We start from the raw sequence: 530899 nt of genomic DNA, 5'->3' as shown, positions 1-530899 counted from the left end.
CAGACTATTTTAAAAACGTAATCCTGGGACACCATTGATAGTGAAAAGACAAACCATGGAGTGACAGTAAATATTATCTGAAGGCACCCTGTAAATCAATAAGACAGACAACTAATAGAAAAACAGGCAAGAAATTTGTTTAGGAGGGTATTAAAATGGCCAACATAGTAAGTTTTTGCTAAACCTGATTAGTAATCAGGGAAATGCAAATTAAGACTATATTAAGAAATCACTTAACACCTAACAAAAAAAAAAGTCAAAATTAGAAAGATGACAATACTGAGTGTTGGTGAGAATGTAAAACATTAGACTCATACACTGATAGTAAATTGGTTCAAACACTTAGAATACTGCTTGGCATTATCTTCTAAGATTGAAGATATGACTGAGTGGTTCCACTCCTAGTTCACTCTCACAAATATGTGCACATGGATAGCAAGAAATATATAAGAATATATATATAAGAAATATATGTAAGAATATATATAGCATCCTATGTAATAGTACGAAATTGAAGACACTCCAGATGTTCATCAACAATAGGAAAGAGAAATACATTGTGGGGTATTCACATAACGGACGAGCATAGAGCAATGAAAATGAATCAATTATAGTTTTATGCATTGACGATGAAGCACACAGCCGTGGTTAATGAAATAAGCCAGATTTTTAAAAGTACTTTATTATTCTACTTATTCTATTTATAGCAAGTTCAGAGATGACCAACCCAGAGAGCAGTGTTTGGGGATACATTCTTGGATGGTAAAACCATTACTGTGAAGGCTGCACAGTGATTGGGAGGAAGTCTGAGGCGGGCTTCAAGCTGCTGACGATATTCTTTCCCAGAGTGGTGGTTATATGAGCATTTGATTTACATTTTTGTTTCATTCACTTTTCAGTGTGTCATATTTCACAATTAAAACAGGTTTAAGAGAACATAAAAGTAGAATTGAACAAATGGAAAATCATGTTCTTGGGTAGGACTACTTAATATTATAAAGATAACAACTCTAAGTTAATTTATAAATGTAAATTATCTCAATTGAAAAATACTAACAGGTGTTGTTTTTTTTTCTGGTGCTGGATAAATTGACCTAGTTAAGATAAAAAAATAAGCAAGAAAAGCCAATTTTTAAAGACTTAGTATAAAGCCATGGTAATTAAGACAATGTAGTATTGGCACAGGGGTAGACAAACAGACCAATGGAACTAAAGAGAAAGCCCAGAAACAGACCCATAAGTGGGGGTTAGAGCCCAAGGGAAGTGAAGAGGACATCCAGACAGGGGACAGGTCCCTTTAAGTATACATACTGAAATATTTATACATGAAAATATATCATGTCTGTGATTTGTTTCAAAATAACCCAGGAGGTAAAGGAAACAGATGAGGGTGGAAGAGACAGGATCAGCCACGGGTTGAAGGTTGGTGAGTCTGGATGATGGGTACACTGGGGTTTACTACATTTGTCTACCTTTTTATATGTTCAAAATTCTCCATAATAAAAAATTTCAGTGTAAACACACACGCACCCCCAAAATGAAAGTGAAAGGACAGGCTATAAAGCAGGAAAAAAATTGTGCTGCACATATAACTGATGCAGAGTTAGAATCCATAATCTAAAAAAAGTCTAAAACCCTACCTGTCCATAAGAAATAGATAAATTATGTGCTTTCTGGAGGAGGAAATATAAAAGCCAATAAATCTGAAAAACGTTCTCAATTTCATAGTAATCAGAAAAACGCACATCAAATGTGTCAAAAAATAATAAATGGAGCCACTTTAAAATGGAGTCAGAGCTGCCATCCCACAGGAACCGCTTTGCACACGTCTTATGCCTCAAATCTTGGAATATTAAAAGAGGGCAAAGTAACCTTTGGACTGAGCCTAAAGCAATATTGTGCCCCAAAGAACTGTTTGCAAAGATAACAAGAAAGCAGTTATTATGACTACTAAACTGATGACTACTGGACTGAAAATTAAACACATGGTTTAGAATTAACATCACTGTGTTAGCTTTTCTGTACCAATAGAAATGCCTTCCTTCTTTGACGTAATTGTTCCCTTTTCCCTTCTCATAAATACCCCTTGTCTTTGTCTCCTAATAGGAACACTATTTGGGCTTCTGCCTGAATCAACACTTCCTGAATAGCTATTCTTTGATCTCAAATAAATTCTGTTGCTCCTCACTTTGAAAGCCTTTTTTTTTTCAGGTTAACAAAAGCATAATTAGATACTAGTTTATCCCCCATCAGATTTGAAAAAATTAAAAGCCAACAACGTGCTGTGTAGGTAAGGATGTGGAGCAACTGGAAATCTCATGCATTGCCTGTAGGAGTGTCAATTTGTCAACACTTTTGGCACCAGTTAGCCAAGTTTATTCCCTTCAATGTCAGCAGTCCCACTCCTAAGAAACCCTTATACATGTGCTCCAGGGGATGGGGATTAGAAGATGCAAGGTGACCTTGCTTGTAATAATGAGGGGAAAAAACCTGGAAACCAGCCAAATGTCCAAGGGGATAATTGTGATATACAATGAAATGCCACATGCCGTGTAAATGTACTACATGCATGAACATAAACAAATCCTTCAAATAATGTTGAGAGGATCAAATATATGGTGATGGAAGGAGAACTGACTCTGGGTGGTGAACACACAATGGGATTTATAGATGATGTAATACAGAATTGTACACCTGAAATCTATGTAATTTTACTAACAATTGTCACCCCAATAAATTTAAAAAATAAATTAAAAAAATAATAATAATGTTGAGAGAAAAAAGACAAATACAAAAGACAGAATACAAAAATGTAATACCTTTCTATAAAGTGCAAAAATGAGCAAAACTAAACAATATGTTAATTGACAACATACATACACATATATGTGGTAAAATACAAAGGAAAGCGAGGCAATGAAAAGTAAAAATTCAAGACAGGGTTGCCATGGGGATGAGGAGGGAGAGGATGCATTGGGGAAAGGCTGACAGGGAGCTTCAAAGATTTTCTTAGTGTTCTATTTTCTAAGCTGATGTTGGACACGTAAGGGCTGCTCATTCTATTATTTTTCATACCTTACATATACACATTTATACATAGATGTGTCATATTTATGCAATATAAAAATCTCATGATAAAAAATTTAATGTAAATGAAAAGACTATTGATTTCTGTGGCACTTGTGAACAATGAAAACGCTTTTTGTCCATCCTTCTTGCAAGCTCAGGTGAGCACACATGCAGTTGATGGCTGTCCTCTCAGCATCTTCATAAGTAGCCCCCTTTTCACTTTCAGAAGTTCTCCAGATGGGACTTACTAGCAAGAGGGACCTGTGCTGTTGCTTGTCCCAGAGCAAACAGAAATGCTGAGTAGAAACGGAGTGGTCTGCGGAAGCAGGTAGGTGAAACTTTCCGATTAAATAATCGTTTCTACTTAGTTGGAAAGCCTCTCTCAGACTTCGTTTCTTCAGTAGTAAAATGGGCATAATTGCTACTGTATGGGGTTGTTGTGAGAATTCAATGAAATTATCTATGCTCAGGATGAAAGGAATGGAAATCTCCCTTCTTTTTCAAATTCCATTAGAACAGTCCCTGGTGGGACTCTAACATTACCCTAGGGATGGGGAGTCCTACCCCCTTTCTGCATCATCTAAGACTCTCCCAGGCTTACACAGACCCAAGTAGGTCCCTGTAGATAAAGAGACACCTAAGAGACACGTCCACGAAATGCAGTGTGGACTTTTGGTCGGTCCTGATTCAAACCAATCAACTAGAAGAACATATTCCTGAGAATTAGGAAAATGTGATTAAGAATTGAGTATTAGAAGATGCCAAGGTGTTATAATGATGCTGCATTTGGGCTTTAAAAAGTTCTTCTCCTTGCCGAACAGCTGTTATCTAATCTCAAATAAAGGCATGCTGCCTCTCACTTTGATACAGCCTAAAATATTTATAGATAAATTATTATAATGACTAGGATTTGCTTTAAAGTTATCCAGTGGTGGGAGTGGAGGGAGGTGGGGGTGGATATAGATGAAGTAAGACTGGTCAGGAGATGCTCACTGTAGCTGGCTGGTAGGTACAAGGGGTTCATTGTCTTCTTCCATTTTTACGTGTGTGAAATTTTCCAGGGAGGAGGGAGGGAGGGAAGCCAGGAGGCAGGAAGATCCTCCTTCCGTGCTCCCATGCAGGAAGGAGCACCAGCTCTCAGAGCACAGCGCCCCCCCCCACCGCCCCCCCCACCGCTTACCGCCCCCCACCCCCGCAGGTGGTTGCGGCCGCCCTTCTGCAGATGTCACTAGCCTGCGTAAACTTCAGAAAACGGTGGTTCCACACACTATGCCGTTTCACCAGTCCTTTGGGGGCCAAACCCACCCAAAGGACCGCAGTATCACGACGAGTGCAGGGTCTGAGCAGGCTCGGACATCTGTCCCTCGTGGGTTTCATACCCTTATACTTCTCAGTCCCAGGAAACCAGGCATAAAGGGTGGAGCCACTTTCCTTTTTCAACCTCCGGGTAGGACCACAGCAGTTCCTCTTGAAATACACCAAACGTTTTCATTCTGGCAACGCCTGGCAGCCCTTGAGAAGGAGCTCAGATCTGAGAACAAAAGAACCTGCGCACCCACCCCACCCCCACCTAGGCCTCTCCCGCCTCCTGGGACGGAAAGAGACGGGTTGGGCTGGGTGGGCTAATCCTTCCTGGTAATTCCTGTTTTCCCCCATTCTACCTCTCCCAACCAATACAGACCAGGAGACTTCTTGCTATAGAAGTGCCGTGATAAAAATTAAGTGCTCTGGGTCCCCATGCTACAAGGGGAACCTGGGAGACCCGGGGTGCTATATGGGAGGCGCCCCTTCCCACTCCCGCCATCGAGAATTCCTCGATCATCCACCAGCTTATACTGACCCCTTGTGGTCACTTGCTTCCCATAGTGGTCCCTGCAGTCGAGTTCCCACCTACCCTGCCGTGCCATAGGTGACCAAGTGGGTCCCCTCCAAACCTTGCACTGGGCCAGAAGTTTGGTGAGAAAACTTCCTCTCAAAGCACGTTAGTACATGAGTATCTTCCAGACAATTTGTTTGCTTTTTAATAATTTTACCGGTTGAAATTTTTCAAAATAAAAAGTTGGGGAGAAAGAAACCTTCCAAAGTGGCCATAGGAAAAGGGATCAGGAAAAATGTCCCCTGCTCTCTATGGATGAAGGAAGCTCTAAGTCCTATTAAAAACAAACAAACAAAAAAACCCACAATGCCCCTGCAGACACTGTGCTGGTTCCTGGTGGGCGGTTACGCTGGATCTAACCCACAAGCGTCTTCTTTGGAGCCCTGGTCACTCTCAGTGACTTAGCCCCTGGTGACAGCAGAATGGCATTTGGAAGCATAGACTGCGTGGACTGGAGGCGAAAGTCTCATCCCAATCTTGGGCAAGCCACTTGACCTACCTGCTCCTCTGTGGAGTGACCGTGACCATTGCATCCAGAGGTTCTGAGGGTGAGGTTTTAGAGCCCAGGACGGGGAGGAAACACGCAAACGATTTGCTGAAACCAGTTTGTGGCCTGCTGGTTTCTATCCTGCATGGCCTGGTTCTCAGAACACCAAGGAGCAGGTCTGTCCCAGCGGTTCCAGACGTCTTATACCTGGGCAGATAGCACTAGGCCACTGTGACCTGCTCCAACCTACTCCCAGGCCCTCGACTAGATAGCAGTTCTCCTTTCCAGCACTGTAGTGGAAGTGCCCCTTTTTCGTATTTTGTAATGCAGTGCCTGATTTAAGCTTTTGATTGCCCAGGCATCCACTTCAAAGACTGCTATCTAGAATAAACAAACTGCCAGCCATACAACTAGATAAAGAGCCAGGCTGCCCCCACCCTGAAGGTCCTTTGTATTAGAGATCTTTGGTTTGGCCGCTTGGTTTTCTCTTCCGCTCTAAATTTCCCTCACATTTTACATTCGCCAATGAAGAGTGACCTCAAGAAACCCTAGGCCGCCACCCTCAACCCCAATAAAAGCAGAACCCCAGCCTCTCTCTCTCACTCTCTCCCCCACCCCCCTCGTTGTGTGGCCCCAGCATGCTGCATACCCTCCAGGACCTATAAGTACCAAACCTTGTTTTCTTTTCTCAAAGTTTCCTGATGGTTATTGCGCAGGGCATCTCGCAGTCCTCTAAGACCGTTGAGGGCCATCCAGCCACAAGTTGGTATCAATAGGCCACAGCCAGCACAGGACAATAGCTTTGCCCAAAGGTGATTTCTCTAATTCCCCACAGTCACAATCTGCAGTGTATCTGCAAGCAGGGTCTTCCCACGACCTAGAGGAAAGCTTGCCTTTCTGGCTCATGCTGCAGGCAATCAATCTATGAGAGACCTGGAGAGACTGGTGCCTCGGGAGGGAGGCCAGTGCAGTGAGGACGCTCAGGCCAGGCAGCCTGACGGTCCCTGCGTCAATAACCACGTGTCCTCATGAAAATGACTTTCCCCCAAAGCCTATTTTTTCTTTTCAGAAAGAGGGAGAACACCAGTCTTGGGGTGATATGCATAAAGGACAGATGAGATTTGCTCACACCACTGCTTAGATGTACAAAGAAATGTGTGTTCAAGTGCATCTTCCTCATAAGTCACAGGGGTGGGGTGCGGGTGCCAAGCCTTTAGCTGAGCATCTCAATCTCCTCTGGTCCAAACCGTGTCTTCTGAGTTCTTTTCCAAGTGCAACTTTGAGTCAGGGGTGATTTAACACCCTTTTGAACAGTCTCTCTCCAATGAATTTTCTATCATTCGGATGGAAATGATACTATGTCCTATCCTGTGTGCCTCTCCAAAACAGCCCCTGAGTGTATGTAGGGGTGTGGGGTGAAAGGCCAGGGATCCACTGGAGGTCCCCAGGTCCGTGCTGGCCCCTTCAGTGAAAGGTCAATCTGGTTTGGTCTGGCTGTGGACAAGTGACCGCTATCTGACCTTTGGGCCTCTACTGAAGTGTCTGGGTCTAGCCATTTGCCTATGACCATAAAGACTGCATCTTGCAGTCATCTGTCCCCATCCCCAGACCTCCGCTGGCCCACTGGCCCCCGCAGCCTCTCCATGTTCTCTCTGTGAGGCATGTGGGAACTTCTGCATCCCTTCATGCCTCCCCCAGGCCATGGGCAGCCAGGAACCCTGCTTCAGGCTCCTGTCTCAGCTGCTTTCCTCTGCCCTTGAGTTACGGATTGAATGTTAATGCGGTCCCCCTCCCCAATTTAGATGTTGAAATCCTAATCCCCCATAGTGATGGTGTTAGGAGGTGGGGTCTTTGAAAGTAATTCGGTGATGATGATGGATGCCCCATGGATGGGATTAGTGTCCTTATAAAAGGGGCCTCAGAGAGCTCTCTTGCCCCCTCTGCCTGTGAGTGCACAGCAGGAAGGCCAGCCATCAGCAGCCTGGAAGAGGGCCCTCACCAGAACCTGACCCTGCTGGCACCCTGATCTTGGACTTGCAGCCTCCAGAACTGTGAGAAATAAATTTCTGTTGTTTACAAGCCACCCAGTCTGTGGCATTCTCTCACAGCAGCCCAAATGAACTAAGATACCTGCTACTGCTCTCCTGAATCTCTCTGGATGTATCTATCTGGCCTCCCCCATCATGGTTTTACATGGAAAATGAAGAAACAGAACAGGTGCCTCTGACCTCCCTGCCCTCTCTCTGCCTCTCTTCTCCTTCCCTTATTCTGTGGGGGCAAGAGGATACTGTTTCCCTACTATAGTCCCTTCTGAACAGGAACCTTAGTGGATCTCTCTGCACCATGGAAGAAACTTTATGATCTGGCCCATTGGTCTCCAATCTGGGGCTGTTCACCAAGTGTTTCCAGCCCTTTGCCTCCCAGCACATAGTAGGATGATACTTCCTGCCCCCTGTGGTTGAGTGGGCCATGTGACTGTACTGACAGGAACAAGAGCAAAACACAAGTTACTTCCTCTCACAACCTCCTGCCAACTCACAATGGGTGTGAAGTGTGAGTGAGAAACCTGTTATGAGCCACTCTAAGTCTTTGGGAATGCTTGGTACTGCAGTATAGCCTAGTCCATGCTGACAGTTACACACATATAGCCCATAAACAAAGTTTTTAAAAACCATGTATACCCTCTTGCACATTTTTAAGATGATGTCTAAAATTTTCACTAAACATTTAAATTGTTGCAAGGGATACAATTTCCCACCTGTTGTAAATACTAATATTTAAAATAAAAATGTTTACATCAGTCTTCTAAATGTATCCAAAGGAATCTAAATGTTGAAACACTTTCTTATCCACTATCAACAGTTTTTTAAATCCATGAACAAGCTCTTCTTCAACATTTGGAAATTTCACTTTTTTTCTTTTTTCTTCTTGAATTCATGTTTCCATTCCACATCTTCCATTTACCTTCACCATAAGGCAACACAGTTTTAGGCTTTAAAGTCTTTTATTGACAACCTTATCATATTTAGTTATAACAAAAAAGTAGATAAATTTAAAGTCTGAAGTTTACTTTATCCTGTCATCCGTAAATTCTAAGTATTGAACATTTCTTCTGAATTGAATTAATACAAATAGAATTAGTACACAACTGACCAAAGCAGTATGTTTTTATGAGTAATTCTTAAACATAGAAAGCATCTGTTATTGAGATATACGCATATACTGCTAAAAACTGATTGAACTGGTGCTAGCAATTCTTTTTAATAGCAGAAGTAGAAAATACTAAACATTTTTTTTAAAGATTTTATTGGGGAAGGGGAACAGGACTTTATTGGGGAACAGTGTGTACTTCCAGGACTTTTTTCCAAGTCAAGTTGTTGTCCTTTCAATCTTAGTTGTGGAGGGCACAGCTTAGCTCCAGTTCCAGTTGTCGTTGCTAGTAGCAGGGGTCACAGCCCACCATCCCTTGCGCGAGTCGAAACCGGCAACCTTGTGGTTGAGAGGACGCATTCCAACCAACTGAGCCATCCGGGAGCTCAGTGGCAGCTCAGCTCAAGGTGCCGTGTTCAATCTTAGTTGCAGGGGGCGGAGCCCACCATCCCTTGCGGGAGTCGAGGAGTTGAACCAGTAACCTTGTGGTTGAGAGCCCACTGGCCCATGTGGGAAGCAAACTGGCAGCCTACGGAGTTAGGAGCAGGGAGCTCCAACCGCCTGAGCCACCGGGCCGGCCCAGAAAATACTAAACATTTTATAAGATGGAGACTGCAATTAGAATAAATAAATTATATGATTTGATAAAACAGGTTTGACTTCATTCTGGAATAGCATAAAGAATCTGAAAGAAATGTCACAGAACTATTATCTGTGAGTCTCAGCCACTGTGTCGTGACAATGTTGGTGCTCCCAGAGAACGTGCGCATGGCTCAGCGTCCCCAATCTCCGCTGTGCCCCTTGTCCAGAGGTGTGTCCCTGGCTAAGGATACATCCTGGATGAGCACTGAGAACACAGGAGCTGCTCCCCAGGGATGCCTATTTCCTACCTGTGTGCTCTTTGCTTTGCTCCCGGGAGAGTCCAAAAGCAAAGCATTTCTAGACAAAAGGAGAGATGGGTAAGAGAGTAGATCTTAAAAGTTCCTATCACAAGAAAAATAACTGTAGGGGCTGGCCCGGTGGCTCAGGTGGTTAGAGCTCCATGCTCCTAACTCCGAAGGCTGCCAGTTCGATTCCCACATGGGCCAGTGGGCTCTCAACCACAAGGTTGCCAGTTCAATTCCTCAAGTCCAACAAGGGATGGTGGGCAGCGCCCCCTGCAACTAAGATTGAACACGGCACCTTGAGCTGAGCTGCCACTGAGCTCCCGGATGGCTCAGTTGGTTGGAGCGCGTCCTCTCAACCACAAGGTTGCTCGTTCGACTCCCTCAAGGAATGGTGGGCTGTGCCCCCTGCAACTAGCAACGGCAACTGGACCTGGAGCTGAGCTGTGCCCTCCACAACTAAGACTGAAAGGACAACAACTTGACTTGGAAAAAAAAAAAGGCCTGGAAATACACACTGTTCCCCAATAAAGTCCTGTTCCCCTTCCCCAATAAAATCTAAAAGAGAAAGAAAGAAAGAAAAAGAACTAATTATTATGGTGATGGGTGTTAACTAGACTTATTGCGATGATCATTTTGAAATATGTACAAGTATAGAATCATTATGTTGTACACCTGAAACTAATGTAATGTTACATGGCAATTACATTTCGGTTAAAAAAAAAAGGAGAGGTGGAAAAGGCAAAGCAGCTTACTAAAAAGCTCCATGAGTCCCTGAACCTCATGCTGCCTAGAACTTCCCAGACGGCCAAAATTCCTTACTGTATCTTTAAGAGAAGTGTGGGTAAGAGAGGAAACCCTGCAAAACCCCTGAATAATCATCAAAGGAAGAACAACCCCACATAGGGAGATCTGGGGCGATGTCACCTCAGATACTGTTACAGGAAGATCCACTTTAGGAAAGAAGACATATGGAAGCTGAGATTCTGGAAATTGACTTCCTTAAAATGGTCCATGAACTGAGATAAATCCAGTTACATAAAATCCAGTGTAATTAGAATATTTTCTGGCACTTACCAAAATTTCAAGATACCTTAGCAAATCTTTTATAAGATTTTTTTCAGATTCCACATATTAGTCAATAAAGTAGTAAAACCCGTTTTCTGGCTTCCCTACCCCTCCCTCCTCTGGAAAGATTTTGTGCACCCCTGAAGTTTGTGTACCTTCAGTTTAAAGACTTCTGAGCTTGTGGACCAGGTCTGAGAACTCAAGAAATTTACAAAATCCTTTTCCCTCTCAACCCAGGGGCTACAGCAAAACGTTTTGCATTCCAACAGCAGGACCAAGACAAAAATGCCTTTGGCAGGAGTTCACATCCATCCAAGGGAATGCAAGAGAAAAGAAACCACAATGACACAATTCAAAACTCTTATCCCCATTACACCTGCAAAGTGCTTAGTGCAGTGACTGGGAAAGTGGTGAGTAGTGAATAACAGCAGCCAGGCCCAGCTCTGAGGCTAAAACACCACTGGCATTTAGGGACTTGAAGCAGAGTTGAGGCTGAGCTAATAAAATAAGGCTCTGAACCAGAGCCTTCGGGCTGAAGGGTGAATTGTATACACACCTCATGCCAGCCCCGGGCCCATTCTGTCATGAAATCGAGGGTCCTTATGACTTTGATTAAATGTATCTTTAAATCTTAGCTCTAGAAATCATCTCTCCCCCTCCCCCATCCCCTCACAGAACCAGCCTTTCCCCGGGATAATCAGCAACTCTGGAAGCAGCAGAAGACAGTAACCAGGATCTGACTAATGATCACATAGGGAGACCTCTGGCAGGTTAAAGGTAACATCTTGCCCTAAGTTATGTTTCCAGCTTCTGAGCCCTAAGGTGGAACGACCCCTGACTACTTTCCCCTGAGACCAGACAGAGGAAATATCCAATATTTTCCACTGCAATTCTCGGTGTTTAGTGCTTGGCTCTGCTAGCGCTGTTGGATGAACTCTTTCTGTTCGGTAACATCCGCACTCACAGACATCGTTGTAGGTGTCAGGCAGGGTGGGAGGGAGGCGCGAGTCCATGGCGTGTGGGCTGGTCCGCTTTCCCAGGTAGGAAGGTGAGATCTGGGGAAGAAAGGCAGGGAAAGTTTCAGAGCAGGAGGAGCCCTCCATTTGCCTAACCCAAATGAAGTCCCTGGAGAGTGGGCCTCTCTGGTCCGGATTTGTGCCCCCCACAAGCACTCCTCCTTTGGTTTTATAATCCAACTCATGTCGGGACAGCCTCTCCCCATCTCTGATTTCATCTTCACCACCGTCTACCTTTTCATTATCTCCACAGGACGAGTGGGACTCTCCCTGGTTAAAACATCTGTCTGTGAAATATTAACAGGCAAAACCAGGACTCAAACCCATTCTGTCCGACTTTGGGAACTGTCCTTTCCACTGGACAATAACCAAATCATGGGGAAAACACAGACTCTATGAATGCCCATAAAACCTGGAAGGAGGAGGGCTCAAGTTTTGATGTTAGAAAAATTGTCATTTGTAATAAACATAACAAGAGCTGTTTGAGGGGCAGGTGCTTAGCAAATACTGCCCTGCAGGGGGCGCTATTCACTCAGTGACCCACAAACGCCTGGTTGGGGGCTGTTTGTACCACCCAAGTCCCAACTGCTGTGGGGTTATTTGCCTCGTTTCTATTTATTAAAATGTTTGCTTTGCTATTAGCAGTCCCAGAAAGCTCAAGCAAATAACACTAATTTAAAATTACAAGAAAATACATGTATCCTGAAACACACACACACACACTCACAATCCTGTCAGAAATATACCACCAAACCATTTCTTCCACAAGCCTTAGCAAAGGTCACGATTTCTGGGCAGTTCTTTCCAGACTTAGAAAATGTTCCGTTAATGGATACTAGACTCAAAGTTAAAGTGTGCATGGTATTAATCAGATATATAACGAGGTGCATTTTTTCTATTCACATTGCATTTTTCTCTTTTCCAGTTTAAGTTTACTTTTTGAATATGTAGAACATTTTCATGAGCTAGAGGTTAAAACTATATAAAAAGGTGAACTCAGAAAAGCCTGCTTCTCTGATTCTTTGTCCCAATTCCCACGTGTGGGTTTTTCCCACCAAGCAATTCTCCAAATCCAGCTGTCACCTGTGCTTCTGACCAACAGGAGGTTCCAATGACCCCTTTCTTGGGTTTGGTTAATTTGCTAGAGTGACTCACAGAACTCAGAGAAACATATTACTTACCAAATCACCAGTTTATTATAAAGGATATGACTCAGGAACAGCCGGTGGAAGAGACACACAGGGCCAGGTATGGGGAAAGGGCCTGCAGCTTCCATGCTCTCTCTGAGCGCACCACTCTTCCAGAATCTCCACATGTCCACCAACCCAGAAGCTCTCAGAACCCCATCCTTTTGGGTGTCTATGGAGGCTTCATTGCACAGGCATGATTGATGAAATCATTGATCATTGATGATTGGTTCAACCTCCAGCCCCTCTCCTCCAGAGAGGTCAGTGGGTGAGACTGAAAGTTGGAACCCTCTAATCACAAGGTTGGTTCTCCTGGCAGCCAGCCCCTACCTTACCTGGGGTTCAAAAGTCATCTCATTGACATAACAAAAGATATCTTTCACTTTGGAAATTCCAAGGGTTTTTGGAGCTCTGTGCCAGGAACAAGGAGGGAGACCAAATACATGTTTCTTATTATAAGTCACAGCATCACAGCTCCCTTTCCCATCTAGGAATTACATTCACAGCAGCCACCTCCAGGAGACCACACACTTACTGCTCTGGCCTCCACTGGTCCCTCTTGGACAGAGAGCTCAGCCATCCAGACTTCAGTCAGGCATCAGGTGGCCTGAAGCCACAGGGCCCCAAGAGGTCATCCAACATGCCTCTCTCTCTTACAGACAGAAACCGCCATGTCAGACTTCTGGCCATTTGGGCAGGACCAGAATCCTGGCTTTGTGTCCGCTCCATTCAGGCCTGGTGAGCGTCTCAGGCTGGAGTGTGGGACAGGAGCACTCACCCTTACCCCGCTGCTTCTACTGACCAAACCCCTCCGGCCACTCAGTTTCCTTGCAAAGTTCCAGCTTCTAGCAGTCTTCCAGGCTTTCAGGCCAGCAGTGCAGGCGTCATTTTTAGCTCTACCTTGTCCTTTACCCTGGCATCCAGTCTGTGGGCATACAATCCGGCCCTGGAGGGCTGGAAGAAACCACAAAGGGCGTGTGGTTCAGTTGCCCACGCAATGCTTGGATTTCCTCTAAATGGTCGTGGTGAAGCCATTGCCCAGGCTCCGCCTAAACACGGCCCTCATCTCCATGCCAGGGGCTCACCACTTCCTGATATTACCTGTTGCATGTTGAAACAGTTATGATGTTCCAAAGTTGGCCTTAGGTCGAGCTGAAGTCAGCCTCCCTGTGCTTCCCCCACACAGAACAGACCTGCCTGTCCCGACCGTCTTAGCTCTTTAACCAGGAAGGCTGTGATCGTGCCCCAGAGCCTCGCTCCAGCTGGTCTTCCCAGGACAATTTCAAGTCACTAATCAGTCTGCCCTCTCCCCCTAACATTCTCCACTTGATCAAGATCAGGTGTTGCAAACTCAGTACCGATGGGGGCCAAGCAAGTGACATCACTGAGGAGATGGGTGGAACACAATAGGGAATGGCGGGGACTGCTGCAAAGAGAGTATGTGCCCATCTACTGGAAACAGCCATTTTAGTTTCAGCCAATTGTTGCAACGAAGAAGTGAGGCCCCAGCACTGCCAGATCCCTCATTTTCCAGGAGGAACAGGAAATTTGGATTTGTATTTGAAATGCCCTGATTTTTTGTTAGTAATTAATGTAAAACAACAATAACAACACATTATATGAGTCTACACTGTACAGGCAAACAAAAACCAATGGGCACAAGTATGCAAACTCTAGTCTACAGGCCTCTGAAAATATGCCACCTAAAATTGGACGTGACACTCAGAGATGGTGGCTGACCTGTCCCATCCATCCCTCCTTGGGAAAACCTTTTCCTTCCCTGATGATGCCCACTATGTCAGGTCTCCATCATTTCTCACCAGACCCGGGCCCACAGTGCCCTGACCGGCCAGCCATCTCTGTGTCTCCAGCCCGCCTCCTCACCACTGCCCAGTGCATGTCTGTCACCCATGCCCCTCCCCTAGGACCAAGGGCGGCCAGACCTCAATCAGCCAGGTCTGGTTCCTCCTGGAGAACCTGCCCCCTGGGCTCTCCCCCTTTTCTGATAGAACTGGGAACCCTCCTTTCTGCCCATTCCTCCATACCTTTGCTCAAGCCAGGCCTCTCTCTAAGAATGCCTTCCTCCTCCCTACTCACACCTAACCCTGGCTCGGCTTCCTTCCTCCAGGGCCTTGCCTGGCATCATCAGCCCTCGGTGGTTTCTTCCTCTTATACTTCGCCAATACCACATCTGTAATATGGAGAGAAGACAGAATGACCTCAAAGAGTGTTTGAGGAATAAATGAGGTGACTCGTGTCGAGTGCTTAGAGAATAATAGGCATAAAGGAAGCGGTCTGTGAACGTGAGCTCTTACTATGAATACCCAGCTTAGCAGTGAATCCACGTGGCGTCTGCTGCTCTTTCACATTTACTACTCACATCTTTCCAGCTAAATGATGAAAGACTCCTGAGCATGGAGACTGGCAGACCTGGGTCGGAATTCCATCTGTCCCATTTTACCCTGGTGAAGTCACATAACCTCTCTGTCTGTAAAATGGAGCTAATGGCTCCCACTACTCAGGATTCTGATAAGGATGAAATAAAGCAACGTCTTCAAAAGAAAACTGGAAATAAATGCTGTAAGAACAAGCTTCCAGATGAGGGAATTCCCAACCAGCCACGTACTGCTGGAGTCAATGACAGGCGGCTATGTCTTAGAGCAGACCTGGAATGTTCTTTTGTTGAATGTTCCAACAAATAGTTTTTTAGCAGCTACTCTGGGCCAGACACTGTGCAGTTATTGCAAAGATGAAGGCCCACCCCTCAAAGTAAAGGTGATAAAGCCACCTCTAAACCTCCCGTCGGCCTCCCCTCTCCACAGACCCTCAGCTGGGATCTGGTAGTCCCAGCTCCTGATTTCCCTTCTCAGATTCTGCCGGTTACAGTCAGTCCTGTCACTGTTGCCCTGATGACCTTCCTGCAACACATTCATTCATTCACTCATTCCTGCATTACACAATTATGTATTCAGTAGTTACCAGAAATTCTGAAAACCAAACAGATGACGGGAATCCCTGCCCCTCATGGGTGTTACATTCTAGTAACTCATTATGTAACTTCTTTGCCTTAAAAACTCTACTGGATTCCAATCACTTACGCCAGGGTCAAGTCTTGAGCTTGATCTTCGGGACAGTTAGTGATCCTGCTCCACTCCCTTTCAGCCCCTCCCTACTCTCCCAGGAAGAAAGGCTTCCCGGCTTCAGGTGGGCCACGCCCCCTCAGACGTTGTGTCTTTGCTCTGGTTATTTTTGCAGTCTGGGAAACGCCTCTTCCAAATTAGAGGCAGCCGAATTATTTTCTCTGTAGGAAGCCTGTTCTCAGCCCTGCCCGCCCGCAGCCCTGCTGGCAGCCTGGCTCAGGGGCCTCTGCACCCCATGGGCTCTGCCAGACTCACCTGGGGCTGCCCAAAGTCTTTTTCCTGGTTGTCTCCCCAGCGTGTGTTGGCTCAGGCACCCTGCAGAAGCAGTGGTACCAGATACAATGATGTCTTTGTGGATGGCCAGAGAAGAGCAGAGAGGACCTTCCAATGTGAAGATTACAGAGAGTCTCATGGAGGAGTCCATTTGGCCCCAACCAGGATAAATGAGCAAGATGTGCCCACAGAAAGTGCTATGCAAAGGGGCCAGTGGGTACAGGGACAAGGTGGCCAGAAGCCTGGTACATGCTAAAGAGCCATCCAACATTCCATTGGCCAGGAGAGGGAGGCAGGGAAAGGAACAGAATAGAGACAGAAGGTGGGAAACAGAAGCTATCACCTGAGTGGGAAAGGCCTTGACTGTCAAACTGGGGAATCTGACTTCAGCAGGTTAGGGATCAAAAGCTCAGACAAGACAAGGAAAGGTTATGAGAATGATCGAGGCCCAGGTGACACAGGAGAAGTGGAGGATAGGGTCTTTCTACAAAGGAGAGGCACTCTTAGCTCCGGGTCGTGGAGCCAAGGTGGATAACTGGGCTCAAGGCTGCCACAGCTTCACATTTTAAAAAACAGAAGCCAGACATCCAGTCTTTCTAGTGAAATTTCCTGATTGAAAACACTACCACCACCAAACAAAACATGTTTACAGGTCCTCAGTTTGCAGCCTCCTGGTTTTAGGTGGCAGGATCAGCTGGTGGCTGGTGTGGAAACGGCAGAGGGAGGGCTCGCGTGAGCAGCCAGACCAGTAACAGAGGGCTTCTCTTGTTTGGTGGACCTGAGTCAGTAATGGGATGGACAGGGGAGAGCTGGGGGGGTGAGGGGGGAAGGTTGTCAGACAAAATAGAGAAAGCCCCAGTTAAACTTGAATTTCAGATAAACAGGTTTCTTTCTTTTTAACTATTACAAATGGTATTAAAAATAACTCATTTATCTGAAGTTCCAATGTACCTGGGTGTTCTGTATTTTTATTCGTTAAATCTGGCCACCCTAGAGAGGGATCCTCTGGCAGTGGAACTCAGAGCACTTGACAAAGAACTGAACACGTGGGAAGTGGAGGCGGTACCTGCGCAAGGGTGGGACAGAGGCAGGGCAGCAGCGCCTCGCTGGGGTACTTGGCGAGGGCAGATCGGAGCCATAAACTCGGACCGGCGCCGCCATCCTGGATGAGAGAGCGGGTTGACTTCGGGAGGCGCCAGCACCGCTGTCCCTTTGCCCCAGGCTACTCCTGCAGGGTGACCCTCAGGCTATGCTCGGGAACAATGAGGAGCCCTGGTGCCCTTAGAGATGAGGAGGGACGGCGGACTGATCCTCTCACCTCAGCACAGCCAAGCACTCTCTGGCGCACGTCGTCCGGGTCCTCTACCCCCTGCCGGCGACCACCGCCTCTCCGTCCATCTCCTGAACCGCGCTCAGCACGTGGCGCGCACGGCGCCCAGAGGGACACGCTGGACCTGCTCTCCGCCGGATCCAGAGGGCGGGGATCCGCGCCAGGTTTCCTCCTCCCTCTGCGGTCTTGCCGGCTCCTCCTAGTGCTGACCTGCCTTTCACATCCCGCAGTCTTTCCAGCCTTGACCTTGAGCCCTGCTCTCTCTCTCTGGATGATCATCACTCTCCTCCTAGGCTTCAGTGACCATCTATATACTGAGGGCAATTTTTCACTTTGTCTGTGTAAACGACAAGGGCATTTTGACCTAGTGTACAATGCATCTTCTCCGCCCACCCCCCTCTAATCCTCCATCTCTCCCTCCCTCCCTCTTTCTCTTTCTCTCTACCTCTGTCCTTCCTTTTCTCACATCTTCCTTCCCTCTCTCTCCATTTCCTGTATTCCTCGACTATTCTTTTCTCTCGCTCTCCATTTGTCTTGTTCACAAAAACTGTTCAAAAATTTCTCCTGGATTCCCTAAGAAACGTAGACAAAGTATCACTCTTCCACACAACGACACAAAATAAAACTGACAACAACTGAACCTGAACACAGTAAAATTTATGACTGATTTCAAAATGTCAGAAAAATCAAATCTTCTTGACATAACTGAGATCTGCAAAACCTGGTCCAGGAGATTGGACTTGGTAGAAACAATAGTTGCAGAAAAGGAAATGCAAACTGGTTGATGAAGAAATCGATTTTGTTTAAAAGTTAGAGCGAATAAAACTGAACTGAAAAGCAGTGCTACCCATGAAAATAATTTTGACATAATAACATTTAAATGCAAAAAATAAATTGTTTGACTGTGCTCGGTTTAATTTTTTTTTCCCCCCAAGTCAAGTTGTCCTTGGGGGACAGCTCAGCTCCAGGTCCAGTTGCTGTTGCTAGTTGCAGGGGGCGCAGCCCACCATCCCTTGTTGGACTTGAGGAATTGAACTGGCAACCTTGTGGTTGAGAGCCCACTGGCCCATGTGGGAACCGAACTGGCAGCCTTTGGAGTTAGGAGCACGGAGCTCCAACTGCCTGAGCCACCGGGCCAGCCCTGGGTTTAATTTTTTTATGAAGAAATTAATTTGCTTTAATGTAGTTTGTTCCCCAAATACCTTATTGACCCAATGAAAAATATCATCAGTGTTGGCAGGAATTCTAATTTAAATGCTTCCTACATGTTGAAGACTCTCAATTTTATATATCCCTGCCTGAAGTCCAGATTCAAATCAGCAACTGCCCATGGGACCTTCTCACATGGACATCCTAAAGCCTCATCAAATACATATTCTCAAAACCAAACTGCTGATCTTCTCCCACCAAATTGGTCTTCCTCTCAGACACCTGGACTGTCACCCATTCAGTCACTCATGCCAAAACCCTGAGGCATCCTCCCCCTTACCTCCCTCATCACCCAAACAAAATCTAAAACCAAGTCCATCAACTCAACATCCAGAGTATCTCTCAAATCTGTCCTCTCTCCAGCTCTACCTCCAATGCACTCATCCAGGCACACAATATCTTCCACATGGGTTAACCTGATCGGTGTCCCTGAAACCACTCTTGCACCCTCTGAACCATCCTCCACACTCGTAGCAAAGCAAATCAGGACCTCTTTTCCAGTAAAAGGCTAGATATCTTTGATAAAACCTCCTGCTAAAGACAGTTGCGAGAGTTAGTTAAATGTTTATAAAATTCACACACACACACACATACACACACACATTTTTTTAAAGCGTTAAGGAGCTAACAAGATTGTGAGGAATTGCTGTGCCAAGGTCCAGGAGAGAACAAGGTTCCAAAGAGATGAGCCTGAAACGTGAGGCTGCTGAAAGGCCAAACTCACTTCTAGTGGCCCTGCATGGGTGAAGACAAAAATCAGAGTCAGGGGTCTGCCAAGGCTGGGGGACTGAAAAACCACCCCTCACATTGGGCTTAGCCCCCAAAGGATTGCATCGCATAAGTAACGGTGAACTGAAAGCAAACCAGCCTTTCCCCAAATGGCAGTCCAGCTCTGAGTCACCCAGGCGCTCCAGAAAACATCATGCCCTAAGTATGAACTAACATGACCTCAGCTTGCTAATCCCTCCAGGCACCTGGCAAAAGCAATAGAAAATTCTTTTTGGTGAATGACAAAATCACCCCATTTCAAATTATCTCTACACATAATTTCATACACATAATATTCACCATACAAAAATAACCAGACACATGAAGAAGCAAAATTCCTCTAATTAAAACCATCAGAAATAATACTCAACAGAAATAGAGCTGGAGGAACTCCAGGCTCTAAAACAAATTACACTTACTATGTTCAAGAAATTAAATACCAAAATTGAAAAGTTCAGCAGGGAACTGGAAACTATAAAATTACATAGCATATGCAAAAAAATAAAATAAAATAAAATAAGCTAAAATGTAGAACTCAATGGATGGGCTTAACAGCAGATTTGACATGGCTAAAGAATGAATTAGAGAACTGGAAGGCTGGTTAGAAGAAGCAATCCAGAAAGAAGTATGGAGAGAGAAAAGGATGGGAAATACAGAGAAGAGGTTACAGATATGGAAGTTACAATGAGAAGATCTTACATATATTTAATTGCAGTCCCCAAAGAAGAGAAGAGAAACTGGAACAGAGGCAAAATCTGAAAAGATGATCGTTGAGAACTTTCCAGAATGGATGGAAGATATCAATCTATAGATTTGAGAACCCAAGTGAATCCCAAGCAGAATAAATAAAAAGCCATGCACACCCTAATCCATCACAGTGAAACTAGAAAATCAAAGAGAAAAATGGTGAAAGCATCCAGAGGGAAACAACAGGTAACAGTGCCAATTATTTACCTCTTGTCTATCAGGTCTAAACCCACTCTTCATAATATGGTCTGTCACACTGGGACTAAGGGCTGCAAACCACATTTCCCAGGCCCCCTTGCCAACTGACTTCCTGTTTGGTTCTGCCAATGGGAAGCACTAAAGGGAGATTAGCCGTTCCTGTCTGTACTTCCTGTTGGCTTCACTTCAGGAACTTCCAGTTTCTTTCAACACGCCCAGCACCAGCCACACTGAACCCCCACAGGTAATAGCCAAGGCCAGCAGGGTCCCTCTTACAACAGAGCTCCAGTGGGTGTCTTCCTCCAAGCCCCTAGGTCCTGTGAACCCTATCTCTTCCCTTTTATCCTGCCAGGCTTAGGAGTAGCAGCTGCTCCCTATAATTACTAGGCAGCACCCTCTTTTGCTCTTTCAGCCTTCCAAAATTTGCATATACAACCCACCTTATGTATTATATCTCCTTTGTTTGAAAAAAGTAGCATGGCTTATATTTTCCTGAGTGGACCCTAAGTGATGCAGAACTCTTCAAAGGAGCCACAGCGTGGTGGATGGCATTACTGTTCCCAATTATTCACCACCAATTTCTGTGGGAGGCCAGTATTTTCCTACCCTGTTAACATCAGGCTTTGGCCGATGACATGTGAGGGTGGTGACATGTGAGGATGAGCGACGACTGCCACTTCTCAGCAAAAGCTTTACAAACCATCACATGATTTTGCCATGGATCTTTTCCCCGATGCTGGCCTGGATTCTGAACCAGAAAGGGGGCGTTAGAGGACAAACTGGTTGAGTCCAAATGAAGTCTACAATTTATAATATTGCTCTCAATGTCTCAGTTGCCATCACTGTACTACGTTCTGTATGACGTTAACTCTGGGAGGCTGGGTCCAGGGGATAAGTGAACTCTACTATTTTTGTAAATTTTCTCTAAGACTAAAACTATTTCAAAATAAAACTTAAAAACAAAACACCCAGAGACGTTGACTGTTAACATTTCTGGCGTACTTTCTGCGGGCCCCTTTTCTTGCACGGGGAGACGTTTTATGCTCCACATAAGGAAGATCATGTAGATGCATGATTTTACTCTACACCAGGCTTCTGGGGAAGCCACCACATTTAGATCTCACAGCAGGCACCATCACCCTCATTTCACAGATAAGGAAATGAAGGTCTAGAGCAGGCTAAAGGTCACACAGCTAAAAAAGGCCAGGACTCAACATGAGTGCAGGTCCCTGAAGCCACATTCCAGAATCACACTAAAACCCAATTCTTGAAGAGTGAGTTCATATGCTTGTTCACACATGCATTCATTCAACCACGAGAACCTCCTGGGGGGACAGTCTAGGACCCACTTCCATTCTAAAGGTTTTACGCTTGCAGCCCAGGGCACAGTCTGGCCTGGGTGGAACAAGGTGACGTGTCCCTGCAAGAAAGGACTCACTGCCCAGCTGCACAGTGTGTCTGGCTGAGAGCACCCAGCTGTTAGCACCTTCCGGGTCCACTTCAGCTTTCAGATGGAGCTCAGCTCTTCTTTGGAGGCCAGATTGAGCAAGATGGGGTTTCTCCCCAAGGGGGGTTCTCGAATAAGCAGTCAGATCTGGAGCTCCACGCTGGGCAGAAGCATTGGGGTCTACATACCCTGGTAGCACCCTCTGCCCAATCCTGCCCCCTCCCCTTCTTTCATAGATGTTCCCCTCAGTAAATCCTTGCTTTCCTAACTCCCTCTCAGCCTCTGCTTCCCAGAGAATGGACCTGCTAAAGCTGCTCCATAGGCTTGTGTGACCTTCCCACGGGCTCATGTGGGTAAACTAACCCAGGGACCATGGGTGGCCTTTGCCCCCTCTGGTGCCCTTTATCTCCTCAGCCTGGTAAGCCCCTGGGGGGATGTGTGCAGGGGAAGAGGCTGGTCCAGGGCCTGAAACCCCGGTGTCCATACTGCACAGTCCTGTGCCCATCCTGCCTTCGGACCTGCCAAGGGCCTGACAGATGTGTGCTTAGAGGACCATGAGGGCCTGTGTGCAGCCCGGATCTTGGATAGTGGAGGAGGTGGAGCAAGTGGGAGGGAGCTGCTGCCCTGGTAGGTTTGGATGAAGGGTGAGGTGGGGGTGTGGCAGTGCCAGGCGGGGAGGGTGTGTATGAGCCTGTCTGGCTCTCCTGGGTGGGGCCGAATGAGTGTTTGGGTACAGCAGTAGCAGTCACATGGCTCTGTGACTCGGGCCTGCTACGGGCTGGGGAGGGAAGCCAGGTTGGCGGGCTGGGTCGGCACATCTACACAGTACAGAGCAGGGGCCCAGGAAAACCTCTGCATCCGCAGAAGATACAGGGGACAGATAGGCGATTTCCCAGGCCTGTGGTCTTTTATGTGCCAGGGCCCAGGGCAGGGAGAGCTATGCCAGGGATGGACAGATGGAAGGGCGGATGAGGGGCCCGCTGGGTGGACACATAAGTGAGGGGGTGCATGGGTGGTCAGGTGGCTGGGACCCTCCAAGATCGCGCCTGTGGCTCCCGTGCTCTGTGGGAAGCATCCCTCTTTTGGCATTGAAACAGGAGACTTGAGCATCCTGGCCATCTTTCCACACAGGCAGGAGTCCCACAGGGGACCCCGAGGATCACTTCTCCTGACCTTCCCTCGAGGGGAAGAAAATGGGGTGGGCGTCCTCATTCTCTCTCAGGAAAGGAGTATCAGGTAGCCTTGGCACTGGTGGAGGGCAAAGCAGAGACCACCCACCTGCCCACCTGCCAGAGGCCTTACTCAGCAGACCCTGTACATCTGAACCTTTCAGCCTTGTTTTAGGCAATTGTACCTGTGAAATCACCCACCCTAAAATAAATGCATATTACAATTTAAAATGTTTGCCTACACTGAATATTGATAGATGAAATGTCATAATACCTAGAATTTGGTTTAAAATAATCTGCGAGTGGGGAAGGAGCTAGGGGTACATAGAGATGAATAAAATCATAAAGTTGGGTGATGGACACATTGGAGGTTTTTTATTGTCTTCTCTCTACCTTTGTGCATATTTGGAAATGTCCGGAATTAAGCTTTAAAAGTAATCTAGGTAAAGTCCTTGTTAAAAAAAGAAAAAGAAAAAAAGGCCCACTTTCAGCACCTTTCAGTTAACAGTGGAATGTAAATCCAAGATCATTTTAGTGTATGTTTTTTTTCTTTCTTTTAAAAATTTTTTAATTGTGGCAAAACATATAATATACAACTTAGCATCATAACCATTTTGAAGTGTGTAGTTCAGTGTCAGGAACATTCTCGCAGCTGTGCAAGCAATCTGCTCAACTCTGCTCTCTTGCCATTGACTTCCCCACCCCAACCCCCCACACCCCACCCATCACTGCACCCAGGGATTGGAGTCCAGGTGCCCTAAGTCCCAGAGCAAGTTCCCTTACCACCCAGGGTGGCAGCTGGTCCTGGGCTTAGCTGCAGGCTGGGCCAGGCCAGCCAGTGAGCATGCTGGGCAGTTTTCACACCCTAGTCCCAGCTGGCTCCTGCAGGTCTGAGCTCTCTGCCCCAGGGCAGGCACTTGATCAAGTCCAGGCAGCTCTCAGCTTCTACCCCCACGTGCGGCCTGGGGCTGCCCTGGTCACCTGGGAAGGCGGGCAGGGGAGGGAGCGGAGCAGGGGTGAACACAGGCCCCTCCCCAGCACAGGTGACTCAGGGAGGGCAGTCCAGGTCCCAGGAGGCCACTTTCACCCCAGGGTGTGGGGCACACCTCCGAGTGGACAATGGTCCTACTTCCTTGACCCCTGTAGCCACAATGCCCCACTGTGGCACAGCTTTCGGGTTTAGAACAATCTTGGAGCTGCTGGCAGTGCTACAGTGGCCACCGGGAGTTACCTGTTAGCCTGCGCTTTGCAAGGTCTGAAAGCCTTAGACACTGCCTCTCCAGAGACGCCCAGCTCTCCTCCCTCTTCCCTTGGCTGGGGCCTGGCTCTGGCTCCAGTTCCGGGGCACAGGAGAGGACAAGGGAGGGTAAGTAGTGAAGGGTGGGTGGGGGACACACAGCTGTCACGTCCTTCCTTCACTGGGGTTATGGCATTTCATGCTCAAAGCGATTCTGGATTTTGCCAGTTTACAAATGAAGACGCTCAGAGACGTCATCAGGAAGTTGCCAGGAAGTTACAGGCCGGGGACTAGAGCCAGGGACGCCTTTCCTCAGTCTCCTCCTCCTGGTTAGAAAGCAGCCAGAAAGTGGCTTTTTGCAGATGGTGGGTTGGAGCTGAGCATGGTGAACTGTCTGGTCATGGAGGAGGCCTGGGGTGGGGAGCAGGTGTGAACGTGGACTGGGGGCCAATGCTGTGGGCTCAGAACTTGCTGTTTCCTAGGGGTAACAGACAGGTGACCCACAAATGCTGATGACCTGTGCCAAGTGCTGCTGAAGCAACACAGGATGCAGGCAGTAATTTTGGGTTCTCTCAACAACCAGCACTTACAGATGAGGACAGTGGGGCAGTCCCCTACATGAAGCAGGGGCGGGGCCTGAAGGAGCCGCAGGACCAGTCCTGAGGCTGAGACCGCATCTCTCAAGCACAGGCCAGTGGGGACAGAATGCGTGGGCTGGAAAGCGCCCTCCAGGGCAACGGGGCAGAGTGGGCGCTGGGCGGCAGGGAGCCCAGGCAGGCTGCTGCAATAGTCAAGGAGAAAGGTGATGAGGTCAGAGGTAGCGAAGCTAGTCTCCTCGGGAGGCTCCAGTTTTATAGTCCTGGCCACTCACAGGCAGCACGCTGCCATACTAGCCAGCCCAGCAGACAGACCCCAGACACGGCAGTGTGTGCTGGGTGGGGGCAGCACACAGCCTTCCCAGCCACTTGGAGACAGGTGCCTTTCTGATGAGCTTTCCCCACAGGGAGAAGGGAGAAGGACAAACTAACATGTATAGATGCCATTTATAGAGGCCAGGAACTGTGCTGGGCATTTTACAGACGTTACTTCACTGCCTCCTCCCAGCCAAATTATGATCCCCTTTTTGAGATGAGGAAACTGAGGTGTAGGGAGAGAAATTAAATTGTCCAAGGTCACCCAATTCAGGAAGTGAATGCATGCAGGGACCTTGGTTTCCTTCCCCTGGCCTGGTGCCCTAAGTGCCAGGCCACCAGGCCTCTGGGCAGTGTGGCTCCTGAGCCCATTCCACAAAAATGCCAAGTCTGGAGACAGCCATGCAGGGGTGTCTGCTCTGTGAGCCTGGGAAGGTGAGCAAAGTTCACCGCATAAAAGACCCCTGCCCTGCCTTGGAGTCTGGCCTCTCCCATGCTGTCCAAGACATGTGCGGAGGGAGACAGAGGCCTGGCTTCTGCTGGCTTCTGACTGCCCAAGTCTGCCCAGCCCACCTTCTTCTCACAAAGGCCTGAGAAAGGCAGATGGGAGACTAAGGGCCAGGGAGACACGTGTGAGAACAAGAGGCAGCCTGCGTAGAGAGGAGTGCAGTTGAACAGAGCAAATACCGGTCAAGGCAACAAGGGACCAGCTTTCAGGCCTAGCCTTGTCAGGAACTAGCTGAGATGTGTTTTGGGGGAGCAGATCATGCCCCCTGTCTGGACCTCAGTTTTCCCATCAGAGGAAGATCGCTGGGGACACCCAAGGGTTCACTGTAACACTATGGTTTCTGCCTGTGAATGTGCATAGGAGTGCATGACGGTGCAGTGTGCATCGAGGGGGAGGATCGGGACAGAAACTGCCCGTCCCCTGGGGCAGCAGGTCCCCTCAGCTTTGCACTCCCTATCCAAGTGACCAGGACAACCTCAAAGGGCTTGGAGAAACCAGGCTGGAGGGAGCAGCTGCCAGGCGGCTCTCTAAGTTCTGGGGAGGGGAGGAGGGGGTGCTCTTAGCATCCTGAAGTCTGGAGCCTGTGCAGGAGGTGGGGGACAGGTAGCCTGGTCCAGGCTGGAGAGCGCTGGGGACTGAGCTTTCTTTGAATGACAGCTCAGCTAGAGGGATGGAACCAGGCTTCTGTCTACCTCAACCCCCTGCCCTTCTCTGGTGTGCGGTCACTTTCTAGGTATTCCATCCAGCCAGGACCCTCCTGCTCCTTCCCTCTTCTGTCTTTGACATTTCTGGGCTCCAGGGTGTCTGCTGATTTATTTCCCTCCTGCTGGGAAGTTCCAAGACTTTGAACAGCCTTCTACTCCCAGGTCCCTCTGGCAGCCTGGGTCAGGGAGAGCACACTGGCCGAGGGTCCGATGACCTTGGACCAGTCACCGGGTTTATAACAACAGAAAGGGCAGGAGCTGAACTCGAGATTTCACAGAACTTATCTTTGACCCCCTCCCTCTCCTCATATAATTTCTCGCCAAGACAAGTCAATTCTTTCAAACCATCTCAGGAACGCCCCCCATTTCTTCCTCTCCCCAGTGCCCCTGCCCTCTGTGGCTGGTTTATGTTCCCTGAGACTCCTGTAAGCCACATCCTTGCCTGGACCTCCTCACAGGGTCTGTGTACATGCCGCCTCACACTTCCCTCTCTCAACACCTCTGAGGCTCCTATTTCAAGAGGCCTTTCTGCGGCTGCTCCAATGTGCCGCCTGTGCCCTACCTCTCCCACTGACCTCCACCCCCAGGGCCCCAGGCTCACCAATTAGCCTGACTTCGCCAGCCAGGATGTGCCCTGCCTTCTCCAGCCATAGGCGCTTGCTCCACGATACTCTTCTTCATGGAAATGCTTTCCATTCTTCAAGTACCATCTCAAAACTGTGGAGGAAAAAGGGGTTCTATAATAAATATGACATGTCCAGTGACTGAAAGTAACCCCACAGGTGATCTGATCGTAAATTCCTAACTGGGCAGATCATGATGGGTAGTCACACCCCAGGCCTATAATTTCTTTAGTAAAAGGTTTGTGTTTGTCTTAAGCAAGCCCTGCCCATGGTTTCTGTCCATCTATGTTAACAAACCTTTGAAAAATCTCTTTTTCAAGGTAACCACCCTCAAGAAAACACATAATCTCGTTAACTATCTTGTAATCCAACCCCTACCATACTTTCTCTCACCTCCATGTAATCTTCCTTACTTCCCCTCCTTAGTTCCAAATGTATAAAAGAAGCTGCAAAATTGTTATTCTTGGGAGCATCCGAGATCTTGCTCCCCGGCATATGTTATCAGTTTTGGATCAAATAATTCTTTAAAAAATTCTCTACAGGTTTGGATGTTCTTATGTCAACGAAAGCCACTTCCTCCAAAGGGGCCTTTCCTTAGGTCCCCCAAAAGGTTAAATATCCTTGCTGTGAAACTTTATCTTGTTAAAGAAAACAAAAAAAAACAAAAAACAAGCCCCAAATGGCATCATTAGTGCTAAAAGCCCATGATACCAAACCTACATTTAATACCTGATCGAACTGCTGTTTCAACTGTTGGCAGAAATGTCCAAACCTATAGAGAATTTTTATAAGAGTTTATCTGAGCCAAAAACTGACTGACATATGCTGGGGAGCAAGATCTCAAATGCTCCCGAGAATAAGTTTTGCAGTTTCTTTTATGCATTTGATATTAAGAAAGGAACTTAAGGGAAAAATTAAGGGAAGGTGGGAAAAGGCAAGGTGGGGTTTGGATTACAGGGTAGTTAAAATTATGTATTTTCTTGAGGGTGGTCATGAATTAGAAGTCTGAAAGGAAGCATTTCAAAGGTGTGTTAACCTGGATGCACAGAAACAACGGGCAGGGATGCTTAAGGCAAAGATAGGTCTTGTACTAAAGAAGTTACAGGCCTGGGGCGGGACTGCCCACCAAGACCCGCCCAGTTAGGAATTTATGATCAATCACCCTGTGAGGTTAGAACTCCTTTTTTGTCCACACAACCTCTCCCAGAAACATAATCTTAATCAACCAGTTTGGAATATTCTGGTCAAGCAACAGTAACCTGTCACAAACTAGGTTCCCTCCACCCCCAAAGAAAGAAGAAGCAATCTCCATAATAAAAACCCTCCCCTTTTTCTTCCCCCAAAGTAATGATGTCCAGGCTCAAAAAGACTCCCTTCATTTCTTTTACTAAGAGTTCCCCTGCCCCACCCTTCTTCCTATAAAATCCTTCCATATTGTACAACACCTCAGAGGGCCCTTCTAGTTGCTAAATGGGATGCTGCCCAATTCATGAATCGCTTAATAAAGCCAATCAGATCTTGAAATTTACTCGATTCAATTAAAAAAGAATAATCTGTAACCCTACCATACTGGGGACTCCTCAAGGGCTGACACCCAACGTAGTTACTGAGTTTTCTTAAATAGACAAGTCCTCTGAAGTCCAGCACTTCCATTATTAGGAATGTGGACAAAAAAGGGGTTCTACGGAAACTAAGCTCTCAGGGTGATCTGATCATAAATTCCTAACTGGGCGGGTCATGGTGGGTAGTCACACCCCAGGCCTATGACTTCTTTAGTAAAAGGCTTATCTTTGCCTTAAGCAGCCCTGCCCATTGTTTCTGTGCATGTAGGTTAACACACCTTTGAAATACCCCCTTGCAGACTCCACCTTTTAAGACAAGCTGTAGTCCACCTTGCTTTCCCCACCTCCATGTAATTTTTCCTTATGTTCGCTCCTTAATTTCAAATGCTTAAAAGAAACTGCAAAACTTATTCTCGGGAATCTTGCTCCCTGCAATACGTTGTCACTTTGGCTCAAATAAACTCATAAGAATTTTCTACAGGTTTAGATGTTTCTCATGTCGACAGGTAAGGATGGCGTAGGAAACAAAGGGTTAAAACTGGTGACCATCGCTCGAATTTAATCCACGTGTGACATGATGTTTTTATTTTTTAAATGATAACATTCACATAACATAAAATTAACCATTTTAAAGTGTACAATGCTATGGCTTTTACAATACTGTGCAACCACCACCTCTCCCTGGTTCCAAAACATTTCCCTCATCCCAAAAGCAAACTCCATACCTTTTAAGCAGTCACCCCTCATTTCTCCCCCACCATGGTCTCTGGCACTAACCTGCTTTCTGTCTGTATGATTTACTTACGTCACATAAGTGGAATCACATATTTGGCCTTTTGTGTCTGGTTTCTTTCATTTGGCATAATGTTTTGGAGGTTCATCTATTTGTAGCATTTATCAGCACTTTATTATTTTTTTAATTTTATTTTTATTGGGGAACTGTGTTTTTTCAGGGCCCAGCAGCTCCAAGTCATTGTCCTTCAATCTAGCTGTGGAGGGCGCAGCTCACTGGCCCATGTGGGAATTGAAACAGCAACCCCCCCCCCCCCCCTTGTTCAGAACTTGCGCTCTAACCAACTGAGCCATCCAGCCACCCAGCACTTCATTTTTAATGGCTGAATAATATTCCATTGTATGGATACACCACCATGTGTTTATCCATTCATCAGGTGATGGACAAGTTGGGCTATGTCCACCTTTTGGCTATGGTGAATAGTCTTGCTACGAACACTGGTGTACTTGTTTTAATCCCTGTTTTCATTTCTTTTGGGTATATACTTGGGAGTGGAATTGCTGGGTGAGACGGTAACTCTACGTTTAACTTTTCAAGGAAGACACAGGTGTTTTAATTTTTTGAATTTGAATGCCTTTAGGTGTCTATCTCTGTCTCTGTCTCCATCTCTTCTATTGCCTTTCACCCAGCTGTTTGACTCATTATTTGTCTGGCACCTGAAGGCATCTAAATTTGCTGACCCTAGAAGGCTTTGGTGTAAAAAACAAAAACAAACAAACAAAAAACCTTAGCGTCCAATTCAGTCGCCAAGGAGCCGGAGACCTTGGGTAAATCTCTCCATCTTTCAAAAGTACTATTTTCCTCAGCCTCTAAAGGGATAATAATACTTACCTAAGAGGAGGCGGCGAGGATCATGGAGGTGACGGACCGAACGCGCCCCTTCCGAAGCTGTCGAGTTCTGGAAACGGAGAGGGGCGGGCGAGGCCAGCAGCAGCAGCAGGAGGAGGAGGAGGAAGAGAGGGGCGGAGAGGGTGCGCTCTGGGGGCGTCCGCCGCGTTGGGGGCTGCAGACCAGTCGGGGTCCGAGCCGGCGCGCCCCGGGCGGCGCCGCGCAGGTCGTAGCCGGTAGGGGGCTCGTAGGGCCGGGCGGGGTTGCAGCCGCGAGCCCGGGCGGGGCTCAGGTTGTCTGGCGGTGGGCGGGCATTGCCCCCCGTCCCCGCCCCCCACATCCGGGGGCCCTGGCCAGGCTTTGGGCTGGCGACGAGTGGGTGAGTCAGGCCGGGTTTTTCCTCCGCCTCTGGGGCAGGCGAGCGAGCGCTACCGAGCGCGTCCCTCCCTCGCCAATCCGGCTCTGGCGGCCGCCCGCCCGCGTTTTCCTGGCGTCTGTCGCCCGGCCGTCCCGGCTTGCAGTCTCGGCTGGACGGGTGCCGTGGAGGGAGGGTTCAAATCCGTGCGAAGGAACTGCAGCGCGCGAGGGGTGCGGAGCAGCTCCAACATGGTAAGAGGGGCGCGCCAGGGGCCGGGGCTGGACTCAGGGATTGGGGTTGGCGGCAAGGTCTCGCTTTCCCTGCGACCTTGGCCAAGCCGCAGCCCCTCTCCCGGCGAGGTTCCTGTCTGAGAAGTGGGCGGGGGTGCCAGGGTGCGGTGTGCGCCCAGGTGTCCCCTGCTCCGGGCACCGAGGCGCTGGATCAGGAACCTACCCAGACTTTCCTCTGGAGGGGCTGGCGGCAGGTTCTGCTGCTCTCTGCAACCGGCTGCAAACGTGCTTTCCATAGAGCAGCGTCCCGGACCCCTGCGCCGCGGCTGGGGTGGGGCAGACGCCCTTGGCGCGGGAGCCTGACCTCGGCCTTCTCCCCCCAGCCCGATCGCTGGTGCAGACCCCTGGGAGGTGACAGGAAGGAACATCCCCTCCCGTCCCCCAGGTAGCTCGAGGACCTCCCGCAGTTCTGGAGAGTCTAGCCTCTGCCACAGCCTTCCTGGGGGAAATTCTGTGAGGATGCCTACTTCGTTTGCCTCTCCTCCTCCGCCATGAGACCCCTCTCCCAGCCCCCTCCGGGTTACCCCTTTTCTCCTCCAACCCTCTGTCCTGCCCTGACGGCAACTGCCTCCCTGCTGCCAGGCGCCCCGACCTGCGGATAAGGGATGCTCCCAGGTCTTGGCGGCCAGAGTACGGTCCCTGTTTGGCGACAAGTTTTGACCAGAGTAAGGGCTGGCCTGGGGCCAGGCCGAAATCAGGGCTCTAGCTGTGTCCAGAAAGAGAACTAGGATCCGTCGTCTCCCACCGGGCATCCCCCTTCTCCTAAGAACAGATTGGGGCTCTCCTCGTTTTCACCTGGGGCTCAGCCTGGCCGTCACTTGGCCTTGGCCACCGTGCTTTCTCCCTTCCCAGCCCGGGGAGGAAGCAGAGGCAAGAGGCCATCCTCCTGGGCCCGGTGATCAGCCTCCTCCCAGAGCCCTCCTGGGCAGGGCTCTTCTGCCGGCTGGCTATGTGTGGGTGTGTATGTGCCAGACTGTGAATGAACGCGGCCAGCCTGCTTTCACTACCGCCTCTAGAGTTAGCAGCTTCCAGGGCTCAGAATCCCTGTGCAGCAGTGCTTCCACGATTTCTTCCTGACCCAGGGACAGACAGAAGGGATTCCGCTGAGGGAACTGGAATCCAAACCAGCCTGGTTCCACGTGCCCTTGGGAGAGGCAGGTGTGGGGGCTGGGCAGACATACATAGACAGGAGTGTGTGCCTATGGGGTGACCCCTGGGTGGGATAGCCGTGTTCAGTAGAGAGGATCTTGCCCAGGGAGTTGGGATTGCTCGTCACTGTGGGATCTTGGGTCACTTGCTTCCCCCTTCTGGCCCTCAGTTTCCCTGTCTGTAAAATGGAGTGAGGTAGCTGCTATCCTACCTGTCCCCACCAGGCTGTTGTGGAGATGAGATTATGAAATGAAAGGGCTGAGGAAAACTGTAGAATGCTGTGCAACTGTGACTATGTAGTGAGACGAAGCATGACTCTTGCAGGGTTTAGACACTGGGCTCTGCCCCTTCAAGTGTGGCAGCTGGGTTAAGTAAGGTATGCCAGCTTCTCCAGTCCCCTTCCTAGGACCCCTCATCCACTGCCTCCTCTTTTGGAGCTGGGACATTCCAGTGTCATTCCTCAGGGGCAGCTGCAGACACACCCCTCAGCAAAGCTGATCCCTCAGCAGGTGCTGGGACTCTCCCCTGGGGCCTGGACTCTGCCTGCGGATGAGGCAGGAGTGGGAGCTTCTTGTCCATGGGCTCTGGGATGTCCCACCGCAGAGGAGGTGCACTCGGGTCCGGGCAGCCTTCTGCACCTGGGGAACCGGTGCTCTTTCTGTTGTGCAGCTGAATCTGACCTTAGGCACGTTTTCACCTCCTGGGCCTTGGTTTCCGCTTCTGAAGTGGGGGTGACACTATTCTTCCTGTGAGTGTTTTGAGGCTGTTTTAGGCTCAGCATCAGGCTGACACAACAAGGCACCCACTAATGGGCACTGGATGCCTCCCTGATGTCTTTCTCTGCTCCATGGCCAGGTGGTACCCCAACCCTGTTCTCCTGTCTATACCAAGAGTGGTCCAAAAGAGATGACAGTCTGTGTCCAGGGCTTTCAGTCTGCTGCCTAATCTTGGGTCTGGGGTATGGGAGCAGGAGTAAAAGGGCTCTGTTGGGCCAGCAGGGGCCTGTGCAGAAGGCCCAGCCCAAACCTAGCCTGTGGGGGGAGTGGGGGGGTTCAGCTCTGGTCAGGGAAGCCCGGGCACTTGCAGGCAGTGGACGTTTTGCTCTGCCGGTCCAGTGGGGCTGCAGGCACTTGCTCTCCCTTCCCCCTCCCCCACCAAATCCTCTCCAGCTCAGCCTGCACAGCTGTCCTGGCCTGACCAGGCCAGTCCCTGGGCTTCCAAGCAACAAGAAGGAATGTGTGTTGGGGGGAGGCAGGGGAGGTGGATGGACCCCTCTAGGAAAAGGGACTGTCCCTAGACTGAGACCTGGGTGGAACCTCCTGAAAGCTGATAATACAGCCAGAGAAGTTACCTAGCAGGGGTGGGGGTGAGGGCCTATCGACAGACAAAGGGAAGGGGCTGTCTACGCCCCTTCCTCCAGCTCCACAGCTATTTCTAATGGCTCTAGTCACTTGTGGAGAGAAGCTGGTCCCTTGCCCTCCTTACCACTTTGTCTGTCTGTCTGTCTGTCTCTCTTATACACACACACACACACACACACACACACACACACATCCTGCATCTAGCCTCAGGGCTGGGGAAGACCCTGGATTTTTCTCCTGCTTGAGTATTCCTGTTATGTATATGTATCCATGAGGGTACTCAGGGCTATGTGGATGACCTTGAGCCTGACTGCTGTTGGATATGACTGTCCGTGCTGTGTCCTCTAATGAAGGAGCCTCTGCTGCTGGTGGCACTGACTAGACTGCAGTATGTGTGCGGTGTACATGCTGTTATGGCCCATGGCTACCTCTCTCCTGGACCTGAGACCCTTTATAGGTCACAAGGGGGGCGGGGGGTTGTCGATTATTGCTCCCTGAGAAAGAAAGTGAGGATCTGCCCAGGGGAAGGTGAGACTTGTGTTTGGGATGAAGTGGGAAATTTGACACCACTGTCACCATCCCTGTCCCGTGCTCACACTGGGCTTATAGTTCACAAGATCTTTTTCCTCTATTGTCTCTGTGACTGTCACAGCAACCCTATAAGGAAGGTGGGCAGGCAGAGTCTTTCCCACTTCAGAGATGGGCAAACCGCGGCATGGTGAAGGGAGGTGCCCACAGAGAGATAGTGTGAGGCACGGCAGGAGACCATGTTCTCTGCTGTCCATGTCCCCGACAGGAATGACAGGAGTTCAGTGCATTCTCGGACACAGTGGTGTCTGCCGGGTGGGCTGGTCATGGCTAGGGGGTGGCAGACTGGGAGGCAGATGCTTCAATTCCAACTATTTGGGCTGTGGGTGGTATATTGGGTTCCCACTCGTCATTTGGCAGCTATGGTGCTGGCATCACAGGCAACTTCAACTTCACTCTGACCAGCTCTGTGACCTTGAGCAAACCATGTCACTTTGCAGAGCCCCAGTGCCCTTACCCACAAAACTGGACAGTATGTCACAGACTCAATGAGACCCCTATGCAGGGCTGTGTCGCTGTGATTCCTTACCTGGATGAGTCCCCCTAACCCTGTGTAGCCTGTGACACCCCAGAGGGGTTGAGCCAGCTGGAGGCTGAGAGGAAAGGCTTGAGAAGGTTACTTTTGCTCAGAGTGAGGTTGAGGGCCACAGGGTGTGGGGGCAGGGCTGCACCCTCCCTCCCTTTCATTCCTGGAGAACTTTGTCTTCCACAATCACAAAACCTGGAAATGGTTGAGGAAGATGGAACCTCCTAACGACCATTGTTTGGGGCGGGAGTGGGTGCCCTGGAAGCATATTGGGTGGGTGGTGGGGGACATAGAACGTGCCTGCTGGGCGTCTACCCAGGAATGGGAACAGCTGGGTAGGACGCAGAGATGATGGCATTGGTTCATTCAACAGGTCCTTTCTGAGCACCAAGCTTAGCACTGGGAATCCACCAAGGCACCAGGGACAAGCCCTGCCCTCCACCATGTGGTCCCAGCACAGGTGGGAGACAGTCCATAGCCTTCTCTCTGAGCTACCCGCCAGCATTGTTCATGTGTCTGACCACATAAGCTCAGCTTGGGCCAGCCTGCCTGGACCCTGGCTGCTGGCTGGGCCCTATACTGTGTGCTTCGTCCTGTTATTTCAGCCCATTCTCCAGGCATCCCTAATAAGAGTTTTCATGGCCATTGTCTGGATGAGGAAGCCAGACCCCACACATTGACTAGCTAAACACCAGGTCAGGATTTGGGATACTCCCTGCCTGATGGTGGGTTCTAGAGTGGCAGCTGGTAGGGGCTCTGGCTGCCTCTTCCCTCTGCCTCCTACCCGGCTTGAGCTGAACACCTGTTCCGGAAACTATGGCCATTGTTCCTGCCATCCTTCCTCCCCTTGGGCCCTTCCTGTTTGTATCCCTCCCGTTACTCCACCCATGCCAGGTGCTTCCCTTGGGGAACTGACTGCAGGAGGAGGGCTGAACTGGGTTCCTGTCCCATGGGAAGAAGGAGGAATGGAGAGTCTGAGGTCATTGGCCCTGGTTCCCTGTGTCCTCTGTCCACCTCCCAGGTTGGGTGGGAAGCCTAGCAGGAGAGTGAGCAAAGTCAGAGTCAGATAGCCTGAGTCTTCAGCTGGTCCAGTCCTGGGAGGGACCCTATCTTGCTGCCTCAGGAACTCCCCCCATTCACCCCCTCCCCACCCGTTACACATTGGCCCCTAGCTAGAGCTTGAGCACTGGGAAGTTGGCTTTGGGGCCTGTACCCTTTTATCTTGCCAGCCTAGGAATCCTGTCCTAGAGTCTCTCCAGACCCACATCTGCCTTTCCTGGGCCTGGGCTGGGTGTGGAGCTGATACAGAACAAGCATCTGGTTTTAGGGGATCAGTGGCAAGGTGGGCCACAAACACCCATCTTCCCCTGATGGAGTCTCCCAATCTCCAGAAGCAGCTGCCTGTGCCCTGTTGAAACTTCATGGCCACAGCCCCAGGCCTTGCTGGCATTGCCATGGGCAGCGTGGGCAGCCTATTAGAACGGCAGGACTTCTCCCCTGAAGAGCTACGTGCAGCACTCACGGGGTCCCGGGGCTCCCGCCAGCCTGATGGGCTCCTCCGGAAGGGCTTGGGCCAGCGTGAGCTCCTCAGCTACCTGCACCTCCCCAAGAAGGATGGCAAGACCACCAAGCGGGCTGCTCGGAACGAGGCTGCCGACTATGCCACCCTATACTACCAGGAACACCCTCGGGCCGGTGACTTCAGCAAGACTTCGCTGCCCGAGCGGGGTCGTTTCGACAAGGTGCGCCTCTGCCCACACTCCTCCCTAGTGTGGGAGGGTGGGGATGGGGAGCTTGGGGCCTCCTTAGAGACCCTGATGCTGGGACAGGGCGGGGAGGTGAAAGTTCTGCTTTGGGCGAGCCTGAGGCTTGGTCACTGCCTCTCCGTGGCATGTGCCCGTGTCTGAAACAAGATCCTTGGGCTGCGGGAGCATCAGAGGGCAACACAGTCAACCCGGAGCCTCACACCCGCCCTTTCTTCCTGGCAGTGCCGCATTCGCCCATCGGTGTTCAAGCCCGTGGCAGGCACCGGGAAAGGCTTCCTCTCCATGCAGAGCCTGGCGGCTCACAAGGGCCAGAAGTTATGGCGCAGCAACGGCAGCCTGCACACGCTGGCCTGCCACCCGCCCTTGAGCCCAGGGCCCCGGGCCAGCCAGGCACAGGCCCGCGCCCAGCTACTGCATGCCCTCAGCCTGGATGAGGCCAGCCCCGAGCCCGAGCCTAGCCTGTCTGACTCCTCTAGCGGGGGCAGCTTTGGCCGCAGTCCTGGCACCGGCCCTGGTGCCTTCAGCTCCTCCTTGGGCCACATTAATCACCTTGGGGGCTCCCTGGACCGGACCTCGCGGAGCCCCAAGGAGGCTGGGCCACTGGCCATGCTGAGCTGCCTGCCTGAGCCGCCACCCCCCTATGAATTCTCCTGCCCTACCGCCGAGGAGGTGGTGGCCATGCTGCCTGACACCTGTGAGGATCTCAAGAGAGGCCTCAGTGACGAGGATGGCACCAACCCCTTCACACAGGTGAGGGCAGCCTCTGCCCTGGGGTCCGTGCTGTCCCTTGGCATTGGAGTACCAGGCAGACAGAGGGTCCCTCGCCAGCTTACCCACATGGCTCTGGGCACAAGAGAGTAAGAAAGAAGGAGATGACTCTGCTTCTCTCCCCACCCCATGTGGACTATCAGGTCACTCATGGTCCTTGCTAGAGTTGTGTAAGAGGGGGGGGAGAGACTTCCTGGAAGGGCCATCTGTTGGGGACACTTCACCTCCGGAGGGCATCCCAAGGTAGGGTACCTGTGTGGCCAAGGGGTTGGGCCGTGGGCCCTGTGATGCTCAGGCACAGGATATTGGCTGCAGCTAGAGTATCAGAACAGTGGGCCATCTATGGGTGCACCGGCCCTATCAGGCACCTCTTTCCCTCAGCAGGTGCTGGAGGAGCGCCAGCGGCTGTGGCTGTCTGAGCTGAAGCGCCTGTACGTAGAGCGGCTACACGAGGTGGCCCAGAAGGCTGAACGCAGTGAGCGCACCCTCCAGCTACAGCTGTTCATGGCTCAGCAGGAGCAGCGGCGCCTGCGCAAGGAGCTGCGGGCACAGCAGGGCCTGGCCCCTGAGCCTCGGCACCCAGAGACCGAGCCCACCACGCGGCCAGAAGAGGAAGCCCGTTGGGAGGTGAGAGGCCAGGCCGTCAGGCGCTCTCCCATTCCCATTGCTGTAGTCCCATCCTCTGTTCGCCCCCCGCCTTACCCGGCCTTGCTTGGCTCTTGCTCATCCTGTGCCCTGCTACAGGTATGCCAGAAGACAGCAGAGATTAGCCTCCTGAAGCAGCAGCTGCGGGAGGCCCAGGCCGAGCTGGCTCAGAAGCTGGCTGAGATCTTCAACCTGAAGACACAGCTTCGGGGCAGCCGGGCACATGCCCAGGCCCAGGATGCAGAGCTGGCCCGGCTACGCGAGGCTGTGCGGAGCCTGCAGGAGCAGGCCCCGCGGGAGGAAGCCCCGGGCATTTGTGAGACTGATGACTGCAAGAGCAGGGGGCTGCTGGGGGAGGCAGGGGGCGGTGAGGCCGGAGATGGCGCCCAGCAGCTGCGGGCTGAGCTGCTGCAGGAGCGGCTCCGGGGCCAGGAGCAGGCGCTGCGCTTTGAGCAGGAGCGGCGGACGTGGCAGGAGGAGAAAGAGCGTGTGCTGCGCTACCAGCGGGAGATCCAGGGAGGCTACATGGATATGTACCGCCGCAACCAGGCGCTGGAACAGGAGCTGCAGGCACTGCGGGAGTCCCCGACGCCCTGGAGTCCTCGGCTTGAGTCCTCCAAGATCTGAGGCCAGTGGAGCGAGCTGACAGCAGCAGCAGCACTGTCAGAAGATGGCTTGGGCAAGCCCGCCCTGAGATGCTGGCTCCTTCCTGACATTGGTCTGGGGCAGAATCTGCTGAGGCCAGCCAGGGATGGGGTGGCCCGCCGAGAGGAGGGATCTAGTGGTGCTGTGGGCTGCACAGAAGGCCTGCAGCAGGTGTCAACACCAAGCCCTCCTGGCTGAGGGGCACCCCGGTGGGGCCCAGCTCTGCTCCTGGAGTAGGTTTGGCCCAGGAGAGGAAGCTGGGGGGTGAGGAGCCCAAGAAGCAGATGGGCATGAGGGAGGGAGGCCGGGACGGGAACATTGGCCTCCCCCAGAATAAAACCACATTTTCTATGAGGAGGCCCTGGGTGATAACATTGGGTCCATCCCTGGCCTGAGTCTAGAGGGCAGGGTTGAGGATGGTCGGGGTTGGGCTGTGGACCTGGGCTGCAGCTCCTCCCAAGGTCATGGTCAGTGGGAGGATGTGCCCTGTGCCTTGTGCACAGCTGCTGGGTACGTGTGTTGGTGAGTGGAGGAATCTTCCTGCCCCAGCACCACATGGTTCCTTAGCTGCCGTGTGGGCTGAAATTCCTTTCTTCAGCACCAGTGGGATTTTTCAGAAGGAACAATGTCAGGGAACCCAGAAAAACAAAAGGGCAAGTCACCCAAGGCATTACTAGAACATGAAACATTCTCTCGGTGCAAAGTCCGAGCCCCAGTTCCCAGGGCCCTGCTAGGTTTAGGGCTGTCCTAGGACAGCTTCCGCTGGAGCCCCCAACGGCTCTGGTCCGGCCCTGCCCTCCCAGAACCCACCACCCATCTTCCTGTCTGGTGCTGGTGCACTCCTACCTTTAGGGGTGGGGTCCCTGGAAAGGTGCAGGAGACAGGCAGAGAAAGCTCGTGGGTCACTGGATAAAGGGCCTTTGCCACAGTACGGAATGTGTACATTTCCCCATAGGCATGGAAGGCCATGGGGTATTTTTATTTTTATTTTTTAACTTTTATTTATTTGTGTTTTTCCAGGACCCATCAGCTCCAAGTCAAGTAGTTGTTTTAATCTAGTTGTGGAGAGTGCAGCTCACAGTGGCCCATGTGGGGATCGAACTGGCAACCTTGTTGTTAAGAGCACCGCGCTCTAATCAGCTGAGCTTACCGGCCGCCCTGCCATGGGGTATTTTGAAGCAGGGATAAGAGTTGAACTGATTTGTATTCTGGAAAATTGTCCTGGGAAGCAGCCCCTTACTCCCATCCCTGCCTCTCAGACATCTGGCTTCCCCTTTGGACCTTTGCTCCCTCCTGGGTGGGTGGCCTGGAGCACTGACCCAATCTGGCTGTGCAGGTGGCGTCTCCCCACTCCTTGTGGTGAAGCTCGGCGTTCTTACGCATGAATCCCTGTGACGTTGCCGTGCACTGAGCGCTTCCCTTCTGCCAGGCACTATTAGGCCATCAGAGCATGGGGGCTCAGGGTTGAATTGGATATGCTTCCTGCCCCAGGGGAGATAGCACACAGACCTCTTCCCTCCTGGTTCCTGCCCTGGTGGGGCAGGTACAACCTCAGAGGAGCTCTCAGCAGATTCCCAGTGTGCTCCCTGTGGCCATGCCTGGCAGCCCCTTAGGCCCCAGCAGGTGGGTCCTGTGCAGGGGTGTGGATGGAACTGTGGAGTGTGAGCCGGTGTGCCCTGCCTTTTCAGGGTGGAGAGCGATGTGTGAGTTGACTGCCAAGGGTAGGTGTGTTTATGGCCCTATGAGTGGCAGGTATGTGTAGAGTTGTGCTGTGGGTGGTAGGTGTGTCCAAGGGGGTGTGTTTGGGGCTCCTGGGTTGGAGGCCAGCAGGGCTGCTTTCCGCCGCTCCCTCTGCCCCATTTCTCCCCCCCTGCTCCAGCCCTTTTCGCTTTGGCCATGCTTGGGTGGATCTGGACTAGTCAGATCCCTGGGCTTTGCTGAGATCCTTCTAGGCCCACCCCTCTGCCTGGGGAGGGAAAGGAGGAACTCCTGTGTTAGGCAGGTCTGTTCCCAAAGGCCTTAGTATCCATTTCACAGACCCCTTCAAACCAAGTTCTCTGGGCCAGTGGCCCTCCAGAGGGGCCCCCACAGCTGGGTGTTGGCCTGAAGCCAGGACCACTCCCTCCCCAAGTCCTGGAGCTGGTCAGGCTGGGTGCCCACATACCCCGCAGTGGCTGGGGTCTACTTTTATGTGTACCAGCTCTGCAGAACGGCTCCTCACCCAGCAATTAAGAGAGCTGGGCCGGCCAGTACAGCCAGCGGGGTGTGGGTGGGCGGTACCAAAACTTGGCAGCTCTGCCAGAAACCAAGGCCCTGCCCAGATGTGTGTGTGTGGGGGGGTGGACACGACTCTGGAGGGCCAAGCTGGGCGTCTCAGGGAACCGGATCCTTGTTAGCTTGTTCCTGCCAGGCAAACCAGTTCCTGGTCCCCAAGCCGGCTTGGTGGCTCTGGGGCCAGCAGATTACAGGTGTCACTGTAGTGGCTCCTGCTTTAGGGAAGCCCCTCCATCCCACCCCTGGCAGGCCCCATCCCCAGCAGACTAGGCCCAGGCAGCCAGTTCATTCCAGAACGGTGGTAACCCCCCACACTGGGCCCCCTGCCCCCGGTCCCTCCTGTTCTTAGGTCAGATAATGTCATGCCTTTCAGCTGCTCCCTGGGCCCCTCAGTCTATCACTTGAGGCCTCTGAGTCATGGACAGTGGTGCTCCTTCTGACCTCAGCAGGGCTCTCACAGAAGCCTTATCCGAACTCATGGATGGTAATCCTCCTCCCTGTGCCCACAGCCCCGTATGCCTCTCTGCCAGCTCTCCTCGTGTTGCTGGAACCACCCTTTCGCCTCTCTCCACTGGGTTGTGGGCCTTGCCTGGGAGAGCTATGTCTTGTTTTCATCCCCAGAGCCACTCTGGCTCCAGCCCAGAAGGCACTGGGGGGAGGGGCTTTAGAGTCAAGAGGGACCAGAACCCTCCCCTGACTGGCATGGGTTTGAGCTGGGGGTTGGGTGAGGTAGGTGGGGAGGACTCCTATTCTGAATGTTCATTCACCCACGAGTACCTGGTGGGAACCAGGTCTGTCAAGCACCAGGCTTCCTGAGCCAGGTACCCACTGTTCACTGCACAGTGACGTGTTGCTGCCTCCCTCAGGACCTGGTCTGGTTCCCAGCTGAGGAAGCTGAGGTGGCCATGGCCTCCGCCCTCTTGGCCATTTTCTGTGCGTGAGGGAAGGACAACACACACATGTCCGTGTAGTCACCGGGCCAGGCAGGAGAAAGAGAACAGAAGAATCTAGAGAGTGCAAACATGGTGATCGAATCAGCGGAGCATGGAGAAGGCAGAGGGAGCCTGTTGGTGCGTGAGAGTAACTTTTTCTGAGACTGGGGGGCTGGGGCTGTAGGTATTAGTGGGCCTTTCTCCAAAACGAGTGCAGGCCCCACAGTGACAATGCAGATTGCATAACCTCCCACCCTAATGGGTGGGGACTTAGCCCTCTATTGGATTCAGAAAAGAAAAAGAATGTGCAAGTGAAATATGTCACGTGCTGTGAGGTGTGAGTGCCGTGGAAGTTCAGAGGAGAGCTGGATCACTTATCACTCCAGGTCATGGGGTGGGGATGACAAAGTTTGACTAAACTTTGGTGGCTCTTCTGAGCTCTCGTTAGACTAGGCCCGACCTTGGAAGGTCTCCTTTCTTGTACAGTCCAGTTCTAGCAAGAATTCTAAGTTAGTTAAACCAGAACCCCCCCATCCTTCATATTGGGTCACCTTCCATATTTAATCTGGTTCCTCACCCTCCAGCATCCCCCAGGTGATGTCAAATCACTGGCCTCCCACAGTGAGAATCCTGTGAGGACTATTTAGCTAAGACTTCCCTCTCCCCTGAAGTTTTCTTCCTTTCCCCCCCTTCTTCCGCCTCCCCTCCCACCCCCCTCCAGTTCAAGCCGTTGTTTCTCAGTCTAGTTGCGTAGGACACAGCTCCCTGGCCCATGCTGGTGTTATGAGCCTTGTACTCCCGCCGGCTGAAGCAGTCAGTGGGCCGCTCACGGCAGCTCTCACCAGCTGCTCGCCTCTCACACTGGCCACCAGCCGCTCATGGCAGCACATGGTAGCCCACAGCAGCACACAGCAGCCCGCAGGAGCTCACTATGGTTGCCAGCCACTCACACTGGCTGCCGGCCACTCACGCTGGCCACCGGCTGCTCATGGTGGCACACAGTAGACCGCAGCAGCACTCAGCAATCCAGGGCAGCTCCTGCCAACCTCTGGCTGCTCATTGCAGCCCAGCTCCCGGGAGAGCTGTTGTTCACAATCTTAGCTGTAGAGGGCGCAGCTCACTGGCCCATGTGGGAATCGAACCAGCAACGGTCAGTGTTAGGAGCACAGCGCTCCAAACACCTGAGCCACCGGGCCGGCCCCTGAAGTTTTCTCTTAGTGATTTTCCATCCACTACCCGCCACTCTGCCTCTTGGCTATAAATTCGACTTTTCCTTGTAGTATTTGGAGTTGAGCCCACTCTCTGTACCCTACTATAAAACCCCATTGCAGGAGCCTCCCCCTCCCGAATAAAGTCTTCCTTACCATTCTTTAACAAGTGTCATGAGTAATTTTTTTCTTTAACGAGGGTAAGCTCTGAGGAGGGCTAGTTGGGGGGATTTCCTCAGGAGCAGCATGGAATGAGGGCATCCACGATGGGCCTGGACTTGGATACAAGGAAGTGTGGGGGAGTTCTGGGGGAGGATCCTGTCTGGAAACAGGTGAGAGGAGGCAAGAGGGATCCCCAAAAACATGGTTCACTGACACAAGAGGACTTCACATCCTGTGTCTGTGGGTGGGTCCCTCAGACGGTGAAGGGAAAGAGCCAGAACCAGGACTAGCTTTATGTGTGTGCGGCCTATGCAGTTACACAGGGTCCGACACTTGGAATGCTCTGATGTCACCATGTGATGTTTGAACAAAGGGCCTCGAATTTTCATTTTGCTCCGGGACCTGCAAATGATGGAGATGCTCCTGGCCTAACCAAAGCCTTGCAAGGAAGGACAGGAACAGGGAGAAGGAAACAGCAGACACCTGGAGGGTAGAAGAGACAAGGCCTGAGCAGGTGACTTGAGCTCCATGGGCTGAGCCCTGACGCTCCCAGGTTTCTCAGAGGGCAGGGGTGGCTGCATCACCTGCCGCTGCCCCCACCCACCAGCCCTCAGGGGAGGGTCCATCTTTTCCTAGCCTGGCCTTCCAGGACTCACTCTGAAGGAAGAGAAGCTGTATTTTCAGTAGCCTAGGAGTATTTTCAGTACTCCAGGGTTTGTCATCTCTGTCAAGAAACTTTTTTTTTTTTTTAGCTTTATCTAGTGTGTTCTTTGTGGATCCATTCCCCTCCCCCCATTTTAAGGTATAATTTATGTGCAGGAAAATTCACCCTTTTTAGGGTTCAGTTTTTAGAGCTCTGACAAATGCACAGTTGTATAACCAATCCTACAATCAAGATACAGTTCCATCATCACCCCAAATTCCCTGGCGCCCCTCTATAATCAGCTCTCCTCCACCCCAAGGCAACCAGTGATCCGCTTTCTCAATTACCTTGTTTTTTTTATTCCCCCCCCCTTCTGTGAGCCTTGTTTAAAACTGCAACACATATTAGGACATATTACAAAGTAGCAAGTAAAGCAATGACATTGATGTATTAGGTTGGTGCAAAGGTAATTGGGGTTTTTGCAATTATTTTTAACCTTTTAAACCATAATTACTTTTGTACCAACCTAATATTAACAAAACTACACTTCAATGGAAAGAATGAAGAGCCAGAAATAGATTCTGTAGAAAATTCTAATATGATTATGAAGGGCTTCAAAACGAGAGGGTATGGAAGGGCTGCTTAATGAGAGGTGCCTCCATACGTGGACAAACGTGGGGAAAAATAAGTCATACATTGCATCACCCTCTGCAAAATAGACACTGCTGAGGAGTTAAATTTTAAAAATCAAATCCTAGGGAACTAGCAAAAGGTTAAACAGACTATCATTTGAGTTAGTGGAGAACAGCTACGTTTTTCTGCCCTGAAACAGCCCCTCCCCCCAACAAAAACAGAAAGAAAAAAACACACAATGCGGTTGACAAAATCAACTATGTTAAAGCTTTGTGCACAATGAAAAATGACACAACTGCAAGGAGAGCCACATGCCGGGGAGAACAATGACAAAGGTGAAAGTGCCCGACAAAGGAGTCAGCCGGGAATTCAAAGTTCTTGCAGAAGACCAGCTTTGCTCACACCAAGCGTATCTGGACGACAGGTCAGGGCTCCCTCAGAGGAAGTGGGGAAGCCTGGGGCGTTCGCAAGGCCTGTGAAGTCCTGTTGGCTTGGAGGCCCCAGCTAGGCCGGGGGCCCCAGGCAAGGCTCACTCAACTCTCCACCCACGCCGCTGTGCGTGGGCCAGGACCACCCAGGCTCCTGGAGGTGCACAGACAGGCCTCTCCAGATGCTCCCGATGCACAGGACTGCCCCACTTCCTGCGTGTTGCATAAGGTTTTGGAGTCACGTGGGTACCACAGAGTATTTCTGAGCATCTGGTAAGGTGTTCCAAGCATGCGGTGTTGGGGATACGGCAGTGCTGAGTACAGAGTCCTGGCCCCAATGGTGCTTTTATCCTTGAGGGGTCGTGGTCAGAGATCAGAGGATAAAATAAACAAATAAACACACAAGGTAATTTCAAACCAAATGCTATTTAAAAAAAACACCCAACAACTGGGTTGTGCAAGTGCTATACAGAAAACAAAACATGACTGTGCAAGGGTGTTTGGGGGGTGGGGCAGAGGTGGAGGGTTGAAGGGGAGGGTGCCCGGGAATGAGACTGGCCAAGAAAGGGAAGAGGAAGTCAGGGAAACGGAGGCCGAACTTTTTCTCTTGGGCTGTTTCCAGTTCAATTCCTTAAGCCTGTGGAGGGGTGCGGGGCTTCTCTGCCCCTCCCCTCCGGAGCAAGCGGACCTGGGAGGAGCGTGAATTCAGTCCTGGCCTAGGTTTGGGGTCACCGCCTCTGCTTCCTAACCCTCACTCTTCCTCTTTAGGGCAGTTGTGCAACTGCCCTACACCCTCCAAGGAGGGCGACTAATGGAGGACGGCAAGGGGCTGGTCCCCGCCCCCCGTAGTTTAATCCTCCGGTTGAATGCCCTCTAGGTATATTAAGTACCGGTTTAGGGGCAGGGGCAAAAAACAACAGCTTTTAAACATCATTTGATGTTTCAAAAAGAGCATCAAGAAGCCATCGCGGGAGAGCCTAACTGTCGGACCTTGACATGCGTTGTGCCGCTTGGTAGTCTTTACTTTGAATAAGGGCAGAGTGCGGGGAACAGGGTTGGGAGAGTTATTTCTGGTTTAGGGCTTCTGAGCCCGGAGCCACGCGCTAGAACAGAGACGTGCGGGGCGGGTAGAGGTCTCTGGCCCGCCCGCCCCACGCACCGGCACCGTCTGCGGGTCAGTCCGATTCTTTCCCGCAGACGGGGAGAATCGCAGCGCGAGCCGAGGCCCCGGGCGTGCACCCCGAATGCGGCAAGCGCCGCTTCTGCGGGCGACTCCACTCTGGGCGCGCGGGAGAGGGAGGGAGGCTCGGGCGGCCAGGCGGAAAGTCGCGGGCTCGAGGGACAGCCACCCCTCCGCGAAACCTCGAGTGGGCGAGTCCGAATTCGCGGAGCAACACCGGCGGCTTCCGGTTCCTAGGACAGCTGCGCCGGAAGCCAGGGCTGGAGCTGCGGCCCAGGTGAGAACCCTGGGCTTCCGGGCCAGGAGGTGCGGAAGCGCCGGGGCGGCTATTAGGGCAGTGGGCTGCAGCTCCGCCCGGCTGCCAGGCCTCGGGCCATTCCCGAAGTCTCCCGACTAAGCCTCCGCACCAGTCTGCCCTTGGACTGGTTTTCTCCGCAGTCGTCTGCCCCGGGCCGGGAGCTGGAATCCCACAGATTCGTAGGACCTTCGAGGAGCCGACTGTGCCTGGGGGTCGCCGGAACTCAGACGTCCCATCATAGTGTGACTTGGCCGGGTCGGAGGTAACCCGGTGCAGACGAGAGGGGGCCAGGCAGGGCATTCGAGCAGGGTCTTTTGAAGGACGAGTAGGGGTTTTAACGGTCATTGCGTTAATGTAGGTAAAACTCACAGTAGGGGCTGCAGTCCAGGGAAAATGGTGGCTGCTTCTTCTCTCCAGTTTTGGTTAATGACAAAAGGAAGATTGAAACTTCAAATAGGGATGTACAGTGAAGAAAATGGACAACAGTTACAATAGAGTAACTGGTGTGGGGGTGGGCCACAGGGGTCAGCATGAGATATGGTGGTCTAGGAGAGCTTCTCTGAAAAGATGAAGTTTGCATTGAGACCCTAATAAGGAGCCAACCATAGGAAGATTGGGGGAAGAGTGTTCCAGGAAGAGGGAACAGCCAGTGCAAAGGCCCTGAGGCAGAAATAAAGTGGATGAAGTCAAGGAACAGACAGGCTAGTTAGTGTGGGTGGAGTATGGTGAGTGAGAGAGAGAGTGGTATGAGATGAGGTCCGGGGTCGACTCATATAGAATGTTAAAGGCCATAAAAAGGAGGATGGATCTTATTACACTGGGAATTTATCCGGTTTTAATCAGAGGAGTGGTTTGTAGGCAGAGAATAGATAGAGGTGGGGGGGGGTACAAAAGTATGAGTTGAGTCAATGGAAGCTGTCCAATTCGGTGTCAGGCCTTTGTCAGGGGACCTTTCTGAGATTTGCACAAACTTCCCTTTCCCCCCATTGCTCCAGAAGGGGTTCTCCTATTTGAGGATGAGGAAGACGGGAGACAAAACTCCCCTTGGGGGGGTATTTTTACTTATGTCTCTTCCTGCCCACCACTGCAGGTTTGAGCTCAGTCTCCCTAGCCCAAAGGTTAGGAGGTGGATGCACCGTTTAATCAACAAATGCTCCCTGAGCACCCACTGTATACCAAGCCCTGGGCTGGGCACTGAGGGGAGAGAGAGGACGAGAGAGATGGACTCCAGACCTGAGCTGCTAGCTCACAGTCTAAAGGGGGATACAGACGTGTGAACAGACAGTTACTGTGCCACAGTGTTGCTGTATGGGCGTCCTCCACAGAGAGGGGGGCAGGGAGATTTCACAGGGCTTTGTGGGGAGCTGATCATGTGTTCCTGGGAAGACAAGTGTGGAGGGTACTCTGGACACAGGATCAGCTTGTACAAAGGAAGTGAATGTATAATGACAGGGCTTGAATGTCACGCCATGGAAGTATTGAGTAAAGGGGTGACAGGATCTGATGTGTTCCTTTGGAGGGAGCACCCTAGTACGTGTGAGACCCTGCGGAGGAGGGCTGGGGACAATGGACATGAAATTCCATTGGATTAATTTGTCAAAGACAAACACAAACTCATCCATCCTTGTGTCTGGTGAAGATTACCGACTGTGATTCAGGTGGAGTGGCTCACCCTGGACAGGCTGGATTAGCCTCCTGGGCTTTTTGGATGGGATACCTGCAAGCAGTTCTGTTTTCCCACCTCATTTATTTTATTTTTAAGTTATTCTTGAGTTTTCTCAGTTCATTGTATATTTATTTAATTGGTCTATGCAGGACCTTTTTCTCCTTTGTATTTATTTACGTATTCCCTTTTATCCCCATTCCTCCCTTTTCCCCCTATGTGTTATCACCACTCTGATGTGTTTGGTGTATGTCCTTTTATTTGCACGTTTCCTTGGTTTGTATGCATATATTTTTAATTTACATAAATATATTCTGCCTAGAGTTAATTCCGTTTCTTTTTTTATCCTTCAGTACCACGATTTGGGATCTTATTAGTGTTGCTGTGGGTATATCTGGAATGCGGTTTCTAGATGCGTCCCCCACATTTCACTTCCTTGGCTTATCAGTTCCCTTGGTGATGAGGCCCCTACACAGTCTCCCACTCCCTGTCACAACACACAGCGCTGGGATGAAAATCTTTATACCCATCTCCTTCCTCAGCTTTTTGATACAATTTCAAGATGCTGACTTGGGCTTCCCTTTGGTAATCCTCGTATCAGTTGGTGTCTGACAGGACCAGACTGACCTTGGTGAGGTCCTGACCTTTCTTGAGCTGTATTTATTTTTGGTGAATTGTGATTCTGGCTCCCAGACACTCTTGGCAAACAGTCTTTTGTGTTGCCATCGTTTTGCTCATCTCATAGGCTCTGCGGTTAATTTTCCTGCTTCCTGTCATCATCGTTGCTGTGTGCTCATTCCAACCACTCATACTGGCTGCTTCCTTTTCCTGGTGAGATGGTGGCCTGGTAAGCTGGTCCAGAGTGCAGTGATGCATCATGCTTCAGAGAAGGCTCTGGAACCAGACTGCCCGGCTTCAGTTCCCAGGTCCTCCACTTCCCAGCTGCGTGACCTTGGGTAACTTATTTAATCTCTGTGTGTCTCATTTTCTCATCTGTAAAGTGAGTCTAATAATTGTACCTACCTCATAGTGTTTTTGTAAGAATTAATTAGTTAATACATGCAAAGTCGTTAGAACAGTGTCTGGCACATAATAAGCCTCTACGAGATGTTAACTATTAATAGCAATAATAATTATTATTTTAATATTATTTCAGGCACTAGGAGTCCCTTTAGGATTGCTCATCATGACTCATACCCAGTAACAGGGTACAGGCACACCTCGTTTATTGCGCTTCACTTTATTGCATTTCCAGATATTGCGTTTTCATCAACATTGAGGCAAAACCTTCCACCAGCAAAAAGATTACAACGCCCTGAAGGCTCAGATGACGGTTAGCTTTTTTTTAGCAATAAAGTATTTTTTTAAATTAAGGTGTGTACATTGTTTTTTAAACATACATAATACTATTGCACACTGAACAGACTATGGTATAGTGTGAACATAACTTATATGCACTGGGAAACCAGAAAGTCCATGTGACTCGCTTTGTTGCGATACTCACTTCACTGTGGTGGTCTGGAATGAACATGCAATATCTCTGAGGTCTTGCCTGCCGAGGGGGCACGTTTTCCAGACACCATGATTACAAACTAGTGTGATAGCATCAGCCGTAAGGAGAGATGGCATAAATACATCACAAGGCTCTGGCTGCCATTTTCCTGTCACTTGTCCCCTTGCTGGGCTGAGATGATGAGGCCACAACTGACGGGGCTGGTGGAAGTGGGCTGAGTCTGGTGAAACTGGAGAATCCTAATGGTCACCTTGGGTCCTCCTTGTCATGTTGCTGGACCTTGTTTGAGAGAATGGACAACTTGCCAGGTTTGAACGTTTCAGAGCCGTTTCATTTCTAGTCCGACGGTTGGGAGGATAGGGAGGGAACTCTGTTACCAACCATTTGAGGATATTCCGTGTGTTCAGTGTCAAAGGCTGCTCTGAAACGGAGGGGAGCAGTGGCTCAGAGGGGAGGGATGTAAGAAGGGGGCCTCAGTGGTAGGAAAGGTGGGGTGAGAAAAGTCAGCTTTCTTTCAGTGGTATGATGAGGAGGGAAGGTTGTATTAGAAGAGATGCTCTAGCCTGTGGGGAGGCAGCCCTCAAACAGATGATGAAACTGAAATAGGACAGCTGAATGAGGTCCGCATCAAGTGAGAGCCACATAGCTTTCCTGGTACGGGTTGAATAGAAAAACATCATGGGCTATTTGGGTCACACCAGACACCAGGCAGGTACAAAGCTGACCTCCCAAACCTGCCTGATGACAGTGTAGACATGAAGCGACAGTTTTGTTTCATCCAATACGATGTGTTTGATGGGACACAGCTTTTTTGGGGAGATGACCAAGTTCTGAGATGGGTGGTGGTGACGGTCACACAACATTGTGAGTGTACTCAGTGACACTTGAAAATGGTGAAGACAGTAAATTGTATGTATATTTTACCACAGTTAAAAAACCATACAAAAAAAAAAACTGAAATAGGAGGGGCCGTGTGAGATGGAGGGAGCCAGGTGGGGGCAGGAGAGAGACAGCTAGCTGCTGGAGGAGGTGACCTCTGAGCTGCCTTGGGAAGGATGAGCCAGCTTCTCAAGTGGTCTGGAGGTGAGGGGTAATGGAGGACATCCTGGGGAGAGGATGAACCAGGGCCCAGAGCTTTGAGGAAGGAAGGGTTCCAGCTGCCTAGACACAGCTACCTGTCCGTAGGCGAGCAGCAGGGGAGATTGAAGCTGAGATAGTGGGCAAGGCCCATTGGGACAATGCGGTTGGCAGTTGTCCTTAGGCTGTTTGCAAATAGCAGCCTCTCAAGGACTGCCTTCATGGCTTCTATCACTAGAGTACATGGAAAACCAAATCCACTAACTGAAAAGGTGGCTACGCTGAATATATGAAAATACATGAAATATGAAAATAGGCAGTGTATGTATGGATTTCTAGTTAATGTTTCATGCTGAGGGCTCTGTGAGGCCTGCCCTCTCTTCTGACTAAAAGGAGGTGAACGAGTATTATAGAAGGAAAAAAGTTGAAAACCGAGTAATTTTCTCACCATGATTCAAAATCCCTGTCCTCCCGCCTGCTTACCCCTCCACCGGGCACCCCGGCTGTGGTAATGGAGCTGCGGACAGATATGTGAAGCTGGGAATTTCTGAGCACTGATGGTATGGGTGTGGTCAGGGGGTCCAGGAGCTCTCTCCACCTTGTTTCCTGGCCCAGCTGGGGCCTGATGCAGTGGACCCTCCTCCTGCCCCCAGACAGAGGCCACCATGGAGCCGTGTGCGAGCGTGGAGAGAGAGGTGGACAAGGTCTTACAGAAGTTCCTGACCTACGGGCAGCACTGCGAGCAGAGCCTGGAGGAGCTGCTGCACCACGTGGGCCAATTGCGGGCCGAGCTGGCCAGTGCAGGTGGGTGTCCCCCCACAAGAGCCCCACTCCTGCCTCGCTGTGGGCCTAGGAAACCCTGAGGCTACTTGGTGGCATCTCTATTATTCCTTATGCATTTATTACGTAGCATTCAGCTATAAGGAAGAAGCTCTCCTTATGTGTTTGTTATCAAGTCACACTCATAGATTCTTATTTTATTCAGTGGGTTGTAATCCATTACTGTTACGTATTTCGGTGCTCAAATTGTCTAAGATTTGACCAGAGATATAACCCCTGATTCTTACGTCTTTTTTTTTTCCATGAGAAAGTTTGTAAGAATTTCATACATAGTTTCTCATTTTTTTTTAAATTGAGCTATGATTCACATTAAAAACACTCTCTTAAAGTGTACATTTCAGTGGTTCTGAGTGTATTTACACAGTTTTAATTTCAGAACATTTTTATCACTCCAAAAAGAAATGGTCATTCCATTCCTCCCTCCCCTCCAGCCCCTGGCAACCACTACTCTACTTTCTCTCTGTGGATTTACCTCCTCTGGACACTTCATATAAACGGAATCGTACAATATGTGGTGTTTGAATTCTTTTACTTAACACGATGTTTTCAGGGGTCATCCTCATCATAGCCTGAATCAGTATTTTGTTCTTGTCTCTGTGCTGGGTCACGTGATAGCTCTCTCTTTAACTTTTTGAGGAACTGGCAAACTATTTTGCAAAAGCAGCTGCAACATTTCACATGCCCACCAGCAATGTAGGAGGAGGGTTCCAGTTTCCACATCCTCACTTGCCTGTTTGGTTCTAGCCATCCTAATGGTATGAGGTGATAGCTTATTGGGGTTTCGCTTTGTGTTTTTCCAATGACCAATGACATTGAGCATCTTTGCCTGTGCTTGTAGGCCATTTATATAACTTTGTTGGCGAAATGTCTATTTAAGTCTTTTACCCATTTTTTATATTGTTGAGTTGTAAGAATTCTTTGTACATTCTGGATACTAGATCCTTACTAGATAAAGATTTGTTGGTATATTCTTTTCACTTTCTTGGTAGTGTCCTCTGAAGCACAAAAGTTGTTAATATTGACAAAGTCCTATTTATTTTTCTTTGGTTTCTTATGCTTTTGTTGTCATGTCTAAGAGACCATTGCCTAATCCATGGCCATGAAGATTTACACCTGTTTTGTCTAAGAGTTTTGTAGTTTGGGCTCTTATACTTGGTCTTTGATCCATTTTGAGTTAATTTTTGTATATGGTATGAAGTTCAACATCATTCTTTTGCATGTGGACATTCAGTTGTCTCAGCACCATTCTTTCTCTTGCCTGTGTCCTTTTGATGTAGCCTATCTTTTTATTATTATTATTATTTTAAAGCACTTCCTTATTTTCTGGCACAATAAGATATTCACTGGAATCAGTAATTTCTGCAGGTAGTCATGGTGGGGAATGGTATTTGGAAACCATCATCTGGTTGTTAATGGAGTGTTGTTGTTTTTAGGCTCGCTTTCTTTCTCTCTCTCCCTCTCTCCTTCCCTCCCTCCCTCCCTCCCTCCCTCCCTCCCTCCCTTCCTTCCTTCCTTCCTTCCTTCTCTATATATCACAGACCATGCATTTACACTGATACGTCCAATTCCAATCCAGTATCACCGGGTTCTTCCTAGCCTTCCCCCATCCATAGTTGTATCTCTCTTCTCCAGCAGTGAGGAGCCTGACTGCCAACATCATCCGTACATTTCTCATCTGCGTAATTTCTACAATACGTAGAAAGTATTTTCAGAATTGCTACACCTAGTACTCCTGAGAAAAACAAATCTACAAAGTAGAGTTTGTTTCCTTTTTATTTTTATTTTTTTTAAGAATGCATGGACATGGAAAAGACTTCAAGGTCAAAAAGGCTTACAGTGAAAAGTAAGGCTCCCTTTCCTCCTGATTCCTAGTTCCTATGGGCCTCTCCCCAAAAGTCACCCCTGTCCCTGGTTTCTCAGGTGCCCTTCTGGGCAGCATCTGTGTTCACACGTAGGTGTCATATAAATGAGTGTCTATATAAGTGTCTATTCCTCCTCCTTTTTATCACATACAGGGGAGCACATACTTTCCTGCACCTTGCATTTTCCCTACACAGTCTATCATGGAGAGTCTTCTGTGTTAGTACCTAGAATTCTGGGGTGGCCCAGCAGCCCGGTGGCTCAGGTGGTTGGAGCACTGCTCCAAACCCTCAGGTTGCTGGTTCCATTCCCACATAGACCAGTGAACTGCGCCCTCTACAGCTAAGATTGTGAACAATGGCTTGACCTGGAGGTGGGCTGCCATGCCATGAGCAGTGGGTGCCATGAGCAGTGGGTGCCATGAGCAGTGGTCGGGAGAGCCAGTGATTGACTGTGGCCAGGTGGAGTGCAAGGCTCAATACCAACATGGGCCAGGGAGCTGCATGCAACACAACTAGACTGAGAACAATGACTTGAACCGGGGGCGGGTGGGTGGGTTGGAAATTCTGCCTCATTCTTGTACCGTTATATGATTGTGCCATGCTGTAATACAAACCCGGGGTTCCTTGCTTTTGGTGACATCCGTTAACTGTGTGGAAGAAACAGTTTTCTCTTGCTGGTCTTCGTGAACCTTATTTCACACGGGCTGTGCTCCTGGTTAACAGGCGGTTATGGCTGCAGTGTGTTTACAGGGAGATTGTGTCTCCTCGGACGGGGCTAACGCTGTCAGTGGGGTCCCTGGGCAGTGGAGATTGGGGGATTCCAGGTTAAAGGCTTTGGTTTCCCGAGTGTTGCTTTGTCCTAAAAGGGGATGTGGCCAGGGAATGTGCAGTGTGGCCCTCTGTAATGGAGGTGGGACAGCAGAATGTGAGAAATGAGTGGCGAGCTGGGGTTCGGGAGGGCAGTGCTAATGCCAGGAGTGGAGCGCAGTTCTGCCCCGTCTCCCTAGGGTAGGTGGGGGGCCCACCCACCAACTCCTGTTTGTATTTGTCAGGACTCCTTCACTTACAAGTGACAGAAACCCAGCTCAGACCAGCTTAAACAAACAAAGGAGGGGGGCTGGATTTCTGGACTCAGGTAACTGAAATGTTTAGGTCTAGCTGTATCCAGGTGCCCAGGTGATCCCTGTGTCTACACTGCTTTCATTCTCAGAACACTGCCTGGAGGTGGTAGGTGGTCATGTGTTCCTGTTCCCACAGCTCCGGTCCAGGCTTTGTTTAACAATGTGGCAGAATGTATCTTTCTTCCAGGGCTTCTGTTCACTCCAGAGCCCAGAGCCCAGGGCCACAACATCTGCTTCCGGGTTCTGGCTCACTGCCAGTATTTCTCTGCAGCCCTCCAGGGGACCCCTCTCTCAGCCACCCTCTCCCTGGTGATGTCCCAGTGCTGCTGGAAGATCAAAGACACCGTGCAGAAACTGGCTTCCGACCACAAGGACATTCACAGCAGTGTCTCCCGAGTGGGCAAAGCCATTGACAGGGTGAGCATGTGGCTGCCCGGACTGGGGGCGGGGCTGCCTGGAGCTGGTGTGGACCGTGGCTCATCAGGAAAGCAGGCGTGGGGAGTGAGCGTACTGAGTCACAGGGCCCTGTCTCTCGTCTTTATCAGAACTTTGATTCTGAGATTTGTGGTGTAGTCTCCAACGCGGTGTGGGACTCGCGGGAGAAGCAGCAGCAGACCCTGCAGATGGCCATCGTGGAGCACCTGTACCAGCGCGGCATGCTTGGCGTGGCCGAGGAGCTGTGCCAGGTAACGGCCCCGGCGGGGCGCTGCTGGGACCCACCTGCTCTGCTTTCTGCTTATTAATTTTTCTTATGTTAGAGTCCTGTTGTTCTTGAACTGAATTTATTTTAGAAAGGAAACCAGCCCCCCGCCATAAGTAGAAGGTGGCTCTACAAATATACAAGGTCTGACAATTAAGTTCGCGAACTTGTTGCAATCTTTTTTGATATCAGAGAGATTATTCATTATGAATTTGTACCAACTGGATAGATAGTTAACCAAGTTTACAATCTTTTTTGATATCAGAGAGATTATTCATTATGAATTTGTACCAACTGGATAGATAGTTAACCAAGTTTACTATTTGGAAGTGCTGAAAAGGCTGTGTGAAAAAGTTAAGACGACCTGATCTTTTCGCCAATAATTCCTGGCTCTTGCATCATGACAATGCACCAGCTCACACAGCACTGTCTGTGAGGGAGCTTTTAGCCAGTAAACAAATAACCTCCCTACTCACCTGATCTGGCCCCCAATGACTTCTTTCTTTACCTGAAAATAAAGGAAATATTGAAGGAAGACATTTTGATGACATTCAGGACATCAAGGGTAACATGAAGACAACTCTGATGGCCATTCCAGAAAGAGTTCCAAAATTACTTTGAAGGATGGACTAGGCGCTGGCGTCGGTGCATAGCTTCCCAAGTGAAGTACTTCGAAGGTGATCGTAGTGATATTCAGCAGTGAGGTATGTAGCACTTTTTCTAGGATGAGTTCGCGAACTTAATTGTCTCACCTTGTGCACTGTGACAAGTGAAGTCATTAATTTCTAGCGAGGGGTGGTTATCAGCCAGGGTTCTGAGTCGAAACCTGATATCTGTTTCTTAAAAGGAGATTAGGAAAATGACAGAGTAGCACTGTGAGGAGTTAAAGACACACTGGCAGTAAAGGTAAAGGATCCTTTATCTTAAAGGAATAAAGAGGATGGAAGAAAAATAAATTCTCCCTGTGTTGCTCAACGCAGACCCTAAGGACTGTCTAGGACCTGGGTGAGGTTGTGGTCGGCCCTGTGGAAGGCCAGCATGTGGTAGTCAGCCTCCCCGAATGGAAATGGGCATGAGGGGCCAGGCGGCTGGCTGGCAGCAGACCACAGCACCGCACGCAGACCCTGGCTCTCTCCAGCCTATCTGGCAGGTGAGGTTTTACTACATTAGAATAGACAGTTTTGGAAACACTGTCCTTCAGTCGTGGGGTCATGCTCTGCCCACAGGAATCAACGCTGAATGTGGACTGGGATTTCAAACAGCCTTTCCTGGAGTTGAATCGAATCTTGGAAGCTCTGCACGAACAAGACCTGGGGCCGGCGTTGGAGTAAGTGGCCCTGGGGTGGGCCAGCAGGGGACAGGGCTTGTCTGTGGTCTTCCTCTCATGCAGCAAGCCTGATGTGCCTCCAACCTGTCTTGTGGCCTCACATAGGCCCCTGCAGCCCACCTCTCAGTCCCGGCTCCACCGGGCCCCTTCTCTTGCCCCACCAGCTCTGGACTCACTGGCCCCTTTCTTCCCAGGTGGGCTGTCTCCCACAGGCAGCGCCTGCTCGAGCTCAACAGCTCCCTGGAGTTTAAGCTGCACCGACTGCACTTCATCCACCTCCTGGCCGGCGGCCCCAAGAGGCAGCTGGAGGCCCTCAGCTACGCTCGGCACTTCCAGCCCTATGCACGGCTGCACCAGCGGGGTAAGTGGCCAGGGTGCTAGGGTGGGCGCTGCTGGGCGCTGGCAGTATCAGCATGCTCCTGGGGTGCTGCCCCCCGCCGAGACCTCTGATCATTCCCTCCTTGTCTCCAAGGTGAATGCCAGACTGAAGGTGCTTCCTTCTCTGCCTCTGCCACACCCTGCTAGTTTTATCTCAGACCACCCCAGATCCCCGACACCGCTGCTGTACCTTGGCACTGGCCCCCTCGCCAGAACCCCCCTCATCCCCTTCAGACTCACGCAGCACCCTCTGCATCTTCCTTCCCGAGCCCTCACACCCGGATTTCCGAATCTCAATCTCTCCATTACTAGCCACCCTACTGCTAATAACTTTTTTCTTTAGCTTCTCTCATATTTATTATTTCAGTTTATTGATAAATAAATATGAAAACCAAGCAGTGTTATTACATTTTAGTTAGATGCCTCCTGAAACCTTTTTAAAAAGGGAGATTAGCTAGTGTTGGAGAATGGCCGTGAATGCCAACCTACGACTCGTTCCTTGATGCAGTTGGAAGGCTGGGAAGACAACTGGGACCCGCCTGTGCAACGCACATGGCGGTGCCCGTCCTCATCCCCCATACACAGCCCCACTGGATTTTAGGGAAAAACAATTTGCCTAAAAGTATTTAAGGCCCTGCTTGGCCAGGTTAGGCGCCTGGGAGCCTCGGGGCTCAGCCTGCTCCCCATCTTGCCACCAGGGCTGGACCCCTAGCTCCAGGGAGTAACTGGCCCCTGGGCCCCTGCGCCCCTGAGCTGTGCCTGGTTGCCTTGTAGAGATTCAGGTGATGATGGGCAGTCTGGTGTACCTGCGCCTGGGCTTGGAGAAGTCGCCCTACTGCCACCTCCTGGACAGCAGCCACTGGGCCGAGATCCAGGACACCTTTACCCGCGATGCTTGTTCCCTGCTGGGGCTTTCTGTGGAGTCGCCCCTCAGCATCAGGTACAGCCAGCCCTGTGGGACGGCATGAAGGGGACGGTTTCAAGGGATCCAGTTTGCCGAGGCCCTGCCATGTGCCAGGCACGGTGCTCAGAGCCTTCACGGGCCTAAGTTGGCTCAGTCATTCTCCAAAATAGGAATGACCTGTTTCCACAGTTGTACAAACTGACATTAAGGAAAGGTGTGGTCCGAGGTCACCACGAGGTTAGTGGCAGGGGCAAGATTCCTATTCTGTGAGGTCTCCTGAATGAGGTCCCGTCTTACCTGTACTTCACCGCCGGGCTCTCACCAGACCCTCCACAGCCAGCCTTTTCTCAGCCTCATCTCTTAAACAGTACTTGCCCTCCGGGAGACCTGAGTGACTGAGTTACACGTATCACGCGCGAGCTTTCACTCAGAGGCTCCTGCACAGTGAGACCCTTCTCATGACTCCAGCAACCCAGGAGTTAGAGGTACTATTATCCTTACTTCACAGATGAGGAAACAGAGGCTCCAGGCGTGATGCACTTGCTTAGGGCCTCAGGAACAAAGGGCATGTGGACATGATCCCAGGGCCACACGCTGCGCAATAGTGGGTCGTGTCCCGGTGCATTTTACTCAGGCTGGTTGTGAGTGTCATGCTCCACCCAGTGTGGTGGACTCGTTACAGGACAGTATTTCCCAGCAGGACCGCCGTCTGCTCCGAGACAGCCACCCTTTGCATTGTAGATATTTAGCACAAGGCTCCAGCCAGTCAGCTCCCTACCCCCCAAGTAGCTCTGCTCCTGCTTGGCTGAGATCTGAACCTGCCCCCCATTTCTAAGTGCCCAGTTGATAACCAGTTATAGAGGTGCATTATGACAACAGAGTGGGGTCGGCAGGCAGGCTGGGCCCTTTCCAACTGATCACTGCCCCCGTCACACCAGGACCTTTTCCATGGTTCGGATGAGCAGTACCTGCCCCGGATCTTCCTTTTGTCTTTCCCAAGGTCCTCACGTTTTGGGCTGCATGAGAGTTGGACACACATAACCACCTATGTGGCACTTTATGAGCCACCTTTATGAGAGATTTTCTAGGACCCATTTGACCATATGCCACTTTGGAACCTCATCCCGAGTCCCGTGCCCGTGACAGTGTCTGGTCCTTTGTCTGTCTACTGGGCTCACGGTCTGGACACTCCAGCCCCTGCTCTTTGTTGTAGTTTTGCCTCCGGTTGTGTGGCGCTGCCTGTGCTGATGAACATCAAAGCTGTGATTGAGCAGAGACAGTGCACAGGGGTCTGGAGTCATAAGGACGAGTTACCGGTGAGCCCTGGCGGGGGAGGTGTGGGCAGAAGGCGCAGAGGAGCACAGCCACAGCAGGAAGTGGGACTCACCCCTCGGCTGCCCTCCCCAGATTGAGATCGAACTAGGCATGAAGTGCTGGTACCATTCGGTGTTCGCCTGCCCCATCCTCCGCCAGCAGACCTCTGATTCCAACCCTCCCATCAAGCTCATCTGTGGCCACGTTATCTCCCGAGATGCACTCAACAAGCTCATTAATGGAGGAAAGTAAGTTCCCCGTGCTCTGCTACTGCTTGGCTTAGCTCTCCTGCTGGCCAGTGCCTGAGACGTACTTGTTTCTTGTCCCTTTGCAGGCTGAAGTGTCCCTACTGTCCCATGGAGCAGAACCCAGCAGATGGGAAACGCATCATATTCTGACTCCAGCCTGGAAGGAACTTTGTTTTCCAGGGGTTTTCACCCATGAGCCTTGCTGTCTCACAGAGGTGGTTGTCCTTAGTGGATTGTGGTTCTTTGCAGAGCATTGGCTGTGTGCCACCATGGGCAGGGGCCAAGGAGGTTGATGAACCAACCTGTACCGGGCAGCCAGCTCCTTGGCTGTGAGGGTGAGACGCTGGCCTCTGCACTCCTGCTGTCTCTATTTATATTTGTCACTGACTTGGCAGCAGCCAACGGAGGATCAGAGGACTTGGTGGCAGCAGCAGACATCTTCCCTTAGCCAGTTCCTACTGCCACGCAATGCCATGCCCACTCCTCCCACTGTACAGCCTCACAACTGTATGTATCCATCGCCCACTGTAAATAGTCTGGGTTAGAACTGAATGCTATTGTTTTAGAACTTTGAGCAAGTACATTCACAGGCCTTCTTCCTTGCCTGCCTTTAGCTTCACTGACAAAGAATTACTACCTGTCCACTGCACACAGGTAATGGCTTGGCGGCTGCTGTTGGGGGAACATGGCAGCCAGTACCCAGTCAGGAAGAACCCAACCTACATCTCTGATTGGGCGAAAAAGCTGGGAGATGTCAGTCTCTGGGCAGGGTGCTTTTATATATACATACATAAAATATCATTTCCTGCGTATTAGAAATCATTGCAGGGCAGTTGGGAAGATGAAATGACTTGCCCAACAGGGCTCACAGCTTATAAAGGAGAGAGATTGGGGTTTAAAGCAGATCTGACCCTCAGGCCCAAGCTTTTTCCAGTTTATTCCAGGGTGCTTAAAGGCTGGTTGCCGTGTGTACTGAGTCCTATGCTGGGCCTTTGAGAGCAGGAGGGTACCTTCAGTCTAAAATGTGTGGAGGGTCTGGTTGTCAGGGCCATCATGCCACGCAGAAGAGACGGCCTGGGGTTTTGAATGTAGCTTCATATTCCTATTTAAAATGCCCTGTGTGGGTGGGTACATTGCTCCTATAAGCTTCTCAGTGGCACTTAAGGCTCATGGGGGAAGAAGAGGAATTGGGGTGTCATAGGGGCTGCAGGCTTCTGCTCAGTGGGGTCTGGGCTCAGCTGCCTTATCCTGCAGCTCCCACCTACTCTGGAAGTGGGAGGTAAAAGCTCAGGGTGGGCAGCAAATAGTCCGTTCTCAGCTTGAGTCTAACACCAGCCTGGTGGCTGGGCACTGGCACTGAATACTCTGTGAGAAAGGCTGCTTCACTCTTTCCTGCCCACCAACTCCTTGGCTCCACCAGCAGCTGCTGCTTGAAAGAACACCCACAGACTCATCACATTTTCGTGTGAGCATTTACTTCCCCCACACCTCGTCCCTGGAAATGAATGCCAGGACACTCATCAGGAAACAGCACTCTGGAGAAGATGATGGCTTTGCCTTCACAAAATGACTGTTGGAGCTTCCTGGGAAAACACATGTGCTCAGGGGACTGGGGAGATGCTGAGTGGGCAGCAGGAGGGTAGCCAGCCGGCTCGCCGCCAGAGCAGCAGCTTCCGGAGCAGGTGCCCAGGGTGCCGCTCAAGTCCTTCACATCGGTTGGGGCAGGGCATGTACCTCCTGCAGGCACTCCTCATAGGCCTCCTGGTACTCCTCGTGCGGCTTGACCATTATCACGCAGGTGGGGCGCTTGGAGCCTGCGGCTGCACCCAGGTCCTGCAAAGGACAGAGAAGGGCTCTTTGCCAGGAAGTCACAAACGCATGAGCCACCAGTCTAATCTGGCTCACAGATGTGTGCTATTTGTTCATCATTGTATTGAAAAACATTTCAAATTGGTTGCCATCAATTAAACTCAGCAAACTTTCAAGTGGTTCAGCAACACTGGGCTTACATTCCCACGTGGCAGCTGTGAAAGGCTGTAGCCCAGCAGGGGCTGTCCCCTTCGGCAAGGCTTGTGCTCTCCAGGTTCCTGCCATCCCCCAGTCCGTGTGCCCTAGACCTGGCTCCTGATGTGTAAGGTTCCCAGAACACCCCCTCTGAGCACTGCACCCACCTAACAGGACTAGCATGGCCACAGCATCTTAGCTGACAAAGCATGTCCTTGCTTCATTTTCCCAGGCCACAGAAGTGGGGATTCCCATTTTACAAGAAAGAAACGTAAGTGCAAAGAGGTTACTTACTGCAGTCCCCCAGCTAGGAAGCAGCAGAGCCAAGAAGCTGCCCAGGCCTGTCTTAGCTCCAGAGCCTCTACTCTTTCCCACTGTGGCCTGCTGCTGCAACTCCTATCCCAGCCCCCTCCAGTGGTGATTAAGTTCAGGCTCATGGGCTCCTTACCGTCTTTGAAGGGATATAGATGTAGGGCAAATTCCGGTCCTCACACATAACTGGGAGATGGCAGTATACCTCAACGGGCAACGTGTCTCCTGCCAAAACCATGATCCTGAAACGGGAGAAACACTGTCATTTCTAGCTTGCTCATTCCCTCTTCAGTCGAAAGTACCACCTCTGGACTGGGCCTTGGGGGGGTACAGACATGGGTAAGATGGCCCCTGCCCTCAAGGAGCCCAGTTATTAATGTGGGTCACCCAACCTCTGAAAGTGCGTGCAAATTTGTATTTGGTGACTGCATTCCTCTGGAGAGATGATCTCTATTTTCTTTTTATTTTGTTATTGTATAGCAAAGGATGAAAAGGGAGAAGACCTAAGGTTAGAGCCACAGAGAGAAAGGCACAATGTTGAATAAGATGTCACAGAACAGTCTCTGTCCCATTAAGTGAAAGCTGCCACTGGCACAGCCCCAGGGCAAGTATGCAATCAAGGGTTTTCTTTCAGCATCAGCTACCAAATCCTGGCCCCACTGCCTGGGAGAGGACCTGTGAAAGTGCTAAAAGAAAGGAGTCAGGAGGCCACACTTGAACCGAAAGCTGAATGATGATGAGTGTCTGCCAGGCGGCCCTGTGGGTGGGGATGGGGGTGCAGGGGGCAGAGAAAGCATTTAAAGAGAATCAGAATGGCACCAAGATACACAGAGGCTGACTGATGGCAGCCTGGGATGGCTCTGGAATCCAGGATGGAGACGGGCGGACGAGGCTAGAGAGATTGGCAGGGACCACACACAAAGGCCTTGAGTGCCAGGCTAAGAAGCATGCACTCAGTCCCCAAATTGACAGGGCTTGCCAGATTCCTCAGCTACAGCTCTAGCTGGCAAGGTGTCAGGGCTCTGGGGCAAGGGCCTCCAGAGCCCTGAAGACAGAAGGCAGAGTCTGTTCTCCAGGGGTGAGATGCAAGCACCACAAACACCAGGAAAGAGCTCTTGGTTCAAACTACTGGGTCTACACTCTCCTAGTTTGCCTTTTGCCTTGTGGGCTCTCCTCCTCTGCAGGCTCCTCTTCTTTGAGTAGCATGGTGCTCCTCACACCTGGTCCTTGGCTGCCCTCTCAGGACCTTCTCCTGATCTCATCTGTGGCTGTGGTATCAAGTGCCATCTATGTACTGACAACACCCAAATCTATTCTCTCATCCTGGCCCTCTTCTAAGCTTGCAGCCCATATAACCACCTGACTATTTGACAGTTCTGCTGGGGAGAGGGGTCACAAGTCTAAGAGGGACCTTGAAAACTTGCCTAAAACCAAACTTGTGATCTTCCTACACAAACCCCGTCCCCTCCACTGTTCACTGTTTCAGTGAGGGGGCCCTCTGTCTGTTCAGCTAGAATCCTCCTCACTCCATGTCTGAAAATCCTCTCAGATCCATCCACTTTAGTTCTCTCCATCTTCACCATACCCAACCTAATCAAAAGCATCCTTCACCTCCTCTAGACTACAGTAGCCTCCTATCTCAATTTACCTATATACGCTTGCATCTTTGATTCTCTCCAAAGTTGCCAGAAAAATCTTAAGGTATAAACATAATTATGTCACTCCCTGGCTTTAACCCTCATTGTTGCCCCGAAGTTCTGAGTACAAAAACTTATGGCTTACAAAGCTCTATGAAAAGGTGGCACTCTGTCCACCCCTACCCTTTCCTGCCCTGGGACCTATTCTGGCAGAACCTTCCCCCCGAACTAATCCCATATATTCAGATCTCAGCTACGCCCACCTATGTCAGACTCCATTGAGCATCAAGTCCCCCCAACAATATTTATTTACTGAGCACCTACAAGGTACCAGACACTTCTGGGATACAGCAGGGAGAGGCTTTATCCTATTCTCTCAAAGAGCCTATTGTCTGGCCTGACTGGGAGATGGAATAAGAATACAAATGAGTTTCAGATTCTGATAAATGCCAGAAAAGATGTAGGGTAATGAAGTCATTCTCACAAAAGCACCCTGTACTTTTTCTTCATAGTTAACCTATTACAACTTTTTACTTTGTTTGATTAAAGTCATAGTGTCTGAAAGAGTAGAAACTCAATAAACAGTTGCTGAATGAATGAAGCCGGGTCTACCTGAAGAGTTAGCTTATCCTATTCGCTTCCCTGGAATTCACTTTCCCCGCGGTGGCCCTTTGGGCTGGGTAAGTTAGGTGATGTATAGGTTAGCTGTGTTGAAGAGAATTTACTGACTGCTTGATTATCTTCTAAGAGTCAGAGCACTTTCCCCGATTTTCACCGAGCACCTACTAAATAGTAAGGATACCTTCATTACCGTTTGGAAATGCAAAATCCAGCGGGAGGGGGTTCTTACCCTTTCTCGCCTTTGTTGACAAATTTCTGAACCTCCTTCACCCCGCGCCGAATCTGCTTCTGCTTGACGGCTGCAATGACAGAAGAGTCAGTCCGTGGGCCTCGGCCCGCCACCCGCGCCCCCACGCGCCACCGCGCCGCCCGCCGTACCTTTCTTGATGCATTTGTAGAGCTTCCGCGTGAGGCGGCGAGAAGCCAGGGGCTGCGCTATGGGGTTCAGATTCACCAGCAGCTCGTGGTAAGTACGCTCCCCCGAGGACGCCTCCGGCTGAGCCTCCTGCTCATCTGGATCTCGCTTTATTTTGGTCATCGCAGCGGTCGCGGCTACCGACTTCCCAGTAAGCGATGCACGAGGCCCGAGTCTTAGAAATCACTTCCCGGTCACCAGCTCTGGGGAGGCGTGTCAAACAGCACAACCAATTAGGAAGTGAGGGCTCGGACTCAGACCAATCGTTCATGCTCAGCTCCTTAACCAGGAGCAGGGAGGGGCGGATTAGGGGCGGGGCTCGGGCTGTCATCCGCTGGCCGGGAGGGAACCTGAGGCGGGGGCGGGGCCTGGAGGGAGGCGGGGCCTGGAGGGAGGCGGGATGCAGGGGAGGGACCCGGGCACCAGCTGGGGCTAGTCGGAGTTTGGCGTCACCTGTACGCTCTGGGAGCGGGAGGAGGCGGCGGTACCAGTGGGGCGTGACCACGTCTAAAGGGACAAATCGCTGTGTCTGCGAGCTAGGTGGGAGAAGGCGATGTCCGCCTAGTGCGATTCCAAACCGCGGTAGAATCTGCCCCCTTAGATGGGCAGTGCGCAACCTGAGCTGGTCCTGGGTGGTGTGCCCCAGGTGCCAAGGTTCAGGTAAAGCCTGACACTGCTAATCGTTTCCTGCTTTCTTGCACCATTTCTCACACTCTGCTTTCACGTTCCTGCCGAGGGATGGATGGCCACACTCAGGGAGCGCCTTGGTCTTGGCCGCTTTTCCCCAGGGAGCCCAAAGGTCTCTCCCTCTTCCCGCAGGGAACTGCTCAAATGTTACTCATGGGAGGGGATCCCTGATGACCACCTTATCTAAAATTGCAGTCCCCGCCGACTTCCCTCCCCCATCCCCTAACCTTTTTCCTCGTGGTTCCCACCGCTGCCTGGCCTCATACACGGAGGGCATAGTGGTGACAGCTAGCGGGGTGAGGAGGAAAACTGCGTGGACACTGGGAACCGCACTCCGGAGTGGCGTGGGGACAGCTCTGAGTAGGCCCCCATTTTGCAGTTATTGTAGAAGATTAGTGGACAGTGACGCTGGGGAGGAAAGTAGGCCTAGACTGGGGTGGCTCTTGATATCTCCAACTTATTTCTTCCACTGTGTCTAGGAACACTGGCTGGATATTAATTAGATAATTGCTACAGATTAATTGCCTTTGATTATTCAGTGGAAGACCTGCCATTTCTGTGATGGTGGAACAAGCCAAGAAGTGGAACTTCAGAAGTCTGCAAGGTGGCGGTGGGATCACAGGTCAGTTAAGCCAACTTAAAATTTTACCTTTTAACCCTGCAAGCAGTCATTAAATAAACTACGAATAGGTTTTTAAATTTGGTATTTTTAATAAGAAAAATCAGGATGCGATTCATCCTAACTTTAGACCCCAACTAATTTCACAAATATAAAAACATATCAATTGAACAATGAAAATATGGTATATGAACAATAAAAAATAATTTGAAAGTAAAGTTTGTATGCACAATGTAACCAAAAATTGATCTTTTACATGTTTTCACTTTGGAACTTCTTGAGAAAAGATAGCTCTTCCTACGCTTTAGGACCAGCGTTAGGACTGGTGGTTGTTGTCCGCTTTGTCTGACTGCCTACCCCAAGCCCTCCCTGACTTGTCCCTGCTCCTGGGTCCTGCAGTGGCAGTCCTGGCCATCCCTGGGAAGCCAAGTGCCTCTGAGCACACAGCTGGCAAGATTCTACCTCAGGGTGCTTTTCCGTTCCTCTCTCTGTGTGGTATTCCTGTGAACATTTTCAGCACTGTGGGACAGATGACAGGTGCCAGGGTCACTGAGGGGAGAAGTGTTGCTAAATGTGTTCATGGGCACAATGAACTCTGTCCAGAAGAGAATTTCTTCCCCAGAAAACCCAACTCAAGCAATGTGCTTGACTGACCTCACCAAGGCCTTGGTTATAAAGGCCTCTTATTTCTTATATGGAAGGAGGAAGGAATAACATTTATGTGCCAAGCATATCATATGTAATACTATCTCACCTAGTGCCCACAAGTGCCCACAAGGAATACCTTATTTATTTCCTGAGGCTTATAAAGGTGAATAGCTCTGTCTGGCTCACACAAAGCTGGATTTGAACCCAGGTCTGCTTGTCTCCAAGCCTGCGCTTTGCTCAGGCCCTGTGACTTGACATTCGATATTAGCTCAAAGGTCATGAAACATGTCTGGATAGTGAAAGTGTGGGAACCTTGGCCTGGCTAGGTCACAAGTGTCAGCTTTTTGAGCGATAAGACAATGAAGTGCCAAGAACAAAAATGTCCTCAGTAAACTACACCATCTATTCCTAACACCAGTCTCATAGAGATGTGTGTCAGATTCATGGTGAATTATGTGACTTTACTGATTGTGTTCACATGGCCACTGGAGCTCACTTGAAACATTGTAGAATGGTTGAGAACACAATGACCAATGGGCAGTAGATCAGGGATCTAAATGACAAAAGGCTTTGGGAAAGTCATTTAACTCAGTGGGCTTCAGTGCCTAGTCTATAAAGTAAGAAAGTTAGACCTAGATGGACTAAGGGCTCATCTTTTAAAAAATTTAGGAGGACGATTTTTTAAAAATTGAGCTATAATTCACATACCATACAATTCACCCACTTAAAGTGTACAATTCAGTGGTTTCAGGGTATTAACCGTCACCACAATCAATTTTAGGACATTTTTATCATATCAAAAAGAACCCCTACACCCTTTGGTTATCACCCTCTGACCCCCTCATCCTCCCTAGGCCTAAGAAACCACTAATCTACTTTCTGTCTCTGTAGATATCCCTGTTCTGGACACGTCATAGAAATGCAATCACACACTATGTGGCCTTTTCTGTCTGGCTTCTCTCACTCAGCATAATGTTTTGGAGGTTCATATGTGTCGTAGCCTGAGTCAGTGCTTCATTATTACATAACATTCCATAACCCCGTTTTATCCACTCATTTGCTGATGGTCACTTGGGTTGTTTGCACCTCTTGTCTGTTGTAAACAGTGCTGCTATGAACATTCATGTACACCTTTTTGTGTGGGCATGTTTTCGATACATACCTAGAAGAATTGCTTTGGCAAATGGTAACTCCATGTTTAACTTTTTGGGGACCTGCCAAGTTGTTTTTCCAAAGTGTGGCTGCACCATTTTACACTTCCACCAGCAGTGTACAAGGGTTCCAGTTCTCCACATTCTCACTCACACTTGCTGCAATCTGACTTTTTCATTACTGTATAGCAATCCTAGTGGGTGCAAAGTAGTATGTCGTTGTGGTTTTGATTTGCATTTCCCTGATAGCTAATGATGCTGAACAACTTTTCATGTGCTTACTGGATGTTTGCATGGTACTGGAAAAATACCTATTCAAATCCTTTGCCCGTTTTTTAGTTGAGGACGAGAATTCTGACTTTTTACTTATCAACAAGCTATTAATAGATGCTTACCCTAGGAGCTGAAGTTCAAGTAAGTAGAAGAAAAAATAAAATTATATATAGTTTATGCAATTTATTGGAAATCTATTTTAACTCTTTTGTAGGCCAGTTATGTCAGTATTAGTCAAGGTGATGGATGGAAACCTACATGCCCCCCTGGTTTCCTTAGTGGCAATTGGCGTCTTCCCAGAAATTAGACCTGAGTTTTGGGCCAGATTCTAAGGCGAGAGGGACCATCAAGTGGGATTCTGGAAGATGGAACCTTCCTCAACCACAGCTGCTTGGGACACACCTTACTGCGTAAAGCTGAGAGCTTAGAATAGTCAGGGTGGCACTTCAGAAAAATGGACTTCTTTAGGGTCAGTGTTTTGGCTTTGGATCTTAAAATGTATTATATAAAAAGTGACAATGTTTATGTTAAAAAAATTTCAGATAGTATATAACAATATAAAGCAAAAAGTTAAACATCCTCCTTAAGCTCTATTGCCTCTATTTAAGCTCTCCAGAGGTATTCACTATTAGGTTTTTTGTGTACATGTGCAAGTATATATATATTTATTTGTTTACATAAATTAAATAGTATAACATATTGTTCTGGCAATTTATGTCCACTTAATATATTTTGGAAAAATTTTGTTTCCACTATAGAGATAAATCTTTCAATGCCTCCATCGTATCGCATCGTGTGGATTTCTGTAATTTATTTAGCCGCCCAACTGATGGACATTAGTATGTTTTTACTATTTTGGATAAGTTTGCAATGAATATTATGCAGTATCTTTGTTACTTTTGTGAGTATATCCAGGGGTAAATTCCTAACCTTATAATTTTGATATATGCAGTGTTGTCCAATTGTCCTCTAAAAAGGTACGACTTACAGTTACCCTAATAATGTCTCTCCATGGCCTGCCAAGACTGGGTTTTAGCAACCCTTTCTTTTTAGGGTGAGGAGGAGTGGTGATGATCCAATAGGGAGAAATGATGTCTTGTTTTAATTTACATTCTTTAGTTTGGAGGGAATCTGGGTATTTCGTATTTTTACAGGTCATTTGTGTTTCTTTTTTCTGTTAACTCCCTGTTTTATTCTTGTATAGTATTTCTATAGGGTGTCTCTTACCGCTTTAGAAAAGCTTTTTGTATTTGAAGGAAATTTTTGTAGTGCTTGTGTGGTTTCACTGTTTATATAAAACATTTTTGATCTATCAGGTTTAATGTGAGTGTTAGGAGAAAGGCAGGTCTCCAGGGCTCAAAACCATGAGCTCGAATACAGATGGCTAGCCATTGTCCTGCTGCCATTTATTGACTTCTTTCTCTTTTTATCCATTCATTTAAAATACCTCTGTGTGTACTAGATTCTAATATGTGTTTGGGTCCATTTCCAGCCTCTCTATTCTTTCTTTAGTACTAAATTGCTTTGATGGATGTAGTGCTTGGTTTGTCAAACTTGTTTTTTTTTTTTTTGTTTTTTTACTTTTTAATATCTAATAGGGCTTTGGCAGTTTACCAATTTAAACCAAGTCTAGGGAAAGCATGCTGTGTGGACAGAGGAAGGGAGTCAAATAGACCAGGATTTGATCTCAGATACTCAGTTTGTTCGCTTTACTGCCTTGGATACATTGTTCCACTTTATCGGTGCTTTGGTTTTACTGTGCTTCTGTTTTTTTCACCTTCAAAATGTGATGACAATTGAATGAGATGCTGCTGCCAGGAAAGGCCCCGCTGTTGGCGGGCATGCGCTGGTTGTGGAGGTTCCTTGTTGAGACACAGGGCATCACCCTGGGCGTTAGAGGGTCAGGGTGAGGAATCTGCAAGACCAAGAGGACATGTCCCTGTCCTCCCCAGTGCTCTAGGTGCAGGAATTCCCTGCCCAGTCAGCACTGAGGCCATTACCAGGGTCTGGCCAGCCCTGTCTCCCATCTGCTCTTCAGAGGGAGAGCTGTCCCTGGAGGTCTGAAGGGAGGCCAAGGTGTGGGTGGGTAGGTTGTGGACAGAGCATGGACATTTGGCTTGGGGCATCCACACATGTGCATGTGGGTCCCTCACTGTACAGAACAGAATGGGGCAGGTAGAAATAGAAGGGGGAGGTCTGGGGCTCCATCTGTGCTCTTGCCCTGAACCCCTCCAATGTGAGGGGCGGGCCTGCTTCCCTTCTCCTTTCTCTCATGACGATAGATTCATGAGAGTGGGCAGGTGTATTCAATTGTTCAACAATCAGATATTAGGGACCGACTGGTGGTAGTAGTTTCCTAGGGCTGTCCTAATAAAGTCCCATAAGTTAGGTGGCTTAAAACAACACAAATTTATTGTCTCCAATTCTGGAGGCTAGAAGTCTAAAATGAAGGTGTCAGCAGGGCTGTGCTTCCCCTGCAGGTGCCAGGAGCGAATCTGGTCCATGCCTTTCTCTTGACTTCTGGTGTGGCCAGCAATCTCTTGTGCTCCTTGGCTTGTAGACACATCAATCCATGCCTCCATTGTCATATGACTTTCTTTCTGTCTTCACATGACGTTCTTTCCTCTTCTTATAAGGACACCAGTCATGTTGGATTAGGACCCACCCTAATGACCTCATCTTAACTTGATACATCTGTAAGGACCCTATTTCCAAATATGGTCACATCACAGGTGCCAGGAGTCAGGACATGAACAGATCTTCTTAGGGGATCCATAACCCTGGGAACTCTGAGGGCATGAGCTGGAACTCCCTGTGTGGCTATGGGATCAGGTGACACTGAGCCAGTCCTGTGGGCCATCTGGACAGGTGTGGGTAGTGATAGGTCAGAGGGTTGGGCCTGGAGGGGCTTGTGTCCTGCCACTGAGCAGTTTTTAATGTTGGGCATCAGTGCTGACTCTCCCTTCCCCTTGCCCAGCCAGGGACTTGGAGTGGGCAGCTGCGTATGGCTCCGATTTCTGGTGGAGATAAAATTAGAAGGGAGGACTGGACTTTTAGAAGTCCAATGGACCCCAGGGACTGCCTAACCCAGACACTTAACAGATGGGAGGCTGAGGCAGTGCCATGAGGTGCTTTGTGTTCTGGTTGGGTACTTTGTGTGGAAGCTGTGGGCCGTGGGCCGTGGGCTGTGGCTCCAGTTGCTGGGGGGAGGCAATGGCCACTGAGTCTGTCATCAGCCCCGATCCCCAATGAAAGCCTAGGGCAGACTCTCCTTCAGGCCACCAACTCCTCCCGAAAATAGTTTTCCCAGATGGGTGTTTTGTCTGGGGCTGCCTGAAGGAGGGGGCGGTGGGTGCCTGTGCCATTGCTGTTTCAGTTCAGACTCCTGCGCCCATGGTCCTGGGGCCTGTGGGGGCCTGCTCTCCTCTGCAGCCCCCCGCAGCCCTCCTGGGCTGCTGCACTTGCCACCCGCTTCATCTGTTACCCTCTGTCACTGGCTTTGCATGCTCTCAAAACTCAGGAAGTTTCTCCACTGTTGAAGACTCTCTCCTGTTTTCTTAAGGTTTGGTAAAGGTTGGTGAGCTGTGCGGGTGTGTGAGTGTGTGTGTGTGTGTGTGTGTGTGTGTACGTGTGTGTGTGTGTGTGTGTGTGTGTGTGTGTGTGTGCGTGTGTGTTCGCAAAACCTGCCCTCTCTCTAGGGCACCATGCTGCCTCCCACTGTTTAATGGATCCTTGAGTAAGTGCTTGATGGGCACATTTTCTGTTCCTGTGCCCAGAAAATCTCTTCCTTGTTCCTAGGCCTCCTGGAATCGACAGTGCTGGGCCTACCAGACTTCATGCCATAGAGCTAGCTCCATTCCTTACATAGCTGGTCCCCAGGCAGCAACATCCTGGGGTGCCAGCCACAATTTACAGCTAAGGCCAGGGCAGAGGCTGCCAGCATGGCGCTCATGGGCTCGAACTCTGGGTGGCCAGAGTTTTTCTGCCAGCAGTGTCTGTGGAGTAGGTAAACTGTCAGTAGAGAGAATGCTGAGGAGGTTTGGGTCTCCACTGTCATCTATTGGACATGCCATTCATTCCAAAAATGGACTGAGCATCTGGAATGTGTCAAACACTGTGCTAGGCATTGGAGGGAGCAGTGGTGAACTAGAGAAAGGCCTGGCCTCCCCAGAGGCTCCATATGAACTCTGGTGCTGCTTTCCATGTTGGGGAAGTACTGGGAGCTCTAAGAATATAGAACTGGAACCTAGGAAGGGATCTGCGAAAACCTGCCTCCTACTGAGACTGGCTGGGTGGGGTTCGGGGTGGTGGTGCTGGAAATTCCTGGAGGTGAGGAGGGAGCCAGGGCAGGAGGGGCCAAGTGGCAGGGTCCACTCGGATGGCCACCCTCAGTGCTTATCGCAGCCGTATTCATTGTTGGGGTCCCTCTGTCCCACAACACAGAGATATCCAGGAGGGTAGAAACTGTCTGTGTATCTCAGTACCTGGCAGGGAGTCAGTGCTCAGAAAACATTTGAACGAATGAACTTAATGGAGTTTTGTTTAGCTCTCGAGGCTACCAGGTGGGGAGCACTGCAGGAGTTTAAGTGGGGCTAACCTGGGTAGCTCTGTGCTTTTGGAAGATTATGCAGGCTACTGTGGGGAAACAGAGACATGGACAACATACTTGGGAGCGTCCTCTGGCTGCTGGCTGAAGGGGAGTCAGAGATTTGAACCTGGTGCCTGAAGATGGAGGAGACCACATACAAAGACCAAAGAGTAGCAGCAAGGAGCTGAGAAGGACCCCTGGCTGACAGATAACAGGGACCCAGTCCTAAAACCATAAGGAACTGAATCCTGCCAACCACAGGAATGAGCTTGGAAGAGGACCCAAAGCACCAGATGAGATCACAGCGGGTTGAAACTTTGATTACAGCCTTGGAAAGCGCTGAGCGGAGAACCCGGCCACGCCACTCTGGACTTCCGACATGCAGACCTGTGAGAAGATAAACAGATATTGTTCTAAGGCACTGAGTGGTCGTATGTTATAACAGCAGTAGAAAACAAACATGCCAATTTCTGGATGCACTCATTGAATTGAAAACAAAGGTGGATGGAAGGTCAGGACAGGCTGGCAGAGAAAAGAGCCCCAGGGGGACTTGGAGTATGCGAGGACCAAATGCACAGAAAGTAGGTGCTGGATAAATGTTGGCCACTGTGGTCACGGCTGGAACTGCAGGGAGACCTGGAGCCCAGAAGCAGTGGAGACCTGCAGAGGGCTTTTGCCTCCTGACACTGAGCGTGTTCCAGAGTCACTGATTTCCATGAAGTATGATGGGATAAAGAGGTGACATCATCACTGCCCAAGCCCCGCCACAGCCCTGGGGCTGGGGTCTGTCAAGCAGGCTGGTCTCCTCAGGCCAGGAGCTCGGTCCTGCTCTCCCTCACATGTATACCCACCCTATGGAGCAGTGAGGCATGAGCAGAAGTCAACTGTGGCTGGCTCTGGCTTGTGAACTTTTTATGACTATGCTGTTGACAGCTGGTGTTTTGCTTTGCCTTTGGAGAGAGCAGGAAGGTCGTGGTCCTACTCCTAGAAGGTGAGAACTGGAAGTATATTTAGGACCCATCTATTCCCCCTGTAACAGAGGGAAATGATGAGGCTTGGAGAGGCAGGGACTTGCCCCGACCACAGAGCAAACCAGCTGGAGGTGGAGAGAGGCAGGATTCTGGGAGCAACGGGTCATTCCCTTCCTAGTCTTGTGTTCCTCCCAGACCCCAATTCTCAGGGAGGGACAGGGACCTAACGTTGCTCAGCTTCTGTCTGTGCCTCCTTTACTACACATGAGAAAGAGGAATCTGTTTTTCTCTTTGTCCATGATGGACAGAGCAGAGACCAGCCAGGCGGTGTAAAGCCGAGTGGACGGGAAACTGAGTTGAGAGAATTTGGGCTTCATTGGGAGACCATGGGTGTTAGCGTCCATTTTGCTACCAGTCCAAAGTCTGTGTGCCTAGCACTTTGAAGGGCCAAAATTCAAAATGTCAGAGTTTGGAGTAAGAAAAACTTTATTGGGCTGGCCCGGTGGCTCAGGCGGTTGGAGCTCCATGCTCCTCACGCCGAAGGCTGCCGGTTCGATTCCCACATGGGCCAGTGGGTTCTTTACTACAAGGTTGCCGGTTCAACTCCCGCAAGGGATGGTGGTGGGCTGACCCCCCTGTAACTACCCACAGCAACTGGATCTGGAGCTGAGCTGCGCCCTCCTCAACTAAGATTGAAAGGACAACAACATCACTTGGAAAAAGTCCAGGAAGTACACACTGTTCCCCAATAAAGTCCTGTTCCCCTTCCCCAATAAAATGTTTAAAAAACAACAACACTTTATTGATCGAGAAGACACCAACCAAATGGGAGTCCTAGTGGTTTCTCAAATCCATCTTAAAAAAGTTCGGGCTTTTTATGTGAGGGGAAGGGGAACTAGGAGGGGGCCAGAGGTGACTGACCACCACAGACACCTGGGTGCCAGCAGGTTTCCAAGGAAGGCTGTGCTAGTTGATGTGAGTTGGGACACAAGTTCCTGCAAATTTTTGATAAACAATACATACTTCCTTTACCTCCTCAAGCCCCAATCATAATTCCTCTAATGATTAGCACATCTAAGGATGTGCAAGACTAAGGAGAAACTATTAGCCTGAAGGCCATGGGAACAACACAGGCTTAAACAAGATGGAGTCACAGAGGCCGAACATTTCACTCTGTTACAATTTGATTTAGATCAGGGATTGGCAAATATTTTCTGTTAATGGCCAGGTAGTAAATATTCTAGGCTTGCGTGCTGTATAATCTCTGTTGCAACTCTTCAACTCTGCCATGTAACTCAAAAGCCGCTGTGGACAATGTATAAACAAGTGGACATGGCTGTGTTTCAATAAAAATGTATTTATAAAAACAGGCAGGAGGCTGGGTTTGGCCCATGGGCCAAAGTTCATGGTAGTTGGTTGATTTGGATGGTGGTGGTGGCTTCCTGTATTGTCATCAATACCATTATTTGGAGCCTAATTGTGGAAGGTCTTGGATGCCTAGAGCACTTGCTGGTAACACAGAGCCCTTAAGAGATTCAAAAAAATAGTAATATGATTGTTTTCAGTTTTCTAAAAATTTCAATAAGTAATATACTTATTGATATGGTTCAAAATTACACCAAAAAGTTACAGAGAAAAGTGTCCCTCCCATCCGTTTTAGTTACCCATTTTTGTAACCAACAGCAACCAAAGAAACCCATTTCCTGCACTGCCTCCCATAGGTAGTCGATAATCTATCCATAATTACACAAATGCTATCGCCCCCCCCTTTATACTATGAACAGCATTCTGCATCTTGCTGTTCTCAATAAAAGATTGTTCATATACAATTTTGGTAGTTTTACTCAGCATTAACAAATTAATTTCTCAAATGTCTAGGGAGGTTTGACATTTTCATGATGTTGAATCTTTCTAGTCAGGAATGCAACAGGCCTTTCCATTTGCTCAGATATTTTGTGTGCTCAAGTATTTCATATTTTATTTCTCTTTATCTTGAATATTTCTTGTTGAATGTCTTCCTAGGTGTTTTAGATCTTCTTTTATATCTTCTGATTATTGTTGACATATACAAAAGCCATCTTACTGAATTCTCTTACAGTTTAGAATAGTGTTTTGATTAATTTTCTTTGGGGTTTCCATGTATATAATCATATTATCTGCAAATAATTATTTCACCTACTACTTTCCTGTTTTTATACGTCTTATTTCTTTCTCTTGTCCAATTGGATTGGTGGTCCTCCAGAAAAAGTGAAATAATAAATGGAAGACGACTTTGTATTGTTTCTTACTTTAATGAAAGTGCTTCTGGAAGATGACCTTTCGGTTGTTTTTATAAACATTCATCTTATTCTGTTTTGTCAAGAATATTTACTAAAAATATATGTTGAGATTTATCAAATGTCCTATTAGTATATATTGATAAGACTTTTTTTCTCATTTTATCTATTAATATGGTGCGTTATGTTAAGAGTTCCTGATATTAAACCATCCTTGCTTTTCTAGAATAATCATTGCTTGGTTATGATTTAAAATGATTATTAATGTGTGGTTGGATGGTGTTTGCTTATATTTTATAGCATTCTTGCATTAATATTCACAACTGAACTCAGTCTGTAACTTTCTGTACTGGGTGTGTTAAGCCGGACGCCTGAGATGACCTCCAAGCAGAGGTGTGCAGGAGGTCGTGGGACCTGTGCATCTGCTGCTCAGGGGAAAGGGCCAGACTAGGGAGAGAGTTCCGTGAGCTGTTTGCATAGAGGTGGTATTTCATACCAGGAGACTGGATGAGATCAGCAGGGACTGAATGGAGAGAAGAGGAGGACTAAGTCCTGGGGGTCTTCCACATGTTCCAGTCAGCCTCTGAGGAGGAACCAGCAAAAGAAGTGGAAAATTATTTGGCAGTAAAGAGGAAAGAGGTACCGATCCCAACTATAATATGGATGAACCTTGAAAACATTATGTTGGATACAAAAGGCAACATATAGTATGATTCCATTTATATGACATGCCCAGAATAGGCAAATCTATACAGATGGAAAGTAGATTAGTGGTTGCAGGGGCTGGAGGGAGGGTGAGGATGGGAATGACGCTAATGGGTAAGGGTTTCTTTTCTTTTTTTAAAAATTAGTTTCAGATGTACAAAACAATGTAATAGACATTTACACCCCTCACAAAGTGATAGCCCCTCTCCCCAAATTTACTACCCCTCTGACAGCGTATATAGCTGTTACAGTTCCATTGACTCTATTCCCTATACTGTACTCCACATCCAGTGACTATATATATTTAATTATAGTTGACATTCAATATTATTCAGCTTCAGCTTTAGGTGTACAGCGCAGTAGTCAGGCATCTAAGGGTTTCTTTTTAGGTGACGCACATGTTCTAAACTTAGATTGTGGTGACAACTCTGTGAATATGCTAAAACCATTGAAATGTACACTTTAAGTGGGTGGATTTTATGGTATGTCAATTATATCTCAATAGAAATGTGGGGGGGGGGGGAGGGGGGAAACCAGAAGAAGTGGCCAGAATGTAGAAAGAAACTCTGGTGACTGGCACGATGAAGCTGGTCCACCCTGGGTCAGGGGTCAAAGCAGTCCCTCCCTACCCCGTGGGAGGCCAGTTCTCACCTTTTTGGCAAAGTGGAGGAACATTAATTGGGGACAAGAGTACTTGCTGGCAACAAGTTCAATTCTTGTACATCATTCTTCATTGCTGGAAGTACTGACCTGGCAGCCAGAAAAAAGGGTCAATGTTAGGAGGAACACCTCTCCGGGAGGAAAAGATTTACTGGCAGGAGGTGAAAAGGAAAAGGGGTGGGCCAGGCACTAGAGCCTAGACTAGTCCAACATACTCATAAATCAGCATGCAGGATTTAGATACGGGATATCGGAATTGATGAATGAGGTTCATGTCATGGGGGTCAAGGGGTAAGGAAGGAATGGTTCTGCAAATCTGCCCTCCCCCCACAACTGGGGCAGTCGGAAGTATTTGTTGGGACCACCGCGTGTGTAAAGGGCCGGCCCAGGCAGGCCGTGCCGGGCAATTAGTCTGTACGCGGGGGGTGGGGGTGCGCGCCGAACCGTGCACACGCGCAGATGGCCCAGTGGGCGTGCCGGAAGTGCTGAGGTTAGACAGGGCTGTGAGCTGGAGGGCGCTACTGGGGTGGCGGGGGTGTCATCTTGCAGGAAACAGGATTTGGTGAGGAAGAGGGGAGGCTATTCCAGGCAGATGGAGGTTTGCGCTGCCAGAGTCATCCAGATGCCACCGATGTGGGGCTCCGGCCAGTGGAGGCGGAGATTGCTGAGGATGCTGGGAAAAGGCGACTGGTGGAGGCGCCCCCGGAGGAGACAGGCGCCCTGGCTCAGGTGAGGGGGTCGGTGGCCAGTGATGCAACCGGAAGTGTGAAGCGCAGGACACTGGTAACGAGTGAATGAGTGACCAGTTCGTGGCCTGTGCTGGTTTTTCACTCTCTACACCCATTTTAGTGCTGGCCCGATTTTCAAATGAAGAAAATTGAGGCTCAAAAAGTGGAAATGACTTGTTCTAAATCCCAGAGTTGGGACGCAGCCGGGATTAGAGCTGGGTCTCCTGATTCCAAAGCCAGATCTGGAGCTTCTGTATTAGAGTTTAGGGGCAACTTTCCTGCACAGGATCAGATATTAGTATTTTCCGCTGTGTGAGCCAAGAGGCAAAATCCAGGATATTACGTAGGTAAGTACATAATCTACGAAGAAATAAAGCATATTTCTATACATTTTTATTGACAAAAACTTTATGGACACCAAATTTAAATTTCATAAAACTTATGTGTCAGGAAATGCTATTCTTTTGATTTTTTTTAACCACTTAAAAATGTGAAAACCATTCTTTGTTCAAGGGTCATACCGAATCAGGCAACAGGTCAGATTTAGGCCATTGGCCATAGTCTGCCAACCCCTGGTCTAGATCTGTGCTGGCCAGTACAGTGGCCATTGGCCACACGTGGCTGCCGAGCACTTGAAAAGTATCTAGTCCGAATTGAGATGTACTGTAAGTGTAAAATCCATGCTGCATTTCAAAGAGCCCCCCCCCAAAGAAAACAGTAAAATAATTTTCTATATTGATTACATGTTGAAATTATAATGTTTTGGATAGATTGGACTAAATAAAGTAGTTTATTAAAATTAATTTTACCTGTTTTTTGCCTTTTTACTAATTGTCTAATAGTCTTTTAATGTAGCTATTAGAAAATGTTAAATTAGACATGTATTTGCATCATGTAAAGAAAGCTCTGCTTGGGGAGTGAGGTTGGGGGACACGGGGTGAAGGACCTCTCCATTTGTGTTGAGGGACGTGGGAGGAGGTGTGGCCTGGCATTCAGGAGTGGAGTGTGGGGCCATATGGGGACAGTGCATTTAAGGAGAAGTGGTTGGGCAGGAGGTATGCAGTTCGAGATGGTGGTAGGGCTTCAGGGAGTAGTGGGATTTAGTTATTTGGGGGGCACTTCTGAGACGCTGTGGGGCAAGGTAGGTGGCAAGAAGCAAGAGGTTGTTGAGCAATCGGCCAGGTGAGGGAGTGTGGGATGAGGACCCCGCATGAGGAGCTTCTATCTCTTGACCTTCCTGGATCAGGAGACAGTAGGGTCTTGTCTTCCATTCTGAGACTAGACCGGGCCCCGGACTTGGAGAAGTGATTGGGCCAGTTCACAGACGGAATGCAGACATAACTCTCACCCCAAGGATCCTTCCTTTTCACAGCAGGAGAAGGCTCATGGCTATTTCCTCCTCAGCCCAGCATGGGGAGTCCTGCCTGTTCCCACCTTGTGCTGGGAACAGACGTGGCTTTTGGAGCTTTGGCTCCCTTGCTGTTCATGCCCAGGAGCATGTGGCTTCCTGTTTCTCGGTGTAGGACAAAGGTGGGTTTCTGTGTCCTAATTTGTGCTTCGTCCTCAGCACTTGAGGTGAGAGGATGAAAACCTCACATGCCTCTTGTCTCCCATCTCCAGGTGCTGTGGCTGGAGGGGCTGGTAGGACACTAAACGGGGAGGCCTGGCTTCCAGGCCTGGTGCTGCTGGACGTGTTACTCCCTGCTGTAGACTGAATGTTTGTGTCCCCCCCAAATTTGTATGTTGAAATCCTAACCCCCAATGTGATGGTATTAGGAGATGGAGCCTTTGGGAGCTCCCATGAATAGGGTTAGGGCTCTTATAAAAGGGACTCCAGAGGGCTCTCTCACCCCTTCTGTGGGGACACAGTGAGAGGACAGCTGTCTATGAAGCAGGCTCTCACTAGACACCAAGGCCGCCAATACCTTGATCTTGGAGTTCCCAGGCTCCAGAACTGTGAGAAATAAATGTTTATAAGCTACCCAGTCTTTATAGTATTTTGTTACAGCAGCTTGAACAGACTAAAACACTCCCCTTCTCTGACCTTTGGTTTCCATCTCTGTCAATAAGGGGTTTGGACTTGATCTTTGAAAGGGATCATCTGTCGATCACTTTCTGTCCATTAAGGACTAATGTATTAGAAGAAATGGACAAACAGTCCATGCTGCTAGAGGCAGGTGTAACCAGGAAGCAAGGGGGCTGTCACCTATGGTGTGGTTTTCTCCTTGAGAGAGGCAGACATTGTTTACCCGCTGCCTTCCTTGCCAGGCCCAGCTTTCAAGGCCCTCCACTGGGTGGTTCTGCTCCAAATTTCCAGCCTTAGTGCCCATCCTGCCCTATGCATGGAGTCAGGATCAAAGCCACACATGGACACAAAGTTCTGCCCACTCCCCCTCCTTAATATCTCTCATGTACCCTCCTTTCCACCCATCCCCTGGACTATTGCTGGCCCAGTACTCAATGACTTCCTGTTTCCTGGGGATAAAAGGAACCCTTTGTCATGGCATGTAAAGCCCCTGCCCAACTGCACGGTCTCAACTTCTCTCTGTCCTATGGGGCTACTTGCAGTTCCTCAAGCAGCCGGGGCTTTTTCAAGTCTTGATGTCCTCTGCCCTTACCTGCTTCTCCCCCATCTCTGCCTGGAGAACCCCCCTTCAGTCTTGTTGGTGCTTCCCCAGGTGTGTGTTCCTGGGGGAAGTCTTGTCCTTCCCACCCATCTCCCCAGCTTGGTTTAGTGCCTTCCACAAGTCCCTGTCCTCCTGTGCTTCCCCAATACAGCATTCATCTCTCCACCTGGCAAGTAGGCTCAGCTCCTGGGGCAGAGGTGGCTTCTGATAATGGAGGCCAGCAGGTTACCCAGATGGGTGCTCAGGTGACATTCTCTGAAAGGCTGGCTGACTGAAGGAAAGCTTTCAGTGTCTCCCTTCATTGTCATTAGCATGCAGTTGGTTGAAAGCCTATTGTGATGAAGACTGGGCACGCAGTCTATCCTTGCCTAATTTATATAAGCAACTGAGCCCATTTCTCGGAGTGCCTTGCAGCAAGGTGAGGCTACATGACAGAGTTCCAGCCAGTGGAATGTGAGTAGAAGTGGAGTGTGCCGCTCCAGGCCTGGACCATGAAAACTCCCACACTAGTTCCTCCCTGCCTGTTCCCTCTGACAGCTGAGTGCAGATGAAAAGGCCTGAGGGCATGGCCGAGCCACAAGATGGAAGGGGCCTGGGTCCTTAAATGACCACGTGGAGGAGAGTTGCTCCTCTGGCCTGAATGCCCACCCAGGACTGTTAATCTGTAAGAAACAATCTTGTATGGTGTTTAGGTCTGTTTGTTACCACAGGATAGCCCACCCTGACAGATATTCCTGTTGTCCAAACCTGAGAGCAGGTGACAAGGTAATGAAGGTACATTCAGGCCTAGATGGTGGATCGGATAGGGGGATGTGAGGGAGAGAGGGGTGTCCAGGCTGACCTAGCCACGTTCCTAGCCTGCACTGGTGGCTAGATGGTATGGGCATTCTCTATGGCCAAGAACACCGCAGAGCGTCTCGGCTCAGGGGAATGTCATGTGCTCAGTTTGGGACATGCTGAGGTTGAGGTCCTTAGGTGACAGTTCAGTAGAGATACTTATGCATTAGAGTTCAGGAAATGGGCATGGGCATGTTGATGGCAACTGAAGCCGAGGTCTGAATAAATGAGTGAACAGATAAATTGTTCGGGAATCAGAAACAGATGCTAAACCAAAAACAAAGAGACTCCAGGGCCCATCTTTTGAAGAGGCACTGCTGCCTCTCAGGGGGAGCCGAGCGTTGCTGTTTTATAGGTTTTCCCTGCACCTGGTCTGCAGCAGTGGGTCCGAAATCTGTCCCTATCCCAATGCCCAGTGCTTGGAACGCTTTATAAAAGTGAGAGGGGCCTGGGAATGTGAAGTTTTAAAAGCTATGAAGGATTGTGACATGAAGCCAGGCTGGGCCCCTCTGTGTGCTGTGTCCCCTATATGCAGCCTTGCGGGCTCCTGAGGAGACCGGGAGGATGAGGTCTGTACATTGAGGTTTAATTCCATTTAAGTGTCCCAGGTGTCTCTGATTGGCCTCTGGTGGGCAAAGGCTACCTCTAAGACTCAAGCTGGGCATGGGTGGCTGTTGCAAGAATGTGACCTTGCGGGGATCACCAGCTGGTAGAGCTTCTCTAGACCTTCCACGTCTGTTTGGGTGATTGGATTTGAGACATAGTAGGGGAGCTCAGCAGGGGGAGGAGTCTTCCCTTAGATTCTTCTCTTCTCACTGCCAGTAGTTCTAACAGCTCTCATTCCCCCTGCTACCCGCCAGGCACCATGCTAAACACATTCTCTGATTTCTGCAGCAGTGCTGACAGGCCAGTATTGTCATCCTGTTTGAAAGATGAAGAAACCATGCTTCTTGGAGGCCTGGCTAAGGATTGACATCTCAGATACTTTCCATCAATGACAGTGAGTGTAGGGACCCAGGAGTAAGATGACAGGACCTGGTGGGGGCTGGTGTGAGCTGGACAGCACCTGCCCCACCTGCTGGGGGGCAGTGGGTCTCAGCTCCTATGGACACGTGGAACTGTGGCCCACTGTGACTTTATCTAACAATTTTCCAAAAGTAACTGGAAATAGAACAGTTTGTAGAAATATACTGCGTAAATGTTGGCAAATAATTTGTTAAGATGTTCAAAACACTGCTGGGCAAGCAAGCACATGTGAGTCAGATCCAGCCTGCAAGGAACCCGTTTGTAACCCTAGTGAAGACATCTTTTATTCATTCTGCAGGTATTGGGGTGCCTACTAGAGGTGTCAGAGTGAAGGGGACAGACCTGGTGCTGGGGCTCATTGAGCTCATGGTCAGTGTCAATATTGTGTGCTCTGTGCTCTGAGAGGGCCCCTTCTTTGGGGGGCATTACAGAGCACTTCCTGGAGGAAGTGGAAGTCTGATGGATGGTGTATTAGTCAGCTAGGGCTGCTGTAACAAAGCACCACAGCTAATGTACACCACAGTGGTGTACAGCAACAGAAATTTTTTGTCTCACAGTTCTGGAGGCCAAAAGTCCAAAATCAAGGTGTTGGCAAGGCTCTAGGGGAGAATCTGTTCCATGCCTGTCTCCTGGCTTCTGGTATGGCTGGCAATCCTTGGTGTTCCTTGGTGCTATGGACTGAATGTGTGTGTCCCCTCAAATTCAAATGTTGAAACCTTAATCCCCAAGGTGATGGTATTTGGAAGTGGGGCCTTTGGAAGGCAATTAGGTTTATATGCGGTCATGGGGGTGGTGCCTCATGACCCCACCCTTATGATTAGTGAGTTTTTAAGATGAGACCAGAGAGAGCGTGCTTCTTTCTTCTTTCTCTGCCTCTATCATGTGTAAACTAAGAAGCAGGTTCTTACCAGACACCAGATCTGCCACCACTTGATCTTGGACTTGTCAGCCTCCAGAACTGTGAGAAATAAATGTGTGTTGGTGGGCCCCGTGGCTCAGGTGGTTGGAATGCCGTGCTCCGAACGCTGAGGCCACTGGTTCGAGTCCCACATGGGCCAGAGCGCTGCGCCCTCTACAGCTTAGACTGTGAACAACAGCTCTCCCTATAGCTGGGCTGGGTGAGTGGCCGGTAGCCTGCGAGACCTGCGGTGAGCTGCTGTGAGCCTCCAACCGACCACTGGCGACCGACTGCCTCAGCCCCGGGAGCGCAAGGCTCATAACACCAGCATGGGCCAGGGAGCTGTGTCCTACACAACTAGACTGAGAAACAACAGGCTTTAACCGGAGTGGGTGGCAGGAGGTGGAAGAAGGGATAAATAAATAAATAAGTCTTGTTTAAGCCCCCAATCTGTGGTGTTCTGTTATAGCAGCCCGAATTCCCTAGGACACTTGGCTTGTGGCTACATCACTCTAATCTCTGCCTGTCATCACATGGCGTTTTCCTTGTGTCTGTCTCTGTGTGTCTTCTCTTCTTGCAAGACACCAGTCTCAGGGCCTCCCCTTCTCCAGTTTGACCTCTTCTTAACTTGATTACATCTGCAAAGACCCTATTTCCAAATAAGAAAATATGCACAGGTACCAGGGGTCAAGACTCGAACATATATTTTGGGGGGACATAGTTCAACTCACAACAGATATGTAGAGTAGGCAGGTGGAACTTGGGGAAGAGTATTGCAGGTAGAGGGACCATCAGGTGCAAAGGCACCTCCAGAGGCAGAGGGGGTGCAGGGGAGTTCTAGGAAGTAAAAGAAATTAAGCACAGCTAGAGTGGAAAGTGGTCATGAGATGCGGCTGAAGTGGCAAATGCCGGGCCTCACAAGTCATGTGGAATGGTCAGGTGTGGCTAGGCTGCAGAGATAAACCCCCAGCTTAGCAGCTTGACACAGTGCAGGTTCATTTCTCGCTCATGTCAAGTCTGATGTGGGCTGAACAGCTCTTCCTCATAATGTAGCTATACCATCAGATCACATGGTCTCCAAGGGAAGAGAGGTCTGGGGGAGGCCCCAGCCTTTGCTGCTCAGGCCTGGAAGTGACCCTTTCACTCACAGACCACACAGCAAGGGAGGCTGGTAGGGAGGGGGCTATGGATTTCTGTGATCCCAACTATCTCTTTTACCCGAATTCAGGGTTCAGATTTAATTCTCAGAGCACCGGGAAGCCAGCCAGTGTTTTCATGCAGTGTGACAAGATCCAACTTGTGTTTTTTTTTTTTTTTTTTTTTAATTAAATTTATTGAGGTGACAATTGTTAGTAAAATTACATAGATTTCAGGTGTACAATTCTGTATTACATCATCTATAAATCCCATTGTGTGTTCATCACCCAGAGTCAGTTCTCCTTCCATCACCATATATTCGATCCCCCTTACCCTCATCTCCCACCCCCCACCCCCCACCCCCCTTACCCTCTGGCAACCACTAAACTATTGTCTGTGTCTATGAGTTTCTGTTTCTCATTTGTTTGTCTTGTTCTTTTGTTGTTTTTGGTTTATATACCACCTATCAGTGAAATCACATGGTTCTCTGCTTTTTCTGTCTGACTTGTTTTGCTCAGCATTACTCTCTCAAGATCCATCCATCTTGTCACAAATGTTCCTATATCATCTTTTCTTACAGCCGAATAGTATTCCATTGTGTATATATACCACAACTTCTTTATCCATTCATCTATCGAAGGACATTTTGGTTGTTTCCATGTCTTGGCCACCGTAAACAAAGCTGCAATGAACATTGGAGCACACGTGTCTTTATCTCTAAATGTTTTCAGATTTTTTGGGTAGATACCCAGGAGAGGGATTGCTGGGTCATATGGCAATTCTATTCGTAATTCTTTGAGGAACCTCCACACTGCCTTCCATAGAGGCTGCACCAGTCTGCATTCCCACCAACAGTGTATGAGGGTTCCTTTTTCTCCACAGCCTCTCCAACATTTGTTATTATTTGTCTTGTTGATGCTAGCCATTCTGACTGGGGTGAGGTGATATCTCATTGTGGTTTTGATTTGCATTTCTCTGATGATTAGTGATGTTGAGCATTTTTTCATATGTCTATTTGCCATTTGTATGTCCTCTTTGGAGAAATGTCTCTTCAAGTCCTCTGCCCATTTTTCAATTGGGTTGTTTGTTTTTTTGTTGTTGAGTTGCATGAGTTCCTTGTATATTCTGGATACTAGCCCCTTATCGGAGGCACTGTTTGCAAAAATCTTCTCCCATTCAGTTGGTGGCCTCTTTATTTTGTCAATGGTTTCTTTTGCTGTGCAGAAGCTTTTAAGTTTCATATAGTCCCATTTGTTTATTTTAGCTTTTACTTCCATTGCCTTTGGAGTCAAGTTCATAAAATGCTCTTTGAACCCAAGGTCCATAAGTTTAGTACCTATGTTTTCTTCTATGCAGTTTATTGTGTCAGGTCTTATGCTTAAGTCTTTGATCCATTTTGAATTAACTTTGGTACATGGTGACAAATAGCAGTCCAGTTTCATTCTTTTGCACGTGGCTATCCAATTCTCCCAGCACCATTTATTGAAGAGGCTGTCTTTGCTCCATTGTATGTTTTTAGCTTCTTTGTCAAAAATTATCTGTCCATATTTATGTGGTTTTATTTCTGGGTTCTCAATTCTATTCCATTGGTCTATGTGTCTGTTTTTCTGCCAATACCATGCTGTTTTGATTATTGTAGCCCTGTAGTACAAGCCAAAGTCAGGAAGTGTGATACCTCCATTATTGTTCTTTTTCCTTAAGATTGCTTTGGCTCCAACTTGTGTTTTTGAAAGTTTCTTCCGGCTAGAGCCAGAGTCAGCCCTGAAGCAGGGAGCTGGAGCCTGTGGAGCTGTGAAGTGGGAAGTGGCCTGGGTGGGAGTCAGCCATCGCAGTCACAGCATATTTGTAGTTAACGCCTGCAACTGCCACCTTGCGGGCTCAGCCCACACCCCCCAAAGAATGTGAGAAAAATTAATGTATGTAATCTAAAAATCTTTGAAAACACATTTTGTGTCCATTCTCTTTGTTCTACACTGGTGATTGTACATATTTTACACACATATTATCTGGCAGCCTGAATCCCCAAAGTGAGGGGACTATACTCTATACTCTGTGGGCCTCTTAAGGGACTTTCAGGGGTAACTGGGCTCTTTGCTGATTTGAGAACCTTATTGTGGAAGATGCTTTCTACTTAGGGTCTGTTACTGGGACCCAATACCAAGAGTGGGGATCCTTGGGTCAAAGGGACTTCCTGCTGTTTCCAACGTACCAGTACCTGGCTCTGGATGCAATATAAAAGCATTCTGGGCTGAGACTGACCCCCACTGGTCTGCAGTTCTTTATAGTTTGTAAAGTATTTTCTAAGCCATTGCTTCATTTGAGCCTCAGAATAATTTAATTTGATACAAAATCTAATTTAGGGGCCAGCCCGGTGGCTCAGGCGGTTAGAGCTCCATGCTCCTAACTCCGAAGGCTGCTGGTTTGATTCCCACATGGGCCAGTGGGCTCTCAACCACAAGGTTGCCAGTTCGATTCCTCGACTCCCACAAGGGATGGTGGGCAGCGCCCCCTGCAACTAAAATTGAACATGGCACCTTGAGCTGAGCTGCGGCTGAGCTCCAGGATGGCTCAGTTGGTTGGAGCACGTCCTCTCAACCACAAGGTTGCCAGTGTCGACTCCAGCAACGGATGGTGGGCTGTGCCCCCTGCAACTAGCAACGGCAACTGGACCTGGAGTTGAGCTGCACCCTCCACAACTAAGATTGAAAGGACAACAGGTTGACTTGGAAAAAGTCCTGGAAGTACACACTGTTCCCCAATAAAGTCCTGGTCCCCTTCCCCAATAAAATCTTAAAAAAACAAAAAAAATCTAATTTAGACCAAGGAACTCAGGAGCTCAGAGATCCTTCAGCCAACAATAGCCAGGAGCCCTGGAAACAATGTACAGTTGGGAGTGCTGGCTTTGTGGTCCCCGTTTTAGATGTGTGATTTCAGCATTTTCCTGTATAAATTATGGATAACCACACAAAAACGTTGCTCCAATAAAGCAATGTTGGTGAAAGCATTTTGCAAACTGAAGCATGGTCCAAATGTTGTCAGACTTGGACTCGATGTGTCATTGAAAGCGTTTCCCAAGTTGTGCTAAAGGAGTCCATGTGGACAAGGTCAGGAGAATAAGTGGATTTGAGCCCCCACTAGTTATGTCCTTGTGGCTGCACTTAGACTGTTTGACTTTGAACTTAATTGTCTGAATTATCCTCATTGCTTGGGCAGCTGCACCCATCATCTCTTGTGAGCCACATCCTGGCCCTGATTTCTGTGGGTGGGTGAAGGCTGAGGTGGAGATGGGGTGGGGAGTTTGCTCTGTACTTTGCTGTGAGCCTTGCCACCAGACTGGTACGTTACCAAGGTTTTACGGATCTACGTGAATTCCGTTATGGAACCAGGCCTGAAAGTCAAGCAGTCAGGTGGACCTTGGGGTGAACCAGAGGGCATTTGCTCATCTGGGTGTGGGTGCCCCAGCTCCAGTCGATAGCTTGGGGGGAATGCAGTGTTGTGTGGCCAAATTGTCAGATTTTCTGAAGTTATTTTTTCCACATGTAAAATTGTCACTTGTTTTATTCTTATGGCAACTCCACTGACTGGCTGGCTGAGGGAGTAAGCCTTGGGGCAAGGCTCTGGGCTTCAGTGTTCTCATTCATAAATTGGTGATGGGACCGCCTTTCATAGGCCTGTTAGACCAGATGAGAAAATAGAACACCTGCCTGCCACACTGGGCCTGGCTGCAGGAATCCTGCAGGAGACGTCAGCTACGTGTATTCCGTGGCTGCTGGTAACCCCCGAGCTTCAGAGGTTGTGCTCCTGGGCCATTTGGGGCCCATCACCCATCTGATTAAAAGGAATCATGAGATTATGCAGGCCTTTCAAGTTTGGCGGTCAAGGAGATAATATTAAGGGGTTTTGTATATTAGAAAAATAACTGTTCACCTTTCCTCCCCAAACCTCACGATTTCACATTAGTGGTATATTTTCCTTAAAAAGTAAATTTCAGTAAAAATAAGCGAATCAAATGAAAAATTTTTAAGTAATCAAAAGTATACATGCGCTGCTAATCGTTAAAGTGATGTCAGGCGACCTAAGACTGAGGAGCACCATGGTCGCACCGTTTCTCCTGTCACATCCTGGCCAAGACAGTTGGCACCAGATCCCTGGAGGATTCCGCCCCCGCCCGCTTCTCGCTACTAGGGGAGGCTACTGGGGGAGGCGGCAGAAAGAGAAGGAGCGCGGGGCTTTGAAGGCACCAAAGTCAAGGGAGGGCGGGCTGCATCGCAATCCCTCCGAACTGTGTCGAGGGCCTAGGGGCACTCTACGCGCCAATCGGCAGCCCCGGTTCTGCCACTTCCAGCCCAGCGACCTTGGTTTGCAAGACTTCCTCAAGCCCATTTTACTCTTTTGGGAAATGGGTGGCCGAGGCTGTCAGTGCTGGGATGGGGCGCGCGGGGCGAGAGACTGCGGCCTCACAGGGCGGAGGGTCCGTTTTGGCTCTCTCCTTCTACGTAGCGCTCGGGCCGCCAGCAGCTGGGATAGGACCATCGTTCCATCTGTCCCCGCGACCCTCCGCAGGGCCCAGGCTCGCGCGGGTTCTAAAATGAGGACAAAGCCCGCCCGGATCTAGCGTGCGTGCGCCGACGTGGCCAATGGCACGCCTATGCAGGGTTGAGTGACGGGCGGGCGTAGCCAATGAACATGCGTCTTATTGCGAGGTGGTCCCCGGCTCCGGCATTATAAAGAGCGCCACGAGTCGGCATTGTCAGGCGGCGGCACCGCGCGGGCCCGAGCCATACTGTTAGTTGGTGGGTTCCGTGCTGCGGCGGCCGAAGAGGAGCACGCGAGGTCGCTGCGGCTTCGTCGGTGGACGGAGGGGAGGCCCAGCAGCGCGAGCTTGAACGCGGTCGAGCCCGCGGCGCCTTCCCGGCGGGTGGGGACGAGCGGGCCTCGCGGCGTCACCGGCGGCGAGGTGAGGGGTCGGGTCCGCGGGACGGCGGGTGGCGGGCGGGAGCCGCTCGTGCCTGACTCGCTGTGGCCGCTCCTTGCAGGAGCCGCCGCGCCCTGGCCTAGCATGTCGGAAGCGGGTGAGGAGCAGCTCATGGAAACGACCGGTGCCACCGAGAACGGGCACGAGGCCGCCCCCGAAGGCGAGTCGCCGGCCGGGGCCGGCACCGGGGCCGCGCCGGGCACTGGAGGCGGGAGCTCGGCGCCCCCGGCCGGCAACCAGAACGGCGCCGAGGGTGACCAGATAAACGCCAGCAAGAACGAGGAGGACGCGGGGTAGGTGCGGCCGCGGGCCGATGGGGCGCCGCCTTTGTTCGGGGCTGCCTATTGTTGGCGCCACGCGGCGGGGGGAGGGGCGGACCGCCGGCCTGGGCCTGCTCGGGCCCGCGGACAAGCCCGCCAGTCGCCCGCCGTGCAGCCCATTGCGCTCGAGTTTGCAGGAGTTTGTTGGGTCGACTTTGGCGCCGCCCCGGGGCCGCTCGCGCGGGGCCGGGGACAGGCCTGGCGCCCGGAAGGGGAGTGCGCTGGGACCCGGGGCCGACCAGGTTTCGGCCGCTCGGGGCTGCGTGGGCGGAGTTGGCGCGCGCCTGGGGCCGCCGCTTCCCCTTCCTCCTCCTGCTGCTGTGGGCGGAGTCACGGTCTGAACGCGGTTTCGGCTCCCGGAAGCCTCGGGTTCCTTGAGGGCGAGTTCTCGGAGGTGGTGACGTCTGGCAGGGACGATAGCCTTTGGATATGTGGTTATTAGGCAAATTATTTCCAGTTGTGAGTGCTCAGAGCCTGTACCCCTGGCCAGGATGTCCTTCCGTTCCCTCTCCCAGTCTGGGATGCAAATCTTAAGGGCTGCAATCTCCTGAAGATTTGTTAAGGTCAAGGTTGAGGTTGGGAGGGTAGTGGAGATTGGTTAACGTCTTCCAAAGGTAGAGCTCTCGTGCTCAAGGGGTAGTCTTTTGTTCCCAATGGTGGCTTTATTTATAATCTTTATGAAAGCTTTGCTAGCGCTGGTCTCTAAAATCACAGCTTTCTTGTAAGAACTTGTTGGCATGTATCTCATCCTTCCATTTCAGAAAAATGTTTGTTGGTGGCCTGAGCTGGGATACCAGCAAAAAGGACCTAAAGGATTATTTTACCAAATTTGGAGAGGTTGTTGACTGTACAATAAAAATGGATCCCAACACTGGCCGGTCAAGAGGGTTTGGGTTTATCCTCTTCAAAGATGCAGCCAGTGTGGAGAAGGTAAGCTGTGGTTTTTTTTTTTTATATCACCAGTGTATTCTAAGAGGACACCATTCTTAGAGTATGATTTTGCAGGTGATTGAGTGCTTTGGGACAAGCAGAGAGCTTAAGAACTTTGTTGCTGTTTTTGAAGGGATTTACAAGTACAGATTAAGTGGGGGAGCGAGTATGGACTGTAGTGGTCCAGGAAGATGGTAGTGGACGCTTATATTCTTCAGTCTATTATGGACACTGCACTTAGGAGGGTTAGACAAGAAAGAATTCAAGGTTGCTATGAGATAAGTCTTAATTTAGGCCCATTTTTCAGAAAACAAACCGAGGATCAGAATAGTTTAAGTAGATGCTATCACACAGCTACTTAAGGGGTGGAGTGAAGATTCCAACCCTAGCAGCCCAGCTCCAGTCTGCTGCTTTACTTCTGGAGATAGACCATAAACTGGGACAGCCTGGGCAGGAAGGGGGCGTGCAGTACAGCATGGGCAGAGTCTGGGGTGTGGTGGTGGGTGATTTATAGGTAAACCCACTGTACTTGAAGTTTGCAGGACATTGGATTGGGAAATCAGGTTGGGGTAGAGTTTGAGGGGGGATGAAATGTTTTTGTGTACTTGGGTTGGAGTTTTATATTTCAAAGAAAAGGGCCTTGTCTAGTGTCATACTGCTGAGTTAGAACCCAACTTCCTTCTGTTGGAATAGGTCCTAGACCAGAAGGAGCACAGGCTGGATGGCCGTGTCATTGACCCCAAAAAGGCCATGGCCATGAAGAAGGACCCGGTAAAGAAAATTTTTGTGGGGGGTCTGAATCCTGAAGCCACTGAGGAGAAGATCAGAGAGTACTTTGGCGAGTTTGGGGAGGTGAGTGTGTGGCCTCAGGAGTGACCTGCCAGCTGCCCTGAGGTGTCCTTTCTGGTCCTTGGCAGCCTTGGCTGGAGCCCTCCTCAGCAAGCTTTTTTGCTCTGCCTTCATGCGATTTTTCTCCTGTCAGTTCTCTATGGGCCCTGAGGGTTACTGGTCCTGAGCTTTGCCTATGTTTACAGATTGAGGCCATTGAGCTTCCAATGGATCCAAAGTCAAACAAAAGGCGAGGCTTTGTTTTCATCACTTTTAAAGAAGAGGATCCTGTAAAGAAGGTTCTAGAGAAAAAATTCCACACCATCAGTGGAAGTAAGGTAAGGTGTCTCCAGCTGTGTGTGTCTGGCCTCTGGTCGCTGGAGGGCTGACCCTTGCAGGTGTGGCTTAGGGGTTGGGCTACTTTCTAGAGCTCTCCTGGGTAGTGGGACCTTTGTTTTCCTGCAGCATCTGCTGCCCTGATTGGGGCAGATGGTCCTGTCCTTCAGGGAGCTCCTAGGTTGGCAGGACTGGCAATAAATACAAGATGTGTGGGAAGCAGGAGAGGACAGTGGCTTCTCTGGGATAGACCAAGCATGCTGAGTAGTCCCTTTGATTCCTGATTTTAAGCTAGAGATCAAGGTGTTCTGGATCTAGTCTAAGTTATGTAAGATACAAGGCCCACAGTTTTGAGAAGGTTCTAGAACTTCTGCCACGTACTGATTTCTTCCCTTGGTGATGACGTCTTTCCTGCTATGGACACTGCTGCAGTTTTTCTATCTTGTTCCTGCCACAACCAAATCTTTATTCACCTCCATCCCCTTAGGACACTGGTTTAGGCAAGCCCACCCCAGCAAGATCCTTCCCAAAGAGCCCCCAGCGTCCTGGCCAGCTCTCATCCAGGGCATTTTGCCTTCAAAGGAGCAGAGTTCTGTGTGCAGTGAGAAGTGCAACTGTTAACTCCCTCGAACTCTGGTCAGGAGCAGGGTAGTTCATGCTTCAAGTATTCTGGTGGCCGTTGGGAGTTCAGGGTGTAGCTTACTGTGTCAGGGTGTGGCAGGCTGTCTGAGCAGGAGTGGCAGCCAGATAAGGTGGGGCTCCTGGAAACCTCGATATCCTGGCTGGGAATTTGGAAAGATTTGATGGATTGGGACCTGCCATTTTGTGTAAAATGAGATTGGCTCCTAGGGGCAGTTGAGTAAGACATCACCTGATAGTTGTTAGCCTAGTGAACAGTGACAGAGGTCTTCTTTCTTCTCCATGTGTCTTAGTGGGAAGTGTGCAGGAAGAGCCCATAGGGCAGCACTAGTGAAACTGTTGGTAGTGGGTCTTGAAATAGTGTGTGTAGTTGTACCCAGCATTAATTCAGTAGGGTAGAAACCTCAGATTGCATCACTTGGTGGGGGTCATTTGCCAGTTTTTTATAGGATCATGCTTGTGTGGGGATACCTTATGTAAATGTTTATTGGTCTTAATTGTGAATTATGTATCAGGGTACTTTCTTTGAAAAATAACACTTCTAATTTATTTAAGCAGGAGCACTGGGCGGTCCCTGAGCCTGACCCCGCCCACAGTGGGCAGGTTTTTGAGGAAAGAGGAAATTGACTCTGGGTCCTGAGTGGTCCCAACAACAGACCAATGGTTGGGGGAGGGAGTGCAGTATGGCCTCAGGCTTTCTTCCTCTGTAAGTTGGAAGTCAGGGTCACCACTACTCATTTGAGTGGGATGTTTCATTTCTGTAAAAAAGGAAATAAAATCAGAAAGTCTCATTCTCTAAGGCCCCTCATCCAGGAAGCCTTCTCTAACCCCCTTGCCCAGCAGGCCCAAGGTGGCACTGAACCTGACACCTGGCGTGTGTTGCTGGCATTGGCCCAGCTCTGTCCCTCTCCTCCCAATTGTGAGACATGGAGCTGCTCCAGGGCTGCATCCATCATCCCCAGTAGATGTTCTGGGGAAAGGTGTGAGCCAAAAAGGCCCTGGTGGGAATCTTGGTCTGTCTAGTTTTAGCCACTGTTCGGAGAGCTGCTAGCACAGTGTGCTTTCCCACCGCAGCGTATTTTGTTTTGGATAATGGACCAGATTGGCCATCTGAGTGTTTGTCAGTGAAGATCTTTGTGTACAGTCGCTGCCCAGAACTTGTTCCGGTGGCCTGACCCCCTGTCCTCTTGGTTTTCAGTGTGAAATCAAGGTGGCCCAGCCCAAAGAGGTCTATCAGCAGCAGCAGTATGGCTCTGGGGGCCGCGGGAACCGGAACCGAGGGAACCGAGGCAGCGGTGGTGGCGGTGGAAGTGGAGGTGAGTGGAGCTGGGTAAAGAGGGGCTGGCTTCCCTGTCTGCATGGAGCTTCCAGGCCTGTCGGGGCTTGCTCTAGCCTCTGGTGTGGCAGGGTGGGCAGGACCAGGAATGGCTCTCCTGGGTCCAGGCTGTGTTGCTGCTGCTGCTGCTGCTGCCGCTTGGAGTGGAAGAGCCCTCCCATGTTTCGTATGTGGCCTGGGGCCCCGGGACACCTGCATTGCACTCTGAGGGGGCCCGCTGGGCTCTGGCTGTCCTGACTCCTGGTCCACCCATGGGTGGGCGGGCAGAAGGTAGGGCAGGGCTGTGCCAGGCGCTTTACCTCCTTCCATCCCAGGCCCCTCTGACTCCAAAGCCTGAACTTCATCCTTTTTAAGGCCAAGCTGCCAGGGAAGGTGGGGGGTGATTAGAGTGAGTGAATTCCTGCCTCGTTGGCCCTGAATGAAGTTAGAGTACCGCTCTGTCCTGGCCTTCAGCTCTGCAGCTTGGCTCTCAGGTGCGGGCCCAGGGCCCTGTGTCCCGGACAGCAGTCCCTTGGCTTCTATCTCTAGAGTTGCCATAGTAACCCCACCACCCAAAGGGCAGGATTTTCTCCATCCTAGCTCCTGCGTGTGCTAAATGGTCCCTGGGCCCCTGTGCCCTGCTCCCCCCACAGGTCAGAGTCAGAGTTGGAATCAGGGCTACGGCAGCTACTGGAACCAGGGCTACGGCTACCAGCAGGGCTACGGGCCCGGCTATGGCGGCTACGACTACTCGCCCTATGGCTATTACGGCTACGGCCCCGGCTACGACTACAGTAAGTAGGAGAGGGAGGCCCCGTCCACTCACCCAGCTGGGAGGCAGGACAGACAGTGAGTGAGTGCAGGGGCTTTGGAGTCGGAGCAGCCGGGCTTTGTGGCCTTGCCCCAGGGGCGTTGGCTGTGAGGATGTAAGCGCCTGGCACAGGGGTAAGTAAGTGCTCAGTAAGTTTAGCTGCTATCATTGTTGTTCTTGTCCCTAGGTCAGGGGAGTACGAATTATGGGAAGAGCCAGCGACGTGGTGGCCATCAGAATAACTACAAGCCCTACTGAGGCTTCGGCAGGAGTGCCTGACCAACCGCACACGCTTTGTTTGGATACGAGTGAACACAAACAATTATGTACCAAATTTAACTTGGCATCCTTTCTATGGCCTGTCCCATGTGCATCTTATTTAAAATTTCCCCCCTGGAAATCAACTCTCCTGTTTAATATTTCCAGAGCTCTAGTTGTTTTAGGCAGCGTGTGGAGTCTCAGGCCAGAGCGGCATTGTGGTCTGATTTTATGGTCACCCTGAAACAGGTGGGAGGGTCTGCTTCCCACTGCCGCCCTGCAGCCTGGACTTGTGGACCCTGGTTGTAAAGAGGTCTATCTTAGAAAACCAGTGTCACCTTTTTCACCTTTTAATTTTATATTATTTGTGTCATACATTTCCTGTAATGGAAGTGTTAATTTTACTGTACTTTTTGGTACCTTTTGGGAATCTAATGTATTGTAAGGTATTTTACACGTGTCCTGATTTTGCCACGACCTGGATATTGAAGCTATCCAAGCTTTTGAAATAAAAATGTAAAAACCCCCAAGCCTGGGTGAGTGGGGTACACTGAAGGGGGGTACGGCCTGTGTTCTGGGGCTTTCTGAGCTCCAGCATCCTCCATGACCTGCTAGCAGCCCTGTCAGGCAGAGCCGCACGTGCTCTGTGTTGCCTAGTTTCCTCTAATGACTCAGCGCTTCACAGGCCTTGAGCCTCTAAGAGAAGGACATGGCTCAGATCTAAGGCAGCTGTTCATGGGGACGAAGATGGCGCAGCAGGGCTGCTGCCCCCAGGGTAGCAATTCGGGGGCATCTTGGAACATCTGTCTTTGCCAGTGGCATTCTGTCTTTTAAACAGGACAGAACCTGCCGACGAGGCGCACAAGGGTACGCCCTTCTGGTTGGCATATAACAGCCCACTTGGGCAGCCCTATTGGCTGCTGGATTGGAGCACCTCAAGCCTGGCGGCAAGAGCAGCAGCAGGCTGTGGGGCTCTGGGTGGACGAAGCCTGGTGAAGGGAGTTTCTGGTTTCCCTCACCCCTAGAAGGGGTCGGCTGCCGAGGAAATGGCTGCTCCTGTTCTCTTGCCACAGCTACCAAATGCTAAGTACTTTGGAGATTTATGGGCACGGGCTAGTGGAGAAAGCCCAAGATAGCCAGGACCTCCCAGTGTTGGAACTAACCTGTGGGGAGGGGGCATCACTTGGAACAAAGTACCAAAAAAAGTTTGGTTAGTTGAGTGACAGCCACTGCTGATAGGGGACCCAGTTGTGGTCACTTACCTGGGGAAGGACGAGATTGAGCAGGGCTGCCACTGCCGGGGGCCTCAGTGTTTCACAGCTTCTCACCTTTTCTTCCATGTCTGCAAAAGACCCCAGAGACATCCGCACTGGTTAATAACTGCTAAAGATCCCTCAGTGTCTAAACTTTTTTGGGTGGCAGTTTGGAGATTAGGCCCATGTCTCATCCTTTCCTCGTGTGTGGGCCACCAGCAGCCACAGGGTCAGCAACAATTTTCCCCAAGGACAGTCAACTCAGGTTTCCCAAGACTTCCTGGCTCTACTGGAGGCCCCTCTGGAGGAAACCTAAGCCAGTCTACACAGCCCCACCCCTTAGCAGTCCTGCCCAGTAGGCCTGCCCGTCCAGAGCCCTGGGGGCAGCTGTGAAGGAGCCCAGACGTGTGGGACGGACGGGCTGCTCTGATCTCTACCTGGAGACAGGACTTAGGACTCGACCTATTTTGGGTCCGTCCTGAGCTCTGCACATGCAGCACAGCCTCAGTGCACAGATGTCCAATTTGGGAATTACAGGTTTCCTTGTAGTGGACTTAGGGGAGGCCCGGGGATGACCTTGCTATTCCCAGCTGACTGGCATCGTGGAGTGGAATTTCATTTTGCGTTCAGTAAGACCTGGATGTAAATTTGAACTCAGCCACTCAGCAGCTGTTGGTGACCCTAGCCTCAAGTCAAGTACAAAGCTGCTGTCTACATTTCACAGTGCAGTCGTTCTGATAGTTGGGCTCAGAACACTGGTGCTGCCCAGGCAGGATACTTGGCTCAGCTGCCACCTACCGAGGCACGGGCAGGAATGGGGGAGGCATGGGCCACTAGGATGCTTCTCCACTTCAGCTCCTTGCTCCAGGTTGGGTTCTAGAGTCTTGGTCAGCTGCCCCTGTGGCTTCCAGCTCACCTGTCAGGATGGTGTCCAGCTTTGCCACCACGTGTTGTGCGTTGTCCAAGCTGAAGCACATCGGTGGCTTAAGTTTCAGGACGTTCCTTCCAGGACCATCAGTGCTCAGCAAAATGTAGTTCTCCTTCAGCCTGTAGGACAGGACACAGCAGGCCCTGCTGCCTCCCTGCTGAGGGCCCTGCAAGGCTGTCCTCAGCCTGGCCTTGGCCTCAGGGCCAGCGCTCTAGCTACACTGCCCCTGGAGCCCTCACAGGCCGGTTCACACTAGGACTTGGCACTGGCTACCCCCTGCCAAGCTCCTGTCCATCCTTCGTGACCCAGCATCAGTGGCCCCTGTCTGCCCTGCACTTAGACCTGAGCAGGGGCCTCGCTTCACTCATCCCTGGAGCCGTCTCAGCCACGCCCAGACTAGCCACAGGGCTCCAATGGAAACAGCAATAGTAGTCCCTGTGTTTTCCCTTTTCTGTACTGTGCGATGTATATGGTTTACTTTTCGTATGCATGGGAAATATCCAACGTTACAGAGAAGTATGAAACCCATGACCCCGTTATCTAGCTTCAGTAACTTCCTGCATACAGGTAGGTAACCTTGCAATCCCAGACAGGACTGTTCGTTTGAATTCCCAGTTCTTTTTAGGAAGATGACTTGACCTCCTTAACATTATCATTGGTACCTAAGAATTTCTATTCCACATAAAGTTTTAACCTCGGAAGGTATTTTGGTCACTGAGAGGAGTCTGACATGACTGTACTGACACTGACCCCCACTCCCATTCTTTTTTATTCCTTTTTTGTTACTTTTAAGTCTTGTCAGGAGCCAGGGTGTCCCTCAGTCTCCCATCCTGCTCTTCCTGGCATTGACTGGCCGTACTAGAGAGAACGGTCTGGGTTTCAAATCCAGCTCTGCTACCTCCTAGTGGGTGACTGCACGTGAAACACCTGCCGCCGCCTCCTTCCCACCAACAGTGCTGGATTCCTGAGTTCGGACACTCCCTGTGGGTGGGGAGGTGAGCTGGCAGATGTGCCCGACCAGCAAAGAGAAGGCAGGGACTGGACGGTCACTTAGGGAGGGGTCAGTCTGAAAAAAACCTCATGGAGGAAAAGATTTTTACATCAATACATACTGTTTATGTGAATTCTAAACACGGATGCATGTTTCACAATTTGAATAAGGACACGTCTAACACTAGAAGGGTTTCTCTGTGGGGGGAGGGGCCAGGAGTGAGAGACGGGGATAAAAGGGAGTAACAGGTCCTGCTTCGATTTGAGTGAAAGAATATGTGAACCAGGGCTGTGCCTGGGGCTTGTCCTGAGATGTTGCTCCATCCAAACGCACCCCACCCAGATGAGCAGGAGTCCTGTCCATCCCCTGAACCCGGCTGCTCTGGGAGTGCAGAATCTGGGTCTGCCACAGTCCTGATGTGGCGTTGGAGAAGCTGCTTCCCTTGGACAGCTGGGGTCTGAGAGCCCCCGGTTTTCTCACTTGGGCTGGGAATAGCCCACGCCCATCTGAAATTTTTGCTGTCTGGTGCTTTCTCGATGGACCTCAGTCAAGGGGATGCAAGGATTAGCCGCCCTTCCCCCTCAGAGGCCCACATACCTCCTTCAGTGAACCCTCTGTGGGCCCAGAGTGCCCGCAAACATGGTGGATGAAAGGAGAGGAAGAGGGCCCATCAGGGCCTAGACAGCAACGGCAACTTTTTTCAAGAAAAAGTACCTGGACACCAAGTAGTCAGCCTCTTCGGTGGCTGGCGTCCTGGTGGCCTCATCCTTGATCAGATCCACACCAATGAAGAGCCCGACACCCCTGGAGCAGAAGGTGACATCTCAGGCGGCCAGGACTGAGGCACCAAAGGCCTTGCCTTCGTTCTCTGCCTGGGCCTCAGCCAAGCCCCAGCAAAAAGTCCACCAGGGCTTGTACCTCTGCCGCTGAGAGCCACAGGAACCCTCAGAAGGGGTGAAACAGTCCCAGAAGGTAACTGATGGGAGGTGCAGAGGACAGGTTGGGGGTCAGAGGGATTTGACCCTGGTTTTCCCTCTCTAGAAGTGCCATCGCCCTTCAGTTCTTCCCCTGTGGAAAGTACAACTCCCACCATCCCAGGTGGTTAGGAGGTGAAAGAAGGAACAAAGCCAGTTCCCCGGCAGGTGCTTGGTTAGTGGGCAGTGCCTGCTGTCCTGAGCCTCACCTGACGTCCCCGATGATGGGATGTTTGGCTTTCTGCTGCCTGAGGAGCTCCATCAGGAAGCTGCCCACTTGGGCGGCGTGAGCCTGCAGCTGCTCCTTTTCCAAGACATCCAGGACGGCCAGCCCCACAGCGCAGGACACGGGGCTGCCCCCAAACTGAGCCAGGGGACAGAGAGCATGTCAGACACTCAGCAGAGCGTGCCGTGCCCCAGAACTGCCCCCCACATCCCCAGGGCAGTGATAAGAGCACAGGGCAGTAAATGGGGTTCTCCTGAGTCCTATGGGCTGTCCCACCTTTCCAGGTGCTAATGTGACTAGCCCAGGTCAGGTACCCCCAGGGGTGCAGGAGGGGCCCCAAGAAGATAGAGAACCAGAGGAAAGAGTGTACTGTTGTAATTCAGGGTCTCAGCTCCTGCTCCCCGCACAAGAACGCAGGATATGGTGAGGCCCAAAAGGAAAAACAACGGAGCCATAGATAGGGGATTCATACCACTATATTCTTGATGACGGCTGGTTGAGACACAAAAGCAAACATCTGCCAGTACCCCAGCGAGAGGTCTTCCTGCACCCCAGTCTTGCTGGCGGCCAGGCAAGACAGGAAGTAGGATCAACAAGATCCGCCCTCCACGATCCTCTTGCTAACCGCACTGCTAGCCGCAATCCAGGCTTGCTAGTGTAGCCATGGCAGTTATATCAGTGGCTAACGGCTAACAGGTTACAGGTGATAGCCATCTAATAACTGAGCCAGCCCCTTTCCATGTGAGGTTGAGAACCTGGAAACTGCTCTCTGGGACTCCGTCCCTACAACTGTACGTTCCCAGAGATTTTTTTTGTTTGTTTTTTTGCTGACAGGCATTAGGCTCCTGTCTCGTGGGCAGACCCAGACCCACAGCACCGGCCTAGTTCCCATCACCTCTGTCAAGGAGGGTCATGAGCAACACGCCGGAGCCACACCCAGGAAAAGCCACTCTGTGTGGCTGTGATATGGGCCAACGAGTAGCCCCTCCCACTAAAAAACTAAGTTTTCTTTACTATAGAAATTTTAAGTTTCCATCTCAAGTTTTCTTTCCCCCAGGTTTTTAGCTCCTACCCCTGCTTTAGATAATTACCCTAAAACTTGTGATTCATACTTGTTGATTGTAATCATTGAAGCTTAATGTTCTCTCCTACCCATTCCGGGCCTAACTCCTGGACAATTGACACCACCTGAATGACCGGTTGAATGGCCACAGGCTCTGTAGAGCTAATGGATTTATTAATTAAAATCTATTTTGCCTCATGCAGGGGCCTTGGGGATACAGAGGATACCCCAGCAAGATTGCCAGTCGCAACCAAAGAAGCCAATGTGGTCTTCCAGGAGGCTCTCGAGACCCCTTCCTCTCATCTGAGATTAGATAGGGCGAGAGTGCCATGAATCCCCCAATAGGTAGGGACAGCTCTACACACCTGTCCAGCAGGAAGCAGACACAGAAAAAAAGACCTCCTGTCCCTCAACCTCCCATAGAAATGTTATGGGGTCACGTCTCTCAAGGGGAAAACAAGGCAGGCAGTCAGAGATAGGCATCGGGTCTCTGCATTCCTGCATTACCCACAATGCAACCGCCCAAAAGACCTCCCCTGTCAGCCCCAAACTTCCCCTTTTTATTGTAGTTTCTACCCCTATGAGGACAAATGGGTACAAAATACCCAATTAGATTAAATTGGCCACTCACACCTGTGCAGTAAAGGCCACAACCTTCATTTCACCTGGGCCTCATTATACCATTATTATAATATACATATGCCCAGAAGTTCATTAATATCATTATAACAGACTGAATTCTGGGAAGAAACATGCACAGTCTAAAAAGATGCCTCTTGTCAATCACAGGTGTCAATCAAGTGGTCCCACACCTGGAAAGGAACAGCCCATTCTAGAGAAAAAAGGATAAAAACTCCAAGTCCTCGTCAGTCCGAGCCCTTTGAGTCTCTTGAGCCTTGCTTTTGCTCAGGGGCCTGCTCCAAACCCGTTGGAGTGTACTTTTCTCCTAATAATGCCACTTGGGGCCCTTGAGCCATTCTCTGCTGCTTGGGTCCACTTCTATTTCTTTGGCGTGTACTTTTCTTCTAATAAACTACTCTTTCACCACTTTAGTTTGAACTCAGGCTCTGCTGGCTGAGCCCAGGGCAGACTTTAGGGCGCAGACCACAGCTGGCTGCCTGTGAGTCACATGCGGCCTGAGTGAATGTGTGGCATTATTAAAAGTTTTGAATTAGGTGAGAATGTTTTAAAATACGACCGCACAAAAATACGTATTTCTGACTTAAAACAAACCTGGCTTGTCTGGTTATAACCTGGCACTGGCTGTTCCCATCAGGCATTGTGAGGGCTTAGCCTCACTTCCTCCACCTGACCCTGCCTGCGGGTGTCCGAATGGGGACCAGTGTCGCAGAGAGCCGGGAGTAAGCGTTTCTCCTGCAGACCATCTTTTCCCTTAAACTAGATCTTTGACAAAATACTTTATTGAAGTATAGTTTATATAAAAAAAAACACACACAAAACTGCACGTTTAAAGTGTATACAGTCATATACCACTTAACGGATACTTTCTGACAAATGCTTTGTTAGGCGATTTCCTTGTGGGAACATCGCAGAGTGCACTTACACTGAGATGACACGGCCTACCACACACCTAGGCTGTGTGGAATAGCCTATTGCTCTGTAGGGGAGGAAAAATCATTTTCCCGCTACCCTTTTGTGTTCCTGGCTGAGGCATCCCTGTAGTAAAAGACAGGTTAATAGGAAAAAAAACAAGTTTAATAACATGTCTACCCCCTGTATACATGGGACAGACCCAGGAAAACAGTAACTCCTGGAAATGGCTGAAGGCCACACCTTAAATACCATCTTCAGCTGAAGACAAAAGAAGGTGTTGGGGTGGGGCCGTTATGGAGGTGACCAGGAAAAGTACAACAAACCAGGGTAAGGTTGTGCAGATTTAAGTTATTGCCTTCTGCATTGATAGGAGTTTCTAGAGATGAGGTCATCCCTCTCTTCCTTTACAAACGGACATTTCCCAAATGTAAATAACTCTTGCAAAGGGTAACTTCTACTTGGTTTTCAGAGCTTCTCCCAAATTTGCTGTTTCTTAAAATTAACCAGCCTAAAATAATCCTTATGCCAAAGGAACATATTTTGGGGGACAAACTCTGCTCCCCTATAGCTCTAGGCTACAAAGCTGTACAGCATGTTACTGTACTAAACACGGTAGGCAATTGTAATTTAATGGTGTTTATGTAATACACTCATTATAACTGCTATGACATCATCAGGTAATAGGAATTTTTCAGCTCCATTATAATCTCATGGGACCACTATCTATTTGCTGTGGATGAAAAAGGGTGTATGTTTGGAAGGTAACCTCACAGGGTGATTGATCATAGATTCCTAACTGGGCGGGTCATAGTGGGTAGTCCCACCCCAGGCCTATAACTTCTTTAGTGAAAGGCTTATCTTTGTCTTTAGCAAGCCCTGTCCCTTGTTTCTGTGCATCTAGGTAGACACACCTTTAAAATAAGCCTTGCCACCCTCAAGAAAGTACATAATCTTGTTAACTATCCTATAATCCAATCTCCACCTTGCTTTCTCCCACCTTCTTGTAATCTTCCTTAATTCCAAACGCATAAAAGAAGCTACAAACTGCGATTCTTGGGAGCATTATTCTTAGTCTGTTGAGATCTTGTTTCCAGGTGTATCCTTTGTCTGGCTCAGATAAATTTTTATAAAAATTCTCTACAGGTTTGGATGTTCTCACATCGACAATGTGGTCTTGCCTAAAATGTCATTATACGGGGCATGACTCTAGTTCTATGTGATTTGACAAATAGATAAACTGTAGAACCTCTACCACAACGAAGACACAAAACATTTCCATCACTTCCCAAAGTTCCTTGTGCCGTCCTCCACCACTGCTCCAGGTAACCACTGACCTGCTTTCTGTCAGTAGAGTTTTGCCTTTTTCAGAATGTCATATGAATGGAATCGCAGAATATGTACCCTTTTGTGCCTGGCTGCTTCTGCTCAACATGTATTTGAAATTTATCCATATTGTGTGTATCAGTAGTTTTGTTCATTTTATTGCTGTATAGTATTCCATTGTATGGACATACCAATTTGTTTATCCAATCTCCCGTTGATGAACCCTTGGGTTATTTTGATTTTTGGCTATTAAGAATAAAACTATTATTAACATTTATAGCAAGTCTTTTTGTAAACATGTGTTCTCATTTCTCTTGCGTAAAATACCTAGGAGTGGAACTGCTGTATTGTATGACAAATGTATATTTAACTTTTTTTTTTAACTTTTATTTATTTTAAGTGTGTTTTTCCAGGACCCATCTGCTCCAAGTCAAGTAGTTGTTTCAATCTAGTTGTGGAGGGCGCAGCTCACAGTGACCCATGTGGGGATCGAACCGGCAACCTTGTTGTTAAGAGCACCGCGCTCTAATCAAGTGAGCTAACCGGCTGCCCCCGTGTATATTTAACTTTATAAAAAGCTGTGAAACTGTTTTCCAAAGTGATGGTACCATGACAGTCTCACCATTAGTCTATGAAATTCTAGTAGCTTCACATCCTCAAAAACATTTGGAATTGTCAGTCTTTTTAATTGTAGTCATTCTAAAGGGTATATAATGGTACCCTATAGACCAGTGAAAATCTGACCATACTTGAGATTATAAAAAGCTTCCTAGGTGATTCTGCTGTGAGGCAGCTTTTTGATATGTCCAAAACAAATTATATGTGGAATGGACACAGAGGATGCATTGAGGCTACTTACTGTATAATATTATTAACCATGAATTCCTTAAAAGGTGGAGTGTTCTTTGTTTAGAATCATGACCTGGCCAAGATGCTCAACTAGCACAATAGGTAGGTCTTTTCCCCAAAATCACCCCAGAGGGACAATAGAAAAATGAACAAAAGCTTTGAAATAGTCCTGGGTATTACTTCTGGCATTCCAAAGGTGTGTTAACCTAGATGCACAAAAACAATGGACAGGGCTGACTTAAAAACCTTTCACTAAAGAAGTTATAGGCCTGGGGTGGGACTACCCACCATGACCTATCCAGTTAGGAATTTATGATCTATTACAGCACCGCTTTTCAGTCTACCAGCTATAAAATAAATGTCATGGGGTTGTAATGTACAGCATGGTGACTATAGTTAAAAAGACTGTACTGTGTCTTTTAAAATTGCTAAGAGAGTAGATCTTAAAAGTTCTTAACATAAGGAAAAAAACCGTAACTGTGGTGATGGATGTTAACTAGACTTACTGTGGTGATCATTTCACAATACATTTGACCCTTGAACAACGTGGGGGTTAGAGGCGCCAACCACCCACACAGTTGAAAATCTGTGTATAACTTAAGTCGGCCACTTACACAATCCACACATCTGCACAGTTCAAAGCTGCATTGTTCAAGGGTCAACTGTGTATATAAATATTATATCGTTATGTTGTACACCAGAAACTAATGTAATGTTTTTCCCCTCCTTTTTCTGCCTCCCCCCCACTCCAGTTTAAGCTGTTGTTTCTCAGTCTAGTTGTGTAGAGCACAGCTCCCTGGCCCATGCTGGTATTATGAGCCTTGCGCTCCCCTGGCTGAGGCAGTCAGTTGCCAGTCCTCAGTTGGCCGCTCACAGCAGCTCATGGCTCTTGCTGGCTGCTGGCCACACACACTGGCCACTGGCCGCTCATGGCAGCACACAGCAGCCCACAGCAGCCCAGATCCAGGAAGAGCTGTTGTTCACAATCTTAGCTGTAGAGGGCGCAGCTCACTGGCCCATGTGGGAATCGAACCAGCAACCTCAGTGTTAGGAGCACAGTGCTCCAACCACCTGAGCCACCAGGCCGGCCCTAATGTAATGTTTTATGTCAATTACATCTCAATAAAAAAAAAAAGGCAGAGAGACTAATGAAATCAGCAAGAGAGAAGTGACTTATCACATAGAAGAAATTCTTGACAAGAATAACGGCTGATTCCTCATCAGCAACCATAAAGCCAGAAGGCAGTGGGATGACATATTCAAAGTGATGAAAGAAAAAGACTGTCAATCAAGAATTTTATATAAAGTATAAATATCCTTCAAAAATGAAGGAGAAACTAAGATAATTCCAGACTTAAAAAAAAAAAGAACAACAAAAAAATGTCACTAGCAGATCTACTTTACAAGAAATAATAATGGTATTTCTTTAGGCTGAAATGAAAAGATATCAGACAATAACGAATCCACATGAAGAAATAAAGAGCACTGGTAAAGACAGAAGTAGGTTGAAAGCAAAAGGGTGGAGAAGATATACCATGCAAACAGTAATCAAGAGAGCTGGAGTGGCTGCACTAATAACAGACATAAAAGACCTGAAGATTAAAATTGTTACTAGCAACATAAACACTTTATAATGATAAAAGAATCAATCCGTCAAAAGGATATAACCATTACAAACACATACATTTAACAACAGAGTCCCAAAATACATAAAGCAAAAACTGATGGAATAGAAAGGATAAATACACAATTCAATAATAGCTGGAGAGTTCAATCTCATTTTTCAATAAAACAATTAGAAGATTAACAAGGACAAAGAAAACTTGAACAACACTATAAATCAACTAGACCTAACATATACAAAACACTCCACTCCAACCGCCCCCTCCCCCGGCCCCCCAAAAAACCAAAACCAAAACAACAAAAAAATCCCACCAGAATAAACACTTTCCTCAAGTGAACCTGGAACATTCTCCAGGACAGACCTTACATTAGGCCATAAAACAAGTGTCAATATATTAAAAAGCTTAAAATCAAAGTATCTTTTCTCACCACAGTGGAATGAAACGACGTAAATAACAAAAAGAACACTGGAAAACTAAAATATGTCTTCAACCTGACAGAAGGCATCTATGAAAAACTGACAAACAATATACTCAATGGTGAAAGACTGAATGTTTTTCCCTAAGATTAGGAACATGACAAGATGTCCACTCTTGCCACTTCTATTCAACGCTATCCTGGAAGTTCTAGGGCAATTAGACAAGAAAAAGAAATAAAAGTCATTCAGAATGGAAAGGAAAAAGTAAACTATCTCTATTCGTAGATGATATGATTTTATACATAGAAAATTCTAAAGCATGTATAAAAAAACAGAGTTAATAAATGCATTCAGCAAGGTTAGGTTGAACAATACGAAACCAATATCCAAAAATCAATTGTATTTCTATACACTGGCAATGAAGAATCTGAAAATGAAATTAATAAAATCCCATTTATAAAAGCATAAAAAATAATAGGAATAAACAACAAAAGTAGCTCATGACTTATAATGAAAATTATAAAATATCATTGAAATAAATAAAAGGCCTACATAAACGAACAGCCATATTCATGGATTAGAAGACAATATTGTTAAAACTTACCAAATTGATCTACAGATTCAAGGCAGTCCCTATTAAAATCCAACCTGCCTTTTGTAAAAATTGATAAGTTGATTCTGAAAATTTAAATGCAAGGGACTCAGAATAGCCAAAACAATGTTCAAAAAGAAGAACAAAGATTGCAAGACTCACATTCCCTGATTTCAAAACATACTACAAAGTCTAGACTGTATGCAACGGTCAGAAGGACAGCTATACAGCTCAAAGGAGTAGAAGTGAGAGTCCAGAAATAAACCCATACAACCCACACGTTTATGGTAAATTGATTCTTGACAAGGGTGCCAAGATCATTTGGTGGGATAAGAATAGTCTTTTCAGCAAATGGTGTTGGGACAACTGGATATCTACATGCAAGTCAAGTTACCCCCTAGCTTATGCCACATGCAAAATATTAGCTCAAAATGGATCAAAGACCTAAATGTAAGAGCTAAAACTATAAAACTCTTAGAAGAAAACAGGTGTAAATCTTTATGACCTTTGATTAGACACGGTTTGTTACATATGACTTCAGAGCACAAGCAACCAAAGAGAAAATAAATTGGCTTAATCAAAATTAAAAGCTTTGTGCTTCAAAGGACACTACCAAGAAAGTGAAAAGACAATTCAGGTATGGGAGAACATATTTACAAATTATGTCTGATAAGGATCAAGTATCTAGGACATATAAAAAACTCTAATAACTCAACAGAAAAAGACAAGTAACCCAATTAAAAAATGGGTAAAGGATATGAGTGGACCTTTTCCAAAGAATGAAAATAGATATAGATATATAGATATATAGATATATAGATATAGATGTATCTATATCTATATATCTATATATATATATATGGTCAATAAGCACATGGAAAGATACTCAACATCAGGGAAATACAAATCACAATGAGATCCATTTCACACCCACTAGGATGGCTCAACATCACTAATCATCTGAGAAATCCAAGTCAAAACCATAATGAGATACCACCTCACAACTGTTAGAATGGCTATTACCAAAAGACAAGAAATAACAAGTATTGGCGAGGATGTGGAGAAAAGGGAACACCTATGACTTGTGGGTGGGAATATAAATTGGTGCAGCCACTATGGAAAACAGTATGGAGGTTCCTCAGAAAACTAAAAATGGAATTATCACATGGCCCAGCAATCCCACTTCTGGGTATTTATATGAAGGACATAAGAACACTATCTCAAAGGGGTATCAGCAAACCATGTTCACTGCAGCATTATTTATAATAGCCAAGATATGGAAGCAATGTAAGTGTCCATTGATGGATGAAATGGATAAAGAACTTGTGGTTGGGGTGTGTGTGTGTGTGTGTGTGTGTGTGTGTGTGTATCTCCTCAGGATCTAGATCACATTTTTGAGAATTTCTGCAATAATGGAATCATATGTATTAAAATTTGTGGGCTACAAAGTAAAAGTTGTACTTTGAGGGAAAGTTATAGGCTGAAATATTTATATTAATAGAGAAAACAGTTAAGTATCCATCTTAAGAAATTAGAAAAGAACAGAACCCCAATGAAAGCAAACAAAAGAGAGGATTCAAAGAAACAATATTGTAAATGAAAAGGGAACATAATGATAAAGATTAAAAATATATTAAGAAAGTATTAATAATAACCATAGATCAACAATGTTGAACACTCAGATGAAAGAAACAGTCCTAGGAAAATATAACTCACCAGAACTAACCCAAGAAATATAAAGCTTCGAGAATCCCATATAACTAAAGTCTTACCTATATGTGCCTGTGTCTGTGTCTGTGTATATACATATATACATACATACACAAATGCACATATACACACACATACATGTACACATAGACACACAAAACTCCCACAAATAAATAAGAAAAGCACTGGTAACAATAAAAAAAAAATGGGCAAAAGGAAAAACAGGCATTTCACAGAAGACGAAACACACGGCCAATAAACATATAGAGATGCTTCACATAACTTGAAATCAGGAATGGCATATCAAGACTATTCCAATTTACCCCCCATTTGGTTAAATGGTGTTGAAGAAGACGGAGACCTACAGAATCTCTTATACCTGTTGGTGGGTGTTAACTGTGACCTACTTTGGAAAACAGATGTTATTGTCTCTTAAAATGGAGGTGAACAAAGCCCCAGAAATTCCACTCTTAGGTGTATTCCTAAGAAAAATTCTTGCACATGTACAACAGGGACTTATAAAAATGGTTCATAGCAGCACTGTCCATAATGGCAAAAACCATGGAACAACTGCAAAGCACATCAACAGGAACGGACAAATAAACAGTGGTATGTTTACACAACGGGGTATCATACAGCAGTCAAAATGAACTTCAGGGACAAGCAATGTGGTGACTCTTAGTGATACAATGCTAGGAGGACAAAACAAATTCCCAAAGACTACATATAGCATGACACACTTCTTAAAATGTTCAAAAACAGCTAGAATAACTAATGAACATGGGATTCAGAGTGATGGCTCCTTGGGCCGGGGGGAGGCAAGGACTGGGAACAACCATATGGATAGATGCAGGTTACTGTCAAGGTCCTAACTTTTATTTGGGACGATGGCTTCTTAGATGCTTGGATCATTAATGAAAGTAACTGATTAAAAGGGGGCTCTGGGGGTGGCCAGTTAGCTCAGCTGATTAGAGCGCAGTGCTCTTAACAACAAGGTTTACAGTTCGATCCCCACATGGGCCACTGTGAGCGGCGCCCTCCACAACTAGATTGAAACAACTACTTGACTTGGAGCAGATGGGTCCTGGAAAAACACTTAAATAATACTTAAATAATACTTAAAATTACTTAAATAATAAAAGTAAAAAAAAAAGGCTATGCAGGCCCAGATGACGAGTCTTTCATGAACCAGGGATGGCATAATCTATGTGCACTTCAAGTAAGACAAAGAGACGCAACCAGGTTCCTGCCCCTTTGGGTGGTTTTTCCCCCAACACAACATACTCCTTCCTCCTCACCCCCCCACACCCGCACAGAGCCTCCCCTGCTCCCCCCGCACCCCTCTGCCCTCCCACCCACATCCCTTGTGCATGGCGGGCCATGTCAACACCCTATTTCCATGAAACCCTTCCCTGTGCCACTGTGAGCAGGGGTCTATGAGCCCGTCTGCCCCCAACGGTGAACTTGTCTAGGACAGAGGCTCACCTGGGCAGAGTGACAGTTTGCGGAGAGCCCCAGCCCTCGCCCTTAACGACCTTCTCTGCCAAATCCCAACCATCTTGCCAAAGCTTGACATGTTTCAGGCCCCAATTCCCACCGACTTTTGGGGGGAAGTCAAAGTGAGTTCTTCCCCCCTGCTCCCCCCCCCCAACTCTGGCCCTCCCAGTTCTGCCCTGTGCCCAGTGTGGGCCTCCTCCTCTCTGGCCTGGACCAGTTGCCTACTCCAGCCCTTTCTCCACACTGACTGCCAGAGGTCCTTCTAAAGTGTATTCCAGATCCCGTCTCTCCCCGATTAAACCTTCCCATGGCTCCTCACTGGCCTCAGGATCAGTACAGCCTCCTCGGCGCTTTACGATGAGGCCCCTGGTGACCATGTCCCCTCGCCCACCACACAGCTGTACTCTTAGTGCCATCAAACACGCTTCTCCTGCAACCCAAGGACCCACTTCACTTAGGGAAAGCTCTTGACCCTGCAGCCCAAGGTCAGGGGTCCCGCCCTCCTCCAGTGTGAACTCTAATCTTAGACCATGCATCAGCGACAGCTCCTCATGCGCCTTAATCTGCTCTTAGCACAGGGCCTTGCACACAGGAAGCAGCTTCTGCTGGAAGGGCAAGACGGCCTCCTATACTCTTGCTATATATTTTACGAGCATGCTCTCCTGTGACAGCTTTTGGATTCATGCTAAGTTTTAAAGGTTTTGTGTTTTTTCCCCCTTCTGACCCAGTGTAACGCCCTGACGGCATCTTGTCTTTGGTGGCACAGTGCCAGGCTGGTGCCTTTGCTCATTAAGGATAAGCGGGCTGTCTGAGGAACCCACGGTGCTTCCTGGACCCCACACCTTCACTCACCGTGTTGAAGTACTCGACGCCGGTGGCTTCAAATGCCCTCGCTACAGCTTGGGTAGTGGCCACGCAGGCTACAGGGTGGCCATTGCCAATGGACTTGCCCATGGTGACAATGTCGGGGACAAAGTCTTTCCCTTGCAGCTGGAAGGCCCAGAAGTGCTTGCCTACTCGGCCAAAGCCCACTTGAATCTCGTCTGCAACAAAGACCCCTCCGGCCTTGCGGATGTGCCTGTAGCAGAGGACAAACTGCTGACGGGAGGGGAGGCGGTGGTGAGAGGGATCAGAGCAGGAGCTGGCAGGTCTTGGTCTTGGGACTCTGAATCCTGGGCTCTGCCAACAGAAAGGCGGGGGCCTTCGGCAAATGGCTGGCCTTCTAGGGGCCACTATTTCTTCAGGGGCTTTGAAAAATCTGGCAAACAGGCAAGGCTGAAGTTGGAATTTGGAACAAAGGTTGGGAAACCCTATTACAGCTCGGTCTCCCTGGGGCAGCCCGACCCACCTACTCACTCTGCCACTTTCGGGAAGTAGCCAGCAGGGGGGATGACCTGCCCTCCCACACTGGGCAGAGACTCAGCGAAGAACGCAGCAATCTGTGGATGAGACAGGATGTCAGGTACACGGCCGTGGTAGTGCTGAGCAGCAGCTAAGAGTCCTGCTAATGTTGGCTCTAAGCAGGATGAGTTACCGTCATCGCTGCATCTCCCACTCGGGCTCCACATCACCTCTGAGGGGCTGTGACTGTTTTCTCTCAGGCCTCAAAGCAACTCTTACGACCTGGCTGCCTCCAGACCCCTGGACTCAGCATGCTGCAGATGAAATCCACTTTCTCGCCGTAACCCCATTCCTTCACTGCCCCCAGGTGCTGACTGCCATCCCTGACCCAGCCCATCCATCCATCAGCACAGCCTGACTCCCGTGTCCCACCTTTGCAGCCACTCCTTCCCACCCGCCTGCATATTCCCAGCTCCCAGCAGATCTGCCCATTTCTGCCTTGGCCTCCTGTGGTGCCTTTGAACTGGATGCCTCTTCCAGTGCACCCTCCCTGGTCACCAGAGTGATGCCTCAATCCAGACACTGAGCTTGTGGCTCTTATTTAAAACCCTTCCATGACCCCTTTTGTTTACAGCAATGATTTCCAAACTGTGCTTTCTCTTGGAGCTGCTTCACAGGCTGCCGGGATGAGGGAAAAGCCAATGGGGTGGAAAACCGGTCCCCCACCTCTGCTGCCACCAGAGCAATCTCTTTTCTGGCTTTAAATAAGTGGGTGCAGAGCACTCAAATGCATAGGCCAGGCTTCCCGGATCTGGCCTCGTAGCCTGCCTGCCTTCACCATATATCCTGTGTTCGGCTGTCACTCCTTCAGTGAGGCCTGCCAGAGAGCCGCTGTTCTTCTGGGGTATGACACGCCTATCCTGCCACTGCCCTGCCCTCCATCCGCTACACTGGCCTGGATGGGGGCTCCCAGTGCTCACTTGCCCTCAGGCTGGCCCCTTTCAAGTGCAGCCCTGGTCTTATTACGCTCCCTCTTACAACCCTTCAAAGGTGGGCACGGCCTCCAGGCCCTCAGCACGGCACCTGTGGGCCTCTGGCACATGGCCCGCCTGCCTCTGCAGGCTCATTCCTGCCTGCTCAGCCCGGCCCCACACTCACGCAGTTCCTCACGTCCACGCAGGCTGCCCCTCTGTTCAGGATGCCTTTCTTCTTCTGCTCCACACCTCACTTGAGTGGCTAAGTCCTACTCACATTATGTTACTAAAATCAGGCAGCGCCTCCTCCAAGGACCCTTCCCCACAGCCACACCAGTCCAGCCTGGGCCCTGGGTCTCCTGTAACTCCCAGGACACATCTCTACCTAAACTCTGCTGAGCACATACCCGCTCCCCCCACCAGATTGCCAGGTTCTGAGTCTCTTAGCGTTCCCAGTGTCTAGCACGGGCTGGCGACAGAGGAAGTGACGTTACTGTTTGCTGGACTGGACCCGTGCGGATGTGGTTACCTTCCTGCCCTGCTCCTGTGCGCGGCTGAGCACGCTTTTCACCTCGCTGGCATACGCCTCAGCTGGATTGGGGTGGTCCTCCCGGTAGGGGCCACGGTAGGTGTCTGGGAGCGGTGCCTGTGTGTGTGGAATGACAGCGCTGTGTCATCCAGGCTGGGAGTGGGCACCGACCTGGGGTCCCCGTGGGCTGTGCATACCACATGGACCCATTCCTTCTGGCCATCCAGGTCCCGGAACTTGTAGGGGCTGATGTCAATCAGGGAGCTCAAGTGACCATGATAAGCACTGCGGAGGAAAAGGGAGGGTGGGCTCAGGCTCAGGTGGCACGTGTGCCTGGCCTGGCCTTGACAACTGTCTACCCACCTCAGGAGACACACAGGGAAGACCACGCTTTCTGATACAGCCCCCGGGGTCCTCCGGCTGGGACCGAGCACAGGCCGTGGACTCAGCAACACTTCCTACAAGGCTGCTTACTGGCTATGTAATGGTGGCTAATTGGGCTCTGTAAAGTGGGGGGCTTCTCCTCAGTGTTGTAATGAATCTAAAATGTGCTCAGGCTCTAACCCTGGGCCTGCGCCTTGTACAGCAGATACTCAATACATGGGAGCTGCTGTCGGAACAGTTTTAATACCGCAAATGTGGGACCCATGCTCACCCCCTCACAAAGCTTTTTCTGCTCCCCAGAAGCTGCCCTCCCAGAAGAGACCTGAGGAAAGAGCCCCTGGTGTGTGTGGGGGTGTCTGTATCCATGGCCCCTCATCCCTCCAGCCCAAGGGACCGAAAGACAGAGCCTCGCTGATCCTCGGTGAGCGGTGGGCCCAGGCTTCTGGGAAGAGCACTTACTGGTCTAAGACCACCACATCCCAGTGTCCTGTGTACTGGCGGGCCAGCCTCAGGGCTAGGTCATTGGCTTCTGACCTACAATAGAAAAGGGAGGCACCGCTCAGACAGCTGTCCAAGGGCTTTTCCTCCTGGAGACCTGCTCTCTACAGAGAAATCCAAGGGAAGGCGGAGCCCTGCGAGCAGCCATGAAGATTCAGGACACTGTTTGTTAGTCATTTGGTAAAAATTTATCAAATGCCTTCTATGTACCAGGAGCTGGGGGCAAAAATAGAAGGTACAACAGAACTTCCTGGAGCTTATATTCTACTATGTACCATGAAAGCCAAAAAAAAACCACAATGATCATTTTGATAAGTGCCCCAAGAGAACCAGATGGAGTCCTACTGTAGATAAGGGGTCCTGTGGGCTGAATTGTGTCCTGCAAAATTCATATGTTGAAGCTCTAACCCCCAGTACCTCAGAATGTGATGTATTTGGAGATAGAGCCTTTAAAGAGGTAATTAGTTAACACGAGAATGTCAGGATAGGCCCTCTTGTAACCTGAGTGATGAACTTATAAGAAGGGAAAATCTGAACACAGAGATACCAGGGGCTTATGTGCACAGAGGAAAGACCATATGAAGAGAGCAAGAAGGTAGCCTTCTGTACACCAAGGAGAGAGACCTCAAAGAAGCCAATCCTGCTGACACCTTGATCTTAGATCTGGCCTCCAGAACTGTGGAAAAATCAATGTCTGTTGTTTAAGCCTCCCAGTCTGTGCTATTTTGTTATGGCAGGTCAGACGGGGTCAGCGAAGGACACTTTGAGGAGGCAACACATGCACTGAGTCCTCAGGGCGAAGTTTCCGGGCACAGCAAGCAGCACATGCAAAGGCCCTGTGAAGGAAAAGAGCTTGGTGTGCTCAGGAACCGAGAGAGGCCAAGGGAGGCCAGTGGCAGTGTGGGAGAGGAAGTAGGGACACACGCATGGCCATGTTCACAGGCCCTTGGAAGGAGCCAGGAGTTTCGTCTCAGTGCCATGCAAAGCTGAGGAGTTTTAATCAGAGAAAAGACATGACTCGGCCTCCATTTGAGAAGGAAGTCTCTGGCTGTGTGTGTCTAATAGAGTAGAAGGGAATTAAAGTGGACATGAGGGGACGAAGAAGGAAGATAGGCAGGTAAGAGGTGGTGGCGGCCCTGGTGGCTGGAGACAGGTGAGGCGGGCCTGATGCAGGACTGGGTGGAGGGTTTCTGCTTTGAGCAGAGATGCAGATGGTGCTGCCAGTTACAAGGCGAGACAAGGTGGGGATGACTTCCTGGAACAGTCTGGGGCAGGTGCCTGGGGATGTGAAGGAGAGCCAGGGCCATGGTCCCACACCAGGTGTTGGCAGAGGACAATCAGCTCTTGACTGCCTTTTGAACACGTAAAGTTGGATATGTTCAAGAAGTCCAGCGGGCAGTTAGAACCATGAGGCTGGAACACATGGGAAGCATCTGGGCTTGAGACACATTTTGGGTGTCACCAGCACGTGCATATGTAACACCAGGGGAACAAATGAGATAATGAAAAGAGGAGAGGGCTCAGAGAGGACCAGCTCCAAAGAATAGAGGAGGAATTGGCAAAGCAGACAGAGGAGGAGAAGCTGGTAGAAAACCAGGGGTGTACAGTATCCTGGAAGCAAGACCAGAGCACTTCCAGAAGAGTGGAAACTCTGTGAAAACCTCTGAGACAGAGTAAGACAAAGGCAGCAGAGAGACCACTGGATTTGGCAACATGGAAGTTACTGGACTCTGCAGAGTAAATCTGGTGAAGTAATGTCCCTTCCTCCACTGCAAGGAGGCTCCCCACTCCTGGACCCAACTCCCTTCTCTGCCCAGAGAGGTTTCAGTTGTGGATGACCCTGGGCAACTGAAACGTACGTGGATGACCCTGGGCAAGCTATTTCCTCTTTTTGAACTGCTGTTTCCTTATCTATAAAATGAACATGTAACTTCCACTTTCTATAAGTTATTGCAGGGACTGATGACTGTACTACATAAATGGCAATGATAATGGAAATAATAGTTATGATAATCTAAATGCCATGACCTACGATTTGTTGGAATGTTCTCTTCTAGGAAGCAGGACTGGTTCTGTGCACACCATTACCTGCCATTTCTTTCTCCACTGCCACTCCTAGTGTGAGCTGCTACCACCTGTCTCCTGGCCACTGAAATGGTGCTTAATGGTGTCCATTCTTGCTCTCCTCTAGCCCTGATGACATCACTTACCTGATTACACCCTTCTGATGGCTTCCCAATGTTCTTAGGATACAAACAGATTCTGCACTTGGCTGATAAGGCCCTAGATGATGGGCTCTGCTTCGCTCCCCAGTGTTCGTTCACACCCTCTCCCCTCCATCACTGGCCGCCTTTTAGTTCCTCAGGTGTGCCGGGGTACCATGACCCTTCCTGCTGCAGGGCCTTTGCACAGGCTGTGCTGTGTGGTGACCAACCTTGACAAGAACACTTACCACACAGTGGGCGGCACCTTTCCTTCCTCCTGTCTACTTATCTCCTAGTCAGCTCTTAGGCTAATATCACTTCTTCAGGGAAGCCTTCCCTGACCATCTCAGAGCAGGCCAGGTCCCTCCACTGCTTCTATGACTCATTATACCCTGTACTTTTCCACCAATGACCCTTCTTTGTAACTGTTTCTTTGAAGAATCACTTGATGTTTCTGTTCTGTACTGAGCAAGCCATAGAAAGGGATTTTGGCTGTAGCCCCCACACTGTGCCTGTGCATTCCTAAGGCAGTAATAAAGGAACACATCACCTCGCTAAACCCCAACAAGCACCCCGGTAGGGAGGTAATGGCATCCCTTACTAAGAGACCAGGACACTGGGTCCGACAGAGTAAGCACCAGGGCCTACGGCTGGGGAGTCCAGGCACCGGTGCAGCAAGGGCTACCTCTCCTCCAGTCCACACTCAGTTGGCTACACCACACTACGCACACGTGAGCATCTCCCTTTGTTGTCACCTTACTCTCTTGCCAGTGCCGCCTACAGTGCACTCACCCAGAATTCAGGAAGTAAAACACACAGAGCTTCTCCGGCAGGGTCTCAGACAGCCTCTGCGCGTAATCCACGATGTTGTCGTGCAGGTATCGGCTGTTGGTGTTGAGCACCTGGTTCTGTTCGTGTGCTGCTTGGACCACTAAAGGGTGGCAGTGCCCAACTGGAAGAGGGCCACCTCCATCACATAGCTGGCTCTGCTCAGCCAACCCCACCACACCTCCCCAAGCCCCAATCTGTAAACACGGCCAAAGGGAGAGGTGGAGAGGAAAGAGAGGAGTCTGAAGAGATGACAGTTCTGGAAAGGGAGACCTAGAAAGGTCTAGAAAGACCTCTAAAGACCTGAGACTCTGGCAGAAGAAAAAGTTCTCTGGCAGAAATCCTATCTAGAAACCCATCTTTGGTGGGGGTATTTTGGGGTATGGATGGGGGTGGGGTGTCTGTCAGCAGGCTTGATCTCACCAGTCAGTGGGGGCTGGAGGTAATGACTGCCAGTTAGCCAGAGGTTATGCTAACAGCAGACATGTACTGGGAGCACACCTGGTGCCAGGCACACTCAAAGCAAATTACTCAATCCTCCAAAACACCTTGAGGTTGGTACCTGTTAATATGTTTATTTTGCAGATGAGCAAACTGAGGCACAGAGAATTAAGTAACTTGCCCAAGATTACCAAGTTAGTAAATAAAGGATAGGGGTAGGAATCCAGGCAGTCTGGGAGTAGAATCCCTGCTTTTAGCCTCTACTTTATTAGCCTCCAAGGTCCTGCTGAGTCACACACTCGCTTTCCATCCCCTCTGTCAGCTCCATCTGGATAACTGAATTCCTACTTCAGTTGCCTCGCCCAGGACATGAGATGGTCACTGGGGCTGAAGCCTTGCCCTGCTGCGTTGCTGGTCATAGCTGGGCCGACAACTGCTCTCTGAGGTCGCCATCAGAGTGGAACTCGATCCCGGGACCTGGCTCTGATTCCTGCCGGGTTTAGCACAGCTCCTGCTTGGAGACTTCTATCGCTACACCAGAGACTGCATCTCTCAGTCACCCGTGGCCCCAGTTCCCAGCTGTGCCCTGCTCTCCTGCCCTGCCAGCCTGAGGGAGGGTACTGACCGTGCGCCACATTGTTGATGCAGTCAATGTATTCCGCCCCCTGTTCATCATACATGTATTGCCCTCGGCCTCGGACAATCTTAATAGGATCCTCAGGAAAAAAGAGTCTGCAGGATGAGCTGTGGGGAGAAGCAAGGAGTGGATAGCCATGTCTGAAGACCTGAAGGGAGAAGTCCACCCGTCACAGGCCTCCCCCACCCCTTCTAGTTTCTGGAAAGGACAAAAGCTTGAAGGGCACCATTTTGCTTCCCTGCCTCCAATTCCCCCACTCCATAGGTGACTGACTGGAAAGGAGGAAAAGGAGCGGATAACCGGTTGCTAATAATTAAGTCATTTGAATGCTACGTGGCTTCATTCATTTCCGCATGTGCCCACATCAGTCCCTTGAATCCCGGGAAAAGGTGGCCGCCCCAGACCCAGGGGGGCTCTCTACAGCAGTGTTTCTTTGCTTGGATGGTGTAAAGGAGGACACCACATTAGGTGGCTGGCGGGCGGCCCTCAATGATTCTTACTAGCCAAGTGACCCTGCTACCTTGCTAGCTGCCAACCCCAAGGCGGCCTCACGCCCCATGTCCCACCAAGAGACCCTCGCACAAGTCTAGGTCAGACGTTCTTTAAGGCTGCTTGTGAAACAACTCCCCACCTCCACCCTCCGTCTGAACTTCAGTCCTCCCTGGGTCACTCTCAGGTCGGATCCAGGTCCTGGGGCGGGCTGCCCCTGGGCGCGGTTCTCCCAGATGCCAGGCAAAGGCCTTCTCCGGGAGCAAACGCTGCCGAAAACCCGGCAGCGGCTGCGGGTGGGCTCGCCTCCTGAGCCTCAGGCCGGGCCGAGGGGACCGCCGGAGAGGACGCAGTGGGGAAAGCGGCCGCCCGAAAGGGCTGCGAAAGGCCGAGCCTGAGAGACCAAGAAAGCTAGGGCCTGGAGAGGCCAGGCGGCGCTGTGGTCGGCGGGCTCTGCGCCCGACGTGCGTGCGTCGTGCGTGCGCGCCGCCCGCGCTGCCGTCTCGGTACCTGAGCAGCCGCTGCCTCCCAGCCAGCGTCGCGGTCTTCCCGCGCTGATCCGCAGCCATGACGTCTGGCGGCTGTCCGCGGACCTGCGCGAGAGGCGCCGCGGCCCCGCCCCGCCGCGGCCCCGCCCCGCCGCGGCCCCGCCCCGCCGCGGCCCCGCCCCGCCGCGGCCCCGCCCCGCCGCGGCCCCGCCCCGCCGCGGCCCCGCCCCGCCGCGGCCCCGCCCCGCCGCGGCCCCGCCCCGCCGCGGCCCCGCCCCGCCGCGGCCCCGCCCCGCCGCGGCCCCGCCCCGCCGCGGCCCCGCCCCGCCGCGGCCCCGCCCCCACCACGAGGGGGGCGCGCTTGTCAGTAAATTCTTTGGGCGAACGAACCTGATAGGCTCCTCACCGGATTCCCTCCGCGGAAGGGTCCACGGGTGAGCCCGCCGCGGCTCCCGTACTTGAGTAATGCTCTAGCTCCGGCAGGCCTATCCCGGGCTCAGTCTCTGAGTCGCCTTCCCGGTGCATAAACTGGGACCCGCCGTGAGTGTTCACCGGGACTCCAGGCAGGGTGAACGTGAGCTGTTATCGACGCTAAGAGCCATAAAGTGTTTAGGTGGGAGGAGAGTTGGGAGGCCTCCTGAGCCTTGTACTAAGTCTATGGCCAGGAAATCGAGGCCCAGAGCTGGAAAGGGCTTTGCTCTCAGACGGAACAAGTGTGCAGCACAGGCTGGACTCCAGCTCAGGTCGGCTTGACTCCTAGCCCAGGGTGAGAGGAAAATGCCCCCAAGGGGCTGGGAAGCTGGGATAACAGAAGACATGGCCTTCCTGGGGCTTTCTGTCTTGAACCCTAGAACAAGGTCTGGGGTTACAGCCCTTTGCTTTGCTCCCTTATTGCTGGTTTCTTCATGTCTTCCCTCATAAAACTATAAAATGCTTAACACATTTATTAAAGAGCACTTGGAGTTTCTTTTTCCTTTTTTATTGGTGATAACATATACATAACAAAATTGACCATTTTAACCGTTTCTAAGTGTATAGGTCAGTGGCATGCGGTACATTCCCCTCGTTGTGCAACTATCACCACCATCCACCTCCAGAACTTTTTCATCTTCCCAAACTGAATGGAGTTTCTTACTTTTAATTGTAAAGCTGAATTGAACCTTATGTATGATTCTTGAAAAAAGATTCCTCCCAAATTAACCAAAAATTCCTGCCACATGCGGGGAAGAGGGCTGGACCCTCAGAAAAGTAGTAGATGCCACAAGCAATGCTTTGGGGCCCATCTTTGGCCCTGGCTTGAGCCCAAACACAAGCCTGTCTTGTGGCCCAGGGCAGCTCAGAGAAGTCAGGTTGGCTCAGGACTTTTCCAGCCTCAGGGCCCAGCACACATTCCACTCACTCCCAGGATGTCCAGGGTCAGGAGACAATACAATTAGAGGACAGGACAGGCCTCCAAATGGGCCACTTCCTGGGTCAAGAGTATCTACTACAGGGCAGGATAACACCAGGAAGCCTCTCCTTCCTGCTTCGAAAAGCCTAGTCCTTCCTGTATCTGGTCCCAAGCTAAGCACTCTTCTGTCCCTGATCTCATACCTGGCCTTGGAAGTGCCACTGGAGGCCAAGAAGGCCGGGAATGGAGGAAGTGGCGGAGCCAGGATTTGAACCCAGGGCATGGTGTATCTCAATTCGGGCCGCACTGGCATTCTTAGTGAGATGAATGGCAGACTGCCTATGCATTTCAGATGTTTGATATCCCTGGCCCTGCTCACTGAATGCCAGGAGTGTCCCCCAGTCCTTGCCACAAGCCAAAGCATCCCGTGTCATAGCCTAGGGATCAGGAGCAGGGAGTCCAGGGTCAGCCCATCCTTCAGGCCTTAGATTCATCTGCAAGAGGCGGTAGGAATTCTTGAGATTAGTTTAGTTGCCTGGCACACATTTATTTAGTGGGGCTCAATAAATGTGCTTTCCTTTCTTTTGGAGGGGAGTAGTTTGAGGCAGAACTGCCCTTCTTGGCAGGGAAATGTGAAACCCTCAGTCCTTGAGACTCAGCTGTGAGGTAGGGCACTCGCCCAGGCCTCAGCTGGGATCTTGAGCAAGTCATTCAACTCTCCTGTAGTGTCTTGCCCGGCTCCAAGCTCTAGTAGCAATCCGCAGGCTCTAAAATATGAAGTTTGCTGTTGAAGTTTGCAGGCCTGAAGATACACTGTGAGGCCAGAAGGGGGCAGCAGTGAGTCATGAATGGCCTTGTCTTCCCCAAAGGAGCAGGAAAGGGACCCCCCCATATCTGGGGAAGGGGGAACATGTGGCTTCAACACACACAAAGATCTGCCCGTCAATCATGCCTAGCAGACTGCGCTACCAAGCAACTTCAGAAAGACACCCTAGTTGTACATCCTTTGGCAGATGACTACTCCCTCCGAGCCTCAGTTTCCCCATATGAAAAATGGAAATAATGACACCAACCACATAAGTCCCCTCCTTCACAAGTCTTGTGGGGGGAACCCTGAGGTACCTGGATGGAGGGAGGAGCGAACTACAAACTGTGGAGTGCAGTAGCTCTGTGAGGTTATGCTGGGACGCCAAAGGGCACGTGGACAGCCAGCGATCTCTGTCAGTCATCACAGCGCCACTGTGTTTCTGTCTTTATTTTCATACTACTGGCTTCCCTGATGACGCAGAGCAGTGGGCCAGCCACTTATCGCCAGCAACTTAGGGAGACAGAGGTGAGGACTCAACACATTCCTCTTCCCTTAGCCAGGGTGTGGCTGGGGCTCCTCTGCTTAGCGAGAAGGCCACAGTGGGGTCTCGGGGACTACACAAACTGTGGCCCTCCTTACGCCTCATTCCTTGGAGGGAGAAGGCCTGGGACGCCATCACTGCAGGCCCCTTCTTGTCTACACCACCCTGGATGTGTTTGGTTTGGTCACCTGTGAAACGGGCATATTTGCTGGGTCACTCTCTCAGGATTGTCATAAGGACCAGCTGGGATGAGCAATGCAGACACGCGTTGCAAGACTGTGGCCCTTGCTTGGTGTTGGAGTGGGGAGGTGGGAGAGAGATCTCAGAATCATGGGAGCTGCCAGGTGCCTGACCTGTGCTGGGTTCTCGTATTCCACGCAGTTGGTCCTCACTAACCAGTTGGACTGTAAGCATCCCTGTCCCTTTCTACAGATGAGGTGGCAGGTTGAATTTTCTAAGATGGCTGCAATAAGATCTACTACCCTACATTTTCTCTTTAAAATACTATGTTAATACTTGTCCCTTGAATTGGGGGTCAACTGCTGATTGTGGCAGGAAGTGACACCATATGACTTTTGAGACTTGGCCATAAAAAGTGACACAGCTGCTACTGGTCTACGTGGGACATTGACCCTTGGAATCCAGCAGCCATGCTGTGAGGAGCCCAGAGCATTTGGAGAGGCCCAGGTAGGTGTTCTGGCCATCTGACTTCCCAGCTGATAGCCAGCATCAACACCAGATGTGGGACAGCTTGAGTGACAACCACCCAGCTGAGCCCATTAACCCCAGAACTGTAAGACAGATATATAAAGGATCGTTGTTTTAAGGCAACAAGTTTTGGGATGATTTGCTGTGCAGCAAGCAGTCACTGGTCACTGGATCAGAGGAGCTCACAGGGGATCCTCTGTGTGACTGGTCAGAGGGCTCAGCTGGTACGTGGCAGGGCTAGGCCTTGAGACTGTGTCTTCCTAACTCCAAATCCTATCTTTGCCCTGACCCTGAACTACTTCTTCTGGTTTCTGGGGTGGCTCTGACCTAGGGAGAGTCCCCCATCCCTCCCCACTTTGCAATGGCCAGGCTGAAACCTCACCCGGAGGTGCCCCAGGGGCAGTCTGCAAGGACAGGCACACCCAGACACAAATGGGTGGTTTATTCCACACAGTGATATCCATCTACACAGAGAGGGGAGGCACGTAGCTGGGCCAGAGCTGGTGGCTGGGGACCCTTGTCAGAGGTGGGGAAGCCTCTCCAGACGCACAGCGCCGATGCCCAGGTTGCAGGACCCCTGCTGGGGCCAGCTGGGAACCAGCCCCGAGGTTCTCTTATCTGCACAGTTCACCTGGAGGACCACTTTTGGCAAGCTGACCAGAGTTCTCCTGGGTGGGAGACTTGGGGCCAGGGTGACCCAAACTCTGAGCTGGAAGCCTGTCTCCTCAGGCTGGCAAAGTCCCGTCACATCCCTGCTCCGGGTGGTGTTGAGCTGGACAGAAAGCAGCAGCCACTGCAGCCTGGGCCCTGCCATCCTCCACTCTCGGGGACCACAGAGTTCCCTGCAGCTGGGTCCATGTGGTGGCGATCACAGTGCTTGGCCTCTGCTCCTGGCCAGAGGACGTGTGTTCTCATACAGGCCGGCTTCCTGAGGCCTAATGAACTTGGTGAGAGCTAGACCTGCTCAGGGTGCTTTCCACAGCCCTCAGTGCCTAGATGCAAGGCCTGGGTGGGAGTCTTCTCCTGCCCTGGCAAACCCAGGGTCCAGGAGAGCCAGAGAGAGTGGGCAGCTGGCTTTGGCTGAGTCCAGAGGCTGGAGAGGTCAGGAGCAGCTGCAGTGGCCATCCAAGACTTGGGTGGGCGCTGTGGGCTCTGGATCTGCAGGGGGCAGGTTCTTGTAGGGCAGCTGGGCAGCCAGAGTCTCTCAGCTAATCAGGTGGCTGAAGGCCCAACTCAGCATCTTGGCAGCCTCACCTGGGGCAGGTACTTTCACCTGTGTCTCCTTCCCGTGAGAACCAAGTCCTGTGGGTGCCCCTCAGGTACACAACTCCCTGACCCGCCTGTCCATGCTCCTGCCAGCTTCATATGCTCATCATTCTGGGGCTGGGCTGGACACACACTCAAGGGTTAAAAGGCCACAAGCAGTGTATCCCGTGAAGAAAGATCAATATATTACTGTTTTGTTTTTACAAAAATTAAAAATGTCCTCAACGATCTGTACAGGTTGTGAGCTGGCACTGGGGTCACTGGAAAAGGCGGGAAAGACTGAAGGTGAGGAGGGGCTGAGAGGCCCCTGGGGCTCCCCTCCCCATCTTTCGCATTTCCATATTTCCTCAGGAACAGGTACACCCCCTCCTCTAGTCCTAGGATCCTGGCTCCACCCCGTCTCAGGGGGTTGGGGTTGGAAAAGTCCCAGGGGGCCCTGATGGCTTTGCATTGGCTAGGCCAGGTGCTAAGTGAGCCCTGTTGGTGCAACCAACAGGGTGGGCCCACACAATCACCCAGGACCATGGACCTAAGCCTTAGGCCACATTACAGGAGAGTCAAAACTCAGGTTGTTACAGGGAAGCCTGGCTATTCGGTTACTGTGGGGAACTGCAGACACCCAGCCCCCAGGATCCTTCTTGTCCCCCAATTCCTCCCCGCCTGTCCTGGATACTTCCCTACAAGGTACCTTATGCCAGCAGCCAGGCACGGGCAGCCCATCGGGGCCCTGGAAGAGAAGAAGCTTTCAGTGACAGGTGGGGGCTAGGCAACTCTCTACCCCTCCCCCCCCACTGTACATTCCTGCCCTGCACATTCCTACCCAGGGTGTAGGGAGGTGCCCAGGGAGCTACCATTGAGGCTGCTGGACCCCATGGAAGCAGGACCCGAATGCCTGCCCTGTCCACCCAGGCAGCTGGACATGGGTCACCAGACATGCCACCGGACATTGCTATTCCTCACTGCACTCGTGCTGAGTGCACCCCCGTGGGGCTTTGTTGGGACACCTGTGCAGTGGGCAGAACCAGGAGGACACTGGAGTATCGGGCTTATGCTGGACACCTGCTGGTTAGGAGGAAGGCCCGGCCCGGTTCTGGGCTGCATGGCTTCCTGCCTGGTGGCTCTGGACCCTCACCCTGGGGGTCTGAGAACTTTCAAGAATTGGAGAAGAGTGTATGGACAATTTAGGAAGTGGGATCCCCCTGAGGCCCTGCCTGGTCCCTGCCTCTGGATCTGAGAAGCAGATAGGCAGGCAGAGGCTGGCAGGGTGGAACTGGAGGGGAGGGTGGTTATCTGGGAGCATCAGCCATGCCTGCTGAGCAGTCAGACACAAGGAGGGGGAGCTTTCCTCAGGTGGCCTGGAGGGTTGGGGACTGGAGAGGGACAAAGGCTGACTCCCCCAGCCCAGAGTCCCTGGGGGACCCTGGGGCAAAAACATTTCACTCTGTTGCAAGGCCCTCCGCATGGGCCGCAGACCTGTAGGAGCACCCCCGGACAAGGCCGTGCATCCAGTGGGGGGCACAGGCTGGGGCCCCAGGGGCGCTGGGGAGGAGGCAGGCAGGAGTGGGAAGGGCGGGCAGAGGACAGCACAGCACAGCACACAGCAGGCCAGACCGCCTACCACAGGGCAGGGGCCGTGGCCCCTCGCCAGGCCCCTCCAGCCTGGCGCCCCTCGCTTGCCTCCGCATTTAGGATTTTCCTGTTTCAAAGACAAAGCCTTCATGACTTAGAGGGAAGTCTTGGCCCAGGGGCTGGATCTACAGGGCCACCCTGTCCCTTGCTGTCCCTGGCATGCACTTTTTGCATGTGCTCACTGCTCAGCTCCTTATGTCTTTTCCTCATTGCCTCCTCTAAACCATCTGGAGTTGGGGTCAGCACCTCCGTTGTACGGATGACGAGAGAGGAACAGAGGGCTGAGTGACTCGCTCGAGTCTTCTGGGGGTCCCTAGCCCTGATCCTTCTTTGGAAGGCGGTCACACACATGGCTGGAGATCCCTGTCCCCATGTTCCTGGCAAGGGTGGCCAGGTATGAGTATCTGGTCACATTTAGTATGGAAACTCAGCTGTTTTGTTTCCTTGTCTTTTCTGAGCTCCACTGGAAGAGTTTGACATGTAACCTCCCCTGCCTTCTAGAAAAAGGGAACTGAATTTTGGTTATTTCAGGCACTGGGTCGGGTGGGCCATAGGGGCTGTGGTGACAGAGCAGGAAAGGAGAAGACCATAGGGATCAGGGAAGGGTGGGTCTGAAGGAGAAATCAGGGGACAGCGTGGGGCCACCCAGACCAGAAAAAGCCTCCTCCGGGACAGACAGCCAGAGAGGGCAGGACGGTCCCATCCTCCTGTATGGCCAAGGAAGCTGAGTAAAGACGGGGTAGTGATCCCAACACACAGACTGCCCTGGTCAGTCTTCCCTCTGTATAGATGGGGCAGATCCCCCAAGCTGCGCCCATTGAGGGGTCAGGACCAGAGCAAGAGGACTGTCCATGATGGGAGTGACAGCAATGGTAGCACTGGCAGGGTAGGCACCCCAGGGCAGGGCCAGCTCGGCCTCTGGGACTTGCATGTGAGCTCTGAGGACAGGGAAGACACTGTCAGGAGGTGACAAAGACCTGGGTTGGGGCTCCTGCTCTGACACTCACCACAGGACATGGCTGGTCCAGGCCTGGCGGTCCCGGCTCGCCCTTCTGGCCCTTCACTCCTTTTCGGCCAGGGATGCCTCGTTCCCCCTACACAAGAAGGGAGATAGGGGTATGGCCATGTCTGCCATGCCCAGGATGCCTCCAGCACCTCTGAGATGTGCCTGGGGTTGGCAGCCACCCTGCCGTGCTACTCCCATCCCAGTATCCTCCTGCCCACCCCGTATCTCTCTGCCTGTTCCTTTCTCCCATGTCCTTTCTGCCCCTTCCCTCCTTCTCTTCACTTGCCTCCCTCTGTCTTTCCCCCTGTCCCATGTCCTCTCCAGCTGCCCACACGTTCTCTCTGCCTGCCCCACCTTCTCTCCACGCTCACTCCGGTCGCCTTTCTCTCCTCGGGGTCCAGGGAAACCCTGTCAAAAAGATTAAAGGCTAAACTGAAAATGAGGTTTGAAGTTTGCTCCTGTTATCTCTGCCCCTTCCCTCCATAGTTGTGGTCCAAGCTGGCCCCAACTCCTAGGTGACACATGTGCTGGGTCCAAGGCTGAGTTAGGGAAAAGCATGCATTCTGGACACTGTCAGAGTCTGTGGGTGGAAGCCCTCAGGCAGAACCACTGGCAAGGGATCTTCCCTCATGTCACAGACAGATGCAGCTGGCACTGGCCCATGCTGGGCTGGGGACAGAGACCTAGGAAACCCATGGAAGTTTATGTTACCGTCTTTGGGAAATCAAGAAATAATGCCCTCTGTTTTCTGCCCTTGGCTCAAACTCTTGTACATCCATCCACCCCTTTATCCAACCAACATCTCTAAACATCCACTAGGAACTGGGCTGTGGGCAGGATGCTAGGGACAGAGAAACAGATGTGTTCCCTCTTGTATTTATTATGTTGTTTATTTTCTGTATCTTCTGATGTTTTGACGTCTAAAAAAATCTTGCTGGCTGGGGAGAGGCTGTCCCTCCCAAGACTAGCCAGTTCCTAGAGATGGCTGAGGGCCAGGCTGGGAGCATGCCTTTCAGATGCCACCTGCTTTATCTCTCACATATCAGAACTATATTTCCTCTGCCGGAATCGTCCAAGGGCCAGGCAGCAGGCATCTAGAGAGCACCCCTATAGCTGAAGCCTGCTGGAATTACTCAGACTGGCCTGTCCTAAACTGTTTCCCCTGCTCTGCCTTGCTGTTCCCATGGAAACCCCTATGAAAGCTCTGGCCTAGGCTTTCTCTGCTCCTTTCCGCCTCTGGGCCAAACCCAGTGCTTCCCCACGTGGTCCTGCATGGCCTGGCATGCCCTTCTCTCGGGAAATGTAAGTAATAAAATCTTTCAATGGCATTGGCCTCTCTGTGGCATCACTGAGTCACCTCCATAAATTAAAACTCCGTAGGTACAAATGTGACACTTCCCGCACAGTCTAACATGGCGGGCAATGGGGTGCAGAGGATGATCAACGCTGTGACAGAGGAGTGAACCGGATGACAAGGGTTTCCAAGGAAAGGGGCTGTTCTGTCCAGCTGTGAGGTCAGGAAGGGCTTCTGAGCAAACTCCCCATTTTAGCTGGGCCTGGTGAAGTGGGCACTAGGGGTTTGCCAGGTAGAACAGGTAGGTGTGGCCTTGAGATGACACTCTGAGCTCCAGGTCTCCCAGAAGACAGCTGTGGCCATGTTGCTGGTGGCATGGAGTCTAGCTCCGCCCCAACTACGTCCCTGAGTCCAGATGTTGTCTTCTCCCAACCCTTCTCGTCGATGGAACATGGCCCTCCCAGTCAGAAACTCAGGTTAGGGTTCTTCTTCTTCCTTGTCTATAGTTACTCTTCAAGGTGACATTTTCTCCTTAAAGTCTAGGACGGACATCAGAGGCCCTGTAGCCCTGTATCTGGTCACCATTTCCCTTGGAATAGCTACCTGGCTTTCCTGGGGATCCCCCCTCGCTTCTCACAATTCACTGACTCCACCCCTGCTCCAGGATGGAGCATGTGATCAGGCCTGGCCAATCGGGCACTGAATTCCTATGACCAAGTGATACTTCAGCACTGACCCAACTGGGACCAATGAGGGTTGGTGAGAATATTTTCTAAAAGAGTAGAGACTGAGGCAAATAGTCCATCTCCAGATTTGGGGCCAGGAAGATGCAGGTCTGGGGCTGTTGACTCCATCTTATCACCATGTGGAACTGGGACTGATGCCCACACAGAGGAATCAGACGCAAGAGAGGGTCAGAGGCTGGGTTGTGTTTACACACCTGGATCCATGGGCTTGTACCTCTGGAGTTTTCAGTTATGAGTCAGTTTAAACCAGTTTAAATTGTTTTCTGTCTCTTGCAAGCAACAGACACCTGATCCAATCAGTACTGGGCTAATACTTCCCTTCATCTCCTTCCCACAGCCTCATCGTCTCTCACCAGGATATTGCAACAGGCTCCTCACTGTTCTTCCCACCTCCCTGCTCCAATATATTATCCATCCATCATCTATTCATCTATCATTCATCCATCCATCACCCATCATCCATGCATGCATGCATCCATCCATCTATCAATCAGCCATCCATTATCCATCCATCCATCTAACCATCCATCCATCAATCCATCACCCATCCACTCATCATCCATCCATCCATCCATCCATCCACCATCCATCCATCCATCCATCCATCCATCCATCCATCCATCCATCCACACATCCACCCACCCACCCATCCATCCACCCACCCATAAAGCACCAACTCTGGGCTGTGCATTGGATTTGGCACTGGGGATGTAGGGGGAATCAGGCAGATGTAGTCCTAGCCCTGGGGAAGGGGGTCACACCCAAGACAACCAGATCAGGTTACTGTACATTCAGCATGGGGGCAGAAGCTACACACAGGAAGGACCTGATCACAGTGAATGGTGAGATACTTACATCTAGTCCTGGCTCCCCAGGTCTGCCCTGAGGAGAGAAAAAGGAGATGTGAGGGGGCTGTGACGGGGTGCTGGGAGCATAGCTACTAGAAAGTTCAGCCCTGTGAGTTGTCCATAAGCCTGAACTCTGGTGCCAGGACCAATGAAGTGCAGGGGTTGAGCCTCAGGGCTGAGTGGCCCCACAGATGTACAGCCATAGTTGGGGAGGCATTAAGGGAAGGTGGTTACCTTCTCTCCTTTGGTTCCTGGCAGCCCAATAAGGCCCAGTGGGCCAGCAGGCCCCTGAATGAAAAAGGAATGGGTTAAGAGGTATGACAGTTACAGGACTTAGCACTTCTAAAGACATACAAAGTCCACGATACTCACAGGCAGGCCGCTGGGACCTTTTTCCCCTGACTCGCCCTTCTCTCCCTTTGCTCCATCCAAGCCCTGGAAACAAAGGAGGGACATCAGTCAGGGGGAAAGGGTCAGACAGATGGAATGACAGGAAATCTTGGGGTCTGTGGGGATCTGGGGTATACAGGGCAGAGGGACAGACCCCAGGTTCTGACAGGCCTGGCCCTGGCTTCCTTCCTATGCAAATAATCAGAATGAGCTGCAAGTGTGAGCATTTTACCTTTTCCCACACATGACTTCCCTCATTAATCATGGAAGGTGGTTGTGGAAAGAGATGAGGAAAGAGAGACACAGAGAGGGGCAGGGACGGGTTCAGACACACAGCCAGCAAGGGCTGACTACTGACTGGGTATCTGAGCCCCAGTCTTGGACTCTATCCCTGACACCATCTGCCTCTTCTAAACATGGTCTGGGGTGGCCCTGGGACAAAGCAGAACCAGAAACAGCACATCTGGTCGGCCATATGCTCGGCCCACTCAGCTCTGGGAGTCCACGACTCTGCATCCCCCAGTTGGCCTTTGAGCTGGGGAAGCAGGGATGTGTGCTCCCTCAGGGTAGGGCAAGCAGTCAGGCCAGTTGGCCTCTCCATGGCCCCCTGGGGCAGGGCACACTGGCAGGCCACACTCATGGTTTTCATTTAAGAGGAGAGGACATGACATTATGTAATACACACCAAACCCAAGACTTCATGTCTGGGCTGCGGGCTGTTGAGAGACAGATGTGCATGTGGGGGGCGTGGGGGAAAGGGGCAAGGAATTGGGAGGCACAGAGAAAGGGGAGGTGAGTGGTGAGGAGGGAAAAGCAGAGTACTGGGGCCCCAGGCAGAGGGAGAAGGGGAAACAACAGAGACCCCAGTGTGGGCATGGGGGCATCAGCTCCAGGGCACTCAGGATGTTCAGGCCTTGGGAAGACACAGGGCTGGTCCGAGGCCAAGCGTGGACGCCTTACTTTGCCCATTAGCAAGGCTTTCTGGAACTGTTCAGGCTGTCTGCAGTGAGTAGGGGGGTTTCCACCCACGCCCCAGAACTCACCTTGGGACCCTGGATTCCCTGAAGGCCCTGGAGGAGGAGGACAGAGCAGATCAGGGCCAGTGCCCTCTTGTAGTGGCCACGAAGGCTTGCAGGCCACTCTGGGCCCCTGTGGCCCTGACCTCTGGGGCTTCCCAAGCCAGACCTTGGCTCTGCCCTCCTTGCCTGATGTGTCCCTTCCCGCCCCGGGGAATCCTGTCCTCTCCTGTCACAGCTCCCGGGCCTGGGCCCACCACCCTTTTCATATCTCAGCTGCTTCAAGCCAAATATTCTTACCATGGGGCCTGGAGGACCAGGGGGGCCAGGGGGCCCTGGCTCCACTATGATCTGGGCCTAGAAAGGGGTCAGACGTGGATCAGTCACGCATTGCTCCGTTATCCCTCACCCACCCACACTTGAGCTCATGGGACTTTGGAGGAGCACTCCCTGCGTGAGGGGCCCTGAGCCACTGCTCCCTCCCAGGAGGGCACTGCCTAGTTGGTCCCAGTAGCTGTCCTGTGGGTTCTCAGATGGAGAACAGGTGGAGGACTCAGCCTTAGGCTCCCACTCCGCTCCCCTCCCCCCAGTGGCCCTGCTGCCCCTGGGCTGGGCGTTGGGGGAGACCCTGGTCCTCAGTAGTCCCCCCTTACCAGGCTCTCCTGTAAGTTGTCAGATGCCGGCTCTCCCTTCTCCCCCTTGGGGCCGTGGGCACCCTGTAGGACAGTATGGCCTCAAACCCCTTCTGTCCATCACCAAAATCACCACCCACAGCCATCAGCTCTTACCCTTCCCGCCCCCATAAGGCTCAGCGCAGCAGCCACTTGCCAGGTTGGCAGGTGCAGCCTAAAGTAGCGGTATCTACAGAGCACAGTGACAGCGGTACACATTCTAGTTTGCCTCTGGGACAGAGGGGGCAACCAGGGGTTCTGGAAGCAAATACCCAGGCGTGCCCCCAGCACTACCTCTCTAGCTCAGTGAGCCTCATGGATGGACAGTGGATGTGAAGTGGTGGCACCAGGTGGCAGCTCTTCCAATCCAGCCACGGCAAGAATAACGATCAAAATGATGACGATGGCGACAGTGCGTATTTATTGCATGCCAGCCACCATTCTCAGCCCTGTCTGTGCATTCCCTCATGGGAGTGGGAAATTATCACCCCCCCCCCATTTCAGTGGTGGGGAAACCGAGGCCTGGGGTGGGGGGTTAGTTGCTTGTGCAGTGTCCCAGCCAGTAGGAGATGCAATGGGATGCAGACTGGGGCAGCCAGAGCGGCAGTCTAACCATCTGCCAACTCGCTTCCACTAGGCAGGGCCTCCTTATTCCACTGTTACTGAGGCCTCAGGAGGTCAGGAGGTAGGTGGTGGGTCCTTCTAGGGTGAGGAAATGGGGGCTCACAGAGTCCAAGCAGTGAGGGCGGAGCCAGAGCTTCCCTTCAAAGGCCCCAAGGCCCTGGGCTGGGCTGAGACTGCCGGATCCCTGCTGCCGGCAGGCTCACACTCACCTTGGGACCCCACACCCACATAGGGCGAGGGCATTGGGCCCACCCAGCCACTTACCGGGAGGCCAGACAGGCCCATCTTGCCTGCTTCCCCTTTGGGTCCAGTCAGCCCGGCCTCTCCTGGGTCTCCTTTTTGTCCTTTGGGGCCCTGAAAGCCACATGTACAAGGGCTCAGTGGGGATCAGCAGGCATTGTCCCTTCCTGAACTCCAACAGGTCCCCAGAGCCAGGCAAGACCTCTGTTTCCTCCTTGTGGGTCCCTGCCTCCAACCCGGGTGGCAGATGCACTGAGGGGCCTGGATAGAGACAGGGAGGGGGCACCCCCACACCTGCCTCACTGCACACGGGTGTAGGGTGGGGGCAGGGGGAGTGGAACAAGTGGGACTGGGCAGCCAGGAGAGGGCCCTTATGGGGCTCAGGGTCAACTTGCTCACCTCTCAGTTGCCAGTGATGGGAGCCCCCAACTTCCACAACTAACCAACCATTCACCCAGTCACCTTCCAGTCACGGAATCCCCTCTCAACCAATTATGTGATGTCCACAGTGTGCCACACACTAGGGACCCAGTGCTAAAGACACACCCACTAATGTCAAGTGACACCCGTGGACACTGGTATCTGTGTAGGGTCACACACACGTGTATACTTACAATAATGCTAATGACGACAGCAATGCGATTAGCTGACATTTGAAAGTTCTGCTACGTGGTGCCGGGCACTGTTCTAAGTGTCCTCCATACACAGAGTAATTTAACCCTGACAACAGCCCTGTCACCACCCTCACCTGCGGCTGAGGAGCAGAGGCTGCAGGGAGACAGCAGCCTGCTCCAGGCCAAAGGCAGAACTGGAATTTGTACACACGTTGCACACGTTGCTCTGTGGCCTGCCAACTATGTACACACACAGACACACATACAGACACACACACAGACACAACACAGACACACAGACACAGACACACACAGAGATACACAAACAGACACAACACACAGACATAACACACACACACACACACACACACACACACACCACAACACCGGGCACCAGTGTCACCAAGGAATGAAAAGCTCAGAGACCTTCTCTCCGTCAATTCCAGGGGCACCAGGCAATCCGAGCTCGCCCTGGAAGGGAACAGACATCAGAGGGGTTGGGGTGTCCCGTGGTCTCTGAGAGGGATCCGTGACTGGGCTGCCTCCCCCAACCAGCACACTGTTCCTGGTCAAGTCCCTGCTGTTGGACCTCTAGGAAGGTGCCCACTGGGTGCCCAGCATGGTGCCAGGGGCAGGCTACTCCTCTCCTCCATGTCCTCAGCCCCTATGGGCAGATGCAGCCTCGAGCTATAATCTATAGGCTGGTAGGTTAGGCTGGTAGGAAGCTGAGGCTCAGAGGGTTAAGTGACTTACTCCATGCCACATAGCCCAGGGACGATAGTGGGACCAGATTCTGCCTAATTCCAGTCTTGGGCTCTTTCTTTGGAGCCAAGTGGGCAGGGTATAACAATGCGTACAGACCATAGGAATGGCCATGTCCTCTATGGGATTTTGGGATGTCACGGGGGACCGACTGATGGGTTTTCATGTGTGAACGAGGCTTCGCAGGGCGTAGCATAGCTAGGGCCGGGAAGAAGCCACCCCACTTGGTTAGGAAGTAACAGACCCCTTTCTCTGAGCCCCAAGAAGCCAGACTAGGATGGCGGGAGAGAAACAGAGGGGGCATGGCAGAGAGGAGAGGGGAGGAAAGCCCTGGATACAAGGAGCTTGGGGGGACACACACTGCATGGCACTGACCTTGGCTCCAGGGATCCCTGGTGGTCCTGGTGGCCCAGGAGGACCCTGTGTGTGAAAGTCAAGTCAGTCAGTGTTTAGACAGGGCCCCCTCCACCCACTGCCAGTCCACCCTTTCTATCCAGGGGTCACGTCCCTGTCTAGATGGCCTGCAGCAGGCTCAAGGGCCCTTGTACAGCCTGCTTGCCACCCAGCCAGGTCAGACCCCTTGTCTTGATGGAGTCCAGGGAGGTGGTATGAGGCGTCAGGTGGCCCAGAATCCCTCTGCCCTCAGAGCTAGTCTCCCCCAAATCTAAATTTCTTCACAATATTCCACTGCTCAAGATCCTGCAATGGTCCCCTATTGCCTCTTCAAGCTGGCATTTAAGGCCAGCCCAAAATTGTATCCCTAGCAGTGGCCTGGCACTGCCCTCCCTGCCTGTCCTCTGAGCTCTCTGCCCATCGGCTTTGTTGCCTGCTGTCTGCGGGCCCTGGGGGAGTTCCTGGGTTGCACAGGTAGGAGATGGCATCTTCAGTCTCTAGGTCTGAGCCACTCCCAAGCTGGGATTCCCAAAGTCTGCCCGCCCATCATGGCTCATCATCACCCCCAAACTTATGTCCCCTCCCAAAGGCCACACCTTGCTCAGGCCCTCAGCCTCACCAGCTCCAGTCCTCACCCTTCCATCTCCTCTCACCAACCTGCCTCCTTCTTGTTGGACCCTCCATGAGATGTCCCTGGTCTTATAATCTTCCTCCATTCCACTCACCCTCCTCTAGGCCCTCGCCCAGCACCTACCTTCCTGGTGACCTTTCTGCCTCCAGCTGTCCCCACACCACTTTTGTTCACCTTCCACAGCATTCCCCAGCTAGTCTTCCCCAATGTATTTTAATGTCACCCCTCTGCTCAAGAACCAGTTACGGCTGCCCGCTGCCCATCCAGTGGAGGCATCATCCCAGTCCGGCACTCAAAATTTACTTCCTGCCTCTGCACCCATAGAGCTTCTCCCATGTGGCTCCTAGCTGGCCTGGGATACACCATGCACGTGCATGGGCCGTGTCACACCACACCACACCATGCAGGGGTGGGCCAGTGGCCATTAGCTTGTACTTCCGTGAGGCCTGTGGGAAATAACTGGGATTGAAGCTCAGGTGGGGTCAGGTTCTGAGGCCCTCTGGTCTCTGATGACCGCCTCTCCCCCACCCTAGCTCCCTTTTCTGGCACCCAACCTCTCTCTCCACTGGTGATGGGCCCCAAGTCCGCCAGGCCCCGGGCAGGGCTCAGAGGTTACACACCTCCCAAGGTGCTCGGGTGGGCCTTGCCACTCTCATCCTCCCCCAATGGTCACTAGAAGACCTAGCATTCCAGCCTGCATCCTCTGGGAAGGTCCCAGGGGCCCTGCTGGGACTGGACACCAGGAAATGCTCTGCCTTCTGCCCCGAAGGGAAGCTCCCCTTTTTGCTTTGGCCTCTGGGAGGCTTGGGGTCACAGGAGCCACATACAAAGCAGCTGTCTCAGCATCGTGTTTGGTCTCAACACAGTACCTGGTGGACTTGGGTCTTTGTGCTAAGCTGTCCCTGGTCCCTTGTGTAAAAAAGTGTGGGATTAATACACAAAGTAAGTGGTTATTCCCTCAAGAAACACACAGCAAGGGCACAGGGATGTTACCTTCAGGGCATCCAAGATCCTGCCATCGTAGTCAATCACCACCGTGTCTCCCTGTTCACCCTTGAGGCCCGGGGGACCCTGAGGCAGGAAGAAGAGGAAGGTTTCAGAGAGGGGTTATGTTGGTGGGGGAAGTGCTAAACGTCTCTGCATCTCACCCGGAACCCAGTGACGGAGCCAACCGCAGGTCCAATCCGCACACTGGCTCAGCTGTAACCCAGCAGGACCCTAGCACATCTGGTCCTCATGTCTGGGCCCCTGGCATTCACTCGGCACCCAGGCTCAATGACAAAACGCTGCAGGGTCCAGGCAGGGGGCCCACAGAGGGAAGGGAGCCTTGGGGCCAGGTGAGGAACGAGCCCCACCTGGTCTGGTGGTGGCCGTGATTGGCTTTCATGTGGAAACTGAGGCCTAATGAGGCCCCATGCCGGAATTCTTGAGGGAACGTGTAAAGCCTAATTATGATATGACATTCTTCCTATTTTTAAATATTGGCAAACATACAAACACAAACAAAGTCACCCAAACCCCTCTAAGACACTGTAGGCCTGTGCCTCTGTTTCCCAACCTCTGGTGGAGGATACACACACCACGCTGAGAGGCCCACTCGTTCATGGTAGGAACACCCTCCCCCCCAAGCATGTGGCCGCTGTGTGTCCACACGTGCACCCGTCTACACAGGCGTGCGCACTACGGCCGGCCGCGGCCCTCCCATCCCCACCTGGGCACCTCTCTGCCGGGAGAACGGTGAGGGGCTGTGAGCACTTTGGTTCAGGCCTATGGCCAGCCCCTTGCCCAGGGCAGACAGACCCAAGCCGGGCCCTCCTTGCTGGCTGCCTCCACGGTCCTGGCCCACACGGAATTGTACAGTTTACACTGAATTCTGACACTCAGTGCTTAATCCAATCCCAGGCCACCTGCAATCCAGGCTGCGGGCTGAGACCCGGTTTCTGAAGGAGGAAACTGGCCTCCGGGATTGTTCGAGGCCACAGAGCAGAGAGCAGGGTCAGCCTGAATGTGTGTTGATAGGGCCTGGTTACAGAAGATCTGGGACCTTGGGGCCAGCTGTGGTGGCTGTGCTCCCAGGGACAGGGACAAACCTCGACATGGGGCCGGGGGCAAGGGCAGAAGCCCCCAACAGGGGTAGCATAATGCCATATGTGACAAATCGAGGGTCTATGGTTGAATGTGCCAGGAAGAGTCTTGGAGGGCAGGCATTGAACTGGGGAGAGAGGGGAGGTGGGGCTCTTGTTTGCACAAACCCATATTTGAACGTTTTACCAAAAGCATGTACTGTGAGATTAAAAATGAAGTAAACACTAATGAATTATAAAAAAAAAGACTCCCAGTGTCTGGAGCCCCTCTGCTCCTCTGGGGTTTCTGGGGGGACAGAGGTTTCTGAAGGAACCAACCCTGGATCCCACTGGGGTAGCCGGAAGGGACACAGCTTACCCGTGGCCCTGCTGCTCCGTCGGCACCTTGCTGGCCAGGCTCCCCCTGTGGAGACCACATGGTTGCAGCCAGGTGTGCTTGGCTGAGCCAAAGGTCCCCCCACCCCCTCTAGCCCCTCTTTCCGAAAGGGTGCAGGGCCTCATGTATGCGACTGGCACCCCAGTAACAGGGCTCCTGGAGGGACCCTCCTCTGACTCCGCGTTGAGTAGAGATGGGCCACCGAGGCCCAGGAGCCCAAGGCTGCATGGTAACTTAGCCTCGTCACTCACCTAGACCTACTGCCTCCCGCCCCCAGGCCAGCCTCTCATTGTCAGTCGAAGGAGATTTGAGGGTCCAGGCCCTCCAGGGACTCCCAACTTAAAAGGGCAAATTGGAGGAGAAATCATATGACTGTTCTGAACGGGCCTGTGGAAGCTGAGCAGCGTGCTGTAAGGTCACCTTTGGCCCTGGGCCACCATCCATGCCGGTCTCTCCCTGAGGCCCCATGCTTCCGGGTTCGCCCTGCAACAGAGGTCGTTACTGTAAGAGCAAGCAGTGGGGCAGGTTCGGGGCTTCCTGCGTCTGCTGGCTTCTAGACTAGTTCCAGGGGAATGTGGCTGAGCCCACCCACAGAGGATGGCCTGCAGGGCTCTCCCCGGCCCCGGGGGCTTAGGGCCACAGCCACCTTCTGGGCTGGGTCTTGGTGCACAGTGGGAGCAGCTCAGGAACTCAAGAGACAGTTTGGAGACAGGCTGACCAGGATTTAGTGGCTGTCTTGAAGGGCTGGGGGAACCAGGATGATATCCAATTCATGGCTTGGAGACAGGGCAGAGAGTAGGGCCCCCTAAGATGGGAACCAGAGGACTCGCGGGTGTGAGGGGAGACAAATGGCCGGGGAGAGATGCCAGCCCCGTTGACAAGTGGGACACAGGGCCTTCCTGCTGCCTTGTCCTGGCCTGTGCTGGGTGTTGTTAGCTCCTGCCTCTGTGACGCGGAGGGGCCAGGAGGGGCTTAGCAGGCTGACGGAATGTCAGAAGGTGGGAGGCAGGGGGAGCTCCAGAGGAGGCACAAGTACCTACCTTGGGCCCTGGGGGTCCAGGAAATCCTGGCTGGCTTGGGGTTCCATCATCCCCCTGAGGAGAGAGCAGGGGAGGCTGCAGCCCTCAGATGTGGACACACTGGCTAGGTCCTCAGGTGGTCAGTTGGCCACCCCCTTCTGCACTCCCCAGCACACCTGTCCACTCCTGGCACCAGCACTGGGCAGCTCCTCCCTCTTCCCCTCACCTGCTGTCCCCTGCCCCCAGCAGCCCAGGGCCAGCCCAGCAGGTGTGTGCAGAAGGAATGGATGGGCAGGTAAAGGAGAGGGAATTCATCCTTCACTCAACAATTATGCTGTGAGCACCCTCTGTGTGCCAGGCAGACGAAGTCCCTGCTCAGTGGGTCAGAGGAGGCCAAGGGCAAAGAAATATCTATATAAATGCACAGCAGCCTGCCAGAAAGTAAAGTGCCAAGATGAAAAGAACATAAGAGGATGGCAGGATGGCAGCATGGAGAGGGACTTGGGGAGGGCGTGCTTTAGCAGGTGGCCGGGGACAGCCTGAGGGGCTGTCTCTGAGGGGAGGGGACAGCTTTGCTGAGACCTGCAGGAGGAGGAGGAGGAGGCTGGGCTGTGGGAAGAGGTGGGGGAAGATCACTCTGGGTCAGTGGTTCCCAGATTCGAGCTCAGGCCAGTAGCGCCCAGGGCTGCTTGGACACAGTGCGGCCCACCCCCAGCGTCTGATTTGTGGGTCTGGGGTGGGCTCCGAATGTGCTTGTCTAATAAGCCCCCAGTGATGCTGACACGCTTGTCCTGGGACCACACTTTAAGAACCACTGTTCTAGGCCCTGAAGTGAGAACAAATTTAATGTATTTGAGGAAGGGAAAGAACGAGTGAAATGAGTGAATGAATGAATGAGATCGTGGCTTCAGAGATGGTACCTGCAGTGAGGACTCGGGTCTGCTGAGCAGGAGGGAGCCTTCCCTGGGGCTGGCCCCCATCTTGCCCCATGCCCAGCCTCTACTCCTTTCTCCAGCCACTTCCTACACCCCACCAAGAAGCCCATCCACAGCTCCCCTCACCTTCTTTCCAGGAACACCGGGCTCACCCTGAGGGGAGATAGTGGGGGTGCAAGAGAAAGGTCACCGTCATCGGAGCTGGCGGCTCCTCTGGAGAGGTAACCCCATGACCCTGCCCAGCACAACCCGGAGACTCCACCCCCTCAGAGGGCAGCACATGGGTGGTGGGGCTTGGACTCCACTCCCAACCTAGTCCCTCCCAAGCTGAATGAACCTGGGCAAGTCACTGCTCTTGAAAGCGGGGATGTGATACCCCCAGTCTCAGAGGATTACTGCGAGATTGGACAGGATGTACCGAAAGCCCCTGGCTCGCAGCAGGTGCTCACTAAATGGAGCTCCTTTCCCACCCTTTCCTCCTGCTCAGCCTGGGGGCTCTGGCTCCTTCAGGGAGGACCAGAGCCTGCCTTCCCATCCCAGCAGGCACTGCTCAAGGCAGGAAAAAAGAGCTGACACCTGCAGAGGGCTTTAAAAGCTCATGTGTTTTATTATTCGATCCTCACAACTTGATGTGAAGGTAAGATAGGAAATGTTTGTCATGTCCACATATAACCAGTGAGTAAACTGAGGCCCAGAGAGATGAAGTAACTTGCCCAAGTCACATAACTTGATCTCTTAACCCTGCTGCCTGGGCTTCAAGGGGGGTGGGACAGGGTGTGAGGAGCACTCACCTTGGGCCCTGGGGGTCCCTTCGGGCCCTGGAACAAGAGAAGGTGTTAAAAGTGATACTGGCGGCTGCTCCTGTCTGTCCTTATCATCCACAATTTATAAAGGGCAACACCAAGTGCCAGGGAGGAGGAGGCAGGGCTGGCGCTGGAACTGGCCTGTTCCAGGCCTGACTCCTCACGTCTTAGACAGCGTCTCATCAGATACCAGCAGTGACAAGTGGACTACAGGCTTCCTCCCAGGGGTGCGGGGTTGTGAGAATTCTGCTGGGACTGAGGACCTGTCCTGTCCCTTCCCACTGCTGGCGGGGGGAAGAGCTTGGGTGTGCACACATGTACAACCTGGGTGCACTCAGGGGAAAGGGCTTTGTCATTGGGTGCACACAGCATGACCCTGGGTGTGTGTGTGCGGGAGAGAGGCTTCCGGGCCTGGAACCATGGTCCTGCCAGCCCAAGCCTCTGAAATGCTCTGGGTACTGACCATCTCGCCGTCTTGTCCAGCCTCTCCTTGGGGACCCTGAGAACACATAGAGGAGAGAGATGAGGGGATGCAGGGACCCCACAGTTAGCTGAGACCACAGCGCTTGCCCAGCCCTGGGCTGGGCTCTGAGCACATTCACTTATTTCATCCTCACCAAACCCTGAAAAGTGGATGTCATTATCCCTACTTCACAGATGAGAAAGTTGAGGCTCAGGGAGTTATGTGCCCAATGAGACACGGAATGGATGAACCAATTGAGTAGCTGCTCTGAGAGGGGACCCTGGTGGCAGTTTGGTGGAAGTGAAGAACAGGTTGGAGTCTCAGGGTTAGGGAGAGAGATGAGGCCTAGTCTCCAGGGTTTGGTTAGAACCATGGGAGGAGGATGACTGAGATGACTGAGGCTAACTAGTTAGTACTGGGGGGAGTAGGGGGAGAGAGAGAGAGAGAGAGAGAGAGAGAGAGAGAGAGAGAATCAGGTTGGTAAAGATCTGCAGAGAAAGAGTTCATATGGGGGTCAGGGTCAGGGTTAGAACTAGACTGAGATTGCAACCAAGGTCAGAGTTAGGGTCTATAGTTCTATTTGGGATTAGAGTGTAGGGGTAAAATGTGGGTTTGGAGTCAGGGTCAGAACCTGTAGGGGTGAGCATTAGGGTTTGGATAATAGTCTCATTGGGGTCTGGATGAGGATTTGGGAATGAATTTGGGGTCAAGGTCTAATTGGAGCCAGGGACCCAGTTAGTGTTAGGTTTAAGGTCTCACTAAGGTAAGGGTCTGGGTTGGGGTTAGGTCTGGGTCTGGACTGGGGATAGGGCTGGGGTTGGGGTTCAGGGTTTGGGGTTTTGATAGGTACAGGACCAGATCCTGAGTGGTCCAGCTTCATGCCCTCTTACCGCTGGGCCTGGTGCTCCCCTGGGGCCATCTTTCCCAGTGTCGCCAGGAGGGCCCCGGGCCCCAGGGGGTCCAGGGGGTCCTGGAGGCCCAGCCACTCCATCTTGCCCTTGGTCTCCCTGAAAGAGATGGGGTCTGACATGACTCTGAGGGTGAGGGGAAGGAGTTCCACCCTTTAGAGAGAAGGCCCCTTAGATAGGCAGCCCAATGCCTTCCCCTTCCCCAGCCCTTGGCAGGCTCAGGGGAAAGGGCTTTGTCATTGGGCCTCTTGTGACTTGTTGGTGGCCACACAAAGGGACAGGTCCTTATACCTAGGCATAAGAGGCCAACAGGACTTTTACACTCCAAAGAATGTACCATCTCCCCACCTATAGTGTTTAGGTGAGAGGTGACGTACACTGAGTGTGGGAGGAAGCACGTGTGCCCAACCAGCCCCCTTCCTCTGAAAGGGGACTCATGCCTCCTCAAAGACCTGCCTGGATGGTCAACTCCTCCTTCCCTAAGTGATGGAGGTGCACTCTTGGGCATTTGCTCCAGAGAAATGAAGACTTATGTTCGCACAAAAACCTGTACATGAATGTTCATAGCAGCCTTATTTTTAAGAACCCCAAACTGGAAACAACCCAAATGTCCTCCAATGGCGAATGGTTAACCAACTGGGTACATCCACCATGGAACAATGTTCCGCAGTAAACAAACAGGAACAAAGTACTGAAAGGAAGCCACTTGGATCAATCTCATGGGAGTAATGCTGAGGAAAAAAGCCAATCTCAAAAGGTCACATACTGTGTGATTGCATCTATGTAACATTCTTGAAATGGTAAAATTATAGAGAGGGAGCAGAGATTGGTGGTTGCCAAGGTTTCGGGGGTGGGCTGGGAGGGAGATGACTATAGCTATAAAAGGGTAGCATGAGGGATCTTATATGGTAGTTGCACGAATCTATGAGGACAATAAAAGTACATAGAACTAAACAGACACACAAATGAGTAAAATGGGTAAAGTCTGAATAAGGTTGGTACGTTGTATCAATTTCCTGGTTAGGAGATTGTACTACAGTGCTGTAAAATGTCACCACTGGGGAAACTGGATGACGGGTACATGGGGTATTATTTATTATAACTGCGTGAGAATCTACAATCACACACACACACACACACACACACACACACACACACACACACACCACAAAAGGGCGACAGAGGGCCACATAGTCTCTCTCATGCAGCACCTCCCCCCACCCCAAATCTCAGGCTAATGTTAGTACTGGGTCAGACCTCAGGCAGCCAGCCCCTCACTTCAAGGCCCCACCTGCAAGGAGGAAAGACCACAGTGCCACAAGCACTTCCTGCTGCCCCAGCAGTGTCCACCCAGCACCGGCACAGGGCACAGGAATCGGGCATGCCATTTGGGAATGAGTTTGGGGTCAAGGTCACAGTGCCTGCAGCGCCCAACCTTCCTGTAACCTGGAGCAGCTTGTTGTGTGCCCAGCGCTGGGGAGCCAGGACGTTCTGGGGGTTATCTCACCCAATCCTGTCACCACCTGGCCAGGGCACTGCTCGTGTCCTATTTTACAGAAGGAGTGACCGAGGTCAGAGAGGGTAATCATTTACGCAGTTACAGAGCTAGGAAAGGCAGTGCCTCCTCTGGCACGCAGTCTCCTTTAGACTTGGTTCATCTATGGGCCCCCTGATGTGAAAGAGCTCACCTCTCTAGCCAACTGCTCCTAAGACCTAGCTCATTAGTTTTCCCAGTGGAAAACTTAACGGAAGCTCTCAGTGCAGATCTTACCAGTCTGACATGGCCAGGTTCTGACAAAAAGGATAGAACTCCAGCCCAAAGTAAAGGAAACTGAGTTTGGTTAGGTCACCCGACCCTGGGTGCTGAAGTTGGTGAGTAATTCCTGTTTCGTTTTATGCCGAATCAGGAAGACTTTGAAGGTACCCTGTCCTCGGTTGCTCTTTTCACAGCCCAGGGGACCAGGCTGGGAACCACTGGCTTGGACTCCACTTATCAAGGCAGAAAATGGGTTTAGACACTTGAGCAGGTCCTAGGAGAGGTTCTTAGGTTCTTCCCCGGCATTACTCAGGAAATGAGGCCGGCCAGCTGCTTCCTCCTCCTGCAGGGGTCGGATGGCTGAGGTCTAACCCTGGAAATTCTGGTGAGTTGAGGGGAACACACCAACCATCAGCCTTGGACATGCCACTCGCCAGTCTACCTTGAGGACACGGTGATTGAACAAAAGATGGTCTCTACTTATCAAGCCCGGATTGAGCCGTGGGAAAACCATCTACAGCAAACAGGTTGTGTAGTCAGAATGGCAGGAGGTGATGTAGAAAACCACAAGGCTATTTCTGGAGGTAAAACCACTCACCCCAGCCCAGTGGACGGCAGTATAGTGACTGGGAGCGGCAGACCACGTTCTCTGAAGATGGCTGCTATGCTATGCTCATGCCCACATGGGAGGTGCCTCTGCAGTGTGGCCTTGCCACTCCCCATCAAGAGCTGGGGTCTATTTCTCCCACACCCCCCTTGACCCTGGGTGGGCCCTGTGACAGATGTGACCAATAGAATGCAGTGATATATTCCAGATATCGCTCTCAATGGGCCTGGCAGTCCTGGCTTCCTGCCCCTTGGAATGCTGTTCCTGGAGTCCCCGCTGGGATGCCCACCGCCATGCTGGGAGAAGTCCCAGCCACACAGAGGTCCTCTCCAGCTGAGTTCCCAGAGGGTGCCATCACCTCAGACTAAGCCCCACTGCCTCTGCCTGCAACAGGAGAGGCACAGCCAACCCAGGGGGTCATGAGCGATAGTGACACGTTGTTTGAGCCACTCTTGGGGGTGGAGGTTGTTTCACAGGGGGCTAGACCATTGGGACAACAGGGAGTCTACCCATGAAGAGGGGCGGGGCTTGGGGAGGGATCTGCTCCTCCGTGACACCCAGTGGGGGAATTCTAGTCTGCTGAGGAGTGCATCTGCCTGTTGTGAAGATCAGCTTCCACATCCATCGGGAAGCAGGCAGGAGTTTTTCTCAGCAGCCACCAACTCAAGACCAAACTCAAGGGTGTCCTTTCTTTGACTTCAGGGACGTCTCACCAGCTGTATGTGGCCCTGCCCTCGCCCTTCTGTCAAAGTCTCAGCACAGAACAGCTGTGTCTTGGCAGCAGGGGAACTCAGCCTGGCCACCCCCTTTCTCCTGCTCCCCTCCCCACGCAGGGCTCACGACCACCCATGATGAGGGCCCAGCTGGCCTCATTTCACAAATCAGGCTCAGAGTTACGTGGTTGCAGAGCTGGGACCAGCACCTAACCCAGTCTGACTGCAAAGCCCAGCCCACACTCTCTGCACGCAGCCCCCCTTTTCCTTTCATTCCCCTGCATACAGTGCCCTCCTCTCTCTTGCCCTTCCTTACACTCCCGCCTCTAGCCTGGGCAGATGCTTGCTGTGGGTGACTGGCCTGCTGGCTACAGTTTCCACCCCACTACCTTCTTAAAAACAACCGGAAGTATACCACTCTCCTGCCTTTCTCTGGGCAGCTCATGCCCACCTCTCAGTCTCTGCAGTCAGGTTGCTGCTGCTGCCTGCCCAGGCCACTTAAGTGACCCTTTGCCAAGACCCGCTTTTGTGGGGCCCATCCCACCTGGGGTCTCCACTCTGCTTCAGCTTCTGCTGAGAGGGCCCTGGTTGGCATGAGGCACTTCTGAGTCCCAGTGACCAGAGAGCACCAAGGGCTGGGGTGGGCCGGCTGAGGGTCCCATCTACTGTTCCCATGTGGGATACTGAGTGCCCAATTTTATGATTACAATGAATCTTCAGCACAGAGACTTGGGGTAGGGGCTGTCACCACCACTCACAGTTGGAGAAACTGAGTCTCAGAGGGGAAATTGAATCACTCAAGGTCCCTTGGCTGGTAAGTGGCAGAGCTGAGCTTGGGCTCACGGCTGCTGACCCAACAGCCTTCCCTCTTCCTGGGGTGCCGGCTGCCCTCAGGAAGGTCAGTCTCTGGTCTTGGACCAGTGCCAGGCCCACTGTCCTCCATCCATAGTGACACGTGTGCTATAGATGCCCAGTCTGTGCCAGACCAAGGTGCCTGGGACTTCTATCCAGCAGCAGGCATCTAAGTGAAACCACTCATGGGATACACTGTGCGCGGGAGGAGGGGCTCCTCACTCACCTTCCGTGATAAGCTATAGGGACACGCCTTATTATAATATAAAACAAACCATATAGGTGGGTGAGGGGGCCTTGCACAGTTCTTACCCGGGGGCCAAAGTCTCCTGGTGCACCCTAGGAACAAAAAACAGGGAGGTATGTTACCACTGCTTTTATTACCTCTTCACATATATTGAGCATTTACTGTGTGCTCAGAGCTTCACATACATGGTTTCATTTCATTCTACCAAAAATCACGTGTAGGCTCTATTATTCCAATGAGGAAATAGAGGCACAGAGAGGCTGAGTAATCTGCCCAAGGTCACACAGCTAGCAGATTCAGGCCTTGGAACTGGTGGTCTGTTACCCATCACCAGCTCCAGAGACGATGGAGCGGAGACAAGCTGCCCCTACTCTGCCCTCTTAGAATCCCCAAACCGCAGGACAGTGAGGGATGACCATTAGTTGATTAATTGTTTTAAGTCACCAAGTTTGGAGGCAGTATGCTATGCAGTGATAGACACCAAGACACTGATTTCTTTTTGGTTTCAAAGCCCCTGCCTTTTATAATTTCTGCGACTCGATGGCATCAGCCAGAACCAGCAGGAAGGCAATCACCACACCTGTCAGCTACATGAGGCTCTCATCTTCTGCAAAGAACACAGACCATCATCTCGGGCAGTCTTCCCCAGGGCTCTGTGAGGTTGGTTTCCATTTACGGATGGAGAAACTGAGGCCCTTTGGGATGCAGACCCAAGGCTCTGAGCAGCAGAATATGTGCCTTGCTCAGCCCTGATGGTGGACTGGGACACTGGCTGCCCTTTACTAAGTGATCCCCAGCGGGATAGGAGGTGTGTGGCCCAGCTCTTTCCTGGAAGTGCCCCGTCTGTCCCGCTACACCTAGGTCTGCCCTGGTCCCTCCCTCCCCTAATCCCACCATGGGAACCACGCATCTCCCCTCTCTCCTGCTTCCCTTGGAGGCACTCGGAGGTCCCAGCCCTCCAGGACTGTAGCTGTGACGTTTAGTACCAAATGCCAGGAGAGTCCTTGTCACAAGGGACTGTGAGGGTCCCAGGGGTAGCTCTCCACCATCTGTTTTCCTGGCAGAGGTGTCATCCCCACAAAAAATGCCATCAACAGTCAGTGTTCAATCCTTTAGGCTCTCCTGGCACCCCCGCCCCCTTTTCATGATAAACTACTTTGGGAACTGTCGTTCTGGGCAGACTGCTTTGAGTTCATTACACTCCGCTGCCAGGAGAACTCAAATTCAACCCTCTGGGCACTTTAACTTGTAACCATTTTAGGGGAAGGGCACTACTTGCCCCACTTTACAGATGAGGTAACCAAGGCTCTTGGAGGGGATGTGACGTCCCCAAGGTCACACTTTGGAACTGATGTTTGGAGGCAGCTGTTGGCATCCTTCCTCAGCCTACTGCATCTGGACAGCCTCCAGCATCACTTACTTTTTCCCCCTTGGAGCCTGGAAGTCCCTGGAGAAGATGGAAAAAGAACAGGAGTGAGTGAGCAGGATTAGGCTGCCCCCTTTCCACTTCCCTAAGGCTTTGAGGGCAGAAGGGCCCATGAGGCTGAGCAGAGCTGTGGGCAGCCGAGTGGAAGAACACACAAGCCTGTCAGTCTTTAACAAGGCTACTTGTGCTGGCCCCAAAGAAGTGCCACACCCCAGTCGTCAGCATGAGGGACACGTGTGGGAGATGGGGGTGGGGGGAGATATTGGGAGGGGGTGACTGGCATTCTCTCTGGACAGGGGCACATGTGCTAGTCACCCCCCACCCCCAGAGAGCAGAGACCTCCGTGTTCAGCACCCGCTGTGCCTGGGTGCCGGTGAGGAGGCCACTGCTCATGGAGTCTGGGTGGCTCCACGCAGGCCATGGTGGCTGCCATCACTCCCTGGTTGCAGGGAAATGTTTCTCTTTCAGTCCTGCCAAGTTATCAGGCTTTCTAGGAAAGAAGGTCCAGCCACAAGGGCCTCAGAGTCCCTGGGATGGGGGCCAGGCTGGGGTCAGCCAGACTGTGGCCGCCACTCTTGGTCAGGGACTGACCTACTCACTGGCCTCCATCCCTCTCCAAACCATCCATCATCCCTTCAGCCTAGTAATGGATTTGCTTGTTCATTCATTCAACAGCTCATCCATCTAGGTATTCAGTTATTTCCTCCATTCGTTAGTAATACACACACCATCTTTCAACTCTTCATTTGTTAGCTCATTAATTTCTTCACTTACTTATCTGCTCAACCATCATGCCTTTCTCCACCCACTAATTCACTTACTCTTCAATGCATCCAACTATTTGTATAGTTATTGATTCATTACCTCACTTGACTGTCCTTCTATCCATCCTTTCTTCCTTCATCCATCTGCCCATCCATCTGTTCATAAATCCATTCGTCTATCTATCCATTCATCAGTCCATCCATCTGTCCAACCATTCATCAATCCATTGGTCTATCCATCTGTCTAACTATTGATCTATTCATCTAGCCACTCAGCTAGCCATCCCTCCTTCCTTCCATTCATCTATCCATCAGGCATCCATCCATCAGTCCATTTGTTCTTCCTTTCATCCGCCTACCCATCCATCATCCACCTGCCCATCTATCCACTCACCTGTCTTTCCCCTCCCTCCCTCCCTCCCTCCCTCCCTCCCTCCCTTCCTTTCTCCCTCCCTCCCTCCCTCCCAACCATCCATCTCCATCCAATTATTTATTTAATGATGCCATCTCCTTGGGCATCTTATTCTGCTGAGGATGCCCATGGATCACAGGCTCCTGGCCCAGATGTTGAGAACTCCTCTGCCCGATGCCCACCACAGAAGTACTGAGACTGTATGGGAGATGCTCTGTGCCTGGGGTCTGCTGGGAGGCGCTTGCACATTTTGGGGACTGACTAGAAGCCAGGGACAGTGGTGCCCACAGCTCTCCACATCCCCAGCATCACTGGGGGGAGGGCTAATATGCCTCTTTGACAGATGAGAAGCCTCAGGTTTGGGAAGTGAAGAGGCCTCTCTAAGCTTGCACAGTCAGTAGGTCATGGAACTGGATTTGAACTCAAGTCTGATGCCCAAACGGCTTCTCTTTGAGCTGAGTCGGGTTCTCAGTGGCCCCTTCCCTTCGGGGTCCCATGGTCACACCCAACCCCACAGTGGCATCCCCATCCCCAGACCACTTAGAACTGCCCTGTCATCACTTACGGGCTTGCCATCCAGACCCAGTGGTCCCTGGAAAACGAGAGAGAGAGAGAGAGAGAGAGAGAGAGAGAGAGAGAGAGAGATTACACACGGCAAAGGCATTTCCTCTGTGTGTTATGACCTAGAGACACTGCTGAGTGACAAGAAACAAAGCCTGTCCTGAGCCTGTGGCCTGGGTTTATTTCATGCAAATTCAGGGTGGGGGCATCTGGGTGTTATTTGCTGCCCAGAATCCCCTCCTCCGACAACAGAGCTCCGTTTCTTCTCCCAAAACACTCCCATCTACACCCATGGGGCTTGGGCGTGTGACTGCATCCCCTCAGCTGGGGTGGTTGGTTCAGGAATGAGTGTCATGCCTGGGACTTTGAATGGTGGTGCTTCCGGGAAATGGGGATAAGCCTGGAGCTCCTGGGGCAGCATGTGGCTTGAGAACAAGGTAAAAGGGAGGAAAGCAGAGCTGAGAAACAGAGAGAAAGGGCGGAGGGCCTGAAGCTGAGACCACCCTGCACTCTCTGCCCGCGAGTACATTTTCCCCCCTCAAGCCAGCTTGAATTGAATTTCTGTCACTTGTAATTTCCTATGGACTGAATGTTTGTGTCCCCCACCCAAATTCCTATGTTGAGCTCTAACCCCCAAGGTTTTGTATTAGGAGGTGGGGCCTTCGGGAGGTGATGAGGACATGAGGGTGGGGCCCCATGAATGGGATTTAGTGCCCTTATAAAGGGGCCCCAGGGAGCTCCCTTCTGCCACGTGAGGACACAAGGAAAAGTAGGCTGTCTGCAACCTGGAAGAGGCCCCACCAGAAACTGCCAGACTCCAGAACTATGAGAAATAAATTTCTGTGGTTTATAAGCCACCCAGTCTGTGGTACTTTGTCACAGCAGCCCAAGTGGCCTGAGATATAACTGAAGCACCCTGAAGGCTCTTTCAACTCCCTGCATTGCTGTGGCCTTTGCAGGCAAATGTCAAGGCTGAAGGAAGCCGAAAAACACAAGGGTGGGTCCTGAGAACCGGGGCATCTCAGGGGCCCTAGGAGCTCTGTGCTGACTGCAGGCGGACAGTGACCACAGTACAGTGGCCTCACTGCGCCCCCTCCACCCAACTAACAAAGCCTCTGTGTGGGGTGTAGAGGAATCCAACGAGGAGAGGTAGTGTTGCAGACCTGGTCCATCTGCTCTCTGCTGGACCCGTCCTCCTCCTGCCACTGTCCCCTCATCCCCCCACCTACTTCACCAAATGTTCTAGGCAGCTCCACTCTCCAGAGCCTTTGCACACATCGCCCGCCTCTGTGCATCATCTTCAGCTCAGTTACCTCCTTTTCCATGAAGCCCCCTAGGCTTCTCCACTTCCCAGTCAGGCTGTCTGTCCTTGTGCCAAGCACATATTCTAATTGTACCATGTGATAAATGTATTGTCAACGTGTGGCCTACATGGGTCCTCCAGTTGATTCAGGAAAGGGTCTGATCCCCACGTCCCCATTGCTTGGATGCGACCTGGCATGGAGCATGTGATGACCAGTGTGCCCCTAGTCAAACCGAGGAAAGGTGAACCATATGCAAATGTGCACAATACAGTGTGGAGAGTGAGCGGTGGGCAGGGGTTCTGCCAGTTCCAAGCAGAGAGGGCATGGTCAGCTCTGGGGGGCACTGGAAAAGATTAGGGAGTGCTACCTTGAGAAAGTAACACTTGGGGATTGGGACATAGCAAGTGTGTGCGTGTGTGTGGGCCACTGTGGGCAGAGAGAACAACCCAGCAAAGGAGGGGAGGAGGGAGCGTGCAAGGAGCTAATGAGCAGAGGGGCAGCTCAGCCTTAGCATCAGCCCCCACCCCTGGTCTGCCCCATCACCCCCAGTGCTGCCACTCTGTGGCTGCCCTCCCTGTCCAGCTTGGGGTCCTCTGTGGGCAGGCCAGCCTCTGCCATTTGGTCGCCTGCACCCCTGGTCTCCCCAAGCTCTCTGCCCTCTTTCTCATCTTCATGCCTTTGCTTGAGCTGCTCCCTCTGTCGCGATGCCCTTCCTGCCTCCTGTACCTGGTGAGAGCGACTCATCCTTGGGGATGTTCCCCTGTTCCAGGAAGACTTTCCTGGCCCTGCAGAGCTGGTCTCCCCTTCCTTGGATCTGGGCACAGCCTGGGAGTTGGTGACCTTTCCTGCTGGGTCCAGTGGTAAATGACCAGTTTCCCTGGATCACTTCCACACTGCCCTGAGCGGAGACAGCTCATCTGCTAATTCGCCAGATGCAGTGAGAGTGGCCAGCCCTCGCTGTGCTCCTGTCAGGGTCTTGCTCCAGGCAGGAAACCAGGGCAGTTCTGAAAATTGGCCTCATAAGTGCTTCCAGCCACCAACATCCCTGCTATGTGTGTGTGTGTGTGTGGGGGGGGGAAGGGGGGTGGTTAGATGTCAGGGTGATGGCCTGAGGGCGGCTGGGGTCCCAGGAGAGGGGTAGTGGCCCATTTCAAAGCCTTAGGGGTCCAGGTCTTGGGGGCTCCTGGTAGCCCCAGTCACAGCTGCGATCCCGGTCCCTGTGATCTGAGGTTCACCAGGAGTTGGCCTAGAGGGCTGGTCTCTTGGAGGCACCTGGCTCTTCTGACCCCTGGCTTCACATTCCCGATGACGCCTCCCTTCAGCAGTCTGATAAAATTGGGCCTAACCTTTCCCCCAGCCCCCACTCTGCGGCCCTGCTAGGCCTCCTCAGGGCCATGCCCCTGGGTGTCTCTACCCTGGGCCTCTCCCTCAGGCCTGACCTTCTAGCTGCCACAACACACATGGGACCCAGCCCATCCTGAGGCTCTTCTGGGGGCTCTCTGTAGTCCCACACTCAGCCTTAATCACCACAGCAGCCCTCTGAGGGACGTGTTGCCATCTTGTCTTACACAGCAGGAAACTGAGGCCCAGCAAGGGGTCGACTTTGCCTAAGGCCACGTAGCCAGTAACAAGCTGGGGCTGGAGCTGGACGGTGCTTCAGTTCTGTGTCCACTCTGCACTCAAGCCCTTGCCGTTGCCTCGCCTGGCGTCTAGCCACCCTCCCTCTCCTCTGGTCTGTCCTTGCATGACGCTGTTCAAACCTTCCCTGCTCCGTCCCACTGTTCACTGGAGCTCCCCTGCCCAGGAGCCCCCAGCCTCCTTGCCCAGTGTGGCTGCCACCACAGACTCTGTGCCCAGACCCTGGGTGTGCCTGTGCATCTGCTGAACTGAGACTAAATGCAGTGCAAAATTTGCCCCTCTATACATCCTCATGGGTTAAAAAAACCCCGTAATGCAGCCCGAGATAAAAAAGAGACTAGGGTACAGCTCAGAACTAAACAAGGCTCTTTCCTATTTCTGTGCCAGGAGAAAGGGCACAGTGGGCCCCACAGCTAAGTCCCCAGTACCGGGGGACAGGAACTGGCTTCAGGGCCTGGATGGCATGATGAGTTCAAGGTGCCCTGATAAAGTGTAGGACACAGAGCAGAACAGGACACAAAGAGAGCACCCTGCCCCTGGGGACCACAGAGGGGGAGACTCTCCAGGGCACGTTCCTCACATTGGACTTGGCTGTGCCCTGCCGTGTCCCTCACGGAGCCTGCCCTCACCGCAGCCCTGGGAGGCAGGCACCATGGCCCCATCTCGCAGACGAAGGAGCAGGGCCAGTGGATTGTCCAGGGGCTGAAATCAGCCCTACTCTCCATATGGTGCTCCCTCTCCTGCAGCCCAAGTTAGCGGGGTTGACAGATGGCCATCCTGGGAGACCTTGGGGCAGAGCCTCACAGGCCTTGCCTTCCTTCTGGGATTCCTGGTGAGTCTGTTTCCCCCATTGAGCAGACTCTCCCCGGGCAGAGCTATCTGGACCCTCTTTCATCCTGACCTTCTGCCAGAGAAAGTGCTGGGTCAGATGGACACACTTGCTGTGTGACCCTGGGAGAGCCAGTCAATCTCTTTGAGAAAGTAACACCCACTGTCCTTAGCACGGCTGTTCCTGCTCTGGCTTCACTCCAGTTTCCTCCTGAACTCTGCTGTCCCCACGGGCTCTCGCCAGCCTTGGATTTGGAAAGAGCTGCTCCAGTGGTCTCACGGGTGCATCTGTGTCCCTTGAGGCTCCACGTACTGTCATGCATCAGGCTGTTTCCTGGACCCAAGCTGTGCTTTCCCGCCTCCCCTCCACTGCCGTGTCCCACCTCCACCTAGAGAACTCCTACCTATTCTTTAAGGCCCAGCTCAAATGGCCCCTCTTTGGGGAGGCTCCCCAGGGAGAAGCAGCATCCACGCAGCCTATCTGCCAGGGAGCTCGGTCCCCGTCCTTTTGGAGGAAGACCCTATGGCCAAGCTCTAGGAGGCACGAGGAGCAGTTGGAGGAGGCAGGCTCTGGATTCTGACACACCTGGGATCAAATTCTGGCTTTACCACATGCCAGCTGGTGACCCTGGGCCTCATTATCTGTGACAGGGAGATGGCCTCCCTGCCTTGCTGACCTGTGTGTGTGGGTTCTGCCGGAAAGGTGTTACATGCACTGAGTGAAACATGCACACTGTGCAGGAGGGGACAGGACACCGCAGACCTCCTTCTGTCCTCCCTGCTCCTCTCCAGATGGCAGCGCTGGCACCAGTGTCTGTGACCCTTCAAGGAAGTGCATGCAGAACAGAGCCACTGCCTTTCTTATTTTTAAAGCCCTGTCAGGGCTGAACAGTACACATCTGTGGGTCCACCTGCCTTCAGGTTGCAGGGGAATGTGGTATTTCGCCCTGCAAGGCCCATCACAGTCAGCTCTCCTCACCCGGGGCTCTAGGAAGGCCCACCACATGTGTGAAATTCCAGGCATCACCCCCATTACCCTTCCCTGACCAACAGCTGTAGTCTCTCCCACCCACTGCCCCGGGGAACTTTCTAGAGTGCAAATCTGACCACACTCCTCTCCTGCCTGAGCCCCTCTGGGGAGCCTCACTGCGAAGGATGATGTTTAGACCTCCTGGTCTGGTGCCCAAAGCCCCTGACCCCGGTCAGGCACTGAGCATGTGACCTGGTTTGGCCCCTCCATGGCTGGAGGAGCCCTTGGAGAGGCTGCGGGGAGTCACTGGGAGTCACTGAAGAGGGGTCTCAGGGAGGCATGGGGTTGAGGAAGGAGACAGATTGCCTTTGGAGTCAGATGGGCCTGCTGGCATGGTGGCATGGTCCTGTCCAGGGCCCTGCCCACATCTACCCCACATGCTGCCTTTCCCTAACTGGTGTCCCATGGAACACTGCCCTGCAGAGTGTTGACAGGCTGGCCTGGGGAAGGGGATTCCATGGTCAAGTAAGTGTGAGAAACACTGGGTTACACCCTGTGAAATAGGTTTCTTTCCTGCAAGCTTTGTCCGAGATGTCATCCTGCGTGTGGTCTCAGGAAGGGCAGCGTTCCCAGCCTCCTGGGACCCTCATCTCAGGGCTTAGCTGAGCCTTAGCAAAACAACTGAATGCTGTGTGGACCATCTATGAAGAAGGTATTTCTATGGCCTGGAGGGAGACCTGAGCCTGGCTCTGGGTGCTCTGAGAGGAGGAGAAGCACCCAGAGAAGGGCCAGGGACACACATGGGTTCAGGCTGGACCAAGGCGGGCAGGGTCTAGGCTGTATCCCAGCAGATGAAAAGCTGGTTCTGAACAGAAGGGGGCTGCTCTGGGAAGCCCGGAGTGTGGAGGAGCAGAGCCTCAGCCAGTGTGCAGGCCGCCCTTGGTGGCGGGGGTCATAATCCATCCGGCAGCCCTCCCCTGCCCCAGACTGTGGGGTGCCCACACCAGCTGCCTCCTGCTCCTCTCACAAGTACAACAGGAAGGAAAGGCACTCAAGGCAGCCCGTGGCGTGCAGGCAGGGCTTGGGCTTTGCCTGGGGTCAGAGTCCCTCTGGACCTCAGCTTCCACAGAAGGGGTGACCCTGAGGGTCAGATGTCACAGTGCTGTGGCAGCTCCCTCCTTGCCTGCTCAAAGCCGGGGAACTCACCAGAGGTTTTCTACCCGAAACTTTACAGCTGTTCCCAAGCCTGCTTCTGCTTTAACTCGGTCTTTCCCGCAGACCAGCTGAGCCCCAGGATGTTTCCGGGTGAGAGAAGCAAACAAGGCCCTGGGTTGTGCATGAGCAGGCCAGGAAGCAGAGGCCCCGTGTGCTGACTAAGGCCCCGTGTGCCTCGCTCAGGGAACGGAGTATCCTCGAGCCTCAATTTGCTCATCTGTAAGATGGTCATGACTACCTTCTCTCAATGACAACTCCCATGGGTCCCAGTCAGTCTCTTTTGTCTCCTCCTCTCAGGCCAACCTGAGACAAAAGACCCTCCAGGCAAGCTGACACAAAATTGGGGTCTGCATTTGTCCTGTGGTGGAGCAGTGCTAGGAAGTGAGTGACCTTAGTGTGGCCTTCCGAGTGGCTGGCAGGGGGATGCCGGGCTGGGCCTTCATGGGTCAGCTCACTTCCTCCCTCACATCGTGGAGTATTTCCTGAGCAGTGTTCCACAGAGCCATCTTTTGAGAAAAATTAACAAGGTGGCAAAAGAGGGGAGGTTTCCTGGTGAAATAAGTTTGGGACGTGGGGTATGCTGGCTCCATCACTGGAGCTTCCCAATGTCCCTCAGGAGGTGAAGCCTGGTGTGTGACAAGAACGGGGTGTGTGTGTGTGTGTGTGTGTGTGTCCTGCAGCAGGGGGTTTGCGCTAACTGCATGCCACACGGGACGGCTCAGGCCTCCAGATCCATCAGCAACAGTATCTGTGGGACTGAACTAAATCAGTGAGCTGGCTGTGTTTAAATGCAGACGGCAGTAAATGCTCAGACCAGCCGGAGCTGGATGACTGTCTTACTGTCTGGTTGTAATTAATGCTGATGGCTCCTGTCAGGGAATGGAGCCCTCGAAATGCACCGGGGCAGGGCCCCTGGATGAGGGGGCTTATTGGGATTATCAGTCCAGGGTCCAGTAATTACGGCCCAGATGTTGACAATTCATCAAATTACAAGGCTGTAGGGGCCTGGGGTCTCAGCCGGGACGTGCACATTCCTGTGTGAAGGCTCCCTCATTAGGGCTGTCCAGTGTGCGAGGGGGTGGGTGGCAGCCCCTTGGGCAGGCCAGCCCCATGTGGTCCTGATTTCTCAGTTCAGGCTGTTTGCACACACACGGGTCACAGCAAGACAGTATGGGTGTAGCAATTTCCCAGACTTGAATTCTGCCCTCAGGAAAGAGAAGAAAGGACCCTCCCTTCTTAGGTCCAGTCTGGCTGCAGTTGGTGCCTGGGTGCACAGCCCGGCATACAGTTCCTCCCAGGAAATCCCTTCCCAGGGTCTGCGGCACATGTAGAGTGGGCTCTGCAGTCTCCCATTGCACCCCAGCTCACCACACCCAGGGTGGGCAGCGCTGGGCTTTACCTGGGTGGGGTCCTAAGAGATTGCCAAGGCCAGGAACCTGTCCTCCATTTGCTCTTTGGCCTCACACACTGCTGCCCTCCCTGTCCTCGTCTGTACAGTGAAGGGCTGGGCCTGAAGCCAGGCTTGGTTTGGTCCATGCAATTAAAAAAAAAAAATCCAAAAAAACCCCCTAACTTAATTAGTTGCAACATTTACAAATTATGACGTTTCACATAAACATCCGGACTTTGGACTTTCTCGTAAACTTGGAAGACCTTACACCCTGGGGCACCTGTGCCTGGAAATACCTGCCAGGCCAAGTGCTCCCTTAGCCGGGCACCACTCCAGGCCTACAGGTTCTGCCCCTTCCTACTGCCTCACACCTGGCAGGCTGCCCCATTGAGGTGACCTGCCAGCTCTGTTGGGGCATCTGGGTTTGTAACCCTCGGCCTAGACTCCAGGTCCCTTCAGCTCTATAATCCTGTGAGGCCAGGAAGCCAGCTGGCTTCTATTTTGGGGAGACAGCATGCTCGGTGACTCTGCTACATGCGCTGGAAGCAATTACACATATGTCCACGTTATACATCACGGCTAGAAGAGGTGGTACTATACCTTTGAACCAATCCCCAAATACCTGCTTAAATTACACATTTGCCTGTTCCATAATTACCCTGTCAGGTATTAGGAAAAATTGTTCCTGGGTAGGGTGGAGGGGGTAATGGGCCTGACTCCCACTGGGTGTGGGAGGATGGAAGATGGGCCAGTGATTCAGGTTGTGGCCACCTGAACTGCCTCAGGGCCGGTGTCTCCAGCTCAGGCACATGGGGATGGTCTGGTGGAAGGCAACGGGTAGCAGATAGGCCAGGGAATCCTTTTGGTGGCAGCATCTGCTGGCTGGAGCACCAGCTGGCCAGAGGAGTGACAGTTCCCGTGTGGCTTGAACTACATAATGGAGACAGGGAGGCAACCTGCCTGGGACAGCACAGCTCAGAAGGTGCGACTGAGGGGCCGGCCTGGTGGCTCAGGTGGTTGGTGAGCTGTGCTCCTAACACCAAGGTTGCTGGCTCGATTCCCACACGGGCCAGTGAGTTGCGCCCTCTACAGCTAAGATTGTGAACAGTGGCTCTCCCTGGAGCTGGGCTGCTGTGAGTGGGCTGCAGCCGGCAAGAGCGGCTGACCAACTGCCTCAGCGGGGGTGGGGGGGGGGGGTGGGGGTGGGGGGGGGGGGGGGGGGGGGGGGGGTGGGGGGTGGGGGTGGGGGGGGGGGGGTGGGGGGTGGGGGGGCGCACAAGGCTCATAATACCAGCATGGGCCAGGGAGCTGTGTCCTACACAACTAGACTGAGAAACAACTGCTTGAACCAGAGTGGGGGGGGGGCGGGGGGAGGTGGAAGAAGAAAAAAAAAAAAGGTGCGACTGAGACCTGACATTACTAGGACACCAGGGGACAGGGTGACCAGGACAGCTTGCAGCAGATACTGAGGCTGTGGGTACTCTGCAGGTATCCCTGACACCCAGGCCACACGGCTGCTCTGTCCTGCCCCAGCCCTGGTCTGTGGGGCCTTCCTGGCTTCCCTCAGGTTTGATTGTCTAGCCTCTGAAAGCTCCCCCTGGGCTGCTGTGGGTGGGTCCTCCTTGGTTTCCACAGATAACACAATTATCTTGGTCCTCGTTGGTTTCACAGATAACACAATTATCATCCACTGGTAATAAATTGATTGGAACCTTTAAGGATCCAGCGATTTCATGTAAAATTTGGATTTCTAGCCTCTCTTGAAATATTGGAAGATGTAATGATTGACCTGCATGGACTGAACTGCAGCACCCCCTGTAGATAGGGCGTGTGCCCCCCCAGTTCAGCCCAGGCCCCACCTTTCCCCACCTTCTCCCACACCCAGCCAGCTTCACCTATTTCCTCACCTGGCTGGCCTCTGTAAGGCATCAGTGAGCTCGTGAGCCTGCAGTTCCAGCTCTGAACCATTTCTCCAAACTGTGGGCTCCTGTCCAGTCCTCCACCCACTGCTGCCTAGGTCCTGGACCAGCCTCCCCCAGCCTCCCTGCCTCTGCCCCCGCACGGCCGTCCTTCTGCACTTCGCAGATGCAGGGACATCCTGATTGTTGTATCCCTGCCCTGCAGACCTCGCTCTGAGCTGCACAGCTTCCCTGGAGCCCGTTTCTTCCTCTGGAAAGTGGGTGTGGTGTAGATGGAATGGCTTCCCGTAGGTAACAGTGCCCAGTCCAGAGCATGGCACCCAGTGAGTTGATTCAGTGTGACTGTAATGCGTTGGGCCAGTTCAGGGCTGAGAGTCCAGGAAACGGGGTGAAGCCAAAAGACACACTCCTTTGCCTTCTCATCTGGATGTTGCCGAGCCTGAGTGTAGCCCTGCCAGACAGCACCATTATTATCCCCATTTCTCAGATGAGGAAAGTGAAGCTTGCAAGGCCGGGCATGGCCAGCTTGGCTTAGGACACAACTCGCATCTCATGCCTGAGTCCCCGGCTTTCTGCCTCACCACCCACCGTGGTACACCCTCACCCACCGCCCTTGGACAGAGTCGCAGCGCCCTTTGGCCTGGCATTCGGAGCCCCTGCTCTGCCTCCCACATGTCTCCTTCACATGTCATCTCTGAGAAGCCTTCCTCAACTCTCCCTCACCTCACCATACAGCTTCTCTTACCGACCCATTGCTGTCTTCCTGCCACCTCCCCTCCCACAGTGATTGTCCCTGAGGCTCCAGTGCCTACCATAGGCCCAGCTCTGAGGGATATTCATGAGTCTGTGAAGCGCCCGCTCTCCAGGCACCCAAGCTAGGCTTATGCCAATGGTCCCACTAAGTGTGGGTCTGAGCAGCCCCAAAGAGGGAGGCCCTGTTGCTGGAATGACCCCTCACCTCGCATGGGAGATGACCCACTGGGGCCAATCTCTCCCTAGATGCCCTTCCTGACAGGTGGGTGTGCAGCCCTGACTTGCACACCTCCAGTGACAGGGAACTCCTTCCTAGGTAGCCTGATGGATTTGCAAAGTTTTTGTTTAAGTCTGGCTCTTCCCAAGTCTGATGCCACTGCAAATTCTCTCCACCTTGTGGCTCCTGGGGAGGCAGCCAACTGGTTCAGTGAGGCTGGCTGTTCCAGGGCCATTGCTGTCATTCCCCACCCTCCCTCTCCTGTTCCCTTGCCAGCCTGGCCTGTCTTGGGTGCACCCTTTCTCTGTGCCCTCTGTCTAGACATTCCCCCTTAAGCTCCCAACTTGTCAGCACCTACCCAGCCTTCTGACCTCGGCTCACACCTCTCTTCCTCTTCTGACCCCCAGCAGGCCGGGGCCAGGTTACAGGTGTTTGCAGCAACCTGTACCTTCCTGACACTGACCACTGTGCATACCAAGGTCGGGGTTCCCATGAATTTTGATTCTCTGTCCCACTCAACCACAGCCTCCACGGAGGTGGGGCCCCTGGGTATATTTCTTGTTATTGTGTCCCAAATGCCTAAGTCCCTCATGCATAGTGAGAACAAAAGTATTTGTTGAACGAACCAAACGGATGCCTCTGAATGAATGTCGTTTCCCACCGGCTCCAGTTCAGGCTTTGGAACACCAGAGGGCGCTCTTGACCTGCCGAAGGCTACCCTGGGGAACCGCTGACTCCTGCCCTCAGGCCAGAGCCTGGGAGGTCAGCCTGGACGCTGGGCACTGAGGACGCTGGCTAAAGAGGGCCTCCTTTAGCCTCCAGGGCTCCCCCTGCTGGGGTCAGTGACCATCACAGTGGCAGGAAATGTCACTCACTGAGCCCAGCCAGTGTGCCCAGCACTAGCGTTCCCCCAACTGCTGAAGAGGGCTTAGGGAACAGGGGTCTACAGAGCTCTGAAGCCCATTCTCTCTCCACATGAACAGGACAGGCGTCCAGTCCCTGATTTCAGGAGAAGCTGGATGGACCAACTTCGTACCCAAATACCTGCATTCTCGCAAATCTATTTTTTTTTTGGGGGGGGTCTTTTTTGGGGGGGGGCATCCGGATGGCTCAGTTGATTAGAGTACGAGCTCTGAACCTCAGGGTTGCCAGTTGGATTCCCACATGAGCCAGTGAGCTACGTCCTCCACGACTAGATTGAAGACCAAGAGCTGCCCCTGAGTTTCCGGAGGGGCGGTCGGATGGCTCAGTTGTTTAGAGCGTGAGCTCTCAACAACAAGGTTGCCGGTTCAATTCCCGCATGAGATGGTGAGCTGTGCCCTCTGCAACTAAGATTGAAAACAGTGACTGGACTTGGAAGTGAGCTGCGCCCTCCACAACTAGATTGAAGGACAACGACTTGGAGCTGATGGGCCCTGGAGAAAGATACTGTCCCCCAATATTCTCCAATAAAATTTTTAAAAAATCAAAAACCTGAAATTATTTTTTAAAAAAGTCTATTGTTTTGGAAGACCTGAGTTTGCCCCAGTGACCTGGTGCAGATCTGTGGGCACCCTCTTCCACTGTAGTGGGTGGGGGTGCTGGAGGGTGCTTTGTTGCCTGGGGAAACAGGAAGAAGTTCAGCCAGCAACCAGCCAGAGGGCCCCACTCTGCAAAGGTGTCACAGGCATCCCCGCAAAGGACAGGACAAACCTACTCTGCCAGCCCCCACAGGGCTGGCCCAGCTAAGTGCTCTCCCAGAGCTGGACTTAGCAGGAGGCACCTCGGATGCTGAAACCCAGGTCTGGGGACGCGCTGGCCATTGCCTGGAAGATGTTGAAGAGCTACAGAGGGTGAGCGATGCATCTGGAAACCGAGAGCAGAAGCAGCAGCACAGGCTCCCTGTCCTTTAGCTGCCCCACACATGACACTTGGGACAGTGGGGACACAAGGCAAGGTGGTCTGAGTCAAAGAGCCCTGCCCTGGGCTGGTGAGAGACCCTGGGGAGGAAAGGCCAGACTGGTGGCCCTTTCTCGAAGGCCTGGCTCTGTCTCCCTGAGGTTCCAATCTGGGGGCTTTCACTTCGGGAAACCTGCTTTCATTCTGTTTCCGCATCTGGAGAGCTGGGGAGCAGCACTGAGGGGGTCAGATTAAAATGAGATGTAGAATGTCAGAATCTAAAAACAGATGAATTTGGGATATTACAGATGAATCATTGAACTAATTACACATTTACAATCAAAGCTGTTTTTGAACAACAAGAGTGCAAGAAAGCATATGAATGAATGTGTGCTGCTCTGTGGTCCTTCTTTGTTCACTTGATTAATTCCAAACAATCCAACTGAGTCATTTACTTCGAAATTGGTCCCAGGCTGAGGCCTTGCCTCATGGCCCACATATCAGCTTGGAGCTTCTGCCGTCCCTGTCTCCAGGGCCTGGGCCGCCGGTGCTCCCGTTACTGCTTCTAGAGACACTTTGCAGCTCCTACCCGTCCCCTTCTCCCTGCAATGACTCCTGTGCATTTAGCCAGACAGGTTCTGGGCACGGTGCCTGGGGGGCTGTGCTGCCGGGCGTGAGGAGAGTTGGTTCTGGTCCCTCATCGCCAGCGCCAGCCTGTAGCTCCTGCCCACTCTCATTTCTCAGGTTGGCCCCTTCCCCTCCATCCTCACCAGGACATTCTTGATTCAGGCTACAGCCGTGAATTATTGCATCAGCCTCCTACCTGGACCCCTTCTTCCAGTCTCTGCCCTGGAGCAGGGAGGCCTTTTCAATACACACGTCTGTCCATGTCACCGAGGGGTTCCCCTGGACTCCAAATTCTTCTGCTGCGTGGGTGGGAGGCCCTTCACTCAGTATCACCTTCTCTCCTTTTCCTGCCCGTCCTCTGAGTGTTGTCCCTGGACACATGGGGCCACAGTACACCCCCTGCTGTATTCATGGTGCCTGTATTTGTGCAGCATGGAATGCCTTCCCAGCTTGTTCTCCTGCTGAACTCCTACTCATCCCTCAAGACACACCTCAAATGTCCCTTTTCTGTGAGGCCTCCCCTGGTCTCAGGCAGTTATCCAAATCTTCCTCTGGGGCAGAATCCCTATCTATGTGCATTACAGCCCTCCCCACAGCACGGTAAAGCTCTCTGTATGGAGGGTTTCCTACTAGACTCAGGGACAGTGGGCAGGATGGGTGGGTGACAGGCCATCTGTGGTCAGAATCCCATCAGAGATGGCTGGGCCCAAAAAGTCATTTTATGAAACAGCTCAGAGCCCAAATCAGTGAGGACTTATGAGCACTTGCTGAGGGGACCTGTGTTTCCTGGGCCTGCCGGCCTGGTCTCCTTCCTTCAAGTAACACAGCATGAAACAGAGACTGCAGCTCTAGTTTGTGGATGGGAAGATGAACCGCTCAGGAGTTTCGTGATGGGTTCTAGTTAACAGAGGCCTTTGGAACTGGTACCACCTGCAGGCAGGAGAAACAAGGGGACTCCAGAGCTCAACATGGTTGGAGGACAGATCACTGTCTGGGCCCTAGGGGGTCTGCAGGTAGAAGCCAGGCCCACATGTTTGCCACTATGAGATCTGGAAAAGTGGTATGGCCACTCTAAGCCTCAGTTTTTTCAATCCACAAAATGGGCACAAATCGTACTGCCCCGGGATGGGATGTGCTTTGAAATTGTGAAGCGCTGCACAGATCTGATTCCTAATGTTTTCATCCAGGCCAAACCTCACACTTTGCAAATGTGGACACAGAAGCCCAGAAAGGCTGAGTGACTGCCTAAGGGCACATGACTGTGGTCCCTGGCAAGTCCTGCTCCACTCAGCTGCTCCATGACAGGATAGGACCTGGCCAGGGAAACGGAATCGGACATTTCATCATGAGGGAGATGTGTTTCTTCCTAATTTCTAATAATGGTCACGACACAGATGTATGAATGAGGATAGAAGAGAAGGTGGGATAGAGAAATGGACTTCTTTAAGTTACTTTTTTCCCCCCATGTTTTTGAAAAGCAAGAATGGGTCTTAACAATTTGATAAGGGGGTGGAAAGCAGTGCATGGGGAGAGAGCTCCAGGGCTAGACAAAAATAGGATGAGGAGGAAAAATGGAACATTCACTCCAAATACCTGGTGAGAGGGGAAGGACCCTCCGCCAGTACACAGACAGTTGTGAGCCCCAGCCTGCTATTGGGACCCACTTACTGATGGGGTGGCTGGTGTGATGGAGGAGAGACTGCAGCCCAGGTGCTAATGGGCTTTGTCATATGGGTGGGCTTGTGCCTCAGCCAAGTCATGACACCCTCTGAGCTCAGCGTCCTCATCTGTCAAATAGAGCCGACACCACCAACCTCCCAGGGTGAGAGGGCCTGCGAGCCTGTACCCAGCAAGCACTCAGCAGGTACACTTGTTTCCCTGGCCTGATGGAGGGGCTTTGGGGGATGGGAGGGGACAGTCCTTTCTTCCAGTTCTCTTTGGAGGGGGAATCTCTGAGCCCTTGGCGTGGCACTCTGTCTTTGGGGGCAAGTGGTTTCTATAAACAGAGCTAAATTTCCTTGGTCTCCCACCTCTCACTGTGGCCTCTAAGATTCTACTTGATGCAGCCCTGGAGACCTCTTTGGCTCCCCTGCCACCATCTTCCCATCACTTGCTCACTCACTCCAGCCACACTGGCCTCGCATGCACCCTGGACACATGAAGCTTGTCCCAAACTCATGACACGTGCACTTGCTTTTCCTCTGTCGGGAGCGCTTTTCCCTTAAGATCACTGCATTTTTTTCATCATTTAAGTCTCAGCTCAAATGTCATCTTCCCTAAGAGCCTTCTATTGCTCAATCTCAATTAAACCCACCATCCACCCAGCCAGCAGTCTCATCACGTCCCTGCTTTATTCTCTTTGTGGCACATGTTGCTGTTTGAAGCTATCTTGTTTGGCTTGTTACTTGTTTATTGCTTCTCTCCTCCCCACTACAGGGAGAGGCCTTGTCTCTCTTGCTCAGTACTGGTCCAAAGACCCAGAAAAGCACCTGCCACAGAGTCACTGATGGATGGGGTGGCATGTTCCCCACCCCAGGGCCTCAGCACCACCGGCACGCTCTAGGTTCCATAATTTCCATGCATCCCTGACCTCGCAACCTAACACTCTCCTCATATGTCCAAATGTAGAGAACTCTTAAGCCCTGGAAGATATTACCAAAACCATGTTTTTCAAGACATGGTTTGAAGGTGTAAAACAAACCAGAAAGTCACTAAAGTTCAACAGTAAGCATCAGAATGATCAAATACCAAAGTAGAGAAAAGTGAGGATTTTTGTATTGTAAATATGAGATGACGAGAGGGTCTGATATGTAAAATCAAGGTGTAGGCAAGACTGAGTCTTGCATGAGAGACAAATCTTTTCATCTTCGACAGAAGCCATAGTTTGGAGCAGAAAAAAGGGGTTGTGATAAGAAACCTCCAGGAAAATCCCAGTGACCCTAATAGTTCCTCCAACTTCATGGCAAACTCTCTGTATTGATCCCCTTCCCCCACAGCTTCCAGAAAGAAGACTGAGACTGGGTCTTTGTGCCCCCCTAGCACCCAGCATAGAGCATGACATAGCTTACAGATTTGTTGAACAGAACCAAGCCTCCTATTTATGAGACAGCAAAACCACTTTATCAATGTAAATGCTGATTACTACTAAAAAATGGAAGACTGCTGAGCCCAGAGCTCTCTGCAGGTCCTACCTTGGATTCACAATGTTCTGAGCTCAAAACTCCCCCTATACTGCTGATACCATGATGTCTGCTGTCCCTGAACCAATTGGGATCCCAGAGCTCTCAAACCTGGTGATTTCCTCTTTAAATGCTCTACCTGCAATTCCAAACCCTACCACCAGGTGGCAGTTAGGGTTACAGGAATTTTTTCAAAACTAGTTTAATCGCTAAGACTCTACTTCTAATGAAAATACACCCTAAATTAAAACAAGATACATACATACATACATACATACATACATACATACATACATACACATCCATTTTTTAAACTTATTGTATTGGCACAGATTTAAAAGTATGATAATACCCACAGTTGGCCAGGGCTTGGGGAAACATGAAGCCTTCATAGGATGTTGGTGGGAATGTAAATTAGTACAGCCCCCTGGAGGACAATTTGGCAATATACATCAAAAGGCTTAAATGCGCAAACCCTTTGGTCCAGCAATTTAACTTCTAGACATTTATTCTAAGGAGATAATGGAAGTAAGCCCTGATTTATTCCCAGGATGTTGAATGCAAGGGCGAAAAAATTTCAATATAAATAATATAACCTGGAGCTTGGTTAAATAAATTACGCACAATAAAATACTATGTAGCTACTACATTCTATAAGAATTCTTAGTGATGTGAAAAAATCGAATGACACATTAAGTGAACAAAATAAGCTACAGAAAATATGTCCAGTGTAATCCCAGTTTTAAAGTAAGAAATATAAAAACAAACTTGTGCATGAAAAAGTGCCAGAAGAACAAATACCAAAATATTGAGAGGATTTATCTGTGGGTGGTAGGGTTATGGATGATTGCTTTTTCCTCTTTTGTGCTTTTCTCTATTTTGGGAAGGTTTTATAATAAACACTCTGCTGTTGTCATCAGCAGAGAGTGATTAGTGACCCCACAAGGACAGGCTGGCCTCTGCACAAGACGGCTGTGGGCGCCTGACCCCGGGTCCTGTCGGTCCATACCCTGCCCCATGGACATGGGTGGCTCCTAGCCACTGCCCCCTACTCCCATTGGGTCTACATATGGACCAGGTTTCAGCTGTTCTTGTTCACTGGAGGGACCAGTCCTCCCCTGGATTAATCCAGAAAACCCAGGCTGCAGTCTCCACCACAATCCTCCGCAACTCTTTTCTTGCCCTTTAGGAAGTGACATGTTTTCAGCACAAACTGAAAATAAAAAAAATCCTCCCTGAACTGGTTTTGAAGTTTATTAAGCTGCAGAAAACACTCCTTTTCTACAACTGATGGTTCTCAAAGCTGTTTTCCTCTCTAAAGTCTGCTGATGGGTCATAATGGTTTCCCAAGCCTGTCTTTCCTTCCCTCGAGGCTTTCTGTGGTAAGGAAAGAGTGACATTATTAAGGGGCTGCCACGTGAACTGCACTTGCGCTCTGCCTGTGTTACCCACTGACCCTCCAGCTCTGTGGGTGGGATCTTCCAGGTCCCAAGAGGCTGAGAGGCTCGCCCAAGTGTGCACAGCTTAGCCGGGATCAACGTGGGTCTGACTGATGGGAAGCCCATTCAATACTCAGCATATGAGGTTCCTCTTAGATGGCCCAGGGCCCTGCGCCCCTGCAGAGGCCCTAACCTCTGGGATGACCACATGAAACCATCTGAAAACAGACCCCAGGCTGGGAGCGAGGCCCTCCACAGGCCAAGAGATCTGGCTGTCAACTCAAAACACATAAGCCCCTCCCTCCCACCTTCCCCTTGCCCACACAGGCCTGCTTTCCTCCCGTGGGGGAGGCCAGGCCAGGTATCTCCCCATCCCGTGGGCCTCACGGAAGGGACAGCCCTCAAGGCAGTGCCAGAACCAAGGTGCTCAGAGGCACACAGCTGGGCAAGCCGGGTGGTTCCTGGGCTGGAGACACGAACGCCCTCAACCCAGCCAGGCAAAGGGCCCAGATTGGTGTGGAAACCAAGGTGTGTGTACAAACTGGGGCTGGGTGACCTCAGGAAAAAGGGCGACCTGGCCCTGGGGCAATCATGGGTGTGACACCACCTTCCCCTCACCCATTGCCTGGTGGGGCCTGCTCAGGGCTTTCTAGGGATGAGGAGCTGGAGGGGCCAAGGGCACCGCTTGAGCTGCCTGCAAATGGGCAGCAGGGAAGGCTTGCTGGGCCCTAACCTCCTCCTTCCCAGAAAGCTCCCAGTTCACGCTGCTTGCACATCCTTCCCCGGCCGTCCCCTGGCACATTCTTCCCAGAGCCCCATCTCTGGCCCAGGCTCGGTGCTGAGCATCTCACATGCTAACCCTTCAGCCTAGATTTCCAACAGCCCTGTGATGCCGCACTGTGACTAGGCCACCGTCTGCTGTGACCTGTGGTGTCTGCGTGCTCCAGGAGTGACCTCATTTCATCTGAACCCTGCCCCGATCTTCATAGGCAAGGAGACAGAGACTTAGGGCAGCCAAGGCATTTACCCCCCAGCCGCCTAACTCCGCACCAGGATGCTAGCCTCTTGCCCAGAGTCCCCCAGCCACCCCCACCTTGCCCCCATCCACCATCAGCCAATGTCCTCTCTGATGCTACGGAGAAAGGAATCCTGGGTCACCATGTGCTCAGAGGAGATGACAACAGTGGGGAAGAGGGGAGACACCTAATCACTAGCCACCGCCCTTGGCCCTTTGGACAGGAGCGTCTGCAGTCAAGAGTAACCTGGACTATAAACTTAGATGGATCAGGCCAGAGGGGTTCTGTCAGAAAGTCTCCAGCCCTCCTGAGCTGGTGAAGCAAACCGTCCCCAAGACATGAGGCTGCAATATTCCAGCGAAAGCCCATGGTTCCCCAAGAATCTATCTGCCTGTCATGTAGGAATGGGGAGTGACTCCTCCCCAATCAGGAAGGGGAGGTGATGGACCTGGCCCCCAGGGTGCTCCCGCAGGATGAAGGTGGATCCTGACAGGTTTTCAGGGTTCCTTCTACTTCATGCTGAGCAGGATGTTTCTGGTCTGAGAGGCCAGGCTGCCGCCTCTGGGAAAGCTATCTTGACTGATCGAGAGACTCCAAACATTACTCTGGACCCAGCGTGGGCCGCTCTGGGCACAAGATAAATGCCCCCAAAGTCTCCGCCGAGTCCTGGAGGGCCTGGTTTGTGATGCATTTTCTCTGACTGTTACCTCCTCAGTCTCATTTAATCCCAACTCTAACGCTGTGAGGGAGGCCTTCATCACCCCATTTCACAGAACAGGAAACTGAAGCTTGGAGAGGGTTAGCGCCTACCCCAAGGTCACCCAGCTAGGAGGCACAGGTTACCCCTACACTTGGGATTGCCCTCCGCAACCTCCCAGGAAGGCAGCGCCTGCAGGACTGGGGACCCCCTACCTTACCTCCAACACTAGCCCATCCAAGTCTGAACAGATCTTGCCATTAGAGAGGTCTCTGAATCAGTCAACATTTCCCTCCCTGCATTGTACTGGTCTGAGGCACCGAACAAACACATCCTCCAGCAGGACGGTCCCGCCACACTCTCTTTCTACCCCCTGCTCTGATGTGTCAGGACTTCTGTGCAGGACTCGCAGCCCATAGCCACCCTTGTTTCTTCTGTGGTCCTCATCCAGCCTGGGCTGGGGACACTGATTCCAAGTAAAAGCTAAGTTTTAGGTTTAACTGTAAAAGCTCTGAGAATTGATAAACCACAAAGGTCGAACCGGAACCTACCCATCTCCCGTTCTTGAGTGGTGAAAGCACGTGGTAGACTGGGATGGGAGTGCCCTATGCACTGGGAAGGGGCAGGCACCAAGCCGGCCTGGAGGCTGCTCCACAGCCAGGGGCTGGACCCTGGGCTCCGGGGGACATACTGGCAGGAAGAGCAGTGCTGGGTGGACTCAGGACACCAGGAGACTCCTTCTCAAAGCCTCTTTGCTTTGCCTGCGAGGCAGCTGGAGCTGCAGACAGTTCCTGCCAGGCTGAGGCCCTGCAGCTTTGCATGTCCTGGGTCTCCATAGAGCTAATGCTAATCCCTCCACAGAAAGACCAGAACTCCTGAGGAGCAGAGGAGGGGGGAGAGAGGAGCGCAGACAGTAAAATAAAGGCTCAGAGGAAGAATATTGGCTTGAGAGAAAAGGGCAAAGAGAGCAAGAAATAAATGGTAAATTACCGGGTAGCCATCTCGTCCTGATTGCCCCTGTGGTAATTAATATGTCATTAATAATCAGACTTTCAGCAGAAAACCATATGGCAACACTTAGCACTCAATCGAGGCCCCAGACTCCCCCAGGTTCTGTGGCAGAGGCTGCTGGTGGGGAGCAGATGCTTTTGGGGGAGACTCAGGGCGCTGACAGGTCTAGGGGACAGAGCACCCACTTTTTACCTCATTTGGCCAGGCTGGAGGGGCCACCAGGGCACACAACCATGCATGTCCTGCTCATGCCAGCCAGTGCACATGGCAAGGACCAGGTGGGGACATGGGGTTCACGAGGGTGTGTCACAGCCACCATGGAAAATGCTCCTAAAGTGCTGAGGGGCCGAGAGAGCAGATGTGGGTTTCCTGCCTGCTACTGGGATGGGGTGAACCCAGGAAGACAGCCTTGGGAGCCAGAGATATGGGGGGGTGGGGTGGGGGCGCTTATTGCTACTGGATGCTTCTCTACCACCACGAGCTCGAGCTCGAAGCACTGACTGCCTGGACTGTGTCTCCCTCGTAGGCATGCCTCTCAGGTTGCAGCTTGAGAATTTTGCATTCATTTAATGCACTTAATTGTTTAACAGCAGAGTTAAAAAAAACACCCTGTTCCATCGTGCTCTGCGTTATGCATTCAGCGAGTTCACACAGGCTAGCTATCTCCATGTGACAGCCAGGAATGACTCAATGGAGAAAAAAACTGCTTATGGCCAATACATCTACACATTCTTGTTGGCTCGCTTTTTGGCTTAATGTGGTGCTAGAAGCATCGAAAAGCCCAGATTCCAAAGGGTGCCGACTGGGACATGAATCATGGTAAGTGAAAGTCAAAAATAAAACAGCTCATCAGAAAGGAATTCCTTTAGAAAGTTCAAACTCTCAATGTGCTTTTTCTTTTCAATGTGCTTCTTGAATCGATTCACCAGGATTTATCGGGCAAAAAGTGCCACAATGACTCAAAGTCAGGCTTGTCGTGGTTCTTGGAAAACAACGGGATTTCCGGTTCAATGCTGCCTGGGGCGCCAGCCTCTCCTCCACACCTTTCTCAAACCCAACACTCTCGCGGGCAGCTGCCCAAGTCTGAGAGTCAAACGCATTTTGGCAAAGAGAAATGGACTCTAGCATCTAGTGATTAAGCGCAAGTCAGTCCTGGCATAACTGCCTGACTCCAGAGCCCTTTCTGCCAAAGCACGTGAGACAAAAACATTTAAACAGATCGACTGCAGCAGAGCAGTTAGAAAACATGGGCGTGGTGCTTGCATTTCAGTGGACCCAGTGGAGCCAGGGTCCGGTGAGGAGCAGCCAGGCTCGTGCTAGCTCTCTTGGAAGGGAAGTGATCACAAAATGCTTCAAGGAGCAGGTCAAGCCTGTGGAATTCAGTGCTTGGGTTCATCTGCATACTTAAAAAGATATGGCCCCTGTCCAGACTGTTATTTTTAGGACACACCTCTCCAACCAAATACTATTTTCATGGAAGTGCTACAGAGAGAGAACAAAATGTCTTATCTTTCAGGAGCAGAGAGCATAATCCAGGGCACTTACTGGAGGACCTGCAAAACACAAGCAGAGAGGCCACAGTCAGAACCAAAGCGGGGGAGAGTCCCCACGCTATGATGGGACGCCTCGCACAGCTCCTGGCTACCCCTCTGCACAAGGCTTTGATGTCGTCACAGGCCCCAAAGCAAATGGCGGGGAGGGGGAGCAACTTTGTCCTTGGAGGGACTGGGGTGGGCATGTGGGGGGTGATAACAATCCCGCACCTGTGGGTTCATGCATTCATTTTACGAGGCTGCTGCTTGGGCCACCCATGTTGGACTTTGGCCACCTGGGCAGGAATCAGACCTTGTTCTCACCTGAAGGACAAAGTAGGGTGCTCACTGGGGGTTTGGTTCATTTCTATTAAAAGGGAGAGACTTGGGGGAGGAAATATTTTGGGCAGAGGGAAGAACATCGCACTGGGATGTGTGTGGCTGAGCAGACGTGTGGGTGGTGCCTGAGGCCCGGCTCCGGGCTGCACGGGGTACTTGAAGGGGACAAGTCTAGAAGCACAGGTGCTGCTGCAGGAAAGACTGGTGCAACAAGCCAAGGATTGTCCCACGGAGATGAGGACTCATGGAGAACACTCATGACACCCACAGGTGTCCTCACTTTATGGTTTGCAAATTGCATTGCATATCTGTGACTGCATCTGACCTTTTCAGTACTTTGTGAGAGGTGTGATGAACACACCCATTTGACAGATGACAACAGAAAGAAGTGACTTGCCTAAGGCCACATAATTGCTTAGGGATGGAGCTTATCCAGGAAGGAGGTGTCCCAACTTCACCCCATACTCACTTTCTACTAAGCCACATCGGCTCCTGGCAGACCCCGGACCTCAGTCCCAGGGAGGCAAGTAATGGGACCTAGTGGTGAGACAAGACCTCAGGTTCACAGAATTTTCCTTGAATGGACAGGTACTTAAGAGAACAATTACACAAGGGAAAGTACAGGGAGCTCCCAGAATGTGACAGGTTGGGCCCACTCAGGGTGGGAAACTAGGCTGAATCCAGAGGGCGAGGACAATTTCTGGGAGAGGGAGGTGGAGGCAGGAGCAAGGCAGAGATGGGAAAGCTCAGAACATGCCAAGATCACTGGGCTTTTGAGGGCTGCAGTAGGGGAGGGGCTGGGGAGAAGGCAGGGCCAACCAGAGCACTGGGCCTTGGTCCCTTGTCACAACCCAGGAGGGCGGGATTCAAAGGGCAGTGGGGGTGGGGCACTGCAGGTTTTGCATGGAGGAGTGATTCCAGGGGCCAGGCATGGGCCCCAGCAAAACTGCAGATGTCCCCATGCTGGCAGTGGAGACGAGAGAGGTGAGTCAGAGGTTACTTGTCAGTGAGGACAGGCAGGACTTGCTCTTCGATTTAATGGCAGAGGTGGGGTCAAGGGGTGCATGGGGCATAGAGTAAGGAGAACGGTGAGAAAAAGATTCTTGGCTTGAAAGCTGATGTATGATGGTGCTAATACCCAAGAATGGTAACATGAGGGCTATATCTCCCCTAAGTCTAGACTAGGGGCGGGCAGGGTGTTGGCCATTTGGACATCCATACAGCTAACTTCTTACTTTCAGCCAAGGACCTTGCTCCCTGTTTTACAAAGAAAAGCTGCCAGACGGATGTACTGTCATCTTTCTGATGCCACATGCACACACCTGCCTGTACCTGCGCCTGTGGCTGGCCTCCTCTCCAAGTCCCTCAGGTTAAGTAGGAGGGGCTGACCCGCCTCTACCTTCTGGGGACACTGCTGCACCCTCCACACCCACCGTCCCTCTGCCTGTCACAGTTAAGCCTGCTCTCAAGCAGATCCTTCCCAACAGCTCTGAAACATGCTCCAATTCCTTTGATTAAAAAAAGTACAGGGTGGCCAGTTGGCTCCGTTGGTTAGAGCGCAGTGCTGCAGTGCTCATAACACCCAGGTCGACGGTTCGATTCCCACACGGGCCAGTGAGCTGTGCCCTCCAGAACTAGATTGAAGAAAAACAACGACTTGATTTGGAGCTGATGGGTCCTGGAAATACACACTGTTCTGCAATATTCCCCAATAAAAATTAAAAACAAACAAATAAACAAACATATACTCGTATTTTTAAATTTCCAATTATAGTTGACATACAACATTATTTTAGTTTCAGTTGTATAACAGTGATTAGATATTTACATAACTTCTGAAGTGATCGCTCCACTTAAGTCTAGTACCCACCTGACACTATTCATAGTTATTACAATATTACTGACTATATTCTCTATGCTGTACTTTACATCTCCGTGACTATTTTGTAGCTACCGATTTGAACTTCTTAATCCCTTCACCTTTTCCACCCATGTCCCCAGCCCCCCTCCCATCTGGTAACCATCAATTTGTTCTCTGTATCTATGAGTTTATTTCTGTTTTGTTCATTTATTTTGTTTTTTAGATTTCACATATAAGTGAAAGCATACTGTCTTTGTCTGACTTATTTCACTTAGCATAATACCCTCTATGTCCATCCATGTTGTTGCAAATGGTAAGGTTTCATTTTTTTTCATGGCTGAGTAATTTTCCATTATATGTATGTACCACATCTTTATCCAATTGTCTATCGATGGACACTTAGATTACTTCCATATCTTGGCTACTGCAAACAATGCTGCAATAAACATAGGGATGCATATATTTTTTGAATTACTGTTTTAGATTTCTTCAGATAAATAGCAGTGGGATTGCTGGGTCACATGATCTATTATTAATTTTTTGAGGAATATTCATACTGTTTTCCATAGTGGCTGCACCAATTTACAAGCCCTCTAACAGTGCACAGGCGTTCCCTTTACTCCACATCCTCGCCAATACTCGTTGTTTGTTGATTTGTTGATGATGGCCATTCTGACAGGTGTGACGTGGTATCTCATTGTGTTTTTAATTTGTATTTCCTTGACGACTAATGACGTTGAACATCTTTTCATGCGTCTATCGCCATCTGTACGTCCTTTCAATTCCTCTGATTGAAAAGCATCCTTTGCTTGCACATCCTCCTCTATCCCTGCCCGGCCCTCTCCCTTGTAGGCACATTGTAGGAAAGAGGTCATCAGGGGTGCGTGGCATGTGTGAGATCACGCAGCCAGTGAGGGGTCAGTCTAGGCCGACAGTGGCACCATGGGACCCCACCCATGGCACCATCCACCGTCTCCAGAGGGGTGGCCAGAGTGGGAATGGCAGCATTCTAGACTGATCCCATTGCTGTTGGGACAGGACACATCTAGCCCATCTAAGAGACTCCAAAACACACCAAGTCACCCCTCTCGCGGGCCCTACTGGCACCATATCCCCAGCCCATCATCACTTCGCAGGGGCACCACCATCACAGCCTCCTAACCGAATTTCTTCTTCTGGGCGCCCCAACTCTGCCAGTTAGAAGGGCCTTTGAAAAATGCCCACCCCTTCCTAAGGCTTCTAACTGCACCTGGAATAACATCCAAACTCCTGCTCTCCTGTGTGGCCCTGCTCCTCGTCAACACCCCACCTTTGGCCACCATACTGCACTTGTCTCTTAGGTTCCCCAAGGGACCTGTTCTCTTCGGCCTCAGGACATTCACATCTATCACGTTCCCGGGGTCATTGGGCTATGGTTCATTGCCACCACCTCAGAAAAGCCTTCCTTAAGTGCAAAGTCTGAAGACGTATTGGTTTCTATCACAGCTCCGTGCTATTTCCTCCTCAACACTAATCACAATCTTTGATTATTAAATCCATTTATTTGTGTGTCATTGATTGTCTGTCAGCCCTATCAGCAAGGCCGGGACCCCATCTGCCCGGCATCCCGCTGTCTCCCGCTACCTAGCACAGGGCCTGGCAGACACATATACTCAGTAAATCTCCGCTGAATGGATGAGGGGCTGCCCGGCAGGCCATCGTCTCTTCTAAGCCTTCTTAGAAGAGGGCTTCATTGCCTAGGATTTGTGCTGTGGCTGCTGTAGCCTCTGGAGATGGGATCTGGGGCCAGCAACAGGCCGGGCACCCAGCAGTGATAGATGGTGCAGGGGGCCTGGCTCAGGCTGTGCAGGGGTCCCTGCCGAGACATGAGGCTGGCTGGAGGGTGGTCCCCCCACGGCTTGGCCCCATTGCACACACAGCTTTCAAACATGTGTTCCAGGCATTGCTTGGATCTGCTGACTCCGCTGTCAGGAATGTGGGAGCTATTAAATAAGAGCCAGCTGACTCTGGAAATAAATGAAATAGGTCTGAGGGAGTAGAGGGGTCAGTGACTCCATGGCCTGTTTAACTAAATTGATGTGGTCCGACAGGGTTTCCCAAACTGGGTGCCATGCCCACATGTACCTTGAGGTTCGGAGGGTGCATGAGTGGCTTGTTGATGGGTAAGCAGAGGTGTGTGGAGGTCTGGGGACCCATTGTGCCCACCTTGAGCTCTAGCCCCTCCTGGGATGATCATTGCCTGAGTGTTTCCCGAATGGTATATTCCAGGAAAAGCAAACTGGGTAGAATATTTTCCATAGCCTGGCAGGTGCGCAGCTGCACACCAGGAGGTGAGGGCTGGCCTTGGTGCCCATGGCTGTTGGGGCCATTCTACTTGCTCACAGCTCACAGCTGCTCCTCTGTGTTGTGCCCAGACTCCTGACTCCCACCCCACCTGCTTCCTGCTCTGCCCGACAGGCCCTGGCTCTGACCCAGCCCTCTGCCTCCCACCACTCAGCAACCTCAGGTTAAGAGACGCTGGCTCCTGACTCTTGAAAACCCAAACTGCCCCCACCATGAGGACAACCTTCAGCCATGCTTCTCCAGGGGCTTCCCAGGGGAGCAGATTGGGCCAAGGGCTTTTAAACTGAGTACACGAAATGAGGCTTGGAAGTTGGCAAATTCAGAGCCAATAAGGAATTAGGGAGCCAGACACTTAGCTCAAGCCTCAGGCCCTGTCTTTAATTATGCCAATACTATCAGGGAGTGTCCAGGCCTTAGAACCCTGGCTCTCCAGCAGATGAGCTCCAGACCCTGAGCAAGTGCCTACTCTCCCTGAGGCAAATTCTGGTACTGTGAAATGTGGGCGTAACCACCCCTGCGTCTCTGAACTACTGTGAGGATTGAGCGAGATACTGTGCATGTGCTAAGTGCCCAGGTCAGCACTGGCATAGAAGAGGCACCACAAACAATGCAGGCTGAAATTATGGTCATGTGCCGCTTAACGGTGGGTATACGTTCTGAGAAATGTGTTTTCAGGTGATTTTGTCATTGTGTCCACATCATAGAGTGCGCTTACACAAACCTAGGTGATATAGCCTACCACATGCCTAGACTATGTGGTATAGCTTACTGTTTCTAGACTACAAGCCTGTAAAGCATGTTACAGCCTTGCCAATACCTGTTATTTTCTGATTTTTAAAATAGTAGCTATCCTAATGTGTGTGAGGTGATATCTCACTGTGGTTTTGATTTGCACTTCCCTAATGATTAATGATGTTGAGTGTCTTTTGGATTGTGCTTTAATTTATATATTTATTCATTTTTCTATTCTGCCAATCTCTGTCTTTGATTGGAGTGTTTAATCCTTTTATATTTAATGTAATTGCTCCTAAGGTAGGGCTTATATGTGCAAATTTGCTATTTAATTTCCATATGTCTTCTTTTTTCCTCCATTACTCAACTATTGCTTCTTTTCTATTATATAGATATTTTCTAGCATACCTTTTCTTTCTCATTAAATTTTGTTTTAATGGGTCTCAAAATTCTGTGACAGAGTTTTGGTCAAGCTGTTTCCATTAAAAAGTACTGATTTTAAAAACTAATGACTTAAAAACTGCCACACACAGAAACAAATGGTCCACAGAACATTCTCCTTCCTTCTGAAGTTTTTACCATGCATTGTAATCATTAACCAGTCTTTTACTGTTACACTTAAATGGCCAATTGAGACAAACAGTTCTGAGACCGTTCTTCCACCACTGATTGAGACTGGGGTGGCAGGTATTGGGGATAATATTCATTTAGCCTCCGAGCTTTCGGGGCAGACTTGGTGACCGTGCCATCTCCAGCTGTCTTCTTGTCCACTGCTTGGATGACACCCACAGCAACAGTCTCATGTCACGAACAGCAAAACAGCCCAGAGGAGGGTAGTCAGAGAAACTCTCAACACACCTGGGCTTGCCAGGAACCATGTCAACAATGGCAGCATTACCAGATTTCAAAAACTTGGGGTCATCTTCCAGCTTTTTGCCTGAACGACGATCAATCTTCTCCTTCAGCTCAGCAAATTTGCAAGTAATGTGAGCTGTGTGACAATCAAGCACAGGTGTGTATAGGCACTGATTTGGCCTAGATGGTTGAGGATAATCACCTGAGTCATGAAGACATTGGTGGATCATTTTTTTTTTCTTAATAATTTTTTTTTTAATTGGGGAAGGGGAACAGGATTTTATTGGGGAACAGTGTGTACTTCCAGGACCTTTTTTTCCAAGTCAGGTTGTTGTCCTTTCAATCTTAGTTGTGGAAGGTGCTGTTCAGCTTCAAGTTGTTGTCCTTTCAGTTTTTTAGTTGTGGAGGGCGCAGCTCAGCTCCAGGTCCAGTTGCCGTTGCTAGTTGCAGGGGGTGTAGCCCACCATCCCTTGCGGGACTCGAGGAATCGAACTGGCAACCTTGTGGTTGAGAGCCCGCGCTCCAACCAACTGAACCATCTGGGAGGCAGCTTAGCTCAAGGTGCCTTGTTCAATCTTAGTTGCAGGGGCCGGAGCCCACCATCCCTTGCGGGACTTGAGGAGTTGAACCGTCAACCTTGTGGTTGAGAGCCCACTGGCCCATGTGGGAAGCGAACTGGCAGCCTTCAGAGTTAGGAGCAGGGAGCTCCAACCGCCTGAGCTATTGGGCTGGCCCGACAGACACATTCTTGACATTAAAGCCCATGTCGTCCCCAGGAAGAGCTTCACTCAAAGCTTCATGGTACATTTCAACAGACTTTATTTCAGTTGTAACATTGATTGGAGCAAAAGTGACCACCATGCCCGGTCTGAGAACACCAGTCTCCACTGGGCCCACAGGGACAGGACCAATACCACAAATTTCGTAGACATCCTGGAGGGGCAGACGCAAAGGCTTGTCAGTTGGATGAGTTGGTGGTAGGATGCAGTCTAGAGCTTCAAGCAGCATGGTTCCACTGGCACTGCCATCTTTACAGGTGACTTTCCATCCCTTGAACCAAGGCATGTTAGCACTTGGCTCCAGCATGAAGACACCATTCCAACCAGAAATTGGCACAAATGCTACTGTGTCAGGTTTGTAGCCAATTGTCTTAATGTAGGTGCTGACTTCCTTAACTATTACCTCTTGTCTCTTGGCTGTAATGCAGCTCAGTGGAATACATTTTGTTAACACCAACAATTAGTTGTTTCACACCCAGTGTGTAAGCCAGAAGGGCATGCTAAGGGGTCTACCCATTCTGGGAGATACCTGCTTCACATTCACCAACACCAGCAGCAACAATCAAGACAGAACAGTCAGCCTGAGATGTGCCTGTAATCATGTTTTTTATAAAGTCTCTGTGTCCTGGGGCATCAGTGATGGTCACATAATACTTGCTGGTCTCGAATTTCCACAGGGAGATATCAATGGTGATCCCACATTCACATTCAGCTTTCAGTTTATCCAAGACCCAGGCATACTTGAAGGAGCCCCTTCCCATCTCAGCAGCCTCCTTCTCAAATGTTTTTATGGTTCTTTTGTCGATCCCACCATATTTGCAAATCAGATGACCAGTAGTGGTAGACTTGCTGGAATCTACGTGTCCACAGACAATGATGTTGATATGTGTCTTTTCCTTTCCCATTTTGGGTTAGAGTTAGTGGTGGTTTTCACTACACCTGTGTTTTGGTGGCAAACCTGCTGCAAAAAGCTAGCATACCATTTTAATACAGTAGTACCTTGGTTTTCGAATGTCTCCGTTGATGAACATTTTGGTTTACAAACGCCATAAATTTTATGGATCTATGGTACCATTAGATAATAAAATTCATGCTAAGTTTGCAGTTTTAGGGGTTGATTTTAAAGGTCTGGAATGGATTAATCCATTTTGCATTACTTTCTATGGGGAAACCGTGCCTTGGTTTTCAAACGTTTCAGAACTTGAATGGTCTTCTGGAAAGGATTATGTTAGAAAACCGAGGTACTACTGTACTTTTGTTTTTTTGATGCTATTTTGGGGAGTTATTTTCTCCCCCCCCACTTTTTCCACCTTCCCCCCTTCCATTCCGGTTCAAGCTGTTGTTTCTCATTCTAGTTGTGTAGGACACAGCTGCCTGGCCCATGCTGGTGTTATGAGCCTTGCACTCCCCCCTCCCCCAGGCAGTCGGTTGCCTGTTGTTTGTCGGCCGTTCACAGCAGCTCACGGCAGCTCTCGCCGGCTGCTGGCTGCTCATGCTGGCTGCCGGCTACCCACACTGGCTGCTGGCCACTCACACTGGCTGCCGGCCACTCACGATGGCCACAGGCTGCTCATGGCAGCACACGGTAGCCCACAGCAGCACACAGCAGCCCACGGCAGCACACAGAAGCTCATGCCGACCTTCGGCTGCTCACGGCAGTCCAGCTCCAGGGAGAGCCATTGTTCACAATCTTAGCTGTAGAGGGCGCAGCTCACTGGCCCACGTGGGAATCAAACCGGCGACCTCTCTGTTAGGAGTACAGTGCTCCAACCACCTGAGCCACCTGGCTGGCCCGGAAGCTATTTTCTTAGTGGTTGTCCTGGGGATTATAATTAACATCTTAGTTTAAGATAATCAGGTTTTGATTAAAAACAATTTGCTTTCAATTGTATACAAGTACTTTGCTCCAATATAGCTGTTTGGTATCCTATATTACTTTATTACTTTATACATTATAAGCCCACCAACAGTTTTATCATTATTACTTTATGCAATTATCTTTTAAATCAGAATAGAGAAAAGAATTACAAATAAAAATACATTTTTATTGTCTTTCATATTTGCCTATGTGGTTACATTCACTGAAGCTCTGTATTTCTACGTGGATTTAAATTACTGTCTCATGTCCTTTCATTTCAGACTGAAGGACTCTGTTTAGTATTTCTTGTATGTCAGGTCTGATAGTCATGAATTCTCTCCATTTTTGTTTATCTGGGCATGTCTTAATTTCTCCTTCATTTAAAAAATTTTTTAAAAAGAGTTTTAAAAAATATAGCTAACATACAATATTATATTAGTTTCAGGTATATGCAAGAGTTATTCAAATATAGCTAACACACAATATTATATTAGTTTCAGGTATACACAGAGTTATTCAATATTTATATACCTAAAGAAGTGATAACCATGATAAGTCCAGCAACCATCTGACACTGTACCACGCTATCACTATATTATTGACTATATTCCCTATGCTGTACATTACATCCCCATGACTTATTTGTTTTATGCCTGGAAATTTGAATCTCTTATTCCCTTTCATCTCCCTCCTCCTTTTTAAATTTTTCAATTACAGTTGACATTCAATATTATTTTATATTAACTTCAGATGTACAGCATAGTGGTTAGACATTTATACAATTTAAGTAGTGATTCCTCTGACTAGTCTAGTACCCATCTGGCACTATACATAGTTATTACCATATTATTGACTATATTCCTTATGCTTTACTTTATATTCCCATGACTGTTTTGTAACTACCAATTTGTACTTCTTAATCCCCTCACCTTGTTCACCCACCCCCATAACCCTTCCCGTCTGGCAGTCTTCAGAACATTCTCTGTATCCATGAGCTTGTTTCTGCTTTGTTTGTTTGTTTATTTTGTTCTTTAGATTCCACATCAAAGTGAAATCACACTGCATCATCTTTCTCTGTCTGACATACTCCACTCAGCATAACACCATCTAAATCCATCCATGCCACCACAGATGGCAAGAATCCATTTCCTTCCATGGCCAACCACTGTATACATGTACCACCTACTCTTCATCCATTCATCCATCTATGGGCAACCAGGCTGCCTCCACATCTTGGCCACTGTAAATAATGCTGCAATGAACATATGGATGCACATGTCCCCTTGAAGTAGCATTTTGGGTCTCTTCGAATAAATACCCAGAAGTGGAATCAATGGGTCCTCCATTGTCTCTTCTTATAGACTTTGTTTTAAAGTTTATTTCGTCTGGTATAAGTATTGCTACCCAGTTTTTTTTTTTTTTTTTTCATTTCCACTGTCATGAAATATCTTTTTCTATTCCTTCCTTTACTTTCAGTCTGTGTGTGTCTTTTGATCTGAAGTGAGTCTCTTGTAGGCAGCATATGTAAGCGTCTTGTTTTCTTATTCATTCATTCTATCTTTTGATTGGAGCATTTAACCCATTTACATTGAAAGTAATTGTTGATAGATATGTAGCTATTGCCATTTTATGAATGTCAAAATATGAATTATTTTTGATATTTTTTTTCATCTTCAAGAAGTCCCTCTAAGATTTCTTGTAATTCTGATTTGGTGTTGACGAACTCCGTTAGCTTTTTCTTTCCTGGGAAGCTCTTTATCTGTCCTTCAATTTTAAATGACAGCATTGCTGGGTAGAGTAATCTTGGTTGTAGGTCCTTGCTTTTCATCACTTTGAATATTTCCTGCCAATCCTTTCTGGCCTGTAAAGTTTCTGTTGAGAAATCAGCTGACAGTCTTATGGGAGCTCCCTTGTAAGTAACTAACTGCTTTTCTCTTGCTGCTTTTAAGATTCTCTCTTTGTCTTTAAACTTTGGCATTTTATTTATGATGTGTCTTGGTGTGGGCCCCTTTGGGTTCATCTTGTTTCAGACTCTCTGCACTTCCTGGGCTTGTATGTCTAATTCCTTCACCAGGTTAGGAAAGTTTCCTTCAAATAGGTTATTTCTTCAAATAGGTTTTCAATTCCTTGCTCTTGCTCTTCTCCTTCTGGTACCCTATGATGTGAATATTGGTATGCTTGATGTCCCAGAGGCCCCTGAAACTATCATCATTTTTTTGGGTTCTTTTGTCTTTTTGCTGCTCTGATTGGGTGTTTTCTGTTACCTTCCAAATTGCTGCTTCATTTCATCTGTTGATTCCGCTAATATATTCTTCATTTCAGTTATTGTAGTCTTTATTTCTAGGTTCTTTTTATGTCTTTTATCACCATTTTTATGTTCCCTATCTCTTTGTTGAAGTTCTCTCTGAGTCCATTGAGCATCCTTATAACCAGTGTTTTGAACTCTTCATCTTTAGATTGCTTATCTCCACTTTGTTCAGCTTTTTTTTCCCCCCTGTTATTGTTCCGTTATTTTATTTGGGACATGTTTCTTTGTCTTCCCATTTTGGCTGCTTCCCTGTGTCTGTTTTTATGTATTAGATAGGGCTGCTATGCCTCCTGGTCTTAGAGTGGCCTCATGTAGTAAATGTGTTGTGGGGCTCCTTGGTCACCTGAGCTGAGTACTCCAGGTGTGTCCCTCAGTGTGTTGTGTGTGCCCACCTGATGTAGTTGAGCCTTGGTTGCTGTTTGCAAATCAATGGGAGGGATAGACCCTGGGGCTGATTGGTTGTAAGGAATGGCTGTAACTATAGTGGAGGAGCTGTTGCTCAGGGGCTGATCCTGTGAAGCAGGATTCAATATAGCAGGGCTCTGGTGCCTGCTTAGTGTGCTTTTAGTGTGCTTAGGTTTCCCTGGAGGTGGCTGAGTGATGCACTGACTGGGTCTGAAGTTGGCCACTGGGTGAGCCAGCCCTGGGGCCTCCTGGAGGGGCCCCACTGCAGGCCAAGTTCAGCCACAGCATGTGCCCTGGCATGAACCACAAAGCAATCCACAGATAGTTGCTGCCTGCACTGGGCTTGGAAGTGTCTCGAGAGGCCAAGCCACGAACCAAAGCTTGCTGTTCCTACTGCTGGGCTTAGGGCTGCTCAGCCAGAGGTGCAGGACACACTGAAGCCAGATGCTGCTTGTTTGGGTTTTGTGAATCTTTGAGAGATTTTTAGGAAAGTCCACAGCATGAGCCAAGACAGCTGTTTGTATGGAAAAGCCCTTGGAAATGGCTTGGGTGTGCCCAAAATATGGCGGGGCTCAGTCTCAGGGTGAATGAACAGTGTTAGCCAGGTTGATGGAGACGCAGATATGGCAGCCATCTGTGTCTGCATGCTGGGAGAAGGGAGGGTTCAACAAAGAAACAATAGCTTCTGCCAGCACTTCTGTCTGAGAGAAAGCTGCCCCTCCAGCCCTTGCCCTGAAGTCAGACAATTCAGTTCCTTTCCATATGTCCCCAGCACCTTTCAAGTTGCTGCCTCAGTGCTGAAGCTCAGAACGAGTGAGTCTGTCAGTGAGTCTGTGCATGGGACCTTTAAGAGGATCACTTGGGACTGCAGCCACCCTAGTCTCAGTCAGCGACCATTTCCACTGGTTTTCACATGCGGATATTATGGGGACTTTTCTTCCCAGGACTGGAACCCTGGGCTGGGGAGCCTGGTATGGGGCTAGGACCCCTTGCTCTTCTGAGGGAGGGGTACCTCCACAGCCAAGATATCCCTCTCAATTTTAAACATATCGGTATGGAACCAGCTTGTTCCACATCTCTGCCCCTTCTACCAGTCTTGAGGTGGTTTCTTCTATATGTCCTTAGTTGCAGGGCTTCGGTTCAGCAAGACTTCAGGTAATTCTCAATGAGGGTTGTTCTATAGTTTAGTTGTAATTTTGATGTGGTCATGAGAGGAGATAAGCACAGCATTACCTACTCTGCCGTCTTGACTGGATCTCCCCTCCTTCATTTTTCAAGGATAGTTTTGCTGGCTATAGATTCCTTTGTTGACAGTTTTTAAAAAATCACTTTAAATATATCATCCCACTGCCTCTTGGCTTTCATGATTTCTGATGAGAAATCAGCTATTAATCTTATTGAAGATCCCTTTTCTGTGATGAGTTGTTCTCTTGCTGCTTTCAAAAGTCTCTTTTCATTTTTTGCTTTTGGCAATGTGGCTATAATGTGCTTAGGTGTCAATCTCTTTGACTTTATCCTATTTGAAATTTATTGAGTTTCTCTTATGTGTAGATTAATATTTTTTCTTTGAATTTGGTAAGGTTTTGGCCATACTTCTTTCATATAATTCTCCTGATTCTGTCTCTCTTCTCTCTTTCTAGGGCCCATAATATGTGTATGTTGGCACACTTTATAGTGCCCCATAGATCTCTCAGACTATGTTCATTCTCCTCTCTTTCTTCCTTAGACTGAATAGTCTCTAAGACCTATCTTCAAGTTTACTGATTCGTTCTTCTGCCAGACCAAATCTACTGTTGAGCTCTTCTAGTGACTTTTTTTTTTTTTTTTTTTCCATTTCAGTTATTGTACTTTACAGCTCCAGAATTTCTATTTGGTTATTTTTTTGTACTTTCTCTCTTTCTATTGATATTCTCCATTTGGTGGTACATTAATTCTTGGGCTTTCCTTTAATTCTTTAAACATGGTTTTCTTAGTTCTTTGAGCATATTTAAAACAGGAAATATAAAATCTTTGTTTAGTAAGTCCATCTGGGCTTCCTTAGAGACAGTTTCTATAGATTGCTTTTTCCCCCTTTCTTATTGCTATACTTTCTTGTATCTTTTTGTGTCTCATAATTTTTGTTAAAGACTGGGCATGTAAATTAATTTAATGTGGCTACTATGGAAATTAAGTTCCGTGCCTCCTTTTCAGGATCTGTGCTTGTTGTCATTTGTTGTTATTGTTTTTCTATTGTTTAGGGGTTTTCCTGGACTAAATCTCTAGTGTGTATTCTTTGTCATATGCAGCTACTTAATTCTCTGCTTGGTTAGCTTAATGATCAGCATAGATAGAGGTTTCCTTTAATGTCTTGATCCACTAAGTTTCCTACTCTTTGCCAAGCGGCTCTTTGTGTATGTTGGAGTACAATTTCAGTGCTCTGCCAGTTTATAACTCTGCTGTTACTTTCATTGCCTGCTTGGACAGAGCCTCAAGGTAAGCCAGAGGTGAGAGACTGAGGCTCTCTCAGGTCTTTCCTGGACATGTACACAGCCCTGCACATGTATGTGCCTTCTAGATCCCCAGGAATATGTTGGTGCTTTGCAAAGCCCCTTTAGAATTCTTATTGCCTAGATTTTTGTTTAAGTTTTTGTGTCAACTTCTTGTTTGCTCCAAACTGCTTTCACTACCTCAGGCAGCTGCGATTCTAAACAATTGCTGCTGAGTGTTCTTCACAAGCATTATGGAGATAGGGCTTTTCTCAATGAGCAAGCTCTGTATCAGGTTCAATAAAGACAAGTCATATGTACAAACTTTTTCAGGGAGCTGCCAGTCAGGTCAAATAGTGACAATTCTCAGGGAGTGAGCATTTGGGGAGATTTAAACCTGTTTACCTCCGCCAGTAGCTGCTGCTTTTCACAGGTACTGTGGTTGCAAGGCTGATGGTTTTTTAAGGGTACTATGGACTGAGGAGATAGGCAAGTTAAAATGTTACTAACATTGTTGTTCTTAGAAAGATTCATGTTTTTCTTGAACAGACATTTATTGGGTTGTTGCAAGCCTTTCATTAATTTCCATAAGTCAGAAAGGCCAATTTGTTCTTGTGTTCTTGCTGTTTTTATGAAGGAACAGAATTTCAGAGGTCCTTAATCCACCATTCCAGAAGTGCTTCTTCCACTGGATTTTTAGAAAGGGTTTCTTGGGGCCAGGGTGGAGTGAGAAAAAAAAAAAAATTGTACATTGAAATGGCTGGGAGCTGTGGAGACCTGGTGAGTGACTCCATTTATCTCTGCAGGTTTAGCACAGGCATCAACCAAGCAGCATTTGATCGCTTCATGTTTGTTTCTTCCCACCTCCTTAACCTTTATCCTCCTTTCTCTCTCCCTCCTCCATCTTCCCCTCCTTCCTGTCCACAAACATTTATTGATCATCGCCTGAGTGCCTGGGTGTCCAGCCCCAGCTCCTGCCCTGAGGAACCCATGCTTCTGGTGGAGGAGAAAGACTGTCTAGAGCAGACCACCACAACCAGGTGCGAGAAGTGCTGGGACAGAGGGAGGTATCTGGGGCTGGAGGAGGCAGGGGGTGACAGGGGAAGCCACGGGAAGGCAGGGGAAGCCAGGGGAGAGAGATGGATGCTCTTGGGGAAAGGCGGGGTCTGGAAGGAGAAAGGATCATGACAAAGGTCCCCAGAAAGAGGACCCCAGAATGCAATAGCAGTGCCAGGCTTTCCCAGCTGAGAAATGGGCCAGTGGGGGTGGGGGGAGAAATCTATTCCATTATGATAGAGACACATAAACACTGCAGGGCCATGGAGGCATTTTCCAGGCAGAGGCTCCCTCTGGAGCTAGAGAGGACCCATTCCCACAGGCAGGCAGGCTCAGCTATCTGCAGGACTGCAGCAGCAGCAGGAAGGCATCTCAGCCAGACACTGTCCCACTCGGCAAAAAGAGCCTTTCTCTCTGGGACACAGGAAAAGGCCTTGGTTTTACAAAGGAAGTTGCCAAAGCCAGGATGTGCATGTGTGTGAAACTATCTAAAAATAAATACTAGGTCCAGTCAAAGCTAATCAGAGAGGAACATCTGCTCTGTGCTGCTCACACCGTTCTCTTACAGGCAGAGAATCAAGACACTGCATGGGAAAGGGGAGGAGGTGCTGCTCACCCCTTGCCCAGCAGCTGACCTTAGACAAGACACTTCTCCCCTTGGAACCTCAGTTTCCTTATCTGCAAAATGGGGCTAATGCCATATGTTTATCTTGCAGGGCTCTGTGAGGATCACATGGGATGAAGAACTTGAAAGGACTCAGCATAGGGTCAGGGGACCAATAAGTCCTTATGTTTCTTTGGTTTTTAGATTGTTGTAAACTGGAATCATAATTGTAATAGGTTTCGAGTAAATTGAGTAATATTATTTTGTCATAAAAAAAGTCACTATGTGTTCCTCATCTCCCACCAGAATATACATCAGCAGCTCACAATAAAAGACAAATGAAATGTTTTACGGGGATAGAAACGAAAACTGAGTGATGAAGTGTGTATTTGGCAGGCTGGTTTTGTGTGTGTGTGTGTGTGTGTGTGGTGATTACACATAAAATGTAGAGTAAAGGAAGCCACAGCGATCAGACATAAAACAGCCTTCAGCTTCTGGAAGTCAAAGCACACCGAGAACCATGATGGCATTTCCTACCATTGCACTCTAGCAATTATCTGGATGGCCTTTACAGAAGGAACTAGATAGTGTAAGCATGCAGTACAACAAGGGGGCAGGAAGCCCGTGCCCAGTGCTAGGGATAAAATTCTGAGGCTGGGGGTCCTCTTGGGGGTGGGCCCCTCTGGCATCACCACCGTGCCCTCCTTGTGAAGCTGCTTAGGGGCTGAGCATGTGTTCATTCATTCATTCTCTGTTTGTGCATTTATATTCCTGGGCCTGCTCTGTGCCAGGCTCTGTGCTGAGGGTTGGAGACTCGGGGTGATGGCCTCCAGCCAGAGGAATTAGAGAAGGCTTGTTTTGGAGGAAATGCTTGAGCTAGACTTAAAGGATGAAGAGTAATAAACTTGCAGTAAGAGTTCAGGTAGAGGAGATGACATTCTGGTCAGGAGTGCAGCTCAGTATGAGAGGGCCTCAGACAACCACGATGAGGCTAGAGGTGGGAACACAGTGGAAGAGCTGCAGGAACTCTGCTGGTGAGGATGGAGAAGTGGGCACGGGTCTGCGATGTACTGAGGAGGAGACTGACCGGGACTTGGTGTTGGAATGGGGAAGGAGGGACCCGGGACAGTGCCCAGGTGTCTGACAGGGAGGTGGGTGGTTAGGGGTCTCCTTCTTGCATGGAGAGCGGGGGAAGAGCAGGCTGAGGGAAGTGCTGGGTTCAGTGGGGCCATGTCCAAACTCTGGACCCAGAGAAGACGACTAGGCTGGAGTCAGGGCAGGGGGCGTTGTCAGGGTCATGGGGAGCTGAAACCACAGGGGTGGGAGAAAAGAGAGAAGAGAGCCAAGGCCAGATTCATTTAAGAGGCAAGTGGGGTCCTATAGAAAAGGCAAAAGGAAGAAGGTCAGGGGTGTTGGAGGAAATACAGGCTAGAGTTGAAACTGGGAATATGGCGTAGGGGGTGAGGGTGGCCAACAGTGAGAGTCAAGGAAGATAGTGACAGAAAAGCAACTGCCAGATGACCACCAGGAGGCCGGTGGTACCTGTGGGCAAGATGATGTCAATGGAGTGACAGTAAAAAGAGCCTGGAGGGGCTGGGATGAGTGGAAGGTGAGGTGTAAGGCCCAGGGCAGGGGCGGGGTGTGTGGATGCCTCTGAGGAAAACTTCTTGCATCGGGGCAAGGGGGTGGGCAGAGCGAGTGTGTTTTGAGTGAAATGAAGGTGGCAGGAGGGGTGGCAGAATAGGTGAGTCTGCAGGTTGTCTGGAAGGAAGGTGAAGGAGTCTTCTCCTGGTGCCTCTGCCAAGGGAAGGACAAGCTATATCTGGGGAGAGACGGGGACATATAGGAGAACTGTCGCATAATGTTGAGGGACCCATGGTAGGGACGTGGGATGGTGGAATCATCAGTTCCCACAAAGAGAGGGGGCTGTTTCAGAGTGGGAGACTAGGGACTGAAGTTTCTGAGGATGATAATGAGATTTGGGGGGTGCCAAGGGCATAAAGGGGACAGTTTCTGGAACTGTGATGTCAAGAAGTCAAAAAAAAGCAGTACTGGACACTGGGCCTGTGGCCTTCGGGGACAGGGGCTGCAATTGGAAGGGAGGGGAAGATCTGACCCAGGACCAAGGATCCTGAGTAATGGAGTGGTACCGGCCCTGGCGCTTCCAGTCAGGTCCCTGGCCCAGGGAAGACTTCCAGGCCTAGGTTTAGGAAATGGGAAAACCTGGGACTCACCGGGATCGCCTCTTCTTCCAGGCTTGCCACGCCGTCCAGGGGGACCTAGACAGGAAAACAAAGACAGACTCGTTAAAAAGGGAAGCCAGTGGGCTTGGGCACAACAAGCCGGCCGCTGGCCCACCTACCCACCCCGCAGTAGCATCCGGGGGGCAGCCTGCCCACCACCATGCTGGCTGGTAGAGGGGAGAAGAGTGGGGAGAAACACTTCTTCTGCCTCTCCTCCCCCTTGCTCCCCTGAGCCCTCCCCTGTAGGCTGTGCTCTCACCCCTCAATCACTCATTCAGTTATTCAACTACCTGTTCATTTATCCATTCGCAATCCTTCCCCAATCAAAAAGATTGACTACCTGGAAACTCCAATCATAAAGATTTACTACTTGGAAACTGGAGGTAGAATAGTTTGCAGCTGAGGAACTTCAGAGTTGTGAGAAATACAAAGCTGAGGGAGTTATCTTACGAAAGCCCTGACCAATACTTTTCAATATCCACTAAAATAAAACAGCAGAGACAACACACCACATGAAGACACTGTCATCGCATTTCAAATGCCTAAGCTCGCTAACGGGCACTATCCTATCTGTCTACTGTCGTCCATTCGCTGGCTAGAGCCTCCGGCACTGCCCCCTCCCACAGCTTGAGGGAGATGCTTACACATTTCTCATGATTTATTGCAGATAACGTGCACACCAATGCGGAGTCTTTTCAGTATCCAGCCCTCCATCCACACATTTTGAGCCTTTCTGAATTGATGACGGGGGCCATCCTGCCTCTGCCTTCTCTCCCTCTGCCCCTGTTGGTCTCCCTGACCCGAAGGAAAGGGTTCTGGGTAAGGACATGCTGACCGGCTCACTGCCCCAGTCAGAAGTCCAGGCCCAGCACGCAGCCCACCTGGCCTGGGAGAGGACGGCCTCTCCTGGAGCTCGATGCACACATCCCGATGCCCCTTGGCCTTCCATTTTCACTTCTGCCAGCTTCGTTTTCATTCCCTCTCAGTTGAACTACGCCCTGTTCTTCTTTTCTTTTTCTCAGGCACCAGAGGAAAGGTGCACAAGTGAAGACTGCAATTTAAATGGCACTTTATACCTGTCTCTCTCTATCCTGCCCACCTACCACACGCCAGGCTCTGGGCTGTGGCTGTATTACAAAGCACTGTCAGTTATTGTAAAAGTCAACCTTAACTGGCAGCAACCCCCCCCCCCCCCGCCACCCCACTCCAATTCCCAGAATAACCACCACAGACAGACAGACTAGACTGGTCATGAATCAGGTCTGAGGCAGGATGGTTCACTGAAAAATTAGTGTGTATATGTGTGTGTTTTTGCTTTTTCCTTCTCCTGTTTTTAAGCATTGCTCACTGAGACAGGGCAGAAAGGCAGGGGCATCCCAGGTTAGTGGGTTGGCAGTACCTCCTGACTTTTGTTAAGGGGGAACCCTGAGTGGGGAGGGGGAGGACCTCAGAAAGAGAGAGAGAGAAGAGACTCATCTGGCCCAGGAGGGGGTCCTTCCACCTTACTTTAGACCCTGAAACCTTATGGGCCTGGGGTGAGATGAGAATGAATTTGCTAGCCTTGGGGTCTTGAGATCAGGTTGGTCAAACAAAATTAAAAAATTAGAAACATGTTATTTCTTGCACCCAAGTCTGCAATTAAATTTTTTTAAAATTGTCATCAAGAACACATAAATAAAATTTACCATTTTAAATCATTTTTAAGAGTATAGTATGTTAGTGTTAACTATATGTACAACATTGTGCAACAGGTCTCTAGAGCTTTCTCATCTTGCAAAATTTGAAACTCCTTATTCATTGAACAATTCCCCTCTCCCCCCTCCCCGAGCAACCCCCACAACCACCTTCTACTTTCTGTTTCGAAGAATTTGCCTATTTTAGATTCCTCAGATAAGTGGAATCACACAGTATTTGTCCTTTTTGTGACCGGCTTATTTCACTTAACACAATGTCCTCAAAGTTCGTCCACGTTGTTGAAGTGACAGTTTCCTTTTTTTTTAAGGCTAATATTCCATTGTGTGGATACCCCATATATTCTTCATCCATGCATGTCATCTGGTGATGGACACTGGGTTGCTTCCACCTCTCGGCTATTGTGAATAATGCTGCTGTGAACATCAGGGTGCGGTATCTTTTAGAATTAGTATTTTGGATTTCTTCTAATAAATACTCAGGAGCGGGATTGCTGGATCATGTGGTAGTTCTATTTTTAATTTTCTGAGGAACCTCCATACTGTTTTCCGTAGTGGCTGCACCACTTTACATTCCCACCAACAGTGCACAAGGCTTCCAATTTCTCTACATCCTCACCAACATCTGTTAGTGTCTGTTTTTCTATTTTTTTTAAAAAAGATTTTTATTGGGGAAAGGAAACAGGACTTTATTGGGGAACAGTGTGTACTTCCAGGACTTTTTTCCAAGTCAAGTTGTTGTCCTTTCAATCTTAGTTGTGGAGGGCGCAGCTCAGCTCCAGGTCCAGTTGCCATTGCTAGTTGCAGGGGGCGGAGCCCACCATCCCTTGCGGGATTCGAGGAGTCGAACCAGCAACCTTGTGGTTGAGAGCCCACTGGCCCATGTGGGAATCGAACCGTCAGCCTTCGGCGTTAGGAGCATGGAGCTCCAACTGCCTGATCCACCGGGCCGGCCCCTTCTGCCCATTTTTTAATTGGATTTCTTTTTATTGTTGAGTTGTAGGAGTTCTTTATATAGTCTGGATATTAACCCCTTATCAGGTATATGGTTTACAAATATTTTCTCCCATTCTGTAGGTTAACTTTTCATTCTGTTGTTTCCTTTGCTATGCAGAAGTTTTAAGTTTAACGTAGTCCAATTTTTCTATTTTTGTTGCCTTTTTAATATTGCAGTTAACTTTTGTTAAAGTATAAGATAAGGGCCCAACTTCATTCTTATGCATGTGGTTATTCAGTTTTCCCAGCACTATTTGTTGAAGAGACTATCTTTTCTTCATTGTATAACCTTGGAACCTTTGTCAAAGGTTCCATATTAGTGATGCACCCCTGAGTTTTGAGAGCATAAATTCATGCAAGTTGCATAGCCCTTGATTTTCTCTGATACCAGAAACAGACCTTGAGGTCCATTCTGGAATCGTCCAGGGTCATCTTGACTTGGGAAGGCTAAGATTCTGGATCCCCATAACAGACAACAGCTCCTCACACTGGCAAGGGATTTACAGCTTATGAAGTGCCACCAGGTCCACGATCTCAGCTGAGGCCTGCAACACCCGCACAGCCAACTGTCAACCTGACATCTCCATGTGGGTGTGTCACTAAAATTTCAGGCCTGTCATGGCCAAAACATATGATCCGATCTCCTCCCAGCTCCTGTGAGGGGCTGACGGTGTCTGGGAACCATCAAGCTGCCACAGTGTTAGGTCTTTTCTCCTCTCTGGGCACATGTTTTAGGATGAATGAGGGTGTGGGAACAGGAACCCCACTGACACAGGCGGCATCATGCTCCTCTGGCTGTAGGAGGGAAAAGGCCCAGCGAGCCAGTCCCTGTCATCTGGGCTCGCGCCAGACCATAGAAGCCATGCTCAGTTCAGCAAGGCCGCTTGCCCTGGGCCTTAGGCTAAGGTGTGGGACATGGCAGGAAGGGGGACCACAAGTGAGAGTAAGGCAGGCTCTTTCGGATCCGAAAGCTAAAGCAGCACCATGGTTTTCTGATGGTCATTACTGGGTCTGACTGTAAAATTTTCCGTTTAAGTAACTCAAGCCAGATGAAGACATTCGCTTTCGCTGAGGAGGCTGAACTAATGGATTTGTCTGGGTGGTTCTCTTGGGTGGCACGGTTAGGCAGAAGGCCTGATGAGGACAGATGGTAGCACTGTGGGCAGCTTCCCAGGCAGGGTGGGGGGCCCCACCTCCCAGGGCCGTTGGGGGACATGGAGTAGGATGGGGGCCTGGTTTCACTGAGCACCCAGGGCCTGTGGGTCTGCAGGCCAGGCAGGCTGGATGGCACCCCCAACTGAAAGGCCTAATTGGAGAAATACAATGAGGCTGCTGCTCATGAACCCTTTCCAGGGCCAATCTAAACCAGATTCTGGAAGCTTCTGTATGAATAACACACAAATTGACAACTGGTCAACCCTTCAATCTAAGATTCATACCATCTCTAGGACAATTCCATTGGGAGGCAACGTGTCCAAACTCAAATTCATATCCCAATTGCCCACATGCTCCCTTGCAGGGTTCCCCTCTCACCTTAGCACATGTATCACCAGTACCCACATGGCCAAGCCAGAAACTACCTGGGATTCGTCCTGTGACATCCTCACCAGCCTCTCACCAACCGAGACCCCTTTCTCTTCTGCATCAGGCAAATATTTCCCCCATGCCCAGTCTCTTCCTCTCCTATTTTCCCGTTCTGCCACGTCTGATTTCTCCTCCTCCTAACAAAAGGTAGCTCACAGAAGTTGTAGTCTGCATGTCATGCAGCTCTGTGTCCCCAACTACCTGCATGGGGCAGGACCCAATGACGTTCGTTGAGGTAAGGAAGGAGGGAGGGAGGGAATGGATGGGTAAGGAGGCCAGGGTCCCTCCTCACCATTTTCTGGCATTCTCTTTAAAAGACTGTCAAATCTAACAAGATCCTGGGCTTAGAAAAGATGCAGGACTACCTGGTTTGATAAGCACAGGCCATTGAGATAAAGGGCACTTTCTGCCCCAATGGCAGGAAGACAGAGACGGTGAGGCCTGCCATACTTGGTGAAAATGGGGGCCCTGGGAGGGGGAAGTGCCAGAGCTGAGCTCCATGCTGGCAGCTGGGCTCCTGTCTGCTGCTTTTGCAAACAGAGAGGCTGGGCATACATGAGGCCTGGCTTGTGGAACCTTCAGAAGAGGAAGGTAGGAAGGTGTTCTTTCATAAGTTTCTAGACAATTAGGAGCTGAGGGTCGGCTATGGGCAGCAACCTTGGTTCAGCCTCTGCTGGGCTCCAGGCTGGCTGCTCACCCAGAGAGCTTGTCTATTTCCCCAACAGCCCTTTGAAGCAGAAGCTGGTATCCCCTGTACAGAGAACTCTGAGGCTAAGCAGGTGAAAAGCCCACGCAGCTGGTGTGCCTTGGGGAGCCCTTCATGATATTTGTGGTTCTTAAGCTGCCAGCCAGGACAGTTGTGCCTGAGAAGCTGAACCACAGGGCAGGCAGCTATGACAAGGGGAAAGGCAGTCTCCCTGCGGCAGAGCAGACTGGGGAACCCTCACCCCACCCCGGTTCTGTCCCTGAGCATCGGGGCCAGGCCTGCAGACCCAGCTGCCTGCGGACAGCTGCGCCAGCTGGTGTGGCTAAGATGTTTCTCCAAACAAGCAAAGCCAGGTCCCTGGCCTGGCGGTTTGCGCCAGAGCTTCCTTCTTGTTGGCTTTCTTCTTTTCCTTCCTTTCTACAGTGGACAGCCTCTCCCACTGCCAGCATGGACTGGACACTAAGGCTGCCCCGGAGGGCACCTGGAGTCTGTCGTGACTGGCTTGCTCACAAAGCTGCGAGTGAGAGGACAGGCCTTGGCAAGGATGCTGCTGGAAAAGCGGTCCCATTTGCGGAGTCTGTGGGTGATGAAGACCAGCTCAGGCCATTCTCCCAACCTCTGCCTAGGACCCCATGACTTTGGGTCAGGGGCTGGCAGCTGGAGGACTCCAGTGTTTCACAGTGGGCGCTGCCATAGTGGCATCTGTGAAGTTTCCTCGCAGAGGCTGTAGGCAACAGATACTAACAAGCGGGTGTTGGTATAGGAGAGGAAAATAAATGACTGATATGTAAGCTGTTTACCCTGAGCAAGTTACTCAACCTCTCTGAGCCTTAGGTGCCAATCCACACGAGGATACAAGTTTGGGGATGGTGGCAACTACACCTGCCTTGCACAATAGCTGACAGAAGACACACCAGTTTGGGGGCACAAAAGAGGAGTTTATTTGGTACTCTAAGAAATAACTGGCTGGAGGGGCCTCTGGCCCTCAGGATCTGGGGCCCTAATGTGTCCTTGTGTTCCCCCCAACAAGGGTAAAGCCGGAGACACAGCACTTATACCTCAGTAATTTTGCAGGCAGGGTTTGAGTCCAGGTGCTCAATTACACCCTGCCCTGCCCTTGAGACCACGAGGTCAAGGCCAGCCTGGGGATTTCCCATGTCCCTAATCAGTGTCGTCTGTGGGCTTGGGGATCAGGATGCAGAGGTTGAATGGTCTGGGAATGGTATTTCTCAAAGAGTTCCTGAAGTTTCGGGCATACAAGACTGGTGAGGGCCCCAGCTTGCTGGTAAATGGCTCTGGATGCCTGTGACGACCATTTGAACATTAAACAACCGCAGGGAGGATGATGGTTTTCTCAAGCTCTGTTCCACGCCAGACAAAATGGAACCATTTCTAACTCATAAAAATCTCATCTATAGTTGGGCTGGAGAACTCACGCAAACTGCCAGCTCCAGAGGTGGAGTGGGGGCAAAACCCAACAGGCTCTGTCAGACACCTCCTCTGGCAATGTCTGCCTATCCCCTGTCCTCTCACAACCCTGGGCTCACAGAACCCCAGACTCGCTTTGTAGGGGACAGCTTGCCCCGTTCTCCCCACTCCCGAGTCCTGCTCCCACTCCTCCCTCCTGCCAGCCAGCCCCTAAGGGAAGGGGCTTTTGTGCAGTTTATCTAATAGAATCTATACACAGTTCTGGAAAGCGCTTTAATCCCTCTCCACTCTTCCCCCCCCAAAGATTGGGGAAACTGAGGCTCAGAGAAGTCAAGAAATGCTCCCAGATACAACAGCCAAAAGGGGGAAAGAACCCAAATGTCCTTTGACAGGTGAATGGATAAGCAAAACATGGATATACACACAGTGGGATATTGTTCAGCCCTAAAAAAGAAGGAAATTTTGACACAAGATACAACACGGATAGACCTGAGGTCATTATGCTAAAGAAATAAGCCAGTCATAAGAAGACAAATGCTGTATGACTCCCCTTATATGAGGTACCTGGAGTAGTCAGAGTCATAGGGACAGACCATATAATGGTGGCTGCCAGGGATGGAGGTGGGAATGGGGAGTTAGTGTTTAATGGGGACAGTGTCAGTTTTACAAGATGAAAAGAGTTCTGGGGATGGATGGTGGTGATGGTTGCACAACAGTGTGAATATACTTAATGCCACTGACCTGTACAATTCAAAATAGCAAATTTAAATTACATGTGTTTTACTACAAAAAAAAAAAGAAAAGGAAATGCTTCCAGGGCTCTCACCAAGGGTCAGAGCAAGACTGTGAGCTCATGTCAATCTGATGGAGACCACAGTGATGCTGTCGGCAGCATGGCTAATGGACAGTGAGGTCTCCAAGGTCACACACTGAGATGTCGGAGCCGGGATTTTAACTCAGGTCTGTGTGACTCTACGGCCGTTTCCAAGATCAGTTCATTAAAGTATGATCTGAACTCCTCGGCCACTGTGACCAAAGCCAAGCTCTTTTTATCCTAGGATGTGTCCCCAGCTTCCTTCAGCTTTCAGACTGGTCCTCGTGGGCACTAGAGGCCCTTTTATCAGACCCTCCTCCCAGAACTCTGGGAGGGCAGTGGGGGTCAAGTGGTTTGAATCCTCTAGACTTTCAGCCTGGTGCTCCCTGAGGTTGCCTGGAACCCCAGAGCCATCGTGGGGATACACCTTGAATGGAAAAGGAAGGCAGGGAGATCCCTGGATTTGTTTCCAAGATCGGATCATTAAAATATCCTCCTACGTCATTCTGTCTTACAAGTTTCAGACAATCTTGTGGCCGTTCTCTTTGCTAATTTCCAACCTGGCTTAACCAAGCCCGTGGAGGAGGGAGCCAGGTTTGTGCCTGCCTCTGGGTGGGTCTGGGGATATAGTGCGTCTGGAGGGGGCACTGACGTCAGCAGAAGCTTGCTGACTGGCAGGCTGCCCTGCTTGTCCAGCACCTCGGGCCATGTTGTCCCCTGGGAATTAAATCACACCCTTTTACTCAGCAAATACAGCTCATTCCACAGGGATTTATGTCCCCATAGCTCATCCTTCACCATCTACCACATTGCAGGGAGTCTAATGGCGCTGAACCCTGCTGCTTAATGGAAGGTCCTGAAGCAATTTGGAAAAACAATGCCACAGGCTGCTGGGGTTGTAGGGCAAATGTTTGTTTGAAACCAGGATGGTTGTCCAGGCTCGTGACAGACCCCCAACTGCCCCAATGACCAGACCTGGAGAGCCTGCTACGACATTGTGTCATTCAGTGACCAAATGAACAGAGCCTATGGGGAGATGGGGAGGGGTGGGCTAGCAGGCATCCTCCACCTCACATTCACAAAGGGCCTCATATGTGAACACTGATGTTGCCTCCAAAGGAGCTGACAGTGCTGGATAGCCACGTGGCCCCTGACAGTTTTTAATAAAAGCAAGAGTTTGGCGCCACCATTTATTGAGTGTTTATTTTATGTTTGGCAGTAATCTTGATTCCATGGTATTAACTCACATATTCCTCACATCAAACCCATGAGGAAGGCTACTATTATCTCCATTTTATAGATGGAGAAACTGAGGCACAAAGTGAGTAACTGACCCTGTGAGGACATAGAGCTGGTAGTGGGTGGGACCGTGCAGGGTGGACCCTGGGCCAGCTTCCACACCCTGAGTCTGCCTTCCACACAGGAAGACGCCTATTGAAGGTGAACGGTTAAAATAGTCCACGAATTTTATACCCACTTCTTGGCATTTGTTATTTTTTAAAATATACTGGGAACCACAAAAAGGAAGGGGCCCAGAGATGGCGCTCTGAGGTCCGTGAATTAAATATTGAATTGAAGGCCACATGCTACCAGCAGCAGTGGACACCCAAGCCACGCCCTCCTCACGCCATCCAAAATCCCTGCCCTTTCCTATTGGTTCCTCTCCAGAGTCAGGAGGGGCTTTAATAAAGCATTTAAAATGGGATCAAGGAGTCCAGACCCACGACTCACGCTGGTGGCACACCAGGCCCCAGAACCATCTCGTAAGGCTCCTGGACGGTAGGTCTGGGAGGGTGTGCTCAGCGAGCCTGGGGAAAGGCCACTGCTGAGATGGGCCATGGGCTGCGTGTGTGTGCTGGTAACTGAGATGTGGATATGACTGGCCCCGTAACAGAAAAGAAACTGAGGCCCAAAGGTGAGGTGACCTGTCCTAGTTGAAGAGCTAGTCAGGAGCCAGGAGTGGAGCCAGGCCTGCCTGGGCCTGCCCTCCCAAGTGCCTCTTTTTTGGGAAAATGGACCATGGTGTAGGCACCAGAGCTAAAAAGTGAACTGTCTCACCCAGAGGCACCAGAAAGAAGGGCCTGAAAGAAGAAGAACACAGTAGAGGGGATGAGGGTGGGTGGAATGGTTTGGGGGTCAGAGTGAAAGGGCTCCCGGAGAAGGCTTTCGGTGAACCGTATGTGTGGGGCTGCCAGGGTTTCTGTGTCTTAGAGTGGGGACGTCAAGGAACTACTTGAGGGGTCCTCCTGAGTGACACATATAAGGCACTTGGGTACCCCGTGTTGAGGCAGACTAGTACCCAGCAATTTCTCAGGCCTGGCAGAGCCCCCTCCCCACAGCTCAGGAAGCTGAAGGAGGGCTGAGAAACTCAGTGAAGAGTGAAAAGCCCCTCAGAGAGACAAGAGAGACCAGGCCCTGCCCTTCCACAGAGCTCAAGGCCATGAGAACACCTCTGAGGGCTAAAGAGGCCGACTGGCCAGCTGACCTGGACAAGAAGGGAGGGTGGCGCAGGACTCCAGAAAAAGGGAGGAGGGCTTTCTCGGGCTCTCAGAGGGTAGAGGCTGACTCAGGTGAACCTGAATATGGAAAGAGCTGGCACCCAGGCCAAGACAGGGATTACATACAAAGAACGTGTGTGCCTGACGCTAACAGCTGAATGGCTGGTACTTGCACAGGTGGCAGGTACATCCGGGGCACAGGCTGTGTGTAGTTGATGTTGGGTGGTTGGAGGTGGGTGCTTGGAGTGACTCTTTGGGACTGTATGAGACCCAGGTCTGAACCAGCATGAATCGGCTTTTCCCCAGAGCCCATCATCTCCCGGGCTCCTGTTCCCTGTTGGAACACAGGCTCCACAGAGGCGCACGGAAATAGCACATCCCGAAGACACCAGATTCCTCAACTCTCCTCTTGCCTGAAGCCTTAATCATGGACACATGGCCCAGTGTATCTCCCTGAGCTTAATGAAGGCTGGAATTTACTGCTTTCAGAGAATGGAAGGCTTTTTATTTTTTATTTCTTTGAACTTAAAAGTCGTTCATGTAAGCTTTGATTTTCATGAGAATTCCTCATAAATTGCATGACGAAAGCCCCACACTGACCCACTCAGAAGGCCCCTAGAAAAGGGCAGGTGAGGCTGGGCAGCTGCAGGCCTTTGGAGCATGGCCAGCACAGTGGGGGCATGAACTTAGGAAGGGCACTCAGGGAAAAGCTCGCCGCTCAGTGTGTACCACCCGCTCTGAGGCCACCTGACCTTGGGCCCTGGACCTTGACTTCTGCTCCCCAGGGCAGGACAGCAGACCTGTCTCCTGAGGGGAGGTCACGTAACCCACAGCAGGGCTAGGGTGCTTGGACTTGCACAGCCAAGGAATATGGGACGCGGGTGGGCACTAGGGTGACCGACCATCCCAGTATGTTCAGGACTGAGGGGTTTCCTGGGACTTTTAGTGCTGAAACTGGGACAGTCCCAGGCAAATCAGGCGGATCGGTCACTCTGGCGTGCAGCCCGTGAGGAAGGAGGCTCTTGACACGGTTCCACCTCCCACCCGTTCCCCCTCTGAGCTCTGACTTCTGCTGCAAACACCTGCTGGGCCTCGTCCTACCTCAGGGCCTTTGCACTCGCTGTGCCTGCTGTTTGGGGCTCTCCTCACACACATCTTTGCATGACTAACTCTGTTGTGCTTCCTGGACACCTTCGCTGACCACCATCTAAAGTGTCCTGCCCTCAGGGACTCTTGGTCACATTTTCCTGTATGATTCTTTTCAAGCCATTTATCTCTATCAAAATTACCTAGTTTATTTTATTTCCTTTTCAGTGTTTATGTTTTTTTCCTCACCAGAACATGAGCTCCCTGAGGACAAGGCTCCTGTCTGCTGGTTCATGGCTACAGACCCTAAATGGGGCCTGTGACACAAGTTGGTGCCCAACAAACCATCAGAGCCTGAATGAGCTCTGTTCTGGTCGGGGAAGGGCACCGAGGTGCTGGGACCCAGAGGATGACGACAGGCTGCAGGAAGGGCACAGAGCCCTTCTGAGTCGGGAGAAGGAAGTGGGCACTCAGGCACCTGCTGCTGTCACCTGCTGCTGATGGCACACGCATGCCTGTGCCACCTCCCGTAATTCTCGCAGTGGACCCGTGAGGCAGGGACTCCAGCATCCCTGTTAGAGAGTGACGGAGGGGCTGCCCACGGTCAAGTGGCCTCACAGCCTGGGCCCCTCTGGTGCCAGCTGACAGGACTCTGAGGTCTGAAGAATCCGTTCCAGCTTTGTGGACCTCATGCGTCAGAGGAACCCAGAGGCTGAGGCAGGAAGGTTCTGGGGTGGCCCCAGCTCCTGGCACCCTGGCCTGTGAAGCAATGAGGTCCTTCACAGTCCACTCCACTCCCAGGGGGCCTCGAGTGAGTCACTGTTTGTTTTTCTTGACCCCCAGGGCCAGGGCTGAGGGCTATGGCTCCACTGGAGACTTTCAATTGTCAAGACAGCGTCTGAATTCCCTGGCCCTTGTCTGCCACAGGCCAGCTGCTCAGAGGGTGACTCTGCTGTCTTCCCATCCCCCGTCCCTCTAAAGGACAATTCCGTGTCCTGCAGCGCTGTTGGGCCCTTACGGGGGACTGGAGGTCACATGTCCCCTAAGTGGGGTCAGCCACTGTGGCCAGTTGGACTTGGGGCAACATTATGTTTTAAAGAGCTTCACTGAGATATAATTTACATACCATGCAATCCACCTAATGGTTTTTGGTATATTACATTAAAAAAAATTTTTTTGTTGTTTAAAAAATGTGGTAAAATATACATAAAACTTACCATCTTAACCAGTTTTAAGTGTACCGGTCAGTGGTATAAATACTTTCACACTGTTGTGCAACCCTCACCACCAACCATCTTGCAAAACTGAAACTCTGTCCCCATTAAACACTAACTCCCCATCCCCGTCTCCCAGCCCCTAGGAACCTCCATTCTCCTTTCTGTCTCTATGAATTTGTCTATTCTAGGTACCTCATGTAAGTGGAATCACACAACAGTTGTCCTTTTGTGACTGGCTTATTTCACTCAGCATAATGTCCTCCAGGTTCATCCATGCCATAGCATTGGTACAGACTGAATGTATATGTCCCCCCAGAATTCATATATTGAAACCCTAACCCCCAAGGTGATGGTATTAGGAGGTGGGGCCTTCGGGAGGTGATGAGAACATGAGGGTGGGGCCCCATGAATGGGATTAGTGCCCTTATAAAGGGGCCCCAGGGAGCTCCCTTCTGCCACGTGAGGACACACAGAGATGACAGTCATCTACGACCTGGAAGAGGGCCCTTTACAGACACCACGTCTGTAGATGTCTTGATCTTGGACTTTGCAGCTTCCTGCACTGTGAGACATAACTATTTATTGTTTAACGCAAATGGTCTATGGTGTTTTGTTACAGAAGCCTAAACAGACTCAAACAGGCATGTGGCAGAACTTCATTCCTTTTTATGGATGCATAGTATTCCACTGTATGTGTGCACCACATTTGTCCATCCCTCCCTGGTGACGGACACGTGGGCTGTTTCCACCTTTGGCTGTTGTGAAGAACGCTGCTATGAACATGGGTGTACAAATATGTTTGAATTCCTCCCTGCAATACTTTTTGGCATATTTCTAGGAATGGAATTGCTGGGTCACATGGTTACTCCATGCTTAGCTGGCAGCAGTTTTTATTTCTAGCAGCAAAGAGGCACATACTGTGCCTGGCATCCCTCTTCATTCCTGGCCCCCTTGGGAGAAGCTCAGCGTTTCTGGGACACGGGCCCTGCCCTGCCAGGCCATTCCTCCTGAGCGGCTATGGAAGCCCTCTGTACCTTTGTAAACAAGACAGACAGAATCCCTATGTCACAATGCCTGTTTCCTAAAGAGGAAAGATTGTATTTGTGTATGAGAAAGTCTGCTTTTACTAGTGTGGCCTAGAGCAAGCCGTTTCCTGCCTTGGAGCTTCTGTTTCTTTACCTTTGGAATGGAGATGGTGACCCCAGTTCTCAAGGTCATTTGAGATGAGCTGAGACAACACATGACATTTAACCTCTCAGACCCTCAGTTTCCTTAGCCTCAAACGGGAATTTGAATCCCCAACCCCCAGTCTGTCACTCATGTAAGTCATTCAGGAAACATCCGCTGAGGTGCTGCAGGCCCTGGGGACCCCTTGATGGACCAGGCATGGGTCTAGTCTCTGGGTTCTGGGGGCCAGTAACAGCTACCCATCAAGGTGCTATCTATACTCTGTGTTTTGGGGTGGCTGATAGCCCGATGGCTGAGCCGCAGTGGGACTCCTCCACGACACACTGTCCCTGTAAGCTCAGATGTGTTCACGCCCTTATTGTGGCACTCTCCATCTGCAAGGACCTTCCCTGTGCCTGGAAACTAGCCTCTCTAGGACCTGATGGCTTGTCCCTTCCTCCTTACAGCTGTCTGGAATGGAAGGAGGCTAGGCAGGGCGGAGGTTTGTTCCCTGGCTGGATGGGGATGGAGGGATGGGACAGCATGTGGCACTGCCTGCGTGGGGAGGCACCAATGGGAAGGGACCTTTGGTCTGGGCAGCTGGAAGGGGCATGAGCAGACCAGCTGTGTGCAGCCATCAGGATTCCCTAGACCCACCTGGCCCCTAGGGCTCCTGCCTGTGGTGATTCTGGGGTCTACCTGGAGCCATTTCCTATCTATTCAGGTGCCACAGTCTGGCCAGAGATTCCTGGGTGGCCCTAGATACAAGTGCACCTTTCTTTCCTGACCTAGGTTCTATGCTGCTTTGGCTGGGGAGGGGCTGGCCTGACACTGGAGGGTGCTTGCTGGGCCTGGGAAGCTGGGAGCCCACCGCCAAGAGCAGTAGCTCCTTTCTGTGGGTCCCAGGTCCTGCATACAGCTTGAGGTCAAGCTTCTGTAATTAGGGATGTCACCAGGGCTTTGGCCGGCCCAGAACTCTGGAGTGGGGTGCTGCAGGGAGCAAGGAAGGTGGCTCCTGCTGGAGGACCTGCTATGTGCCAGGCTTTGTGTTGGGGGCTGCACAGGTGTCTGTTCACCTATTCTGCTCAGCACCCCTGCCAGGGAGGGGGTACCCACCCTACCCTGCAGATGAAGTAAAAGAGGCTCATAGAGAGGGGACTTGTCCCATCACACAGCTGGTGTGTGGCAGAGCGAGGATTCAAACCCAGCTGTGTCCAATTCCAAGGCATTTGTGTTTTTCTCTTAAAAAAGAAAAAGAAATGGGGACTGCCTGGGGCTTCTCTCATTTAGTGAGATACCACTGTCTGGTCAGTGACCCCTGGGTGTCTCCAGACACGAGTTCCTTTCCCATCCTAGGTCCAGCACTGCTCTGTGGGGGCGATAGGGCTAGTGTTACTCTCAAAAGCGCTCAGGGTGCTCTGCCCACCCCCAGTTTCAGATTCAGTAGGTCTGGAGTGACCTGAGAATTTGCATTTTTAGTAAGTTCCCAGGGGATGTACTAATGCTGCTGGTCCAGGAAACACATTTAAAACTCAATTGGTTTCTATGCTCCTCTCTCTTTAAGTATTATTTTCTTTCTTACAAAATCTTTCAAGCCTCGTGTACTTTTCTTGGTGCCATGTTGCCTTCTGTATGCTCAGGGGATGGGAGGCTGGAGCCAAGCTGTGAGTTTACAAAACCCAGGACAGCAGTTCTGGCTTCATAAACCATCAGTAATTATTTCTACTGACTACTGCGGTGTACACTCACGGAGCATTCATTGGGTGCCAGGTCACGTCAACCCTCATGTAATTTTCATAGCTACCCTCCATCTCATTCTTTTGAGGAGGAAACTGGACCCAGAGAGGGCAAGTCACTGGCTTGAGATCACACAGCATCAAATAGCAAGGCCGGAATTTGGCCCATGGTGGTCTGGTGCCAGAGTTCACACTCTGAGCCACAGGCTGTTCTGTCTCAGGATGAGATGGGATAGGAGCCTCTCACCAATTCTGGAAACTGGCTGAATGGCCTGAACCAGAGAACTTACCCCCCTCCCCACCCCCCCTCCCCACCCCACTTCTCCATCTGAATTCCCAGTCTCTGTGAACAGCATCACCATCCAACTACCACCCACCAGCTTCTGGGAACGTGGGTGGACCACCCTGTCCACACTCCCTGAGCACTGCCTCCAAATACGAGAGGTACCAGGCTGTCGCCCTATGTGGTTGACTGTGCCTGGGCCCCGTCCTGGCGTTCTGCGTGTATTACTGTGAGCCTACAACAACCCCGTGTGACGGGCACCATTATCCCCATTTTACAGATGTGGAAGTGCAGCACCATAGAGGTTACCCTGCCCCAAATCAGGAAGAAAAAGAACCCGAGTCTGCCCCTCTCTGTCCCCACTGGGTCTGGTATCAGCATCTCTCCGTGGGCGAATGGTCACAGTCTCCTTCCTCCCTGGTTTCCCACTTTTTTCATTCTCCTCCCACAGTCAAGGCAGTCCTCTGGATCACAAATCAGATTCTGCACTTCCCTTCCAAACCACTCACAGGCTCCCCACTGTCCTCGGGACACAGCCTGAGCTCCTTGCCCAAGACCCGTCCAGGCTGACCCAGACTTCCCTCTCTGACTTGCTCTGCCCACTCCTCACTGTCTTTTATGCATCACTCCTGGCCCACCTTTTGCCAGGACGCTGGGCCCGGGACACAGCGTGGCCCCTGAGCTGTGTTGCTCATGTCTCCAATGTCCTATCTCCTATTTCTTGCCAGGAAAACTCCTATTCATCCTTCAAGACCCAGCTAAGACACAGACATTCCTCTGGGAAGTCTTTCTGGATGCCTACTCTTGGGCTAGGGATATTTACTTGTACAGTACTTGGTGCACTGGGACGGAGCTGTCTGCCCATCTGTCTCTCTGCTTGACCGTGAGCCCACATCCGATTTGCCTTTGTCCTCTGAGAGCCTGGCCCAGGCCCAGGCCAAACCCAATTAATCTAGACTAAGGTGAACGGTCATCAGTGACCATGCCAAGAGGCTCTGGATTTCGGGCTGTCCATCAGTGGCCGTGTCTGGGGCTGATCTTTGCTGGGCATTGGGAAAGGAGAAGATGGGATCTTTTCTCCTTTACGCCTGTCCCTCTCTGCCCACTGGGGTGGGAAAATGCCAGTTTATGAACCATGGTTAAGCAGCCACGGTCTTTCTAGCCAGGGCTGTTGGAAACCACTGGGGGCAGACCTTGCCCGGGTGAACTGCTCCTAACATTCTCTGGGGAGTGCCCTGAGCCCCCAGATAATTAGCTACATGTGTCTAGGAGACAGGCCTGGTTTTTTTCCCGAGGATTTATGAGAAGGGGCGTGTTCCCATTGACCTCCATTTCAGGAAAGGCCTTTTTGGAATACTTGCTGAACATCAACAGTAACGCACATATGCTCGCAGTAAGCCTGCCTGACAGCGTCATACCCGCCATATGTTTCTTGTCTCACTCGCATTTTAGCACTCGCTTTGGGGACTGTATGTATTCCTGAAGGTCCCTAAACACAGCTCCGAATGAAGCACTTATAATTTACCCTTCATAAAAGCCGTCAGTGCTCTTTCCAAACAGACTTGGAAGTGGGTTCAACGTTTATTTAGAGAAAAAAAAATATTTTTTTAATAGACAGAAAGAGAGTGTTTGTGAATTCTTTCTCCCAACTCCTCCTTGGGACCTTGGGAACAACTCCTTCAGCTTACAGACACTGCCACCTTCAGAGGGGAACGTGAACGTGTGAACACGGGTCATCTGTCTGCTCAGGCAGTTCTTCAGTTCGTCCTCTGTTGTTTCACCTGTTATGCTGTTCTCCCTCCATCCCACCTTCTCTTTCTCTTCCTTCTACTCGTGCACTCCTACCTCATCACTATTCACTCACCCCTTAATCCTGCCATAGAAAAACTACTTGTACTCGATACTTAGTTTTGGGTGCATGAATGACTTTATTCATCCAGGCAATCAAATATCCATCTGTATATTTGTTTATCCATTCATTGACCCATCAATCTTTGTTCATTTGTCCTTGTGGTCATCTGTCCGTCCATCCATTCACCCAACATTGACCCACTCTGTGTGAGGCATCAGGGCTACTCAAATGAGTACATCCAGTTCTTGCCTTTGAGCAGCTACAAGGAGCTGGGAGATGACATGCAAACAGCCAATTCCATACAATGCAGCATGGGAAACAATCTTAGAGAGATGTACAGGTGCCGTAGGGCCTGGGGAAGGGGCGTGGGTGCCTGGGAACTGTTCTGGTACAGAAGGGAGATGGAGCCGTGCACAGATAATGAAACCTGCCCACCCTCTCTGTCTCTTAGAACCAACGAGGCAGCAGCCTGGAGCAAGAATCCATGGGCCCTCCAAACATTTTCTGTCAGAAACAACCGTCTTGACTGGGCCCATCCAGATATGACACTCTCTTAGTGATCCTTACAGCAATCTGCATCTGTCTCCATTCTGCACAGGAGGACACCAGGGCTCAGGAGAGGGGAGGGGCAGATAAGAAGCGACAACGTCTGCATATCAGAGTTTGAGGACTGGCACTCAGTCCACGTAGCCTGCTGCAGCCATTGTCCGGTGGGTGGCCCTCAGGACAGCACCAGCTGCTAGCCTATGTTTTCCCACTCTGAAGGCTTCCAGGGTGCTTGGGACCCGGGCCTGATGGCTTGGGGTCAAAGTTTGCCCTGCACCCCACATGTCCCAGAGCTAACTGGTCACCCCTGGTAGTAAGTTGTGATCCCTGTCTGGGAAGCCGAGTGCTTAAAGGACCCCAAGAAGCCATGCTATGTCAGCACCTCCCTTCTCCTGGCCCTGGGCCAAGGGGCTGAGAACAAGGACCTAACTCACAGAGCAGGGACCACGTATGCCAAATTCCAGGCTCTGGCCAGGTGGTGGGCTCTGGATCCTGCCGAGAGTGGCCATGGTCCACAGAGAGATCCATGGTCCACTGGAACATGGTCCAGAGAGAGAACATACTGGGAGCTGGCTTGACCAACATTGCCCTGCCTGGGTGAGGATTACAGGGCAGCCCTTCCGTGGGGCCTCAGAAAGGAAAGAGTCATTTTATAGTCAAGTCTTCACAGAAGTCTTTCATTTTATATGGTGCGTGTCAATTAATTTATTTTAAAAAACAACAACAAAGTACTGTTTGGTGAAGACACACAACTTTATCCAACCCTAATCAGCGTTAGTTCTAGATGCTTATCTCTATAAGCCCAGGGATCTGTTAAAAAAATAAAAGGAGCCTGGTAGTTAAGGATGAGAGATGGAATGTATGCATTTATCTCTACTACTTCCTGAAACCTGAGCTCCAAGGGCAAGGAGATCAGGAGAAGAAACACCAGCAACAATGTTTAGGAAGCCGGGAAGTACGCAAATGAGGGATTACTGCTTGTATAGAAGTGGGACAGCCAAAATTTTAAGCCGGCACTGGGGAAAGCTGAAGAACAACCAATCTGCACTGCAAAGCTCAGGCAGCACCGGGTACCTGATGAGCTAGAATCTGGACCAGGGGTCTCAAACTATGGCCCATGGGCCAAATGTGGCCCATGGTCGATTTTTTGTAAATAAGGTTTTATTAGGATACCATCATGTCCATTCGTTTAGGTACTGTCTATAGCTGCTTTTGTGCTATGATGGCAGAGTTGAGCATTTGCAACAGATGGCATTGGTCCTTGATCTGGATGCCTGTTCTTAAGTGGGCAGACACCTGGATTTTTTGTTTTGTTTTGTTTTTCTTTCTATTTTTATGGAGAAAGGGAAGTAAGAGAGTTGCTTGCAGGATGCCAGTCACAGTTGAGGGAGGAGTACCATCGAGTGAAATTTACACATGGAATATGGAGGCCCCCAGATCTTTCCTTCCTCAATGTGGCTCCCAGAACACAGGCAGCTGGGCCTTTGCTTCCAGGCAGGAGATGGGAAGGCTATTCCTAGGGAATCTGATGAGCCCAGGAGAAAAGACCCAGCCAGCTCATGCCTCTGTGAAGCTACAGTTGACCAGCCTCATCTGTGTCCGTGGAGCTGCCAGTCAGCATTTTAGATTTCCACTCTGAAAAATGAGCCAAAGGTGTCGGACATTTGCGGGACACTCTCACATGAAAGACAGAAAGCAAAACAAGTGGAGAAAAGTATCAGAGGACACAGGCTTTTAAAAACAGAAAACCTAGGGCTGGCCCGGTAGCTCAGGCGGTTAGAGCTCCATGCTCCTAACTCCGAAGGCTGCCGGTTCGGTTCCCACATGGGCCAGTGGGCTCTCAACCACAAAGTTGCCAGTTCAATTCCTCGAGTCCCGCAAGGGATGGTGGGCAGCGCCCCCCGCAACTAAGATTGAACATGGTACCTTGAGCTGAGCTGCCGCTAAGCTTCAGGATGGTTGAGTTGGTTGGAGCCTGTCCTCTCAACCACAGGGTTGCTGGTTCGACTCCCGGAAGGGATGGTGGGCTGTGCCCCCTGCAACTAGAAAATGGCCACTGGACCTGAAGCTGAGCTGCGCCCTCCGCAACTAAGACTGAAAAGACAACAACTTGAAGCTGAACGGCGCCCCCCACAACTAAGATTGAAAGGACAACAACTTGACTTGGAAAAAAGGCCTGGAAGTACACACTGTTCCCCAATAAAGTCCTGTAAAAAAAACAAAAAAAAAAACAACAACAAAAAACAGAAAACCTAAAAAAAACCCCACCACAATTACTATGTTCAGAGATAATGGTGGATATGATATCCACGAAGCTAGGTCAAGATGCTATTAAAAAGGAATATTCAGAGAACATTTGCACAAAATTTCTTACAAAATAAAAACATGATAGCAAAAATTAAGATTTCATTAGAAATGGAGCTGCGAGAGAAAGGTGGGCACAGTCTCCATGCAGATAGAACAACAGAATGAACAGATGCAGAAAATTGGAAAAAGAAAGAAAGTTAGTCCAGGAAATTGGACTCAGTCCAGGGACTGTCCCCTCTCCCCTCATAATAAAAACTTCAGAAAGAAAGAACAGAAATTTCAAGGGGAAATCATTAAAGAAATCATTCAAGAAATTTGGATATTTTGAGATTTCTTTCTTGGATTTCTTTCTGAGTCCAGCTCAGTGAAAGACAGCAGACCTTGCTAATGCACTTCATCTTGAAATTTCAGAACACTGGGATTAACGAGAAGGTTCCAAAAACTTCCAGAAAGAAAATAGCAGGTTTCATGCAAAGGACTGAGAAAAAGGGAAGGCTTTTGTCTTCTAATAGGTAATGCCTAAAATGGAAAAATCAAGAAGTTGCAAGATAGTCACGTTTTTTAGAGGAAGGTGATAATTACCAACGGAACCCCCCACTATTTTTCAGGTGCTGTGCCAGGGACTGGGGATAAATGGGAGTGAGACAGGCACAGCCCACACCATCATTACAGACTAGTGGGGGAGATAGGCACTCGTGCACTGATGGTGGACCAAATTACCAACTGGTGAGTGCTGTAAGGAAAAGGTACAGGGACGTCGGACAGTATGTGACTGATGTACACAACCTGGTCTGGAGAGTTAAGGTTTCCCTGAGAAACTTACACTTGAGATGAGGCCAGACAGACACCTGGAGCTGCCTGGGCAAAGACAGCAGGTGCAAAGTCTCTGGGCGAGAGGTAACAGGACCTCAACCTTGTACCCCATCAGAATACCCTTAAGGGACCATAGCACAGAGTTTCTGATTCATTATATTTTGGGGTGGGGCTTCAGAATTTGTAATTCTAACAATTGCACACGACAGTGATGCCCCTGGCCCAGTGTGAGAAGCACTGATCTAAATGTCTGCAGAGCCCAATTCTAAGAGGCTTGTATTTTATCTTTCAGGCCAGCAGTTCCCAAACAGGAGAATAATCTGGGTGTTTGTTGAGCGTGCAAATTTCCTGGCCACCCTAGAGATTCTGATTCCTTGGGCTGGGCAGGGCCTGACAACGTGTATTGACTTAGATGCCCATGGTCCCAGGGGGCCACTCGAGGTCTGGGAGCCAGGGGATAGGCAGGTACCTCATGCAGTCATGCAGGAGCAAGATGACGGGGCCTCACCAAGCCAGGCGAGGGACTAGAGGTGGAGAGGGTGGGACTGAAGATGACTTGAAGATGAACAGTGAAAACCAAAGGGTGTGTAGGAACACGGCCAGCCTGGGTAGCTCTGGCCTTGGGGGTCCGGGATCAGACTTCAGGCGCCCCAGCCAACAAGCACTGTCAGATCCAGTGCTTCAAAGCCCCTTTGTCAGGCAGAAAGCCCTTCTCCAGGTGGCCAATTTCAGGTTTCAAGTGTCAGCTGGATTTTCTGCTCCCAGTCCCCTCCAACTCCCCTGAAACCTTTCTGCCAAATTGATTTCCAAATTTTGTGAAACAAATTTATTCCCAGGTGAAAACCACCATATCTGATTTCTTCTGCTGATGACCCAGCCAAGATGGAAATCTGCTGTGTCTGACTTTAGAATCCACCAGTCAGCTTCTGATTCTAAGACAACTGGACGAAGCCTCAATGCCAACTCCATCAGAGGGTGGCCAGCCCCTGAGCCCCACCTACCAGCCCTGACCTTTCCAAGACCCAACCCCAGGCTCTCCCTGCCAGCAAAGAGGGAGAAACCACAGACCCCACAAAACAGTCATGCCCCGCCCCGGCCCCCCTCAGACCCACTGTTTTTTGGCCAGAACAAGAGTCAACAGAAGTCCAAAAATGCCCTTATGGACCCTGTGTCAGGCCTGCCTCCTCGGGGTCCTCCCTGGGCAATCTCAGTCCACCTGCATTTGGACTCAGGATGAAAGGCCCAAATGAAAGGCCGAAATGAAAGGCGGTGGAACAGCTGTCCCACGGGGCCCTCTGCCCACGTGACATGGAGCTGTCAGTACAAAGTTTCAGGAATTGGAGGCCTGAGCCACTTGCTCTCTGGCTGGCTGGCCCCAGAAGGCACGTGTTCAAGGGGAGATGTGGTTTCTGTAGGCTTCTCAGGGACCCCTGGGACATTGTACTGCTGCCCTCCCTCTACGGGGCTACAGGAGAAGGGCCCTGAGACCCCTGCCTTCCTGAGGTTGTCCACGCTGCCCCGCCCCGCCCCATGTCAGTTATGAAGTATGGACCGCCCCTCCAGGCACTGTATTTCTGTGTGCTTTGACATTTTGTTTCTCTGGTCAGTTCTCACAGCCACCCTGCGCAGCACAGTCCCTCTTTTCTGTGTCACTTAGGGCCTGTCCTCCTGCTCAAACCCTCCAGCCTTCCTCTGCACTCAGGCAAAGATCCCCACTTCCCCTTGGCCTGTACCATGCTGTCCATCTGTCCCTCGGCTACATCTGGGATATCATTTCAAATCCCGCCCACCCCAATTAACCACACAGACCTTCTTTCTGCCCCTCCCATGTCCCTACCCCCCATTCCCACTTCAGAGGAGGTGGGCTTTCTGCCTGGGAAGGCCTGCTGCCTCCCATGGTGGCCCCTTCTCATCATTCAGGTCTCAGCTCAAGAGTAACCTCCTCAGAGTGGCATTCTCTGCCGGCCTTCCTGTCTCCCTGGTACTTCACCACATCCGATGGTGTCCCCACATCGCAGATCCCATCCTGCTGGAGTGTCAGCCCCTGACAGGACAGACCTTGTCTAGCTGATTTCCTGGTGCTTGGCATACGGTAGGGGCTCAGAAATACTTGTTGAACAAATGAGATGAGAAAACAAAAACCTGTAGAGAAGCGACATGCCCCAAATCACAAGCTAACAGAGGCCTATCAGGCCCTGGGCTGGTCAGGCTGTCACCCTGTGGTCCCTGGGGTACTGGCTAGGGTGGCTCTGTGTGGCCATTTCCTCTCACGAATGCCTTCTGGTCAAAGGAACCTGGGCGGCAGAAATGCTACTTCTGGGTTTATCTCGCAGAGATGGTTTGAGAGCCTGCAAACCAGGTCACAAAGGGCAGGAGTGGCCAGCAGAGGCTTTGAAGCCAAACAGACCTGGGCTGACTCCCAGCTCTGCCGCTCGCGTGCTGAGTGGCCCTGGGCAGGTCACCTCATCTCCCTGAAGTTTCCCAGTCTGTAAGCCCGGGATCACATGGCATCTACCTTCTCGAGTTGTTGTGAAGCTTATGTAACGAGCGGCAGGTCATGCACTGAACATAGGCCTGGCACTTGGTAACATTGCAATAAAAATAAAAGTGGCTACCAATTAGTCCGGGGATGTGAAGTACAGACAGGGAATGTAGTGAATGTTGCAACAACTATGTATGGTGCCAGGTGCGTACTAGACTAATCGGGGGATCACTGCATAAATTATGTAAATGTCTAACCACTATGCTGTACACCTGAAATTAATATAAAATAATATTGACTTTCAACTGTAACTGAAAAAAAAAAAGGGAAGTGCAGAACAGTACCTGGTTTCACTTAGGTAAATTGGGTGAAGAATAAAATGAAAGGAAAAAAAAGTGGCCGCTCCGCCTGCCAAAGGCTGAGGCTCACACTCATGATCCAGCTCAAGCCCCCGTTTTGATGGGGGCTCCTGGCCACGTGACCCCGGGGCTCTGTTCATGGCTTTCAGGGAATCAGCGGTCCTCAGGGGAGTATGGCTCTGAGGACAGACAGCCACTGGTAGGAGGGTGGGGCAGGCACAAATGCCTCAGGGCACAGCAGTTTGGATGCATGCATTTGGCTTCTCCATTTTGGGCAAAGCTGGGACATCTGCACTGTTTTTCATCTTTTAATCCCAGCTGTTATCAGCTGCTGGGAAATAGCTGAGCCCAGTCTCCAAGCTGGCAGAAACTTCCTCTGAATTCCACCCTAGAACAAAGAGTTCCAAAAGAGTGACACAGCTGCCCAGACTGGCAGCCCGGGCGGCTAGCCAGCAGGGTCAGGCCGGGAGGAAGGCACGTGAAAGCTGAGCAAAGACGCTTGGCTAGAGGGTGGGCACAGCTGCCAGGAGGCTGACCAGCTGGCCTGCCAGGGACCACCCCGGGCTCTGGGCATCAGGGATTAGGGGGTATCTTCTCTTCATTGCCTCTGTGTTTGGGCGTGAAGTTCCTGGTCCAAGCTCACAGATACAAGGTGGAAGGGGGCTTGGCTAGATCTCCGCTGAATGACCAGAGCTCCGAGTGTTCGATGGTAGTTTGTGGCTCCCCCAAAACTCTTGATTACCCTCTTCACATTTGGATGCATTCCCGTAGTGTAAACCCAACCTTGCAATACTGATGACAAACTTCCCTGCTTTCTTGGGCTTGCGGCAGGTGTTATTTCTGTCTCACCCATCAGACACATCTGCTTCAGAGATGAGTTAGGTGGGGACAGAGGTGGGGCTCATTCCGGTGGTAGAGCCAGCAGCCTCAGGACGTTGCCTGATCAGGCGCTGATGCCACTGGCGCTGGGCTGGCTCTGGCTCTGGCTCTGGGAGCCACTCCTGAAGCTCTGTCCTCCTCGGGCTTCACATCCCTTACTAATCCTTTCTTTTTCTTTCTTTTTCTTAAACTAGCTGGGCTGGATTCTGTTGTCTGCAACTGTGAATCCTGACAAACTCCTCCAATGACCCCCTGGCAGACTTTCCAACTCTCCTGCCTGTAGACATAAGCGGGTTACATAGACAAAGGAAACAGACTCGTTCAGCAAAGATCAGAAGGCAGCCCTCGTGATCGATATTTGATTTCTGATAGAGATGTGGTTCAAAGAAGCCTTTCATTACTAGGAGAAAAGAGAGTGCAATCCCCAGATTACAGGGTGACTAACACTGTTTCAGGGTTGGAGAGACAGTGAGGACAAGTGGAAACTGCGGCACACTAGATGGTATCCCCACCTACAGGGGCAGTGACTGCGTCGGTACAAACGACTGTTTCCAAATCCCACCATTTTCCAAGAGAAGTCAAAAGTTGGGATTTTTATGGGAAATGTCCCACATTTTCCACTGTTAACTCACATTTTAAACACATGATGAAGGGCCCTAAAATACTAGATGCTCAATAACTTCAAGTCTGGTTGCCCCTTTGTGACACAGCCTGCAGGATCAGGTTTGAGCCCTTTATTATGGCATTTAAAGCCCTCTGCACAAACGCAGCCTCGTTTCCTCCCATCCGCTCCCTTTTTCCCAGCTCTTTACCCTCTGCCCCTTACCCAGGCTGCTTCCCAGCCCAGCCACCCCCTTTCCTTCCTGGCAATATGCCTGCACACCCTCTAAGATCACCCCAATCAAGGCCTTTGTGAAATGTGTCCCTGTCTCCTGGATCTGAGGCATCCAGTCTTGGGGCTCCCACTGTCCCCTCTATGTCCTTTCGCCTTGAAGCTTCTCACCCTGTGTCATCGGGACCTGTGTCCCCAGCCCAGCACCAGGAGAATGTCCATCTTTAGAGAAAGCCTGGGTGGTGGGCTGGCTCTCTGGGGATGTGGGCTGCTCCCAGAGTCTTAGAGGGCGTCAGTCCTGGTGAAATGGGGTGTGTGGGGTCCAGTTTGGGGAATCTAGCATGGGGAAGGCCGTCTCACCTTGCTTCTTCCTGTCTCAGTGACAGGGGATCCCCAAACCTGGGCGGGGTGCATGAGGGTAGCCCCTGGGCAGCTGGTCTCACTGCCCAAAGAGCGAGCCTTGGGCCAGCCCTCTTTCCAGAGCTTGGACAGATTTTCTGTGCATCTTTAGGACAGATTTTCCCTTTCCTCTTAGGGGAGCAGTGGGGTGAGTGTGTGGTCTTGTCCCTCATCCTCCATCCCAAGCCCAGGGGGAGAGGCTGCAGGCTCAGCCTGACTGATGCCTTCCCTCTCTGTCCCTAACTGCAGGTTCGCCTTCCGCCTGTTCTCCCGAGGAGGGTGGAGATGCCTTTCAGTTCACCCAACTCTAACCAGGCTCACACTTTTACTGAGCTCTTACTACATGCCTGGCAGAGTGCTGGGTTTGCCCGTACCTTCCGGAAGCCTCACAGTCACTCCAACGTCAGCACCTTGCTTGTCTTACAGACAGAGAAACAAAGCTCAGTGTGGCAAAGCCACTTACCCGGGGCACGTCCTGACACGTCTCCGATGCCAGTCCAGTCCTTTCAAGAGACACGATGTTAGTCTGTGCGGCAGGAAGGCACACCCCCCCCCCCTCGCAGCACTGGCCAATCTCTCCTTGCCTCCTGCCCCTGAACTGAACTGAAACGGGCTCACAGGAGCAGGTCCATGTTAGCACTTCAAAGGGAACCGCAGCCCGTGATTACTTCTCGCACATGTGAGAGCCTGCTGAGGTGCCTCGCCTAAGCAGTATGCGGGAATCCTCTCACAGGGGGGATCTGGAGGGAGAGGCACTTCCCTAGAAAAGCAATGCTGGTCCTCTCATTTACCGCCTACCCTCACATAGACAACACTAAATCTAACAGACGACGTGAACCATGCGTCTGTGGCCCAGGGATTTCCACATATGTTGTCTCATGTGGTCCTTCCAAGTCTTAGGAGGTGGGCATGTTATTGCTAGTGTTACAGATCAGGTGATGGAGCCCAAAGGGGTGACCTTCTTGAGGTCACACACTCAGTAAGAGATGGTGCTGAGGCTCACACCCAGGGCAGTAGACAGCAAAGCCGGTGACTTCCCCACACCCAGGGCCTGGCTCAGCCTGGTCACGCTCCCAATTTTCTCCAAAAGGTGGAGATACTCCCCAAGGCAAGGTCCAGAGCTGTTCACGACTGAAGACGGAGGGGACAAGATGGCAAAGTGAGGTTTCCACCTCCCCGAGGGCCAGTCACTGTGCATCAACCAAGAGGGATTTTCAGAAGCCAAATGTTCTCTAATTAAATGAAAGGTGGGATTTCATAGAAATGCCACATTTTGAAACTTCTAAGACCTTTGAATGAAAATGATGCGTTTATCACCATAATTATTTTGGAGTAGACAACATCGTTTCCAAATCAAGGCTGTTTTGTGACCTAAAGTGATGGAAGGACTTTCTGTTCCCTCTTGGTGACCAGGAAGCTTGCCAGCATAACAGACTTTTTTCATCCTGTGCCATGGGAAGAATGTTCTCCCTAAGCAGCAATAAGGAACAAGGAAGACAAAAATTAAGATGGCGGGTGCTTCGATCACATGACCGCCACTTATCCCACGAACTGGATATACCTGGGCACACACTATTTATTTCCTTCTGAACCTCTGAGCCAGGGCAAGTGGTCTGGTCTATGTATAATATCTGGCGGTCCTCATGCTGGAATTGGCCGGCCCTTCGAGCTACGTATGAGACTGCAGTTTCAGTATCTCCCTGGAGAGACGAGAGCTCAAAAGGGGTTTCTGCCCAGCCTGTTGTTTCTGCCCAGCCTGTTGTCAGTATAGACTGACAAATCAAGCAGGGGAGTGGGTGGTCTGCAAGAGGCTCAGAGGACTGGGAGCTACCATTTGGACACTGCGATAATTTGCCAAGTGATTGCAAAATGCTAATGTACTCATGCTACCTGAGTTGCAATTCATCTACTAGGATTTTGTAGAGAATTCCAAATGATCTGTGGTATGCAAGTAACTGCTCCATTACTGACCTTTTAGGTGGCCGTGTGCACTGTCTTCTTCTGGGCTTTGTCTTGCCCTATACATGCTGGTAGACCAAGGGGAAAGAAAGCTCTCTGTGACACGAATAAGCCAAGAGAGGCAGAGTTTGGGGCTCTGAGGAGGGTGAGGTGAAGTCAGGACCTGTTACAGGCTGTGTCTTAGTCTGTTTAAGCTGCTGTAACAAAAATACCACAGACTGGGCGGCTCATAAATGGACATTTATTTCTCACAGTCCTGGAGCCTGAGAAGTCCAAGACCAAGGCGCCAGCAGATTGGGTGTCTGGTGAGGGGCCGATTCTTGGTTCACAGATGGCTGTGTCCTCACATGACAGAAAAGGTGAAGGAGCTCTGTGGGGTCCCATTTATAAGGGCACGGATCCCACTCATGAGGGCTCCATTCTCATGCTCTAATCACCTCCCAAAAGCCCTACCCCTAATATATCACCGTGGGGGCTAGGATTTCAATATGTGAATTTGGGGGGGACAAACAGTGAGTCTATAGCAGGCTAGCACACATACCTGGATTCAGTAACATCTAGAAGAATCCAGCTAGTCCTCAAAAAGTTAAACATGGAGTTACCATAAAGCCCAGAAACTCGACTCCTAGGCATATACCCCAAGTAACTGAAAACAAGAGCTCAAACAATTACTTGCAGACCAGTGCTCACAGCAGCACCGCTTACCACAGCCCGAGGGGGAAGCATCCTAAACGTCTATCAATGAAGGACTGGTAAGATGTGTCATGTCCATGCAACGGGATGTAATTCAGATACCAAAAGAAATGCAGTCTTGATACACACAATGGCATGATGAACTTTGCAAACAGTACGTAAATGAAACAAGACAGACACAAAAGCCATGTGTTGAATGGTTCACTTGACTTGAAATGTCCTGAATAGGCAAATCCAGAGACAGAGTAGATTAGTGTGGTTCCAAGGAGTGGGGAGTTAATGGGTATGGGGCTTCCTTTCAGGGTGCTGGAAGTTTTTGAACTAGATAGGGGTGATGGTTGCCCAACACCGTGACCACTGTGTTTAATTAAATTTAACTAAATACCATTTGAATTGTTCACTCAGACTGGTTAATTTTGTGACATGTGAATTTTACCTGAGTAATTAGAAAGAGAGTCTGGCTAATAGTTCATCTTGCCTCTGGCAGCATAGCCTCTCATCTCTGACTTAACGGTGCTTTTAAAAATAAACAAAAATTAAAATAGGGGCTGGCTATGGTAAGAGGCTAGAAGGAAAAAAATAAGCAAAGCTGAGACGGTACAGCTTTCAAGCAGCTGGTTTTCCAAGCCTTCTGTTTTACCAAGGGATGGTTTTCACATGCAAAGAATGAAATACTCCTGCAAAGCCCAGGGCTCAGAGCACAAGAATCAGGCAGATTCCACTCCCCAACCCCACCCCACATCAGTGGAATTCGATTTCCCATAGGAGGGAGGCTGGGAGAACATCAGAGAGTCAGCAGCCTGGAGGGAGCAGCCCGTGAGGGGTGGCCCTGCTCAGAGGAGCCTGAGTGTGGAGACGTGGGTGTGGGGAGAAGGGCTCCCAGCTGCCTGCCCCCAGGGAGCAGCAGTCATTCCCTGAGATTGTGTGTGAACAGGTTTCATCCACTTCTTCATGTTGGAGGCAGGCTCTAATAGCAAAGTCCAGACATCACCTCTCCCTGCTTTGAAAATTAGTTCCATAAAATGGAGTGAATTTAAATACGCAAGACCAGTCCACAAGCTGGGCTGGCTGCCAGGCTCTGCAGAGATCCAGCGCAGGAGGGAGTGGGTTTGGGGGACGGGGAGTGCATCATTCCAGATGCATGAGTCCCATTCTGGGGGTATGTGGGTTCTGTAGGGGCTGCGGGGCACTGCAGGGGCTCTCCCTGACACCGGAGGATTGGAGGCTCTTTATCTGCCCAGAGAATGGGGCTGCTCTACAGACTCTGCCTCTGGGCACAAAAGTATCACCATCCACCATTAGCTTTTGGTGATGAAAGGGGTTTGTGGGGTCATGGAGGAGTCAAAGTAATAATAATAATTATTATTACAGTACCTGACATTTATTGCGCAGTCACTGCACAATGGGCACTGGGCTAAGTGTTTTACATGGGTCATTACATCCAGGCTTTGAGACAACTCCATGAAGTAGGAACCATTATCCCCATGTTACCACTGAGGAAACGGGGTTGGGGATGTTAAGTAATGTGCTTGGGACCACACTTGGGGAATAAGGGCAGGGTGCAGCTCCCCTGGGCCAGTCTCATGCTAGGGACTGTCCACACTCAGGACCCTTGGTGTTGGGGCCGGTGCTCCTGAAGCTTCTCTGTACCCCACCTGGGAGGCAGCAGGTGGTGCAGAGAATGCAGGCGGGGAGTCAGAAAGACCCACCTCAGAACTGCCTGTTCACTCAGAGGGTCAGTGGCCTCTCTGCTGGTCACTCTGGGCTGGATTTCCATGCCATCCAGAGGCGCAGGATAACAAAGTCTGATCAAGCATCCAGAACACGCCCCAGGCACAGAAGCACTGTCTCACCCCCCTCTCCACCTTCTCACCCCCGCCCGTGCCACTCACACCAAGGTCCAATGGAAAAACCCTACATGACTGAAATCCTCCTGAGAGATTCTGAGGAAGGCACCCTGCCCGAAACAACATCCAGTCCCTTAACGAGACCAGGGCAGCAGGCTGCTCCTCCCAGAGCTGGTTGCTACCAAGTGTGCACTGAACCAGATGAAGCCGTCACTTGTGTCTGTGGAAACCATGCATTTAAACCCTAGGTGCTCCTTTGGGATGATACAGAACAAACCGAACCACTTCTCAAAAAGTCTCCTAAGAGATGGACAGGCAAAGTTACAACTCCAGTTCCCAGAAGCATCTCTGTGAGGTGTGTGTCTTCAACCCTCTGCCATCCTGGAAGCCTCCTCTAGCCATACCCCATCCAATAGATTCCTTCCCTCTATACCATAATTCCCAAACTGAGTCCTCAGGGCAAGCCTCAGAGCAGATCAGGATAATCACCTCCCTTGTTGAAGATGTTATGCTCCTGTTATTATAGCCTCAGATCCTGGAATGACATGCAGGCAGTCGAAGCCATGATGAGTTTCTCACCCAAGCATCCATATTGCCGTGCTCTGGGCCTTAGCTTGTCTATATGTAAAGTGTGTACAAGTAGAGGCCTGCCCTGTTTCTGTCCAGCTGGTCTGGTGTGGTATGGGTGAGAAGGTGTTGGCCATGGGAGTGGGTTCTAGGCGTCCCTTGGCTAGTGAGATGCATTTTCACTGACTTAGCCAACTACAGGCAGACCTCTGAGACATTCTGGGCTCGGTTCCAGATAACAGCAATAAAATGAGTCACACAATTTTTTTGTTTCCCAGTGCATATAAAAGTTACATAGTATAGTTTACACTGTACTATAGTCTACTAGTGTGCAATAGCATATGTCTAAAAAATAATGTGCACATCTTAATTAAAAAATACTTTGTTGCTAAAAGATACTAACTATCATCTCAGCCTTCGATGATGAGTAATCTTTTTGCTGGTGGAGGGTCTGGCCTTGATGTTGATGGCTGCTGACTGATCCGGTGGTGGTTGCTGAAGGTTGGGTGGCCGTGGAAAACAATGAAGTTTGCTGCATCGATTGACTCTTCCTTTCATGAACGATTTCTCTGTAGCCTGTGATGCTATTTAATAGCATTTTACCCACAGTAGAGCTTCTTTCAAAATTGGCGTCAATCCTCTCTAACCCTGCCACTGCTTTACCAACTAAGTTTATGTAATATTCTAAGTCCTTTGTTGTCATATCAATGATCTTCACTGCATCTTCACCAGGAGTAGATTACATCTCAAAAAAACATGTTTTTGCTCATCCATCAGAAGCAACTCTCATCCTTAAGTTTTATTGTGAGATTGCAGCAATTCAGTCACATCTTTAGGCTTCATTTCTAATTCTAGTTCTCTTGCTGTTTCCACCACATCTGCAGTTACTTCCTCTACTGAAGTCGTAAACCCTTCAAAGTCATCCATGAGGGTCGGAATCAACCTTCCTCAAACTCCCATTAATGTTGATATTTGACCCCCTTCCTATGAATCATGTATGTTCTTAATGGGATCTAGAATAGTGAATCCTTCCCAGAAGGTTTTCAATTTACTTTGTCCAGATCCATCAGAGAAATCACTGTCTATGGCAGCTATAGCCTTATTAAATGTATTTCTTAAATAACTGAAAGTTGAAATTACTCATTGATCCATGGGCTGCAGAATGGATGTCGTGTTAGCAGGCCTGAAAACTACATTAATCTCATGTCCATCTTCATCAGAGCTTCTGACTGACCAGGTGCATTGTCAAGGAGCAGTAATATTTTGAAAGAAATCTTTTTTCTTGAACTGTAGGTCTTAACAGTGGGCTTAAAACAGTCATTAAACCGTATTGTAAATAGATATACTGTCATCAGGCTTTGTAGCTCCATGCACAGAGCACAGGCAGAGTAGATTTAGCGTAATTCCTAAGGACCGTGGGATTTTCAAAATGGTAAATGAGCATTGGCATCGCCTGGAAGTTGCCAGCTGCATTAGCCCCTAGCCAGAGAGTCAACCTGTCCTTTGGAGCTTTGAACCCAGGCACTGACTTCTCTCTAGATATGAAAGTCCGAGATGGCATTCTCTTCCAACAGAAGGCTGTTTCGTCTGCATTGGAAATCTATTGTTTAGTGTATCCACCTTCATTACTTAGCTAGACCTTCTGGATAACTTGATGCAGCTTCTCCATCAGCACTTACTGCTTCACAAGCACTTTTATGTTATGGCGGCGTCTTCTTTCCTTAAACCTCATGAACCAACCTCTGCCAGCTTCAAACTTTTCTTCAGCAGGCTCCTCACCTCTCAGCCTTCATAGAATTAAAGAGAGTTAGGGCTTTGCTCTGGATTAGGCTTTGACTTAAGGGAATGTCATGGCTGGTTTGATCTTCTATCCAGACCACACTAACACTTTCTCCATATCATCAATAAGGCTGTTCTGTTTCTTATCATTCGTGTGTTCACTGGAGTAGCACTTTTAATTTCCTTCCAGAACTTTTCCTTTGCCTTCACATGTTGGTCATTTGGTGCAAGAATCCAAGAGTTCTGCCTAACTCAGCTTTCAATATGCCTTCCACTAGACTTAATCATTTCTAACTGTCGATTTAAAGTGAGAGATGGGCAGCTCTTCCTTTCACTTGAACACTTAGAAGCCACTGTAGGCTATTAATTGACCTACTTTTAATATTGTTGTGTCTCAGGGAATAGGGGAGCTTAGGAAGAGGGAAAGAGATGGGGGACAGCCAGTCAGTGGAGCAGTCAGAACACACACAACGTTTATCACTTAAGTTCACTGCCCTAAAACAATTGTAATAGTTAACATCAAAGATCACTGGTCACAGATCATCATAACAAATATAATAACAATGAAAAAGTTTGAAATATTGTCTGAGGTACCAAAATATAACATAGAGACACAAAGTGAGCAAATGCTGTTGGAAAAATGGCACCAATAGACTTGCTCGATGCAGAGTTGTCACAAACCCTCAATCTGCAAACAATGCAATTATCTGGGAAGTGCAATAAAGCGTAGTTCACCAAAACGAGGTATTGCCTTTATACAGGTTTTGGGGAAACAAGATAAATGATTTGAATACCAAGGATACGTTCCCTTATGTGCTAATGTAAACATGGGATGGGATGTGCACCTGCCGCCCCTGCCCCGTAGTGGGCCTTTGTTCCCACGGGTCTTGTGCGGGGAGAGAGCCTCCAGCCAGTTCTGCAGTTTGGTGGCTAAAGACTTTCGGGTACTTGCAGGGCTCCTGAATGCAAGCCCAAGCTGTTTTTTTTTCTTTTCCTTTCCAGCACTAGAGCAAACACTGGCTCAGTGGGGCTTCAGAGAGATGGGGCATTCCTGCATCTTATGGGTAAACTGAGGGATTTTCAGGAGCAATTTGGACGATGCAAAATTTTTTTTACCATATGTAATCATTTTAGAATACAAATCCCACCTAAAATATGACTTTGCAACAATGACTTATTTTGTTATTTGCCTTCCTGGCTCTGGGAAGGTAGGGGTCATGAACTTTGATTACCCATGTCTCTGCAGGGCATACTCTAATCACAGGGACATCACAGGAGAAGGGCTGGGTGGACTGGTGCACGGGTGAGTGATGAATGGATGGGTGGGTGGAGGGTGGACAGATGGGGAACGGACCAGTGGGTGGGTAGATACTGGGATGGATGGATGGCTGGGTGGATAGAGAGTAGGAGTGGATAAGTGGGTGGGTGGATAGATGGGGGCTGAAGGGTGGGGGTAGGAGGTTGGGTGGATGGATAGGTTGGGAGGTAGATGGTTGGATGGGTGGGTGGAGGAAGGGTGGGTGGGTGGATAAGGGGGGTGGGTGGATGCATGATGAACGAAGGGGGATGAGAGAATTCTGGTGTTGCCTATCACTATCTGTTTGCTCTTGGGCATATCATTCCTTTGACTGTAAAGTGGGGATTATATTCCCTCCTTGCAGGGTTCTGCTGAGGAATGACTCTATGGAAGTCCTAAGTATGGAGCTTGAGACAAGGATGGGCCTGGCCGAGAATGAGGACACTTCTCTGACCAGCATCACAAAACACACCCACATAAGAATAATAAAGCTTCCAGAGGGCATGTGTCAGAACTGCTTTATTGGCACTCTAGAGCAGGAGCAGACAGAGCACAATACAGCTGGTGGTCTTGGTAGTTAACTTTCACCCCCACCTTCGCCAGAGGCAGGAAGAGCCTCTCCCCCAACCCCATCCCACCATTCCAGCCACAAGCAGGGCTGCTCATCCTGTCCTCACTTCCCCATCCTGTAGGCTGGGGCTCCTCTAACCTCACGTGTGCGAATCTTCTGGGGATACGGGGTCTGAGGCCCAGGCCAGGGGCATGGCCCCAAATTCTCCCAGGAGGAGTGGCACCATCTACCACAGCTCTAGGTGTAGCAAACAGGATGGTGAAATTGACTCCAACCCAGGTGCAATGAGGGGGTCTGGTCACTGGAGTAAAAGTACACAGGGAAAGGCCAGCTTTTCTAAACGATGTCCCTGCCTTCTATCTAAAAGTTCACACTGTCCTCGTGCGATCAAGTGCCCAAAGCTGATGTGCAGTGGTTGGGGGAACTGCGATGAAAATCTGGATTCAAAGTCAGACCAGACCTCCCACCTACCACAGCCCTAGCTTTTCTCCATTCTGACGCTGAGGAAAGGGAGTTGCATTCGTTGAGACACCTGGGCCCACCTCCCCCAGGCCAGCCTCAGTCCTATTTCCTGTCCCCACTGAGTCTTCACAGGGAGAACGGAAATCCAGGCTGAGGAGCCCAAGACAGCTCCTGCCTCCCAAAAACAGCCCCCAGGGGCTCTGAGCCTGGGCAGACCTCCTGGGCAGAGACGTCCTGGGCAGGGTGCAGCAGCTTATCCCCAGAGCACTGACAAACCTCTTCCTTCCAGAGCCCCTGGCTCCACATTTTGTTTTCAAAATCTACAAGTAAACAGAGCAGCTGATAAGGGTGGGGAGGCAAACATTCTTCCCTGTAAGGCTGTTGCTCGGGCTTTGCTCTGGGCCCTGGATGGGGGAGGCCAGGGGAGGCCAGGGGAAGACCAGGAGTGTGGACTGGGTTCCAGGTGTGGTTTGCCTGCATTACCACAGGCCGAGTTTGAGTCTGGAGTGATCTGGGTCTGTTATCCCCTGACCTCATCTGCCACCACTCACCTCTCCTCTTTCTCCCCCCACAATCCCACCATGTTAGTCTTCGTGATGCTCGTCCAACATAAGGCACAGAGACCACCCCAGGACCTTTGCACTGGCTGTTCTCACTGCCTGAAATACTCTTCCTCCAGGTGGCCACCTGGTGAGCTCCTTCACTTCCTTCATTCCTTTGCTCAAATTTAAAACAACCACCTACCTCCATTCCCTCCCCCCCTCTTCCCCAGTATTCCTGGCTTCCTGTAACTTGCATTACTTTTTCCATGACTCACTAACCTAACATATAGCAACCTATTTACTGCCTGTGTTTTCCAACCAGAAGATAAGCTCCACGAGGACAGAATTGCTGTCTGTTTTGTTAACTATCCCTCCGTGCCCAGACCTGTGCTGGGCACGCAGTAGGTGCTTGGCCTGTGATGCCCACGTGACTGCTTTCCGGTGCTGATGTCTGAGAACCAGATTTGCTGGATAGAGGGTGTGGCGCACATAACGTGCCCGACATGACATGTTGTGTAGCTGCATCTGGCACAGCAAAGGTCTGGGGAGGGGATGGCAGTTCCTGTGTTAAGAGTTATGTGTGCAGTCTCATTGTGCTGTGTCTTGGCTTGCTGAAGCTTGGATGGAGTGAAGCTGCCAAACCCATCAGGGGGCCCCAGGTGCTCCAGCCAGAGGGACACAGGAAAGAGGGCACCTGCAGACAGGGAGGGGGACTCGCGTTCCTGCTCGGGCTTCCCCTGCCAGGATGGATGGACCCAGGCTGGCATAGGCAGGAACACGGGGGTGACCTGCAGCATCCTGTGAGGCTGCCTGCATGCCAGTGGGAACCGGAATGGGTGAGACAAGGAGAAACAGACTCAGGAAGACAAGTACAGGAGAGGTGGTATGGCCCAAGGAGAAGGATCCCACAGAGGGCAATTCTACTAAGTGAGCCATGACCTGGCTAGAGGGCAGTCTTCATCCCAGATCTGCTGGAGCTGTGGGCGAGAGACACTGTTCTCAGGGCAAATGTCCCTCTGTATTGAGCCATGGGGGAACCAGAATGACACCAAGCAGCCCTTAGCAGAAGCAGCTCAGCAAAGGAGTCAGAGAACTTCCACCCCCACAGCCCCCTGCCAATCAAAGAGCCCTGCTGTTGGAGTCAGGACAGAGGGCAACCCCACTGCTGTCCATACCCAGCTGTATGACCTTGGCAGGCCCTTCACCTGCGGTGCTGTAGACTCTCGTCTGCAAGGCAGGACCTACCAGGAGGGCTGACGTGAGTGAGGAAACCCACACACAGAGCTAACACAGGGGGAGGACCCAGCAGGCTCTTGGGAGCGTTTATTTAGTTAAAAAAAGAAGATGGCTGTGATGTGACAATAATTTTCAACCCTTTCTTTCACAAGCCCCCTTTTTTTCTATTAATATATGTCGTGCGGGAGACCCTGCTCGCTGCGCCATTTGTCGTGCGGGGCAGCCTGCGGGGTCTCTGGTCCCGCTCCCCACATAAGAACGCAGGATACGGTGAGGCCAACAAGGAACACCCACGGAGCCATAGGTATGGGAGCCATACCACCATGGTCTCACTGGAGGCTGGGCCCACCAGACGCCGACCTGCCGTCCGCTTTTCCGCCAACCGACCGACTGACGACTCTTCTCCACTCTTTCCTCTGTTCCTCTCTCTCGGCTCTCCTCTTCCGCTCTCCTCGGCTCTCCTCGGCTCTCCTCGGCAATCCTCGGCTCTCCTCGGCAGTCCTCCGTAGTCGCAGCAGTTATACCAGCGGCCAATTGGCTAACCAGCCACAGCCGACGGCCAATCAGCCACAGCCGACGGCCATTCACCACCCGAGCCAGCACTCCTCCACGTGAGGCCGAGAGCCTGTAAACTACTCTCTGGGACTCTGTCCCCACAATATATATTCTTAGTAAATAAGAAATCAGACTTTATTTATATTTAATAAATATTAATATATTTACTATGTACACTGCATATAGGAGAAAATGATTAATATGGAGAGTAAATAATAGAGATAGATTTGCAGAATTAAAGAAAGATGGAAGTTCTCAGATTGCAAAGGCCCATAGGACGGCAAATAGGCTTATGAAAGAACCCATACCTCAACACATTGTAGTGAAATTCAAGACTGTCAGAGAGAGAGAGAGAGAGAGAGAGAGAGAGAGAGAGAGAGAGATCTCAAAGTCTCAGAGAGAGCAGACTCGTGAAGCAGGGATACCTCTGGCTCTATGTTCTCAAACAGCAGCAGCAACGGCCAGCTGGCCGGAGCCGTGGTTTTGAGAGCTGACATCAGTACTGGTTTTGAGTCCTGGATTTTGAACCTTGAATTTCACATCGAGCCAAATGGCATCCAAGTGTGACGGAATGACCAGAACATTCACCAACACAGAAGGCCCACGGTGCCACACAAAGACCCCCCACGTGGGAAACAGTCCTGAAGGAAGGAACTCAGATGAGAGGAGAAACAAACCTGAGATGCCTTAAGACCCACGATCCAGGGGCGGTCAGATTCCCAAACAAAGACTCTTGGTGCCCCCTTCCTCCTCCCATTAGCTAAGACCAAGAAAGCAAACAGGGAAGCATGTCCTCAATGCTGTGATGGGGATTGGGTGGGATACATCGGGGACATGAGGGCACAGTACAGTTCTAGTCTTGACAGAGGGACATACGGACAGCAATTTTATTTATAAAAAGGAAGGATTCACAAAGAAAGACATAAAAAGCAGGAGACAAGCTGAAACCATAAACTTTTCAGTAAAAAGGCAGAAGCTGTTGATTGGATTAAAAACCAAAATCTAGCTGCTGGCTTTTTACAAGAAAGTCAACTAAGTTGTACATCACAGTAATGAGGGGCAGAGCGGCTGTGGACAGGTACATCTGAAATTTGTTGGAGCTGGATGTGGGTCCATGGGAGTTCATTATGCTCTTCTGTCTACTTTTGCAAATGCCTGAATTTTTCCATTATAAAATTTGTTTTTTAAGTAGCATGTTTTGAATTAAAAATATAACTACCTTATGACCCAGTAATTCCACTTCCGGATATTTATCCGAAGAAATCCAAAACACTGATTCGAAAATATACAGAGCGTGCCAAAAAAATGTGTACACATTTTAAGAAAGGAAAAACTGTATTAAAATTATGCTTGTGGTAACCACTTTGAGCACCTCTTGTAATTGGAGAACTCAAATGTGACTTGTATTCATCTTTTGTTATCAGCATATATTATTACAATTTTAGACAGTTTTTTCCTTTTTTAAAATGTGTATACTTTTTTTTTGGCATCCTTGGCACCCCTATGTTCATTGCAACATTATTTACAATATAGCCAAGATATGGAAGCAATCTAACTGCTCATCGATAGATGATTGGATAAAGAAAAAGTGGTACATTTATACAATGGAATATTATGCAGCCACAAAAGATTAAATCTTACCATTTGTGACAACATAGATGGACCTATTTGTCAGACAGAGAGAGACAAATGCCACATGATCTTATATGTGGAATCTAAAGAACAAAATAAACAAACAAAAAAATACTAAAAAAAATATTTTGGACCAAGATTTCTCTCTTCTCCAAAAGTCCAAGACAACTGTAAATTGCTAATTTTTACATGGTGCCCATCACTTGAACTTTCAAAAATGGCTAAATAGATATGCGCTTATGGGAACTGGTTTTATTGGGTAGTGACAGAAGTATACTCATTGCCTCTGGAAACGTCCCAAATTTCTCTTTTAAAAGATCACTGCAAATTGCCCGGGTTGAAAAGAAAACTGTGTGCTTAAATTGATCTTTTAAAATTAAACATAAATAGGTGAATACACTTAAATACGTTTAAATATCATACATAGGTGTATATTTCTATGTGTGGACCCTCACACACTCCCCAGAATCTTAACCTGGAGGATATCAATAAAAATGCTAATAATGTTTGCCTCTAGATGGTAAAATCACATAAGGGTACTTTTTAGTTTCCTTTTCCCCTGGAAAGATCATGCATCCCAAACTGTGTTTGTGTCATAACAGCTAACTAGTTTTCCCATCATTATTAATCAGAGTCAGGTGCAGTGGCCAGTAGGAGCCTCGGATGGCTGCAGACAGGCAGGCAGCACTCCCTCCCCTGCTGAGAGCAAAGAAGCCAACACTAGGTTGCCTGGGAGGCAGATCCCTTGGCAAGCCATGATTTGCACCAGGTTTTGAAATAGCAGAAATGGTTGGTGGATCCCATGACGATCTTTGGGGACAGAGAGGGGACCGTGAGTCCATGGCCAGCTGGTGGGCAGGAGTGGGGCCCAGCAGGGAGGGCCCTGATCCATCCCCCTCTGCCCTGCCCCATCCTCTCTGTCCACTGCGGGCACTGCAGCAGCACTACCCCAGAGAACTTGCTGCCATGATGGAAATGGTCACCAAGCTGTCTGTCCCATATGGGAGCCAAAAGCCACAGGCGGCTATTGAGCAGCTGAGACGTGACCAGTGCGACTGAAGACTGAAGTTTTAATTTCATTGAACTTTAATTTAAATAGCCATGGATAAGCTTTGAAAACACCGTGCTAAGTGAAAGAACCAGGCACAAAAGGCCACACGTTGTATGATTCCATTTTACATGAAATGCCCAGTATAGACAAATCTACAGAGACAGAAAGTAGATTAGTGGTTGCAGAGGCTGGAAGAAGGGGGAATTGGAAGTGACTGCTAGGGTTTCTCTTTGGGGCGATGGAAATGTTCTGGAAACAAATAGTGGAGATGGTTGCACAGCATTGTGAATATACTAAAAATCACTGAATTGGATACTTTAAAATGGTGAATTTTGTCATGTGAATTATAACTGAATTAAAAAACATAAAAAAATATAAATCGCCACATAGGCTAGTGGCTACCATATTGGACAGCACAGTTCTAGAAGTTTTTGAGGAGGGGTTCAGGCATTTACTCATCCTTTCCTGCCCCAAATTCATACCCTCCCAGCCCCAGTGGTGCCCCTCAGGGGTCTTCCCTGCCCTCCATGGGCTCCCACCACCTCTGTTCCCCACATGCCTCCTTGTTCCACCGCAGCTTCAGCTGCTCTGGCCCCTACGAATCATGCCCCTGGGCTCCTCACTTGCTGTCCTTGGTTTGGGAAGGCTCCTCCCACCGGCTCTGCCTCACCTTCAAGGTCCACTGCACGGATATCCCTTGCTCCTGCTGAACTTGGTATGAAGGCCCTCAGGTACCATGACCAGCCACACCCTTATTATTTTGTTCATAATGCCCCCTCCCTGTCCCCAGTGCTATTTTCCCTTTGGGCTTCCTGAGGAGGGGAGACCTCAGGCAGGAAGTCACTCTGAATGGGCCCTGGCTGAGTCACAGCCCTCTCTGACTCTCCATTGCCCCCCACCCCATTGCAACCCTGGTCACACTATCTTATGATCCGGGTCCCCCACCTGTCAGGAGGGCCCGTTTGATGTGTGGCCTCAGCGCCCTGCACAGGACTGGGCCAGGTGGGCACTGGAACAGGCTTGTTGAATGGACAGTGCACAGCAGTGACGAGTTCGTCATGGCTGGTTAACGTTCAGAAGGCTTCTGGGCTGGAGCGCGGCCTGGGCGCAGTGCGCTCTGCCTTGGAGGGGAGGGCTCCTTCTCAGGGAGTCTGCAGGGCCCCTTCTCAGGACCAGCCCTCCAAGGTCCTCCTGGAGACTCCTACCTTCCTAAATCTGATTTGAGGACGGGCTTCCTACAGGTCCTGGTCTTGCTCACCACCTGCTCCCAATCCAGCATTTCCCATCTGAGACACCCAGGCATGCATTCATATGCCTTGGGGACCCAGAGGTGGGGGGACCAAGGAAACTCCTGGCAGACTCCTGCTGGGAGGGGGCCCAACTCAGAGCAGCAGCTCCCCCCACTGCAGGGTCAGCCTCCTCCGCTGACACCAGCGGGACAGACTGACACCCATGTCCACGGGGTGGGGGTTGGAGGTGAGCATATGTGAAAAGGTGCTTCACTAAACACACAGAAGGCGGCATTGTTCCCCTGCCTTTCCTCAGGCAGTCTGGAAGGGACTCTTGGTAGGGACTCTGATGAGGGCTTACCAAATTCTCAGCACAGCAAGGCCCCGGGTGATTGATGCCGAGAAAAACATTTTCACCAGTCCCTCATCTGGTTTGTATTAAGAGATTTCCATGCTTGGACTTTTTTTTTCCCAAGGTAAAAAACCAACGATAAGTTGGGAGTGGAGAAACAGTGAGGAACAGCAGGGGGGACAGGCAGCTGGGCTGGGGGTGGAGGGCTGGGAAGGCTGGCTGAAAGATGTGAGAGCTGGAGGGAGGAGGCCCTTTAGGACTGGCGGGAGACAGAGGCCCAGCACTGGGTACCCAGCGATGACGGAGACGCTGTGACTGGCTTCCTTTCTCACTTTATTAAAGTCACAATGGATTTGGCAGCAAAACAGGTGGTTCCTAGCAGCCCTTCCCCTACAGCAGTGCCACCCACCCCTCACCCCCATCTGGTCTGCCACTGCCTCTCCCCTTCCTGCCTTACCTTTCTCCCAGCAGTATCAGCATCTGATGGAACTGGAGGCTTTATTTTTGTTTTGTCTTCTGTCTCCCTGCTGCAGCAGGCAAGCACCACGGAGGATGAGGTCGCAGGACTGTTGACCATGTGGATGAATGACTGACTAAGTCCTCCTCCTTCCTTTTCTACCTGGGCCCTGGGCTCCCCCTCACCTGAGCGGGGGTCTGTGTGGCTCCAGCCCCTCCAGTGGCCCTGATAAGTGTGAACCCCCAGCTTCCCCTGGGTGCTTCTCTCCTTCCCAGGCCTTGATAGGGTGGGTGGGAGCTGGGAAAAGCCCCCACACTGCAAGGAAGCCAGTGCACGTCCACAGAGGGACTCGACTCTAATCGTGTCCTCCTGTCTCTCTGGCCTCTCAGGTGTCAGGCTCTCTGACCCTCCTCTCCAGTCACCCTGTGATCAGGTTATAAAGCAGAGTTGGCTGAGCCAACTGTTCCCTGCCAAAAATGACCTTGAGCACTTTCTCACTTAGCCAGCTCTATTAATGCCTCAAGGCACCCATGTCACCTCTTCCAGGAAGCCTTCCTGGTTCTGCCCTTCTGTTCCTCCTTGCTTCCAGCCCCACCTTGCTCTGAAGCAGGCCTATTTCTCCATCATTAGCTCAACCAGTGAGAGCTCCTTCAGGGTCCCAGTGCCTGGCACACAGCAATTGCTTGCAGAGGTTTTGCTGGGTGGATGCATGAGGTGGGGAGTGGCCATGACAGTGCCCCAGCACCCAGCACAGGGCCCAGGAAAGAGTGGGCAGGAACCACGGCTGGATAAACAGAAGGAAGGGTGGTGTGTGGGCTTTCCACCCCAGCATGCCTGTTCTGCCTCTGTGGTCTCTACTGAGGACAGCTCACATGTTGTCCCAGGATGCCGGCCCAGGTCTCACGCCTTTCCCTCCAGAGCTCAAGTGTCTCTCCCCGACCATGGGCTTTGCTGTGTTGCCACACAGAGCCTTGGTAACCGGCTTCACAGCTCTTGAGCACTCACTAAGGAGCCAGGAGACTGCCAGTGGCTGGCTCCACGGGTGGAGCAAAGAGGATTTTGAGTCTAGATAAAGAAAGAGCGGAGGAGAAATAATGTGGGAGGAGGAGAAACAGTGCATAAAGGACTGAGAGACAATGGTTCTTTGCCCTGGTGCGAGCAGTTTGCCAGCTGGTTGAGATGCAGAAGGAGGAACTACATTTCCTGCCATCCTAGAAATAAATCTTTGAATGAGCACAAGCGTGTGTGCACAGTGTGGGTGGTCCGTTAGCAAGCATGGCCTAAGCGCCCCTTCATGCCAGCCCATGTGGGGTGCTGAGGATGCATCTCAGTGGGCCTCTACCCAGGAAACTTAGAGTCAGTGGGAAAATATCCCAAATGGGACAAATGGTGCCCAGAGGGAAGTGCATGGGCCGTGAGGGTGTGTAACCAGATCTGGTCTCAGGTGTCAGGAAGAGTCAGGCTGGGGTCTGAAGGATGGGTAGAGTTGGGATGAGGAAAGGGTATGCTGGCCAGGGGACATGTATACAGCCCTGAAGCAGGGGAGGGTATGTATGGCTTGAGGGTGGATCTGAGCGGAAGCAGGGTGTCTGGAGTGTGGGGGAGGCCGGAGGCTGGCAGCACACTCAGGGGCCTGATTTGGGGTCATGATGGGGTTTTGGATTTTATCCTTCCGGGGCAGTGCTGGTTTCGTGACGCTCAGCTTCTGGGCTGCATTCTGAGTCCCAGGCTGTTAGGGACAGAATTGTGTCCCCTCCCCAAGTTCATATGTTGAAGCCTTAACCCCCAATGGTCCTTCAGTGAGGTAATTAGGATAAAGGAGGTCATGAGGCTGACGTCCTAATCTGAGGACTGGTGTCCTTCTAAGAATACGAAGAGACACCAGAGAACTCTCTCTCCACCTGAGATGACCTGGCGAGAAGGTGGCTGTCTACAAGCGAGGAAGAGAGTCTCACCAGAAGCCAACCCTACCGGTACTTTGATCTTGGACTTCCAGCCTCCAGAACTGTGAGAAAATGCATTTCTGTTGTTAAAACCCTCTGTCTGTGGCATTTTGTGATGGCAGCCTGAGGACAGTGATATGCAGGCCCTAAGTCAGACACTTTTCTCCACGCTTTCCCTCAGTTCCAGCAGCCCTGAGGGGGCACCGTCCTCACTGTCGCTGCCTGTGCAAAGAAGCACACCCTTCGAAAGGTGCGGTGATTCAATCAAGCTCGCAGGCTAGTAGCACAGCTGTAAAAACACCTTAGAGCTTTGGGTATTTTCTCTCTTAAAAGAAGAGAGATATAAAATGGCTACCTTTTAAATGAGCAAGATGAAACTGCTATTAAACAAATTTGACAAATGCAAATAGACATCAGCTAATGAGGTGAAAACTTCTATTAAAAAGTGAAGATGGGGAGGTGGAGGATGGGGCAAAATCTCTATGGTCTCAGGTATTTAGAATGATTTCTCTTAAAATGTTTATAAAGAGCAATAATTCACTATAAGGAAGGGTTTTAATTACTAAATAAAATATGGAAGCACAGATCTTGTCTCCTTCTAACACACGATGAAGATAGGGATGCAACACCCCAGCTAACAGAGAAGGGGCATCAATTTTCTTGTGGCCTAATAGACAACTTGTGCTCAAATCTTTTAAAGCCATGTTATATTTTTGAGGCTGTCACTACTCATTACACGTCAGGAAGAGATAAACACATAGTTGGCCGAGTCTGTGGAGAGGGAAGTGTCTATACTCAACATTCCAGCATGTCCCCTCGTCTGTCTTCCCCACACTGGATATTTTGAGAAGAAAGGACAATGTGTCCTATTTGAAAGAAAGAGCTAGCGAGGCTGTGAGGCAAGGCGCTCTCGTCCATCTACCGAGAGAAGGGATACAGGACAATCACTTTGGAAAGTAATTTGGTAACATTTCAAAATCTAAAATGCACGTACTCTTTGATCTAGCAATTCCACTTTTAGGAATTCGTCCTCAGACAGAAATCCACATGTGCACAAAAGCACGGTGTACGAGCGGCTAGTCACTGCAGTATCACGTTTAATAGGAAAAGACGGGAAACAACCCAGATGCCCAATAACAGGAGATTGACAAAGTGAATTATGACATACTCATGCAATGAAATTCTATGCAGCCTTTAAAAAATGAAGCAATACGAAGCCATAAAAATACTAAAAGGAGTCATAAATTTCTTTTATAATCTCTGATTTGAGAGGTCCTTCTATATAGGACACAAATCTTAGAAGCCATAAAATAGAAGACTGACAAGGGTGCCTACATTAAAAGTTTTTTTGCATGACCCAAAATGAAAACAAGAGAAAAACCAAAAGCAGTAAAAGGAAAAGTATAAAAGTGTAAGAAGAAATTTCCAATTCATATGTCAATTTTCCTAAAGAATTTCCTCAAATCAACAAGAAAAAAAAGAACAACCCAACAGGAGAATGGCCCAAGGATACAATTGGGCCATTCACTGAAAGGGAAATATAAGTGTCTCTGAAACCGATTGAAAAAATGCTCAACCTTAGTCAAAGAGAGTTGCAAATTAAAACTCCTTGGGGATACTGTTTGTCATCTCTTTGAACGATGTATATTGAAATCGTGCCATGTTGCTTGGACAGGGTCTGGGCACAGTGTGTTCTTCCTGCAAGGCTGAGCGGAGCGGGCATGGAAAGCAGTCAGCAGTATTGTTTCACAAATGCATTTTATACCACTGGCATCTTGAATGATAACTATCTTGCCTATTAAAATTAGTAGAGTAAAATCGAAAGAATTAGGCAAATTTATGTACTTTGGAAGGGGATGATTTCCAATTTATCTTGAAATATAAGAGGCAAGGTGCCTAGCATGCTACAACACGGATAAACTTTGAAGACATTACGCTAGGTGAAAGAAGCAGGCACAAAGGGCCATATATTTGTGTGATTCCATTCCTTTGAAGTGTCCAGAATAGGCAAATCCATAGAGACAGGAAGTAGATTAGTGGTTGCCTAGGGCTGGAGAGTGATAGCTAATGGGTACAGGTTTCTTTCTTTCTTTCTTCCTTTCTTCCTTCCTTTCTCTCTCTCTCTCTCTCTCTCTCTCAATTACAGTTGATTCAGTATTATATTACGGTATGGGTCTTCTTTTGGGGGGTGATATAAATGTTCCAAAATTGGTTGTGGTGACGGTCTCACAACTGTGTGAATATACTGAAAACCACTGACTTGTACACTTTTAATGGCTGGATTGTGTGGTATGTGAATTGCATCTTAAAGCTGTTATTAAAAAAGACTTTCAGCTGCATTAAAGATGAGATGGGGTTTGCTTGCTGCCCCAGGCGTGGCACAGTGTGTAGTCTACAGCCGTTGTCCTCCCCTGGGGCCCCTGCAGTAGGGCTGACGAGGACACGGTGCAGACAAGGCAATGGAAACTCGGGAGGTTACACGACATGCCCAAGTCACAACAAGAATCAGTGCTGACCCAGCACACAACCCAAGTCTACAGACTCAGAGACCGAGTGCTCATTCCACTGAAACCACCCCCAGTTTGCAGAAACTAACAGGGAGCCTCCGAGCAATCTTGTAACAGGCTGCCTCAAGTGCAGGCCGGGCCATGGAGGGCGCCCCTGGAGGCCAGCAGGAAGAGAGCTACCTGCCTCCCATCGGAGCATGCATGAGCCATTGTCACAGTCATCCTCTTCCTCCCCTCCCCATCGTCTTCATCTCCTGTTCCCTCCACCTCCTGTAACAAGAGCTGTGGCTGCTAACAATCCCCAGCATTTATTACATGTCTAACTTGGCATCCATTGCCTTGTTTAATCTTCAGGAAGTTTACATCCAAACCTTCATAACAGGCCTTGTGAACATCCACACAGAGCCCAACGTATCCAATCAAAGTTCCATTTCATGGGAAAGATACCAGGGAGAAGCTGTGTGAGTTAGGACTTCTGGGAGAGTGGCTAGGAAGTCAGGGATCTCAAGCAGGGAGGACCTTCGTGGCCAGTGAGTTCAACCTCCTATCAAGTGTGGAAGTGCGTCCGTCCATCCATCCATCCATCCATCCATCCATCCATCCATCCATCCATCCATCCACTCATCCATCCATCTGTCTGTCCATCCATCCATCCATCTACTCATCTGTTCACTCATCTGTCCATCCATCCATCCATCCATCCATCCATCTACTCATCCATCAGTCCATCCATCTGTCTACTCAACCATCCATCCATCCATCCATCCATCCATCCATCCATCCATCCATCCACCTGTCCATCCATCCATCTGTCCGTCTCTCCATCTAACATTTATTTAGCATCTACCCTGATGTCAAGCAGTAAGTCCTGTGCTAAAGATACAATGGTGATTCAGACTTGGCCCCACACATGAGGCCAGTCTAATGGGGTCCACTTCAGCATCTTTTCCATAATGGCCTTTCAGCCTGTTTTTGCTTACCTCTCTTGCTGGGGAACTCACCACCTAACAAAGGCTCTCATTCCATTTCATGGAACACTTGGACTATTCACCTCCTTCATGTTCTAGTTGAGGAAACTGAGGCCTGGGGACAGGAATGATATGGCTGAGCTCATATACAGAAATAGCAGAGCTGGATACCTGACTTAGTGCTGCTTCTTCCAGCTTAGAGCTCTCTGCACTTCAGCGTGTTATCTGCAGGTACTATTTGAGATACTAAAGAATTAAAAATTTGTAAAAAGTTTACATTGGTGATCAAAACTGCTATTTAGTATCCCAAATGCACAGTGTGCTGATGGCTGACTATGTAAGTCCAAAGTCAGACAAAATCAATTTTTCTTTTTGTCTTAAATTTTTTTTTTTTTTTTTAAAGATTGCTTCTTTTTCCCCTGGGAGATGAAATTGTTGCAGACCACGAGCTCACCTACTTCACTTTGTGACCCCGGTCTCCAGCACAGGGCCTGGCACACAGACTGGCTATGGGGCAAGAGAAAGACCTTGGGCTTCGGGCCTCTGGTTTGGGCCCCGGTGAAGGACCCAGCGATCTGTAGTGGTCTGTCCACTTAACCTCTCTGAACCTCCATTTCCAAACCAGGATACTCCTGCCTATTTCTCCAGATAATTTGAGATACTATGTGTAAAAAGGTCTACTGTAGAGCCTGACACTAGTGAGTGCTCAACAAAAGTGAGGTTGGGTTTTTTAAGAAAGTGCTTTGAATCAAATTATTGTCTGAATTCTGCAGAAGAATGGGACAATGAACGAAGCTAAAGACTTAATTCCCTTTACAGGATGCTGACTGTTCCCCTGCTCCCCTCTGCTCCTTCAGTCCCTAATTGCATTAAGCACTTCCCTCCCTGGTGACCCAGGGCTGCACAGCAGGAAGTGACCTTGAGGGCTGGCTGCCCAGAGACCTGCTCTCTGAAGTCCCCGGTGAGGCGACCCCTCAGATGTGACCTTCCCTTCTCACAGGCTTTCTGGTTGGGTCCGGACTGCAGGAGAATGCCTTTGCTGTGCTTTTATAAAAGGCAGACCCTCTGAGCTTGGAGTGGGCAGCAGCAGGCCTGTGCTCCCAGGAGCTGGCCAGTGTGGCTGCAGGACTGGGGTGGGGCAGCCTCCGCTCTGAGAGCGTTTGCGATGAAATGAGGTCAGGCAGGGTCAGGCCCCGCAGATATGTGGGGTCTTGCTGGGAACAACACACACTGGGGAATTGTGTGCCTTTGAGGTTTTAACCGTTTGCTTGGGAAACTCTTTAGTGAGTTCTTTAAAGGGAAACATATTTTGGAATTTGGTCTGAATGATACCACAAGGACAGGCAGCCTTCAGAGGTCAACCCTGACTCTAGGCTAGAGTTAAGCGAATGATAAACAGCCCCCTCAATTTCAAGATGTTTGCTCCAAATATAAAGGAATTGACCTGTCGGCTGAAATTCTCAGTTTTCATTTTGCTGAATGTCATGTCAAATTTAAAATATGTGAATGTGTGTGTATGTTTAAACATGATGTGCTGATGTCAACTTTAATATATGCGTGTAAAAACCCACGCACATAGAATATTTACATAAATGATATATTTTTAAAATGTCAATTTCTTTATAATACTGAAGTTCCAGTGAAAAAATTAAAATTAAGGGAGAAAATGATCCATGATTCCATTATCTTGACATGATTATGGTTAAAATTTAGTGCATTTTCTTCCAGGTCAGATGTCACATCAGTCTGTCGTGAAAGACCTCTAATTTGAACTGGAAGAGTAAAGGGTGATCTACGGGTGGAAAATGCACAGAGCTGCACCTATGTGCAGAGTAGAAAGGGTTTTATAGGTGGTCAGACCTGGCTTTGTCGCCAGCACTGTAGTAATTATTAGTGTGACTTTGGGAAAGTCATTTCACCTCTATGAGTCTCAGTTTCCACCAGTGACTCAGCTGATTTCTGGGGACAAGATGGAGCAGGGCTGTGATGGTTCCCAGAAACCAAGCTTCTTACTCAGGGAACTGAGAAAAAAGGGGAGCTGTGAAGAGGGGTCTCAGGGAGCAGGGGTGGGGTTGTGGAAGCAGAAAAGCTTTTCCTGAGGCCAGGGCCTCATGTGAGACATGCAGCCCCCCACCTGCCCCCCAAAGTCACAGGGTTTTGGCAACAGCTCCAATTCCACAGTTCTCTTCTGTGGTCCCCATAAACTGCCCAACTGTCCTGGAATGCCAGCCCTCTGACATGCAAACCATGTCTCCCGGAGACAGCTCCCCTGCCCAGAAATAGCCCCAAGTTCTTTGTCAGAACAAACACAAGCATTTCTCATTGGGAAAATGTAGTCACTGTGAATTTCATGGAAGGTGGAATAAGAATAGAAAGCACTAAATTATTTTCAAGGAAACATAAGTTTATCAAGATTGCAAAATCTTTCCCCAATGGGGATGGGTCAATGTAAAGTGGCGGCAGCTATTAAAGGTTCTCCCGCCATGTGAACTACACAGTCCTGGGGGCCTGGCTGGGCCTTGTGTGGGAGGGTGGGGTCCTGAATGGGGGTGAACCTCCTGCTCAGGCAGAGGCCCTGCAATGTCAGGCAAAGAGCGTGAGAACAGGTGGCACGCAGATGTGGGGTTGAATGGGAGTGTTAGCCGTGTGACTCCGGGCCAACACCTCTTTGAACCTCAGTTTTTCCATCCATTTTAAAAATGGGCGTAATAATACCTACCTAGCTGGGCCACAGTGAGGATCAAATGAGAACGCATTAGGAACTCACATGCAGTGCACGGCCTGTGGAGGGGTTCAGGAAGTGGTGCCCTTGTGGTACTCAGGACAGGCTTCCCCACATGCAGCTGTGTTTCTGCAGTGAAATCCTTTGGAGAACCAGTGACCTCCAAGAGCTCCAGGTACTCCAGGTCCCTGGGCTGGAAATTGGCCACCACAGCAAATGTGATGGGAGAGAAGACGTTGGGCACTTGGGGGCTTGAACAAGAACAAGTGTTGTGTCTTTATTGGGTCAACAGGACGGTGAAGGCCGATGGGAGGAGTTTTTGATACCTAGCTTCAGGGTCAGCAAACATGACTGGACACACCTGTCAAGGACACATTTTGGTCCCGTCTTTGCCATATCCAAGCAAAGGCTGTCCGGAGCTGCTGTGAGAGCTGGTTCTGGATCTTTCATCATTCTTGTGCCATGTGCACCAGTTTTTAAACTTATTTCTTTGAACTAGCTTTTCTTACTTAAGTATGTTTGGAAATAAAATTTCTATGGCTTCCACCAAAGAAAGACCAGTCTCCCGTGACATAAGGTGGTGACTGTTAAAATAACACACAATGAAAGCTATACAATACCACAGTTTTAGCCAAACCCTTGTCTAAAAGCGCTTAGCCTAAGGTGTGTTCTCTTTGCAAAGAGGGAGATTAACAAGTATTAAAGGGTGTTAAAGCTACACTAGGACCAACATGAGAGGCTCTCCTGGACCAACTGGAAGGAGTGAAAGAGCTTGGAAAAGGGGTTTTCGGGTGCGCAAGTCTTTTGATATTGAACAGATGCTCTTGTGCCCTTGCTCCACCAAACTGCCCTGTGTGAAGTGCACCCAAGGGATGTGTGAACCAACGCTCTTGGATGCTCACGCGTCCCACATCTCCTCCCCACTTTTCTGCGGGCTCCATCTCCCTCCTACACGGCTCTTCTCCCCAGCCCTGCCCCTCAACCCAAGCCTGGGTCCCTCACCCTGTCTCCCTCACACACCTGCCTGCGGCCTCCACCGAAACCTCCACACTGAGCTCCTCCACTTGCCATACCTCTCCAACCCTGACCGTCCCCATGCCAAGCTTGGGGTCACCAGCTCTGCACTGGACCCTCATCCCTCTTGGGAACCAGTCACCTCAAAGACAGGTGCTTTCACATGTGTGCATCCAGCCCTGTGCACTAGCTCTTACCGTCCCCTTCTAGAGATGGGAAAAGTGAGGCCATGAGATTAGCTGACTGGCGAAGGTCCCACAGCTGGCTGCGGGCCGCCTGACTCCTGCCTTCCCTCCAGGGGTCTTCTCACCATGTCACTCTGGATCTCTCTCTGAAAACCACAAGCTGAAATAACACGGAGCCACAGGCACTGCCTAGGAAATACTGAGTGGAGGTAAAGGGGTTTGCTATTTACACAAAGGTTTTTCTGTTCCTCCCCAGAGGAGGGCCATTATCACCTGCAGTGCTGAAAGTTCCAGGTCCAGTGTCTTCTGGTTGACACACTGCAGGTGCTTCAGGGACGTGGATGCCCCCTTCTCCAACTGACAGCCAGCTGGCTCAGGACAAGTCCTCAGAGCCGCTCCTCCTGTCCCTGCCTGGAGGTCTTTGCTGGGGACACCTATCCTGTTTCTACCCAGAGCCCAAGGGAATGCAGGGAGAGCCTGAGTTTGGAGCCAGATGAGTGATGGTCTGGATCACAGCTTTACCATCGACCTGGGGGCAGCTTGAGAGCCAGGAAGGGGAAAGATAGAGGCTTCTGGGATGGGTCACAGCCTAGACATAACCCCGTGGGGGGTGGAGTGCGTGCCTTACTGTACCCCAGACCTGCTACGCACCTCTGTGGCTGAAACAGGATCCAGGCTAAGCCAGCACTAACCTCACATGGGGTGGCTGTGGCCTGCTCAGGAGCTGGTCTTTCTTCTCTCGCCATTTGCACCTCAATTTTCCTTGGGAGAACCATCCCTCCCTATTCTCATCCAATGGATTTGGTAAGTCACATCCACCCTGGCTTCCGGCATGAGACTTTGGCCTGGCCCATCTGTGTGCTCTTGTTTTTCTGGCCATGGTGATTGGCTCAGAGATGGACATGCCACCAAGGAGGCTCCGTCATGGAACTTCTGCTGGAACGATTAGGAAAGAGAGGCAGTCTCTGGTTGAGATACAAGAAGGGAATGAGGCTAGAGACTCGAAAGCCCCACTGCCTGAAGAGGAAACCAGCATGGAGCAAAGCAGACCCAAGCGCTGGGAGACACCGGCTTCCAATGCCACCAGATGGGCACCTACATCTGTCCGGCTGAAGTCAAATCAGTCACCCACCCTTTTCTTTTTCAATTGACTTCGACCACTTTGAGTTAGGTTTCTTGTGACAGAAAACAAAAAAATGTCTTAACAGGATTAGATGGCATTTTGGGGATCCATATGACACTATGTCTTCACACTAAGCATACATCCTGTTACGTATACTTACAGTTTGTCAAGGTTTTATTAAACTTTAATTCTGTCCTCTGACATAGTTGCTATCATCGTCTTGTCATCTGCAAATATGATCACTGTATACACCTATGTCTTCAAGTTGTTAAAAACAAGGCACAGAGTAGGTCTGAGCATAGAACCCATAGTGCAAAAGAAGAACGTTACCTACTACCTTCTGGCTGACAGTGCCCCCTTCCATCCTCTCTTCCATGGTTATTGAGTCCTACTATGGGCCAGTCAGTCTTCTGATAAAGCTGCTGTCACTATTAGCCAACTAGCTACACTTCCACCCCAACTCTAGCTCAAATGTGTCCTTCTCAGACCAAAAATTGGACAATTTGTCAACCCATCTGAAGTCTACATGCACTAGGCTTAAACATGCCCATGACCCACGGTCATGCAGGAGACCCACTCGGTGGATGGCTTGTACCTGGTGGGCTCTGATGCTCAGTGCCAGCTGGTCACAGAGCTCATGGACCCTTTGCTCCCTCATCTGCTCTAGATAGCAGCCCCAGGTCTGCGTCTGCCTCCGTCCCCTGGAGGTTCTAGGATCCACCCTCATCCTCAAAGATGCAGCCACACTTTTACGCCCACATTAGCAAGCTCTTTCTACATTCCAGGAGCAATTCACGTGGGTTTAGAGACTCAAATTCATGAGGTGGGATTCATCAAATGCCTTTTGCACCTGCTTTGTGACAGGGACTCTAACAACCTGCCCCCACCCTTTGTTTCACATCCCTCCTCACTTCTCTCTAGCAGACGCACTCCACCTGAAGCAGAAGTGGTTAACAGACCTGAGTCGTCCCGTTCTCGCGGCTGATGTCACCCCGCGTCTCGGGTCCCTGGCCACATGCCCGGCTCTTCTCCTTGTGCCAAATAGGCTTTTAAAGGCTGAGTGTGCCTTCCTGCACATGTTTGCCACTCTGGGCCTTTTCTGGGCCACTTCCTTGGCCTTCCTCCTGTCCGTCCCATCCATGCACACCTTTTGCAAGTCTGAGAAGTGAGTTCCAAACACAAGTCTGCCCATCTCCACCCTGGAGAGGAAGCCCTTCATTTTCTTTCAGACATCCTGACATCTGCTTTCCTAATTTCCAAGATATGAATCTTTTGGTCTGTGGGAGGGCAGCGCTAGCTCCCTAGGAGGTGAGCTAAGGGTGAAGGAGGCCACAGCTTTGCCCCTTGCTCACCTGGTAGCACCGGGATCATGCCCACTCCTTACAGGCTGTGTCCCTGCCAGTCCCCCTCCCATCCCCAGTGCTTAGAGATAGTGGATTATGCTTCTAGAAGGGCAGGGGAGGCTCTTGGAAATCAGCTGATCCAGCAGTGGCACTTTTAATTAGCAGAATCACCTGGACAGCTTTTTCTGTTCCCATCCCGGAGACAGAGCCTTGGGGTTTGGGGTGGACCTCAGGCACCCAGATCTATTGAGCAGCGCCCCCAGCCCTAAGACTGCTGATGAGCCCCACTGGGAACCCCCTCACCTGTGGGACAGCTGGCACTGGTGCGGGGCATCCACTGCTCGGGTTCCAGAGTAAGCGCACAGAGCCTGCCCGGGACCCAGTGTTCCCGTCACCTGTGCTGACTGCAGGCTTGAAAGCCTGGGCTGGGGGCTGCTTACATCCACAGCCCTCATCAATACAGCCCAGGCTTATTAAGCAACGGGGACCATCTGGGCGGGCCAATAAACAGATGCACAAACAGATAAATCCATGAAGCAATAAACCATAGGGTCCATAACGGTCTCTTTACCATTTCTCTTTGGGGGCGGGTTTTACAATGTTGCTTTGTGGTGTGTGTGTGTGTTTAAATAAGCAAAATTATTTTCTTGGGACTCCATCCAAGAACATTAGATAAATAACTGATCCTGCCCCAGCTGCTCACAGGAAACCCTGCTCAGGCGGACAGTATGGGAGAAGGCGGCTGTGCTTTGATGTGCAGCGTGGGGGCGCCCTGGGGGCACCAAGGTCTTTGTGAAAGCCCCAGGCCCCTACCACCTCTGGCTTAGCTCCCCACTGGACTCCTCCTTCCCCGAGTGCTGGACCTAACCAGGTGCCCTTCTCCCGCTGAAGCCTGCTGTGTTCTCTAGATGCCTAAAGATCAAGCACAAGCCTCTTGGCAGGTATTACGCTCTGGCCTGGGCCCGCCTCTTTCCTTCCCGGTCTCTATCACACAGCCCGAGCTCTGTCCACTGACCTCTCAGTGACCCCTCTGGGAGTACGGTGTCCCCTTCTCCTTCTGGATGGCTGTGTGCCCTCTTGGCTCTTTTGGGCAGACCCTTGTACTTCCTGTTCTCTGCCTGGAAAGCCACACCTCTCCTTCTATCCCAGCTCTGACATCACCTTACCCCAGTGCGTAAGCAGTCCCTGACCCGGGGTGGGGGTCGTGATGGGTCGAAAACAAATGACCACGTCAGGGGCAAGAGAGGTTTTCAGGATGCAGGACATGGGGCTCCACGCCCTTTCTAGATGTAGGCCCCAAATGTATTGAGTCAAGTCGATATGGAAACCCAGCCACTGAAACCATTCAGGCATACACAGGATAAAAACCAACCAGCAGCCCAGGAAAAGCACAGTTAGTCCCGGGGTCTAAGACCAGAACCCAAATGATGCCAAGTGTCCCCATGGTAGGGTCCTACGTCAACGTCCCTGTGATGAACACAACATCTCTTATGTGAGACAGGCAGTACTGAGCCACAGTAGGGGGTATGGGAACACCTGTCAAAGGACGCAGGCAATGGTGGAGCCAGGCTGCTGGCCTGCCGTGGGGCGGGCTTTCTTCTCCTGTGTTTCCACTGGCAAAGGAAATGCTCCGTGTAGATTTGATGAGGAGTCAGAAACGCACACCCAAGTCCCTGTACTTCCTTCGCCTAAGTGAGCTCAAGCAGCGTCACCAGGCAACAGCCCTCAAACCAAGACAAGTGCCAGCATCTCCTGTGACAGCCAGGAGAGGTGAAGTGCCGTGCTCACATTCACACGCTGATCCATTTTACTCTAAGAGCTTTATCGGAAGGGACAGCGGGGCAGGGAGCACACTTCAAAGAGGGGCCAGAGATGCATCTTGTTTTTCTAGCTGCACATGATGAGTCAGCTCAGCTCATAGTGCCCACTTCTCTTGGCTGAGCTAGTTGACCTCAGACTCAGCCCTGGACACTGGGTGGCCAGGACCTGGGAAGTCCAAGCCTCCATTACTGACCCCCTGGTCGACTGACCCTGGCACCCATCTTGCCCTAGCTCACAGCTCTCTCACCCCACATACCCCACGAGAGGGAGCTCAATCTGTGGTCCCTTCTGGACGGTGGGTTTCCTACTGGCATGGAAACATTTTCCTCTCTTCTCATCGCTGAGCCCACCATCTCCTGCCCCCTCGCTGAGCCTCTACTGTCCTCTCCACATAAAGCCAGCCCCCACCCCACCCCACCCCACCCCACCGCATCAGGGGGTTCCATTAAGTCCAACTGTGAATCTGAGGGTGAAAACAGTTCTAATCATTAATTTTATAGCTATTACCAATCAGAGTTAAATCCTTCTGATTCAGCTTGAACTCTAGAACAACAGTTCCAAAGGTCTAATAAGTTGGTTAAGAAAAAAAAATAAAAAAATAAAAAATCAAACCTGACCCACTCTGTGCTAGGAAATCCAGTGCTATTTTTAGGTTAGAGGTTGCACGATGATAGCCACAGGCCAGAGCTAACCTACACACATGTTTTGTCTGGACTGCAGAGTATTTTTGAAACACGTGTACTAGTTGCCCAGAGTTAAAAGTTCGATTTTACACACAGCTCCAGATCTCTGGTTCCTTTTAAAGCAATGAGGTGGTGGGGCAGCAGAAGCTAATCCTCTGAAGATAGGGACTGACTCAGGAGGGTGAAAGTGGGTGCTGGGCGGAGGAGGCAAAGGGCGGTCCAGGCAGGTCAGGAGGCCCCGAGGGAGACCATTGCTCACGGGAGAAGTGCAACTAAGCATTCCGGGTTCCGAACGCAGACCTGGCTTGGCTGCGAGCCCTGGCAACCAATTTATGGACTTGGCAGGAGAGCCATTTCCTCCAGTTTTCTGTTTCTCATTAAAGCTTTTAGGCAAAGTGTTTAGTTGCTGATTCTGGTGCTGGAGTTCGCCCTGGCCTTATTAAACAGAATTATACAGCCAAGAGGAAATGAAGGAGGAAGGACAAATGATGCCAAAAGGAAAAAAAAATGGGATGAAGAAACCAGAGGAGCATCTAAGGGAGTAAAATATTGGGGGACAGAGTGGGGTGGGGGATCGAGGAGGAGCTATGATGACTGCAAAGGTGAGAAGTAACACAATTTCAGATTTCTTAGGAGAACTGGTGAGTATGGTGCGGGCAAGAAATTAGAGGCAATTATTTTATGCCTGTGCAAAAAATAAAGGCTTAAAAAATCTGCAAACTTCAGATGTGGGTTTGAGTGCTGGGGCTGTCACTCACCAGCTGGCTCTGTGCCCTCAGACCCCTGGTGGTTTTCTCCGCGATAGCATGGGCACAGAGACAGTAATAAGGCAGAGTTACCATGAGGATGAGATGAAGGCACACGGTCAAAGCCCGCCAGCACCTGAGCCACCATGGGGTGACAGGCTACTTCTGGGGGTGGGGGGCCCTCATTCTGCACTTTGCTGCTGCAGAGCTGAATCTGCTCTTCCTGTTACAATTGCCATCCCTTGGAGGGAGCCCTCCAGGTGTCATGCCCCATGGTCTAGTCACAAAGCCCACTCTTTGGCACAGTCCCTTTCACCTTGTCCTGTTGGGGCTGCCACGAGGGGCTGGGTGCTAAAGGAACCAGTTGGGTCAAGACAGAGCATCAGAGTTACCTCTAAACATACCTGAGCTGGACCTTCACCTGGGGAGAGGCACGGCCAGCTCAGGGGGTTGATCCACTGCTCAAGCAGGAGCAAACCCCTCACTCATTGCAGGGAACGCTTTGGCACGGGAGGGTGGGCAGAGTTAGTGCCAGCATTAGGTAACGTCTCTTTATTTCCTGTCAGTGGCACATGGACAAGCTCTCATGGGTTATAGGCACATATGAGTTCCCCATACATCAGAAAGTTCTTCAAATGACTTCTTCCCTCATTTTTATTCAAGTGGACCCCAGGGGGTAGAATTGGCAGCACACACCAGCTTCTACCAGAACGGAAATACATGATCTAAAAATATTCTGCTGAAGCAGATAACAGGGTAGTAAGTACTTTAACGAGGAGGTGGCAAGGGTCGGACTGTCCCCATCTTGGTCTCTTGAACCAGACCTCTGGTCCTCGCAGCTTCCACACACCCTTCCATCTACCTCTCTCCTCTTGAAACACTCCTACTCACCCTTCCAAGCCCAGTTCGGCTGTCACCCCCTTTCTTCCTTGACACCTCAGAGTTGTCACAGCCTTGTCCCTACCTACCCCCTCTGAGCTCCTGCAGACCTATGCTGTCTGTGGACAGGCGTTTCTGGGCTTGTGTCCCACTCCTCTGTAACTGGGCTGTTGTGAGGGCGAGATAAGTGAATGCATGTGAAGGTGTTGATAAACATTGAAAACCTGTGAGATAAAACCACAATAGGATACCACTGCACAGCCTAGAATAAAAAAGTCAGACAATAACGAGCGCTGGCAAGATGTGGAGAAATCGGAAACCTCATACACTGCAGGTAGGAATGACAAATGGTGCAGGCACTTTGGAAAACGATCTGGCAGTTCCTCCAACAATTAGACATAGAGTTATCCTATGACCTGGAAATTCCACTCCTAGAGGGATGAGGAGTCAAATAACATAAGAACTCAGATAACCAATAACCCATAATCAAATACCCAGAGAGAAATGAAGACATATGTCCACACAAAAAACTTGTACAAGCATGTTTGTTCATAGCGGCGCTATTCTCAATTACCAAACGGTGGAAACAACCCAAGTGTCCATCAGTGGATGAATTGGCAAACAAAATGGGATCTATGTACACAAGGGAATATTATTCAGCCATAAAAAGGAATAGAGTAGTGATACCTGTTACAACATGGATGAGCTTTGGGAACATTATGCTGAGTGAAAGAAGCCAGGCACAGAAGGCCACGTACTGAATGGTTCCATTGACATGAAATGTCCAGAACAGGTAAACCCAGAGTCAGACAGTAGATTAGTGGTTTTCTAGGGCTGTGGGAGGGGGTGGGGAGTGGGGAGTGATAGCTAAAGGGTTTCTTTTGGAGATGATGAAAATGTTCTAAAATTGACTGTGGTGATGGTTGCACATATCTGTGAATATATTAAAAGTATTGTACATGTTAAATGGGTGAATTGTATGGCATGCGAATCATATTTCAATACAGCTATTTGAAAAAAACACCAACAACTCAGTTGACTAGCACAGAAAAAAAGAAGAGAAAAGAAAATCTATGAGCTGCTATAATCAGGATCTTTTCTGCTCAGGGCTCAGCCCAGAGCAAGGCTTCAGGAAAGTTTGGGAAAAGAAAGTTAAATCAAATAATCAGCACTGGGTATGTGCCCACTGGATGCTTTCACATAGCTTCTCATTTAGTCTTGGGTGAGCTTGGAGTTATTTTCAACTCTTCTCTCTCTCACCACCCTCAGCCAATCTGCTAGCAAACCCTGTCGGCTCCACCTTCCAAATACATCCGGAATCTGATCTGGTCTCCCGCCGACCACTGCTACCACCAGGTCCAAGCCACCTTCATCTGGGTTCTCCAATGCCCAATGCCTCCAGCCTCCACCTGAGCTCCTGCAGTCTGTCTTCAGCACAGTTGCTGGGGTGACCTCTCAGAACCTACAATGACGTCCTGTCTTGCTCAGAGTAAAGGCCCAAGTGCTACACGGGCCTACCAGGCCCTGCTGGTCCGACCCGGCCCTTGAGCCCTCTGTCTGCAGCCCGGCTGACCTGCTACAGTTCCTCTCTCACACCAGGCATATTCTTGCTTAGGGTCTTTGTTGAGGGGGCCCCTCTGCCTGGACCCCATTTCCCCCAGAAATCCTCTTGACCTGCTTCCTTTTCTGCTTTAAGTCTTGCCTTAAACGTCCTCTTCTGATTTGGGACCCCAGAGCCCCCTCCCTACTCTGTTTAATATCATAACCTGCACACTCCAGATCCCAGCTGTCTTCATCTGCTTTTTCTCTTTTCCATAGCACTTGTCATCTTCTAAATTACTATACAATTTACTTATTATAGCCCTTATTTATTGCTTGTCTCCTGCTAAATGGGAGCTCCATCAGGCCAGGGAGTTTGATTTGTTTTGTTGATTTATGTATCCTCTTGCTGTACAATAGGCACTCAACAAACCTTTACTGAGAACTGTGTTTTCACAGCATCTCTGAGAAGTAGGCTTTATTTTCCCTGCTTCTCAGATGAGGAAATGAAGGCTCAGAGGGTAAGTAACCTGCCCAGGGTCCCACAGCAGGTAAACGGAGTTGGGCACAAAGCCTAGGACTGCTGGGTGCCAGGGCGGCTCCCTTCATGTTGCACAGATGCCACTGGCTCCTAAAAGCGGGAGGCCAGGTGACAGTAGCTACTATTTATGCACCAGGCATTGAGTCAGGTGCGTTAAACACACAAGCTCTACTTCTTAAGCAACCCTGCGAGTTCATCTTTAATTCCCATTTAATAGCAGAGGAAACGGAAATTCAAGAGGTTATGGGACTTGCCCAAGGCCACAAAGCTAGTGGATGGCAGAGCTGAACGTTTATTTGTATGAAGGGGTTTGAAGCCCTCTAGATGCAACTGAGCTCCTCCCCCGCGGCCCAATGTACAAATGTGTCCTGTTTACTTCCAGGAGATAAGCACCTTTGGATGACAAGAGTGTTCAGGAAGCTAAATGAGGAGCTAGCAGGATGGGGAGTGGAAGAGGAACATCCGCAGGCTGCCTCCTGTGACACCCTCAAAGCAAGCCCGTGCTTTTATCTTGCCTGCACAGGCCAGCCGCTGCTAAGGGCCCTCGCTGTGGCTGGCCGTCCAGCCATGAGACTGCCAAACCAAGTGCCAAGTAACTGTACCTAACTGGCTCTCAGATGAGGTCACCACTGGAGGATGGTGTCAAGGACAGAGTGGACTGCTCTCCAGCCAACTCTGCAGGGTCTGGCAGGAAGCTGCATGAGACTGATGGCACGACACCGGCACATTCACAGGAAAAGTCTGAGTCCGAGGCGGACGGGGCTGCGTACCCCTCGAGGAAAGCCACTGTTATGACACAATGTGAATGAACAGGATCCTATAATGGGCTGATGTCTCACATCTGTCAGACTCGACACTGCCTCTGTCCCTCAAACATGGAACCATGCAAAGGGGGTGCACTCCTCCATCCTCTGGTGAGGCAGGGATGGATATCGTGGTGTTCAAGAAGCAAAATTCTGCCCCCCACCTCCAAGGGGCTGAGTTACCCCCACAGCTGCCAGAGAATGAGCCCTGAAGCATCGGGCAGTCAGTCCTGCGACGAATTTGCTCACATCAAGTCACAGTGAAGCCAGAAATCTCAATTGTCTTAAATTCACTCCTTTCCTTCACCCCTGTCATCAGCCATCCGGTCCTATGACTACTGCCTAACCTCCCTGGGCGCCTGTCCCCAATCTACCCCACCTGCCTGGTGCCCCTCCTCCTGGGCCAGGCCATAGCCTCTTGCCTGCAGAAGCCCCCAGCACTGCTCATCTCTCACCTGCAGCAGTGGACGTCCCATGTCATCTGTGGATGGTGAGAGCCTTTGGGGCGGCTACATCAGGGGGTGTAGGGAAAGCAGACAGGCAGAGCTGAGGGAAGGGCAGGCCAGCCAAAGGAGAGGATGGTTCTGGGGGACAACCAGTGATCTTGTGCATGTGGCAGGAGTCTGGGGCCTGTGACACAGGGCAGAGAAGACAGTGGAGAGGCAGGCAAAGCCGGACTGAGAAGGGCCTTCCCCACTATCCACAGTGTTAACCCTCCAGGGTGTTTAATGGCTTTGTGGAGCCCTTGGACCACGCACATGTGCCCACACACCCCGTCTGCTCCAGCGCAGGGTGTTCACGCACCCCCGAAGCCCACTGTCACCGCCTCACGGCAAGTGGGCCTCATCAAGTAGGAAAATACCACCACCGGACCTGTGCCTCAGAAGAAAGGGTGCCAGAGATGACTGTGTGGAGGGAGGGAACGAGAAGGGAGGGCTGGGAGCCAGCTTGCAATGGTCTTTGGCAAATCCAGAGAGATCCAAATGGTAAAAACTGTGCCAAAGGGAGGGTCAGAGCTGGGGGTAATTACTGCTCACCCCAGAGGGAAAGGGCAGCCATGGGGATGAGAGAAGTCTCCCTGTAAAGATGAGAATAAGCAGCCTGCAAATCTGACGGGGGGTTGGGTGGGGCTGGGAGGGAGCTCGCAGGACACCTACAGTCTGGAGGAGCTCCTGACGGCCTGAAAGCATTTTTTGGTGCCTTTGGTTCCGTGCCACTCGGGACAGGCTGCCCTCCCGAGTCCCCTCATTGCACTCCGCTCATTGCCAGCTCTCAAAGGCCAGATGAGTGGAGGCTGTGAGTGGTGGGGAGGAAGGGGAGACAGAGGACACAGACGTGGGGAGACCCAGTCTCAGCCAAGTTTGCCCAACAGGCCTGCATGTGCAAGGGACCGCGTGCAGAGGCCCACACCTGCCCTGTTCTGCATCCCAAAAGCTCGAAGCAGAGTCTCGCCCATCGCGGCAGGAGCATGTGGAGGCACACTGCCCAATGCGTGGCACTTTGTAGACTTTCTTTATCCTACTTACGGACCGTTATACATTCATTTTCCTGCAGAAACGTCAGCGTGCCTGGTTGTGGGGACTGCCCGCACTTACACGATATTACCTTTCAAAAATGGAACAACTTAGAATTCTGCACACATCAAGCCCCAAAAGGATTGGATGATAGACTGTGAACCTGTACGAGGGAAGCTTTGATTAAGTTATTATACATCTATGCGGCAGCCAAAAACAAAGTAAGGAAGATCTCTAAGAGAAAGCCTTCAGTTAAAGAAAAAACTCACTTATTTTTATATTTTTATTATTTATATTTTCAAAACTTAAAAAAATATTAATTTAACCATGCAACAAAAATTTGACAAGTAACTAGTATGTACTATTCTAGGCACTGGTATTAGAAATGTGAAAAAAATGTAAAAATATTCAACAAAACTCTATGCACTGTGCACATATGTGTATATAAATGTATAGAAAAAGGCCTGGAGAGACCCACATTAAGCTGGTAATTGTGGGACCTCTGAGGAGAGCAACCCTGCAGGGATGAAGGTGGACTCTGACATTTTGTTCTACACACTTTGGTATTGTTTATATTTTTACAATAAGTGCCATAGACTGAATAGTTGTGTTCCCCCCAGATTCATATGTTAAAACCTAACCTCCCAGGTATTAGGAGGAGGGACCTTTGGGAGGTGACTAGGTCATGAGGGTGGAGCCCCATGAATGGTATTAGTGCCCTTATAAAAGGGCCCCAGGGAGCTCCCTTGCCCCTTTGTCTGTCATGTGAGGACGCAGCCGTCAGTGAATCAGGAAGTGGGCCCTCACCAGATACCCAATCTGCTGGCCTCTTGATCTTGGACTTCTCAGGCTATAAAACTGTGAGAAATAAATGTCTGTTGTTTATAAGCCACCTAGTTTATGGTATTCTGTTATAGTAGCTCAAACAGACTACAACAATAAGGAAGAAATCACGTGTTACTCCTGTAATTAATAGAGAAAAAAACTAGGACTATGAAAAGTAAAATGAAACAAGGAAAAAAAAAAACACCCATCTAATCCAACCTGCTTATTTTATAGACGGGCAAACTGAAGCTCAGGGAAGCCCCACAGCCTCAGGTCGAAATTGGAACCCAGCTCTACAGACTCTCACCCAGGGTTTGCTCCTGAACCCGCACTGCTTCCAATCCGACCCCCAAATAATATAATTGATACAAAATTGCTCTGTGAACTGTGACTAACTGTATGCACATGCCACTCTTTGGTGGATAGAAAATTCTATTTTTGGCTTTTTTCTTGCCAAAACCCTTTTTCCACTGAGGAACCACAATACTTGTTATCGGTAGTTCCTGAGGAAAGGGGTCTTTGAGAGCAGGGGAAGGTTGACAGGTCACATGCTGCCCAGAGCCCATGGATGGGACTGTGACCTGGGTGGCAGGCGACCTGGGTGAGGGGAACCCAGAGTGGGCACTGAGGTGTGACCTGGCGTGGGGAGTGGGCACTCTAGTGCAGCCTTGTAAAAGTTAACATCCTTGGAGTTCCAGGGCACGCGCTAATTTTGGTGCGTTTCATTTCCCTGTTTGCTTTTGTATTTCTCTCCTATTTGCTTTCGCCTAAAGAGAAAAAAATGTTGCCACCCATCACATGTGATCGTAAGTTCCAAATTTTGATTTTGCAGTTGCAGTTAATTTCATTCATTATTCATTATTTTTACTGTAATGTATTAATTTTTTACACCAAAACATTTTTTCCCAACATTTTGAAAACCAGGAGTGAATGAAAGTGACATTTTAGCTAGGCCTTAACAGGAAGTGCTGGGTGCCAGCCCTGGCTGAGGCGACAGCATGGATGGCCAGCAAGAAGGCCCAGGTCTGCGGCATGTTCCAGAACCAGCCCTGGTGGGAGGGAGGACACACGGGGATAGGAACTGAGGCTGCAGCTACAGAGGCGTGGACTCCAGCGGTTCCTTCCTGAATGTCCTGGTAAGGATATATACATAAATGTGTGAAGCAGGGGCGACGGGGACCAGGGCGAACAGGGCAGAAACCGAACCCTGAGGCGGCGCAGCCATGTCTGGCTAGACCCACTCCAATCTGTGACCAATGCTATGAAATAGGGTGATTTCACATTACGTTTCTGATTTTTCACCTGAGAGCAGACCGGGCTCTGCCCCCGCCCAGCCCCTCACTCATCAACTCAAACCATCTGTCCTGCTGATGCTGCCTTCAAGAGATCGTTCGGAGGTGGCTTTTCCAGGCCCCTTTAACCTGGAGAGCCGGGACAGGAGGGCTGCAGCCAGTGCTCATCAGGACTTAGGCAAGCGGGGAAGTGTGGGGGCCATGGTGGGGGCTGCCAGCTTGCCCTACCGACCCTCCACATAGCAGGCTCCCCTTGCTGCCCCCAGACAGATACGGTGAAGGTCCTCTTACTGGGAGGTTAGCACCTACAGGAGCCACATGAAAAGGTGCCTGGCTTAATAATTACTTGGGAAGTCCCTCACATTGCCCAGAAAGGTGAGTATCACCTCTCCAGCACTAACCAAACGAAGGGTGCCCTGGCCTGGATTTCTTTGATCAAATTGGCACTTTCCCTCTCCCGTGGGGATTCCAGGGGCTTCCTGAGGGTGGCACAGTCTTGACACTGAGTGTCCCAGTGACGTGGTCTGACCAACACAGAGACGCCTGTTTTGGGCCTTCAACTACACGGGAGTCTTCTCAGAGGAGAATATGGTTCGGCATAGCCCCTGTGGTACTGGGCTTTCAAGCTGAGAGGCAGAAGCCCAGAGAGGTTGGGTTTCTGCTCAAAGTCACACAGCTGACAGGGGCAGTGCCATAATTCCGGCTGTTTGAGGCCAGTGAGCACTGCAGCTCCTGGTCAGAGGTACCCACCTTGCCTGGGGGGAAAGTTGAGTTACTAGGGTGGGAATGAAAAGTTCAAAAAATGGTCAACTTCCTGTTTTGTTTGTTTCTGAATCTGTTCTTTTGAGAATTCTATGCAGGTCTAGAGTTTATGCCATCATAATGGAAAGAGGTTAAAGCTGGGAACCCCACCTGCTCCCTGCTTCTCATGACAGGGGGACTAACGGGAGAGGATGTCACCTTGAAGAAGTGGGGATCTGAGCAGGGGGCACGGATACCCCACTGGTGACTAGACTCAAGGACCCTGTGAGGGCCCAGGCCAGCTCAAAAAGTCAGGGGGAGGGGCTATGCCAATTGGTGGTACCCTGGGCTTCACTGAGTCTTATGAGAGCTGTAACCCCCTTTAGGTATCAGTGTAGTCTTTTTTTTTTTTTTTTTTTATTAATTAGTTTCAGGTGCACAAGACAAAGCAAAACTTAGACATTTATCATTTATATCCCTCACACTGTGTGAACCCCCCTCTCAGTGTAGTCTTAATTAAGCTCCCTCCACTCCCAGGAAGTAGGCATGGGGCCTTGATTCCCAGAGGAGTATGGAATGGAAAAAAGAACTCAGATCCAGGACTCGGGGGGACAGCAGATGGAGAAGCCCAGCGGGCTACAAGGGTTTGGAACCACCTCTATCACTGGGCCACTACCCCTGCCCCTTCTGGAGGCCTCTTAGGCAAGAGGGCCGGAAGGGGGATGCATGTCTGCTGTGATTCAGGGCAGCATGGCTCCTTGGCTGGCCGGGAAGTAAAGTGATTCCAGCTGGTAACCAGGGCCTGCAGGGGTTGAGGAAGGGGGAGGAGGACAGACGGAGAGGGGGGCACACGCAGTGTAGACCTGGGAGGGAAAGTCCTCGCCAGACAGCTGGGCTCAGCATCTAGCCTTGCCCCTGAAAGCTGACAGGAGCCAGGGGTCTCTGATCAGGGCTGTTTGCCTCTGGTGCAGGGGTTCTCAAACTTGTGATGCATCAGAATTACCTTGCAGACTTATTAAGGCACAGATCGCTGCTCCCGCAACCCCACCCCCATCTAGTTGGGTCTGAATAATTTGCATTTCTAATTTTGGGAACCTTCCTAGGGTGGTGGTGTTACTGCTGCTGGTCTGGGGACCCCGCTTTGAGAACCGCTCAGTGCTCTAGGCCTAATAATGCTCCCCTCCAGCTGGAACCAGCTCTTCCCACAAGGGCTGGCCCTGCCTCACCCCTGCCCCACCTGATCAGATTTCTACAAACAATGTGAGAGCTCCCAGACCCACAAAATAACGGACCAAATCACACCAAATAATACATAAAACCTAAAGTAACACTAACATGTAGTAAAAGCAGGAATGCACAAAATAAACCGAGATAAAGCACAGATGGTCACAGACGCAGCTCGAAGCCTGGGGCCTGATGCTGAGATGCTCAGAGGTTCCTGGGAAGGAGCTGGGTGGGCCACTGTGCCTCCCCGCGGGTGCGAGCGGCCTCTGGAAGGGCTGCTGCAACACAAATGCTGTACACTATCTTCACTTTTTGCCTTTTCCCCATAAAAGCGAAAAATCCTCTTCAGAGTTCTTTTGGATAACAAACACAGGTGATAAGGTAGGTCTTTCATAAAAGCAAAGTGGCGTAATGCGAACTTTCGAAAAGCAGGGGATACCTGCGTATCCAGACAACAGAATGTTATTCAGGCAAAGGGAATGAAGTGCTGACTCAGGCTACACCATGGCTGAACCTCCGAGACATTATGCTCCGGTGAGAGGAGCCAGCACAGAAGGTCACGTACTGTATGGATCCATTTTTATAAAATGACCAGAATAGGTGAATCTGTGGAGACAACAGGCAGATTGTGGTTGCCAGGGTCTGGGGGAGGGGAGGATGGGGAGTGACTACTAAATGTGCTGGATTTCCCTGCAGGGCTACTAAAAAGTTCTGGAACTAGATAGTGGTGATAGTTTACAACACTGCGAATGTTCTAACTGCCACTAAATTGTACACTTTAGAATGTCCCCAGGCAGATCTCACCTCTCTGCAGAGGCCCCTCACCTCTGAAAGGGAAATGAGGTGAGAAGACCTAGAGGCAGGGTCAGGAGGAAGGTGTTTTTTAGAAATAAAAGTTGTTATTAATGATGAGAGCGGTGTCAATCCAGACACATCAAACACTGAGCTGGTGACTACAGTTAGCCAACTAGTGAGGCTTCTAACGCAGCCCCCTCCCTGCCCCCACCTGCCTGCCTGTTTCCTCATAAACCAGTTTTCACGAGGTGTTGCCTCCTCAGTCTTGACATGAGACGAACCCTCAGGAAATCCTGGAGAGGTTCATCAGGGTTGTAAACAAGGCCACAGCTTTTCAAAGGCTGCCTTCTCTCTGTGCTCCCCTGAGCCCTCACCCAGCATGATGGAGACGAGTGAACGGCTCTGAGTGAAGTCCTTCCTAGGGGCCCAAGTGACCCCAGACCGAGCAGACAGGTCACGCACACCGTTCAGGGCCCAGTGTCCCTTCATCTCCCCTCTCTGCTGGCTGATTCTATACCCACCTTCTGAAGTCAGGGTTTGTGGATGGGGAAACCACGGCTCAGTGGGATGTGGCAACCAGCTGGTGGGAGGCAAGGCTGCAGTGTGTCTGATCAGGGAAGGAGTCTCCAGGGGCCGTGACCCCCTGAGTCACAGTGGGTGCTCACTGGGGGCGCGCAGCAGGGGCCCATCCTGTGCCCATGTGACAGTAGCCCAGCCTCGTGCACTGACCACAGTGGGAATGTTCCAGCACAGTCTGGTGCTTGGAGCCACCTGCCTCCACCCCTTGTCCCACGACAAAAGAAAACTTGGTAAAGTCTGTTATGAGGAAGAGACTGGCTAGAGAGACTTGTGTTCCTGATATGTGTCCAGTCTTCTCCCCTCACCCCCACCAGACCCAGGCTGACTGGGGTGCCTATCCCACTCCCCACTGGGGCACGGTCCCTAAATCCTGAGTGGCTTCTGATGGGGTGGAGCCTCTGTGGCTGCCCACTGGTGGCTGGACTTGTGCCTACAGCCCAGGGAACAAGTGCTTGGGGTGGGGGGTGGTCCTGGAGCCCACAGCAATGGGTCCTGTCCCACCTCCCACAGCCATATGGGATGTGAGCCTCACCATCCCCAGGACTCCCCTTGACCAGGAACAGAGCCCTAGCCCCTCCTGCTCCTGGAGCCCACAGTTGCCTCTCAGTCTCCTGTCGGGACAAGGGTGCAAGGTGGGGGGACCCCTTTGCTTTGCTGACATGTCTATCACATGGGCCATGGATGCCCTACATCTCAGTGACCTGTGGGGGCAGGAAGTTCAGGGAGGAAAGCAACCTCCCACTTTATCACACGCCATCCCTGTCCACATGTCCACATGTCTTTGTGTCAATAAGCTGGAAGCAAATGTTCCCAAATGGAAATATCTGTGCTGGTCCTGCTCAGTGTCCTGGCTCTTTACTCTTCCAGGTGACGTGAGCCCAAGCTGCCCCAGATTCTCGGGCCTACAGGAGCCCTGAGGGTGGACGGGCACGGAACCTGGACAGCTACACTCTCCCTGCTCTCCTCAGAGCAGCTTGGACCCACCTGAATGTCCGCGTCCAGAAGTTACGTTGGGGCTTTCCTCTGAACTCCCCGCAGATGGGTGATTTGCTGTCTGTGGACTGAACTTCTTGGCTTCATACTACTCACACCTGTGTTCAGAGAGTGACCTGAAGCAGGAAATGGCAAACCCATTGTGGCCGCTCCCCAGAGGCCAGAGCTGGGCTCACCCACACCCGCCCCCAAAGGCACCGCGGGGAAGACAGTACCACGGGAGCAGAGTGCCCTCAGCGGCTGACATTTCAGCCTGGATTGCATATAATGTTGTACCCATTTCTCCTACATTTATAATCAACCTGACATTTCTGGGAAAATTAAAATCCATGTGTTCTGACCACTTTGTATCAAGGCAGAAGAAAGCAAGGTGCATGGGGTTTACTCATTTATAGCTGCAATAGTGGAGCTGGAAAAATGCAAGCTCACCTGGCAGGCTGCAAACACTGCATTTGTATGCAACGAGGGCTTTGTGTGTGGGGCTGTGTTTTTTCAATATTATTATTAAAAAGACAACATGTTATTCCAGAAAAGTTTAGGAATAAGACCCACCCACTATCCCACCAACCTAGCACAAATATTTCCATTTTTGGGCATTTCCTTCCAGCCTGTTGACATGAAGACGTGTGGGCATGTGTGGAGGGATGTATGATGAAGTGAGGGTCTGCTTTCCTCCCTGAACTTCCTGCCCTCACAGTCACTGAGATTTGGGGTGCCCATGTCCCAGGGGAGGGAAATGTCAGCTGCACGAGTGGGTTCTCCCATCTCCCAAACCTGTCCTAACAGGACTCTCTGAGAGGCAGCCGTGGGCTCCAGGAGCAGGAGAGGCTGGGGCTCTTTTCCTGGGTAGGGAGAAGCCCGGGAGACGTGAGACTCATACTCCATATGGCTGTGAGTGAGATGGCATTCTTCTGACATAATGTGTAACGGTTCCATACTCTGCTCTATAATTTACTTGGCCATTCCTCCTTATCATCAGACATTCAGTGGCTGCCATTGTTTACTATGAAAATAGGTGCCATAGATGTGCACAGGCAGACCTAGCTTTTGCCCTTAGACCCTGGCTCTGGTGCTGACCTCTGCTCAGCTTCTCCTGCTGTCCGCTCCCTCCACATCCCGGCTTCTCCTCTCATCCTCTCTGGAACTGCCATCACCCAATCCCTCTTTTCTCTTTCATTGTATCTATCTTGGTGCTGACTGTCACAACAAGCCTGTCCAAGAACCTTTGATAGCTCCCTGTAGACGGCCTCCTGGACAAAAGCCACCCTCCTTAGCCTGGTGCTCAAGCCCCGACTCCTGGGCCTGGACTCCCCACCTCCCTGCTTCCTGTCCTTCTGCATGCCCTTCAGCTTTCAAGCCCTGTTCAAATTGAACCACGCAGGGCTCTCGAAGACGCTGTTCATTGAGGCCTCGCACATTTGTACGTGCAGACTCCTCACCTAGATCACACTATTTCTCTCCTCAAACTCAGCCCCAGCCAGCATCAGCCCTCCTCTGCCCGCCGCCCATGACCTCTAGGGGGCGCCCTGGGGGAACCGTGCGCAGTGGGCATAGCTTCGTCAAATCCATTTTCTCAGGGACTGTATTTTGGGGTTTACTTATCAGCCTCCCCTCCTGGAGGCCCAGTACTGTTTACCTTTTATCCCCAATACAAATACAAATATCGGGCCAAGTACACACTCAGTAAGCACACGATGAGTGACTGGATGACTGAATGCACAGTGGGACCGCCTCAGCTCCCAGCATCCTAGCTGAATGTACCCTCCTGTCTCTGGCTTTCACACGCAGGGGAAGAAGTGGGTCTGTGGAGGCCCTGGTGGCCTTACAGAAAACAGAAGGATAGAAAACAATGAGCTGTAAGCAATCTGCCTGCAAGGCGTCCTCCCGACTTTGAAAACAGAACAATGCAGAAACCCTCCCTGTTCCCTGCCCACCCACACCCACACCTTCACTCTGCACTTTTCCCCTAGACTCATTCTTAGGGAGCTTTGCTGCTTCTCTGAGGCTCCCCTGTGGGAGTCCATAAGTTGCAGCAGGATATACAGTTCCCTGTCTCGGAGTCTCACGTGCTCCCTGGCCCAAAACCCACTTTACAGATAATTATTCAGAGACCCTGAAATGGAAGCCTCCTGCCAACGAGCAGGCCTGGTTAAAATGCAAAAAGAGTTTCTCATGCCAGTTCTAATAACCCCCTGGGAGGTTCAGGTCTCCACTCTGCTGAGCGGTTGGGGTGGCACGGGGGTGTACTCATTTCATCTTATGTTTGCCTTCTTCTCGAAAGAGATGTGCCCTGTTGGAAGCAGGTGTCCTCTGGAGCCTTGAGGGAATCAGCTCAGGATATATGACCTTCGCTTACTGAATGTAAACATACTGGCAGTAAGAAGCCTTCAACTGCTCTTTCCAAGGCCTCAGAAGGACCCTGGGGACCTTGGCTGCTGACAGCTGTGGAGGAGGGAGGCTTGTGATGCTTAGAGGCATCAGCAGAGCCTATAGGCAGCCACTGCCTTCTCGCTTGTTTCCCCCGTTCTCTCTGGGTGATGCCTTCTGGGTCCTTTCAGGTAGCTACTGAAATGGACCCTCTGATATAGCCATGGCCAGACACCTGGTGGTCTCCCTGCCTCCAGCATGGCCCAGCCATCCCATCTGCCATCCGAATCTGTCTGCAGTGGCTCCCTATTGGTTAAGCCATACTTCCTGCAGAGCACAAAGGCTACAATATGGTTTAAGGGAAGCCCAGAGTAATCAGTCAAAAAGCGTGTTTGCTGCAGGACTACTCGGGGCCTTTAGTGTGACAACATCCCTTTCTACTGTCCAAAGTGGGGATTTGGGGGGGATAGGTTGCATGTAAGATTTCCCAAACTTGTATAACTGTGGAACCCTTTGTCCCAGCAGCATCTCGAGTCAGGTGTTCCAGGGACTCTCATTTGGGAATCACTAACCAACAGCTAAAATTCACATTCTTTACCAAGGCATTCAAGGCCAGCCTCACCTATTTTTCCCACAACACCACTGCTTCAGTGCTGGCTTTGCAAAGTGTCTGCTGCCTGGAAGCCCCTCCCTCTTTCTCTACCTAGCAAAGTCCCACTCCTCTTCCTAAGAAGATCTGGGTCTCCTCCTCCAGGAAGCCCACTCCCCTTCTGCACGGAGATTTTGTTGCACTCTCCCGCGTTGCGACAGCTACACAAAGAGAACACAAGGCAACACCTGCATTTGGCCATAGTGATTCTTCAGTTTGCATTTAAAGGATAAGCTGTATGGAAACGTCATCCATCACTCAATGGTCAGACGTTCACAATGGCTCCCAGGAGCTGATGCCCATGGGAAGAGCGGGGTGCAGAGTGTCATCCTCCCCACACAGGGGACCTGCTGGCACTGTTTAAATAACTTCCCTCTTTTATTTGCTCTACTCCACTTGGATGTCCCTGTCCTGCCCCTAGTCATAGCTGGATTTGTATCAGTTAAATGTGAACCATAATTCCCTTGCATATGGAAGTGCCTTCCCCTTTTGTTTGTGGGTTCCCCCAGAGAAGTTTTAGTCATCATTTCGTGACAGGTGAGTGGCAAGGAGCTGCACATCACATGGCTTCTCCTTGAGGCCCCGGTGAGCCCAAAGTGGGTGTGAATAAACAAGGCTGATCACACCCTCGAGTGAGTGGACGGGCACACACAAGTGGCATGGGCAGGGACAGCCATGTTGGCCCTCCTGACCCTTTCTGAAGTAGAGCTGGGCTGCCCCGCTAAGACCCCGGTAAGCTCTGCATTGGGGCTAATCTCAAAGGCTACAAGAGAAGGCCTCTCAGCTGTGGGAGCTCGCGGAGGCCAAGAGTCCTACCAACTGCTGTGATCATGGGTGGATTTGTGGAACCGAGACTACATCTGCTGAATCTTTGAGAATTCTGAAGTGCAAGTTCAGTTCTCCCTGTCAGTGCAACTGGAGAGCAGGAAGTCTGGCCTCGGGTTCCGGGCACACAGTTTGGGCCCTATAAACATTCTCACCCCAGCCTTTGCTTTATGACTGGGGCACAGTATCATTTATCATCCAAACCAAGATATTTTAAAGGGCTGATTAATAACTATGTGGGAAGACCAAACATAAATTGGAACTGTGCCCAAACTGTGGGACGTGTGGTCGTTTTAGCTATGACCAGCTCGAAGAGGGCAGCAAGGAGTCAGGAGGTGTGCTGCTCTGCGGAGGTCACCTGTTTCTGCACTTCAGGCATGCACTGTGCTCCCTGGCCAGAGGTGTTTCCTTCCCAGGTACAGGGTGTAGCCATGTAGAGGAAGTGCTGAGACCATCCATTCTAACCAATTGTCCTCCCCAGGATCTTGCAGCACAGACCCCCAGCCTGTCCCCCCACAAAATGCACAGGGAGTTGTGAGGGCAGAGACAGCTCCACAGAGGGCCCTGCAGGCCTCCCCATGCTATGTGTCCCCTGGACCACCCGTGGGCCATGTCATGGTGGCTGCTATCTCTTATTCAGTAGATATAGAGTGACTATACGACCCAGCAGTTCCACTCCTAGGAATTTACCCAAGAGAAATGAAACATATGCCCACACAAAACTTGTACACAAATGCTCATAGCAACATTATTCACCACAGCCAAAAGGAGCAATAACCCAAATGTCCACCAACGGATGAATGGGTAAATAAAAGGTGGTATGTCCACACGGTGGGATATTATTTGGCAATGAAAAGGAATGAAGCACTGAGACAGGCTACAACATGGACAAACCTTGAAAACATGATACTAAGTAGAAAGAGTTAGACACAAAACACCACATTCTATATGACTCCATTCACATGACAAGTCTAGAACAGGAGACCTTATAGAGACAGAAAGTAAATTTGTGGTTGCCTGGGACTGAAGGGTTTCAGGGGAAATGGTAGGTGACCACTAATGGTGTAGAGTTTCTTTTCAGGCTGATGAACTGTTCTAAAATGTATTGTGGTGTTGGATGTACAGCTCTGAATATACTAAAAACCATTGAAGTGTGCACTTTAAATGGGCGGCTGTAAGTGAATTATATCTCATACAGCTGTTAAAAAACAGAACCTGCCTCAGAGGCTGAGCCAGCATTTGTGCAGCATCATACTCTGTCACTCAGGAGTCTCAGGGCACATTCATCTCATATCTTTCCAACAACACACCCACATCCATCTCTCTTCTAAGACATTAAAGAAATTGCATCTACGGGACACACCATAAAAACAAACAAACAAAAAGAATGCAAACCAGACTGTTCAGAGGCCCATCCCACAAGCAGAACCACCCAATGACTAACTGTCAGAACATGGGCAATTTTTAATGTACGTAGAAGCACAAACGAGTGGCAAGGACAAGTTCTCTGCCTTCTGACTGTGATATAAGGCCACAGGTGGCGGAGCACAGACAGCGCAGCTGATGCTCGTCCACACAGCAGTTCTGACTGTCCTTCCTGAAACAGGTGGGGAGAAGCCCCAACCCCCGTCAGGACCTCAGCCCCTCTCTCCGGGCCTCTGACAGCACGTCACCTGCCTCTTCTACCTTTCTCTGGAATCAGATCACTAATCCAACAAGAAGACGACTGCCAGGATGTGGCCTTGGCCATGACTAAGGAAGCACTGTCCCCACGCGAGGTGGGTGGCCCGTGGGATCTGCTTGTCTGCATGAGGCTTGGGGACTGAGGTCCCGAGCTTGGTCATTTGGCTTCTCCTCATTTATTTCAGGAAAGCTCTTCTGACCTAAATAAATTTTAGAATGTTTTCTGCCCCACATAAGCAAGGTTTGGAAGAAAGGTGGTCAGGAAAGCTTCAGTCTCAAAGAACTAAAGTAACATCGATTTGTCAAACAGAAGCCCACCTGGACCCAAAGCAATGTGTCCTTGGCACGTGCCAAATCCAGGTATCCAAACCAGATGTCGAGAGAGCTACGAATAGGCAGTAAACAAGGCTGAACTTCAGCTGCACGAAGGAGCTTTCACAAAGTATGCCAGCCTAGGGTGACAGGCCCAAACGGAGCTGGACCCCATGGGGGCAGACCACATGCACACAAGCCAAGCAGGACGGCAGCGTGCTGGGGCCCTCAGCCCCTACCGCCCTCTCACCTGCTGCCACCGCAGCCTAAAAGCAGCTCCCAGGACGGGTCACAGCCACACAGTGGCTTTTTACCACCTGCATGTGTCAGTGAGATCCCTCCTGCACACAGCCGCATTGACGGTTCAGAAGATGCCACTTTAGAAGAGCAAGACCCAGCGAAGGGTCCATGCAAGGAAGGAAACAAAATGTGAGTTTGCAGTGTGCCAGCAGCGTCCGGGCACAAGAGAAACACTCCGGGAGCCCGAGCACAGCACTGCAATCATCACAACTCTGTGCCTCACAGAACGTTCCAAGGCTCGCCCCCCATTGTCCCACTGGAGGCTTGGAACCATTTCCTGGGGCACGTGCATTTTGCGGAGGAAACAGAGGCTCAGAGAGGACAAGAGCCTGAGGACTCACAGTGGGTGTGTGACTGAAAACAGCCCAAACTCAGGTCTTATAATTCTCAGCCGTGTGTTGTCGTATAGTAAAATGATTCGTTGAATGGGGCTCAAATAGTTTGCTCAGAAGATGCCTCGGCACCAGTTGGATGATGATGTGGGACAAGCACAAATGCACGGTGACACGGACTGATAACCGTGGATCAAGACTCTCTTCCCTCTTTTCCCCAGGGTGCCAACGAGTGGGGAGGACCTGCCACCACCCTGCCTGCCCACCTTGGTAGAGATAAATTCATTTCAAAAGCCTGGTGTTCTGGCCTACACAGAGTGTCCGGGCTGTTCAAAGGACCATATGGCCTGAAGGTTCACATCTTTGGAGAAAAAGAAAATGAGCTGAGCTAGCGTTTCTTGCTAAAAACTCAGCTCGCAGGTTCCTTTGCCCATCTTGACAGGGAGAAAATATGACGGCAGCCTTATTCTCTCAGGTTACAAATGGGGAAACTGAGGCCCAGAGAGACGAGTGACTCCCAAGGTTACAAGCTGGACAGTAGTAGGGCTGGAATTACAAGCCCTGGGGTCTCTGGCAAGGGCTGAGGGAATCAGCTGAGCTGAAGTCATATTAAGCTGCACTTGGCTCTCAGTGACACCCGCCCAGGATACGGCTCTACCCCGAGGGGCTCTCTCCCCTTGCCTGCTAGTACTCTGGGCTCCCACCCAGGCTGCTTGGCATGGACTTCAAAGGAGCAGGACAGCTGAGCATCTGGGGCTTCCCTGGTGTCCACTGAGCAAACGCCAAAGACGTGGTGCCATGGGGCCACCTGTCGCACGGGTGGAGGCTTTCTGGGACACGGCCTGCCCTGGAGCTGGCTGTCAGCTGACCCACCCTGCCCCGTGCCAGTTGTGCACACAGTCTCCAGGGAGGGGTGTGCAGAGATTCAGCAACACATGACCAAGCTCACAGGACCACCAGGGGCCCAGGCTTGTCATCCAGCAGGCCCAAGTTCAAGACCAGGCCTGGACATTTATTAAACATGAGCCCTGGACAGGCAATGAATATCTCTGAACCTCAGTTTCCTCATCTGTAAAACGGGGCTAATAATACTGACACTTCAGGGCTGTTTGTGAGAATTAAAACATGACACATGTGAAAGTGCTGGAATAGGGGAAGGCTCAATAAATGTCAACCCCCCGACCCCCCTGTAGTAGTCACAGGACAGTAGCTTTGTGCTGAGCTGGGATCAGGGACCGATTGAGGAAGGGATGGAACTTACTTAGTTGGGGGTCCCACAGTGAGGAGGGGCTTAGGGGCTCAGTTTGTCTTTTACTCTGAGCACTGTTTTAGGTGTATAGCTGTGCTGGGGTGTTGACAGCCTGGGGCTTATATCAGAAAACCTGGCTTTTGAAGTCCCAGCTCTGCTCCTTACCAGCTATGTGACCTTGGACAAGTCAATTCCCCACTTTGCGCCTTGATTTCCTTGCTTATAAAGTAGAGATAATTGTACCTTCCTCATCGAATTGTGGTGAGAATTAACATGGCAGGCAAAACAATGCCCCCTCCCCCAAATATCCATGCCTTAGTTCCCTGAACCTGCAAATGTTGCCTCACAGGATGTATGGGTTGGTATAGAGTCCCCCCAAAATTCATGTCTGCCCAGAACCTCAGAATGCGACCTTATGTGGAAACAGGGTCTTTGCTGGGGAAATCAGTAAAGATGAGGTCATATTGGGTCAGGGTAGGTACTGAATCCGATATGACTGGTGTCCTCATAAGGACAGAGAGACACACACAGATATACACAGAGGAAAGACAGCCATGTGAAGACAGAGGCAGAAATTAGAGTGATTTAGCTACAAGCCAAGGAACGCCAAGGATTGCTGGAGCCACCAGAAGCTGGAAGAAGTGAGGAAGCAGCCTCCTCTAGAGCCTTCAGAGGCAGCATGGGCCTGCAGACACCTTTGGGCTTCCAGTCTGGAGAACTGAGAAAATAAATTTCGGTTGTTTTAAGCCACCAAATTTGCAGCACTTTGTTGTGGAAGCGCTGGGAAACTGACATCTACAGCCACAGGAACTTTGCAATGTGATGAAATGGAAGATCTAGAGATGGGAGGATATGCTGGGTTATCCAGGTGGACCCGCTGTAACCACGGGGGTCCTATGAGAAAGAAAGTACATGATGACAGCAGAGACTGGAGTGATGCAGCCACAAGCCAAGGGACGCAGGTGTTTTCTAGAAGCTAGAAGAGGAACGATTTCCTCTAGAGCCTCCAGAAGGAACCAGTCCTGCCGACGACACCTTGATTTCAGCACCTTAAGACCCGTTTTGGGGCTGTGCTCTCCAGAACCATCAGGGAATAAATGTGTGTTGTTTTAAGCCACCAAATTTATGGCGATTTGTTACAGCAGCCCCAGGAAACAAACACAATTAAATGGAGGCACTTGACAGTGCTGCTGTACACTGGGGGCATCTGACACCACCCTGATGGGTCCACAGTGGGCCAGGCTGCTGCACCCTCTGGGGTGGTTTGTTATAGAAAGCACGCTCTGAGCTCCACCCCAGACGACCAAGGGCGGTCTCCAGGAGTAGTGTCTGGGAGCCTGTGTTTTCATGGGCTTCTGGTAACTCTGATGTGCATGTAGGCTTGGGGCAGCCTGGGCACCCTGTGGAGGTAGTGTTGGGGGGTGGGGTCAATGACCCCCATTGTTCTGGCAGTGGAGATTGGGGGAGAATTTTAGGCTCAAGTACTACAGCTTTGCCTGGACCCAAAAGGTGGATATTTTTCCTTCTTCCTGTCTTCATTTTAATTCAATGAATATTCTATATTTGGTCCTGGGGTTAAACGAGGAGTCTAGTGAAAGAGGCAGATGTGGTTGACACAGTGGCCATGACCAGACCTGTGGGGCCACAGGAAGGAGGAATCAGTGCTGTGGAGTGGCAGGGAGGACTCTGGAGGAAGAAACCCTTGGGCAGGGTCTGGAAGGAGGAGATGACTGTCAGGGAGTCAAGGGGGACAAAACCACTGAAATGTGAACCAGTGTGGGGCAAGTGGGGAACAGTAAGAAATAAGACTGGCCAGGCCGGGCAGCTCATGAAGCATGTGGTCTGTAGAAGGAGCTTGGACTTCACCTTGGGGGCCTCACTGAAGGGGTCAGGAGGATTGAGATTGGCCAAGGTGTAAGGAGCTGATGGCTGCAATGTGCAATGGATCAGCTTTATGTTTCAGGAGAAAAAACATTCTCAAGCTCTGCGCAGGGAGGTCCCATGTGACAATCCACTATCTGAGGCATCACGGAGAGAAGCCAAAGACATCACAGCACAGAAATAGTGCTAAGCTGCCCCTTTATGAAATCATCCTCCCTCCCCCCCTCCACACCTGCTTGTTAGCACTAGCACCTGTGCCCTGTCCTGTCTTTTGTCTTTGTTAGGCTGTGTCTGCCTGACCCCTGTGTGTTGTAAATGCACCTGCTGTTTGAGGAGGTTATTTGTGACTGTAGACAATCGAATGCAAATCCATTGCAAGAGAAACCGCAAACCTTGTTAAAAGACTCAGACTTTCATGAAGCTGATGAGAGTGATGCTGGAGAAGTGCTCGGATCAGACGCCCAGACGTCCACACCCAAGGCTGGCTCTGGAGGAGTCAGCCCAGGGATGACCAGAGAAGAGCCACTGGCCAAGGATAAGGACATGATAGTCACTTCAAGAAAGAGTGATTCAGACAAAAAGAAAATCAAGCAAGTCCTTTTGGAAAAATTGATTATGGGAACCCTTGAATACTGGTGCTTGTCTTTATTGACGTGATGTGACATTCAAATGTGAAAAACTTTATTGTATTTTCACACAACTTTATTGGTAAAATGCAACCCCCAAAAGAAAAAATCCTTTTTTTTCATTAAAAAAATTCTCCCAAGGTTGTAACTGTAACTGAACATTGTTAAATATGAAATAAAATTATAAAAGTGAGTTTATTTTTCGGTCTCTATTTTAAAAATTTAGTCCCAATGAAATATTTGTTCACTCTTTATTATGAAATTAAAAGGCTTTTTTTCTGGGCCCTATTGTTCTTATATAAAACGGCCTCGTGAGCCCACCTTTTCCTGCAGATATGTCTTCCTTTAGACTGTGGATTCTGAGGGCAGGTAGTAACATTTTCATCTGTGTTCCCCTCACAACATGGCATATACTGAACACTCTGCCAGTCTTTTGGGCTGATGAATGAAGAAGATATAGAGAAACAATTGCATTTTGTCACTCACTGGGACGTTTGTTCAGTCATGGTCTAAAGCAGAGGGTTTGGGGTCGTCCTGGGATCACCGACTTAAGTACTGTCGCTGCTGAAAGAGCTCTGAGGAGTGGGGCATGGCCGCCCAGGGAGGGAGGCCCTTCAGCAAGTGAGGGGCCTCTACACACAACCTGACAAATTGCTTTTCATTTGGAAAATCATGAAAAGGAAATGACCGTGGAGAGTGTGGTGTCTCTTGGCAGGTCAGCTTTTCTATGGCCTGGCTGAGGAGCTGTACCTTTCAGGGGTCAGCACAGAGGAAAGAGAGTTGGGAGTTAAAGGGAGGGCTGGACTCCAGAGGGAGAGGGAGGAAAGAAAAGATAAAAAATGAAGACAGAATCCTGAGGACACTAATTAGCCATTGGATCCCACCACAGTGCCTGAAGCTAGCACAGCCTGGGACCTTTAAGATTCCTCAGCCAGCACCTCCCCTTTTGTGTTGAAGCCAGTCTCTCTCTCACTTGTAACTGAACCCAGTGTGTATGTGTGTGCATGTGTGTGTATGACTCTACAAGCATTTTAATTGGCATGCAATATGCATAAAGCTTATTGCTGGCTATTATGATTACAATTATTATTATTTAATGCACCAAGCTCAGAACTGTTTTAAGTAAAAGCCAACTAATTAAAAGAAAGGGTATGCAGAGGCTGCAACAACATACCCTTCATCACATATCAGTTCCTGTGTTCTGAAATATTCTCTCCCAGCCACACTGCATGCATGCGCCCTTCTCTGCTCTCTGCTCACTCCCTGCCCAGTACCCATCATCCTCCACCTCTCACTATCATTTCTGCTGCTGGGTTATAGTTGAATAAGGTTAGTTCAAAATTCGTAGCTATTGTGCCTTGATTCCCTTGGAGTCATGATACTTTATGAGTCTAAAAAGGCAAAAACAAGAACAATTTGAGGTAACAAGGAGAACTACAGAAGCAAAGGGAAGGGGAACGCTTGCTGCCTAGAAAGCCATTGCCTTGCTGGGGAACCAGCTCAGCCCTGGTGGTTCCAAGCCTCAGACAAGGTCCTCAGTGTCTCTGAACTTCAGCTTTCTTGGTTTCATAGCACAGAACTGAACCACAGTCGTGTGTCAAATAACCATGTTTCCGTCAGCAACAGACTGCATACATGATGGTGGTATGGAACTAAAAATTCTCATTGCCTAGTGACGTAGCCGTGGCAATGTCCTAAGGTTGTGGTAATGTCGTAAGGTCGTAAGGCAAAGCATTACGTGTTTGTGGTGCTGTTGGTATCAACAAACCTGCTGTGCTATTCTGCCATCTGGAATGGAAGTCCCCTGGACAGACTTTTAGCTGACCTCTGGGAACATGGTTGGGAGCAGCTGACAGCAGGCTGACTGCAGTGGCCTGGGGGATAAGACCCTGGCCCCTGCTCTGGGGGAGGCTGAGAAGACTCCGGGAAAGCCCCCGAAACATGGGCTGTTTTCCCTAGTTTTAAAACAACCCTGCTCAAGGGGTGGGGATGGGGTAACAAAACACGCAAACAAAAACCAGAGATGGTTTTTAAAACCAGAGCATCAAAGGAAGGCAGACAAAAGGAGGCAGATGTGAAGAGTTGCTGCACAAACATACTTAACTAGAAAATGACTTGAGAAGTTATTAAAGTTTCCTGAGCTTGTCTCCAAGGGAAAACTTACTGACATGATTTTTATCAAAATTATGCTAAGATGGCCACATTGTTCTCATCTCCTTCTGCTCATCAGTCCTGGGATCCACCCCATGAGACCCCCAGGGTTCTGGGAATGCAGCTCCTAGCGTGTGCCTAGAGCACAGGTGGGGTTAATAAGTAATTGTGGGCTACATGAATGAACCAGCAAGAAGAGTCAGAGCTCAGCTGGAATGCCTCTATCTTTTCTTAAAATTTAATTTTAAATTTACACAGAGTAAAATTCATTCTTTTTGGTGTACAGTTCTCTATACAAATGAATAGTCATGTGATCTCCATGACCATCAATTCTATCATCCCCCCAAATTCCCTCGTCCTACCCTACTCCTCACCCTTAATCTCTGATAATCACGGATCTTTTCTCTGTCCCTATAGTTTTTTTGTTTTTGTCATTGTGGTAAACTATACATAACATAAAATTGACCATTTTAATCATTTTTAAGTGTACAATTCAATGACATTACGTATATTCACAATGTTTTGCACCATCACCACAATCTATTTTTCATCATTCCAAATGGGAATTCTGTAACAATTAAACAGTAAGTTCCCATTCCTCTCCCCCAGCCCCTGGGAGCCTCTATTCTACTTTCTGTCTCCATGAATTTGACCACTCTAGGTAGTTCATACAAGTGGAATCATATAGTATTTGTCCTTTTTGTCTGGCTTGTTTCACTTAACATAATATCTTCAAGGTTCATCCATGTTGTAGCATGTGTTATAAGTTTCTTCCTTTTTAAGACTGAATAATATTCTACTGTGTGTAAATACAACATTTGGTTTATTCATTTATCTACTGATGGACATTTGTGTTATTTGCACCTTTTGGTTATTGTGAATAATGCTGCTATGAACATGGGTGTACAAATATCTGTTTGAGTCCTTGCTTTCAATTATGTCCCTACAGTTTTTTCTCTTACAGAATGTCATAAAAATGCAAGCATACAATATGCAGTGTTATTTATTTATTTATTTTTAGGTCTGGCATCTTTATTTTAACATAGTGCATTTAGATTCACCCATGTTTTCATATTTATCAATAGTTTGTTCCTTTTTATTGCACTAGCATCCCATTGCATAGATGGACCAAAGTTTGTTTTTCCATTTGAGGGATATTTGGATCATTTCCAAATTTTGATAATTGTGAATAATGTTGCTACAAACATCTGCATACAGGTTTTTATGTGAACATCAGCTTTCATTCTTCCTGGGTAAATACCTAACAGTACGATTGCAGAGTCATGGCTAGAAGGGGATGCTTATATTTGTGACACTGCCAAACTGTTTTCCAAAAAGGATGGGCTGCTTTGCCTTTCCAATAAGCAGTGTGTGAGTGTTCTAGCCAACACTTGGTATTGACAGTTGCCTCTGTCTTTTTAAAACCATAAAGTATCCATTAATTGCCGGATCTAAATAATAATAATTATCATGATAAGAAGTGAGTGAGAGACTGAGTGAATGAATAAAAACTACAACTTACTGAGATGTTCTGGAAGCCAGACACATATCAAACTATTACTGTGTGCCAGATGTCATGTTTACAGCTTTTCAGGTAACATCTCACTTAATACTTACATTATCCCCAATTTCCTGAAGTGGAGGCTCAGAGCTCAAGAGGAGAAATAACCTGCCCAAGGTCACTCGGCTAGGAATGGCTGAGCCGGACTTAAACCAGGACTCCAATCCACCACGTCTGCGTCTCCCTCACATACAGGCAGGTGCGCCCCCAGAGAGTTTCAATGCACTGTCTCAGTTGCTGCAACACCCTTCAAAGGCAGGATCATTCTTCCCACTTTATAGCTGACATTCACCTAACCAGTGAGAAGCACAGGCCCTGGATCCTGGGTCCACCTGCCCCCCGAGTCCCAGTGCCTTTCCATGACATGCCAGGTTCACAATATGCCAAAGGCCTGAACATTAGCTCTGTCTGCTGGGAACAAACGCCGAGATCCTACAGGTGTCTGAAGCCTCACAGCCCCAAGTGGTCCTTTATAATTCCTGGCCGGGACGCCTCACAAATGTGCAGCCATTGTTTGAAACCAATCCCCTGCACCAACTTTGCCCAACATCTGCAATGCTTTCCAAGAAAGACAATGTGAGGCCAAGCTAAATAAAAGAAGAAATGCTTCTGTGAAGAAACTCAGGGATCTGAAGGCGTCTTCTAGCCTTTTGGGGCAACACAGAGAGTGACAGATGTGGGGGGCTGCCACAGAGGCCTTCAAACCACAGGCTTGTCCAACTTCTCACAATGAAAGCCTCTAAAGAACAAGAGATTTTTCTAAAGGAAGTTCAAAAGTCTTTTCTTGCCTTTGGGGGGATTCCTGGAAACAGAAAGGCAAGGAAGACAGAGGTTCAGACTGGGGTGTCATGCACCCCATGTGTCCCTATGGCCCTCCACTCACCCTGCCTCCATTTACATGGTGAACACCAGCCATTCACTGAGGGCTGACTGTGTGCTAGGCAGGTCTACCTCCAATTCTGGGGTTTGCTCTCCAGATACACATAGGGTAACATGCCCATCAGAAGAAGTGGCTATAATGCTGGGTGCTGGCTCCTTAATATCGCATTTAGTCATAATAATAAGCACCATCATTCAGTCATTCATTCATTTCATATAACAATGAAGGACTATAGTCCGGTAAGGGACACAGATGTGGTCAGCGCGTAGAGGTGGGCACCAGGTGTGCGGTGGCACCGAGAGAGGAATCACTTGTGCGGGGCGTGACACACTTCATGGAAGAAGAGACTCTTGAGTTGTGTCTGCAAGGAGGAGGACTGCCAGGAAAAAAGCATTACAGGGAGAAAGAACAACATATGCAACGGCACTGAGGCGTGGATGTGGGGTGAATGTGAATATGAGGTGTGGAGTAATAGGAAACACAGGTTATTCCTTACTGTGGAAGTATGGGATGAGGGAGGGGCATGAGATGAGTCTGGACCAGCCCCTCCACTGGCTCCTGGGACCCCGAGCGCCACTGCATACAGTAGGCACTTAACAGGGGCACAGAAACCAGACCCCTTGTTTCCTCCATCCCTCAGAGACAGATGCTCACATGACATTGAGTGTGGGAGGCCCTGGGGTTCACTCAGACCTGGGGCCACACACCTTGGCATTGGGGTGGGGGGAACTAGCTGTTCTGCTTCCTCTCCTACTGAGGAAAATACACAAGGACATTGGTGTGAGAATGAGGTCACTATGCTGCTTTAATTTATGAAAGAAAAACAAATCGTTCACAAACGTTAATCCGTTAGCTTCTATTGATATCAAGTGGCAACGGTGCCCCCACACCAGGGTGCCTGTGTCGCGGGGGTCCCTCCCGAGCCCCACACCCCGTGTGTCCCTGAGAGCCTGTCCTTACTCCCCCACAGGCACCACACGCCACAGACAATGGGCGCAAGCAGTCTTTGGGCCAAGGGGCTGGTATCCTGGCAGGGGGCCCGTGCTGTGTTTGCTCTGGGAAATGGTGACGGGCGGTAAAGCAAGGCCCTGTGCCGAGGCCTCCTGCACCCCGATGTTTCTGCTGCTTTGTTGTGTGAGTCATAACCCCCCCTTTTACTCAAACTAGTTTAAGTTGATCCATGTTCCAAGGCTTCTGACTAATATACAGCTCCGCTCTTGTTTAGATTATTCTCTAAACATATTGTGATTCAACTTTTTATTTTCTTTCTGATCCAATAGTTGTTTAGGAGAGTGTTTTAAAATCTCCAGATGGCAAGGTTTTTGTATGTTTAAGTGCTTTTGCTATTCATGCCTTGCTTATTACACTGTGAAAAGAGAAAGAATAGAAATAGATGAATCCTCTCCCCTTCATTAGTGAAAAAGGAAAAGTATTGCAAACCGCGATCCAACAAGCTATCACACCTGATGCTGAAACGCTGACAGCACCGTGACTGAAGCCAGGAGCCAGATGAGGAGGTACCACCACAATTACTGAACAGTTTTCTGGAAGGCCACGAGAACGGGATGAGTGCTAATGTTGGAATGGAGCATAAAAATATAACTATTTACACATAATATGAGTTGATATCTCAGATGCACAAGAACAAATTAAAACCTATTAGAAATACTGAGAGAACGTGCTAAAGTGGATGAATAAAAACTTAATATACAAAAATAAACAGCATTCCCATACACAAATAATACAGTTAGAAGGCATATGGAAACGTGTTCCATTTATAATATCTACAAAAAAGGGATAAAACACCTAAGAGCACACTCAGTAAGAAATCAAATGACCTATGAAGGAAACCTGAAATAACTCTACTGAGGGATACTGAGAAGGCAAACACTAGAAGGCATCCTCCTTGCTGGAGAGGTAAATAGATATTCAACATTGAAAAGATGCTCATTTTCCGTGATCTATAAAGCTGATGAGATACCAACAATCATATCTACACTCTTATTTTGGAACTTAAAAATATAATATTGAGGTTTACCTGGCGAGAACACATTAAATAGTTTGGTAATACTGCAAAAAAAGAGTAATGGGTGAAGACTAGCTGAACTAGAAATTTAAAGCATGCTGTATAGCTACAATAATTAAAAGTTTGGTAGAAAGAGGGCATGGACGTACTTTTCCCTACCCCTCCTGCTAAGGATAGCTGAAAACCCTGGACATCATGTACACACGCGAGTAAGACTCTGAGAGGTGGAGAGATGAAGCAGGCCAGTTAGGGACCTTGGGGCCTGAGAAATGGCAGACGTGTGTGTGTGTGTGTGTGTGTGTGTGTGTGTGTGTGTGTGAGAGAGAGAGAGAGATATCCCTAACTGGGCGGTGGAGAAGCCGGTGACTCAGAAACACTAATGGGTGCAAACAAAAGACTCTTCAAAAAAAGCCTGCTTTCTCTTATCATAGGGCCAGAAAAGGGGAACTCTTTAAAAGCCAAAAAACCCACAAAAAAACCTTTTAAAGAATAACTGTTCTACCCCATATAACACAGAAAAAACTGAGACCTCACTCCTACCTCTGCCTGTAAGACAGAGTAGGGGGGCAAACTGAAGGCCAGATGTGGAGCTGGGACTTTCATTCCCCTGTTGGGTGGTAAGGAGGCCACACCCCATGGTATCAGAGGAGGTTGAGTGGGGATCCAGAATGCCAAGCCCCTCCCAAGAGTAATACAGAGCCCCTCTCCAGCCTGGGTGTCAGTGGAGACTGAGTGGAAAACCTGGACTTCCGTTCCTACTTGGAAGTAACAAGGTGGTAACTCCCACCTGCCACTGCCTTCTACACAACAGCGTGGTGTCTGAGGACACCAGCTGAAACACAAGATTTAAATAAGATCCCAAGTTTCATAACATAATATCCAAAAATGTCCAGGACTCAACTGAAAATCACTCATCACACCAAGACCAAGAAAACCTCAACTTGAGAAAAGCCAAACAACAAACATGAACACCAATATGATATGGATGTTAGAATTATCTAACAGTTTTTAAAACAGCCATCATAAAAATGCTTCAATCAGCAATTATAGACACACTTGAAAAAAAAAGAAAAAATAGAACATCTCAGCACAGAAGTGGAAACTATAAGGAAGAGCCAAATGGAAATTTTACAGTTGAAAAATACAATAAAAAATAAACAACTCAGTGGATGAGTTTAATAGGAGAACAGAAAGGACAGAAGAAAGAATCAGCAAACTTGAAGGGGGAACCAGCAAGTCTGAGCAACACAAAGAAAATAGACTGAAAATAAAACCCAAAACAAACCCAGAGCCCCAGGGACCTGTGGTACTATAACAAAAGAGCTAACATTTGTGTCATCAGAGTCCTAGAAGGAGAGGAGAAATAGACTGAGGCTGAAAAAGTATTCAAAGAATTAATGGCAGAAAAATTTCTAAATGTGGCAAAAAGACTAAAACCTACTGATTCAACATGTTGGGTATATCTCAAACAGTATAAACTCAAAGAAATGCACACTGAGAAATATAGTCAAACTGTTAAGGACTGAAAAAAAAGAAAGACAAAAATCTTGGAACCAGCCAGGGGATATGACACCTTACCTATAGGAGGAAAACTGTTCACATGACAGAAGATTTCTCATCAGAGACAATGGAGGCCAGAAGGACGAGGCACAAGTTTTTTTCAAGTGCTGAAGAAAACCCAGAATCCTATATTCCAGTGAAAATATCCTTCAGGAATGAAGGGGAAACAGATATTCTCAGCTGAAGAAAAATTAAGAGATTTTGTCACCAGCAGACCTACCTTAAAATAATGCCTAAAGCAAGTTCTTTAAATAGAAAGAAAATGACAAAAGAAGGAATTTTGGAACATGAGGGAGGAAGTAAAAATATGAGTGAATTCAATAGATCTTCCTTCTATTGGGTTTTAAAAATTGTATTCCATGGTTGAAGCAAAATTATGTAATTGTTTGATGTGGTTCTACATGTGTGTAGAGGAAATAGTTAAGACAATTATAAATGGAGGAGGGCAAAAGGATGTAAAAAGAGGTTAAGATTTCTACACTTCATTCATACTGGTACAGTTGCTCTAAAAAATAGCTTGGTAGTTTCTTAAATAAATGAAAAGCAAAAACCAAACGACATACACTTACCATATGGTCCAGCAATTATACTCTTGGGCATTTATCTCAGAGAACTGAAATTTTATGTGCATACAAAAATCTGTACACAAATGTTCATAGAAGCTTTTTTTTTTTTTTTTAATAGTAAATTGGAAACAACCAAAATGTCCTACATACGTGTATGGCTAAACCAACTGTGGTATATCCATACCATAAAATACTACTCGGCAATAAAAGTGAATGAACTATTGACACATAAAACAGTGTGGATGGATCTCAGTGGCATTAGAGTGGGTGAAAAAAATCTAATCTCAAAACATAACATACTATATGATTCCGGTCATAAAATATCTTAAAATGACAGATTTATAGATATGGAAAACAGATTAGTGGTTACCAGAGGTTAAGGTTGGTACGGGGAGGGTGTGTTGTGATGACAGAATGGTGCTTACCTTCATTGTGGTAGTGGTTACATGAATTTACATGTGTGATAAAATGGCACAGAACATTGTACCAATGTCAGTTTCCTGGTTTTGGTATTGCTCTATAGTACGTAAGATGCAACTATTGGGGGAAACTGGATAGGTGTACATGGGACTTCTCTGTACCATGCTTGCAATTTTCTGTGAACCTATAATTATTTTTAAATGAAAAGTAAAAAAAAAAAAATCTAACCAACAGTTTGACAATGAAAAAGACATTAACAGAACAATGACAAAGTACAGTATTCAGAATGTCATAAATTCAGAATGCCATCAAGATGACATTTAATTCAGTGTTTAAAAAATGGATTATTCAGTGGGGCGGCCAGCTGGCTCAGTTGGTTAGAGCGCATGCTCTCAACAACAAGGTTGCCTGTTCAACTCCCGCAAGGAGCTGATGGGTCCTGGAAATACACACGATTCCCCAATAAAGCCCTGTTCCCCTTCCCCAATAAAATCTTTAAAAATAAAAAAAAAGGATTATTCAGTGAGGGTTGTCTGGACTGGCTAACCATAGGAAAACCATAAAACTGGATAGCTACCTCATTAATCATACATAAATAAGTTCCAAAGTTAGCAATGATATCAATATAAAAATAAAATTACTAAAATAAAACCTTAGCAAATTTATTTACAATGTTAGATTGAAGTTTACTAGCAGAATACAAAACCCAGAACTCATAAAAGTAGAGAATAATATATTTGACTATATTTAAAAAACACACACAACACCTTGTACCTATAAAAAACTATCGTAAGGTCATGCAACTAAGATCAAATTGGGAAAAATATTTATACTATCTATGATGAAAGGTCTATTTCTGTATTAAAAACACATATGAAGCAGTATGAAAACTCTAATGAGTATAACTCATTAGAAAACACAGCAAATGATATGAATAGATAATTCATACATACATAAAAATGAACATAAATATATCAAAAACATACATCTTTACATACCATGTTCATAGATAGGGAGACAATATAGTTAGGATAGTAATACCTCCTAAAGCATTCTACAGATTCAATGCAATTCCTGTCAAAATTCCACTGACCCTTTTTTTCCCTTCCAGAAATGGCAAAGCCAATCCTCAAATTCATATGGGATTGCAAGAGACCTAAATAGCCAAAACAGTATTGAAAAAGAAGACCAAAGTTGAAAGACTCACATTTTCCAATTTCAAAACTTACTACAAAGCTACAGTAATCAAAACAGTGTGTACCGGCATAAGAATAAACCAATGAAACAGAATTAAGACTCAGAAAAAAAAAACATACATCCATGGCTAATTAATTCTTGACAAGGTGCCATGGGGAAATAATACTGTCTTCAACTAATGGTGGTGCAAATAATGAATTTGGACTCCTACCCTACACCATACACAAAAAATAAACTCAAAATAGATCCCTGAACAAAATTTAAAGCTAAGACTATAAAACTCTTAGAAGAAAACAGAGATAAATCTTCATGACATTGGATTTAGCAATGGATTCTTAGCTATGACACCAAAAACACAAACAACAATAGTAAAAATAGATAAATTGGACTTCATTGGAATTAAAGACTTTTATGCATTAAAGGACATTATCAATAAAGATAAATGACAACCTACAGAAAGGGAGAAAATATTTTCAAATCATATATCTGACAGGGTCTAGTAGCCAGAATATATCTAGAACATATATCCAATATAAAAATAATTCCTACAACTCAACAACAAAAAGACAAACAACCCAACTCAAAAGTGAGCAAAGGACTTAAATAGACATTTCTCCAAAGAAGACATACAGATGGCCAACAAGCACATGAAAAGATGCTCAACATCATTAGTCATGAGGGAAAAGCAATTTAAAACCACAATGAGATACCACTTCACAACCACTAGGATAATTATAACAATGAATAATAATGATAAGAAAACAAAATAGCAAGTGTTGATTAGGATGTGGACAAATTGGAACTCTTGTATATTGCTAGTGGGAATGTAAAATGGTTTAGCACTGTGGAAAACAGTCTGGCAGTTTCTCAAAAACTTAAGACATAGAATTATCCTATGACCCAGCAATTCCACTCCTAGGTATGTATCCAATATAATTGAAAACAGGTACTCAATCTAAGACATATATATGCATGTGCATAGTAGCACTGTTCATAATAGCCAAAAGATGAAAACAATCCAGATGTCCATGAACGGATGAATGCATAAACAAAGTGTGGTTTACACGTACAATGGAATATTATTCAGTCATAAAAGGAAATGAATTACTGATACATTCTATAATGTAGATGATCCTCAAAAAAATTCTGGTAAGTGAAAGAAGCCACACACAAAAGATTATATATTGTATGATTCTATTTATATGAAATATACAGAATAGGTAAATTTATAGACACAGAAAGCAGATTAGATTGGTGGTTGCCAGAGGCTGGGAGGATTGGGGGAAGGGAAGTAATTGCTTAATGGGTCTGGGGTTTCCTTTTGAAGTGATGAAGCGGTAGATGTACAATATTTTCAGTGTATCAAATGTCACTAAATTTTTATTTTAAAATGGTTAATTTTGCTACGAGAATTTCACTCAATAATAGAAAAAATATTCAACCTCACTTAATAAAGTGATTAAAATCCAAGATGATACATTTTTTGTCTATAACATTGGTAGAAAATTTAAAATTTAATAATGCTCTGCACTGATGAAGATATGTAGAAACAGGCACTTGTGCATAATGTTGTTTGGAGAGTAAGTTGGCACAATTTGGCAACAGCTATCAAAAATGTAAAGGAACATGTCCTTTGACCAGAAAAGTCCATTCGTAGAATTTTTCCTTATAAATACATGAATGCATAACTATAACCTTGTTTATAATGGTAAAAATTAAATATATATATACACGCGTGTGTGTTACACACACGTGTATACATACAGATATACATCATACATCAATTAGGGACTGTCTAGATAATTTATGGTACATCCATAGAATGGAGTTCTATATAGGCATTAAAAATGAGAAAGATCTGTATGTGACAATAAGATCTCCAAGATACATTATTCTATGAAATTAGTAAGGTATAAATGATGTGATCTCATTTGTAAATTTAAGTGTGGATTAACTTTTTTCCCCCCATGGACAGGTAAACAATACTGTTAACATTGATTACTTTTGGGAAGAAGGACTAGAGGTAGAAGGGAGAGGAAACATATATTTTATTTTATATTTTTCTGTACTGTTTAATTTTCTTTTTACCAGCACATACAAGCCAATCTCCACTTCTCTAATTCTCAAAATCGAGAACAAAATAATTTCTAATGTTCGTGCCACACTGTTGGTTTCTTGTGCAGAGACAACCCCACCCTGCACTGGGTCAGCATCAGGTGACTTTGGTTACTCCCACAGCAGTTTCTTGGTGAGAAACCTGGACAGTGTGAATGCTGGTGTCCCTCCCCCAGGGAGCCTCTGTACTTGGATTCAGCCTCTGACCCTCCAAGGAAGGAGTTAAATCCAGCCAAGGATCCTGACTGACATCTGCTTGGTACAATTACACACTCTTACCCCTGCTTGGAGTTCTCATCAAGATGGTCGTATGTGGGGATGAACCTGCCTTGCTGGGCGAGTTCCATGGGTTTGCACTGGCAGTAGGAGCACTACAGATACTTGAGCCCATCATGCTGAGTTAACACTGGATTCCAAATTAGCTGCATATCTAAAAGCAACCATGGCTGCGGCTTTGTCAGCCTCTTCTTCCCAAGGTCAGTCCTGCTGGAGCGCAACCTGCCCTGCCTGCATCCTTTCAGGATGGACATGCTCTGTTTAGATCTCACCTCCACGGAACATTTGCCCTCTGCTGAACTCTCCATAGTGGGGAGGATGCACAGCCCATCCTCACAGGTCTACTTCTAATGGATGCACTGCTTGCAGGAGATGTGTGTGCATGCAGCTTGGAGTGTCACAGGGGGACAGCTCGGTTTGAGCCTCTCACTATCTCCACAGAGGGTAAGGGGGCTGTGTGGGCAGTCAGAAAGATGGACAGTCAACATATGCTAGGATGCCACATCTGTGCCAGAACTCCTCCCAGGCACAGGGACGCTGAGGAGAGAATCCATGACTCTTGCCCCCAGAGACCCAAGCCTAGTGGAGAAAGAGAGGCAAGCAACTAGACTGCGAGCTCCTCCAGCGCACGACCTAGAAAGGTGAGAGCCAGGCCGCAGGAGAGGAGGGTGTAGTCAAACCAACACCAGGGCGGGACAGAGTGGGGAATAGGTGGGGCCAGAGCAGGCTTCCGGGGGAGGAGCTATCAGGGCTGGGCGGGGCCAGAACGAGTTCTGGGGAGGGGTGACGTCAGGGCTGGACCTTGAAGGATGGGTGAAGGGGTGGCAGGCAAAGCAAGGCACACCAGGGTCCCTCAGCCACAAGACGGGCAAATTCAGAGGCAATTTGCCAGGTCATGAAATCCTCATACATCAGGTGTCATGATGCCATTTTCCTCCCTCAGTCCAGATCCTCCTATTCACTCATTCATTCACTCACTAACTATAGTAAATATTGAGCACCTACTATTTGCCAGGCATGGGATACGGAGAAGAGAATGAGCATCCTCGTCCTGGAGAGGCTTACAGTCTAAGAGGTCCCCAGGGTGCTGAGGAGCTGGCTGTAGGGGGCTGAATCACCTGCTTCCATCCTCTGGCTGATTGCTGGGGATCAGCATCTGTCTCCTCCTTTGTGTCTGGGTCAGATATGCCTTAGGGAAGACCCTAGGGTGGCAGTGCTGCTGGTCTGGCTGGAGGGAATGAGTCTAGACGGGAGGGGGCTCAGGGATGAGCAGTTGCCTGGACCAGGATAATGTAGTGGGTTAGAGAGAGATGGGTGCACGCCACATGTATGTAGGAGGTAAGATTAACCATAATGATGCCCATTTTTAAAGCTCTCACTTAAACCTCACAACTGGTGGTGGTATCATTTCCATTTTACAGATGAGGAATTGAGGTTCAGAGAGCTCAAATAACTTGTCCAAAGTCCCACAGCTAACGAGGTGACTAACAGGATCTGGCATTGCTAGGATGACCTGGGTATGTGGATGGGCGGGGGCTGAGAGCTGAGATGGGGGGCACAGGCCGAGGGGCTCACGGTGACAGGAGACGTCCAGGCCCATTACAGCATGGCCCACAACCCGAGGTCTGGCCTCATGTCCTTCATCTCCCGTCCTTCCTGGACGGGAGTCTTCCCCATCAGAGCAGGAGTTTTCAGAAATAAGGGACTTCATGTGGTGAGGCACCAGCATGGGTCCTGCGGACAAACAGTGCCTGTGGATGAATCCTGACCCAACCAAAACATTCCTAACACAACATCAACAGCGTCTGGTCTCGAAATGAGGCTTGTGCTTACTCGAATTCGGGGCAAGGCAGAAAGAACCCTTCCTCCCTGATGGATGGCTCTTCTGGACACACACATACAAACACACACATGTGCACAAACATACCCATACACACACACCTGTACAACATAAGAACACACACACACATGTACACAAAACACTCACAGCACTCACAGACATGCACACATCTAACTTCGGAGGCTTGATTCCGGGGACCGTTGCCTTCAGATTAAAGCCAGGGAACAGCTCTGTCTTCCTTGCTGTGTGTACCTTTTAGTTATTGCCAATATTTTTACAGGTAAAGAATCTGACCTCTCTCTAGCAGTAGAACTGTGCTTCTAAATCACTACCCACAGCGGGAAACTAGGCCTGTAACCGTTTGGATTCTCTGTCTGGGAGAAAACCACAGCGCTCCCTCCCCAGTCCATCCGCATTCCCCCAGCGAGATATCATAATACAGCAGAAAACTACGGGGTCTGTATCAGAGGGAAATCCAACCCTTGACGATAAAGGGACATTTGAAAGAATGCCCAGGAACACCAACATCTGATTAGATGGTTTTTATAGGTAGTTATGCCCCTGCCCCCTTGCGGCCCCCCTCCATCCAGGCCGAGGAGACTGGGTTCATTAACAGAACAGATGTGGCCTGTCTCTACCATTAGGATAAAGATCAAAAAGTACCCACACAAACAAGGACATTCTGAACTGGGGCTGCAGCAATAACATCTGACTTGGGCCCAAAGAAAATTGCATTTTTTCCTTCAAGTTCAATTAACAAACATTTATTCAGGACCTGTTATTTATTCAGCTTCACATTTCAGCCCTGGACTTCTCTGTCAAGGCTTTCCTCTAATCCTGGGATCAGCCCTGATGAAGCAGCCGGTGGGTCGGGCTGCGGGAGTCAGGCCTGTCCCGGGCGCCCAGTGTCGGGAGGGCCAGCACCCGTGTGCTCTCCGGGTTCCAATCCTAGTTCTGCAGTTTAGTAGCTGTGTAACCTTGGATAAGTTATTTAACTTCCCTGTGTTTTGGTATCACCATTAATTTATAAACTGTGGGTAATGATAGCACCTCCCTCAGGGTTGTGATGATTGAATGAGATACTAGTACACATTGACTAGGAGACTTTCATGCATGCAGCAAGGGTTGGCTACTGTTCTTATCACTAACATCATGATAATTTTTATCAGCTTAGCTCAGCCTTCTTGTCTGGGCTCCAGCTTCAGTTTGCTTGCCCTATCAGACTTAAAATTCCTCCGTGGAGTTAAGCCCTTACTTGATTTTAGTTCTCCTGGCCAAACCCTGATTCTATTGCCCGCAAAACAGAAAAGTGGAGCCAGTCCCTGTGTGTCCACCTCAACCATGTCTGGAGACCTGACCCCAGCTTACTCAAGCTGTTTGTCCCTGGACGCCCGGTCCAGCCTGCTGCCCCCAGGTCAGCCCTTCAGCCAATCCTCCTGCCCCATAGTGACCCATGTGGCTCAGTCTCATGTCATATCCCATTCAAGCCCTTTGGAGGTGGCAGGATGGAGACAAGAAGGTCAGAGAGAGAAGATCTGAAAAAAAAAACCTCAGGTACACATATCATCCTTTGCTTTTCTGGGTCTGTTGGTGGCCTCACCCTCAATCCTTGGTCAGGGATAGTAAACCATGTGGCCTCAATTTATAGGACTGCAGATAATCCAGGTATCATGCAAAGATTAGATCATGTAATTACAGATATAATGTCTACCTGCCCCCTTGTCCCCAACCCAGAATGTACGTCCCAGGAATGCAAGGACTCTGCCTGTCATATTCACAACTCGATACTTGGAATCATGTCAGACCCATAGTAGGTGCTCAAGAAACCCTCATAGGATGAGGGAGCACACACCATTGTCCCATACTGCCTGCTCCCCACCCCCTTCTATCCAGGTCTCGGCACTCATTTATAAGGCAAGTGGCATTGCCTGCTATGTCCAATTTGGCGGTGGCCACACCATGAGTCACTGCCCCAGAACTAAAAGAGAACAGCAGAGCTGGGCAAGCTTCCAACCCTTCAGTGTCAGGTCTGCTGTCATTGACCATGACTAAGTATTTACTGAGAATCTGTTCTGTGCCAGCCACTGGGCTAGGTACTGTTACCTTGAACTATCTCCTCTAACTGCACAACCCAACAAGGTAGGTATTATTATCATCTAATTTCGTAGTGAAGCAGGCACCAGGAGATAAGCAACGGCCCAAGGTCACAGGCTTTAGGTGACAGAGCTGGACTTGAACCCAGGTGGCAGGGTCTGGACCCTGTCCCCCTTTCTGGGCTCCCCTGTAACCCATGTGCTAGCCCAGTCCCGTGTTGGAGGGTTTCAGCCTTTTCTGCTGCCTGCTTGCAGCCTCAGGGAAGGCTGAGCAAAGAGCCCTGCTGTCAGCAAGGCCTATCACTTATGACCAGAGGGAAATCATGTCTGGTTCCTCAGTTTCCTCCTCTGTAAAATGGGGCCACAGAATTCTGTGGGGCCACTGTGCAGGTTAAATGGGCAGCACAGGGTCTTGTACAGAACAGGTCCTAATTCCTTCCTCCCTATTGTGAGATGTTACTTCACTTTTGGCTACAGCACAAGGGGAAATGTGGACTTTGGTTCTTGAAAGGGCAACGGATGTCCCAAATAATGGGACACACTGAGCTCTGAAGTCCCAGCTTCGGGAGGTCCTCACGCCCACCCTGGAGGAAGGGCTGACCTTGTGAGGGCCTTTTCTTGTTTTAATTTTATTTGTAGAACATGATACAGAGTTCCACTCCCAGGGAAGCCCCCCCATGGAAGCAGAAATAAAAACAGAATGCCCCCTTCCCTGAAGGGGGTCACAGAACCCCAGCCCCAGGATAGGATAACTGGTGTTCTTTGTTTACTGGGAAACTTAAAACACTATCTGCTCTCTTGTTTCTATTTTCTCTTAATAAATAGATTAGGCTGGGAAAAAAAGGTTCTGGAAGTGTTAAACATTCCCAGTGTAACCCAAACCACTTTTTTTAAAATTGGGGAATATTGGGGAACAGTATGTTTTTCCAGGATGCCAAGTTGTTGTTTTTCAATCTAGTTGTGAGGGGCGCAGCTCACTGGCCCACGTGGGACTCAAACCGGCGACCTTGGTGTGATGAGCGCCTCACTCTAACCACTGAGCAAATGGGCTGTGGTGGCCCAGCTCCAAGCTCAAGCCGTTGCCTCTCACTGGTCCAGGTGTGGAATTGAACCGGCGACCTTGGTGTTATGAGCACCGCACTCTATAAACCACTGAGCCACCGGCTGCCCACCAGTGGCTCAGCTCCAAGCTCAAGCTGTTGTTTTCAATCTAGTTGTGGAGGGCGCAGTTCACTGGCCCATGTGAGAATTGAACCGGCAACCCTGTTGTTAAGAGCTCGCGCTCTAACCAACTGAGCCATCCGACCTCTCCCCAAACCATTTTTGAAGTGAATTAACAATAGTCGTGATCTTTCTTTTGGAGATACAGGTTGACTTAATGAGCATGATCCAGAAGAAAAGTATTTTTCTACAGAAGAACAAATGTGGAAACTCAGCGGCACTATTGCTGAATAGCGGACTCTCCTGGAACGGCCTGGATTTTGAAGCAGATTCTGTCCCTACTTGCTGTGTGATTGTACTCAGGTCATTCAGCCTCTCTGAGCTCTCTTTCCCTCATCTGTAAAATTGGGATATTTATGCCTGTGTTGGGAGCTGAATTTGATGATGGATTAAGGTCTCAGCACGAGGTGACCCTTCCTGTTGAGTCAAACCCTTTTGCACAGGGACTCACCTGCTGTCATTTGTTAGTAGGACCTGAGACTCACGGCATTAGGGAACAGACAGGAGGGGAGTCTGAGGCAGAGAGAGCATGTGGATGAGGCAGGGGCCACCAGGGATTGCCCTAGTGCTGATAGCTCCTCGCTGGTAAACATGGACTGGTCCTTTCTCTCCGGGCCTTGGTCTCTCCTTCTGTCCAATGAGGACCTGGCCTTGATCTCGGGACCCTCCATGCTCCTCAGTCCTGAGACTGTATAAAAAGCTGGCTAACCCCAGTGCCCACATCTTCAAACATGATTTAGAAGCATGTAGCATTTAAATAACATATGAGACCCTCATGCTTCGTGGGGGAACAGTCCCCAGCTCTATGCTGAGAAAATGCTGTCTGAAGGGAGTCATCGAGCACTGACTCGGCACCTTTCAGGTGCAAAGGTCCCTGCCATGCTCTTGCTGGAATCCTGACACTTGCCACAGGCAGCTGCATTTGCCCCAAAGCCACTCCAAGTGGTGCTTCTGATGAAAATTTAGACTAAAAGCCAGGTTTGATAGAAACAGAGTTCCTGAGCAACTGGGAGCAAAAACTGAGTCGGAGAAGATGTTTGGCTCTGGGGACTGAGGGATGGAAGGGTCTGTTGGCAGCGGCCCCGTGAATGATTCCTACAGAAGCAGGTTGTGACCAAACACAGCCCACTCAGGAGGCAGACCATGTCACAGCTCCCCAGAGGTGGTTTGGGTGGGACCTGTCAGCCCCGCCCTACCCACCCATCCTGAATCCATCATCTCTCTCCACCCTCCATGGCTACCGAGGATGCTGGAAATAGGGACATTCTGCATTTCTATGTCATGCTTTGTCCCTTGTCCTTCAGCAATAGAGTTGGAATAAATTACAAGAAAAGCACTTAGCTGAATATGTCATCATAATCGCATGAAATAGCACCTGTCGTGTTTATAATTAAATCGTGAATTTATATGAATGCAACCTGAACACACATACTAAGCCCCCAAAACGTTACCTCTCCTCATCTGATCCTCACTCCAGGACAGTGGTCCTGGTGGTGCACTTATCATCCTGGTACCAGGAGGAAACTGAGGCTCAGCTAAGGCTGCCGCAGGGCGGGGACCTGACACTGTCCTCCCATCATGCTCATCGTTAGTGTCAGGATGCTCTGTCCCCTCCAGGCAGAGGTGCTGTGAGCTGCAGAGACTGAGGCAGGGGAGGCTGTGCCCCTCACCCTCCTGACCTAGCTGGTAATGCAGGAGGGCTGAGAACTAAGAGATGGAAAGAGCCCGTTTAACAGATGAGGTCACTGACACTTGACAGAGTTAAATGACTTTCTTTTTTTTTAAAGATTTTTTTATTGGGGAAGGGGAACAGGACTTTATTGGGGGAACAGTGTGTACTTCCAGGCCTTTCTTTTTTTTTTCCAAGTCAAGTTGTTGTCCTTTCAATCTTAGTTGTGTTTGGGTGTAGCTCAGCTCCAGGTCCAGTTGCCATTTTCTAGTTGCATGGGGCACAGCCCACCCCCTTGCAGGAGTTGAACCGGCAACCTTGTGGTTGAGAGGATGCATTCCAACCAACTGAGCCATCCGGCAGCTCAGCTGCAGCTCAGCTCAAGGTGCCGTGTTCAATCTTAGTTGTAGGGAGTGCTGCCCACTATCCCTTGTGGGAGTCGAGGAGTTGAACTGGCAACCTTGTGGTTGAGAGCCCACTGGCCCATGTGGGAATCGAACCGGCAGCCTTCGGAGTTAGGCGCATGGAGCTCTAACTGCCTGAGCCACCGGGCCGGCCCTAAATGACTTTCTTAATGTCACATAACAATGAAACACCAGAACCAAGGCCCTCTACCTCCTTGGATGGCTGAGTTGGAGAAGGTTCTTGCTTAGTCACTGCCCCGAGGCAGTGGGAAGGGACTAAATTGAGCAGCCTCACTCACAGGCATTCATTCCTTCATTCAGGAATCATGCATTCCTTCTTCCACTCACAGTACCTTCCCCTGTGTTAGGTGCCGAGGCAGCTCTACAACCCTCTGTGGGACAAAGGCTTAGAAAATGCTTCTTCAAGCTGCTACCCAGCACCAGGCACAGAACGTCGCAGGGACTGGAAATCAGCCTGCCCGCCAGGAGCCAGGATCGTGAGTGAGCGCTCAGCCCCTGGACACAGATAGTGAGGCCTCAGGGAAAACCCTTTGATCCAAGTCCAGTTGTGTCCTCTGCTTTGCCGCTGCTCTGGGAGAGGCAGTAAAACATGCACATCAATGGCAGAGAGAACATTTAAAGCTCTTCTCTGAAGCTGAACAAAAGGGGGCAGTGCTAGGGCCAGGACAAGACACAAACAACCCTGGAACTGGAATACCTGGGTGGTTGCAGCCACGTGGTGTTCTACAGGTCAGCACAAAGGGTTCTCGACTCTCTTCCTTAAAATAACAATTCCTCAATGAAACCTGTGCGGTCACAGTTATGGTTCAGGCTCTGATACTGCCAGCTGGGCCACTCTGGCAGGTTGCTTAGCCTCTGAGGTTCACACATTACATTCATAAGATGCAGATGCAATCTCTCTCCCTGACTCTCTCAGGCCTTCTCAGGATTCAATGAGATCATGAGTGTAAAAATGGCACAGTGGGGGGATTCGGTAATCAACCTAGAGTACCCCTCTCTGTCTAGAAAACCAAAGAGGGTCCTGGTCCTCAATCCCTTCTCAAGAGGCAATGCCAGGGTAGAAAGGGGTAGAACTGGGATCCAGGAGGGAAGATTGAGTTTCTCTCCACTAACTACTTACTGCTTTGGCTCATCTTATTCTTTCTGAGTGTCAATTTCCTCCTCTGGAGACTGGAGATACTAACAAATACCTGGCAGGACTATTAAGAAAACCAGAACAGAAAAATGGGAAGCTACCTGTAAAATCTAAGCACTGTGGCAAAGGGTTTCTGTTCTCCACTTTCATTGTCTGCCTCAGTTTCCTCATCTGCAAAATGGGCGTATTTCTATCAATACCACCAGGCTGTTTTGAGATGGATGAAAATCAAATGAGATGACAGTTGTGGAAACAGCTAGCACATGTCTGGCATGCAGTGGGAGCTCAATTAATGTAGATTTGGATCTGCAGTCAGCCTGGGATGAGCTGAGATGAAACATGCTGAATTCCAGAGAGGCCATCTGCAGTGTCAGAAAACACTGAGCAAACTGCCAGCACCTGCCTCCAATTATAGTTTCCTTTGTTATCTGGCCTCAGCTTTTATTTGGAAAGATACTTTGATATCAGCGAATTGGGAAAGCATGCTGGGTTTGTGTCCTGAAAGCGTGGTGGCACAGCGGCCACAGGTAACGGAGAGGAGGGCAGGGAGCCAGTCCCCCAGGAACTTCCCGGTTCTCCAACCCCCCCACCCCAGGAAGGCCCCACAGGGTCTGGAGATCCATTCACAGGTGGGAACCCCCTCCTCTGATCTCTCACAGCATGGGGGTGTAACCAGGGGCTCACAGTCCTTGTCCTTCCTGCTACTGTTTCCTCCTAGTTCAACGTGGTCAGGAATAGCAGCACACACTTCAGGAATCAGTTTTTAAAAAATAAATAATTGTCTTTATAAACAAAGATCTTTAAGAATATTCTTCAAAAAATGGAAAGGAGAAAAATCCACCCGAAGTCCATCAACCCAACAGAACTGTCTGTGAGTTCCTTTCTAGTCTGTGACCTTGTGCACAGGTAGATAAGCCTACAGCTGCCCTTTTGCTGTGCTGTGTCCTGCGTTCCCCACCTCATCATCCGGTGACTCATATTTCCCACATTGCCTCCTCATCTTCATAATGCCATTTCTCGGGGCTGGCTCATGAGGCAGGCTGGGGCCATGGGGTTCTCATACATACCCCTCCCCTGACACACACACCTAACTGCTGGACACAGGCGGGCATCTGCTGTCACACTCAGTGCTGAGGTCGGGCATAGGTCCTGGCCTTGCTCAGATGCATCCCTTAAAGGACTGTCAGAAGTGGTTGAAGCCACACACCACCCCCTGCAGCATGCGACTCTACCAGCTTCCCCACTGGTCAGGGTCTGGGTCAGCCATTTAAAAACGGACTGTCAGACAAGCCACAGACCGGGAGAAAATATTTGTGAAAGACACATCTGACAAAGGACTGGTATCCAAAATATTCGAACAACTCTTAAAACTCAACAACAGGAAAACAATCCAATTAAAAGATGGGCCAAAAACGGGAACAGACACCTCACTAAGATACCCAGATGGGAAATAAGCACATGAAAACATTTTCCACATCATATGTCAGCAGGGAAATGCAAATTAAAACAACAACAAGATAGCACCACACACCACTATCATAAAGGCCCAAATCCAGAACTCTGACAGCACCAAATATGGTGAGGAAGTGAGGCAGCAGGAGCTCTCATTCACTGCTGGTGGGAACGCAAAATGAAAGAGGTTTGGCAGTTTCTTACAAAACTAAACAGATTCTTACCATACATCCAGCTATCATGCTCCTTGGTATTTACACAGAAGAATTGAAAACTTATGTCCACACAAAAACCTGCACATGAATGTTTACAGCAGCTTTATTCCTAATTGCCAAAACCTGGAAGCAACCAACTACTATCCTTCAGTAGGTGAATGGATAAGTAAACTGTGGTACATCCAGACAATGGAATATTCTTCAGTGCTAAAAAGAAATGAGCTCTCAAGATATGAAAAGACATGGAGGAAACTTAAATGCACATGATTAAGTGAAAGTAGACAACCTGAAAAGGCTACATGACACTCCGGAAAAGGCAAAACTATGGAGACGGTGAAGAGACAAGTGGTTGCCAAAGGCCTAGGGAGAGGTAGGGATGACTATTAGGCAGAGCACAGAGCATCCCTAGGGCGGCGACACTGCTCTGTATTAGAATGGTGGCTGCAGGGCGTTATACATTTGTTCAAACACATAGAATGTCCAACACCAGGAATAAGCTCTAAGGTACACTATGGACTGTGTATGACGTGTCAATACAGCTTCATCCATTGTAACAAACACACCTCTCTGGTGGGGATGTTGATTTTGTTATGAACCCAAAACTGCTCTAAAAAATAAAATCTATTAAAAAACAAAAACAACAGACTGATAGTTCAAGGAGGGTGTGTCTTTTCCTTCCTGGGTCATGAACTATGATTTGATGGCCCCCGCAGGGGTCACAAGGGCTCCCACAGTGTACGCCATCTCTGGGCTTCAGTGGGGTGGAAGCCGAGGGCAGTACCACAGCTCCAGCCAGCCCAGTGCCCTCAGAGTCGAGGCTTCTGGATGAGCCCTGCCTCCTTCCACTGCTTTTCAGTCGCGTCCACTGGTGCTCACCTGAGCTGTCTCAGGCTAGCGCCAGGCCACATCTGCGCAGTGTGGGAAGTGAACCACGGCCCTGAGATGCTCAGAGGGAGGATGCCCACCTGCGTCAGCCAGTGAGAACCTGAATCCTGCCTGTTCCCACATCATGGAGGGGCAGACCAGGAACCCTGGAGCAGTCTGACTTTCAGTCCTGACTCTGTCACCCACTTACTGGCTATGTGGCTCCAGTCAGGAGACCTACTCCTCTGGCCTCCTGTCCTGCATTTCCATTCCAGGGAGAAAACTGCTCATCTCAAAAGATGGGGCCCTGCGCTCACATCGTCCTGTGGTGGGCAGGTTCACCTGTGCCACCTCTGCAGGAGTTGCTAATGGGTGGGTCAAAATGACCTAAGTATAGCTCCCACGAGGGAAAGTGGGGCCAAACCTCACAGACAACAGTGCACTCTGGCCTGCATGCTGGGAGGTGAATGTCCCAACGCTCCTACTCCGTGGCATCAGCAACCACACAGATGAGTTTGTCCCAGGCCCTTCCTGCATGCCCCCATGCCCGTTTCCTCTGGAGTTTCCCTGGAACCAGAGCCAAAGTCAGGAGGGGCAGCCCTGCAGTGGAAGCAAGTGTGGTAGTTTGACAAAGGGCCACCTGGTAGAGGACCAGCACTGAGACAGGCTCCCACTTGCATTGTCCATTAAATCATTTGCATCTTCCAGCTGCCCCATTGAGCCCATTTTCAGGTAAAGAAACTGAGGGTTGGGTAGTGTAATGACTTGCATCTGGTCAGACAGCAGATTAATGAGAGAACTGAAGTCAGACCTTGTGACTGCAATCCAGAGCCATTTCCTCTTGATCCCAGCATGGGGGGGAGAGAGGCATTGCCCCAATAGAACCGTTAGGGAGTCTGTGGCTGAATGTCCTGTGGCCTGAGTCCAGGAGGAATGAATTCGGTGAGTAGGGGAGGGGTCATTGCAAAACCTATTGAGAAGGCATGGCTAGCCCCTCAAATGAGTAAGGCTGACAGGCTTTAGACGATAGGGAGTGGTGGGAACTGCGGCCGAGAGGAGGCTCAAGTTCCGCCAGAGGGGCCACTGGGCCCTACTCCAGCCAGTGGCTGTCATGTGCAGACACGGCCCAGAACTGCCAGAGCTCCCTATTTTTACACAAAAGCCAGAAATTCGGATTTTGATGCAAATTTTGCTCAATTAAGAAAACTGGATTATAAGTGGGCCAAAGAATGTTTCTGTGTGTCAGGCAAAGGGTGAGCCAGAAGGTAAATATGATGCCAACAGCTGTCATTCCTGAATGTGAAAGGTGGTATGTCTATCCACACAAAGTCTTGAATTTTCTCATCCAAACAAGGATGCCAAGTGGGTATTATTATCCCCATTTTATAGATATGAAACTAAAGTTCAGAGACGTTAAGTAACTGGCCTGAGGTTCAACAGACATAAAATAGCAGACCTGAGATTTAAATTCATGTCAGTCAAGCAAAAGCTTTCTCTTTCTGCTTCTTTTCCTTCTTCTTATCAGATAATGGAAACAACTTAAGTGTCCATTGGCAGAAGAATGGATAAAAAAATTTTGGTTTGTGGTATGTATGTGTACACACACACACACACACACACACACACACACACACACACACACACTGGAATATTATTCAGCCATAAAAAGAAGGAAATCTTGCCATTTGTGACAACATGGATGAATCTGGAGGGAATTATGCTAAGTGAAATGAATCAGACAGAGAAAGACAAATACCGTATGATCTCACTTATATGTGGAATTTAACCCCACAAACCCCAAAACTGAGCTCATAGATACAAAGAAGAGATTTGGAGAAATGGGTGAAGGTGGTTAAAGGTGAAAAATTCCAGTTATAAAATAAATAAATTCTGGGGGGTGTAATGTACAACATGGTAACTATAGTTAACAATACTCTAATTTGTATTTTAAAGTTGCTAAGAGAATAAATCTGGAAAGTTCTCATCAAAAGGAAAAAAATTTTGTATGGTGATAAATGTTAACTAAATTTATTGTGGTGATCATTTTGCTATATATACAAACATCAAATCATTTTGTTGTATACCTGAAACTAATATAATGTTATATGTCCATTATACCTCAGTTAAAAAGAAAAGTATCCTGAGCATTAACTGTGCCAGGGCCACACAGGAAGACCCTTTTCTCTCCCTGGCCATTTACCTGCCTTGGCTCTGACCACAAGTGTTGGGAAGAAAACTGTCTGCCATCTCCTACCCCCTCGCTGGACCCTCCATGCAGTAGTGGGAATAATGCCTGTGGCCAATGGGCAGGACAGGATTTGACCACTGCAGCGCATGTGTCCCCATCCGTGGGTACAAGTGTCTTCACTTTCTCAGGTCCTCGAGGAGATGCAAGCAGGCCAGGCTCCATCAGCGGCTGCCTAGGTGGGTATATGCGAGTCACCCTCCAGCTCAGCTTTTCCATCAACGAAGCAGGCATCTTGACCCATCATAACCTGTTTCTGTTCTTAGTTGCTTCAGATCTCAGAAAGCAGAAGAGTAAGAGGAACCAGAAGTCCTGGCACAGTGTCACCTGAGGCAGCTTCTGTAGCTGGCTTTTTGAGGCATTTCCTGGAGGAAGGACTCTGGCTTCCCAAACTGAGTTCTGTCCAGGCAAGAAAGTGCCCAGGCAGCCTGAGGCTGGCCACCCCTGCCAGACTCGACGGTCCCCTGGGTCAGCTGTTTTGCTTTTTAAACTGAAGGGAGAGAATGCAAGGAGAAGCCACCTGGGATGACAAAACAGTCAAGATACTTTTGTTGTTAAAAACCTCAACCAGCTGCACACTGTGGAGCCGGGACACGATGAGCTCCACAAGCCTCCATGTTTCTCACTGTTTTTCCAAAACTTAAAGCAATTAAACCTAATTACATGGAGTCATAATATAAATGTTGAACACAAACTTCAGTAGTTCCTGGACAGAACATCTGTCTCTCCCAGCCCATTTCTACACAGATGCCACAGGGACCTACTGAGCATGTGGCCCTGACCATGTCCCTCCCTCCCTGCTCCACCCTCCATGGTTCCCATGGCTCCTACCAGGTGCTGTCTAAGTGTCTCAGCCTCCCCTGAGAGGCACTTGCAGGGCAGGGTGGCTGTACTGCCTCCATCGGACCTGTGGCCTGGCTCTAGCCCCACCATTCTTTTTGCCCCCTCAGGTACAGCTAGAACTCAGGTTCAGTCTGTCCCCATTGACTGTGATGTTCCCTCTGCGGGAACAGAACATCTGGGCTTCACAGAACCATGAATACCAAGTTTCTTTTGGGAGGAAAAGTGGCTTTAGGTTTACACAGAGGCCTCAGCACCTTGGCCCTGGGAGGCTGGCTGGCCCAGCACCCAGCAAGCTCGGGGTGGGGCCTGCGGCCTCCACCACCCTGACAGTGACAGGAGGCAGGGCAGCCCCCGGGAACTCTGCCTTGTGCTATTCCTCGGAACTCTGTGTGAAGAGGACCGAATGAACGTCATGGACATACGGCCCAGCCTGGCCTAGAGGACGGCTTCTCATGGCCGGCAGCCTCTGCCCAGCACCCAGGCCTTTCCAGCTCCTGAATCAGGACAGCAGCTGTTTCTCCTGACCTCATTCTGTCAGCGCCAGATTGTGAGTTAGGACTGGGCAGGGGACAGCATGTCTCCTGCTCCTCCAAGAGGACCCTGTCACTCTTTTGGCCTCTGGCTATTTATTTCAGTGCTTAATTTTGTTCCTGAATCAGCCCCAGCACCAGAATTTAACCCTCGGCTGCCAGGACGGGGGCAGCAGATGCAGAGACTCTGAGCTCCCCAGCTCTAGGCCTCAGATGCTCCAGTGGGGGACTGCCCAGTCAACACCCTTCCCATACCCAGGGGGTCCCCAACGCCAGCACACAGAGAGGGCAGCCCCTTGATGGGCTTCCTGAGAACCCCCCACATCCAATACCACATGGGCCTGGCATCTTCTCACCATGTTTGGCAGAGGCCCGGAAGCTCGTCTCTGGGTGGGAGGGGCAGGCAGATATGTAGGAATGTCAACCTGTGTTGGGCATTTCGGCAGCTGTAACCCTCACCCAGCCTTGGGAGATGGGTGTCATCCTATTCTACAGATGGGGTGCGTGTGCCCAGGAAGTGCAATGATGCCGCCCCACGCGACAAGGGCAGAGCTGGGGCTCCTGCCCCCACACCACCGCTCCCCGCTTCGACATCCCAAAGTGATATGTTTTTCCTCTCCGTTCCTCTGGAGAAAGTTGCTCTGCTGCCTTGATCTGAGCCTCATGCTAATCCAGACACAGGGGGGCATCCATTCTGGGGGTGCCCCAGTGCCAGTTTAGCCCCGTCCCCTCGTCTTCTTGGTGGGGTCTCACGGTCTTTTGCCTGGACAGTGCAAAGCCCCCTCACTGTCTCTCCCAGCCCATTTCTACACAGATGCCACAGGGACCTACTGAGCATGTGGCCCTGACCATGTCCCTCCCTCCCTGCTCCACCCTCCATGGTTCCCATGGCTCCTACCAGGTGCTGTCTAAGTGTCTCAGCCTCCCCTGAGAGGCACTTGCAGGGCAGGGTGGCTGTACTGCCTCCATCGGACCTGTGGCCTGGCTCTAGCCCCACCATTCTTTTTGCCCCCTCAGGTACAGCTAGAACTCAGGTTCAGTCTGTCCCCATTGACTGTGATGTTCCCTCTGCGGGGTTGCCCTTCCATGGTCCCGTCCAGGCAGGTGCTGGAGTCAGCTTTCATACCCTGTGCCCAGCGGGCCCCATAAGTGTTGTTTAGTCAGGGAGGTAAGCCAGGTACTCTCTACCTCAGGTCCACCCAGAAAGACGTGTGCAATGGTTTGTCACCATGCTGAATTTTAAGAGCTTTAAATACTTATGGGTATGTCGTGCGGGGGAGCCTGCGGGGTCTCAGCTCCCGCTCCCCACATAAGAACGCAGGACATGGTGAGGCCGAAAAGGAACACCCATGGAGCCATAGATGGGGGAGTCATACCACTATATTCTCACTGGTGGCTGGGTTGGAGACACAGGAGGTAGGAGCCACAGAATCTGCAATCCGCCATCCACTTGTCTCTGCCAGACAATCTCACTTGCTAGCAATCTGCTTATCTGCAATCTGCAATCCACACTCCGCCACTTGCTAGCTCAGCCACCATCTTCTTGCTAGCCCCCCATTTTCTGCTAGCGTAGCCACAGCAGTTATATTAGTGGCCAATGGCTCACTGGTTACAGCTGACGGCCAAGTAGCCACAGCTGATGGCCATCCAATCACAGTTGATGGCCATTTACTACCTGAGCCAGCACCTTTCTATGTGAGGCCGAGAGCCTGGAAACTGCACTTTTGGGCTCTGTCCCCACAGGGTAGAACTGTCACTTTGAGACTTTAAGCCTGAACATAGGACACTTAATCCAGAATTTACTGCATTATCTTGACTGTACATTCATTTCCTGTCTCCTGAGAACTGGCGTCTTAATGTTCCTCTTGCTGGGAATAAGTGATCACACCCCATGAAGAATTTCTCCTATGCAAGCAATTAACAAGGAGGCACAGGTGACCTCACCAGGGCCGCAAGTTCCAGGGCATCTGCCCCCTGGAATTCTGCCACTACTGCCAAGAATTCCAGAAACGAGTTGTGATTTCCCATGGATGTGAGTGGCATTGCTGCACGACAAAATGGGACCTGGGAAGACAAGGGATAGAAGGGTCGTTTTGTTTTCTTAAAAAGTGAGCTTCATATGTTCCTATGGGCTTTCAACCCCTGACTTGTCTACTTCTGTGGGAAAGGCCTGTGTGCGTACACATGTGATGAACACACATGCGTGTGAGTGTGCAGGGGGTATTGGGGCTCAGTCCTGATCTCCAGGCAGGATATTGGGGAAGGAAACCAACAGAGCTGGATGGTTCCTTTAAATGGCAACTTGGGAAGCGGGGTATTCTGATGAAATGAGAATGAGCTCATCCGTCTGCTCCATTCAACGGCATTCACATCCCCCAAGTGTCTGCTCGGTCCCAGGCCCTGGGATCCAGGTCTGTGACTTCACTCACACGCCTGCACACGTGCTACCCTGGGGTGTCCAGGGATGGTGGGTACAGACGTGAGCGAGCAGGTCCCTACCTGGGGAGTCAGGCAGCAACAGGTCTACTGTGATGCTGTGGTGTGATAGCACAAACATGCAGACACGGGCAGCATGCTGCAGGAGCACAGAACACAGAGATGTCGGAGGAGGTGACAGTGGGGATGGGCCTTGAGCAGAGTTCTCCAGGCAGAGGAGAGAGGCAGAACACCAGGCAGCAAAGACACAGAAGGTCCAGGATGAGCAAAGACACAGAAGATGAACGGTCGTTTTCTGGAAAGACAAGTGGGTGAGCTGAGGGTGCTGAACGACATGGAGGGGTCATGGGAAAGGAGCCCAAAAGGCTAGTGGGCCCTGACTGCAGGGTGGGGAGCTGGACTTGGGCCTGCAAAGCTCAGGAACCACCCTTGTGTTACCCACAGGGTGTGTCCTGGTCAGAGATGGTTTTGGAAAGCTAGTGCTGGGGACTGAGATCTCACGCAGAGAAAGTTCTGTAATGCAGCTGCCATGATGAAGGTCTGAAAGACACTGTTGTTGGCTGAATAGTGGCCCCCAGAGATATCTGTGTCCTAATCCCCAGAACCTGTGAATGGTACAGTATATGGCAAAAGAAACTTTGCAGAGATTAGCCTGGATTATCCACGTGGGCCCTAAATGTAATCACAGGTGTCCTTATAAGAGTGATGCCGAGGGAGATTAGACACAGAAGAAGGTGATGTGACCAGGGAGCGGAGATTGGAGCAACGAGGCCACAAGCCAAGGAGTGACGGCAGCCACCAGGAAGTGGGAGAGGCAAGGAATGGGCTCTCCCCTCGTGTCTCGAGAAGGAACTAGCTCTTGTAACACATTGATTTTAGCCCCGTAAGACTAATTTTGGATTTCTGGCCTCCAGCAACTTAAGAGAATAATTGTGTGTTGTTTAAGGCCAGCACGTTTGTAACAATTTATTACAGCAGCCATAGGAAACTGACATAGACACCCACTTGAATTGCCAACCACAAAACATCTCCCTTGGAGAAGGATTATGTCCCAGTTGTTTGTGATTACTTCAACTAAGTAGACTAAACATGGGGAGAAAAATCTTTTACCAAAACTTTCTAGAGGTAGAGAACAGAAATCCATGAGAAATGAGAAATCATTTACAAATTCTGATTAGAAATGTAAGGAGTTAAAAGCCCTGCCTAAAAAGAAAGGGCTTTTTATAACATGCTTTTAAGGTCTTGGAATAAAGAACTGACATTTCCTTGAGTATTTTAAGACACTGGCTGCAATTAATCACTGTTGAGTCTTTGAAATCACTGTCTAGAACACTTTCCTTTATTTTGAAGGCTTCAGAACAAAGTCTTTACATTTATGCATGTAGACAGGGTCTAACAAAGAAAAGAGAAACCACTATAAGTATTTACAACAGAGGGAGTTTAATGCAGGGAGCTACTTACACAGGTGCTGGAGGAGTGGAAAAACCACATAGAGGACATTTAAAATAACCCAAAGTTTGGAAATAGCAGGAAGTTACTACCACCCCTAGGCTGGGGTGACCAATGAGAAGATGCTGTGGAAGTGGAGGGGAAACCGAGTCACCAACAAAAGGGGGAACTGCAGCAGGAAATGTGACCTATGGAACAGAGAGGAGGAGAAATACCCTGGCTTCTCTTCCTCCCACCCTCTCATCTTCCTCCTCCGCTCCCATTGGCTGAACCCAGCAGGAAGTCAGGAGACCCCAGAGCCTGGGGGAACACAGCTGGCAGGGGCCAGTAGCCCTGTGATTAGAGCAGAACAGGAAAGAGGCCTAGGGCACGCAAGCGGTCATTTACTCACACTCTCGAACACCCAGAGCTGGGTTTGTAGATTTGTACCCAGTGATACCTACGTCACCCTCCCACTAAAGAGATTTGTACCAGGTAAGAGGGAGAGAATGATGGGCAGAAGTGGAAGGAAGAAGAACGCAGGCAAGTGAAGAACAAAGAGCCCACTTCCCACCAGCACAACGGAGACCTGGGCGCCTCTCTTGGCTGTGCGACTTCTGTCCGGCTCTGCCAAGCGGGCCTGGCTGGGCCAAGACTCCTATTTCAGCTGTCTTGCTGCCCTGTTTGGGGCGCTTACCCTCCTTGCACTGGTCACTAGTATCCCCTATAGTTTCCCTCACCCACCAGCCAACTCTGCCAACTCAAATCATAAGGACTGCACCTACCTCCCTGCCTGGCTCGGAACTGCTGAGACCATCAAAGCTCATTTCCTGGGGTTTTCACTGTCTGGGAGCTTTTATTCCTTTTGACACCAAAACATGGTGTCACTTCCAAACCTTCTTCTACTGTCTGACACCAACTGCGTGTCCTACAATTCAACTCAATTCAGACACTAGCTGCCGAGAGCTAGTGCAGACCCCACACGTTTGAAGGTTCAGTCCCACAGGGCTGTCCCCACCTCAGTCACCAGTCGCAAGTATCAGGCCACATGCATTTCTAACTGACCAGCTATAAATCAGGGGTTCCCATGACCTCTTTTCAGATTCGATGATTTGCTACAATAGTTCACAGAACTCAGGAAGTCACTTTACTGATTTATCATAAAGGATACAGAAGAACAGATAGATGGAGAGGCTCACAGGGCCGTGGGGTTGGGGTGACCACCCTCCCAGCACAGGGTGCACTCACCAACCCAGAAGTTCACCAAATGGCACTGTTTAGCGTTTTATGGAGGCTCCATGACGGGGGTGTGAATGATTAAATCATTGACTGCTGGTGACTGTTTTTGTCTACAGCCCTCTCCCATCCCGGAGGTGGGCGGGGGAGCTGGTAGTTCCAATACTGTAATCATGGCTTGGTCTTTCTAGCAAACGGCCCCGCTCCTGAAGCCATCTAGGGGGTCCCCAGACACCAGTCATCTCCTCAGCATACGGAAGACGCTCATGTTTCTGGAGATTCCAGGGATCTTAGGGTGTGCCAGGAACCAGGAGTAAAGATCAGATATTTATTTTTTATTATACCACACTCTCCCTCACTTAACCCTCTGTTATGGGCTGAACTGTGTCCCCTCAAATTCATACGTTGAAGTTTCACCCTCGGAACTCGTGACTGTGTTTGGAGGTATGGCCTTTAAAGAGGTGATTAAGTTGAAATGAGGTTGTTAGGGTGGCCTCATCCAATGACTGCTGTCCTAATAAGAAGAGGGCATCAGGACACAGACACACCCACATGAAAGGGAAGGGAAGACACGCAAAATCACAGGGAGAAGGTAGCCGTCTGCAAGAAGAGAAACCCAGAAAAAACCAAACCTGCTGACAACTTCATCTTGGATGTCTGGCCTCTAGAACTGAGAGGAAATAAATATCTGTTGTTTCAGCCCCCGCCCTTCCCCCCAGTCTATGGCTGCCCAAGGTGACTAACACACCCTCTCAACACCACCCCCAGCAGATATTATCATCATCTCTGCTTTAAAGGTGGGGAAATGCATGCCCAAGGTCACACTGTGGGAAAGCGGTGAGCCATGCTCTTTCCCACAGGCTCTGCGGCCTCTTGGGGCAGCTCGTTACTCCCTGGCCCTGAGTCTCCAGGACAGGCCACATGTGGCCCCACCAGGACAGTCCCCCACAGCACAGGACTCGGACCTGGACTTGGACATTGGGTTTTGCCATGTGGCAGCTGTGTGAGTGGCAGGGACTCTCTCGTCTCTGAAGCTGGTTCCTCATCTATAAAATGGTGAGGCTGGGTGAGGGCAGCAGAGGCGGCTGAGCCCAGACACTGCTCAGCCTGAGCCTTGGCCCAGAGCAAGTCTCCCCTCTGGGGGCAACTCCCTGGGACCCCAGCCTGGAGACCTCACCTTGTACTTCTCGTGGGTAATTTGGGGCAGGGGACTCTGGTCATGGCGTGGCAGAGGAAGGGAATCCAACCCTAACTGTGCCCCTTGGAGGCTGGGTGCTTCACCCATATGTCCATGTCATAGCTGAGGAAACTGAGGCCTGGGGTGATGGGGGAAGACGGTATAATTTTCTCAGGGCCACAGAGTTGGAACTCCACAGAGGTGGGATTCAGACCCAGTCTGATTTCAGAGCTTTGGGCCCTCCCTGAATGGCAGTGATTCCCTCCTACGCTGAGAATGCATGCCTGCTTGGCCAGTCATGTCTGTCCCGGTACCCACAGCCCGTTGGCACATGCATGGCATCCCAGCACTGCCACTGGCCGCTGGTGGACTGTACGTTTTCCAGGAGCTCTGTCGTCCAGGGATGGAGAGGCACCAGCCCAGAGCAGCTCGCTTGAGTCCAAACAAGCACCGGATACAGGCGCTGCTTGCCCAGCGGGGTAAGCAATAATCTTTTCGTCTATTCCTGGCTCCTGGAGATTTGCTTCTCTCTTGGGAAATTACTTTGGGGTCACAGCAAAATTTCTGTGACAGCTAATAAAGCAACCTTTCTGTTTCTGGAACCAGATCCTGGAGCCCTGGAGCCCTGGGGAATGTGTGGACTGTATTTTTTCTTCTTCCTTTTAATCACTAGATGAAGTAGGATGGGGTGAGCTGGGTGACAGCAAGACCTCCAGCTGAATTACCACCTCGGCCAAAGTTCACTCTGACTTTGTCAAGTCAGATATGAAGGTTGTGGAACAGAGTATCTCCACTGGGGCCTGCAGTGACCTTCAACTGTATGTGTGTGCGCGGGGTGTTCAGGAATTTCACCGTCAAGTGGGCAAATCTGAGCCAGGCACCAAGCCCAAAGCTGGGCACACAGAAAGGCAGGGAGGCCCCCAAGTTCAGACTGTGGGTTGATGGTGGCTGACACGTGGGGTTCCAGTGCTGGCTCTGCCAGGGAGCCTGGGGGCCAGTATCTCAGCTCCTCACACTCAGTTTCTTTATCTGTAAGACTGGGTGCTAACAGGACCCATCTCCCAAATTCCCTGGCAGCTCCAGAATTTCTGATTAGGAAAAGCCTCGGGGAAGGAGGTGATCTGGTTTTGGGCTGGTGAGGCAGGAGCTGCTTTTGAAGCCACAGTTGCATGGCAGGGCACTGTTTTAACTTAGACTGTATGTTTGGGGGTGGCCCTGGGGAAGGCTTCCCCAGCTCCCCACAACTTCCTGGCCCTATACAGAGTAACGAATCAGATCGTGTAGGAGAATCGCCTAGTACAATGCTTGTCACCGAGCTAGCACAGAATATGTGGACTGCCGTGCTTTTGTTATTTTTTGTTAATAATATGATATGCTGCTCACCCCGGATGAGTTCACAGAATAGTGTGTCGGGTGGGGGGCAGCCATGCAGCAGGCCATTATAAACAGCATCGCCACATGCCAGGCCTTACGGGAGGACACTGGGCCTGTTCAGTTCTGCCTGGTCACCAGGGCCAACTTTGCAGAGCTGGTGACATTATAACTGAGCCTTCCAGGATGCACCTGGGCTCAGGGGAGGGCAGCATGAGTGAGGGAGAGTGTGTGAGGAGTGCCGGTAAAGATGCAAGTCCCAGGTAGCAGCAGAAGCAGGAGTAAGAGAGCCGATGTCCTGAACACCATCCTAGGAGGTGTCCCAAACTCAGATACCCAGTATTTAGCTATGTTGACAGTGGGAGAGACAGAGGTGGAGGCAGGGAGGCCAGTTAGGAGGCTTGTGGGGATGTCTAGGGCTGCAGCTGTGGCAGGGAGGTTGAGAGAACAGAGACTGGGGGATGAGAGTGGCAGGAAGGGTCCAGGCTGAGGTAATGACGCGGGAAGGGCAGGAGGAACAGGGCTGAAGGGGTGGGGTGGGTGGGGATGCCGTTTCAGAGAGAATGCACAGAATACCATCTACCATGAAAACCATCTGGAAACACCCTGTTTGCTTCTCCCAAAAGGTATCAAGTCAAGAATTCACCGGGTGGCCTCAGAACAAAGGCACCAGAATGGTGGAGGAGCTGCTGCTTCTCTTACAGTGTCATTGTGTGGCCTCTGGTGACCCAGAGGCCCACCTCACTGAGCAAAGACGTGGGAACCCAAAGACGAACTGTGCCCATCCCTGTCTGCCTGTCTAGGGCACAGAACTAACAGGTAACATTTATCCTGTGGAGGAACTGTGCCAAGCTCCTGGCATGCTCAAATCATTTATCCTTGAGGGGTGACACCCTCATTTTGCAAAGGAAGACACTGAGGGTCAGAGAGGTTACACCTGTCAGGTAAGGTGGTGCAACCAGGGTCAGCCCTGCCTGCATAGTTGACAGGGCACTTTCAGAGCCTCGTTTCCTCGTGACTCCTTATGTCCTAGTTGTCTCCCTCCCCGAGGCCACAATACACTGAAGTGGCAGGATGGGCACGTGTCTCCAAGCACAACGTTGCTACTTCTTTGCCCTCCGCCTCAGTGGGGTTCAGTCCTGCTCTTTCATCTCGCTCCTGGTGACTGATCATAACCACCTCTGGCTCTTGCTCCCCCTGGCATGACAGGCCTGGTGGGGGTTGCAGGTGAGGAACTGAGCACAGAGCACAGGGGCAGGTGGGCACCAGGAGCTGGCCTGCTTCGGTGGCATCTTGGGCCCAGCACAAGCCTCATACTTGGTCATTCCTAGTGGATGAATTGATTTGTGGTGGGAGGGGAGTGGGAGCGAGACTCAGTCGTGGAGGGACTGCAGCTGGGCCTCAGCTGTCACCTGCCCAGCGTGACCCGTGACCTGTCCTCTACTTCCCTGCCCAGGGGTGAATCCAGTTTCTGAAACTATGGCCCTGATCCTGCTCTGAGTTCTGAGGGACCAGACCCTGAGGGTACCCACGGTCCTGACTGGGCCCCTTCAGCCATGGCCCCGTCCTCTCCCATCCCTCATTTGGCTCCTCTGAGGCCAGCCCTATGCCTCCATCAGCCCCAGTACCAGCTCCCATTTTCATCAGCCAAGAGGCAGAAGTCAAGAAGATGACTGAGTCCTGAGGGAACTGAGATCCTGGACCCAGGGCCCTGACCAGCCAGGCACCCCAGAGGTGGGTGGGATGGTGGGGAGAGCATCAGCCAAGCTCATGCCTGGGTGGCTGGTCTAAATGCCCACTGTGGGCTCAGAGGTCCCTGGTGGCCTCTGGGACTTCAAATTGACCAAGGCTGCTGTCAGGCCTCAAAAATCTCAGCCAATGTGTTGTAATTCCCTGGAGAGGACCCGGGCCAGAGCCAGGCAGAGGCAGGGCTCCTCTGTGGCACCTGTCTCCGCCGAGACCCTCTGCTCTGGTCCACACCGGAGAATTCAGACATTAAGTGTGAAGAATACAAACAGTACCTAGAGAGCTCAACACACCAGGGCACTTGGTAAAACAGTGAGACTTTAAAAATCAAGCCGGCTCTGGCCTCCTCCCCAAGTTACTGCTATAAGAGTTAAAAGAGACTTGGTTTTTGTGGGCAGGAATGCATGGGTGTCAAACACCTGGAGAAACAAAAAGGTACGAGCCATCATTTTGTTTATTTAATTTACAATCTGAAAATATCTGGGGAAGAAAAGTATGCATAAGTGAGCTCTCCAGTACAATCTGGGGTCCTGTTGAAATAAACTGTTTTACCTGTAGGGACTCAGTTCATCACATGCGTCTGGTCTGTGTTTATAAATATATGTGCTGTGCAGACCACAGAGTAGGCAACATACAGGTTAATATGCTGATTCCTTACCCACAAATATCTTCAAATTCCCTCTGTGTCTGTATTTGTAAATATCTTATGTAAAACAGATGGATTTATAGAATGTGTGCACTGGGATCTGGTTTTATTTATTTATTTTTTAACAACATATGCTATAAAATACTTCAAAAAATGATCTGTGCATTTGAAAGGGGAAAAAAGATTTCTTGGTGTACTTCTGAAATGGCAAGGGAGTCAGGAACACAGGAAATGTGGCACTGGGAGCGTTTTGCTCGGAATGGCCTCCTAGGTCCAGACAGGTCGCCTGGAGCTGCGGCGCTGACATTTGGCTGCACATTATGCTCACCTGGGGAGATTTTAAAAGTTCTGGTGGTCAGGCCTCACCCTGTCCCAACGGCACCAAATGCTCTGGAGGAAACCCAGGTGTCCGCAGCTTGTCAAAGCCCCCAGGGTTTCCGGTGTGCGTCCCCGTTTGGGAACCGGCCTTAGAGCCCTGGTTCTCCAGCCAGGTGCATGTGGGAACTACCTGGCGCTCTAACCCTCTCCACATCCAGGCTGTGCCCAGATCAGTTACAGCGGATCAGCCACGAGTAGATGTTAAAGCGTCCCAGTGATTCACCTGTGCAGCCAGGGCCGGAAACCACTTCCCTCAAAGGATTTGGGAACAATCCTAGGGGATGTGACTGCTGAGCCAGAGTCGCTTGATGGGAACCTAAGATGGGTCAGGGGCTTCAGCACCATCGTCTCAGTCCAGATGCAAGTCTCACTCCCACCTCGCCTCCATCTTCTCTCTCTGACACTTATTAATTGTGTGACTTGGAGCCCGTTCGAGAAGTGCTCCTTAGCTCCTGTCCCCGGACTCCAGGCCACGTCACACACACCTCTCGTCTCCATCCACCCTCGGTCTCAGCTTGAGCCTGCCCTCAACTTCTCCCTCTGCCTCAACACCCCCGCCCCCTCCTACCCTGAAGCTGCAGGAATCTTCTTAAGGGCAGATCTCATCACATCTACCTCAAATCGTCCGCCAGACGTGGAGACACTGGAGCCCTCGCACTGTTTGGGGATGCGAAACAGCGCAGCGGCCACAGAAGTCAGTGCGGCAGCTTCGTACAGAGTGAAATGTCCATCTACCATACAACGCAGTGATTCCACTCCTACGGTCGCCCCCGAGAGAAATGAAAACTTGTTTCCACAAGGACTCAGATGCAAATGCTCATAGAAGCAATATTCATATGGCATCAAACTGGAAACAACCCAATGTTCATCACTTGACCTATGTGTGCCTGTGTCTATATATATATAGATACACACACACACACTGGGGCACCAAAAAATGTATACACATAACTTTCATTCATCATTTGTTATCGGTATATATTAAGTATTACAATTTAATACAGTTTTTTCCTTTCTTAAAATGTGTATACATTTTTTTTGGACACGCACACACACGAATTGTGTATTGTATGATTTCTTCGCATGAAATTTCTAGAAAGACCAATTTATAGAGACAAAGCAGATCAGTTGTTGCCTGGGGTTGGGGGGTAGAAGTGGGGATTTCCTGGGAATGGGCACAGGGAACTTTGGGCTGGTGGAAACGTTCTACAACTGGATTGTGGTGGTGGTTGCACGGCTGTGTAAATGTACTGAAAAATCATAGAACTGTATACTTACACTGGGTAAATTTTATGGTATATAAATTATAATTCAAATAAAACGATTAAAAAGAAACCTTCCACTGGCTCACACAGGATAGTAAACGAGCTCCCCGCCTGGCTGCAGAGCCCTCCACCGTGAGCTGATCCGCCTTCCCACGACCATGGCCCCAGGACCCAGTCCATGGAACCCTCGTCTTTCCCGGCGCGCAGACCTGCCCCCTGTATTTGGAATTCCTCGTTACCATGGCCAGCTTCTCCACCTGGCAAACTCCTCCTCCTTTAAGACTCACAGCAAACAAGACTTCATCTGAGAGGCCCACACCTCCCCATGTATTGTCACACTTATCAAAATATCGTTATTTGCTTACATATTGGTCTCCCCTGTTAGAGCAATGCTTTCAAAACTTAGGTTAATGAGTTGTGAAATCAACTTCATGTGCCACAACTAGCATTTTTTTTTTTTTTATAAATGAGTAAAATAGAATAGAAAAATAGAACATTTTCTACACAATAAGCACATTTTTTCATGAAACTCCTGTCTCACCTTTCTATGTATGTATAGTATTTGTGTGTGTACTGATGGGCTTATTTCTCACTACGGGCTGAGGTTTAAAAAGTCTGAAAAATACTTTATCAGACAAGGAGTTCCTTGAGGGCAGGGGTTGTGGTGTTTCTGTCAGAGTCCCCATCGTTAGCACGGGGCTTGGTGCTAAAAAGTCACCCAAAAGTCACCCAGTGGGGTGTCTGCTCAGTGACACTCCTGCAACTATATGTCGCTTTGTGTCTTATATGTCTTCTTCTCCCACAACAAGCACATGGTTTTTAAAAGGTTGTTTGTTGGCTGGCAGTCCTACAGTTAGACTGGCAGCAAACCCCAGCAGGAAGTCCAAATGATTACTGTAAATGAGTTATAAAACTAAGTAGAAATGTCAAATACATTTTGTGAGAGTTAAGATATACAATATAAAAATAATAATGCCACAAGTCAAATCTAAAACTCTGGACAGGACTGCCTACATAATTTGTGGAGTCCAGGGCAAAATGAAAACATGGGGTCCCTTAATAAAAAACTATTAAGAATGTAAGATGGTGACAGCAGAGCATTAAACTAAGGGGCCTCCCCTCTGTGTACAGAAGCTCCTTAAGTGTGAGGCACACGGTACTCGCTCAAGATGCCTGGCCTTGACCCCAGATAACAAAGACAGAGACGTGGTGGGGATGGTGGTGTTAAAAGTGCTTTATCACTCTGCCCAGATCATGGGATCATGCCAGGGATGAAGGGAACCCATCAGATGTCTGACAGTGACCCCAAAGCACCCATAACAGGAAGAATTTGGGCTTCATGAAAGGAACTCTGCACTTCATAGCCTGAGCATGACTAGGCAGAGAGCTAGTCAATCATCTCATGCCTCAATTTCTCTGCCCTGAATCCCAATCTGTTTTGCCAAGACCTGGACTTTCAATCTGAGCCCCTACCCACTGGCCTGGCCTTCTGGGACATCCAACTGATGCCAGTCCTGTGGCCTGGTGACTCCCCCCAGCCTGGCCCTGGCTTTTTCCTCTTCTCATTGATTAAGAACCCCAAGATTATGAGAAGAGAGTCTAAACTTGGTCTCTGTCTTCGTATGAGAGCTGGCAGGGGTGGCGGGGGACTGCGTGTGGTCAGGAAAGAGGAAGAGGCATGTCTCATGTGCAAAAGTATAATGCAAAGCCATACATGCTGGCAATTCCATGAAGAAAATTGCCTTTGACTTGTTTGTACAAACAAGTTTGCGAATTTAGATGGGAACATTTTTTTAAAGATCACTCTCCCCTCTTCATGACTTAAAATGCCATCATAAATCATTTGGAGCTTCTTTTGAGAAACTTTCTACCCCTAAGCATGTCAAACGCAATTTCCCAGAGTGAAGCCTGCATGAACCCAAACTTGTAGGCCTTAGCATCTCTGTCACTGAGAGCTGGGGTCAGGTTCCCAGATGGGGAGCATCAGCTTGCTTCTGGATGATTCGGGGAAACACGGGGCGCCTAAGGAACTTTACGATCATCGGGTCCCATGGAGACTCAATCTCGTTTAAAGCAGCAGAAGCTGCTTTTAAAACAGAAGGTGCCGTACAGAGGCCTAGTCTATAAAACTTAGCACGGAACAGCTCTGGCTGCTGCTTGGCACAGGAAGCTAGGCTCGACTTCTTGTATCCCTGTCATCACTTGAACTCCTCCCCTCTCACCCCTAAAACTCAGCAGAATGCAGTTTGAGAACCCCTGGTCTATTCTGCACTCCTCACCCCCCATTCCTGTTTCACAAGCAGAGGAGACCCACCATAAAGTGGCCTCCCATCGTCACACCGACACTTCCCCTGTCTCCAGGCCAGTGATGCTTCCTGCACCGCAGGCTGCCTCTCTGTTTCCTTTTAGTTGCTGGGAATTTCAGGGCCCTGAAAGATTCGAAGCAGCTTGTGCATTTGTGTGGTCCCAGTGGAGTCTTGTCTGTGCCACTGCATTCACTCGGGCCTGTGTGGCCTGCAGTCCGCAGTTGGAGGAAGCGCGTATGCACGTCCGCACCCCAACCCACCTACGGAGATTCCCTGAAACCCATTAGAGTCCCAGAAGTGGTGCCCATGTGAAAACTCTTAGCATGTGACATTTTGGTTCAAGGCAGCAAATGAACCCCACATTTAAAGGGAGCTGAAACTTGAGAGGCTCGAGTAATCTACCAAAACGGCCCAGAACCCCCTGCTTTGAAAGGTGGTTCAACACCAGCCACGCAGGGGCCAAGTGCCTTCTCTTTGTTCAGATTCTGGCCAGAATTTAAAAAATTTAAACACAATAAAGTTCTTTCTTTTTCTTTTCTTTTTTTTGAGTGTACAGTTCTGTGAATTTTAAGACACGCATAGATTCTTATAATTGCCACCACTTACAGGATAAAGGACGACTTCAACACCCCCAAATGCCCTCAGGGTCCTTTGCAATCAGAGCATCCCCCTTCTCCTAACTCCCAGTGATCACTGCTTTGCTCCCTATTGTTATAGTTTTGCCTTTTCCAGAACGTGATACAAATGGAATATATGTGTATAGTACATGTATGTAACCTTCTGAAATTGGTTTCTTTCTCTTAGCATAGTACATTTAAGATTCATTCAAACTGTTGTATGCATAAATAGTTTGTTCCTTTGTCATTGCTGAGTAGTATTCCATTATATGGATAAACAAGAGTTTATCTACTCACCACCTGAGGAACATTTGCTTTTTTTCCAGGTTTTGGTAATTATGAATAATGCTACTATGACCATTCATGTACAGAAAGATACATTTTCGTGTCTCTGGGGTAAATGCCCAGGAGTGGGATTGCTGGGTCATTTACTGAGAGTGTATTTACCTTTCTAAGAAGCTGCCAAACTGTCTCCAGAGTGGCTGGACCATTTTGCATTCTCACAAGCAAAGCATGAGAGTTTCAGTTGCTCCACATCCTCGTTCACACTTCGAGTTGTTGGAATTTTTTTAGCCACTCTAGTAGGTAATATAGTGGTATCTCACAGTGGTTTTTATTTGCATTTTTCTAATGACTAATTGTGTTAAGCATCTTTTCATATGTTTATTTGTCGTCTATACATCTTCTTTGGTGAAGTAACTTTTACCCAATCTACTGGATTGTTTGTTTCCTTATTGTTGAATTTTGAGAGTTCTTTATATATTCTTGATACACGTCCTTCGTTGGATATGTGATTGCACATATTTTCTCCCTGTGTGCAGCTTGTCCTCTCATTATATTTAGGATGTCCCTTGCAGAACAAAAGGCTTACAGTTTGGTTTAGGTCCAACTTAAACCAATTTTGAAAAAAATAGATCATGCTCTTCGTTGTCATCTCAAAGAACTCTGCCTAACTGAAGATCACAAAGATTTTCTCCTATGGTTTCTTCTAAGAGTTTTATAATTGTGTGCTTTACATTTATATCTCTGATCCACTTTGATTTAACATTTGGGTATGTCATTAGGTTCACTTTTATTTTTTTGCATATAGATATCCAATAATTGTAGCACGATTTGTTGAAACTACTATCCTTTCCTCAATTGATTACCTTTGTCCCTTTATCAAAAATCAGTTGACTCTATTTACATGGGTTTACCTCTGGGCTCTCTATGCTGTTACACTGACCAATGTGACTATCCTTTTGTAAATATTACTGTGTCTTGATTAGTGTGAATCTTCCAACTTTGTTCTTTTTCAAAATGGTTTTCACTATTCTAGTTCCTTTGCCTTGCCATATACATTTTGGAATAAGTTTGTTGATATCTACAAAATGTCCTGTTTGGATTTTTGATTGAGATTGCATTAAATCTATAGCTCAATTTGGGGACAGTTGACATATTAACTGTATTGAATCTTGCAACTTGTGAACCAAATATGTCTCTCCATTTATTTAGGTTTTCTTTGATCTCTTTTATCAGCATTTTGCAGTTTTTCAGTATACAGAGCCTGGGCATATTTTGTTATATTTATACCTAAATATCTCATTTAGGAGGGAGTATTGTAAATGAGGCTACTTGTTAAATTTCAGTTTTCAATTATTTGTTACTAGCATACAGAAACATGATTTTTTTTATGTTGACTTTGTATCCCATGATACAACTCACTAGTTCCAAGAGCTTTTTTTTTTTTTGATAGTTCCTTTGGATTTTTTTATGTACATAATCATGTCGTTTATGCATTGATGAGTACAGAGAGTTTTATTTCTTTCTTTCCAACATGAATGCCTTTAATTTCTTTTTCTTTATTGTACTTGCTAGGACTTCAGTACAATACTGAATAGGAATGCTCTCCCTGATTGTTGGGGAAAATATTCAATCTTTCACCATTACGTATGATGTTAGCTGCAGATTTCTGTGGATGCTCTTTATCAGTCATACCATCCCCCTATCCCTACCCTCTGAGACCACTGATCCATCACTATAGTTCTGGCTTTTCAGAATGTCACGTAAATAGAATAATACGTTTTGAGATCTACCTTTTGATTCAGGTTAAAGGCATTCCCTTCTATTTCTGAGAATTCTTTTCTATTTCCCTTCTAGTTTGCTAAATTTTTTTATTGTGAATGGGTGTTGAATTTTATCAAATGCTATTTCTGCAATCTGCTGATATTATCACGTGATTTTTCTTATTTAGTCATTAATATAGTGGATTTCATCAATTGATTTTAGCATGCTGAACCAGTCTTACATGGTCAGAAAGTTTTAAGCATGGAAGCTATTACTTTCTACCATGTATAAAGCTGTTAAATATGTATTGTCTCCCCATGAGGGTATGGTCTGAATTTTATTCAATTAACTTAGATTCATCTCACGTGCTGTGAATGCCCACTAAGTGCCAGGCACTACTCAAGGTAAGTTCACATACACCATCTTATGTAATTTTCACAACAACACTAGGAGGTAGATACTATTATTTCCTCTTTATTGTCAAGAAAACTGAAGGCTGGAGAAACTAAGAGCCTTATCTTATATGTAGGCCTCCTAACCCCACACCCGCTATTGCTCCTGCTCTAACAGCAGCCTCTACTTCACCTTTTAACCCATGACAAGTTCAGCATGGTTGTGGCACACAGCGGAGGCCCATAAACACTGAATCAGTCAAACAGATGATTATGCCTCTGTGCACACGCACCACTTGTAAAAAAACCCCTCTTGCTGGGTTCCAGCATAGCACAGCCTTGCTTATACTTTATTCAAAAAGTTTACCATTAAGACCAATTTACCACAATCTAGCCGCAGGGCAAGGACATGAAGGTAGCAAGCTTTTACCTATTGGACCTTAATGGAAAGAGCAACTCCACTTAGAGGCTTCGTCATTTACCTCTACTCTTTTACCCATCGGTGACAGTGAAGAAGGAGGATATGTAAAGCTAGAGAGGGCGAGGTGAACTGCAGAATGAACAAACCCATTGGTCACAAATTCCTGAGGCCAGATAGTAGTGAGTCCTGGAGGTGCTATGGACCCTTAAGGACAAATCATTACAAACTAGTCACGTTTTTTCCTTAGTAGTGAGGTGAACGTCATGGGCACAGTGTAACCAGAATGCCCCCATCTCTCACACCTGGACTGAGGATGAATACATAGGCAGGTGACACCGTCTCTCGTGATGTCCTCGCATACCAAATTATAGGTGCATTCTGAACACGTTGCCAACTATGTTCAAACATCTACCCAACAACCATGTCTCCTTCTCACCTTTTTCCTTATCACCTGAACTCAGTTTGGCCGGGTAGGCCATGCAGATACTACAGTTTTATAAAAGAGAGGTCTCCACCCCAGAGCCAGACCCATGATTGTATCATGGTTGGTTCATTCTTCCTGGATGGGCAGGTGGTAGCTTGGACAAATGAAACAGAAAAGGAAGTTTGCTGGGCAGGGTTACCTCCCTAAAAGAAAGGACCAATCTCCGTGGAAGAAAACTTTTTGCTCCATTCCTTCTCCTTTTGTGGTACAAAGACATAATGCCTGGAGATGGAGTGGTCATCTTGGGATCATGGAAATACAAGTATGAGAGTATGAGATCCAGAGCAACCCATTAAGGCCAGTGGGGCACAGAGAGCTCGGGACCCCGATGGCGTGGTCAAGCAACTGAGTCAACTCCAACAACAGCGCCTACCTCCAGAATTCTGGTCACGTGAAAAAAATCAACTCCTATTGGTTCAAGGCATTATAAGTGAGGCTTCCTGTTACTTAGAGCCGAAGCAGTCCACTTATTCTTGCAGAACCAGGTTCATCACACTCATCTGGCCCCTGAGACCTCAGGACCAGCCAGCACGTGCCCCCCCCCCCCACACCCCAGTTCCAGGTCGTAAGCCCATGAGGCTCCTGCTCTGAGCTTGGAGGTACCAGTCAAGTGATGCCCCCTTCTTAGAGCCAAACAGCCAGTGACATGTATTGAGCACAATGAGGTGACAGGGACTGTGCTAAGTGTTGTGTACACATTATCTCCTTTAACCCCCACATGAGGCAGCTACTGTATTTTTGAAGCAGAAAGGTATTAGATAACTTGCCTTATGTCATGTACTGTCTCACCATCTCATCTCATTCACCTCTCATTTCAAAAATAAGAGACATAGAGGAAAAATCTAATACACACTCACATATATTCAAAGTAAAAATTTCAGAAGAGAGCAGAGGAAAATAACTATGAAAGAAATATTCAACAGACTTTCCTGTGTTTTAAGCTTAAAAGGTCTCACTGAGTACCAGGTAAAACTTGATATTTGGGGGGATTTATTGACATTTTCTTTGTATCTTAACCTAATTTACTTTTATAGGTGGCCATATATTCAGTCACATATAGTTTCAAAATCAGAAATTACACAGGCTGACCATTAGGCTATACAACTAGAAGTAAATAATAAAAGTTTAAATGTAAAAATAGCTTAGATTTTTTTAAAAAGGACTCCTATTTTAAAAAATGAGAGATCCAAAAGAAAATAAAAGCTTCAAGTACAGGGAACTAAAACATATGTATTTTTGGAAAGCCTAATCAAGAATAAATAGAGCAAAATCACTATACTTAGCAGAAATTAGAGGTATGGGAGACTGGAAAACATTGTAGGAGAATATTACATAGAACTCAAAATATTTTTTAAAAAGAAAAATAGGTATTACTAACATTGATCAGCCCTGGGTTCAACTGGTTTTTAAAGTATGTTATTTGAGCCATTTAAGGAACAATTTTAAATTACTTTTAACCTTTTCCACACTTGAGAAATATAGAAAGCTTCCCAGTTCCATTTACTGCACTATTGTCATCCTTCATACTTTGGGGCAATATTTATCAAGTGTCTGCCACGTGAAAGACACATGACCAGGCCCTGAGCTTTTAGTGGTGAACTAAAGACAGACATGACACCTGCCACCAGGTACCAAACTCTATGGGGAGACAAGAATAAATAAAAAATCACATCAATAATTAGGTACAATATCCCCCCAGACACTCCAGAACCAGCTAGCTTGTGCTCCCCATCAATTATTAGTTGCAATAGAGGTCACTGCTATAAAGAAGTTCAAAGTCCTATGAAAGACAATATCAGAAGAAACCTAAACTACCGTATGTAGGTTGGTGAGTTAGACAAGGCTCCTCAAAGGATGAGTCACACTTAGTTAGGTGGAATGGTGCGAGAAGAAATCTGGAAGGTAGAGGAAAGAGCATGTGCAAAGGCCCTGGGGCAGTAAAAGTCTTGATTGATCAGGAGAGAGCTTCTCAGCCTACGTGCAGTGAAGGGATTTCAGGTTTGACTCTAGTTGAGAATAACTGATGTGAAAAATATTGTAGGCCAGTGTGGCTGGAGCAGAGCAGAAAATGAGGGGCAAGCACATTCAGGGTCTAGTGGGCAATGTTAGGAACTCTGATAAGAAATCAGGATGGGGTTTTCAACCCGAGAGTATGGTGATCTGATTGTGCTTTTATTTTCATTTTTTAAAAATTATTTACTTATTTTCAGTTACAGTTAACATTCAATATTATTTTATATTAATTTCAGGCATACAGTATAGTGGTTAGACATTTATATAATTTATGCAGTGATTCCCCCCGATTAGTCTAGTACCCACCTGTCACTATACATAGTTGTTGCAACATTATTGACTATATTATTTATGCTGTATTTTACACCCCTGTGACATTTTGTGACTACCTATTTGTATTTCTTTTTTTTTTTTAATACATTTTTAAAAATTTATTTATTTATTTTCCAAGTCAAGTTGTTGTGCTTTCAATCTTAGTTGTGGAGGGTTCTGTTCAGCTTCAAGTTGTTGTTCTTTCAGTCTTAGCTGTGGAGGGCGCAGCTCAGCTCCAGTTGCCGTTGCTAGTTGCAGGGGGCACAGCCCACCATCCCTTGCGGGAGTCGAAACCGGCAACCTTGTGGTTGAGAGGACACGCTCCAACCAACAACTGAGCCATCCGGGAGGCAGCTCAGCTCAAGGTGCCGTGTTCAATCTTAGTTGCAGGGGGCAGAGCCCCCCATCCCTTGAGGGACTCGAGGAATTGAGCTGGCAACCTTGGGGTTGAGAGCCCACTGGCCCATGTGGGAATCGAACCGGCAGCCCTCGGAGCTAGGAACACGGAGCTCCAATCACCTGGGCCACCGGGCCGGCCCCTGTATTTCTTAATCCCTTCACATTTTTCACTCAGCTCCCCAACCTCCCTCCCCTCTGACTGTGCTTTTAAAAGATCACCATGTAACACCAATCCTTCTCAAACTCTTCCAAAATATAGAAGAGGGAACACTTACTTCATTCTGTGAGACCAGCATGATTCTGATATCAAAGCCAGACAAAAGCATCACAAGAAATGAAAGCGACAAGCTGATAACCTTTATGAATATAGATGCAAAAGTCCTCTCAAGGGCCAGCCCGGTGGCTCAGGCGGTTAGAGCTCCATGCTCCTAACTCCGAAGGCTGCCGGTTCGATTCCCACATGGGCCAGTGGGCTCTCAACCACAAGGTTGCCAGTTCAACTACTCGAGTCCCGCAAGGGATGGTGGGCTCTGCCCCCTGCAACTAAGAACATTGAACATGGCACCTTGAGCTGAGCTGCCTCCCGGATGGCTCAGTTGTTGGTTGGAGCGCGGGCTCTCAACCACAAGGTTGCCAGTTCAATTCCTCGACTCTCGCAAGGGATGGTGGGCTCCGCCCCCTGCAACTAAGATTGAACACGGCACCTTGAGCTGAGCTGCCGCTGAGCTCCCGGATGGCTCAGTTGGTTGGAGCGCATCCTCTCAACCACAAGGTTGCCGGTTTCGACTCCCGCAAGGGATGGTGGGCTGTGCCCCCTGCAACTAGAAAACGGCAACTGGACCTGGAGCTGAGCTGCGCCCTCCACAACTAAGACTGAAAGGACAACAACTTGAAGCTGAACGGCACCCTCCACAACTAAGATTGAAAGGACAACAACTTGACTTGGAAAAAAGTCCTGGAAGTACACACTGTTCCCCAATAAAATCTTAAGAAAAATAAAAAAGTCCTCTCAAAATACTAGCAAACTGAATCCAGTAGCATATTAAAAGGATTATACATCACGACCAAGTTGATTTATACTGACAATGGAAGGGTGGTTCAGTACACATAAATTAATCAATGTAACACGTGAATAGAATGAAGGGCAAGAAACTCATCAATCATCTCAATTGATGCAGAAAAAGAATTTGACAAAATCCAACACCGTTTCATGATAAAAAAAAATACAACTTAGTGAACTAAGAATAGAAGGGAATTCTTTAACAGGGTAGATGGCATCTACAGAAAACCCACAGCTATCATCATACTCAATGGTGAAAGACAGAAAATTTTCTGCCTAACACCAGGAACAAGACAAGGATGTCTGCTTTTGCCACTTCCAATCAACATAGTATTGGCAGTTTTAACCAGGGTAATTATGTAGTCAAGAAAAAGAAATAAAAAGCATCCAAACTGGAAAAAGAAAAAGTAAGATAATTTCTATTCATACATGACATGATCTTACATATAGAAAATCCTGAAGAAGCCACAAAAAAACTGTTGAGCTGATAAATTTAGTGGTGGCAGGATACAAGATCAATACATAAAATCAGTTGTAGTTCTGTACACTAACAATGAAAAATCCAAAGAGAAAATAAGAAAATAATTCCGTTTATAATAGCATCAAAATGAATAAAATACTTAGGAATAAATTTAGCCAAAGAAGTGCAAGGTTTGTACACTGAAAACTACAAAACATTGCTATAAGAAATTGAGAAGACCTAAGTAAATGGAAAAAATCCTGTGTTTATGCATTGGAAAACTTAATTTTAAAACAGCGATACTCCCCAAAGTGATCTGCAGGTTTAATACCATCCCTATCAAAACCCCAACGGTCTTGTTTTACAGAAATGGAAAAGACGATCCTAAAATTCATATGGAACTGCAAGGGTCCCCAAATAGCTAAAACAATCTTGAAAAATGAAGAATAAACTTGGAGGACTCATATTTCCCAATTTCAAAACTTACTACAAAGCTACAGTAATCAAGAAAGGTGGAACTGACATAAGGACAGACATACAGATCGGTGGAATGGAATTGATAGTTCATAAAAAAGAACCCCGTACATGCATGGTTATTTGATTTTCTACAAGGGTGTCAAGATCATTCAATGGGAAAGAACACTCTCTTCAACAAATGATGCTGGGGAACTGAATATCACGTGCAAAAGAATGAAGCTGGACCCTATGCCACAACATACACAAAAATTAACTCAAAATGGATCAAAGACCTAAATTTAAGAGCCAAATTTAACTATGTTTTCTTAGAAGTGTTGGCAAGGATATAGAATAAACTGGAATCCTTATACATTGCTAGTGGGAATGTAAACTGGTTCAGCCGCTTTGGGAAAGTTTGGCAGTTCCTCAGTAAGTTAAATATAGAATTACCATCTGACTCAGCAACTCCATTCCTCCATTGAAAACAGGTCCACTGTTTGAAAACAGATACTCAAACAAATAATTGTACACAAATGTTTATAACAGTTCTATTCATAATAGCCAAAAAGTGGAATTAACCCAAATGTCCAGTGATGGACGAATGGATAAACAAAATGTGGTATATTCATACAATGGAATGTTATTCAGCCTTAAAAGGAATGAAGTTTTGACACAGGCTACAAAATGGATGAAACTTGTAAACATTATGCTAAGTAAAATAAGCCAGATAAAAAAGGCCACATGTGGTATAATTCCATTTATATGAAATATCCAGGTTTGGCAAATCCATAGGGACAGAAAGCAGATGCAAGGGTCTGAAGGTAGTGGAGAATGGAGCGTAACTGCTCAATAGGTACGAGGTTTCCATTTGGGGTAATAAAAAATCCTGGAACTAGATAGTGATGTTTGCACAACATTGCGAATGTACTTAATGCCACAAATTGTACACGTTAAAATGGTTCCAATGGTATTTTTTATGTGTATTTTACTTAATAAAAAACCCCAACTAATCAAGCAACTTACACTGCCTTTCACTGATTACAAAACTTAATAAATAGACATTTTATGTACGGAAAAAAAAGTCACTGTGGCTTTTATGAGGACAATGGGTGGAGCAGAAGCCAAAGTGGAGGCGGGGCAGCCCAGGGAAGCGCAGAGGAGAAGGAGAGAAGAGATGGATTTGTGAAATGCCAGAGGATGATTCTGGACTTCTGGTAAGATAATGGTGATTGGGGGCAGGGTAAGAGAGGAGGAGGTTTTGGGGGGATCAGGTCACAAGTTTAATTCTGCTACCCAAACTTTATGGACAAGTGTCACTTAGGAGTATAGGTGTCTAATGTCTTAAATGAAACATTAGCGAATCTAATTTAAACATAGACTAAAAGAATAATACATGATGTCCAAGTAGTATTTATTATAGAATTGTAAGAATGGCTCAATATTACCAAATTTGTTAATACAACTCATAACATTGATAGTCAAAACCATTCATTTAACAATCCTTCTTTTTTCTACTGACCTGAAATATTTCACTCTAATGATATGTTGTACTAAATTATTTTATATCCTTGGGTCTGTCTCACAAATTTCCATTGTTTCATTGATTTGTCTGTTCCTATATTGATAACACGTTGTTTTCATTTCCATTACTATAGCTTTATAATATATTTTAATATCTGATAACCTAAGTCCCTCTGCTTTGAACTTTTTCTTTCTAAAATTTTCTTGGCTGTTCTTATATGTTGATTTTCCTAGATGAAATTTGGAATCATTTGGTCAAATTCCCAAAACATCTCATTAAGATTTTGATATGGGAATTGTACAAGACTTATTGATTTGAAAAGAGTTAACATCTAAAGTAGCCAGTCATCTTCATGACATCATCATTTTGACTTACTCATTACCCATTTTGGGAAAAAAAGTACATTAGAACCCACATTTACCATGTGACAAGGTGAAGTATACAGAGTTCAAAGACTTAAGTATAGAAAATTAAACCTTAGAAGTACTAAAAGAAAATATTTGTGATGTTGGGAGTGTAAAACACCTTTCCTGAATATGACACCAAAAACAGGTGCCATGAAGAAGATTTAGATTTAAAAAAAACAAAACAAAAAAACAAACCAGAATAAATAAAGTTGAAAAATATTTTGCAATATAGGAAAGACTTCAAATATCCATGGAAAAGAGAAGTAACAGAACAAACAATTCACAAAGGAAGACATACAACTGTCCAACAAATGTATGAAAAAGTCTTTCACTCTTTAATTCCAAATTAAGACAGTTTTTTACCTGAAAATTTCCCAGTATATGTCTTTTTAAACATTATAAGAAATACCCAGTGCAAAAGACACAGGTCAGGGGTGTTCTTACATACAGGAATCATAAATGTAAAAAGATTTAGTTACAAATATGGTCATACAGTATTATTTAAGATAGAATAAAATAGAAAATAATCTAAATTCCCAAAATGGGAAAATCTGTGAAAAGAATATTTAATGTTCTAAAAAGATGTACCCACAGCATAACACTATTATATGAAAAAACATGTTTATTCAATTTAAAAAGGAAACAAAGAGAAAAAGAAAAAAGAATGAAAGGAAAAGATATTAAACATACACATTTTTCAAACTTCAGATAGGATACAGACCATAATATTACCAGTGTTTATGGCGTACTGAAGGCAAAATTAATGTTAATTTTAATTTTCTTTTGGCTTCTCTAAATTTTATACAAGTATGTATTACTTTTTCCAATAAAATAAAATATTTTTTCCATGTGTCATTTTTGCCTCTTCAAAACAGGAAACAATTTAGAAAGATCATGATACTGCTGTCATACGTACTATGAATCTAGCATTTTTAAGCATTGCTTGTGGCATTACAAATTGGTATACAACTTCTGAACATCAATTTGGCAATATTAAAGGCTATAAAACTTCATTTCCTTGGACCTGTGAATCTATCCCAAAGAAATAGTTCAAAACACTGAGAATAGTTCAAAACACATGATGAAAATGTTCATTGCAATGCTACTTGTAAAGGTGAAAAATTACAAGCCAACCATAGTATCTTTTAATAGGAGAGTGGTAAAATAAAGTATGATACATCTACTGAACAATTGGATAGAATTTTTCAGAAAAGGCTTAACACATTGAAAGAAAACCAAGATAAAAGACTGTTGATAAACTATCATTATAATTATGAGAATAATTGTGCTTATGATTAAAAATACTAGAAGAAAATGTATAAAAATTAATGATGGCTATTAGGAGATAGAAATATACATGATTCTTTCTTTTTTTCTGTTTTCCAAATGTAGTTATATTACTTTTGCTATTTTAAAAAATTATACATGGAAGAGAAAAAGAAGAAAAAGTAAGTTAGGTGGGAGAATGTGAAGGGTCTGAAGTGAGGCAGAGAGAATGTCGATTGGCCTGGGGACCCTTGGAAGGTGGGGCTGATGGTGTTAAAGGGGCTGACCCAGGTGTCTAGTTGGGGCAATGAGCTGATGGTGACGCCTTAAGCTGGACTGAGGACACAGTTTGCATGGCATGTCTATAAGCACCTATATGAGGAAATGTAAGGATCTCAGGATGCTGATCCTGCCTGCCCTGTGTCCAGCACTGTTTTCCCATGTGTCTGATATTGGGAGATGGTCACGAGAGGAGGGGGACCCAGTCCAGCTTGAATCCTGTGTTTCCCTGATAGCAACTGGCTGTCTGGCTTCTGGCTAAGACTCTGACATGAGGTTTCTGGCTCAGAGTTGCTATAGATCCAACAGCAACGACTCTGTCTTTCAAGCTTAGTGAATAAAGCTGTTTTATATGCTTGGATGCAAAAAGCGCTTTTTCCCCCCCTCTTGAAATGAAGGCATTAAAAATAATGCTCATTAAAGTAAACTCAGACAGGATAATTAAAGGCACAACTGTCCCGGACTAAACACAGCTTTCGAACTCAAAAGATGCTGGGCCTCCTCCACCCCACCCCATCTTTTTACTTACTATTTTTCCTAACTAGAGAAGTGGCCTGAGAGACAGGGAAGCTTTTGTTGTCTGGTCTTAATAAGTTGCTAGGAAGATTTATACATAAAGCATCCTCTCCTACAATTCCTGAGATAAAAACATTGACATGTAGTCCCATCCAGAGCTATTAAGCAAGTGATGTGAACTGAGCTTTGCTGATTGTGTCCAAACAATCCTTTCACTAGCATCATCTAGTAGTCATCAATCAAAATTCATGGACAACTATTGCATGCCTGGCATTGTCCAGGCACTGAAGTGGTCACATAGAGGATTAAGGTTTGAACTCTGCCAATAGTGTCTCCCACACTTCAGCAAATATCAAGATACCTGAGTCCAGGTTATATATACTTCATTACAAGATCCACTTGGCATGAAATGGCAGCCTCCCAAAACAAAGCCCGGAGAATGAGCTAAATTGATCTGGATATGATACCCTTACGACTCTATAGTGAAATAAGACATAATACCAGGTCCTAAGCCTCTCCCACTCCCACAACCCCCTACACACCAAAATGGGTGACAGGTAGGCCCAGCTACATGGCTATCTGGTGATACGTGGGAAGTGTCAGTTTCGGATACTAAGTATGGCTCCAGTTGCTTATTTGTCCCCTGTGTTCATATTCCCCTTCTCCCTTTCTATAGCAAGAAAAATTTTAGGACAGCATAAATCCTACATTTCCCAGGTTCCTTTGCAGTTAGGTGTGACCATGTGATTAGTTTATGGCCAATGACACATGAGTAGAAGTGATGTGAGCAGCTTCCTGAGCATGATCTTAATTTAAAAAGAAGGTGCATGTGCCCTCCCTTCCTTGTCTTGCTTCCTGCAGGCTGAGTGAGGACGCAATGCTGAGAGCTGGAACAGCCCCTGGGACCATGAGATGATGAGATGACACTATTGAAATAGTGGAACCACAGAACATTAGGAACCTAGGTCTCCAATCCCTCTGAGCCACTATACCAGTGCCTGTACTGTTACACGAGAGGACAACACATTTCTATCTTGTTTATCTACAGTATTTGGGGGTCTATGTTATAGCAGCCTAATCTGTATCTTAACACACCAAGAGGTGGCTTAAGTTAATAGATATATTAACAATAATAGCCACAATTTGTTACATATAAGCCATGTGCCATGCAATGAGCTAGATGCTCTCCATATACATGATCTCATTTGATTCCTCACAACAATCCTGTTAGGTCATTATCATTAGTCCTATTTTACAGATGAGGAAACTGAGGCCCAAGGAGGTGGGCCAATTACAATGAATTGGCAGAGTGAGGGCTTGAACTCAAGTCTTTGAGCTCTTGGTTTAGGGCTCCTCCCAACATCCTGTGCCAGGTACTTGTTTTAACTTAGGTACTTTTTCTTTCTACCAAATAGTTTTTGAGAATATGCTATTTCTTAAATCAAAGTTAATTCTGAGCACAAATAGCATAAGGAATAATAGATTTCTGTTTTATTAAAACTAAATCCCATCAGCTCTAAATTTTCAACTTCTATTACACTGACTTTGCTTTCAAAGCAAGTTTTTCTATTAAAAAGGAGGAAAGGGGACAACTTTAAATCTACTGAACTACCATTTACATTTTGAGAACTGTTATTTTCAATCCCCCAAAGGAGAAACATAAGATCACTTAACTCCCAATTTTCTTAAAAATCAGTGAAATTATCTATTTTTCTTCACTATATGAATTTTACCTGACAACATTCTGATCTTTGATATAATGGTATACCTAGAAATCCCAAGAGAATCAGAAAGAATAAGAGTTCAGTAATATGGTGACATAAAAATTAATATAAAAATCAATAGCTTTTCTATATAAAAATAACAACCAAGTTATAAGATACAATGGAAGAAAAGATCCTAATTCTGTTCTATTTTATTCTATCCTATACTAACATACAAGATATCTAGAAATAAATTTAATAAGAAATTTAAATATCTATATGAAGAAAAAGCTTAAATCTTTTAAGAAATGGAAAAAATAAAAGACTTGAACCATTAGAGAAGCGTGCCATGTTCTTGAACAGGACAACTCAACATCATACAGGTGTCAATTCTTCCTGTTAATGTATCAATTTAACACAATTCACACACACATATATTAACCTAAAAAAAAAAAAAAAAAAAAAAAAGAGGTTTAGGCTGTAACAAAGAATAAAAAGCATTTATCTGAGCAAAAAGGATTTTAATCCCAGAGGCACAGATTCAGGTAGCAACTTAAATTATGCTCCAAAGAGAACAAAGAAAGGCAGAGTTTCTAAAGGCAAAAACCACAGGCACTGTTCTCATTTAGGTCCTCTATGCAAATGAAGGATGCTGGTTGGTGAAACGGACTGGCCCCTTTCAAGGTGAAGAATGCAAATGGGCTGGTTGCCATGGTAAGGAGGAAATAAAGTTCAGGGTGTGGTTACATAATTGGCTTAAATGTTCAAAAGTTATGGGTGCAATGAGCATAAGGCAAACTTCTTCATGGTCTCCCAGCTCCATTTAGTTCACTTGACATCAATGGCTCTGTCTTGGCAATTTTCATCCACACTTATAGATACCAACAGGATGTTGCCTTGAATTAGGTAAACTATTCTAAAGTTCAGATGGTAAGCTAAACATGCAAGATTAATCAGGACAATGTTAAAAAGAAGAGCAACGAGGCAGGATTAGCTCCATCATATTTTAAAACAAATTACAAAGTCTTGGTAATTAAATGTGGCATTGACACATGAATAGAAATATCAATGGAACATAATAAAAATCCAAAAAACCAGACAAAATTATGTACAATAATTTAATTTATAGGAAAGGTGATGTCTCAAAACAATGTGGTAAAGATGGAATAGTGAGCAAACAGTTGAAACAACTGGCTAGCTATCTGAAACAAAAGCTAGATTCACATCTCATAGTTTACAGGATAAATTCCATTAGTTTAAAGATTTAAAGATAAACATGAGACCATAAAATGGAAATCAAGGGAAATTATTTTAGAAACTCAGAGTGGCTAGGATCTTTCTATCCAGTATTCAGTAGCCATAAGAGAAAAGATTAATAAAATAGACTATATGAAAAGTAAGAATGCCTGCATATCTAAAAACTACCATACACAAATTCAAAAGACTAATGATAAACAGGGAAGAAATATATTCAACTTATATCACAGACAAAGAGCTTACTTCCCTTATACATAAAAGGCTACTACTAATTGTTAGGAAAATGTCCAACTACCTAATAGAAACAAAAGCTGCAATGAAACAATTTACAGAAAAGGAGATGTCCAACCACATTCATAATAAATTGAATGTGGCAACTTAAAACTTCTCTGAGATAGCATTTTTTACTTACGAGAATGGCCCAGACCTGATAACACACTGAGGTCAGGGGATCACCAGGAGCATAAAATGGTGCAACCTTGACAATAGGCAATTTGTCAACGGCCATCAAAATTAGCAATGTGTGTGTCCTTTGACCCATGATTTCCAATGGAAATTGATCAGATGGATGTATTATATGTATGGGAAATGATGGATACATGAATTTACTCTGTGGTACTGTTTGTAATGGCAAGAGAATGGACACAACCTAAATGTCCATAAGTGGGGGACTGGTTAAAGAAACTAGGGCACATCCACTCAAAGGGCACACTATACAGCGAGAAAAAAGAACAAGGAAGCTGTTTATACTCGTATGCTAATAAAGAAAGATCTCCAAGATGGAAACAGGTGCAGAGAAGTGTTTGTGTGCTGTAAACAAAGCAGGGAAAAGAGAAACACACACAAGTGTCTGCTTCTAGGTGGATAAAATATCTCTGGAGGGATATTGAATAAAACTAAAGCACTGGAGTCTGTGGGGAATATAACGGGGTGTCTGGAACACAGTATACACAGTACAACTTACAAACATCAACATTTTTCAACCCCATGAGTGAATTAGCTGTTAACTTTTTTCAGCCATTAAAAAACACAAGACTTTTCTTCTTGTCTACTGAACCGCTCACTTTCTGGTACATCATGTACATAAGGTACTGTCATAAGTGCTGTGGGGAAACTGTGAGGTGGATTTGGACTTTTGTCCAATTCTGTTAATTGCACTCTTCATCCTTAAGCACCCAAGCTTCAGTTGGACAGGAATCTGCCCCCTAATTAAAAAGTTTCAACTTTGATAGAATCCCAATGCACAGAGCTAGTAGGATTCTCAAGACTGGTCCACAGTCACTTAGATGGGGCCAGCTCATTTGCTCAATCAACTAACTCATCATGATGAAGACAATGGCAAAGATGATAATAATGTGGATGGATGTGGTTCCTATTTTATAGATGAGGAAACTGAGGCACAATGAACTGAAATGATTTGCCCACAGCCACTGGCAGAGTAGGGATTCAACCCAGGCAGTCTGCCTCGCTTCTCACCACAATTCCATACTGGCTCTCACAGCCACCTTTATGTCATGCCTGTGCTGGACTAGAGATGTTAAAATACAAGCAAAAGTCTTCCAGGAGCTTCTGTTCAGAGCAGGGATATAGGTATTGTGGCCAGGCAGTTACAGAATATGATAAAGCCATGTATCAAACTCTCAGAATAAAGAGACCCTTACTTTTGTCTTTGCAAACCCTGTCTCCCCCTTTATACAGTGGAGCACAATAATTATTACACACAAACACAACATTTTGGTAGTTAAGTAACAGCCCTGAAAAGTGATCACAGATGAAGCTGAAAGGACTTTTTTTAAACACGCAGCCCCCAGTCCCACCTCAAATGTTAGGTTAACAAAATCTGGGCAATGCTTGAAAGAACTGCCGACACGAAATAAAAAAGCTCATTCTAGTACTTCATTCAGACAACTTTCTAAATTTAAAGCAGTTCAGATCAAAAAGTGAACAAATGGTTATCAAGGGTACTAAATGTACTAATAACTGAAGCCCACAGACCTGCCTGCTCTCAGTGAAAAACATAAATCCGAGAGCAGGAGCCCCCAAGCAATGACAATCAGGGAGGGGCCCGCCTGGCTCGGCTGGGGGTAGCAAGGAGGGAGTGACTTGCAGTCTTTGGGCGAGACATTTAGTGTCCGTGGGCCTCAGTTTCCTCATCTGTGAAAGGGGGATAATGATACCCTTTTGGCAGAACTGTGAGGCTCAGAGCAAACCTATTAAGGACTAAGGAAGGGCTCAGCGCCAGGTCTACCCTTTCTCCTCACAGGTCCCTGGAGACAACACGTTCCCACTCCCATGAAGGAGGGAAGATCTACCAGCGTGGGTGAAAGGTCGGAATTTCACATTTCACGGACTCCTTTGCCAATTCTTACTGAGCATATCTGTTTCCTAGGGCTGCCATACATAACAAAGTACCACAAACTGGTGGCTTCAAACAACAGATATTCATTCTCGCTCAGTTTTGGAGGCCAGAAGTCTGAAATCAAGGTGTCGGCAGGGCTGTGCTCCCTCGGAGGCTCTGGGTAGAATCCTTCCTTGTCCCTTCCTAGCTTCCGGTGGTGGTGCAGCCCTCGGCTTTCCTAGCCCAGTGGCTGCCTCACTCCAGCCCCCGCCGCCGCCTTCCACTGCTTTCTGTGTGACTGTCTGCACATTGTCTTCTCTCTTCCAAGGACACCAGTCACACTAGGTTAAGGGCCCACCCTACTCCAGTAGGACCTCATCTTAACTAATTACATCAGCAATGACCCTATTTCCAAACAAGGTCACATTCTGAAGTACTGGGGATAAGAACTTCAAGAAATCGTTTTTTGGGGAGACGCAATTCGATAGTGGGCAATCCTTTACTGAGTCCACCAAGGTAAGGGGGACAGAGGAGACCAAAGGCCCTCACACTAGACCTTTTCTGCTCAGAGTCTCTTTGTGGAGAAGAGACGCTGGCACAGAGTGATAGGGGAAGGGGCCAGGCCACGGACAGTGTGTGGGAGGACCAGGGCCACCAGGTCTATCCACGTGATTAGGGCACGCCACCCACCGATGTGAGCCTCATAGCATCTGGATAAACACTAGCATGTACACATGCACAGAGCATGGAGTGCATTTTTCTCACGTCACAGAAGCACAGAATCTTAGAGACGTTAATCCTTGTTGGTGGCAAGCACTGCCATCTATCCAGGTGACCAAATGGGAGGCTAAGGGGTCATCCTGGATTCCTTCTGCTCCAGTCTCTAGATCCATGTATGATGTCATCCCCCTCCTTCCCATCTTTTTAACATGTTTCCTCTGAATGGCCAAGACCCCAGCAGCCTTCTCCTGAGCAGCTGCAGCATCTCACACCCATGCTCCACATGGCTGTCAGTCCAGAGGGGCCATGGGGAACACAGATCCCTCCACATCACTCTCCTGTCTGAAACTCGCCTCGACGCAGCACACCCTCCCATCAGGAAAAAGTCCAAACTGCACTTAAAGCCATTCCAATCAATATATCATTGGTTTACTTGACAAAATAATTCTAGAGTACATTTAGAAAAATAAACAGACAAGAATAGCTAAGATATTTTTGAAAAAGAAAAATAACAAGAAAGTGACTTGCGTGGTTAAAGAGTAGTACATAACCACACGAATTAAAACAGTGTCACTGGGACAGAGTTGGAAAAAAAGATGTGTGTGTACTAATTTCATGCACAGTACAGGAGAAAAACAGGTTGTTTCAGCAAATGGTGTTGTGATAACAAGTTATTTGGAAGATTGTCAAGTCATCTTCTCCTCACACTGTATACACAACTAATTAGAGATTTAAAAAAAGTCAAGTATAAAAATAAACGAAGACTTCTTTATCTTCCAGAAGCTTTTATAATTCTATGGCAAACATGTATTCCTTTTCTAATAAGAGGTAATAAACAATAAAGGTGGGGGGGAAGAAGCTTTATAAACTAAAAGGAAAGAGAAGTAAACATTGAGCTGATATCAGGTGGGATTTTCTAAGCATAAAAGGAATGAAAGAAACATTATCAAATTTGATTAGTCAAAAAATTTCACATTATATACATTAAAAAACCCCACAAAGACTGAAAAGCAAATGACAAAGTGAGGAAAACATTTACAACAAACATAACAAAGGATTGTTGTACTTAAGATATTAAAAAATCAGTAAGAAAAACACTAAAACTTCCTGATTCCTCACCACAAAGACAATTCTAAATAGACAATTCTAAACATATGGCTGATGATAACAATAAAAATAACACAGAGATGTTGGGTATCTGATGGACACTTGTCTTATTAGGGAAACCACTTCATGGACAGTGTAGGTGCCTGACCACTGCAGTGTACACCTGAAGCTGAAGCTGAATAATAATGTCAACTATAATTTTATATATATATGTCACAGGATGTGGAGCACAGCATAGGGAATAGAGTCAGTGGATCTGTAACAGCTATGTACGATGTCAGATGGGTAATAAATTGGGGGAGGAGGGTTATCACTTGGTGAGGGGTATAAACGTCTAGTACATTGTTTTGTACACCTGAAACTAATTAAACAAATCACAAAGTTAAAAAAATAAATAACAGAGAGATAAAACTATGAGGCACTCTTTTTTGAATCAGTTTGGTAACACTGGACCATTAGTTGTCACTAATAGTAGTGACAAATTAAATTAAATTACAGCAAGTCGGAGAGTAAGAGAAAGACAAGAGTAATTAAGCAGTCAACAACTGTGGACCCATAACAAAAGACTGCTCACATTCCTGAATGTATGTTGGCGCTTCGAATCAACTTCAGTAGGGACCACCAAACACACCAAATTCTGCTTGTGCATGAACTTCCAGGACTGTTGCTTGCCACCAATCAAAAGTAGTAAATAGTTCTTCCTGTGCATTGTGCACTCACCCTAGAACTGCCGTGGCATCACTTTCTCCTGCCCTGCTTATCTGTAGCCAATGTAAATGCTTTCAAAATAACTTACATCTTTCTTCCCCCAAACATAACATATAAAAGCGTCTGTCAACTCCAGGACAGTGGATTCGTTCATATTCTCCATCTGGCCCTGCGGCTGGTGGTTTAGACCACATGCCCAGGACCTGGTCCTTTTCTGGCTAGCATTTGGCTCAATAAACCCTTTATTTTAGAAAAGGGTACAGAGATGCAGGTCCCTCCAAGCACAGCCAGTTCTGGAAAAGGCACTGGGAACAATGTGTGTAGATCCGTGTGTGTGTGTGTGGGGGGGCTCAGACACGCCCACTACCTTGGACTGTCTCATTTCACTCCTAAAAGCCTAGCCTAAAAAAATTGATCAGAAATAAAAGCCAAAGGCAAGGACGTTTACCACAGCATTGTTTATAACAGCAAAAACTGAAGGTGACCTTAATGTCTAAAAATAGAGAAAATTCTACATCAAATATGGACTATCATGCATCCACTAAAAAGGTTTTCCTTAAGGACTCAAAGAACTAACCCCCAACCAATTCAACTGTGTTTAGTAATCCTGTTGCTGGAGGCAGTGTGATATTGTTATTCTGAGACTCTTGTGTGTGTATAATAGGATAAAGCAAGTGAATTCAGGGTGTTGTAAGTCAGGATTTTCAGCATAAGAAAAAGATCATATTATTAAATAAAACCTTGTAGCCCTGAATTGAAATGAAATTTAACGACATGTGCTCAGGATGCATTTTATCTTAAAAAGAAATAAACATTTTCTGGTTCTGTCCACTGAAAAGGCCTAAAAAAAAAAAGAAAGACTAACTCAGTACCAATGGGTTACCCACAGCATACAGATTATGGCCTCTATATATTTCCTACATTAAGGAATACATGAGTCTGGATCATTTTGTCTTAGTAATTTGTCAGAAATTATAAAGGGTATGTCAAAAGAATTTGTGACTCAATTGAAGAGGTTCCCACTGGCCAAAGATGGGACCCTTTAAGCATCAGTAAAAATAACTGCAATGAATTAAAATTCACCAAATATGTTTAAATGCATGAAGTCATAATGGTACTAAAAATAAAACTCAGCGGTCACCTTTGTCAGATGCTAGGGAACAAACTCACTATTTTGAAAATTGGTAAATAATTGGGGGAAAAAAAATCCATCCTGCTGTTCATAAGTGAACTCTACCACAGAGTAACTGAACAGTTTCTTCTTATAGAAGTATTCCAGCCAATCAATAAAGAGGAATAACATAATTAGAATATCACCGTTATACAAATCCCTAATAAAATAACGGATATGGGTAACGAACATCAATGTCTGTTAACATCACAAAAGAAACACATTCACCCTGTTCTTCTCAGTGGGAGCACACACTACCACTTCCTAAGTATTCTTACCCTCAAACCAAACTTGAATCTCATCAAAGTCTCTAGATATATACCCACCAATTTACAGGAAATACAGGGCAGAGGAATGTATTAAATGACACCGCAGGAATGCAATCATGACAATCCAGACTGTGGGAAACTCTGCAGGAAAAATGATCAGCTTCTTCAATAAATTGCGAGGAAAAATGAAAGAGAAGGAGGCAGACTCTATAGAATGAAAGAGACCTAACAGACAGACATATCAACTAATCACAATATGTGAACCTTATTTGGTTCCTGATCCAAACTATTAACAAATTATGAAACAATGGGGAAACTTGAACACCAAAGAGATAGCTAATTGACATTAAGTATTTGTTAACTTTAAAATTGTTTAGGTGTAATAAATAGTATTTTGGTTATGTTTTCGTAAAATGTCTTTGACTTTTAAATATTTGTACTGAAATACTTACCAAAAAGAATGATGATGCCTGTAATTTGCTTCTAAATAATCCAGGTGGTTAATAGGTGGGAGTCTAGATACAATAAGATGAGTTATAATTCAATCATTGTTGAAAGCCAGGTGATTAGTACCTGGAGTTCATGCTATTCTCTCTATTTCTGTAAAATATTTGAAATTTTCCATAATAAAAGACTAAAAAAAAAACATTTAAAATAAGATTTTTTTCCCCTCCAAACAATTGCATGCCATGGAGAAATGTGCATGATATGGCATTGATGGAAAAAGCTACACAACTAATAGAGTGTTATCTCTATCTTGTTTTACACACAACAAAAATTTTGAGGCAAAAAGAAGAAAATTCAGCACAATGTTAACACCAGCTGTTATCTCTTTATGGTGGTATGTTGGGTGGTTTTCATTTCCTTCTTTAAATTTTCTGTTTTCTCCCATTAGTAGGCCTTACTTTATAATTATAGAAATATATTTTTAAAAGCATTTAACTTGGAATTTGTCAGGGAAAGCCAAGATATTATGTTCACAGTGTGTTTATTTCTGCTTCGGCCTAATCACTTCTAACAGTCCCTAGAACTGCCATCAACCCAGAAACTTTCACTGTGAAGAGAATCCCCAGACAATAAAATAAACAACATAAGTGGACCTAATGCAGAAGCACCTTTCAAGAAGGTTTTACAGAGCCCACAATTCTTTACCCCAAGGGAAAAATAACCAAGCAGAAAAAATCCTTTGCAAAGATGAGCACGGCAGTGGCCCTCCAGGTAGGGGAGAGCTGGCCCCAGCCTAGGCCTGACGGCCCCCAGCCCACAGGGACAGAGCAGTGCCAGGCTGTGGGCCCATGACCATTAGCCACGAAGGGCATGAGGTCGGAGCCAACATACACAAAACTTGTAAGGAAAGTTCTGTCAAGTGAAAAAAATAATCCTAATAACCTGTTAATCCCAACTAAGAAACACAATTTGGGCTATCTGAAGAGGCTCTGTGAGAGGGTGACATATAGTAAAGGTGTTCATTGGGTGTGACCACTATCCTCCCTTGAAGATTCAGCTTTAAGATGAAATTGTTGAGAAAGCCTGGCTTCCAAAAACTTGCCATTTAATCTGACAAACATCTACCTCCTACCCAGCTGCATTGTGTTTCAATGAAAATGGTCATACTCCCTGAACCTTTTTCTTTCTTTTTCTTGCCTTATACCTGCTCCCATGGGGAGAAAAGTATGGACATTTTTTTGCCCTTCACATTTTACAAAAGGTCTTACCAAGTTTACCAACCATATGTCATTAGAACCTATGGGGGGGAAAATAGTGAGTTCCATACCTTGCTGACATGTGGTTCACAGTTCAATGTGGGAGGGAAGACAGACACCTAAGATCTCCCCTGCCCACCTTCCCACTTTTAAGATATTCAAATTTTGGGGGCTTATGGATGGGGTGTCTCAGTTTATACCAACATTTTTTTTTAACTTAAGGAAATAAATAGGAACAATTCCCATGGGAAAGTCTGGATGTCACCACCTTTAAGCGAGCTGTTGTCTCAGTAGAAGCAAGCCACTTCACGGTTTTGAGACGGCAGGACCAGGTGCCTTCTGTTTGATTGTGCAGAGATGGAAACTGGCTGCAGCCCGGGAGCTGAATTCCTGGTGTTGCCTCGCCCCTCGGAAGAGGGTCACTTCCCCTGACCTTACAGCCAAAAGGACTCTCCAGAGAGCTGCAGTGCGTGTGCCCAGGCTGGTCACTGGTGACAGTCAGGCCAGGCCATCTCCTGGTCACTTCCGCTGATTGTCATGCCTGTTCCCACCACAAGGGGCAGCAGCGGCAAAGCCCGCAGATCGCCCTCATGCTGAGAAGAGGGTCTGGGTAGCCGGGGGCCAAGGGACCTGACACTCCCCAGTGTCTCCTGCTTTCCCAAACTGGGCAGGGAGCAGGCCCTGGGTCTGGCTAGCCACAAGGTGATTCTGCCAGGGAAGGGCTCTTTGGTGGCATGGTGATCAGGTACTGCTCTCTGAAAATACAGAACCAATTTTTAATAGCTTGGACAACTATGGGAATTTTTTTAGGTGTTTTAAACAATTTCTCTACTTTGAAGAGACCAAGGTAGCTAACATACAACAGTTTATACAAAGGTGCCTCATCCAGAAGTTGCTGCAAGTTCTGCACCTGTCTAGGCCGCAGTTTCCTCATCTGTAACACGAGGACGATAACAGCACCTACCTCATAGAGAGTTTGTGAGAGGATGAAATGAGGCAATGGCACGAACCAGTCTTAGCAGGCACTGTGCGTTCTCAGTAAATATGAAGGACATTTGTAGGGACAGAGTCCCAGAGAGCAGTTTCCAGGCTCTTGGCCTCACGTGGAAAGGTGCTGGCTCGGGTGGTAGATGGCCATTAGCTGTAATCAGATGGCCATCGGCTGTGGCTGGGTGGCCATCAGCTGTTACTGGTTAGCCATTAGCCAGTAATATAACTGCTGTGACTATGCTGGCAAGACGGTTGGTCGGTTGGCAGAGAAGCGGATTGCGGATGACACGATTAGCTGGCATGGTTACCAAGTGTGGATTGCGGCTAGCAATGTGGTCAGCAAGCAGGTTACATTGCGGATCGTGTTGAGCCTACTTCCTGTGTCTCGCCCGGCTGCCAGTGAGACGGGAGTGGGGGGTAGGAAGGCCCCTCATTGGGGTACTAGCGGATGTTTGCTCTTGCGTCTCGACCAGCCACCATGGAGAATATAGTGGTATGACTCCCCTATCTATGGCTCCGTTGTTGTTCCTTTTTGGCCTCACCATGTCCTGTGTTCTTATGTGGGGAGCGGTACCAGAGACCCTGCATTACAACATTCCTTGGGCTTTTATTCCTATCCAGAATAATAAGGGTGCAAATTAGAGGACACACACAGTGAATTCTACACACATTCAAGAAAGGACTTGGGAAACATGAGGGGACAATATGGACAAGTTGCACCTAAAGGAGCTGCCCCACAAGTCCCCACCCAAGCAATCAGACACCATCCTGCAAATCTGGTTTGAAACTGGTGAGTTTGCTCAGCCCTGCATTCTTGGCACCTAGCACAGCTCCTGGCACATAGTAGGGGCTCAGTCAATATTTTGGAAGAGAGGAAGGACTTATGATAAAAGCAGCCATATATTCAACACTTGCTCTGTGCCATGCATGGTAAACATTTCCACATAATTTAACTCTTTTTTATTACCACCATTTCACAGATGGCATTGAGTCTCCAAGAGGTTAAGTCAGAGGTTTTCCACCAGCAATCAGGCCCAATCCCCCAAACAGCTTTTAAACAAAAGCAGCTGAGGCATTTACCCCAGTCAGTAATGAGAATTCAACATTCTTCTGTCACTGATATAACTTATAGGGAGCTTTCATATTGATTCCTTTTATCTTTGCATTTGGGGCTAAGATAAACCTGTATGCATTTAACTTATTTCAGTCATTTAGAGAAATAAAGAACAAAAGAGAAGAATCTGTATTAAATCAGGCACAATAAGGGGAAACACTTTTAACAAAATATAATATTAAGAGTCTCAGGTTACTATAAATCACCCCCATTGAGCGCTGAAATCCCTAAATTACTATTGTGTGCTATTTCAATATTCCCCATCCATAATAGCTGATGAAAATACAAAACCAGGCCAAGAAAAATGTTGGAACACTTTTAAACTTAATTTTGACCCTGCGTTACTGAAACAACAAAAACAAAAATCTCAAAACCTTCCAGGATGTAACAAATTTAACTACAAATTGCAAGTAAGAGCCTTCCAACAATCAAGTGCTGTAGAAAAAGAATGGTGCCCAAATCAAATTTCCCAGATTTTTTCATTAACAGATGTCCCCCTGGATCTCTCTTTAGAACTAGAGCCAAAATGGAAATTGGTGTGAAAATTAGTGAACATTTACAAAGAGCAGACAACTGCAGAAAAAGGAAGGAAGAAACAGGAAGGTAGCCTTTGCTATTTATTTGGAATAATTAGCAAAGCTGAACCAGCCAAGAGGCTGGCCTCACACACCTTGCCCGAAACTACGTTCAAAGGGCCTAGTACTAAGTGGATGGTTAGGTGCCATTTCACGCCTCAATGAACAGCTAAATAAAGGGAATTGTTTTTTAAGTGTAATTGAACTTTAGCAGCCCTGATGGGCTGTTTTGCTCTGGGGTGTCCAGCTGTTTTGAGAGCCACACACCTTTTAGACATGACAAGGGTTTTTATACAGGCGAGGTAAGATATGAGCAAAAGAAAGACTTCTGTCTGCTGTCATGGGAGAATAAACAAAAATTCTGCATTTCAAGTGTTTGGGAAAACTCTGCTTTTAATTAGATGCATGGAGATGAGTTTATTTTCTCAGAAAACCCAAGATGTCCATGGCTTTGGCATTCTTTTCCCAAGCGAGACTGTGAGGTTGAGTAAAACCATTACTGTAGTATCTGAAAAGGGGCAGCAGAAGCAAGAGGGAGGAAAGGAGCAGGAAAGAGAGGGTAGAGTAATGCTAATAAACCCGTCAGGGGCGCTTGCTACTGGCAGGCACTGTTCTGAGCGCTTTGCAAACATTCACTCCAGGGTGAGCATTGTCAGTTTCTCTGTTTTACAGATAAGGAAACTGAGGCAGGAGATATAATAAACATCCTGAGGACCCACAGCTGAGAAGGAAGCGGGTGAGTGCCCACGAGCTACTTGCCCAGGGATGCTTTCCAAGTGTGCAAGGCTGCCCCCTGGCCCCTGCTGTCGTGTAAACACTGGGGGTCTGGATGGGAACAGACGTTTTGTTTATAAACAAGGAAGAGCTCAAACATCTGGGCCTTGCTTTGTGGCCACCGATACTGTGCAGGTACCAGCCCTTTGGCCTGATGGGGCCACGTGGCATAAATACCAGGGGGGCCTCCCCTCAGGGAAACCAGCCAGTCAGGAGAGCCCAGTGAGGGAACGCACCTCTCATTACAAGAAATTTACAAAGACAGTGCAGGCTGAGGGGCAGAGATCTGATGCCTCCCACCCAGGATGCGTAGCTAATCACACTCAGGTATCCCACCTTTTTTATTGTGATAACATACACATAACACAAAATAGACCATCTTCACCATTTTAAGTGTACAGTTCTGTGGCACTAAGTACATTTTTCTCTGTTGTGCAGCCATCCCCATTATCCATTTCTGAACTGTTTTAATCCCAAACTGAAACTCTGTACTCATTAAACAACTCCCCATGCCCCATCCCCCAAACCCTGAGAACCACCATTCTACTTTCTGTCTCTGCATTTGACTACTATTCTGGGGACCTCATATGAGTGGAATCATACAGTATTAGTCTTTTTGTGACTGACTTATTTCACTTAGTGTAATGTCCTCAAGGTCCACCCATGTTGTAGCCTGTGTCAGAATTTCTTTCTTTTTAGGGCTGAATAATATTCCATTGTATGTAATCACTACATTTTGTTTATCCGTCCATCTGTGGATGGACACTTGGCTTGCTGCCACGTTCATGAAGCCCTGTTAGACACAGTCAGCATCTTCTCCCTGGTGTACTGCACGTGATTACTGCACGTCACTATTTACAAGGCACTGTTCTCCCTGGGGTACATGTACAGACTGTGGCTGTCACTCAGCCCTGACTGTGGAAATGCAGGCCTGTGCTGCTAGAGCTTCACTTGCTAAAGAACATGGAAAGAGGAATGTTTAAGGGACATTGCCTACAGTTTAAAATTGTTCATTCAACTGCTTTAAAACATGGTGCTAGCCAAATAAAATTGGCCAAGAAGCTGGGTTTGGTCTTTGGATCCCTCATACGACCAAGGCTTTACAACAACTCCACGCAGCAGGGTTTTGTAGATGAGGAAGCACAGCTCAGAGAGGTTAAGTGAGTTGCCCAAGGTCACACAACAGTGGGCTGTACTTGAACAGAAGTCTTCAGCTCTAAGCTCAATATCCTTCCAAAATGCTACTGTGTGTGACAGCAGGGGCCGCATACTTAATGCATTATTGTTAACATGAGTGAAGAAGTGGCTTTGGATAGAGCAGTAAAAAGAGTTAATTAGATATAAAAAGCACATCCAAAGCCCAGCCAGGTGGGGGACACAGGCCTTATGAAGTGTTCCTGACCTCCCAGTGGCAAAAAACAAAAAGCCCCAACACTTCCACCTTCACGACCTTGCACAATGTGTACATTTAACCCATCGGGGAAACAAGGGTCGAACTTCCAGTTGTTAATCAGGACGCTGACAGGTGACAGGCTTCCCAGCAGGTTCAGAGATCCTGCTGTGAGCTCTGGGATTTCCGAGATCAGGTCCCTGACACCAGGCTGTCATTAACCCCGTGGGTCCGAAGGCCAGAAAGTCTCCTGTTTGACCTAACTCCCTAAAACCTCAGATGCTGGGCTCCTCCCACGGCATAAAAGGGTTAAGCGGTGCATCTGTTTTCTCTCTCAGGAGGTCAGTAACCCAGACATGGATTTAAAAGCATTTTTCACAACTGCAGATAACCCCCCTGACATTGCCCTCTGAGCAGGCCTGCTGTGCAGCAGGGCTGAGCCTGGCCGGGCAGGACACCACTGACGTGACCCGCCTGAGAGCAGGAGGAAGAGGCCTGCCCTGCCCTGCCTGGGTGTGCTTTCTGGGCCCCTCTAGCATATTCTAGCACGTTCTGAGCTGTTTGGTGCTGGGGACACAACAGTGAACAGAACCGCAAAACACCCTGCCTTCATGGAGTTCACATTCTAGCGGGATGGGGTGTGCAAGATGATGGCACTATACATAATAAATACGTAGGCTACCCAGTGTGTTAGAAGACGGTGGGCACCAGGAGGGATGTGAGTGCTGAAAGTGGCGAGATTTGTGATATTAAATATGTTTTTAAAACCACTTTATTGAAGGATAATGGACATACAAAAAGCTGTGCATATTTAACATATAACTTGGTTTTGGAGCTGAGTATATACCGTGCTCTTTATTTATTCTTATTATTTGTATGTGTGTGATAATAACACTGCACGTAAGAGCTACCCTCTTAGCAAAATTTTAAGTACACGACACAGTGTTGTTAGCTGTAGGCACTGTGCCTGCCACACAGTCGATCTCTGCAACTTACACATCCTGCGTGACTGAAACTTTGCACCTTTGACCATCACCTCCCATCCCCCCCGCCAGTCCCTGGCAACTGCCATTCCACTCTCTGCTTGTCTGAGTTTGACTATTTTAGATTCCCCATACAAATGGTATCAGGTAGTATTTGTCCCTCTGTGTGATATTAAATACTAACCAGAGACGACTCGGGGACCCTGGTGACCACTCAGTCCATTTCCAGTCCATCGTCCTGATCAACTCCAGACCTTTGTGTGCAGTGCACACTTTAGAAAACAAAACACCAGAAAACTGCCAAGAAAGCCTCTTACGTGTCCACACAACCTACTCTCCAAGCCACCTCTTCCTCCTTCTCTGTCCTGGATCCCATCTCAGAGAATGACAACACTCACCTGCCTCCCACACGATGAACCTCAGAGACATCTTAACTCGGCTCCCAAAGTCACTCACCATCATCAATGGTCCCTAAGGACCCCTGGCCTCCCTTCTAAATGCCTCTCCATCTCCTCCCTCACTTTGCCTCCATTTCCACATCTTTAAAATGGGAACATTAACAGGACCCATGGGCTGTCATGAGGACTAGATGAGCTGACATACCTGATGTACGTAGAGCAGTGTTCTGGCCACTAGTGGTAGCAGCACCAATCATTGGCCATTGTTGTCACTGTCATAGTAGCGTGCCTTTTAAAAGCTGAGTTTTATCTTTTTCCTTTTTTCTATAGCTGTCACAAAAGAAAGAGCTGACCTTTCTTTGTGCAATCTTTCTGAGGTTTCCATGAGCTGGAGGGTCCTAGTGGTTTCAAACACAGCTGAAGAAAACAGACAAGCCTGGGTTTCCCGCACCGAGGCTCGCTCTTTCCTGGGCCTGGAGTCCTCACGATGGTGATGACACAGCACCCCCATCCCCCGCCACAGGTGTTGGGAACCCCCTCCTTCTAGGTCTCTCCAGTCCATGGGCCAAGCATGTTGCTGTTTCCTGGGTCCTTGCAGCTGGGGGTAGTGGCTTTGTACCCGCTGTCCCTTGGCTACACTGGAAATCGTCAGAGCTACTGTCATAGTCCCTCTAGAGCTGAGTGTGTGTCTGTGTGGGATCCACAACATTTCTGCCAGCTGAGAGGGGCATTCAGAGCAGCTCTGACCCTGCCAAGCCAGGCCAGGCCAGGTGGGGGACAGCCATGTCCCAGGGTTAGCTGGTGGTGACAGGCCGAGTGCGTACGGGAATCAGGAGATGGCAGTATGTATTTCTATCCTAGCTGTGTGACTGTAGGGCAAACTACAGCCTCAGTTTCCCCAGCTATAAAATGGGGGATAATTGTCCCTTCATTGGGGGTTTATTTTGAAAAATAAGTAAAACAATACATGCTAAAAAAGATACATAATGTACAACACACACCACTGTTATATGACAAGGTTAAGTTGCAGAAGCTCAGAACAAAGTGAATTGAGACACCTGGACTAAACTAATCTGATGAGGGATTGTGCAGGGTCCTTTATTTTATTAGGTTGGTGCAAAAATAATTGCGGTTTAAAAGGTTAAAAATACTTGCAAAAACAGCTATCATTTTTGCACCAGCCTAATAGTTTCAGTCATCTCACTTTTACAGGGAGCATCTGGCTCCTTTCCCGAATTGACATCTTCGGAGTCCCAAAGAGGAACTTCTGCTGCCTAGACCAATGGGGCCTTTGGGAGAGAGAAAGGTCTGGGCATGCTGACCCTTACCCTGTGCAGGTACCTGCCCCTGGAGGGAGACCTTCCATCCCTATCAGTGAGCAGCCTCTAAGTGACAAACACCCCCTGATGTCTGCTGTGGGCCCACTCTGAGCTGGGGGCTGGGGACCCAGGAGTGACCCTGCTTTGCTCCCTGTCTCAGGAGGTGCATTCTTCAGACCTACAAAGAAGCAATTTCCATACAGCAGGAAGCGTGCAGTGAATGGGCTGCTATTCATGCTGTCTTGCTTGGGGTGTCAGGGAAAACTCCAGAGAAGAGGTGACAAGTGAGCTGGTGTCAGGAGTATGTGCTGCTCAAGGGCTGCATCTCTCAAAGCTCTCCGACCCAGGGATGCAAATCCCACCCACTGCACACCCCCTTTGGGGTTCCTTCTCCTCCTCCTACTGATTTAATATTTCTCTTTACATCAATCCACGTTTTCTTCACTCAGTTATTTAAAAAGTAAACGTTATACACTACAGTAAATAGAAAACCAGTTCCACATGCCAAAAATAGAAAGAAACTAAAAATAAATCCAACGAAAGGAAGTTATTAAATTATAAGCAGACACTGCAGCTTGCTGGAATCTGGGAGTCTGAGGCCCGCACTCTCCGTGTGTGAAAAGGGGGATCAGCAAGAGGGAGAGAGGCACTGAGGACACATCAGCACCAAGTGAGACTTTCTCCTGGACATTGGGAAAGAATGGGAGGGGCGTCATTTTCCAAAGCCGGTTGATGGCATTTAACGCCTGCCTGTCCCTCGTGTGCTTCAGGTAACCTCACCTGGGCGCCTATACCCCTCATTTTGGGAGAAGTTACTGTGGCTGGAAGAGGTGGGGGAATTCAGGGACGGTTGTGTGTTTGGGCAGGAAGTGGACAGAGCTCAGAATGAGGGGGAAACGGGGCAGATCACGGTGAATGCCTGAGTATCAATGATAACCACGACTCCCGTTTACTGAGGGTTTCCTGGCCTCGTTTATTTCGTCCTTCCCCCAGGGGCGGTGGAGGGATATTGTTGTCTGACTGTAAGAGATCGTGCAGTGCTTGGCCTTGAACTTCACAGATCGTTTCCAGCCCCCCTTCTAAATCAGGTGTGCAGCCAATGTCCCGCATGCCTCACTCCCCCAACCCTCGGAGCTGGGCTGACTGCCCACGCATGCACACACAACGCACCAAGGATGACCCGCAGTGCTGGGCGAGGAGGGGCTGACCTTGGGACCAGGCGAGTGTTCACCATCCCTTAGATCTCACATGCCTTAGATCTCACATCCCTTAGATCTCACACGCTTAGATCAGACCAGTCATGGTCCACCTGCCCGGGGGGCAGTTCAGAGAAGGGCGCTGCAGAGGTCATGGAGCCTACAGTTACCCTGGATGGTGTGCTTGGGATGGGACACAACGTTTAATTTGTAAGTTCCCAACTTTTAAAACAATGAAAAATAATCTTTATTGTGGTAGAATATGCATAACATAAAATTTACCATGTGGACCATTTGTAACTGCACAGTTCAGTCATGTTAAGTACAACAATACCTGCACAATGACACTCACATCGCTGTGCAAAACCATTGCCACCAACCAGATGTTTTCATCTTGTCAAACTGAAACTCTGTACCCATTAAACAGTAACACTCTCTCCCTCCAGCCCCTGACAACCTCCACTTTATTTTCTGTCTGTGAATTTGAGTATACTAGGTGTCTCGTAAGTGGAATAAAACAATATTTGTCCTTTTGTGACTGACTTATTTCACTCACTATAATATCCTCAAGGTTCATCCATGTTGTAGCATGTGTCAGACTTTCCTTCCTTTTTAAGCCTGGATAATATTTCATTGTATGTATAGACCACACTTTGTGCATCCACTCATCTGTCGATGGACAGTTGGATTGCGGTCACCTTCTGGCTATTGTGAACAGTGCTTTTATAAACTCCTGCTTTCAATTCTTTTGGGTATATACTCAGAAGTGGATAAATTCTCAACTTTAAACATGATCACAATGGCCCCTGTCACCTCTGGGACGCTGCCCATGAGTAGGCTCCCTCGGTTTGTCTCCTGTGCCTCCATCCTGGTTCCAGTCTAGTCTGCCAGGGCAGTACTCATATCCTTACTCTGAGATACTGTTTTATAAGCCCCACCACAGTCTACAAATTCCACACATTCTATACACATGTGCTGGAGACTAAAATCCAAATGCTGAAGGTGTGTCAGTTCCCAGAGTAGGTCTTAGGTAAAGAGCAGGAGATAGGGCAGCCTGCACCCAGGGCCCTGGGGAAAGGCCCCAGCCAAGCGCCAGTGGGTGAGCTGAGCACAAGGCAGGTGCCTGTGACTGGCCCTGTGTGTGTCAACATCTCTGACAGAGCCCGGGCATGTGTCATCTGCGGCCCTCTTTAGAGAGCCCCTGCCTTTTGGCAGCGCAGTCATGCTGCCCATCTCCCGGCCAAGCTGGTGGCAGCTGGTCATAAGCAGACTCAGTCTAGGAGGAGATAGCATCTCCTCCCGAAGCTTCCTAGAATGGATAGAGCCTTCTAGTCCCAGGAGCAGAGATGGGTCACAGATGCATGTCACCCAGCCAGTCCACTGTGCAGAGGCCCAAGGCTAACATGGTTTTATTTTATTTTCTTAGGCATCTCCTCAAAGCAAATGACAGCTGTCTGGCATACTTGACTTTCCTCCAAGAAAGTTCAATGGTTCTTGGGTGGGGCCCGGGAATTTTTCTTAAATGCTTCCCAGATATTTCTGATACACAGCCAGGTATGGGATATATGTTATGAAATGTAGGGTATTGTCAACCAACAGTATTAACAATGGCAGTAGCAGCAAAAGCTATCATACATGGAGCATGTCTGTGCAGGTGCTTGTAATGCATAATTCCTAGTTTCCACAACAGCCCTTATAAGTAAGTGTTATTATTTTCATCTTATATACAAGTTGTGATCAAAAGATATGGTGAATGTTTAAATTTAAAAGAACTTATTATAGTAAAAGACACATTGCCATTAATTCCCCTCAAAATACTCCCCCTCGCTTTGAACACACCCATCCCATCGTTCTTGACACTTTCTGAAGCAGTTCTGGAGGTCCTCTTTAACGAGTGTCTTTAGTTGCACTATAGTGGCTGCCTCAATGTCCTGAGTCGATTAAAAACGTTTATCTTTCATGATCATTTTGACTTTAGGGGAAGAGCTAGACATCACACTGTACCAGATCCAGTGAATAAGGTGGATGAGGACACACCATAATGCTTTTATTTGACAGAAACTGCTGTACCAGAAGTGATGTGTGACACGGAGCCTTTCTGTTGTGATCCAAGAATACGCTGAATGCTGCTGCTGAGTGTCACCCAACAGAAAGGCAGGGATTTTCAATACGGGAAGCAGCACATCAAACCTTAGTAACAGTGTGTGACAAGTTTCAACTTGTTCAGTGCAGTCAGTTGGGTGTGAGCTACGGTTGACGGGAGGTATGTTTTAAAGTGTGCTGTAAATCATCCTACATCATGACAACACTCTGTGTCACACGTTGCTTCTAGGACACGGCAATTTCTGTCAAATAAAAACATTACGGTGTGTCCTCATCCACCTCACTCACCAGATCTGGCACCGTACAACGTCTGGCTATTTCCCAAAGTCAAAATGATTCAGGACATCCACATAGCCATGACAGCGCAACTAAAGACACTCACAAAAGAGGACTTCCAGAACTGCTTCAGAAAGTGGTAAGAACAATGGGATAAATGTGTTCAAAGCGAGGGTATTTTAGGGGTTTAATAGCAATGTGTCTTTTACTGTAATACTTTTTTTTATTTAAACATTCACCGTATCTTTTGATCACATCTTGTAGATGCAAAAACTGAGGCACAGGCTGGTTAAGTAACATGCCCAAGGTCACACAGCTTGTCAGTGGGAGAGCTAGGATTTCAAGTATGACCCAAAAGCCAGTACTGTTTCTCCTATTCCTTCTGACATTCACCTCTAAACAATCAAGGCCACAGGCTGATTAACAATACCCCTGTACCCCCAAAACCTCACTGAGAGAGCCTCTCACAACTCTTATATTTATCCAGCATCCCTAGTAGGATTTGTTTATAGTTGCTTAAAAAAAAAAAAAGTACCTTGAGAGCTTTGAAAGAAACATGTTGAACAACCATACAATTATTCATTTTGTGTTTAAACATTTTCGTTTTCCTTAATAGAACCTAACCACTTTTATTTCACTGCAACCTAAAGAAATGGTGCTCAGCTTTGATGTACAGACACCACCCCCATTTCACCCCCAGCCAGAGGAAAGTGGACTTCAGCCATAGGACTGGGGTCAGTCCCCCTCAGGAATGTGGACTTGCTTTGACAAATTCTTGAGAACAAGAGTTCTTAACCTCGGGCTTCAGCAAATTCTCAAAACCCTGAACTTACATGTGAGATTTTGCATGAATGGGCACTTTTGTCCAAGTCCTCAGCTTTCATCAGATTTTCAAAGGAGCCCCTCAAAAGTCAGAATTTTGTATCGATTTCTTTCCTAATTAACTTTAGGGGTTACCCTGTCTGGTTCTTTTTTTCTTGTTTTCAGTGAAAAATTATGACCTGCTTCAAAACCAGGCAGTCAGTGGAATATAGTTCACAAATATTTTATGATAATATAGTAGTAGGCAACATAAAAAATATTTTAAATAGTTCTATTCCTTTATCTTATTCATAACTGAATAATTTTTTTCTAAAGTTTCAGTATCTTTTCTTCCCCTGTGAGATGTAAAAGAAAAATTCATACTCAGATCAGTGGAACTTGCCATATTTCTTTCTTAACCTTTCTAGCTATAGAGGAATGTGGTATATAGAGGGTTTATAATGTGGGCACTTTTTTTTTTACTCAATAAATATTCATCAACTCACTCAGCACATTTTTATTAAGTCCTGTTCCAAGCACTGATTAAGGTATGGAGGATTCCACTGGGAACAAAAGAAAATCAATTGCTCTCAAGAAATTTATATGCCAGAGAGGAACATAGGGCATAAACCATAAACTAGATGATAGGTAGGTAGATAGATAGAGAAAGAGAGAAAAGATGGTGATCAGCACTGTATTAGTATCTTGTGGCTGCTGTAACAAATACCCACAAACATGGTAGATAAAATAACACAAATTTATTCTCTCACAGTTCTGGGGGCCAGAAGTTCAAAATCAAGGTATCACAGGGCCGTGCCCTCTCTGAAGTTTCTAGAGGAGGATTGTTCCTGCTTCTCTCCTGGCTTCTGGAAGTTGCCAGCGATCTTTGGCTTGTAAATGCGTCACTTCCATCGTCACACAGTGTTCTCTGTGTGTGTGTAAATTTCCCTCATCTTATATGGAGAACAGTCATTAGGTTAGGGCCCATTCTAATGCACTGTGACTTCGTATTAATTTGGTTACGTCTGCAAAGATCTTATTTCCAAATAAGGTCATGTCCACATGGAGCAGCAGTAAGGACTTCGCATATCTTTTGGGGGGACACAATTTAAATCAACACATGCCACGAAAAAAGTTAAGTGACTCTATGGCAGCAGAGAGTGATGAGTGCTGGTGTGTCAGGGAAGGTCTTGGAGCAGGTGCCATTGAGCAGAAACCCAGATGAAATGAAGGAATGAGGTATGAAGACATCTGCGTGAAAGGGGTCCAGACAGAGACTAAGAGGTAAAGGCCCCCAGTGAAGCCTCACCTGCATTCCCAACTCTCAGAAACTACAGGATGATACATATTTATGGTTTAAACCATTAAGTTTGTGATAATTTGTTTACAGCAATAGATAGAGAATACAGTCACCCTGCAGTGGCTGTGCTGTTTCTGTTGCTGCAAATAAATTACCTCACACTTAGCAGCTAAAAGCTTAACTCAGTTTCTGTGGGGCAGAATTTTGGGTTCCCTGCTCAGAGTCTCACAGGCTGAAATTGTGGTGCTGGTAGGGCTGTGTTCCTTTCTGGAGCTCAGGAGCCTCTTTTGAGCTCACAGGCTGTGAACAGAGTTCAGTTTCTTGCAGTTGTGGGACGGAAGCCCCCATTTTCTCACTTGCTATGGGCCAGAGGCCACTTTGAGCTCCTAGAAGCCACCCACACTTCCTGGCCACATGGCCCCCTCCAAAGGCCCCTCACACTTATTTCTACACCCAGATTGAAAGGACTCATGTGATGAGGCCAGGCCCACCCAGATAATCTCCCTTTCAATAAAGTCAAAGTCAGCTGATTTAGTAATTTCAATTACACCTTCAAAATCCTTTTGCCACCTAACGTGACATAATCTTGGTGAGACATAAAAATGTTCCACCATATTGTCAGGTTCTGCCCACACTGAAGGGAAGAGACTGCAGAGCTGTACCAAGGGGGCAGGGATCTGCTGCCACACCTGTTTCCCACTCGCATGTCTGAACCACCAGGGGTCTGCACGCACCGGTGCACCTGCCAACAATGTGGCAGGACTGCTCACACACCTGCCTCTTCACTGCTTGCTCAGCAAGAATAAAGGGCCCACAAGCTCGTGCAGCCACCATTCTGGGGACTTCGTATGTACATTTTCATCTAATCCTCCCTCTAGTGCAGGCATTATTAACTTCTCCGTCACACAAATGAGGAAACCAGCGCTCAAATGACTTAAATTACTTCTCCAAGCTCCCAAATACCGAGTGGCAGAGCCAGGACTTGAACCCAGGGTGTCAGAGGTCAGGATTCCAGCTCTAGCTTTCTAACTTCCTCCCTGTGTCCCCCCACTCCTGGAGCCTCACTTGGGTCCCCCGCTGTGGTGGGGTTAACAGAGTGTCTATGCCTCTACCCTCCCAGGGCTAGTGTCTGGGTTCTCTAAGCAGTAATGGCTGAGCTGTGTCTTCTATCAGCAAAGAGCCATAAAAGGCTGAGAGACTATGGCTGTTGACGTTACTTTTAAACACTGATTTCTATTTACTGGAAGAACTTGTTTTCTAGGCAACACAAGGATTCAGAAAACAAGCAAACCATTAAGTCATCTTGAGGGTCACAAAGCCCTGAGCAGGAGAAGCAGCGACTGGGGTTTGGGGAAGGCATGCACCCAGGTGACGATGGTCAGGCAGAGCGGCTGGCGGCTCAGCCCAGGTCTGGGAGAGCAAAATTGGCCAGTGAGACCTGCACTCACAAAGCGCACTGCGTCACGCGTGTGGCCCAACAATCCATCTTGCCTACAAACAAATGGCTTGTTTAAATGAAAAGCAGACAGTGTGAGCAGAACTGTCCCCAAAAGAGTGTCTTTCATGCCTCCTTATTAGGCGCCACTGGGTCTCTTAGGCAGTTTGGCCCAAAGGGAGGGAAGAGTGGATAATCACTGTGCATGTTGCCTCATCAGAAAGCGAGGACCTTGACGGACACATCTGAAGGCTCCTCTCAGAGACACAAAACAGCCCGAAGCCTCTTCAAGTGAAAACACAGATGTTTACAACTGTGGATATATCCCCCATTTCTTCCCTCTCTTCCCAAGAGAACAAAAGTGTTTGAAGTGCAGCAGACAAGTCATTTGTTCTACAGGGCCGGAGTGTTCGGGATGTCAATTCTAGTGGGGGAAGCTTGCTGCTCTGATGCTCATGACAGCCTTTGAGCTAGGAATGGTCACCCCATTTCACAGAGGAGGAAACTGAGGCTCAGAGGGAACTAAACATGAGAAGGCAGGTGCCAGTTATCAGAGGAGCAGCCACTGAGGCCCCTAGTTTTGTCTAGGAGGTCTCAGGGCATGGACATAGCTGGGTAGGGTGAGGAGAGGCGACTCTAGCCATGACGGGGGTAGGGAGGGAAGCGGCCGAGGCTGGGCATCTGGCAGGGATGGACATGGCAGGCCCCACTGTCTTCCACAGGGCATTAGAGATGAAAGCTCTTTCTGGAGATTTATGTGTGACATGGGGAGATACCAGGGTTTGCAGAACCCATGTGTAGCCAAGATGCCGCAGTGGGGAACGGGGTCAGGAGAAATCGGTGAGGGTTTGGGACAAAATGGAAACAAACCAGGATTATCCCAGACTAACTGGGACAACTGTTCCCTGGGGCTAGTGTCTCTGAGTGTTGCGGAAGGACGCCTCCAGACTCAGAACAACAGTGCTTTTTTCTTATACAAACTACATGCTAGTTATTTATTACCCACGTGCTGTGCTGCAGGTCTTCCAAGCTCTGGTCCCTTCTACCTGGAAGCTGCTCTCTCCTTCCAGCATCCGGGGAACATCTGGGTGGGCTCTCCTAAGGTGGGCCTCATCCAGCCAGCAAATCTTTCCCTTGCCAACCCTCTCCCTTCCTGTGTCCATGGAGAGAATGTCTGGGGGAATCAGATTAATGTTTTTAATTGATATTTGGAAAAAATACCCAAGGACAGTTGTTTTATTTTTGAAGCCAGATATACTTGGGTTTAAAGAGAAGTCGCTACAAAAGAAACTGATGTGGCCTCTGCAGGTACCGGGGCCTTCTATTTGTCCCCTTGACTCACAGAAGACAATGTCAAAGGCCTCCCCCAGTTAACAAGGGCACAGAGATCCCAGGGTCCTGAAATGCCAGCTGGACAGAGACTCTGCCATAATTTCTGGACCTGGGCGCCATACTGGGCATCAAGGCACCACTCATGTTCAAAGAAGGACCACTCTCCAAAACATTGGCTTTCTCTGTAACCCTGGCTTTCCCACGCCACAGTAAACCTAGGGGGACAGCCACAAGCCAGGGCACCAGTCTCTGTGACCTGTAATCTTCACCAGGATGACAACAACCCCCCCAGTAATAATTACGGTGTTGATGACCATGGCCAACCTTCACTGCATGCTTACCAATGCTGCCAGGCCCTTTATGTGTTTCATGTGGAACAGGTACTCTTATTTCCATTTCATGGCTAAAGAAATGGAGGTTGATAGAGGCAAAGCCACCTGCCCAAGGTCTCACAGGTATTGGGGACAGAAGCCAGGACCTGAACATAGCCTTTCCTGCCCCAAACCTGTGCCCCTAACCAGACATGCACAACTGCAAGCCGCTGGCTTCCCTTCCCTCTCGGCTTCGGTACCTGGAGACCCACTTATTTTCCACTGGAGGTGCTAGCTCACCTCACAGCTCGTGGTGGCAGGGAGAGGCCACCCTCAGGTGTTTTGAACACTTTATTATGCTGCAGAAAGAATTCTGGCTCCCTCAGGCCAGAGGATGTGGCACCTGTTCCCAGGAAAGGGTCAGAGAGTCTGGGTAATACCATGCTGAGGTGATGTAATTTGGGACAAAAGAAGAAATTGGAATTTGGACTGAAATTATAGGATGTTCAGGATTTATATTAATCTTAGGTGTGAAAATGGCATTCTGGTTATGTGGCGGGGTTGGAGGGGGGAGCCCTAAGCCTTGAGCGATGCACAAGGAAGTACTTGTAAGTGAAATATAAGATGTCTGGGATTGGCTTTAAAATACTCCAGGAAAAAAAAAAGATGGAGGATTTAGATGAAACCAGATCAGCAAATGGATGGTAACTGTTGAAGCTGGGGATGGGTTCATGGAGGGGTTGAGGGGGTGGGGTGGTCATACATGGGCTTGTTCTCCAAACCAAACTAAACTTAACTATGCCTCCCTCATGCAGGGTGGGTCCAGACCCAGCCTCTGCCCAGGCCCTCGTCCTCCTGGTGTCCAGGGTCCACTGTTTCCCCAAGAGGCTGAGGGAATTCTCAACCAGCTGGACTCTGGTGCCTCCCCACCCCCACCCACTCCACCATCCCTGCCACACACTGCAGCCCATTTCAAAGCACCAGGCCATGAGCATTCTCCTTTAAAACCATTACAAATGACCCCGTAGGTGTTTTTCAGTCTCCTGCTATGAATGACATGTCTTTGTATCGTCTCAAATGCAATCAGCAGTACTGTCTCAGTGATTCTGCAGTCAACAGTCCAGACCCAAAGGGAACTTCAGAGCAGAAATTCCCCAAGTAAATCTGTCCATTTGTCACAGGTAGCAAGTCAACAAGTGCTCGAAAAGTCTGCTTTTCACAGGTTTAAGCAGGTTGACTGTGTAAATCCATCTTTGTATAAGATGTATAAGATTAAACACTCTTAATATCAACAATAAATGTGACCATATACAAATACGAACTCAATATGGATCAAAGATCTAAACATAAGAGCTAGAACTATAAACTCTTCGAAGAAAACATAAGGGAAATTTTTTGTGACATTGGATTTGGCAGATTTCTTGGCCATGATACCAAAAGCATAGGCAACAAATGAAAAAATACTTAAACTAGACTTCATCAAAATTAAAAACTTTTGTGCATCAATGAACCCTATCAACAGAGTGAAAAGACAACCTTTAGAATGGGAGAAAATATTTGTGAATCATGTATTTAATAAGTGATTAATATCCAGAATGTATAAAGAATTCCTACAACTCAATAACAACAAAAAACACAATTAAAAATGTGCAAAGGACTTAAATAGGTATTTTCTCCGAAAAAGGTATACAAATGGCCAGTAAGCACATGAAAAGATGCTCAATATTATTAGCCATTAGTGAAATGCAAATCAAAACCACTTCCTACCTGGTAGTATGGCTATGGATTAAAAAAAGAAGGAAAATACCAAGTGTTAGTGAGGATATGGAGAAACTGGAACCCTTGTGCACTGCTGGTGCGATGTAAAAATCGTGCAGCCGCTGTGGAAAGCAGTTTGGTGGTCAAATGTAGAATTACCGTGTGACCCAGAGATTCCACTCTTGGGTATCTACCCAAAGGAACTGAAAGCAGGGACTCAAGGCAAATATTATACACCCATGCTCACAGCAGCATTATTCACAGCAGCCAAATGTGGAAACAATGCAAGTGCCCGCCAGCAGATGATGGATAAACAAAATGTGGTGTATACTGTCTTCCTGTCTTAGTCCGTTCTGGCTGCTGTAACAAAATACCATAGACTGGGTGGCTTATAAACAACAGAAATGTATTGCTTACAGTTCTAGGGGGTGGAAGTCCAACAAGATCAGGGTGCCAGCAAGGTCAGGTTCTGGTGAGGGCCCTCTTCCAGGTTGAGAGGGCGGCCTTCTCATTGTGTCCTCACGTGGTAGAAGGGGTGAGAGAACTCTCAGGCCTGTTTTATTGATGAGAGCTCTGCCCTCATCACCTAGTCACCTCCCAAAGGCCCCACCTCCTAATACCATCACCTTGGAGGTGAGGATTTCAACATATGAATTTGGGGAAGACACAAACAATCTATAGCATATAGAATGAAATGTTATTCAGCCATAAAAAGGAGTGAAATTCTGATACATGTTACAATATGAATGACCTTGGAGATACTGTGCTTATGAAATAAGCCAGACACAAGAGAACAAATATTGTGTGAGTCTCCTTATATGTGGTACCTAGAGTAGTTACATTCATAGAGACAGAAAGGAGAACGGTGGTTGCCAGGGGTTGGGAGAGGAGAGAATGAGGGAGTTACCACTTATTGGGTACAGAGTTTCAGTTGGGGAAGATGAAAGTTCTAGAGATAGATGGTGGTAATGGTTGCACCATGTGAATGTATGTAATACCACCGAACTGTATACTTAAAAATAGTTAAAAAGGTAAATTTTATGTTGTGTATATTCTACCACAACAAAAAAAATGTGAACAGGGTCAATAAACAAAGAGATCACTGATAACCACTTTGGTGCGATGTAAACTAAGGCTTGCAAATGACCAATTTTGAGCTATTCGGGAACCTTAATAGATGAGCATTTGCATGTAATTTCACATAATTCCCCTTCAAAAAGAAGTACTGGGGAGATGATTATATAGGAATTTATTGAAGAAGGCATTAGATGCCACATGAAACAGTAATTAAAAGGAAAAAAAAAAGAATCTCCACAGGGTAGGAACCTTGGCATTGGACAGCATCCCCAGGGAGAGGCGACTGGAATTTAGCTCCAAGGAACAAGAGACCTCACAGGAATAAACTCCCTCAAGACACGAAACTTCAAGATTCTCTCTGCTCACACTTTCACCTGCAACTTGGCAGTGGGACGGCGCATGTGGAAAAATAACAAGCATGAGGTCCAGTTTTCATTATTTAATTTTTTACATGTTTTTTACATTTAATTTTTTAAATATTTGCATGTTCCCAACGTCAAATCTAAAAACCACAAGGCACATTCAGAGAAGCTTAGCTTCCATCCCTACGCACACAGTTCCCTCCCTGGCTTGTTTTATTTTCTTTTGATTTTGCTTTGGTTTCAGTCTATCCTTCCAATATTAGGGTCATTTTGATTTGTTTATGGGTTGCAATTCCAACGTAACCATCTTTACCCCACAAAGTGGTCAGGCACTGTGCATAAAGCTTGCCTTTAAAAGGAAACTTTTCTGCTAGAGTCAGTAAGTGCCCATTTGCTTCCTTATTTACAGAACACATTTTACTGAGCACCAGCTCTGGGCAAGGCATGAGATTTTCCAAAGGCATTTTTTTTCATTCTTTCTGTTTGGGAGACAAATCTATTGAAAATAAAGCAAAGCAAAATAACCAACAAAAATGAAGAGCAGTTTGTTGAAAGAACAGGATGGGGTCTCACTCAAGGCTGGCTCTGCCCCCCCCCCCCAAGCCTTTCCTGATTTACCCACGAAGAGCTACTGGACTCATCCCCCGTGACCTTGTGCAGGAGAGTGATCATGTGATCTCGTACAATGACCACATATGACGTGCCCAGCTCACCAAACTGTAAGCACAATGGGGCCAGAAATGACGGTTTATTTCTTTCTAATGGATAAGAGGACATATTCGTAAAGAGTTCAGCACAGAGGAGAGGCATTCAGACGTCAGCCTCTGGTCCCGTGGACACCCAGTGTTTGGGCAAATGAGCACAGTGACCATCTAACCAATGTGGGTCGAATAAATGAATGAATGAAGAGGACTGTTTCAGAGGATGAGGAATCACCATGTGGTGCTGGCAGCCTGACCTTCTAAGAAATTACTGAACTATATAAAAATGTACTCCTGACATTCCAACAGTTGGGTATCAGTCAATTTATGCATTTCCTTCCCACCTCATTCCAATAATGTGAAATTGTTGTAATTTTGTTTGTAAAGAAGTGTCAGGACAAGTAAGCTAAGTTTGTACGTAAACCTTGACATGAAAAAGAAAACCTGCCAGCCACCTGAGTTGGTCAGTAGAACTTCAACTCCCAATTGCCCACTGTGCTGGGCAGCGGTGATGGTGGCGGGGGAGGGCTTTTGCACAAAAAAGAATCCCAACAGAAAGGAATATAAATCACATATCCCCAGACCGTTGAAAAATGGCAAAAACTTCTGCCTCTAAATCATGATGCCTGAGGTTAGCTAAAACTGTTTGAAATGACCTGATCACAGTAAGGATACTGAACAACAGTTAAAATGATGCATTGCACATGTGTCCAATGTCGGTGCATAGCTAGGTCATACACGTAGTACTAAATTTTGTTGTGGCACAACACACAACCCACAACACATATCACACAACACACAACACAACACGCAACACGAAACACACAAGAGATAACACACAAAAGCAGACAACAAAACATAACACACAATAACACAACACAACACAATGCTAAAACACAACACACAGCAATACACAAAACACCCAACACATACAATACACAACACACAACACACATGACACATAAAACGCACTGCATTCAAAACACGCCTGACACACAAAACACTTCAACCACACATTTCAAAAACACACTAGATGATGTGGAGAACCGTGAACGTTCTGAAGATGGGGGGATGTTCAACAAGATTCAGGAACCTGCACTATTAGGACAGTTCTACTCAGGTGATGCGTGCAGGTTGCCAGGCCCCTCACCTGGATGAGCAGAAAGGTCACGGTTTGGGGAGGACGCCTTCTGTGCCACAAACGAGATCTCATACAGAAAATACCCGAGGGTGACCATGATGAGAAGTCAAAGAAGCCCACTGTGCAATCACCACGGTTTGGAAAGCGAAACGTTCACAACACATGGTCATTAGTTAGGGAAAGGTGGGATAAATGGGGAAGAGGCTACACAAGACAAGGAAACTCAGAGGCTTAGAAAACAGAATCATTGGCAAATTCAAAGAGACTATTTCAGGGAGAGACAGATGGTTTTGTCAGAATGGAGATAACTCCAGGCCACGGGGATAAAGCCCACAGAGAGACGGAAGGAAAAGAATCCCCATGTGTGCTTCAAACACCTTGGTGTGAAAAAGAAGCCCTTGATGTGAAAAAAGGCCAAGGTGAGTAGGACCTGTTGCAAGGCACGCTTGACAATGTAAAGAAGAGCCACAGAAGTCCTGTCTTGCCTTGGACTTGAAGAAGGGTGCCATCAGGACGGCATTTCATACTCTGCGCAGAGAACCGAGGATCAGATGGAATGTGGTACAATGAACCTCCCCCTCCCCGCCTGCTTTCCACTGTCATTCATCAGTTGTCAGCCACACCACTGGCACAGGATTTAAGTTGGACACTCCACACCCGACTTTTCAGTTTGAACCCATTTTACACCAGCAAGCCCAGGCATGACAAGTTCTAGAATCAACCTACACGTAAGTGCCCTTTCCCCAGTGCCTCATATCACAGGTGATTCTGCGGTGATGCTCTTGGAATCCAGATGTTCTGGGGCTGGTGTGTCTGATTCCCAATTTACACATGGTCTCCAGTGCCAGGCGGGGCTTGTCTGTCCAGGCCTTCCCTGAAGGAAGCCATGACACCAGGCTCAGTCTTATTTTCTGGAAGCTTTTAGAGAAACTTGGGGTGCAGTATGGTAGCTAGACACCCCTGGGGGCTGGAAGGTTCCCAATATGACCTTGCCCTGGGAATGATTCTGGAGCGTCCTGGCAACTGACTGCAGGGGAGGGTCCCTCCTGGGAGGCCTGGCAGGGCTGACAGATGACAGAAGGAAGAGAAGCCTCAGTGCAGCTGGCCAGCACTTCCTCCAGCTCTCATGACAGCTACGTACCCTCGTTCCAGCCAAACTTGGAGGAGACCCACCGAGAACCAGAAAGACGTGAGCCACTTTTAAAATTACCTCTGCTCCAGGTCATCAACATTTAAAAAAAATACATATGATTGATATATAACATTGTGTAAGTTTAAGGTGTACAACGTGTGGATTTTGATACATTTATATACTGCTATATGATTATCACTGTAACGTTAGTTAACACCCCTAGCATGTCACATAATTATCATTTCTTTTTTGGGGTGAGAACAATTAAGACTTGGTCTCGTAGCAACTTTGAAGTTTATAATACAATGTTGTTGACTGTAACCACTCCTGTGCGTTAGGTCTCCAGGACTTAATCATCTAGTGGTTGCAAGGTTGTACCCTTAAACCGTGTCCCCTCAACTCCCCGCCCCCCACTCCAGTCCCTGGTAACGACCATTCTACTCCCCGTTTTTACAAATTTGGCTTTTTTAGATTCCATATAAGTAAGATCACACAGTATTTGTCTTTCTCTGTCTGACTTAACCATATCTATCCAGGTTGCAGTGCGTGTTAGAATTTCCTACTTTTAAGACTGACTAATATTCTGTTGTATGTTGAGTCCTACACTTTGAGAGATAATTGAGTATTCCTGCCCCCAGTTCTGTGCAGAAGGGGCTCCTTGTGGGCGTTTGGCTCGTTGTAGGTAGGGGTTCAGAACAAATAGCCATTTGTAGCTGTGAGACCTGGGCAGGTTATCTCACCTCCCTGACACTGTAAAATAAGGACATGAAAGCATGATTCATTGGGCTACTGTGAGAATTATGGGAGATGACAGAGGGTTCCTGGTACATACTAAGCACCGTTAGTGATTATTGTCAGGCCACTCCCCGCACCACTACCTACCTGCAGTTCTCACCTAAGTCTGGGCGGCTCCCCCATCTCCTCCTTCGAAACTTCTTTCTCACTGTCCAGGAGGGAGCTTTCAAAGAAGTGCACCTGTGTATGTCAATTTTCTCCCCCCAAGTCACATCTCATGGTTATACGACTAGACATTTGTCAAACACATAGAACTAACCACATGAGATACCACCGCACATCCATTAGGACAGCCATTATTGAAACATTGGAAAGAACAAGTATTGGCAACGATGTGGAGAAACGGTAATGTTCATGAATTGCTGGTGGGAATGTAAAATGACTAGCCACTTTGGGAAACCGTGTGGTGGCACCTCAAAAACTTAAACATAGAATTACCATCTGATTCAGCAATTCCACTCCTAGGTATATGCTCCGAAGCAGTGAAAGCAGGGAGGCAGTTACTTGTCCACCCATGCTCATAGCGGCGTCATTCATAACAGCCTCAGGGCCCATCAGCAGACACAAAGTATGGTCTATACACAAAGTGGGATAATATTCGGCCTTAGAAAGGACGCAGATTCTGACACAGGCCACAACATGGACGAACTTGAAAACATTATGCTCAGTGAAATAAGCCGGACGAAAAGGACAAATATTGTATGATTCCCCTTATCTGTGGTATCTAGATGGCAAATTCATAGAAGCAGAAATAGAATAGAGGTTACCAGGAGCTGGGGGGAGAGGAAAATAGAGAATTATTGTGCAATGAGGACAGAGTTTCAGTTGGGGGAGATGAAAAAGTTCTGGGGACAGAGGGTGGTGATGATTGTACAACAGTGTGAATGTATTTAATGCCATGGTATGTACACTTAAAAATGGTTATGTATATTTTACCACAATAAAAAAGTGCATATCAAAAGCTCATAGACCTGAACACCTAAAAGAGTGAATTTTACTGTATGTAAATTATACCTCATGAGCTTGACTTTAAAGAAAACCATCACCTTCGATCCCTTTTGGAAAAGTTAATTATTTAAAATAATTTGTTCTGCCCCTCTCCTTTCCTACCCTGCTGAGCTTGCCGGCTTAGGCAGAGACAGAGATAGAGAAGGGAGTGAGTGAGACATTTCTAAAAGACAAAGTGACAGTTCCCAGAACTCAAGGACCTGTCCCTCATCCTGGTGGCTTTCTTCTCCCCTCTTCTCCAACCTCAGCCAATCACACAGTTCAAGCTGGTCCAGGCCCCAGGAGGAGGATGTTTCTCCTCCTGGTCTCAATTACAAACTGTCTTCGAAGGGCCACCCCTCCAGCACAGGCTCCTCCCTGAGAACGATCAGCCTTGGCCCGTGGCAGGGTCACCCAACACAGACACGGCTTCCCATGGAGGAGGGGGATCCATGCCCGGGGCAGCCACGCACTGCCGCCTACAGACAAAGGCTAAACCCTCAGAACCACGTTCAGCAATCTGCAAAATCTGGCCCAAACGTTTCTATCTAAACCAAAGATGGAAACAGAAAATGCAGGCAGGTAACATCAGTGTGTGCTTGGCCCAGGAGCAAGGCCACAAAGGGTGGGAGTGACGGGTAAGGTGGGGAGTCCATGGTCCCCCCAAAAATCATTCTGACTAAAACTAAACATGTTGACTGTGCAGTCATGAAAAAAGAATGAAGCACTGACATGCTACAACATGGAGGGAGCTTGAAGACATGCAAGGTGGAAGGAGCCAGTCACAAAAGGCCACATATTGTCCCATTCCATTTATATGGGCCAGGTAAGTTTATGTCCAGAATAGGTAAATTTATACAGACAGGAGCAGATGAGGGGTTGCCAGGGACTGGGAGGGCTAGGAAATAGGGAGCAACTACTTAGTGGATATAAGGTTTCCTCTGGGGTGATGAAACTGTTCTGGAAAAGAAACAGAGGTGATGTTTGCACAATCTTATAAATGTATTAATGCCACTGAACTGTACACTTCAAAATGGTGAAAATAGTAAATTTCATGTTATGTGTATTTTACCACTATATAAAAGAATAGTTTTGTAACACCATGAAGGTTGCCCATTTTCCACCTTCAGTCTTTACTTGTTGGCTGCCAGGCTGTCACACACAGACTTGACCCAGCCCTGCAGATCAGTGTCTGCTCCCTACAGGCCGGGCACTGCAGCGCCTCCCCACCCTCTACTAGTTGTCTTCAGGCCTTTTCCGCACCCGACAACCTCCTTCACCTGAGCTCGAATGTCACCTCCTGGCCCATGTCCACTGCCAGCCACCTGTCACCCCTGGAAGACCCAAGTCACCGCGGGGGCTCCCGAGAGGTGTTTAGCTCGGAGATACAGAGCGTGGACTCCAGTGCCAGGCTCCCTGCAATAGAACACCAGCTCCAACATCTACTGTCCTCTGACCTTGGTTCAGTTACTGAACTTCTCTTTGCCTCAGTTTCCTCACCTGTAGAATAGCAATAATAGTCATGCTGACTTCACAGGGTTATAAAAAGGATGCATGACTTAATTCATGTAAAGTGGTTAGAACAGTGCCTGGCACTTAGTAAGTGCCACATGTTTTATCTGTCAGGTAAACCTTTGACTGTTGGCCTATATGTTCATCTCTCACCCTTAAAATGGAAATTCACTAAGGGCAGAGACTCTGTCTGATTGGGGACCCCTATTTCCCAGCATTTCACAGGGACGGCACGTGTTCCTCATCATGAGGAACAGGAGATGACCTCCAGGGGCCCTCAGTTCAGTGTTCTGTGGGTCTCGGAGCCCAAGAGAGTCAGAAATACCTTCTATGCCAGAAACCCTCCCTCAGCAATCTATGGACTCAGCCCAAGAGGCACCACTCCTCCCTGCTCAACAGGCCCGGGGCTCACCAGGCCTCCAGCTATTCCTAGAAAAGAACACATGCTTTGTCGTGGATTCAGGACTATTCCAATCTAGCAAAGTCAGGTCCATCAAGGGAGCCATCAGAAAGCAGGCCTCTGTCAACATGGTCATCCAGCCTCTCCCAGAGGGTCAAGGCTAGCAGCACCGCCCCTCCTGCCCATGAGAGGTGAGTCCAAGCAAAGAACTTTCTCTGTTGGCCCATCTGGACCTGGGTGGGCCAGAGGCAGCCGGCGGGATGACATGTGGAGACACAGGGGCTGCAGGAGGATTCCAGGCCCTTCCAAAGCAGAGCCACCTACTCCAGGGGCCATCCTCCCAGGAATGGGGACTGAGCACCCCAGCAGGCACTCGGCTGGGTCTTTGTCAGGGGAAACCACACCCCACCCACTGAAGCCAAAGCCTGCAATCACGTCAGGCCACGAGTCACTGCCAATCTAAAAACAATTTCTTTCACAAATCCCAGAGCAGACTTTTATTAGGTATGAGCCGCTGGTGTGAATGTATTGCCACTACTCAAGAAAGTGCAATTTAAGACCCTCTTTCCTGTGTGTGGAAACACCAGGGTTTGTTCTGGCAATCTGGTCTGTTTTCAATTCAACTGCTAGAGAAACCACAGCAGGGCAGGGGTGAAAGAGATAAAGGAGTGAGGATCAGCTCTGGTTTTGCAATACCCCTGGGAGTCTCAATTACATCAAGAGGGGCTTGTGAAAATCTTGTAACATTCTTCAAATAAAATTAGTTTTTGTTCACCTGGAAGGACATATTCGGTTTCGATTCAGTGGACATTTACAGAGGGCTGTCCGAACCAGATGTCATAGCCTTTCATACAGAGGTGAGGGTGGGAGGGGGCTGGTTCAACAACAGCAGGTCACATGCCAGGAAAGTGACGTGTTGGGAGAGTAGTGGGTATTATGGACTGAATTGTGTCCCCTGAGAATTCATACATTGAAGCCCTAACCCTAGTGTGACTGTGGAGACAGGGCCGTTAAGGAGGTAACTGAGGTTAAATGAGGGCATCAAAAGTGTGGAGCCCTAATCTGATGCAACTGAGGCCTTACAGGAAGAGGAAAAGACACCAGGGTTTTCTCTCTTTTTCTCTCTGTCTCTCTGTATGTGCAGAGGAAAAATCCACGTGGCCTGAATCAAAGGTGTACAGGATGGCCTGACATAGCCCCAGTCTTGGGGGCCAATCATGAACCTCCGAAAGGGAAGGAAAGGCCATGGTGAGAAGGTGGCCATCTGCAACCCAAGGAGAGAGTCCTCATCAGATGCCAAACCTTCCAACACCTTGATCTTGGACTTCCAGCCCCCAGAACTGTGAGAAAATAAACTTCTGCTGTGTAAACCACCACCCTTGGTATCTTGTTACGGCATCCCCGGCAGAATAACACAGGGGTGATTCCAATGGGGGCAAGTGGTCAGACTTGGGTGGGCATGTGGAGGTCACCTCTGCCTCAAAGGTGCTGGGCGAAGGGCACAGGCACCGAACACAATGATATGCTTCCCACAGATGCTCCAAACAAGATAGTGCCACTCTCTGGTATATCCCTAACACCTCCCAATAGTTCCCCTTCCACCTTCTCCAATATTCAGTATTCCCCTTGTGATCACTGTATTTCCTACCTGAGCCAGGCCTTGGGAGACCACCGTGCCGTCATCAAGCTGGATAACAAGGAAGAGACAACTTTTTCCCCATCACCTGCACATACACATTGTCTCTGGGTCCCAGTAAATCTGAGCCATATGTGGGTGGCATCAGGTGGCAGGGGGTGACACAGAGCCTTCAGCACCAATAATGGTGTGCCCATAGTCAGGGCTGGGTCCTCGCAAAAGTGGGGTCACCTGGTGTCCTGGCTTGACCTCCTCCTGACCCTGCCAGCTCTCACCTGATATTCACTCAGGACTCAGCACTCCCAGGTGGACAGTGATCAGCCATCAACCTATCACCAGGCATGAGACTGTGTTCCTTGGACGGTAGGCTCCCTGGGTCCAACCAGCATCATCAGGGTCCCCAGGGTTGTGGAGACCTCGGAGGTACCCACTGCATGGCCTGAGACAGGACTGGCAAGGCCACACCAAACTGTCATTCAGAGAAGCTGGGTTTTGGATTAAGTGGGCTAAATATTCTGCTCACAGAGAGAGAGCTGTATGTGGCCCAAATTGAGGGTGTGAAGGATGGCCTGACACATCCCCAGACTTGGGGACCAATCATGAACCTCAGAGGGGGCAGGAGCCTCAGGCATGACTGAGATGAAGGAATGAATGAGTGGATGGATGAATGAATGAAATTTTAACTTAGTGGCCTGAATCCTCTGGAAGGATGCTAGATGTCACTCTGAGATGGGGAGGAAGGATGGAGAGGTTGTCAGTAAAATGGCTGTAGAGCATCACTGCCCAGAGGAAAAGCTGGTAAGGAATTTGCCACCATCAGATTATGAGGGTGCTTAGAACCATGAGGGTGGATGAAGCTGGCCAAGCAGAGTGGAAAGGGGAGGGAAGAGGAGAAGAGAGGGGGCAGGGGCCCTAGAGCAGCAAGTTGCAATAATAAAGTAGTGGTTCTGAGCTAGAGATGCCCGTGGGACAAGTTCAGTACAAGATGGGGAAACATCCTCGGAATGTGACAACTGGGAGGTGCCCAATGGTCACTTCTCTGTCCAGTGTAGTCTCAACAGCAATAATGATAATGGTAATAATAATTTAAAAAGTAGTAATAATAATGGTTAACATTTATGAGTGCTTTCTATATGTTCTAAGTACTTTTCCCATATTTAATCTTTTTCCACTCATAACTCTGGGATGTAGTTACTACTGCCTTTCCTATTTTGCAGATGAGGAAACTGAGGCACAGAGAGGTTAAATAACTTGCTGAAGGTCACACAGTAAGTACATGGCGAGTGGTGAAGGGATATAAACAAGCAGCCTAGTTCCAGAGCCCATGTTCTTAAGCACGTCATGTCATGTCTTTGTTTGGAGGGAGTAGTCAGTAACTAAGATTCAATGGATGGGACAAAGCAGGAGCCAGAACTCACAGGATGAGCTTATCAAGGGTACCTGAGTCCTGCCATTTATAATATGGGGATGAAAATAGTACCCTTTCTACCTGCTATGAACAGAACGCATTCTTACTCATAAGCTGGGTGAAGCCCTGGAACAATTCGCTCTGCCCCTGGTCCGCAACAAATGCAAAAGAAGTGAGCAGGGAATCACAGTTCAGAACAGTCAGGACACAACTGCCCACAATAGAGGAGAGCAGAGGAAGAAATGCTTCACTCACTCATGCCTTGGGTGTGAAGCTTCAGAACTTGCAGCCAGATCAACATGCATAAATATTTCAGATTATACCTTCCCTTTGGATATTTTAAGAACATAAGGGAAGGAAATGGAAATGTAAAATGTTTATAAACTTAATTTACTTATAACTTGCCTCTTTCCATAAAAGAGATAGATAGGCAATAAATCTATTAACATATACATACAAAAATAGAAATTATGACTTTGAGAAAGAGGAGAAAGCCAGTCCTAAGGACTAAAAAAACTGATATGATATGGCATCTGTTATGACCAAGGTTTCCTGGCAACTTGGGTAAAAGGGGAAATAAGATGTATTACAAAGCTCTTGCCATAAGGCAGAGAAAGCTGGCCAATTCCTCTGGGAAGACAAAGCTTTTCCCGGCACTAAATTCTGGAAGAAATTTCTCCTGTAGAATCATATAGAGAACATGGTGACTCATGATTCTCTGAAACATTGGAGACTGAGACCTGAATTTTCAAGGCCACAGACTGCACTGAAAAGATCTTTGTTCTACTGAGACACATGTTTCTAAGCTCCTAGGATTATGTTTGGGTTCCTGGCTGAAGAGTTAAAAATCTCATCTCAGAATGAGATTTTGCTTCTGGCATTATGGAGGTCAAGGCATTCTGGACAGAAAGCACTCTTTAAGGAGGTGCTGCTATCAAAAGACTAAATGTTTCATCAAGGACCTCATCCACTAAATACAAATCATGAGTTATATGTCCCCTGTGAGGACCCAAGAGGGACTAAGTTGCCCTAAGGACAACAGAAACATTGCTATCAGGACACTGTGCCTTGGATCAATAACAAAGGAAACATTGGGCTGAGTCAAGATCCTCACGAGTGGCTGATATTGTTCCAGGGCAGTGGCTCCCCAAGGTATCCAGCTGGTGGAGAAGCAAATCTAATCTGGAGGAACTCTTTTCCAATTTAGAGTCAGGAGTCTCATAGATTATGATCAACCATCAGGCTCCTAATCAAAAATTAATATGTGTGTTGTCATAAAAAAATAAAATTGCCAACCTAAAAAAAAAGATTAGCATGTGATAAGGCAAGACTCTATGAATGAGAATCAGCAGAAACAATAAATAATAATCTTCTCTCCCATATTGAAATTTCCAGAAACAGTTATAAAAATTACATATAAAATGTTTACAGAAAAAATAATACAATCACAAAGTTGAGAAAACTAGAAGAGGTTATGAGGAATTAACAAGAAGTTGAGGGGAAAATGTAGCTTTTGTATATGAAAGATATAATGGTTGAAATTAAAAACTCAATAGGTATGTTAAACAACAGATTAGATAAAGCTGAAGAGAGAATGAATGAACTGAAACATATATAGAAAGATATCACCAAGAATGCAATAGAGTAAGACAGGTATGAATACAAATGAGACTACACAACATCAAAGACAAGGAGAAGTCCCTAAAAGTACCCACAGAAATAAAGGCAGCTCACTTTTAAAGGAATTATATTAGAAGGACAGTACATCTTTCAACACAAATTTTGGAAACCAGCAAGTGGTAGAATATCTTCAAAGTCTTAAGAAAAAATAACTGATGGTCTAAAATTGTGTGTCCAGAAAAAAAAAAAAAATCAAGCCATACTCTTAAGGTTTGTATATCTTACTATTTACTAAGTTTACTTCAATAAAAATGAGAATAGTAATAGTGTATATTATAGAGTGTTATGAGGAAACAAATAAAAAAGAATATAAACAACAAAATAAAAAAATCAAAAGACGAGAACCAGAAAAGCCTAGAAAAAGTGAGATAACTATAAATCTTTTTAAAAGATGAAAGAAACAAGCCCAAAATATATCAGTAATTACTACATATATCAGTGGACTAAAAGGAACAGTTTGACAATTGGAAGATTTAAAAATCATGCCCAAAGCACAAAGATGTGGAAATATTAAAAGCAAAAAGCTGGAAAAGATATCCTTGGCAAATATCAGAAAAACAACAATAGAACACACTACAAAACAAATCTCAATACCCTCAGAGAGGTAGGAAAAATACACCCACAAAACAGGGAAAATATGCTATTTTACTCTATTTTATTTTTTCCAAATATTCTGAGAGGTAAAATTATTTCTCACTTAAGAAACACTGATGTAAATGAATAAAGATGCTATCTTAAAAATTGGAGAGTAAGAGAGATTCCCTTTGTGTGGAAAGGGGGAAAAGGTAATTTTACAGTTTCTCTAGGAGAAACCTAGACACACACCACCTTAAGCAGGTGATCAAGATTAACACCAACAGAAGACATCAGAGATCCAAGATGGTGGAGGCGATAAACACTGTGCTTGCGTGCTTTCGTGAACACATTAAAATTACAACTAAACTATTGAACAATCAACCCGGAGAGCCATTGGAAGTCTAGCTGAACAGAAGTCCTATAACTAAAAATATAAAGAAGCCATGTTGAGACTGGTAGGAGGTGTGGAGATGCAGAACGGACCCCAAACCTCCTTGTGGCGGTTGAGAATCAGGAGGGCTATCTCAGCCATGCAGGTTCCTCCCCAGAGGAGTGAGGAACCCCAGCACCCCCTCCATCAGGCTCCCCAGCCTGAAGTACTGTTGTTGGGTAAATGAGCCCCCACAATATCTGACTATGAAAAACTGTGGGGATTCTGACCATTTGGGTGGGACGAAAGGCTGCAGGAAACCCAGATGTCTTCTTAAACAGCTGGCGCACAGACTCACTCACTTGCAATAACTTACTTTGAGCTACAGTGGAGGGACAGTGGCACAGGGGGCCTCGGAGACATAAAGGGATTAGACTGAGGTGTGTGGCTTCAGAGAGAGGACTCGAAGACAGTTGGCATTTTCCCGATGAGGGGTCCATCTCCCATGCAGCCGGTAGGCAGGCGCCATCTTTCCTATGTTGAGCCTGCCCCCACAGGCCAAATCTGAATCTGATTGGCCTGCTGAGCTCTGCTGCTCTGCCCTGATGACTCAGCTGGCATTCCGCCCCTCACAACTCATGCATCACCGGGGTACTTTCTCTGCGAGAAGCCAGCCCCTCCCGCATTGTACTCTTTTTTGGAAAACTATCAAAGTCCATGGGCCCCATGCAGGCAGCAACTGACCTTGGTGAGCTGAAACTTTTGCCGAGTCACTCCAGGCTCAGCACTGGCACCAAACCAGAGTCTACATTAACCTGGTGACCACAACTCTTCCCACTTTAGTGACTCCCAGAGACCCTGCCTCATCCAACTCATGTACTGCACAAGGCTTTATGAGTGGCTAAACCTTAAAGAAACTGACAGGTGGCAGCAGGCCTTAGGATGTCCTAGCTTTTTGTGGAGTTACCCCAAGCCTTGTACTGGTGGCAGCCATACTCGATTTGCAGTGTGACTTCTCCCATGTGCCTCTAGGTTCAGCACAGGCAGTGAACAACTTTAGATCACTTTGTAGCTCCTATTAGATAGCCCCTGGCCAGTCACAGGCAATGGCTGACCTGGGCCTGCATTGGAGCCCCTCCCAAGAGGCCCCAGAGCCAACATACTTGGAGGTTTGCTTCAGACCATAGCAGAGCACCACCACTTTTGCCCCACAAGTGGGACACACAAAGGGTAATCTGAATATTCATCAGAGCCCACTGGAGCAAATTTCACTCAATGGGATAAGCTTCCCGCACAATAGCCCATAAGCCAAACCCACAGCCAGTCAGCCTGAGGGTCAATCCCACCAACTGAAGTGTCAATAGCAATCAAGGCTCAACTATAACAGAAGAGCACACACAATCCACACAAGTGAAACTTCTGGAACAGCTGGCTCAGGTGACCAGAGAGACTATGCCACTGGGCCCCACAGGTAGCCTACTACCTGGCCAAGATTGGGAGACATAGCAGATCTATAATAAGGCCACCTGGCCAAGATTGGGAGACATAGCAGATCTACCTAATACATAGAAACAAACACAGACAGACAGCCAAAATGAGGAAACAAAGAAATGCATCCCAAATGAAAGAATAGGAGAAGAATCCAGAAAAACAACTAAACAAAATGGAGACAAGCAACCTACCAGAGACAGAGTTCAAAACAATGGTTATAAGAATGCTCAAGAAACTTAGTGAGAACTTCAACAAAGAGATTGCAAGCATAAAAAAGGACAAAGAAATCATGAAAAAGAACCAGTCAGAAGTGAAGAATACAATAACTGAAATGAAGAATGCACTAGAACGAATCACCAGCTGACCAGATGAAGCAGAGAGGGCTGAATCAGCAATTTAGAAGTCAAGGTAGCAGAAAACACCCAATTGGAAGAGCAAAAAGAAAAAATAATCCAAAAAAATGAGGATAGTTTAAGAGACCTCTAGGACAGCATCAAGTGTAACAACATTTGCATCATAAGGGTACCAGAAGGAGAAGAGAGAGAGCAAGGGATTAAGAACCTATTTGAAGAAATAATGACTGAAAACTTTCCTAACATGGTGAAGGAAATAAGCATGCAAGTCCAGGAAGTTCAGAGAATCCCAAACAGGATGAACCCAAACAGGCCCACACCTAGACACATAATTAAAATGACAAAGGTTAAAGACAAAGAGAGAATCCTAAAAGCAGCAAGAGAAAGACAACTAGTAATTTATAAGGGAGCTCCCATAAGACTGTCAGCTGATTTCTCAACAGAAACTGCAGGCCAGAAGGGACTGGCAGAAAATATTCAATGTGATGTAAAGCAAGGACTTAAAACCAAGACTTATGCTATCCAGCAAGGCTATCATTTAAAATCAAAGGACAGATACAAAGCTTCCCTGACACATATACAAAAAAGATAAAGGAGTTCATCACCACCAAACCAGTATTACAGGAATGTTAGAGGGACTTCTTTAAGATAGAAAAAAAAAAAATCAAAATTATAAATAATAAAATAGCAATAGCTACATATCTATCAACAGTTACTTTCAATGTAAGTGGATTAAATGCTCCAATCAAAAGACACAGGAGGGCTGAATGGATAAGAAAAAAAAAACACCCTTACATATGCTGCTTACAGGAGACTCCCTTCAGATTGAAAGACACACACAGACAGAAAGTAAAGAGATGGAAAAAGATATTTCATGAAAGTGGAAAAAAAAACTAGGGTAGCAATACTTATACCAGACAAAATAGACTTTAAAACAAAGGCTATGAGAAGAGACAATGAAGAACCCAGTGATCCCATCTCTGGGTATTTATCCAAAGAAACCCAAAACGCTACTTCGAGGAGACCTGTGCATCCATATGTTCACCGCATCATTGTTTACAATGGCCAAGATGTGGAGGCAGCCTGTATGTCCATCGATGGAAGAATAAAGAGGTGGTGGTTCATATATACAATGGAATATTGCTTGGCCATGGAATGGAATGGTTTCCTGCCATCTGCAGCAGCATGAATGGACCTGGAGGGTGTTGTGCTGAATGGAGTATATCAGACAGAGAAAGACAGATGCAATGTGATTTTGCTTATATATGGAATCTAAGAACAAAATAAACAAACAAAACAGAAACACACTCATAGATACAGAAAACATTTTGATGGTTGCCAGATGGGAAGGGGATTGGGGGTATAGGTGAAAGAAGGGGAAGGAATTAAGAAGTACAAACCGGTTGTTACAAAGTTGTTATGGGGATGTAGGGTATAGCATAAGGGATATAGTCAATAATGTTGTAATAACTATGTATGGTGTCAGATGGGTACTAGGTTTGTTGGGGTGATAGATGGAAGGGGGTTGGGGGCAAAGTGAAAAAGGTGAAGAGATTAAAAAGTATAAATTGGTAATTACAAAGTCGCATGGGGATGTAAAGTAAAGCATAGGGAATATAGTCAATAATATGGTAATAACTACCATGTTTTCCTGAAAATAAGACCTGGCCAGACCATCAGCTCTAATGCGTCTTTTGGAGCAAAAATTAATATAAGACCCAGTCTTATTTTAATATAAGACCATGTATAATATAATATAATATAATATAATATAATATAATATAATATAATATAATATAATACTGGGTATAATATAATATAATATAATATAATATAATATAATATAATATAATACCAGGTCTTTTATTGATTTTTGCTCCAAAAGACGCATTAGAGCTGATGGTCCAGCTAGGTCTTATTTTCAGAGAAACACAGTATGTATAGTGCTAATATGGGTATTAGACTAGTCAGGGGGATCACTTCTTAAATTATATAAATGTCGAACCATTATGCTGTACAACTGAAATATAATATTGAATGGCAAGTGTAATTGATAAATTTAAAAAGGGAAAAAGGGGAAGGGGAATAAGAGGTCAAAATTTCCATGTATAAAACAAATAAGTCATGGGGATGTAATGTATGGAATGGGAAATATGGTCATTAATATTGTGATAGCATAGTACAGTGTCAGGTGGTTGCTGGACTTATCGCGATCCCTTCTTTAGGTATATAAATGTTGAATAACTATGGTGTACCCCTGAAACTAATACAATATTGTATGTTAGCTATATTTTTAATTAAAATGTTAAAAAAAAAAGATTAACATTAATAGTAAGAAGTCACATCGATAGCATGTACCCTTGATATAATGAGAATGGTAATTCACCTCTGTGGTCTCCCTCCTAAAAATCCCAAAGTCCAGTCTAACCATGAGAAAAATATCAAACAAAGCCAAGTTAAGGGACATTCTATAAAATACATGACCAGTACTCTTCAAAACTGTCAACATCATCAAAAACCGTCTGAGAAACTGTCATAGCCAAGAGTAGCCTAAGGAGACATGACAACCAAATGAAATGTGGTGTCCTGCATGGGATCCTGGGCCAGAAAACAAACATTAGGTAACAACTGAGGAAATTTGAATAAAGTATGGACTTTAATAATATAGTATCAATACTGGTTTATTAATTGTAACGAATGTAGCATACTAATGTAAGATGTTACTAATGGGGAAACTGGATGTGGGGTATATCTTCACAGGTTTTCAGTAAACCCCAATCTATTCTAAAACTTAAAAATATTTATTTTAAAAAAGAGCTTTTTGAAATTAAAAGCACCGTCAAAAACTCAATAAAAGGGTTAGAAGATAGAGTTAAGATTAACATCCCAGAACAAAAATAAAAAGAGACTAAAAATAGAACAGTAAAGATAAGAAAATTAGAAGGAAGTCCAACATCCAAATGATAAGAGTTTCAGGAAGAAAAATCAGGGGAAAAAAGGAGAAATCATCCTCAAAACAAAGAAAATTTCCCACAACTGAAGGACATACGTGTCTTCAATGAATCTACTGAGTTCCAAACTCAACGATCCACTGAGTTCCCAGAATAATAGGTCCCTTTTGAACAACGGGGACAGAGAAGACCACAAGAGTTTTAAACTTCTTCACAACACTGGAAACAAAAAGACAATGGAATGATTCATTCAAAATTCTGAAGGAATATTCTTTCTTATCTAGAATTCTATACCCAACCAAATTACCAATGAAATGTCTGAGTAAAAGAATGATCTGTTCTGGCATTAGAGATGTCAAAATTTTACTTTATAAAATGCACCTTACTGAAGGCTGTTCTCCACCAAGATGAGAGGGCAAACTAAGAAAGCAATAGCCATGGGATTAAGAAAATAGAAAAATATGATACAGGAAAAAAAGAAAAAGGACTCTCCAAATTAAATATGAAACATCACGATAATGACAGTTACCAATGTATAAAGGGCAACCAGACTGAAACAGTGTTACTGAATAGTCAGGTGTATGAGATGTGTTACCATGTTTCCCTGAAAATCAGACCTAGCTGGACAATTAGCTCTAATGCATCTTTTGGAGCAAAAATTAATACAAGACCCGGTATTATTTTACTATAAGACTGGGTCTATATAATATAATATAATTAATATAATATAATATAATATAATATAATATAATATAATATAATATAATACCGGGTCTTATATTAATTTTTGCTCCAAAAGACACATTAGAGCTGATTGTCTGGCTAGGTCTTATTTTCGGGGAAACAGGGTATTGCCATGCTTTCCAGCATGCTACAACTGTTTAACCTGATAAAACACTACAGGATACGCTCTACAAAAGCAATGAAATAAAGGAAGAAAGAGAAAGAATGAGGCACAAGTGAATAAGACAAAAGAGAATACCAATAAAAACAAATGAACTATTGATACATGCTACAACATGGGAGAATCTCAAAATAATTGTGCTGAATGAAAGAAACCGGACCAAGCAAAAATAGCACGTACTGTGTGATTACATTTATATAAAAATCTCAGAAGTCCATAGTAATTTATAATAACAGAAAGCAATCGATGGTAGCTGAGGGATGGAAGAAAGGTGGGAAGGTAGAAGGAGGAGGGTCACCAAGGGTCAGGGGGGAATTTTGGGGGGATGAAAATGTTCATTTTCTCTACTGTGGTGATGGTTTCACAGGTGTATGAGGTCTGACAATTAAGTTCATGAACTTGTTGCAACGATGTTGCTAACCGTTTTTTTATACCAGAGGGATTATTCATTATGAATTTGTACTAACTGGACAAACAGTTAACCAAGTTTTCTATTTGGAAGTGCTGAAAAGGCTGCATGAAAAAGTTAGACAACCTGAACTTTTCACCAACAATTCATGGCTCTTGCATCATGACAATGCACCAGCTCACACAGCACTGTCTGTGAGGGAGTTCTTAGCCAGTAAACAAATAACTGTATTGGAACACCCACCCTACTCACCTGATCTGGCCTCCAGTGACTTCTTTCTTTACCCAAAGATAAAGGAAATATTGAAAGGCAGACATTTTGATGACATTCAGGACATCAAGGATAATATGACAACAGTTCTGATGGCCATCCCAGAAAAAGAGTTCCAAAATTGCTTTGAAGACTAGGTGCTGGTGTTGGTGCACAGCTTCCCAAAGAGTGTACTTCAAAGGTGACCGTAGTGATATTCAGCAATGAGGTATGTAGTACTTTTTCTAGGATGTATTTGTGAACCTAATTGTCCGACCTTGTATACATATGTCAAAACTTATCAAATCGTACACTTTAAATTTGTCTTTTAATTATATGTCAATTTATACTTTAATGAGGCTGTTTAAAAATATGAAATTGGGCTCCCTACCCACTAACATACACACAAATCAATTCCAGGTGGATTCAGAACTTAAACATGAAAAGCCAAAACAATAGAAATTTTAGAAGGAACTATGGGAGATTATCTTTCTGCAGTTGGCATGAGGAATTATTTCTTAACAAAAAACCATTAACCCTAAAAATAAAAAAAAAGACTGATAAGTGCAACCATATTAAAATCAAGAACATCTGGCAAAACAGATGTCAAAAGCACCAGAAAAAATTTTATAAAAAGCCAAAAACTGAGAAATAATATCTTTAATAGGTGTAACACTGGTCTTTGACTAAGGATTAGTATTCAGAATACACAAAGAACTCTTACAAGTCCTCAAGGTTCTGCTTCTAGGAAGATTGAATAGACATACTAGTCCCTATTTCTCCCACTAAGCACAATGAAAAGCCCTGACCATTATATAAAAAATAATTCTATATAAAACATAAGAAAACTCTTGATGGAGAGAAAGCAGACCAGCAAGGAACCTCAGGACATAAGGAATGACGCAGTGGTGAGTCCCCTCATCCACCCCAGACTTGGAGCTGAAGAAGCCAGCAGCTTGGAAATGCTAAAGGGCACAGACCAAAACCTCCCCAGCAAAAGTCTGCTCTCTCTAGCTCAAGGACCAGGAAAGGGGCATGCTGGCATGACTGAGGATGTTTAGACAATCACCTCTGTACGCCTGCTACACATCACAGGGAAAACGGTGACTGCACTCTCATCCTTGCCCTCCAGGGTTGAGTGGGGAGCCTAGATTCCACCTCCACAAGGTCATGTACAAGTAGGCAACCCGACCCAACAGCCCTGTTGGGGTGGCACCAGAGCAGGCCAAGTAGGACTTTCATCCGAGCAGACAACTAATGAGGCGCCAGCTGGGAATTACTTGAGACCACGTGGGGCCCAGCAGTCACAGGGAGTCCCCTGAGTGTCAACAGAGGTCAAGTGGGGACCTGGATTTCTACTGCCCCTGGTAGTGAGGGGGCACTCTCCTCTCCCTGCTGCCAGGGTGGTGTCAGAGAAGCCCAGCTAAAATACAAGGTGTAAATGAGTCAAGAAGGAAAAGACAAACAATCTGATAGGAAAATGGGGAAAATACATGAAAAGAGGAAAATAATAGTACGTACACCTCATTAAACTGTTTTATGATTAAATGATGTATATGCTTAAAATAGTTTCTCACACATAGTAAGTTGTAAACAAGAGGTGGTGTTAGTACTATTACTACCACTACTACTATTTCACAGGAAATGATACACATATGCTCAAAAAACATGAAAAGATGTTCAACGCCGTTAGTAATCTGAAAAATGCTAATTAAAACCATCACAAGACAATATTTCACACACTATTTATACACTAGTGGCCAAAAAAGAAAGTCCATAGAAACTCTTACTCATTGCTAGTGGAGGAGAAGTGCACACACACACTTTGGAAAACAATCTGGAATTACCTTAAAAAGTCGAATATTCACACGGTTGCCATACCACTTCTGGATAAACTCTAAAGAAACTCTCACACGTGTGCCAACAGACATGTGCAGAGATGTTCCTAGCAGCACTGTCGATGGGAAGAAAAGTCTGGAAAACCCCAACTGACCATCAACATGCAAATAAACGGAAGTATGTGCACACACTGGGTCAATGCAGAGCACCAGCAATGGATGGACTCCAGCTACCTGCCACAACATGGGTGAGCCTTGGAAATACAATGTTAAGTCACGGAATAGCACATCCAGAAATAGGAGACAATAACCACTCAGACTCAAAACAAGGAGTATCCTACTTTTTAAAAAGGGAGGAAGAGAAGGAGAGATGAATTCATAAAATGTCCATATTATGAAAGACAAAGAAAGTCTGTGGAAATGTTCCCAGTGAAACCATGCTAAGGAGACAGAGCTGGATCCAGTTCTGGAGGGCAAAAATGCTACCAAGGGCAACCATATTAAAATCAAGAACATCTGGCAAAACAGATATTTACTGAAGTTAAAAACTGTAGTACGGTAATATAAGAGAATATTCCTATTGTTAGAAAATAAATACATGCTGAAGTAGGTAGAAGTCATATAATGTGCCAGCCTCAAATGGTTCCCAAAAATGTGTGTGTGTGTGTGTGTGTGTGTGTGTGTGTGTGTGTGTGTGTGTGTAGGGAAGGAGCGAAGGAGATCAAATGATAAGGAAAATGGGGCAAAATGTTAACAATAGATGAATTGGTATAAAGGCGATCTGAGTGTTCTTTATACTCTTTACCTGTACACCTTTTCTGTGAATTTGAAATTATTCCCAACTAAAGAGTTGGAAAGAAGAAGGGATGAGGGAAGCTAAAATTCAGGGTAATGATCACCTGAGGGGCGGGCAGAATGGGCCACATCAGCAGGGGCTGGTGCCAGCTCTCATCTGTGCTCTGATTCTGGATTTGAGAAACAGATCCTCGGATGTTCATTACATTATTATGCTTTATAACTCAGACATTGTGATTTTTGTATGTTATCAAGTATGATATTTGAAAAGATAAAAAAGAAATATATCTCAGGAACATTTCAGGCTGGTACCAACTGGAGCTCTGAATATATACTCCATGCCTATAATCTTCTCACTAGAAGGATAAATGATTCACATTTTTCTGTTTTGCATACTCTACAATTTCCCATACTACACCCCCCCCCCTTCAGATATTTTGGGGTTGGGGCAGGAGGAGTAAAAGTGTCAGAGAAACTGCTAATTGGATGGACTGATCAATTCACTGCTCTTAGGTTTTAAAATGGTAATTAAAAAAAAATCCACTTTCCTTTGGTGAAAGGGTCAACTGTTCGGTCTGGGACACAGTGGGCAGTGGGATGGGTCAGGAGGGCAAGGACTGGCCTGGATGCCAGTGTACTGCCCACAGTGGGGCAGGCCCAGCTGCCCTGGGAGCAGGAGGAACTGGGGCACATTCGGACAGGTGATGGGTGGGGTCCAGGCAAGGGAAGGGCTGCCTCCCACATGGAGAGCAAGGCATAGGGTCATGGGGGCTGGGCATGGCAACAGGCTGGACTCTCAGTGGTTGCTGACAACAGCTGATGTCAGAAGGTGGACTGGGGGTGGGCTTGGGGAAAAGAGGAGGTGCAGTTCCAGTCCTGGAGTTACTGGAGCAAAGATCAGAAACTCAAATGCCTCCTGGGGTCAGGGGCAGGGACGGAGGGTGAGGCCGAGTGAAGGAAATGCAAGTGTAGCAGTGAAGCACCTTGTCTGTTACATTACTCGTATGTGCCTCCTCGAGACATGCACTGAGTTGGCTGTAGGATCTCTGGCCAACAAAAGGGGCAGCCATGACTCCGCTCCAGCCACCTGTGAACAGCAGGAATGCTCCAGGTTGCTACACGTTCTGATTTTTCAAGGGAAACTGGAAATCTGAGTTTTACATGGTCTATGGATTTAAGTGTTGGCCCAAAGTTTTTTAAAACAAGAGGCAGGCCTGACAAATATGTGATGGTGACCTCCTTACTAAGCTCATCAGTTTACTGGGGCTGCCATACAAAGTGCCACAGACTTAAACAACAGGAATTTCTTCTCTCACAGTCTGGGCACTGGAAGTCCGAGATCAAGGTGTCAGCAGGGTGGGTTCCTTCTGAGGCTGTGAGGGAGCATCTGTGCCATGTTCTCGCCTGGATTCTGGTGCCCTCAATGGCAGGCTTTGGCGTTTCTTGACCAGCAGATGTACAATCCTGATCTCTGCCTTCACGTGTACATGGTGTTCTCCCTGTGTGTGTCTCTCTGTGTCCAAATCTTTCTCCTTTTTATAAAGACACAGTCATATTGGATTCGGGACCACCTACGTGAACTCATCGTGATCACCTGCAAAGACTGTTTCCATATAAGCTTACATTCACAGGTATTGGGGGGTAGAACTTCAACACCTTTTGGGGGACTCAATTCAACAATGCATAACACCAGCTGCTGAACAAAGCAGTGACTGAGGCCCAGGAGGATCGTGATAGGGGCCTGGTTCAGGGCCCAGAGTCAGGGACAGGATGTCCAGTCATTGAAACTGGACAAGTAGAAGGAGGTGCACCTACCTGGCTGAGCCGACAACGAGGGCTGAACCACCACCTCCTGAGCAGTGGCTCCAGAGAGAGAAGGGCACGAGGGGCCAGGAGGCCTGGCAAGCTGTGACCCTATATTAAGTCTCACAGACACCGAGGACCCATAGTTAAGCCGGTCCCTCAAGTCCATGGTTCCTAGGGCCTTCAGACCCTGAATGAGGCTTCTGATGGCACATGCCCCCCAGCACAGCACCCGCTGCCTGAGAAGCACATTTGAGGCCAGCTCTGCTGAAAGACTTGAGAAGCTGTTCTGAACAAACACACAAAGAAAAACCAAAAGCAGCAAAGGCCTGTTTCAGGAGCAGGACTGAATTACCAGGCCACTCCACAGGGCGAAGCCCGGCCTGGCAATCGGGGCTTCCTGGGTGCTCCACACCACTGCGGACTGCACACACTGTGCAGCAGCTGGGGCCTGAACTTGGGGACCAAGGTCAGAACTAGGGACCCCAGGGCACATCCTCCAAACAGAATTTGGGGCTGCTGAAGTCATGGGAAGAGTCACCTCCATCCAGCCATTGGACATTGGCCCTGTCTGGCAGTCTGTTGGTCTGTCATGTGCAGAGATGAGCACTTGGGTCAGTGGTGAGCTGAGGCCCAGTGAGAGGGGGAAGGAGGGTCTGAGTCCAGGCAGGATACCTGGTGTGGGGCTGTGGTTGCTTCTAACGACATTAATGCAATTACTTACGGAATAAAGCAAGGACTTTATACTGCTGTTTCCAATTCTCATTAACGACGACAAGATTTTACTTAATTTCCAAGATTTTGTGTTTGCACGCCATCCTTTACAATGCAAACCTTGGTTCCCAAAGACATTAATATAATTACTTATGGTTAAATATGTGTATTTGTATATATAATCATTTCAAAACAACAATACCTCTTTTATTACTGACAATAAGACTACTAATGCAGTTTGGGTTTTATTTGTGGTTCTTTTTGTGTCTGTTCCACTTGGATTGCACAAATTGCTGAGTTTCAAAGTCACTCAAAACAATTTTCTGTGAGGTTAAGCCATTAATTTTGTATACAGGACCATTTGTCTCAGTTTGTTTTCAATGTTAAGAGATAGTTTTTATTCTTTTTGGTTTAATTTTGGTGTTTAGTTATGTAAAATGTTTAGATGATTCCAAAGCCAACTTATGAAACAAGGTACATTGTTTGGTTTGTAAACCTGTGGTTTATTCTTCTATTGTTTCTTTTTTAAAATACAAGCAAATATGAATACATACATTCATATTTTCCCCTTTTACTTACATAAAAAACAGCATACTACACACACTGGCCTTTCTGTTAGCAATGTAGCCTTACAATAACTTCACAGAGATACACAGAGACCTTCCTCGTTCCCTCTTACAACTCCACATTATGCCACTGCAAGCGTGCCATCGTCCCCAACCAGTCCCCTCTGGATCCTTGGGAGACTGCCCATGTTTGGCTTTGCAGACAGTTGTCGCAAATTAGAGCCTTGCTCATATGTAACTTCATTCTTTTGAGAAGACTCCATTTTGAATCCTCACTCGCACTGTGAGCCCTTTGGCTGGTCACCTAACATTCCAAACCTCAGGCTCCTCATCTGTAAAATTGGGATAATAATAGTATCTAGCTCACAGTTCAAAATGAATTAACATGCTTTAAAATGTCCAGCACAGAGACAACCAAGATGGCACCGTAGGTAAACACTATGCTACCTTCTCTCACAACCGCATCAAAATCACAACTGATCTACAAAACCACCATTATTGAGAATCGCCTAAAAGCAAGCTGAACTGAAGCCTTTCAACCAAGGACACCCCCTCCAGACTGGTAGGAAGGGCAGAGACATGGACCGGGCTGGTCCCACACCTGCATGTGATCATTAAAGATAAGGAGGGTTATTTCGGCTGTGGGAGTCCCCCCTCACCCCCCAAAGGAGTGAGAGGTCCCAGCCCCACCTCAGCCCAGGATTCCAGTGCCGGGAAGAGAAGTCCCCAGAATTGCTGGTTGTGAAAGCCAGCGGAGATTGTGACTGAGCGAAACCAAGGGCGGCTGTACTCCCAGGCACTCCTCTTAGAGGGACTGTGCACGGACTTACCCACCAACAGAATCACTCGCTCTGAGATCCAGCGCTGGGGCAGCAGCTGGAGAGGTGGCAGGGACATAGTGAGGAACTGAGTCATCTGGCTTGGGACAGGGGCTGGAGAGGCAGCTTTCTCTTGGATGGGGAAGCTAGTGGAGGCCACTGTTTCTTTGCTGAGCCCTCCCCCTTCCTCACATGTGAATACAGGCAGCTGCCATATCTGAGTCTCCACTGTTTGTTTGCTTCACCCTGGTATTCGGCCCCGCCCAGCTTTCCGGCACACCCAGGCCACTTTCCGTGGCTTTTTCATGCAGACCACCTGCCTTGGTTCAAGCTGCAGACTTTCCTAGGGTCTCTAAAAGGTTTGTGGAACCCAGACAAGCAGCATCTGGCTTGAGCGTGTCCTGTACCTCTGGCTGAGCAGCCCTAAGCATCTTGGTTCATGGCTTGGCCTCTCAAGTCGCTTCCAAGCACAGCACGGGTGGCAGCCATCTACAGATTTCTTTGTGGCTCCTGCCGGGTGGCTCCGGGTGGGGCACGGGTTGTGGTTAAACTTGACCTACAGCGGATCCCCTCCAAGGTGGTCCTGGGGCTGGCGCCTCCAGTGGCCAGCTTCAAAATGAGCTAGAGCATCACGTAGCCACCTCCAAGTACGACACACCCAAGGGGCAGATTGGGCTGGCACAAGTGCCCTGCTGAGGCAGATCCTGCTCTGTAAGGTCAGCCCCTGCACAACAACTCTTCCACTGAAGTCAAGGCCAGTCCTCACAACTAGTGGGCCCAAGGGTCAGTCCCTCACATTGATGTGCAATTATCAACCAAGGCTTAATGACAAGAGGAGGGCACACACAACCCACACAAGGGACACACCTAGAGTGCCTGGCTCAGGTGACCAGAAAGACTGTGTCACTGAGCCCCACAGCACACCTACTACATAAGGCCACTGTACAAGACCAGAAGACATAGCAGCCCTACCTAAATACATAGAAAAAAACACAGGGAGGTAGCCAAAATGGGGAGACAAAGAAACATGTCCCAAATTAAAGAACAGAACAAAGCTCCAGAAATAGAACTAAGCAAAATGGACATAAGCAATCTATCAGATGCAGAGTTCCAAACACTGGTTATAAGAATGCTCAATGATCTTATAAAAATGGAGATGGAAACCATAAAAAAGAACCACTCAGAAATAAAGGATACAGTAACAGAAATGAAGATTATATTATAGGGAATCAACAGTAGGTTAGATGAAGCAGAGGATCCAACCAGCAATGTAGAAGATAAGGTAGCAGAAAACACCCTACCAGAACAGCAAAAAGAATCCAAAAAATTGAGGAGAGGTTAAGAGGCTTCTGGGACAATATCAAGCATACCAACATTTGCATTATAGGGGTACCAGAAGGAGAAGAGAGAGAACAAGGAATTGAAAACTTGTTTGAAGAAATAATGACAGAAAATTTCCCTAACCTGGTGAAGGAAATAGACATACAAACCCAGGGAGCACAGAGTGTCCCAAACAAGATTAACTCAAAGAGGCCAACACCAAGACACATCGTAATTAAAATGCCAAAGGCTAAAGACAAAGAGAGAATCTTAAAAGCAGCAAGAGAAAAGCAGTTAGTTACCTACAAGGGAGCCCCCATAGGACTGGCAGCTGATTTCTCAACAGAAACTTTGCAGGCAAGAAGGGAGTGGCAGGAAACATTCCAAGTGACGAAAAGCAGCAACATACAACCAAGATTACTCTACCCAGCAAAGCTATCATTTAGAATTGAAGGACAGATAAGGAGCTTCCCAGATAAGAAAAAGCTGAAGGAGTTCATCACCACCAAACCAGTATTACAAGGAATCTTAGAGGGACTTCTTTAAGATGGAGGGGGGTTGGGCTGGTCCGGTGGCTCAGGCCGTTGGAGCTCTGTGCTCCTAACTCTGAAGGCTGCCGGTTCGATTCCCACATGGGCCAGTGGGCTCTCAACCACAAGGTTGCCGGTTCAACTCATCGAGTCCCGCAAGGGATGGTGGTCTCCGCCCCATGCAACTAAGATTGAACACGGCACGTTGAGCTGAGCTGCCTCCCGGATGGCTCAGTTGGTTGGAACGTGGGCTCTCAATTGCCAATTCGATTCGTCAAGTCCCGCAAGGGATGGTGGGCAGCGCCCCCTGCAACTAAGATTGAACACGGCACCTTGAGCTGAGCTGCCGCTGAGCTCCCACATGGCTCAGTTAGTTGGAACACGTCCTCTCAACCACAAGGTTGCCGGTTCGACTCCCGCAAGGGATGGTGGGCTGTGCCCCCTGCAACTAGCAATGGCAACTGGACCTGGAGCTGAGCTGTGCCCTCCACAACTAACACTGAAAGGAAAACAACTTGAAGCTGAACAGCACCCTCCACAACTAAGATTGAAAGGACAACAACTTGACTTGGAAAAACAAAAGTCCTGGAAGTACACACTGTTCCCCAATAAAGTCCTGTTCCCCTTCCCCAATAAAAAAAAGAAAAGAAAAAAGAAAAATGGGAGGGGAGTTAAGGATGGGTGAAAGGGGAAGGAATTAAGAAGTACAAATTGGTTGTAATACAGTAGTCATGGGGATATAAGGTATAGCCTAAGGAATATACTCAATAATATTGTTATAACTAGATATGGTGCCAGATAGGTGCTAGATCTATCAGGGTGATAGATGGGAATGGGGTTGGAGGCAGGGTGAAAAAGGTGAAGATATTAAGAAATACAAATTGGTAGTGAATACAGTGTGGGGAATATAACCAACAATGTTGTAAAGACCATGTAAGGTGCCAGATGGGTGCTGGACTTATCAGGGGGATCACTTCATAGATGTGTCCAATGCACTATACACCTGAAGCTGAAGTAGAATAATACTGAATGTCAACTATAATTAAAAATATAAGTATATAGAGTCACGGGATGTGGAGTACAACATAGGGAAGATAGTCGATGGTATTGTAACAGCTATATAAGATGTCAGAGGGTAGTAACTTGGGGGGTCGGTTATCACTTTATGAGGGGTTTAAATGTCTAACTATTACTTTGTTTTGTACACCTGAAACTAATAGGGAAAAAAAGCAATTTCCAAAATACTAAAATAAATAAAAATAAAATAAAACAAAATGTCCAACACAGGGCCTGGCACATACATAGTAATAGTCAATAAATGTTTGCTGTATATTTTACCATTTTGTTTCATTTGTTCATAGCCTGGTGCTTTAAAAGTTTGCCATCTGGAGGGAGAGAGAGAGAGATGTAAATATTTAGTTGCCTGATGGGGTGTGGAGTGCTACCAGAGGTACAGGGACCAGTGTCGTTGGAGCACACAGTGGAGGCTCACCCACTCAGCCTGGAGATCAGTGAAGCTCTAGGGCATGTGTATTGATTTGCCCACCCCACTTCCCTCTCCTTATGGAAACCACTCCCCAGTTTTTCATTCTCAAAACAGGGAGCTGTGCCAACACCCCACCCACAAAGTGAGCACATGACCCAGCCTGGCCTCCCAGGGTCTCAATGATTAGCTCAGGGATGAGCACATGACCCAGTGCAACCAATGAAAGTCAGTTCTGGAGCTCACTAAGGACTATTAGAAGAGAGGCTCTCTCATTTTCCACTAGGATGCTAATCTCATTGGATGTAAGCCTGGAGCTGCAGTGGCCAACACATGGCAAGGGAACATGGAAAAAAAAAGAACATTAAGAGATGGAGGGCCACTTTGCAACCCTGTCACTTGGACACTGGGGATTTCAATTAAGTGAGCTGAAAAAAATCCCTTTTCTGACTAAGGCAGTTTGAATGGGGTTCTCATTTGCATCAAGAGTGGTGAATACAGACAACGGGAACCTGAGGCCTGAAAAAGCAAAGGAAAGACTTTCCAGCAGGAAAAAAAAAACAACAAAAAAAAAACGTGGGAAAGAAAGTCCTGAGAAAATGTAGCAGTCAGCCTCTTATATAACTTTAATTAAAGCAAGACCTGTGGGCTCACACCCATCACTTGAACAAACTCAACTTTTTAACTGGAAGGCTGAGCTGCAGACCCCGGGGAAGGGCAGAGACTTCTCACCTGGACAATCATCAGCCAGGTGATGTCTGAGTCAGAGAGGAGCATACATGTGAGTTGGTAGTGTCAAAGGGTCAGCCTCCCCAGGTGCAGGTTGGGGACACTGTTTCCCCACCATCAAGTTCATATCTAATGTTGCCCACGTCCCTCACAGTCTGGGAGACACCCTCAGCTGCATTCTCTGCCCACATTTTACCCTCCCTGGTCCTGGCTACCATCCCTTTGGTTTCCAAAGCCTCCTGTGCTCTAGAAGTCCACTTTTCATGTCACATGTTTTGCTCAACGCCACTTGTACACCCTGAATCAACTGATGAAGCTTTACAGGGTGTCTGAATTGAAACACAGCATGTAACAGCTTGTGCTGAGCAGGGCCAAAAGGCCAGGCTGTGCAGCTCTGGTTTGGAGCTGGTGGTGGGGTAAGATTGAGCAACTGGGATTTGCTCGTGAAGAAGGCTTTTAAAAAATTAAAAAAAAAATTTTTTTATCCCTTCTATTTCTTTGTTGAGACTATTTTTTCATTTGTTTGAAACATGTTTGCAATTGCTCATTGAAGCATTTTTTTTGACAGTCACTTTAAAATTAATTCCAGATAGTTCCAACATCTCCTCCATCTTGGTGTTGGTAATACTGTCTTTTTCCATTCAGGTTGTAGTTTTCCTGTTCTTATGTTGATGAGTGGTTGTCAATTGAAACCCATACATTTTGAGAGTTATGAGATTCTGGATCTTATTTAAACCTTCCGTTTTGCTGGCTCCCTGGAGTGATATCACTCCAGCAGGAGAAGAGAGGTAACTGCCTCATTACTGCCAGGTGGGGTAGACATCCAGGCTCTCCACTTGGCCTCTGCTGACACCCAAAGAGGGGAGGGTCTCCTCAGTACTGAAGGGTGGGAGTGGGAGTTCTGCCTCCCCACTAGTCTTCCATTGATCCCATGGCGGGGCACTGGCTGGGAGGGTCTTTCCCTCAGACAGCCTCCACTAACACCGTGGGGGGCTGGTATTTTGCTGGAGTCCAGCCATTGTTATCCAAACTTTTTGATCTTGCTAGGCTGCCCCTTTGCTGGTCTTTTGGCTAGAGGGGACAGACTTTTGTTGGAAACTCACCACTGTGTCATTCCTTGGGCCCCAAGGTCCCTGGGTTCCTGCCTTCCCTCCACCACTGGTCTTCTTATGTTTGTTTTATAAATAATGTCCATGGCTTTTAGTTGTTCTTAGCAAGAGGAATATGGTAAAGTATTTCTCCTCCATCTTTCTGTAAGTGGAAGTTACTTGGGGCTTTTGAAAATGTTTCAGATGCTAAAGTGGAGCATAAGTAAAGCCACATCAGAGTGCCTGAGGCATGTACTTTAGCACCTGAGATGGCACTGAAGGTAGCAGTGGTGAGATGGTGAAAGGGCACGGGTATGGGCCTGGAATGACCTTAAAGGGAATATTAACTTGACCTTAGTTAAGCTGCTTTGGCCATCAGAAGCTCCATTTTCCTTCTGGAAAATCAAAGCCAAACTACTTATTATGTAGGGGTATCATGAGGAATAAGTGAGATAAAGTATGTCAAGTGTCTGGCACTGAGAACGCACCTCAAAAATAATTTCTTTACTTTCCTCAAACAGTTCCAGCCTTATATCCTAATATTTCCTAAATAAATCCTGAGTTGTAGCACAAACTGTTCATAATCCTGCCACAGCTGCTGCCAGGCTCCATGGCATTGGATGAGTCCCTTTTCTTCACTGGGACTCAATTTCCCCATTTTAAAGGAAAGGATTGGCCTAGATCCTTGCTACTCAATGGGTGGTCAGAGCTTGTTAGAAATTCTGAGTGTCAGGCACCACACCTGAGTTACTGAATTAGAACTTACATTTTACCAGACCCCATCTGAGTTTGGCATATTGAAGTTTGAGAAGCGGTGCTCTGGGTAACCTCTAAGGCCACTTCCAGCTCTGACCTGACCTATCTTGGGCTTTCCAACCTCTGCACTATGGCCGAAGTGCAGACCATTCTACCGTAACACGGTGCTAACCACCACCTAAGGCATAGAGAAATCCCACCAGGCCCACCCCACTCAGGCAAAAGCTTTCTCTGACCACCCCAACTGGAAGTGGTCCTCTCGTCTCCTCAAACAACCATTCTCCAGACCATTAGTCAGATGACTGATTACATGCTAAGTTACAGCTTGCCTGTTTTCTCCTAAGCCACTATTTAATCCATGTATCATGTATTCTTATGAAACTTTCTACATCTTCTCAGAAACTGAGGATGTAGACAGCTCTGGAAAGCTCTCGGGGAGCAGAGCCCATGACCGACTTCCACTTGACTTAGTGTTCACCATCCGATGCCCCACGCATAAGAGACACTCAGATACATAATCATTTACACTGAGAAAGTGTTCTAAACACAGCGTTTAAGTCCCTACTATTCACAGTGAGGAAATATTATGATCATCAATCTTTAAAATGAGCATAAAGAAACCTATATTTTCTGTCCCCTGATTTACGAAAAAAGACACATTTTTTTTCGTTGTAATGACGATACCCAACGCTGGAGAGAATTTGCTGAAACTGGTACTCACACACAGCAGTGTAAACTGACATAACCTTTTTAGAAAACACATTGGCAATACATAGTACAGAAGAAAAGTTTCCAGAAAACTCACTCCTTGGACTTTATCTTAATTTAAGAAAAAGCAAGAGTTTATTTGTATGAAGGGTCTTACGTAACAGCAGAAAGCTGGATATAATGTAAATGGAAAACAATGTACTGGGTACATCCATTGGATGGACTACCATGGAACCATTTAAAATAATTAGGAAGGCCGTACTCAAACATAAAATTAGGTTTATTCAATATTAGGTAAGAAACGCGGAATATAAAATAACACATGCCACTGATTATAACTAATATAAGTATCTAGATAAAGATATGCAGGTAACATATATATGACATCCAGTCTGAGAAAGATTATCATGTATGGATTTTTCTTAACCTGATATTTCCTGGTGTCCACACTACGGCAGGTGTGGGATGTACTCACACAGTCCCTGTGCGGTGGGGGGGAGAGACCTGTGGGAGGAGTCAACAGAAAGGCCCATGGGACATGTGGCTCTGTGCCAGGGATGTCAGTCAGCAGCCCTGCCCAGGCTCTGAAAGGAACCGCAAGGGGTGAGGGCAGGCAGCCCCCTCACACCATGTCTCCTGTCTCAGCTCAGAGAGGACCCGGGAGCTTTGCAGCTGTGCCTGCAAACGCCCCAGCGAGCGAGCACAGGGGAGACGCCTCCCCCATGCCTTCAGCGCAGCTCTGGCAGGCTGTGGGGCTCCCTTCTGGACTCAGAGTACTTGGGATCAAATCGGATGGGTCTAACATCACCTGCATGCCTGCTCTGTCCTTGGATCACATGCCACTGCTCCCATCTTCAGGATGATGCCGTTTCCAGAGCCTTACAGCGGGTGGGAGGCAGAGCTGGGGTCTGAACCTGGAGGACAGTGCTTACCACACTGCACCGCACTGACCTTTATTTACCCCGCCCAGTGTCAGGGGGGTAGAGAAATTGTAGTCTGTGTCCCATAAGCTCCAGCTGTAGTGGCCACGTGCCAACAGAGGGCAGAGGAAGAGGAAGAAGACAGGGTGTCACTGAGTAGTCATTCGCTCCTTCCAGAGGGCAAGATGGGTTCCGCTGGATGCTGGAGGATGGTAGCTCGTGCCAGGGCCCAGGGGTAATGACAATAACAACAGCAGCACGTGTGAGTTGCTAAATGAGATGCCAGGCACTGCACTAAACACTGTACGTGTATTAACTCAGTTAACCCTCATTAAACCTATGAGGCGTGTACACTCAGATACTCAGTTTACCAATGGAGAAACTGAGGCCCAGAACTTAAGGAACACCCAAGGTCACACAGCTGGAAAGCGATAGAGCCAGGTTTCTAACCCAGACAGTCTCCCCACCCCTATCCCCCAGTGGCTTAAAACAACACAAACTAATTATCCTAAGAGTTCTGTAGATCAGAGATCCAGTGCAGGTCTCATCAGACTAAAATCAAGGTGTCAGCAGGCTGTGTTCCTTTCTGGAAGTTCTAGGGCACGACCTGTTTACTGCTCATTCAGGTTGTTGGCGGAATTTAGAATTCAGTTCCTGACATAGGACTGAGGTGCCCATTCTCTTGCTGGCTGTAAAATGAGGGTTGAGCCCGGCTTCCAGAGGCCGCAGCAGTGCCTGGCTCCTGGCTCCCTGCCTCATCTTCAGAGTCAGTACAGACAGAGGGAGACCCTCACATGGCGAATCTCTGCCCTCCCTTTTCAAGCATCTTCCACATTTTTTAAAATGATTTTTTTAAATGATGGATATATATATATATATATATATATATATATATATATAACATAAAACTTATCATTTAACCATTTTTAAGTGTATAGGTCAGTGATATTGAGTGCATTCACTCTGCCGCATAACCATCACCGCCATTCATCTCCAGAACGCTTATCATCTTGCAAAATTGCAACTCTGTCCACATTAAACACTAGCTCCCCACTCTTCATGGCCCCCAGCCCCTGGCAACCACCATTCTCCTTTTTATGTCTGTGAACTTGACTACCCTAGGAACCTCATATAAATGGAATCATACAGTCTCTGTCCTTTGGTGACTGGCTTATTTCATTTAGCATAATGTCCTTAAGTTTCATCCATGTTGGAGCATGTGTCTGAATCTCATTCCTTCTTATGGATGAATAATATTCCATTGTGTGTACAGACCCCATTTTGTGCATCCATTCACCCATCGATTAGACACTTGAGTTGCTTCCACATTTTCACTATTGTGAATAACAGTGCTATGAACATGGGTGTACAAATATTTCTTCCAGACCCTGTTTTCAATTCTTTTGGGTATGTACTCAGAAATAGAATTGGTGGATCATAGAGTAATTCTAGTTTTATCTTTTTAAGCAGCCACCATACTGTTTTTCATTGAGTCTGCACCATTTTACATTCTGAACCCGGGAAGTCTTAATTCCCAGCCTGTACCCTTAATTCTATGCTGTCTGAGGAAGGGAGCTCTGGGTACAAAGACCCATGGATGAAGGTGCAGAGGCAGGATGAGCAGGTATGTCTGGAGGGCAGGGAGTGAGGCCATCCTGTCTGGCATGGAGGCCTTCAACGTGTGCCAGGCTGAGACATTTAGACTTGATGCTGAAGAAACAGGGACACACGGAAACTTCTGAGAAAAGGAGGAAGATCTGAAGACAGAATTTCATTGGGAAGACTGTTCTGGTAACAGCTCATGGCTTGGACTGATGGGGTGGGCTGGCATGAAACTGACCCTTTGGCCCATGTTTCTCTGCTAGGAGCCCTAAGATTCCCTCTTTATACATTCATTTGTTCATCCAACAATTTGTGAATGAAAAAGTGGCCACACACTAATCCTGACAAGCTGGGGGTGGGGGTGGGGCTCATGGCAGGCCTTACAAACTTGGTGACTGAAAACAACCACACAGGGTTGTCTGAACATAAAAATTCCTAACTAAGCAGGTCCCGCCCCAGGCCTATAGCTTCTGTAGCAAAGGTCAGTGTTTACCTTAAGTGAGCTCTGTCCATTGTCTTTGTGCATCTAGGATAGCATACTTTGACATATCGGAGTAATCTTCTTTTCCAGACCCCTGGAAGGCGCAACCACCGGCACAAGAGACCATGAGAGCCAAGGCCAAGAGAGGCCCTCATTGTTATCTGTCCCACATATCATCTCCGCGTGCTGTAAATGTGCATTAACTATCCTGTACCCACTAACATAAAAGAAGTATGTGTCTCCCCATTTTACTTTTTATCCAATCCCAGAGGTTCCCCCACTTTGCTTTCTCCCACCCCCTAATCTACCACCAATGGATTTCATGTAACCCCCCTTATGTCTTCTAACGTATAAAATAAGCTAAAAATGCCATTCTCCGGAGCATTTTCTTCACCTGTTGAGATTTTGCTTCCTGAATGTCCTCAAAATATTGGCTCAAATACATTCTTATAAGACTTTCCTATAGGCTGGATGTTCTTTCGTCGACAAACCCATTGATTGACAGTCCATCCCGACTCGGGGCTGCACCCTGGGGCCACAGGGGCTGGGGCTGGGCTACGACATGACTGGGCTGGGACTCACAGCCAGGCGCTCCAGCAACGTACAGGGGCTGTGAGAATTCAGGGGTGTGGGCCAGCACAGAAAACCCACGTATGACAAGAAAAACACCACAGTCCAGGGACTGGTCACACTTTCCCAGCCTCAGAATCCCACTTCCCCCTAGGGACCAGGTGACTCTCCCCTACAAATGCACAACACTGGCTGTCAATTCAAGTTATGACTCAGCATTTTCGGAGCTTAGCTCCATAAAAGCTGAGTAAAGGGACCAAGTCCAGTTGTGTTTTCTGTCGAAGTTCTAATTTTTAGAGCTATGTCCCCCCAGAGTCCAATGAAAATAAAATCCCTTTCTTTGAAGCAAAACTTTTCCACGCAGAAGAAAGTTGCTGTCTGTTCTAATGGACACCCAAGAGCCATGTGCTGGGCAAGCTTCTTGGAACAGCTGAGTCACAGATGTGGAGGAAGGCTGGCTGGGCTTGGCGCCCAGCCAGCCCTCCTGGGGATGTCTGCTGCAGACTTTTCCTCTGGAAGCCACACTGCCCTGGGCCTCTTCTGCTCCTCTGCAGCCCTGCCCACAGCACACCTTTCCCCAGCCTCTGTACCCATGCAGGTTCCTTCTGCAGTCTGCCCACTTTATGGGGGACAGGACCAGAAAAGGGCAAGTGCCTGCTGTGAGCCTGTCCCTGTGCTGGGCAGGAGCCCAGGAGGGGACTGGTTGGGAGTCAGTGCAGAGTTATCCAGGGGGTGGGGGCCCTAGCCAGCCTGAGTAGGGAGGGGGTGGTGAGGGAAGGGCATGTTAGGTCCACAAATCTTCCATGGCCTTCAAACACCTGGAATCCATTCAGCTCTAGTCTCCTCAAACCCCTGCTGATTTTGAGTACCCTCCTCTCTTAACCAAGGACACAAGCTGCAGGGGCAACTTTCTCAGCCTCCCAACACTCACCCATCCTTCCTACCTCCTCCTGCTTCTTCAGGCCCCTCAGTAGCCCCTCACTCCAGCCCTCTGTCCCCTCCTGTCCTGCCTGCTCCAACTCAGCTGTTGCAAACCCCTCAGGCTCCTTCCCTCTGGAGCACTTCTCAGCACCCATGCCCCTTCCAGACGCTGCCCACTTGGCCTCATCTCTTCCCCTCTTCCACACCTCCCAACCATTCCTCAATCTCCTTTCCCTTCAAATAACGCACACCAAGTTTTAAGGTGAGCTCTTTGCTGCCAAACCTAGTGGACATGTTTTAATGCTTGGTGTCACCTGACCCTGGTGACCCGCTCACCTGGGGCCTCCATCACACTTACATGGCCCTGCTTTCCTCCCTACCCTGTCCTCCTCTGTGCCGTCCCCTTAAATGTAGTTCCCTTTATCTTTGGAGGTTCCTCAGCCTGGGTGCTAGGTCCTATTCTCTCTCTCTCTCTCTCTCTCTCTCTCTCTCTCTCTCTCTCTCCCCCCCACCCCCCAGAACCCTCTTGAGAGATCTCACGTTCTCCCAGCTTCTGTTACTATGGATCCTGAGCCTCAAAACCAAATACCCAGCAGCATCCTGGGCGCCTCCACCGTGTCGTTCCACCTTGACGATCCTCTCTTCCACCCACTCCGCTCCTCACAGCAGCCCCTACCAGCCACCCACAGGCCTCCCTGCCCGTCCCTCCCCTCTCGTAGAGAATGAAACCCCAGCCCAGCACTTCTACTCCCAAACGCCTGTAGCAGAATCGGCCGCCACTTCCTCCTCTTGCCCCAGACCACTGAACAGCCTCCTAACTGGCCCCCAGCTCCTGCTCGAGGTCTGGCCCCTCAAATCCATCTTCCACCCAACAAAAATGCCAAAATGCTCAATGTCCTCCCTGCCTGAAAACACTCCATGGATCTTCCTGGCTTTCAGGATAACTTCAAACCCTTGACCCTGGTGTACAAGGACAAAATGCTCTAACTGCCAGTAACCCTCTTACTGTCTCATTTTTTCTAGCATCACTGCTCCTGCCCGCCCACCCCCCGGCCCGTCCACCCACCCCACTCACAGGTACAGAGTCTACTTTCCAACCATATTGACTGAACTCTTATTTCCTTGACAGCGTCAGGCTCTCACTTTCCACATACAGTTTTCTCTGACTAGAAAAGACATTTATTGATCCTCTCCCCAATTCCTACTGACCCTTCTTAGCTTAGGTGTCAGCTTCCTTCGGAAGCGTCCCCACTCCTCAGGTCTGGATGGGATGTCCCTCTCAGTCTCCCCCAGGTGCTCCATGTGGGTAGGGACTGTGCCCACCTTGCCCACCAGGTGTCCCTGCACCTCACACGTGTCCTGATGCTAAATAATTAACAGCTGAATAAAAGAATGAGGGCGCACAATGGGCCATGTGCTGTAAGGCCTGGCAAAGTGGGTCTTCCTGTACACGTGGCTGTCTGTGTGCAAGGGAAGTGTCCATTACTGTGGACAGATGCGCCCTGGGCAAGGCTCTGGTGGGCGTGTCCCTTCATCAACGCTCACCACTTAAGGAGGCCATGGTGGCATGTGGCTGGGCCTGGGGCCAGGACCAGCTGGGACACAGATTCCAGTCTGTGGGGGGCTACAGGAACACAACCACCTCGCATCTATCCATCCAGCTCCCCTGCCCCCACCAAGAACAGCCAGAAGCGTCGATCAAGGCATGGTGAACCATGTGGCCATTTATTCCTAGAGAAAGGTAAGCCCCTTAACAGCTGTCAGTTTTACTCCACTATTCTATTCTAAGTCTAGAATAGTGCCTGGCAAATAGGTGCTTAATAAAGATTTTCTGTGTAGATGGATGAGTGAATGAAAGCAAACCTGTCCCCTAACTAGTGGGGTGGAGGAGGAAAGGCCAGCATCCCAGCATCAAAGCCATGGTGGGAAGGGTCAGAATACTCCCTAAAGCCCGTCTCTGTGGACGCTGGCCGCAAACAGGCCCATGTGCAGCATGAAGCAGCATGAATGAAGAAGGGTGACACTGAGGGTTTCACCTCAACGGACAGCAGCATCTGTTAAATCCAACACTGGCCTATCGACAGGCCCTGTTCTCTCTCTCCTAGCAGCTCAGGCTCTCAATGACAGCAGTACCTCCTCTGAGCAGCACGTTGCGGTCTACAGCTCTTTTATAGCTCTTTTATCATCTTCACCACTCCCCACCCTCAACCCCATTTTGCAGATGTAGAAACTGAGCTCGGGGGAAGAACGTGTTGGAACAAAGCCCAGGTCTTAAGCTGGAGGCAGACTGTGAAGCCAGCAAGCGGCTGCTGCAAACGCAGTCTAGTCTAGTGGGGGGAGAGGTGCAGATGAAAGGCCCCCTGGAGCCAGGCACGCAACATGGTCCAGGTACAAGACATGGAGAGTGGCAGTCTGTGGTGAACTAGAGGCAGGTGCTCTGCACGTGCTACTTAGCTTTGGCGGGGTCTGCCATGGGGCAAACTGGGTTCTGTGCTGCCTGGTCTTCCAGCTTTTCCAGAGAAGCCAGGAATCAGGATTTTGGAATAAAGTTTCCTGACTTTTAACACATTGTACTGGTTAGATCCATCCTCTATTGCAGGATGCTTTTCTCAATGGTCATAGGTGTGGCCCATTACTATAGCCCAGAGTATACATAGCACAGGACCTACTGTGCACCAGGCTTGCAACAAATATTGTCTAGATGGATAGATAGATAGATGAGTGGACAGGTGAGTGGATAGATGGGTAGTTAAGTGGGTGAGTGGGTGGATGGGTGGATGGATGGATGGATGGATGGATGGATGGATGGAAGAGTGGATGGATGGATGAATGGACAGACATTTGACAAAATGTGGTACGCGTGTGTGTGTGTGTATGTGTGTGTGTGTGTGTGTGTGTGTGTGTATATATATATATATATATATATATATAAATATTATCCAGTTATAATAAGCAATGAAGCACTCATTCATAGTTAAATGTAGATGAACCTTGGAAACATTATGCTTAGTGAAAGAAACACACAAAGGCCACACAGTGTATGATTCCATTTATATAAAGTATCTGGACTAGGCAAATACATAGAGACAGAAAGTAGATTAGAGGTTACACAAAGGGCTGGGGATTGCGGGGGGGGGGGGGGGATAGGGAGTTACTACTTAATGGTTATAAAGTTTCCATTTGGGGTGATAAAAAAGTTTTGGGATAGAGAGTGGTGATGGTTGCACAACATTATAAATATAATTAATGCCACTGAATTGTACACTTAAAACTGGTCAAAATGGAAAAAATATTTTACCACAATAAAAGAATTTTTTTTTTTAAGAATAGGAAGTCTTAGCAAAGTAACAACTCTCCTAGTCTGCCTAAAAAGGAAAGAGCTACATGACTTTCTGTTGTATAAACATTAAAAATTTTCAGAGTTAACTAGATGAAGGTGTCTTTTGCCCTTTGAGACCTAAAATCTGTTTTCAGTTTATGAAATGAAATTTGGAAACATGACCTGGATGTTTTACTTTCTATAACTTGGGAGCAGGAGAGAGGAGAAAGAGAAAAACCAAGCAGGCAAGTCACTGCCTTTGGAAGACCACAAAGCACGGAGTAGGCTTTTCCCCTGTCCAATTAAGATAATGTATTTAGCCCACATGAATTCCACTAGGAACATATTTTAACAGGACACAGTTTGATCCCAGTAGTCTACCTTGGGGACTGGGAAAGGCATCGCTGCCTTCCCCAGGCAGCCAGGAGATGATTTGAAAACTTCCAGGACACTGAGGCCACTTACAGTGGCCCACAAGCTATCTATGAGTTTTCTGAGAAGGAATGTACCCAAGGGTAGGTGACAAGCTTATACTTGAGAACAATGGGGCAGTACTGGAGGGCAGGATGGTAGCCACGGGGACTATCTGGTGACATGGCCAACACCACAAGTCCTAATCCAGGCAGGCACCAAGCACCCAGACAGGGGCCCTGTACAGGCACCAGAGTCCAGTCACAGGGACTGCCCAGGATTTCTGCCAACGGCCATCATTCCTCATACCCTGCGGTCTGCCCCCACCGTCTGAGAATAAGAAGGTCCATCTTCAACCCTTGGACACCATGCTACAATACTGGTGCAGAGATGGTTTCGGTAGTGAGCCATGCCCCCCTGTCCTGTATTTTATGTCCCAGCACAGACTCCTGTCCAGGCTCAGAAATGAATTTGAAAAACTCCACGATGTGGACAAGTTCCGAGCAATTCACGAGGCCCAGAATGAAAGATGATTCACTGGAGCCAGTCCGAGAAGAGCAGCCCCAAACTCTGTTCCTGTTTAACCACGGACAGGAATTTTCCTCTTCTGTGTCCATGGCAGCACTAGGGCGGGTGCTTTTATATCATTTTCTTTCATTTATTGCCATGCTTTATCAGTGCATGTAATCGTTTCCATTACCGAACCAACAGCGCGTGTGAAATTCAAACTGACAAACCCAGAAAAAACTAAATGAGACTTTGAATGATGCACAATGGGAAGGAAACTTTTCTCAATGTGGTCAACACACATCCCAGATCCCAATGTCCCTGGGACTGGGCCACACTGCAACACTGCTGTCACTGAAGTACATGGACTGTGAACATGACTATCACTTGCTGCATTAGCCATTTCCTGAGAACCTCTTCTGTCCATGGCAGTGTATTTGTGTAACCTCTGACAAGGACCTCGAAAACGCCAACACCCATGGGAGCGAGCTTCAGCAGGAAAACTGGTTCTGGGTCATATGACTAGGTTCTTTGGAGAACTGCTGCTTTCAGCGGGGCAGCCTATCCGTCAGGACTTCTATCTTCAAAAGTCAGAACACAATCAAATTAACTTCAAAAACAAAGAGAATGCATTGCCTCTCTTGACTGAAAAATCCAAAAAGATTCAGGTATGGCTGGATCCAGGTGCTCCACTAACGTCAGGATTCTCCTTCCCCATCTCTCAGCTCTGGTTTCTCTGTGTTGGCTTTATTCATGGTGGGAGGGGGAGGGCTGTCCATCCTGTGGCCCCCAGTCACTCCAGGCACACATTCCACTAACTCTGTGACACCAGCAGAAAGATACCCTCTCTATTCCAAAGGTTCCAGGAAAAGTCAGGAATCTGCCTCTTTTGGGCTGACTGGGTCCTGTGCTTATCACGAAACAGTGGTGTCAGCCCAGCCCAAGCCTTAGCCTGGGATTAGAGAAGGGGGTTTTAGCTAAAGGAAGACCAGGATGCTATCATCGAAAGGATGGGGGACAGACGCAACACTGCCCAACACAGGCAAGCACACGGGTAACACTGGGCCTTGACCTGACCGCTTCCTGGCCCTTCCCAGCCTCCTCCCCACCACCTGACCCGGACCTGCTCATTCCTCTGCACATCTGCCCGCATTCTAGACCAGCCTGGCTGCAGGCAGGAAAGCAGGGGCTGGCTCTTGCCTCCTCGATACCACAGAACAGGGGTTTCTTTTTTCAGAGTTCCCTGTCTGAAGTGCTACAGGCCACACGGCTCAACACCTGACTGATTCATTCACTCACTCACTCACTCACTCACTCACTCATCCACTTAACAGCTGTTTGTGAGCCCAGGGCTCTGCTAGACTCTATTTCCATGTGCACTGCCCATTCAATCCGTGCAACTCTATAAGGTAAGCATTCTCCCCTTTGTAAAGATGAAGAAACCAAGACAACAAGCGGTGGAATAACTTGGCTAAGCTCACAAGGCGAGTAAGGACAGGCTACAAGAGTGGTGCAAACCCCAGGACCCTAAGGCTTGGCCTAATAAAATCAGTGCAAAAGGGGGAAAGATGAAGTGTCCAAGGCTCACAGAAAATGCTTCATCCACATAGAAAAAGACCTCCCAATACCTGTGGGGAAAAAACCCAAACACATCAAAAGCTGGAGATGGTGACAGCCTGAGGTAATAAACAGTGCATAGGCAGGCCAGACAAATATGTGTGTCCGAGGAGCTCTGGAGAGGAAGAAAGCATGGCGGGCTAAAGTAATCAGAGAGGGCCTTCTGGAAGAGGTGAGATTGAGAGGACCTGGCGAACAGAGGGCAGAGGGCAGATTCTGGGCTGGGGGATGGCAAGGAAAGGCATGTTGGTGGACGTGGGCACTGGAGTTAATATCTGTGGGGTTCATTTTCCCAGCATCCCTCCACATTGTTTTACTAGCACCTCAAGCTCCTCTGGGGGTCATGCCTTTGCCACGCTCAGCCCATATGGGTTTGGTGGGGTCGAACCTATGCCCTGACCCGAAGGTGGGCATATGAGCCAGGCCTGGCCAAGCAAAGCTCCACATCCTCTCAGCTAATGACAGGTTTAGTAGACACGTGGCTGTGGCCGAACCAGTGGAAGTCCTTTGCGGGATCCTTCTGGGACCACTGAGGTTGCACAGCTGGTAGGATGTGGGCCTGGAGCTGGCAGGGGCTGCCACTGTCCTCGCAGGGAAAGAGCCACCTGAGAATGAAGCCAGAGACAGCCAAACCCACCAGGAGGTCAACTGCTCCTGAAACCAGAGTTCCCCAGAGCCCAGTAAACTTCTTTTGATGCTTAAGCCCATTTGAGTAACGTTCCTGTCACTTGCAGTAAAAGGAGACCCCACGTAGGTGCACAGCTTCTGGGGGGCTGTGAGGGGCCGGCCGATGAAACTGCAGTGGGGTGCTTCCATTTCTGAGCTTGGGAGCCAATTATACAGAGGCAGTCAGACTGGCCACAAAGGGCTTGAACCCCGAAATGTGGGTTCAGACTGTGAGCTGCTGTCCAGTGTCCTCCAGCCACGTGCCTCTGCTGCCAGACTTTGGGGCAGTTGTGAGGGTGAGGGAACGTTTCAGTCATACTGCTCCTTTGACTCCTGTTTATTATATGAACAACGTGTGACATGGCTCCTATCTTTGCTCATCCTCAAACTGCTGCCATCATGAACGATGGTCTCGTTCATCCAAGTCCCCCAGGCCAAGGTGGGAGGGCAGAGACTCCCAGTCATTTACAGGCAGCCGGGGGAGGGAAGGACTGGTCTGGAAGCTGAGTCATACCCCAAAGGGCATCTGTGCAGGAGGGATCCAAAGCCCAACTGGAAAAAATGGGGGTGTTGGGCACCGGAGGTGCAGCCCATGGAGATGGGACAAGCAGGGCCTGGGGAGGGAAGTGATGAAGAGATTGGTTGAGCAGCAGTGGCCACAGGGCCAAGGCCAGTGGACCCGGGGCTGGTCTGGGCCCAATCTCACTGGCCGGGAGCTTTTCCTTCTGTGCCAGGTGAAGGGGCCTGCAGAGTGTCCTCTAGGGAATGCCCGAGCCAGACAGCTCTCTAAATGTTTTTACAAACACCAATCTCTCCCAGCCTCCCAACTTCCAATATGAGGAGCCGTGGCCTTTCCCATCTGTTTGTCCTGAGATGAGCGGTCAACCCCTCATCTCCAGGCCCCTGGCGCCCACCTCAGCCTTCCACCAGAAAAATTCTGACTCGGGTTCTATTTCTGGGAAGTGGCTGGCCCAGATGGATAGTGTGTCACAAGCTTGCACCAGGCACATAACTGGGTACAAATTGTCTCCATAACTCAGTGACAAACTCGGGTGTGGTGGGGGAGGTGGGTGCCTGACCTCTGCAAAGAGCTGAGATAACAGTATGTCCCCAGGGGCTACAGCCTCCATACTCACTTAGGGCAGCCTTCCAGGTCTCCCCTGGGATCTGGCAACTAGCTGCTGCCCCAAGTCCCTGTTCGGGTCCCTGAGTGGCCTGGATACTGAGGGCTCAGGGCTCCTGCCACACCTCTTACCTGCAAGCCTGGGACAGCTGAAGGTAGCTTGGCCCCTGCCAAACGTAATTTCTCATTCCTCAAATAAGCAGCCTGAAAAGGCAAAACCTAAAATGTAATGTTCCCAGGATTTCTTGCACATTAAATAGCTCCCTACCACACACACACACACACACACACACACACACACACACACACACAATGACAACTTAAGTATAAATGAATCAGAAACACCTGGACACTTTTCTTAAAACACAGTGAATTTTAAATTCAATAAGAAAGGCCTAAAACACATTTGGAGTCTTGGCAAACACAACAGCTTTCGGCTACGCCATCTGGCTGTCTCAGAATACCAGCCTGACCGAGTCAGCATCCTCACGGAGCTGTCACTCACCCAGAGGGCACTACGCCTCACCTGGGGGCCTCCTTCTATCTACTGTGCTACCCCTCAGCTTGCTTGCCTCCTAGAGAGTCTTGTGCCTCACTCGTGGCAAGTCCTGGCTAAATATCAGCCCTTTCTCAACTAAGCCCACTCACAATTATCATTCACCCTTTCACCAATTTAACTCACTCCCTATGGATGTTATTTGTTGATTCTATTAAGTTTTCACTCTCCATTTTTCAGTAAGAATAGCTTCATTTCTCTCCTGTCCCTGCCCATCCCAGTTGAGGGGGTGGCTGGGACTGACCCAACCCTCACTAGCTGTAAGGATGGGCACACATCTCTGAACAGTCTTCAACCCCGGCCACCATGACTGGTTCCAAAATGAGTGACTTGCATTAGTTAATGACAGTCCATCCCATGACTTTTTCTACAACAAATGGACCAGAGTTGCTCTATGTTCACTGGGATTTCTGAGGCTGGACTTGTTGGCAGCCATCTTACCGCTGCTTGGATTGTATTAGTTATCTATGGCTGTGAAATAACATAACCCAAACTTAGTGTCCTAAGACACCCATTTATTATCTCATGATTCTCTGGATTAACTGGGCTGAGGTGGACCCTTTTGTTCCTCACGGGAATGGCTGAGGTCACTCATGTGGCTGCATTCAATGGAGAGCTTTTCTAAGACGACCGGAATGTCTGTGATGGCCTCATCCTCCAAGGTCTCTCTCCATGTGGCCTTTCATCCTCCCATCGTCTAGCCCTGAGCTTCTTCATAGCTGGGTGGCTGGGTTCCATGAAGGGGGTTCCAGGAGGACAAGGCCCAGTGTGCAAGTGGCTTGTCAAGCCTCTATGTGTACCATAGTTGCTAATGTCCAATTGGCTAAAGCAAATGCACAGCCAAACTCAGAGTTGGTGGGGAGCGGGGGGAGGAAGGAGGAGCTGAATATCAGGAGGCGTGGTCCATGGGGGGCCACCAACATAAGTGTCTAACACTGAGGCATAGGGGCAGGATCTTTGTGCCACCCCTAGGACCCAGGTAGGTTTACTTGAAGTCAGAGACCATCCCCTGGTCATTCTAGTTCTATAAACCAAAAACAAACAAAAAAATCCTTGTTTTCTTGTTCAGTCAAGTCATTCTGAGGTAGGTTTCTGTCCCCGACCAACACCGTGGCCAGTGCGCCTCTGAGCCAGGTGGATGCTGGGGACACACAGACTGGAACTGATACAGCTGACTCGGCCAGGTGGGGGGTCTTCCCAGTGGTCTGTCTTCCCAACAAAACCACAACTTCCAAATGGATTGTACCAATTCCCAGCCTCAGGCCTGATTAACAACGCATTATGCCTCACATCGCAGTAGACACATAAGAAATGGTCAGGGAAAGCTTGTTGATGAGCGCTTATAATACTATGTATCTTCAAATGCTGCCGTACTGTGTTCTGAAGTCTCGTGTTGTCAGGAAGCAACTCTCAAAACGAGCCAGGTATCGTTAACTTTTAAGACAGGAAGGTCCCAGCCCTAGTCCCAGCGAGCATGGGCCAGGCCTTTGCAACGCAGTCGCGACTAGTGCAACCTTTTCCTTCCCAGTTTATCTGCAGCCGTTGTCCTGACAAGCAGCCACTCTTGTCTTCCAGTACAGTGAGAGCAAGTGTGAAAGGGGAACAGTGAACTGGTGCATGGGGGTTTTAAACATGTCCACAAATTCTTTGACACCCTTCCCTCAAAAGGTGGGTCTCACTCTGTCCCCCTGAATAAGAGCCAGCCTTAATGACTCACTTCTAATGAAGAGAACATGGCACAAGTGACTTTGCATGACTTCCCAGGCCAGTTAGAAAAGCAATGCAGCCTTCGTATGGCTCTCTCTTGGGTCACTGACCCTTTACGCCCCAGTGACTGTGCTGTGAGGCAGCCGAGCCAGCACACGGAGCAAGTCCCAGCCTTGGTCCCAGACCACAGCCCGCACCCCCGCCAGACCTGCAGTGAAGCCTTCAGATGATTCCAGCCTCCCAACCAACGCTGAGTGAATGGAGACCAGCTGTCCTCACCAAGCCTGACCAAAATTGTGGATCAAAAGCAAAATAAATGCTTTAAGCTATGAAGTTTTGGGGTCGTTTGTAACACAGCCATAGGTAACTGGAAAAAAATGGAAGAGATAACAGTTCAACTCACCCATTTGACAGGTGGGGAAAAGTCCAGAAGATGGAAGTGACTTGCCCCAAGGTGACCCAGAGTGCAACATGGACCCAGATCTCAATGGTAAGTCTAGTGCTCTTCACATCCCTGTCTGGGCCTCATCCCAACCCCCCTCCCCCTGACTTCTCTGTGAAGATGAAGGCCTGCCACCAAGGATGGATGGATGGGAACATAAAAAGAGCCTGGGTTCCAGAAACATCCCTGAGCAGCCACACTAACCCTGGACTGCCCACCTCTGGAATTAGCATCCAGGGAAAATAAATCCCCATACAGTTAAGTTAGGGTTTCTGTTATCTGAGGCCAAATGTATGCCTAACTGCTACATGGTCTCTCAGACTGCACTGGATTCAAAGTGCCTACTGTGGTGTTTTCAACTTATTTTGTTACTGTTGCCAAAGCCCACAAAACCGGGCTGTAACTCTAGGGGCCAGCTGGAGGGAGAGCCCCACTGCCGTGCTGACTGCCAGAATCGCCCATCTCTTCTTATCCCTCACCAGTCCTCAGTTTTCTAAGCTGACTCGGGCCTGCCCTGCACACTCCCTCTGAAGGATAAAAGGTGCCTGGGCTTCAGTCAGCCCTGCAGTTGCTACAACACCAGAGTCACCATCGGCTGCCCAAGCCCTCAGAGGTGTGACTGAACAGATTTCGCAGCCCCCAACTCACAACCAGAACAGGGAGGCCCCCAGTAGAAGGTTATAGCTATCACACCCCGCACACCCGTGAGCATGCATGACGGCTGGCTAGGGTGTGTCATATGCTGACATAGGTGGGGTTTGGCTGGAGACCCCCTTTCTGGGTCCTGCCCCAGCCGAGGCCTGAGGTCACTGCTGTGCAGAATCGAGAAGCTGAGGGCTCCAACTGGAGCTTTACAGCAGGCACATTTTTTGCTGAGTCCATTTACCTGGTGATGATTTACTCTTTTCCCTTTAAAAATAATCAGGTCATTAGGAGGAATCTCTGATAACCATATCTTGGGCAAGGCCCCTGGGCATGGCTCTCTTTGTGGCTGCCTTAATCTAAAAAACAGGGGGATGGCAATGGTCTTTTCAGCGGAAACTGTCAGAGCTGCAGCAGCAGGAGTGCCCTTCCACCTAATGCCACATGCCTTCATCTAAAATGGCCCCAAGGTGCCCTGAGAAAAAAGTTCCAGAAACACACATTCAAGCTGATCCCTGACGAGTCTAAGCTCCCTGAGTTGCAGCTTACAAAGATGTCTGCGTGTGGCACTTCTCAGGTCATACGGTAACCCCATAAAAGTGGGGTGGATATTATTGTCCCAATTTTACAGATGGGGAAACTGAGTCTCAAGGTATTGAAGGTACTTACCCAAGGCCACATGCAAGTGAATGGGTGCTACGGATTGAATGTGTCCCCCGAGACCCACATGTGTAAGCCCTAACTCCAATGTGATGCTATTGGAGGTGTGGCCGTGGGGAGGTGCTTAGGTTTAGATGAATTCATGAGGTTGGGCCTCGTGATGGGATTCGTGTCCTTCTAGGAAGAGGAAGAGACTAGAACTCCCACTGTCTCCATCCTGTGAATGCATAGCAAGGCCGTGGAGAGAGCAAGAGTTCTAGTCTCTCCCTCTTCTTAACCATTTTTTAAGTACACAGTTTGGGGGCACTAAGTACATCCACCATGCTGTGTGTCCATCACCCCCATCCATCTCCAGAACATTTTCACCATCCAGACTGAAACTCTGTCCCCATTAAGCAAGTTTCCATTCTCCCCTCCCACAGCCCCTGGCAACCACCACTGTACTTTCTGTCTCTGTGAATTTGACTACTCTATGTGCCTCATATAAATGGAATCATGCAGTATTTGTCCTGTTGTGACGGGCTGATTCAACTTAGCATAATGTCCTCCATCCACATTGCAGCAGATGTCAGAATGTCCTTCCTATTTAAGGCTGAGTAATAGTCAATTGGAGGGATGTGCCACATTTTGTTTATCTGTTTACTGGATCACAACTTATCGCCGTCATTAGTGCCAAGGAAGTGAATGTGAGAACCATCTTCCTTTACATAGACTAGTCCCAAATGGCTTGTTCACTCGGCAGAGTGTGGCCTGGGTCCACCAGCTCCACTCGTGGGGTGACTCCTGCAGAGACACACATGAACAGGAGGCGTACTATCTGACTGTTGGGGAGAGCCAGTTATTTTTGTTGTTGTTCTAACTTCCTGTTTGTCAGGGACCGATGCTTTTGTGAAATACAATAAAATAAAATAGTAGAAAATGAAATTTAGAAAACCAAAAACATAAAAGTACTAGCTTATTTTTTATTATTAGGTTCAACAGACATAAAATTACTGCTTAAACTGCTGTAAAAGTTTCCAAACTCTCTCAATTTCCAGCCTAATCTTATTACAGACCTGTAACAAGGGCGGGCACCCATTCCAAAACCACATGTTGAGAAGCACTGCCTGGAGCATTGTTTAATAGCAGAAATGAAAACATCTAAATGACCATCAGTAACATAGTTGCTAAATATACTTTGGTATATCCATATGATGGTTTAGCAATAAAAAATAATGAAGCATATGAGTCAGCAATTCCACTCCTAAGGACATGACCAAGAGAAACGAAAACAAAAGTTCCCACAAAATTTGTGCATGAATATTCACAGCAGCTCTAGTCACAATAGCCAAACACAGGAAACCCAAATGTCCATCAATGGAGGAATGGATAAACAAAATGTGGTCTATCCATGTAGCAGAATATTATTCAGCCATAAAAAGAAAAGAAGTACTGACACGGACTACAACACGAATGAACCTGGAGAACATTATGCTGAGTGAGAGAAGCCAGACACAGAAGGTCACATATTGTATGATTCCATTTATATGAAATGCTCAGAATAGGCAAACAGAGAGAGACAGAAAGTAGATTAGTGGTGCTGGGAGTGATAGATGGATTGGAAGATGATGACTAGGGGGGCACCGGGTTTCTGTGTGGGGTGATAAAAATGTTCTAGAAATGATTATGGTGATGGTTGTAAAACTCTGTGCATATACTAAAAATCGTTGAATTGTACACTTCAAATAGATGAATTCTATGGTATATGAATTCTATCCTAACAAAGCTGTTATAAAAACAATGATTCAGATTTCTACAGCTATTAAAACAATTGAATTAATAATTTAAAGCCTAAAGAAAATCCTAAGTCTGGATGTTTTTATTAGTGACTTCTTCCAAACATTTAAGAAAGAAACAACACTAAATCTTACCCTAATTCTTCCAGGGAACAGAAACAGGGCAAACATTTCCCAACTCATTTTATGAGACCAGCACAAAGTGATGACCAGAGCTTGACAATATAAGAAAGGAAAATTACAGACCACATCTCTATGAAGATAGATGCAAAATCCCTGAAAAAAATGTTAGCAACCTGAATCCAGCAACATAGTACAATAATATATTCTACCCAAGTGGAATTTATTCCAGGAATGCAAGGGTAGTTAACATTCTCAAGTCAATCGGTGTAATTCACTGTTTTGACAGGGGAAAAAAGGAAAACTGTCATACTATCATCTCATAAATGCAGAAACATCATTTGTTAAAACAAGTTTTAACACCCAATCATAACTTAAAAAATTTTTTTTTAAAAACCTCTCAGCAAACTAAGAAAAGAAGAAAACTTATTTAGTCTGATTACTATCTCCAGAAAACCTGAAGTGATGGTCATACTTAATGTTTCCTCTGAGTTTAGCTATGAAAACAGGGCGCCTGCTGTAGAATTGGTAATGATTCTATTCAGCACTATTGAAGGTCTTAGCCAAAGCAGTGAGTCAAGGAAAAGAAGGGCATAATAGGAAACCAATCAAACTCTATGGACAATATGATAGAAAATACCCAGAAAATCCAAAAGAAGATCCAGCTGTTAGAGTTAACAAATGACTGTGGCAAGGACGCTGGAAAAAAGGGCAATATGAAAAAATCATCAGCAAAAACAGAAAGCAGATTTCTAAAATGTTATTATTTATAACAGCATCAAAACCCAGTAAAATCATAGGAAGAAATCTAATAAAATACATGCAGGATCTCTGCACTCAAAACTGTAAACTATTTCCAAATAAAATTAAAGAAGACCCAAATGCATAAAATGACACGCCATGTTCACACATTGGAAGCCTCAATATTGTGAAGATGTCATTTCTCCTTAAATTACATCTATATTTAATGAATCTCATTCAAAGTCTCAGCAGGTTTTTCATTTAATAGAAATTGGCAAACTGATTATAAACCTCATATGGAAATGCAAAGGCCCAAGAATAGGCAGGGCAATCCTGAAGCACAAAACACCCCCTGATATCACCACTAAAGCTTTGGTGATTAAAATCATGTGGTACTGGCCATGGAAAAGGCTGTCCAGATGCGGACATGCACGCCGCCAGGATGGCTGAAACAAAAAAGACACAAATTCTGCTGGTGAGGACATGGAGCACCTGGAATTCTGGAATTCTCATCTACGCGAGGTGGGGCTATCGTCTTCTTTGGAAAGGTGTATTTACTAAAATTTAACATCTGCCTACCGTATGCAGAGCAATTCCTCTGTTCGGTATAAACACACAGAAATGCATACATATGTTCCCCAAAATCCATTCAAGATGGTTCATAGAGCACTGCTCATAAGAGCCCTGAATCTGGAAACGATCCAAATGCCCAACAACGGTACAATGATTAAAGAAAGGGACAATCCACAACTACACGCAGCAACATGAGTACATCTCTTACTGCTCAACTGAGGACTGACGACTCTGTGACTTCATCCATATAAAGTTCAAAACAGGCAAAGCTTGTCTATTAAGTGAGAAATCGGGGTGGCAGTTTCCCCTGGGGCAGTTGGGGGTCTCTGGAGAGCAGGTCATGGCTGTGTCCTTGACCTGGGTACAGATGTGTTGTGTCTGTGGAAATTCATCAAGCTGCAAGGTTAGGATATGTGCTCCTGCCTATAGTGAGTTCTGTGTTCACAGTTATAACAAATAATGAGGCAGACATCAGAGGTACGGATGAATGACAAAAGCTAGCTATTGGAGGATGCAGAGACACAGAATATTAAAGATGTGCATATTATCTCCTTTCCCACCACCATCTATGCACCTGTGCTTGCCAGCTTGTCACTGTGGCTTCAGAGAGGCCAACGGAGAGAAAGGCCAGAAAGAGCTGGAAACAAAGTAGGAGACTTTTACATTGAAAGAGTGAAAATGACTGGTGTGGAGGAAAACTGGAAAAGGTCCAGGAAGGCAGGGGAGGGAAAAGGACCCACACTCCTAGGGAAGTGAGGGGCAGGGCAGACAGGGGTGCAGCAGGGACCACCCTAGCTGACTGCCTGGGGTCGCAGTTTGGTGGTGATTTGAGCATGGCCATGGGCCCCTGGAGCCCATTCAGGTAGGACTGAAAGAGAATGGTACCTTTAAAGTGTGAAGGCAAAAAAAAAAAAAAAAAAAGTACAGCATACCAAACATTATTTTATTTCTGTAAGAATTTAAAAGTGTATAGTTGTTTAAGCACAGAAAAAAGTCTGCAGAATGCAAACTAAAGTGATCAAATATTTACATCTAGTGCATAGGATGGCACGGGGTGGGGAGATGGGGTACACAGCAAACTTTTTTAAAACTCTGTAAGTATTTTTTTCTTAGGGAAAGTGGGATAATTTTAAGCACAGTTTGTTTTTATAATAATAATTTTGTAAAAATAAATGACTAGAAATGGAGGCTCTGGAAGGAGGAATAAAAATTGATGGAAGAAATATCAATAACTAATGATATACAGATGACACCATCTTACTGGCAGAAAGTAGCAAAAAAAAAAAAGTCAATTTGAAATGACTTCTGATGAAAGTGAAAGAATAAAGTGCCAAAGCAGGACCACATCAGAACATCAAAAAGACAGCAGTCATGACCACAGAGGAAATACACAATTTTAACAATCAAGACACTGACATGGTTAATGATTTTGCCTACCTTGGCTCAGTCATCCATTCAGATGGAGACAGCAGCCAAGAAATCAAGAGAAAGCTGAGACCCAAAGGGCAGCAATAGAAGAATTAGGAAAGATCACCAAGAGCAAAGAGGTGTCATTAGAGACCAAGGCTGAGATCACTCACACCCTTATATTCCCTATTACTACACATGGATGAGAATGTTGGACAGTGAAGAAGGCTAATAGAGGAAAAAACTCGATTCATTTGAAATATGGTGTTGGAAGAGAGCTCTACCATATCCTGGACCACCAGAAAGATGAACAGGTGGGTCCTAGAGCAAGTTAAGCCCGAAACATCGCTGGAGGCGAAAATGACCAAACTGAAGCTGTCCCACTTCGGGCACATCACGAGAAGGCAGGTGCTTTGGAAAAGACAATAATGCTGGGAAAAACTGAAGACAGCAGGAAAAGAGGAAGCCCAAATATGAGATGGACGGACTCCATGAAAGAAGCCATAGGCAGGAGTGTCCAGGAGCTGAGCAGGGCTGCTGAGGACAGGACATCGTGGAGGTCACTCATTCACAGGGAAGCCGGAGCACGTAACACACACAGGTAGGAAATGAGCAGCTCATTCCCTAAGTGAGGCCGACTGAGTGGGCCCTCAGGGGCTTCTGGTCAGAGGGCTTGGAACCACCCACAGCCAGCCCGAGGGGCGCAGAGTCCCTGCCCCCAGTGGGGATAGGGCAGGCACCCCTGGGTTCATGTACCACTCCCCCAGTTCTCCACCCCTCCCTCACTTCCACCTTCTCCCATCAAAACAATCCCCCTGTATTTGCCCCACCTTCTCCCTCCTGCAAGCAATCCCTCCTGAGTTTATTACCCCAACCTCCATGAGCACCCTCCGCCCACATATACACCTTCTTCCTCCGACACCCCCCAAGCGGTGAAGAGGCCAGTGCCCAGGTAGCAGAACCTGACCCTCACAGACCCCTCCACCTCAGCCCCTGGTGGAGCTCCTGGATCCCCAGTGGGGAGGGGGCAAGAGGACAGGATGTATACTTTAGGGGGCAAATAGGCATCAGAGGAGGGGCTGGAAGGCACTACCTTGTCCTCCGGGAAATTAAGCCCAAGTCCTGCCTCAGGGTGGGGGTAGGGTGGCAGGGGAAGAAGGGGGCGGGCACTTCTGGGCAGCTGTTCCTGGTCTTCCTCAGGAGATGGCCCGTCCTGTCCTCTCAGAGCAGAGAAAATGCTAAGACCACCCCCGCCCCACGGAGCCCTGCAGGGCCAAGGTCACAGCTAATAAAGATGTCCTGTGCATAGCTGAGCTGTCAGCAAGCACTCGGGCCAACGCGGTCTGCCTTTATCCCCACCTGTGTGACCAGCAGTTCCACCCACGGGAACTGACAGCAGCTCAGGTGTGAAGTCACTGTCCAGTCCTTCTGTGGTGGCACAGCTCAGGTGCATTCCCTGAGCTGTGCTACCAAGTCACTTGCTGCCCCATCAAGTCCGGGCCACAGGTGGTCTCGTCTATATATTTTTTAAAAGTACATTTTCAGAAAGCATTGCCAGGGGAGGCGGGCATGTGAGCGTCTCCTCCTGGACCTCGGCGATGCAGTTGTCCTTTATTCGCAGGACTTTCCTTTCCTAGTGAGCCCGGTTTACTCGGAGCCATAGCCTTCCACAACAAACGCCGTGCCGTGCTGGACTATGAGTGGGCCGCACAGGGCTACTTCTAAAGAAATACCAGACCACAAACCTCTTCAAACCCATCAGTGTCACCGAAAGCACGACCCGGTGGGGAAGGCAGCTTGCTGGTATTCAGTCCTACTCCTGAAAGTGGGGCTGGAGAATGAACAAAAACAGTGGGGGCAAGGAAGAGAGCCTGGCTGGCCCCCCAGGGAAACCCAGGACCACCCAAAAGAAAAGGGCTTTAAAACGCTGCCTGCTGACCTACTAGGAGGCTGCTGACAAAACTCAAGGTCAGGGGCTCCCAAGCTGCGAGGAGTTGCTCTTCCGCCATCTTTGAGCAGAAGACTCACAGGGTATTCTGGCACCAATAAACCCAGAGTCTAAGCAGAAATGACATTCTTTTCTGTGGAGGAGGCAACAAAAGGAAAGTGCCCCCACCTCATGCTGCCCTTGCTCCCTAAATGCCTCCGACCCGTCCACTGGAATAATGATCTATGTCCAGCTCTCTCCTACATGCTGGGGATCCACTTTCCTTAGGGTAAATAAACAGACATTATTTGATGCTTACTGTATGCCAAAAATGTTTTGAGAATACACTAAAATAGATGTTCCACATACATTTATCTTAGTATATCCTGGAAACAAAGCCATGAGGTACATAATGTCATCCCATTTTACTCACAAGGAGTCAGATAATTTGCCTGAGTTCACAGGTGGCACGTTGGCATTTACAGGTGGGCCCATCTGCGTCCAAATCCTGATTCCTCACTGCATCCTGGCACCTATGCGGGAGGTCCTATCCCTGCCTCTCAGCCCTGCCAAGGAAGCCCCCGGTAGAGGGATAGACATGGGGTCCAGACCCACCCAGTAGGATGCTCTCTCTGGGGACCCTTAATCTCAGGCACAGTGACACACATGAAACAGTTGGTACAGACACATCACAGAGGCCTCTACTTTCGGAGCTGCCCACCTTTCCTGCCACCTGGACAGAGGAGCTGCTCTGAGCCCTGTGCTTCCCAAGCACACACTTGGGCTTGGGAAGAGCACCCAAGCATCTTCCGCAGCACACACTTCGCTATTTGAGCTCCTTCCTGCGTTTCTCCTGCTACTGCCTCTATTGCCTTAGTCTGCCAGAGTTGATTTCTGTTGCTTCTGACCAAAGCATGCTCACTTGTTCACCATCCATCGGGCCTCCGCCCCTCTCCTCTGCTCCCAGAACCACAGTACAGTTCCACAGGCCAGCTCGCAGCCCATAGCTGCCTCCCCATGGGTGGGGCCGCCCCAGGCTGTAAACACTTAAGGACCATGAAATGAAAGTGTGGGGGCCCACACGGCAGAGTGACATGGAGTGTGCACATTAAGAGATAAAAGCAAAGAGGGGGCATGTCCGGGTGTTTCGGTCACAACCAATCCTCTTTGTACAATCTAGCAAGGGCAGCTCTTTCTATCTACGCCACCAGCTTCCATCAGCCCAAGGAGAACGGAAGGCACACTGAGGCCACCCCATGCCAAGGATGGGCAGCAGGTCGATGGCTGGGGATGCCAGCACCACCTCTCAAGGCTGAGGACATCTGAGCTTTGGGGTGGCACAGGAGGCTGTATGAGGCCTGAGGAAGAAATGCAGAGAGGCTCAGTGATCAAAGAACAGAGAAGATATGCAAAGACACATGTGGGCCGAGGCGGGGTTTCAATCCAGGGAGCTGTCTGGGAGTGCCCAGGTCCACACAGCTCCTAAACCCTGCTCAATTTAGGCAATTTGGGGATTAGAACAGAATGTACAGGAAGTGTTAGCTACAAAAGGTTGAGAAGGGTTTTCAGGAAGAATAGTTCGGAACTGTTTCCCTGCAGGAAAACATTTCCAATACAGAGTGGCAGGTACCCCAAGGCAAGATGGCAGGACCGGATCTGACTCATGGGGAAGGGGTCTTGGCCAGTGCCAAACCAAAGGCTAATGACGTCCAGTCATCTGCCCTGGGGCCAACCCAGAACTCAGCAGAGCCAAGCCCTGGCCAGAGTTGAGTCTAAGACGATCAACGAGAAAAAGCCGAGTGGTGAAAACATGGAAAACCTGAAAGGGACTCAGGATAAAGTCGAATAACAAGAAAGGGCTGACACTCCATGAACGGGCTTCTCCACGTGAGTCAAGCAGCTGCCCCATGCAGGCTGGCCCGGTTCCTGGACAGCATAGATTTCAAGGACAATGTCGGTCGTGGCAGCTTTATTTATAGCTTTGATTACCCCTTCTCTGTAACAGTCCTCCAACAGACTTGCAACTGTCACTCCACAAATCACCCAAACATATTTACAAAATGAGCTGAATTCCATGTGCTCCCTTAGTGAGGGCAGAGTTTGTCCTTTCTTCTTCCCACCCCCACTGAACATTCACTGGAGGGTGTGGTATGAGCTGGGTCCCATATGGGCAGGGGGAAATTTCAGGGTTTCACAGGCTGGGGGAGGTGGGGTTGGGGGTGACAGGCAAGTGAAGCGACACCAACTACAATATGGAATTGTCTGAGGGGCACCCAAAGTGTGGTGGGATCAGAGTGGAGGGGGCAACGCAGTCTGCCCGAAAGATGGAGAAGGCTCCTGGAACACGTGGGATTTAACCTGGGCACTTACGACGCAATCACCCACTGTTCACACTATGATATTATTTTCCTTTACAACCAGTTTTCTCCCACTATTGAAATTTTGTGGCTGTCTTTTTCCATAAAGGTCTGTGGGTGTTATTTCCAATGGTTTTGCTGCTACAAATGGTACTCTGATAAATATGGTCACCTTTGCACAGTTGTCAGATTACGTACTGAACCTAGGAGTGGATATGTGGGGAGAACGTTTGTGCTTTTCAAACAATTTAATAATGAAACTTCATTAATCTGGTTGTTGAAAACTGATATCTCATTTTCTTAGGTATTTCTGCAATTATTCATGACGTGGACCATCTTTTCAGGTGCCCAGAGCAGCGCCTAGTACAGAATGGGTGCTCTGTAAGTATTCACCGAAGGAAAGTGTTACCATGTGTATGTTTTGCTGTTGGGGACTCTATTCATATCCTTTGCCCATTCTTTCACAAAAATATTTTGCTTTTCCTTATTCTTTTGCAAGAACCCTTTATATCTCATAAATATTAACCATGTGTGTGTTATTTATGTTGAACTTTGTGTTTCACTGCCCTTGGTTTGAACTTTTCTATGCTTTCTAGTAAATTTTTTAAAATATTAATTATCCTTTTCTTTTCAATTCCTGTTAGAATTCTACAGAATTTAATGAATATAGTGGGCTCCCTCTGGTGGTCACAAGAAAATCCCCGAATCCCAATGGTCAATTCATAGTTAAATCTCAAGACTTATTTACAGGACATGGTACATTTTATAATTAATAGATTCCTAGTGGCTAGACGATGCCTTAAGAGAAGACTTCTAATTATTTTCTTCCATTCATCAGTGGGTCTACCAAGTGGTTCGTAAGGCCACTGTCCAAAACCACACTTACCATCGTCCCTTCCAAATCCCTCTTTGAGGATTTCCTGTCTGTTCAGGGCGTCACCCCTCCCCAAGGCTGCAGCTTTGGGCACCTCTGTCCCCTCCCGAGCCCATCCATCCTGTTTGTGAGTTCTGTCCACTACATGGCCCAGGGCCTGTCACAGCTGTTCCCTGCCTTCAAACCTCATGGCCCTCATTCAAGTTCTCATGACCTCTCCTCTAGCGAAGTCATTCAGCAGACAGTTATCATGGTTCCTCCACGTGCCCGGCACCGTTCTAGGATCAGGGGCTGTGGCAGGGACCCAGACGAGACCATCCCTACCCTAAGCTTCTCTGTTGGAACCAAATCTGCGATCTAGGCCGTCCTCCATGCTGTTTCTAGAGTCCTCCTCTGAAAGCTGACATCTATCCAGACTCCTTCACCTGGGTCCCCAGGAATAAACCTACATCCCTCCATAACAGAGCCCCACCCTCAATTCCCACTGCCACCGTTCAACTAAACAGAGGTCCTGGCCACTCCTGGAACTCCCCTCTACCTTGGCTCAGGAGTCGGGTCTCGTGAGGTGTGTCCCCCACCCCAGCTAGCTAAGATGTCAACCTTAATGCCTACCCAACTGTCATCTTCCCCCTACTCAGTGATCTCTCCCTCCTTTTAGTTTCTGTAGGACTTCTCTCTTCAAACTCTTCCCATTCTCAATATATTATAGTTCTCCTATCTGCGCCGTCATCTTCCAACAACCAGATCTGCAATTCCTCTAACAGTCTCCCTCTAACAATCTTAGTCAACATCGCCCACAGGACAAGCACAATATAGGGTAGGGAGCGATGAATGAATGAGTGAGTGAATGAACAAGTATCTGTGCATAACGGATGGGGAACTGAGACCATTCTCCACAGAATTCTAGCTCCCCACCAAATAAAAATCAGACACACAAATTACCTCCTTCAATTTTGTACAGTCTGATATGATGGGATAACTGCCCTTAAGCTACTTAATTTCACCAAAAACTCAAGTCAACTAGGATTTAACATGTAAAACAAAATGTATCATTTAAAAAATTCTACATATAAAAAAATAATTGAAAGGAGATAACAATTTCTTGCTTCAAAGTACTAGGAAAATGCACTCCCTTCACTAAGCTCGTTCTTAAGCCGACAAATAGAATAAACAGGCTGAACACAAGTAACTTCTACCACTTCTGTTCCGCTCTGTAGCGTTTCCCACCAACTGCCAATGGGTGTATCTGGATGTGTGTCATTTCCACGTTGTACTTCATGCTCTCCTAGGTAGAGTTTCACTCCTCAGCTCGAACTTCCAAACATCTTCACAGAGCAGTGAAATTATAACTCTTCTTAATCTGTTTATTAATTTCTGGAAAGTCACCCTACACTGCAAGCAGAATGCACATCATTTGGAAACCACACGCAACGTCTCTGGTATATCATACAAAGATACAAAAGGGCAGAAGAAGGAAATGAAAAGTATCACCACTATAATGAAAAGTTGCTAAGAATTTCCATGGCGGTCGAGCCCGGTTAGAAACTGTGTGGACTGTGTGGAAGGCAGCAGCCTGGGCTTCCCACGAGGCCCCTGGACGCTGTTAGCGGCTGACAGGAGTTCACGGGCTACACGGCCTCTTTTCCTTTCTGGTTTTCCCACTCCTGTGCTGTTGCCAGCATTTTCTCACCCATGTCCCAGAAGGATGTGCCAATAAAGCCTGCCAAGCCTTTGTTCTTTCCGTCCAGAATGGTCCTAGCCAACGGCCAATTCTGAATCTCCTCTCTGGCAGCCCGGACATCAGCGAAAATGGAGAGGGTAACAGGCTGCACATGGTGGGTATGCGCCCACCTTGGGGCAAGGGATCTGAGTGAATAGTGGCCACAACTGACTCTCAGGAAGTAGGTCCTGTTCTAAACTCTACATGCATTTACTCATACAATTCTTGCAACAATCCTATGAGGTAGGTACTATCAGAAACCCCACTTCACAGATGAAAACCTGAGGCGTGCGGAAGATAAATTGCTCGTCCGAGGTCATGGAGTTGGTAAGTGACAGAGAATTTGAACCAGGCAGTCTGGGTTGAGAGTCCATGTACTTTTTCACTGGGCCACACTGCCTGTCAGACAAGTTCAATGGAAGGAGAAGACTTGTGTGCTTCAGGTGCAGACAAACCTTTGGTCAAACCCAGAATCTATCTACAGCCCCCAGCAGAGGACATGGCTAGCCAACTGTCTCTGGAGCAGGACTGAAGTGGCCACCTATCACTTATGTCTGCCCAGCTACATCATTTTCTCTTCTTCTGGCAACAGCACCCTAAAATTCCTTGGAATAACCACGCTTCTCCACTCTCAGCCAACATGGTTCTGGTAGCATCAGTTCTCCCACCCTTCCAAGAACGTTCCCATTACCCAAACCTGGCCGATCAGGTGCCTCCCATTCCACCACCACCTCCACACCCCCCTGCACGGTAATTAGGTCAAGAATAGGCACCTGCCCCAAGCCAAGAAAATCAGGCTCAATTCTGGGACTTTTTTTTAAATCGTGGTAAAATACATACAAAATTATGTAGTACTTTTTTCTTTTTACCATTTTAACCATTGAAAGGTGCACAATTCCATGGCATTTTGTACATGCATAATGTTGTACAACCATCAAAACTATCCATTTCCAGAACTTTTTCATCTCTTCAAATAGAGACTCTGTCGCCAATCAACAGCTTCCTGTATTAGTCTTCTAGGGCTGCCATAACAAAGTGCCACAGTCTGAGTGGTTTGAACAACAGAAATCTATTGCTTCACAGTTCTGGAGACTGGAAGTCTGAGACCAAGGTGTCAGCAGGGTGGGTTTCTCCTGAGGCCGCTCTCCTTGGCCTGCAGATGGCTGTCTTCTAGCTGTGTCCTTACATGGTCTTCCCTCTGTGTATATGTGTCCTAACCTCCTCTTCTTATATGGGCACCCGTCGTATTGGATTAGGGCCCACCTTAATGACCTCACTGGGACTCAATCACCTCTTTAAAGGCCCTACCTTCAAATAAGGTACTGGGGATTAGGACTCGGACATATGAACTTTGGGGAGGACACAATTCAGCCCATACCACTTTCCCACTCCCCAGTGCTGGCACTTTTGAGAATGGAGAGCGCTGTCTGCTGGGTTGCTCTACCCTGAGAAATATTGGTGGCCACCTCTAGCCCCGGGGAGAGACTGTCTGTAAATGACACAGAGAAGGGCTGAGAGATAGAGAGAGAGCCCCTGAGCCCAACACACCTGAATCCGGCCCACCGCTAACCTTTCCATTTCCAGTCGCATCAACTAATAAATTCCCCTCTTTTGCTTTACTAACGTAGGGTGGTCCGAACATTAATTAGAAGCATAATTCCGATGCTTCTAACAGGAGTCAGTTAATGTGAGGACCTTTTATCTCAGAGTGGTCCACATTTCCAGGACATACAAGATGGGACCACACAGCGGCTGTTCAAGTGGCAGAGTCAAAATTCAAATCCAAGGCTTTCAGCTTCCTTTTACATGCTCCTGTATCACGACTGTTCACAGCACAGTGGGGGGGGGGGGTCATGCCAGCGTCTCCCACCCCCAGCCGGAGCCTTTCCTTAAGGTTCCAGGACTGCTGCTCTGAAGGCAGCCTCCTCCAACAGACTAAGAGCTCCTATCCTCCAGCCCAACACCCCCAGGCCTGCAGCAATGCCTGGCTCAATTAATTAACACTAAATCCAACACAGGGCTGAGGAAGGCACAGGACAGGACGAGGCAGCAGGCCTCCTGCCCTCTGAAGCTTCCATGGAGCACAGTCTGTGAAAACACAGGATGAGAAACAACCCAAGTGTCCTTGCAGGGGACAGGTAGGTCCCTCACAGGGCAGCCCCATAACCCAACAGGATTCTGTCATTTAACCCAAATGAGGTAGCACCTGCTGTCTGGTATGCGGGCTGATTCAGAACATCTCAAAGAGAAATTACAAACTGAAAAAAACAACACAGGGACAACAACGCATAATACCATTTGCATAAAAACAGGAAGGGAGCTACTGGCGGACATGTACGTAAACTACCTTAAAAATCAAGCTGTCTGACACCACAGCCACTAACTGCACATGGAAACTTAAATTAAAATTAATTAACACTAAATCATAGGTAACATAAGAAAAGAGGGTGTTGGAATACCCAAGGGACATGGGTAAGTTGCACGTTTCTAAAGCCTGAGAGCTTCTGCAGAAGGAAGAGAGGACTCTTTGGGGCAGGTGTGAGAAGGAGCAGCCTCAGGGGGCTCCCAGGTAGCAGCCTGCACACCTGACCCACACTTCTGTCCCTCACATGTCAATCCTCCCAGCAACCTTATAAGGTCCTCAGGATGATGATTTTCCCCATTTGTTTTAGTTTCCTAAGGCTGCTGCAACACATTAATTACCACAAACTGGGGGGTTTAAGATGACCAAAATTTATCCTCTCCAGTTTTGGAGGCCAGAAGCCCAAAATCAAGGTGTCAGAAGGACTGGTTCCTTCTGGAGGCTCTGAGGGAGTGTCCCTTCCAAGCCCCCTCCAGCTTCTGGTGGCTGTGAGCAATCCTTGGTGGTCCTGGGCTTGTCTGAGCTCTGCCTCGGTCTTCCCATGGCTTCTCTGTGTGTCTGTGTCTCAAATCTCTGCCTCTTGTCCCTTAAAAGGACACTTGTCACTGGATTTAGAGCCCACCCTAAATCCGGGATGATCTCATCTCAAAATCCTTAACTTAATTATATCGACAAAGACCCTATTTCCAAATAAGGCCACACTTACAAGTAAGGGGGGCTAGGACTGGGGCATAACTTTTGGGGGGACACAATTCAACCCACTACCATTTTATAGATGAAGGGTGCAAGGCTCAAGGGTCCCCCACTTGCCCAGGGTCACAGGGCTACTTCTGGGCCCAGCCCTGCCAGGCCTCCCACCACTGAGTCTGGCAGGAGCAGCGGCCTGCCCCTCCTCTCAGCCTCACGGCTCCCCCTTGAGCACCAGCTTCACAATGAGCAGCACACACAGAAGAACCGCCCCCTTGTTTGGCCTCGCTTATCTGTCTGCTGCTCCCTAGGATCTGACAAAAGATCACACTGTCCCCTAGGCGTGGGAAGGAGCTGGGCCAGGGAGATCTGTGGGTATCTCAAATCAGATGGGGACCCAAGCTATGGAGGGTGGTCTGTGTGTCCAGACTCCCAATGTCTCCAGGGCAGATCAGAGCCGGGAGAAAGAGAATGAGTTAAGGCTTCTGGTGTTGGAGAAAAGGCCTCTGTCTTCTTTATGACAGGGGAGAAAGTGCCAGCCTATGGAGTTTTGCATCAATGAAGGGCTCTGTCCAAAGGGCTCAGTGAGTCCTTCAGCTGAAAGTGCAGCAGGCGAGGACCTGGGTGTGTATGGGGGCCACACTGACCACACCTGCCAGGATGGCCTGAGGGCAGCCGCAGCCCCTAGGACAGCAGCAGCACATGCTGAGGACCACCAGCAGGGCCCCTCTCACAGAGCAGGGGAGAGAGTGCACTGCTTTCTTGTCAGTGGGGTTGGGGGTTTTGAACAGTCTTTCAGCCTCCATGGTCTTCCCCGAGGCCCTCTTGGAGCCTTGCTTTGTGGTTTGGGACCCCTCAAAGGAAGACAGGAACACAGGACTTCCTCTAGGTCATGGGTTTTGATCTGTACTTTCTCCATGACCTCAAAAGAGCCGATGGAGCCCACTCCAATACTGTCATCATTTTTTGATGAAGACCCTTATAGTTAATAAGTGGCAGACCAAGGTCTGGATCTGGCTCAGATTTCTTCAGCTGCTTGTGCCCCCTCATTGCCTCCTCTTCCCTGTACATCTGCCATTTGTATTGGGGATTTTCAAATTTCCAGTCAGCAACCCACAGCAAGAGACCCAGTTCACTTCACCATCTAGGTCATGCCTGCAAAGATAAATAGCTGAAACAAAAACCTCAGCCCAGCAGTTTTTATTCGAATCTGTCCTAGTTCAAAATTTCACAATGCCAACTGCCAGCCCCAGAACTGATTTCATATTTTACAAATGCTCTGGGACTTCCAGTTTAAAAATCACGTATCCACATAACTCATGTGAATTTGCATCTATACAACACTCAGTAAGAAAGAGGGGAAAAAGAGGAACCGTTCCCATTTTATACATTTTGCAGATCACCCAAAATTCATTTATGGATCTGGATTTTTTCCCCCCACTGAATTGCAACTTCTGATTTCCTGATCAAGCAACGATGCCATTACTTGTCATGTCCTTTTTCCTCCTATTAAAACCTTGGAGGTCCTACTGGTCAAAGCTGGCTTGAGCTTGGCCATCAAATCCTCTCACTTAGGCCACCAGACACTGAATTTTCACATCACAAGGTCTACCTTTGCAGACATCCAGGACATCTCCCAAGCCGTGAGATGTTAATTATCAGTGAGCTTGGTTTCTGGACCAGTGAAGTGGACTGGAAAATGCCAGACAACTTGGCTAATGGAAGGCTGACAGTAAGGACAAAGGGCACTGGGCAGAGCTTCTGTGATCTGCATTCTCTCTTTCACCTTGTCCAGCACCGTGAGAACTATGGGAAATGTTACAACATTCCACTCATTCACCGCTTTACACACTATCCTATGAGCCGTGAATGCTAACCCTGGAAATACCAAGGCTGAGACGACACACCTAAATTCTCAATTATAGTCTGTGCAAAGCTCCCATTAGGACAACCGGAAGACCTGATATGAATCATAATTCGAGCCACATGGGTTAGGAACCAATAAATCCTGGTTCTACTCACAGCCATCCTGGTCTACACCACAAAACCCGAGAGAGACATGATTATTTGAATAATTCAGATCATGTGTCCTGCTTTCTTCCTCTACCTCCACCAAAATAAATGAAAACAAAAAAACTATTTGTCCAGATTATTTATCAACACCCCCTTCCCCAATGTCTAGGGTCACAATGTTAATAACGTGCCTGTGTCTCCATATTTAGAATGGGATGGCTGGTGCTTTCTTGCATCTAAGTCTTTACTATAAGTCACCTCTAATGTTTTCTTAGCTTCCCCAGCCATACCACCATTCTCATCAAACCAAGGCAGTTAATCTTGCTGAGATCTTTGACTAATGCCTGCCAGGGAACGAGAGGCGCCAGGATGGGCCACGCGGTACAACAGAAACCTGGAACCCAAGGCAATGCTCTTGACCATGTCCTGGGCAGATCTGAGCAGACAGGAGAGAGAAGCCAGGAACCAGTAAGGAAGCAACGTCCACTTACCTGGAGGGCAGACGCATTCGGTCGGCGCTTCCCGAGCAGTCCGGAGCTTGACTAGTCCATCCAACTTCTGAACCAGGAAGAAAAGGGGGGAAAAAAAATGAGGATGAGTTTGAGAGCAGAGATGGGTGAAAGTGGAAAAAGGAGCAAAAATCAATGCATGAAAAAGATCAACAGTTGGTAGTATTTTCGAGAACATTTTTTAAAAGGTCATTAAGTTCTACAGGCAATTTTTAGAATGAGAAGAGAAACAAAAATAAACATTGAGCAATTACTTGGGAGTTCCTGAAAAGAAGATGGTAGGTTTCTGCTTTGTTAGGACATTTTCAAATTCAAATCCAGGAAAGCCAAATTGACAGTTCAGTCAGCGTGAAGACAGGAGGGCAGGGCCCTTGCAGCAGCTTTCTGTACTTGGATCACCCCATCCCACCCTAGGAAGCCCCCAGACCCCCTAGCCGCAGCCCCTCCTAAACCACTGGGGTTCAGACAGGCTGCCAGGGCCCAACCCAACCTGATGACATTTTCCTTTCTTCTTACCTGAGGGGATCACCGGTCTAGAAAATTTGGTTCAATACAATTTAACAATAGTCTCTGCACATGCCATCCCTGTGCTAGATTCGGGTAAAGGGGGGAGAATTATCAGAGAAATCTAGTCAGAAGTCACAGTCCAGCCAGGGGCAGTCAGCACCACCTGATTTCACCCTCCAAGTAACCTCTGAGGCCCAAATTATTGTCCCTGCCTCTCGGAGAGGGCAGAAGTTGACAAAGAAATTAGTCCCAAATCTCGGTGTATGGGAGTGAAGTGATTGGTCCATAGCCCAAGCTAGCCCAGACTTGAGTCCTCACAAGAATATGCAAATTATTAACCTTTCTCTAAAACAAACAAACAAACAAACAAAAAAAAAAACACAAAAAACACTTCCCCAAAAGCAAAACAAAGTAAATTCCGAATTTGTTAATTTGAGTGAAAAATGCACTAGGACGGGCAGAAGGGGTACTTCAGTTTCAAACATAAAAATGTAATCTTTAAAGCTCTGCTTTCGAGGATGTGAGAAGAGCACCCAAGTCTTGAGCCCTTGACCTCCACGCCTGAAACTTTCACAGAAGACGGGACTCTAGCCAAGCCCCATCTTGTTCTTTCTGGAAAAGCCCAGGACCAGGAGCCTGAGACAAAAAACTGTAACCAAGTTAGCGCCAGGCGCCTGCAAAGCCTCCATCCCCGTCCACCAGTCCCCTCATTTTCTAGACGGACAACAGAGGCTGATGTGGATAACAGATGGAGTTAAGGCCACGTTTTGAGGGAACGAGCGGGACAGCCTGGGCTGGCGCGGTGCGAAGGCGGTACCGCACAGGCGGAGGGTGTAGGGTGCTGCCAAGGCGGGCCAATTTCTCCATCCTCACCACACCTCTCTGTCCAGCAAGGCCTTGGCTTGCCCCAGAAATCGGAACGTGGCCAGGTTTTTCTAGAAGCCAGGTTCTCAGACCCCCTTCGGACCCCGACCTGCCACGCACTCCTGCTCTACCCTGGAGCCACCCACCTGGCCCAGAGCGACCCTGCGAGCAGCGCAGGCAAACCCCCAGAAGCCGTCCCCCCAACTCCTCCACCCCCACCCCAGCTGCTGCCCGGCTCCCACCAGGTGGGTGAGGTCAGCTCCACCCCGGCGACTGCAGACACCACCCTTAGCCGCGGGCCTGGTGCGCTGGGACCTGTGGCACCACAGCCAAGCGGGGCCTCACTACACCCAAGGCTGCGGAAGCTGCTGCGCCTGCAGGCGAGAGCCGGACCTCAGCAGAACTCGCTTTACAGATTTCGGAGTTTACGAGGGTAAAGAACCCAGTTTTGTAGTTTAAGCCAATTTGTTCGAGAAACTCTCATCTGTTTTTATCATTGCTAGACAGACTAGAAGTCACACTAATTTCCTTTTTTCTTTTCTTTAAACAAAAGCATTTAAAGGCTAAAAAACAAGAAGCTTTTAACAACTGCTATCACATCTGGGCCACTCCCCTAAAAGGGAGGACCTTATCAAATGCTGATAGGAAACACAATTACTTTTAAACTACTCTTATTTTCAGATAAAAAGCTAAACAGGAAACTACTGATGAGCGGGTGAAAATACCTTCCTGTTAATACTAGTAGAGGGGATCAGATATTACTGGGATTGAGTTTTTGTTTTGTCATTTATTCTAACTCCTTTTATGCATTTGTTTTTCTGGATTAGATGATGAATGTGCAGCGTTTTATCTCCTAGTCCTCTACCCTCCCCCCACCTCCAGGCCTTAAGTTTCTGTGGATTTGAAACGTCCATATTATGAACACAGAAGGAAATGTTTGAATTATAAACCCAACCCCACAATCTTTATTTCCATGCTTCTTTTTTTCAGTTCTAAGAAAATATTCTTTTGTGTCCAGGTTTGTAAGAAATGATTTAAAAGCTTCAACTTTTTACATTCAATTATCTGGCAGCACCCCTCGCATCTGCAAACAATATGGTCCTGGTTTTACATATGCAAACAAGTCCTGACTCCAAAAGTAAACAAAGGATGAGTTTCTGAGAAAAGTCTGAGACTTCCAGACTTCTGGAGCTTTCCCTTTAGAAGTACAGAGGTGGAGAACTTCAAGGTTTGTTTTGTGTGGTTTTTTTTTTTGGGGGGGTGGCAAGAGCAGAGGGAAAATTAATCAGGGAAAATCATGGTTTTCAAAAAAGCATTACATGGTCGGATGCTAAATTTATTAATGAGCTGTTGGAGTGCTAGTCTGGAACACTTCACCAGATGTTTGAACATATCCTTGCATGATTACATTTTGATAAAATATGGATTAACATACAAAAAAGGATGTAATGATTTATTTCTATAAAACGCTACAAATAAAGCCACAAAGACATTCCTATCCTTTGACAGAAAATTCCTACTCTAGGGAATATACCCCAATGAAATAAATCAGCAGAAGCAAAAAATGGAAGTTGCACCTCAAAACAGTGGGAGTGGTTTAGAGAAGGATGGTGTGTCCCCTTGATGAAACTGTATCTTCATGAAATATCCTTATGAACACTACGTAGCAACAAAGAAAACTGTTATGTCACAATAAATAAAATGTCTACATCTGTGTAAAAATTCAGGTGTGGGGTGGCAGTGACTAGCAAACATCCACTCACTTGAGTATTGGGATTCCGGTGGTTCACTCCTTTTGTTTTATTAATACATTGGGCTGACATTGGTTACTAAAATTATATAGGTTTCAAGTGTACAATTCTATAATACATCATCTATATATTGCATTGTGTGTTCACCACCCAAAGTCAATTTTCCTTCCATCACCATATATTTGATCCCCCCTTTAAAAGGCACCCCTCCTTCCCAGTGATTTACTTCTTTAAAAGTTCTTTTCGTGTTGTGTATAATACCATCTTCTCAGTTAAAAAAAAAAAAATGCTGGAAGTAGAAAAGCCAAAATGAAGCCCTGAATCTCCCTGCTGAGGACAATTTTTGAACGACAGCCAGATGATTCTGTGTCTTCAGGAAGACACAATTTCAGAACCAACTCTGCTAATACACTCACTGCACAGACACCAGAGGAAAGGATTGTGGAAAACGAAACCCTCTCTGTAAGGAACATCCGATGCCCTCCTTCAGCCAGCCCCACGGGGAGAGCCTATGCATGCGTCCTCACACCACCAGCAGCCCACGAGGGCAGCACTTCCTGGCCTCTTTTTTAATAATCTTTTTGTCTTATACCCCACGGTGGTGGTGATGATCATGGTGATGAAGAGCATAGAGATATGAAAATATTGTTATCAAGATGATTGATTACTTACTATGTGCCAGGTACAGTGCCAACAGCTGCTATTTCATCTAGCCCTCCCAATAACCCCCCACAAGGCTGGGACTATTATTATAGCCATTTACGGATGAGAAATTTGGGGCTTAGAGAGGTCAATGTAAGTGTCAAGGCTTGACTTGAATCCTGGTGCCAACGAACTCCAGTGATGAAGCAAGACAACTTTCATTTACAAACAATGTTCATGTCTTAAAAAAAAAAAAAAAAGCTGCTCTCAGAAGCCAAGCCACACAAAAAAAGGACAGAAATCAGATCAGTGGTTGCAGATGGATGGGGAGTGCGAGGAATGAAACAGAAGGAGACCCATGGAGAAAATTTGATCTGAGAGTGATGAACTAGTTTGGTGTGGGATTGGGGTGATGGGTACATGACTCTCTGCATTTGTCAAAACTATAGGACTGTTCATCACCAAGAATGAACCTGAATGGATACACATTTACAAGATATCAATGAGGATGTCAGAGAACCCCAGGATGGAATGCAGGCTGAGGCAAATGAATCCAACGATATTAAAATCGTCTGACCTAACCTCACTGAAGGTGGTGGGAAAAAAATGTAGCTGACCCGAGTAACTTTGCAAAATGGTGTTTCCATTGAAGACTGTAAGGCTGAAGATCAAAGAAACTGTACCTTCTTAAACATTATACTCTAGTGGATAAAGTTCTTTCTCATAAGGTACAGGATAATGATTTTGAAACTACTTACATATGTATTGGGGTTGAACAAATGAGTAAATAAACTATGGGTAATGAGAGCCAGGTTCACTGTCCAAGAAATAATTTATTAAATAAGCAAAGGGGGAAAGCTAGAATGAACCCTCTGTTGTTGAATTAGAGATATAACCATGAGGTGATGCTTATATGTACAGATGCATACAGAAGTAATTATAGGTTGTGTACACAGAGGGGTGAATATACACACATATATACCTTAGCTATCTGCAGAGAAGGCCTACAACCAATGACACCCCAGTAGCAACAAGCACATGCAGCACACAGATCTTGGTTTTTAAATACCATTCTCCAATAAAAGGAAGTAGGACTCCTTGGCTGATTCTAGGGCCAGGGCAGGAGAAACACAAGAGGAGCCTGGAGTCTCTTATACCAGAAAGTAAGGAAGTGTTTTAAAAAAAGAGGGGAGGGTGTACATCAAAGACAAAACCAACCTGAAAGAGCTCCGAATGGCCAAAGCTGGAACAATTCAAGCAACAAAATTAATAATGTGGTATAGGATTATAACCCAAAGAATTAATTAAATATCCACGAGTCCATATTGATATAAATGATTGGATGGATAAACAAATAAATAAATAAACAATAAATAAAATCTTCCTTATAGAAGAATTCCAAATAATATATATATAGCTACTTCCCTCTCCACAAGGTGGAGCTAAATTCTGCTCTCTTTCAGTGTGGGCTGAATTTAGGTGACTCACTTTCAAAGAGCAGGGTAGGGAAAGGAAAAGAGTAACTTCATAATGGAGAAATCTGGCAGATACCACTTTAACCAAGTGATCAAGGTTAATATCACCAGTGACAGATCATGTTGACATCATGAACCGCTGACATGATGCCATGACAGTGGCAAATCCCCCTTAGTGGTATTCTTCCACACTTATAACCCAGTCTAATCATGAGAAATACGAGATGTGATAAAAAATATGGTTAATGTTTAAATTAAAAAACATTTATTGCAATAAAAAACACACTGCCATTAATCCTCTTCAGAATACTCCCCCTCACTTCAAACACACTTATCCCATCCTTCTAAAGCAGTTCTGGAGTCCTCTTTTGTGAGTGTCTTTAGTTGCACCATCGTGGCTGCCTCGATGTCCTGAATCGATTAAAAGTGTTTACCTTTCATGGTCATTTTGACTTTGGGGAAGAGCCAGAAGTTGCATGGTGCCAGATCTGGTGAATAAGGTGGATGAGGACACAACATAATGTTTTTATGACAGAAAGTACCATACCAGAAGCAATGTGTGACAATGTGTGAGCCTTTCCATTGTGATAAAAAAAAACTATGGTGAATGCTGCTGCCAAGTGCCATCCAACAGAAAGGCAGGGACCTTCAATACAGGAAGTGGCGAGTCGAACCTTAGGAACAGTGTGTGACAAGTTTCAATTTGTTCAGTGCAGTCAGTTGGATGTGAGCTATGGTTGAGAGAAGGTGTGTTTTAAAGTGTGCCAGAAATCCTCCTCCTCATGACAATGCTCCAAGTCACACATGGCTTCTGGTATATGGCAAATTCTGTCAAATAAAAACATTACAGTGTGTCCTCATCCACCTTATTCACTGGATCTGGCACCATGTGACCTCTGGCTCTTCCCCAAAGTCAAAATGATTCAGTACATCGAGGCAGCCATGACAGCGCAACTAAAGACACTCACGAAAGAGGACTTCCAGAACTGCTTCAGAAAGTGGCAAGAGTGATAGGATAAGTGTGTTCTCAGCGAGGGGGAGTATTTTTTTTTTAATTGGGGAAGGGGTATAGGACTTTATTGAGCAGTGTGTACTTCCAGGACTTTTTTCCAAGTCAAGTTGTTGTCCTTTCAATCTTAGTTGTGGAGGGTGCCGTTCAGGTTCAAGCTGTTGTCCTTTCAGTCTTAGTTGTGGAGGGCGCAGCTCAGCTCCAGGTCCAGTTGCCGTTTTCTAGTTGCAGGGGGCACAGCCCACCATCCCTTGTGGGAGTCGAAACCGGCAACTTTGTGGTTGAGAGGATGCGCTCCAACCAACTGAGCCATCCGGGAGCTCAGCAGCAGCTCAGCTCAAGGTGCCGTGTTCAATCTTAGTTGCAGGGGGCGCTGCCTACCATCCCTTGTGGGACGCGAGGAATTGAACTGGCAACCTTGTTGAGAGCCCACTGGCCCATGTGGAAATCGAACTGGCAGCCTTCGGAGTTAGGAGCATGGAGCTCTAACTGCCTGAGCCACTGGGCCGGCCCGAGGGGGAGTATTTTGAGGGGGATTAATGGCAATGTGTCTTTTACTGTCATCATTTCTTTAATTTAAACATTCACTGTATTGTTTGATCACACCTTGTATTAGACTAGACCAAACTGAGGGACATTCTACAAAATACCTGACCAGTATGTCTTAAAACTGTCAAGGTCATAAAAAACAAGGGAAGACTCAAAAAGTGTCATAGATCAGAGGAAACATGACAACTAAATGCAATGTGGTATTGTGGATGGTATCTTGGAATTGGAAAACATCATCAAAAGAAAAACTGGTGAGATCTGAAGAAAGTCTGTAGTTCGCTTTAAAAAAAGCTAGCAAATCACAAAGTCACTTACCACCAATTCAGTTATAACTTTGTTATTTTCGATAACACATCTATTCTTTTATAAAAATTGAGGTGAAATTCACATAACGTAAATTAACCATTTTAAAGTGAACAATTCAGTGTCTTTTAGGAGGATTCAGACTGTTGTGCAGCCACCCCCTTTATCAAATTCCCTCTATCTAGTTCCAAAACATTACCATCACCCCAAAAGGAAGTCCTGTACCCACACGCAGTTGTTTCCCCATCCGCCTTCCTCCCAGCCACCAATCTGTTCTCTGTCTGTATGGACTGACCTATCCTGGATATTTCATTTAAACAGAACATTTTGTGTCTAGTTTCTTTCACTTAGCATGTTTTTGAGATTCACTTTGTATCTGTATTTCATTCTTTTTTAATATCACATTGTATGTTTCTACCACAATTGGTTTATCCACATATTCACTGATGGACACTTGGGTTGTTTCCACTTTCTGGCCTTCATGAATAGTGCTGCTATGAATATGAGCATATGTACACACATCCGTTTGAGTATCTGTTTTCAATTCTTTTGGGTATATACCTAGGATTGGAATTGCTGGGTCATATGGTAATTCCATATTTAGCGTTTTGAGGACCCACCAACCGTCGCCATAGTGGCTGAACCATTTTACATTCCCACCAGCAATGTATGAAAGTTCCAATTTCTTCCTATCCTCATGAATAGATCTGAGTGGATATGAAGTGGTATCTCATTGTAGTTTTTTCATTTCATTTCCCTCATGACTAATGATGTTGAGCATCTTTTCATGGGGTTTTTGACCATTTGTATATCTCTTTTGAAGAAATGTATGTTCAAGTCCTTTGCCCATTTTTAAAGTGGGGTGTTTGTTTTTGTTGTTGCTGTTGTTGAGCTGTAAGAGTTCTTTATAAATTCTGCATACTACATCCACGTCAGATATATGATTTTCAAATATTTTCTCATATAACAGATCTAGTCTTGATCAGAATTCTAACCATCTCCAACGGAGACACAATATGGGTGTGTTAAAATCATCTTGAAAACTGGAGGGAGTGGGCGTGGTCCCGTGGCTTCATGCCGTGATCACATTAGCCTTTGTTGAGATCTTGCTAGATTAATAGTGGGATATTTTTACTAATGAATTTGACCTGGTTCTTTTTAGTTAATAGCAATTAATTAATATTCATTTTCAATTACTGAGTAACAAATTTCCACCAAATCAGCAGCTTGAAACAAAAATTTACTCTTATAGTTTTCATGGTCAGAAGTCTGGACACAGCTGAGCTTGGTTCTCTGCTCAGGGTCTAATAATGCGGAAATCAGTGTGTCAGCTTGGTGTTTCTTTCTGGAGTTCTGGGTCCTCTTTCAAGCTCATGTGGTTCCTTGTGTTCTGAGGTTCCCATTCTTTGGCCAGGGGTTGCTCTCAGCTTCTACAGGCCATTCACAGTTCCTTGCCCTATGGCCCTCTCCACATACCCTCTCATGCTTCAAATCTCTCTGACTTCAGAAAGGGCCCAGTCTCTTTTAAGGGTTCATCGAATTAAGTCACACCCACCAATGGTAAGCTTTGTAATTAACTCAAAGTTAACTGATTAGGAACTCAATCATAGGAGTGATATCCCATCATAACCACAGGTTCTGCCTGTACTCAAGGGGAGAGGAGGATGCAAAGAGGGTGGGAACCTTGGGTGTATCTTAGAATTCTGCTTGCCAGAGTATTATATCACAGTTAATTTCTTACTTTTGACAAGTGTACTATGGTTAGCTACACATGTACAGTATATGTTTCTATCAACCTAAAATTATTCCAAAATTTTTTAAAGGCCACATCATGGATTTCTACTTCCAGGCAAAATAAACTAGCAATGACTAGATTAACCTCCTGCCTAAAACAACATCAAAAACCCAAACAACAACAAAAACCCACAAATGAAATATATGAGACCGTGGTTTTGAAGACGTTGGTATCAAGCAGAAAAGGAGAGTGATCTCTGAGACACAGAAAACAGCTGCTCCAGTTTCTTGCATGGGGAGAGTTTCTAGGCTGTGGCACAGGGATAGGAAATGCAGGTGGAGCTTGGCAGTCTCCTGGAATTGAAGGGATGGAATGGGAGTCCAAGGATGCCAGGCAGTTAGAGTTTGCAGAGCAGAGGACCTGAGAGGTGAGAGCTACCCACAGAAAACCATGGAGCTTTGCATAACCTTGTCCCTTTGGGTATTCCGCAGAGCACTGATCAGCACATGTGTGTTAAGAAATGACCTGAAGCAAGGAAAAGAACCACCCTAAAGGATTAGAGGGAACAGTACCCAACTCTCACATGGGGTGGCGAAGATCGCCAGTATAAACACTGAGTAGAATACCAAAAAGGGTCCTGCCTCAGTAATAGGGAATAATCAATCCTTGGCTAAACAGAACTCTGGTCCTGCCTAATGGATCTTAAAAACAAGACCCCAAAGTATCAAATAATTTCCAAATAACTTAACTGTGACACAACAAAGCTCATGAATATTGACAGATACAAAAATAACCAGCACCCAATGATGTAAAATTCATTATGTCTGGCATACAATAAGAAGTTACCAGAAGGAAAATAGGTTCCATAATAAGCAGAAAAATCATTTAATTGAAACTGACCCACAACTGCCATAGATATTAAAATTAGCACACAAAGACTTCAAAACAATGGTTGTAACTGCACTGCATGTGTTCAAAAAGTAGACACCAAAGATATTAAATGACCTATACTGAAACTCTAGAGATGAAAACTATTATGTCTGTGATGAAAAATAAAATAGGATAGAGGGGATTAATGGCAGATTAGACATTGGAGAAATAAAGATTAGTGAACTGGAAGTTAGCAATAGAAACTCCAAAATGAACACACGGAGACATAATTTTTAAAAGAAGGAAAGAGAAGAACATCAGTGAACTTGGGATTTCAAGTGGCCTAATGTGACTGGAGTCCCCAAGGAGAAGAGAACAGAATAAATAAATAAATAAATAAATAAATAAATAAATAAATAAATAAACCGTGTTTCCCCCAAAATAAGACCTAGCCAGACAACCAGCTCTAGTGCGTCTTTTGGAGCAAAAATTAATATAAGACCCGGTCTTATAGTAAAATAAGACTGGTTAGGTCTTATTTTCAGGGAAACACTAATCAATTGTGACAGAAATCATAACACCTGAGTGGCAGATGGGGAGGGATGGAAGGGAGAGAATTCAAGGAGGCAGAAGGAAACTTTTATGAGTGACAGATGTGTTCACTATCTTGATTGTGGAGATGGTACCATAGGTGTACACACAAGTCAAAACATGTGAAATTGTACATTTTACATATGTAGAGTTCATTGGCTGCCAAGTTTACCTAAAAAAGCCAAACTCCCAGGCCACAGCTCCCATAAGCTTGGCCGGGGTGTGGAGCTGGAGTCCCGGGCTGGGAAGGTGTGGGGACAGAGCCAGGAGTGCAGTTTCCAGGTTCTCGGCCTCACGTGGAAAAGTGCTGGCTCAGGTAGTAAATGGCCATCAACTGTGTTTGGATGGCCATCAGCTGTGGCTAGTTGGCCGTCAGCTGTTACCAGTGAGCCATTGGCCACTAATATAACTGCCATGGCTACGCTTGCAGAAAATGGAGGCCAGCAAGAAGATGGTGGCCGAGCTAGCAAGAGCGGATTGCAGTTAGCACGGTGGATTGCAGCTAGCAAGTGAGGTTGGTTGGCAGAGAGAAATGGATGGTGGGTTGCAGATAGTGTGGCTCCTGCTTCCTGTGTCTCCAAGCCAGCTGCCACCAGAGAGACTATAGTGATGTGGCTCCCCTATTTATGGCTCCGTGAGTGTTCCTTTTTGGCCTCACCATATCCTGCGTTCTTATGTGGGGAGCGGGACCAGAGACCCCCGCATGATACCCTGCATGACAGAAGGCATCCGTTCACTACACTGAGCTCTGGTACTGCCTCAGTGCCAGGCAAAGCTCGGCACAGCCAGGTGAAGGCGATCCCTGAGAGCCTCTAGTCCAACCCAAGCATTTGGCAGGAGCTCAGAAACTTTTCTCTAAAGAATGTGGTTTAGTCAGTGACTCCCATTGGCGCACGGAGTGGCTCTCTTCCAAACCGCATGGGCAAACGTTTCCTTAAGGGGTCCCTGCTCAGTTCTGAAATACATTAGCGTGTTTTCAAAGGTTTGGTCTGCAAACAAAATGTAATTCTTCTGTAATCCTTAATTTGTGTTCCCGTGCATTATTTTTCAGACACACCTCACTTCCCATCAGAATCTGCTTTCCCTGGTTCATCACGCTGGTCTCACAGAAAGAAATCCCATCAACGCCCCTGTGGGGGAAATGGACAGTTTCCATCGTGGCTTTTGATGCACTGGGGAGAGCCCTCAGGCTGCTCCCCGGTGTGGCTCCACGCCTTCTCCACACCATGGCCAGAGTCCTCTCCAGAGGCCCAGCTACCACATTAGGCCTCTTAACTAATACAGATGGGGTCTCCCAGACACCTTACTCCATCCTTACTTGCCTCCTTCAGATTCCTGAGCAGTAGCCCCAAGGGGAACGAAGTGAAAGGTGGCAGAGAGGAGGCAGGAAGGACTTGGAGGACTAGTTTGCTGGGCTAAGTTTTCACCTTATCAGCCCACAGGTGATGGGAGGCACTGAGGGTTGATGGGCAAAGGGAGGGACACACCACTGAGAATATAACCTGCCTGGGGCATTGAGTGGCAGGACTCAGAGAGTCAAAGAAGCAACTATTTCAAGAAGGGCCCCTGGAATGGGACTGAAATAAAGGGGGCCAGAAGAAAGCCCAGTAGCAGGACCAACAGGCTGAGGGATGAGGCATCTCTTTCCAGCTCAGCTCATCCCAAGCCAATCCTAAGGTGGGAGCCTCCTTACAGGAATGGGAAGAGGGAGGAGGACTTGTTCCCAACAAGGCCCCTGGCATGGATGTTACTAGTCCTGGCAGCCAGGCAGACACCCACTGCTAGGATTAGCAAACCATGGAATGCGTAATAAGAAGAGACCTGATGTCTCACTCATTGCTGGGACAGTCCGGGAAGGATGTGTCACTTCATCCTCAGAGAAACGGAGCAAGGCACCTTTTTTCCAGAGGAGGAAGTTAGGCAAAGCCAACTAATTAGTCCAAGCCACCTAATTAGAGGCAGCTCCAGACTCCAACCCAGGTCTTCTAACTCCAGAACCCACAGCATAAGTTGTGTGCCCCATTTAGAGAGGGTTTCACGAGGACTTGGGTGGGGCAACTTCTGTGGTGAGGCGATGAGGTCAGGCTCCTTCAGTTCCCGTGTGTGCACATGTACAGACGCACACTCATGTACACACATGTGCACGCACATGTCCATATACACACCCCACATGCACATACTCACATTCATAGACATACACACATGTGCACACGTGTGTGCCCACCCCCACACACATGCTGACATGTATGCACACACGCTCTAGTCCCATTGCCATGTGAACTTGTCCTTCATTTGACTGTACCACCACACGGGGCTGAAAACAAGATGCTGTAGATGGTAACAGCCCACACATCACACAAAACGGCACGGTTAAGTAAGTGGGTAGACTTTGCTTTTTTTTGTGGGATGATGCTCCTTGGAGGCCCAAACTTGAGTAGATTTCATTTAAACTGTCCTGAAATGCCAGATTACATTCTAATTGCTTTATGATTTGTCTCACAACTCCAAGTTGGAAGTGAATTCAGTTTTAGAAGTTGACATTACCCATTTGAAAGCACTTTTCTCCACAGATTTTTTGTGGTTACATCAGAAAATTACAATTTTCTCATTTACCAATGTGAACTGAAGCAGATGTGAGTGAGGCCTCTAATTCACTAGGTTAATCCTGAATATTTGGGGAGTTTGTGCCATGTTGCATAATCACAAAACAGACTAACTTATTAATTAAAGCAAGTTTATTAGGTGTTTAAAGCCATTTTGCAATGAAAAATCCATAGAATAATTTTCATGAATAATTAGATTTTTATTTTCATCATAAATGTGAATTTTTTTTATTTAAATGGAAAATCTCATTCTGCTGAAAAGAGAGAAATGGGGTTATGAGTTAATTCAATCTTTGCTCTTCCACAACAACCAAATCACATTTCTCCATCACTGACTCAGAGACTGGACATTATGTTAACAGCTTTTTTACTTCTGCATCGCCTTAATAGGCTTGCAGAATCACAGTGTTAAAAGGATCTCAAGGTCAGTCATGTAACCACAGGACCTCCTCTCCGATTAGCAAACAGACATAGGCATTTCTGGATTCAGTCATAGAAAGCATTCCAGTAAAAAGAGCCATTTTCAAGATGTGTATGATGTGCTAAGCACTTTGGGCATAAACTTGTATAATCCCCACAGAAAACTTAGGAGGCAAGGATGATAATCCCCATTTACCAGATGGGCGATCTGAAGTTTGGAAAAACAGCCATCTACCCAAAATCACACAGCTGAGAAATGGTGGAGTTGAGAGGTGAACCAAAGTTTGCTTAAAGCTAAAGTCGTGCCCACCACCCTACATTTCCACCACCTACTGAGGATGTCCACACTGGCAGAAAAAGCTGCTGCCCCAAACTAAATGACTGCTGCTCCAGGGTCTGCCAGGAGGCAGTGGAAAGGGCTCCAGATGAAGAATCAGGTTACCCAGGTTCGGACATACACTGCCCCTCTCTGAAACGGCAAGGCCCACCTCACAGGGGTGTGTGTAGCTGGGGTGGAGGCTGTTAAGAAACATGAGGACACATATGTGAACACTTCTGCCCAGGGAGGGCACAAAGGTGGCACTCCATCATCTCCCCTAAGCCTCTAGGAGGGCACTGACGTGACTTTCTTTAAAATGACATCTGCAAACTTATTGTTTCTCCCAACGGTTCATGCTTAGTTCTAAAATATGTTTCCGGATATGATGAAGAGATGTCTTCTGAGTGCCTGTGTCAACAATTAAAGATTAATCCTGATCCTACACATGGAGAAAATTGAAGGGAGAGGGAGTGGGAGGTCGTGTGTGGCCTCCAGAGAATGTTCCCAAGCTGAGTTACATTTGTTCATAGAATTAGAAGTCCCAGCGGGGACCGAGTTCAGTGTCCGGCACTGCGAAATGCTGCTCAAGAAAGGGTTCTGCACCAAACCAACAAATGAGCGCAATTCTGAGATGGCATCTTCAGAGTTTTTCCAAATCTTATTTTAAGATTCTCTTTATCATCAATTGCTTTTGCTTTTACAGCTACAACACATCCAATTGAAATAAAATTTCAACCAAAAGACAACTGAATCCACTTTGCTCATCATAAAACCTGTAGTGTGACTTCACAATGGCATGACAGTTGGAATACAAGAGAAGGAGAAATGTGTACGTCATGGACACACTTGGATGTTCCAAAATCAAAACAAAGAAACAAAGCCCTAAAGACAGTCCTTGTTAGGCAGTTACATCCTAAAGAATAACCGAAGTAAGAGACTTCTATGACACAATCAGCTGTGCCATTATCTATGCCAAGAGAAATGTAGAGGAGGCCTAGATGCTGTGTTGGTATAAAGATACAGCCTCCATTAACCAGATCCTATGCAGTCATGAAACATGACCATAAAGTTGTGCAGCCCCTGCAAAAATATTCTTGATATGAGGTTGAAATACGTACAAGCAAGGGATGAATGGTGGACACTCTGTGGTTACAATCAAGTAAGCGTAAATCTGTTATGGATAAAAATTGGGAAAGACAATCAAGATGGCACAGTAGGTAAATGATGTGCTTACCTTCTCTCACAATCACATTAAAATTACAACTAATCTACAAAACAACCATTATTAAGAATTGCCTAAAATCAAGCTCAACTGAAGTCTTTCAACTAAGGACACGCAGAAGAATCCACCTTGAGACTGGTAGGAATGGCGGAGATGCAGAACAAGCTGGTCCCACACCCGCGTGTAACCAATAAAGATCCGGAGGGGTATTTCAGCTATGGGGTCCTCCCTATCACCCAGAGGAGTGAGAGATCCTAGCCCCACCCCAGCCCAGGGTTCCAGTGCCGGTGGGAGGGCGGGGGGAAAGTCCCCATAATTTCTGGTTGTGAAAACTAGCAAATATTCTGACTGAGTGAGATTGAGTGCAGCTGTATTCCCAGGTGCTCCTCTTAAAGGGACTGTGCGCAGACTTACCCACCAACAGACTCACTCGCTCTGAGCTCCAGCGCTAGGGCAGTGGCTGGAGAGGTGGCTTTCTCCAGGATGGGAGAGCTGGTGGAGGCCATTGGTTTTTTTTTAAAGATTTTATTGGGGAAGGGGAACAGGACTTTTATTGGGAAACAGTGTGTACTTCCAGGACTTTTTTCCAAGTCAAGTTGTTATCCTTTTAATCTTAGTTGTAGAGGGTGCCGTTCAGCTTCAAGTTGTTGTCCTTTCAGTTTTAGTTGTGGAGGGCGCAGCACAGCTCCAGGTCCTGTTGCCATTTTCTAGTTGCAGGGGGCGCAGCCCACCATCCCTTGCGGGAGTTGAACTGGCAACCTTGTGGTTGAGAGGATGTGCTCCAACCAATTGAGCCATTTGGGAGCTCAGCGGCAGCTCAGCTCAAGGTGCCGTGTTCAATCTTAGTTGCATGGGGTGGAGCCCACCATCTCTTGAGGGACTCAAGGAATTGAACTGGCAACAACCTTGTGGTTGAGAGCCCACTGGCCCATGTGGGAATCAAACCGGCAGCCTTCAGAGTTAGGAGCATGGAGCTCTAACCGCCTGAGCCACCGGGCCTGCCCGGAGGCCATTGTTTTTTGCTGAGGTCTCCCCGTTCCCCACGTGCTGACACAAGGCAGCCGCCATATCTGTGTCTCCACTGTCTGTTTGCCATGCCCTGGCAATTTGAGACCTGGTCCTGCCCAACTTTTGGGCACACCCAGGCTGTTTCCAGTGGCTTTTTTGTGCAGACCGCCTGCCTTAGCTCAAGCTGCAGACTTTCCTAGGGTCTCTCAAAGTTTTGTGGAACCCAGACAAGCAGCATCTGGCTTGAGCATGTCCTATACCTCTGGCTGAGCAGCCCTAAGTGTGACACTAGCGGTAGCTGGCCTTGGTTCACGGCTTGGCCTCTCAAGGCACTTCCAAGCACAGCATGGGCAGCAGCCATCTGCGGATTTCTTTGTGGCTCCTGCTGGGTTACTCCAGGTGGGGCTGAACTTGCCTACAGCGGATCCCCTCCAAGGTGGTCCTGGGGCTGGCGCCTCCAGTGGCCAGCTTCAAAATGAGCTGGAGCATTACTCAGCCACCTCCAAGTATAACACATCCAAGAGGCAGATTGGGCTGGCACAAGTGCCCTGCTGAGGCAGATCCTGCTCTGTAAGGTCAGCCCCTGCACAACAATTCTTCCACTGAAGTCAAGGCCAGTCCTCACAACCAGTGAGCCCAAGGGTCAGTCCCTCACATTGATGTGCAATTATCAACCAAGGCTCAACTACAAGAAGAGGACACACACAACCCACACAAGGGACACACCTAGAGTGCCTGGCTCAGGTGACCAGAAAGACTGTGTCACTGAGCGCCACAGCACACCTACTATATAAGGCCATTCTACCAAGACCAGAAGACATAGCAGCCCTACCTAATACATAGAAACAAATACAGAGAGACAGCCAAAATGGGGAGACAAAGAAACATGTCCCAAATTAAAGAACAGAACAAAGCTCCAGAAATAGAACTCAGTGAAATGGAGATAAGCAATCTATTAGACACAGAGTTACAAACACTGGTTATAAGAATGTTCAATGATCTCAGGGAGAACTTCAACAAAGAGACAGGAAGCATAAAAATGGAGATGACAACCACGAAAAAGAACCAGTCAGAAATAAAGGATACAATAACAGAAATGAAGATTATATTACAGGGAATCAACAGTAGGTTAGATGAAGCAGAGGATCCAACCAGTGATGTAGAAGATAAGGTAGCAGAAAACATCCAACCAGAGCAGCAAAAAGAAAAAAGAATCCAAAAAAATTGAGGAGAGTTTAAGGGGCCTCTGGGATAACATCAAGCATACCAACATTCGCATCATAGGGGTACCAGAAGGAGAAGAGAGAGAACAAGGAATTGAAAAGTTATTTGAAGAAATAATGACAGAAAATTTCCCTAACCCGGTGAAGGAAATGGACATACAAGCCCAGGAAGCACAGAGCATCCCAAACAAGATTAACTCAAAGAGGCCAACACCAAGACACATCGTAATTAAAATGCCAAAGGCTAAAGACAAAGAGAGAATCTTAAAAGCAGGAAGAGAAAAGCAGTTAGTTACCTACAAGGGAGCCCCCATAGGACTGGCAGCTGATTTCTCAACAGAAACTTTGCAGGCAAGAAGGGAGTGGCAGGAAATATTCCAAGTGACGAAAAGCAGCAATATACAACCAAGATTGCTCTACCCAGCAAGGCTGTCATTTAGAATTGAAGGACAGATAAGGAGCTTCCCAGACAAGAAAAAGCTGAAGGAGTTCATCACCACCAAACCAATATTACAAGGAATCTTAGAGGGACTTCTTTAAGATGGGAGGGGGGTAAGGATGGGTGAAAGGGGAAGGGATTAAGAAGTACAAATTGGTTGTTACACAGTAGTCATGGGGATGTAGGGTATAGCCTAAGGAATATACTCAATAATATTGTAATAACTAGGTATGGTGCCAGATAGGTGCTAGATCTATCAGGGTGATAGATGGGAATGGGGTTGGAGGCAGGGTGAAAAAGGTGAAGATATTAAGAAATACAAATTGGTAGTGAATACAGTGTGGGGAATATAATCAACAATGTTGTAAAGATCATGTAAGGTGCCAGATGGGCATTGGACTTATCAGGGGGATCACATCATAGACTGTGTCCAATGCACTATACACCTGAAGCTGAAGTAGAATAATACTGAATGTCAACTATAATTAAAAATATAAGTATATAGAGTCACGGGATGTGGAGTACAACATAGGGAAGATAGTCGATGGTATTGTAACAGCTATATAAGATGTCAGAGGGTAGTAACTTGGGGGGTCGGTTATCACTTTATGAGGGGTTTAAATGTCTAACTATTACTTTGCTTTGTAACTAAAAAAAAAAAAAAAGAATTGCCGAAAAGAAAAAGAAAAGAAAGAATTGAATCGGAGTATGCCAAAAGTTAAAGAGTCCTTGTTTTAGGGTAGTGGGGCTATCTATAACCTAATCACGTTAAATCAACATACATTATGATTATTTTTTTTTTTAAGGAGGAAGGGGAATGGTGGCCGAGTTGGTGTGCTATTTCCCAACACTGGGTCTAGCATCTTAGATAAAGGAGGTGGTCACATCTCAGCAGTAGCAGGACAGCTGATGAGCATATTCAAGGGCAAAGAGAAAAGGGTCTGCACTTGCTCTGTGAACAGCAGGTTTGAAAGAATCCTCCCTGTCCCTCACCAACACTGAGCAATGCCGGCTGGTGGGGCTTAGAGTTAGAGAAAGGAGAGAAATCTGCAGAAATCTGTGGTGAAAGAGAGGGCTTCTCTGAAACTGGAGGATTATACCAACACGCTGTGGGGCCCTTAAAGGGAAGGACAGCGAATCCAGTGCTCGGAGCTCACCCTCCACCACACAGGCGATTCCACCCAGCCCTCACTTCTCTACCCCGAACTGTGACTTGTCCCGACAGCCTGAGCTGTGCTCTCCCCTCACCCGTACAGAACTGAGGCTCTGAGGGGCCAGATGACCAGCCTGGGCTACACAGCCTGCAGGCAGTAGGTGGCTGCCGTAGACTTAATGTTTGTATCCCCACCAATTCCTATGTTAAAACCTTATCCCTGGTGGGGCCTTTGGGAGGTGATGAGGACATGAGGTGATCTCATGAATGGGATTAGTGCCCTTATAAAAGGGACCCTAGAGTGCTGCCTCACCCCTTCTGTCATGTGAGGATACAGCAGTCTATGAACCAGGAAGCGGGCTCTCACCAGACAGAATCTGCCAGTGCCTTGATCTTGGACTTCCCAGCCTCCATAACTGCGAGAAATAAGTGTTTGCCTTTTAACAAACAACTGTCAGAAATAAGTGTTTTATTTCCATGCAGTTATAGTAGGCTGAATGGAGTAAGACAGGGGCCTTCTGACTCCTTGTCCAGAGTGTTTCTTCTTCCAAACTCAGCCCTGCCCCCAAAGCTACCATGACACACAGCTTCAGGCAAGGTTACAGCAACCCCCGAGGCACATGCACCTCCCTGCTCCAAGTCACTGGGACTCAGAGCACCCCGCCAGACTCCTCAACCAAGCCAGAGGAGTGGGGGCCCCTGCCCATGACAGGACTCCTTGGAAAGCTGAGGAAGGTGGGCGCAGGTGGCCCTGACCTGGGGCACATCCACACTGCCACAGGCTGGACACTGAACTCACACAAAGGAGGGTAGGTCACGCCTGTCCTTCTCACTCTGCCCTTCCAAGGCGTCCTGCAAATCCGGGGAGAAGGGAGGTGGGGGTGGGGCGAGGGGCGGGGCTCAGGCCCAGCTGTGTGTGCCTGAGTGGGTCACTGCCTCCCTTTCAGCGACACGTCTCTCTCTTGTAAAATAAGGACAATAACCTCTGCCTTCCACATCTCATGAGGCTTCTGTGGGGAAGTTTTAAGATTTTAAGTTATCCTGTAATTTGTTAAGCTCACACCTTACAAGTGCACTATATTCAGAGAGAAATACAGATTTTGATAGTGCCACAGATAAACTCAAATTTATCAATATACACAAACGCCGACAGAACAAGAACCTACAAGCTGCTACCCATCCCATCAGATCAAAAGTCCTTTACCTGGATTTCAAGCAGCGGGATTTCTCCAGGCCATGGCTCCTGCTTGTTGCCCAAGCCTCTCTCTCATTATTCCTTGGATTGTCACTTACTTGGTTTTACCGGCCCCTTGTCCTCTCCTTCTAATGACAGCACTCCAAATTGTCCTTTGGGGACCATTTTCCACTCCCAGTCCTTTCAGTGCCAGTGGAGTACACACATGTGTACATAGGTACACACATCCCCCAAGCAGACCAGACTGCCTGCGGGTCTCAGTGACCAGTATAGGCCATCGGTATTGATCATCAGAGGGAATCAAGGGGCTTCAGTGGAAATGTAGGGAAAGAGAAACGAATGCTGAGGATGTGAGGCTGCAACTGCTGGCAGCTGCCCAGCACCTCACGGAACAGTGAGGGCATCCTGAGACATAGGGAGCCGGTACCGATAACACAGTGAGGGCATCCTGAGACATAGGGAGCCAGACCAATAACACAGTGAGGGCATCCTGAGACATAGGGAGCCGGTATCGATAACACAGTGAGGGCATCCTGAGACATAGGGAGCCGGTATCGATAACACAGTGAGGGCATCCTGAGACATAGGGAGCTGGTACCGATAACAGAGAACCAAGGCATCTCAGTGATGCAAGCCAATAAATTCCCTTTTAAACTTAAGCCAGTCTGAGTTGGGGTCTATTACATTGTTATTTGAAGGTACAAGGATCCAATGGCATCTGGAAAGGCTGAATCTAATGAGGTAATACCAGTGAGGATAAAGGGGATGACATGCTTCTCTGGGGACCAAAATTCTAACTGCATGCGCACTGGAAGGGGATTTGGAGCCACGGTGAAATATGACTGCTTGGAAAGCCAAGGGCACCTATGGGGTTGGGGGAACAGACAGGAGGGGTGGAGAGCTGCCTGGACACACCTAATAGGTACGAGCACCATACATGGTTTTGGGTGCACTGACTCCTTGGTCCTCAGAGTGACTGGGCCAGTTGCCTCCAGCCTGAGCAGCTTCTTCCACTTAACTGCATCGTGATGTGCAAGTGTTACCACCCCTGTGTATGCTGTGATGTGCAAAAGTTGGAAAGCAGGACCCTAAAGTGCCATCCCCAGTGTGGAGGCCACTCAGGTCAGTCACTTTGGGATCAGAACAGCATCTGCTTAAGGGTTAAAGACCACAAACTGCAAAGCATGGGATTGTGCCGGAGAGAATCCCGAACACATCCACCTTGCCTGTGACTATGGCCGGAGGCAGAGCTGGAGAGCAAGACCCTGGGAAACCCTGCGGGGGAAGCGGATATGGTTATGAAATTGCAGCATGTCAGTGGATGACTGCCCCGTCCTCCTCACAAAGCTGCAATTCTCTTCCAGTGGCAACGTGCTTAGCCTCAGAGGAGGAATCAAGATTGACCAAAGCCACCTATGTCAACCCCATTTCCCTTGACAGTGACAGGATGACGGTGATCACAGGCCCTGTTTCTGACTGGTAGCTATCAAGGAAGTCTGCCGAGAGATGCTGGGAGTCTCCCCCCTGACTCAAACGAAAGAGAAAGCCTCTCAAGAAGATGACTCTTTTCCCTGCCTCCTTCCCTTCTACCTTGGCAACTGTTGTGTTTAGACTCAGCTTGGAGGTTCAGCAGCCCTCTTGTGACCAGGAGGAATAACAGACCAAGAGGATAACAGACAGAACTGGCACCCAGTCATGGGCAAGTCACTGAACTAACCCAGATCTTCTGGCTGATCTCCAGGCTTTTCTGGTTATGCGAAATAATTCAATGACTGTATTGTTTAAGCGACCACACTCAGGTATTCTGTTACTCTCCATCAAAAGCATGCTTCCTGACTAACACTCCTCTACGTTATCTTCTTTGTTCATCACTACCTGAGTAGTAGTGACCATCATAGTAGGAAGAGGAAGTTGATGCTCAGGAAGCTGAAGAGGTTACATGACAGAGCTAGTAAACCGTGGGGCCGAAACACCATGCATCATCTACCCCTGTGTGTCCGCTGGTATAAATGCATTCAGTTCACAGGTTCCACAGGTCAGGAGCCATGCCACACATCTTCAAAGACAAGGTGTAAAATCCAATTCAACAATTCCAAAACATGTTTGTGAAAGGAACACCCGACAGCTGGCTCCTTCTAATCATGCTGCTCTGATTATAAAGCTCTCCCAAACTATCACAAAATGAAACAAACAAACAAACAAACAAACAAACAAAAAACAGGATAAAGGAAAGAGCGAATAGAGAAAGTGAGCATGCCAGGAAGAATTGGAAAGAAACTTTTTGGTTTGGGAGCCAGGAAATGCCAAGGGAACAAAGGTAGCCATGATCTACACCCCATCTTGAGTTCTGCCATGGGACTTGAAACTTGGCCTCTTTATTAAATTGCACACCTCAGAGCAGTCCTGACAAGTGACAGATGGCCAGAGAAGCTGAAAAAGCTATGTTTGATTCTGGGTTTTACAAGTAACAACCAATATATATATAGTTGATGGTAGGGAAGGAAAGTGCTTGAATGTTACCCTTAGTCTCTGGGTATTTCTTGTTTTCAAACTGACTGGTCTGGACAATGAAAGATCAACAGCCAATAATAAATCCATTATAAGCTGGAAATGGTCTCTTCTGAATACAATTAAATATTTCTTTAATCCTTGCATTCAACTTTTTACTGTAGTATGAAAGCCACAGTCTAAAATTTAAGCCTTTGTAATTACTGGAACTATCGGTATAAGTCCTAGGGGGTTGACAACTTAGCACGTTAAAAGCACAGTATCAGATGCTTATTTGGACTTACATTTTTGGGTAATACCGAAGATACTATCATCAATGACTCTTGCTCAGAAATCTGGTGTTTATGTTCTGAAAACCATTTCTTTTATTTTGTACCATGGGAAAGGTCTTTAATAATGACTAGTTAACATGCATATTCCTTTGTTGTAGCTTCTGAATCTACATTATCAGGCACACCATCCCAAATAAGTTATTGCACAGTTCTGTTCCCAAGGGAACACAGACAGCGGGTGGGTTCTATATTAACAGTGGCTTTTGTTGGCTTATTTTATTTTTTTCTGACATTAAAGTTGTGTGTGGTTGGCAAGGATTTCTCTCTTTTAATTTGGATGTGGCTTCTGCCTCTAAAACTCTGAAAATAAGCTTGTTGGTCAGAGGACAAGCTGTAGGCACCCCCACATACACAACCACTTCAGCACGGGCTTAAAAGAGGCTTCACTGAGAACAACTTGGAACTGCAAAGCATGTTCAAGTACAAATGTTCTTTCTTTAAGATATTTTCAGTTCAATATTCATTTGTCTTTCATGTCTGATAGATTAATAAAGTATCTTCACATCTATTTAAAGCTGATGGTCGGCTTCCCAAATTATGTGTCTCCCACAGCCCCTCCATCTCAGTCAGGGACTCTCAGGGTCACCAGCCAGGTTGTGTTCATTTCCCATCCAGAGATATTTGAGAGAAGAATGGTAAATAGCAGGAAGAGCCTGGCCCTGGGAAAGAGATGCCTTCTTACAGGGGACACCCCAGCAGCCAGAAGTTCGACTCCAAGTACACTCACACTGTGACATCGCTGATGCCCCACTGGCAGGGGAAACCGACCAGTTGGTGCTCCGAGCACATGCCACTCAGAATCCAAGTTCAGTTAGTTAGTAGTAGGATGTGTTGAAATGTGTCCTGTGCTAACACCAGCCTGCTAAATGATAAAGCAAATTTTAAGTGGAAATCCCAAGATTCAGAATGTTCCCTTTGCCTTTCTAATGAGGGGGTTTGGGTGGGGAAGAGGAAGAGAGAGAGAGAGAGAGAGAGAGAGAGCGAGCGAGCTCTGCCACTAAGTCATTGTTGAAGCACCACAGAGGAGGCCACCGCAGTCTCTCCCAGCTCATCCTGGCGGTTCAGCACTTGAGGATCCATATTTCTCAGAAGCGGCTGCTGTCCTAGAGTCCTCTTCCCTATTAGAATGGACACAATTTGCAAGTTCCTTGTAAAAGCTTCTCCCAGGATTTCTGATTTACTCAATCTGGACTTGCGGTTTATTTTCACTAAGAGGGGCCGCCTATTCCAAAGAACAGCCACAGTTCTAACACTAACTGGTAGAAATTTTACTGGCCCTCCATAAATCAGTTCAACACCCTGGTCTCTAGGGATTTGCCAAAAGATAATGGGCTGCAATTATGAAACCATCACCATGAGGACTCCGGAAAGATTTCTGAAGTTTGCAGCACTTCAGGGAGAAAAGAGGAAATCATTTCATGAAGCAGCAATTTTGCCGAAAACCAAGCAAGAAGAGATGTAATGCTGGCTTAGAAAGTGTCTGAGAATGAAGAGAGAAAGTGAGCATGCCAGGAAGAATTGGAAAGAAACTACGTGACTAAGAAATATGTATGGTGTGGTGCAGTCTTCCCCATCTCCCTAAAGATTCCAAATTAGCTCAAGGATGGCTAGAGCACTCAGGACTAAAGATCACAGCTCTTCAGTTCCAGGAGATTGGTGGTAACAGACCCGCCCTAAAACATGCTACATCTCAGCCTACAACTGAAGATGCCCCCATTGGACAGGTGCTTGGGATCCTGGGAAGAAGAGGATGGCTTCCTGGGAGGAAGAGGATGGCTCAGTCAAGGGAAGCTCTAGCCAGTCCAGACTGTCTCAGTTCTATGGGGAGGGGCACTGCTACCCAAAAGGTGGGGGTTTTGATGAATATGATGGTCCCAAATGGGCCGCCTGCTTTGAAGACATACAGCAGCAACCTAATAGAAGTGTCACAGAGTCTCATATGCTTCCAAGAAGCTCAAGAAAACTCAGGATGAGTCTGCATTGTACAGGTGGCATCGCCCAGGTGGCACCGCCTGAAATCAGAAGCCAGAAAACCCCACTGTCTTTTCTTCTCCTCACCCTACCAGTCTGGGCATCCCCAGGTCTCGGCGGCAAGGAGTGCGCACTCAGCCGCAGCAGCCCCAGAGACAGCATCTCCAGGATGGAGCTGCTTAGAAACAAACTTTCCTGGGGACGCAGGGTGGGCAGGCTGGGCTGGCCAGATCTCTTCAAGGCCCGGGGCCTCCGGTCTCATGTCTGAGGCTTCCCTCCACGGTGGCCGCCGGTCTGCTGGGGGGACCCATGCCTCTCCAGGTGCAGCAGCTGCTACCGGTTGTGGAGTCACGCACCAGATACTTCCTTCACGAGCATCGTCACTATCCGACGCAGATGAGGAGCCGGGTGCCCACCGCAGGCGGGAAGTGACCAGTCCGAGCGCACGCACACCTGGAGACTCGCCCCCAGTGCCCGAAACGGCCCTTGTAGCTCTTTTCCCACGGTCGCTTGCCCTGGAACACGACCCTGAGGCTGGAGCGAGGACAGGAGGACCCCCTCGGGGCCGGCACTACCAGCCTCTGCCCCTCGCGCAAGCCACCCGGGTGGACTCACGTGACCCGTCCTCGGGGAGACGACCACACTACTCCGGGCTCCCATCGCGAAGATACTCTCCCAAGCCCGACACACTCTCTTCCAGCCCGACCCCTCCTGCCCCGTGCCCCGCGCCTCACCTCGCGCAGCAGACGCTCCAGGTGCGGCTCGGCCCAGGCGGCCAGGGAGCCCGGCGGCCCCGCGCGCCGCAGCAGCTGCCGCTCCTCCTCGAGCGCCTCCACCCGGCCCTGCAGCGCGGCCGCCTGGGCGCCCAGCAGCAGACAGGCGGCCGCCGAGCCCACGGAGAGCAGCAGGCACAGCGCGCTCACCGCCCAGGTCCCGGCCGCCGTCGCGGGGCGACCCCCGCCACCACCGCCGCCGCCTGCCGGACAGCCCTTCTGCGCGTCGCCAACGTTGCGCTCGCCCCGGCTCATGGCGCGCTCTTCGCGCGTGGGCTGTCGGGGGAGGCGGTGCAGAGCTGGGGTGGTAGACTGAGAGCGCGGGGAGCAGGCGGATAGCCCGAGGCACGAGGTCGGCGGGACGCAGGGCTTGGCCTCCGGGCAGCAGCGGATTGTGGCGCACGCCCCCTTCCCTGCCGCCAGCTCCTTCACGGCCACTTTGGGCAGTTTCCTCTATGCAAATAGACCCTGCCAGAAAAGGAGCCGGGACCCACCCAGGGGAGGAGCGGCCCGGCCAGCCCGGCGCGGCAAGGGGGCGGGGGTGGGAAGGGAGCTGGCTCCAGGAACCCCCAGCGCGCCTGGCGGACCCCGCGCAGCGCACACCTCCGCCCTCAGCTGCCCCGGGCACTGGGCTGCACCCACTCCGGCGCGCGCACCTCTGTGACTCCCCAGTCCGTGCTCCCACTGCGATCCCAAGAAATCTAAGGCGGGCCGAGAGACTCAGAGCGCCTTCTGCAGCTCACCTCTGACTGGAGCATCATTCATACCTGGCGAAAATTCCCCTAAACTTGTGAATTAACCTTTCTGACAATTTTTTAAAAGGTCAAAACTTCAAACCCTGTGGAAAACTTAAGTGAGTCCGTCCTTGATGGCGCTTTAGCGCCTCTTGGTGGCCGAAAGTGACCTCTGCACGCCCACATTTAGAGACTGTCAGGGTAGATTGCACCAAGCAGAAAGATACCTCTTAGAATCTAAATTCTCTCCATTTATTATGTGCCAGACACGTGCTGCTGGGAAACAGACATTGTAAGACCTTGTTCCTGACCTAGGGAGGGCTTTCATTTCAGAAAATTGAGACAATAACAAATGAAAAAGATGGGCGAAAACAATTCCAACTTTTGTTGAGCTGATGACTTAATTCTGTAGTAGAAACACTTGGCCAAAAACAGTAATCCACTATGCATATTTAATCTATATTGTGATTTTGCTGCAAATTTGCCTCACAAGGTTAAGGTAAGAAAGGCTGAATGAGAAGAAAGTGGTCCTAACAGTGTTTTCAAGAAAGAGGAGAAAGGCTGGAAGTCAGGTCTCTGCTCCCTCAGATTCCAACCAGACATATTTATATCCTAAAATGGGTCCCAAGTAACCCTTCCACTTACTCCTCTAATACTCAAATAAAAACAATAAACTGCTAATTTAGATCTTTGTAATTTGGGCAACTCCACAATTGTTTTTGAGAAAAAGAACTGTTATATCTATCTTCTCTCTCACTCTTTGGGTATTTTTAGATTATTAATTTCTGTGGATGGATTATTACTTATCTCTTAAAACTGTTGAGGCCCTCCTGCTGACATTCCTTCCTAAGTCCTTAACTGGGAGGGGGGAAAAACCTCTGAGATCAGAATAAATCAGAACATGGTTTGTCATCTCACCTGTGCAACTTTGTAGCTGTGACCTTGGGTAAATTGGGGTTACATTTAGGTGGTTATACAGGTCTTGGCACCATGCTATACTCTAGTGTATGTTTTTTCAGAATATAATTGCTAAGCAAACTGGATTGTCTACTCTGAAAAAAGGACAATGCCATATTACAAGCTAGCACTTCATTCTTACTACAAACACATAGGTAAATTGCCCATCATCTATCTTTGTTAATGTTTCAGAAGCTTCTATATATGGAATAAGCCAAGCTCATTGGCCTTTGCTCTTGCCCACTACCTATCTGGGGTATCCTGCTCTCAGATCTTTGAACAACAAGCTTCTCCTTATCCTTCAGTTCAAAGTCCCCAGGTCCTCAAATCTCACTGTCTCTGAAAGACCTTCCGACTGCCCAACCTAACATGATTACACCTGAGAGTCCCTTTCAGAATTACTCAGGGGGTCGGGGCATTTATCACTATTTAAAGTTACCTTTTTATTAACCATTTTGCCCTTGTCTTGTTCACTACTGTTTTCTCAGAGAACAGGACAGGTCTGGCACACTGTTGGTGCTCAATAAATACAGAGGATGCAAAAAAAGTATATATATTTTAAGAAAGGAAGAAATTGTATTAAAATTGTGATACTCAATATATACCAATAACAAAAGATGAATACAAGTCATGTTTGACTTCTGCAATTACAAGAGGTACTCAAAGTGGTTACTATCAGTGTAATTTCAATACAGTTTTTTTCCTTTCTTAAATTCTGTATACATTTTTTTTGGCACTCTGTATTTCTCAAGTGAACTGAGAAAAGGTGAAAATATGTTTACTACCTACAACTCACTTTAAAAGGCAAGGAAGAAAATGCTGTCTTGTGTCAGCTGGGGTCCTGGAAGGAACAGAAGGCATCCTCAGACTGAAGACAGTGTGAAGGTAGAGACTCTTTACAAAGGGGCAGGCTAAGGGAAATCAACAGGGGATGCTGAGGAAACACCCTGGGCTATCAACACTGGGAGGCCATTACCACCCCTAGCTGAAGGGGTAAGGGGAGGGAAGTGTTGTGAGGACACTGTGACTGCTTGGAGTTATATAAAAAGGTCTGCTCAAGCGTGGACAGGTGGCTCAGTTGGTTAGAGTGCGAGCTCTGGGCAATGTGGCTGCCTGTTCGGTTCCCACATAGGCCAAAGAGCTGCGCCCTCCACAACTAGAATGAAGACAGTGAGTTGCCACTGAGCTCCCGGGCACCCAGATAGCTCAGTTGGTTGGAGCGTGTGCTCTCAACCACAAGGTTACTGGTTGGACTCCCACAAGGGATGGTGGGCTACGCGCCCTGCAACTAAGATTGAACAACGGCAACTGGACTTGGAGCTGAGCTGTGCCCTCCACAACTAAGATTGAAAGGACAACAACTTGACTTGGAGCTGATAGATCCTGGGGAAAACACACTGTTCCCGAATAAAGTCCTGTTCCCCTTCCCCAATTTAAAACAAAAAAAATTCTGCTCAGCAGGAGCTGTGGCCTTTGGCCAAGGGACATCACCTCTTCAAAACCATGACTTGTGACTGAACAACAGTGTGTGGCAACCCTGCCTGATGATTGACAAGGGCTTGGACACTTCAGGATAAAAAGCATTACAAATATTTTATAAAGAAGGGATTATTTGGGTCAGATAAGGTTGACAACCACTGCAAAAAAACATAACCAATGTTGATAACGAGAAGGTTCAAATATGTTCAAAATGCTCTCTTTAAGAAGGCAGGAGTACTTAATCATTTTTTTAAAATTTCCAGCAAAAATGGCTTAAATTAAGCTATAAGGCTTAACAGGATAAGTTTCAATTACCTGAAAAAAATGTTACACTGAACAAGCAGTGTGATATGGTGGGAAAAGCACCAGGTTTTAACATGTAATGCCTACTTTTCTGGCTCCATTAAAAGCTCACAGCTACTATTTCAGACTCTCAGTATTCTGGTTTGTAAAATGGAGATACTGGCAAGGACTAGATTTACTCTATCTGAAACAACTAGAAAATTAGACGAACTGTAATGAAATGGCAGTTTACAAGACATTGGACGTCAGACAGTGAAAAGCAGTGATCCTTGGGAGATGGGAAACAAATGAAATGAACTCAAGGATTGCTCCAGCTTACTCTCTGGAGAGTTTTTTCAGGCCACAGTGCAGGGAAGAGGACCCAGGCAGAGCCACCCTGAGGTGAAGAGAGCTGCAAGTCCAAGGAATCCAAGGCGGGTAGAATTGCAGGGTAGAGGAGTGAAAAGAGCTGCACAGAGGACATTGCTTCACCTGAGGTTATCACATCTGTGATAAATCTACCTGAGGCCAGGAAAGAACCACCCCCAAAATGAAACTAATCACTAGAGGAAACAATCCCTGCAGCTCACTAAGGCCATGGATCGTTCTTCCCACCAGCCAGCATGGAAAACCTGGTAGTGCATTGGGCACAGTAAGTACTCAAAAGCCTTTGCCTTAGTAGTAGGGAAAACCCAGCCTTAGACTAAATGTGGCTCTGTCCTGCCTAACAAAGCTTAAAACCCAAACCCCAAAAGATCAAACTGGTTCAAGTAACTTAATCATACCCCATAATAAAGCTCAAGTATATAGGAATATAAAAATATCCAGTACCCCGTAAGGTAAAATTACCAGACATGTAAAGCCGAAAGAAAATATGACCCATACTATAAGAAAAAGCAATCAAAACCAACCCAGAAATGAAAGAGATGACAGAATAAGCAGAAAAGAATATTAAAAGTTATACCTGTATTCCATATGTTCACAGAACTAAAAGGAAAGATTGAACTTGTTGAAACATGAAAAATTTTTAAAGACCTAAGACAAAATTCTAGAGATTAAAAAATGACAATCTTTGAGATGAAAAAAATACATTGGATGGTTTAAAGGTAGACTAGACACTGCAGAAGATTAATGAATTTAAAAATACAGCAACAGAAACTTATCCAAAATGAAACAGATGGAAAACAATAGAAAAGAATTAACAGAGTGTCAGTGAGCAGTGGGATAATGTGAGTAACTAGAGTCCCTAGGGGAGAGAGCAGAAAAAAATATTAGAAATTTTTTTCAGCCATTATTTCTAAATATGATAAAAACAATAAACTCACAGATATAAGAATTTCAAGGAACCCAAGCAAAAGAAATATGAAAACAACCGCACAAGGGACATCATAATCAAACTGCTTAAAAGGAATAGTAAAGAAAAAAACTTAATAGCAACCTGACAAAAAGACACGTGTAGAGGAAGAAACATAGCAGTGTTGCGGAAGAATGACGAGGATCGAGAGACTCAAGTGGCACGCAGAGATCAGGGAGAACACAGCTTTATTATGCCAGCGGGCTCAGTGGGATTGTTCCCAAAGAAATGAGCACTAACTGGGGTCAGGTGCTCTGTTTTATAGGGTTAGGCCTCCGGGTTAGGGGGAAATCTGGCCGGGGTGCCGGGGAGGTCCGTCCCTAGCAGATGTGATCGCTCAACATTGTTTTGACAGGGAGGCCTCTAACCATAGTGCCCACGGGAGACATCTCCGATAAGGGTATGGAGGGAGGCAGCTCCGATAAGGGTATGGAATTCTTGGGGGGGAGGGCTGCAGGAAAAAACCGTCCCAACAACAGCAGACTTTTCATTGGAAAAAATGCAACCCAGAAGATAAACATCTTTTGTCAACCTAGAATTCTATGCCCAATGAAAAATATCTTTCAAAAAACAAAGAAAGACTAAATACTCTCAAACATTCAAAAACTGAGAATTCATCACGAGCAGACCCATAACAAAAAGAAACATTAACAGAAGTACAGTTGACCCTTGAATAACACGGGTTTGAAGTGCCCGGGTTCACTTATATGCGTGTTTTTTCCAATTGATCTGCACAGTTCAAACCCAGTCTGTTCAAGGGTCAACTCCATGGCTGGGAATCCTCCAACTTAAGTTATATATATGCTCCCCTAACTACTACATTATTCAAAGGTCAATTGTAATTGAAGCAGAAAAAAAAACCATACCAAATGGAAATATAGATTTACACAGAGGATTGAAGAGCATTGGAAGTATTAATGTAACTATGTGGGTAAATATAAGAATTCTTATTTAAATCTTTAAAAAAACATAACTGGAACACGGGAAGTGACTATGACAGAACAGGAAGAGGGCGAAAAAAATAACCCTCTGCGACGCCAATTTGAACCAGACCCACAGCCACCACGAATAGCAAAGGTCAGTATCCAACGCAGCCAAACCACCCTGTGCAGCCTCCTGGCAATCCAGAGTACCTGCCGACCTTGCATCTTCCTCAGGCTCCTCCCTATACAGATGCTCCACCTGCCAACTCAGAGCTTGTCCGAGCTTTGTGACCCAGGGGCTGCAGTCCCTGCCATGTCAGTTGCATTTCCTGGCACCTTACCCTATTTTCCCATAGCCCAGTGTGTGGCTGTTGGACCTTTAGTTCCACAGTCCCCATGGTTTATTATCCAGCCCTATCTATCCACCTGGTTCAACAGTTCTGGTGGAAGATAGGAAGCTATGATGCAGATGCCAATTTGGAGCTGGGGATACTGCTGACATTCCTCTCCATCCCCTGGACGCCCTCCAGTGCTTCTCAGCTTGCAGTCATGCAGGGAGCCAATGTCCTGGTAACTCAGCTGATGGGAAACTTCTTCATGGGTGGTACAGATGGTAGTTACAGTTGGTGAAGAACCAAGGCCACCTCTGTGCCCAGAGAGACATCACATACCTTCAGCACTTCTCACAATGTAACTGCTATAGTCACATTAACCTGAAGTTGCAGTTTAGATATGCTGTTGGGTGTCTTTCTGGTGCCCAAACTGTCAGGCACTTGTCAAACTTAATAAGGAACCATGTAATTAATGGTAGCAGCACCTCCCTAAATCATTTTGAGGTAAGGGAGGCATCCATTTATAAAATAAATGTGGATGAAGCAACCCTAAGGGTCTTCCTTTAATCCTTCTGGAATAATACTGTACCATACTGGTCACTTTTAGTAATAAACCAAATTAGGTTTGGAGGGAACTTTGATCTTCCCTTAGGAAGTTGCCAAATTATTCTGATTGGTCTTTAATCTTAAACAGTCTGATTTTTATTACTTGTTATAAATGAAAAGCATTAGTGGTCTGCCTTTCCCCTTTCCATCCTGTCTTACATCCCTCTTTCGACCCCAGTTGTCCATTCCCTCCCACCATTCTCCATTGAATCAATGGGTCAGGACAGACAGGTCAGATTAATTTCCTTCTCTCCTTGAACTTCTCCCCACTTGTCATTTCTTAACTAGGCTTTCACAAGGATCCTCTGGACCCCTCTGGGCCCCAATCAGACCCATTACTTCTGCTTTTGCATTTCGTCAGGCAAAAGTGGAGGGTGCCTTTTGGACCCTCCTCATAGGTTGTTTTTTCATACATGAACCAAACCCAAATTTGCTTGGGTGCCAGAAATACTGAGCTTGTTTGAACAAAGAATAGCAAACTGCACTATAAACAAGTTTGTTTAAAATGGGGTCAGGGGCAAGGAGGAGGATGCATTTCACAAGTCTGACGACTTTAGAGCCAAATTAAGGGGGATTTTCAGATAAAAATTGGTTAGTATTTATTGTCCAAGTGTCTGCTGCAGCCACTCACGGCTCCCCAGAATTTCTAAGCTGGGTTAATGGGATCATATTGTGCATGCCTCACTACAAAATGACTAAACTAAGTCCAGTGAAATCTCATTAGGTTTAAGAATACTTCAGGAATCCTTAATATTTTGATTTTTGTTTTTGGCAATTGGATTTTTATCTGGTAAATTCAGTTCATCTAAATTTTGTGTTCTGTACATGTGATGTTTGACTACCATTGATTGTTATGGAAGTTGTTTTGTATGTCTCTCTACACTGTGGTGCACTTAACTTATGGATCTTTTCAATACTAAAAATGTGGAATAAAGACTATTTTGAAAATTTGAAGAAAGTGATGAAGTTACACTACAAAAAAAAGAAAAAAAAAGATAACTCATGGTATAACGTAAAAATAGCAGTGTATTGTGGGGTTTTGACATCCAGCTAAGTAAAAATGTATGACAGTAATAGTACAAGGCCCAGGAGGGGTGAAATAGTTTACGTTCAAAGATTCTTTTACTGTATGTGAAGTGGTGTAATACCCCTTAAAGGCATACAATGATAAGGATGTATACTACAAACTCTACAACAACTGACACACACACGCCTAATTATAGCTAATATACCACCAAAAGATAGAAAGTGGAATCATGAAAAATATTCAATCCTAAATAAGGCAGAAAAAGAGGAAAATGGGAACAAAGAACAAACAATATGGAAAGATTGTAGATCTAAACCCATCAATATCAATGATCACATTAAATATAAATAGTCTAAACACACAAACATAAGGCAAAGCTTGTCAGATAAGATAAAAAGCAAGACCCAACTGGATTTACTTCCTACAAAAAACAGACAAAAACACTTTTAGACACAAAAAGGACCAAAATAGATATACTATGCTCACACAAAAATAAAACAGTATCTATTAGTGCGCATTTTACATGATTCCTATAGGACTTAAACCAAAAGTATAGGAATATAACTTGCAGACTATAGAATATTATATAAATCAAGAATATAGGGAATAAATTAAGAAACATTGAAATTAATTGCTATTATACACAAGCACTTTATGTAAATTATTTCATTTAATCCTCACCACCACTCTTGGGAAGTGTTAGTACTCCAACTCATAGATGAGGAGACTACAGAGAATATGTGATTTGTCCACCTATACAGGTACCGTTTCCCCGAAAATAAGACCTAGCCGGACTATCAGCTCTAATGCGTCTTTTGGAGCAAAAATTGTAAGACAGGGTATAATATGATATCATACCGGGTCTTATGTAATATAAGACCGGGTCTTATATTAAATTTTTCTCCAAAAGATGCATTAGAGCTGATGGTCCGGCTAGGTCTTATTTTCAGGTAAACACGGGAGTCTCAGGGTCTGAACCCAATATGATTCTGCAAGCAAACATCTTCACACAAACATTATTCTCATTTGCAATTGTGAGGACATACAAAATAATTTAAATGTTTCTAACGTAATTGGAAAAACATTAAGTAAAAATAGCAAAATCTCTTAAACTCCTCTATCAATGACATACTCAAAATATCATTTAGGCCTGCTCTTGTCATTCATACTCAAAACTGTACCTGCCTACGTTGCCTTTAGTTAAGAGCAAATCCAGGAGATTTTAAAAGTACTGGTTTTTTTTTAAGCTAAAAAACTCAACTTTCATTTATAATGGAAAACATTTCAAGTCACTGGGAACGTCAACGAATCTACAATTCATCTTTAATTCATCTCATTACATGTAACTGCTGTTAACAGTATCTAAAAGAACTAGGCCTATGAGGTACCTGCCTCAAAGGATATTTAGGGTGTTTTCAAGTCTTCATAATTAAATCTATGTCTCAGTCTTTTAATTATGTAGATTTCTCCCCAGAATTGCAACATTTAAAACCAGGAAACGAGTGACTATAAGAAAATGTATCTGAATAGTAGATGTTCTTGACTGGTAAAAAAACAAATTTAAAAATTCTATTCCTCCTTCCAATTTGTAAAATGTCATAATAAAAACTACAATGTTAGAGATCAAAAAGAGGAATTCTTGATAGTTTAGTAATTCCTTGTTCCATAAAGAACAGTTAACATTATTGGAAAAGTAATAAACAGGTCATCTGGGTTAAAGCATTTACAGAAAACAAAGTAACTACTATTTATTACTACTATTTATTAAGAGACTACTAAACATCAGGTAATCTGCTAGGAGTCACCCTGTAACATAGATGTTACCCCTAAGCAATTCCAAGTAAGAAAGTACCATATTTTGCAGTGTATAATGCACACATTTTTGCCCAAATGTGAGGGAAAAATAAGGATGTGCATTATACATGGGTAGTACTAATTACGTATCTATACAAATTTTTTTAATTCTTCTATTTACGCTTATGAGTTAAAAGTGTGACTCTAGAAATCAATAATGATAATCCGTATGCAAAATACCCTGGAATATAATCTTATGACAAACTTGCATGACAGATTTCTTGGCCTTCTATGTGTAAATATCATAAACTTGTTACTGTGTATCTGTTCTTGTGTTTCATAATTGTTACATAAAATTTCTTGTACCATGTTTTAAAATACTGAAATTCCTTTATAATACAAAAAACAAGTACTTAAGTGCAAACAAATAAAAATTTGAATTAAAAAATTATAACGAAAGATTTTTTTCCCTGAAAGTTTGGGCCAAAAACGTGGGTGCGCTATACACGGGAACACATTATCTATAGTAACTTACTTCTCCAAACACAGAGACCTAGGAGGATTAAAGTTGGAACCATGCAGGTAAGCCCAAGTTAAATTCACTGGTCTATACATCAAGGAATTAGCTTACGAGATGATGGACAAAAAAGGGTTGGACGCTTCTTTATATTACAATTTCAACCTATAAGCTTGATTAAGTCCAGGTTCATTTTTTTTTTTTTTAACACAATACCACTAGAGGTGCTGTATGTTTTCTATTGCATAACCTCAGAAGCTCATCAGCTGGTTGTACGCTCGGTTCAGATTGAATACTGAGGTCATGTGGTTACCAGCCTCATCCCTCCATTATGAAGTCCTCTATTAATTTTTCCCAATGGCTTTCCCATTCCACTGATTGGTGCCTGGATCCATTATTTCATTAAGATTTGTAACTTAAGTGTGTTTCTAACCTTTTATTAGAAGGGACTCTATAAAAAAACTTCCCCTCATTACCTATCAGTTTACAGGATAAATGGGGACTAAAGGAATAGATACCACTCTGATGAAATATTAAATACGGGAAATTCTCTGAAAATGATCCAGTTTCATTAGCAAAGAAATAGAATGGAGTGGGGGGTATGTTAAGTGATTAAGAGATTGGAGACATATTAGCAGTGTGTGGACCCCAGTGGGTCCTGATTCAAACAAACCAACTATAAAATGATGTTTTTTTAAACAATCATGAACTTTAAAATAGACTCAATTTCAGATAAGGAAATTGTTGGGTATGATAATGGCATCAATGATTATGTATTTTAAAAAACTCATCTGTTAAAAGATATACAGAAAAATTATGGGTGAAATAATATGGCATCTGACATGTGTGTTTAAATACAAAAGGAAAATAAGTCAGGGAACAGATGAAACAAAATTTGAAAAATGTTTTAAATTTTGAAGCTGAGCTGTATGTGTTCTTAGAGGTTCACTACTCCACTTTTGCATTATATTTAAAAAATTACTCACAAACATGGAAGTAGCCAATTTCCCTAAATTATTCAAATTAAATGTATTCACCTTGGGGGTGGAGAGTTTACACCTCTTTTAACTATATTCCCAAAGGCTGGATTGACTGAGTTGTAAAACTAATCTGACTTTTGAATTTAACATTCCCTCTACTATAATAAAAACAACAAAACATAATAAAAACCAGTTAATCAAACAAAACTTTAGCATAAGGATTTAATTGGAGATAGCAACCTCTTAAAAAGTGATCAAATGATCAACTCTTTGAAGAATTAAAATTGTTTGTTTGCAAACATGCATTCTACTCAACTAATAATTGACACTTTTATTGATTCATAATGAATTCTTCTGGCCATATTTGAAAATATAGCTTGTTTAAATTACTGGTATCTAAAATATTTCACTTGCACCAAATTTTGTGGGAATCAGAAATTTCAAACTGGAAAAGGAGTTAAAAACTCAGACCACCTGACAGATTCTTCATTCCAGGATGTGAGAGTAAGCTGTAAATATTGGCACTTGACTGCCTATTTAGAATGTTTTCAAATGACCGTAACATTTTAACCATTTTGATGGTTGAAGTTACATATCAACTACTGTAGTAAGGAAAAATGCTAATAAATGGCATCCAAGCAATATAACTTCCTACTACCCATCACTTTCCATTTCATCCCCAAGTCACTTCACAGAACTGTGAAAAAGAATCAAACTAACAGTTTTTGACTCGGTGAGGATCTAGTATCAGGAAAACAATGCAAGAATGTAGGAAACCTGAGTTTAAGTCACAATTGAGCCACAATTTGGAGACTTGGTCGTCACTTACAATTTCTCTAGCATGTGATCCTTCAAGATGACTTAAAGGAAATTTTCATTAACTATAAAACGTCAAAGGGTAGTCATACTGAGTAATAGCAGGAGTCAATTTTATTCATCTACTATGAAAATTTTTGATAAATGCATGGATGAATGAGAACACCTGAAAAAATTAGTAGCAAGAAACACTGGAAATACCCTATTTAGCTGCAACTTACAAAATATCTCATAAAACCCAAAATTTTCAAAATGAATTAAAGACTTGTATGTAAAACCTGAAAACATAAAACTCCCAGGAGAAAACATTCACAGTAGATTCGACATTGGTCTTGGCAATGATTTTTTTTTATCTGAAAGCAAAACCAAAAGCAAAAATAACAAGTGGGACTACAAGAAACAAAGCTCTTCAGAGCAAAGGAAACCATCAACGAAATGAGAAGGCAACCTCCTGAATGGGAGAAAATATCTGCAAATCATGTATCCGATAATGGGTTAACATCCAAAAATACTTATAAAGAACTCATACAACTCAATAGCCAAAAAAAAAAGAAAAATCTGATTAAAAAATGGGAAGATCTGAATAGACATTTTTCCAAAGATATACTGATGTCCAACACATGAAGATACTCAACATCACCAATCACCAGGGAAATGCAAATCAAAACCACAATATATATACCACCTCACACCTGTTAGATAGGCTATTATCTAAAACACAACAAACAACAACAGTTAGGGAGGATATGGAGAAAAGGGAACCCTTGTGTACTGTTGGGATTGCAAATTGGTGTAGCCACTATGGAAAACAGTATGGAGGTTCTTCAAAAAATTAAAAGTGGAGCTACTTTATGACCCAGCAATTCCTCTTCTGGGTATTTATCCAAAGAAAATGAAAACACTAACTTGAAAAGATGTATGCACCCCTATGTTCATTGCAGCTGTTATGTACAACAGCCAAGACCCGGCAACAACCTAAGTATCCACCACAGGATGAATGAATAGAATGTTAGGTATATAAACACAATGGAATATTATTCAACCGTAAAAATGAAATATTGCCATTTGTGACAACATGGATGGACCCTGAGGGCATCATGCTAAGTGAAGTAAGTCAGGCAGAGACACAAATCCCCTATGACCTCATTTATATATGTAGAATCTAAAATAAAACAAAAACCAATCTCATAGATAGCAGACTGGTGGGGGTTGACAGAAGCTGGGGGTGGGGGGCGGTGAGATGGGCGAAGAGGATCAAAAGGTACAAACTTCCAGTTATAAGTAAGTCCTGGGGATGTAATGTACATACAGCATGGCAACCAACTATAGTAAATATTGCATTGCGTATTTGAAAGTTGCTGAAAGAGTAGAACTTAAAAGTTCTCATCACAGAAGATTTGTAACTATATATGACAATGGTTGTTACTAGACTTACTGTAGTGGTCATTTGGCAATATATACAAATATCAAATGATCATGCTGTGCACCTGAAATGTTATGTCAATTATGCTTCAATTAAAAAAAAAGTTTGACTTCATCAGAATTTCTAGAAATAAAAGAACTATGAGTTAGCAAATTATTACAAAACAAAAAATCTGATTACAAACAATCCATATTTATACATTGGCCATTCTAAATCTTTCCCATTAGTGCCGAAGCTCCCAGCACTGTCAAGTAAACACCTGGCACTTTCAGAAAATTACTTCAGAAGTACAAAGAAAAAGCCCAGGAACCTCAGAGCTCAGAGGGAGAGGATGGTTGGCAGTAGACACTCATCAAACGATCCCAGGTACCACCCTGACCACTGAACACTTCTTCTACCCTGCTTAATCTATCAAAATTCGTTTTAATTCCTAAAATTCCATGAATCAGGCCTAAAAATTAGTAAATCCCCTTTTTGAAGAAATGCAAATACTTTTCAGAAGGGAAAGGGGGGTTAGCAATCATTAACTCCTTAGTAAGAAATAATATGGATATTTTTCTTTCTTTCTAAATTTTGAGATCAGCTACTCTGAGTTTCTTATGGAGAAAGTAAACATTAATTTGGAACTTGAAGTGCTTGTAGGGAAGGGACAGGAGGCTGAGAATAAGGGCACTGGAAGGACAGAAATGGAGGGGAAGATAAAGGGTGGCAGACATCTTAATCTCTGTAGCAACACTGGAAAAATGTTCAAGAAAAACATTTTCTTTACATCAAATACTCCTTTAAAAAAACTTACCACATATAATACAGTGTAACTACTCAGAAGACACATTCATTTTACGTAAACAGCATCAGAGGCCTAAGCATAATTTATGCAGTGATCCTGTGGTAAAATTTATTTCAGCTTTCTTAAATTCCCAATCAACTTTAGGACATAGCCTTACTGTATTGGAAAATGCCGCCTGTGAATAATGTAGGGAGCCCAGCCTGGTTTCACTATTTGTTATACAAGAAAATTCCATGCATTTTATGTTTAAAATACACAAACAGATAAAACTCAAATCTCTGTGTAATGCTCTTACGAAATGGGGACATTTTTAACAAAAAGATAAAACAATCTGTAGCTCAATAATTATGAATTCTACAACAAAAATATTTCTAGCTGGCAGACTAAACAGTACCAAAAGGTTGGTTTTTTGTTTTTGTTTTAATAAATTATCATTTACCACGTAGTTTTTAATGTGAAAACAGATTAACAGAAAAAATCCTACAGGCAAACAAAAAGTTCATCATGTTGAACAATCAATTAGGCTCTGGAAATTCCTGTAGAAGTTTCTTCCCAAAGTGTTTTCCAATCAAATCATTCTTTTTCTCCAGTAAAGATTACCACAAATATAAATTGCTTAACAATAACCTTAATTCTCATAGGCTACAGTTTAAGTACTTATTTATAGGAAACAGATGTGAGACATTTTCAAAACTCAAGATTTGGCATTAAAAACTAGAACTTCACCAGAATGTGTTTCTCTGTTTGTGACTCACTCAATAGCTCTTAGAAAATAGGACTTTGCAAGCTTTCTAGTTAAGGTACTTTAATCTGAAATGAAGTGTGTATGTGGTTTTACGAAACCTGTCATGACAAACTGGATGGCTTCCCATGAACGCTGCTTCTTACTGACATTACCCGCTGAGACGGAACACATACTTAACAATTTAATGAAATGCCAATAGTAAACATTTCTTATTAAGGGTTCTGGTTTCCAATACCTGCCTACAGAGTTAATAATACTCATTACTGTTCAATAATTACAGAAAAAAACTTAAAGTTAAGAAAAGTTCTGAATTTGAGGTATATAAAGAATATTCATTAAGAATAAAGTAGTCAAGATTTCCTTTTACTCAAAAAAAAAAAAAAAAAAAATCACTTCAAAGATTCAACCTTTATGTACAAAAGACAAGATCAGTCACATTTATCACTGGACACAAAGGATGTTCCAAAGTTCTTTAAAAATGGTAATTAATCTCAAAAAGAAAAATTAACTTTTATATTTCATTCATTATCAAGACCATACTTGCTTAACAAGATAATTATGCTATTGATACAAAACATACAGGATTTACACTTAACTGTACAAAATAATTTAATGTTTACAAAAATACTAGAATGTTTATAGAGTTGACTGACACAGTCTTAAGCAATCTCTTCTAGAGAAGTATACAGTAAGACTACTGATTTCCAGTTCACTTCTTTTTTAATAAGTCAAAGAAAGGATGCTGCAATGCTTCGTCTAAGGTAATTCTTTTCACTGGATCATATTCTAACATTCTTCGCACCAGGTCAAACAGTTTCTCATGTTCTTCATCATGACAAAGCATAAATTCCTGAGGGGAAAAATGTTTGTATTTACGAAAGATATTTAAAAATAGTTAAAACGTTTTTTAAACCTTTAAATCTTTTTTTCTTTTACCTTTAACGGTTTGCAGCGTCTTCTAACATATCTACCAGCAGAACTATGTTCATCCCAATCTAGCTGGTTATGATGAAAATACTTGCGTTTTCTATAGAAAAAAGAAGTCTAGATTAGTAAAAATAATAAAAGATCCACACATTTACCCTATGCACTGGGGCAGTGGAAACCTAAGCATGTGTATGTATACAATTTTTTTAAATCTCAGCAAAATTTCTTCCTTAATCTTGCATTGTCCGAGGTTTTAATAATCTACCTAAATTCTTTCCAAATACCATACGGGGATCAATGCCAGCTTTAAAAACAGAGGTTCCTGGATCCATTCCTATAAATTCTCATTTCCTTAGAGCTGGAATGGGGCTGGAAATCAAAAAAACAACAACCTGGGTGACTTCTGAGGTGCAGTTATGTTTGAAAACTACTCTAGTGCTTTGTCCAAGGACACAGAGCTGGTTTAGCAACAGTATGGAATTGAAACTTAGATTGATATGACTCCAAAACCAACCTTTCTATTACTCTATGGATTATTTTTACATTGAAGTAGGAAAACATTTATGCAATGGTTAACTTCAGTGTAAAAACCACCACTTTGTTTACTAGATCACAGGTAAATATCGCATTACTTTTTAAAACACTTGACTTTTATGGAAAAACTTCAAAATCTGCAATCCTTGGGATAAGCAGTAACAACAAAGTTGGGTTTTTCTGTAGTTTGAATATAAGATTGCAACAAAGGGTTTTCCTCTTAATCTTGAGGCATACCTTGTTTTCTGAATCATGTGCATTGGTATGGGTCCTAATATTCGTTCCATCATTGCCAGGTGCTCTTTACTATCATGAGTCTGAAAAAAGCAGAAAAAGAAATTTAGTGTTTTTCATTTCCCAACATACACAATAATGGAAAACTGACATAAAAGGACTACACAGTTTACATTACGTTCCATTTCAAAGAGGAACAATACTAAATAAGTTGTATTATCTGGTGCAAACCCAGTAACATAAAATTAGTCTTTCTGAAATGGGTCAGTAAGGTGCTATATAGCACAGATGTATAATTTGTTTAATGTAAAAAATGAAGTTTCCTTTTTTATTTGTATTTTTTTGCACTGTTTAACTGAGAAATGACTGGGGAAGAGTACCAGAAATACTGTTTCATTTAATCAGTTGCTTAACCAAAATTAACCTGCATTATCTAATGAATAGCAACATATAAACACTAATCCTAGGCAATAAAAATAGTCCCAATAATTCTCACAATCCTGAGCTAGTTATGTGGGAACATGAGTTGCAAAGAGCTTAAGATACTAGCACAAGGTCACACAGCTCATAAATGAAGAAAGCTGAGCTACAAACCCAAGTTAAAGCTCATTCTTAAACTATACAGTCTCAGCTCTGGCTAACGCAGAATAGAGAAAACTGTCACAAAGCTAAAATGGTATGCTCCGAGAGCAGAAGTTGGCAAGCTTTTTCTGTAAAGGTCCAGAGAATAAATATTTCAGGCTTCGCTGGTCACAAATGGTCTTTGTTGCAGTCTTTTCAGGCATCAAGCAGGATATAGTTTGCCAACCCTTGTTCTGGAGCGCAGATGCTGTGTACAATGCTTTTAAAAATCTATCAACTATTTTGCCTAGCATATTGCTTTCAAAACATTAAGTATTTAATTCAACACAGGAATAAATACTAGCCCAAGTTTAATTTCCTTAGCCAAAGAGTTTTTTGGAGGATGAAATCCAAATATAAACCACATCTCAAACTAATGTTAATCTACACTTCACTTAAGACCTCAGAGTGACCTATAATCACAATTCATTACGAAGAAAGTATGCATTCTGTTCAACGTTTTCTTGACCCTGCAGCTAACTAGTATAAAACCAGACACCATGCTCTCCTAGAACTGACCGATAACCACGGTTCTAGGTATCAAACTTTCAATAAACTCAGAGTACTTTGAACTGGCTTTTTGAAGATTAGACAGAAGCCCAAGCCTGCTGAGTGGCCCCACAAGCAGTGAACACATACATTCTGCAATAGCCACCCAAGGGAGTCTGCAGTCATTGTAGCTCCCACCGCACCCATTATACTGCTGTAACGTCACACCAACCCTGACACTATGAGCCAGAATCTCCCAACCCTGCCTCACAACCACTAAACACAACACCTTGATCACACCACAACTCCCCTGAAGTTCTTCAACGATTGTACCACCTAGTTTTCAAGACTTAGATTTCAGATGAAAATTATGAGGGCAAAAGTGTAGACCCAAAGAAGCTTTTCATAAAAGGGACCCTTTAAGAGAAAACAAATACCTTTCTATGGCTAACAGGTACATTATGAAGCAATCAATCTGCCTACTGTCGTCATTTTCCTGTTTACGTTATTCTTCCCTGTTAAGAGTATGTTCCTTTACACCTGCACCCTTTTATAGATACTGTTTCTTCTCTTGGCATGGCCATCACACTCTAGCTTTCTGATAAACTCCTCCTCTTTCTCCTAGCACTGGTTACACTCCCTACCTTCTCTAAGGAAATCTAACTGGTCACCTTTCCTGGGTTCCCACTACACTTTCTACATTGACCCATTACGGCAAATACATTACACTGTAACAGTTTTCCCAAGTCTATCTTTTGCATGACTTCCTTGAGGATATGTTGTCTTTTCATTTTTATATATTAATACTTAGAACCTAGAAATGTGCCTAGGTGTCACAGGTGCTTAATAACTAGAATAAAACACAACTTACTGTTCCTGAATTCTTTTATAAAAAGGGGTAAGTGACTTACTTGTTCATGGCCATACTGAGTCAATATAACCGAACTGAATTAAAACTGGCCTCAGAAACACTAATTTAAATTCATGAAGAAATTCCATTAACAAAAAATGGAAACATGAGACAGTATGAACCATGTGTTAAAAACTCCAGTCACATGTAAAATGAACTATGACCATTCACTAAGAGTAGTATTTCATTCAACTATGGTTTTAGACGATAATGAACCATTTTGCCTATGTAAGTTTTAATCTTATGAATTACAGCAACTTTGCAACACAGAAGACAAATTTTACATGCCGTTAGCATTTAAGTAAATGACATTTACTAAATACATACCTGAAAGACTGTGAAACCAAGGTAATATTCAATAAGAATGCAACCTATGCTCCAAACATCACAAGGCTGAGACCAACCTAAAGCTAAAAACAAAAACAAACACTTTATTACACAACAATTTTTAACTGCCAATATACTAAATCCTTCTCTATGTGAGTGCTCTCTTTACATAGCTCATTTGGGAGAATGACAGTAAATTCAGGGTTTACATTTTTAGTTTTATGTCAAACATTATTATGTTCTCACAGTCCTCCATATCTTTACACCAAATTACAATCCTTTGACCTGGAGAGGGGACATTTTATGTAAAATAAGAGGGACTAACAAGTATTTCCCAAGTATAACTAGCAATTTGTGGAAATATTCCATAGTCTCTGAACTACATGTGCAATGGGAGCACTGTTATACCAGTTCATGATTGTTCCAGGAGAGTTTACATTTTATTAATGCAAATATAGGTTGACAAGTATCCTCAGACTGTAAATAACCCCTTATCAATTATCAGCTGGATGCTTGAATTTACTTCCATTAAATTACAGTCTTATATAAATTATATAAGAATCATAATGGATATTAAGCAGTTTCACATATAACCAAAATTACAGAGCCATTTAAAGCTCATACAGAGAGGATTCTATATATGCAGGCCGTCTACACATGATCATACACACTTTCTCCTTCAGAATATCCATGGCAACACTACTCTGGAAGGAGTGAGACACCTAGCCTTTTTAAGCCTGTACATAATTGGAAAAGAAAAGAAAACGACTGAAACATACAGCTATTTTAATCTTTCAAAGATAAAATATATAATAAAACAATAATGTATAAATAAAACCTACTTTAAAAGATACTTCAATTACTTTCAGTAACATCACTGAATTTAAAAATAAAGGAAGAAACAATATATTCAAGAGCCTTGACTGTGATTTAGTCACTTTGGGAAACCCTCACAGTGCTTACCATTTGAACAACTGGATAACGGAGCACGGTTTCCACTTACATACACACACAAAATCTGCAAATGACAGAGCTTGGACCTAAGACAAAAGTTTTCTTCTCCCGCCACTCCTGTGTCCCAATCCAGCTGTTCCCCAGGGGACAGTAGCCTGCAGCACTCCATTCTGAATCTTCCCACTCTGATGAATCACTTCTCATACTCTTTGGAATTCTGTATCATTCAGTTGCACCCACCTCTCCCAACTTTATCTGATTATTACCACACCTCAGACCTGAGACCAACAGCCCTCAAGCTCAGCACCTGAATGCAATCTTCCTCTCCTATCCAATTCTGCCTTAACCCTCAGGATTACCATTCCAGACACACAAAGAACCCTCCTAACCTCCCTGATTTCTTGCCCTCAAGGCCAATAACCCAACTTCAAATTTAACACCAACTATCCCTAGCCTGGCCACACTTGAACTTCATTATTACTAAGAACTATATTTTACCCAATCTAAGAGGCCATTAACTCTAAGACACACCACTGTTTTAAGTATCAATAATAAAGAAAAAAATGCCAATTGTTTTGTGTTGTATTCCCCCAGGTCAAAATGCGGGGGAAACCTGAGTTTTAAATTGATAAAACCCAGGGGTTTTTCTCCTTTTAATCTGAAAATTCCTCTGTCCACAATCTTTTCCTACACTCCTTTCTTTTATCCTCAAAGTAACCTTCAATCCTCAACCATGAATATTCTTTGTAAACTACTGTAAGACAGCAGCTCCTTTCACACCACACTAAGCCAAAAACCTATTATCATCCATTTCAAAGATAAGCTCTAAATGTGTGCAGTCCAATATGGTAGTTACAAGCCACATTATATAAATTTAAATCTGAAATTTAAATGAATATAAAATTAAAAATTCAGTTCCTCAGTCACATTAGCCACAATGCAAGTACACAGTAGCCCAGATGTGGCTAATGGCTACCACAATGGATGGTGCTAACATAAAACATTTCCATCATTGTGGGAAGTTCTACTGACCAGCACTCTATTCCTTACCCCTTGACCAATCCTCTGCTGTAAGTAAACATCATTAATTTGCTTTCACATTCCTATTCTGAACTACCAAGTCCTGTTGGACCAAAAAATGTAAAAATTGGAAACTGATTTCATAAAAATGTTTTACTATCCCACCTCAGTTGGACCTTATTTTTGGCCAATGGGCTTATTCCATTTAACTATCTCTCCATAGCAGCTGATCTGAACTTTTCCCACTGTCTCCAAGCCCCCAAATCCATCTCTGATTTCCCATGACCTGGTCATGAGAAAATGACCTGGTCTCTAACTTTTAAATTTTAGTGTATGATCCCTTACTGAATTCCCTCATTTTAAAACTCTGCACCTCAACTCATTTTCTTCTCCAGCCTTTCTCATGTCAAGGGTAATCAAAGAAGCTCTCTTCTTAGACTAGCCCTTCTTTCTTTTCCTCTTGACCTCCACCCACCCTATATTTAGATGTCTGCTAACCAAATCTTTAGCATTTTTACTAGCACCATGCTTCTATAATTACATGAAAATAGATACCCAGACACCCATATCACTGCAGAATCACATTACTGTGATGTACTTAGCCAGCAGTTTGTTCTCTTAGAATCACGTAAGATTAAGTTGTTCAAAAACAACCACCTCCTGAACTATTTTTACAGGTGATATCACATTTTTCCCACTCAGGAAAAATATTTATAGTAATATCCAGATTTGTATGAAACTAGCATTATCTGCACACTAAGAAAAATCACACCCTCCCCCTCCCCCAAAGCTCTTCTTCAATTACAGTTATCAGGAAGTCTGGTGTCTACTGACCCAAAATGACCTCTGGAGCTCTGTAATGCCGTGTCGATACCAATGTGCTATGATGCTCATCATCGTATGTTGCACTTCCAAAGTCAACAACTTTGATATCTGTGTTTTTCAGTGTGCGTTCATCACGTTTCTAGCGAGATACAGTTGAGTAAACATGAAGATCAATAAAGATATATTTTACAGCACTATCCAAAAAGCTTGCATGTGAAGTATCTTCTTGATTCAATATAACCCATGAGTAAGGCAAAGAAAGATTACCCTTTTTTGGTTAAACATCAGGATAAAATGAGCCTCAGAAATGAAATTCCGCATTCCAAGGATCTCCAAGCTAAATTAATTTTAAAGAAAACCACCAAAATTAAAACAAGTCTTTAACTTACCATTTTAGAATTATATTTGACTACATAGTCAGACTTCACAAATAAAATATTTTCAGGCTTCAGATCTGTATGGGTTAATTTATTATGATGCAAAACTATAAGAGAACAAAAACACATTATTAGTTTCACTGGCAAATTTTAACTGGGGAAGGAAGAATTAGTAGTGGATATAGGGGTCATCTTTAACTATACTATGTATTTTTAGTGGCAATGTTTTGATATGTCACTTGTATAACAAAAACTTCAATTTTCTGGTGTTTAAAGATTTCTCAAGTATACTCACAATTTATTGACTGGCAGATCTGATATGCCATCTGCCTGATGTGGTCAATCTGAAATGGCAAAAAGCTGTTTTCTTTAATGAAATCATAGGTACTAAGTCCCAGCAGTTCAAACACAATACAAACATGACCATGATGATCAAACCATTCTAGCATCTGGACACATCGGCTAAAATAGATCAAAATAAAAATAATTCAGTTCACAGAATTCTGATTTCATGTAATACAACAGATCATAGTCCAAGTTTATACTTACAAGACGCTATTGGGATCAGTAGTATTTAAATGCTCCAATACTTGGATTTCTGAACGAGCTGCTTCACGGTATCGACCTACATTTTTTACAATTTTCACTGCTACATGCATGCCATCCCTTAAAAACAAAATGAAGATGAAAGTTGTAAATGTACAGGAGCATGAAGACGTATCTTCTAAAGCATAACCTTATTATCAATTCTCTGTGCTATTTTTTAAAATAATTTTTTAGGGTATATTATACCAGATTCCATATAACATCTTTTCAAAACTTTCTGACAATATACACTTTATATGGAGTGAGGATTCCCTTAATACTTATGAATTTTAGTGTTTGGTTCCAGAATTTTAAATTTATCTCGGTTTTATACAAGTTAAAAAAATAAAAATATAAATCTCAAATAGAATACACTACTGTTAAAAGCATTTGCTCATTCACCAGGTTAGACCCATTCTGTGCCAGACCGTGCCTACGTATCAGTGATGAAGACAGGGCTTGTCCTTACATGCCTCACAATCCAACGGAAAAAGACAGGCACAACTTCTCAGCAGGTCAGAAGTGTTTGGTATGAGGTACAACAGAGTAGAAGAGGGAGAGCCAAACCACTGGGGGTTAGAGGAACTCAGACTTCTTCAGAGAATAGGTGACACACAACTGAGCCCTGAAAGATAGCTATCAGTCTGTCCGATCTGGGAGAAAAGGGGACCATTCAGGCGAAAGAGACACCACCAGTTAAGTCATGAAGTCAAGACAATGCTTAGCAAATTCACAGATGCAAACAGGTAGAAACAGCTAAAGTGGAGTGCAGTGAGCTTTAGATTGGGGCATCTGTAATACTTCCTAAGTACAGCAGTGTGAGGAAATGGATTTCCAAATTTTCAGCTTCCTTTTGTCCTCTTTTCTAAATCTGATCATTTGGAATATGAGCCAGCATTCAAGCCTCTTTTTTTCACTGTGGCCCTACCACTTTACAGAAGAAAGGAAAACCCCCACATGCCACTAATTAGCACATCAAAATATGTGCCTTAGGATGTAAAAAATCTTTGAGTCAAACAAGTCTTTCTAGTGGCTGGGTAGACCTTTTTCCAAGTCTGCTGGTTTCCAATTTATTGCTTTCAACAAAGCCCCAATGAGGTTGTTGGCTGACAAATCATTACAAATTATTTTGATGATAATATCCCTGTAATCTTTGGCATGTCTCAAGACTTAACAGAACTGTTATAAAATTGCTGTGACACAATTCCTTCTAGTCTTATCTATTTAATTATATGACTAAGTTTTCTCAGTGCTACCTATAAAAAGAGAAAATGAAAACGCTTTATGCAAAACCACTAAGATATATTTATCTATGGATACACGTATGCATTTTTTAAAATTTTTTATTGGGGAACAGTGTGTTTTTCTAGGGCCCACTCTCATGGTAAATAAATCACGTACACAGTCCAAGAAATTTTGAATATTTATACTTCCCAGAAAAACATGTGGCTACCACTTAAAATACCATTTCATCATCATTGATTCTTTGTCACCAAAAATATCAAAATATTCATAAATGAAAAAAATCAAACTTACATGCCATGATCAATGCACTCTACAACTTTGCCAAAGGCCCCTTCACCCAAAGTGTCCACGATTTCATCTAAAGTGAGGGGGGAGAAAGAAGTGTAAGTACCTGAGCACAAATTATCTAGTTATTCAAACAATGAATGCTTAAGTGTGGAATATTTTCAAATGATCTCTATCAAAACATAACTACAGTTTCAGCACTCAAATTATTTTATTTTCAGCTGCTACAACGACAGTTAGATAGAGCTATCTTTCTTGCTCTAATCTCAAATTCCACTAATAATTTTGGAACTTTAGAAATATTTAAATTCTACAGAAAAGAAGGAATACAAAAAACAACAAACCCACAAAAAAACAAAACAAAAAAGCAATGAAGAGTTCTTTAGCCCCCCGCTGACAAACTATTCTTTCAGATTATTCTGTCTGCAAAGTTTAAAAAGTGTTGAAAAATATTCTATACATCTTGCTCTTAGAACGTCTCCACTTTGACAGATCAGGTGACCCTCCTCATCATCCTCTATACTCCTGGATCTTTTCCTTCGGTGGCTCTTCTGGAACGGCAAGTGGGCAGCACCAAGATCGTCCAGCCAATCAATATATCAGAGTGAATTCAGGGCAGAATACGCAATTCATTCAGCGGGGAGATATTCAGGCATTCAGATAAGCACCAGGCCACGAACAGTTGGCAGGAGCAATTTCAAATTCAGTCCCCAGAAATTCACAGGGCACAGTTTATGTTACAGAAGAAAAACATGGCAAGGAACAGATTTTCAGATAAGATACTTAAAGTGGCAATAGAAAAAAAACAACACAATTGTCTCTTTAAAATACTGATTTAATTGAAGTCTGAAAGTTAAAGAATGCAATGTCATGATTTATTAATCTCTTGCTATAAAATAGCATATGCTGTGAATTGAGATGTCTAGTTTGTCAGAAAAATGTCCAAGATTATTTGAAATTGTTTGTTTAGCAATTTTTAAAAATATACATGATTAAAATAAAAGCGAAAAATAATAGTTGATTTCAAAGTTCAATCAGTTCAAAGCTAGTATTACTGAAGAAAATTTGGGGAGGAAAACAATAATTCAAAGTTTACTGATCAAACAGGTCTAAGTATTAAAAAAAAGGGCAGTTTTCTTTTTTTTTAAATGCATTTCCCATTCAGCACCCATTTTCAGAACTTCAGAAGAACTAGCTGCAGACAATAATGCACTATGCTATGGGACTATGCTGTATACAGGATATTTAAGTATCCACCAGGGCAACTATCTATACTTGTTTCTAAAAATCAGGAAAGGGGTTTCTTTTACAGTTTTTTTTTAAAAAAAAGTTTAAAATCAAAGAAAAGATGGGTGCTTCATCTTTTCATAAGATTGTATTACAAAACATAAAAATAGAATATTTTTAATTATTAAAATCAAGAAACTTACGATGTGGTCTGCAGATAATGAGTAAATGTGGGCTTGCTAATAAATACAGATTAGCTATGAGAATCTGGAAGTTTCCTTTAAGGATTCAAGTAATAGACAATATACACAAATAGTATTTTATATATGTTTTCCAAACTTAAGGGCTCATTAAGAGTTTTACACACAAATAAGTAGCCACACAAAATAAAAACAAAATCAATCATACCGAATGTGACTGATGACTTGCACAGTGTCTATTACGCTTCCTTTTAGGACTGCTTTTCCTGCTTCGGACTGAAGATTTACTGCAGTGGATTCGGTAATGGCTTTCAACGTCTCTGTGATAATGTCTAGGAATGTATCTTTCGCAGTAATCATTTCTGTATTCATCAACGTATCTCCGGTCCCGATACTCTCTCTCATTTAAGGACCTTGCTTCTAAATAATGACTGCAAACACATTAACAGACTTGAAATTATTCTCTTCACCGTTAGAATAATGTGGTTTAAACAAAATATTCTCAAGAATTCCTGGTTTAAACAGCTAACACAATAAAAGAAAAAAATTCAAATTGATGAATTAGAATTTATACTTATCATAAAACTTAAGAATTTTACTTTAACCAATAAGCAAATGGGTTCGTGTTTATTATATAGATTGCTGTCAAGCACCTCACTTCAAGGAACAAAGCTTGAGCCAAATCATTCAATTGCGTTCAGTGTTTACTTAAGCATTCCTTTGCCTTCCGGAGAAAATTAAAACCAAAAATTCACAAAACTGCTCTTCTGAAAATCATGTCTTACAATATATGCATCTGCAACTAAGCTTTCTTTACTCACAGAGCCACACACAATTACAGGCAGGCAAAACAGGATTCCTTTCTCTTTTAATCTAAGTGAATTTTAGATATCCCAGGCACACAGAGAATTCTTTCATGAAAGGTGGTGTATTCTTTCTAGAAGGAATCTTAAATGTACTCCAGCCCTTTCATCTTACAAGTGACTGATTCCCTAGAAGGAAAAAGATTTGCAAGGGTTGTAGAGCAGATTCTAATTCTGATTATATGGGTCAATTTTATCACACACATCACCTCTCCCATCTCCTCTTCTAGCTTCCGGTTGTTTCTTTGAAAAAATACAGAATAGCTTTTGAAGGTTGCTTCAGGTGCCAAAGACATCTAAAATAAATCTCCCTCAAATGAGAAAGGGATCTTGTAATTGCTTGCCTAGGATTATGAGACCCACCACCCTACTTCCCTTTGCGTTTCTGATTTCCTGTTATACTTGCTTGCAACATACAGAAGTCTACATTTAGTGCCACAGTGCTTAACTTTTGAATCTACAGATCCCTTCGAAAAATCTGATGAAAGAAACGGACCCTCTCCCCCAAGAAATGCACCAACGCATAAACAAAACTTGGCAAGGAATTTCAGAGATCATGGACCTCAGGAAGTCAATGGATCCCAGTTAAGTAGCCTTGACCTGATGGAAAGAAAAGGACATACTTTCAATTGGCCCAGTTTCCCGCCCCCCTCTCTACCTGGGTTGAGTGTCCTCTTCAACAGAGTGCGAAGCTTCAAAAGGGATGCACATGGAGCACTGAGGGAGAGAGGGGACACCTGCCCAGTCAGACAAATCAGCTAAAATAATCCTGACAAGCAATGGAGTGACAGATGTTGACTAGATTGTCCTCACCAACCCCTCTCTTTCCCCCAGAATATGCTGTCATTCTTTTTCCCAGGGGGCTGGCTTAGGCAGATATAAAGAGAAACATCTCTAAAACTGCTACTCAACAGAGCTGGCATCAAACCCAGGCTGAGATGCAGGAACCCCCTTTCCCCTTCCCCAGTGTCAGTCTTAGTTCTATCCATTGAAGAAACAAATCAGGATTATTAAGGTAAGACTGTGGGTCTAGATCAAAGATCTGATTAGTTGGCTTGGACCTGTCAGGGAGAGATCAAGCTGGAAATTACCATACTCTTAAAGGCATTTTGTTTAATTCTGTAAAGCATCCTTGCCATAAAATTCCAAAATATTTCTGTCAGAAAAAAATATGAATAATCTCTAACTGGAATAGTGCATGAAATTAGAGCTGCTGATAATCCATAAACATCAATAGAATAACAAACATGGGGTGAAAACCATGAGGATAAACTACAAAGAGGAGGATCTCTTCAATCTGTAACAAAGGCTTAGATATTACATAAACAAAGTATATAGAATTATAAAAGGCCACGGACAGGGTGAACAAGATGAAAAGATTTAATTTCTAAGAATATTCACTGAATGTCCGGTGAATTTTCCACTATAGTCCCAAAAAATAGCGAAGACTGAGTCTACGGACATTCATTGTTACTTCCGCAGGTCCTGTAAATTATGTATGGCAAAATCCCTGCCAACAAAAAATGGACACAAAAATACAACTCAACAATGCAGGAAATGCTGAAAGGTTACATATGAGTGCTCAGGGCCATAGAAGGAAAAGCACTCAAACTTCTGAAAATGGTCAGGGAAGACTTCATGAAAAAAAAACACAGTTGAATCTTCAGGATTTGGACAAAGTGGAAAGTAGAAAAAATGCCATGGAAGAACAATGGCATATTACCATTTTCTATTTATAAAGCACGTTTAGCCAAAATGGCTTAGAGATGGGTTTGTTGTGTACGTATTAGGAAACAGTAGACAATTGCAGCAAGGGCAATTTTCACATAGGGGAACATATGCAAATAAATAAGCTGGGAACAGATCATCCAAAATCTTGCATGCCAGGCTAAGGACTTTAAAACAGTGTTTCTCAAAGGGTGGTTTATCAGCAATATCAAAACATGGAAGTATTCAACACGAACATCTCTGGGCTCCAGGTTAGACTCAATCTATATCTTATAAGGTGCATTTTTAAACATATCTCCGAGGTGATTCTATTCACACTGAAGTTTGAGAATCATTGGTTTAAGACTTGATAGTCTATGTCATAGGAAGATATTTACGGATTTTTACAATACATAAAAGATGTATACAGCCATATCAGTCTTCCTAATATACTATGCAAAACTGATTAAGCCTGTAGGAGGGGAATACCAATTCACTGGCTACAGCCAAGACAAATCAGAAAGACCCTTTGCAACAAACAAAAAAGGTAAAATAACTGATACACAATAAAAGCTCTGACAAATCAGTAAGAATACACTTTAATAGCAAAAACAGGCTGAGAATACAAAAATGTTTAAGTAGTCAATAAATATCACAGTGGACAAATTCACTAGAAATTTAAAAATTCAAATTAAAACAAAACTCTATCCTTGGCATTTCAAAATAGCCAAGACTGGTGAGGGGCAAAGGGGATGTTGTAGGAGTAACCTGGTACAAACTTACTAGAAAGATGCTAATATGTAACAAGACTTTATACCCTTTAACTTGAAAATGCCCCTTCTTAGAATCTATTTTCAGAAAATAACCAGGGGCAAAGATTTGTATATAAAGACATTTTTAAGAATAACCAGAAATAATTTTACATCCAAATGGGGGACTAGCATCCTATCAAAGTTACCTTCTTTATACTTTTATGCATTTTCCAATTTTATGAAAAACACTTCTAAAGTTTTTAATCTTTAAAAAGACTACTATAATATTCCAGATTATAGAGAGCAATTACCACCAAACATCTCTGGTGCAAATTTGTCAAGGAAGCTATTGGCCTGGTGGTGGTAAACCCGACTTAGTACCATGTTTATGTAATTAATTATGAACATGAACGAACTGTTTTATCACTCAGATCACTTCCTTTCTACATATACAACGTATAATAAACTCATGAGGGATTAGCACTATAATGTTAAGCCTTACAGAGTATTTTGTATTTATTAATAATAGGGTACAGATGCTTTTCTATAGGACAGTGATTAGCTCAGGTCATTGAAATCCTGTCATAAACCCTATAACAGTGTGTGATGAAGAATGATTAGTCTGTGCTGACCACCAACAAGCTCACTGTTCTGCAGAACAAGTCTGTTTTAGGATGGAGAAGGAAAAAAATTACATACTGTTTTTTAAAGTAACCCCAGCTGGCTAATTTAGAAACCAACCTGGTAAACAGTCCCAATGGAACATCTGCACAAAACAGGGAGAAAACATAGAACCAATAAAACAAATGAGAAAAGAAAATTAATGGAAGACAGAATGAAAGAAACTCTACTCATCTAGCCTTTCTTCAATCACATTTAGGAAGTTTAAAATGCCTTTAACTCTAAATGAATGTATCACCTCCAAATTTTATACCAGTAAGAATATAATAAAACAGGACATGTTATTGGAAACTTTTATTGAGGCCCTATCCTAAATTACTGGCTATTGTCTATGCAAAGGAATGGTTTTTAAAACCAAGCTTCTAAAAATCCCAAGCATGTTCACTGGCCTTATCTACAAAAATAACCTGTAGTACATAGTAAGGGACCAATCCCCAATGCACTTAAACACTCCCCAATAGTACCTGCTGTTTTCCTCAGCTGGAGTTACTCTCCCTGCCCTTTATTATCTCTCATTCGTGGAACACTAAAGGAGCATCCTAACATACATATCTCCCTCCTACAAACAAGTTTAAGGCACTGAGTGTCCTAGCATCACTATTAACTTTTTGTCTCATCTCCCCAACTACATTGCCAGCAGCTGGGACTTAAGTGTTCCCACCACGCCCAAACAGGCATAGATATAGGGCAGGAACTCTTTTATTCACAGCTGTAGCCTCAGCAACTATATAGTGTCTAGCCTTTAAATGATTTCTGAATATTTATAAAATATTCAGAATTATAAAATAATTTAACAGATGAAAACTACATAAGCTAATGATTAATCATTAAAACTGCTAGTGTTAAAATGCTACTAGTTCAAGTAATTTACCAATCAGATTCTTTAAACTGGTGATGTGGTTTACAATGTCTGTTCTCCTGCGTACTACTGTGGGATCTCCTCTTTCGTTTGTGACTTCCACTGTAGCTTTCATGTCCCCAGCTTTCTCTACCATCCCAATGAGGGCAGTGAGTTCTTCTGGAATGCCGCATCTGTTAACGGAAACAAAAAGTGAGTTGTAGAGGTGTTTACATGGTTTAGTAAATAAAGTATTATACACATTTAAATATAAACATCCAGCACACAGGGTCATACAGATTCTAAAATCTTTCGTAGGTAACGTCCCCCAAGGCATGGGGCACTATTCCACTGGTATGTCAGAAGATTTTAAAGTGGTGAATAGATCTAATACTAAATGATGAATAACACTGTGAGACCTTAATGCATTTTCTTTCAATTCTTCTGGATAAATTCTCACTTTGGTGCTTATCTTCAACTAACACTTGCTAACCAACATTTAAAAAATAAAAACAGAGCCAGGGTTCAGGCTTAGCGCCTTCAGTAGACAACAATATCTAGCCAGACAGTAATAATGTTTTTTGGTTTTATTTGTATCATCACCTTCTTTTTATGGTAAATTATTACCAATCTCCTAATTAAGTTTTTGTTATCATTTCCTTAAAAAACATTAACTTTAAAATGTGAGCTAATCTAAAGGGAAATACTATCACAAATGTCACGCAGCTTTGGCAAAATACTAATACAAATAACTGAACTCAGAGAAACACTTAGGGACACTAAATACAGATGACTGTTAAAAAGTATAGAGCCATTAATGAAGCTACTTTTTCTCAAACATGCCAGACTTCCTTTCTCTACATCTCAAAATGACCCCAAGCTTGGGGGGGGGGGGGGCGGTGGCGGGGGAAAGGTGAACAGAACACAGACCTCAACAAAGAATCTGATGGGCAATAAGATTATTTTATGAACTCATTTTCTCTATCAAACAAGTTTATTTTCAGATAATCCTGCAGTTATTCTGTGTTTTTATTTTTTTAAGTCTTGTTGTAGATCTGGGGTGACACTGAAGAAACCAACCTATAAAGATGGATGTGGTCACAGAGAAATCAGACAAAGATGATGACGATTCCCTGACTCCATCTGTAACTATAACCTCTAATGCATAGGTTCTTTCCAGTCTCAGTATCTGTGCTCAAACAACATAATCCCTATCTGCCTCTCCCCACCTTAACTCATTTCAAAGCAGTTAAGTTTGTAACAGTGACATCTAAAATGTGCTGAACAGGGGGAGTCTCACAACTCAGCAACGAGTTGAAAAAAGGTAAAATGCAGCAAAACAAGTTTAGTTAACCTTCAGCTTGCCCAAATGACTTAGTATCAAGTAAACAAATGAACAAATTCAAGTAAAAAATTTAAATAATTTCAAATGGATTAAAAACAGACTTTGAAATAAGGCAGCTGCAATTCTCCTGGGAGGTATTCCCTAAGAAAATGTATGTATCATGCCATCAGAGCCTGATGCCACCAAATGGTCACATCTTTTAACTCACTTCTCTTGTTGATTCTAATTCTATGCCCATCAAAACATCTTCTGAAAAAGTAGCTTCTCTTCTCTTTTAGCTTGCTTAAAAAGGAAAAAAAAAAAGAAGAGACAGCATTGGTCAGGTCAAACAAAAATCCTAAAACCTTGTTAGGTTTTCACTAGATATTAATAAGTGAGCATTCTGGTTTGATAGTCACTGCAGTATGGGAAACGAATGAATGATACTACAAATTAACTTGAGGCAAAAGGTCATCAAAAGAGGCATAAAAAATTATATTTCTAATGAAATTCTTCTGACCCTTCAATTACCACAATTGTATTTTAACCACATCATAAACTCTTTAAAATAGCCTGGTTAAGCATTCTTAAACAAAAAGCAAAATTACAGTATCTGATGACTAAGAGTTGTTATTATGACCATCCATTATTATGCAGTTCTTGCAAAACGTGTCTGTTTTAGTTTTACGTATTTTTTTCCTTGTCAGTCTGCCACAACCAGCTAACCTCAAACAAGGCAGACTTCTCAAATAACCAAAGTTATCGATATGCAAATATTCAAAAGCGAATAAGCATCTCGAGAGAGCCAAAGATTTTCATTTCTCTAATCAGGTTCACCACTTTAAATTTAATTCGGCTGTCAGGAAGTTTTCCCTCCCCCACTAAATATTTTCTCAGGAAGCAAAGAGAAGAAAACTGGACACACATTCTCCAGATAAGGCTCCTCTGAAACATTTTCCAGATAAGGCTCCTTTGAAAACACAAAAAAACTGGCTAGAATTATTACACTACCTCTAAAATAAAGAATCCTTCGAGTTAGAATAACTAGACAGCTTTCAATAAAAACATTAGACACAATGGATCCATATGTAGTATATACCCATATTAGAAATCTGATTCTTTATTGCCCTTTAATACCCTGTAACACCTGATAAATTTATCCTCTGTATGTGGACTAAAAATATCTAAAAAGGTTAAAGTTATGATTAAATGGCTCCAGGAGAAATGCATTTAACAGGTCACAAGCCTGTGGGTGTGCGTGTATGGAGTACAATCATACAAGGTCAATTACAAAGCAAGACCAGATGGCTGGCCAAGCCAGTTTGGAGGGCTGTTCCTAAGTACCCGATAAGCACATCACGGCTACCTGAGTAATCAAAGATGATAATACGACGCAAAATGTCAGAAATACAGGTCTGGTGCAGCCGTGGCATGCTCCACCTTAGGAAAAGAACAGTGTCACATAAAGGGCGAACCTCTCCGTATTTCTACCTCTTACAAGCACTAGCTAAATGCCACTACTACAAGGACACGCAGACTAGCAGTTGCTCGGATGCCCGGTCCCCATCTCCGCCTTCCCGCCCCAGGGCACCTGGCCAGAGCCTTCGGCGCACTCAGATAGGTACAAATGCTTGACTCTGGAAAAGCCCCAAATGCTGTAAGTGGCCGGGAACAGGCATCCAGGGCAGGCCTTGATCTTCGACAACACAAACCCGAGGGGCGGCTATCGAAGGGTCTCCTGACAAGTCTTTGCTCTAGCCGGCGGGATGAGACTGGGCCTCCGGGGCCGCGATGAGAGCGGCCAGGGCCCTCAGAGAAGAGTCAGCGGCAGAACCGCCGTCTTTTTGCCCTAGGATTTTAAATCTACCATGACACCTGCGCATCTTTAGGTTTTAAAGGCCACCAGCGGAGCTGTGCCCCGAAGGAACCCAAGTCGCCAAGGCCCCGAACCCAGTCTTCTCTCCGACACCTGGCTTGGAGACCTAAAAGACTGGAAATCCGCCCAGCACAGAATATCCCACCCGAAACCTTACCTCTGCAAAAGCAAAAGGCCCTGTGGGCGAGAAATGTTGCCAAACCGCCCTCTCCTCCCTCCAGCCGCTGCGACAAACACCCAACAAAATGGCGGCAGCGCCTTCTCCCTACAACCCCCAGGCGGTCTCTAACTCCACCTACAACGCGCCAACGCGCTTGCGTCACAGAGCCGCGCTCCCTCCCGCCCCTCCCTGAAAGGGGCGTGCTCCTTATGACGTCACTGAGGCCTGACCCAATACAGTGCTAGCGAGGCAACGCTTCCGGTTGTTTTCGGGAGAACCTGAGTGGAACCGGGAACAATTGGCTGGACCCTACCCTAAGCCCATGGCTTGTGTCTGCTCCTTCCGGCGAGGTTATTCTGAGTCCGGCACCCATCGGCAGAACTAGCCATGTTCCGGTTTCCTGTTCTCCGGCTCAACTGGGTCGTATCCTCGCACTTTGTCTGTGGGTCCTCAGCGTACCCCAGGACCTCAACCCCAGAGGGAGCCAACACACAAGACAAGCCCAAAAACTCGCCCTGTGCCAGGCCGGGCCTGGTGCTGGGGACAGTCCAGCTCGCTTGGAGTTTCTGTCTAAAAATGGAGTCGGATAAAGAGGATGTCTCAAAAAACAAGTTTAGGGGTGCTTATCTTTTAAGGGGGTGTCCTCTTAATCAGAAGACCACAGGGTGGGGGGAAGTTTCAATTGAGACTCTTTAGAAGGTTCTTCCTGTTATGGGCCCTGCCTCCTGGGCAGATATGGAAGGTGGACGTTTCCCTAACAAAATTCTCTTCATTATTTGTCCCTGTGTGTTGATTTTAGTTAAGGCAGAGTAATGTCTGAGAGCTAGTGAGCATCCATTAAGGGGTATGCTTATCTCAAATGCATTTTGCAGTTATAAGAATCCCCATACACTTCCTATTGTGTGTGGTTAGAATGAGAAGAGAGAAGAGATCCAAAGTAGGAGCCTTGAGGAACATATTTAAGGGACAAGAGCCTTGTGGGGACAGAGCCTGGAGTGCAATTTCCAGGCTCTCGGCCTCATGTGGAAAGGTACTGGCTCAGGTAGTAAATGGCCAGCAGCTGTTACTAGTTGGCGGTCAGCTGTAACCAGTGAGCCATTGGCCACTAATATAACTGCTGTGGCTACGCTAGCAGCGAATGGGGGCTAGGGAGAAGATGGTGGCTGAGCCTGCAAGCAGCACAGTGAGGGTTGCGAACAGTGTGGCTCCTGCTTCCTGTGTCTCCAACCCAGCCGCCAGGGAGAGTATAGTGGTGTGGCTCCCCCATCTATGGCTCCGTGGGTGTTCCTTTTTGGCCTCACCATGTCCTGCGTTCTTATGTGGGGAGCGGGACTAGAGACCCCAGAAGAGACCCTGCCTGTCACCCTGCATGACAAGCCTGAGAAGGAAATTCTCAGAAGGAGAGGAGAACCAAGAGTATGGTGTCAGAGAAAGCAAGGGAAAAGGGCATAAATGAGGGAAAGGCTGACCGTACCAAATACTGGGAAGAGGTTAGGTACAGTTAATACTGAAAAGTGTTACAGTGGATTCTGACAAGGATTCCTTAGTATAAAAGGGAAAGCCAGAAATTTGGGAGGGCAGGGTTGAACTGTTGTGGGCATACACCCAATAGCATGTGGGAGACCTGATCTCATACCTTGTTAGGTGAAAGGAGGGCACTGTATTTTAGTGATCTAACACCATAGAGGCTTGTGCCATCTACTTTGGATAAATTGAACTCTTCATGGAGATTGTACCTCATTTCAGTAAGTGAAGTTAAAAACATAAATTGCCATACTTCAAGAAATGAAGTTGAAAAGAGAACTGGAAAATTGAAAGTGAGAATTCTTTATGCTACAGAATGAAATGACAATATTCTCTTTACCTGGAATAGAGTGTCATTTCTGCATCTACCCATATAAGTCTTACCTATCCTTCAAGGTCCATCTCTAAGATGCAGTCCCTGACTACATCAGTTTCCACCCAACTCCCAGCTCTTGACTATTCCAGTTAGAGATCAGGTCCTCAAACAGTTGGCTAAAGCACGCTCGTGTTCCTGGAGCCACCCAGGTATGCCAACCAATTTTGCCCAAAGAGTGAAATTTATTGGTTCTACAACTGATTACAAATACCCTTTCAGGGACATCTATCAGAAGGAATGTTGAGCTGAGTGGACTGGGCCATTTTGCAAGATAAAGTGCGTCTCAGCTTGCTGCACTTAAAGACATAAATTCAAGCTGGCACCAAAGGAAGTTCCCCTTTTTGCTGTAGTATGAGAGATCTTAGTCTTGTGAGGACATAAGAGAATGTGGTCAGTGTACAGTTCTGCTCCAACAGCAACACAAAGTTTAAAGGCAGCGAAGTGGAAAGGCCTCCTACACAGACATTTAGAGATATTGTGAAACAGTGATAAAACCCAATAGTGCCGTCTGCTTTGTGGTACTGCTATCTTGTTTTAGTGTCATTTTGAGTTTTCTAATTTAAGTGTGCCACCAAAAGGACTAATATTTAAAAGTGTGCTGTGATCAGAAGGAGGTTGAGAACATCCCATGACTAGCATCTCTGTGACATGTAGTAGAGCACTGTGGTGCTCCTAACTCTTGTGGTGCTCTCGGCAGCTTGTGTTTTGACTGGAGACAAGGACCTGATTTATATTCTTTGGTATCTCAGTGCTCACAACCCAGTACATGTTTGTAGGTTGTTTACAACCTACATTTTGCTCAAAGTTCCAAAGTGATTAAATCAAAGGTAGAAATCAAAGGTAGAAATTCACTCCCAGAATCCTTGTACCAGTAACAATTTTACATATGGCAGCCTCAACCATTTCTACTAAGTCAGTTACCTGGAAAATAAATACCTTTGGTCAGAAGACAATGAAAATGTCCCAATTTCTGAGAATCCACTGCCAACACCAGAAAAACTGCCTAACCCAGTAGCTTCATCTCTCCACAAGTACTCTCCATATGTCCAACAAAACCTTATCTTTTGCAAATAAGGTTTTTAAACCATGTTTTTAAGAAAATCTTAGCTTTGAAGAGCAACCAGAATATTCTATTGTATATTCTAGCACAGATATTCTACATGCTTAACTGCACACATAGAAAACAGTCATCTATCACAGCAGAGTTCCAGTGTAAAAGTCTAAACTGTACATATTAATTTTAACAGAAGCAAATCATATATATAAAGAAACTTTTACAAAGGTATAAACAAACCTTTACAAGTTATAACCTCTTTATAAGTTACGTATTACTGATACCCATCTGCATTAATAAATTTTTTAAGCTATCAAATTATATACTACTTTATATACATTCTATCATTAAAAAATCTAAACAACCCTGTGAAGTGATCATTGGTTACTTGCTCTAGATCACTGTTATCAAGTACCAGAACCAAGATTCAACCTCAGGCCTTGCTTACTCCAAAGCTTTTAACCCATTCTACTGGCTGCTTCAATGCATACAACGAAGTATATAGCAACTTACTTTAGTTAGTTATTAGGGTGAAACATGCTGAGTCCATCTTTCAGCAAGACCAAAGGGATTGGTCTTAAAAAAAAATTCCAAGATGATGTATCATCAAAGGCTCCTTATGAAGAAAAAATGGGTCAGCACAACAAGGTCATCAAAGGTCCCAGTGTACCTCACTCATTGTTCAAGTCATAAAGGGTCTCCCACGCATCCCACACTGCCTAAAATGGATAATATCCCAGGTTTTTCTGGTGTTTCCTGACACAGGTTGTGAGGAGATTCACATAGCACACTATTAAGCAGGATTCAGTCCCATCAAACAGTGCTAGAAGCATTCCCTGATACATAATACACTTTGTAGTATGTAAGGTGGGGAGTGGAGGGTTGCAGGGAGTGATCTAATTCAGAGGTTCTTTAGAGAATAGGAAAGTCTGGTCATTCCAATACCCTTGTCAATTTCCACCACCTCCAATGAAAGGGCTTTGAAGCCAGGTTAGTAAATTAGAACCTCTCAACCTCATTGCCAATAATCTCAATGATCAACCATCCAATGCAACCACTGAGGAAAAAATATATTTACGTAAATCCTAAATTTATGAACCTTGTATAACCCTACACAAATGTATGAAAATATGTGACATATATTTGTCTCCAACCCTTTTGGGATTATCCTTTCTTTTAATGTATATCAAGTTCCTATTTCATGCAATTATAGGAAGTACAGTGTCTTTCAGAGTATTTTGAGGATTTCTAGAGAGGGTGAATTTTTTTTATCACTTAAACTCTAGAAACATATTTCAGACATCAAAGTCAATTATTAACATGGATTTATTTTTGTAAAACCCAGGTAAAATAAAGACATGTCTGTTTTACTTAAACCAATAAACTTAAGCTAGCTTTTATTTACTATGGGTTAATCTTAGATCACATGAACTTGAAAAGCATGAGTTAGTTTCTACATTTCTAAGAATTTTAGAATACCCAACCCTCGTAAGAGCTTGCATCTAAATTAATTTTAACAGTACCATCTGGAGGTAGAAAATTATGTCACATTTACAACATACACATACAGACTCATAAAGACAGGCACAAACAGAAAACTTCTAGCCATGAGAAAAATTTACTACGTAGTTTACAAAAGAATAGTTGCATCCAAATATTGTTTTGAGGGCACTTACAATTTATATATGTCCTTGACAAGTCAAGTTCCAAATGACCATCCCCTTTTAAAATGAGGATACCTCAAAGAATTGGGTTGACACTGAATGACATCATAGGTTGATCCATTTATCAAAATACTTTCTCTCTCTCTCTCTGTCTCTCCCCCTCTCTAAATATTTTTAGAGTTTCAGTTTAGCTTAGGGGAGAAGGCCTTTTTAAGTTCCGAGACAGTTCTAATCGCTTCCCCCCCCCATTCATTCTGCCTAATTTTATAGCCAGCTTTTTCTAATTGTGCATGCAAGATTATTTTAAAAGGATCCTCATTTCAGCCATCTTAGTGTAACTGAGTGAAAGCTCAAACTGCTCTTGACACGAAAGCCAATAAGTTGAGTGACAAGGAGTTGGGGCAAGGAAAGTGACTTTATTCAGAAAGCCAGCAAGCCGAGAAGATGGTGGATTAGCGTCCTAAAGGACAACCTTGAGAAAGTACAGAATTAAGGTTTCTTTTATGTCAGGGGAAAGGGGAAAATGGAAGGGGTTTGAGGTCAGGAGGTGATGGACGACCACAGACATCTGGATGTCAGCAAGGGCCCAAGGGGGATGATGAAACTTCTTTGCTTTTGGTCAACAAATTCCAATTTCTGTGGTCCCAGTCATGAGGTTCCTATAAATTTTTTGATAAACAATTATTCTTTTTGTACATATTTCCTTATTTCCTTGGGGAGGTAGTTTCGAGTAGGGAGGTTGTTTCAGTAATTCCTAGGCTATAGGTTAGAAACCTTTAATGATTAGCTTATCTACGTGCAGGACTAACCAACATGTTATGGGAACTGGACAGGTTCTAGCAAGATGGAGTCAGGAAGACTGATTATTTTATTCTATTACATTAACAGTAATGGGAAGCTAACACCTTGTAGGGCTTGTTGGCCTTGAAGGTACAATTTGCTAATTTTGAAATCTGTAGAGTCTGAACAAACTACTAGGAAAAACCAGCCCTTACATGCATGTTTCCAGATAAGCCAAATACAGAGACTATCCCCATAGGACTGCTTTACACCCTACAGGAAAATTTTCCTCGGGCAACCCACAAAGGTTCTTAGTCACCTAAGAATACCCAAGCAAGGGACAGTGAGACCTTACTGGATGCCGTGGGAACATCAACATTTTTCAAGGCACTGGCCCCTGTCTCTCGGGGGGAACCCATTCCAGGGTGCCCTGCTCTTCTCCCTAGGGCTCCGATCGGCTTCTCCAGGATCGACTACTCTACCACACTGGATATCTCTTGGCACCCATCTCTGACACTCAGGATTTGAGGATCTTAATAACTATCATCACCCCATTGGCTATTCAGGTTGAGGAAGCAAGTATCCTTTCTTTTTCAGGGCTAAAGAGTTCAGTCTCTCATTTAACCAGCAAAGATTTGATGAGACAAGTAAAGAGTTAACGGGAGTGGGCTTGTGAGCTGGCAGGATGCCACAGGAAAAGAGTTAACAGGAGCTTGTTGGCTAACAGGAATGAGCTTAAACATTAATTGCTTGGCTCTGAATCCCCTGGCTAGCATTGCACCTACAAGCTGACAAGCACCTTACATCCATCGTAGGTGAGAATAGAAAGGTTCCCAATCGCAATGGCAACCCCCTGCACACTAACAAACACCCATCAAGATGGGAGCAGAACAGTTCCCAACAACAGCAACCCCCTGCAAACTGACATTAATCATAGATGGGAACAGGACAGTTCCCCAGAGAAGATAATTGTAACAGCAGCACCTCCTGCAAGCTGACAAGCACCCTACATCCTGCATGGAAACATACAAAACCCCAGCACTCCTGCTCATCCGGGCAGCTCTCTCACATCGGACTCTGCCCTGGTTAAACTTTTACCAGTCTCTCTCTCTCTCTCTCTCTCTCTCTCTCTCTCTCTCTCTCTGACTTTCTTTTCTCTGGATACTCTTGTAGTCTCATAAATTTACATTCTGGATTAATTCTACACCAAGACAAGTTTTTCTTCAGACTCTCAGTAAGTAATCCAATTAAAAAGCTGAAATTAAAGTAGCAACTCATATTTTTTTCCATTCCCTGGGTTATCTCAACCCTTATCCAACTTGAGGATTTTCTAAGAACAGCACAAGTAAAGTTATGGTTTGCTACTTAAAACAAGGAGGGCTGGGATTCTGAGAGAGACTCACCCCAGTTCACCCAATGCAAATTGGGAAGCCACTGGGACACAATGGGCCCTTCTTGTACCTAGCGCGGGGTCCAGGTTTGCACAGTGGTCCTGGGTGGGCTTCTTTAGAATCCTTCCACACTCTTCCAAGTAATTGTCAATGTAAGTGTGGATGAAACAAAGGAGTCCTATGGAAAGTAACCTCACAGGGTGATAGGATCATAAATTTCTAACTGGGCAGGTCATGGTGGGTAGTCACCCCCCAGGCCTATTACTTTTTAGTAAAAAGTTTATCTTTGCCTTAAGCAAGCTCTGTCTACTGTTTCTATGCATCTAGGTTAACATACCTTTGAAATAAACCACCCTCAAGACAGCACATAATCTTGTTAACTATCCCCAACTGGCTTTCTCCCACCTCCACGTAATCTTTTCAGGTTCCCTCCTTAATTTCTTTTTGTTTAATTAAAATTTATTGGGGTGACAATGGTTAGTAAAATTACATACATTTCAAGTGTACAATTCTGTAATACATTATCTATATATCACATTGTGTGTTCACCATCCAGAGTCAGTTCTCCTTCCATCACCACATATTTGACCCCCTTTACCACCTTTTTCTATCCTCCCTCCCCCCCACCCTCTGGTAACCACTAAACTATTGTCTGTCTATGAGTTTTTGTTTATTTGTTTGTCTTGTTCCTTTGTTGTTTTCAGTTTTATATCTCACATATCAATGAGATATAAAAGGACCAATGAAGTCATATGGTCCTCGACTTTTTCTATCTGACTTATTTCGCTTAGTTTAATAATCTCAAAATCCATCCATGTTGTTGCAAATGGCACTAGTTCGTCTTTTCTTATGGCAGAGTAGTATTCCATTGTGTACAGATCTTCTTTATCCAATCATCTGTGGAAGGACACTTCAGTTATTTACATGTATTGGCCAGTGTAAATAAAGCTGCAGTGAACATCGGAGCACATATATCTTCACGGATAAATGTTTTCAGATTTTTTGGGTAGATACCTAGGAGAGGGATTACTGGGTCATATGGTAATTCTATTCTGAATTTTTTGAGGAACTTCCACACTACCTTTCATAGTGGCTGCACCAATCTGCATTCCCACCAACAGTGTATGAGGATTCCTTTTTTTCCACAGCCTCTCCAACACTTGTTACTATTCGTTTTGTTGATGATAGCCGGTGTGAGGTGACATCTCATTGTGGTTTTTATTTGCATTTCTCTGATAATTAGTGATGTTGAGCATCTTTTCATATGTCTATTGGCCATCTGTATGTCCTCTTTGGAGAAATGTCTATTCAGGTCCTCTGCCCATTTTTAAATTGGATTGTTTGTCTTTTTGTTGTTGAGTTGTAGGAGTTCCTTATATATTTTGGATATTATCCCCTTCTGAGACCTTGCAAATATCTTCTCCCATTAGGTTGGCTGCCTCTTTGTTTTGTTGATGGTTTCTTTTGCTGTGCAGAAGCTTTTTAGTTTGAAATAGTCCCATTCATTTATTTTAGCTTTTACTTCCCTTGACTTTGAGGTCAAATTCATAAAATCCTCTTTGAAGGATTAGTAAATTTAGTACCCATGTTTTTTTCTATGCAGTTTATTGTTTCAGGTCTTATGTTTAGGCTTTTGATCCATTTTGAGTTAATTTTGGTACATGGTAACAGATAGCAGTCTAGTTTCATTCTTTTGCACGTGGCGTTCCAATATTCCCAGCACCATTTATTGAAGAGTTTCTTTTCGAGATTGTATGTTTTTGGATCCTTTGTCAAAAATTATCTGTCCATATTTATGTGGGTTTATTTCTGGATTTTCAATTCTACTCCATTGGTCTGTGGGTCCTTTTTTCTTGGATTGCTTTGGCTATTTGGGGTCTTTTGTGGTTCTGTACAAACCTGATGATTTTTTGTTCTTTTTCTCTAAAAAATGCCATTGCGATTTTGATGGGGATTGCATTAAATCTGTATACTGCTTTGGGAAATATGGCCATTTTAACTACAGGTAACCTCCATATAACATGGTTGTTAGGTTGCTAAAAAATGCTATTATATGAATCTGTGTTATACGAAACAAAGAACTAGTACAAAAAGGGAGGTTAGGTTCCAAAAATTTTTTTTAAAACATACTATTATATTTTTATAATTAGGAAAATATCTTTATTAAAGCAATTTTCACCAAAGTATAACATATTAATATGTATTAAGTAATGTTTTCTACATCATCATTAATAAGCACCTTTAACTGAGGGCATTTTCTTTTTGACAAGATATCTTCATCCTCTGAACTTAATACTCCACGCACAAAATGGATTTAGAATTCTAATAAATTTTAAAATTCTGCAGTCAAATCTGATATGACATCCACGCTCGAATGCAAATTTTCAAATGAGATATTTTTGCTCTTAAAAGCTCTTATTACACTCCGTGTTGTTCAGGAATTTCTCTAATTCTCAAACTATGTTAGAGTGAAACTGTGTTCTAGGACGCCGTGTTGTACAAGGGTTTTCCCCAATTCTCAAACCATGTTAGAGCGAAACCATGTTATAGAAGTGCCATGTTATGGGGGTGGGGTGGTAAGGGGAAGGGGGACCTGTATGTTCATTCTTCCAATCCATGAACATGGAATGTCTTACCATTTCTTTGTGTCTTCTTAAATTCCTTTTAAAAATATCTTATACTTTTGGTGTATAAGTCTTTCACATCCTTGGTCAAGTTTATTTCTACGTATTTTATTCTTTTTGTTGCAATTGCAAAAGAAATTTTTTTTTAACTTCCTTTTCTGAGATTTAATTGTTAGTATATAGGAATGCAATGGACTTTTGTACATTTGTTTTGTAGCCAGCAACTTTACTATATTCATTTATTGCTTCTAATAGCTTTTTGGTGGAGTCTTTAGGGTTTTCTATATATAGAATCATGTCATCTGCAAAAGTGACAATTTAACTTCCTCATTCACAAATAGGATGCCTTTTATTTCTTTCTCTTGCCTGATTGCTCTGGCTAGGACTTTCAATACTATGTTAAATAGCAGTAATGATAGGGAACAACCTTGTCTTGTTCCTGAACTTAGAGTGAAGGGCTTCAGTTTTTCAGCATTAATTATGATATTAGCTGAGGGTTTGTCATATATGGCCATTATTATGTTAAGGTATTTGCCTTCTATACCCATTTTATTAAGTGTTTTAATCATAAATGGGTGTTGCATCTTGTCAAATGCTGTTTCTGCATCTATTGATATAATCATATGATTTTTGTATTTTATTTTGTTTATATGGTGTATCACATTGATCGATTTGCATATGTTGAACCATCCTTGTGCCCTTGGGATGTACTCCACATGATTGTGATGTATAATCTTTTTAATGCATTATTGTATTTGACTTACTAGAATTTTATTTGGGATTTTTGCATCTGTATTCATCAGAAACATTGGTCTGCAATTTTCTTTTTGTGTGTTATCCTTACCAGGTTTTGATATCAGGGTAATGTTGCCCTCATAAAATTAGTTAGGGAGTATTGCCTCTTCTCCAACTTTTTGGAAGAGTTTGAGGAAGACAGGTGTTAGATCCTCTTTGAATGTTTGGTAGAATTCACTAGTGAAGCTATATGATCCTGGACTTTTGCTTTTGGGAAGGTTTTGGATGACTGATTCAATTTCCTTACTGTTGATCAGTCTAGTTAGATTTTCCATTTCTTCGTGATTCAGTCTAAGAAGGCTATATATTTCTAAGAACTTGTCCATTTCTTCTAGGTTATTGAATTTGGTGGCATATAGTCCTTCATAGTATTCTTGGACGATCCTTTGTATTTCAGTGGCATCTGTGGTAACGTCTCCTCTTTCATTTCTGATTTCGTTTGTTTTTGTCTTTTCTCTTTTTATCTTTGTGAGTCTAGCCAAGGGTTTGTCAATTTTATTAATCTTTTCAAAGAACCAGCTCTCTGTTGCATTGATTTTTTTTCTATTGTCTTTTTGTTCTCCATTTCATTAGCTCTGCTCTGATTTTTATTATTTCCTTCCTTCTGCTGACTTAGAGTTTCATTTGTTCTTTTTCTAGTTCTTTAAGGTGTAATGTGAGGTTGTTTATCTGGGATTTTTCTTCTTTCTCGAAATAGGCCTGTAATTATATAAACTTCCCTCTTATTACTGCTTTTGCTGCATCTCAATAATTTTGATAGGATATATTTTCATTCTCACTTGTTTCAATGTATCTTTTGATCTCTCTTCTTATTTCTTCTTTGACCCAGTCATTCTTTAAAAGCATGTTGTTTAATCTCCACATATTTGTGGTTTTTCCTGCTTTCTTTTTGCAGTTGATATCCAACTTCAAAGCCTTGTAATCAGTGAATATGCTTGGTATGATTTCAATCTTCTTAAATTTGCTGAGGCTGATTTTATGTCCCAACATATGGTCTACCCTTCAGAATATTCCATGTACACTAGAAAAGAATGTATACTTTGATGTTCTAGGATAAAGTCCTCTATAAATGTCAATTATGTCCATTTCATCTAATGTGTCATTTAGGGCAGCTATTTCATTATTTATTTTCTGTTTGGATGATCTATCCATAGCTGTCAATGATGTATTTAGGTCCCCTAGTATAATTGTGTTTTGGTCAATTTCTCCCTTCAGTTCTGTGAGTAGTTGCTTTGTACATTTCAGTTCTCCCTGATTGGGGGCATAAATATTGATGACTGTTATGTCTTCTTTTTGTATAGTCCCCTTTATAATTATGAAATGTCCATCTTTGTCTCTTGTTATCTTTTTTATCCTGAAGTCTGTTTCATCTGATATAAGTATGGATAACCTGATTTTCTCTGAATGCCATTTGCTTGGAGTTTCAATTTCCACCTTTTCACTTTGAGTCTATATTTGTCCTTGTAGCTGAGATGCATCTCATGGACACAGCATATGGTTGGGTTTAGTTTTTTGATCCAGTCTGCAACTCTGTGCCTTTTTAATGATGAGTTCAGTCCATTTACATACTGATATATGAGGATTTCCTATCATTCTATCTTTTGTTTTCTCGTGGCTTGGTGTCTCCATTGTTTCTTTGCCTTTTTGTTGGTGTCTGATATTTCAGTGTGGTGGTATTCTATGATTTTCCCTCTGTTTCTGCTTTTTAAATGTTATATATTTCAGTTCTGGATAATTTTTTGAGTGGTTACTAGGTATTAAGTTTATATAAAAGAAAGTTTCATATTTACAGTAGTCCTTTTCCTTCAGTATGCTTCTTATCTCCATTCTCCTTTGCTGGTTCAGACCTTTACTCTCTGCCTTTATGTTTTTGTTGTTACAAATTATCCCTACTTATGCTGTGAGTTGAGTTCTGTGTTGCAGTAGCCAGCCCTCCCTTTCTTTCTTCTTTACCCTGTATGTTATGCTTAAGTGTATAGTCCTATTTTGTGTAGGGGTTGCCATTTCCTGCTTCTGTCTGTCTGTTTGTAATACTACTCATAGTTTTATATTCTTTTGATTTTTTGTTTCAGGTCGAATAGTGTCCTTCAGTATTTCTTGTAATGCAGGTCATGTGTTAGAAAATTACCTCAGATTCTGTATGTCTGGAAAGGTCTTCAATCCTCCATCATATCTGAAGGATATCTTTGCTGGGTATATTTTTCTTGGCTCATAATTTCTCTCTTTCATAGTTTGAATCTTTGATTCCACTCTCTCCTGGCTTGTAGAGTTTCTGCTGAAAAATCTGATGATAATGTAATGAGCTTTCCTTACCATCTTCTTTTCCCTGGCTGCCTTGAGGATTCTTTCTTTATCATTAATTTTTGACAGCTTCAATCCAATGTGCCTTGGAGAAAGCCTGTTGGGATTGAGGTAATTAGGTGTTCTATTTGCTTCTTGGATTCAAGGATCTAGTTCTTTTCACAAGTTTGGGAAGTTCTCATCACCTATTTGTTTGAATATACTATCTGTTCCCTTCTCCCTTTCTTCTGCTTCTGGTATACCCATTATTCTTATGTTGCTCTTTCTGAGGGAGTCAGAAAGTTCTTGTAGAGTTCTTCTATTTCTTCTAACTCTCAAGTCTCTCTCTTCTTCCATCTGTGTCACTTCTAGATTTCTATCTTCAACGTCACTGAGTCTTTCCTCCATCTGGTCAGCTTTATTACTCAAGCTGACTATTTCATTCTTCCTTTCTTTTATTGAGTTCTTACTCTCCAGAATTTCCACTTAGTTCTTTTTTAAAATTTCAATTTCTTTGGTAAAATATTCATTTTGTTCTTTGATATTGTTTCTGAGTTCATTAAAAAGGCCTGTCTGTGTTTCCTTGCATCTCGTTGAGTTTTTTCAGAACTGCAATCTTGAATTCTCTGTCACTTAAGTCACAAATTTCCATGTTTTTAAGTTCATTTTCTGGAGACTTTTCATTTTCTTTCTGAGCTGCCTTGTTACCTTGGTTATTCATAGCAATTAATCAATTATTATTTCTCTTCCTGGGCATCTACAGGAGTCGGTTCTGCAGCAGGTTGATATGAAGAGGTCTTTATTTTCTCTCCCACTGCAGCCTTTTATTTTCTCTCACACTGTAGTCTTACATTTTCTCTTGCACTGTTCCAACTTCTCACGTGATGGGGGTTTCTCTGGAAGGTGGGCTTCTCCTATGTGAGCAGGTTGCCTGGGTCTCAGGGTACTGCCTCCGTGGGGGTAGGGATGTGGAGGGCAATAGAGTTTTGAGCTTCTGTAGTCCCAGTGCTCCCTCTGCAACCCAATGCAGAGCCTTTGTGTCTCAGTGGCTCTGGTTGCCCCTACAGGGATCTGCTCAGAAAGGTGGGGGCGGGGTGGGCTGTGAGAGGTGGCTCTGAGCAATTGCAACTACCAGCCCATAGTTGTCTTGCCCCTACAGTTTTTTCCCTTTCACCAGAATTAGTTATGCTGTGAGTCTACGGCTGTGGGGCTGCAGTTCTCAGGATTGTAGATATTCTGTTCTTTTAATCTGTCACTGCTACTGTTTCTTCTGGAGCTTGCTTCTAACATGCGGGGGGCGGGAGGGTTAAGCGCTGGGGGGGTGGGGTGGAGGTGGTCAGGCTCCATGTCTTTGTTCTCTGTTTTCTACATAGCAGTGATGACTTAAACCACCATTTTCATCCTTCTGTACTCAGTCTTTGCTCTGAGGTCTCTGCTGCAAGCACTGAGTTCAGCTGCATTATATGCCAATCCCTCAGGCAGGACTGTGGACCATAGCGGATGCCTTCGCAGCCCAAATTCTTCCCTCTCCGGTAAGCTCCGGACTTCAGCAAGCTCTAGTCTGTGTCCTGTGTCCTGCAGCCTGCATCTCTACACTTCCCTCTTCCCTCCTGCCCACCTTCAGGTGATTTGATTTGCATGTCTCTCAGATGTGCCTGTGTGCCAGGCAGGGAATCCTTTGTGGAATTATAGCTATTCAATTTGTTGTCACTTCCAGGGAAGATTTCAAGAAACACTTCTCACACCGTTATTGCTGTGACATAATGGTTCCCTCCTAATTGCAAATGCATAAAAGAAGCTACAAAACTGTTATTCTGTGGAGCATTTGAGATCTTCTTCCCCAGCATATGTCATCAGTTTGGCTCAAATAAATAAACTTTTATAAAAATTCTCTACAGGCTTGGATGCTTCTTATGTCGACAACATCTTGAGACACACTAAAATAAAAATGCAACACACCAAAACCTATGGGCTATAGCACCAGCAGAACTAAGAAGGAAGTTTATAGAGATAAATGCCTAAATTATGAAAATAAAGGTCTCAAATAAGCAACTTAACTTTCCATCTCAAGGAACTAGATCGAAAAGAACACACTAAGCCCAAAGGTAGCAAAAGGAAGGAGATAATAGTCTAGAGCAAAAATAAATGAAATAGTGAACAGAAAAACCAAACAAAAATCAATGAATCTAAGACTGCTTTAAAAAAAAAACACAAACAAAGTTGACAAATCTTTAGCTAGACTAAGAGGAAGGAAAGAATACTTAAATAAAATTAAAAATTACAGAGGAAACATTACAATTGATGCCAGAGATATAGAAAGCATCAAAGAGACTACTATGCACAATTATATGCCAACAAATTCAATAACCTAGAAGAAATGGATACATTTCTAAAAATATACAAACTAGAGTGATTCATGAATTCTGGATCCTAAAGCTATAGAAAATATGAACAGAGGAGTAAGGTGATTAAAATGGTGATCAAAAACCTCTCAAGAAAGAAAAGCCCAGGGCCAAGTGGATTCACTGGTGAATTCTACTAAACATTTAAATAATTAATACCTATCCTTCTCAAACTCTTCCAAAACCTGAAGAGAAGGGAACACTTACAAACTCATTTTATGAGGCCAGCATTGTCCTGATACCCAAACCTGACAAAGACAGTATAAAAAAAGAAACTTAAAGGCCAATAACCCTGATGAAACTAGATGCAAAAATCTATTGAACAGGACATAATTCAACAGGACATAAAAAGGAATATATACCATGACCAACTGAGACTTATTCCTGGGATTCATGAATAATTCAATCCAGGAAAATCAATCATTGTGGTACAACATGTTAACAGAAAAAAGGGTAAAAATTACATGATCATTTCAATAGATGCAGAAAAATCATTTGACAAAATTTGATATCCGTTCAAGATTGAAAAAAAAATACTCAACATACTAAGAATAGAAGGAAATTACCTCAAGATAATAATGACCATATATGAAAAACCTACAGGTATCATACTTAACAGTGAAAAACTGGAAGATTTTCCTATACAATTAGGAACAAGGCAAGGATGCCCAGTCTCAACACTGTTATTCAACATAGTATTGGAAATCCTTGCCAGAGCAATTAGGGAAGAAAAAGAAATGAAAGGCATCCAGATTGGAAAGAAGGAAGTAAAGAGATCTCTGTTTGCAGATGCCTTGATCTTATACATAGAATTGTAAAGACTCCACAAAAAACTCTTAGAACTAATAAATGCATTGAAGAAAATTGCACAAAACAAAACAAACATACAAAAATCAGTTGGGTTTCCATACACTAACTATAATCCTCTGGGAGAAAAATTTTTTTTTCATTTAACATAGCATCAATGCCCAAGAATAACCAAGATAACAATGGAATTCAGAAAGAAAATTAAAGATCTCCAGAAAATAAACTTAAAGACATGAAAGATTGTGATTTAAATGACAGAGAATTCAAGATTGCAGTGTTGAAAAAACTCAATGAGATACGAAAAACTCAGACAGGCAATTCAATGAACTCAGAAACAAATCAATGAACAAAAGGAGTACTTCACCAAAGAGACTGAAACTATTAAAAGGAACCAAACAGAAATTCTGGAGATGAAGAACTTAATAGAAGAGATGAAGAACAAATTAGAGAGCTTAGGAAATAGAGCAGAACAGATGGAGAAAAGAATTAGTGACATAAAAGGTAGAAATCTAGAAATGACTCAGGTAGAAAAAGAGAGAGAGAGTCGAGAGTAAAAAGAAAAATTGAAAGAACTCTACGAGAACTATCTGACTCCACTAGAGAAAGCAATACAAGAATAATTAGTATACCAGAGGAAGAATGGGAGAAGGGAATAGAGAGCCTATTCAAACAAATAATCAATAAGAACTTCCCCAACCTGTGGAAAGAACTGGATCCTCAAATCCAAAAGGCTAAGAGAACACATAATTATCTCAACCCAAAAAGACTTTCTCCAAGGCAAGTTATATCAAAACTGTCAAAAATTAGTGACAAAAAATGAATTCTCAAAAACCACAATAAGATATCACCTTACCCCAGTTAGAATGGCTATCATCAACAAGACAAATAGTAACAAGTGTTGGAGAAAAAGGAACCCTCATACACTGTTGGTGGGAATGCAGACTGGTGCAGCCACTATGGAAGGCAGCGTGGAGGTTCCTCAAAAAATTATGAATAGAATTACCATATGACCCAGCAATCCCTCTCCTGGGTATCTACCCAAAAAATCTGAAAACATTTATCCATAAAAACAAGTGTGCTCCAATGTTCACTGCAGCTTTATTTATGGTGGCCAAGACATGGAAACAACCAAAATGTCCTTCAGTAGACGAATGGATAAAGAAGCTGTGGTATATATACACAATGGAATATTATTCGGCAGAAAGAAAAGATGAAATAGGACGATTTGTGACAACATAGATGGACATTGAGGTTATAATGCTAAGTATAATAAATCAGACAGAAAAATTAGAGAACCATATGATTTCACTGATATGTGGTGTATAAACCAAAAACAACAAACGAACAAGACAAGCAAATGAGAAACAAAAACTCATAGACACAGACAATAGTTTAGTGGATACCAGAGGGTAAGGGGGAAGGGAGATGGTAGATGAGGGTCAAGGGGATCACATAAATGGTGATGGAAGGAGAACTGACTCTGGGTGGTGAACACACAATGTGACTTATAGAGGACGTAATACAGAATTGTATACCTGAAATTTATGTAACTTTACTAACAATTGTCACCCCAATAAACTTAAAAAAAAAAAAAGAATTCTCAAGACAACCAGAGAAAAGAAGAGGGTAATCTTAAAAAACAAAAACGAAAAACCATAAAAAAAAAAATAACAGAAAACCCATTAGATTATCTTCAGATTCTTAAGCAGAAACCCTGCAAGCTAGGAGAGAGTGAAGTCAAATATTCAAATTATTATTATTATTTTAATGATTTCAATCTTCTTAAATTTATCAAGACTTGTTTTGTAGCCTAATGTAGTCTATCTTGGAAAATGTTCCATATGCACTTGAAAGGAATGTATATTCTGCTGCTTTGAGGTGAAATGCTCTAAAAATACCAATTAAGTCCATCTGGTCTAGTGTGTCATTTAAGGCTGCTGTTTCCTTGTTGATTTTCTGTCTGGAATATCTGTCCAATGTTGCCAATGGGATGTTAAAGTCCCCTGCTGTGATTGTATTACAGTCAATCTCTCCCTTTATTTTGGTCAATATTTGCTTTATATATTTAGGTGCTCCTATGTTGGGTGCATAAATGTTTACAAGGGTTATATTCTCTTTTGGGTTGATCTTGTTATTATGTAATGTCCTTCTTTATTCCTTATTATAGCCTTTGTTTTAAAGTATATTTTGTCTGATATAAACATTGCTACACCAGATTTGTTTTTCATTTTCATTCACATGAAATATATTTCTCCTTCCCTTTACTTTCAGTCTGTGTGTGTCTTCAATCTGAAATGAGTCTCTTGTAGAGAACGTATTTATGGGTCTTATTTTCTTATCTATTCAGTTACCCTATGTCTTTTGAGTGGAGCACTTAATTCATTTACATTTAAAGTGATTACTGATATACATATATAGTTATTGTCACTTTACTCTTCATATTTATGTTCTTTTTTTCCACCTTCTTCTTCTTCTTAAAAAAGTCTCTTTAACATTTCTTGTATTACTGATTTGGTGGTGATGAACTCCTTTAGCTTTTTCTTGTCTAGGAAGCTCTTTGTCCTTCGATTCTAAATGATAGCCTTGTTGGGTAGAGTAAGTCTTGGTTGTAGGTCCTTGTTTTTCAACACTTTGAATATTTTGTGCCAATCCCTTCTTGCCTGCAAAGTTTCTATTGAGAAATCAGCTGACAGTCTTACGGGAGCTCCCTTGTAAGTAATCAGTTGCCTTTCTCTTGCTGCTTTTAGGAGTCTCTCTTTGTCTTCAACCTTTGCCATTTTAATTATGATGTGTCCTGGGGTGGGCCTCTTTGGGTTCATCTTGTTTGGGACTCTCTGTGTTTCCTGGACTTGTATGTCTATTTCCTTTATCAGGTTAGGAAAGTTTTCAGTCATTAATTCGTCAAATAGACTTTCAATCCTTTGCTCTCTCTTTCTCCTTCTAATACCCATATGTTGTGGATGTTGTTACACTTGATGTCATCCCAGAGGTCTGTTAAACTATTCTTACTTTTATTTATTTTCTTTTTTTGCTGTTCTGATGGGGTGTTTTCTGCTACCTTGTCTTCCAAATTGCTGATTTGATCTTCTGCTTCATCTAAACTGCTGGTGATTCCTTCTAGGGCATTTGTCATTTCAGTCATTGTATTCTTCATTTCTGAGTGTGTTTTTTAAAATGGTTTCTATGTCCTTTTTATGCTTGCTATCTCTTTGTTGAAGTTCTCACTAAGTTCTTTGAGCATCATTATAACCAATGTTTTGAACTCTGTAGCTGGTTGGTTGCTTGCCTCCATTTCATTTAGTTCTTTTTCTGGAGTTTTCTCCTGTTCTTTCATTTGGGATATATTTCTTTGTTTCCCAATCTTGGCTGCCTCTGTGTTTATTTCTATGTATTAAGTAGAGCTGGATGTCTCCCTGTCTTTGTCAAGTGGCCTTATATAGTAGGTATCCTGCGGAGCCCAGTGCCACAGTCTCCATGGTCACCTGTGCCAGGTGCTCCAGGAGTGTCCCTGGTGTGAGTTGTGTGTGCCATCCTGTTGTAGTTGAGCCTTGATTGCTGTTGGCACATAGGTAGGTGAGATTGACCCTCAGGCTAAATGGCTGTGGGGTTTGGCTATGTCCACAGTTTACAAGCTGCTGTTTTGGGGGCTTACCCCACAAAGCGGGATTCACCCCAGCAAGCTCTTGTGCCAGCTGAGACCACTCTTTGGATGTGCCACTTGTGGGGCTAACTGGGTGGTGTTCTGTTGTGTTCTGAAGCTGGCCTCCAGATATGTTGGTTCTGAGGCCTTTTGCGAGGGACTCCGATGCAGGCCCAGTTCAGCCACTGCCTGTGACCAGCTTGGTACTACCTGGTAGGAGCTACAAAGTGATCCACAGTTGGTCACTGCCTATGCTGGACCTGGAGGTGTGTGGAAAAGACCACTCTGTAAACCGAAGAGAGCTGCCACCAGTACCAGGCCTGGGGTAGCTCCACAAAAAGCCCAGAAAACCCTAAAACTTACTGTTGCCTGCGAGCTTCCCATGAGGCTCAGTGAGTGATAGAGTCTCATGCAGTACGCAAGTTGGGTGATGCATGGTCTCAGGGAGTCACCAGGGCGGGGCAAGTGATATTCACCAGGTTAATGTAGATTCTGCTTTGGTGCTGGTGCTGAGACTGGATCTACTCAGCAAAAGGCTCAGAGCACACCAAGGACAGCCATACCTGCCTGGGGCCCACTGATTCCTGAGAGTTGTCCAAGAAAGACTGCAGCGTGGGCCAGGGCTGGCTGTTGGCCACCACAAATATTCAAATTTCTGAAAGAGAAAAATCACCTACCAAGAATAATATATCTAGCCAAGTAATCTTTTAGATATGAAGGAGAAATAAAAGCTTTTCCAGAGATACAGAAGCTGAGGAAATTTACCACCACAAGACCTGCACTACAAGAGATACTGAAGTGTGCTCTTCAATCTGAAACAAAGAGACAAAAGGATAAAAAACTATGGGTAAGATGACTAATAGAGACACAGAGCAGGTAATTGTGACTCTTGTTCAGAATAAAGGTATTACACACTTAAATATAACAAAGATTCAAGGAGGAAATAATATTTTTTTAAACAAGACAATAGCTACTGCAACTTGGAAATGAACTCACAGCATAAAAAGTTTTGTGGCAATAAAAACATAAATGGGGCAGGAGAGAAGGACTGAACTTGCACAGGTGAATGGAGATCAGATGCAATCAGAAGAAAAAGGATATATACATATATACATATATATGTATATATCCTTTTTCTTCTGATTGCATCATATATATATATATATATATATATATATATATATATATATATCACTTTCTTTTGCTTAAACCTAATGATAATCATGCAAAAAAATCTAGAATTGAGTCACATAACATAGAAAAAGAGGAAACAGAGGGAAAAAAAATCATAGAATACCACCAAACTAAAATAACAGACAGAAACACAAAGGGAAAAGAAACAATGGAGATACTTAGCTACTAGAAAACAAAAGATAGAATGGCTATAGAAACCCTCACATATCAATAATCACCTTAAATGTAAATAGACTGAATTCACAAATAAAAAAGGCACAGAGTAGCAGATTGGATCAAAAAACAAAACCTAACCATATGCTGCCTTCAAGGGACACATCTCAGTTGCAAGGACAAATATATACTCAAAAATGAAAGGATGGAAAATGATATTCCAAGCAAATGGCATCCAGAGAAAAGCAGGTGTATTCATACTTATATCTGATGAAAGAGACTTCGAGATAAAAAGTAACAAGAGACAAAGATGAACATTTCATAATGATTAAAGAAACAACACATGAAGAAGACATAACACTTATTAATATACATGCTCCCAATCAGGGAGAACCAAAATATGTATATAAAGCAACTACTAACAGAACTAAAGGGAAAAACTGAGACAAACACAATTATCATAGGGGATCTAAATACCCCATTGACAGCTATGGATAGATCATTCAAACATAAAATCAGTAAGGAAATATCAGTCTTAAATAACACTTTAGACCAGGTGGACATAATCGACATTTACAGAGCCTTTCATCTCAAAACACCACATGCTATTATTCGCTAGTGCACAGGGAACATTCTCATGGACAGATCATATGTTGAGACACAAAACTAGCCTCAACAAATTTAAGAAGACTGAAATCATACCAAACATATTCTCTGACCACAATGCTTTGAAACTGGAGATCAACTGCAAAAAGAAAGCAGGAAAAAAACCACAACTATGTGGAGATTAAACAACATGCTACTAAAGAATGACTGGGTCACAGAGAGAAAAAGCAGAGAACCATGTGATTTCACTGATATGTGGTATATAAACCAAAAACAACAAAAGAACAAGACAAACAAATGAGAAACAGAAACTCATAGACACAGACAATAGTTTAGTGGTTGCCAGAGGGTAAGGGGGGGGGGGGGTGGGAGATGAGGGAAAGGGGGATCGAATATATGGTGATGGAAGGAGAACTGACTCTGGGTGATGAACACACAATGGGATTTATAGATGATGTAATACAGAATTGTACACCTGAAATCTATGTAATTTTACTAACAATTGTCACCCCAATAAATTTAATTTAAAAAATAAATAAATAAATATTAAAAAAAGAAGAAAATAAAAGAATGACTGGGTCAAAAAAGAAATAAAAGGAGAGAACAAAACATACATACCATATTTCCCCGAAAATAAGACCTAGCCGTACAATCAGCTCTAATGCATCTTTTGGAGCAAAAATCAATATAAGACCGGGTCTTATTTAACTATAAGACCGAGTCTATAATATAATATAATATAACATAATATAATGTAATATAATATCATATAATATCAGGTCTTATATTAATTTTTGCTCCAAAAGACACATTAGAGCTGATTGTCCGGCTATGTCTTATTTTCGGAAAAACAGGGTAGGAACAAGTGAGAATAAAAATACAACATATCGAAACTTTTGGGATGCAACCAAAGCAGTAATAAGAGGGAAGTTTATATCACTACAGGCCTATCTCAAGAAACAAACAAACAAACAAATCCCAAATAAACAACCTAACATTACATATTAAAGAACTAGAAAAAGAAGAACGAATGAAGCCCAAAGTCAGCAGAAGGAAGGAAATAGTAAAAATTACAGCAGAATTAAATGAAATAAAGCACAAAAGACAATAGAAAAAAATTAATGCAACAAAGAGCTGGTTCTTTGAAAAGATTAATAAAATGGACAAAACTCTCACTAGACTCACTACGGAAAAAAAAGAAAAGACACAAATAAACAAAATCAGAAATGAAAGAGAAGTCACAACAGATACCACAGAAAAACAAAGGATCATACAAGAATACTATGAAAGAATATATGTCACCAAATTCAATACTTTAGAAGAAATGGAAAAGTTCTTAGAAATATAGAAACTTCCTAGACTGAATCACAAAGAACTGGAATATCTAAATAGATCAACAGTAAGGAAATTGAAACTATAATCAAAAATGTCCTCAAAAGCAGAAGTCCAAGACCAGATGGCTTCACCAGTGAATTCTACCAAACATTCAAAGATGATTTAATACCTGTCTTTCTCAAACGCTTCCAAAAACGTAAAGAAGAGGCAATAAATCCTAATTCATTTTATGAGGCCAACATTACCCTGAACTAAACCTGGCAAGGACTACACAAAAAAGGAACATTACAGACCAATATCTCTGATGAATATAGATGCAAAACATTCTAAACCAAATACTACCAAATCAAACACAACAATACATTAAAAAGATTATACATCACAATCAAGTGGGGTTCATTCTAGGGGCACAAGGATGGTTCAACATACGCAAATCGATCAACGAGATACATCACATAAACAAAATGTAAAATCATACGATCATATCAATAGATGCAGAAAAAGCATTTGACAAGATACAACATCCACTTATGATTAAAACACTTAACAAAATGGGTATAGATGGACAGTACCTCAGCATAATAAAGGACATATACAACAAATCCTCAGTTAATATCATACTTAATAGTGAAAAATTGAAAGTTTTTCCTCTAAAATTAGGACTACAACAAGGATGCCTCCTCTCACCACTATTATTCAACATAGTGTTGGAACTCCTTGCCAGAGAAATCAGGCAAGAGAAAGAATTAAAAGGCATCCAAATGGGGGAATGAAAAAGTCAAACTGTCACTTTTTGCAGATGACATGATTCTTTATATAGAAAACCCTAAAGACTCCACAAAAAACTATTAGAAACAATTAAAAAATACAGTAAAGTTGCAGGATACAAAATCAATGTACAAAAATTCATTGCATGCCTATACACTAACAATGAAATTTCAGAAAAAGAAAGGAAAACAACAACTCCTTTTATGATTGCAATAAATAGAATGAAAACCTAGGAATAAATTTAACAAAGAATGTGAAGGACTTATACACTGAAAACTACAAGACATTATTAAAAGAAATTGAAGACACAAAGAAATGGAAAGATATTCCTTGCTCATGGATTGGAAGAATCCACATAGTTAAAATAGCCATATTACTAAAGCAATACACTGATTTAGTGCAATCCCCATCAAAACCCCAATGGCAGTTTTTAAAGAAATAGAACCAAAAAAATCAGATTTATGTGGAATCACAAAAGATCCCCAAATAGCGAGAGCAATCCTGAGAAAAAAGAATAAAACCAGAGGTGTCACACTACCTGACTTCAAATTATACTACAAATTGACAATAATCAAAACAGCATGGCATTGGCAGAAAAACAGACACACAGACCAATGCAACAGAATTGAGAACCCAGAAATAAACCCACATATACAGAGGGTGCCAAAAAAATGTATCCACATTTTAAGAAAGGAAAAAACTGTATTAAATTATGCTGATGGTAACCACCTTGAGCACCTCTTGTAATTGCAGAAGTCAAAGTGACTTGTATCCATCCTTCTTTATCGGTATATATTGAGTATTACAATTTTAATACAGTTTTTTCCTTTCTTAAAATGTGTATACATTTTTTGGCACCCTCTGTATATGGGCAAATAATTTTCAACAAAGGAGCCAAAAACATATAATGGAAAAAAGAAAGCCTCTTCAATAAATGGTGCTGAGAAAATTGGAAAAAAAAGAATGAAATTAGATTTCTATCTGTCAACTAAATTTAAGGACCGTGGGTTCAGAGAGGATTTTATGGATTTGACCTCAAAAGTAAAGGAGGTAAAAGTAAAAATAAATGAATGAGACTATATCAAATTTAAAAGTTTCTGCACAGCAAAAGAAACCATCGACAAAATAAAGAGGCAACCAGCTTAATGGGAGAAGATATTTGCAAACAACTCCTCCAGGAAGGGGCTAATATCCAAAATATATAAAGAACTCATACAACTCAACAACAAAAAAACAAACAATCCAATTTAAAACTGGGCAGAGGAACAGAACAGACACTTCTCCCAGGAAGACATACAAATGGCCAACAGATATATGAAAAGATGCTCAACTTCACTAGCTATAAGGGAAATGCAAATCACAACCACAATTAGATAACCACCTCATACCTGTCAGAATGGCTATTACCAACAAGACAAGTAATAACAAGTGTTGAAGAGGCTGTGGAGAAAAAGGAACCCTATACACTGCTGGTGGGAATGTAAATTGGTACAGCCACTATGGGAAACAGTATAGAGATTCCTCCAAAAAATTAAGAATAGAATTACCATATGACCCAGCAATCCCTCTTCTGGCTGTCTACCCCCAAAATCTGAAAACATTTAAGATAAATGTACCCTTATGTACACTGCAGCATTATTCATGGTGGCCAAGACATGGAAACAACTGAAGTGTCCTTTGATTAGACGATTGGATAAAGAAGATGTGGTACATATATACAATGGAATATTACTCAGCCATAAGAAAATATGAAATAATGCCATTTGCGACAACATGGATGGATCTTGGATTACGCTAAGCAAAATAAGTCAGACAGAAAAAGTCAAGAACCATACGATTTCACTCATACGTGGGATATAAAACTGAAAGCAACAAACAAACAAGACAAACAAACCAAAACTCACAGACACAGACAATAGTTTAGTGGTTACCAGAAGTGGGGAGAGGGGAGGTAGCAGAGGATAAAAGGAGTTAAATGTATGGTGATGGAAGGAGAACTAACTCTGGGTGGTGAATACACAATGCAATGTATAGATGATGTATTATAGAATTGTACACTTGAAACCTATATAATTTTATTAACCAATGTCATCCCAATAAAATTAATTTTTTAAAAAGCACTAAAAAGATAAAACCCAGAAGGGGCATGGACATTAGGCACATATTGTCATGAACTTCTTATGGAAATACAAATTGTAAAATCTTCCAGGAAGGCAACTGAGCAATGTGTTTGAAATTCTACCAGACCTGATCTAGCAATTCAATTTCAAGTAACTTAAACTAAGAAAATAATCTTCTAGGATATAGCTGCAAGGATGTATTAATGGAGCAAAGAACTGGAATGTAACAAATAATAGGGGTTTAGTTAAATATGTTTAAATAAATAAGTTCAGTTTAGTTTAGTTAAATACATTTGACAAAAAAAAGTTAATTAGATGCAACAGCATGCACTGAAGCCATTAAAAACACTACTGAGGGGCAATATTTATTGACAAATTCATATGTTCAAGTGGGGAAAAAACCAAGATAGGTTACAATTGCTATTTGCAATATTACATTTTTTTAAAACGAGTGCGGCAGTGATTGAGATTAATATGGAGTTCAAAAGTCTCTTAAAAGACGTTCACCAAAATGTAAACCGCTTATTTTTGTGTGGTGGCATCAAGTGCATTTTTCTTATCAACTTTTTATATGGAACATATGTTCCTTTAATAAAATTTAAAAAAATTATCTATTGGCTTTTCGGAGCCTGGAATGCCCCTCCCCTCCCACACCGCTTCGGGCTCTTCCCTCCATTCTCACCTTCTCAGTGAGCGCGCGGAGGCCACCCTACTGACTTCCAAATGGGCCCCAAACACCCAAGACCGGGCTGTCTCGCTTTTTCCCGTCACAGTTACCTTCTAAAAGGTTATATAATTATGTTCATGGCGTTTTGTCTGCTCCCTTCCTCCCCAAAAAGTTCTCGAGAGCAATGATCAATGATCTTTGTTTTGTTCGCGGACACATTTCCAACAGTGCTTGACACATAACAGATGCTAGACACTTTCGTTGAATGACTTAAGGAGAAATAGGTTTGTTCTTGGCGAGTGTCTAGTTGTCTTACCATCACTACGCAGATGCACAGCTACAAGATACAGCCCTCCTTGAACCTTCCTTTCCTTCACCAGGAACCGGAAACACAGGGTCCTGCAGCCCACGCAGGGCAGAGCCCAGAAATGGGGTCTACGCACGCCACGGGCTCGTCAGGTACCCCGCCTCACAGATCGGAGCGGAGAATTACACTTCCCAGAATCCTTGGGTCATCGCGTGGACTACATTTCCCAACAGCATTAGCGGCCACCTCTAACCCGCTCCCTGCCCTGCCCCTCCCGGGCCTGCGTGGGGCGCGGGGTTTTTGCCGCTGGAGCGAGCGGCTTTTGGGCCTGAGCTCAGGAGGAGTTCAGACTCGAGGCTGCTGCCCCGCAGGGGCAGTTCTGGAGCCTCTCACCTGACGAGCGCGGCCGGCGGAGGCACGGCCCCCGGAGCCCCCGCGGCCTGGGCGAGGTGAGCGGCGGAGGGTCGGCGGGGTGCGGCAAGGAGGGCTGGGGCTTCGAGAAGATGCGGGGCACAGGCCCGAGAGACGCGAGCCGGGCCTTTGTGGGCGCGGGTGGGCTAAGGGCCGGGCACCCAGGCTCTGTCCGCCTCCCTCCCACGGTCCGTCCTGCAGACGAGCGGCTGAACGCGGCAGGTGGGGCATTTCGTCTCCACTGGCCCCGGGCCCCAGCTGCCCCCTACCCGACCGTTCCCTGCGCGCTATCTGCCCAGCGCCTGCCGGCGTTTGAATTTGCTACCGGCTGTCAGTGAACGTGAGGACATGTATTTCCTCCCCACACGGTCGCCACTGCCCTCCGGGGTGGCAGGCGTAACGATCTGTTTTCTGCCAGAAGTGAATTGCTGGTGGTTTCCCCCAATGGCAGCGCTAACACTGGAACCCAGGTCTGGTTTATGAGCCCATTCGTCAGACAGCAACTCACTCCCCGCCATAGGAAAGCTGTTGTTTACCCTTTCCGAAGCAGTTTTCTCCAAATATCTGGAAATGGATTCCTTGACAGGAGAGGGAGGAACGGGTGGGAAAATCTTGTGGAGAAATGTCGCACGCGTGCAGTGAGGTTAGAATGGACGCTCAGGAACGCGCCCTCACCTGCTGTGTGAGCAAGTTGCTCCCACTCTGCGCTCAGTCTCCTGATCTGTAAAATGGGGGTGCTGACAGTGCCAGCAGTGCTGTGGGACTGAACGATGTGGGCGGTGTCTGGCTCAGTGAGTCGCTGCGTCTGCTGCTGCTGGAGTCCCAGGTCCTCTTGCTCTGAGCCAGGGGAAGAGTTGGGGCCTGGACCAGGATGGCCCAGCCCTTCTCTCTGGTCTCCTCTGCTCCTAACTCCTCCCGACCTCCCTCTCTGAGGGCACGTGGAGTCATTCTCAGGTGGTGTAAGGATTTGAGAGCTGGTGATTCTGAGGGGTGGAGAGGAGAAGGGGCTTCTCCCTCCCGGCTCCCTTTTTCTTTCAGATCTGCCTTCTGGAGACTGTGCCCATCCTGGGGGAAGAGCCCAAAAAGAGGACATGGCTACTGAACAGGGGGAAGCAAAGTCTCAGGTAAGTTCATTGCATCTCAGGTCTTAGGGACAGATGGTGTGTTTGTTTGTTTGTTTGTTTTCCCTCAAACTGAAGTTCTCTCCCCAATACGATCTTCTCCAGGATTTGGAGCCCAAGTCCTTTTCCCTTTGAAGAGCCTGGTGGTTGGTGGACTCTGTAGTGAAGGCTTGCCTTCCCTGCCCCATCCATGGCTAGTGTTTCCCTTTTCTTTTCCTAACAGACACTCTTTTATTCATTTAACTCAATTCACTGTGTGATTACTAATTTGACAGGTAAGATGCCACGAGTCTTATATCACTAGCGGACAAAACAAACTAACATCACACTTGGCAGAGTTCTTTTCTGGCCCTGCCTCCTTGGCTCACCCATATCTCCCTCCCTACCCTTGGCAAGAATGCTTTCCTTTTTCTTTTCTCCTGATGATACCTTCTCCAGGCTTCTCCAACCTATAGGTTTTAGTTTTTTTCTCCCTTTTAACTTTATGGATCATGTGCCTTAATTATACCACTCTCTTGAAAACTGATCTTCACCTGCCATTTATGTGTAGGAATGAGGAAGGGACCCCCATTTGGTGAGCCAGTGTGTGTACAAAGGTAGCCATGTTGGAAGGGACACACAGTTGGAGAGGTCTCTTGTCTCTGAGAGCAGAGAGAAGACCCCTCAGGAAACGGCAGGGAGTGTTTCGTGGGCTATTGGTCCTGGAGAGGCAGTGTATACAGTGGTTAGGAAGTGGGGCTTTTGAGCCAGACAGCCAGGTTTGAACCCATGTTCTCCATTGACGTTTATGGGCCTTGGGCAAATAGCTCAGTTTCCTCATCTATAAAATAGGAATAACAACAATACCTACCTCATAGGTTAGGTGAGAGGATCACATGAGTTAGTGCATAGAAAGTGTTTAGATCAGGGCCTGGCACAGTATGTGATTGTTGAGGTAGCTGAACGATATTTTTGTAGTAATAACACTATTAATGTTGATAGATAGAAACTGCTCTACAGTGTTCCTAGGACCCAGAAAATACTTGCCTCATCTTCATCTAACCAGAACAGGTAATATTGCTGGGGAATGTCCTGAGAGCTTTACCGTTGTTCTCACTCTCACAGTAGCGATTATTATCCCCATTTTACATGTGAGGAAACTGAGGCTCAAAGAGGTCAAGTAACCTGTATTCAAACCCAAGTGTGTGTGGCTTCTAAGTTCGTGGTCATCGTCGTCCAGCCATGGCTCTGGTGATCTTTCAGAACACAGGGCAGACCAGCCACGTGGTACCAGGGCTCTTCCGCACGCTGATGTCATCTTTTGGACACACAGAATGCGCTGGTGTTTGATCTGAGGCTACGGCCGGGCCTCCCGTTGCATGTTTGGACTGTTTTTTTCTGAGGCTTTCCCACTCTGTTCCAACAGAGCCACGTTGCTCTCTTGCCCAGAATCGCCACCATCCCGTGTGTCAGTGAATCCCATACTTGCTAACCTCGCCTGCTGCCCATTCGTCGGTACTGCATGGACCTGTGTGTAAAAGTCACTGACAGGACCTTTTAGACCACAGAGCATATGCCAAGGACTGGGTTAAAGAAAACTTTAGTTACTGTCCCGCCTCGGCCACTAATGAATTATGTGACCTGGGGTCTTGACTGCCCTGGACCTTGTATTGCTCTAAAATGAGGACTGAACGAGGAGCTGGCATGCAGTCCTGTCCAGCTACACTTTTCTTTCATTGTTCAAATTAGTTCATCTGTTTCTTCTCTACCAGTTGGATTGTAAGTTCTTTGAAAGCAAATATCATTTCTTGTATTCTTCCCCCATATGCAAGTAAGTTAATGCCGTTTCCTATAAAATATTGCATGATCATGGTAAAAATTTTAGAGAGTATAAAATATGATGTGTATGTATATGTATGTGTGTCCATTTATATATGTATGTTCATAGATTTAAATATGTATGTATATATGTGTGTGTGTACATATGTATTTGTGTGTACATTTTATATATATATACATATACAGAAAAAGTAGTATCATCCTTAACCCCCCCCAGCTGGAGATAGCCACTGTTAATCCTTTGTTATGCATTTCTCAGCATCAATTTCTATGCACGTGTATAATTTTTTTTCAAAAATGGGAACAAACTACACACTGATACAGAACCTGCTTTCTGTTTTTCATACTATCATGGATGTCTTTTTAAGTCAACAAATATTATCATATTGTCATCAAATTATTATTCTAATTAACACTCCCACTAATGGCCTCCACACATCTCTTAAACTGGTTAACTCAGTGCCTGGTTCATACCTCATGCTGCTCCGTATATATTTGTCACTGGTTGATTGTTCACTGAACAAATGACCTGGAACCTTCAGAACCCAGGAAAATATCAGAAGCATATTATAGTAGCCTGTCTAACTCCCCACTGCTGCTGCCTTCACTCTGATGGGTGGTGCTGCATGAGCTGAGATGGCTTGTCTTTACAGGTGTCAGTGACGTTTGAGGATGTGGCTGTGCTCTTTACGCGGGATGAGTGGAGAAAGCTGCGTCCTCTTCAGAGAAGTTTGTACCAGGATGTGATGCTGGAGAACTACAGTAACCTGGTCTCATTGGGTAAGAACATCTTCGCTATAGATACAGAATTCAGAAATGGGGGTAGCTCAGTACCACTTCCCCGTGGGTCATCAGAAACTTTAGCTGAGTTTTGTCTGAGGATTGTGCAAATTGGATCTCCATAAATAAATATTAAAAACCGTTTCCCCTCCTAGGTGTGGAATTGCCCCGTGGGTGGGACAGTCTTCACAGTTGCACTTTAGAAACCCCCTCATAGTTCAGGAACCATTTTCCCTCCGTGAGTGTTCTGTGGGTTGTTTGCTCACCTCTCAGTAGAGCGTGCCTCTGCCCTCCTCATTGACCTGCCACTTGCCAGTTCTCTTTCCAGCCGGATGGACATTGTACAGTCCATCACTGAAAGGGAGTGAGAGAGTGTTTTCTCATTTTAAACAAGCTACTTGGTACATAACCCTTTTCATAGGCACCTGTTTACAAATTTTAATTCAGTCTGTACATCTAGCATATTTTGTCTTCTGTAGAAGCTCTATTAATCAAGCCGCGTGTTTATCGTGTTTCTATAACGTACAACTAGTTATTACATAGTCGTGCGCTACACGTTGCGTCCTTTTCCGTAACACCCCTCACATCGTGGGGGCGTGACCTGCAAACCCCACAGGGGCTTTTCATACTGTCCCCTGAGTTTCCCCCTCAGGTCTGGCATACCTCTTTGTGTCCAGACAAAACCAAATAGTTTTTTCCTTTTTTTTCTGTGAGCAGGACTCCCATTTTCCAAACCCAAAGTGATCTCCCTGTTGCAGCAAGGAGAAGCACCCTGGAAGGTGGAGGAAGGCAGTCCGGGAGACTCCTGGCCAGGTGAGTGGACACAGGGCCGAGAGCCGCTGCCAGCAAGGGTCTGCTTAGTAAGTAGACGGGCGGCTTGGAGAGGTTGGTCAGGAAAGTTCTTCCTGGGGTCTCGGTCCTCAGGAAGTGGTGGAGAAGGGGGCGCTGAGGACCCCTGACACAAGCTTCTCTTTTTCTCTGGTAGTCACTTCACAGATGAATCTCTCAGGATCTCTTCTTGTTCTTTCCTGTTGTTTCAGAGGAGTGCTACGTTCTCACATATTCATTCAGCAAACATGATGTATTTCAGGAATTGCAAATATGCATTCTGATGAGGCTCAGGGTATGTACATGGGGAAAGAAAGAAACAAGAAAGGAAAGGCTTTTAGAAAAGTAGGTGGGGGCCACATTTAAAGTGCTTTGGGGCAGTTCTTAGAGATGTGAACTGTCCAGTGGGTGACTGTAAATAGTTAAAGGATTTTAAGCGCAAGAATTATATGGTCCTTGACATTTTAGAACAATTGGTCTGAATCAGAAACAATTTAAACACCTCTCCGTAAAGGCACAGCCGAAGAGGCTGTGGCCTGCCCCTACTCTGGCACACGGCACCGCGGTCAGAAAGAGCATTGACGAGCCCAGGCTCTCTCTGAGGCTCGTTAAGGACTAAAGCAAGTTCTGGAGCATTATTACGATGTGTCCCCATCTATGATTAAAGAAATCACATGTGTGTCTGTCTACGGGTATAATACGTGTGTGAGTGCAGAGAGAAAGATTAGGGGCACAGATTAGCTGGTACCAGTAGTTACATTTGGAATGGAATGGAGAATGAGTGGGGTGGGAGGGACTTTACTTACATGTAAGCTTTTACTTTTGCACAAGGAGAATAATTCATGAACTCCTTAGTTAAATTTAATAAGAACAGTCGCTTTTGAAGCATTACGGGATAGTTTTAAAGTGAGACCAAGCTCGATGTGGGAAGTTTGTGGAGATCACTGCGTAATGTAGGCACGACCTGACTAGGCCTGGAGAAGGCACGTGCAGTGGGGTTCAGGGGGGGGCCTTGTTAAGGGCGTAGGGTGAGTTCAGTGTGGGATGGGTTTCACTTGAGAGGTGAGTGAAATACTCGGGTGGAGATCGCTGGGGAGAGCGTATAAGGTCTGCGGGGTTGGAACACAGGGGAGGTCAGGGAGCCATCGGTACAAAGGTGGCATTTGAAGCTTTGAACTGACCAGGTGAGGACTCAGGAAACTTCAGCATTTAGGAAGTGGGTTAAGAAGAATCAGGAGAGAAACGGGAGAGGCGGCTATGGTGGAAGATGGCGACAGAAAACCACAGGTCCAGCCCTGCTGGAGCTCACAGTCAGGTGGGGAGGCAGACAAGTGGTCATGAACTGCAGAATGACAGGTTCAAAGTTCTGTGAGAACTGGACTGGCAGGGGGGTGTCTGCCGAGGCTCCCTTGAGGGAGGGTGACCCGAGAAAGGGGGAGGTACTCCAGACTTGGGAAAGGGCACGTGTGACGTCCAAGGCAGCCAGCCTGTGCGGACAGAGGTGAGGAGAGAGGAGCAGGGACGACCCTGCTGAGCAGGGGGTGGTCTGTGCCAGAGGGGCAGGCACAGCCCCTGAGGAGTGGCCAGGCCGCAGGCCACAGGCCCAGGCTTACATTCTGCAAAGGTCAGCCTGCAGCCGGTGTGGAGCCTATTAGCGTGGAAGTGGGAGGACTTGTCCAAGGCTGTTGTCAGGTCCAGACGAGTCGGTGATGGGACAGGCTGTCTCGAGTCCCACGAGGACCTGGGACAGGCTGTCTTGATCCCCAAAGCCCCCATGTCCAGGGAGTTTCTTCAAACTGTGAGTTGAGATTTTTTTGATGAGGGAGCCACACTTGGCTTTCTTCCTGTCTTTGTAACTGTCATTTGGTGGAAACTGGTGGAGGCCACCACACAGTCAATGGAGTGCTGGCATCAGGGAACCAGTTTTGAGTTAGGGTTGCAGTCCCGCGGTCGGTGTGGGCTGAGCACGGCTGAAGGATCAGAGGAGGAGACAGAATCCCTTCCCCACATCCTGGAGCCTCTGCTGGTCGAGTGAGTATCCCTTCCCGAGTGACCGTGTATTAGCTGGATTGACTGGAGTAGCGGGTATGACGAGTCCACAGCTGTCCAGAGAGACGCTGCAGCCACCCGGCGATGGGGTCCTCAGTGCACCCATCTCAGGTTCGGGGAGACTTGAAGGAACAGTGAGTGCGTGTCTGAAGGAAGTAAGGCCATCAGAGCGAGCGGAATGTGCGCTTCTCTGGATGGGACGAGCCTCCTCTCTTCCCTCCAAGATGAAAGTCAGACAGGGTGTCCTGGGAGTCTGACGTGTGGTTCTGCCTGTCCTGCACCCCGGTGAGTCTCCATCTGCCTGGACTAAAGCGGCCTCAGAACAGCTCCCTTCCTGGGAGCCCAGGTGAAGGACCCGGGTGTTCCAGGAAGCACCTCAGAGTGTTTCCTCTAGACCAGAACCAAAGCCTACCCTTCAAACAGCCAGTGCCGGACAAGCTTGTGTCCAGGGTGGCACTCCTAGAACCTCTAGTTGCCTCAAAACATACTAAAACAATGATTTTCACCTCAAAAACAATTCACAGGTAGCAAAAGTAAAACCAAAAAGAAAAACAAACTGTCGTCCGCAGGTGTGTACGTTTTAAATTGAGAGATGTGAGGAGATGGCTCAGAGGGTATGCGTCGTGTCAGAACCTCTTGCCTAAGAAATGTGCCCAAAGTCTAATCACAGGTTGTGCTCTTCTGGAAGAGTTGTAATAGGAATAATGCGATTAAACCAACCTGTACATCTCATGAGTTTGCTTTACACTCAAATGTGGGCATCTTCTTGAAATCTAAAATTTTAAATCCAGGGATGGCCTAGGTAAACCATCACCTCCAATGAAAGTGTTTCCTTATCTTTTTCTCTTCCTGTGTCATTTAATGCAGGAAGCCTTGTGGGCGGACTGAACCTGTGCAGGGTGGTCAGCTTGAGGGGTCAGGGGGCTGCCTTCCACTCACCCGGATTTGCCGGGGCTGCTGTGCACAGAGAGCAGGGCGTCGTTTTCTAATTTGCGCAAAGGTGCCGTCTGTCGGGGTTAGCAGTCTGGTAAACCTGCATGCAGTGGTTTTAACAAGTGAATTCCTTACGTGGGGGAAGGGGGGCCCAGTGCTCCACTTTGTGATAACGTGTTTGTTAGTCTTGTACTTGTCCCCTGCCCTCCCCAACAAAGATCCTGTGTGGGCTCTGCACCCACCCTCCTGCCACCAAAATACACTGTCCTTGGAGCTGCCAGAATGATCCAGTTAAAATGTAAATCAGGTTGTGTCACTGCCAGTGCTTCCAGCTCATACAGTCCAGTCCCCAGAGAGGCCTTCGGAGTCCACACGGTCCTGCCCCGACTGCCTCTTCACCGTCACCTCCCTCTGCTCTGCCCTTTACTCAAGGACTCCAGTCACTCTGGCCACCTTGCCGTTCATCGAGCAGGCCCAGCAGGCTCCTGCCTCAGGGCCGGTTCTTCCGGATGGACGGATGGAAGGACGGCCATGAGACCACGTGACTCCCTTCCTCGTGGTGCTGCCCAGATGGTACTTCCTCGAAGGCACAGCTCGCATAAACACAGCCCTCCGTCCTCCACATTCATCCCCTCACCATGCTTTATTTTCCACAATAGTATATGTTTGTTTATTCTCTGTCTCTTCCTCTGAATTGTGAACTTCCTTATGCTAAGTTGTCTGTGTCATTTGTTCCCATGCCCCCAGTGCTGAAAATAGTGCCTGGTCAGAGCAGACTTCCAGTTAATGATGCCTGAACGACTTGGCTAGGTCAGTGATGACGGAGACAGAAAGAAGGGAACTGGTTTCGGAGACAATTGGGAGATAAAAGCAGCATGACTTGGAAATGGATTAGATATGGAAGATAAAGGAGATGGAGTTGTCGAGGATGCTTGCTGGGTTTGTGGCTTGTTCTGGGATGGACAGAGCTAGCATTCACAGAGGTATGATACTGGAAGATCAGATTTGGGGAATGATATAAATTTAGTTTTGGATGAATTGTATTCAGTTGTCTTTGGTTGACCCAGTTATCTAAGTGGAGGTATCAAGTAGCCTCCTAGATGTGGAGTACCACCCCTCAGAGCACAGACTGGATACGAAATGTAAATCTGGGAGGCCCTGCTCAATATACAGTACTTGAAACAATGGTTGAGTTTGAGTTACCTTATGGAGCTCAGAGAACAATAAGAGCAAGAAAAAAGCCTCTGACTCAATTTTGAGGAACTCTGGCATTCCGTGGCCAGGGAGAGAGAAACGAAGCCGTAGGGAAGACACGTGGAGGTGTACGATCGGGGGAAACTCAGGAGAGTCTGGCGCATTGAAGTCAAGGCTCTTAACAGGATGGTATCAGTAGAAGGGGAGAAGTAGATGTTTCTGAGACATGTTTCGATGGTAAAATAAACAAGTCTTGGTAACTGATCAGCTGAGTGGGCTGAGGGAGAGGTGTTAAAGATGCCTCTTAAAGTTTTGATTCAGAAGTGGTGTCATTTACAGAGACAAGGGGGTTATACAGGTTGGAGGGAAAAATGAATTCAGTTTTAGGCATGTTGAATTTGAGGTGTCTTTGAGTCCAAGTTGCTATTTTGGGTATAGAGAGTAGAGAAGCCATGCCTAGGGTGTATGTTTGCAATTGAAGCTGGTCTGTGGAAGAGAAGAATTGGGGGCCTAGTACTAAACCCTAAGGAACCCCAAGGACTAAAGATCAGGTGGCGGGAAATAAGTGCACAGAGGAGACTGAGGCTGGTGGAAAACGAAAAGAATGTGGAGGAACGTGTGGGGTCACTGTAGTAAAGGAAGGAAGCATCTGGAGGAAAACGAGTAGTCACTATCAGACGCTACTGAGAAGCCTGTTAGGTGAGAACCGGAGCATCTTGCCTTCACCACCTGGAGGTCAGAGTTGCTGTAGCGAGGGTAGTGGTGAGGATAGAAGTCAGGATGGAGCCAACGAGGGTGAGTGAGCGGGAGGAAATGACCAGGTGTAGGATACTAGGGAAAATTGGTGTGAAAAAGACACAGCAACAGCAGCTGGACGGGCTCCTCTCTGCATTTACAAATATTTCTCTGTATACTTTGTTTCCTTTGTCCACTCCAGTTATAGTATACAACACATTCTTTTCCCCCTTTCCATTGGTATTTACTGAAACTCCTTCCATGCCAGTACAGAGAGAGCTTTTGCACTCTGGGGAGGAGGGAACCTTGGGGAGCCTCTCTCTTTGGCTGGGGGAAGAGGTGATTTGGTTATATGTGGCGTTGGATAATGTTAGCCCAGCAGGTCCAGTTAGGGCTAGGGTTTTATAAATGGTGTTGCTAATTAGCAATATGGGTATTGATTTAAAGCTATATCTTTATCACATATCCATGTAAAGTCCTGATGTTTTACAGTTAGAGTTAGCCTAATTGTCCATCAAAAGAATCTGGTTGAATAAACTGAGGTACATTCACTCTGGGATTCTTGGCAACTGTGAAAAGGAATGAGGAACACCTTAATTTATTATCTGTCTCTTCCTCTGAATTGTGAACTCCCTTATTCTAGGTTGTCTGTGTCTTTTGTTCCCATTCCCCCAGTACTTAAAACAGTGCCTGGTCAGAGCAGTCTTCCACTTAAATTCCACTACGGGGTGATCTCCAGAATATATCAGTAAGTGGGGAAAGGTGCAGAGTAGCGAGAAGAAAGGAGACACCAACAAAGAAAAAGTGTGTATTTGCTTATATTAAAAAAAAAAAAAGGAAGCAAAAAACAAATAATAAAAGCAGATCAGTAAAAATGATTACCTTATAGGGTGAAGGAAGAAAAAGGATGGAGAGAACAGGGATAGAATCTAGAATGTTTTATATGGTATCTTGTTTTATAATTTTGACTTTGGAACTATAAAAAATATTTTATAGAATTATAAAACAAAATTAAATAAAAATGAAAAAGCGTTCCATAAATATTGAAAGCAAAACGAAACAAATGATCCTAATTGTGTTTCAGGTTAGTGACTTAGTCACATAGAAAATAATTATTTCAAATGTCTTTATATCACACCAGTTTGAATAAGCATCCTTTGTGGTTTATATCTGTGAAATTGTGATTTATAATAAGAAATATATCTTTGGTCTCCATCCCCACTTCTGGTACTGAGCTCCTGAGACCCTTGGAATGGCCCAGAACTACAAAGGTGTCTTTTGAGGGCTGGCCAGAAGAACCAATCATGTGACTACCGGGTTGGAACTTTCAATCCCACCCTGTGATCTGTCGGAAGGGGAGTGGGCTGGAAGTTGAATTAATCACCAGTGACCCTTGATTTCATCAATCATGTCTGTGCAATGAAGCCTCTATAACACCCCAAAGGATGGGGTTCTGAGAGCTTCTGGGTTGGTGAACACATGGAGATTTGGGGAGAAGGGTGCGCTCAGAGCATGGAAGCTACAGGCCCTTTCCCCATTCCCTGCACTATGTATCTTTTCCATCTGGCTCTTCCTTAGTTACATCCTTTATAATAAACTGGTGATCTAGTACGTCACATGTTTCTCTGAGTTCTGTGAGCCACTCTAGCAAATAAATTGAACCCAAAAAGGGGGTTGTGGGAACCTTCAGTGTATAGCTGGTTGATAAGATGAAAACCTGGGCTTTCTACTGGCACCTGAAGGGGATGGGGTCAGTCTTGTAGGACCCAACACTTTACCTGTGGATCTGTCACTGTCTCCAGGTAGACAGTGTCAGAATTGAATTAAATTGTAGGACACCAAGCTGGTGTCCGAGAAATTGTAGGACACCAAGCTGGTGTCCGAGAATTACTTGGTGTGGGAACCACTACAACCTGCCCCCACTACACACACAGGTTGAAATTGGGTGCAGAACTTCTAATACCTAATGGGCAAAAATAACTGCAAACAATAGTGTTGAATGTGGTGGGTATAATAAGAGTATGTGGTTATGTTTACAAATAGAGTTCTTATTTTTGAGAATATTTTCTGAAATATGGATGAAATGATATAACACCTGAGATTTAGTTTAGCACACTCTAGTGGAAGAGATGTAGGGGTTTGTATGAATGTGCTCAGCTCCTATAATAAAGTACCACCAGCTGTGTGGCTTAAACAAGAGAAATTGATTGTCTCAGTTCTGGAAGCTAAAAGTCCAAAGTCAAGGTGTTGGCAGGGCCGTGCTCCCTCCGAGACTCTGGGGAGAACCTTTCCTTGTCGCGTGCCAGCTTCTGGTGGTGGCGCAGCCCTTGTTCTTGGGTTGCGGCTGCATCACTCCAGTCTCTGCTCCTGTGTCACGTGCTGTGCTCCCTGTGTGTCTGGGCATGTTCTTCGCGCTTTGCATGCCCGTTTGCAAATGTCCCTTTTTTATAAGAACACCAGTCATGTTGGATTAGGACCCACCCTAATGACCTCATTTTAACTTGATTAAATCTGCAAAGACACTATGTCAAAAAAGGGTCACTTTCTGTGTTCCTGGAAGTTAGGACTTCAACATATCCTTTTTGGGTGACACTGCAACCCATAACAAGGTAATAGATAAGACAGTGTTAGTGATTGTTGAAGCTGACTTGCAGATTCATTGTACAGTTGACTCTACTTTTGTGTATGCTAAACCATTTTCCATAATAAAAGCCTAAAAAATTAGAATTACCAACAACAAAATTTCTAAAACACCTTTTTTCTTTTCCAGCCACACAAACATTGTGGAGAGTGTTTATAAATGTGTAGCCCTACCTCCTATGACGGTGTGCTGTAGAATTCCCAGCAGGTAGCTCCCTCAGGGCGCTGACTGAACAATCTTGTGAGACTACAAACGCGTATGGCATTTTTATAGGAATAATTTTGAATCTGACCAAGTGCAGGATAAAGTGGGGAGGGACACTTTAGGAAACCAGTCTGGAAAGCTTGGGTTCAGAGATTTTGATGCTGCCTTCAGCCCTCACACTACCCCTCCATCTAGCCTATGGCTGATCCTTTGAAATCCCATCTTAGATGTTTCTTCTGAAATACACTAACCACCGCCTATATCCCTTCCCTGCTTGAACCCTCCACTATCTAAGGATTTGGATGCTATTTTTAGTTGTAGAAATTATCATATTGTGATGTGATTGCCTGTTTTTCCTTTGTCTCTAATGCCAAACTGTAAACTCCTTGAAGAAATCATCTGTTTCTTCTCATTCCTGGCTCCAGGATGTCTTTTGGATCACCAAAAGACATCTGTTAAAAGCATAAAAAATATTTGATGAATGAATAAGGAGCAATCAGTGCTTTTTGAAATAATAAGAGGAATTTTATGCAAGTAAGAGAGAGAAATCCAATGGGAAATACTACAGGAAAGGTGAGAAACAGAGGTCACAGAATCAAATGGAGGGTCTTTAGCAATAGTCACTACGTAGCAAGGAGGTCCTGAGTTGGGATGTGATCCTGATGGTTGTTAGAGACCTTAGTGAGGGGATTTAAAAGAAGTTGATGACTGACTAGACTTGGAATACAGGGGAGAGAAGGTTCTGAGATGAAACCAAGAATTTATGGCAAAGTAACTGAAAAGACTATGATGTGATTCTGACCTGGGAAACAGAAAAAAGGGTTTGTAAAGGAATTCACCGAGTTCAGGTTTGGACACGTTGAATTTGAAAAGAAAGATACTCAAATGGAAAGTCTGGCAGGCAGTTGGAAGTACCTCCATAGTATCCTGAGAAAAGTCAGGTAGTCATTTGCATAGGAGGTGTGGGAATGGATGAGACCATCTCAGGAGAGAGGGTTGAACAGAGACTCTCAGAGTGTCATAAAAGCCAAGGGAACGTACACCTAATGACAGGAACGAGTCAGGGTGGTGTCATGAGCAAGAGCATTGTGGCTCCTAAACTTCTGACCTAAGTCTTAGCCTTGTTCATGAGGTAGCTCCAGCCCAGGCTTATCCTGGAGCAAAAAGTTAAAGTACACTTCAGGAGACAGAGCTGCAGGCCCGTAGAAACTAAGCAGATCATAAGGAACAATTAGGATGTCCACAGCCTAGGACTTGTCTGCTTCAGTGGGAAAAACAAATTCAGGACCAAGGCATTGGCACTTGAAAGTAGAGTTGAGATGAGTTTCCCAGTATTGGTGTGGACCTCTGTAGCTATAATCACTTCCATTTAAAAATAAAAACTCCCCATGTCCTATTTTTCTATTCTCCTTTAAACAAAACTTTGCAAAAAGCATTTCTATACTTGATGTTCCTATTTTCCTACCTCCCATTGTGTCTTCTGTGTATTCCAGTGGGGCTTTCTTCCTTACTATTCCACAAAAAGCACAGTTATTGAATCCCAGACAGTCTCCATCTTGGCACTATTAGGGTTTAGTTTTTAATTCTCAGATTATTTGCCAAAGTTGATCCCTCGAGCCTCCCTGAAGTACTTTTTCCCTTTGTTGTCTAGAACACCATACTCTTCCGATTTTCTTCCTTTTCTTGACTTCTAATGTTGTAGTGCCTGAGTGACTTCTTTTAGTTTTTCTTTCTTTTTTTTTTTTTTTTTTTTGGTGCGGGGAGAAGGGGAACGGAAGGGGAGCAGGACTTTATTGAACAGTGTGTACTTCCAGGATTTTTTCCAAGTCAAGTTGTTGTCCTTTCAGTCGTAGTTGTGGAGGCCACAGTTCGACTCCAGGTCCAGTTGCTGTTGTTAATTGCAGTGGGCACAGCCCACCATCCCTTGTGGGAGTTGAACCGGCAGCCTTGTGGTTGAGAGCCCACTGGCCCATGTGGGAATTGAACTGGCAGTCTTCGGCATTAGGAGCACGGAGCTCCAACTGCCTGAGCCACCTGGCCGGACCCTCTTTTAGTTCTTCAGCTTTAAATAAAACTTAGCTACAGAAGACTCCCAAATACCTAACTGTAGTTTGGACCTTTTCCAAGATTTCCAAAATAATATCTACAACTGACTGTTTCAGTATCTTCCTTCAGTATCTAGCAGGCATCTTAGCCATAACAAACATGTCAGAAACAGATTACCCCTCACACTCACCCTTTTCCTCATCTTCCCCTTCTCAGTAACATTCCAGCATTCAGCATTTTCAGGCTAGAAACCTGGAGTAACTAGGTTTTTTAATTCCTTCTCAGCAACCCACTTAGGTAACTGCGCCCAAATACTCAGGGCTCTAGTAAAGGTGTTGGTCGCAAAACTGCAGTCTTTACATACAGGCCTAAGGCAGGGTCTCTAACTTGACTTTATTACAAGCTAGAATCCAAATTGCAGACTCTTACTGTCTTCTTCCCAGCACATATGCTAAACCTAGAACCAGTGACTCATATCCACAGGGGAAAGTACCCCATTTTTGTGAACGCCTCCTATACTTTTACCCAAATAAATATGCTGAAATTTGATCATTTAATGTATCAAGACTTGGAGAAGGAGCTGGGAAGATGTTGGACAGAAAGTAAAACACTCCTCTTTCCCTTACAATAAATAGTAAAGAGATGGGTGCATATAATATTAATTGAGGAAGGTGTATGTAGAATAATAAATAAATCCCAAACCCTAGGGAATACCAGCTTTTAAATTGGGAACGAAAAGGTTATCCATGCAGGAAACTGAGAAGTGAACACTGGTAGGAAAAAAGAGAAAAGCAGAATACCTGTGTTCACCAAGCAGAGGGAAAATGTACACAGGTGAGACAGTGAATGTCTGATAGGAATCTCAGATACAGTGAGATGCAAAGGAGCCCTTTAAATGGTTACCTCTTGCCAGGACAAAATGCTAAACTATGTGTACAACCATTCCCCTGGCAAAATTTAATATTCAATGAATTGTGTTCTTACCCACTTTTACTATTTATTGAATTCAATTCTGTTCTTTACCATTTTATCATGTTATTACTTTTTACCTTTTTATATTTATGCCTATCTTATTGTTGATTTTTGAGTCTTTTCTACCTTGCTTGCGTAGCCTCTCATGCTTGATGCATGAGTAAGGCTGCCTTCCTAGCTTGTGACCTTTGGTTTCATGCCTATCTGTGTTCCCTCTGAGATTAATTCAATAATGCCTTCCGGTTTAACTGACCCTGAAACTCCCATCATCCACATAATGTACTGTTCTGTAAGGCAACTTCTCCCACAGGTATTTGAATCATGTGTGTCTGTGTGTGTAATTAATATATAAGTAATGGAGAATATATGACATTGTTTAAATTAGGAATATGTAAGTAATTAAGAAAGATCAACAAAACATTTCATGTATAATTTGGATGCCATCAGGACGATCTATAGGTTAATAGGGCATGCTAATCTGCTTGCAAAGAACACTTATGGGAGAAAAGGAAAGTGAAATATGTAATATATATTATATATAATTTTTTTAACACTGTGGTATGTGCTATAATTAGGAGAATGGACTGTGGAAGATCAGTGTCAAGAAAGAAGCCAGAAGGAGTTCATTTTTGAACTAAATCTGAAGGCTATGAAGGAATTTGGCATGAGGGAAAAGGAGGAAGACTTTCCAGATTAGGAATGATTACATAAAGAAGATAAATGTCATGAAGAAAATTTAGGAATCTATCATGGGCTTTGGACTCGGATCCCAGACTACCTTTCCCAATTCATGCTCCTCTTTTCTCCATTCTCCATTCGTCAGTTCTCCTGGTCACTCTTATTTACGCTTACCCTCTTTAAATAGGTTTGCTTTATTTTTCTTACACTAGTATTTCAGCTTCTATCAATTATTTTTCTATACTGCTTAAATCTCCTAAATTTTTCCTCTTACTATTTTTGAGACAGACACCAAGACCTTATTTAAATATCACCAGTATTTATTTATTTTATACATTTTGTCTCAGCCAAATACTATATCATATGAAACATCTTCATTTTTCCCCCCTCCAGGATGGAAGAGAAGTCATAAAACCACAAAGTCAACTCAAACACAAGATTCTTCATTTCAGGAGCTGACAGGGAAAAGATCGGAAAGGAATGGACCCTGGGACTTCAAATCAGAAAAACCCTGCATATCTGAAGACAGATTAGAGAAAAAGCAGGAGAAAAGGGAAAGTGTTCAGATAGTGTCAGTCCCCCACAAAAAAATCCTTACTATGGAAAGAAAACATAAAAATACTGAATTTGGCCAAAACTTCAGCCCAAACTCAGTCCTCATTAGGCAACAAATGGTTCCCAGAGAAAAAACACCACCAAAATGTGAAATACAAGGAAACAGCTTCAAACAGAATTTAAATTTACTTAATCAACCAAAAATCAACATAGCAGAGAAACGCTACAAATGTAGTCTGTGTGAGAAAACCTTTATTAACACGTCATCCCTTCGTAAACACGAGAAAAACCATAGTGGAGAGAAATTATTTAAATGTAAAGACTGTTCAAAAGCCTTTAACCAAAGTTCAGCTCTTATTCAACATCAAATAACCCATACTGGAGAGAAACCCTATGTATGTAAAGAATGCGGTAAAGCCTTTACTCTTAGTACATCCCTTTATAAACATCTAAGAACACATACTGTGGAGAAATCCTATAGATGTAAAGAATGTGGTAAATCTTTCAGTCGAAGGTCAGGCCTTTTTATACATCAAAAAATCCATGCTAGAGAAAACCCCTATAAATATAATCCAGGTAGGAAGGCATCTAGTTGCAACACATCCCTCCCTGGATGTCAGAGAACTCATTCCAGAAAGAAGTCCTATTTATGTAATGAATGTGGCAACACCTTTAAGTCTAGTTCATCCCTTCGTTATCATCAGAGAATTCACACAGGAGAGAAACCTTTTAAATGTAGTGAATGTGGGAGAGCCTTCAGTCAGAGTGCCTCTCTTATTCAACATGAAAGAATTCACACTGGAGAAAAGCCCTATAGATGTAATGAATGTGGAAAAGGCTTCACTTCTATTTCACGCCTTAATAGACACCGAATAATTCATACTGGTGAGAAGTTTTATAATTGTAATGAATGTGGTAAAGCCTTAAGTTCCCACTCGACACTTATTATTCATGAGAGAATTCATACTGGAGAGAAACCATGTAAATGTAAAGTGTGTGGGAAAGCCTTCAGACAAAGTTCAGCTCTCATTCAACATCAGAGAATGCATACTGGAGAAAGACCGTATAAATGTAATGAATGTGGGAAAACATTCAGGTGTAACTCATCCCTTAGTAATCATCAGAGAATTCATACTGGAGAGAAACCATATCGATGTGAGGAATGTGGGATATCTTTTGGCCAAAGTTCGGCTCTTATTCAACATCGAAGGATTCATACTGGAGAGAAACCCTTTAAATGTAATACATGTGGGAAAACTTTTAGACAAAGCTCATCACGTATTGCCCATCAGAGAATTCATACTGGAGAGAAACCTTATGAATGTAATACTTGTGGGAAACTTTTCAATCACAGGTCATCTCTTACTAATCATTATAAAATTCATATTGAAGAGAACCCCTAGAAAGTAGATTCGCATGTGTGAAAGCCTTAAACCAAAGCTCATCAGAATACATGAGAATGATGTAATAAATGTAATGGATACAGAAAAAGCCTTTCTATAATTTAGTAACCAGATGTTAAATTCCAAGGTAAATCTTGACTATAATAGAGAATGAGGAAAATGGAAAGTGTTCATGTCTGTCATAAACTTTAAAATAACCTGAAATGAAGAATTGACAACTGGAGACATTGATTTGGGGCATTTGTAAAAATAAAAGAATTGTTTTATCTCTACAGCAGTGTATACTAGATATCGTGATTGTCATAAACATCTGGGACTGGTGTGTGCACTGCATTCCTCATATAAAAGAAAAAAAACTATAAACTGGTAATACTTTTTTAAATAACTAACATTAGCATATAAAAGATGTGATCAAAGAAATTACACATTTTTGGAGAAAAAGACCAAATAAAAGATAAAAATGAATTGTAAACTACCTCTCAGCTTCTGGGGTGTGTCCTTTTCCTGACCCGATGTCAAACTTTGTGCATGGGTTTTATTTTAAAATAGAAATAAAAGTCTGTTCTTCCTTTGTTCAACTAATTGCTGTTGAGAATTTTCTACCCAATTTCTAATTATGTTGTCAGAAATTTCTTTTTGCTCTGAATTTATGAAAGTATATGTGAGCTATATATGTGAGCTTTCACCTTAAGCATATTAAATAAGCCATCATTCCAAGTTTAAAGTTATTAAATATATATATTTAAATTCAATTCACAACAGAAGTTTGTGAATCTTAAAAGAAGTTTAATGAATCTTAACACATGCCAAAATACTGAAAGTACATCAATCATTTCATGACAAAAAGGCTGTTTTTCTTATTTGGTTTTCTCTAGTGTCAAACACTTTCAGGAAGACAAACGGAGTAATTATAAACAACTCAGTATTGTTTTAATCCCAACTTTGGGGTAGATACTATACTGCACACTGGGAGTTTTAGGAAGAAAGGCTTTCAAGAAGCCATGGATTGGGGAAAAAGAGATGGAGTTGAGGGACTAGCAGATGAGTAAGCAAATTATATCACAGTGTGTAAATATGGTTGGTTTAACAGGCAAATGGATAATTTATGGTAATATGTTGCAAGAAGGTTGTAGAGATTTGCACAGGATGAGGAAAGATGAGATTGAACGTAACCAAGGAAACTTGGAGACAGCAAAGAATGCTTTCCAGACGCCATGATACCTGAGCCAGGTTTCAAAAGAGTAGGAAGTCTCCAGAGGGTGAGAGAGCTTTCCAAATAAGAGGAAACTGCACGTGTGAAGGTATAAGTGGGTAATATGGCACCTTTGTGGAAACGTAGAGAACTAATGTGCAGAAGAATGACAGATGCTAAATGGTTGAGCAGAACCCAGATAACAAAAGGCCTATTTGCCATTCTAAAAAGTGTGGATTTTATTCTGAAACTGATGGAATCAATTGAAGATTTTAAGCAATAAAAATTGTTCTAGCAGTAATGTGTAGAGGATGAATTTAGAGAGTTGAGGACAGCTATGCAGACCGATGCCAAGAAATCTGTGCTGTTGTGTGTAATTCAAGTGATGGATGAATGCAATTCCTAAAACAGGGACAGTGGATCTTGGAGAATTGGAGACATAATGTATTAGAATAAATAAGACATGGTGTTCACAAGCAAATAGCTGAGTTGGTGAGTGAGAAGGCTAAGCTGACTCACAGCATTGCCAGGCATCCTATATGTACAGGATATATCCCATATTTAATGATTTTTATCCTGCATTGTGTATTGACTTTGTCAGGCTTTCCTTAATGTAGTCAGTTGTGTTTTTTTCCCCAGTAACAAAAATTCAGCAATTAGAGCTTTTTTTTCTTTTTTTTTTTTTCTTCAGTAATTAGCACTTAAAATACTTAAATGGCAACACTACTTAAAAATCCTACCTTTACAAATAAAGATCTGAGCAATCTTTTATAGTCTCCCATGTTTGGGGGCTGAGGGAAGACCAAAAATGGGGACAGTGAATTGAAAGTCTCATTTTCCATATTAGAGAGAGGAAAAGACTTTTGCCAAATTCTGAAGTTGTAAACAAATAATTACCATTAAAGACAACTTTAGATCAATACACATGCTCTGAAAATCAGCAACAGTGGCCATGCTTCTGAAAGTTAGCAAGTTAAAGACAGACTCCAGCTTCTGAAAGTCAGCCCATCAGTGACTCCCATGCCTGTAGACAACAGCAAATCCTTCACTCCAGTGACCATACTTCTGGGAGTACGCCAGTCAGTAATAGCTTTATCCCAGGGATCACACTAATGCAGTTGAAAGTCTGTCCATAAACACTCCTGCCTCTGAAACTCCACCAGTCCCAGGTCCTGTTTTGTTGCAGTATGCATGCATGACTTTGTTTCTTGGCTTTTCCAAGTCTCACAGGAAGACAGCGTCTACCTGTTAAAACTTTTGGTCTTGAAGGGACATAAAGTCTCCAAAGAAAAGTTGCAGTTTGCCCAAGCTCAGGCTTGATGTTTGGGGCATTTAATATCAGAACAAGTGATGCAGCTGGACCTAGACAGGCTTCATTGTCCTGAGTGTCTGCAAAATGCAAAGTAAGTGACAACTGTGAGGTTTTCTCGGCTAGTTGGTTATTGCCAAAATTGGACCCCAAATCTCTCTTATGGAAAAACCTGTGTATGCTTTACTGAAAAACAACCCTGACCCAGTTTTATAAAGAACAGGGCAACATAGCGTTTAAAGCCTTGAGGGAGAGTTTAATGAACCCACCTGTCCTTGGGCATCCTAATTATCAGATTTCCCTTTTCCTTTTTGCATCTGAAAAGGAAGGAAACACCCTTGGGGTACTCACCCAAAAACATGGGACCACCATCGACCCACAGGGTATTAATATCCAGCAAGCAGACCCTGTGGCACTGTGATATTCACTTTGCCTGAGAGCCATTACTACCAATGCCATTTTGGGTAAGGACACCGAGGAGATTGTTTGGGGGGGCTCTTTAACCATCTTTGTACCCCCTGCAGTAAAAGCCCTCCTGAATACTCACACTCAACATTTTTTTTCAGTCAGCCACCTCACCTCCTATGAAATCCTTTAGTTAATTGCTCCTCACATAACTCTGACATGATGCAATCACCTCAGGCCTGCTCCTTCTATTCCTTTGATTACTGATGAAGCCCCTCACGACTACTTAAAACTGACAGGCCTCCTCCTGATCTTTTGAGATAATCTACAGGAAACTTCTCTGGGTAACGCTGACTTCTCATGGTTCACTGATGGTTCTTATTTAAAAGATGAAAATGGCAAATATTACTCTGCACATCTACCATATCTATAGCCGTTGACGTAATTGAAATGGCACCTTTCCCCTTGGCTACTATGGCCCAACAGTCTAACTTACATGTGTTCATACGGGCCTGCACCATAGCCACGGGCAAAACTGCCAACATTTTTACTGACAGTAGATATGCTTTCGGAGTAGCTCATGATCTTGGTATGTTATGGAAGCAACATTGCTTCTTTACTTTCAATGGAAGTAAATCTAAAAATGGCCCATATGTTCAGAAACTGTTGGATGCTATACTTTACTTGCTGCTTTAGCCATCATTAAGATCGCTGGGCATTCTAAACTTGACTCTCTGGTAACGAAAAGAAATCCCCTTGCTGACATTTCCACAAAGAAATGCTGCCTTAAAGGAACCAGGAGCGGTCAAACCTCTGTCATGGTCCAAAGGGATATCTCTCCAACTGATAAAAAACTGGCTAGAGAAGCCCAATAATTGGTCACAGAAAGGGGAAAAACAAGACTGGAAATCCAATAATTGGTTTGCTAAAAAGAAAAAGCTCTTGTTTGGGTCAAATAACAACCCAGTCCTACTGGAGACTCTAAAATTTCCACTCCTAACTACTGTACATGCATTAAATCATTGGTCCACTTACAAAATTAGAGCATTCATGAATCGATATTGGTAATGAGCTATTACCTCACTCATCTCACATGTCCAAGATACAACCCAGGGAAGCCTGCTCATACTGCTACTGGATATTTTTAAATGCCCAATGGACCACTTGAAGTCTGTCAAATAGATTTCAGACATCGCCCCATCTCATGGATATAAACATTTTAGTCATGGCCTGTGCTTTCTCACTGGACTAAAGCTTTCCCTTGTAGGCAGGCTACTGCTACTTTGTGGCTAAAGGCCTTTTGGAAAACATTATCTGGGAAACCCCTCTTGAATGCCATAGTGATTGGGGAACTCAATTTAATGGTGAGGTATTTTGACATGCCTGTACTATTTGGCTGATCTTACAACAATTTCATTGCACTTACCACCCTCAATACTCAGATTTAGTCGAACACACTAACGGTATTATTAAGACTCAATTGGAAAATTTGTAGAGACCCTCCTGATACTGTGGCCCAAAGCACTGTCATTAGTTCTTCTAAATCTGAAATTCATCTCTTTTGGAATTCATAAATTCTCGCCCTTTGAGATTCAATGCTCTTGGCTCCTGCTTCTGTTGATCCATAGTTGATAAAGGGAGACGTACTTTGTAAAGGCCTAATTGCTTCTATCAAAAATAACCGTGTTTCACAGCCCACTTTCAGGATACAAAGACCATAAGGAGTACACTCTGCAACCTGGAGATTTTGCCTGTTGGAAAAGACACCCCCAGAAAGACTCTTGAAACTTGCTGCAAAGGCCCTTATCAGGTGCTGCTGACCAACCTTTGTGCCACCAAACTCCAGGGAATAAACTTTTGGATTCATGCGACACATCAAAAGAAACCACTTAAACGTGACTGGACCTGCACACCATCCGGTGACCTAAAAGCAAAGATTTCTCAAAAGTGAAGCAGACAGCATCTGATGAGAGCTTTCCCAAGAAAGACGTCTGGATCCGTCTTGTATACCCTTTTCTCACTGTTGCTTCTTCCTCTCTTTCGTGGGAAGACAATGCCTTTGTCTGCATTTCCCAATCCCTGGTGAAAGAGGGAAACCTCTTCTTTTTTTTAAATAAATTTTTATTTTAAAATGTTTTAAATTACAGTTGACATACAATATATTAGTTTCAGGAATACAACATAGTGATTCAAGATTTATATAATTTCTGAAGTGATCCCCCCAATAAGTCCAGTGCCCACCTGACAGGATACATAGTTGTTACCATATTATTGACTATATTCCCTGTGCTCTACATCCACATGACTATTTTTGTAACTGGCAATTTCTACTTCTTAATCCTTTCCCTTTGAAACTTCTTCTTTTGATTATGGCCCTTCAGAAACAGCCTCATCATGATTCTGTGACAAATTAGTCTTTTCACCTGCTTTTTCTAAAGTGTTAAAAGGTTTGAAATTCACAGAAGTCTTTCTTTTATCTAGACTATTAATTGACTCTGAACTCTTAGCCAAAATTTCATAGTCTCTGAATTTGCAACCTACAGGCTGATAGATTGATAGGACATTTTGTTCCAAATAGTTTCTTTTGAGATAATGATGCTGTTTAATTGTTTCGTGTTTTATTCCTGCATTATGTCTTCCCAAAGTGTTTGTTTAATTCTTTCAGTTATGAGTGTTCCTTTGCTGTACTCACTATTCTAAGATACGGACCTTAAATGAGAAATGCCTGAGATATCTCTTTTCTCCCCTTTCTTGTTACTCAAACGTGACCAGAATAGGTTTCCAAATCTGTGAGTTTTCCCCTGATGTGGGACACGACACCCCAGAAAGGTCCTTCTTGGCATAGAGGGACAAAAGGCCAGACACAGAAAACACCTGACTCTTGGTCAGCAATGATTTCAGAGAAAGATCTTGATCTAAAGAAGTAAATGAAAAAAAATAATAAACAGAAACCTCGTTTAAAATAGTGAGGCCAGAAAGCGGAGCTCTCACACCCATCCTCAGTTGTGAAGTACAACAGGGGGTCTCTGTGTTGGTCTTCCCAACTTCCTCTCCCTTCTGTAAAAGAGCTTTATCTCCTCTGTTTTAGTGGACTTGCACGTGGCCCACCATGTTTGCATGTTCGAGATTGCAATTCTTTGTTGTTCCCAAATAAACCCACTTTGCTGGAGAAATATGTGGCTAACTTTTTGTTTAAGGTCAGCAATGCCTTTTACCTAGATAAAATAGACACATGGCAGAGTTTCCATGTCTCGAAATTTCTGTACATTTCCAGGAAAAATTATTAACTTGAATTGACTTCTCTAGGCAGGTCCCACTTTCACAAGCCTTTCTCTTGATCAACATTTACTGTCATTTACAAACACACACACACACACATACACTTATTTCTCACTTTTCTTTTTTTTCCGTCTTTTTTTTTATTATTTTAAGCTAGCAGTTTAATGTACTTAGTGCCATTTTTAAAATTCTTTTTTAAATTACAGTTTATTGGGGTGACAATTGTTAGTAAAGTTACATAGGTTTCAGGTGTACAAAAATGACTAAAATATGACAAAATGATGAGAATTGCAGTCCTTCCATTAATATTGTTCTCCCAGAAAGTATCTAAACCTTGTGAGAAGTCATTGGTTGCCTGGCCACTAAACAGTCCTCATTCCCTAGGACCTTTTTTAGAGAAGAATCTTGAGGGAGGTCTCGACCTCTGGCTTGTGTGTGAATTCTCAGGCAATACGTGGAGATCTCCCAGGCCACTGCGACTGTGAACCATCTGAAGACAGATCAGTCATCCACACACATGGCCTTGTGCACGCTTGGCTGTGATTTGAGTGACCCAACCTGGGCTCAGTGATCCTTTTGCCTGGAGTCAGTCCATTTATAGGAGGGGCTTTGTGCACTGAAGCCTGCTCCACGGGGCTCCAGATACCTGAACATACCCGGCCTTTCTGAGGTTCTTCTCCACAGTATGTACTGAGCAGCCCCAGGTTTACTGAACACCTGAGGTGACGCCCTGCTGGGGTTCACCTCTGTGGACTGGGGGGATGTGGAATGGGGCCTCACGACCACACCATCGACTGCCCACCCTGAGCTTCGCATCTTGTTACAGGAAAAGAGGGTCCTGTGCTTCGTGCAAGAAAGAATTCAAACGTGAGCCAGTGTTGAGTTTAAAGTAAAAGTTAGTTTATTCAGCAGAGAGTAAGTAAGGCGAGAAAGAAAAGGCCATCCCTCAGACAGAATGGCAGTTTTTAACCATCAGTGGAAGAGAGACTCCCTCCAGCCCCTGGGCTAGGGTTTATATGTTTTCTGTTTCCATGGAAAATTTACTGGTATGGGGGAAGGAGGAAGAAAGAACAATGGTAAGTTTATCTTTAACATCTGTAAGAGGCAAGAAGAATAGGGGCAGGTTTGTCTTTAACCTTTGTAAGGCACATCCTGTATCTTGTTTGAAGTAGGCTTAGCTACAGGAACAGCCATAATGAAATCTTTGCTTAATAAAGCCTTTGGATGGTCTGTTCTATGTGATTGATTAACGTCTGCCTGAGTTCTGTGTCTGGCAGCATGCAGGCAGCAGGCTTGGAATTTAACCTCCTACTTCCTTTTTCTGTAAAAATAGTCCTCATGCCTGTTGCCTATATTAATCTGCCACAAGGTACCAGGGACAATTCTTCACTGTTCTACCTCATGGGGCACACCAGGAGTTTCAAGGGAGCGCCACGATACTGCTGGGCCGCAATGACCCAGAGTGAATGCCATCTCTGAGCCCACCTGTTCCCAGAAAACAGCTGAGGCAGGCAGACTGTCCCAGGGTGGAAGGCCCGGCTCAGGAGTACCTGCTGGGCGAGTCCCTGACAGTGGGGCTCTTTCAGTCGGACCACCACTTCACTGGTGGGACAGCACCTTGAGGGCAGGGGAATGTGGAGGAACGTCCACAAGGGGCACTGCCTTGGGCTGTAGGAGTCCAAAGGATCTTTCCTTGCAATTGACCCACAGAGAACTCCCTGGGATCACCAGGCTACACCGATAGTGGAATAAATTTTCTGCCCATAACTAGAGAAAATATTTATTTGACCTCGTTGGTCAAATAAAGAGGCAATAAATTCATAGCAAGCTAAATCATTCAGAATATTTTCAAAGTGTGTCATTTAGTTAAATGTATATACATATAGTTTTGATTCTGGATTTGTGAGTTATTTCATTTACCGTTCTTCTAGGATTTGGAGTTTGTTGCAATTCCCATCTTCCCATTGGTCTGACAGGGGTCATGGTGATGAGGGATGTCAGACGTGGCTCCTGTCACAGCTCAGGCCTCAGAGCCTGCAGCTGCCAAGCCCGGAACCATAGCTCCTAAGAGCACAGACAAGAGAAGCTTCTGCCTCTGCTGCCCTCTGGCATGGGCAGGTGTCTGTCTCTTCAGGGCAGCTTCTCCAACCTTGTATGTGTGGGGGGGGGGGAGGGAAGGTTGATGTGGTGCCATTCCAGTGGGCATGACCAGATATGTCCTAAATTGTTGATTCTCATTGTATTTTATAAAGTAGAGTGTAGTTTACAGAAAAATGAAACTTAAAAATGTTATTTACTATATGGTGATGGAAGGAGAACTGACTCTGGGTGGTGAACACACAATGGGATTTATAGATGATGTAATACAGAATTGTACACCTGAAATCTACGTAATTTTACTAACAATTGTCACCCCAATAAATTTAATAAAATATATTTTTAAAAAATGTTATTTACAAGCAAAACTGTAGGTGAAAATGATGTATTTTATTCATCTACCTTTGTTTTGCAATAAAAATGATGCTATTGGTTAAAAAAACACACACCCTCACCAGATAATTCAATCAATCCCCAGCTGAGGAGTAGGTAGGTATGAAATACTTGGCAGAGAAAAACAAAGTCCCAAATCCTTGAGATAATCAAAAGGGATAATGGTGGCTTGGTAGGGTGTGGCTCAACCTTGAAAGCCTGAGGCAAGTCCCTGAGTTTCAGAGACGACCCTGGTGGAAGGGAAAGAAGAAAAAAGCCATGCTACATCCCCAGAGGTCCAAACTCAGCTCACTCAAGCAGCCTCTCTGTGGACAATGAGAAGATGCTACTGCACAGCTCTCCAGATGGCTGGGAGACCAGTGAACCAACACTGGGAGAGTTGGCTCAGAAGATGAAGTGAGTAGAACTAGAATTGCAGGAAGGAAAGAGGCATCTTCAAGATTCATCTTCAGAAATCCTGGAACATCTTCCAGCTCTTATTTAAATAGAAAGCTATCAGCAGAGAGTTTATAAATACTGCCTGAGAAAAGGCTGTGAAGATCCATACCTATTTGTCAAGTGGAAAAAACAGGGCTATGACCATTTGTGTTGCCTGTGGTGTGTGCAGACTCAGGATATTAACTTTGCAAACAACAGTGCTTGCCAGGTTTTGGAAGGCCAGCGAGAAGTGGTCAGATTCATGGAGTGTGTGCCCCATGGCTGCAGGAGCTGCTCAGGCTGAGGCCACCCTGGCCCCAACTCCCACTCTACTGTGAACTTTGACCTTTGGACATGGCCAGGGCCCCAGGGAGGCTCTTGGCCCTGCAAAGTTGGTCTATGTTGAGTGTATTGTCTTTGGATACCCCTGGTCGTTCACAGAATGTGAAAGGATTCACAAGACTCAGAAAAGTAAGAAAGCAAGAAAAGGTTTATTGAAGGTTAGACAATGCGGATGCCCATGGCAGTGTCTATAGAAGATGGCTGCACCGGACTTTAGATTATCTTTTTCTTTTATAGGAAAGGGTAGGTAAATTTCCTTACAGCCAAAGAAGATGTAACATCCAAACTCAGGATATTTTACCTACAAAGGTGTGACAATTAAGTTCGTGAACTTGTTGCAACAATGTTGCTAACCTTTTTTGATACCAGAGGGATTATTCATTATGAATTTGTACCAACTGGGCAAACAGTTAACCAAGTTTACTATTTGGAAGTGCTGAAAAGGCTGCATGAAAAGGTTAGACAACCTGAACTTGTCACCAACAGTTCATGGCTCTTGCATCACGACCATGCACCAGCTCACATGGCACTGTCTGTGAGGGAGTTTTTAGCCAGTAAACAAATAACTGTATTGGAACCCCCTCCCTACTCACCTGATCTGGCCTCCAATGACTTCTTTTTTTTACCTGAAGATAAAGGAGATATTGAAAGGAAGACATTTTGATGATATTCAGGACATCAAAGGTAATACGATGACAGCTCTGATGGCCATTCCAGAAAACGAGTTCCAAAATTGCTTTGAAGGGTAGACTAGGTACTGGCATCAGTGCGTAGCTTCCCAAGGGGAGTACTTTGAAGGTGACCACAGTGATATTCAGCAATGAGGTATGGAGCACTTTTTCTAGGATGAGTTCACAAACTTAATTTTCGGATCTTCATATACTGAGGTCATTTGATTGACATATGCTGGTTATATAACTAGTTTGTTTCTGCACACTCTCTTACCCATAATGCATACAGAAAAACCCATGGGGGAAGGGGGGCAAGCCATAATGTTCATTCTATTCTAATTGTATTATAATGAAGCTGGAGTTCAAATTATGAGCAGGCTCCAGCAGTCTGTGGAAGTTCTAAAAACTAGATAATTCTGGCTGGGGTCTTGTTTGCTCTTTCTAAGGGTGTTTGGACAGAAAAATTTATCTCCAGGTTTGAGCCTGGGTGGTCCTTGGGGAGAAGATGCAGGCAGTGCAAAGTATTAATCAAATCACCTTCTGCTCATCCCCCTTGAGAACACTTTTGTTAAGCTCTTTTTCTGCCTCATCACTGCCTCCAGGAGCTCCTCGGGGACCCAGAAGTCTGAGCCCTTCAGGGTCATCTCCTCGCCTGTTTCCCATGTTTGGCCAAGAGAAGCTCCAATGCCTTTCAGTAACAGGGCCTGATTCCATTGGAAAGACAAGTGTTACCACAGTTTCATATGTTCATGACCCCTTCCCTTCCCCAAAATGAATGTCATGGAAATAAACTTTGGAATCAAACCAGATGAGTCACATCACTTTCTACCTTGTAGCTGGGGTTGGAGGGTGTTAAAGAGAAAACTACAGGCCTAAATGGCATCATGTGTGTTAAAGACTAATTCCAAACCTAGATTTAGCACCTGAACTGATTGCTGTTTCAACTTCTCCCAGAAATGTAATGTTAATCAACCAATCTGGAATTTTCTGGTCCACACCAATGAGAAAATCTGTCACACGGGCCCTCTCTACCCACCCCTCCCACAGAAAAAGGAACAATCTGCATGATAAAAACTTGCTGTTCCTTCCCCCCAAAAAAGAAGTCCTGGTCTGAAAATAGTCCTCTCTTTTCGTTTGTTAATTGCTCCCTTGCCCTACCTTTCTTCTCATAAAAACCTTCCACATGTACAACCCCTCTGAGGGCCCTTCTAATTGCCAGGTGGGATGCTGCGGGACTCATGAACTGCTTAAGGAAGCCAATCAGATCTTCAGATGCACTCTGTTGAATTTTGTTCTTTAACAGAGAGGACCCAGAATGAGAGAGGCAGAGCTAGAAGCCCATAGCAGAGAGGGAGCTCAGCTTTCTGGGTGACTTGAGACCCGCTGTCATTCTTTCACTGCTCTCTCATTCT

General features: G+C 46.9%; 8 protein-coding genes, 3 long non-coding RNA genes, 1 other non-coding gene and 2 pseudogenes across 39 annotated transcripts; 8 read left to right on the top strand and 6 right to left on the bottom strand.

Moving 5' to 3' along the window:
- Positions 1 to 24206: 24206 nt before the first annotated feature.
- On the top strand, positions 24207 to 38634 carry N4BP3 (NEDD4 binding protein 3). 8 transcript variants are annotated; one of them, XM_074313386.1, is made up of 6 exons: positions 30459 to 30793; positions 34830 to 34916; positions 35848 to 36198; positions 36445 to 36972; positions 37372 to 37617; positions 37735 to 38634. In XM_074313386.1, exons 3-6 carry the CDS (start codon positions 35878 to 35880, stop codon positions 38260 to 38262), a joined length of 1623 nt encoding a protein of 540 aa, XP_074169487.1. In that variant the 5' UTR covers positions 30459 to 30793; positions 34830 to 34916; positions 35848 to 35877; the 3' UTR covers positions 38263 to 38634. The 8 variants fall into 8 exon arrangements, with proteins under 8 accessions (XP_074169488.1, XP_074169487.1, XP_019566589.2 ...); XM_074313387.1 differs by lacking the exons at positions 30459 to 30793; positions 34830 to 34916 and adding an exon at positions 24207 to 24384; XM_019711030.2 differs by lacking the exon at positions 34830 to 34916 and having other exon boundaries at positions 37375 to 37617.
- A 6912-nt stretch (positions 38635 to 45546) lies between these two features.
- On the top strand, positions 45547 to 60973 carry RMND5B (required for meiotic nuclear division 5 homolog B). 6 transcript variants are annotated; one of them, XM_074313381.1, is made up of 11 exons: positions 45976 to 46300; positions 48957 to 49034; positions 50945 to 51095; positions 54386 to 54531; positions 54660 to 54800; positions 56041 to 56141; positions 56336 to 56502; positions 57294 to 57459; positions 58637 to 58739; positions 58831 to 58985; positions 59072 to 60973. In XM_074313381.1, exons 2-11 carry the CDS (start codon positions 49029 to 49031, stop codon positions 59133 to 59135), a joined length of 1200 nt encoding a protein of 399 aa, XP_074169482.1. In that variant the 5' UTR covers positions 45976 to 46300; positions 48957 to 49028; the 3' UTR covers positions 59136 to 60973. The 6 variants fall into 6 exon arrangements, with proteins under 6 accessions (XP_019566583.2, XP_074169482.1, XP_074169481.1 ...); XM_074313380.1 differs by having other exon boundaries at positions 45976 to 48657; XM_019711024.2 differs by lacking the exon at positions 48957 to 49034 and having other exon boundaries at positions 45547 to 46017.
- Positions 60444 to 64171, bottom strand: NHP2 (NHP2 ribonucleoprotein). The gene is made up of 4 exons (XM_019711026.2): positions 63938 to 64171; positions 63789 to 63858; positions 61438 to 61543; positions 60444 to 60818 (listed from the first exon to the last, which is right to left on the bottom strand). Exons 1-4 carry the CDS (start codon positions 64095 to 64097, stop codon positions 60693 to 60695), a joined length of 462 nt encoding a protein of 153 aa, XP_019566585.1. The 5' UTR covers positions 64098 to 64171; the 3' UTR covers positions 60444 to 60692.
- LOC141567369 (small nucleolar RNA SNORA30/SNORA37 family) lies at positions 61863 to 61991 on the bottom strand. The gene has a single exon (XR_012489964.1). It is a non-coding gene; the product is annotated as a small nucleolar RNA SNORA30/SNORA37 family (small nucleolar RNA).
- A 226-nt stretch (positions 64172 to 64397) lies between the features above and the next one.
- Positions 64398 to 76286, top strand: LOC141567257 (uncharacterized). Its single transcript, XR_012489761.1, has 3 exons — positions 64398 to 64634; positions 65201 to 65283; positions 71975 to 76286. It is a non-coding gene; the product is annotated as an uncharacterized LOC141567257 (long non-coding RNA).
- A 753-nt stretch (positions 76287 to 77039) lies between these two features.
- Positions 77040 to 79261, top strand: LOC109434214 (uncharacterized). Of its 2 annotated transcripts, none has more exons than XR_012489760.1 (3): positions 77040 to 77627; positions 78653 to 78810; positions 78901 to 79261. It is a non-coding gene; the product is annotated as an uncharacterized LOC109434214 (long non-coding RNA). The 2 variants fall into 2 exon arrangements; XR_002135782.2 differs by having other exon boundaries at positions 77046 to 77281.
- A 9254-nt stretch (positions 79262 to 88515) lies between these two features.
- Positions 88516 to 94747, top strand: HNRNPAB (heterogeneous nuclear ribonucleoprotein A/B). Of its 3 annotated transcripts, XM_019711017.2 has the most exons (8): positions 88527 to 88762; positions 88842 to 89073; positions 89862 to 90030; positions 90724 to 90882; positions 91065 to 91196; positions 93032 to 93149; positions 93802 to 93942; positions 94147 to 94747. In XM_019711017.2, the coding sequence occupies exons 2-8, from the start codon at positions 88865 to 88867 to the stop codon at positions 94215 to 94217; spliced, it is 999 nt and encodes a 332-aa protein (XP_019566576.1). In that variant the 5' UTR covers positions 88527 to 88762; positions 88842 to 88864; the 3' UTR covers positions 94218 to 94747. The 3 variants fall into 3 exon arrangements, with proteins under 3 accessions (XP_019566577.1, XP_019566576.1, XP_074169479.1); XM_019711018.2 differs by lacking the exon at positions 93802 to 93942 and having other exon boundaries at positions 88516 to 88762; XM_074313378.1 differs by lacking the exons at positions 88527 to 88762; positions 88842 to 89073; positions 93802 to 93942 and adding an exon at positions 89482 to 89559.
- Positions 92354 to 118169, bottom strand: PHYKPL (5-phosphohydroxy-L-lysine phospho-lyase). 4 transcript variants are annotated; one of them, XM_019711012.2, is made up of 13 exons: positions 118054 to 118169; positions 117043 to 117161; positions 115941 to 116100; positions 112906 to 112980; positions 112260 to 112347; positions 112063 to 112179; positions 110575 to 110657; positions 110071 to 110296; positions 98573 to 98727; positions 98104 to 98193; positions 96387 to 96517; positions 95480 to 95559; positions 92354 to 92591 (listed from the first exon to the last, which is right to left on the bottom strand). In XM_019711012.2, exons 1-13 carry the CDS (start codon positions 118110 to 118112, stop codon positions 92586 to 92588), a joined length of 1389 nt encoding a protein of 462 aa, XP_019566571.2. In that variant the 5' UTR covers positions 118113 to 118169; the 3' UTR covers positions 92354 to 92585. The 4 variants fall into 4 exon arrangements, with proteins under 4 accessions (XP_019566571.2, XP_019566575.2, XP_019566574.2 ...); XM_019711016.2 differs by lacking the exon at positions 118054 to 118169 and adding an exon at positions 117686 to 118018; XM_019711015.2 differs by lacking the exon at positions 98104 to 98193.
- Positions 118170 to 121902: 3733 nt separating this feature from the next.
- Positions 121903 to 441219, bottom strand: COL23A1 (collagen type XXIII alpha 1 chain). The gene is made up of 29 exons (XM_074313377.1): positions 440772 to 441219; positions 415331 to 415397; positions 186987 to 187031; positions 169161 to 169168; positions 167595 to 167621; positions 147539 to 147565; positions 145792 to 145818; positions 144437 to 144463; positions 140179 to 140295; positions 139289 to 139324; positions 138814 to 138840; positions 138149 to 138175; positions 137109 to 137162; positions 136489 to 136551; positions 136051 to 136095; positions 134602 to 134679; positions 132960 to 133004; positions 132249 to 132293; positions 131233 to 131322; positions 130327 to 130389; positions 129974 to 130030; positions 129701 to 129727; positions 128640 to 128702; positions 128502 to 128555; positions 128275 to 128301; positions 125734 to 125787; positions 125381 to 125467; positions 123433 to 123471; positions 121903 to 123004 (listed from the first exon to the last, which is right to left on the bottom strand). Exons 1-29 carry the CDS (start codon positions 441063 to 441065, stop codon positions 123002 to 123004), a joined length of 1623 nt encoding a protein of 540 aa, XP_074169478.1. The 5' UTR covers positions 441066 to 441219; the 3' UTR covers positions 121903 to 123001.
- Positions 175041 to 177120, bottom strand: LOC109434253 (elongation factor 1-alpha 1; annotated as a pseudogene).
- Positions 441220 to 444885: 3666 nt separating the features above from the next.
- LOC109435677 (DAZ-associated protein 2) lies at positions 444886 to 447202 on the top strand (annotated as a pseudogene).
- Positions 447203 to 455222: 8020 nt separating this feature from the next.
- Positions 455223 to 478097, bottom strand: CLK4 (CDC like kinase 4). 10 transcript variants are annotated; one of them, XM_074313369.1, is made up of 15 exons: positions 474525 to 474629; positions 472721 to 472794; positions 471201 to 471361; positions 470390 to 470414; positions 466535 to 466757; positions 465360 to 465450; positions 464906 to 464972; positions 463334 to 463450; positions 463080 to 463246; positions 462797 to 462891; positions 462417 to 462546; positions 459609 to 459691; positions 457265 to 457344; positions 456503 to 456593; positions 455223 to 456416 (listed from the first exon to the last, which is right to left on the bottom strand). In XM_074313369.1, exons 3-15 carry the CDS (start codon positions 471322 to 471324, stop codon positions 456276 to 456278), a joined length of 1434 nt encoding a protein of 477 aa, XP_074169470.1. In that variant the 5' UTR covers positions 471325 to 471361; positions 472721 to 472794; positions 474525 to 474629; the 3' UTR covers positions 455223 to 456275. The 10 variants fall into 10 exon arrangements, with proteins under 10 accessions (XP_074169470.1, XP_019569270.1, XP_019569268.1 ...); XM_019713711.2 differs by lacking the exons at positions 472721 to 472794; positions 474525 to 474629 and adding an exon at positions 477995 to 478097; XM_019713709.2 differs by lacking the exon at positions 472721 to 472794 and having other exon boundaries at positions 474525 to 474662.
- A 23176-nt stretch (positions 478098 to 501273) lies between these two features.
- ZNF354A (zinc finger protein 354A) lies at positions 501274 to 519960 on the top strand. Its single transcript, XM_019713717.2, has 5 exons — positions 501274 to 501463; positions 502464 to 502549; positions 505018 to 505144; positions 505862 to 505957; positions 517818 to 519960. Exons 2-5 carry the CDS (start codon positions 502517 to 502519, stop codon positions 519380 to 519382), a joined length of 1821 nt encoding a protein of 606 aa, XP_019569276.1. The 5' UTR covers positions 501274 to 501463; positions 502464 to 502516; the 3' UTR covers positions 519383 to 519960.
- LOC141567256 (uncharacterized) lies at positions 508241 to 512494 on the top strand. The gene is made up of 2 exons (XR_012489759.1): positions 508241 to 508306; positions 509387 to 512494. It is a non-coding gene; the product is annotated as an uncharacterized LOC141567256 (long non-coding RNA).
- Positions 519961 to 530899: the final 10939 nt, after the last annotated feature.

The sequence above is a fragment of the Rhinolophus sinicus genome, linkage group LG10 (assembly GCF_036562045.2).
Source record: "Rhinolophus sinicus isolate RSC01 linkage group LG10, ASM3656204v1, whole genome shotgun sequence".
NCBI lineage: Eukaryota > Metazoa > Chordata > Mammalia > Chiroptera > Rhinolophidae > Rhinolophus > Rhinolophus sinicus.
This window is presented reverse-complemented; position numbering and strand designations above follow the sequence as displayed.

Coding starts and splice junctions, on each gene's coding strand:
- CLK4 (XM_074313368.1), bottom strand. CDS start 472,750: ATGGGCATAGAATTAGAATCAACAAGAGAA. Junction 466,758..471,200: donor CAGTTTAAAGAATCTGATTG/GTAAATTACTTG, acceptor ATGTGTTTGCAG/TCATTATTTAGAAGCAAGGT. Junction 464,973..465,359: donor AGACGTTCTAAGAGCAAGAT/GTATAGAATATT, acceptor CCCTCACTTTAG/ATGAAATCGTGGACACTTTG.
- PHYKPL (XM_019711012.2), bottom strand. CDS start 118,112: ATGGCTGCGGATCAGCGCGGGAAGACCGCGACGCTGGCTGGGAGGCAG. Junction 110,297..110,574: donor TACTTCCCGAAAGTGGCAGA/GTGAGTAGGTGG, acceptor CCTCTGCTACAG/GCACATCCGCAAGGCCGGAG. Junction 96,518..98,103: donor GCTGACTACTTGGTGTCCAG/GTACTTTTTCTT, acceptor CCTGTCCTACAG/GCTGAAGGAGAACTACATTT.
- N4BP3 (XM_074313387.1), top strand. CDS start 35,878: ATGGCCACAGCCCCAGGCCTTGCTGGCATTGCCATGGGCAGCGTGGGC. Junction 36,973..37,371: donor GCACCAACCCCTTCACACAG/GTGAGGGCAGCC, acceptor TCTTTCCCTCAG/CAGGTGCTGGAGGAGCGCCA. Junction 37,618..37,734: donor AAGAGGAAGCCCGTTGGGAG/GTGAGAGGCCAG, acceptor GCCCTGCTACAG/GTATGCCAGAAGACAGCAGA.
- COL23A1 (XM_074313377.1), bottom strand. CDS start 441,065: ATGAGCCGGGGCGAGCGCAACGTTGGCGACGCGCAGAAGGGCTGTCCG. Junction 136,552..137,108: donor CTGGACCCCCAGGGCCCAAG/GTAGGTACTTGT, acceptor CCTCTGTTGCAG/GGCGAACCCGGAAGCATGGG. Junction 130,031..130,326: donor ACAACTTACAGGAGAGCCTG/GTAAGGGGGGAC, acceptor ACCCCTTTCTAG/GCCCAGATCATAGTGGAGCC.
- RMND5B (XM_019711024.2), top strand. CDS start 45,805: ATGCGGCAAGCGCCGCTTCTGCGGGCGACTCCACTCTGGGCGCGCGGG. Junction 54,801..56,040: donor TGGCCGAGGAGCTGTGCCAG/GTAACGGCCCCG, acceptor CTCTGCCCACAG/GAATCAACGCTGAATGTGGA. Junction 56,503..57,293: donor TGCACGGCTGCACCAGCGGG/GTAAGTGGCCAG, acceptor GTTGCCTTGTAG/AGATTCAGGTGATGATGGGC.
- HNRNPAB (XM_019711017.2), top strand. CDS start 88,865: ATGTCGGAAGCGGGTGAGGAGCAGCTCATGGAAACGACCGGTGCCACC. Junction 89,074..89,861: donor AAGAACGAGGAGGACGCGGG/GTAGGTGCGGCC, acceptor CTTCCATTTCAG/AAAAATGTTTGTTGGTGGCC. Junction 91,197..93,031: donor ACACCATCAGTGGAAGTAAG/GTAAGGTGTCTC, acceptor CTTGGTTTTCAG/TGTGAAATCAAGGTGGCCCA.
- NHP2 (XM_019711026.2), bottom strand. CDS start 64,097: ATGACCAAAATAAAGCGAGATCCAGATGAGCAGGAGGCTCAGCCGGAG. Junction 63,859..63,937: donor CTACAAATGCATCAAGAAAG/GTACGGCGGGCG, acceptor CTGTCATTGCAG/CCGTCAAGCAGAAGCAGATT. Junction 60,819..61,437: donor TCTATATCCCTTCAAAGACG/GTAAGGAGCCCA, acceptor TGTCCTTTGCAG/GACCTGGGTGCAGCCGCAGG.
- ZNF354A (XM_019713717.2), top strand. CDS start 502,517: ATGGCTACTGAACAGGGGGAAGCAAAGTCTCAG. Junction 505,145..505,861: donor CAGTAACCTGGTCTCATTGG/GTAAGAACATCT, acceptor TTCTGTGAGCAG/GACTCCCATTTTCCAAACCC. Junction 505,958..517,817: donor TCCGGGAGACTCCTGGCCAG/GTGAGTGGACAC, acceptor TCCCCCCTCCAG/GATGGAAGAGAAGTCATAAA.